Source organism: Homarus americanus, unplaced genomic scaffold (genome assembly GCF_018991925.1).
Source record: "Homarus americanus isolate GMGI-L3 unplaced genomic scaffold, GMGI_Hamer_2.0 scaffold50281, whole genome shotgun sequence".
NCBI classification, from domain to species: Eukaryota; Metazoa; Arthropoda; class Malacostraca; order Decapoda; family Nephropidae; genus Homarus; species Homarus americanus.
The window spans coordinates 606359-1117550 of NW_024742338.1; the positions used below are offsets into that span (position 1 = coordinate 606359).

Below are 511192 nucleotides of genomic sequence, written 5' to 3' on the forward strand. Positions count from 1 at the left end.
AGGGACCACCTGAACTTTAGGCACCCCAGGGGACCACCTGAACTTTAGGCACCCCAGGGGACCACCTGAACTTTAGGCACCCCAGGGGACCACCTGAACTTTAGGCACCCCTGATGGGCCGTGTACACAGATAGGCGGGGCTCTGAGTGTGGTCCCCTGATGAGTATAAGAGGCAATTTATGAACCAACCAACTTGAGGACACAAGTCAAATTTCTTCAGTAAAAATTTTAATGACGTGTTTTGTGAGGTCACGAGTTGTTGATGACCTTGTTTAAGACCTTCATGACCTGGAGGTCCTCTCTCTCTCTCTCTCTCTCTCTCTCTCTCTCTCTCTCTCTCTCTCTCTCTCTCTCTCTCTCTCTCTCTCCTCTCTCTCTCTCTCTCTCTCTCTCTCTCTCTCTCTCCTTTATTTTTAACAACAGTTCGTCTTATGTCTTAAAGTCACCTTGTGCTCTGAACCGAAGCTAAGTTAATTAAGTTTGGTCTAAGTTTAGAATATTTTGCTACGTCGGGCCACAATAAACACAAATACTTTTTTTTTATGTCAATTTTTTTCAACCAAAAGATAATTAAGTTCATCAATACTTAATGTCTTTTTTCTTAACTAAATATCGTAAGAAAGTTAAGGACCTGACCGAAGATTTATGGTAAAGTTTATATTCAGCTGAGACCAAAAACACTATTCCTGAAGTAACTCAATCTAACCTGACTTGACCTGACCTAGCCTAACCGAACCTAACCTGACCTAACTTACCCTAACCTAGCCTAACCGAACCTGACCTAACCTACCCTAACCTAACCTAGCCTAACCTAACCTACCCTACCCTAACCTGACCTGACCTGACCTGACCTGACCTGACCCAATCGAGACACTTAAGTTCAAGATCCGCCCGACCGTCGTACAGTGCTGGAAACGGTCTACGATGCGTCCGTTGTGCGTTGTTGTCCTTTTCTGGTATTTTGGACGTTAAATTTGGTTAGGTTAGGTTAGGTCGCTGCTACCTGTCCCTTTTAACTTACCTTACTGAGTGTGATGTTGTAGGTAAGGGAGGAGGGCTGTGTCCCACCTCACTCACTCATTCGACAGGTGTTATCTTGGCGTTGACATGTTTGATGGATGCTGTGAGCAAGTGGTTTACCTGCATGAGTGACGCGAGCACACCTGAGAGTCAGTCGATGATAAAGAGTTCATTTTCACCTCTCGCCGCCCCAACCCTCCTCACCATACCACACCATACTACACCATAGCCACCATACCACCACAACACCACCACGCCACTACAACACCACCCCACCCTACCTCACCCCCTCCCCCAAAAAAAAAGCAAAATTATTCCGTTGCAATTATTTTTTTTACGTGTAATGTTTCCCCTGAGATTATAACAGGTGTGTGGGAGGGGTAATGGGGGGGGGGCGGTGATCACACACCCCTGTAGTGAAGGTGATACTGTGTGACGATCAGGAGGAGGTAGATACTGAACACACTTACCTCACTACACTGACACACACCTCCTGCATGACACACACTCACCTACACTGACACACTCCTTACACTGACACACTCACCTACACTGACACACTTACCTCACTACACTGACACACTTACCTCACTACACTGAACACTTATCTACACTGACACCCCTACACGACACACCTACATTGACACATACCTCACTACACTGACACACTTATCTACACTGACACACTTACCTACACTGACACACCTACATGACACACTTACCTCACTACACTGACACACTTATCTACACTGACACACTTACCTACACTGACACACCTACACTTGACACACTTACCTCACTCCACTGACACACTTACCTCACTGCACTGACACATTACCTCACTACACTGACACACTTACGTACACCTGACACACTTACCTACACTGACACCTCACTACACCCACTCACCTACACTGACACACTTACCTCACTACACTGACACACTCACCTACACTGACACATACCTCACTACACTGACACACTCACCTACACTGACACACTACCTCACTACACTGACACACTTATCTACACTGATACCTTTACCTCACTACACTGCACACTCACCTACACTGACACTTACCTCACTACACTGACACACTTACCTACACTGACACACTTACCTCACTACACTGACACACTCACCTACACTGACACACTTACCTCACTACACTGACACACTCACCTACACTGACACACTTACCTACACTGACACACTTACCTCACTACACTGACTCATTTAAACTCTGAATATAACTCATAATGCCTCTCCGTCCCCGACACAATATAATCCTCCAGTTTATTGAATTACTTTTTCCCTATGATCTTGTTAGTTAAATTACCGCTTTGTGTCTCATAAATTGTTCTCGCCTCGATTGTTCACCTGTTAAGTAGTTCACCTTTAAGAACGTGGCAGGTGAGTTGACAGGAGACACAACGGGACACCTGAATATTACCCTAACCTAACCTAACCTAAACCTAACGTGACATAACCTAACCTAACCTAACGTGACATAACCTAACCTTAACCTAACGTGACATAACCTAACCTAACCTAACGTGACATAACCTAACCTAAACCTAACGTGACATAACCTAACCTAACCTAACGTGACATAACCTAACCTAACCTAACGTGACATAACCTAACCTAACCTAACGTGACATAACCTAACCTAACGTGACATAACCTAACCTAAGCCCTACTCCCCACATACAGGTAACGTTAGAGTATGTTAATCACCAGGTGAGATAAATTAATTAAAAGGTGTTGCTAATCTTCACGTGATTCCAGACAAGTCACTGGTAAATAAACACACTTAAATCCCCTTCAATATTCACGTGATCTCTTTAATATTCACGTGATCTCTCAACTCGTTCTAAATCCACGTGCGGTTCTGGAGGGGTGGAAGGGAGATCATTTGAAGATTAGGGGGAGGAAGGAGGAAGGAGAAAACGGGGGATAAGTAGAAAGGGGAGAGGAAAGAGGAAGGAGGGTCTCTCTCTCTTCTTGGATGCAATGAATTACGTGCTGGGTGCTAGGTCCTGGGTGCTATAGGTCCTGGGTGCTATAGGTCCTGGGTGCTATAGGTCCTGGTGCAGGTCCTGGGTGCTATAGGTCCTGGGTGTTAGGTGAACTTGCCCTTCCCAGCTCTGACGGTCACTTGTGCTGAGAATGTGACACTAATGGAATCGACGAGTGTGTGTGTGTGTGTGTGTGTGTGTGTGTGTGTGTGTGTGTGTGTGTGTGTGTGTGTGTGTGTGTGTGTGTGTGTGTGTGTGTGTGTGTGTGTGTGTAAATACAGCAAATTCCTAGTGGAAATACTTTTAACTTCCATGGAAAATACTCGTAAAATTCTCTTGAAATTGTAATAAAATCATTAAAAAATATTTACATTTTCCCAGGAAAGTGTTGTGTAAATTCCGGCAAAGTGTTGTGTAAAGGGTACAACTTAAAGTGTTTGTGTGTAAATTCCTGGCAAAGTGTTTGTGTAAATTCCTGGCAAAGTGTTTGTGTAAATTCTGGCAAAGTGTTTGTGTAAATTCCTGGCAAAGTGTTTGTGTAAATTCTGTGAGAAACATATAGCTGCAGTAACTTCAGAAGCTGTCATGTTTACAAATGACTCACAGGAAGTGATGGCAACTGTGATGGAGGTGAGGAGGGGGAAGGAGGGGGAAGGGTGGTGGGGAGGAGGAGAGGGAGAGGATGAGGGAGCAGGAGGAGGGGAGGATGAGGGGAAGGGGGAGGAGGAAGAGGATGAGGGGAAATGAGGTAAGATGAGGGAGGAGGAGAAGCAGGAGGAAGGGGGAGGAGGAGGAGGAAGAGGAAGAATAGGAGGAAGGGAAGAGAGTAGGAGGATAAGGGGAGGAGGGAGGAGGTATGGGGAGGAGAAGGGGGGAAGTAAATGAGGGAAGTGATAGGCGGAAGGAGAGGGACAGACAGTGGAAGGGAGAGCAAGAGGAAGGGGGTCAGAGAGGAAGGGAGGGTTGGAGGGAGGGGGGGGGAAGGAAGGGGCTGGAGGGAGTGGTAGTGGGAGAGGAAGGGAGGGTTGGAGGGAGGGGAGGGAGAGAAGGAGAGTGGGAGGGAGGCGGGAGGGAGGGAAAGAAGGTAGGAAGGAGGAGGCAGGGGAAGGAAGAGGAGGAGGGAGGGAGGGGGAAGGAGAAGGAGGAGGGGGAAGGAAGGAGGGAGGAGGAGGAGGGAAGGGAAGGAGGGAGGAGGGAGGGAGGGGAGGAGGGTAGCTCAGTCCACTTCTCTCCTTAAAGCTGTAGTGGTGGAGGGTGGCCTCAACTTGCTGCCAGGCGCGTGTACACCCCCCCTGACGCATGCAGCCCGCCCACTGTGTTCACGTGTGTACATTCCTGCTACTCACACGCACATGTCAGTATAAAGTCATTAATGCATGTATCCGTACACATGATATCTACAGGTGTATGTAAACTCACAAGAATGTACACAAATGCATGTGTATACTGTATATTAACACCAGCACACGCACACACACACACACACACACACACACACACACACACACACCTCGGTAATCCGTTGGAGGTCGAGCATGACTGTCCTCGCTCCGGCTGTGAAACTAAATGTTGATACACTCACTGAGCTACACCTCGCCTGGCTACTGAGGGAGCCTTAGATCTCTGCCACCCTATCCGAGAACTGCAGCTGCGACCACACTCTGCCGGGGCGGGGCGGGGTGGGTTGGGGTGGGGTGAGGTGGGAAGGGTGTGGGTGCTCAGAAAGACTCCTCCTCCTGCTCCTCCTTTGGTGAGGGTTTTTAATGTCGCTCTGCACTTGGTCTTCCTCCTACCCCTGAGGCCGCCGTCCGTGATCGATGGTTTGAGACTTTTCCTCCTCACGACTTACATGTTAATTTCATATTAGTTTGACATCGTTTTCGGGGAATCGTTCAGTGATTCCTGTAACTCCCCTTTCCGTTGCATCTCTCCCGGAAAGAGGGGGCAGAAGAGGTGGTGGGGGATAGCAGTGTAATAGAACAGAAAGAGAAAGAGAACAAACCTTTCCCTGGCAATTTCAAGCTATTATAATTCTCTAATAATTACAGTTGTTTACAGTAATATAGAGTTTGTTGTAGCTCATCTCTGTCTGTCTGTCTGTGTGGTGATGGACGTGTGTTACTCCCCCCCTCACACCCCCTCACACATCCCCCTCACACATCCCCCTCCACCCCCCCCTCAACCCACCTCCTTGAAAAATCCTGGGTCCGCCTCAGTCGTGCCTCTTCTCCTGCCCACCGAAAATTCTCATTTACCAGCGGGATACACTCTGAGGTTGCTTGACCCCGACAGGCGGAACACGTGGCCAGTCCAGCGTACATGGGCCAGACCTTGATAATCGCTGACTACTGGCCAAGTCGCTGTAGCTTTATGGAGAAGAAACCGACAGTTTCTTGACGCGTTAACCATCGACATTATGTGTTAATGAAAACACTCAGAGAAGTTGATATGTTTGTGTGTGTCTGTAATGATTGTTCGATAGGCAAGGAGCTGGGGCAGTGAGTAAGGTGTTTGGTTTTCTGGTGAGTGAGTGAGTGAGTGAGTGAGTGAGTGAGTGTGTTGTTTGGCAGGCGGGTGTCGAGGCAGGCAAAGTGGAGGACACTATGAGGAGCTCCCGGGCGTGTGTCGGGTGATGGTAATAGACTGAGGCACGACGCTCGAGTTTCCTGCTGGTTGGTGTAAAACTTTTCGTCTTCTTGTCGCTCTCTGCCTCGACAAAACGACTTATACTATCTTGGCAGTACATTCTGAGGTCGCCGCGACGAGTGGACGACGAGGGGGAAGGAGATCGTCGCCAAGTAAATTCAACAACGACCTCCGTATATACTCTTGTGTCTACCTGAAGTGGCCACAGGTAGAAGAGCTTCCATGCACTCACTGCTGGGTGTCTTGAGTTGATTACCCATCTACTCGTCTACCTACCACCTACCCCTTAATACCTCTACCACAATCTACCACCCCCTCCCACCACTTCCACTAATCAACTACCACCATTCATCTACCACAATCGTCCAACCTACCACCATTAGTTGTCAGTGTCGTGAGTAAACAGCCTCATCTCACACTAATTAAGGACAGGTGTGGTAGTAATTAGTGGCACAAGGTGTATTATTATGTTAGTGTAGTGGACAACTGTACCTGTGTTGTTATTATTGTTGTTGTTGTTGTGGTTGTTGTTATTGTGGTGGTTATTTTGTTATTATTAATAGTAGTATTAGTATTGTATATGTCTGTCTGTCTGTCTGTCTGTCTGTCTGTTTATCTATCTTATCTCTCTCTCTCTCTCTCTTTATATATTGAGATACAAATGGTACGGATCGACTGGTAGGAATATCTGAGTCAATATTGGGTTTTGGGAGAGTCGCAGTCGTAAGTAATGATTCTCTCTCTCTCTCTCTCTCTCTCTCTCCTATCATCTAAATATACTTTTGCAGAGAGAGAGAAAGAAAGAAAGAAAGAAAGAAAGAGGAACAGAAAACCTTTAAGGGAGAATAAGTGTAAAAGTAATCAGGACAGAGTGGACACCTTGGTGAGAGGTGAGGAGAGAGAGGTGAGGAGAGGAATGAGACGTATAAATAAAAGAGAAGAAAAACAGCGAAAAAAGCAAAAAAAAACAGAAACTAAACAGAAACAAAACATAAAAAAATTCAGACAAGGAAGAAAAACCATAAAAACAAAACAAAAAAACAAACGAATATCAACCAAAAACAAATAAACAAAAAATGGATGATGACGCGATGAAGATAATAAAAAATATTCAAATAGTTTGTTTGTTTGTTTAATTGTTTATTTTTCAAGAATTCTGTAAACAAGACTGACTTCATTAAATGTTTTGGTCTTTCTTGTTTCTATATTTACTTTTTTTTTCAAACACTTCACTAAAGAAAATCTGGAAAAAATATTGCTCCGCCTGTCAATATTATTGGAACTTGTCGACAAGCGGGCAGATATATCCTAGAGAAAGTCTTTAGAAAGGTTTTTTTCGAAAGTAGGTCAATCATGAGCGAAAATCATGTTGTTTTTATTTAATGGATATATATTTTTTTTATTATTATTATCATTATTATTATCCAGGGAATTTTGATCACATTTATACACACGTATCCATTTGTCAAACTATCCTTTTCTTAACATTTTTCTCCTCCTCTTTGTACTTATATTATCTTCTTATCTCCTCCTCTTTATCTCGTTTCCTATCCTTCTTCACACACCAAGACAAGACATTCAAGAGGTTACAATATAAATGTCACGAATATTTACGTACTGGCAACTAAATATGTCAACTACGGCAAATATATCAACCTTACATAAAAACCCTGCCTAATTCCTCCATTCTAAGGTTGAGAATAACATTAAGCCTTATTTTCTATACAACCAAGAGTTATAACGTAGCTATCATGTAAATCTTTATCGCCTGTGCGCGGACGTAAATCGGGTCATAAATGCCTCGCTGGCAGCTCTTACCGCTCGGCATGTTAGCAAGGATCCCGGGGAGTTTCTCGACTTAGTATGAATTTATATATCTCACTCGTCCTTTTTGTTTATGTCGTCAACTGAGAGAAGAGAGAAGCTGTATATGATTACCTATGATGAGGAGTGGGGGAGGGGGCATGGGGCAATATTGTATAGGAGAACAGATGTAAAAAGTAAGAAGGGATGTGGAAGGTAACAAGATGCGATAGGAAGAAAGATAGGTAACCCCGTGGGGAAGGAGGCAAGGAGATTGGATAGTAACTCGTCTTGATAGGAAGGGAGGGAAGGAGGGAGTTAAGTGTGTGTGGAAAAGAGGAGGAGGGGGAGACAGAAAGGTAAGTAAGTTATCTAGCCGGTCGGGAGCTATAGACAGACACACACACACACACACACACACATCTTCCTCTGTTTTAAAATTATATTATTTGTTCCCAGAAAAACTCGTTTGCCATAAATTCGTTTAGACTTTAGAGCCAACCAAGTTGTCGTTTCTTTATTTATCTTACAGTAACTGGAGGGATGTGCTCTGAATTCTCTCTTACACCAACCGCAATAAGAGACAGAGACGAGAAGGTGATATAGGCATTGTGTTTAAGGAATATAATATAATATCTGTGTTCCTTCCTCCTTCCTTCTCTTCCCTCTCCTCCCTTCCCTTTTTCCCTCCTTCTCTCTCTCTCCCCTCCCTCCTCTTCCTCTCTCTCTCTCAGCTTCACAGTAGGCCTGAGCTGCTGTCACACCTGTTCTGTATTGTCCACTGGCTGCCCTTTCAAAATCAGCCTCACTGCACAATATAACACAGTTAGCTTAATCCCCGACCATGGCTGCTGTTCTGTACACTTGGCTTAGAAATTTGTCATTGGTTTTTATTTAAAGCAACAAAGACTCAAACAAGTAAACACACACACACCTACACTCACACACACACACACACACACACACACACCTACATTTCACTTTTACTCATTATTTTAGATTCAAAGTTTCAAAGATTCAAAGATCGTAAACCTACAGGAAACTTCAAGTAGTTATCTTACGTTAAAAGAAACTTAGTTGTTTACCTAACATCCGTCTGTTGCATTTGGGCTGATAGATATATTTTAAAAAGCTCACTTCTGTCTATTACGCTTTTCTAGACGGGAAGTTGGTGTGACGGGAAGTTGGTGTGACGGGAAGTTGGTGTGACGGGAAGTTGGTGTGACGTGAGTTGGTGACGGGAAGTTGGTGACGGGAAGTTGATGTACGGAAGTTGGTGTGACGGGAAGTTGTGTGACGGGAAGTTGGGGACGGGAAGATGGTGGACGGGAAGTTGGTGTGACGGGAAGTTGATGTGACGGGAAGTTGGTGTGACGGGAAGTTGGTGACGGGAAGTGGTACGGGAAGTTGGTGTGACGGGAAGTTGGTGACGGAAGTTGGTGACGGGAAGTTATGACGGGAAGATGTAACAAGTCCAAAAGAAAACAAAACTTTAAATCTAATACTTTCTAGAGCCTTTCCTTGCCTTCCATCTACCCTCCAGACCTTACCTGAGCCCCTCCAGACCTTCCTTGAACCTCATCCACCCCCAGACAACACCTGAGTCCCACCCCCACCACACCCACCCCCTGGCTGTCCTACTGGTCGCATGCAGATTAAACGCATTTTTCCCGGACACGCTTCCCTGAAGTTCTCCTCATTTTCTGTGATTAATGGAACGCCAGGTGGAGATATTGCTCTTGTGACGCGACCATCTTGTTCTCTTTTTTTTTTTCTCTCTCTCTCTCTCATTCTCTCTGTCTTTTGTTCTTGGTATTGTTTCTCTGTCTTTCGTTTATTCTCTTATTCTCTCCCTTTCCTCCTCCCCACTTCCTCTCCCTCCTTCCCTCCCTCCCTCCTCCTCTCCCCCTTCTCCTCCCCTCTCCCTCCCTCCCTCCCAGGTTGAGAATAGGAGGAAGGGAGAGGAGGTGTAAGGTAGAGATCAATAGGATAGACTCTATTCTTAGGCCACCGTGACAGGAATAGAAGGGTCGGTAGTAACTGGCTAGTGAGTCAATGGGGAAATAGGACTTAAATAGGACTTAAATAGGAATGTGTATAGGACCTACCAACCACTGTGGTATAAACAAACATATTAACAACCTCTCTTAAAACAACGTAATTATGATGAGGTTGTGATCTGTGTGTGTGTGTGTGTGTGTGTGTGTGTGTGTGTGTGTGTGTGTGTGTAAAATATTGGGTTAATCTGAAGTTCAACCCCTACACGTACTGCTTATTTCAAGTTAATATTAACAACCTTAACGTAAACCTAACATAACCCTAACGTCAGGATGTATAATGTATATCCTGACGCTAGGTTAGGTTAGGTTACGTTAGGTTTACGTTAGGGTTACGTTAGGGTGGTAAAATAAGCTGTGGGGGTCTAATCTTCAGGTGATCCAGAGTTAATCACCTTGAGATATAATGAACCTCTTTACCTGTCTTTTTAAATACGGCTATACATCTTATTTACGTCATGTCGAAGGAAGGAGGTCTACCAGCCTCTGTGTTGTTCCATAGGTCTACCAGCCTCTGTGTTGTTCCATAGGTCTACCAGCCTCTGTGTTGTTCCATAGGTCTACCAGCCTCTGTGTTGTTCCATAGGTCTACCAGCCTCTGTGTTGTTCCATAGGTCTACCAGCCTCTGTGTTGTTCCATAGGTCTACCAGCCTCTGTGTTGTTCCATAGGTCTACCAGCCTCTGTGTGGAGAAGTATTTCCTTATTATTCGTTCTGTAGTTCAATAAAGTGCTGTGTTGATATGTACTCTTTAACCTCTTGACTACGATGACTTGACCCCTTGAGTACGATGACTGCCCTTTGAGTACTATGACTTTATCCCTTGAGTACTGTGACTTGAACCCTTGAGTACGATGAATTGACCCCTTGAGTACTATGAATTTCACACCTCATATATTATCGTCCTCAAGGGGATGACTTTTCTTTTTCAGGGGATTAAGTCATCACATATTACCATATTGGACAAATATGAGTAGACAGAGAAATGATGCAGAGGTGTAATGGACGTCATAGATAAGCCAGCAGCACTTATATCACCACCAATCATATCCTCAGATGATTCCCAACGATAAATTCATTGGCTGGGAGCACTATACTCGAGGTCCAACTTGAAACCCTCATGTGTTGTCATTAGTAAAGGGTTCCCAGCCAATGACAACATCTCTAGTACCCAACGAAGGATTATGATAGGTGGTGCTCTAAAACATTTCCGGGTGTGAAGTTTGGTGAATAGTTGTTGATCTCTCTCTCTCTCTCTCTCTCTCTCTCTCTCTCTCTCTCTCTCTCTCTCTCTCTCTCTCTCACCAGGTGTAAATAAGTAATGAATAGAAGAACTGAGAGAAGCAGATACGAAACAGTGCAGGAGAGGGGATAGGAGAGAATAGGAAGAATGAGAAGGAAGGAGAGGGAAAGGAAAGGGGAGGAGGAGGTAGGAAAGGAAGGAGAAGAGGGAGGGAAGAAGGAAGGAAAGAGGAGGAGTTAGGTTGGGAGGGGAGGGAGAAGGGGCTTGAGGAGGAAGGATGGAAGGGAAGAGACTCAGGTGAGGGGTGAAAGGGTTTTAGGGAGAGGGGTGAGAGGTCCTGTGGGAGAAGGTGAGGGGGAGAGGGGTGAGAGGTCCTGTGGGAGAAGGTGAGGGGGGACACGTAGAGGCTCATTGATTTACAACTAGCGGAGGTGTTTGTTTGTTTGTTTGTTTGTTTTCGTGTATTTGTGTGGGACTATTTATTTTTATTATTCTTATGGAATATTTTGAGTCGAAGTCATATTCATTGAGTTCGAACATCAGGTTTTGATTCTTGGTTGTGATTGGTTGAGCCACAGTTGGGTCCTTAGCCACACACACACACACACGCACACACACACACACGCACACACACACACACACACACACACACACACACACACAAACACACACACACACATTAACACGCAAACAATTACACACAGAAAAATCTCAAACACACACTCAACAAAAACACAAAACAAATAAAAAAAACTGGATCACAAAATGAAAAAAATACTCAAACATAATAAAACAAACAAACAAACACAAAACCTACCCTATCTATCTATCTATCTATCTATCTTTATATTGCTATCTACTTATCTGTCTATCTGTCTGCCTGCCTGTTTCTGTGTCTATGCCTATATCTGTCTCTCTGTGTACATTTCTGTCTGTCTGTCTGTCTGTCTGTCTGCAAGGAAACAAATGGTAAAGTACAGCTGTGGTTTAAGCCGCCAATTAGCGAGTATTTGGGAAGGATTTCTGAAATGAATCAACAACACAAAGCTTAAAATTCACTTGAAATGGCAGTGATGAATCGTGGTCTCTCTCTCTCTCTCTCTTCTCTCTCTCTCTCTCTCTCTCTCTCTCTTTTTTTTTTTCAACACACACACACGTCACCAAGGCAACCAAGCCGCCAAGGTTGCTACTCTACACATTGTATGATTGGACACATAGAAATGGTTATGGACACGTAGGAGGGGTTGTGGACACGTAGGAGGGGGTTGTGGGACACGTAGGGAGGGGTTGTGGACACGTAGGAGGGCTAGGACACGTAGGAGGGTTGTGGACACGTAGGAGGGGTTGTGGACACGTAGGAGGGGTTGTGGACACGTAGGAGGGGTTGTGGACACGTAGGAGGGGTTGTGACGTAGGAGGGGTTGTGGACACGTAGAGGGGTTGTGGACACGTAGGAGGGGTTGTGGACACGTAGGAGGAGTTGTGACACGTAGGAGGGTTGTGGACACGTAGGAGGGGTTGTGGACACGTAGGAGGAGTTGTGGACACGTAGGAGGGTTGTGGACGTAGGAGGGTTGTGGACACGTAGGAGGGCTGTGGACACGTAGGAAGAGTTGTGGACACGTAGGAGGGTTGTGGACACGTAGGAGGGGTTGGGGACACGTAGGAGAGGGGTTGTGGACACGTAGGAGGGTTGTGGACACGTAGGAGGGGCTGTGGACACGTAGAGGGTTGTGACACGTAGGAGGGCTGGGGACACGTAGGAGGGGTTGTGGACACGTAGGAGGGGTTGTGGACACGTAGGAGGGCTGTGAAACGTAGGAGGGGTTGTGGACACGTAGGAGGGTTGTGGACACGTAGGAGGGGTTGTGACTTGTAGGAGCGGTTGTGGACCAATACTTGAGGGTTAGTGGCACTATTGCTTGAGAGTTAATGGCACCATTACTGGGAGTAGTGGCACCATTACCTGGGGGTAGTGGCACATTACTCGGGAGTAGTGGCACCATTACCTAGGGGTAGTGGCACCATTAGCTGGGGGGCGGTATGAGGATTAGGTCATTAGCTTGTCTAATCTTTACCACCATCTGGCCTCTGATGACACCGGGGTGATGTAGACCTCTCTCTCTCTTTTTTTTTCTCTCTCTCTCTCTCTCTCTCTCTCTCTCTCTCTCTCTCTCTCTCTCTCTCTCTCACACACACACCAAGGTGATGTAAGACGATATTGCCTGTATATATCTACCTACATAACCACGTACCTAAGCACGTACACCTTCACGTACCTAAGCACGTACACCACTTACACCGATCCACGAACAAGCCCGGTGAGTCCCTTTGTATCGCCGGCAGCGCAACACGGCATCAAACACAGCTTGTTATTGTAAGTTACGTGGTTATAAACTAATAGCCATAATGGATAGCCTCTCTCTCTCTCTCTCTCTCTCTCTCTCTCTCTCTCTCTCTCTCTCTCTCTCTCTCTCTCTCTCTCTCTCCCTTCACACACCCATGCATCACCTCCCCCTCCCCTATACACCCCTCCTCTTATACACCCCCCACATTACCTGACAGCCTGCCTATCGCTTCACACCGTCACTCAGTGCCGAGTAATGGGCTGCAGCTTCGCCAGGCGTAATTGAATCTGCCTGGCGTACATCAGTATAGTAGTGGCTTGACTGATGATGAGAAATGTTCCCAGGAGATAGGAGAGGGGATGGGAGGAGGAGGGAGAGGTGGGGGAGAGGGAGGGAGGAGAGGGAGAGGGAGGGAGAAAGGAAGGCAGGCAGGAGGGTGAGGGGGAGAGGGATTGAGAGGGGAGGATGAGGGAGGGAATGGACAGGAGAGATATTAATTGACAGAGTGAGAGAGAGAGAGAGAGAGAGAGAGAGAGAGAGAGAGAGAGAGTATACAGTCAGAGCTTGGTCTCGTGACGTCACTAAATTGTTAACATGCTCCTGGTTTTATGAAGTTGGTGTCTATGGTGAGGTGGTGGTGGTAGTGGTGGTAATGATCGTCGTAGTAGTGGTTAAAGGTGGTAGTGATGGTAGTAGTAGTAGTAGTAGTAATAGTCATTCGTCACTCATCGTCACTCGCCACTCACCGTCACTCATATCTGCACTGTCTCATGTTAGTCCTTCTTCTGTAATCACTGTAGACGTGTGTGTGTGTGTGTGGTGTTGATGCACTTCTTCCCAACCATTAATTATTTTTTGTGTGTGTAAAGTGGTTAAGTCATTAGTATAACCCTGGCAGTAATTAACAAAGTGCTCATCCAATTGTCTCGTGTTTGCATAACAATATAGCCTCGAGGCCTCAGGCATATAAACACAACATAAAATATAAATATAAGCTCGTTGGCTAGCTGCCCTTCAACACGTGTAATGCTCTATATATCAACGGGCGGCCTTGAACGAGTCTAAAAATATGTGTGGGCGGGACTTCCTCTCCAGACTATATATTGTATATACGAGCCGCCATACTCAGCTCTCACCGCTTTTACCAGCAGTCACCATCCTACAGCAATGACCTGTAACATATGGCTAGCCTGTCTCCTGACCTGTAGGATTTAAGACCTGTAACAGAATAATATAAATTGTGAACATGAAAACTTTGTGTGGAAGAGGTAATTATTTTTTGTTCATGGCGGCTCCTGTCTAGGCGAGCCGTCACCTGCCCACAGCCTTATTTCCTCGCCAAGTGTAACTTACCTGTATCTGATTACCTTGGCATCAGTAATTAATTAATTAATTAACTGTGAAATGTATATTTAGAGGTGGTTGTCGTGGTGGTGGTCGTCGTGTTGGAGGTGGTGATGGTGATTGTGTTGGAGGTGGTTGTGGTGGTTGTGTTGGAGGTGATGATGCTGGTTGTGTTGGAGGTGGTTATGGTGGTTATGTTGGATGTGGTGGTTGTGTTGGAGGTGGTTGTAGTGGTTGTGTTGGAGGTGGTTGTAGTGGTTGTGTTGGAGGTGGTTGTGTTGGAGGTGGTTGTAGTGGTTGTGTGGGAGGTGGTTGTGTTGGAGGTGGTTGTGGTGGTTGTGTTGGAGGTGGTGATGCTGGTTGTGTTGGAGGTGGTTGTAGTGGTTTTGTTGGAGGTGATGGTGTTGGTTGTTTTGGTGTTCGTCCACAGTCATCCAGAGTAGCCTAACCTAACCTAACCTAACCTAACCTAACCTAACCTAACCTAACCTAACCTAACCTAACCTATCCTAACCTAACCTAACCAGCCTCCAGTACATCAGTTCACGTGTGTCCCCAGCAGAGAGTGAGTGAGAGCATCTAGTTACAGTAAAGTCTCACCCACATCCCGACGCCATTTTGGTCTCTCTCTTACGTTAGTGTTTTGAGGGATAAGTTTACATCACCAGCTGAGGAAACACTGATGGAGGAACGTTTGTGACATCATAGTTGTGAAGTCAGCTGACGAGAGCCACTGGAGGCAAACTGACATCTTCACTTAAGAGGGAAATTGGTCACTAGTTACAGGTGTTCTCGTCACTAGTTACAGGTGTTCTCGTCACCAGTTACAGGTGTTCTCGTCACCAGTTACAGGTGTTCTCGTCACCAGATACAGGTGTTCTCGTCACCAGTTACAGGTGTTCTCGTCACCAGTTACAGGTGTTCTCGTCACCAGTTACAGGTGTTCTCGTCACCAGATACAGGTGTTCTCGTCACCAGTTACAGGTGTTCTCAGTTACAGGTGTTCTCACCAGTTACACCAGTTACAGGTGTTCTCGTCACCAGTTACAGGTGTTCTCGTCACCAGCTACAGGTGTTCTCGTCACCAGTTACAGGTGTTCTCGTCACTAGTTACAGGTGTTCTCGTCACCAGTTACAGGTGTTCTCGTCACCAGTCAGGAGCACTTGAGAATTTGGACCTTGGAGGCTGGACCCCCATCTAAAGCCGCCTGCCGAACCTCGAGCTGAGGCTGTGTCAATAGTTTAGTGATGCATGACCACCAGTCCCCGCCCTCACCTCCACCCGTCCCCGGCCACCCCACCTCCACCCCCCCACCATCCCCGGTCACCCCTGCCTCCATCCTCCACTACCTGGCTCCACCCTCCACCATCCCCGGCCACCCAGCCATACCCACCCTCCACACCATACCCACCCTGCCTCCACCTCCACCCTGCCTCCACTATACCCACCCAGCCTCCACCTCCACCCACCTCCACCCTGCCTCCACCCTCCACTTTTTTGGGGGTGGAATGAGAGTTGTCAACTGCCGTAATACCCCGCCAGAGTGTGTTGTTGACGGCTCCAAGTGCGAGCTCATATAAAGCCACACTTGACCAACACTGACGTAGGTTCAAGTACAGTTTAGAGCTAATAGTGTGTAAGTGTGTAAGTGTGTAAGTGTGCAATAGAGATATAGCCGACTGTCCGACCAGTCTTTAAAGGCACCACTATTAAAGGACCAGTATAAAATAATATACAAATATAGTTACGTAGTTTAATTACATATCTTTAACTACGTCTTTGCCGCATCTTTCTTATGTTCTTGTTATTATTTAAACCCCCCCTCTCCCCCTCCCCTCTCCCCTCTCCCCTCTCCCTCCCCTCCTCTCCCCCTCCCCCTCCCCCCCCCTTTTTTTTAGTCTTATCGGCTTTATTATTTATTTGTATTTTTTATCATTGTACTTTTGTTTTTCATTCGTGTTTTTCTTATTTTCTTCAGTTTATTTATTATGATCGTCTTTTGTTTAACCTGTTTTTGTGTGTAATAAATGGATGTAACTTTATCTAACTTTGGTACAACTTTTCTTATATTTTTTGTATTTTATCCTCGTCTCTATTATGTTATCCTCGTCTCTATTATTTTACCTTCGTTTCCTCTTTTCCTGTTTTACTTTTTGTGTGGAATAAACGTATAGCAAGTTGACCCCTAATCGGAACATCTGCATATTTGTTGATCCGTGCCTTATCTGCCTCGCCCCGCCGGCAGTTGATGCTTATTAACGTAGCCACCCAGAGAGAGAGAGAGAGAGAGAGAGAGAGAGAGAGAGAGAGAAGATAATTATAAAGAAAGATAATGGAAGATAAAAACAAATAACGAAGATAAGAAGAGATAAAGAAATAAGTAAGAAGCAAATAATAGAGAGAAAGAGACAGACATGGTTAACGAATAAGGAATAGAGAAGATAATAAAGGAAATGAGATATATATAGGAGACACACACACACACACACACACACACACACACACACACACACACACACACACACACACACACACACACACACACATACACACACACACACACACACACACACACACACACACACACACACACACACACACACACACACACACACACACACACACACACACACACACACACACACACATATAATGGAGTTTAAAGCACATCAAAGGTAACCATTGGAAATTCATTCAGATGGTTAAATCAGCATCAAAGTCAATTAATTAAATCACTATCAAATTCCATATCAAAAGCAAGCTGAGAGTCTAAGTCAAGTGATGCTCCGTAATGCTCCCTCCGGCCTGGCGAGTCAACAAGTGAAGGGTTGACAACTTGTATTAATCATCTCCCTACAGACTGTGAAGCCAGAGAGGATGAGTGAGACACAGGTGGCCAATCACAGAGAGAAGCCGAAAAAATGAGAGAGAAGGGGAGGGATACATGCAGTGAGAGAGAGAGAGAGAGAGAGAGAGAGAGAGAGAAGGGGAGGGATCCATGCAGTGAGAGAGAGAGAGAGAGTAAAAAATTTTTAAGGTCTTTGTGTTTTATATAGTCTACCCAATATAAACATTCGTTTTCTCTCAGGGCACAGTGTTCCATTTTCTTCCATATTACAATTTTTCGTTCTCCTTCAGGCTTGAACTTACTGTTAATTATAATATATAATAATTATACACAGGTATATATAAGATTTATCTGAATATAGTGGAATTTTACGTACAACTGCGTAACCTGGGTAAGGCCCCCAGTCCCATAGAATTTATTATAACTATTAGTATCCAGTATATAGCGTCCACAGGCCTGTTAGGTACAGCACATGGTTGATATTCGAGGGTCAAGTGGCCTACCAGTTAAGTGTATATTAAAAAATCATGACAGGGTGTAATATTAATTCTGAGAGAGAAAGAGAGAAAGAGAGAGGGGGGGGGGTGCCATGATGGACTGAATTTACCTGGGCACACCTTACTGGGGTCCTGTCACCACATACATGATTATTGTCATATAAATAACAAATACAAACTCAACGAGTTGATAGTCCAAACACCTCGTTTAAACACCCCGTCCACTGATGACGTCATTACCAGGACCACATAACATTAATGATTCGAAACACCGTGACCGAAACCCCGAGTCAGGCCTCGAACATTGAATCATTTCCCTCAATAATTTCAGCTGAAGTTGTAATTTATTAAGTTAAATAGTTAATTATTACTGCTTAAAGTTATCACCCTAATCTAACCCAAATCAGGTGTTCATATGTTTTGAATCGGGAGACTTACGTTATACATCATGACTCATTTTATGGTTTTCCTCGAGCTCAGACGACCCGTCAGCTACAAGAGCCAACTGGTGCACTGACCAGTTCAAACACCTTCCTGGCGCCTCCACTCAAGAAGTACAAGATGATGCAACAGTCACCATTCATGGAGAAAGTGGTGCTGTATCTGGCCACCTCAGCTGTCATGCTCACTTCACCTGTATGCCACGTCAGCTACCATGCTTACACCTCACCTGTCATGTCCGTCAGCCATATTGGAGTCTTCCAGAACACATCCTTCCAGTTTCAGCTGACACAAGACGTGGTGGGTCTCGCTGCAAGCTCTACTGCTGGTGGCCTAAGGTAAACACTGAACCTTTAACTCTTGTGTGCTTCATAGGGCTTTCGGCTACGTCACACATCAGGTAGTTTATCGGTAATGTTGTACACAGTATGATGGTCGGGTAATACTCCTGAACCATTAACTTGAAGACATTAAATATAGAAGATCAAATATTTCTTGACTCCTAACGATGACAAAAAGTGGGCGAGGAAAACGATTTTGGGTAATATAATTGTTGTCCTTTTTTTTCAGTGTTCGTACCATTCATAGGCGATAACTTTTTGTTTTCGCTTTGGTCGGTTAGGTTAGGTTAGGTTAGGTTAGGTTAAGTTAGGTTAGGTTAGGTTAGGTTAGGTTAGGTTAGGTGTTCATTTTATGCACGAATATTCCCAGACTTTGGGGACCAATTCCATCAGAAACTCCTTAAACTCCAGAAAATTAACCAAACTAACTTACTTAATCAAAAGTATAATCTAAAAAAAAAATTGTCTACGAGACTTTCCTTTTGCTCTCATCCACATTATTTTACGCCCGTTCAATAAGATAGAGTTTGCCATACGTTAACCCTTTATTTATAACGATTACTTCACTCATAACTTTCAATTGCTGATGGAATAGTGGAATTACTGACCTAGTTACACGCTTAAAGACCTTAGTTGTTGAAGCTCAGTAATATTATAACAACACTGACTATCCATCACGGTGCTGTCATACACTCTTATCCTGCCAGAACTATATTAACAACATAACTACAACTGCCCATTACGTCGTGTTTCAGTAGTATTAAGACTCCCCGACCAGTAACACTATACCTATGTTGAGGCAGGTAAACAAACTCCCCGTCGTAGCTTCGGTGCCACAGTGTTAGCTGATGAAGAGAACAAACAGCTGTGGTTGTTTCTCCAGTAGTATCGGTGTGTTTCTGTTTTACTTAAGATCATTTATTGTGTTCTTATATAAGTTAAGTGTCGTCTTTCATGCTGGTGTAGGTGTGAGTTGGTGTTACAGGTGCCGAACCCACACACACACACACGAGTCTGTTGATGAATGATCCCCCGAGACCTGAGTCATGTGTGGCGGCCAGAGAAAACTCAACCGCGACGAGAGATTTCAATATTGACTTAAATTCAGTACACATGAACGCATTGCCTGAAATGAGTTTACCGAGGTGCGCTGCTGTGTGTGTGTGTGTAGTCAAGATGCAGCTCCTCCCCATCGTGACGGCTGCACTCTGTTTGACAACCAGTTCGTGACAATCATCTATTTGTGTCTAATTTGTTTACGAGTTTAATCTATTCACATCTGCCCACATCTGTACACCTCACACAGCCATGTTAGTGTTGCCATATTCCCTGGTGGCAGAGAATCACATTTCTTCCACAGTGTAGTGAGAAATACACAAAGAACGAGACAAATACTAACCACAGAGACACACGATCAGACACACCAAGGTTTGTTTACTCCGTGTTGGCCAGAGTGACGGTGAAGGAACACAGCCATTTCTTAGACACCTTATTCTTAAGTAAATGGCCGTAACTTGTTGCTCTATAATGTTATAACACCACAGCCGCCATGACCTGGTCTGTCTGGTTAGTGTTTGTTACCTTCCATTACTTACTTATGTTGCCTCTGTCTTCACTGAATGGAGGGAGTCAATCAGGCCTGTGTGTCCAAATATTATTTCTGTGGTAATAATATAGACCAAATCGGCCGGCTTATGATGTCACCGCTGGTTCCGTTATAGTGCACGACATCTTCATATATATTGTAATTGTCCAGTCGTCTCTCTCAAGTCAACACCCCCCCCCCCCCTTTAGAGTCTAACCACCTGCTCTGGTAAGCTGTTCTATATGTCCGTAATACACAGTGAGAACTTATTACGCCTCAGCTAGGTGTGTAGACGTACTGTGACCTCTGACCTCAGCCACACTCCCTGGTCTAGTCACTCATGTTCCCCAACACACCTAGCGTCTCTATGTTACTCCGTTGATGGTATCTCAAGCGGGCCCCTGACCACCACAGTCTAGACATCAATGGTGTTCGCCTCAGCCTCCTCGAGACGTGGGTGGAGCATGACCTTGTGTATCTGAGTGAGTGAGTGAGTGATCGCCGGATTACATAAATAACTATATCGTTTTGGGGTTCTTTAATGTCCCCCATTTTTCCTCTTATCATTTATCACTTAGTATTCTCATTTTCATTCTCCATATGATCTCGTCTCTGTACTTTCTCCCATTCAACCATTACTTCTCACCTCTTGCTCATCTGATAGAACGTTGTGTCTGATCATAGCTCGAGGTTAAGGTGAATTTGGTCAGTGTAAATAAGTTGGATTATGTTAACAGTTGTGGAGTTAGGGAGGGAAACACTAATGAAGATTACTCACACATTTCACTTGAAGGCTAGACACCCTTTACTTAATTCACCTGAAAATTAGACACTCAAATCTATTTCACCTGAAGATCCAACTTGTACACCTGAACAACACAACTTTTCACCATCCTAGAGTGTAAGGAAGACTTTTTTTCTTTGGGTACTATTTAAGGAAATTTTTATTGTGACTTGGATCTAATGACTCACGAACTTGTATATATTATAACGTGGCCATATGACTCACTCGATGTACTGAGAAGTTATATCCAGGTTGTAAGGTTGAGTTAATTTTTGTGGTATTGGTGGTTTTGGTGATGGTGATGGTGGTGGTGAGATATGTTAATACGATATATCATACACGTGAGAGAATTCAGGAAAACATTGAAAAATAAGTGTTTATTTTCCTCTCATTGCATTTTCCGGGGTCTCTGAGACAAACATCAAAGGAAATCTGGATAAAAACATCGGGATATTCCTTTACGAGGTAAATTCAGAAATTCGTCTTGGTTGCCAATAAAAACCCAGACGTGGAATCATCCAATCACACGGTGTCTTGCTCGGTCCTGAGGGACGCGCATTGCTGGTGAAACATGATCCCTGATTGGCCAAGAATTTGAGGTGATTTACGGAGAGAGACGAGTGAGAAAGAGACAGACATATTTGAAGAGACAGGTAAACAGAAAGAGACGGAGAGAACTATGGACAGTGAGAAACAGAGCGACGGATAAATACGAACTCAAATTACTGATTGGTAACATTAAAGTGACGTCATTTTCATACTGATCATCCATAAATAAGTTGTATTAATATGAAGCTTCTTTTACCTGCCGTGATGCCTTCATTACCAGACGATACGTTTTAGTGTAACCTTTTTTTTTTAATTACACTTGTGTCTCATTACATGTCAGCAGATTACACCTTTGCTTGTCACATCAAAGAAAACATTACAGTTGTCTTGTTCCACGTGATTTTTTTTTTTTATTATCCTCTTCACCACTGATCGGCTCGTTACCCTCTTGGGCGATCGGTCACGACTCTGTTACGCACTGTTGGCAGGTACTGGGCATGTACCGGCTCCTGAATGTACCTGAACCTACATTACAGAAAACGTTATATTTATCTTGTTACATTAAAAAGGTTACATCTGTCCGCTTATATTGTATGATAAAGCACTTGTACTTATTAACTTTTTTTTTACGACACAAAAGGAGGCATTGTGGTCAGTACTGCTCTCACCCACCATCCCCCCCCCTCCCTTCTCTTTTCTTCTCTTCTCCATTCTCTCCTCTCCTCTCTCCTCTCTCTCTCTCTCTCTCTCTCTCTCTCTCTCTCTCTCTCTCTCTCGCTGGTGCAAAAATATAAAAGTCACCCATGCTCACTATTTCATTTTCTCTTATAGTGACAACACCATTTTACTGGACAAACTTCGGTAAAAAGTTGTGAGCTCGTAATAAAACCTCATGGAACATAAACATATCGTATATTTTTTTCCGTTTCAAAATGTTCTATAATTAATCTGATAGTATGATTGTATTAAAGGCTGAAAGTTTTTTTTTTTATATAATGTGAAACAACAGCACTGTCTTTACTTTATCATCTTGGTTTGGGCGGTAGGTCACGTCTCTAACAGTAAGGCAACTTGACCAAAGATAGCCGACAAAACCATCAGATAATTATTTCCAGTTGATGACCAGTGGATGACTTAAGTTTATAGTCACCGTTACTCCTGAGCAGGTATGGTCAGGAGTAAATATATTGAGAGTTTGAACAATATCGGTGAGTTAAGACTATTTCTGTAACGGTTAGCCTAACTCTTATAGGATTATAGTCCAAAAACACTCTTTCACAAAAATTAAATTTAATACGTACAGGATAACTACTTCAGTACGTCCAGAATAATCACTTAAACACCAAAAAATGACCTCGAAAAAAACAAAGGCGGCGAGTAATTTGCCTTAGAATAGTAATTACCGTTAGAAAAGTAATTAAAATGTTTGTGATGTCATTTGGACAAGTAATTATACAGATATCAACTTACGAACAACAAAGCTTTAAATACCTCCCTTTTATTATACACTGGCGGCGAACGATGACACCCAACATTGACGACTGTTACTTGGGCCTCCCTCCTTCCTGTGTTACTCTTATTCACGCACCTCATCGCGAAGATCTTGTGTTACGTTAGCGCCCCTAACTGTCATATTCTCGGTTTGATTCACTGAAGGTGGTGATCTAGCCAAGATTTCCTGTAAGTTGTTTAATCTATCCTGCATTGAATCCTGGAGATGTGTTATCTTACAACTCGTGATTACTGTGGAGATGAGGGGTAACCAACCAGAGGAAAGAGATTGGCACTCATTGGTCACTAATCTTGCCCTTGTTTACGTCTAGAGGAGCTAATGATTGCTTTTTGTTTCTAATCATGAATTTAGTTGAACAGTACAGCAGATTGTCATATAACAGATTTATTTATTATACAACGCTACATATATACAAGTAGATTTATATACTGCATTACTTATTTGCTAATTTTTAAGTATAAGGGCACCTGGCGGGGGGGGGGTGGGTGGTAGTGGGTGGCTGAGTAGTGCGTACCCGTATAATGTACTGGAGTGCTGCCAACCTTCCCTGCCACGTCTTTATATTAGCAACACAAAACAAACAAGAGAGTAACACTTTTATCTGTTACTAACTCTTTCCCACAAACTTTACAAAATTATCGTATGGTATAAATCATTTTGTTTTCATCCTATCATCCTATCATACTATCATTCTACCATACCCTCATACTATCATACTATCATTCTACCATACCCTCATACTATCATACTATCATACTATCATTCTATCATACCCTCATACTATCATACTATCATTCTACCATACCCTCATACATATATCATACTATCATTGTCATACTATCATACTATCATTCTACCATACCCTCATACTATCATACTATCATTTACCATACCCTCATACATACCTCATACTATCATACTATCATCATTCTACCATACCCTCATACTATCATACTATCATTCTACCATACCCCATACTATCCTATCATACCATATCATACTATCATACTATCATTCTACCATACCCTCATACTATCATTCTACCATACCCTCATACTATCATACTATCATTCTACCATACCCTCATACTATCATACTATCATTCTACCATACCCTCATACTATCATACTATCATTCTACCATACCCTCATACTATCATACTATCATTCTACCATACCCTCATACTATCATACTATCATTCTACCATACCCTCATACTATCATACCATCATTCTACCATACCCTCATCCTATTATACTCTCACGATCATTCTATCGTATTACCATCCTGTCATACTATCAAGACTTACTAATCTTACTGTTAGGATTTGTAAGTCTCAGATAATATACACACACACACACACACACACACACACACACACACACACACACACACACACACACTATAATGAGACATGTGGCTATGACTCAACATTGTGGATTGACGACACAATACTCACTCACCCATTCACTCACTCACCCATTCACTCACTCACCCATTCACTCACCCATTCACTCACTCACCCATTCACTCACCCATTCACTCACTCACCCATTCACTCACCCATTCACTCACTCACCCATTCACTCACTCACCCATTCACTCACCCATTCACTCACTCACCCATTCACTCACCCATTCACTCACTCACCCATTCACTCACCCATTCACTCACTCACTCACTCACTCACTCGTATCAAAAGTTCCATGTTCGACTGTGTGTTCGTCTTATATAAGTCCTCAGAGTATTTAACATGACAGCCTACGCTTTATAACTTACAGGTGTTGCATAATGATTATATATTCCTGATTATATAACATGATGGTATATAACTTATAACGTACAGATGTTTCGTTATATCATATACATCTTGAATGATATAGTAATGATATAGGTAATAAATCTTGTTTAGGTATACCCCCTGTGTACTGCAGTGTATAGGAGACCTTGCTATAGTGTATAAACAGAAAGGGGACCGTCCTTTATTCTGTCTATCCCTTCGGCTCGAGGTTTGGCACGCAAGCACATGATGTCATCCCAAATATTAACCACCCGAGCTTGCTAAGTCATGGGGCCTTCGAGAGAAAAACACGTGGATGATGATGTTAATAATTGTAAGTCAAATAAAGTATATGAATAGATCCCAGGTTATATTAGTTATAGTTAGGAATATGGCTGACTATATTATCTGGTGTTAGCGAGGGATTATGTGGCGTAGGTGAAGAGCGTAGGGTTGTGGTTGGGTGTGGACGGGTGTGGTCGGTTGTGGTTGGGTGTGGACGGTTGTGGTTGGGTGTGGACGGTTGTGGTTGGGTGTGGACGGTTGTGGTTGGTTGTGGACGGTTGTGGTTGGTTGTGGACGGTTGTGGTTGGTTGTGGGCGGTTGTGGTTAATTGTTGTTGGTTGTGAGGCATAAGATGAGTGTTGAGAAGCTATGTTGACTCCCTGGGGTGAAGGCCTTGGCTCAGTATATATTACAGTTTTCATACTAACATTCATACCTGCTACTCACCTACACTTGATATTCACTGTGATGTTCTACCGGACCTTCAGTAACCAACACACACACACACACACACACTCACACACACACACACACACACACACACACACACACTCACACACATTTCCAGCTGCCAGGAGCCATAGTCTCAGAGGTTTATACAATTAATATATCAGACAATAACATTACAGTAACTAGTAAATGTTTTCACTCAACCTAAATTACGGGACGACGCCAAAGTAATGTATGTTGGCTGGTCAAGTTGTTATAGAAACATTAGAATTATATTTATTAAGAGGAATTATTTATATAGTTAGAATGTTGACAATGTGTTGACAAAAAACTCGTGACGTCTGAGAAAGTGATGAGTCATTGTTGACGCCTCCACATAAATACCATCAAGAGAGACAACGTGGCCTTCACCACATGTTAACGGCCATTAAAACTGTTTATATGTGTGTATGAGAAACTCGTTTATTGGATTTTATCAGAAATATTTACTGGGAACAGTCTTTAACTCTGGAGCGGGTGATGACGAGAAGGGACGATGATTTGTGAATCTTTATACACCCGCTCCTTGAGGTGCCACGCCGCCTTTCAGCCAACTTTATTGCGCTCCTGCATTTTCTTCTTTAATACATTGTTGTGTGTGGAAAAATTAGTATTAAAGATTTGTCTAAGAATGGTTCACAGAAAATGGTTAGATATACATTAGTCTCAAACATAAGCAGTATGTATGTGTGTGTGTGACTGACCCACAACAAAACCACTAATGGATGAATGGATGACGGCCTTCCATTAGCGTTTCCATAACCAGTGAATGACTCTTGATTTTGCATGTTGGTCTCATTTAACCATCAGTGGCTGGACTTCCTCTCCGCCTTTTCTCATCTCGTCACAGCCATCAAGGATCTCTTTCACTCGCTATTACCTCCTCGCCTTGCACTCTGGCTCCTACCCTCAATGGGTTTTTTTTTTCATTATTCTCACTCAAACCTTAATTGTATCTCATATTATGCACATCTGGTGGAGGGAACAATGGGGAAATAATTAATGATTTACTTCAGATGTGACAAAAAACAGGTCGTGAATCTCGGAGCGCCGCGGGAGATGTTATGTTACAGTAATTACGAAGTCCATAACTCGCGGCAGCTTGTGTTTTTACCCGCTCGGTGTTCTGTTCCTGCTGAAATCATACAAAAATCGGTGATGTTTTGGGGTCAATTTACCACAGACTTACTTACTTACTTACTTACTTACTTACTTACTTACTTACTTAAATCAATTATGTTTTATTTTTGTCCCATCCACCGAATTTGTATATGATGGAAGTCACTCACTGGTCAGCGTGGTGTGCGTGGAAGAGTCTCACTATCTACCTTAGTCTCGATTAATCTAAGACTCTAAGTGCATGAAAACCAAATCGATCTTGTAATAAAGCAAAACTTAATATGACTAATGTTAATATCGAGAAATTTTGTATATTATATCAGTTAGTTGTGACTTGGGTTGTATTTCTACTTTTGTGTGGAAGTGACCTTGTTAAATGGGGTGTTAGTGGTTTATCAGGTAATATGACAACGGGTTTCCTGTCAAGTGATAATACAAGAACACGTATAACACACGTCTTGGGTAAACACAATATTCTCTTTTAAGTTGAGGTTTAATTTAGTTGTTGTCAGTCAGAGTTAAGTGATCTGTTAAAATTAAATGTATTTTTTCCGGAAGGTCAAATTCCAAGTCAGGTCATGACGCAATGCAGCTGAGAGGATTAGCACATACATTACTACGACCTGAGGACCAACAGTAATTAATTAAACGATCAGAAAGTATATAGTCATTAATTAGTAACCACTTCATGGTAAGGACGCCTGCGGTATGTGTGTGCCTCATCACGTCTCTCTCAGAAGGCCGCTCCTCACCCTCTTATTACCTACGTCTACAGAACACTACAGAGCCGCCTCAAACACTACTTTAACCATTATAAACTATTAATTCCTTGAGATCCTTCCTAGCTTCTAAACCCCACGTATTTTGCTGTACTAGAGATGTGTGAGCAGATGTGTGAGCAGGTGTGTGAGGCTGGAGTGAGGCCAGGGAACGTTGATATACCCGACGGTGATGTGGACGAGTGAGTGTGGAGGGCTGATGACTGCACACTGTAACTCCTTCTACTGGTTTGTGTATGAGGGTAATACAAGCTTAGTCTCACGTTACCTACTGCTTGAGACTGTCATGCCAATAATGTGGTTGTGGTTGTTGTTGTTGATGATGTTTTTGTTGTTGTGGTTGTTGTTGACGCTGTTGATGTTGTATGAGCAGCAACCATTTACTCACATGTAGTAAAAGTCACATGGTTGTACAGTAGAAGACCCAGGTTCTACAACAACTTAACTATAACATCATCATCATAATAACAACCCCACAAGATGCAAAACTACATCGCTGTCGAGGAGGTTGTGAGGAAGACGACGAGACTTGACGAGACATGACGAGAATTGACGAGAATTGACGAGAATTGACGAGACTTGACGAGAATTGACGAGAATTGACGAGACTTGGCGAGAATTGACGAGACTTGAAATAGGAACTTGAGTGAGGAGGAACGTCTTAGAATCCCATCACAGGTGTACCGCATGATACCTGAGGTCGAGACGGACACCCTCAACACGAGGCCAGGGAAACAGCAGGGCGAGGCTTCATAAACACATCCCTAGCTCCATAAACACATCCCTAGCTTCATCAACACATCCCTGGCTTCATCAACACACTCCTGGCTTCATCAACATCCCTGGTTCATCAACACACCCCTGGCTTCATCAACACACCCCTAGTTTCATCAACACACCCTGGCTTCATCAACACACAACACACCCTGGCTTCATCAACACATCCCTGGCTTCATCAACACACCCTGGCTTCATCAACACACCCCTGGCTTCATCAACACATCCCTAGCTTCATCAACACACCCCTGGCTTCATCAACACACATCAACACACCCCTGGCTTCATCAATACCCCTGGCTTCATAAACACATCCCTGGCTTCATCAACACATCCCCGGCTTCATCAACACATCCCTGGCTTCATAAACACATCCCTAGCTTCATCAACACACCTCTGGCTTCATCAACACACCCTGGCTTCATCAACACATCCCTGGCTTCATAAACACATCCCTAGCTTCATCAACACACCCCTGGCTTCATCAACACACCCTGGCTTCATCAACACACCCCTGGCTTCATCAACACACCCCTGGCTTCATCAACACACCCCTGGCTTCATGAATAGCTGTTATGTGTCACCACGCTACTGACATGCTCAACTGTTGGGTGTCATCTTGGTGTTGTTATTATTAATATTGTTATTTTGTGATTGTTGTTGTTGTTGTTGTTGAGATAAATAACCAACTACATCAAACTAATGAAGGAAACGATGCCTTGTGTTATTGAAGTTATTCAGTTATAACCAATATATTTTTCCAAGTTACAAACAGGTATAATATTTCCCTCACTAACACCAGGTTGAGTAAATGATAATAATAAACTCAATCGTCATATTAACACAATAAAGCCTCACATATAAGGGTTACATTCCACCACAAGTACAAAATCTGGCCACTAACACAAGCACCATTTTGAGACAAGTTATACCCTGAATGTAAACTTTGTCTTTCTCATTGTTGTGACCTTGATATATGAGCTTATGACCCCAAAATATATAGAAGGTCTTGAGGCTGTCATGGCGAGTAAACATGAGGCGAATAAACACGGCTATTCATTCGTTCAGTATAGTAGTTACATACATACAGTACATACATACATACACACAGCACATACACACAGTACATACATACATACATACAGTACATACACTACATACATACATACATACATACATACAGATATACATTCCTGACCAACCCCCACTCACGCGGCAAAAAAAAAGGGGGGGAGGGTTGGGGGCAGAGTAGTCAGATAGTCATAAACAAAGTTGCCCCACTAACACCAAGACGACTCACTGTCTGTCCCACTGACACGGTAAGAGGGAGGGAGAGAAGATGCCCTAATAACGGAGAGAGAGAGAGAGAGGGAGAGAGAGAGAAAGGAATGGAGGGAAGGGGAGAAAGAGAAAGGGTGGGAAAGAGGAGAGAGGGATGGAGGAGGGAGAGAACGAGACAGAAAGAAAGGAAAGGAATAAGAGAAATGAAGGGAGGGACTAAAGAGAAAGGGTGGGAAAGGAGAGAGGGAGGGAAGGAGGGAAGCAGAGAGACAGAAAAATAGACGAAGGGATTTTGCAGCTGGTAGTTGCTAGTTTATTATGCACCCCATACTCATCCTGTGAACGTTAGTGCAACATAATTAGTTACATATTGAGAGGTCACAAAGGATCTATATCACACCCCAATGGTCAGGTCAGGTCAGATCAGGTCATTGTGGCGTTGAATATTACATACAATTATCAGTTCATGGTATTTTAAAACCTTTACATGGTAGTTCGTCTTTCTACACGGTGAAAAAAGTGGATTAATGTAACAATTGTCTTACCATTATCAATAAAGTTTTTTTTTATACAGTCTAAGACACAGTGTTCGAGTGTGTGGCCGAATATAGTTGTACTTCTGCCTTAGTCCAGCAGTAACATCTTGTAGTCTACTGATCTTATTACTTGTGACACACGTTTCACTTGATACACTCAGTTTGGTAGACGATGGACTGATTGGTAGCTGGTTGTACTTGTCTGCTTGTCGTGGGTTCATCAGCTAGTTGTTTTCTGATTACAGACACGGGGAGGGAGGGAGGGAATAAAGAAGGGAAGGAGGGAGTGCTCCAATAACAAGGAGAGAGGGAGGAAGGAAAGGAGAGAGAATGCCTCAGTAACACAGAGGTAGGGAAGGAAGGAAAGGGAGAAATAGAAAGAGGGAGAGAAGACTGGAGGGAAGGAAGAAGGGCGCTCAAGAAATACAGAGGGAGGTAAGAAGGGAAGAAGGAATGCAAGGGTGGGGGGGAAGGAGGGAGTGAACGAGATTCAGATTTTCAGATTTACCCAACGAGGGGGCGACTTTATTGGGCACCCCTTTCCATCTTGTGTAAGGCGAGGCACAAAAGGGTTTACAGCACTCAACAGGGACGCATGCAGAGTTCATGTTGGCCTTCGTGACTCATGCATTAAGGACGCAAGTGCCTGAAGGGTCATGGGTATTGTCAGCAAGTTACATAAAGTGACAGGAGGATGAGTGTGTGGTGGGGGGAGGGAGGGGGTGGGTGGGGGGGGATTCCTAATACAATTCATCTGTTTATGTCAAAATGTGGTAGGTCCCTAATAATGTCAGGTGCTAGGGGGGACATCTGGTCAGGGAGGGACGAGGTGTTGGTGACGACTAGAGGGAACTGTAGGAGGTTATAGGGAAAGTGAGGGTGAAGGGGAGGGGGGTGTTGGAGGGAGGGAAGATGCCCGAGTAACACACACCACGACAATGTCAAGGTCAACATCAATTTTCTCTCCATGGGGAACTGGTTCACTCTCTTATTCTCCTCCTCATTATCCTTCTTTCTCTCTCGTTGACCTTATGTGGTTGACCCTCACACCATGATGTACACTATAAGATCCTCTTTTAGCTTATTATTGAACTTTTGTCACTGTGTCTAATGCTGCACCTCGTCCATCATCATGAAAGTTCAGTTCAGAGGACATCGCTAAGTCAGTCACCATTGCTACACTGAGGAGACATTGTGTGGTGTTTAAGTCAGTACTAGTAATATAACCACTACCCTCGCCAGCATCTTGTAAATAAACTGACCTAAGAAGTCCGAGATCATAATGGGAGATACGCACTGTACACCCCTGACCCTATGTGATATACGTACTGTACACCCCTGACCCTATGTAAGATACGTACTGTACACCCCTGACCCTATGTAAGATACGTACTGTACACCCCTGACCCTATGTAAGATACGTACTGTACACCCCTGACCCTATGTAAGATACGCACTGTACACCCCTGACCCTATGTGACATACGCACTGTACACCCCTGACCCTATGTGAGATACGCACTGTACACCCCTGACCCTGTGTGTGACACATATTGCATTGCAGCACCCCCTGACCCCGTGACATACGCACCGTGCTGACCCCTGACCCTATGTGACATACGTAATGTACAGAATTCCCTGACCTTATGCGTGACATAATACGCATTGTACACTTCTGACCTATGTGACATACGCACTGTACAATTCCCCGATCCCGTATGAGATACGCACTGCAATAACTTTTTGAATTCCTATGTATATACGCACTGTACACCCCTGACCCTATGTGACATACGCACTGTACACCCCTGACCCTAGGTGTGATATGTGACGCCAGGTCCTTGCTTCCGTTTCCCTGGAACACCACAGTAGGGAAGCTTAGAGTAAATAATATATCACTGTTAAAGAAAGGAAATAACGCGCTTTTATTTATTTCCTCTAAAATAAAGATGGCAGCGTTAACATCCATTTTATTCTGGATGGCGCGGCAGGTCCCAGTCTCAAAACCCAAACAGATGTTCAAGCACTTAAGAAATATGACCAATGACCCACCTAGATGCAGACCTATGTGGGCGGCGGCCTCTGGACCACTCTACACACACACACACACACACACACACACACACACACACACACACACACATTGAGGGGTTTCCATGATCATTTGGCTATGAAAAGAATCCCCTCCTTAAAAATTAAAGAATCGTGTCTGTGTTTAACCTTACATAAGCTCTTGAGGTAAAACAACGTCTTAACCAAGTATTCAAGACTAACCAACCATTACGTTGTGTCTTGAGTTGACCCGACAGACGGACGGACACTCGACAAGCACTAGTGGTGGTGATGAAAGCGGTGGTGGTGACCTCGTTTCTATAAAAATCCCCCGTAACTCACTCTAAAAAAAGTCTCTCTCGGGTTGTGTGTGTGGGGCAATATGACACAACGGACGAAGGATTTTGACATCCCTACCGAGACAACAGGAGGTCGCAGTGTTCATTCTGAAATATATCGGGCGCTTTAACCGGGTGTCATCTCTTAACCGGGTGTCATCTCTTAACCGGGTATCACCTCTTAACCGGGTATCATCTCTTAACCGGGTATCACCTCTTAACCGGGTATCATCTCTTAACCGGGTATCACCTCTTAACCGGGTATCACCTCTTAACCGGGTGTCATCTCTTAACCGGGTGTCATCTCTTAACCGGGTGTCATCTCACATCTCTTAACCGGGCATCATCATCTCTTAACCGGTGTCATCTCTTAACCGGGTGTCATCTCTTGCCCGGGTGTCATCTCTTAACCGGGTGTCATCTCTTGCCCGGGTGTGTGGAAACTCTTAGCGACAGTGGCTACTCGTTTACCCTGAGGGAATGACCACACTAGACATTATTACTCCATTTTAATTAACAGGTGAAGGTGAAGGAGGAATATATATATTTACCTGTGTCTTTGTGAGTTTAGTCGTTACTTAGTATATATATTAAGACATTTTTAAGCCAATAGATGGAACAGGTGGTGTTAATGTCGGGAAAGAGAGAGAGAGAGAGAGAGAGAGAGAGAGAGAGAGAGAGAGAGAGAGAGAGAGAGTACTGTACCCATGATTAGGCTCTGTTAGGGAGGAGAAAGTGTGTGTGTGTGTGTGTGTGTGTGTGTGTGTGTGTGTGTGTGTGTGTGTGTGGCCTTCACTCAGAACAGGTAGATAGGTTCATTCAACACCACCACCATCACCACACTCTTCATCCACCATCACTTTGGCACCCACGACCACCACACCACCACCTTGTCACCACCACACCATCTCCTTGTCACTCACTACCACACTTTCACCACCGCCACACCACTCACCACCACACCATCACCTCACTACCACACCACCACCACTCACCACCACCACACCATCACCTCACCATCACACACCACCACTCACCAACACCACTACCAACACCACACCACTCACCACACCACTCACCACCACCACCACTCACCACCAACACACCACTCACCACACCACTCACCAACACCACACCACTCACCACCATCACCTCACTACCACACCACCACCACCACCACACCATCACCTCACCACCACTACCACACCAGAGAGAATTATGAATGCGGGTGCTGTGAAGTTCTGGAGCTAAACTTAACCATTACCACAGAAATGCTTAACAGTGTGTGTAGGAGGAGGGTGCTTGTGTGTGGGGGGGGGGGATACGTGTGTGCGTGTGTAAGTAATCTCAGTTACAGGTGTGGGTGTGTGTGCAGATGAGGTGTCACTGACGTTGCAACAGCAAGAGACGGTCGTGTTTCCCCGCCACAGTGACGCAGTATACATCACTCGCCAACCCACTGGACAATGGTGAATAGATCAACATTTTCTATTGACGGGAAGTTACGAACACAACAGAGACCCACCACACACCTCTGGTCGGTGTTGCCGCTACGTGAGTGCCTTCCCAAGCAAAGAAAAACACAAAATTATCATTATTAATTCACTGGCGTTTTGTGACCTTCGAGTGAAATCCGGGTGTCAGGTAACGGAACCCGTTTTTGTGAATTATCTTTTGGGAAACTGTTTGTCAAGTTAGAGAGAGAGAGTTAACTTGTAGGTAACTAACAGTGACCTATGATCATTATCTCTGAATTAGTGAAAGGAATAAGATACGAGATTGTTGTCATTGACGAAGATACCAAATGATGTAACGTCATCACCAACTGCTGAGACATCATTAGTGGGTTACAGTAGTTCAGGTCAGGTTACATAAGGAAATAAGGAATCTGCAACAGGAAGGTTTCTAAGTCCCGGAATCATTTTCGTCATTCTTCGCTGCACCGACTCCAGTGAATTGATATTCATTCTATAATAAGGGCACCAGAACTGAACAGCAGAATCGAGGTGCGGCCTGACTAGCGCAAGATATAGTTGTAATATGACCTCCGCACTCTTATTACTTACACTTCAAGTACCCCTAAGTCTCTTTCACAAGTCGACTTCTCTAGGTTGATGTTGTTAAGGCTGTATACATTGACAGTATTTGTTCTTGCAATATTAAGTACGCTGCACTTGCTGGTGTTGAATTTCATTTACTCTGGGTAGAGTAGGTCAGGTTAGGTTAGAATAGGTCAGGTCAGGACAGGTTGACATTCATTTGACCTTCAATTGGCACAAACACCACGAGAGATTTTCCCCCACGAAAAATAATCAAAATTTAATCAGGATTTTTCAAACAGCGGAGCCAGCGAGTGTAGGGTGAACCAGAGAGGGAGAGGAGGGAAGAGAGGGATAGGGGGAATGAGGGAAGGAGAGGGATAAGGGGAGTGGGGGAAGAAAGATGAAGGGAGTGAGGGAAGAAGAGAGGGATGAGAGGAGTGGGGAAAGAAGAGGGGAGAGGGATGACAGAAGAGGTCCTATTATAGGCTTGACAGATCTGGTATTACTGGCTAAATATACCAGTGGATTGTATCTGTTTTGCTGGATGTGAAGCAGAAAGTCCAGGCCAGTGGGTTCCGGGGGAAGATGGCGAGCTTGGTACTGAGTGGTGTGTGTGTGTGTATTAATAATAATATAATAATAATAATAATAATAATAATAATAATAATAATAATAATAATAATAATAATAATAATAATAATAATAATAATAATAATAATAATAATAATAATAATAATAATTAACGGTTTATTGAAAAATTCTGCAGCCCGAAGGCTGAAAATATACATTGGACATAAATGACTTATTACATACATTGGTGGTTTAACAAAAGCCTTCATTAGAGAAAGGTAAAGGAACATACAGTGAACATACAGATTAATGTAGGTGTTGAACAGCAAACTCGTAGTGTAGTAACTCCCTCCCAGATGGTGTTAGGAGGAACTCACGTGGTGTAGTAGTTCCCTCAGATGGTGTTATGAGGGACCTGGCGTGGTGTAGTAATTCCCTCGCAGATGGTGTTAACTCTATAAAGCCACTGATGGCGGAAGTTGCCTCACTGTGGTGTGTGTGTGTGTGTGTGTGTGTGTGTGTGTGTGTGTGTGTGTGTGTGTGTGTGTGTGTGTGTGTGTGTGTGTGTGTGTGTGTGTGTGTGTGTGTGTGTGTGTGTGTGTGTGTGTGTGTGTGTGTGTGTGTGTGTGTGTGTGTGTGTGTGTGTGTGTGTGTGTGTGTGTGTGTGCGCGCGCGCTAGGTCCCACTCTCTCCTTAAAGATACTAATAAAACACTTACTTGTGTATCTTCTGAAGTATATAATTATCTGTTTGCTAGCGAGGTCAACAAAAGCTTTAAATAACTCTGATAATACACACACACACACACACACACACACACACACACAGGACAAACAACAGAAATAGGTACAGGTAGACGGGTAAGGTAAACGGGTACAGCTAGACGGGTACAGGTAAACGGGTACAGCTAGACGGGTACAGGTAGACTCATGCCGACCTGGGAAATGTAAGTAATGATACCGTCTGCGAAAAACACTATTTAATCAACGGTATTGTACTCAAGGGGTTAACTGGTCGCACTGTTATCGTTTTCTAAGGGTTAATTTATCTTACTCAGGAATTTAAGTTATCATACTCAAGAGATTCATTGAGGTTTTGAAGATGAATTAAATAATACAAGAAACACCGTGACCAACAAAACAACACAGAGACCACGAGGATAAACTGTTCCGGACACATTCACACGCCACGACGAAGCAAAGCATTAAAAAATACCTTAGCAGAACAGGTTATAAGATACCAATAGAAAAATAAAACTGGACAACTATATAGCAGAACAAGATAATAAGTTTGATATATTGTGGTTTAAGAAGTTGGCACGTACACAGGAATGTAACCGATCAAAACTCATCTTAGGAACTCCAGTGAGTAAATAAAGGAAGAACTCGGGATAAGACTTCCCTTTTTTTTTTAGACAGTAAAGAGTATGCACCGTCACACCTGGAGATATTCCCTTTAAGACCTTCCATATTACTCTTGATGTTCTGTGATCGAGACAAAGAAAAATGGAGGAGGTGGGGGAGTGAAATATGTATTAATTATTTCTCCAGTTACATTTTCCTTATCATTAACCAACTTAACCTAACCTAGCTTAACCTATCCTAACCTACTCTAATCTAACCCAGCCTAACCTAATCCCCGGGTAAACTCTGGGTGATTAATCTTCAGGTGGTCAGGAATCTCTTATCGTCAATAGATTCATTATTCGCTGGGGAAGATTTCAATTTAACTCTCTAAACCCACTGATGGCGGAAGTTGCCTCACTGTGGTGTCTGGTGGTGTGTGTGTGTGTGTGTTTCACCATTCACTGACCGGCACTGAGTCTCTGGGACCAGTTCTTTTGTCTTATATACTTAATCATTGGTGGTGAGGTTACGTAAGACACCTTGGAACGTTAAGCCTTCATTTTGATGCTTCAATCCCGAGTATATCTCCTGGTTGTGTTGTTTACCTAATCCCTGTGAGCTGTAGCAGGGTCACGGTAAGTAAGAAGCGCTCCACTGTATCAACTTACAGACTGACTGACATGGCGTTATCATCACTACTACAGCCTACAATATAACTACCTTAAGACACTCTACTGGCATAAACTACTTTATAATATGGACTAAAAACTATATTGTTCTGATGTGTCAACGTGACTGTGACATTATCAATGTTTTTTTGGTTACAGCAGAAAGGTCACAAAATGTCAAAATCGCTTACAAGATATCAGCTAGGAGTCTACTACCAGTAAATACAAGGGAAGATTAATCCTAAGTGTTTGTGAAGTAACATGACAGGCTGTGTACACTGTGTTATGACTCACAAGTTTACGTTAAAGCTTGTCTGGCTATATGATAATTATATAGTATTATTATATTGTCAAAGGCTTGTAATCATTATTATATCACATACCAAAAATATATATCGTCATGAATTATTAGAAAAACCTTAAAAAAATAAACACTTCTTAATCATAACTTCCGTATAAGAGACGTCAGCGCCTTGAGTGACTGTTGATGCCAAGGAGTATATTGTATACCCCTTGGCTTAGGTTGTGGCGCCACTAATCAGAGAAGATGAAGAATTGTGAACAAACTAATAGACCCGAACCTCCAAAAAAAATGACGTCAACACACACTCATCCGGCCGTCACAGGAAATACTATGGGCACACTGTCACTTTGTTCACTTGAGACAGACAGACAACCACAAGAGTAAAGGAAATGATCTCAATGAGGTTGACGAAGACTTAGTCACTGGTTGTGTTAAGCTGTTCATCTATAAACATTCCTCAGACTCGAGAAAAGTCGACTAGTGAAGTCAAGAGGGACGGATTTGGTTAGGTTAAATTTGGGTTAAGGTTAGGTCGGGTTAAGTTAAGGGTAAGTTAAAGTTAGTTAAGATGAGGTATGTTTAGATAAGATTAGGTTAGATTGAGTCTAATTTGGGTAAGATTACTGAACTACTGTTCTTTATAATAACGCCGCCTTATTTCCACCATAACAAGACACCGTGGCTAACGTGACCAAGGGGAAGTGCTGGGTGAGTGCACCAGCAGGCGCCCCATCTCCATACAATACCCGGCCCACACCCTGCACCATCACCACACAATACCCGGCCCACACCCTGCACCATCACCACACAATACCCGGCCCACACCCTGCACCATCACCACACAATACCCGGCCCACACCCTGCACCATCACCACACAATACCCGGCCCACACCCTGCACCATCACCACACATCACCCGGCCCACACCCTGCACCATCACCACACAATACCCGGCCCACACCCTGCACCATCACCACACAATACCCGGCCCACACCCTGCACCATCACCACACAATACCCGGCCCACACCCTGCACCATCCATACAATACCCGGCCCACACCCTGCACCATCACCACACAATACCCGGCCCACACCCTGCACCATCACCACACAATACCCGGCCCACACCCTGCACCATCACCACACTCACTTATTCTGAATTTATTATTCCTCCTCGACCTCCTTGATGTGACGTTGATGTGATGACTTTGATATATTCACGTCTTGGCTCATTCTTCTTACACACACACACACACACACACACGTCAGGTCCCTCATAACACCACCTGTGAGGGAATTACTACACCACGTGAGCCCCTCATAACACCATCTGTGAGGGAACTACTACACCACGTGATGCCCCCATAACACCATCTGTGAGGGAATTATCACACCACGTGAGGCCCCTCATAACACCATCTGTGAGGGAACATTACACCACGTCAGGTCCCCTCATAACACCATCTGTGAGGGAATTACTACACCACGTGAGGCCTCATAACACCACATTCAGAGGGAACTACTACACCACGTGATGCCCCTCATAACACCATCTGTGAGGGAATTACTACACCACGTGTGAGGCCCCCTCATAACACCATCTGTGACGGAATTACTACACCACGTCAAGTCCCTCATAACACCATCTGTGAAGGAATTACTACACCACGTGAGGCCCTCTCATAACACCATCTGTGACGGAATTACTACACCACGGCCAGTCCCTCATAACACCATCTGTGAGGTAATTACACCACGTGAGGTCCCCCATAACACCATCTGTGAGGGAATTACTACACCACGTGGTCCCTCATAACACCATCTGCGAGGGAATTACTACACCACGTCAGGTCCCTCATAACACCATCTGCGAGGGAATTACTACATCACGTGAGGTCCCTCCTAACACCATCTGGGAGGGAGTTACTACACCACGTGAGGCCCCTCATAACACCATCTGTGAGGGAACCATTACACCACGTGATGCCCCTCATAACACCATCTGTGAGGGAATTACTACACCATGATGCCCCTCATAACACCATCTGTGAGGGAATTACTTACACCACGTGAGGCCCCCCTCATAACACCATCTGTGAGGGAACTATCAGCACCACGTGAGGTCCCTCTCCTAACACCATCTGGGAGGGAGTTACTACACTACGTGATGCCCCTCATAACACCATCTGTGAGGGAATTACTACACCACGTGATGCCCTCATAACACCATCTGTGAACTACTACACCACGTGATGCCCCTCATAACACCATCTGTGAGGAATTACTACACCACGTGATGCCCTCATAACACCATCTGGGAGGGAGTACACACCACGTGATGCCCCTCACACCATCTGGGAGGGAATTACTACACCACGTGATGCCCCCATAACACCATCTGGGGGAGTTACTACACCACGATGCCCTCATAACACCATCTGTGAGGGAATTACTACACCACGTGATGCCCCTCATAACACCATCTGTGAGGAACCACACCACGTGATGCCCCTCATAACACCATCCTGTGAGGGATTACTACACCACGTGATGCCCCTCATAACACCATCTGTGAGGGAACTACTACACCACGTGATGCCCTCATAACACCATCTGTGAGGGAATTACTACACCACGTGAGGCCCTTCATAACACCATCTGAGGGAACTACACCACGTGAGTCCCTCCTAACACCATCTGGGAGGAGTTACTACACTACGTTTTGCTGTTCAACACCTACATTAATCTGTTTGTTCACTGTATGTCTTTTACCTTCTAATGAAGGCTTTTGTTAAACCACCAATGTATGCAATAAGTCATTTATGTCCAATGTATATTTTCAGCCTTCGGGTAGAACTTTTCAATGAACCGTTAATTATTATTATTATTATTATTATTATTATTATTATTATTATTACACACACACACACACACACACACACACACAGATGTCAGGCTAAATTGCATCTTTTAATTCATTCTCATAACAATAACTACAGTGCCCTTTGAACCGCCACAGTGCCACTCAACACCGGTAGGAGACTGACACACCACCAGCAGGAGGCACCGCCATACTGTTAACGGAGACGATCACTCACCATGACAACGTATGCGCTAGGCTTATCTGTGCTCCAGCATACATTAAGTTATAAAACCACCAATGCCTAACAGGTAGCATATGCTGATGACCTCACAGGAGCAGAAAAGTGATGGAACCTGGTAACAACATGTGGTTCACAAATAGGGTACCACCCAAGCGCCAGCAAGTCCTTCCTCATTATAAAGCCACACAACTGCAACCGGACTATAGGAAAGGTAAATGGTGTGGTGAAGGAAATCAAAACTCTCTCGTTAAGAGTTAGAACTGAGCCACATACGAGTCAGATCTCGCTGGAAAGACTTGTTGCCCACTATCCCTGAAATAGAACCTGTCACCCGTCCTCTACAATATGCCAGCAGGGAACCTTTTATTCCAACATTAGTGAAAAGCTACCACCTTACTCCATCAGAAAAGTCTCTCCTTGCACTACCACCGAGACGAGGAGGAATGAGAACTACAAACCTAGAGGAGCTTGCTGCCACTAACCATCGGAACTCTGTCAAACTCACGGCAGCCGTCACTGAGCGGGTAGTAGCTCAAAATGCCGCCAGTGATGTACTGACACCAACGAACAACACAAAATTCGACGTTCCATTACTACAAAGCGGCAGCAGACCCAAAGCGAAAAATATCAACACCTAACGCAACAACTCAGAGATCGTGAAATGAAAAGAGGGGGCAGTACAGGAGGTGGGCGCCTCAAACTGGCAAACAACTTTATCTATAAGAGCAAAGGGATTCAGCCTTAACAAACAAGAATTCACAGACGCTACAACTCTAAGGTAAGGTTGGCCAGTGGGAGGTATGGCCACTCAATGCGTGTGTGAAACATCCTACGACATCAAACACGCCAGGGTTTTAAGAAGGAAGGTTTCGTTTGCTTGAGGCACGACGAAGTAAGGGACATCACAGAAAATTTGTTGGAGGAGATATGCCGCGATGTCACTTTCGAGCCGACACGCCTCCCTTTAGCCGACGAGCGTGTTCTTTCCAGGATTGCCAACACAACCCAGGAAGGCCGTGTGGACGTCATTGCTCGAGGATCATGGACGCAGGGACAACGAGCCTTTTTTGTTATCAAGATATTCGACCCCATGGCCGCACATCACCGTGACCCGTCTCTCGGGGCTGCACACAGAAGGTATGAGAACCAATAACTAACTGGCTGTAGATTTCGCCTTAAGATTATCAAGGTATTGTACTGACTTCCTCACGTTGTCGGCCACTACACACACTCCCCCACTCACTGTGTCAACAATGAGTCCAGCTGTGAGCTATACAAACAATGGCTGTCCACTTGTAAACATTGTAGCCTAAATAGACAGCTTAAGCAGCGATACTAATTTCTATTTCTTAAAATATTTTCAGAATTCAAATAATCTTTGTATGTCCAGCTTATAGTTTTCGTTATTGTCAATACACACATTAATTTTAAAGATTATTCTTATTTTAAACTCCAATATGTGTTGTGAATCATGCGTTTTCTTCAATACTGTAATGTTGTAAACAATAATATGTAAATATTTTAATAATCTGGACTCTAGAACTAATCAATGATAAAACATTGTAAGTATCATAGACAATTCAAATTTCACTGCCTTGTGCTCATACGACGCAGTATATACTGTATACATAGTCTCACAGCTCCTCTCCTTCATTTGTTTTAGTCGGGGTTGCTGCTCTTTTGTTTTTAGTGTTCACTTAGTTTCATCTCTCATTATTATCTTACATGAGGGTAATTTTAGCTGCCTTGGCTAAAGCGCCTCTCTGTTTGCTATTGTTTGTATGTTTATAATATTGATGATACGCTGGACGAGTGTGTTGTGTCGTGAAGTGGGTGGGGGTGCTCGAGTGGGTGGGGGCGCTGGTCTGGGTTGGGGTCGTGCTGGTCTAGGTTGGGGTCGCCGGGGATGGGTAGACTGGTGTCGTGCTAGAGTAGGTTGAGGTCGTTCCGAGGTTGGGTGAAGTAACGTCGGTGGGGGTGAGAGAGAGAGAGGCATTGGACTAACAGGTAGATGGGTGGAGGAAGGAGGGAGTAAATGAGGGAGAGAAAGAGGGAGTGAGGGAGGGAGTAAGTGAAGGACAGAGGGAGGGAATAGAATGACATGGGGAGGAGGAGGTGTTACGCTCTGGAGATTGCCGCCTCTCTCTCACTTATAGAGATAAACAACTTGTGTGTCATAGAACAAAGTCAGGATGTACTGTACCTCTGTGAATGACGAATCTCACAGTAATTCACCCACTCACTCACTCACCCACTCACTCACTCACCCACTCACTCACTCACCCACTCACCCACTCACTCACCCACTACTCACCCACTCACCCACCACCACTCACCACCCACCCACCCACTCACTCACCACTCACCCACTCACTCACCCACCACCCACTCACCCACCACCCACCCACCACCCACTCACTCACCCACTCTCCCACTCACCCACTCACTCACTCCTCACCCACCCACCCACTCACCACTCACTCACCCACTCACCACCCACTCACCCACTCACCCACTCACCCACCCACTCACCCACTCACCCACCCACTCACCCACTCTCAGGGACTACACAGTTTGACCTACATCCTCATGACTCACTAATTCCCTTCACCCCATTAAGTAATTAGCAATACAAATTATGTCCATTAAAGAAGTGAGAATTTACTGTAGAATTATTACACATGTCAGGGGCGGATCCAGGGGAAGGTCCAGGAGTCCGACCCCACTTTTCATCATAAAATTTCAATACTTTTTCATTAATGTCGTATTGTACTCAGGTGTTTTTGTGTATAGTAAATCTTAATTACTATTAACCTCAGAATATCTCCTAATATCAAGTGCACATGGCTTCAAAATGTCATGATATTGGTCGCCATGTTCCCCCACCCACAGCTTGACCCCTCCCTCCTCCTCCTCCCCGCATTTGATATTCCAGGATATGTCCCTGTGTGTGTCATAACGTGTAGTGGGTCTCACGTGTGTGTGTGTGTGTGTGTGTGTGTGTGTGTGTGTGTGTGTGTGTGTGTGTGTGTGTGTGTGTGTGTGTGTGTCGTCGACAGCTGATGATGATCTGTTAAATAGCTTTGTTTTACTCATGTTATCCCCCTCCTCACCCTCCTCCTCCCCTCCACCCTCCTGCCTCCCTCCTGCCTCCCCGGCCCCTCCCTCCTCAGCCTCCTCCCTCGGCCCTCCCGGCCCCTCACCAGTCACCCGTCCTTGTACACACTAATAAGAATAATCTAAGTTACTAAAGCGTGGCCAAACACCTTCATAATCATCACAGGTGTCGGACATAAGTACATACAGTCTATAATAATAAACTTATAAATTATTAAAGTACTTTGGCACTTTATCTGTGTATAGTGAAGTGGTAAATGAGAGATTATTTATCATTCCTTCATTATATTTTAATAGTTGTTGTTTGGAAGAGAAGTTAATGTTAAATTGTTTCTAAATGACCTTTATATAAGTTATTACACGGTAATGCATCAAAACAACAAGAGTGAGAACAAGGTGTGGTGTAGTGTGTGTGTGTGGTGTGTGGTGTAGTGTGTGGTGTAGTGTGGTGTGTGTGTGTGGTGTGTGTGTGTGGTGTGGTGTGTGGTGTGGGTGTGTGTGTGGGGTGTGTGTGTGTGGTGTGTGTGTGTGTGGTGTGTGGTGTGTGTGGTGTGTGGTGGTGTGGTGTGTGTGGTGTGGTGTAGTGTGTGTGGTGTGGTGTGGTGTGTGTGTGTGGTGTAGTGTGTGTGTGTGTGTGTGTGTCGGTGTAACAATAGTATCGAGCATATCTCTCGCCACCGTAACTGGGATTCGATATGCGTTTGAGTCGAGTGTGAGAAGGGTCTAGTGTGACTCTCCCTAACACAACAGGTAGACTCATGTACCCACACTGGACCATGGGGAGAGGCGAAGAGATAAAAAATCTTCGTAATTCATGTCAATAGCATATCTGGCCGCCATGTGTATGTTTCACGCGACGTCGAACACTCTCATCAGTACAAAAGGTTAGATTTTAATTATTTTATTGTCCTACTGATACTGATACCATGGAATAACATTTTTTACCAAGAAATGCTAGATAGAATTGCTGGAACCGATCTCCGAACCGCTTGTCCACCCATAGATAGCACTTCTCATTTGGGTGTGGTATAGTTTCGGACACAAGTGTAATGGAACTTTGGATCGTGGGTGACTGTGTGTAAAGTTTCAAGAACCTTTTAAAGACCCTCGAGATAACATAATGCCGCTTCCCGTTTGTCGATTCATGACCAAAGCCAACTCAACACAACCAACATGAGCTTCTTCCCCCCCCCACACACACTCACACACCACACACCACACCACACACAGGGGCACTCGGGGAGACGTAACACACACAAAAGACATCTAGATAGGAAGAGGGTCAAGTGACGTCATATCCGATATCCTTGATGATAATAATAATAATAATAATAATAATAATAATAATAATAATAATAATAATAATAATAATAAATCTCACCGCTGTTCATTTTAAGTTACAATTAGTTCAGTATTCCGTAACAAGGAATGAAAACAAAACTATACGGTACAATTAACTAACTTGTAATTTTTATAAACACGCATGGTCAGGGTGATGACGCCGTGTCCAGCCAGTCCTTCATCTCAATGGTTTGTGTCATGTCCGGCAATCTTCACTTGTTTCTGTCTCCCTGTGCTCTATACCCTGTTGACCAGTTATTCTACAAATTCTACATAATCATATTTCGTAATTCTAACATGGGACGGAATCCACACCAGTTCATTTCACAAATTCTTAAGCAATTGTCACATTTGTTCAGATATCACGTACTGCTGTAGCTATTGGGATTGGTAAGACGTTCAATTCTTGCAGAAGACTTTAGGACTCAGAGAATAACACCACCTATATTTTATTTAAGGTAGTCTAGGTAGATTATCATAAATTCAGTTTGTGTTGTGTTCGTCCAGTTGTTGTTCTGTCTTTGGGGGACACGATTAGTTCACAAGCACAACCTGATCTACCCGTTCAGAACCAACACCCGTAAGAACATAACATTCGCTTAATTTAATAACTTCAAGATGTTTTTTTAAATAATTTCTAGTATTTTACATCACAATAAAATTAATCCTTGTTTCTTATTTATTTACCAGTAATAGGTGTGTGTTGAGTGAGATCTAGGAGGAGTGGGATTAGTGGCCCCATCTATTGAGTGGTTGACACATTCACCTTCAGGAGATCAGTGACAACTCCTGTTTCATAGAGTCTTTCGTGGAAGGTTGGAGAGAGGAGGTCGGGGTAGTGGGGAGACAATAACAATTTAGTTTGATCTGGGGTAAGAAAGACAATGTTATTCTTCTTGTGGTTAGTTAGTTCATGTGGCTTTATACACACCGGAACACTCAGCCAGTTAGGGATTGTGACACTGTTGGTTCAAGAGTTTACACCTCCTCCTGGTTTATCTTATCACCTATTATTAAACTATTTCATGGAATCACGTGACCTTGAAGATCTCCTGACAATTTAACCTAAGTCGCTTCTATTTATTGATCTTCCAATTTACAATATGAAAAGAATAAGTATCACCAATTTTATTACCTGCTCTTATGTATGAACCTTTGCTCTGTCTGGTGGCACTCAACAATGACACCATCCATAGTGCCAAGAGGTGACTGAACCACTCACAATTGCATTTCCGCTCAACATTCAGTCAACAGTGGCGCTCTTCCCACACTCCTGCTGTCATGACCATTTAATTGCTGTTAGTGGCGCTCTTTCCTCCGCTCAAGGTTAGTGGCGCTATTTCCTCTGCTCAAGGTTAGTGGCGCTATTTCCTCTGCTCAAGGTTAGTGGCGGTACTACATGCACGTCACATCTTCTCGTTGGTGTTCCCATGTATCACTGGACTGAGGTTGTGGTCAGACGGTAGCCTAGTAGAGCAACGTGAAGTGTGCGAGAGAGAGGAGGAGAGGAGGAGGGAGGGAGCGCCGGATCAAACCCATTATCTGCCTCACCTAGTTAACTTTATCGTTTCTATGATCTACAAACGACAATATCCTTTCAACTACCGCGCATCTCCCTTTTTTTTATTCTCCCTTTTTTATTCTCCCTTTTATATAATTTCTTCATCCCATTCGTTGTCTCTTTCTCCTGGCATGAGTCATCGGCCACGAATCTGTTAGGATGTACTGTTATTGACAAAGAGTTCGGCGTCACGTGATTTAAATTGTTACGATGTGCTATATACAATCAACCATCGTATACTGCACCTTATGTAACCCACTACTGTTGCTGCTTGGTGATCGTTGTTGACTCGCTCGCTATATAATCCCGTGTGATGGCGTCCACAGTCATATCAACATATATACGTGAGACTTGTTACTGGCCGGAGTCAAGTGCCTCTTCTTCAGCCCTACACTTATGTTAATAGGGTTTTATTTATCTAATCTAACCCCAATTCTAATCTAACCCCCAATTCTAATCTAACCCCCAATTCTAATCTAACCTAAACCAACCTTACCTAATTTAACACTATCACTTGTTCAGATAAACATTCAATAAACCTATACAGTACTTCTACATACCCAGTACTCGCCAACCATAGTGTAACAGAGAACTAACCGACCTATCCAAATCGGTTAATGATAAGTGACGAAGAGGATTAATGTATTTTGCACCCCCAAATTCGGTTATCTCTGGTGGATTAGTTAGTCTTAATCCATCTTAATCTACATGAGTTTATGTCTGAATTCTTCTTCTATCATCCCTCCCTCAAAGATTATCTGCAGGTGTGTTGATGCTTCTGACTCTAAAGTCATGATGGCATCATCTCTCTCTCTCTCAGCCATATTTGCTTTATTTCCTTCTTCGTATTCTTTAATTTTTACCTTTATCCTCCTCGCCACTGATCGGCTCGAGGGCCCCCTATGCTTGCTGTGGTAGAACTGATGTTTCTCTGTATTTGTCATAGACTTATTGAATACTTAAGTAAATTATATTCCTTGTCCTGTACTCTCATCTTGTCATCTTGTGTTGATATCTACAGAATTAGGATTTAAATGCCTACATAATAGAACTTGGACTTTATCTGTAGGAAATATCGTATTGGAATTCTTATAAAATTACGACTTGAACTTCAGACATCTTGAGAATTAGGTTTTGAGTATTTTAGAACGTGTTGTAACGTTGTCGGTATCCCACCTGTGCCCTCTGTAGGTACCCACCCATGCCCCTCTGTGGTACCCACCTGCCTCTGTGGTACCCACCCATGACCTTCTGTGGTATCCATCTATGCCCCCAGGTACCCACTCCATGCCTCTGTGGCACCCACCTGCCCTCTGTGTAGGTCACCCACCCATGACCCTCTGTAGGTACCCACCCATGACCCTCTGTAGGTACCCACCCATGTCTCCAGGTACCCACCCATGCCCTCTCAGGTACCCACCCATGCCCCTCTGTAGGTACCCACTCCATGACCTCTGTACTCCACTCCATGCCCCTCTGTAGGTACCCATCCATGCCCTCTGTACCCTACCCATGCCCCTCTTGTGGTACCCACTCCATGACCCCTTCTGTAGGTACCCACCCATGCCTCTGTAGGTACCCACCCATGCCCCTCTGTAGGTACCCACCATGACCTGGTACCCACCCATGCCCCTCTGTGTAGGTACCCACCCATGCCCCTCTGTAGGTACCCACCCATGCCCCTCTGTAGGTACCCACTCCATGCCCCTCTGTAGGTGTACCCACTCCATGCCCTCTGTGTAGGTACCCTCCATGCCCCTCTGTGTAGGTACCCATTCCATGCCCCTCTGTGTAGGTACCCTCCATGCCCTCTGTGTAGGTACCCACTCCATGCCCTCTGTGTAGGTACCCATCCCATGCCCCTCTGTGTAGGTACCCACTCATGCCCCTCTGTGTAGGTACCCTCCATGCCCTCTGTGTAGGTACCCACTCCATGACCCTCTGTGTAGGTACCCACTCCATGCCCCTCTGTGTAGGTACCCACTCCATGCCCCTCTGTGTAGGTACACTCCATGCCCTCTGTGTAGGTACCCCCTCCATGCCCCTCTGTGTAGGTACCACTCATGCCCCTCTGTGTAGGTACCCTCCATGACCCTCTGTGTAGGTACCCTCCATTGAGCCCTCTGTGTAGGTACCCACTCCATGACCCTCTCTGTGTAGGTACCCACTCCATGCCCCCTCTGTGGTTACCCACTCCATGCCCTCTGTGTAGGTACCCTCCATGCCCCTCTGTGAGGTACCCACTCCATGCCCCTCTGTGTAGGTACCCACTCCATGCCCCTCTGTGTAGGTACCCAATCCATGCCCCTCTGTGTAGGTACCCACTCCATGCCCCTCTGTGTAGGTACCCACTCCATGCCCCTCTGTGTAGGTACCCACTCCATGCCCCTCTGTGTAGGTACCCACTCCATGCCCCTCTGTGTATTAATGGCGAGTAACGTCCCCCTAAATCTGTTACTGAGACTGACTAATAAACGACCTCGTCCTTGACCTCGAGCCATGAGGACTAGTCTCTAATGACCTCATCCTTGACTGTTACTAAGGGAATAAGTTATCCCTTAATTCTTATGGTGTTTTATGACATTCGTGACAAATAAACATACGCGTATATACAAGGGGTCGCTATTATAAAGGGGTCATTGGTGTAAGGTGGTCACTGGAGTAAGGTTAGGTTAGGTTAGGTTATCTGAGGTTAGGTTAGGTTAAGTTCGCATTTTCCTCTGTGTATGGCAGCTTGAATTTAAGTTCTAAGTGAATAAAATGAATTATAAAATGAAACTCGTGTGAATCCTGAATTGACAAGTAATACTGAACCACCGAATCCCCAAACCCTCGAACCCCTGGAGTTAACGAAGTGTTATAATGCATAGAGGAATTACTCGCTAATATCTCCCAAACAAAAGTGTATTATTTTCAGTCATTTTATATACTGATAGTAAAAGCTATAAAAAAAATAGACATAATAGAGTATATTAAAATTCGGGTGTCATAAGTTCGAAATATGGCTTTATTTGATTCGTGGGTTCGATATCAAGTTTGCATCACCACAAGATTATCAGGGATCGCCTTATCAAATATAAGTTTTTAGGTAAATAAATACAATTAATCCTTTTAGATAGGATATACAGAAAGTAAAAATAATATATTTCTATTGATACAATTTGGAAACGTAAGATTAGTTTATCTCTGAGAACTTAGCGAGTATATCAGAAAAGGCGACACATAATTTTGTTAATTATGTTGTGTGTGGGGGGAAAGGGGAAGGGGGGGGGTAGGGAACGAGTGTCGACCCTCTCTCTCTCTTTCCTTCCTTTTCGCTCTCTTACCTTTCCTACCTCTCTCCTTCCATTCACCCTCCCATCCTCCTTCCTTCCCCCTCCCTCTATCTCATCTCCCCTACTTCCCTACGTTCCAAACACTTTCTAGATTACACAGACCTAAACACATTCTAACTATGGTAAGAAGTAACATAATATATAATGTATATATATAATCAATAAAGGCAGCATATAATAACACCTGCGTCCTTCCCTCTTTCTCTCCCTTTCTACTTCCCTCTCTACCGCCCTCTCATTGGCTTCATCACCCACATCCCCCCACTCTAGTTACGTCACGTTCCTCACACACACACACACATTGTTTATTCTCACCACATGTGCTTTCCCTTTCAAATCTGTTTTAAATCTTCCACTGCTCTAATTCCTTTTTATTAAATTATCTACCTTTTTTTTATATACTCTTTACTTCTTATCATTGGGAATTAAAGTGATGTACCTTCTCTCTTACACACTCCTCATGAGTCACCAGGTAGAGCCACTAATGTCCGCCCTATGATTCTATGCCTTAAAATACAGTGTAAATGTAATATAGGGATATATTTTTAACCTTAGTAACACTGTGTCTCTCCTGCCTCGTGTGTGTGTACCTGAAAATTAACCGCCTCAACTTATTTTACTTTAATATTAACCAATTCACTGCTAACCTAGGTTAACCTAACCTAACCTAATTTAATTTAAGCTAAGCTAACATAACACCCTTTGTTAGAGTTAGGGTGGTTAATCTTTAGTTAAATAAGCTGGGTGGTTAAACTTAGGTAAAATAAGCTGGATGGTTAATTTCCAGGTAAAATAAGCTGGGGTGGTTAGTATCCAGGTAAAATAAGCTGGGAGCTTAATTTTCACCATGACCTAAACCTCAAACCTCAACAGATGGAGCGAGAAGTCTAGAGGGATAGTCCAGCGGTGACGTCACCCACCAGAAATAACTCTTTCATCGTTACGGTCCCTTCACCTCCAGGCCCAGACTAAGGCTCGTACCGTGAATTGTCTTCGTAACTGAAGGTATAAGAACCCACCTGGCAATTTAATTTAAGCTATAATGGTCTATGTACTGTATACTGTATGCCTGTGGTGTTTATATACGTGTTCAACTGTATACCTGCATTGTTTACAAGCATGATAGAACAATTGTAAACTTGTATGTTGATTTTACTGAAAAACCATTATTACTATTATTATATATATTTTTTATTATTGTTGTTGTTGTTATTACTAATTCTACCTTAGCTACATACGTCTACTACCAGCATTTTGGAGATACTGTAGATATATAGTTATACCCGTATAGGTAAGATCTATTAATGTGACACCATGAGCTGTGTGTGTGTGTTTAAATACACTGTGTACGTGTTTTTGAATGTGTGTATTACTGAATGAGTCTATAATTGTTTGGAGGTTTGTTAAAATTTTTGGGCATGTGTATGTGTTTGAATGTGAGTATATGCGTATACGTAATGTTTGTGTTCATTTGTATAAGACTGTATATTTGTGGCAGTTGAGGTGCCTGGGGGAGGCTTAGTACCCCCCCTGCCCCTGATATTAACCACGGAACAATGCAAGCAAATATTTGTACAACAACGTGCACAGTAAAGTAAATATTAGTGGTTGGTGGTGACTATTTAACTTTTACAGTATAATACATTAAAACAAAATACGAGAATTGTGAATGCTCATTATAATATTATTTTAACATTAGTGACCCTACTGTTAGCGTCAATGATAAATCCTGTACAGTATACGTCCTTGTGTGTGTGTGTGTGTGTGTGTGTGTGTGTGTGTGTGCTCCAAAGATCGCGCCCCAAAGGAAAATTAATGTTTTTCCTCTTTTTGTTTGTCTTATCATGTGAGGGAACCATAATACAAAAACGAAAATGGGAGAGAAATAAACATAAAACTAAATATTACTCACCTGTCATAAGAAAATATTTCGCTACTAACTGGTATGCATCTGTGAGGTTATTTCATCTACAGTCTTCGTTAATTTATTATAATTCTCCTCACTTGAAAAAGAAACCCAGTGATGAAGTTATTAGTCCTCACAATAGCTGGATGAAGTAATAGAGGTGACGTGTGCTGTGTGAAAAGTTAGTATTTTGTAAAAGCCACCTCACCATATATTACTTCTGATATTTGTCTCAATTAACTGCATTGACTATTGCAGATGATTAGAACATTCCAAATTTCCAACTGTAAGACGGATAACGTTTTATTAAATGGTTAAACCTCGTGACGGGAGTATTGATGAATGCACTCTGGAATTGTATGGCCACTGTATTAGCTTATAATACTATATGTGACTACAGACAAGAGTTGGTTCAAAACTTTTATATAGAATCTCTACTGGCTCACTGAATGACGTGTCCGAATGGTGATTAATTACTTCCTGCACCAGACATGCCGCTTAGGTACTTCAGTCAATGGCCTTTTCCTGGTGGGATGTGGCTATCGTTGTCCTTCCCCATGTCCTAGTGCACTTAACTTTGTAGGATGAATGTGATCTAATTAAAACTTCCCAAGTTCATAGTATATTGAGATCGTGATAGGATTTCATCATTAATACACATGATGTTAATCGACATAACGCTTTTATATAAGACCTACATGAAATAAAACTATAGTAGCTAATGAGTGAGGAGAATGTGGCTCACTTTATAAAGTTCAGCATTAAGTTAAGTTTAAAAGTTTCTTTGGTGTTCGCATGAAGGCGAAGACCGAGTCAGCAGGAGGCGAGCAGCGTGACGTCAGTCAGTGTCTCCGTTAACATGGCGGTGGTGTGGCGCAGTGTTGTGACCTCCCTCACAGTTTTAGTACTTTTTATTATTAATACTTCAAACGCACATATAAATGGTGAGTATAGTAATACAAGACCTTCAAGTCGTAAAGTTTCAAGACAAAAGACCTGAAAAGAGGTGCGTTATGTGATGGTTTAAGGTCATGTTGAGGAGTGCGTTGTTTTGGTGAAGGGTTGAGAGAGGGAGCGAGGTTACGAAGTACCTGTTAACCACACCTTGTTACCTTCCCTGCCTCCCTGTTAACCACACCTTGTTACCTACCCTGCCTCCTCCTCACACCTCCATATTGTGCACCGGCTGTGACACTCTTATCTCGTGTGTGTCGGGTAACAGTCTTAGAAGGAGGTTTAGGCTGAGTGACATTTAAAAGACGGCTTCCCTGTGGTCAATAAGACGGGGACCTCCTTGAGTACAAAAAAAAAGTGGAATAAACGAAGTGTAAGAGTAAAAGTTACACAAAGCACTTGGTAATGTGAAAGAAAGTAAAGCCATATTGCTGTACTTTAAATACTGGTGTGGTACTTCCCAGCAACCTTGATACAGTGCACTATTAGGGGTTTGGTTAAGACGGTTAAACAAATTTAAGGTATTATAATGATTACATCCCACGTGAACGATCGTCTATTTTATGCTATTTAGTGTAACATGACTTAACCAAACCATTTAATTATGATTGTAAAAATAGCATTAAACAGACGATCGGACAAGTTACCAACCGCATATGTCGAACTTTATCATTTTTTAACAAAATATTTCCTGTGTATTGAGGAAATGGAGGATGAACTGAAATAAAGTCACTGGAATTAAAAGGTCAGAAAAATTCACCATTTTATTTAACGAATTATACGGTGACTCTTTTTTCCTATATCCCAGAGTCTCACACCAAGAACATGAGAAGACTGAGACTGAAATAAATGGTATTAGATGTATATCACCTGTTTAGTTAATTAAGTAAACATTCATTATTATATTTTTTTTAATGCTGGCCCACAAATTTATTCATAAAAGAGTAAACAAAGTAAACTAAACTACCATAAAGCCTATATAGTAAAAGGCAGATGCTTCTTGTGGACGTCAACTGAACAGATTTTTTTATGGTATGAATAAAAACACAAGTGGGAAATGGACTGTATTCGTGGAAAATTATAACAAATTGAATTACTGTGAATGAAAAGTGCAGCATAGAACATTAGAACTCGTAGTTACCAGCATAAGAACATTCACCCTATGAAGACAGATGCAAATACTGTAGGTATTGAAATGTAGAAAAAATGGCATAGGAAATACACAATTATCAAACAAGGGTAAAATGTGATGAGTATAACAGTAAAAGACACAACTCTTATATAACATCCCCGGAGGATGTGTTATTATTATGCAGGAGTACATTAGCACTAGCATTATAAATATTTAACTATTATAGTGTACAGGAGCACATATTCAGGTCAAATTTGTGTTGGCCATGTGACTTTAAGTTGATCTTATATGACCTGAAACCCAAATGATGCCTTTGAAACTGTTTCACCTTATACAATATTTAAAGTGTACCCAATGTATTCAGTACAGTGTGTTTTGCGTTCTTGTGTAATATTTTTATCTTGTGCAGCTATTAAGTATTGTGGATTTTGCATTCTTGTGTAAATGTGTGTGTGTGTAATAGGTAAGAGCTGTTATTAAATGTCCATGGTGACTCTCCTTTTGATAGTTTCCTTCATGATGCTTTACTTTTTTATCCTGCTTTTATATGTACCACCTGTATTCCTTTTTTGTTTTGTTTTGTTTTTTGTTTTTATGAGAATTATGTACAGTATTCGGTGTATCCATAAGTTTTATACTGTATATACAGTACACGGTTCCATGACAAAACCCCAACTGGGTTGTCATTTGTCAACACTAACCTATCCTAAGCTTAAAAGTGTTTTATTTTATATTTTAAATATGAGACTGGGGTTTTGTCCGGTCACCACAGTACATATATAGTATACTGTACAGTATATGTAAATGCATATTGTGATTGAGGCCCTCAATCACCCTCAATTTGAGGGGGAACTTCTGGTTCCTTGCAAAATAGTTTTTTAAGACTATTGGATGTTCAGATTACTGTTTTGTTCTATATGTCTGGATCTGCTGTTGTCTTATAGGTGCCTGTGTAGGTTGTGATAAACTTATCATATTTTCTTTTCCAGTAAAGGAATCTTGAAAGCAACTTTAATTGATGCACTGTAGAAAGACTTAAGAGGGGAATTTACATTGCAGATGCAGATTACAATAGATATGTGCTTTATGATGAAGATGCACGAGAGGTGGAAGATTTTGAGTTCCAGCCCCTCGATCGGCAAAGACGGGACGTTAGACGAAATCCTTCAGAAGTGGATGATATGGACTCCAAAATGACGGTCAGATTATTTACATATTTTACATGAGATGCTTACTTGTGGTGCTATACATGCATGGCTACCTCAGAGAATGATGTTGTGTTGCACATATAAAGTTACTAGTATGTTATGTTGAAATGGGTAGCAACAATAATCCTTCATTATACAGTACTCCCAGAGAGTATTTCAGGTATAATATACATACTATTATTTGCATAATTGAGCTTGGTTGAACGGTTAACATTCTCGACTAATGTGTTCATTGAATACTGTTCAGTCAGGGATGGCTGTACAGTACATTTTTTTTTCTTTTGTGCTGTACGATGCAATACAGAACACTATTTGTGTTAATTTTGGTTCTAACTTAACCTCTTGGTATTCAAAGTAACATACTGTACTTTGTTTATTTATACTAATACCAAAAAGAAATTAATAGATATTGAAGTAGAAAAGAAAATGTCAGTAAACTTTCTCAAAAATCTACTTCTCAAAATGAAACATTCACAATAATGAAAAAATTTCCCGATATTTGGGGAACAACTAGACTCGGCCATTAAGTGTCAGACAGCACACTGACTTGTGTAAGTGTTAAACTCTCTGTTAAACATACCTACTCATATGTCCTCTTAAGCATTATTAATAAACATTTTTATAGATTGTTCAATACAAACCCATAAATCTACGATAATGTTTGTTTGACTGCCATAGTTTATGCACATTTACGCAACAAATGGAAAGATAATTAAACACTGCCATATTGCATTATAAATACAGTATATTAGAAGGACTGGAGTGTGTTTAACTCTTAACTATAGGCTAAAATAGAATAGTAAAATGAACTGGTTACTAGTTGTCAGTTTCGTGGGGTCAGTATGGCTTTTCCAAGGGGCCCTATTGTACTGAACACGTGTAATACATATGCTGTCTAAAGGCTTAATTGCCTTTAAGTATAACATATCTATATATTAATGCAGTGAATGAATTTGAAGGGTACAAAAGTATTATAGAATTAAGAGGACGAAAGGTCTCCTATCCAAAAACATTTGAATTGTCATCACTCACATTGGCCTTACACGAGATACAACTCTTTATGTGTAAAAAATATCCACATTTATGTATAATAGAACGAGTATAATAGAAATCGATAAAAATATATAGTAAAAATTGTGTGTGTCTGTGAGGGAAACATAATCTATGTACACTTCCTGTGACATTTATTCAAAGCAGTGATTTACAGTCAGCAAATGGGTGGGGTGTGTGCTACATATGTTAGCTGATACTTTGTGTACACCTCAGAGTTGCATGACCATTGGGGGCATTACAAAGCTGCATGACCATTGGGGCCATCTCAAAGCTGCATGGCCATTGAAAACTCAGAATTGCATTATCATTGGGAGCTGAAGGTTTATTCCTTTCATGCTGTCTTTTTTAGTGTTGATTCCTTCCTATCAGGATGTATTTGTACTGACACTTTGGTCGTTTGTGTCTGCTTTCTCTTATTTCTTGTTGCATTGAGTTTCTGGAGTCTCCTGACCCAAGCATTAGGCTGTAAATTAGGGATTGATCCTTAAGTCACATTTTATAGCCTAGCCTGGATTGAGTGACTCACATTCCCTCTAGGCTCATGAGTGCTTCTGAGGTGAGTGGGAACTGAGGGATTGATTGACACAGGAAACAAGGGTTTACAGCTGTGTCACAATTGGCTCTAGAGGTGTCCATGTTAGTATGATGGCAAAAATTTCTAGCCTTCTGCCATAAGTTGTAACTTTATACAGTACTTTCTTTTTCAATTGAAGGGTGAGGGTTGCGAAGGAGCATCAAATATTTTTTTATTAGTTTCAATCTACTATATCTTTGGGCCTGGGAACCATGGCTTTTCAATTTTTAGATTTGTATGGCAGTACTTGAATTATCTGACTCATGTTTGGCTGTAGAATGGGACTTGAGAATCATTCCCATAACTGCTGTGCATTTGGAAAAAAAATAACCTCGCTGACTAGCTGTCGTTGGGTATAAATTCTTGGTATTGGGACTGTATAGTTCAGTAGTTTATGTAACAATATACAGCATATGTAAGAAGTGAATGTTACATGGTAGCAAGGCAGGCATGGGCTCAAAATTATTTTATTGTACCCTGTACCATCATTTGGTTAGGACTAATTGATCACTTTTGTATCTAGAGCAGTTTTTTGTATTAAATCTAACCTTACATGTTACCTTGTATAGTTGTATACCTGTACAGTACAGTGTAGCCTTTGTGAAAACATTTTTTTTTTACAATGGTGCTGGTAATGACATGCACAATTTAATAGGACTGTACTGTATATTTATCTTGTAATATATTTATGCTAATATGGCTATAATACATATACAGTACTCTACTGTAATTTAATATTTATGTCTGTAAGGTAGAAGCTCATTAACCTACATTTTAATCATGTACAGGATTCATCATGCTTAACATTTTATCCTGACAGTTATCTGGATTATTTGTCTCTGATCATAAATATTGTTCCCAATTCCTGAGGAAATGATAGTTTATTAGTTTCTACAAATATGAAATAAGATAATTATTTATGGTAGTGCTTGAACTGTAAGAAAACGGGTGTCAGTTATAAAGAAGGTCTGGATCATTTTGCAATTTTTTTGTTATTTTTCAAAATAATGAAATTGTGGAAGATCAGGATGCGCAGAGATTATCAATATTTTCTACACATGTACATTATTGGGTGGACTCAAAACTCGACTTTATAGCCATAATTCAGTACTGTTCTGGATTACAGTTTACTCTACAGTGCTTTAACTACTGTATATTGAGTAGTTAACATTGCTAGTGGATGTATGTGTTTATTATTGAATGAGCCAGAATATCCCTCTGGAAGATTCAAGTACAATATTTGAAATTTTAGCTACAGTACATGATGCAGTATTTCTGTGTAGTCAGTAAGAGAGACATAGTATAGCTTCTCCTGTACATTATGGTCTCACTGTAAGGCACTTGAAGAATTATTTATTTGTTTTTGTTGTCGTGACACTTCTCGGTAACACTCACGTTTGGTCTTCACTTCCTCTGTTGCCTAATAATGTTGTTGAAGGTTCAAAATGGAGCTTTATAGTGAAAATGGAATCTCTAAAGATTTTTATTTTTTAATAACAGAAGTGGTGTGTTTGTAAGAATAAAAAGTAAGAGTATCGTGAGTAATGTGAAACAACTGTGGGAGTGGTTAGGTACATGTACCGCATTTCTCATGTCAAAGTAGTTTTGTGATCCATTAACTCAATAATTATGCCATTTGGGAAATCAATGGTACCCCACAAATGCAAAAACATGAATTTTATGAAATTTAAGATGTAAAATTCAGAATCCATAAAAACGATATAAAAACTTTGTACTCATCATGGGTGCCAAGTTATGAGTCTATGAAGTGAAGCAGAGAGTAACTGGCAACTGCTGAGCACTGGTGGTTATTGTGATGCAAGAGGGGGCTGTGGTGACAAACAATGTGGTTTTCGTGTTGTAGTGGTGGGATTTTGTGATGCAAAGTGGGTGGTATTGTAAGGGTGTGTGAGAGGCCACTGAGGACAGGAGGGTGTGGAGACATAAATAACTCCACATTATTCCAAGATGATGATAGCAAGTTGACTGAAGGTGCCACCAGCCTTGTGTCTTACTCTTAGTGTGTCTGCTAATCATCAACTTTGCATTCTTAGTGTGATTTTAGGTGCATTTTAAATTCATGGTGCTAAATGCCAATTGTCTTAAAATGACAATAGTGGGATTTCGGTAAATCATGTGTGTGTATATATGTATGTATGTATGTATGTATGTGTGTGTGTCTGTGTGCATTGTATATAGCCACTATAGTGTACTGTGCTTGTTTTATGATGAACTCTTACAAATGAAATTTTCTTATAATTTTATTAAAATGTACCAATACAGTCCAGTACCTTGTTCTTTAAAATGAGTTATCTAATCAGTATCAACAATACTGTACTGTTTGTGTACTATTCAATACCATAATAGTACTGTACATTAATCTTTTAATATTTAGTTATTAAATATTTTTGAGTAATTATGTTTTATTATTAAATCTGGTGTTGTTTTCACTTTGGAGCAACTGGAGGATATTTTTTATTTATAATGTCATCACTTGGGAATTTTCATAGACTAAAAGGGTCCCAAATGATTGGGAACTACAGCTACTTAGGTTAGTACAGCACAGTATCTGTTTTACCAGTTCTTGCAATCTGAAGTTACATAGTAGATACACATACCGGGTACTGTACACTTGATTATACTGTACTGGGGGAGAGGTGTTCAGTCAGTCAGGAAAATAAGCACTGTACTGTAGGTTGTGTAGTACTGTACTGTAGGATAAGTTATTTGACATAGTTAAGTAACATGGAAGAAAATTTGGAGTTGCAGAGGTTTACTATGATTATAATTGCTTAAGGAATACCATGTCTAAACACATGTTGTTAGCATTTTAGTTAGGATTGACTGTAGCAGTTAAAAATTCCTTGTTCGGTACTTTCTTGGAAAAAGAGGTAAAACTGTTCTGCACTGTGTTAATTTTTTTTGTTATATTGCCAGGTGCAAAAATTGCAGAATATGAAGTCAGCTGTCACGTTAAAGAATTACAAAGGTGATAAAAATCCCCTAATAACTGATATGAAGAAAAAACCTACCCTGCTGAAGAGTCCCACTACTGTAGCATCAGTAGCCACCCCCAGTGATAGTGTGTCTGTGAACACCTCCACATCAGGTGAAATACCAGTTACCACTTCAACCACTACCACCATTACCACCACAGTCACCAGTACCCCCATGCCCAATAATGAGACTCAAGTTAACATCCAGGATAATAGAACGGGAGGGTTGACGACGGTGGGTGTTGTTGCACTTTGTGGGTTTTCCATGGTTGAGGTATTTGATTAATGAGCATGAAATTTAGCTAATGGAAAGTACAGGTATCTGTCTTATATAGACTGTGAGTACTGTTCATAATTTCCACATGTGTGTTTTTTTATAACTTGTCTCTTAGATACCTTTAAGGTCAACGTGTTTAAATGTATCTGCTTTACTTTGTCTCTGAAAAAGTCAAGTTGGAAATGTTTGATGCATTTGGTTTTGGTACCTGCATGTTATGATAGTTTGCTAATGCATGATTGTCTAACTATATTGAGCAGGTGGAAATGGTATGTTTCTAGGAATGTACCGTATGTACAGCTGCTCCCCGACTTAAACGACGGGGTTAGGGACTGACATCCAGGTCGCAAGTCGAAATGGCTGTAAGTCGGAAATGCTTAAATAACACATAGAAAATCGAAAATGGGTGTCTCTTTTTCTTCTCAGCACCACAAAACACTCACTTTTAAGCTTGCCAGCCATTTTAAAGTGAATTACAGATGAAAATTTTGTTTGTGTACTGAGTTTGGGACTCGAAAATACGTAATTTAACCAAATTTTGGTACGACTGAGGCAAGTCATAAGTCGGGGAGTAGCTGCACAATAGTTGCTGTGAATTTTTTTTTATCCTAAATTTTGTTTTTGTGTGATTTTGCAGATTTTGGTATCCAAAGTCCTTAGGATATTAATGTGCTGTTCAATACAGTATAGTATTATTCCGTATTAGCTAAAAATTTCATGTAAATTCTCCTTAGTTCAGCACAGAGCTCTTTGTCGTCGTCTTCTCTGACGATTCACTGTATGTACCTACTGTATATGTGTGTATAAATGCTTACTTTTTGCATGATTGGTAAAGTGATGCATAAAAATTATGCTGATAGTTTCTTATCTATTCAACGTTCAACCTCTTAAACACTTCCAGTATGTTTCCTCTGTTATGTGTTGTACTTCATTAACATGAACCACGCGTCACTTGTGTCTCACGCTACTGTACAGTACTGCACTCTGCTTCTCAGTTGTGATCTTCCTTGTCCAGTACCAAGGTACAGGAGGAAACCGAGTACCCAGAGAAAACCTTCAATGTTTGGTAAGGTCCTACTGGATAACATCATCTAACCAGGGATTGAACTTGGGTTGCAGTAGTGAGAGGCTAGCTGATGTGAGTTGGTTTGTGGAGGTGGGTGGTCAGTTGACAAACTGCTGTGAGATGGAGAATGTGCACACTATTTTCAATTGTATTGTGCATTATTTTTCCTATATACTTGTACTTTATGTATGTCTTGTTATACCTGGTAATTATCAATTTTCAAGTACTCTGAATGGAAAACTTTCTTTTGGGTGACATGGCTGTCAATAATAACACAGAATTGTTTGAGGACAATTGTATCAACAAAAAATATTGATTTAGTCCAAAATATGGAAGCATGAATACTGAAATAGTGAGAGTTGAGTGTATATGTTCCTCAGATGACAATTTGCTTCATGTACCACATCCAGGTCCTCTTCTTTCTCTAACCTCTGTAACTTTCTGCACCACAGATGATGCATTTTGTATCATCCAATATATATATATGGATGATGCATATTGTGTCCGTCTCTTAAAAATTTGCAACAAAATTATTTTCAGATCCATCGATGCCTTGTATGGTTTAAAATGTGCATCAACCTACCAAACAATATTACAAATAAAAGCAGTAAAAAATTATATATTCTACCATATATTATGAAAAATTTGAATGTTTTAATTACACTATTTTAAGTTCAATTTCTTCATTATGTATTGAATTTTTAATGCCAGATGGTGGACTTAAACAAATAATCATGCCATGGTTAATTTTATAATGAATAATATAAAAATTTAACTTTCTCCAATGTGTATGAGTTAAGTGACAGTAGTTTATGGGAAGTGACTTGTTCTACCCCCAATGTTCTTTTGACAGACAGCCATTCACTTTCATTTTACTGCATATTGTTTTTCATATATATTTGTCAGTATGTCATAGTTTTTTTATTGATTTATAAATGTTTCTGTACTAAAAATTTGCCCAAGTAACCTCAAAAATCCTGGCCAGGAATGTTCCCCCCCACCCCCCCTTAATGCAACATATTTTTTGGGGGAAGATTGGTTTCACATGTTGCAATATAACCCATCACAAGGGTTTTTAGAAATAGAGCCCTTGTAACAATGAGGGCCACTGTACACCTGTTCCAAAAGATATCTTTACAGAGGGGTCCAATGAATTTAAAAAAAGAACCACTTCGTTTGTTGTGTCATGTTGTCTCACACAAAATCGTAAAGATACATTTTGAAGTGAGTGTACTGTACTGTACATGTATATGAAAAAATTTTTTAAGTGGATCACATAAGAGTGGGCATGATTTACAAATGGGTTGAGGTGATGCTAAGCTGTCTGTTTATGTGCTTAGAGCAAGGTGACGAATAGGAGAATTGGATGGATGTATAGGTACAAGCTTACAAAATAGACATAGTAAGGGCTGCCTCAGACAGAACTAAAAGGGTAAATAAGTTGGAATAGGTTAACAGGTATCAAGACATTGAAAGTAAGATGGACTAGATAAACAAATCAGTGTCCTGATTGTGAGATACAGTAAGATGCAATATTCGCACGAGGTATAATTTAATTAAGATTAATGGAGAATACATGCTATTCCCACTGCATGATGCATATTTTCCTTGCAGGCATCTCAGAATGTTACAGAAGAGAAACATGAGGATTCTGTCACCCCTCTGATAACCACTGCCAATGTGACGGTCAGTGACAGTTCTTCCTTGGATGATGTAGACTCTCCAGTGCACGTTGAAGTAAATGACGATAATACTGATTCTGATATTGAAGATTTCATCCCAGACAATACAACTATTGATAATCATAAGTAAGTACATTGTTTTTAAGTATTAGGTCTGACAAAAGATATATTTTTTTTTTTTTTTTTTTTTTTACTCCTGCAAGCCTTTTGTCATATGATACACGGTGACTTAAATCAAGAACTAGACTACCATCGTTCACAATCATTCATCTTTCCTTGACTGTTTAAAAAGATGTTTGTTAGTATTTTCTTGAAGGGAAGGAGAAGCACTGTAGCGGCCAAGAACTTTAATGTAGAGATCTGTGCTACAAGCCTGACAGGCTCCTGCAACATGGCCCCAAGAACTCCATATGCTTTCTCCCTATCATTTTATATAACCCAGCATCATTTTCAGCAGTATATCTGTTCCCATATTTTACCAAACAAGATACTCTCTGACCATACATGTACAGTACACTTAGCTTCTTGCATGTCCAGCTTCCTACCAGCCAAGTATATACCCTCTACTCAACATTCCACCACCTCCTTAGTATTCCCCCCCACTCTCCTACTGTCTGAATGAATTAACATCTAACTCCTGCAAGTGTGGGCAATAGCTTTAAAATGGTAATGATGATAATGGGCACCCAGTGATTTGTATTGTGTGGCTGGCCTTGATTATCACCTACTGTACCATTTCTTCATTGATTTATTTTTATTTTATAAATATGTATTTTTTATTGTCCGATTTATGCAAACACTTTACTCATTCCCCGTGTATTATGTGCCATATGCGTGTGTACACAAGTATTTATGTTATGTAGAAATGTATTGTTCTTCTCTCAATATTTTTAGATACTATCGTTCACACACATACTTGGACTCGGAAGATGCCCAGCATTTTTGGGTTGATCTGGATTCCCTCAATGAAGAGAAAGTGATTACTAATGAAATGCTCTCAACTTCCCATCGTAGAGCAGCAGTGAGTATTACTTCCTCAAAAAATTCATTGTGGATAACACAATATATATCAAAATCTCACTTTTTCATACAATATGGGGATAACTAGGAGAGGGTGAATTGAAATAATTGAAAATTTAAGTGGAGTAAAAATTGGGTTCTAGGATACTCTCACCAGAAGATGTTGTTCATAACTGTGGAGAAACATGGTAGTAAGGACAGAGTTTCTGGGAGGTGTTGCTCAACTTGGCAGCAACTTCTGCCCATTCCACGACACCTTCGTCCTGAACTGGGTCCATAGAGTTAAGTTCCTTCCATTTCAGATATGAGTCATTATAAGTTAGTTGAGATACCAGCTGTTCATGTACCATACACCATAGAAACAGAGCTTGAGTTTGACTTTTGTCTCTCACATTTGTTCAGAAAAGTACCCAGCACAGGGGCCCTTTGAAAAGGCTATAAGCTGTTAACTTCAACATACTACACATGCTTAGTTCTGCACAACATTGCAGAGTCAGTTTAGGAAAATCACTATTTATAAGAGTTGTGTATAACAGTGCAAGAATGAAAAGGGAAATACCACTGACGGTGTTGAGTGAGCAGTGTCAGTAGTATTGCTTTAAGTTTTATGGAATTCTTGATTCATTTTTTGTTTGAACTTCTATAAATGGATTCATTTTAGCTTTTGTGAGTATTGGTGGACTTGTCTCACTTCAAAATGTTAGGAATGAAATAATATCTATAAGTAAATAGAATACTGTACAGTGTTTAAAATAATTTTTTTCATTACCAGACTGTGACGCTGACATTTGAGTTCCCATTCTATGGACATAAGTTGAGGAACATAACAATAGCTACAGGAGGATTCCTCTTCACTGGTCAGTTTGTTCACACCTGGCTGGCAGCAACTCAATACATTGCTCCACTAATGGCCAACTTCGATACCTCTATGTCTAATGATGCATATGTCATGTATGCTGATAATGGTAAGCTTCTACATCTTATAAAATTAGGTCAGTTAATTTCAAGAATTTTTTATTTTTCACATGTTTTCTTTTGCCCTGTCTAAAATATTGGTAAGTGGGATGTAGAAATAAGGCAGTAGTGTTGGACAGAGGATGGGTCAAGGGTCTGCCCAGATGGTAAGGCTGTATTGTAAGAACGGCAATTGAAGTATTGATAAAGAGTGTACAAGTCAGAGATGGGTGGTAGAAGATCATAATTTGGAGCAAAGAATGCATTAGAAGTGATGGGGATGGACCTCCAGGAAGTAGCACTGTGTAGGAATGAGTGAGAGCCTGGCTTTGGGAGAAACATGGGCAATGATGTTTTACCAGTGAGTGATGTTGCCATGGGTGGAGACGGGTCATAATGTTGAAGCAGATTTAGGGCCATTTTGTGGAAGAGGATTAACCAACCACAACACATCTTTTATGGCAGTAGGAATGTTTGAATAACACCCAAAGGGATGATAAGTATGAGTGCATTTGCTTTTGTTTCTGGCCACCCTACATCAGGGTGTGAAAGTGTAAAGTGTTAAGATACAGTAATTACAATATATATATATATATATATATATATATATATATATATATATATATATATATATATATATATATATATATATATATATATATATATATATATATATATATATATATATATATATATATATATTTTTCGCCATTGTGTACAGTAATTTCATAGAGAAATATAACTTAAAATGGCAGGTTGAATTAGAATAGCATCTCTTGCCTTACTTGAGTGCAGCCAGGGAGTGCATGACTAAATAAATGTAGGGGCAAGACAGGATATGCTGTAACATTAAGATGGTTTATGTCTGTATTGATGAGGTAGTCAGATTGAAAATACAGTTAGATATATATTGTACAGTAAAGTGCACGTTTGGAGAAAATTTCGGGAGATTTACGTGAATGGATGTATAATATTGATTATCCTCTTCCTGCTTTTGACGTGTTGAAGAATTGTCACATCTGGTATAAATTAGTTGGCTGTTGATTACTAAGTGGTCACTGTCATTTTAATATAAAGGATTTTTTGTCTAAATGTAATATTCTTGTTATTCAGAAAACGCACAAAAACATAAGTGAAACCTATTTAACGGACTATATGGAGAGGAAAGTCCATTATATCGAGGGTCCGTTAGATATGAACCCCCCATCTAAAGGACTGTATGGAGAGACAATCTGTTATATGGTGGTTCACTGTGTGAGGTATGTGATGTATTAAAGATAGGGGTGGCAGTGCCTGGTGTTGTATACCAGAAGTGGGTAAGTTATCTGCATCACATGGATAGTTTTGAGTGCATGTGTTGACCAGCAGTGTTTATTTGTCACCCAGGTACATCATTCACTGTGCAGTGGAACAATGTGTTGTTGAAGGATCGTGCAGATGCTGGCACGTTCACCTTTCAGGTTAGTTTTGAGTAATTTTGAACCTTACTATTTTTTTTGGTGTTATTTTGTTTGCAGTAACGGGGCTTTTGTTACATATGTATATTTCTTTATCATTACATGTGTTAAGTTCTTTTTTTTTTCCATTGATACAGGCTACCTTACACAAGAGTGGAGATATTGTATTCACGTATAAACAAGTACCTGTAATAATAACTGCAATTGGTGATGACCATCATCCTGTCAAAGTTGGACTCTCAGATGCCTACATTGTGGACCGCACGATATTCTGTAAGTTTAAAACTGCTTCCCTTATGAGGATCAGTAGAAAGCTTAGGTTCATGAAGCAGAGGATGAAATATTATAAGGAAACACATGCATTGCTAAAGAAAAGAGGTGGCAAGGTTAAAATGCCAAAAAGGTGATGCCTAGGCATTTACGATAGGGATATTGTATACCTGTGTAAATATTGTTGTGCAGTTTTCATTTAACCTCTTACAGAAATATGCATGAGGATATCTTTTTAGTCTTTTGGGATCTTTCTGGCATTTTGGCAGTGTAGTCAGAACCAAGAGCAAACAAATACAGGGTTCTCTAATGTCACTAATTATTTTAAAAAGATAGAGTATTAAGATGGTGATTGAACATCTTTGCAATTTAAATGTTAGTGTCTTAAAAATTGATTTTCATAAATTTTTCTACAGAACTCCAATTTGAGAAAGTAAAATATTTTTTACAATCTGTGTGAAGTCTTAAATATGTTTCTGCAGGCAACTTATTAAGAATCCAAAGCAGTTCGCCAAACTCTTCTCAATGCATTTTCTTCTTTCCATGCAAAAACCAATAATTTCTTTAATTGTATGACCTAATATCTAGGCCAGTGGTTCTCAAACCACGGGTTACGAGCTGATTTTCAGTGGATCTTGATGACACAGCTAAGTTAGGTTTTTTGCCTTTTTTATTTAAACTCTCTAAGTCACTGATATTCAATGGGAGCCTTCAACCACTCTATATATTGCTAGTTGTACTTTGCTATTAAATTGCTTACTATTGAAATGCTAGATGATATGACAATTAATTTGATTTGGAGTTAATTTTTTTTTATTTGAATCAATGGGTCACAAAGTTTCCTTGATACAGTGGTCCCTCGGTTAACGAGCACAACCCGTTCCAGCAGGTTGCTCGTTAACCGAAACCATTGTTTCAATGGGTTTTTGGGTAATTGGTTCCAGCTCACCGAAAATTGCCTAAATTCAACAAAAAAGGTAGAAAAGTACACTTACTATGAGGTGTGTATGTAGAAGGCTCCTGGATGATGGTGATGATGAAGGGAATTAGAATGGGGGTGGAGGAGAAGGAAGAAGAGAAGGCATTGGGGTGGAAGAGAAGTCACTCCATGGCGCCATCTCACCCATAAAATTTTAGCTCTCTTGGTGTAATTCAAGATTATTTTCTTTAAATCAACACTGCACTGCATTATATATTGTCAATATGTAAAATATATTTCAAAATGACCAATAATTTGCTTGGAAACACAGAAAAAAAGCGTTTAGTTGAAGAGAGTCTCAAGCAAGATGTTACCTCCACTGAAAACAGAGAGAAACTAAAGCCTGTCTGGTGTGTTAACAGGCTGGATGGCACGCCAGAAACTAGTTTCTTTACCTTCAATTATGTTCAATAATTGTTAAAATGACTAAAAAAGTTAATATTAAACTTTTAAAATTATTGAATAGTATAAACTTCTTGATATTTACTAAAATAGTAAGGAATTTAAGCCTTAAAACCGATTACTGTATTGGCAGACTAATACTACAGCTGGTGGACCGCCAAATGCAAGCGAAAATATCTTGAAGTCGGCTCGTAAAAAACTCGTTAACCGAAGTTAAGAATCTTATGGAAGGTAAATCGTTAACCGAAATCTCGTTAACCGAGGGACCACTGTATTAAAAATTGGAATGCACTCTAAAAAGTTTGAGAACCACTGGTCTAGGCTAGGCAAAGAGTTTCATGTAATATGCCCACTAAGTCTATACAGTCAACCCTCACTTTACGCGGTTAATGTAACCCACAGGGTGCCGCGGAAAGTGAGGAATGCGTAAAGTGAATAACATAACATATGGGATTAATTGAAATAGAGTCCGGGCCGACCCCCAAACTCCACTTTTTGACGACACACAACTATGTTGTAGTAAAACTATTATCTTAACTTTATGATGGTATGCACAAACAATTAATAATTAAGAGAAATATCAATAATATTAGGTTTTCTAACACTTACATTAGTAGAAAAGATGGCTGGGCACATGGGAATGGGCGGTTGGTTCCGAGGCAGAGGGCAGATTATTGGCCCCCACCTGTATCACTTGTATCAATTGTATCACTATCCACCATAGAGGCTTGCAGGGCCTCTTTGTCAAACCCCTCAAAGTCCATATAAGTCCATATCTTCACTATAATTATCACTATCACTGACTTGGGCCGGCTGTGGTGGGTGGCGGTGAAGAACTCGGTAATGTTTTGATGACTGGGCGACCTTGTGCGCACCATGCTCGCGCAGCTTACACAACATGGCGGATGGCGGGAGGTTTGAATCCAAAAATGGCGCGGCTCGCCAGCCGCTCTGCGCGTAAAGGGGTACACGCACCGCGGAATGTGAGCATTCCTGTTTCGGTAGGGTACCGCTTAAACGTGGAAACGCGGAATGTGGGACCGCGTAAAGCGAGGGTTGACTGTACTGTTCTGTATAAAAAAACCAAGATGCAATAACTTGTCACTCCAGACATCAATATCTCAAATAGAAGGAGCTTGAGTAGCTTATTTACTTGCCACGTATTCCTAAAGCATTGGAATCACAGTAAGGGAATTATATTCTTTGTTATTTCATATTGCAAGAATTATTAACATTTGCTTAATACCCAAATTTTCAATATAAATTGCTCGTTTTGTGCAGGGCCAACAAAGTCCACCAAGAGTCCATGTGATAACCCTATATACAATAACTTTATTTTTCATTGGGGCAAGTTTTCTTCAAGGTGGTGGGCCTGAGAGAAAGGGCAAGGAATAATTATAATCTAAAATAAATTTTATTGAGAACTTAATAGTGAAAGAGATGGTATTGGTTCTCAGTGACTGGAACTTAGGTTTGAAGATTGGAATAACAGGTTTTGGATGAACATGCAAGAGGCACAGTTGGCAACAGGCTAATATGATATCACAACTCATGAACCTTGAATGGTAACTTTTTTTCAAGACCCCTCTTTAGGGATATGGTTGCATAAGTAAGTTATGTTCAGTTCCAGCCAGTGATGTCAAATGGTCTCCTGGGTTTTCAACTTGTAGTCTTGATAGGCATAATACTGTGAACAAGTTCCTTAATCCAGGCTTAGTATGGGATTTCAGAACCATTTCTCTACTCATTGGTAATTATGATTTCAGTATGCTGAATCATAATACACTACACAGTAATATGTTAAGAAAAGAGTAAGGAAGAGGGGGGAATGTGAAAGATATATATGGGACATATCTTTATACCTGCAAACTTGAACTTGAAATGCAAACAACTATTTTATTTTATTGGTCTCTTGACCTCCCAATCATCGTGTATCAGGACATGAAATTGATGGATACATACCCAATAGATTTTTTCCACACCTCTGTTTGCCTTTGTTGCAGAATTGTGATTCTTGTGAATTTTGGGGGAAATTGTCAGTTTTATATGCTGAAACATGCATTGTTGACTTAGAAATACATTCTTACATGACAATGAATGAAACTTTAGATAATGCATTGATAGCCGGTTATTTATTGAATGATTGTTTTTTCATTTACCGTAACAAATTTTGTGGTATTAACTGAGCTTTGGTTCTTCATTGTGTAAAGTGAGAGGAATGTTAGTCAAATACTGTCCTGTATATTATTTAGCAATGGTAACTTATCAATTATTGGAACTTTTCTCTACTATTTTCTTTTAATAATGATTAATGTCACGAATGCCTTATGAGCTGATAAAATATTGGACAAAAATATAGATTCTCCAGTTTTGCTTGAAATTTTGGCATTGTCAGTCACAGGTTAGTAATCTGCTAATTACTGAAGATCATGTACAGTGAGCAAATTAAGTATCTTCTTGGGTTTTTGACAAATACGTCACAGAATGGTTGAGCCATGTGACACATACATGTGTGGAACCTTGGAAAGAGGTCACCAGTGACACATTCACTGTGTCTAGTCATCAGTTTTCATTATACTGTACTTCAGCCAAAGTAGGGAAGATAATTCATTCTCTTTCTGTACAGGTAGTAGGAAATTAATTTAATTGTAAGGCTTCTAAAACCAATTGCAGATCATAGTGAAAAGGCAAGATTCTATTTTAGATGGATGTTCTAGTACCATGACAAACTCTTTTAAAAGTTGTTAGAATTTTTGTCACTGACCATGGAAATATCCCTCAACACATTACAGTATGTGTAATAAATTCTTGGACAGTCATGTGATGGTATGTTTCTTGTTTCCTGTTTCACTACCCAGCTTGACAGTTTGGTTCACTGATAATTGGAGTAGCTTACCTCTAGTGTTATATACTGTATTGATGTTTTTCCTCTCACTTTTAGTTGTGCGGCGGAAGACCATCTATGAATATCACAAGATTGACATGAAGAAGAATTCCATGATTGGCAATTGGACAGCAATATTGTTTGAAGCTCTTCCCACCTGTGTGTCAATAAACAGCTGCAGTGATTGCTTGTCACCGAAGATTAGTTTCCAGGTAAAACCAGGTGTCTTTTAATTTCCACAGTTTGCAACATAAACTCCTCATCTGAGTTGTAATTTTATACATTAAATGAAGGTTGGCACATGTAGGGCCTAACATAAATATTTGGTTACTGTTCGAATGACCCTGATCCAACATACATGGTTTAGAGATATCCAAAGCTTTCTGTGGTGTGGATTCTTCCCAAATAATGTACTGTACTTCATTTAGGTTAGGTTAGCTCAGCTGAACTCTGCTCTCCTTCACTATTTGCTATGTAATATAGGTGGTGAATCAGAGAATCAGGATTAATTATGGAGCCAACTGTTAAGTGGTAAAAGTGGGGCAAGTTAAGTATAAAAGATTAAGTGACTGAGGTAAAGGAGAATTGTGTTATACCTCTACTGCATGTGTTTAGTTGTTGAAAATGTAAGCAGTGATAATCAGTTCCTGGTTTCTGTAAATTTTTGACCATATTTTTTATTTTATTTATTTTATTTATTTTTTTTTTACATTTCTGACTGATATGACTCGTTAAATATTTATATATTCCTTTAAGTGTGTCCGGTCATAAAAACACAGGTGTGATGGACCAGGTTTTGGATAGCTGATTTGACACAAGGTAGTAATGCGGTTATGTCTTTGTAGTGTCAGTGGTGCAGCAGAATCGCACGCTGTAGTAATGGATTGGATAGACATCGACAGGAATGGTTGCATCATAGATGTGAAGCTTACCATGTCCAAAACCCTGAGGAATGTGTTGAACCTCCAGCAACTATCACTCCTGTAGACACCTTTGGTCACAATGCTAGCGTTGAGCCCTACAGTAAAGGTTTGTGAGAGATTTTTATTTAAATTTTTTTCCCTCCTGTAGTTGACAAATCGTACTGGATTTGTAAACCATTGCTAGTACAGTAGTTGCTTGAATTTATTTATTTATTTTTTATTTAATTTTTTGTAGGTTCTTTTGCATGGGATTTAATATTTATGGTAAGCTGCATTATTGAGCTATGGTGAATTATAATACATGCCTGCAACTTACTGAATGTTTGAGACAGTTTACTCTTTGCTAATACAATACATAAGGTGTGAATGATATATTTGAATTAAGTGATTGTATTTCGTAAGAAGCACAGTAATATGATGACTATAGCGCATTTTTTCCCAGCTGAGAAATGATGCCCCACCCCCTCCTCAAGAGTTACAGCTGATTGGCTGTTGCAAACCTGTCTGATTTCGTCATGTAATATTTCAATGTGATTCTGATTTTTTAGAAATTTTGTTTTTGTATAATGTAGTATGACTGATACTGTACTTAATTTGTCTTAGTTTGCCTTATTATGGGTAAAAATAAGTATACCCCTGTATATTAAATGCATCCTCCAAAAGCGTGAATTTGCTACCAGAGTTTAACAGTTAATTCATGTCTAATACTTCTGATAAACTTCCTTCATGCTTATGTTTGAAATGATGAATGTATGTATCTTTATATAATTTAGATAAATATCTTTCTTGTCAGAAATGGTCATCCCAATGATTATGAATAGGCTTATTTAGAAATACATCATTACTTCAGGACAAAATTGGACAGGTTTACAACAGCCAATCAGCTGTAACTCTTGAGGAGGGAGCGGTGCATCTTTTCTCAGCTGTATATGCTTGAAGACCTTATTTGTTAAAATTAAAGTGATGCATTGTAACATTGGTGACAGTTTTCTAGACTTATCTGTACTGAACCCGTATTTCATCTCGTGGGGGGGGGGTGTAATGATAAGGGAAGAGAAGAGAAAAAGAAAGGAGAATGAGAAAATTTAGGGGGAGGAAATATGAAGAAGGGAAATGGAATGTGACAAAGGGTGATATGTGAAAGGAGAGAGAAAGAGGAAGGAAAGAAGAAGGAAAAGACAGGAGAGTAAAATGTGCGAGTTAGAGAGAAGATGTTGAAGGAAATGGTGAAAGGGAAACTGATTCCAGAAGGGATAGGAGGAAAAGTGGATGGGTGAAGGAAAGGGAAGAGGAAAAGTTCTCAGTGAGGAAAATGGAGGGGACCACATGCCACAAAGAGGAATAAATTATGTTTTATTCTGTTGTATTCTAGAATATTGGTAACTATGATCAATAGACCTGGGGGGGGGTAAGGAAAACTTTTATTGGATGGGGAAACTACTTGGATGATGGTGCTGGTTACGCCTACCTCATGCTGCTGAAACTTCCTCATTCTGTCCGTCAAACAATGATAGAAATATAACGAGTTATCTTGGTTGCTGTGGTACTAGCTCGAGCTAATGTTAAATGAAGTGCACAATAACCTAACAATTGGTGTATTCATACTTGCACAATATTTATCATTGTTACATTATAAGCTTATCTGTTGAGTCATAATTGTTATATTTTACTGCACTTACACCATGTGAAAACATCATATCTGTACTGTTGTCATGGTTAATTTTACTCTTTGTATATAAGTAATATTAACATCTTCTCATATTAACCCAAATTTACAGCATTTGTGGTGGGAGTGTTGGATACTCAACAGCACCTGGGTTACCAGTTGTTGAATTTTATTGTAATTGCTGTCAATCTGTACTGGTGTTTGATTATTATGATCAGTGTTTTGGGTGATTCCATATGAAGCTCCCTTCTGTTTAACTAAATTAGAAATAGTACCATACAATATTTTTCAAGAAAGGGCTTTACACTGTTTTATTATGAAGGTACGGTGGACACTTAAGAGCAGGCGTTAGACACACACACACACTGAACATATGGAGTGCAGTACAGTACAAATAATTATTACAGTAGGTCACCACATGACTTATTTACCGCAGGTGAAGTCTGATGCATCCGGGATTAACCCTTTGAGTATGGTGACTCATCCACTGACTACGGTGTCACTTTACCCTCGTAGAATATTAATCATACTCAAAGGATGAAGATATCACACTTGAAGAATTAACTCTTTGGCTCCTAGAATGTTGTGGTACTGCTAAAATTTTGCATAAAAGACTTAAAAGAATTTACTGAGAAGGTTAGCTACATGGGCTAGACTGTCAATATGGGAAAGATGATAGAGATTTGTACTTCTTGATGAACACTTAAGTAATTTAGAATTTATAAATTTATGCATTATATGAGTATCCGTTACAGCAATGGTTACCCCAATACTGTAGTTGTTTGTCTGTATTCTACAAGTCATGGCTCTAGAGCGGGGGTTACCAAACCTGGGGTCGCGACCCCAAATGGGGTCGGTAGGGGCGCAAAGAGGTCATGGGGTCGCTGGGGTCCTTTGGGTCTGCCAGTGAAATGATTTGAGGTCGCACTGGATAGTTGACGACACTGGATGGGGTCGTGCTAGAAAAAGCTTGGGAACCCCTGCTCTAGAGATTACACATGTATGGAGGAGAGGTTATTACATTATCTTCTACATTAGTTATTCATCAAATTTAGTTGCTAGTGGTCCCCTGGAATATTTGACCTATATAATGGGGAGCCTCTTTCTGCCAACACCTCAGTGAACCAGTTATAATGCTGATAAAGAGATTTAACATTAACAAAACAATATTGACAAACTTTATACAGTATATATTTTATTTTTTATTCTCAAGTCTTAGTAATGTTTTGTGAGCTAGTTAATTCTTTAGAAGAACTGGTGCTCATGAGAAACAAAAGACCATCTATTATTATTATTATTATGTACACTTGCTCCAAAAAACTATCTTTACGATTTTGTGTGACACAACGAACGAAGGATTTTGACATCCCTATCGAGACAATAGGAGTCGCGGTATTCATTTTGAAATTCATCGAACCTCTCCGTAAACAAAATCGTGAAGTACAGGTATATTTTCCAGTATACTGTAATCTAAGTGTGTAATGTTGTCATTATATTCTGCCTTGATATAAAAAACATTAAATTAAATAAAAAACATTATTGATGACGTAGAAAATTATTTTGCCTGTACTGTATATGATAACTGAATGGTAAATGTACCCTAGCATGTAAACACAGTACAAACTTGCCAATAATCAGTACAGTAGTGTCTTTAATAAATACTGAATGTTGAGTGGTTTAGAAAATTTCACAAGATAGGGGAAGTCCTAGGCACATTGTGAATTTGGGGCCTGTTACATGATAAGAACATTAACAATCTTCACTTCAGAATTTTGCGTAGAACAAAATCACAAACCTTGAAGTAATTGGTTTTCTCAGACCAGGTTTTGAATGCTGTATGCATTTATATGGAACATGTTAGCATAGCCCAGTGTGCCGATGCCCTCAGAAGGTCCAGTGTTTATAAGGTTTCACAGAATAATCCAGTAGTCATAGATTGTATATTACTTTATATTCCACTTAATTTGTTGATGTTGTAGAGTTCAGTAAGCTACCCAGTAAATGAGAATCTTAGGAGAGATTGTGTGTTTCAGAATCTTCAAAGATGTTTGAACTCTTCTTGCTGCCTTTTGGAAGCATGATTCAAATGCTGCATGTAGATTTATTGTTGTGTGGTAATCCAACGGTAAACTCTTATAAACCACACACACACACACACTTGTTCCTTGACTTGCTAATCTGTTAATTTTGAGTTTTTATTTTTGAAATTATTTGTTGAATGGTCTGCTTTGCCTCCTTTTTCCCTCAAAATAAAGAAAGGCCAAGGTCATGGATCGTCGTTGTTGAAAGGAAACCCTTGATGAGTTGGACTGCAAATGATGGTAATATTTAGAGTATCATGGAGTAAAGCAGCAGTAGAGCCTGTAAGAAAAGAAACTGAAATACAGAGGCAGTCAATAATATCTTGGCAGGAGTTCAGAAGACAGGCACTGACTGTCTCTTCTCACAGGCTCACAGGCTTCCTCAGCCACTAACAACAGCAGCAGCAGAGGAAGCAACCTTCCCAACCAGGATACCTCTGCCAGCCTACCATCCCCTGACCTGCCTCTTACATCCACTAATGCCTCAGCTTTTTCCTTAAATAATACATCCAACCAGAACACTTCTTTTAGTCCACCCAGTTATCAGGTACCTTCTGCTTCCCCATTCTTACCCCATCCCTCTCCTTTTCCTCCATCCTCTACTCCTCTCCCCTCCTCTCCCTCTGCTCTGGATGCTTCGGACGAGAACAGAGTGATTTTATCGGACGGAGAGCCAGATACTTTGGCAAGCACATCAGGGAGAGGTAGAGTAGTTCTCGACATGGTGGTTTAGTGCATCTCATGCTATTGGCTTAGTGGTTCCTGCATTTCTTCTGTTCATGTGAAGGGTCTTCTAGATCTTCTCTTGTTTTTTTATTGCTTATGGATCAATGAACATACTTTTCTATATCTTTGTTTAAATTTGTGTTATGGAATCTTATGTATCTATTGCATGTGATTCAACTTTTCACTCCCAACCTTGCAAGGTGACTGTGCATGGTAGATTTTGCTTGGTATTATATTATATCTGCATGATCCAGTGCCTTGTCGTGCATTCATCCTGGCATCAGTAGTAGAGATGCTTCCAACTGTACAGTACTGGGGAACATCCTTTTATATATGTTTGTTCTTCATTGATTGAAATTATGCATTGCTTTGTTGTAGTGTCATAATTAATAACATCATTTTAACTTTCAGATGCGAATATTATTGTGAGTGCAGTACAGTACATGCCTTTCAAATTTGGGGATGTGGAAGGGTTCTCATTTTACAGTACTGTATTAAAAATTTGTGTTGAGTAAATGTGTCTGTGGTACTGTATTGTTAAAATAGCTTGTGTACATAAGAAACTTTGTAAGTTAAGGATAGTCATTTGTAAATTGTGTATTATATATGGTTTGTCTTCAGTGTTCATAGGTGACTAGTAATTAAGGAGTATGATTATAGTATTTCCACGCTAACCTGCCCCGTAAAGCTGTATTTTTGGTGTCATTTGTTTATGTTTGCTAATGCCTTGAAATCATTTGCATTTTGATAGTCCAGTTATTTAACATTAGTTTAGAGAATAACAGGTCTGCTTGCCAATTGTGAACATATTTAGTTTGAATAAATAGACAGCCACACGAACATTTTCTATGAACCAATCGGGTATTTTTATAGAAGAGGGGTGTGACTTATGGGTCAGGTTAGAATGGAAAGGGTATCGTAGGGAACCACCGTGAAGCAGATGTCACTGTCACAAATAGTATGCCAACTGTTTATCTTGGTAGCCCCACAGTGTTACAGGTACAGGTATTGCCAGGCCTGTCCTTCACTGACACCTCCTTTATTTGGACTTATTTACTGCAGCATCAGCCATGATTTGATCCATGCTACTGTGCTCTATTTTTTCCTTTTAATAATGTTCTTTTCCCTCTGTACATCTGTCCTTACCCCTCATTTAGTCCTCTTTTTAACATTTAGTTACTGTATCATTGCTTAGTCAGCCTCATGTTTCCTCTGTGATTTTATTCTCAGTAAGTAAATCTCAGCTACTGATGTTCCTCAAACCAATTTCTAGGTTTTTCAGGATAGATATCAAGTTGTTAAGGGTTGTGGCAATCATTGACACACACCTGATATAGAGATGTTCAGGAGCAAAAGTATGTGATGGAGATGGTGCTTATGTCATTTATTGTAATTTTAGGAGGAATTAAAGAAGAGTAATACCTCAATATAATTAGAGTACAGTATATATATACCTGTATATATATATATATATATATATATATATATATATATATATATATATATATATATATATATATATATATATATATATATATATATATATATATATATACAGTGGTACCCCACTTAACGCGGTCAATTGAACCCAGAGGGTCCCGCGTTAAGTGAAAACCGCGTTAAGTGAATAACAGAACATATGGGATTAATTCCAATAGAACCCAGCCCGACCCCCAAACTCCACTTTTTGACGACAAATAACTATGTTGTAGTAAAAATAACATCTTAATTTTATGATGGTACATGCACACAATTAATACTTAAGAGAAATACAGTCGCCAAGTTAATGTCCATTCAAATAATGGACTCAACTCCCTCCCCCTCTCACACTACAGTACACAGCCAGCTAACAGATGGTCGGTCGGTCCCTCCCTCCCCCCCCCCACCCCCCACCAACCGTCCCAAGGAGATGTGTGGGATAACCTCAAACTAAAGTTAGGAAAATATAATTGACATTGCTGGATTCCTTGTAAGACCAGGAATATTTTGAATATAAATGTCATATATTTTTCACAAAAGATAACATACTTACTCAGATTAAACATTTTATCTAAAAATTGTATGTTTAATGCAAAAAATATGTTGTTTATATTCAAAATGATCACCAAATTATAAGAATTCCAGCAATGTAAATTATATTCTGGCCGGATAATTTGTATGAATTTTATGAGCTAAAACAAATATCTACAGTTAATAAAAAAAAAAATATATTCTTCACACTATCTGTCAATCAAAGTACCCCACCTTGCCTCCCCCCCTCTTCCAACCGCGCGGTCAGTCCCAACCCTCCCCCCACCCCCCACCAATCCTCCATTCAAGAGTTTTTAACATTTAGTATTAAATAATACCTCAGATTAAAGTTAGGATAATATAATTGACATTGCTGGATTCCTTGTAAGACCAGGAATATTTTGAATATAAATGTCATATATTTTGGACAAAAGATAACATACTTACTCAGATTAAACATTTTATCTAAAAATTGTATGTTTAATGCAAAAAATATGTTGTTTATATTCAAAATGATCACCAAATTATAAGAATTCCAGCAATGTAAATTATATTCTGACCGGGTAATTTGTATGAATTTTATGAGCTAAAACAAATATCTTCAGTTAAAAAAAAATAATTCTTCACCGGGTAACAGATGGTCGGTCGGTTGGTCCCTCCCTCCCCCCCACCAACCGTCCCAAGGAGATGTGTGGGATAACCACTAAATTTTAATAAATAATACCTCAAACTAAAGTTAGGATAATATAATTGACATTGCTGGATTCCTTGTAAGACCAGGAATATTTTGAATATAAATGTCATATATTTTGGACAAAAGATAACATACTTACTCAGATTAAACATTTTATCTAAAAATTGTATGTTTAATGCAAAAAATATGTTGTTTATATTCAAAATGATCACCAAATTATAAGAATTCCAGCAATGTAAACTATATTCTGGCTGGGTAATTTGTATGAATTTTATGAGCTAAAACAGGCAGTCAGGCAGGGTGGCGGGTGGGGGGTGGTGCGAATCTAAAAATAGCTCTCGAGCCGGACACTCACCGCGTATACAGAACTTACTGGGACGTACGACCGTCTCAGTCGTACCAAAATTTTTTCAAATTACGTATTTTCGAGTCCCAGCGTTAATGATTGCGCTGTTTACTGACAAAATTTTCATTTGTAATTCACTTTAAAATGGCTGGTAAGCTTAAAAGTGAGAGTTTTGTGGTGCTGAGAAGAAAAAGAGACACCCATTTTAGATTTTCTATGTATTATTTAAGCATTTTCGACTTACGACCAATTCGACTTACAACCTGGATCCCTAACCTCGTTGTAAGTCGAGGAGCAGCTGTATATAAGAACTTAGGCTATGATATAGTGGGATTTTAAACATTATTCTGTAAGTACGGTATATATATAACATGCGTTCCGACTTATGTTCATATCCGACTTAAAATCGTCCTCAGGAACGGTACCCATTCGTAACCCGGGGACCCCCTGTACTGTACACTCAAGTTTAATCTGTGACATTCCTTAGGATGCAACCATTGATTTAATGCTTGATGTTATGGAACACTCACATTTATACAGTAGTGTGTAATACACCAAAATGCACTGTTTGAAACCTTAAATTATATACAGTAATACCCCGCTTTACGCGGTTCTCATTTACACGTTTTACATTTACGCGGTACCCTGCCAGAACCGGAATTCCCACTTTACACGGTGCAGGTGCATCTACTCATATGCGCGGGTGAAGTATAATTTTTTTATTTAGCTCATAAAATTCATACAAATTACCCGGCCAGAATAAAATTTACATTGCTGGAATTCTTACAATATGATGATCATTTTGAATATACCGTAAACATCATAGATTTTGCATTAGACATACAAATTTTAGATCTAATGTAAGAATTTTGTTTACTCATAGCAAATATGTTATCTTTTGTGCAAAATATATGACGTATATATTCAAAATATTCCTGGTCTTGCAAGGAATCCAGCAATGTCAATTATATTATCCTAACTTTAGTCTGAGGTGTTATTTATTACTAAAAATGTAAATATATTGTTTTACCCCAAACATTTCTCTGGTAAGGTGGGGGGTAGGGAGGGACCCAGCGAGCGTGGGAAGAGGGGGGGGAGCCGGAGAGGGGGGTATTTTGATTGACAGATAGTGTCTGGGTGAAGTATATTTTTTTTATTTACTGAAGATATTTGTGTTAGCTCATAAAATTCATACAAATTACCCGGCCAGAATATAATTTTCATTGCTGGAATTCTTACAATATGATGATCATTTTGAATATAAACATCATAGATTTTGCATTAGACATGCAAATTTTAGATCTAATGTAAGAATTTTGTTTACTCAGAGCAAATATGCTATCTTTTGTGCAAAATATATGACGTGTATATTCAAAATATTCCTGGTCTTACTAGGAATCCAGCAATGTCAATTATATTATCCTAACTTTAGTTTGAGGTATTATTTATTACTGTACCTTAAAATCTAGTGTTTTCACCCAAACCTTTCTCAGAGAGGGTGGAGCCAGCGAGCGTGGGGAGGGGGGGGAGTGGAGTCCATTATTTGAATGGACATTAACCTGGCGACTGTATTTCTCTTAAATATTAATTGTGTGTGCAAACCATCATAAAATTAAGATGGTATTTTTACTACAACATAGGTATTGTGTCGGAAAAAGTGGAGTTTGGGAGTCGGCCCAGTCTCTATTTAAATTAATCCCATATGTTCTGTTAATCCATTTACGCGTTTCTCGTTTTATGCGGACCTCTGCGGGTTCAATTGACCGCGTAAATCAGGGTATTACTGTGTGTGTATATATATATATATATATATATATATATATATATATATATATATATATATATATATATATATATATATATATATATATATATATATATATATATATATATATATATATATATATATATATATATATATATATATATATATATATATATATATATATTCTTATTTCCAATGGGGTTATCAGCATATATATATTAACCATGCTTCCAAATTCCCAGGTGTGACATTTTACTCCTCTGTGACCCATATACATGTACTGAGTTTCTTATTTTCTTCCTATTTTATTCTTCATGACCTATGATTGTACATGATGTTGTAGTATTATGCTTCTGAATTATTTTACCGAGTGATTCTTGTCGGCCAGTATTTGAAGTTCAAACAATGTATACTATATCTGTTAACCATTCTGCTGATCCTGAATTTAGAGTTACTACTAGAGTTCAGATGTTCTGACAAAATGCCATAAATGCTTATTTCTGCAGTTTTAATATACAGTAAAGTGACTATTTTCATAGGTTTTTATATAATTCTGCTATTGGAGAACTTAAGTGTTTATTTAATCACTATTTGGCTGTCCTTAAAGAAAAGAAAATATCCTGCTTCTTTCCATAAACCAGATTACTTAATGTTAAAATCAAACATATCCTACTGCACTGTTTTAACGGGTACAGTACTGTACATGTGAATATATCCTGACACGACACCCATTCTCTGCGGCTTGGACCGTACTGTTTGAATCGGTCAGTTCAGAAGCAATGTGTTGTATATAGATGGGGCAGTATTATCTGGCAAAATGTGCAAAAACAAAATTGTTAAGTATGAGAAGTAGTACAGTCGTGGTCAAAAGTAATCATCCACTCCACCACCAACCCCTGCGCTTGGCCAGGCCCTTTCTGCATGGTAAGTCATATGGGGTGGAGAAGGGAAACAGTTCACTTGAGGGAGGGCCATTTGTATGTGGGGGAGGGGTGTGGGAAGGTGGTAAGTGATGCAAATTGCTCATCAGAGAGGGAGGTGGATGAAGAAAGCAGGGAAATTTATGAAAGAAGAAAGGGATGAATGGATAAAAGTTTTTTCTTACTATATTATCTTAGATTTACATGCTTGAATGAGTAACAGATGAGGAACCATATTTTATGATTCTTATAATGTGCCATTCATTTCCTTATTTATAATTTTTTCAGATTGTTGGTGAGATTTTAAACAATAGAAATTAGATACTTATAATAATGCTGGTATGAGGAGAAATATTGAAAACGAAGGTGGAAATCACATTTATTTTTAATATACCCTGTATACCAGTGCAGGACATACAGAATCTCATTAGCCCATCCACTGTCCTCCTCGTCTGTCAATCGTGGTTTCCCGGGTCTAAAATTATATCATTTATATGAATTAAGAGTTCGAATACTCGTATGTTTTGTTTACATTACACACCCTAAATTAGTCATTTTAATATATCAAATGCCAGCAAACCACCAAAAATACTCACCACACCCAGTTTCCCAAGTTCCCAGACTCCTCCCAGTGGGTTGACCAACATCTCACAGGCTGCCTGGTGATCCCAACATCACTTCCAATTTCTGACACATTGTATCAAGTCATACGCAAACCGATAATTTGCCTGCGGCTCACCAATTGACGTTTTTTAGCGTCCATCCTGGTCGGTCTGGGTGTGAAGCAGTGGCCAAACACCATTGCCACTATCACCTCACATTGATTTTCACAACTTTTTGAAACATATTACAGGGTGGACAAGTTACAGTGTATCCAACAATTCATTCAATTTTTTTTTTTTTTCAATTAATAGTGATTTTTTCTTTTTCAAGAACGGTAGTGGTGAGAGGTGAAAGTGAACAAGTAACAGCCTAGTTTAGTGTTATTGGTGGTGAGCAAGCCTTACCCCTAACACACTCTTATGTTGTCATATCAGGGGCTTTCCCTCATGGAAGCCAGACACTTTATCAACCCTAATGACACATTACCTGCTAAATGCTCACTTGCATTCCTCCCCAGAATCTCGAGTAAAGGCACAGATAACTAAGGGAAAGTTAAGTCCTTATGACACCTCCCCGGACACCTGCCTTTCTGGTTGGTTGGGCCTTAGGCTGTCAACTTCAAGCTACATCCACCAACCAAGGTGTTAAGGATAATTCTAAGACTTCATACACTCTCACTACATATGGCCCTTGACATGTGCACTCCTACCTTACCCGGGTCTGCCACCTCTAGTTCTCCCCTCTCCCCCCATCAATACCTCCTCCATCCTTTTGTAACCTGTTGTGTAGAAAAGCCTTGAGCTCACAGGTATGGTAGTTGGAGGGGTGGATGTTTACTTTTGACTGTGACTGTACTTTGTTTATCAACATTTAGACACTTTCAACCACAAATTGGTAAATAGAGTACAATATTGTACATGCCTATTCAGTTCATATACTACAGCTTCCAGTCAGCAGTCTCAATTTTTGTTGGACTTGTGCAAGGCATTTGTTGATGCCAAAATTCCCCTATGGAAACTGGAAATTAAGTCTGAAGTATTTTATGGAGAAATACTCCAAGGAGAATGTACCACGTGAGGCTACCTTACGGACACCTGTAAAGATATCTTGCCCACATTTTCTCTCTGAGGAGCAGCAAAGTTTCAATTGAGAAAATTAATAAATTTTGCTCTTTTTGCAACTTATTGATTATTTAACTCTATTTTACTAACAGTCTTGTAATACTTTACATAAAATTTGTATAATTATATTTTAAGTGACTAAACATCTGGGCTCTAGTTATTACACAAAAATTATAACAAATAAGAGGAAAAGATCAGGTAAAAGTGTGGTATATTTAGTTAAAGTTAACCTGATTAGAAAGTTTTAAAAATTTCTTCATGTGGCATTGAATTCTGTTGCAGGTAAAGAACAAAGTAGTTCAAGTGTAGGTACGGTGATTGGAGTGGTGTTTCTGGTAGCACTTGTGCTGGGTATAGCTGGATGGGTCACCTATGCATATTTCTTCCCACATTCCGCCTCTGGTCAAATTCTTATTCAGGTAAGCTGAACAGTATTACACTGTGCAGGTGTGAAAGTGTATACCTGATAAATCATTGTAATATCAGTCAAATCCCTTGTGTTTTATTATATATTTCAGGGACTCAATTCACATATGCCTTTACTCACATAGCTACTGAATTTAGGGTTTTATTAATTTAATCCTTATTATTCCAGTGAGTTTAATTATGTTCATTGAGACACATATGGTGAATAGAAGAGTGTAAGGAAAATGTGTATCCCAGTTGTTTGTGTTAAGAATATGAATGAGAAATATTTGAAGGAAGGAAAGATTATTTGGTTTATGTTAATTTATAGATCTGCAGAAATGGTGAGTTGATTGTAAAGTGATGTGAGAAGTATTAAAGTGTGATGGATAAATGGAAAAATTATTGTATGTCATTTAAAGTATTTGGAAAAAGGGAACTGATTTCTAGTGACAGTAGGACGAAATCAAGGTTGTGTTGTGTCACCATGGTGTTCAGTATTTTCATAGATGGGGATAGTAAGAGAAATGTAAACATAAGTGAAGGAGGAGGAAGGGTTTCTTGAGTGGTTGAAATCCAAAAAATATACTGGGATAGTGACAAGAGCCAGACCACAGTGGAGAAGAATTTTATAAGATTGTAGAAGTGAGTGGAGATGAAAAATCCAGTGAGGGATCAACTTGGCTAAACAGTTACATTTGTAACTTGGAGGAAACTTGAAAGTTTTTTCTTATCCTTTTCTTAAAACAGTATAACATTTTATTCTGATAATTCTAGGTGCATCTAGTTCTTCCATTTATTTGGGGATGCAATACTGTACTATATGGTCATTAGATATATGTGTTGATAGTTTCCAGTTCTACCACTGAGTATACATTGCAGTATCACATTCATTTATGTTGTTGCAGTACCGCCCCAGCACGTGGTCATGGAAGATGGGAGAGGCCCGCTACACTGCTGCTTCTATTCACAGTATTCACATGTGAATTTCTAGATGCAGTTACGCTCATCATCATATTGTTCCGTGGCAGTGAATTGGAAGATTCCCAGTAAGATTCGTGACAAGTTAAATGTTGAGATTATTCAAAACATTCTCATAATACAAACAATAGTTGAATGAAACAAAATGGAGAGTTTTAAAGTTGGATTTAGGGTAATGACACACTTGTTGATTCTGTGCATATTATAATTTTCTTCCTTCCTCATTAACTTGCACTCTGCTTTGTGCTCATTTCTCAGGTAATTTTATGTGCTAAGCCTGCCTGGAAATAGGTAATATTAATCAGTTTTCTATATTTTGTCTTGAATAACTTTATTTGCATTTTGATTGGAGATTTTATAGAAATCATATTCTTTTATTTAGTTGCATTTTGTTTGCGGAAGAATCATCATTTGTCAATAAAATTTCTTCCATTTATTTTGCTAACAAATTCTGTGATTGTTTATATTCTGATTAAGATCTGACTTGTCCTGCAATTTTTCTACAATTGTTTTTAATGTGATAAAAAAAATCCTTCGTTAGTTGCAAATGATATTATTCCACAGTGTAAACTTGAGTGGAATAGGAAGTAACTTCTTAAAAAGCAGGTTCAGGTGAACTAGCAGGTAGTGTTAAGATCTGTAACACAAAATTAAGGATTTTTCTCCTTATGTTATAAACCCCGAGCTTCCCGACTCCAAATGTAAACCAATGAGTGTAATTTTGGATTCCGTTATGTAACATTTGTATGTATTCATCCTAAGTAATTATCCTTTGGGACACTAACCAAAGAGTTATGGAAAGATGTAGTATAATGACTGTACAGTACTATAAAACCCAGGGACAGGAAAAGTAGTGAGCGGGGTGAATCTCAAACCACAGTATGAGGTATTATTGTTCAAGTGAAGTAACTCAAGTGCAAGAAGAGCAAATCAGACAGGCCATCTGCTGGATCCCATGAGAAAAGATAAGAATGAGAAAATGTCCTACATTCAAATAGAGCGGTGAGATTGGGAGTTTTGGAGATGGGCACTGGGCAGGATAAGTTGAAGATCGTGTAAACATGTAAGGGAAGACCTTCATCCAGCTGGAGACAGATACAGGCGGATGAATTATATACTGTATACAGTATATTTATATGTGAAAGGGTGGTACATATCATACAGAAATTGTTAGTTGTTTATGCAGTGGAAACTTAATATCACCCATTTCCCATTGGTGTAAAAAAAATAAAATAAATTAGTGACACTGATTCATGGACTGGGAGTAATAGATATAAACTGATTGAATGTCAATCATTGTAGAAAATAAAGACAAACAAAAAAAATCAATACATGTATCGGTATTATTTAAGAGCAAATTTTGGTTGCCATCACAAATCTAGAAGTATTCAAATACATATGATAAATCTTAATGCTTGTAAGTAATGAGAAGATACTTTATTACTGTGTTATAATCGGTAAACCTGCTGCAGGTACAAGAACAAGTAATCAGCAAGATGATAAAATGCCTGTACTTGTATCATGGGAAAATTAAGTAATTCTAGGCCTAAGTTTGCAACATGGCTGCAATACCTTATGTTTTCTTTTTTACTATAAGAGGCTGAATACATCTGAAGGCCAGGTTATTTTACAAAGTCGTGTCCCCAGGCTACTCCCTAATATCTTTGTTGTTCCAGCATAATCACTGGTGCTGGGCAAGTAGTGACTGAAGCAGGCAACAGCGGTGTTCAGGTTTACCCAAGATTGGGTTGGCAACACACTGATGCTCCTCCATCATATTTTTTGTTGACGATATGCTTGCCCATTCAGCAAATAGCTTGTGTCCGATTGTCCCCTGGGCAATTTGTGTTCACTGATCATAAAAAAAAATATTAGTACAGGGTAGTCTAATTTTTCAAATCAGAGTTTAATATACAAAAATGAGGTACTGAAGTATTAAGAAATCACTGACATTGTCTAACCACTACATTCACAGTCACTAATATTGTTGTTCTTGGCCCATAATGAGAAAATTAGATCATCTGAAAATGTTGCTTCTAGATGCAGTATACCACTTTCAGTAAACATTTTTAGAGAGCAATAAATCCCATGCAAATTTTACTAAATCATACTACAATAGGTAAATCATTTGACAACCCGTATTTAAACATACAGTAAAACCTCCATACACTGGACTAATTGGGGCAGACCCCAGTCTGGAAAATGCAAGTCCCCAAAAAGTGAATCTAGGAAGGGGCATAACACTGCTTATCTGGACTGTTTCAAGAAAATCATTTGTTGTTATAATGTCATTACTGCGCTTCAACAGCTATGGTCTTTTAAGTACATAAAAGATTAGTAAAATACTATTACATCAATAAACAATATGAGAGCTAGAACTCTCTGGGTTGAAAATCAGACTAAGTCTGGTTGTTGACAATTGTTTTCACTGATTTTTTTTGTACTGTAAAGTGTTGTGTTAGGTAACCACAGAATTTGCCTTATGAATAAATGGAAAACTGTACAGTACTATAAATATAAAAATTTGAAAAAATAAAATAAAAGGGTAGGGGTATATTTATTGTGTGTGGGAGGTGAGAGTGATCTGGGAGCAGCAGGCCGGAGGTAGTGCGGGTGAGTGGCTCCCTTCCTCGGGATCCCCATGCAATTTTACCATAATTTCCATATTATTTAGATGCATTTGGTACTCGATTGATATAACATTATCGTAAAATAATCAACTTTCCTGACAAAGAATCCCAAACTCAAACTCAGATAGGTCATTGCGTCGTATTAAGTTCCAGTTGTTTGTATACAAAGCCGAAACAGCTGATCATCCTAGCTCATTCACCAGTGCTCTCCATCTCTCATGCATACCACAACATCTGTCTTCAGCACTTAGTAAATAGTACTGTATTGTATTTATCAGCACTTAACTAATATTGTAGTGTATTTATGAGCACTTAGTAAATAATAGTGTAGTGCATTATGCATCTGCATATTTCCTGGTTTGTTCATTAATCAGTTGTCTAAGTGTAAAAGTAGCCAAATCGAGGCATCAGATAATAAATAACATTAAGAAGGTATAGTGTCCATATCAAATACGATACAGGATGCTATAATGACCCTGATGTAAGCTGATTTGCTAAAAGCACTCCAGGAATGCATCCTGAATGAATACTATAACTTCAGATACAGCTTATCCTTTTACTGTCAAGTCAAATAACGGATATATTTTTCTATTATTGAATATGTTATAATTATTATGAGGAATCACAGCTCATAAGTCTAATCGTATTCTCATAATATTGAATCAATAAATAAACCTGACAAATGCGGCAATGCTCCCCACCCCCCACCCCTTATACATATGCAATCACTTAGGCCTACAGTAAGTCTAATTTGATCACTGTGCATTAATCAGTAAGCAAGTGGGGTTTTTTATTATTATTTTATTTTACCCATTTCTTAATTCCCTCAAGTATCTCCGTTAAAGACAATGCGTAAATAAATCTAAGTGGCGAGGAGCATTACACTGATACAAAACATGAAGGTAGGACTGAGAAACGTGCCGCTGCAGTCGCACAGACGTTCATCCGCACGTAAGCACACACAAACCGTCCGGACTGATAATGGATTTTCTGGACTTTTTTCATTATTTCTGGTGAAAAGAGAGGCAGTTCAGAATACCTCAGTGAAAAAAAAATTGCGATGTATTGAATTCTGGTGTATAGAGGTTTTACTGTACAATACCTGTACAGTAGTTCCTTTTGTGATCCCATACTGGTGAAAGAGATAAGTCACATTCAAACTGTATACTAATGTCAAGCGCTAGTAGTGGAAATGGCCTTTAATCTGAATACAAGTTGCAGAAATTCTTCACTAAATTAAATTGGTCACTCATGTACATAAATCTGTGCAAGTATTTCCCCATCTGCTCTTTCAAGTCATTTGCTGCTGTAATTCAAGGTCAATAGATTCAAGCTCAAACATACATGCAGACACTTCCATAATTTGCAATAATTAATTCATACTTTAATAATATGTTCTGCTATGGTCTTCCTCTTCCACTGTCACATCACACATCCTTCATATTAACTGATTCTTTGTCAGCAGTCTGTTGAAACTGGTGCACACTTATCTATGTGCTATTGTAATGGGTGGTAATGTTAATGAAGAGTTATGATTGTGTGGCCTTAAGTACGAATGTTTAAAGTCGACTGTGTAAGAGGAAACTATGATCGGGGATTCACCTCTCAAATGCCTGGATAATGTCTGTTGATACTGTTAGTTTTGTGATAGAGTTTTGTGTACAGTGAAGGAATTTTTATGTAGAGGAAGAAGAGTAAACAGATATACGTACAAAATTTTAGTCAACAACTGCTTTTTGTACTTGGAAGATACACGTGAAACTATAATTATTGTGAGTCATCAATATTTGCATTTGATATCACTTCTGGTGTTGATACACATGGATGGTTTGTAAAACTTAATGCACTTAGCCCCTAGTGGTAAAAATGAAGTTTGTGATATTGATGTGTCAAGAATTAGTGAAATTTCCAAAGTTTACCCCCTGATAATAAAGTCAGATATGTGTAATTTAGAAAATATAGTGGTCAGTCACACATGGAACCATAAATTAAGGTCTTTCATGAGTTTTGCTGCTGTGGATATGACACCAAGTCTATCCTTTCCAACTTTCAAATCTTGTTGGAATATTTGTCTTTCAAAATATAAATATTGAAAAAAGAAAAAGCAATCTAGTTAAGCTCAGGTTTGTTGCTAGTTTCATACAGGTCTACAGAAATTAAGTAACTTAAAGGACACTCTTAATCACTTACATTTTAGTTACTGGGTTCATATTTTTGCCAGTATGAGAATATCCATGTTGAGTTACTGTTATAAGATCCATAAAGGTCATTGAGCCAAGAGGCACACAAGCACTTTATAGTTTTCCAACGTACTGTATGACAGTAAACAATATAGAATGGTTGAGTTTTAGATATTTTATGAAGTGGCTCAAGTGAGAGGACTGGAAGACAGTAGAGATTAGACAAAATTCTCTAAGTGCAATTTCTATCATCAGATTTCACTGGTTTAGGGGTGCAAAGTGCATTGTCATATAAACCCTAATGTAATATATATATATATATATATATATATATATATATATATATATATATATATATATATATATATATATATATATATATATATATATATATATATATATATATATATATATATATATACACTGTACATAGATACTGAATATTTGGTATTAATCATGAAGAATGTGTTCAATATAAAGGGCAGTGTTTGTGTTTCATATGCAGTACTGTACAGTACAAGATTCTTGGTTTGGTAATGAGTTTCATAGCATGACACTTGAAGTACAATGTTCAAGTACACCGAGTCTCCACCGAAAGACGTCCTTTAGAGTGCCTTAAGTCAGTTTTCAAACTAATAATAGAGACTTATTCAGTATTTTTAACTGCACCTCCATAATTCAGCTACAGTTACGTCAATATGAGGTTTTATATTTCATTATTGTATATAAAAATTGTTCTTCTCATAGGTTATGTTATTCTGTATAGATGATAAGTTACTTTACTTACTGTAGAGTTTGAAAGTAGCCAACATCTCTGTAATGAAAGACTTAGATTGTATATGTAGATTGAAAACAATTAAATGCCTTTCACTGTATAATTGGATCTTGTATGTATAATAATGTGACTTTATTGGTAGATAGCTGTATTTAATAGACTTTATGGTAATTAGTTTGATTTATATTTTTTAATACAGAAATTTCTTATGATTTGCCTTATATTATTTGTAAGGAGCCCATCTAAGGTATTTCTAAACTTTGTAAAGTTGGCTTGTACCTAAACAACATTTTTGAAGCCTTCAAATTTTGTACTATAGCTTTTGTAACAGAGTTAAGACAGTGGATTGACTACTAGCTTGGTTCTAATTTTATTCTGTATATTATTTCTTGGATATATATTTAATATTTCCTCAGTATGTTTAGGCTGAATTTACTCTACCATTTTGGAAAGAATTCCCTCAACCATTTTAACAATACTGTACCATGGCTTCTACCTGAGGGCTGTGTAGGCTAGAGGGATTAGGATTTTAACATATTACTTACATGTGTCTTTGTATTGTAGAATGTGTTTTCCTGTTATTAATTTTGACTATATGTGTATTGAAATGCAGCATTTACCACCTATAAATCAATTACAAGTAAGACCCGAAAGTATACGTCAGATATTGCCAAGTGTCAAGGACTTTTGGCTGAACTTATAGTCATTTGTTAATTGCACATGTTGTTTTTAGGCACCTCTTGACAGTGTAGTGGTTAATGTGGTGTGTTTGCAAGTCAGGGTTGTCTTTATCCCTATTGCCAGAGTGCTAGGAAATGTGGTGTATTACGACTAAAATATGAGTACAGTAGTAACATTGGGACTTTGGATAGAAAACTGGGAATATTCTGCTTCAACAGATTGCTGCCAACTCCATGCTTATAAGTACAATTAATTGTGATGGAGACACTCTTGTGTGGTATTCAATATGGGGTCTACACAAGGGATTATTTATTATGCTCTTGAAGCTAACATCCCAGTGGAAGTGGGAGATAGCATACGACAATAATACCTTTCAATTTACTGTACAGCCTCTTGTTTGCAGGCCTCATCCCTTTCATCAGTGGGTGGGTTTGTCTGCTAGTAAGAACTATCAAAGAGTAAAATTCACTAAGCTAGAGGTCTTCTCTAGTTTTGAATTTTGCATGTGATCTGACATACATCTGAAAGGTTTTAGTCATTATTGTCTACTAAGGAACTGTCCATTAAGTGAACCTTCTTTCCCATTATCATAAATCAGTGTACTATGTGTCCAGTATACTTAAGCATGCTAGTCAGCAAACAGCACTAATTAACTATGTTTTAATGCACAGTATTTCAAAAAAGTATCTGTCCACACTATGTAAAACATTATGAGACTGGATGATAGATATTGGGACATGCATTTATTTTGATATACTGTATATTTTGGCATAATTAATATGATGTTTGGTTTTCAAATGTAAAAGGAACAGTATGCCACAGAGCCACGCATATCAACCCTCCCGAGACATGACAAGTTGCATGTAGCATTTCAGAAGTCATTGGACCCATCCTGGCAGATAATTTTTTGAGATACTGTACAGTGCTTGTGTCTCATGATTGCTGTTCCCTCCAAAAGTCCTCCTGGCTCTTCTGTACTCTGGTAATTTTGTGAGGACACTTTCCACATTTAAAACATTTTCAAGTAGAAGTATTGTACACATCTACTTCATGTTTACAAAATTACTTGTGTGATCCAATAAAGAACATACTGTATATTGTGAAGTGTTGTGGTAGCACTAACAACATTCCTGAAACACTGCCACAAAAGTAAATGTTGGATGGGGTTACAAGAGGTGAACTGCTGACCCAGAAAAGTTGACACTGGCCATGCCATATGATGAGCATCGTTAACAATAAGGTAAATAAAAACTGTAGGCTCCTCTTATACTCTATTGCACAATCAACTGCTGTGACACTATTAAACTGTATTTTGTATTTTTTCAGCTTGTTAATGTAAATTGTGGGTGTGCACATTACATATTTTGAAAGAGTTATTGTATTAACTTTTTAGATTACATATTACCCACTTTGCATCACTTCCAAAAAAAAATCCTGTACTGAATGGAAAACTTCCCTTTAGCAACAACTCACTGCCCTAATAAGCCCACTATCAAGAGATTCTTGTGTGTGTATGTGAGAGAGAATTAATATTATATGGTCACCCTGTGTTATAGAGGGAAAGGACTTAAGAGTGTTAAAACATACTAAATCATGGCAAACCTTTGATAGAATATTCCAGACTTGGCTTGTGGTAGATGTTGAAGTAAGTGGTGCAATATATTTAGAAATGGAAAATGTGTGAATATTGTCTATTAGATGATGTGTGTTACTTCCCACACTAATGTGATCTGTAGATATGTACACAATTCTACCTTCTTAAAGACAAAATTTTTCTTACCAACTAGCATTTTATATTCATCTTATTGATTTGCCTTGGTTAGAGATTGACAATAACTTAGTACACTTGTAATTTATTTTACACCATCAGAAAGTGTATTTATGTTGCAGTGCAGTGTTTGCTCATGGATGGTTACTTGTTGACGAAAAGTAGCAGCGAGACTCCACAGTAATATTGTACAGTACAAGGGTATCTGTATTCATATTTACAAAACACTTCCCATGAAGAAATAACTCAGAAGGTTTTTTACCATCAAAATTAATTGATTTTTCAGTCATTTAAATAGCCCTTAAACATCACTGTATTTGTATTATTTTGTGACACTGTTGGTCAATGTTTGCATAAGAAACATTGTAATATTTACCATAATGTTTGTGTTTTGGAAGTGTCCCTTTTCATGCTCCAGATCCTGTTTAGTGTTAACTAGTTTTCTTCTGTTGTCAAGGGTTAACTGATTGGTGACAAATGGGAAGTACCTTTCAGGATTATAAAGAGTGAAGGTAATATTGTGCCTTTAATAGATGATGGTTTGTAGAGTGCCTTATCTACCTCATGGAATTTCTTTCATAGCACATCTTTCTTCTACTCTTGACTGGGATGTTAATAAGAGATGCAAATCATTAAGGTTTAGCTAAACAAAGTGGAAGGAAAATATTACATAGAAAACTAAATATCAGCTTCATAGATCTATGGAACCACTGTAAAATTATGCAGTACATGGCAACCTTGAAGAGCTGTTGGTACTGTCACTGACTGAATTTTTTTTAACACCAATTTGGTTATTTGGGGAACTATGAAGGATATTTGTGTATTAATATTGTAGCTATATATTTTGGGGAAAAAATACTTTGTCGAGGCCAAGATACTGGTATGAGACCCTCTTAATAATTATAAGAGGGTAATGCATTGGAAAGAAACCATTTAAAATTGAAATTGGTTTTCCCTCAGATTGTTGCAATTGAATAAGGTTACAGAGAATCACCAAATTGTTCAACTTATATTACTGTTCAGTAATAGTTTACCAGTACATAAATTACCCGTACAAGATTAACACTAGTACATGTACTCGACCCATGAAAAATATATCTAGTTATTATTTAATGATATTAATACAGATCTAATGATTTAAGACCTTTCACACACAATAACTTTGTGTATAAAAATCTTTGAAGTTAAAATTTATAACTGGAGTACCACATCTTCAGATACAAGCCATGTCATCAACCTCTTGTCTATTGGGGGTTTTGACTCCAACTTAAGGTAAATAGACACTTTATATCTAGTTTTTATTGTGCCTAAACTATTCAGTACCATCCACTCTTGAGGCCTTAAAGGAAATAATGATCTTGATGTCATATCCTGTAGGTAACTTATAGTGTAGTGAAATGAATGGACCAATGTTTAATGAATTAATCCCTTGACTTGTTCAAGTTGTGAGTAGCTCCCAGTTTACTAATTGATGAGAATGGTAATCATTATACCTTTTAAGCCACCGAGAATGCAAGTTAGAATATCATTGGGATTGTAAAAGAAGAGCATATGTAAACAGTAAAAATTTTGGTTTTATTGCAGACCAATGTTTGTTTGATCATTTATACTTATTATTGTTTACTAAATTAAAAAGCATAGACACTTATAAGTTCAGTAAAATTATTCAATGTTATTCTGTACATAGAAAACCACTTTGTATGCAATGTACAGAGCTAATATTGTAATATTATAAGATTTTGATGAATAAATGTGCTGTTAAGTTTCTTCGGTAATGTGTGCCAGTCTTACATTTGCCAATGTTTAAAATTCACTTCATGTACTGTTGGTGTTACTCTTGGGGTAACTTTTGCTGGAACATCTTGCAAAGCTTGATTATGGGCTTAGTTGAGACTTTGAAGGTAAATGTAATGTTTTCCAATGTACATGATTTAAAATTAGTGAGATAGACTTGCAATAAGTTATGTAGAAGATATTTACATTAGCTGGAAAGATGTACCCTATGTTTTAAAAGTGAATAAGTCTCCTGTGGATGCATAACACATATCTAGAAATGCTTCAAAGATCCGAGACCTCTTGTAAGTACCGTACTGTAAAGGTATATTGACAATAACATTGTAGTACACAAGGGAATTTTGACCCTTTGAGCTGTAAGTTTTAGGCACTTCCAGTGTAATTCACATTTTAGAGAGGTGTGATTTTATAACATAACATGAATCTGTGAGCCAAGCTGGTTGTTATCCACTCTATGGTAAATGGAAGAGAGCTTTAAAAGTTTGATAATGATTAGTATTAGTTATTAAGAGAATCATTCACAATAGTGAGCTGTATCTAAATGATTGATCTATGTGTACAAGCACAGTAGCATCTTTTACACATACAATATAAGATTAGGATGTTCATCAATTATGGGAAACCCTTATTTGAGAGCCTGAAGTTCGTAGTTATTGATTCAAAAGTATGTCACAAAACAAGAATGTTATATGTATTGTGTACCTAGTGTCATGTTTTTTAGTAGCCCAGCTTAAGGATAAATTGCATTATAGAAGGAGTAATACAAGGAAAGGCTTAATATTAGAAATGCATTTTGTGAGGAAGTATGGTAAAGGTTTTGAATTAAGTTGTGAAGGAGCTACCATGCACAAAGTAAATTATAATTGAAGATAAAGTATTTAAATAACAATACATAACGTTTGAAATACTATCAGGACACTTTTCACTGGCACGGAATTCGTGATGGTTTATCAATTTTTTTATTACCACTGTTCAACTATCCTGGGTACATTTGTAACATATATTGTAAGGAAGGTAATTTAAATTATTGATTAGCTTATTGGCAGGAAAAAATTTGTTGTAACTTGTGAACAAATACCATGCCAAACAACCTTATGCAATATACATTTTCTGTGATACAGTACTTTCATATCATATGTGGCCGTGTATGTTTGTAAGAGTACAATAGGATGAACTTTTTCATTTTGAGGACAGAATACCACTCCAGCAAAACATTATTTTTGCAAGCACTTTACTGGGGCTAATCTTTATGCAATGTAAAAAAAAATCATATGGTAACCAAAATTTTAAACACATAGGCACTAGTGCAAATTCACACAAATACAGGTGCTCACTTGTGCATACTACATACATTAATATATATATATATATATATATATATATATATATATATATATATATATATATATATATATATATATATATATATATATATATATATATATATATATATATATATATATCACACAAAACCTTAGTTTTATAGCATATAATACATTAAAGACTAAGCAGTAACCGAAGAGATTTTCATTGTAAAAAATATCAAAATGTTCCTGTACTCTACCTACTCTACAGTACTGTACTGTACTGTACTCTGCTACTGACCTGTACTGCACTTTACTTTCCTGTACTCTACTGTACTATCCTGTACACTACTCTACTGTACTATCCTGTACACTACTGTACTATCCTGTACACTACTCTACTGTACTATCCTGTACACTACTCTACTGTACTATCCTGTACACTACTCTGACTGTACTACTCTACTGTACTATCCTGTACTCTACTGTACTATCCTGTACACTACTCTACTGTACTATCCTGTACACTACTGTACTATCCTGTACACTACTCTACTGTACTATCCTGTACACTACTCTACTGTACTATCCTGTACACTACTGGACTGAACTGTATTCTACTCTACTGGACTGAACTCTACTGCCCTATATTGTACTATACTATACTATACAGAGTATATCATAAGTGTTCAGGTTATGCCTCAGTTACTGTGTTCATATCCTATGTTCCTTGTGCCCTCCATTAACATTCTGTATATACTATAACATATATTAATGTACCAGTATTTATTTTTAAATACACTATAGTAAAAAAAAAATCATGATCATTATTACCAGATTTTTTTTTTTTTTTAGATGGCTGTGAAGCAATTTGATTGTTAATGGTATTGTACATATTTTAGTGTTTTGCATCCAACTGTTAACAAACAAAAATCTTACTTAATTTTCCTGGGGAGGATACTAAGCTTTTTTTTTTTTTTTTTTATTACCTTGAATATAAAAATGAAGACTTACCCTGAAACTGAACTTAGGACATTTTGCACTTGGGAGTTCTGGTAGAGGGTAGCAGTATCATGTGTGAAGGGGTAACAAGTCATAATTGGGGTTCAGAGCTTGTACAATCCTATTTTTGGAGACCGTTAGTGTGTAAAGAAGACAGATATAGTGTGTTAGTGTGTAAAGGAAACATAATGTGTCTTAGGGTGTTGTATGTAAAGAAGATCGATATAGTGTGTTTGTGTGTAAAGGATACAAACATAGTATGTCTTAGGCCCCAGTGTGTTGTTAGTGTGTAAGGAAGATAGATATACAGTACTGTAGTGTAGTGTGTCATATCAACTTTAAACCCCTGACCTTAAGTTCGTTGAAAATTTCTTGTGACTTTGGGAGATATATACAGTACAGCGAACCCTCAAAGATCCAGACCCTGAAGGGGGGGGGGAACCACCTGTCTGAAAAAGCCGATTGTCCACATCTTCCGCCGAATGTACTATATGTATAAAAACGATAATGATATAAAAAATAAATATACAGTACAGTATGTTATGACATATCTGACACACACCGTTTTAGCAGGGACTATTTCGGAAAAGATATTTGTGTACCGGTATACTATTTTCCTCCTGTAGCCATAGTTTTCTTAAAATAATATATACAGTACCAGTAAATATGAGGAATAAATAAAAATTAAACTAATAAATAAGTTACAACAAAAAATACTGTATTGCCAAATCAGTAAATAAAAGCCAATGAAAGTTTAACACACATTTGCATACACTCCCTGCTTCATCATAGCAATGAAGACCAGCTGGGACGCCGATTCCCTAGCAATGCTCTCCACCCCCTACACTATGAGACTCGTCCCCTCCTCCCTCACTGAGCCGACTAACTCGTATGCAAAGAAATTTATATTCCCTTTACGTGTTTGCTCTTGATAATTATTTCCTTTACTTTATTTTTTTTTTTTTACAAAATGTATGTAGGATGGTGTGTGCGTGTAATTGAGTAAAAATAAATTAAGGAAGTTGTGTAGATCTACCCAAAAATACGAGTTGAAAAGCAACCATAATACCTCACAGCTTGGCCCCGTAGCTTGGTGGTTACAGTGATGAGTCTAACCTGGCTGCAATGCCATGACTAATCACTATTAAACACTATTATATCAGTAAACTAATAATAACAGTAAATCCAGTGAAATATGGCAGATAGTGAGGAGAGTTACAACAACAGGTACGCTCTAACTCGTAGTCTATTTTGAAAACAGTGATGGTAACGGCGCTAATCATTATATAAACCATGCATTTACCTACAATGACATAATAAGAGACATTTTATCCTCACTAGAGTGAATGAAATAATCCCACAAACAACAATTGACAACTCTGTTTCCCGCTTCGGGCACCTGTGTCCAGCACGCTGACATCTTGGTTACACGGGCCTAAGATGATCTATGCTCTGTTTTGGGAATGCTTCTGAGACCCCAGAACCTCCAAATTTTTTCCAAATCTTACGAAATCCGGATTTACTGGGTCCAATTTTTTTAGGGTTCACAGTACTTTATCTCCAACCTACATGACTCTTTACATACGCTTAACTTAGGGGTTCAAAAGATATTATGACACTGATTTTTTATACACACACACACCTACCTTTCAAAAACAGTGTCATGCCAACTTTGGAAATCTGATATATGACCCATTATGTACTGTACTGAATTTATTGACCTTGTATTCTGTTCTTATGTGCATTGTGTATGTGTGTGCCTGCATGTTGTAACCTATAGGATTTTTTTTAAGGTATTTTGTATGGCTTCCCACGTCCAATGTGTGCATGTGTGTGAAACTGTTAGATGTATACAGTGAATACAGCTCAAGGCACAAGGATATAGGTTGATGATTTAACGTATCAATAATTGTATGAAAAACTAAAGCTTTCAAAATTCCCTCTGACCTCTTGATTTGTTATAATTGACGTATGAAAGGTAGAATTCTTACAGTAAAGTTGACAAAATTTTAAAGGGTTTTCTGTCCTCTTGTATTTGATAAAATGTTGCAGGTGCTCTTTGTGACAGTAGGTCTATGCTTGTGCTTCAGTTACTTTACCTAACACAGACACCTCCCCTCACATCTATTGTCATGTATTGTTTGTTTATGCATACCATTTGCATGAATAAATGTAACCCATATTCACAAGTGTGTGTGTATCCTTGCAAAGGGAAAATTCACCCCTGGGTGGCCAGATTTTTTTTTATCCAATGCCTTTATTTTTATTTTTCCAAAAAAAATTTAAACAGTTTCTTTTTGCTGTTGCAAACTTGTCCGATTTTGTCCTGAAGTAATGGTTTACGTGTTTCTAAATGAGTTTATTCATAATCGTTGGGATGACCGTTTCTGATGAGAAAGATATTTAGCTAAATTATATAAAGATACATACATTCATCATTTCAAACACAAACACGTAGGAAGTTTATCAGAAGTATTATACATGCATTAATTGTTAAACTGGTAGCAAATTCACACATTAGAAGGATGCATATAATATATAGTACTTATTTTTACCCACAATAAGGCATACTAATACAAATTACGTATCGGTAATAATCATTATGCAAAAACAACATTTTAAAAGATCAGAATCACATTGAAATATTACACGACTGTTAGCAGAGGCGGGAAAAATAAGAATTTGTTCGCAGTCATATTTCCGCCTCACTAACCAAATAAATAAAATTAATTATAGAACAAGGATGGACGTCAGAATACAGAAGACAACAAAACACCAAACACAATTAAAAAACATGTCCAAAGAAGCATATAGTAATAACTGAAAGAAACTAATAACAGACAAAGAAGCAAATTACCACAATCTGAAACAATTCTGGCGAAAAATTAAACAACTAAAGGAAACTTTCAGTAATGAATCAAACTACATTTTAAATAGCAATCAAATCAAATTAATCGAACCGAAAGAACAAAAACCCAAATTCTGGAAATATTGGAGAAATTTTTTTCAAATAAGTCACGAAGAAAACCTGAACTTCAGTATGAACACCGAGCGACAAGTTGTAGTGGATACTCTCTCCTACAACTTCTGATTGATCACTTGCCGTCCAGTGCCGGATTTAGACCTGTGGAGGCCCGTGGGCAGCCTCTTTGTGGAGGCCCCCCTCATTATAACTACCCAAGAGGGTGGGGTGGCGAGTGAAGCGAGCCTAAACATCTGGGAGTTCAGGGGAGCGCTGTAAGCCTCCCGGGAAAATTTTGAAATTTGAACACTTCTTTGGAGAATTTTGAAGCCATATGCAGTTATATTGAGGAAATTAGAACATTGAGAATTTTTTAATTAACTGTATATTTATTGATAGTGTACAAATTCCCATGAATTTTAAAGAATGAAAATAAAAATAATCCAAATGAATAAACAAATAAATAAAATATTGTAGTATGTGGAGGCCCCTGGGCAGCTGCCCACTCCTGAATCCGGTCCTGTTGCCGTCCGCATCAGCCAACCAGCGGCGAGTTCCACAGACCGGGCCTTGCTTTCGGACTGCGTGGTGATTGGCCAGTTACCGCCTTCACCACAGCCAATTAGCAGCGCCGCTTACTCCCGATCTGTCTATCTGATCCGGCAGAATCGTATAATTACCCCCAGCCTCACCGTGAAGGTGAAGTAATTGAACCACCTCCTGCCTCAATATACACATTTCTACATAAAACATTACTAGAGGAATAAAGATGAGAGTGACCAACCAGCTCCACTAAGAACCTGGCAGGCCTCTCCATACAGTGTACCTTTAGACTAACACAACTAACACTTAACTAACACCTCAAAAAAAAAAAAAAAAAAAAAAAAATTGACTACCCTCCCAGTTACACAAGGACCTGGGCGGGCTCACTAACTCCAACAATAACAAATAATAATAATAAGCAGCATTATATAAATAAACCAATATTAATACAAAGGTCTGACGACCCAAGGGAGCAGAACAAAGACAAAACACCAATAAGAAAGATGAAGCGATCTGGTTGAGCCCAGATTCTTTCTACTCCTACTGTATTTCAGTTTCACCACTTTTCCTTCAACTCCTAATAATCTTCTTTCACCTCTTAACTAAAGACTTCGTATCGTATCGAAGGTTATTCTACTCAACGCTCTCAAACAGACAAGACCAACTCTCAACAAGCAAATCACCATACAGCAGCTCCCTAGCACTGCATTGTGTGTAAATGAGGCAGAAAGTCAGATCAGCAACCTGGGACTTTGTCACAATTTTTGTGGTGCCACATGGCAGCAGGGCCTACCATTATTTTTTTTTACTCTTATCCTCTTCACCACTGATTGAGCCGATCGGTCACGTCTTTAATGCAGTATTGTAGTCAAACATTTTTGTATAGTAAAAAGTATTTATTATTGACTTCAGAATATCTCCCAATATCAAGTGCGCATGGCTTCAAAATTGCCTCAAATTGTCCATGATATTGGTCAGATTTAAAAAAATCTTCTGGGGGGACTTACGGCGAACCCCCAACCCCACCAGCTGGACGGGCTCCCTACACTCGCCATGTTCCCCACCCACAACTTCTTGGACCCCCCCTTTGATATTCCTGGATCCGCCCCTGCTCCAGTGCTGGTCAAGTCTGGTCTTAGAGCTCTCACTCGGTGCCGCCACAACACTGGCAGGCTGCTCCATGAGTTCACAACTCTCCGAAAAAGATAACCATTCCATTCGTTTTAGGACCACCTAAGATTTCATAACTGGGATATTATATGTGTATGTATATATATATATATATATATATATATATATATATATATATATATATATATATATATATATATATATATATATATATATATATATATATTTTATTATCATTATTATTATTCTCGGGTTCTTTTGTGGGCTTCTCTTGTGAGTTTAACATGCTTCTTGAGAGCAGCACAAGGCTACACATTGCCTCCTTAGCCTTGAAAGGCTTCTGTTTGCCTCTAGCCACATGGAATTTTTCTTAAAACTTCAGTGATTTATTAATGTAAGAAAAATTGAGTGAAATCAGCTTTCAAGGTTATGTTAAGTTGGGTTGGTAAGGTTTTCACGAATTTACCCAAGAAATTAATGTAATACCCATCGAAATATACAGGAAAAATACATTTTCAACCACAAAGTCTTAAGTGGTCCTAAAACGAATATTGACCCAACCTTTGATTTTCGACAATGCAACATTATCTAAAGATCGGATCGTTATCAATATTAAATGCATTAAATAAAGCTCATAAAAACTATTGAAGTCAATATTGATAGAAGCTTTACGACTCACCTGTGAAGCTTTAGCAAATCGGAGGACAAATATGTTTCTGTTATTTTTAGTGTTGTAGAAGCAATTAATAGCTGCCGATTAATTGTGCCAACTATTTTGTATATCTAGTAGCTGCAGGAGGTGAATGCGTTGACCCATTAAAGTGAACCTTCATCCCACAGAAAAATCCTCCCTTGTTAAACCTCTTAACCGGGAGACCAGTTAAGGATCTTGCATACAAAATTTTTAAATGTAATACGGTAAAAATAAAGGATATAATTGATGAAAACAAAGTTCAGGTAAATTAATAAATCAAAACATAAGATTGAAATAAAAATTAATATTATTGTCATTGTATGTTTTTGTTTTATTATTCGTTACACATGAGGTCCCTGGTGGCAGTAGTTGAGGTGATGGCCGCGGCGTTGGTGTAGCGCCACCTGACATCGATTGTTTACCTCGTCCCGCCGCCTTCCTCTGTTCCCTACCTTTAATTTTATGTAAGTTCTTGAGGTATTTAGATAACTGACCAAGCCATGGGTCTATGTATGGCGGCCCGCAGGTGTTTGTGGTGCCTTGAGGCTGAGGTAATGGTGTGTATAGGGTTGATGGTGGCGGCGTATATAGTGTCATCCAAACCACCAGCACCACACATGATGTTCCTTTAATTACTAGGAGGAATTAAGATTACTGTTTTAATGAATGGCAGGAGTGGAGGGGGGAATTTATGAGCCAACTGTTACCTACCACCGTCAGGAGTTCTTAAAAAACCTCACCAACCTAACCAAAGGAGCCCCCACGGCCCCCCCCCCCACATATTAAACAGGGTTAATATCCGTTTTTATCCCATTAGGGTAGTAGGTTAAGTTACATTAGTTTCCCCCCTCCCCCCCCCATAGGTACAATCCCCATCACTAGTGCGTTTACAGGGACTCGTCAGGTGTGGTAGTCCTGTGTTTATTTACATTCGACAAGAAAACTAGCAATAGAAAACATACTATGGAATGAAAATAAAACAATATTAAAATAAATATCTCGATGTAATGATTTGTGGAATGTATATATGATGAACCTTTGTAAACTCACAAGTGAAGGGGACTGTGCATGTGCAGTTCCTGTATACAGTGCAGTACAGTGAAAAAAGTAAACCAAGGGGCTAAATAAAATAACCAGAATGATGCACAGGTTTTGGCAGGTATTAGGTTCTTTAGGATTTTTTTTAATCATTTGTGAAATCTGTTTAAGTGTTACATAATGCTCCCACAGTGATGTGTATCAGTCCAGCAACTGGTGTTGGTTCACCCCCATCAACACCTGCCAATCAAGTCCCTTACCGTATACAGGTACTGTACGTATAAACTGTACCCTGGATGTAGTGGTTAAGTTAGGTGGTTTTATTTATTATCAGGGTTGTCCAGGTAACATTTATATTTTTAAATACTGTACCAATACTCATTATTATTCTTTTCTATATCTTTGTATTTGTTTTGCAGTCACCATCAACAGACACCATCAAAAATGGATGAGGGTATTCTTTCACTTAGATGGAATAATCATCGCTCAACTTTTTTTCATGCTTTATCTACGCTTCATCGAAAAGTAAGTTTTCTTTAATAAAGTTACTGGTACTACATATTGTGGTTTGTTTCCTAAGTGACAAATATGAATACATAATTCTTCCTTCTGTAAATTTCTTCAGTTTCTTTTTGAAACTTTAAAAATATCCAGATAATTTGTTCAATATACCATTTAATAAGATGAAACATGAAAACGCCTATACCTGGACAACTAAATTTAACGTAGGAGAGAGAAAGATAGAGATATCCTCAGTTCTATTATGGTGTGTAACAGAATGAAAGAATATATAAAGGAGTAAATGTTCCTACCATAGGTGAGAAAAGTAGTACAGCAAGTAACAAGAAGTGAAGGAGTAACACAGAAGTAACAATACTGTAATTTGGATAGTGATAAGGTACCTGAGGTGTTGGGTGGGGTGAGATAATAGGAGAGCCAGGTAGATATGCCGGGGGGTCAGTTGTTGAAGGGGAACACCATAGCAGAACACACCTGATGTTTCACCCTACCAGCTTATTTCACCTGATGATTAATTAATTATCAATGCCTTGGGGGATTGGGTTAGGTTGGTTAATTTTCAGGTGAATCTTTAGGTGATCTCACACACGTACTGTACTGTAATGGCAGTTTAAATGAATGATTGTGAATGAAAGGAAAGTCATGTTTGCTCTTGGGTACATCGGCAGTAAAAAGCCTGCAAGAGTGAAACTGAGTTATTGATCTTATATGGAGTATATCTTGTTGGATACATTTTTAGGGCAGGAGAAGTTCACAGTTTAAAACTATTTGTGTCATTAATTTTGCATGTGTTTATCATTTTAAATTGTATGTATTATTTTTTTAAGTTCTACAGGATTTATTTTTTCTTTTCTACAGGAATTGTATAGTGATGTGACGTTAGCTTGTAATGGCAAATTTTTTCCCGTGCACAAGATGGTGCTTTCAGTTTGTAGTGAATATTTTGAGGACATGTTTAAACAGACAACGTGCAAACACCCTATTATTGTACTTAAAGACATTCTGCATGATGATCTTGAGGCTCTCCTCAACTACATGTATGCGGGAGAAGCAAACGTTGCACAAAGTGACTTAGCGAGATTAATAAAGGCTGCTGAGTGCTTAAGAATTAAGGGTTTGGCTGTGCCTGATGAAGCTCCCCAGTTAAGTGATACTAAGAGACCTCACACAGACAGTCATAGAGATGAAACTCATCATCCAAAGCGAAGAAAACACGAAGATCGATCGTTATCTCCATCAAAATCCAACCAGAGTCACGTGAGAGAAAGACGGAACTCGGAGGATGTTGAGTCGTGCAAAGACACTAACGATACAGACTCGGTTAGTGAACAACAAATGTGTCATTCTGGGAGGAGTGGCCAGAATGCAGGCATTCACCATCACCCTCCCTCAAGCCCAAATTCAAACATAGAGATAGACCTTGGAAGATCCAACAGAGAAGACAACAGTAGCACTCAAGATCTTGCAGAGGTGAGGAATTTTTATCATTTATCCTTAGATGCACAATTTATATAGTGTGTATAGCTAGAGAAGGTGTTTTTTACTGATATTATTATCACAAATAGTATATGACAGTTAACCATTCACCATCTACTACACCCGCTACATACAGTATATGACCATTCACCATCTACTGCACCCACTATCCAATGTCTGTTTCATTGTTTTGTAACCAGATATACATGCAGTCCTTCATCAGTTTGTTCTTACCAGCCTTTAACCTTATTGCAATAATTTTACAAGTTATTACATCCATTGGACAAAACTGAAGGGTATTACTCTGTACAGTATGTCATAAGATATCACTCCATATATCTGTACTGTGTTGTCAATACTGTACTGCTTATTACAGAGAAACTAAATACAATATTTTAATTAAACTTGTCATATGTTTAAAGGGTGATAAGATAATTCGGTACATTAACTAATTTTTTATATTGCGTGAAATATGAGTGATTGGCAGCAATTTTGCATTTTGTTTTAACCATTGGAAGTATATTAATAAAACTTGGTAAATTTTTGAGGGTAGTAAATTTTATTGCATGTTAGCTGGTTCTTGGATAAAATAATAAAGTGACTGATTAGGAGATACATCAAGGGTCATGTGACTACTGTTAGGCTGTTGACTTTATTCACCTGTCTTGAGTGTCGCTTCTATTGATACATAATGTACAATATGATGTCACCTTAATACAGTACTGATATCTAGTAGTTAAATGATCAGCTTCAGTGAAATTTTGCTCACTCATCAATTTAAAATTCAGAAGATAATGTTTGTACAGCAGTAACTCACACAAGGTCAGGATCACAGCTGGTAAATATTGTAGCTAAGTAATCTTTCTTTTGAGTGCAATTTGCTGCTGACACACTTATGAATCCTTGTCATGTCAAAGGGAAGTGAATTAAATTACAAATGACAGCAATTAAAGGTGATTGTAAAATAGACATGATATTATTTTTGTGGTCATTTAAACAAAGTTCTGGGCTTGGATTTATTTGCTACAGTGAATTAAACTGGTGTACTGTACTGTATATGCAAATTTAGGATGTGGAGAGTATTTCAACTTGTTTCATCCTCTCTTGTTTTCTTCTCCATTTGTTTTGCACCACACTCCAATAATATTCCTCCCTTTCCTAGAGGCTTTTGTTTCCCATTATCCTCCCCTCACAAAATTGGGAGAGGTATAAAGAGTGAATGATCATACTAGCTCATGGAAGCACAGGAGAAGTAAAGTGATATATTTTTTATACTTATTTTTATGCCCCTGCAACAAAGGCAGGGAAGTATGTAGAGTTGCACCTGGCTGTCACAGTGTTTGCCATCTTTCCAAATTTTTTAGCTGGAGATCACAAAAGATATCCATCAGTAAGCAGGGAAAGCTTCTATTGTAGACTTCTGAACGAACCCCCTGGATTTCCATATAAAGTTATCAACATGTTTGACCTTTTTGCTTAATCACACATTTTGGTCTTCAAACTTCTTGCATCTGGTACTGTACTGCTACACCCTTCATGATGTGCCAGGTTTCTCTACTTGAACATTTGTCTTTCAGGTCTTGTTAAACAGGATTAATTTTTATAACTCTTATCGTGTGCTGAGCATTTCCTTTTCCCATACAGTACTGTAGTCTCCAGTCCTTATAACCTTGCTAAATCTAACCTCCTTTAGCCTGGTCCCAGTGGGCCTGAAGTGTATTGGTTATATTTAATTGTTAAATCTTTACCTTTAAGATATATATATAGTTAGTGTTTCTAGTGTACCTTCAGGAGCAGAATACACTGCATATATTGTTATGTTTCAGCAGCTGAGGGTTATCTGAGCAATGCATTTGGGCCTGAGTTTGTGGTGATAGATGATGGCAATGGTTTCTGTTGTTGATTTTTCTTGATTTCATGGTAGGATTTTGGTGATGATAAGAGAGAGTGAGTAAGGGAAACATAATGTAACTGGTTTTCATTTGGCCAGGTGGTGTTGGAAGAAAAACCAATGATAAAAGAAGAAGTACCTGAACCAAAACACGAACACGAGGACGACATAACTCATCTCACAGACTCTGAAGCGAGTATTAACTACGACCCTCTTAACTCTGTGGACGAGAGAGGAGGTAGTGGGGGAACGAGCATGTACAACCCGCAGATGATGTCGACCCATCCACAAAATGTTTTACAAGACCTAATGGTGCAAGGTGTACCTGGAACTTCTGCAATGGCGGGAGTAAGTATTGTTACAAACCTCTGTTCAAACTACTGCTAGCCAATGAACTAAATGTAAATCAAACTCTCCACTGGTAAATCTGTTGTGCTTTTCATACTGGCATAGGAACCTGGAATTTTTGGGGGGTTTTAAAGTACGGTGCCAAGTACTGGCTAATTTTAGTGATTATGAGTTTGACCCAGCCTTATGTTTCTTCAGAAGGTAATAGAAGGTAATGGCAGTTTATAAGATCAGATTTTAATGGGTAATTGCACTAAGATTAGATTTGTAGGAGTTTTATAACCAAGGCATCAGAAATTTTATGGTGAATCTAAATGACTGTGATAACTTTAAAGCAACCATTCTGGGCTATAGTAACTTAACAGTAGACATGCTTAGAATTTCACAAATGTTGTACCGTATACTTTATCAATTATGGCATCTCAAAATTTTTTTCATCATAACTCCTTGTCTCTCATTGCTAAATAAAATCATCTGGAGTTAGCCAAATAAAAATAAATGGCATCCCTCATAGTGAAGGCATTAAACACACATACTGTAGTACTGTGCTGTGCTTCTTGGGTATTTTAAGCAGTCTTTATGGTTTCATTATTATTTGTCTTAATTTTATTCCATGAAGATTAGCTGCCATGTTTCTTTGATATAACTCAAGGCATATATACTGTACTGTATCTTGGCTATCATGAACTACTACTCTGGTGGTCATATTTTGGTAAGATCATTTATTCTACCAAAATGACAATTTGTATTAACATTCTTGCTGGTCAGTGGTGCAGGTTGGGTTGCAATAGCCTGACAGTTTTCAGGATTATCTACATGTTGACCCATTCTTACCCAATATAACATCTGCAGGCAGCTCCCAAATAATGACTCTGTTATAGGAAAAAACATTATACAGCGAGCCTCCCAATTAATGACATGTTCAACCACAGACCCATTTCTGCCCATACTGTATTTCCTGACATCAAACATGTACAGTGAGAGAAGGAAGTATATATCTTCCCAGCTTTGGCTGAAGTACAGTACTATACAATGGAACCTGATTACCCAACACAGTGAATGGTGTCACTGATGGCCTCTTTCCAAGGTTCCACAGACCTGCCAACTGTTTATGAGCTCCATACATACGTGTGTCAAATGGCTCAACCATTCTGCGATATATTTGTCAAAACCCCAAGAAGGTACTTCATTTTCTCACTATAATATTGTGATCATGAAGCTGAAAAAGAGTTGTGTCAACTCATATATACAAATTACTTGTTTTTATATTGCTCTAAACAAAATAATCAAATAATCATACTGAGTACAGTATTGTAATTTCAATAAAGATGAAAACACACTTCAGACTGAAAGTAAAGATGCCCTTATATAGGTGACATTGCATACTTACGTAGCAAGAGTTGCTTGTTTATGTATGTAATCATTTCCTTAGAAATTATCTCAACTTGTGTATAATGAGTACAAAAATGAGTTCCTAGTGCTTCACCAAGCAGACCTTTAATCAAGAAATAGTGAAGGAGAGCCATTTTAGAGGTGAAGTTAGACATTATTAAACACTGTGAGTGGTTAAGGAACATCAAGAGTATGTCATTTGAGCTTCTCAATAAATAATTCATTACCACTATATGTTTGTCTGTAATCTGTCAAAATTATTGTATGTCTGAGTAATTAGATTGTCTCGTAATTAAAAAGCTATGTTGTTAACTTATTCTTGGCAGGATGCACTGGCTGGCTGGGACCCTATGGCGGGGTTTCCCCTAGAAGGTGTGATTTCTGAAGATTCTAGATCTTCTCAGGCAATGGTGAGTGTACACTTCAAGTTTTAATTTGAGGAATCAGGAAAAGTGAACTTCAGTGTCCCCAGATACATTTAAGCTGTGCTGTGATCACATAACGTTGTGGGGGCTGGGATGGCTTCACTCCTATGTTTTATATTATTGAGGGGAGTAAGTTGCTATTTGCATGATGACTGGCTATACTTTGTATCACTGAATTGGGGCAATGTAATTGGTTCCCACAACTTCATTTTCTTTAGTACAGTATTTTAAGAATGGTCAGCTTTGTTTTAAACAAAAATTCTGGTTGTGAAGCCTCACATAGTCACACTTATCCTGGATTCTCAGAGATTTTTTTCAGCTTATTTTATGTCTTAAATTGACGTCAATAGTATCCAAGCTGGTGTCAGTCACTCATGGAAGTTTTACAGCTACAGTAGACTTGGGTTTTCTTTACTATTAATGTTTCTCCTATTTGAGCACATGTCTGCTGCAGCTCCACTTATGGTCAGTCTCACACTCACTCACTTCTACAAAAGTTGTAATATCAGGACTGGAAGTTCATGAAAATGGTACAATAGATAGAAAAAAAGAGGGAAATACTGCAGTGACGGAAGAGGGCGATTTTTTTAAGGTACAGCACAGTCAACAGCCAATTAAAGGGCACCCTTTAGTGAAATTTGAACCCTGTAATTTTCTCATACATCTATTGTTTATTTTCACCTTGATTTTCCTTTGTGTCTTCATGCGTCTCCTTGTGTGTTTCTTGTTATTTGTAGATGATGAAGTAACTTGCATTGTTTACCCTTGCGACCATAGCATACTGCATGGAAATGGATGCTTGACATAATGGGCTAGCAGTCCATGAACCCTCTTTTTGAATCTCCATTGAGGAGACAATGTGTTTTTGATATTCAACATCTTGTTATATAAACCTAACTGGTCCCACATGGATGGAGATGCAGTCCTCTTACCATATATCAGCCTCTGTGTGATATGTGACATGTGGTCTAGGTGGCTGATGTTGAGATATATATCTCATAAGTGTCCAGTGTTGGGTGAAACATTTTGGTATTGAGCCTTCACTTATGTGATAGTCAAAGCAGCATGTTTAATTTTATGGTAGAAATTTGGAGTTTTGATAATTGTATTAAGGAGGTGTGGAGATGGTTGGTTGTTAACAGCTTGAGTGCCTATGTAACATTGTGTGTGTGCATTCAGTGACTGTACCTCTACTGTATATAGAATTTACCTTTTATCTAGTTTTAAAGAGAAAATTTACAAACCCTGGTAAGGTAAAACTGCTGTAGCTATGTGGTGTAAAGGTGGTAACCCTTTGTTGTTTTATTTATGTATTGACTTGGAACAATACGACTTTCCATGGAGAGAAAAAAGTTTGTATTAGTGTTTTTGTCATTTTGTTTGTGTGTGAAACTTATTTGCCTTGTTGAATAAAGGCTATAAGTGTTTTTTGCATGTAACTGTAAATAGTAAAATTCTGAGATTCATCACTGTGTTGTATTCCATTTAGATTATTGGATATAATTATTATTGTTCGAGGTGGATTTGCTACGGGTAGGTGATGTTGAGTTGTGTGAAACAACTAAAATTTTAAAAAGTGGGAGTATTAGAGCTACAGTACCTGCAAATTTAAGAACATGAATTTGTATTTTGCAAATTATCGCAACTCCAATGTATTACTATGAGGAAATTCCAGAAAAAGTGTTTTTTCTTTTGTGACAACCATAACCCATAAAATGGGGTACCTGGAGATGTCACTTACCATGTGTTAAAACAAGTGTTAACACTGTGAATTGCAGAGCACAGCACTAGTTGTCATTCTCAAATTGTGTGGGTTGGAAAGGGTGCCACATATTCATCCACAATCAACAACACCAATTGTATTAAATACTGTACATTTGTGTATAGTACAGTACTATACAATACAGTATTGTGAATCTGTTGGAATTATGATAAATACCCTTTTAGTACATTATTCAGGTATTGGTGTTTTTGTGTTTTATATTTGATGATGATTATCTTTGTCTATCATATGATAGCGAAATTGTAATTAAACTTACTCATGTTGGGGATTAAGAATTGTGGAATTAACATTCAGAAAGGTTATGAAATGAGCAGAAGTAGCTGCTTTCTTTTGAATCTCTCTTTCAGTTTGGAATATGATGAATTATTAGATATTTCAAAACTAATTTTCAGAACTACTGGATTGTTCTGAATTATGAGAAATTCCAAATTTGGGAATTCTAGATTGTAGAGGAATTACTCTACTTCGAAGTGTCTCACCAACATAGAGTTTGTCGAGCTTCCAACTGTGAGTTTGATCAGTCTTGCACACCAAAGTGAAATATTGTTATGGAGAGAAGACATTCTTTCTAACCTCCTGGGATTGTGGCTTGTGTATCTTTCTTCCTTTTATGAAATGGGGACAAAATCTAAGACCCAAAATACTGTACATCATTTAATATTAGAACATTGTATTAAGTGCACAGAAGGGTAAAGCTCCTTGCTGATTGATTCCTTAAACTAGACAGGTGATGGTGAGAAGAATGAACCTTTAGGTGAAGTGATTAGCCTCCTTAATTTGCTTGGAGGAAAAATAGTCCTCTGATTTCTCCTATGGCTTTTGTGAAACTTGGAGAGAGAATTTTTCCTGTGGGTGAGTGGCAGGTGCATATATCTCAATCTCCTGAGTTCTCCACCTTGATGGTTGTCATATTTTCTGGTTTCAGCTTGGAATCTGTTGTCAGCATTTGTTGTTCTGCAGAATTTTGGGGTTTAGCTTTAAGGTGTATCTTTATTACTAATTGTAATGTGACTAAAGTACTGTATGTTTTAAAGAGATGGATTGCCTTAGCGAGTCCACCTCTTGAAGCATTTACAAGAGTATATTTGGATTATTCAAGTAAAGTCTGTTTTGGCATCATCAATGCTGAATTTCTCTATTTGGAATATCAGAATTTCAGTGCAACTACTTTAGTGTCTTCCTAGTGTATACAGTACAGGACAGACCCTTAGAGAAGCCTAATGCACTTTATATTCCCTCAGCGGCATTAATGGATCAGTCCTGATCCTTGTTTATTAAGTGTTTTTGTATTGTGGAGGTCATTTGGTACTTTGAACTGGTTTTCATGTTGTTGAACTCTGTAGAGTCATTATTGTAGGAGGTAAGAGGTTACCCCCGAAAGAAACATTCCTCTAGCAGAAGTGTTTCTACTGGATGTTTATATCTTTTGGTCTCCCCTTTTCTTGAGTCATCCTCATGCTCAGTTTAAAGCTTTTATTAGAAACTCGGTCTTAGCTTCATCCCCGGGGTATTATTTTCCAGGCTTAGAAACTGCAGGATGAATCTCTTCATGCTCTTGGCCTGGTAAAAGCACTTCATTTTGTCATATTGTTGACTTGTTGACATTACATGAATTATTTGATCAGTGTCTTTAATAAACAGATTTCAGAATCAATTCTTCATATCAAAGCATTGTGTCACACAAGTGTGCATTGTAGAAGTTGGCCTGTTGACCATACTCATCCTAATTTTGACACTTGGCATTAGTTGCAATTGATAGGAGGTAATTGGTTGCTGGTTGGTAAGTGGGTCACAACATCTTATTGTTTTTAGTGTAATGTATTAAACACTAAAAGAAAAATGGCCTTGAATGTACCATAATGATATGTTGCAGCACATTTAAATAATGTATAATACTGTATATAATTTTGGGCAAGGAAATTTTCCATGCTTCTATCTTCATTTTGCTGCTTCATGCTTTTAGCACTTTGAGAATCACCTTCAAGGTTTCACATGTCTTCTGGTTGTGTATCGGAGACAAGTGGGGAATTTCTGCTGTATCTTTTATGTATGTTTCTGCACTTGTGTGTTGGGGTGTTGGTATGGTAAGTGAAGCAGCTGGCATACCCTCTTACCTGAATTAAAAATGAAGGGAGTTGGTGTTGCTCAGCAAGTATGTACCGTACAGTATGAGGGAAAAGTAAAAGGGAACGAGTAAAGTACAGAGACAAGGTGAAGGGAGCTTTTAAAGTGAGAAATAACAGTATTTGAAGGATATTATAAAGATGCAGAATGTGAGATTGACCATTAAGTGGAACTGGGTTGAAAATGTTTTATAAACAGAATCATTGCTCAGAAAAACAAAAGTACTGTCCCATTATGTATCTTATACACATGCAATATCTTTACTATGCTGTGAAAAATCAAGGAAAGCGGATTAAACATAAATTAATATTCTGGCAAGTTTACTGACAGTTATTGTGGGTGGTGTAGTTCTTGGTTGTGTCTACCTGTGTTATGCACGTATTTCTCATCATGCATGAACATCCAAACGGGGATAGTGTCATGTGCCACACAAGTCTCTTCAGAAAGACTTTAGAGATCTGGCTGGTAATGAAATCATAATTAGACCTTCAAGATTTATGACCACAGGCAGTTTTAAATGACAAGACATCTGCCATCTCTGTCATATTGTACTTGGTGTTGGTTCCCATTCTCTCTACCTAGAGTAGATTATTTTCCTCTTAAAGGATTTAATGTAAGTGTTATGTATGAAACACAGTATGATGTAAATTAAAAAGTTATGTCTTTAACCTTTAAATGACGGCCATCATCGGTGGAAGTTAGGTGTAAGGACGGTGGCCATCAGCAGTGGATGTTTCATGTTCTATGCATTCCATTTTTGTGCTTGTGGGGAAGGAGTAGGGAGTCCTTAGCTGCTGCTTAAGAGTTAAGTGGGGTGAAAATTAACCTTGGCGGTGAAGCCTGTGGAAAAAGGATTGTGTGTTAGATAAAGTCTTAGTGGCCATCACTAAGATATGTTAGTTTAGCAAGATGATAGTACAGGTATCCCTTGTGATATGAACATTCTAGTTACGAAAATTCACTGCTTTTTTGAGATACAAAAGCTGCCTCCCGAAAGTTGGGAATGCTGTACAGATGCCGCAGCTACTTCACTCCTGAGCAGTTGCTCCAAGTATATAAGGGATTCATTCGTCCTAACTTGGAGTACTGCTCTCATATCTGGGGTGGCTCTTCTTCTGTCCAACTATCAGATAGGGTGGAATCAAAGGCATTTCGTCTTATTAATTCTCCTCCTTTAGTCGACAATCTCTCTTCCCTTTCTCTTCGCCGCAATGTTGCTTCACTCTCTCTCTTTTACAGGTACTTTAACAGGCAATGTTCGGTGGATTTGGCATCCTGTGCACCGCCGGCAAGGCCGTGGGTTCATAACACACGTCTTGCCCGCGGTGCCCACCGTTTCTCTGTGGATGTCGGTCACACAAGAATAACCTGTTATAGTACCTCCTTCTTTCCTCACACAGCCAAACTGTGGAATGCTCTGCTTTCTTCTGTGTTTCCATGCTCTTACAATCTGTCTCACTTTATAAAGCTGGTTTTCCGGCATCTTCGTGGTGTAGATTAATACAGTATAACCTGTTTTCTATGTTTACAATTTCTTTCCGTTCTTTTTTTTTTCGCCCCCCAGGCTCCGTTGTGGGTTGTTTGACCTGTGCCCGGTGGGCTAATTCCTGTAAAAAAAAAAAAAAATGTGCACATAATTTCTCGATAATGAAAATTGATAATCAACATACGGTGAGTGCAACCTTCTCACAACCTAACCCGCCATTGACTGTTTATTAGGCAGCAGATGTGATTAATGGAAAAGAACTAGGAAGAACTGGCAAAATGAAGTTAAAATATATCTTGGGGGATAAGAGAAGTGTAAGAGTATGCAAAGTTAGTGGTGTGTGTGTGTACAATGATTTCTGAGGTGAGAGCATGTAACAGGGTTTAGTCAGGGCTGGCAGAGCATTGGCCCCAGGATAGAATCCTCACTGAATGAACCAATGAAGGAGATACATTAAACCTGCCACAATGTGTGTATAATATGTAACACCAGGTTCACTTGGTAAATGTCTTGAGTTTACTTTTATATGTTATATGGTGCACCAGGTAAGCCAGCTGTCACATTATCAGCGTTCACTCCTCTACCTCATTTAGTCCGTCACAGTGAAGAGAAAACTATCATGGAAAATGTTACACCGCTCAGTTCAGGTACTGTATATGTTTGTTTTTTGTATTACCTCTGTTACTTTTCATCCGTTAACCCTTTGACTCCTGGAAGTTACCCAAAGCTGAATAAATTGCTTGGCTATAGCTGTATAAAATTCTGAAGTGTGATAAATTGGCACCAAAATATTAATAACTAGAATGATAAAGTACAGGTTGGAATTGAATGGCGTAATCAGTGACTATTGCAGCTATATAAATGTCTGTAAAATAGCTGATTGTCACTACAGGTAATTTTGAGAGAAATGTTTAAGCATCATATACAGTCCATACTTCACTATAACGGCTAATTGGTACCATGAAAACGGTCGTTTAAGTGAAAATCGTTAATGTGGGGAGTATAGTTACATGCTGAATGGGTCAGACACTTCCACCCCCTATAAACCCCACAAAAAATTACAACCACTTATTCACACACATTAATACTGCATGTGGAGTTAATAACCAATAATAACTAACCTTTAATGAGACTGTTTGCTCTCATCCGAGGCAGGGGAGTGGTGTTAGTGCCTCCCTGCCCCTACACTCACACAGATAAGTGAGTAGGTTACACCACACCTGTTCACGCACTGATAAAAATAAACCACCCCGCTCTCGGACGTCATCAAGATTGCCGCCCAGAATGACTATCAACTTGTGCTACTGATCGTTATTGTGTTGAAATGTATCATTAATGTGTTGAGGTGTCGCATTTCTTTACTGTCGTTATTGTGATGAATCATTAATATGAAACTCGTTAAAGTGAAGTATGTACTGTAGTATAATACAGGTACTGTATAGTCCTTCTAGGAGTTTGTGTTGTGATTAGAAGGATGCGGTCAATTTTATTGGGTTGTTTGGTGTTGAGGAAAATGTTGAACACTCCCCAGATCAGTGAGTGGTGGTGGCATTGTGTGAGTAAAACACTTAACATGTAAAAAATTCTGCAATGTTTCAAGCATTACTGGTGGTTCTGATGTTCTTAGTAAGTTGTATCCTGCACCACTAAACTCACAATGAGGAAAAAAGCTCTGCTTGTTATTATTAATGCTTTATGATATGGAACATAAACTTCTGTAATTTAAAGGTTCCTAGTCTTACTGGGACAGGTTGAAGGATATACAATAGGGTACTGTTCTAATCAGATTTTCTGCCTGTAGGCACTCAGAAGGTTACTGTTATTAGTTATTAAAATGAAATTAAACTCCAGTTTTCAACTGAGAGTAATGGAACTTCATAAAACTTATGTATCCAGTATTTGTATGGCTGCTGTGCTTATACCTTAATGATTGAACTCAGACAGTTTTGGTAAAGTTATGGTCTTTTTTTGTGGGGGGGGGGGTGTCTCAGCTGTGGGGGAGACCATCCATCACATTTGATGACTTAATGTGAAGAGAGTAGAGTACATTTGAGAAGTATAAGTGGAGTGACCAACAAAAGTTGGGATGAGGTGAAGATGTGTGTTGTTGATGTATTGTACAGGTAGTTGTTTTACCATGTTTGTGTTACACTGACTCTTTCATCATCATCATTATTTTACTGCCATTTTCCATGCTTGCATGGGTTATTCACAATTACCTGATGGTAGGGTAGGGTGAGGAAGTTTGGTGGCATGTAAGATGTAGACCAGTGTCTTTCTATTGTCTCTCATACTAGACCATCAGGTGGCTCCCTCATGACTCTACCAAGTTTGTGGTTTGGTTACTTTATCGATTTTTGACAATAACTTTTGGGGATGGATGAGATGGTGATGGGTGATGCTGGGTTGGGAACAGTAACAGGGATAAATCAGATTGATGCTTTGGGTGTTCAGCATTGACTCTGTGTTGTAGCAGGAAGAAGTTTGAATGACTGAAAAAAATACTGTATATAAATAGTACAGTATTAATGAATTTTGTTATTACTGTATTACTATTCTTTTTAGTACAGTACAGTACCTGTACTGATTTATACTTTAATCTTATCATTATTTTTATATTTCCTGCTTGTCCCGCCACAGGACTCTGGTCTTGTTTGTGTTGACCAGCCAAAGATTATCTCATTAATTATCAGCCCCCCATATTTTCTTCTATCTTTATGAAATCTGCAATCCTCAGTTTTCCACTAAAAAGTAATACTGTACATCATATTTATTTACAAACTGTATTATAAATCTTGCCTTTATGTATCTAGGTATTGTATATGTCTTTTTGTCTGTCTGTCTGTCACTTTATCCATCTGTCTATCTCACTTTAACTCCATTTCCACTTAGACTGATGCACCAAGTCTTATTGAAACTGTAAAAATAAATTTATTCTTACAATTATCCATTTTAAAATACGTAAATCCATCTTCATGATTCCATTGTCATTTGTCCTCTTTTTGTTATACAACAGTGTACTAATTCCTTGTGTAGTGTAGTGTTCTAATTCCTTGTGTAGTGTAGTGTTCTAATTCCTTGTAGTACAGTCTAATATTATGGCAGTTGCATCACTCCCAACAATCTTGAAAAAATTCTAGATGGTATATATATATATATATATATATATATATATATATATATATATATATATATATATATATATATATATATATATATATATATACTGTACATATAATTATTTTTTTTTTTATACTAAATTGGTATGTGATATAGTATCTCTGTTTCTAATCTTGTCTCCATGCTGTAAATACTAGTAAAGTATATCACCTCCATCTTGTGACCCTGTAACACCCCTCCACACTACAGGTCCTCCTCAATCATCATTACATCTATAAAGCTTTTGTTTCTATATTTTCCAATAACATTTAACCCCTGGGCTTCAGGCTCCCCACACACACGAGTATATTCAGGAACGTTTAAAAAAATGAATAAAAACAATTCTAGTCTTACAAACTAACCATGCATGATATAAACAGGAAATAAATGCATGTCCTTACCACAGGTTGGCAACACTGGCTAGGAAGAGTCGAGAATGTTTGTGAAGTAGCGTGTGTGTGATGCAGTAGTAACGAGGTGAACAACAGCAATTTATAGGCATTATTACGACACTGGTAATTGATCACCGATACTAGACTTGTGCTTTGGGTTTGGGGACGTAGAAACACATGGTGAAGCTTAGTGTGTCAAGTTCATGAACGAAATTCCTATATCACAAAAGTTGAAAAGCTATTGAGAAGAGACTGGGAGGCTCTCATGTGTGAGTGAATGAAAGATAAATACCTACTTGGCAACATAATTTAACCAGGCCCGCCCTTTTTATTCAAACAGCCCCACGAAAGATCAAAACGTCGTATAACACGACGCAAAGCTCTACAGACGCACATCATATGATGTGACCCGAAGCCTAGGGGTTAATGGTGATAAATTTAGCCATATATAATAGTTTTTTGTCGATGTATTCAGACCTTTTGTGCCCATTATTGTTGTTTGTGTTGTGTTCTTCCTGAGTCTGCAGATCACAATGATATAACCAGGGATGGAACCCTCTGTGTGTATATACGTTATAGTTTTTATTTGGGCTCTTAGATGTGACAGCCACATATTAACACTGAAGTAATCTTGAAAAAAAATGTTTTAAGGAAATTTGTACCCATCTAGTGACCTAGGAGCCATGTTGCGCTTTGGCAAGCAAAGATTATTTAAACTTTGCATATGGTATTTACTTTTTTGTGGACTTTTATTTATTTATATAGTGCTTTATATTAGTGGTTGGGAGAGACCTGTATACTTTTGTTGAGTTAATTGAATGTTGTTTTATTTGGAATCTATTTGATTGAGGATATTGGTCATCTTTATTGGAAAGATGAGGCCCTCAAGTATTCCATCTTGTTCAGGTGCTGTAGTGCTTGGTGGGCACTATATCATGGTATTATTGCATAGTGTATTACAAGGTTTGGAGTTTGTACAGATACTTGGATGTACAGTACAGTTATGTGAGGTTGCAGTAGTGTTGGTCATATTCTGGTAGAGGTTGAACATAAGGCACTGTATTGGTCATTCTAGAAGCCCTAAATTTGGCTGTTTCTTTCCGGTAGGGGCCGGCCTTGAGAAGTCCCTCTGCTCCCTCTGCCGGAAACTTTGACTCGTGCCAGGACGGGGGGAGTTCCTCTTCCTCGGCAAAGAGGATGGACGGCAAGTGGGTGTGCAGATACCCATATTGTGGCTACACTACTAACAAAGCTTCAGTACTCCGGGGACATATGAGAATTCATACTGGAGAAAAACCATTTTCTTGTCCATATTGTCCACACAGAACTGCACAAAGAGGCAATCTGAATGCCCATATTAGATACAAACATAGGCCGTGTATGAGCAAGAACTTGTACTCGTAAAAACTGTTTGGATATTAACTTAAGAACACAATATTGGTTCTGAAGTTGTGCTGATATGAGATTCCTGTGTAATGTTAAGACTTGTGTTTAGCCTGGTTACTGAAAGTGGTTAAAAACCATAAAATTCTTGTGGCAGCAACTTGTTCAAAACAAACTGTCTTGACAATGATGGTGTAATGTGGTCATCTAAGCCTTAAAGCTTATTTAAAGTTGACTAAGGGGCTTATCAATGGTATTTACATATGTATTGATCAGTAAGGCCCAACGCTGAAGATGTGGTTTCTCTGTTGTAGGGTCCCGCTGCCTTGTACAGTGAGGGACGCAGGACCCATCAGTGCTTGGTGTGCTTCAAGATATTTCCCAAGAAGGATAACCTTGTCAAGCATCAGCGGACTCATACTGGGGAAAGGCCGTACAGCTGCCCGTACTGTGATTTTCGAGGTTCCCAGAAATCCACGGTGAATAGACACATTCACTCGAAGCACGCAGCTCATGGTCATTGGCCTGTGACGGCTCCACACTAGCAGGTGTAAGGGAAAATCAAAACCCAAATATTGTGAATTAATCACAAGTTTTATTTGGTCATGCACCAACATGATATCTTGTAGGGGAGTAGAGATCATTCGTAAATGACTAAATAACTTTCAAGATGTCTTAATTGGGTTGAAGATTTACACTTCCATCTTGGGAAATACAGAGATACATTTAAGATTATTATCAGCATTGGTCTGTTAAACTTGGTACATCACAATATGTATGATGCTAAGTGCTGCTGCAGCCTATATATACCTTGGTGATGTGCTCAAAGTGCTCTGTTGCATGTTCTAGGATGTGCGAGGCAGTTATAGGCGTGACACGTATGGGAGTAGGTGTGGCAGTGCAGCGGCGGGTGGCATGACCTGTACCAGAGGGGCGCCTGTTGATGGGGGTTCACACCCATGCATCCTGTGCCAGAAGCGGTTCACCAGCAGACAAGACCTGAGGCGCCACGTCCGCACACACACTGGGGAGAGACCTTACCAGTGTCCCCTGTGCCCTCACCGTGCAGCTCTTAAGGGCAACATCAAGAAGCACATCATAGCAGTACACAGAGATGCAACTCCAACAGCTGCAGAGGCTGCTGCTGTCCTAGATATTGAAGCTTTCGAGGCCTCCAATAGTGCCATCTCTATCTCTTCTGGGGTGGAAATATTGCAAAATTGCTCCCTATCTCCTGGAGCTTTTACAAATTGTTAGAAATACCCAGGATTTTAACACCAGTAGGGTCAAACTTTCCACTTGTTTTGTGCATGAGTAAAAGGAGAGGAAGAGTGTGTGTGTGTGTGTGTGTGTGTGTGAGAGAGGGGGGGTGTGTGGGTGAGGAGTGTGGGTGTATGTGTGTGTGGGTGGGGGTGTGTGTGGGTGAGGGGGGTGTGTGTGGGTTGTATGTGTGTGTGTGTGGGTGGGGGGTGTGGGTTGTATGGGTGGGGTGTGTATGGGTTGTATGTGTGTGGGTGGGGGTGTGGGTGTATGGGTGAGGGTGTGGGGTGAGGGGGTGTGGTGGGGTATGTGTGGGGTGGGGGGTGTGTGTGTGTGTGTGTGGGTGAGGGGTGTGTGTATGGGTTGTATGTGTGTGTGTGTGGGTGGGGGTGTGGGTTGTATGGGTGAGGGGGGTGTGTGTATGGGTTGTGTGTGTGTGGGTGTGGGTGTGGGTGTATGTGTGGGTGGGGTGTGTGTATGGGTGGGGGGTGTGTATGGGTTGTGTGTGTGGGTGATGGGTGAGGGGTGTGTGTGAGGTGTGTGTATGGGTGAGGGGTGTGTGTATGGGTTGTATGTGTGTGGGTGGGGGGTGTGGGTGTATGTGTGGGTGAGGGTGTGTGTGGGTGTGTGTGTGTGTGTATGGGTGGGGTGTGGGTGGGGTGTGGGGGTGTGTGTGGGTTGTGTGTATGGGTTGTGTGTGGGTGTGTGTGTGGGTGGGGGTGTGGGTTGTATGGGTGGGGGGGTGTGTGTATGGGTTGTATGTGTGTGGGTGGGGAGTGTGGGTGTGTGTGTGTGTGTATGGGTGAGGGGGGGAGTGTGGGTGTGTGTGTGGGTGGGGGGGTGTGTATGGGTGGGGTGTGTGTGTGTGTATGGGTTGTATGTGTGTGTGTGTGGTGGGGGGTGTGGGTTGTATGGGTGTGGGGAGGTGTGTGTGGGTGTATGTGTGGGTGGGGGGTGTGTGGGTGTATGTGTGTGTGTGGGTGAGGGGTGTGTGGGTGGGGGGTGTGGGTGTGGGTGTGTGTGTGGGTGGGGGGTGTGTATGGGTGAGGGTGTGTGGGGTTGTGTGTGTGTGTGTGTGTGGGGGTGTGTGTATGGGTTGTGTGTGTGTGGGTGGGGGTGTGGGTGTATGTGTGGGTGAGGGGTGGGTGAGGGGTGTGTGTATGGGTTGTGTGTGTGTGGGTGAGGTGTGGGTGTATGTGTGGGTGAGGGGGTGTGTATGGGTGAGGTGTGTGTATGGGTGAGGGGGTGTGTGTATGGGTTGTATGTGTGTGGGTGGGGAGTGTGGGTGTATGTGTGGGTGGGGGGTGTGTATGGGTGGGGTGTGTGTGTATGGGTGGGGGGTGTGTGTATGGGTTGTGGGTGGGTGTGTGGGTGTATGTGTGGGTGTGTATGGGTGTGTGTGGGTTGTATGTGTGTGTGTGTGGGTGAGGGGGTGTGTGTATGGGTTGTATGTGTGTGTGTGTGGGTGGGTGTGTGTGTTTCATAGGTAAGTGTGTGTTTACATAGGTGAATGTTGTTTGTATGGCTTAATGTGTATTGCTCTCTCTCTCTCTCTCTCTCTCTCTCTCTCTCTTTCTCTCTCTCTCTCTCTCTCTCTCTCTCTCTCTCTCTCTCTCTCTCTCTCTCTTTCTCTCTCTCTCTCTCTCTCTCTCTCTCTTTCTCTCTCTCTCTCTCTCTCTTTCTCTCTCTCTCTCTCTCTTTCTCTCTCTCTCTTTTCTCTCTCTTTCTCTCTCTTTTCTCTCTCTCTCTCTCTCTCTCTCTCTCTCTCTCTCTCTCTCTCTCTCTCTCTCTCTCTTTCTCTCTTTCTCTCTTTCTCTCTTTCTCTTTCTCTCTTTCTCTTTCTCTCTTTCTCTTTCTCTCTTTCTCTCTCTCTCTCTCTCTTTCTCTCTCTCTCTCTCTCTCTCTCTCTCTCTCTCTCTCTCTCTCTCTCTCTCTCTCTCTCTTTCTCTCTCTCTCTCTCTCTCTCTCTCTCTCTCTCTCTCTCAGATTTGTGAGATGTGCTGCTTGAGGTATCGTCAGTTTTTCAATCCAGAAGTCTCAGAAATATGCTCTATCAAATACTTTAATGTCATAAAGGTCTCACTTGTTTATTTTCAGCAACAACAGAACATCAACTTTTTCGAGGAATATTTATTTAAACGATTGTGTGTATAGGTTGTGATGGATGAGAGATATTTATAAAGAAAAAACAGTGTTCATCTGTGGTACAGTATTATACAATGAGGAGCAACCTGTTAAGCTGTTCCCTTATGTGGTTTACATAGATGGCACAAGTAAATCTTTTTAAAATGAATGTTGAGATTTTATTAAGTTCCTTGTGTAGATGTATCAAATACCCTGTAGCTTTACCTTCAAACAACTTTATGGCACTTGGTGGGTTGTTATATTTTAGTGACCTCTTCCCATCACTCATTTACTAATAGACAAAGTCCTTAAATCTTCTACTGATCTTTTCTGTAAAACTTTAATAATTCTCCAGCAGCAATCTGTAATATTCAAGAAACTGGCACTTAACAAGGGAACAAGCATTGTAGTCATAAATGTAGACCTTATATATTGGGGGATGTGGATTTTTCATACTTAATATACTCACAGTACAGTACACACCCACATTTATAGCGATTTTTATTTAAATTTTTTGCAGCTTTGGCTATTCATGGATTTTCATTAGAAATATATTTTCATAGCAACAGGTATTACTAATTTCGTATGCAGTTGAATTGTGCACGCTAGGCGTCACTACCACAGAGCAGCTTCCCGCCTCAACTCTCTTTCTCGCCCCACATGCCATACTGTGTGTACATCTTGCTGTGACCCGTGTTTTGTGTTTAAAAATCCCATCATGGCTCCAAATCGTTTTTTTTGAGGGTGGTGACAAGGGCAGTAACGAACCAAAGAAGTCTTGGAGAGAAAGAAAAGTGTTGACTTTAGTCGAGAAAGTTGAAATAATAAAAAAAATAATTGAGAGTGGTATGAGTTATGCAGCATATGCTCGGGGATATGAGAGAAAGGTGTTGATGAGGTCACTGCTAGTGTGCCAGCAACAACAAAGGTGACACAACATGCGAGAGATCCGGCACTTATTAAAATGGAGAAAGCGCTGAAGGTTTGGATAGAGGATTTGAACCACCGCTGCATACCACTTGACTCTAGATTCATCTGGGAAAAAGATGCACTTTTATATGCATGGTGAGACTGGTGATGAAGGTGGTGATAGAGACAGTGAAAGTGGTTATAGTCGTGGTGAAGCTGGTGGTGAATGTGTTCTTACTGTTGGTGAACATGGTGCGACCTGTGGTGTAATGGTCAGCATGCTAGCCTCGCAAGCGAGCAGACCGGGGTTCAATCCCCGGGCAGGGTAAAACTATGGGCAAGTTTCTTTATGCCATTTGCCTCTGTCTACCCAGCAGTAATTGGGAACCTGGATGTTAATCAATTTGCGGATCGTGTTCCAGGATAATGGTTAGCCAGTGCTGTTGGCGAGTTGTTCGGTCTTCTCAGACTATTCCTTGACACCATTATGGTGGTGAACTTGATGATGCTGGTGGTGAACGCGGTGATAAAGTCCAGGGTGGTGAGGGAAGCGAAGGGTGGTTATGTACAGAAGAAAATTGTATTAATGTTATCTTAAATAACAAAAACAGTGTACTGTACTATACAGTATTGTATTGATTAGTGAGTTGCTACCATTATGGTGACTCAGCTGCTAGTAGTGAGTTGCTATCATTATAGTGTGACTTAGCTGCTAGTAGTGAGTTGCTATCATTATAGTGTGACTTAGCTGCTAGTAGTGAGTTGCTATCATTATAGTGTGACTTAGCTGCTAGTAGTGAGTTGCTATCATTATAGTGTGACTTAGCTGCTAGTAGTGAGTTGCTATCATTATAGTGTGACTTAGCTGCTAGTAGTGAGTTGCTACCATTATAGTGTGACTCAGCTGCTAGTAGTGAGTTGCTATCATTATAGTGTGACAGCTGCTAGTAGTGAGTTGCTACCATTATGGTGTGACTCAACTGTTAGTACAGTAGTGAGTTGCTACCATTATGGTGTGACTCAGCTGCTAGTAGTGAGTTGCTACCATTATGGTGTGACTCAGCTGCTAGTAGTGAGTTGCTACCATTATGGTTGTGACTCAGCTGCTAGGAGTGAGTTGCTACAATTTCTTTCCGTTTTTTTTTTTTGCCCCCCAGGCTCCGTTGTGGGTCATTTGACCTGTGCCCGGGTGGGCTAATTCCCGTAAAAAAAACAAAAAAAAAACATGGTGTGACTCAGCTGCTAGTACAGTAGTGAGTTGCTACCATTATGGTGTGTCCTACACAAGAATAAGTCTAGTTGGCTAATTTCTTATTGCGTTTCAAGCTTGTCTTGATAGACATGTAATGCCAAGTTGATATCAACGAGTGAATAACTTAAAGGTGGGGATATATTGTAAATTTAAAAGGAAAATGGTTTTCACATGCAATTATGATTTTTTTCTCACCATCAACCAGGGTAGGAAATATTTCTCTATCAGACATACAGTATTCAACTTTTTTGTCTCCTAACTTCGGCACACTTGTATACTTCATTATTAAAAAGGAACAAAACGTTGCCAAATCGTATTATTCCAAGTGGGGTGTGTTGTGTGTGTGTGTGGATCCCACAGAGATGGCTGTGACGCTATTGGTAACAATGGCTCTTTCCTCCCGTAGGAGTCATTGAGAGGTTCGGCGGCTGCTGCTGTGGCAGTGACGGCACTCTTGTGTCCGTTCTGCCGGCGGGCCTTCATGTACCGCAGCGACTTGAGCCGTCATGTGAGATCCCACACTGGTGAGAAGCCGTACACCTGCCCTCAATGTATGTACCGCGCCTCACAGAAGTCTCACCTTAATGAGCACATCAAGAGGCGACACTGTCAGGCACTGATAACTGCTTTGGACCATCAATAAAGTGCCACATTTGCTACTTAAAACATACAGTATTATCATTAGCTATTGCCATCAAGTGGTATTATTTTTTTTTGGTGCATGAACACCTAAGATTTATTATAATAAGTTGTTGAAAGATATATTTGGAGCCTTGCCACAACAGTACAGTATTGATGAAATAATTGTGGTGTGTGACAGAAGCCAAAGATTGTCTAAATGAGGGGTTATTGTTACTATTAGTGCGTTGGAGGCTGACAGTTCAATTCAGAGATCGAAAACTTTTGTGTTTTGTAATGGACCAAGAAAAGTTGTCCACCATATTTAGTTTTTAGGAGTTAAATTTTGAAAGAACATTAATTTGTTCGATTATTTTTGTCAATTATTAATACAATTATACATTGATAATTGTACCAGCTACATAAAACTAAAGAGAATCCTTTAGTTTATGAAAATTTCAAATATTACTTTCTTTTTTGTTTTCAGCAAAATGTAAGAAAGTAGAAATTCATGAGAATATTCCATGTAAAATACTGAAGTTAAAGGAATCAAGGAAACTTTTGTTTTGTAAAATGAATCATTCCTATGTTAACAGTACTAAAGTTGGAGGAATCAAGGAAATTTTATATTTTCTAAACTGATTCATTCCTATGCTAATTTTGTTTTTATTTATGGATTTCTTTTGATAAATATTGCATATAAAAAGTTATTTTGTTTTCTCCTACATTGCATAACACCTGGTTCAGGTGACTCACTACCAGCCAAAGTCTACAGGTTAAAAACCCAGTTCCTTCGACCACTTTGACTGGAACTAACAATATTGTATACAGTGATCCCTCACCAACTGCAGGTTTACCATCCAAATTTTTTAATATCCACACTTTATAATTGTGCACTGTTTTACCAACCACAGAATCACAGTACAGTACAGTATCCAGATTTAAGTATTCATGGGTTTCCATAGTTACTGCGGGGTATTTCTGGACCCGCATGGTGGGACTGCAAGAACAGTGACTGTGAATATCCCCGTGATGCTGTTCTCAACAAACTCATAATAACACAACGTTTGTTTTATTCTTTGCCCTGAAATGTGGCTGCAACGGATAGGTTTAATGATATGAGAAGTGGTACAGTACTGCAAAAGGATGAGGAGAGTAATGTAATTGGAACAGAAGGTGGAATCGGGGATTGACTTGCAGGTGGTGAAAACGTTTAGTTTGATTTACAGTACTTTCTTAGAACTGTAGATAAAACAGTGAGTAGTTTTTGCTAATTACATTCTCTCACTCACTGACACCACCACGCACAGTTGTTGTTGGTTTGAATGTCTATTCTCTTAACTCCATAGCTGCTACATGCCAGCAGGCTGCCAAGATTTTGGCATCAATTTTAAAAGTTTTGTGCCAAGTGACACGTTTATAGACTGTTTCCCATAGGCCTCTTGGTTCCCTACAGTACACCATCCCTGCACTCCTCTCCATGCCTCTTTACACACAGTTTTACATGGAGGGAGTATGTTTGTCTCCATCTTTTAGTGACCCAGAATTATCCACTTCACATAGTGCCAAGAAAGGTTGTGTAAATCTTCAGTGATAGTGAATATGTGCCTCCTTTCCCTGTGTTTACGAACTACTGCTATTCCACACCAGCCCTCTCTCCTCTCATTCCTATACACTGCACTGATTGCCCGAGGCAACACAAAGGAGACCTTCAGCTCTTCACCACAGCTAAACCAAATCAAATACTGAACATTAAATATATAATTTTTATTTCCCAATAGCCTGTATGCATATCTTTATTTTTGTAAGGTGATATGTTTTCAACAACTTTCATCTTCTGTGAAAAATTTTCATACAGTATGCAATAAATTTAACACAAGCAGTAGCAGAAAAGTTAAACAATTAATTTTCACATTTGCTTAATTGCATGTGCGAACAAGTCTTTGCAAGAAACCGCCAGGCGCACTACCGCAGAGCACGGCTTCTCATCTCAACTCTGTCTCATATGCGTCACCCGCCATACTATGCATACATCTCGCTGTGACCCATGTGTTTTGTGTTTAAAAATCCCAGCATGGCTTCAAAACGTCTTTTTAAAGGTGGTGACCAGGGCAATAGTGCACCAAAGAAGCCTAAGAGAAAGAAAAGTGTTGACTAGGGCATATGGGATGAACGAATCATCAGTTCACTTCAGATTAATCATCATCCATCATCATTATTCATTCATCGTCTGCTGTGATGTACCAGGGGGAAAGTTGAGAGGGAGGATCAAGAGACAGAACAACATAATTGGGATGGTCAGTACAGTACAGTATTCCATATGCGTTGTATTTTTTAGGTACAGTCTCTTTCAAGATTCTTCGAACACTGTTGGAAACAGCTGGCAACTCAAGGCTGTTTGTTTACTATAGTACGTAGTATAATATAATATGAAACAAAGCCCAACCATTAAATTAAGCAACGGGGAACTAAGTAACCAATCACCGATCACTTTTACATTTATTCATAATTTTTACTATTTACTATAATAAACAAACGGCCTTGAGTTGCCAGCTGTCTCCAACGGTGTTCGAAGAATCTTGAACGAGACTGTACATAATTTATAAAACAATTAAAAATTTTATTTTTGTCTTTATTGTGTTGTCCTTACATGTTATTTGATGATATATGAGAGGGAGAGAGGTTTACAGATCATAAGAAACACGTTTAGGGTCATACAAGTCATTGGGGATAGGTTACAGGTTATCATATTGGATATTACATGATAAGTGAAAATCCAGAAAAGAGTATTCACGGTGTTGCTCTTTTGCAGTAATATCAGGAACATAACCCCTGCGAAAAATGAGGGACCACTGTACTCTACATTACTGTAGTAGGGTACAGTAAATTACAAAACAAAAGGTTTTTGGATCTTTTTGGTTTTCAGAATTTTGGATAGAGGATCTTCAATTTTGAACTTGTACTGTATACGTATTGTGGCTGGCAGTATGTGAGTCTCCCCAGCCAGACTCAGTTGTAAAATGGGATTTCAGGGTCAGTCCCCCACTTATAATAGTACTGTGCAGTACAGTATCTATTTTGAGTACCTAAAAAAATAGTCATAATTTATTTAGGAAATAGTTATTGTACAAATTTTAACATGTGAACCTTCCACTTACTGTGTTTATATAACAGTGATGTAATTTTCCAGTTGTAAAGATCAGCATATTGATGATGTTATACTGTGATATAATTGTAATGTAACAGTGTAAGCTGTAGCCTATCTCATTTACCACACAAAGTTGGTTACATGTCAGTCTAGTCCTAATCCCAGTATGCTTCAATCTAGCCTCACCAAACCTAACTGGGCCTAGCCAACCTAATCTCACCCAACCTAGACTACTCAAGCCTAAACTTATCTACAGTACGTACTCTAATTCTAACATAAACTTATTCCTATCATAACCTAATTCAACCTCACTTCACCTACTGTACTTAAATTAAGGTGTACTAGGCTAGGACCCCACGTCTTTAATGTTAGGTTAGGTAAGGTTGCATCCATTTGACCAGTCACCATACATTTTATGAAGGAGCAAACATAAAGCCTCATACAGTATATGGATACTGTACAACAAATTCTCGTGGTACAGTAATTACGGGAACTTGGAGTACCAAGACAATATATAAATAAATGTTACAAATTTCCATGTGTTTTTATTTTCTCAATGTCATGTATTGAGAATTTACTTCTTATATTGAGAGTCTTGCTAGTTGCTGGACTACTGAAACTACTGTACTATCTAAAGATGTTTTACAACTACAGGGTATATTTCTTATGATATATTTATTGGCTAGTTTAAAAAAGTATATATATATATATATATATATGAGTCCTCGAGTTACAACCATCCAACTTACGATCACCCTCACTTACAAACAGGGTCCCAATACAGTAGATTCATCCCCCAAATTTGTTATTAAAATTCCATTTTTTTTTTATTATTTTCATTATTCTATATTGTTTAACATCACTTTATTTACAGTAGTTACATTATTTGTTATGAATAGGATATTATTGTTGTTTTGTATTGGCAGGGTTGTGCTTTAACTTAATCCAAACTGTGGAATTAACACTGTTCCGACTTACAAACAAATCGACTTACGATCAATGATGAGGAATGTATCATGTCGTAAGGTGGGGACTGCCTGTACAGGTACTTTATATATAATCTAAAATACCATATTAATGTAACTTTTCATGAATGTATATTACAGACCGTTTATGTCATTATAAAACAATACAATATGTATAAAAAGTTATTCTGTACAAATATATAATTCTGAAGAGAAACCTTATGATTTTTAAACTAAGGTAACATGCCTTTTGAAATTAAGTTCTCTAGTACTGTACAACTATTATACCCTGTAATAATAATAATAATAATAATAATTAACGGTTTATTGAAAAAATTCTGCAGCCCGAAGGCTGAAAATATACATTGGACATAAATGACTTATTACATACATTGGTGGTTTAACAAAAGCCTTCATTAGAGAAAGGTAAAGGAACATACAGTGAACATACAGATTAATGTAGGTGTTGAACAGCAAACTCGTAGTGTAGTAACTCCCTCCCAGATGGTGTTAGGAGGAACTCACGTGGTGTAGTAGTTCCCTCAGATGGTGTTATGAAGGGCCTCACGTGGTGTAGTAACTCCCTCACAGATGGTGTTATGAGGGGCATCACGTGGTGTAGTAATTCCCTCACAGATGGTGTTATGAGGGGCCTGACGTGGTGTAGTAATTCCCTCACAGATGGTGTTATATGAGTGAGGTTTGGTCCCAGGTCTTCCTATCGTAGACGGATTAACACATCGGTGGTTGTTGTTGGGTCTCGCGGGGGCCTTTATCACTGGGTACCTGGGACCTCACTGTGTGAAGGTTAACTTGGGTACGACTGTTACTGTTGAGTTGTTCTCACTGACTTAAGCACTGTTCACCACTGTTCACCTCTGTTTAACACTGGTTCCGTTCCTTTCATAAATGAAATTGTAACTTCTGGCGAGAACTTGTTGATATTCCGGTGAGGAGGAGGGTTCAGGGGAGGGGGTTGGTATGGGCCAACTTAACAGTTGACCTGGCTGCTCCGAGAGGAGCGCCAGGTACGTCTTGACCCTTCGGTGGTCAAGGATGTGTGTGTGTGTGTGTGTGTGCGTGCGTGCGTGCGTGCGTGCGTGCGTAGACATGTTTTTCCGGCCTTAAACTCGTCCTCACATTTGTTTTCAAACTTTGGGATGGATTTATTTGGAATTTGGGGCATCACTATTACCACGTTCTCTTTTTGGAGGGCACAGTGTCAAAGGTCAAGGTCACTTACTGAAATTTGTCTGAGGGGTCGTCTATAAATTTCATATACAATCCCCCTTTTTATATTTCTTATTAAGGCTTTTCTGTACTGAGAATTGTTATGGAACTTGACTATGGTTGAAAATACAGTACAGTGGAGGTGTGATAATCTGCAAAATAACAATTCACGCTCTTAGATTTGTAAGTACTGCACCTCAATTAATACCTCTTTTTTTTTTTTTTGCTGGCAGATATTCATAAATCGCTGCCGAGCTCCGGGTGTTGCGGTGTTTATTTACATAAACCATAAAAGTTGTGGAAATATAATTTCACTGCTGCAATGTGATTTACTGTACAAGTAAAATAAAATTTAATATAAGTCTATAAAATAAAAAAAATTAAGGGTGGGAAGTGAATTCTGTGAGAGAGATGAGAGGTAGGGCGGTTGGTGGGTGGGTGGGTGGTTGGACTGAGCTTAAAATTCCCTCCCTCCACTCTTGGAGGCTTCATCACACCTATGACCCTGTTAAAATGATAGTATGCAATTTCACCATAATTCCCATATTATTTGGGTTCATTTGGTATTTGGGTGATAAAACCTCATTTTAAAATAATAAATTTTCTGAAGAAAAACTTATCCCAACTCAACTCCAGATGAATTATTATGTCATTAAATTCTTGGTGTCTTGTACTGTTCATGGACCCCAGGCTGGTAATGTATCCCAGGTGGGGTGTGCAACCACCTGCACTACACATGGAGGTGTAATAGTGAGTGGGGCACCAATGGTACTGGTGTTTCTCGAGAAACCTGTTCACCCCACCTAATCTCGGTGTGGCTGACACACACATTAAACACACGCAGCCGCAGGGGTTTGGCAGTTGCACGCCCCACTCGGGGTAAACGTACATTTGTCGATCTTGGGGCCTTGTTTACATAGCACAAACATAACAAGTCAGCTATCCTGCGCCCTTGTTTATCTTGATGTATTGGTGTCACCCTGAGGATGATTACAAGAAATGAAAGAGATACTGATTTAATACTGTCTCGAACTACACTTTGTACAATATCTGTGTGTTACTGCATTTTTTATGTATTAAGTACGATATTTAGTGTTTATTAACATAATTTTTGTGTATTTTTGGGCTTCCGGATCCTTACTAATTATTTCCATTTAAATAAATTACTGGCAAGCTATAATTCATGATTTGATAATTCAAGATGTCTTCTGATACCTAACCTGCTAATTATCATGACTCTACTGTACTTCTGTATTGATAAAGAAGTTTTAATCTGAGAAAATTTGGGCCATTTGAAAAAAATTGTGGACAAAAATTTTTAAAAGTACAGTACTGTACTCTACTGTACTGTACTGTACTTTATTGTACTGTACTGTAACAGAAACTGGGAAAACAATAAAATATAATTTGTTAAGGCACAGTACTGATACTGAATGAGTATGACAACCAAGTTGATACAACTCTTGTTCTATCTTAAGAGTTTGTGACGGGCACCTCCAGCTCACCCAGCTGTGCATGGATACCTGACACTGTGGTTACTGAAGGCATAGTATTCAGTGCGGTGTATCCTCCCCACCCTTAACAGGCTGTCAGGCCTATGGGACTCACTTTTACTTTACTAATTTGTGTGAAGTGATAGGTAAACCAGATATATACCTGGGGCCTTATGTAACAGAAAACATCTATTAAAGCCATATGAATGAATGAAATACAGTGAATGATGTGTTTGTTCTTCATGTTGGCCATCCTGTACAGTGCAGTACAGTATGTACTGTATTATATGTGTAGGAGGTAAAGAATTGAAAGGGAGTGAGGGAGAAGCTTTCATTATTATTCTCAAATATGAATGTTTTGTAGACTTAAGCATTTAGGGTTAGTTGTAATGAAACACTTGTAAAAGTTTATGATGGAAGTCAGTTACAGTAATATCTCCGTTAGCCAGAATCCCTCAAACCTGGAACTCTCTGATAGCTGGAATTGAAATTTTCTCGGAAAATCGTTCCTAAAGCCGTAATTTTCCAGAAAATTACGTCTTTGGGAACGATTTTCCAAGGGGCACATTTTCCATAAAATTATGAGACGAGTTCCCATTACCCGGAAAATTACGGAAAATTCCGGGGATGAGGGATATTTTTATGGGTTCGAGAGATGATGTAATGGGCAATTTCTGGAACTTGCGAGAACATTTCTCCGTTACCCGGAAAATTCCGGGGATGAGGGATTTTTTTCCGGCTTTGAGAGAGTTGTCTCATAACCCGGAAAATCTCTCATTTCCGGAAGTGCTCTGCACCAATTGTTCCGGCTAACGGGGATATCACTATATATTTGGTAATGGACATATCGTTATTAAAGTTAGAGGTATTGTATTCCCAACTAACTTAATTCTGTTGTATTAAAAACAGTCCAAATAAGTACAGTACAACCATTTAAGGTTTTATTTGCTTAGTGAAAAATATTTTGACCTGGAGTAATGGCCATAGTATAAATTTGTTTCAAGTTATTCACAATGATTGAACTTCTTCATACCTGCTGAGTGTTCTCTCTTTTATCTCTTGAATGAGTTGACTTTTAAACACCTTTTGTCATTATTTGGGGCCGTTTGGTACACTTGAGTTACAGAGTATTTAAGGAAAACGCAATAATATGAGGACAAGTCATGGATTAGCCATGGTATTATTTACATGACAGGAAAGTGTTTTTATTACGCCCTACCCTTGTCCCAGCTCTCATCACTCTCCCCTACTACCTACCTACCCCCATTTCTTTGAGGTTTCTGAATCCCTTTATCTACCCCAAACAATAGTTGGTGAGGATTAAAGGTAAAAATTGATTACTGGATATATTTAAGTGAAGTATGATGATTAGTTTTGAAATATATTGAGGTGTTAGAGAAAACTAGTGAGATTCGTTGGTGTATTATAGGGTCGCGATGAGGGTGGCAGTGGAGCGTCTGGAGGTGCACGGAGATACTGTGGCCCAGTCGGTGTCAGTGCTGTACGCAACGTAGAAGGTTCTACCGGAGGTTTGAGCTGCCCATATTGTGGTAAGGTGCTGCCCTACCACAGTGAATATCAGCGGCACCTTCGCAAGCACACCGGAGAGAGACCTTTTGCTTGCCCTCACTGTGCCTATGCCACTACCAGGAAGTCTCATTTAAAGACTCATATGCAAAAATTACACAGTAATTTAATTACACCTCTAGAAACATGGACAATGCCTCTACAGCAGTCTTGAGGTGTGGATACATATAACTTAAAGAAATATATATGTATACTGTATTAGTTCTTGTATTTTTATTGAAGAACTGCCAACATTAGTGTCTGATGATTTATTAGTGTTAAGGAAAGTTGTGTAAATAAAGTAGTATTTATAATTCTATTTGGGCCAACATACTAGTTGTAATATAAAAAAATAACAAGATAAAATAAAGATATGAATTTTATGGTTGATATACTGTATTATATTCCTCTTGACAGTACAGTACTGTAGTTCATTAATAGTTTTGATTCTGAAATTAACACATTTGATTTTCACCTACATGTACTTAACTGGGGATGTGACTTATTTATATAATACTGTACTTTTTTATAATGAAGTGCCAGCAGTGGATGCCTTGAATTCTCCAGTTACCATAGGAAAAAATGCATACAGTATAGTATACTGTACTGTAATTAAGTATTTAAAGCCTGTGAATGTTTTGTCAAAACAGAACAGTGAAAGGTCAGAGATGAGAGCACCTTGGGATCAAGGAATGTGTGGATTTCTGAAAATTACATACTGTACTGTACTGTACTGTACTGTACTCTACTTTTGAGTGGTGTGATGCCCAGATTGTGGTACATCCCAAAGTTATTCACCAGCTAAACAACTGCTTATACAGTACAGTACTGTGCAGGTTCACAAACTGGAGATAATGAGATAAAGTATAGTACAGCCAAACATAAATAGTTTTGTTTAGATACAATAGAGAAGATTCTATTGCACAGGAGAATGAACTCACTGGTTATATCACTCCCATTTTCATTATGCTTAGCCCTACCTGAGGAACCAACCGGCCTAAACTGTTTGGTTACGATTTAGCTGTGATTTGAAGGTGATTTCAGGAGTCAATGAGCAAATGTAGAAGTGATGGACACATAGAGAATGCTTAGGTCTTTTCAGAGAGAGAGATTGACACCAGAAATCAGATGCTCATGACTTTATTGACAAAACATATGGTTACTTTATGAATATCATACTTAGGTATGATTAGGAAAATTTTATATATACTGTACTGTACTCTAATATACATCAATGTCCCAAATTAATTATAAAGGAAAAAAAATGAAATTAAGGTGTTCAATAGCAAATTAAATTCCTTTATATATGTCCGATCACATTCGGAATTCTTGACACATGGTGTTTGGAAGGTAAAAAGTTTAATTTATGATAGAAAAAGCTGCATTTTATTTTTATCTCAGATTGAACAGTTTCAGCTTGTGCCATAGTTGCTTTGTTTGTAACTTGTCTCACTGGTGAGTGAATTTGACAGTTACAAAACAATAATGGATACCTGTTGTTTGTTTATTTAACAACAGCCTTTATGTATCACTTCAACAGAATTATATAATTATTCCTTTTTTAAAACATGTCAAGTAGAAAGGTACAGTAGTGAAATACGTTGTTGTTTATTATCTTCAATTACTCTTTATTAAAACTAAAATTCATTCAGTTGCAAATTAGTGAGATCCATTGGTGTATTATAGGGTCGTGATGAGCGCGGCAATGCAGCGTGTCGAGGTGCTCGAAGATATGAAGGGTCAGCTGATGGCAGAGGTCATGGCAATGTTGATGGTCCACACGGTACTCATGGCTCAGCTGGTAGTGCAGTAGCAACTTCAGGAGGTTTGACTTGCCCTTGTTGTGGGAAAGTGCTGCGCTATCACAGTGATTACGAGCGACACATACGTAAACACACTGGTGAGCGACCGTTTGCCTGCCTCCAGTGTACTTATGCGACCACCAGGAGGTCTCACTTAAAGACTCACGTTAAAAAGTGGCATAGTGATCTTGACACGACCTCTGACATTGACAGTGTCTCTACATCAGCCATGTGAACATAAGAGTTCAGTACAGTAAATATTACTGTACTGTATATGTAAAATGGTGGTAAGCTTTTGGGTAATAAAATTATACTGTGAAGCAAACCACTCAGTGATGTGAATGTGTGAGGCTGTGGATTGTGTTAAGCTGGCATTTATTAGGAAGGAACATTTTATCATCATCTAAGAGTTACACGAGTGTTGATGATGAGCAAGGAGCCATTTGAGCCGCTGTGGAGTGTCTGCCATTATGTACACAAAGTAATTAAAGTCAAATATATTATACCTGTACTATACTGTATTATTATATCACTTCTTATACTTTGCAAACTGAGAATAATGGACAAGGAGCCGCATGTACTTATAGTGTTTCTGCTTGTACTGCATGATGATGATTAAAGAGGAGCAGAGGTCAAGATATTCATATGAGAGGAAAGGTTTCAGTCAGTCCAGAATATAATTTATTGAACTGGCCATTGGAGCCACAGTTATGGAAATTAGATCTCTTGAAGATTAGCCTCTCCAGCTTATTATGCCTTATAATTAAACATCCAAATATTAACTTAACCAAAGCTAACTATCTATAGACAGACCTCATGTAAGCTCAATAAGTTCTATGTCTTATACCTGTACAGCATTTGATTCTGATAAAAATTTATTGGAGTGTTCTCTCAGGAAGGTTGTAGTGAGGATTGCATTTAACTATTTTAGTGACCAGAACAATAAAAATGTCAGGTATGTTGAGACATAAATTATTCTTATTTTATTACTGTACTTATGGGGATTGTTCTGTCTGACATATTTGATTTTGTTTCTAATATTTATATAAAATGCCTTGAGTTCAAGGTATGAAACTAAATGAGTCTGTTTAAGGCTGATCAAAAGTGGGGAGGAGGTGGTAGTAATGGATGAAGCACATGTTCTATACAGTACTGTACAGGATATTTGAAATGGTGGAGTGGTGTAAAATGTGAAAAGAGTGAGAAGAAAGGACTTGGACAACCATTATATACTCTATAACCACCATTCAGAAAACAAATCAAGAATATCGATAAATGAACTTGGCGGATTAAAATTTATTGCACTTAAGTAATGTACAGTCGCCTGCACTTATACCTGGTAGAGTGGCTGGTGCATTTTATTAGATGTACCAACTCTATGTTTGTTTACAGTGTATTTAAACTCCCAGAATGGCCCTAAAGAAGCTCACAATACCGGTAGTAGCCAGACTAAGGATGCTAAATACGATAAGCATTCCACAGAAGTGCCACATCTCATAAAACGTGCTAGCCATAGTACCAGGTTTAAGTGCAGGTGACTGTACCATAGCTGACAAGTGTTTTGAATTAGAGTAAAAGGAAGATCAAGACATTATGTACCATTGGATGAAATAAGGATGAACAGTTTATTACAGTTCAATATTTGGGTAATAATACTGTACTGTACTGTATTTAGTATGGACAGTAAGATGAAAGCTGAGGTATGACAGAAAGAGCTATGAAGGAGGTGACTTGTCTAATGGGTCCCATTCCTAATAGGTCCCAGTTTAACCATTAGAGTATGTTTTGATTAGATTAGTTTAGGTTAGGTTAGATCGAGTTAGGTTAAGTCAAATTAGGTTAGGTTGAGGTTAATAAGGCCCAATGGCTCCCCAGAACCGTCCATACATGTATCAGAATCATGCTCTTCAGAGTTTCCTGTACATTATCTCATTACAGTATAATAGAGAGTTTGTGCTGTGGTAACGTTTGTATGATCACGATGTTCAGCAAGGAATAAACTGTTAACTGTATTACTCAGCCACACAATCTGTACCTAGCTTATACCTGTCATTTCATATAATCTGAGATCATCTGATGGCAGTTTGTCATCACCCCCCAGAGCTTCATTCTGTCATTTGCCATCATCTCAATTGTGCCCATATACATTCATAGAACTCAGTCTTGTCATCTCTTCTCTGTGGTAACTGAATACTGTACAAGAGGGTAGGATTACCAGTCTCATGCCCCTGGACTATGGATAAGGGTTCATTAAGCTCTGAGGTTACCGGCACCCTTATTACTAGTGCTGTTGTACCCACCAAGCCTATCCAGCTTCTCTCCTACAGTCGGTAGTCTCATTACCATGGGAGTGGAGGTCCTCTCATTCTGAATGTTGTTAAAGAAAAAAGTTTTGATGCTACCTCGCTGCATCTTCCGTGTTCTTATAAGGTGTGAAATACTTACTTAATTTAGTTCTTTCCATCTAGTTGAAAAATATCTTGTGATTAATATTGTAGTACAGTACAGTACTTCTTCAGTACTCAATGGTCTCATTAATCTTATTACATATGAGTTTTTTTATATAAGCTTCTTGTTTTTATCAGTTAAAAAACCTAATTGAAAGTGTTTCGCTCTTTTTAGGAGTCAGCAGGGTTGGTGGGTCTGGGACATCCTTGTCCCTTCTGCGGGAAGTCCTCCTTCAGAGACCAATCCGACCTGAGACGTCATATACGCATCCACACAGGGGAAAGACCATACCGTTGTCCACGTTGTCCCTACACTGCCACCAGGAATGAGCACCTTGTGGCTCATCTCCGGAGAAAACACCCAGTAGAGGGAACCTCGAACCAGCAGTGTACATGAATCTCTCAGTAAACTGCACCGGAGAATAAAATTCTTCTTAGCCAGCATGAAGAGGCCTTCTTCAGGCATGGCAGAGTAGTAGTGGTAACCAGATGTGCACACAGATAAAGCTTTACAAGTTTTGTTAACTACTGTATACAAAATTCCTACATTTAGTTTATACTGGAGTCAATATTGAAAGATTCTTTCTATTGTATACAGTTTGCAGATTTACATCAATAAATTATAAAACATTATAAAATAAGCTAAGCTATTGAAATCCAGACTTAGAAATAACAAGTTGTGAAACAGTTAGTAGAAGAAACTAACCAAGAATATATAAGCAAAAAAATTGAAAAAAAAATGGTTTTAAAATGTGTCCGCAAAAGAGAAGATTAGTTAATATGTACAGGTGGTAGAAAATAACAAGTAGAACACTGCCTTAGTTTATACTCCAATAACTAAGGACAGTACAGTACTGTAATGCATAAGGGAGAGAAACATGTTTGAAACAGGAGACTACTGTACATGTACAATAAACATAACAAGAGACAACATGTACAGTGAGAGAATGAGGTATCATCCTGGGGTTTTGAAGAATACATCACAGAACGGTTGAGCCATTCAACACACTCGTGTGAAACCCATAAACAGTTGGCAGGCCTGTGGAATGTTGAAAAGGGGTCACTAGTGACAGTATTCACTGTGTTGGCCAAAGCTGGGAAGATACTTCATTCTCTCTCACTGTACAGTAAACATAACAGGAGACTACGTGTACTGTGCAATAACAAGTCATAAGTACTGTATGTGTGAGTCTCATAAGAGCTAGAAATTGTTACTTGTTCAACTCATCATCACATGCCAACTGTGACTACTCTTATGGACAACTAAGAAGGTAAAGGTAATGAAACAGTACTGTACTAGTGAAAGATTTGACCCACTGATGGAGAGTAATATTTTATTGTATACTGTAATTAATGAAAATTATGTTTACAACTGACAGTCATTAAGTTGATGCAAAATAGAACCCTGACTTTGCAAGTCCCTTTACCTATCTGCTGTTGCAATGTGACATATTCCCTTGACTTCATATTTGTATCATTGTAATTGTTACTTGTTATAACATCTTTACAGGATCTGTGTTATCTTAAGCAGTGATGTTTGATTCATCTTTAAGAAGCTGATTAAGAACATGGTTTACACGTTTATCTTGAAGTAACATTGTTCATTATAATTTTGGTTTTAAAATTTAACTTTGTCATTAGTATGTTGTATAAGATGCAGCAAATGGTATTTTTTTCTGGAAGGGTACTGTGTTAATCATATAAACAGCTTAGGTGTGATAAATGATTTATGATACGTCATCATCCTTGTGGGTCAAAGAGACGGTAGTGAACACCACAGGTCATAAGTGTGGCAAGTCCATGACCTAACTTGTCCCCCTTGAATTGTGCATGTTTGGTACCACCAACTTATTTTGATGTGTTTCGTGTAAAATATTTCGGTGACTTGATGAATGTGGTGTTTTGACAACACTTAATGAGTTCATGTTATCATCAAACTGGGGTCATCTGTCACTACCAGTGTAAACTGATGTTTTTTATAGCATCTTTTATCATCTGTGCCACCATATGCAGCTTAATTGAGTGCACTGGTCAACTGTGAGATACCTGTACACATCACTTTCTGTTTGTTGCACAGTAATATACGTGAAATAAAATACAGTAGTGTTTAAAATTCTGAGGCATGAAAAGTATGTTGTACAAGAGGGAGACACAACTCACTTCCTGGGAGTATTTGTTTTACATGCGTCTCCTGACGGGATATTTTATGAGTTGCAATTTTTTGGTATGACAGTTGTGATATGTATTACTGTACTTTATGCACAGACATGCCAAAAAGATTTTCCTATACAAATTGTTAAAACGTATTTCATATAAGGAAAGTACATACTTTCTCTTTAAATAATGTGATTACTGTGGTTAATCTTGGTGCCTTGACAACTTCATGATTGGTGAAGTAAAATAAAAATGGCTGTACAGTGTACTTGCATTTTCTGCAAATTGATTACTTTTGCACTTGGTGTCCACAATGTAGGTTGTCTCATTAGGTTAGTTGAAACATTAAACTGTTACTAATATTGTAGCAGCAACAAATTTACTAGCTAACATTCATAACTGAAAAAGTGCCTTTAAAAATGGCCATGTTTAACTAACTAAATATTTTATGTTGATGTAATGGAAAAATATGACATCCTGCTAAATCTTATATGTTAATAAAACAATAAAAATGAACTGCATATGAATTTTACTGTATTTCATTGTTTTTGCATGTATTAAGTGGTTCCATCTAACAGTGTTACCATAGTGTTTAAATGATATGAAAAGACCCTATAAGTTATTTACTGTACTGTACTGTATGTCTCTGAGTGATCACTACAGCTTCTACTTACCAGCTGAATCACTAGCTGTAGTTAATATATCTTGACTAACTAAATATGTTTTTATCTACAAGTCACTACAGTGTCTACCTGTTTGACTGGTTTACTAGTGTCTACCTGTCTGACTGGTTTACTAATGTCTACCTGTCTGAATGGTTTACTAGTGTCTACCTGTCTGACTGGTTTACTAGTGTCTACCTGTCTGACTGGTTTAATAGTGTCTACCTGTCTGACTGGTTTAATAGTGTCTACCTGTCTGACTGGTTTAATAGTGTCTACCTGTCTGACTGGTTTACCAGTGTCAACCTGTCTGACTGGTTTACTGGTATTTACATGTTTGACCGAGTTAATAGCATTTGCATCTGATTTAAGTTATAAGTAGTTTACATCATTAGTGAATCAATACAGACATAGTTACCTACATCTTTAAGTGACTCATTATACATCAGTTTATTCGTTGTTTATTTCCAGATTGTAGAAGGACTGGGTGTGGAAGGTCAGGCGAGGTTACACTTCTGCCCAGTGTGCGCCCGCAAGTTTGAGTCTCCCTACAAGCTGACACGGCACCTCCGGATACACACAGGCGAGAAGCCCTTTGCTTGTCCTCACTGTCCTCATCGTAGTAGTAGAAAAGATTCCCTCCAACATCATGTTCTAGCCAAGCACATTAGTCCTAACTAAGAAGAGAGAGAGAGAGAGAGAGAGAGAGATGGTCAACCATCAATAATAAGAAAGAATGCACTTAATTATAACTACAGTGAAACCTCGCCCAACGCTGGGGTTAGGTTCCTCGAAAACTGCGTGTTGGGCAAAATTGTGTTAGGCAAACATAACTTCTTATGGGAATAATGGGGTGGTGGGATCGTGGCTGCATATGGACTTACATGAAATGCATACCTTTTAAACATTTACAGAATGCACAGATGATAATAATAGAACTAACATACCATAAAAAGTAAAAAGTATTAATGATAAGCATAATAAAATCATATTACTGTACTCACCGATCCATGGTTAGAGGATTGTAGCGTAACTATGATGACAATGATATCGTAGATGTTGTGAAGCATTCTGATGATTGTGATTGATGAAGAAGACTTTGATGATGATGAAATTGGAATGATTTATATTTCTTAAGCTGATGGATCATCAGGATCATAGCCTTCAGTCTCACGATCAGCAGATGATGTTGATGGTTCGGGTGACCGTTGCTACACTCACTCCATCACATAGCCGATCTAACATCATTATTTTCTCGGCTAATGTTATAATTTTTCTACTTTTCTTGTGATTGGGGCTATACTGCAAGGGCAAACACACAAAGCAACGCAAAAACACAAAAAGTTCCAAAACCGCTTTAGTACAATGTTAACAGTATTGGCATGTAAGCTAGACTGGTGGGCATCTCCAATTGGAGTGTGGCTGAGGCAGAGAGGAGGAGGAGGGAGGAAGGCAGAGGTGGCTTGTTAACCCACTTATATTCAAATTTTCTGTGTTGGGCAAATTATTTGGTCACATATATTTAAACGTGTATAGTCAAAATCGCGTTGGCCGAGGGTTCACTGTATACAGTAATTAAAAAATCAACTCTCACTAACATACACTTGCACTTTTCTTCATAAGTTTCTTCCAAGTGTTTGTCATGCAGAAGACTGTTGGTTAACAGTTTAAGTTGTTGCTTGAATAATGCTAATAATTACGATACAAAATTGCCACCAGTTCCAACAGATAGTTTAGTTAATCTTAACTGCAATTAAATTGATATATTTTGGTTCATTTTTCAAATTAGTAAGATCATGTTACTCTGGTACAGTATATGGATTCCAAGCATAAAATGTTTCCTGCAGTGTTTGAGTGGCAGGGATGGATGTGTTGCTGGTAGATGATACATGTTTGTATGAAGTGTCAGGAGTAAACCATAACCCAATGTGTGGGCCTTGTAGTGGAGGGGGAACTTAGAGCAGGATACACTTGATACAGCATGGAGATTGACCAGTTAAGGGTGAGTGTGTGTTGTGCTTGGTTCTGGCCTCACTCCACTGATATAGAAAAAGGCTTAAGAGTACAAATTTAGAACATTTTTATTTTTATCCTCTTCACCACTGATTGGCTTGTTAGCTGCTTGGGCGGTCGGTCTTGTTTCTGTTATACACTGTTGGGGAGTATTGGGCAAATACTGGTTCCAGAATGTAACTGTACCAGCACCAGTGTTAGCCAAGTCTGGTCTTGAATGAGTTCACACTGAGTGCCATCACAACACACTCTGGCAGATTGTTCCAACAATTTCCAATTCTCACTCCAAAAAAGTTTGCCCTGATAATTTTCCCAACTTGTGGCTTCTTCAACCTTGAACTGTAACCCCTAGTGGGGCAGGCATCCGCCAGCTACAGGTATGAACACTCGAGTAATGCCCTCTAAGATGTTCATAAACTTCATTTAAATCACCCCTCTTCTGCCTATAGTATAAGCTAGGCAGTTGCAGGCATTCTCTCTCTCTCTCTCTCTCTCAACTCCATTGCCAAGTACTTAATTTTGCAACAATCCTAGAAGAGAAAAATGTGCTTTCTTTTAACATGTATGTATATTTTTTGCTGAGGAACTTTTGCACTATGAATACAATTTCCGGTACACTGTATAATTTGTTTTGTAAGTTCCAAAAAATGCAACTGCAAATTAAACCTACTGTATATTTGCTTATTTTACTGTTATGCAAATAAAATATGCTTGCTAGAAAAGTGAAGGTTTACATAGCCTTATCTTGAGACTCCCCCTCCCCATCCATGAACATATAATACGCCACTGTTTGTGGATGACTGTACCGGTGATTGTTGTAGGGAAGAGGAGCTCAGTTTTACTAATGTGTCGGAGGATTTGATGCTAAAATAATATAAATATAAATCAAATTTATATGTTTTGACTGGTAATTACTCATTCAGAAGTTCACTAGGGACTTTAAAACAAAATGATCAGGTTGGTATCTTGATTCAGTTTAGTTAAGGGTTGGTTAGGTTAGGATTGCCCTACCCAGGATGATGTTGAGGAGTCAACCATCCCATGACTAAGTTTACAACAAAAATACAGTACAGTACCCAGAAGGTTCATTGTGATAACAGACATTATACTCCTAGTACTTCACAAAGTACAGTATGTTGATCTTTTGTCCTTATTTATTTGTCTATATGTATGAATGGGGTTTCTGTGCCTTCAACATTGTGCCAGCATTTCAGTAACTAAGGATGTCTTGGTAACAGTTCCTCATATTCAGAATCACCTAACAAGAGTTACACCTGTACTAGATCTACAGACATAATGGTATAGTGTAGTGACCTGCTCTCCCTACAACTCCTCTCCCGTCTTCGCCCAGCCAATCAGCGGCGCCTCTCACCTCACACCTCTGAACTTGATCCGGCAGAATCGTATAAATACCCCCAGCCTCGCCGTGAAGGTGGATCCTACACCCCTTCTTAGAAATTAAACCTCCCTTACTATAAACAAAAAGCTTTAATTCTCTAAAACAGAAAAAATGTTTCATTAAAAGGATGAGAGTGACCAAAGGACACTATCCTTGGCCTCTCCAACACTTGTCTTCTTGCCCCTTCCTTCCACTCTTATTAAAACAAAAGATACGTTGCTCAGCCAGCTCCACAAGAACCTAATCACGCAAGATGTAAGTTCAAATATAATTAGTATAACCTCAGCATATCTGGTTGAGCCCGGATACTGTTAATCTCTTACTTCCTTCAATTTTCCTCCCTCTTTTACCTTGATCCTAATCCAAAGTACTTCCAATCTTAATCCCGGCCCTCCCACTCAGCATTACAAGCAATAGCCTTATCTACAGACGTCAAGTCAAGTCAAGAAGGTTGTGGGGTTCAAGATGTTTGGTTCACACTCAGGATGGAATGGAGAAAGGAAACTCACAATGTGCTCTCTATATACATGTTGTATTGAATGTACAATGCAGCTTGGTGCTGGGAAGGCAGCATGGTTGCAAGCGTGATGTAGAGAGAGCTGGTTGGTGAGGATGCTCAGAGGACAGCTTGTGGGTCGCCATGCTTGCCAGCGGGAGAGAGGACCGCCAGGCAGGCGGAGGAGGAGGAGGTGTTGCTGGCTGGTTGGTGTAGGTAGAAAGAGGGCAGGTCACCACAAGGTCAGGTCTTAAATAGCGGGGGATAGGCGTGGCTTAGTAGTTGACCCCCGCTCCGTGATGTATGGCGGCGCTGGTTGACCCAGACCACGAGGCATACACTGGGGAATTGGTGGGGTCGGCTACTCAGCGACAAACAGCGTTTGTAGGGGAGAAATCCACTACAAGGTCAGTCTACTCAACGCTCTCAAACGGACAGGACCTCTCAACAAGCTCCTCACCACAGCATCTCCCTAGCACTGCCTTGTACATACAATACATGTAGAGTTAAGCTATTCCGAGTTTTCTTTCTTACCTCCATCCTGAGTGCGAGATTTCCCTTATTGTACGTGTGTATGTGGCCACAACAAAAAGAACTTAGACAACATACGCCACAATAGTCTCATCATTATTACGTACGGTGCTCACTCATTTTCTATTTTACATCTCTTACATTAGCGTAGCTAGGGGGGGGGGTCCGCCCCGGGCGGCACTTTTGGGGGGGCGGCACTTTTGGGTCTGCTCATCACCCATATCTGCAGCTACTGGAGACGTTAATCCATCCCTTTGTATCGGCGGCAAGTTAATCCTTGTCGTGTCTGACCTAACACCTGACCCACATCATCACGGCCACGTCATGAGCTACACCCTTGCTATGAGGCCCCCCGCCACACACACAACCTGTAACCTGTTGAGGATTAAGGAAACAACTTCAAACAAGTACGCCAGTGAGCTCATGTGGTGTGGGTCAGGTGTTAGGTCAGACACGACGAGGATTAACTTATAAAGTTTAAGTATGTTTGGTGTGTATTTAAAGCATACTATATTTGAGTATGTGAAAGTACAGTAATATTATAATGGTACACAAACTATTTAATATATATATATATATATATATATATATATATATATATATATATATATATATATATATATATATATATATATATATATATATATATAGAGTGAGTCACTGTGCAATATGTATTTTTTGTGGGGGCACGGGGGGGGGGCAAACTCAAGGGCCGCCCCGGGCGGCACACACTCTAGCTACGCCACTGTCTTAAATTAATGTACTGTACTGTCAAAAATCTTTTATCCATCGTTATACCGTGTTGGTCCTGAAGCCCAAGTGTGCCTAAGGATTCTGTAAAATTGAATTGGTCGCCAACATAATTCTGTGCTACCACATCTAGTGTGTGGTATTTAACATGTGCTACCACATCTAGTGTGTGGTATTTAACATGTGCTACCACATCTAGTGTGTGGTATTTAACATGTGCTACCACATCTAGTGTGTGGTATTTAACATGTGCTACCACATCTAGTGTGTGGTATTTAACATGTGCTACCACATGTAGTGTGTGGTATTTAACATGTGCTACCACATGTAGTGTGTGGTATTTAGCATGTGCTACCACATGTAGTGTATGGCATTTAACATCTTTAATTGTTGATGTACTAGTGTTATTATTGACATTATTACGCGATTAAAGACCTTAGTTGTTGAAGCGCAGTAATAACATTGTAACATCAATAGCGGGAAAGTACTCGTCACTCATGATAACTAGGCTCGTTTCGGCTACTTCTGGTCCGGGGAACTTCTGGTCCGCTGCAGCTGCACAGCCTGTGTCAAGGGAAAGCTGTGTTTGGTTGGGTCGGGATTAATGCGGTTATTTTTCTGAGGTCAGACACTCAAGTGCGGTATGTGAGGTCTGGGTAAGTATAAAATAAGTGTGCAGTGTTCCCAAAATGTGTAGGAATCCATCTAATCATTATGTGCAGTGGTCCTACTAATACACGTGCTGTTGAGAATTTCTATGAAAGCAATGATAGATCTGGATGACAACAAAAAGTTAATAACGCAGGGGTTGACAACACAACTCAGGTTGATAACACAATTACAAAGGTTGATTACACACAATACAGAGCTTGGCAACATAGTATTGTTGTATAAATTATATTGAGTCATGTGCGCCTGGTGATTGTTACCGTAGCCTTGACAGCGGAGGTCAAACTATCGTACCTTAAGTAACATGTTTACGGCCATCGTGTGTTGTTTTGTCAGGTCAGGACCGTGGGAGCCACAACTGTCAGAGTGTATAAGTGTTTGTGAGCACTTATATAATTAGGTATGGATGTGGGAGCTGTAGGTGCAATAATGTGTGTTTGGAGTATGTTAAGTGTGTGTGTGAATGTGTATGTATGCCACTTATGAACCTTTGAGACTCCAATTTTTGTGTTGTAGCTGAAGTTAACAAGTTAGATTCGTTTCTGTATCATTAATTTCGAATCCAGGTGTAGATTCTTCAGTAGAAATGTGTTACCATACTTGCACCCTGAGCTACAGTTTGTTTTTATTGCTAATGTTAAAAACTACAAATACCACAACACAAGAATAAAGGCATACTGTTAATGTAATGTACTGCACACATTTTAAAGATGTCAACTTGGAAATGGGAATGTACACCTGGTTCTGCTAAGTATTCCTGTAATACTTATATAAATACCTAACAGGGATAATGATAAACAAGAGTAACAGTAATAAAATAAAACCTATACTTAAACCAATACTAATAAACTACAACAATAATACTGAACCAATACAGTAATATTGATTTAAAAGTACAAATTCATTCATATGTTGTGGTAGGTCAGGTAGTAATAAAACAAATACAATTACTCAGGTAACACTTACGAAACTCCTGATATGAAGTGTATGCTGAGAAAGTCTTATTCAAACAGGTATCAGTACGCACACACACACACACACACACATATCACCGTTGTCAATAACATATAATAATTTTACTGTGTCACCAGTCTCACATCTACTCGACTAGATAATTTCCTTATCAATGAATTGTCAATAACAGTGAGTTCTCTAAAGTGTTTACTTACGTCACTGCCTTCTGTCATACAGTATAATCAGTCATAATGTGACCCAATCAGGTAAAACTTTAGGAGAAGAGCCGTCAAACTTGGCAGATTTGACCTTAGTGCATTTTGGGGGCATTATTACACTCTTGTTATGACTGTGTTAACCTTAGTCTTCTTCTTAGGACGGCGGGGGTCATTGAGTTAGGTTAGGTTAATCTAGATTTCGTTAGTTTAGGATACCGTAGTTATATTTGGCTAACTTGAGTCAGCTTTGGTTAATGTTTGATCACGCTAAGACAGGTTAATAAAAACAATAATAATGTATGAAATAGATATAAAGGTTTACCTGTCCCATTCATTGATGTAATTCTGGAAAAATGTCACTGCGGTATTATTATTAAGGTCAGTACTATTATATATCTTTTCACTGATACCTCTCTTGTTTTGATTATCAATACTGTACTTAAAAATCAACTAGATTATGATAGTAAGGAGATCGATTATTCCACCTATGCAAGAAACCTAAATAAAGCAGTAGTGAAGCAAAGGTCAACACTAGATCAATGTATTCTCCAGATATCACGATCTCGACTTGGATGGTTGGATGAATGAACAGAGGGATGGACGGATAGTTGGACGAGCAAAGGAGTTGGGCGGGGAGAGAATAAGGTCTATTTCGACTCGGCTGCGAACATTTAACAGACGGTATTTATGAAGCACTGAAGCATATTTATTTCCTGTGTCCGACGTGTCCATCAACCTGGAATATATACACTACTATTACTACTAATAATACTACTAAAACTAATACTAATACTTTTACTGTGCTGTCACTCGGAATCGAGCATGACGATCATCCAGCTTTAATACAATGGTATGAGTTTTAATGATGCCACCTTCTTTGGTGAACTCTGAGGTGACTCGAGAGGCCGATACGGGACCGGCAGGGCCGTCCACAGAAGTTACACGTGTGGATGGAGGGCTACATCTCGTGCGGGAGGGGCGGCGGGCCGGCGGCAGGCGCTGGCTAGTAAAACAGAGGTCCTGGATTATAAACCTCGGCTGGGACTCCATCAGGCCCCGTGGCTTTGTTATTTTTCATCTGCTTGACAGCAGTAACTATTTCATCACGGGATGGAGGATAGTCGAGGTGGGTGCTGAGGGACCTGCTCGGTAATCAAGACAAGGTCTATAGACCTTGGGTCAGGACATCCACATCGGTGTTTCGGATGAGCAGTGAATGAAGGTGCTCTTTCCAGCGCTGACCGGTGCCTTCTTCGTCGTTAGGCAGTTACCGTCGGACGAGAGGAAGGGGGGCACGTCGTGAGTAGTTGGGCCATACACTGCTTTAGTGGAATTGAAAGATTCGCTCATCTTCAGTTGATCAGCATTTTTTTTTTTTTTGCGTTTCACGCACTTTATTTTTCCGTCATTGCTCCCGAAGTTTGCACTGAGCCATTGCTTTCTTCTGGCGGAAGGTATCATCTTTGAGCTGAGTCTGAGGGTTGTTCTTCGAGTCAGTGGAGGCAGCGCACACACACACACACACACACACTCTCGTGTCTTACATGATCCCAGTTATCAGAAACGTAGTGTGATTCATAGCTGCTGGGTATCAGGCGTTGTTGTGGTCCTGCCAGATATGTCATCGTTCCGTATTTTAGTCTGATCTCAAACATGTCGCTATCGATCCAGGGGCAGATCTTGTTAATGTTAAGACTAGGGTGTGTCAGCCCGTGTATTAAATAAACGGATCACATAAAGATCAGTCCCCAGCGTATTTCACCTTATGATTAAACGCCCTTCTAACGCTGAATGGGGAGTTAGGTTAAGGGTGGTTAATCTTTAGGTGAAATAAGCTGGGACTGCTAATCTTCATAAATATGATTCACAAAATATAATATTCACCATTTCACACAGATGTTTACAAAACTGCTCAACAGTTATTAATCTGTTCAGTGATGATAACAACTGAATGTTGAGTCAACACTGTTGAACTTTAGTTCACCATTCCCGCCCAGCGAACGCTTTAATAATTTTCAGTGATGGTTACTTAATAAACTTATTTAGTTAAGATGAAAGCTGTATTATTCTAAGCCCCAGCTTGACTTAGAACTGAGATATAACTTAAGTGAGCCATTAGATACGTTCTTACGACGAGATTTATTTTAACATAGACCACAAACCTTAAAGATCATGTGGGGCCTGACGTTTAGGAGCGAGCAAAAGTTTCAGTTTCTTGCATTAATTTATTCTCTTAGCCTGGTGATGTAAAAATTCGTCTGACTGACTGACATATAGAATGGTTGTAATTCATGACTGTCTCATAATCTCCACTATTTAACATTAAATAGTATTTCCTATACAAAACATCAGTGAAGTCGTCGCTAGTTTGACGGCCAATATTAAGTTTGCCTCATAGATTTGGTGTTTGGACAGTTGTGGGGATGGACGGTGCAGGATAAGCATGTTTAAAAACTATGCAGTCGTGCAGTGAAGCGTTGATATAGATAATGTAGGTATACGGTGAAAGTATAGGCCGTGGGAGTGTACAGTTTCCTGTGTGCCGAGACAGTGCAGGTAAACATATATGGTAAGTATACATACATACATACATACATACATTTACGAAGCATACAAATATGTTTAACTAAAAAACTAGTAAAATAAAGTTATCGTAATTCTCATATGGCGAGAGTATTATATACTGTAATTGGCGTCTTCGGCAGACATTACGAGTCTCAGGATGAGAATGTCTTAACACCTGGGTTACCTCTCCTGATAGCAGTGTAAACATAAGTTTATAATCATAGGAGTCACAGCAGGAGCTTCGTGTTTGTTTCACGTAACACGTTATTGAGGTCCTGTACGCCAATGTTGATAGATAAAGAGATACATGTATTTTCAATAAAATCGTCAAATAATTTCACATTTCTTCAAAAAGTGCAAGTAAGTTTGCTTAGACGGCGTGAGGTATATCATACAAGCATATGGACACCAGGGTGCTGCCCCGCAGGTCAACTACCGCGTTGGTCCAGTTTAAATTGTAGTACAGATCATATGCAGGTGACACAGCAAACTAAAACTCAGAGGTATGAGTCTTTAGAACAGTGGATGTGCACCAGTTTATTATTAAGAGTACGGCAGCACACATTTCTTGCTCAAGTTGTCAATGTACGCGGCGCACACAGGTGTTAGACCACGGACCTCTTGCGTTGGATTTCAAGTATTCAGTAATAGGTTAGATCTGGCGGTGAAGCTTCTTGTTCACAAAATGTGGTCGACTATCTGGACAGGTTAGGGAACATGGGTTCAAAAGGCGGATGGGACAGAACCCTACACTCATCAACAAATTTTATCGAAGACGTCAAGGCCCTCTTTCAATAGATGCAGTCTCTTCTGGCGATAACGCACTTCACGTATAAACAGCGTCCACGCCACCGTCACGTGTCGCCCTCCATATATACAGCTGGCCCGGGGTTGAGCGACAAAGTGGTGCCCGGGCGATCTCTCACAACACACATACAGTACCTGTACCTCCGCTACTCCGGTGCTCACACCCTCACTATATCTTCAGTTACTTCATGATGCAGGTATGTTAACACGATTTGTTTGTAAGTAACCCCATTTTCACTTACAATAGATTCAACAGTAGATAAAATGTTTAGCTTTGTTTTGATAATTAAAAATTATTTATCTTAATTCACTCATTTATTAGGTAATATATTTATCTAATGTCTTTTAATACATTCAAGTGTCTAATTATATGTTGCACTTTCAAATAAACATACTTAATCATGAATAGTGTGTGTGTGTGTGTGTGTGTGTGTGTGTGTGTGTGTGTGTGTGTGTGTGTGTGTGTGTGTGCGTGTAATTTTTCTTGTGTGTAACGTAGTGTTGGTAAAAAGGTAGGAATCGTGTTCATGTTTGTGTTAATAGCCTCATTATACTTGTTTACATAGTCTCTTAATGGTTGTATCTACAGAGCCTTTTATTTTTATATTTTGCATTGGCAGCCCCTCCTTCCCTCTCTCTTTGGAACTTGTATGTGTGCGTGTGTGTTCTATGTAAAAGAAGACTTTCAAAATATTCCTATGGATCTAAAACTACAATTCATGTGTTGGAGATACAACTCTTCTTCAACACATCTGATTTATTGTACAGTACATGACACACACACACACACACACACACACACACACACACACAGTTCAAGAGCTTTGTGCCAACTTTGAACCTCTGATATGACTACGGGTGGACCACGGAATATAGAATTGGTGTATGTGTTTATTTAGGGTGTATATGGTTTTGTGTGGCGAGGGAGGAGTGTGAATAGGGAGGTTGTGCATTTTTATTTAGTAAAAATGTAGACAAAGCAAGAGTCAGGCGGAGAAACAGATAACGCGAGACACATACACGCACTAACACTTCCACCTTCCTGATACATGACAAAGCCAGTAGGCCTAATGCACATGAAACTCCTCCTAGGCTCAATAGATGGCGTTGTGTTGTTGAAGGTTGATACTATGCAACAGTTGGTCTGGCAGCCTGCCAAGTTAGACGGCGTTGCAGAATCAGCTGACTGCAGTTAGTTCCAAGCTCCGCTACTCCCTGTCATTCTCCTGAGTTATCTGTGATATTTAAGTTGAGAAATGAGCGAATTAGGCAGAGAAAAAAGCGGTCCTTGTGACTGTGTTGCACCGAGTGAATATTATGACTGGGAAGAGTCATTTTTAAGTGATCCAGATAATGAAGGCCAGTTAGATAACACGGAAGTAAAAGCTGGTATGGAATCTGTAAGTTATCCATTTAGTACAGTAGTTGGCTCTCAACTAACAGTTACTAACAGATCATTGTTGAAACTTTTATTAATTGTTTTGTTCAATATCTCGTGTACTGGCCAGAGAAAACACAAAAATACTAGTTTGCCAATTCCGTCAAAAATTTCTAAGGACAAAATTAAACTCAAATCCACAGCATCTAACATACCAACCCAACTTTCCTTCTTAAACTATAAGAGAACATACTTCCGGTGCTCTGCCATACAGTGTTTGCTGAATCAGAGGAGGCGATCGTCAGGTCCTGGCTTAGCATATTACTGTTTTAGGGGCCGTGTGTGTGTACAGGAGGCGTTAATAATATGCCTGTGGACCCCAGTGTTAATGCCATGATGACCCTTAACCTTTAATGAGTCACCTTAACTAAATTAATTCACATTACAGCTGTCAAGTCTCATGCCAACTTTAAACATAATTTTACAAGTATTGTCATGTCACAGTCCTAACATTCTCTCTCTCTCTCTCTCTCTGCCATCAAGTCAATAGGTTCTTATTGTACTGTACTCAATACCTGGATTTTATTACTGAACATCGACTGTCTTAATAGTGAAATCCAAATCGTGATTTTTTTAAGCACGAAACGAAACATCAAATTCGACTTGAAAATCATGTTCGTATTATTCACCACCAGAGAAGCAAAATGGAGATGAACGGGAAGCCGCATATGAACGGCAAGGTGGAAATGAACGACAAATCACATATGAATGGGAGTGTGGTGGCCGGCAAGCAGGAGACCCTACAGTCGTACCAGCGGGCGGTGTTCGGGGCGCTCTTCCTGGGGTACGCTTGCTACATCTTCAACCGTAAGAGTGTCTCCTACGCCATCCCTACACTCCTCGCCTCCGGCCTCATCACTACTAACACCATAGGCAAGTACCATCACCCTAGTACCCCGAGGAACCCCTAGTACCCTGTATCCAGGTAGCCCCGAGGAACCTAACTTTGTCAGACCTTACTTGTATATGCTTAATATTTCCTTAACCTGACCTGACCTGACCTGACCTGAGCTACTTTTATTGTGTTGCAGGTATCATCAGCAGCTGCCAGAACACAGCCTACGCTATCAGCAAGTTCCTGGGCGGGGTGTTGTCTGACAGGATGAGCGCCCGTGTCTTGTTCTCAATGGGTGAGTGGTGCAGTGTTTTGGTGTTTACTGAATGACTGGTCACTATTACACTGCCTCCTGATGTCAAATAAGTACTGTATTAAGGCTAACGCCTGATCGAGGTGTTAGCTTTTCCCTCTGAACGGGTCATGCGTCTGCGTCTGCGCATACAGAATAGCTAACGCGTTAGCTAATCCGTGCATCGAAAACGCCTTATAATAAACGCCTTAATAAATATGATGGTTACTTGGCAATATTACGCTGCTTCTTGATATCAAAAACGTTTCCTTATCATTCTATCAGTTTACAAGTTAAAATTCTTATCAAGTGTTACTCCCACGTTTTATCACCTCAATCCACGTAAATGAGCTGACGATTGACTTTATAAATCTAGTACAGTATTTAGAAAATAATCTACATGTGAGTTTTTTCTCTGAATTTTGCAAAAGCGGATATAATAATAATGTTAAAAAGAAAAGTTTACTGCGTGGTTGTTAAGGTGTAGTGGCGGTTGGTAACGTCAACTGAACGAGTGTTGAAAGTAAGGTAAGTTGGTCAGGGTCGGGAGGATCGCCACATGGCTGTATTGTGAACTTTACTACTCGGTGTTTTGTCTGCCATGTTCTTCGCCCCCTTGACTTATTTCCTTATCTACTGTTGTTGTTGCTCTTATCACACGTAACGCTGTAATAAAAATCGAAAAAGCTACTCATTGTTTATCTCTCTCTCTCTTTCTCTCCATGGGCAGTGATACTCTAAAGTAAATACACTGAGGAATACGGATAAAATCTCTCAATAAGGCAGCCATTTATCGATGTATAGTTCAAGTCATGCATTCATAATCCTCAAATTTTCACTTCCAAATCGTTATTTTAGTTTTACATGTTTCGATAATTAATCATTGTTATTTACTGTCGGTATCAAGTCTTGAGTCATACAGCAGACAACGCATCACTGCATTTTTTACAACCTTGTAGAGAAGCAGCAACAGCGACGTGAACTCTAGTTTACCATCACCTGTAGATCACAACAGCTGTCACCGGCTGTCAACACGATGCCGCTCAAGATTACTTTGTTTACTCCCTGGGAACTTATCTTGTTTGTTGTAAGACCTTATCTTTAACAAAGAGCTCCTCACTGTTGACATCTTCCTGGTTGAGATAACTACCTGCCTCCTGCACCCTGCCCCCTCCCCTCTGCACCCCCTTTGTATAACCCAACCTATTCTGACCCCAATAATTACTTCATTTCATAATTATTTTCTATCACCATCATCACCATATAAAATCATTTATATTCAGTTTTTCTTTTTCTTTCCGATAACTTTTGAAATGGGTCAACACCTCAATGAGATTCGAACCATTATTGTTTGTTTAGATACTCGAAACTATATACTAATTCTATTTCATAAAGATCGCTACATTTTACTCTAAAGTATATCATATTATTCTTCATCACACAGCTGTATTTAGTTTCGAAACATCTTGAGTCAAATTCATTCGTCAAACCGTTAGTAGAGTGTTAGCCTCAGTTTACAAATTGCTGTGAGTTGGGGTGATGGATGACGTCACAGACAGGAGGGAAGGTGTTAGTCATGATCGTCACTGTCATCAGGTGTAATTTTGCTCATGTCTGCCTCCATTCACGCATGAGGAGGTGTACACTCAACTCAAGCTGATATACATCCACGCACTCAAGGACACACGCACCGAGAGGGCAGCTCTGATTCCTCTCACGCTCACACCTCGCAACTCAAGTTCTGGTTTTTTTTTCTTGGACGTTCATCATATTTGTCGTAACGTGTGATCTTATCTCAAATTGGTCAATTAGTCAATCAGAGGCAACCAGTTTTGCCCCTGGATCCCCACCTTCCCTCTCCCTACCCCTGCCATAGAGGGACCTAAGGGTGAACAGAGCATCCCTTGTCGTGGTGGTATAAAGCTGGATCGCGTGGAACTACATTTTGGGTAGATTAGGGCGTTGGCAGGGAAGAAACGTGTGAGAATAGTGGAGATGACCGGTAGTGTAGCGTAGTAACATGACGTCACTGATACCATCCACAACACTACCCAATGTTTACTTCTTTCTCCTTGCGGCATATTCTTCAGTATTGATGTTGTTGTTGTTGTTTTTTTCTTTAACCTCAGGTCTTCATCTACCATATTCGTGCCAAAACACATGATCATATATTATTCAAAACTGACAGTTTCTTAGATTATCGCATCACGTGACTGTTAAGCCCCATTACCCCCAACCATCTTATTTCACCCTGATGATTAAACACCGTTAAATTAGGTTACATTAGAGAAACGTGTTTAATCGTAATGTAAAATAAACCGGGGCTAATCTTAAGGTAATCCGTACAATGGTTTATGTTGTATTGTCTTATGTAATGTTATGTTTTATGTCTTTCCACACTCTTATTTACCCAGTCATGATGTTCTCTCATAATCTTCATTCACGTTACAATAACAAGAGATAAAACACTCAGGCCGCAGATAAACAGCCCCTGGTGACCCTGTACGTACAGTGGACTGTGAACTAGGGTGGGAAGACAGTCACCATGCACATGAACACTGCTATTAGTAAGGTTAAGGTTAAAGTTAGATTAGGTTAAACTACATTTGGGTTTGGTCGGGTAAAGTTTTTCTGGTCAGCTTAGAGACAACTGTTTGGATCAAATTTAGTAAAACTGCACAGTTTAGATTATTAAAGCTTGAATTGGCTTAAATCATAATTATGTCATGCCTAGATAGTGTGGGGGAGCACCCTAGATACAGTTAATAGTCTGTCCCAAAAAGTTATCAAATCTCAAAAGGTCCATTACCATCCCCGATCTACACGGCCAGGCAATAGACAACCTCCCTAGACCAACATCCGCCAGTAGGGTCAGCGGAATATGAAACAAGGCCCTTAAAACACCCATGTATGGGATAGGGTAGGATGTCTAGTGCCTGTACCGACAGACAATAACTAACCCATGACACAACCCTAACACACTATTAGCTAGGCAGTCAACCCGCCCTCTCTTACCTCCTAAACTTCTTCAATTTCCGAACTATAACTTCCTTCCCCCACCTCTAATCTTCTTTCTCTGCAAAAAAAGAAGTCTCCTAGACCAGTGACGCCCCAGGACAGGTGCCTCGTGTTATCTGCAGATATTGTGTACTGTAGCTACCGACTGTGGGACGCCGGGGGTGTGTACGAGGGCTCAGGTATCAGCAGTCCGCGGGGGTCCGTTATCTAATTCTTATCACTTACATAATAAACACTACCACCACTGGTCACGTGACGCCCACTGACCTACCCACCCATCCTCACACACCTCAGAACACTCAAACCGCCCCGAGAATCTCAGAAATTGATGTTGTACAGTATCTTCTTTGGGGCAGAAATAACGTATCAATCTTAGAGAATCTGTGCCATAGCTAACCTAACTAACCTTACCATAGTATTGAGGCCAATAATGTTGAGGCTTAAAACTGGACTCTAAATTACCTGGAAAGATTTAGTGAGTTCATTTCGTCACCATCATCACTAACCCTCTATTTACCCTCATATACTTGTCCGAGTTACTTGTGTTAAATATCAGTTTCCTGGTCCTGTACCGTATTTTAATTGAGTTGCTTCAAGTGCCACCCTTGCCGCGGTTATGTTTAATATGCATAGTATCTATTATAGCCTTAAAAGAAGAAGAGTATCCACGTTAAAGTAAATCAAATTCTCATCCTCACAGCTCAGGTTTCTTTTTAACCCCTCCACTCCGGGGACGCCCACTTTAAATTATTGTATTTGATTAACGCCAAACAATTTTATTCAGCCCTGAGAGGACCCCGTACACAATGGGTTAAGCTTTAAGATTGTATTATGCTGGGTTAGGCGGTAGTTTGACAATCATTACTGTTCAGTTTCCATGTCAGTGAATCACAAATGACTTATTCATGAAATTTTTATGATAATATTTTGCTGGCAGGAGCTATAGTTAGGATTATGGTGTACTGTTACATGTACTGTATGGTGCTCGATACGTTCACCAAAAACTCACGTGGTTGCTCCTTGTGTCGCAGTAATTCTGGATGCATAGAAATGAACCAGTGTAGTAGTGATGTTGTCACTAGTGATAATATTAAGAGTGATACGTTGTGATAAATCTTAAGTGTTTATAGTGTAAACACTGGAGTGACTAACTACTTGACACGTCGTGATAAACCTCCTGTAGAGGTGAAAGTGTTCTTGACGTCTTGTGGTGTCAAATGATGTTGGTGTTAATAAGGTGTCTGTTGCAGGGCTGGCAATGAGTGGTGCCAGCACGCTATTGTTCTCACGCACGGAAAACTCGGTGCTGTGGGCGCTGTTGTGGTTCTTGAACGGCTTTGCCCAGGGCGCCGGCTGGCCTGCTTGTGCCAAACTCCTGAAGAAGGTAAACAAACCACTACTCACCACTTCTTCCTTACTAGTCATTTCTTGCAAGGAGCGTCAATAAGTAACAGGCATGATATTGATACCAGAAGTTATGATAACCATTGTATGTAAATATATTATAAATCTTAAGAGTGGTATTCATAGTTAATTTCAGGTTATCGTACACTGGCAGAGATTAGTTGACTTGATCACAAGTTCATTGTAAGGTTTAGTGAACCTTGGCATTGCTCTGACAGGTGCTTCTTGCTTAATATTTGTTCATAATTATTTATTCCACCTTTATTGAGTGGATTTAGGCCACTGGTGTAATAAATTTTGACCAAAACAGAGCGAAAATATAGAAATATTCAATGGTTAGGAGTAGTAAAGTAAATTACAGTCACTTCACATTAGGCTAAAGTATACTGTGTGTGTCCAACAGTGGTTCAACCCGGCCAACTTTGGGACGTGGTGGAGTGTGTTGACGGCCAGTGGTAACGTCTCCGGCACCATTTCCCCCCTCCTGGCCGCCTACGTCATCATCAATCACGGCTGGAGCGCCTCTCTTATCATCGCTGGTCAGTGTTCAACCCTTCTGCCGCAATATATTACTCAGGCTAAACATGATTTGATTATGTTCAAAGTTAATTAGGAACTAATGTGGATTGTAACGGTATATTACGAAATGTGAAGAATGTTGTGAGTTGCTTCCAGGGTTTACTTGCAGTTTTTAATTTTAATATTGATAAGATGCGTAATATGTTGTGTACAGGTCTGTTGTCGCTGGTGATGGCCGGACTGACACTCGTCACCCTTGTTGACGACCCTGCCCACGTCCACCTCCCTGACCCTACCGCCCTCCCCGCACACCACGCTGCCTCCACCAACAGTAAGTCAAACTAAATAGATACATTTGTGTTTTAAGAGAGAGAAAGACGCAAATGAATGTAAGAAAAGACTTCTTCGGGGACTTTTCTGATATAAATAAAATTAAATGTGTTACAAGATAATGAAACAAACACCAGACTGGCCCACTTTTGTGCTTATTTGACTAAACATTAAAAATATTGCCAGAGAGTGTAGTGGGTGAGAGCATGACGGTGGGTCAGCTGGCGTCATCGCCCTTCCTGTGGCTGGTGTCTGCGTGTTACCTGGTAGTGTTCTGCACCAAGACTGCCCTCTCAGACTGGGGTCAGATTTATCTCATCGAGGAGCTCGGCCGCACACAGATGCAAGGTGAGGAACTGCTCGTAGGTGCTGGGTGAGGAAGGCCCAGTATCAACTACTGTACAGTATATGGCTAAGGAGAGTCATCTGTCCACTCAGATTAAAATCACATGCGGAAACATTTATATCATAAACTCCCTCTCGTTACTGTGAAACACAATTTTACTTAATGCTCATACAGTTGTACACTGACGTCCCTGTGTTACACGCACCTACACTAGGCTCTGTAGGGGCCATAAGTAATACCTAACGTGTCTTGATGTGCCCGCAGCGAGTTCCTTCACCAGCGCCATGGAAACCGGTGGGTTCTTCGGCGGCATCCTCGCTGGTATTCTCACAGACAAAATATCGAACAAGGTGAACCTCCGGGGTAATGGCAGACTGATGGTGGCCGCGAGCTTCATGGTGGCGTGTACTGTCGGTGTACACTCCTTGAGAACTTTCCTCACTCCTAGTACTTCACAGGTATAGTACTTGTTGCCCTCACCTCACCTCACTCATCTCTTAAACAGTCATTGCATCTCAGAATCACACACACACACACACACTATCCTGCTGGACAATACCCTACGTAATCAAGTAGTTTTAAACTCTAAGAGCCATGTTAGGATGAGAGGTTAGGTTAAGTTAGCATGGAAGGTGAGATTAGGTTAAGTCATATTAGACCATGGGTTAAGTTATGATAATCTAGTAAGGGTTAGATTAAATTAGATAAGATAGGTTAGACAAGGTGCGTGGTATGTTATATAAGGCTACAGTAAGGTTGTTGTATAAGGAATACCTCATTTGTTAGGTAACATTAAGGTTTATGGTTATTGACTGGTGTTATCTGATTGGTCGAGGCAGTACAAAGGGAAATGATGTCACGTAACTTCAGTGAGGAAACGCTTGTAGTTATCATAAGTATTTATAATAATAACAGTAGATGTGAGAAAATAATAGTAACAATAAATATAATAATAATTCAGAAATAAGACCCTATAATATGGCACAGAAACAAAAGAATATCAGATGTGGTAATGATTCATAACTAGTTAACTCTGGTAGTTAAGGTATACCATATAAATATAGGCACTTTTTTATTAAGTCGACTAGTTAGCTTCTTCATTTTTACATCTTAAGTTACGAGGGGTGTTAGTGGTTCAATCCCCCGTTTGTCTGCAGCTTAATTCAGTGTCTCGATGCCACCCTACCCCACATGAGGACACGCTCTGTACTATAGTGGTGGTCGTCCTACACAGGTGGTGGTGTCTGGTGTAGGCATGTTGCTGGGCGCCAGTATGTTTGGTCCCATCTCCATCTACGGCATCGTGGCATCCGAGTCCTTCCCCGCCCACCTCTCTGGCACCGCCCACGCTGTTGTCGCCCTTGCTGCTAATGGTGAGTGTGTGTGTGTAAAGGTAATGTCTGTAAATATGTATTTGAGTGTATGAAATAATAATAATTGTATATAATAAATATCAATAAATATAAGCCGTTTATATATTATAGTGCGTTTTTTCTCAGCTGGGAAAATATGCCCCGCCCCCTCCTCAAGAGTTACAGCTGATTGGCTGTTGCACACCTGTCCCATTTTGTCCTGAAGTAATGATGTATTTCTAAATAAGTTTATTCATAATCATTGAGTGTTCGTGTAGTTAAACTGAAGTGTTCATATAAGTAATGACGATGTTGTGTGACTGTTCACAAACCGAGATTAATAAGACTCGTCACTCGCTTGTTGCAGTTGGAGCGGTGGTAGCAGGGTGGCCACTGAGTTGGGTGGCCAGGACGTGGTCGTGGGGCGGCGTTTTATTACTGCTGGAGATCCTCGTTGCCTCCTCCGTGGCACTGATCCTCTCTACCACCAGATTACACATAAAACCCAAGCCTAAGATAGCTTAAGCCGCCGACTGATTGGTCATATTTCCCTGAAAGTGATCTGAATGCTGTGCTGTGATTGGTCTAACTAACCACTGAAACACACTCAATTAGTTTTCTCTGAAGTTAACCTGGTGTCGCTGTCATGGTTCTACAATGAATATTTGGGAATCACATCTCAAGGTTTTCAGAGCTAACCATAAAACTGACAGGTTTTCTGATAAACATTATCTTACGGAATGTGTTTTAAGAATTGGGGCGTTTTAGCTCACATTACTGTGTACAAATTTTGTGTGACGTCTTTTATTATCATGTTACTTGTATGTTTGTAACGCAATAGTGTGCCATTCAATACTTGAAAAAATGGATGAAACTATATAAATGTGAATAACATGTTAAGTGTACTTATGTTATTAACTTTGTCCAGTTTATGCTGCAGAATAGCAAGGGATAATTTGATGGGAGATTAGAAGCACCTGTAAGGGCATTGCTGAATCCAGTGTAAATTATGTATAGTATCTTCCAATGACCTACCAGAGAATGTTATGAAATGAGTAGACAGACAGTTGTGTAATATGTATAGACCTCTGTAGATATGTGTACAGTCTTTATCATTTGTGTGTGTATGATTTCAATACTGCTGTATGTATCATATTTAATGCAGATGACACGAAATTTTTAATCTGATGCCATAAAACCAGAAAAGTGTATCTCTTACCTTTTGATAGCTGATGCATGACCTAACTTACTTGTGCGCGACTATATACAGTACCTTAGTTAATGAACCTCATCACTGCATTAACGTCTAGCAGTGATGTGCCGGATATACCTCATTGACCTGGCAGGTTTGTTTACAAGGTTCTGAATATACTGCCAGTTTACAAGGTTTATGAGTGACGTGAATGTGAGGTTAGCAGTTACATAATGCTATATTTGATTCATAAAAAGTATGAAGATAAAATTATAGGAATTAGTAAATTAATGTGTTAATAGAAAATTAAATAAATTTGCGAATAAGATTTGTGGTTTTCTTTTGTTTGGTTCTTTAAGGGAATCAGATGGTCAATGGTGCTGAAGAGAAAACTAAATGGCGTAGTACTGAAAAAATACCCAGCCCACAAGAGCACCATCACACTTAACCGACTACTACTACTCCTCAAAAGCACCACACTTACCCTGCTACAAGTACACCGAGTGGCCGAAAGAATACAGAGGTCAGTTCCTGTCCAAGGTAATAGGCAGCTATCAATCAGGGAGGTACTACCGCCTGGGAAGATATTGGAAGCATAATGTGTTGTCTAATGGTAGACCCTGCTGCCATAGAGCATCACGAAAAATTTGACTCAGTCCCAGGTTGCTGATCTGACTTTCTGCCTCATTTACACACAATTGCAGGTCTCAGTTGTTTGCCTTACTAATGACATTTGACAACAGCATATATATATATATATATATATATATATATATATATATATATATATATATATATATATATATATATATATATATATATCTCGTTTCTCATTCTTGATCTTTTTCAATTTTGGTATACATGGTTCTCTATTACTGTATAACAGATTATTATTACTATTTGTTATTATTATTATTTATTGGTGCTACAACTACAAAGATATCCTTAGTATAATCTAATCTAACCTGACCACCTGTACTTTACCCCACATTTTCCCTCCACTTAGAGCAACCAATGTTGTTGGTGATTGGGGAGGTTTTATCATTTAAAATATTCGAAAAATATAAATTTGCGCAAGAATTGCTATAGAAGAAAATCGATTCGTAACCATTATCTTTTTTCTTTTTTTTTACGGGGAATAGCCCACCCGAGCACAGGTCACTGACCCACATAATAATAATAATAATAATAATTAACGGTTTATTGAAAGAGCTTGGCAGCCAGAAGGCTGAAAATATACAGTTACATATTTGGGGAATGGGTTACGAATTACAAATAATATACAAGTAACATAAGTGACACAAATAAGACATATAATAACTAGATGGGGAAAAGCTCAAACTACAGTTCATTTCAACATAGTGACAGTGTAAGGGGCTGGGGGGCGAAAATGTAATAATAATAATAATAATAATAATAATAATAATAATAATAATAATTCATATAAATAAACTTATAATACAAAATACAAATTTGAAAATAAAATGATAATAATAATAATAACCACTGTAATAATATTGTTACTGATAATGGTAAAATTTGGGATTAAAAACGAATATTAACCAAAATAACTAATATTAAAATACTACCCAGCTATTTAATTTCGAGTTAGTAATAATTCACTAAACTAAATATAATTCAATAATAATACCATAATAACTTCATCTTAGATTATTTGGGGTAATCTGCCTTAAGAGCAACAACATTTAATGGCCTCGTCGTCTCGTCCGTGTAAGTTATTTAACATTCATCTCGCACGTTGGTGTGGTGTGTGGTCTGCAGGGTTGATGGGCTGTAAGGAATCTTTTAAAATATCACGTTTAATGACTCTTTTCTCTTACATATTGTAGTGTTGGATGGGGAAATATATGTAGAATTAATACTTGAGATAAATGATATGATGCCGATGGACTGTCTCGACTCTGGAGGGATATATCAGTGATGGTTTATTTGAAGGTTTAACGGAAATGTTTGTTTTAATTATATAGGTATTTTTAGATAACACCAGAAGGAGTTAAAATGATTGGACTTAACTTTGTGGAAACTTTAATTACAATGTATTAAATAGATAAATGGAAACAAGAATGCACAGAACCAATTACGGTAGGACGACCTAACCTAAAGGAACCTGCCTAACTTACCAGAAAAACCTTTTAAAACAAACCGAACAACACTAAATTCTCATGTCCATTTATCTAATTGTAATTAACGTTTCCACAAGTTTTGTCACATTCTACCAACTCCTGGTGTTATTCTAAAAAATGCTTACCTAACCGACAACCGGACAAATATCCAGTGGACAATATATCATAACATAAGGTAAAGGTAGACTTCCCAATCTTACTGTAAGTTTGGTTTTGTAGGCAGTAGCCAATACCTCCAAGCTGCCTGATTGGTTCCTTTCATAAATTATTTTTTATGTAGATTATAAAAGCTAATGTTCCAGGTTATGTTAGTTGGTTTGGATGGTTCAGTTTTGTAATGTTGAATCATAATGTAGCAATATCTGGTAAGTTGTTCCTCTAATGTATGACTTGGCACCAAAATTTGTATTCAGTTAAAAGTTCGCCGCATTTCAGGAATCATGTGTACTGGGTGTTCGTTCAATCTGTTCCAACTGTATTGCCTGTCAAGAAGAAAGTTCAGTTGTTTTATTTGATCTCGGTCTGCTATATGCCATCACTGTAAGATTAAAATAATACGGTCCGACTAATACCCAAATGTAGCCAAATATAGCCGCAATGAAGTCAAATAATGGTCCTACATGAATAAATCGGACTGCTAATCACTTCTCGACTAGTATTTGGTGTCAGAAAGTCACAAAATATTGGAAAACTTACTTTAATCTGAGTTAATAGATCGCGTGCGTGTACCGACGGAGCGAGGAATTACCCATTCATATAGGCGGGCGTTCATAAGTCGAGGACCCCCTGTATCTCATTCCATTTGGAATGAACCACTGAATGGTATACAGGTATACTGTATTACTGTACTGTATTTAAATTTGACAGTTCCTTACCCGGTAGTTGTTTGTTTCTTTTTATGGTTAGGGTAGGTTTATTGGATAACTTAGGTGAGTGGTTGATGAATATTTTATTAATGCCTCTGTTTGTAATTATCTTGTTATTTTTTTAGTACAGTACTGTACCTGCTTGAAGGTGTACAAATAAAAGTGCTAGAGGAATACCCACTGCTGTGCCTCCCCCCCCCCCTCTTTTTTTTCTCTTGAGATACTAGACAACACAAACCAATAAACAAACCTAATCCAACACGTTTTTAATCACAATGAAGAAAGGCATGAAAGAATATTAGTTTGTACCCTATATTTTATTTTTACTTAGTCAAAATACTTTTAAGTACTGTAGCCTATTGAGGTACAGTGTGTACCAGTAATTGCTCCCATTATCATGGTTTTGGCATGTGAACTTATTATGTATTGGTTCTTGCATCACATAGCAACCACTACAGAACATGTGCTGTCATGACCTATCCCTGTTTAACCACATCCTAACCATAATAGCTACAGTATTTCTCAACTGCCAAAGCTGATTTTCTATTTTGTGTAATAAATTATGATCATACTATTTTTTCTTTTATTTTAGGTTTTGAAGTTAAGAGTAGATGTTGCTGCTCAAGGCTGTGTCTAGAACATGCATCATATCAAGACACTGTCTCTCATACCAGAAGGTATCCACTCTGACACAACAGCTGAGGCACTTCCACCGTCAGTGTGCCTCCATCCATCCTCGTAGAAGAGTGATGGCTCGCACAATATACACCCAGCACTCTGATCAAGCAACTAAGGCATCTTCCAAAATAATCCCGGACTCCTATGGTGTATCACTTCACAGATTCATTTCTTCCTCTGCTCCTCAGAGATTACAGTCTCCTTTTTTACTTGCCAATGTCTTACAAAACAGAAGTGAACAACGAGCATCTAAAGATAAAAATAATACTGGAGTGAGCAGTTATTTTTGCAATTTATCTCAAGTCAGAAATGTGATTTTATCTCAAGTCAGAAATGTCTACACAAGTCTGCCAAGGAAGGACATTCCCGAATACCTTCATGGCAACATAAGTGAAGTAGCCAGTATAGAGAAGGACTTGTTTGAAGATGAGTTGGAAAATGATCTCTATAATGATACTATAGAAGATGATATTGTTGATTTCTTCACCTCTCATCTTATATCATATGAAGAGACAGACACAAGCTTTACTCTTCAATGTCCAACTTGTTTTTCCAAGGAATGTGATACCAATGTGCCGGCACAGGAGATTTTTGTCGATAAAAATTCTGGTTAGTAATGCTAACACTAACGGAAAGACTTCCTTTTCTAACAGCTACCCAAACAGGAGCCCAGAGAATAGAACATAATGTGGTAGAAGCAAAAACTGTAAGCTAATGGTCCGAAATGAAATTTTTCTTAACCAAAATAATGTACAGATGTTTGTCAGCAGTACAAAAAAACAAAATGCAAAAATGTCACAAAATGTATTTCATGAGCAGCCATCTTGTGTAAAGTTGGCAGTTAGATGAGGAAGTCTTACTCAAATTAGAAAAAGCCAACATTTGTGTATAAAATTTTTTGCAGGTTTGGGTAGTGACCATAGGTGAAGAGGGTTAGCTAAGGTATTCCATGTTTCGGATATAAAACTGAACACTGTATACTTGCCTGATCATGGGTTTCAACGTGTGTCTCAGATGGTGTTTAAAATTGATTCCATATAATCTGTGGTGCCTTCTCATTTTCATACACTGTACTGTACTCTACTGTCATTCTTGTATCAGTTATCATAAAATCCTTGTGTCAATTCTATTACTTTGAATGACAGTAATGGAATGTTGTCATGATTAAATAGTGCTAGAAGGGGGACTATTTATTATATGGGATGGGTACTGTACAGTTTTAACAGGGACATGTGCTGTAATAAAAAGTAATTTGGGTATTTTTGGGAGTTTGAAATTATGTAGTCTGGAAAAATAAAAGTGGAACCATCAGAGCTAGATTGGTGCATTAGTTAATGAAAGAAAATGTAACTTTGAATAAATGAAAATACCTGTACTGTACTGTAATTGTGTTGTGCTGGGTCGTGTGCAGTAATGGGTGAACCTGAGGGAAATATTGGGACGATGGTGTGGAATGGAACCACCTTACTGGAACACATTTGTTACACCAGCCAGAATGAATGAAGGACAGCAGGTGAAACAGCAACAGTTGTTCTTGATGTTTAATGCCCTACACATAATAGAAAGTAAATTTAAGATAAACCAGGTTAAAAGAAATTAAATTTTTAAAGACTGTTATGTGGTGGTGGTGTTTTAATGCTGAATTATTAAGGAATGCTGAGAATAATGATGATGGTAGTGTTCATCCATATTCAAGGTTGCTATAAGAAATTTGAAACAATTTGTCTTTGGTTTTGGTAAAAAAAAAATATTGATCTCTGAGGGCACTGACATGAAGTTGAGAAGAACTTGTGACTTACCCTTTCACCATTGTTGTCATTGTCATCAGTACAGTGTGAATAATGAACAATGTTATATCCGAGTGCACCTACAAGCAGTTTCTTAGTTGATGTGCAGGTTTTAGTGAGCGGATAAAGTGAGATACGGTATAAGGAAGTATGAAAGTATGTACAGGTAATACATTTATTGAAAATTAGGTACAGTACATTGTATTGATGAAATAAAGAATTTGGTACCAAGATGTGGTATGTGATATATAGGGATAGGTTAAGTTAGGATGATGTCTGTAAAGATGGTATTTGAATGATATATAAAGTGTGATAACTATAAAGATCTTTGATTTTCATTATAAACAAAAAGGCTTTCTTACAGGTTACTTTGTGTGTCCTTGGTGCAATCAAGATGGCTCATGGGAGGAGTTGATGCATTTGTTAAATTCTCAAGAAGATTGCCTCACCACGGAACAGCTGAACAGTTACCTGGCAACAACTCTGCCTATTACCGATGTTGGGGAACACTTCTTACAAGACTCTCCACTCAAGGTAAGACTCACCTGTCAGTGATATAGGACATAGTTTGTTTCTCTCTGTTTAGTTATATTAATTCGGTTTTTAGAAACAAGATAAAGAAATAGTTTATAATCTTAACATTGTTTTTAGGATAGGATGACTGGGTATGTGCTATCCTTGTTTGAGTACTGAATACGAAAGATATACTGTGTACTAAACCGTACTGTATAGATATAGAATACCTGTGTTATACAGTACTGTATATTTAATATTTCCTAAAAAATACAAAACTAACAAATTGTTCATATTAATTGTTTCAACCTGTTTTTTACAGAATGTTAGCACAAGAACTCTGGAGAAATTTGGTGCAAGATTAACCAATGATGAGACTCGTTTGGTGGTGCCCATCTACACTGTTGACGGAGAAGTGGTGGGCTTCCACAGTGTCTCTCTCCTCCATCACATTCCTCATGTAAGGATGTATGTGTGGACAGCAGTGAATGGTTTTCAGGGATAGATGTGATATGATTAAACAAGGTGGATATCTTGAGTCCTTGTTGAGGATGGGTAACAATGTAGCAGAATGTGTCTGGTAAGGCAGATTGGAAGAATGAATGGTAGTGAATGAGGAAGAGCTTATATTTTTCTTTTTCTGACTGTTCTGTGTTATACAGTATATGGAAAGGGCTTTCCAAATTGAAAAACAGTCACAAATAAAGTTTGCCTTTTCTTCCAGAACCCTTATACCTTACTGTTCTCTGTGAATTGGTAACTTTAATGGGGGTGGACTAGCTTAGTGTAGGACCTTAGTATAAGAGGGGCATCCAAATTTTTAACATAGTGGGCCACCTGATCAGAAATTCATGTGTGTGTGAGCCTTATGGGTTTTATACTGATAACAGTGGTGAAGTATAGTCTGTTAGCTGTTAAAAAATATGGATTGCTTAGCAGTACGTAACACAAAAGCAATCCCCAAAATAGCTTAATCAACTTTATTTGGACAAAAGTTCTCAGTTATAGGCCTAGTGCTAGTCACTGATAAGTTTTGATCAAGTCAATGAGAATACTGATGTTTAACAGACTCAACTATCCTCGAGGACTGTGGGGTGTATTCCGGGGATACTGTGTCTTCTTGGTGGGCATAGTTTGCTTTCAGCTCACTCAGTTCCTCTTCAAACTGAGCCACACTGATAGGGCAGATTTTGATAATTCAGACACATCTTGAGGTTTACACTCCAAAGGTAACCACAGAAACTTAAAGCATGATTCATACTCATTAATACATGAATCTCTTCTGAAATTGTAACTTCATTTCCACCAAATAGGTTTGCAATTCTTCAAAAATCTATGTTTACATAGAGTTCAGGGCAGCTCGGCAGTGGAAAATGAGTGCAGTCTCCAGTTTCCATCTGCTCAATCCATATGTCCAGTTGGAGTATGAATACCTGCACTTCCTTGCACCACAAACACTACAAATATAGTCTATATTTTTAAGAAAATGTATATAAAGGGGGTTTAAAGCTCATGAGCATAATGTAATTGACTTTTCAAATATTCTAAATATCTTTAATTACTGTATTTCAATGGTCATTAATTAACACTTATTACTCTTTTTTTTTTTTCTTCTTTTTTAAATTGTGAACCCAGATCCTTTATCACCATGTAAAGTAATATCTTTGTATGAAATTTGATCAAAATCCATGGTATGACCCCAAGTGTTGAAACACAAGGTACTGTACTGTATTAGAATGGGATCCATGTCCATATGAAGCATAGCATCCAGTACTTGTACAGTAAGTACTCTCAAAATAAGTAAGTTGGTAGTAATTTAGTCTCCTTACTAATAAGAATATACCTGTACCCTGCCTGTACCCTGCCTCTACAACAGTCAGGGTAAATCAGTTCGTAGACTCATTCCCGTGACTCGGTTTCACAGCTGGGAGCAAACTTTTGTCCCTGATTGTATTTCCACCATTCTGTGTAAGACCTTGTAGGAGTGTTGTATTATACTCGTACTCATTTCATATCCAACATGTCAGTCTTATACTGTATGATACAGTACACTACCCCAGATCCTACATATACAAAATTGAAATCCAGGATGAGTGATTTCTCTCTCATCAGATAATTCGGAGGTGTGTTGCTGGTGAGTTGAAAGCCTTCAGTCTGGTAAGCATGAGCAAGAAACAGAAGAAGGTGATAGTGGTACCCACCTGCTGTGATGTTCTTGTTCTTGCAGAATACAACATCGCTGCTGTGTCTCTTCCTTCTGCCAGTGAGTAGTCTTTCTTGTTTCCTTCTCTTTATACACATTTAATTTAATGATTTATTAAAATCAGATTTAACGTATAGTTTCCAGACAATATTCATGAAATTTTAAAACTATGAGTACTTATACTATTTTTTATATATGTGAGTACAGTAATAACCCCCAGGTGAGAAGTTAGGTTGTTTGCTCTGTATATATTCCTAACATAGCTGGTGGCCAGCTAGAGCCCCACCACAACACAGCTAAATAACACCCTAGGACTCATCCTGACTACAGGATTAAACCCATGTCTTAAAGGTTGGTGGCTCAGTTTGCTGCCACTTGACCTACACAACCACAGAGAAAACTTTTACCTGAATTATATATTAAACAAGTTTAAATCTAAACTAAACTGCTGTACAGTAATTGACTTCCTACCCATTTGCATTTAAGGGAAGATTTTTCATCTTGTGTCACTTCCATTAATATATATATATATATATATATATATATATATATATATATATATATATATATATATATATATATATATATATATATATATATATATATATATATATATATATATATATATATATATATATACACACACTGTGTGTATGACAAATTGTGCTTATCAAAGGTCAGTTTTATTATAATCATCTGCACCAAACATTCACTTGTGTTCTAACTCTCTTGCCAGTATCAGCCTTCATGTTTAGTGTGTGTCCACGCTTGTGCTTGCGTGCTAGTTTCCTATGTTCTGGTATGCACTGTACTTACCTACACACTAATAATCCTATGTACTGTTTCTTGTAGATTTTGAAGCCCTTGAAGAATATTTGCTCAGTTATGGAAAAAATGAAGTATTGTTGTGGTACCGTGGGGAGGCTCCACCTCGGCCACTCCTGATGTCTCTTATTAAGGCAGGAGTGTCCTGTTCTCTTGTTCAGTAAGTACTGTACAGTGTAAAGATTATTCCTACATTGATAGATCTTTTCCTTTCCTTAGTGTAACCAAGGCAAAAATAACAGTAACATCCATTGTTAAATCTGCCATTGTGTTAGAGAGATGGCATCCCCAAGATAGGGGTTGGATTAGTTTGTTACCTTAAACATGATGGTGGCTGGTTGTGGTCTCATCTGAGTTGTTATGCTCTCACCATACACAGTAATAACTCTCATTCTTATATAGCTGTAGAATTAAATTTGCATCATTGCCTGAACTGTGGTGCACTTGATCCAACATCACTTGATACAACTTGTCCCACAATTTTTTCTTTTTCTAGAAAAATATAAATCTAAAGTGTGAAATTTGGAACAGTATTAACAAGTGTTTAAATTGAAACTGTAGTTTTATTCTTGTGCACTGACCAACCTCTTACAACACTAGTACTCAACACACCTTGGTCTAAACAATTTTTGCCTTAAATATATCCACTGCAAATTACTTACATCTGTTAATACCAGTAAAACCAAGATGAGACATTTTTGTAATATACAGTTGTTGATCTGTGCTATATTATTAAGGACTATGGAAGGTGTATATACCAGTGTGCCCTCTGAAGGACACAACAAATAATAGTATCCTATATCGAAGTTAAACTTGCCTGGTAAACCATGGATAAGAAAGTTGAATATATATGTTTAGTTATGTGATACAGAGGTAGGAATAAGCCCAACATTTAAAGTGCTTTAAGTGAGGAAAGGAGTTCCATAGTAGAAAAGTGTAAGGAATGAAAAAGGTGAATGATTATAAGATATGAATAAATGGAACTTGCAGGAAATAGGAGTGACACATGTTGTGATAGGTTGAAAAGAGGGATGGACAATGGGTTGGATTACATTGGCATGACAACCATGAAAATAGCATTAGGAGAGTGAAGGTGAAGAATTGTTTATAAGTAAAGTACGAGTGAGCCAGTAAGAGGAAGACTAGTTTTATGGATACATTCTTAACGATGTAGGAAATGTGGTGTTTCCAGGAAAGATTGTTATTTAAAGCATGACCAAGGATATTAACAATAGTGGCTTGTATAATAGAGATGAATGAGAATGAAAATGGGAGCAGGTAATAATCTTGTTTGTGAGTAACATTGGAATTTTGCATTTTGGTGACATTAAATGTACAGTACCAAGGTTCTTTCTATCCCACTTGAGCTGTAGACCCATATTGAAGGTACATGTAGTTGTAGTATTTAGATAATCATCTGGGAAATTTTACTGGGTATGGGCACTAGAATGGTAGAGTGAATATTTTAATATCATCTGCAGAGTGTGTGTGCTGTTGGAAGGAATGGTGACTTGTTAACTAAGATGAGTACAAAAAGGGTAGAAGCAAGACTTGGGCCTTGACAAGAAAGTAGTCAATATGTGAACTGTTCACTATTGCAAATACTTGCAGGCCAGAAGGAAAGAGGAAATCCAAGAAAGTGGAGAATAAGGAGGACCAAAACAAGGAGATTTGACAATGTGAACCTGATTCCAAAAATAGAAACATTTCGAAATACAGCATTGGGAGCTCTTGCATCAACACTTGTTTAGGTTTCAATCTTAAGTATTGAGTTTAACCTTATAGACCTGTGTCTGAGAGATAGAGATGCAGTGGGATGGTTGTTCTTAAATGTTTGATGGTGGCAGTTGTTGGTGTTAAGGGTTAATTTGAGTTGTAACACATCAGACTTAATGAGTATTATTATGCTTGAAACTCCTTGTCCTGAAGCACCTTTATAATGAGATTTCCAGGATTAGTCCTTTATACCTACCGTAGCTACTGTCCCAGGTATGTACTGTTGTGGTGTCCCCCATTCACAACAAGGTCCCAAGTTGTCTCATGTTGCCACGCCTTAATGTGCATTCCACTAGTTATTTATTGTAAGAATTTTTTTATTATTTACAGGTCATCGGGGAATGACTATCCAATACACAAAAAGTCATTGGAAGAAGTGAAGACTTGTCTTAAGGACACCATACCTATAGTGTGTGAAACAATTGTTACCTTCCAGCAGCTTAAGGATAAGATATATCACAGACTCACACACCAGGAAGAGGTAATTCATTTTCATCTTTGGCAATATAAATTTTAAATTGTACAGTATACCTTGTATTGTAGTAAGACTATATTAAGATTATTATTATTATTGTATGCAATTAATTTTAACTTTCATTTTGTATCTTTAAGTCATACTTTTTTCAGTTTAGTGATATATTTTTATAGCCCTTCATGAGGGGGCAAAATAGTGCTACCCTTCTACTGTATATACTGTACAGTATCCTGAAGTTTCTTGACATAAATGGTCCAACAGTTCATATCAGATTGAATTCAGACTTGGAAAACTCAAACCAATACAGTTTACAGTACAGTATGTCCCTCAAGTTCGTCGATTTTTTCTTCCCGGTTCTCGGTTATTCGCGGATGACACCCTGGATGTACCCAAGAATGTCTGTGGGTAGTTTTAAAGTTGCCGGCATTTTCGCAGCTGGGACAGGGACCCATTCGATCTAGAGACAGAACTAATTTCCTTTGCTTGTATTGTAAATATGTAGACACACACACACAAAACACATACAATTAAATAATAATTGGAAAATCCTCTCACAAATAAATCAGAAACAAATTTATTAAAAATGTAACAGTCTACCCTGAAGTCCGTGCTTTATTACTTTATTAAGAGCTTGGACTTGAGGGTGCACTCACATTTTTAATAAATTTGTTTCTGATTATTTGTGAGAGGATTTTCCATTTACAGTATTATTTATTTATACACCCTGTATGTGTTTTGTGTGTGTGCATGTTTACACACACACACACACACACATACAATACTACAGGTAAAATAAATAATTGTCCTCAGGGCAAAACACATAAAGGGAATATACATTTCTTTGTTCACAAGTAAAAATGTAACCCCCCCCCCCCTTCCCCGTCCGCAAATGTTATTCGCGGATTTCTCGATTTGCGGCCATTTTGAGAACCTGACCCCCGCGAATTTGGGAGGCCCCCTGTATACAAGTGTATGTACATATTGCCTGCCTGGATGTTACAGCTCGGTAAACATCTGGGTCAGTGTTGAAAGTTAAAGTATGAAGCATAACTTTTGTATCAGTATAAATATTCCAACAAAACTTGCCATGTACTGTACAGTACTGTATAATGTTATCAGTGGACAGTGTCAAAGATCAAGATCGTAGGGAGGTCAAAACATTGTCTGGACTACTGTATAATTCTTTTATCAATACAGATGTTGTGATGATTCATTATTGCAGAACACAAAATTCACATGTTGATGTCATTGTTCATGGTTAATCTATAGCATGCCACTTTTAATATTTTATCTGTTTAACGCCTGGTGATTTTATTCAGTTCAGAGGAAACACCTTATATGAGTGGCTAAAGGTAAATTTGGGTCATGCAATAATTTCTAACAATGCAGTTATTTTGATGCACCTCATTATGACCATGTGTCACCTCTAGATATGTGTACTGTGCAACATTAAAGGTAAATCTTTGTGACACAAGTCAAAGCTACAGGTACAACAAATTATTTGTAGTACAAAACTTCTGTGTAATTGTTACTAAAGCAAAAATTATTTATACCATCAACGCCCACAATTTTGTAGGGTGGTAATTCATAGTTGATAAGCTTTGCTTAAGCTAATGTTTTGGCAAGTCAAAATAAATGTGTAGGTGCTCACCATACACAGTAATGCCATCCACTTTGGACTGATTGTGGTATTGAACCCACATCTTTTGAGTTGGGAACTTCACTACTTACCAAAATATATTCCCATTTTTATTATTCATTGTATCAGTGTGTGGAGATGTACTAAGAAGGAAGCATCAGGGAAATAGTCTGCATGCAGTACCCTGTTTAAGATTTACGATTGGTAGAAATACGATATACTGTAGTTTAATTTTGTGTTAAGTTATATATAATTTTTTTATCATGCCTAAAAAAATTCTGTGTAATGCTCAAAAGTTAATATTTCCTGTGCACTGTAATATTTTTCTTTCTTGACAGACTTGTGGAGTACAGTGGAAGAGGTTTTCAGAGCTTAATGCCCTCTTGTTGGGTCACCGGCAAGGGGAAATGACGGTCCTGACAGGTCCCACTGGTTCAGGGAAGACCACATTTATGGCAGAGTATTCCCTCGACCTCTGTAGTCAAGGGGTTAGTACCTCTCATGGTCTAGAAGGAAAACTATGGCTATAATGGATGGCTGTAGTCAAGGGCAAAATTACTCTCCTTCATTTAAAGTGATTCATCTCTTTTATTGGCTTACAGATGTGTTGTGGTTTAATGTTTGCAGATACAATACACTTATACAGCAATAATTGGTATAACTACATTGTTTTTGAAGAATATAACATTAAAGCAAATTCATATCCATTTTCTAAAGTTGCATGTCTTAAATTGCACCCAGTTTCAGTTCAGTATTAGATAAGGATGGTGATTAGGCATATTGTAATTCAGAGTGGTAGACTGCAGATAATATCAATATGGATGTAGAAAGGTTGCTTTAATATTAAACAGAAAGGTCAAGGAACTATTAGTGTACAGGTATGTTAGCATTTCTGAAAACCCGGCATCCGTACAAACAATGTTTGCATAGATTTAAAGTTGTTTTAGTGTTTTGGGCAGATGAATTTTTCAGTTCAAACTAGAAAATTAAGTGTATGAAAATAAATCTTGAAAGTGTGCGTGTCATCATGACTCACGCCAGTCAACACTTGTGGGAGATAGGATGCACATTGCTTCCGCCACTTCACAACTTTTATGATGCTTTATAACACCATCAGTTTTCCAAAAGAATTTCCAGTATACTCTCAGGCATGACTGATGCATTCACTAACATATGTAATGACATATTTCTTTTTGTTGCATCATCGCTAGTGACTACCTTTTTACTCATTGGCACTCTTGCCACATCTACTCCTTTTGTTACATGGTAACATACTTTTCACCATAACTATGTTACTCCAACTATTCTAATATATATATATATATATATATATATATATATATATATATATATATATATATATATATATATATATATATATATATATATATATATATATATATATATATATATATATATATATATATATATATATATATATATATATATATATATATATATATATATATATATATATATATACACACAGGAGTACTCATTATCATTTACAATACATATGTATCTATTGTGTTAGGAACAATTTTGAATGTGAATATTATTTTGATTTCCTCCACCCTCGCTGTGCAGCTTGGAATCAAAACCTATGTTTTTTTTTGCATGAATTCTGTCCAAAACTCTCTCTGAGGCTTAGAATTGGGGTCGGCTTATATTCATCAAAATAAAGTATTGTCCATGGTGTGCACAGAGCTTCCAAGAATAATATAAAGAATAAAAGAATGCACAGAGGTGGCGTGTATGAAGTTATCATATTAAACCATCCTCCGAGTGTGAGCTCATTCAAGGCCAGACTTGACCAACACTGGAGCAGGTTCCGATATATTTAGGAGCCAGTGCATGCCCAGTATCTGCCAACAGTGCGTATCAGAGATGTGACCGACCGCACAAGCGGCTAATGAGTCGAACGGTGGCAAAGAGGATAAAAGTAAATAAGTATTGATTTTGGATTTCCACTCAATTTAATTGTGGAAGATAAACTATGTTTATGTATGTTGAGGATATGAACATGTATAAGGGGATATCTATACCATTTTTTGCTCTTTTCTGTCATTTTTTGCACCATACTCCCTAGAAATTACAGTACTACCTTCCTTGAGGTTTTGTGTCATAATTCACCCCTGACAGAGTAAAGTAGTACTCATCAATAAATTGGTAGACACATTTATAATTTACGATAATTATCTCATACATTATGTGGGATGAGAAAAGTTGAAGTTTACATGCATTTGTTCACCAGGTTAAAACGTTGTGGGGAAGCTTTGAAGTGAGCATTGTACGGCTGTGTGAGGTGATGCTACAGCAGTTTAGTGGTGCTCCTTTGCCTCACGACCTCACCACTTTCAACACCTTGGCTTCTCAGTTCTCCATACTGCCTCTCCACTTCCTCACCTATCATGGACAACAAACTCCTGCCTCCGTCATAAAGGTAGGGCTGTTGTCATTTACCTTAACTTCTATATAGGTCCTGATAATGTATTGATGTATTTTGTAATGTTATAGCAAGAAAGAACTAACACCTGCAAATTAGTTTTGCCTAAGTTGAAGTATACCTGGTACAGCCACAGTCAAAAGCAATCACCCACTCCATCATCTCCTGTGCCTGGCCGGCACAGGGAGGATTGAAGAAAGCAGGAAAATTCGTGAAAGAAGGAAGGGAAGGAGTGGTGTAATTTTTTTTCACTATATTATCATAGGTTTACATGCTTGAAAGAGGAATAGATAAGAACCCTCATATTTCGTAAGATCTCATAATTCCTAAAGGCTAGAGCCCCTATTATTTCAAATAATGGGGTTTTATTGTATACTCTTAGTACTACTGTGTGGTGTTGATCATTATTTAATAGTTCATAATTATACACATACGGTATATCTTTTAGTGGCAGAGCTGCATGTGTTTAAACTGAAATTGGCCTAACCAGCTGAATCGCGCACACACACCCTTGCTCTTCATTTTTCTTATTTTATATTTTTATATTATATAATCTTTATTTCTAAGTCACATCAGAGTATTAATATGATTTTTTACAACTTTATAATTTCACTACATGTAACAATGACAACCTGTGTAACTATCTCTAAGGCCACTGCTGACTAGTGAGTTGTGTTATATTTTGAATTATGCACTTTATTCTGATTTGTAGAAATCAAGACACAACTGTGGCGATTCATTTTTGTTGGATTCCATTAGATTTTTTTTTATTATATTTCTTAATTTTAAGTAAAAAAGAGAGGGGGCTAACACAAACAGACATTGATAATGGCTGTAAGACAGTGAAGTTGATGACAAGATGTTGCCCAAACAAAAATAAAAACCCTAGAAAAAAATATGTTTTAGGAATTCTTAAATCCATAGACATGCCTTTCCTTGTTCAACTGTTGGGACCCCCTGTCTTGTGTCAAGCTTGCCTAGTGTGGACCAACTTCCTATATTATGGTAAATAAGAAGACATAAGGCCATCCAGTGAGGGAAGTGTATTACTGCTGTACAATACTGTAGTGTGTTTATTTGCTTGGACGTATAATTTAGTCTTTCCTTGGCATCCTGTACATTATGTATTGTAATTAAACTTGAAGCAGAATCAGTACTAAAATCTTAATAAAGGCAAAGGATACTAATACTAGGTAGTGGACAGGTATCAGTAGATTTTAGACTAATAAATCCTGCACGTTATGTAAAACAGTAGTTACCATTAAAATTCTATCTAAAACAGTAGTTTATTGGCTCTTTTATGTAAATATCCATGTTACTTTCCTACTCTTTAGGCATTGACTGAGGCTGTTCAAGTATGGGGTATCCAACACGTGATCATTGACAACCTGCAGTTTATGTTGGGAACAAGTGAGCAAGGACTTGATAGGTGGTGGGAGCAGGATAAAGCAGTAACAGCCTTCCGACGTTTTGCTACATTGAATAATTGTCACATTACATTAGTTGTGCATCCCAAAAAAGTAAGTACCTATACTATAATTTAATTCTGTGTATCTAGTAAGTTTTGAAAATACTGTACTTTCTTTTCTTCAGTAACTAGAAACAATTTACAGCTGTATATCTAAACGAAGAACTTTCTGCATGTAAAACTTGTGTTGTTAAACATGTAGCAAGTTGATGCTGGGTAGCCTGTTGACAGACAGCCATCATATGGAGATTATGCACTGGCTTTCAAATGTAATTGATATTTAATTTTTACCTATCTATTTTGTTATTTTCATAGATGTTTAGGTCTTTGTTTACCAAAAAAATAGTTTGAAAGGCATGGCCAGGAGAATAACACTAAAGTGTTCAAGGACAACTGTATGGACACAAAATACAATTACCCTGTACTGTACTGTATTATAATGATGCTACCTTTAAAGTTACTGTATTATTAATGTCACTGTTGTATCTTATCCCTGGTCAGGTTCCACAAGGTCAGCCACTGAGTATTGAAAGTGTGTTTGGTGGTGCGAAGGTGACACAAGAAGCTGACAACGTACTTATCTTACAGGTCAAGGAAGGCTTTACCATTAGTCAGTCCAAGAAAACTTTGCAGGTATGCACTGAAAAAAAGTGTGTTATAGTTTCTTTTGTGATTAGATGTACCTGATCCACCCTATTGTATTGTCAATACAGTGAAATCTCCTTTAACTGGAACAATTGGTGCAGAACACTTCCGGGAATGAGAGATTTCCAGGTAATGAGACGACTCTCAAAGCCGGAAAAAAATCCCTCATCTCTGAAATTTTCTCGGAGGTTCCAGAAATTGCCCATTACATCATCTCTTGAACCCAGAAAAATATCTCCCATCCCCATCCCCAGAATTTTCTGGGGTACCAGGAAATTTTTCTCTGAATTTTCCAGAAAATGTGCCCCTCGGAAAATTTCAGTTACGGCTATCGGAGAGTTCCGGGTTTGAGGGATTCCGGCTAACGGAGATATTACTATATAGTAAAGGTTAACAGATAAATAGATTCAGAAATTGACAAAGTGATAGAAGATACTGAGGTAAGTCATAAGTAAGGAAGGAATAACATTTTGATGATGTGAGTGAAACAGGTACTGGGGGGGGGGGGGTATTGATGAAGTAATCAGCTCAGGTGATATGGAATCCATTTTACAGGTCTTTTGTAATGTAAACATTGTATTTTGTTTATTTTTAATTTTTAATGGTGTTATATTTAACCATGTTAAACTTTTAATGTGGAAATATTATAATTGTACATATGTATGTATCAGTAAGCCGCCATGTATGTTTTTATCAATAACCAACCTTGTCTGTCTTTGTTCCTTAAGAGGATATTTTATCTACTATGCAGTTTCAGTCAAAGTCTATAAATCCTTTATGCTATTGCTTTAGTACTTTATTTACTTCTTGATTTATTAAAAACTTTGCCTGTTTGATAAATTACAGGTTGTGAAAAACAGATATGGTGGGCAACTCGGAGAGATGCCATTAAAATTCCATAAGGATTCTCTTACACTGTCATCATGTTTCCGTCAGAAGAGCAAACATAAAACCCCTACCGAGGCAGCTGAGCAAAGAACAAGTAAAGTGTCATCTATGCGTAGGCTTAGAATCAAGGGAATTTCTGGATTTCAAAATTGATCTGCTATGCCCGTGTGATGTTTGGTACGTAGTATCAGTTTATGTATATATTTTATTGTTGGGCAGCAATCACTGCAGCACCAGTTGGTAACTACTGTGAAATCTCAGACCCCCATACTATATTTCATGCTGTTTATACATATCCCATATCAGACTTCACTCTTCCCTACATTTCCGTACTGTGACGAAACTCTTTACAATTTTGTTTTAATTGTTCGTGCAAACAGTGACTTCTTTTATATCATAATTAAGCCAATGTGTAAAGTTATTTATCAGATGTTTGAGGCATTGCTTGCTGCTGGGTCAAAAGTGTGTGGAGACATTGAAGTTAGTAAAATAGTTTGAAAAGGATTTTGTCCTCATAGATGAAGGCCACACTGGCTAGTACAGTATAGTTTATACAATAGTATACTGTATTAGTGGTGTTTATCTAAATAAATAGTTTTGCGTCTGTCCGTGCGAGATGCATAGTTTAGAGTCCCGGGAAAACTTTCCCCTGTACTCTACCTGGAAAAATTCCGGTGATGTGTGTGTTTTTCCAGGGAAGAGAGACTTCATATAAATACAGTACCTGGAAATCTCTCATTCCTGGAAATGCTCTGCACCAAATTATTCCTGCTAATGGGGATTCACTAATATGAAAGAAAAAGAAATAAGATACAAGATAATAAATGAAACCCACAGAAAACTATACAAAGATAAGAGAAAATTTGTTCTCACCCACATTCACTGAACATCTCCTTATGTGGTGACAGGCACAGTAGGTGTGAAAAACATGAAGATCAATTAAATTTTTAATTAAACTTTGGGGGAATCTTCTTGACGCATTTTGCCTAAGAAGTAGTCCAGAGTGTTTACGTGTAGTTTCTTATAGGAAAATTAGCTTCTCTTTTCACAATTTCACAGATCACAAGGGTTTTTAGGAACACCATATGTGATAAACAAGGACCACCTGTAACACTAATTGTTTCTGAGATATACTGTACACAGTATTCCAAACTTTCTACCTTTTTGAAAAGATTTTGTATCCAGATTTCATGTAAATTAGTTTATTATTCCTTTAAGACATTTCATACTCTGCTGAGATTATTATTATTTATTTATTTATCTTTTTTCAGAATTCTCAGTCTTCTCCATGTAATTAAATTTTTTTTTGGAGAAGTATTGCCATAAGGAGAATGAAAAATACTTGTATAATTCATAATAATCAGACAAATGTAATATTTCCCTTCCTCCAACAACTTGTGTCATGATTTTCAATAGTGTACAGTGAAAGGCCATATCATTCAATACAATTAATATTCAGATGGCACAAACTTGCCTTTGTGCAGTGAACCATGAATTAAAGCAGTACTTTTCATGATCATTTATGAATTTCAGGCCACAATTCTTCTTATTATCCAGTGAACAGTAGTTGTAGATCTGTAACTTCAGCTTCACATGGAAACAAAGTTTATATACTCCAGATGTTTGCCAACAACTGCCAGCCACTCCCAGGAATCATTTGTAGAAGTATATTGTACATCGAGGATATTTTTTTTTTCTCCCCACTCACCACCATGAGCACTGTCCTGCGATAAAATTCACCAATAATGAAAAACTTTATGAGCACAAACCCCTGGGAGATGTTCACGGAATCAGAGCAAGACAGAATAACACGTTGGCAATAATTCAACCTATTGTACCAAATAAACACCTTAAATGTACAAATGATCACAAATATTAAACCTATAGTACCATAGGAACACTTGGAATGTACAAACGCTCAAACCATCCTCTGGGCAACACGTGAATTTTCACATGCGTGCTCTATATGAACTACCCCATTAAACGTCATTAATTTCTAAGCCGTGCGGATCTGTATGTACGGGGGGAAAAATGCTCGGGTCTGTACGCGCAGAAAAAAAGGCATGTGTGAAGGTGGCTTTACATCAGAATATGAGAGCTGTGGCTTTGTATCGTAACTTCATTTGCGAATATTAAATAGGGTTGTTAAAATAACAATTGTGGAGTTGTGAATAGCTAGGTATTCCTGTACATAGCTAGTCTTCAAGTTTACATGAGCAAAATCAGACACCCACATCAGTCTCAACTCTCAGTTTGGGCAAATTAAGTGTTCTATACTGTACTTCATAAGTGTATTATTGTACATAGGGTAATGTACTTTGTTCAGGGAAGATTGGTACTGTACTGTAGTAGTTTGTCATTTATGTTATAGTACATCTACTTTTAAACAGTGTTTTCCTGTATTTACACAGAGAAGACTGAGGATTCAAGAAAATTGTAAATTAGAAATTAAGAGTTCTGCTCGGCTTTGAAACTACTGTAGTTCAACACATTCTTTCAGAATCAAGGTAAGAGTTTGACCACATACAGGTTTAGTGCAAAGGTATTACCCAGTATTTGGAAACAGATTTCAGATTTCTAATTAAAAAAATGTTTTACATCACATTTCATTGTGCCAATTTTGTTTCTGTTGAAGTTTTGAATGAGAATTTACCAGTTGGTCTATAAGTAAACAATTTCATTCTCATAAGGTGATGCTACTTCAGGGTGTCAGAAAGATAAAAATTGTGTCCCCATAAAATTCATGGATTTCTGCATAGATTGTACATACTGTAATTGCAGAAGGCTCCATGGTATGTTTCAAATGTTTTATATTTTCATACAGTAAAAAATAAAGTTGAAACAATATTTGAATTACTCTTAACCTGATAATATACACACAGATTTGTTTTAATCAGTGACCAATAGCTACAGTATTGTACTGTTGTGATTATGATACCTGGGATTATCTAGTAACAATAGGAATTAAACTATACAAGAAATAGATATAAAATGAACATATTTTATTTTTATAAAATTATCTACATTGCTTTTTCAATTAACTACAGCTCTTATTAAATACTCCTAAAGCATTTAAATTATAATAATATACAGGATGTACCACAAAGTCATGTCATAACTTCAAGGGCTGATTCCTTTGGCTCATTACTAGTCAGAAATTTAATATGAACTTTGGTCTGATTCCCAATGGTTATGGAGGTATGGGGTGAACATGTAAAATCGCATGTGAGAGGTGTGTGCAAGCTAAAGGTGGCCACTATGAATAATTAATACAGTGAACATGACCTTGGTAAATTGTAACCACAGTGTAAACCCAACAAGCCTTAAATGTCAAAACACCTTTTTTTCAATTCCCTTGATGTAGTACATACATCTCCCCATAGTATAGCTCCATAGCCATTGGGAATTGGACCAATGTTCATATTACATTTCTGACTGGTAATGACCCCAGGAATTGGCCCATGAAGTTATAACATAATGTTGTGACACCCTGTATACTTACCATAGACACATTATGATGGTGCAAAAATTAATTTCTTATTACTTGCTACAAACAAGATGGTTGCATCATACTGATACTTTATTATTTTGTGTCAGAAGTTTGACTAGCTGTCACCCTGGTGTCTTCTGGAACAGTGACAGGAACCCCAAGACTGGCCTCAGTCTCAGCAATCCACTGCAATGTTTCTGCCTTTTCTCTTAGGAAGGGTTCCTTCTGAAGCTCTAGGGTTTTCTGGTATTCTGCAAGCCGCTTCTTTTTCAATGCCATCCCGTGCATTCGAACGAGATTTTTCAAGGATGCTTTTCGCGTTATCCATCGGTAGTATCTGAAATGAAATTAAACGTTCATAAACCAAAATATTCATAATTACTAAGCAACACATAATGCATGAATTAAAATTCAAAGGCATTACATGTACTAAATTGAAATTAAAAAAAAAATTTTAATCTGCCTCAACTTAAAGATAGAGAAATTAAAAACTTAAATATTTAAGTTTGTCTCAACAGTGTTTCAAAGTAGTGCAGCAGAGTTCCTCAGAGCTAGGGGAATAAATATAACCTTGATAAACACAACTGACGAAGCTCAATATAATTTTTGTGTCTTGAGCAACTACAGTATTACAATTCCTAGGTTGAGCGATTGTTGGTTATTTAGTGATTCATGCTGTTACATCTGCTAATTCACGACTACAGTAACTTCTTTATTTTTTAGGTTTAATGCAATATACTGTATTTTTTCATGGGATAACTGGAATATCCCAATATATAAAGCATCGAGAACTATTAAGCAACCAATCAACTTTTATAAATGGTAATACCTGTAGTTGTTAAAGAAGCCAAAAGGTGATCAAGCTATGTGCATCAGTGTAAAGGAAGAGAAGCTAGTGATGTCTATGGATGAGCTTTAAACCCTGCAAACCAGGTATGTGTTCAAAATAGCACTTGTGTTATTCCTCTCTCCCAACTTGAGAAAATTTTAGGAAGAATATATTACAGGATTTTTAAAATAAGTAGTCAAAATGAGACGGTTTAATAGTACTGTACAGTAAATAATATAATTTTATATTTATAAAAGATGGATTGATGCTGACATCCTATATACTTACAGAGTCCATTACCAAGCAGCGGACCTTACTGCACCCATTACTGGGCAGCTAACCTTACTACACCCATTACCAGACAGCTGACCTTACTGCACCCATCATGCCACTAGAAAGGTGGGGGCTGATTTTATCATTCTCCAACTTCAAGAAAAATTGCCCAACTCCACCATCTGAGGTGCATAACCTAATTGATTCCATTTGAATGACTGGCTAAATCAACACTTAGCCACATATTGTATGAATTAGTAAAGTTCCACTGTACAGGATTTACCATTAAAATAAGAACAATAATTAAATGTAGGAGGAATACCTTGGTGGTGGTCTGTATAAGATGTTCAGTTCTTCAATGAGCCACTCAAAACGCTTGTAATCATTATGTCTCAAGAACTTCAAAAGTTTCTTCCTTCGATCTATTAGTTCTAGAAGTCTAACCCGCTCAAAGGTATTTTTTTTGCATCGGAATGTGGCTTGCTGCAAATTACGGATTTTCACAGTTAACATGGAAACTGCGAAAGAAAATGAAAAATAGTTTCATTATTTCAGTTCCTTCACCCTATGAAAAAATTTGGAAGAATGGGAGATGACTAAAAAACACACAGGAGACACAGTATATGGAGAGTTATACAGTAAGTATCCTGGTGATTGATTCTGATTATACCGTAAGTAAGTTAAATAGACAAGTAGGTGTGAAGTTTGTCTTAAAAGCTCTTTACAAACAGGATGAACAGTGGCTAGAATCAACAGCAACACACACACACACTCTATCATTTGCTGTCACTCAGTCTTCTTAGCTGACTGACTAGATGTTTTCTGTTATGATGTTCACTTTCTACAAGAGGGCCTTAAAACACTCACCTGGTGTACCCCCCATCAATTCATATAATACCCTAGTAAGACTGAACCATTAGTAGAGTTTATAGTGTGTGTGTGTGTGTGTTTTTGTAGGTGCTTAACATAATAAATGTGGGTCATGTACATGGACAAATTCAGTAATAATTAAAAAACAAACTGGAACAGGAAATAAAAATAAACCAGCTGAGGACTGTATGAATATATCCTCAATTTTCTAACAACACAAATTACAACTGACCTCCCTCTTATTTTCACTCCTCTTCCGGGTATATGAGGCGCTCCAGGTGAGAACAAGACATGTGATAAAGTGGATTGAAGATGTGTTTATTATACCATTATATCTTCAAAATTCCCTCTAAAATTTAACTGCACTTTCTGGTGTTTCTTACTTCTGTTTCCTGCTCAGAGTGCCTCATATAGTACAGGACAGAGTGTGTGTCAAGGTGCATACACTGGGTGACACTAAGCCAGAAACAACCATACATACTTATCTTACGATCCACAACTTGCATATTCAGTAAAACTGAATCATTATCCTAAATGAAAATGAAGAACTTGTAAATACCTGTACAGAGCATTTGAGATCACAAAAAAATACTAACTTTTCACCTCCATTGAGCTTGTGTCATACTGGTGTCGCTGAATCCTTCTCATTGTTTCGTATTTCTTGATCTTTACAAACTCCTTATGAGAACTGAACTTCAAGGACAAGAGTTGCTTTGTCACATCATCAACCCTGTCAAAAAGTCATTCCAATTAGCTACACATGAAAGATCATGTTCACACAAAATACACAAAGTAGGCTGATCAGAACACCACCTGCCTACTACTGTGCCTCTACTCACTGCTCAGTTTTACATCTGGCGAATCCAGGAATCAAACATTTCAATGAAGAGGAGTGGTGCAAGACAAGAGTAAACAGTGGCAGGATATGACTGGAACATAATACAGGCTGTCTCCGATTTATGTAAGGGTAAGGGTTCCATTACTGTAAGCCTTTCGTAAATCAGATCACATTTTCCCATAGATTCTCATTATAAAAGCAGCAATATGGTACATTCTCACAAAAAAAATAATAAACAAGTTTTAAAATGCTAAAAACTTCTTTTTTTTTACCTTTTTTTGTACATACTGTAATGATTATAAGCCAATGGCCAAATATTATTTTATTTCACTATTCTGTTACAGTATAGACTATTACAGGTAGCTTTAATATTCTGTAAATACAGTACTGTATATGTATACTGGACTACATTAAAAATTTAATACTGTGCAAAACACAAAAGCTCTGGTATAATTAGTTCTCAGATTTCAGGAGAAATATTCTTATAATAGTCATTACTGTATCTCCTCTTTTGTGTGAACCTTAGTGATCCATAACACGAGTACAGTACAGTTCTACACTTACTCATCAAGCACACTCTTGGTTGGCAGAGTGCAGAGGCGAGGCAATGTCTCATCTGGATCCTTGTGAGGTTCCAAGTCGCCAGACTTCTCGGGCTTCCACGATGGCACATACTCAGGTCGACGCCAAACAATACCATGTTCAGTCAGCTCCAACCTCATGGCATAACCACGCTTTTGTTCACAGCCTAAAATATGAACAAAATATTTTTAATGTGTAAATTAATTACTGCACTGGGAAGATACAGACTTTTCATTGTACAATTATGTGAGCTTGTAATATATTTGTTACTTTTATTGCCCATTAACTGTCTCTTAACTTGGAAAATTCAAAGCAATACTGTATTACAATTCTTCACAACAATGACAACAATTGGTTTAATGTCAAACAATTCTGGTAAAAAGAACATGATAAATATGGAAAATATGTATTGCCAAGTCACGTATAATAATTAAAATGGTCTTGAAAAAAAAAGACCTCAGCTTTTTAAAATAAAGACATTCTATTCAAAATGCACACAGCTTCATGTAGACAGTGTGCCCACAACCATTAATGCTCACATTAACACATACATTATTACCATAACATAAACCTTAGCAATGTCAAAATAACAGCAAAATGTTTTAAAAAAATTCTGAACATAGCTAAGAAGCTTTCCTGATTTCTCTGGGAAATAAGGGTAAAAATTACAGAGAAGGTTGCCACAACACAGTAGTATTATTGTTATACAGTGCCAAATATCTTTGATTGAGAGGTAATTACCCTACTTGTTCAGTGGCAATTACCTTGCTTGTTCAGTAGGTAGGGCTAGATTCTATATTATTGTGTTCCAGTATGTAATCATTGTTTAATATGTATTATATATTAATGTGTAATATGGATGCATTAAATAAATCAATTTAATGATGTGTAGAAGTTAGGTAAAATAGCATTGTAATTAATGACTTGGCATCAGCACTGTGTGGGTTACTGCACCACCAACTCAGCTGGGCAGAGACAGAAGAGCCTGGCTGGTGTGAGGGTGTGATTCAAATGTGGCACAGTTAGTCTGGTAAGGCTGAGGTAAGGGTTTAGGTTAATTTAGACTAGTTTCATGTAGTATTTCATTTGTTTCTTTACTTGTCATTGTAAATATGTTTTCTAATTTTATTATAATAAGTAATGCAGTGTATGATTCCTCCTCAATATCATACCCATATTTTGAGTTATCCTGAGACTTATTGTTAAGAACCTGGTGGAGATAAATAATGTGTCATTACTGTATACAGTAGTGTTTACCCAGCTGATTTTTGTAACCACTAGCGGCAGGGGTTTGTTTCTCTTATGCTGTCACGATCAAGCCTCATCTCTTACTTGACAAGTGGCAAAATTTTGATAAAGAGGAAGGATGACAAAACAATTATGTTTTAGTTTCACATTACAGTACACATGTGGGGTTCCCAGTAGCGTTGTCATCCTGGTCTTTCTCACACACATGAACATTTAGTAAATATTATTATAGTTATTAATACTGTATTATCATTATTAGGTAATACTCAATGAGAGTGGTCAGACCTTAGCAGTTACCTGACAAAATTTCTCCATTGGTGGTAAAAGTTTTCTTACCTAAGAAATAAAAAAAAATACACAAGAAATACATTTTATTATGTTGGGCAGAGGAAGATGGTCAAATACTGTATGACCTTGCCACCAGCACCATATTTAGACCAAAGCATTGGTTCTTTTTACAGAAAGGAATTCTCTTCTATTCACTGGCTGGGGAGCATTCCATTGTTTGGTGTTTGTGGTCTATACTGTAGAAAATTTCCTTGAAGTGGCTCCTTCCCAAGCATCTCATATCTAAAGTAGGGAATACTAGAGCAGATGGCTAACACCAGGAGGAGTTGTTTGATTTTGTTCATTTTATCCACAGATGTATTCCTTTTTCATATTTTTAGTTCTCTATCTACGATCATAAATCACCTGTAACGGGAAGGGAATGAAGGATAAAGGATATTACGGGGTAAAACATGGTGAAAAATTATCATGTAACACTAAAGTGAGGCCTCTATGTGCTTTGTATGCAAAGAAATTAATTATTTACCATAAACATTCAACCAAAAAATCTGTTCTGTCGGCGAGCGTTGTCATCTCTCTGTTTGTTTACGCTCGGACTGAGCGGGTTGCTCAGTCTGAGCATATTCTCACGTCCACAAAAATAAATTAAATTACACCAAGCCACTTCAGGAAAGGGTTAATTTATAGTAATGCACCATTCTTTATGGGGGGTATTAGAAATGTGTAAAAAAAACAGAAAATCGCCCAAAATCAGGGGTGGTCCAGGGGGGCTGTTAGGTTAGATAGAACGGTGCCCTAATATAGAGACACAAGAAAGTTACTTTTATTGGTATCAGATATCAAGATACCCAGTAAGTACTTTTTGTTTATAATGGCAGGGGGTCTGCCCCCCAGCTAAGAAGTTATTTAAGGTTAGGAAAGTTTTTTTGGTTGGTTAGGTCAGGTTTTATTAGATTCTGTGCAGTCATATAATTTTTATTATCCATCCAAAGAACGTGTGGAAAAAATTAACAAAATCGAACAATGCGTTCTGATGTTTGCCATCTGCTTTAGGATTACCCTCAAGTGTTAGCGAATATCTATCTATTTATTCACTTCTGACCTGTGAGAGGCTGGAGTGCTCTGGTGAGGAAAGCTGGTGATGCTGCAGTCCTGAGGACGTCACCACCCACAATGGCCCTCACACCACCACACACTACCCTCAACAGTCGTCCAGCCATCACCAACACAGCTGTCTCACCAAGGCAGCTGTCTCCCAACACAGTGGCCTCACGCCCATCAGCTGTAAAATAATCACACAACACGATAGATATATGAAGCTGCTCAAGCAGACGTCTTCTGGTATCCTCACGTCTACCTTTAAAATGTTTATCATTTCCAATATTACAAAATAAATAAACTGTAAGTGCTTTTATTCTTCTTCATACCGACTCGTGTTCTTTGTTAGATCTTATTTGTTAACTTTTAAGGTATGTAATGACTGCCACACCGGTAACAACACTGGTGTGGCTACTGGATTTCATCTTCAAATCCGGATTCACATAAGATAATAGTTTCTTCTTTACAATCTGGGTATACTATTTATCTTGCTTCAGTAAACACAAGCTCCCCTAAATTTTTTCGTATTTATTCAGTAAAGTTGTCAGTTCACAATTGGAGAAGCATATTTATAAACTACGCAGTAATATAATTTCTTCAAGAGTATTAGTGAAAGTTAATTTGATAGAATTCGACAAGCTGCGACTGGACTACCCGAGGCGGCCTGTGGGGACCAATAAAAACATCCGGGTTGTAGAATATCCTTCAACTTTTTGCTCCAAATATCGGATTACAAGTAGCGGTAGGTGCTTTTCGTTATTGTTGATGGATTATAAGTATATTAAGCTTATAATAAAATGTAAATTGCTAGCTGTCACTTACATTCAGGGACAGGTCCTACTATAGCGTGCGATCTACAAGATATTTAGGTAAAAGTTTAGATTAGGTTAGGTTAGACCAGGTTAGGTTAGACCAGGTTAGGTTAGACTAAAGATATCTTTGTAAATCGCACGCTATAGTAGCTCCCAGGAACGTATCCAGGAATATCGAAGGAAGGAGGGAGGGTAGACCAAAAAGTTATGGGATGGGGGAACAGCGAGTACAGGGGGGGGCGCTGTAAGCCTCTAGATTTCTATTTTTAATTGACCAATATTATGAGCATTTTCAAGCCATGTGCACTTGATCTTAAGGGGTATTCTGAAGTTAATAGTCATTACTTTTTACTTTGCAAAAACGCCGAGTACAATACTGCATTAAAGAAAAAAATATTGGAATTTCCGACGAATGTGGGGTCTAGGTCCCGCTCGGACCCGCTGTATCAGCTTCTGGCATTTTACGTTAGCCTATGGACTATTCCCTCCCGTCTCACACCAGTAGAAACCACTATACTTATGTAGAAATCACACATAGGGACATATCCCTATACTGATAGATCAGTACTCCCATGAGAAACTCACAGGATGTGCTCCAGTCACTATATTAAAGAATAATAGCTTTATTAAATTAAAACTATCTCTGAAACCACGTAGATGTTTGGTGGTATAACCTATTTTGCATATAAATTGTGAAATATATCACGTCTGTCTTATTTTGTAGCGGTAGATATCCTTAATCCTTGCAAAGTTTTTTTTTGTTAGATATTCTGGGAACAGTCCATTGAAAATCCTGTAAACATGATTCACTCTCAGTTGCTTCACTCTATCCACCACACTTAGCATATTCAGTGATTGAAGAACTTGCGTTCATGTCAAGAATGAACCTCACCGCCTTGTTTTCTATATTTTGGAGCTTGGATGTAAGCTTCTGTGTTAGGGCAGAGTACCATGAAGAGCAGGAGTACTCCAAATGACACTGTATGAGCGCCATGCAAAGGGCTCTACTGGTATTAGCTGAGAGGAGCATTTATATAGATACATTTATTTTGGCATTACATTTTTTACTATATTATCCACGATAAATTCATCAGATAGACAACAGTCAAGAGTTAAAGTCCAGGGTATTTCACTGAGGTTATTGTTGAGATGGGTTCAATTCCACATAGCACAATGAATCCATATACCCTTTTGAATCTCCTTTTTGATCCAAAAAAATTGATTCAGTCTTTCCAAGATGTAGGGATAATTTGTTTTTTATGAGCCACTGTTTGCCTGACTCCAGGTCAGATGATAAATCGTTAGCTCTATCATTTGGATGTTTCCCTAAACACTAAAAGAGCACTGTCATTAGCATACAGCCAAAGTTTAAAATTAACAATAACGCGCATGTCGTTTACATAGCACAGGAAGATCAAAGACCCTAGGAAATTCCCCTGTGGAACTCCACAGGCTATTGTCATGAATGTTGACTCGGTGTTATTTGCAACAACAATCTGTTTGATATTACTTTGATACGATTTAAGCCAGTCAGCAGACCCAATGCCAAGAACCTGCAATTTTTCAAATAGTATATCAAGATGGCTGTATCGAAGGTTTTTTGCAAGTCTAGCGTTACCATGCCTGAGTAATTTCCTTGAGCTGTTTGGGATCTGATATAGTGGGTGAGATGGATCTGACATTATACTCTCAGAGATCTCTTTCCACCCGAATATACACTACTCTTTCTAGAATTTTAGATATAATGCTCAGTATATATACTGACTGACCTGGAATTAACTACACCAGACCTGTAGCCTTTCATGTAGATTGGTGTTACTCTAGCAAACGTTTACTCATCTGGTACAGTATTGGTGCTAATGGAGAGATTAATATAGTGGCACCGTCTGGCTGGAATGCTATCAATATCTGTGCTCTTGGGGTCCAGCCGTTCTTGGATCGTGTACACTCAAAACGTTGTTGATATAATTATCTCACTCATACTGTACACGTACCGTCGCGCGCATCCTACCTTCACTGTTTAAAATGTCCTCGGGTATTTTAACCCGTGGGAGATAAAATATAGATATCTTTGGATAGTTAGAAAGGGAGATAGAGGGTCCTGTTCCCTGCACCGTGTGAAAATGTCTCGGAAAAACTGTGCATAGAGACGTGAACGTGTTTGACCTATAGATGCTTATCACAGTCCGGATATCCTGACTACTTCCGGGGGATTTGGCCGTTTGTTGATACGGAGTTCATTTCTCTATGTAGACAAATGCAATATTCAATCCTCATAAATCATGTTTTTTTTTAGATAATTATTATTATTATTATTATTATTATTATTATTATTATTATTATTATTATTATTATTATTATTATCATTATCATTATTATTGTACAAATAACTCTTCGTTCAAAATGTGAATGTTGGATGCTATTTTGATCAACTTGTTCATTTCCTGGCGTAAGTGGGAGCTTAACACGTTCTTATTTTTTCCAGCTGGTTTGTGTGCTATTGTCTGAGGATCCGGGTCAATGTCACAGAGCTAGAGGAAGCGTAAGTACCATCACTGTTGACTGTTCCCTGGGTCTATCTGTACACCTGAGGTCCACCTGAACATCCCCCCCCCCACTCTCTCATATACTCAGACACATTAGATTGACACGAGATAAGCCTCTGCACCTGTACGATACATCCTAATCTTCGTCTGCCTCTCTGACGCCACTGGACGCCACAGCAGGTTGGCTAATACCCTTATAACACGTACAGTAGTTTGTAACCGACGTTGACATCTTGACCTACGGTAGGTCACCTACCCAGTGCTTGTCTAGTCTTCTCTCTTTGGTCAACACACTGTTTCATATGTCCACAATATACAGTGGGAAGTTGTGTTGTCTCGGTGGACGGAACTAAAGTCCACAGGAAAAAAGTCACATGACTTGTACACTTTGACAACACAACACTATATATATATATATATATATATATATATATATATATATACATATGAGATGGCATTGCACGTAGGTTAGGTTAAGTTAGGTTAGGTTTTCCGTGCCTTTTTGTGACTTTTTTTCTTGTGACTTTTTTCCTGGGTTCGTTGTCTCAGCTTAGTGTGTGAATGTGTGGTGAACAGCTTAAACATGTGACCTCTGGTCTTGTCATGCTGTGTGTTCCGGTTAGTGTTTTGCTGGCGTATTCCATATATCCTGGTAAAGGTCTTACTGATGTATCCTGCAGAAGATCTCCTACATATGTTTTTGTATACTGTAGCTACAGGATCTTCACCTTCCTCAGACGGTCTTCATAATTCATGTTGTTCAGTCCAGGTGTCAATATGGTCGACTTGTGAACATTGTTGATGGTGTGGATGTTTATCACCTTCTGGGAGGCCATATTACACTGGCCTTATAAATATGATCACAAGTGTTAAAAGAGAATCTCAGAATGAACCGAAATGTTTTGTTTTGTTTATACAATAATTCAGGAGATACAACAGTGGCGGTGTGTGGGCAAAACACCCAGAGATGGGCCGCTGTTAGGGGTTAATTACGCTCACCTGGGTAATTTGACATTTTTCTGGTGTAATTCAGTTGATTATATGATTATAAAAAAAAATTAATCCAATCTAATTTTCCGCCAAGTTGGTTCCTAGTTTTCTCGCTTCATGTTTGCATGCGCCAGGTGCTGTAATGACCTGAGTTGTCGACGGCCAGGAAACTAAATAAAACACCAAGCGCCGCCATCTGCCATTCATGAGTCAGTCAGGGTTATGGAAAAATACAGTTAACAAGCGTAAGAAAAAAACTGAGGGGTAATTAGTATTGTCGTCACGTCTGTTTATGAGTAACTACCAAGTGGCTAACACGACGATCAGTGGCGAAGAGGTTAACGTAAAACTAACTGAGAACTCCTGGTCTTAGTTAACTTAGGGCTGTTTCTAGTCCTGATAATACTAAATACTGTAATGTCGGAAGATTTTCGTATCTACAACAAAGACCTAAACTTCAGGAGACTCACAGACACATTTATTATTTATGTATAAAATGACAGAGTGTCGTCTCTTAACGTACTTCCTCAAAGGTGAGGTGCTTCTCCGTTTGGAGTATTATCACCTCGTCTCGTCCCCATGATATGCTAGACACTGTCAGCTGACTGAAAATGTCCAGACGAAAGCCACCAGACAGATACCTGCACAACGGCACCTCAGTTACCAAAAGAGACTGGAACGCCTGCAGTTGCCTAGCTAATACTATAGGCGGGCATGGGGGTGACTTAATAGAAGTATATAAACACCTCAGTCGAGCGTTCATACCTGTAACTGGCGGACGTCTGCCCCACTGGGGATCACAGCTTAGGGTAAAGAAGCTACAAGTTCAGAAAACTGTCAGTGTAAATATTTTTGCAGTGGAAATTGTGAATCTTTGGAACAACCTGCCAGAGTGTTAGGCGGCACAGGTACAGTACATGCCCAGTACCTGCCACTGGTGTATAACAGACACGTGATCGATCACCCAAGCGGCTGAAAAAGGCAAATCAGTGGCCAGGAGGATAAAGTACAGCAAAGAGTGTATTTGCTAAAAAGTTCATCACAGTCATGACTCATACACAGTAACGAGTGATACGTAAGGGACGAGGACCACGTGACAATGGAGGCGGGACGTCTACTACATATAGCCTGTACATGTGTGTACTGCAGGCCACAATGTCTAGGGCACTCGCGAAGGAAAGAGACGTACAGTAGGACACAGCCAACACCAGGGATCACAAATACTATTACTACCACCACCGTCACCACCCTGGTACTGCCACCACAACTAGTCATTGACACGACCACCACCACAACTAGTCACTGACACTCTACCACCGTCACCACCCTGGTACTGCCACCACAACTAGTCATTGACACGACTACCACCACAACTAGTCACTGACGACTACACCGTCACCACCCTGGTACTGCCACCACAACTAGTCACTGACGACTACCACCACAACTAGTCACTGACACTACCACCACCGTCACCACCTGGTACTGCCACCACAACTAGTCACTGACACGACTACCACCGTCACCACCCTGTACTGCCACCACAACTAGTCATTGACACGACTACCACCACAACTAGTCACTGACACTACCACGTCCGACCAACTAGTCATGACTACCAAATAGTACGCTACCACCACCGTCACCACCTGGTACTGCACTTCGGCAGAACAATACTGTTTCAAGAAGACCAGAAGGAGTAAAGGTCACCCAGGTCACAAGAGGCGAGGAAGAGGGCTAAGAAATATGAGGGAAGATCACGACAAGCCATCGTAAATAATACCACAGCACAAGTTGAGAAGCTCCAGAGCTAGAAAGGCCAAGTTTTTCACACAAGATCAGGTTAGAAGACTTGCTTTATTGTCGGAGAATCTCACCCCTGGTGGCGGACACCCAGCTGCCATGGACCTTCAACTCCCTAGGAGCAGAGTCCACGGGTCCTCGTCTTCCTCTATGTTTGAAATGTTGTCCAGATTTGTCTCCAAGACTGAAGGATTTGTCTACGCTTCCTGGTCGTCCCAGACGGTCACAGTGGCGAGTAATCACGGTCTTCCTGATACTACTGCTGAAGGAAGCTGGGTGGGGGGGTTGCCCAGTGACTCATCTTCATCCTCCAGTTTTCAAATTTCTCCTGGGAAACGACAGAGTTTGAAACCTCCGCCCCTCACCAAGCTTCTCCAGACACCAGTTATTCCTGGAATTCGGTTCAGGATCCTTCATCCAGGACCTCAATCCTACTCTCTTCCTGACCAGTCGGTAGTGACACTGGGGGCGAACAGTCCCTTTCCTCGGAGCCCCACACGCCTTCTACTCGCAGCCTTCCACTTTCCTGCCGCAGTCGTCAGAAGGGGGCGACGCATACACTGCAGAGGCCAGGAAGACCTCCCCTCATCCAGACGACAGAAGAACCGAGTGTATTCTTACCAGTTACCGCCACAACAAGACCCACAGTTGGAGGCCAGAAGACTGAAAGCTGTGCGGGCACACTACAGCAGGCAGCAAGATAAGTGTTGTAACGCTTGGCTGCAGGAAGAGATCCAGAAGGTTACGGATGGGGTAGCAAGAAACTCAACCAAGAGAAGAACGCATTCAGGGAACACATAGACACATTACACAAAAACTAATACAAACAGTTACCAACAACTAGTGATACTTACTCAGAGTTTTTATTGACTGATGTAACACCTAGCAGTGTGTTTCTCCATAACAATAAGTTTATTGTTTTATATGTTAAAATGTTGACAATAAAGATCTCAGTGTAAGTAAGAAGTGTTCAGTATTAACTTTGAAGTGTTTTGTTAAGATAATGTTCATGTTAGGTGACACAGGTATTACTTATGCATCTTTAGCTACCGTATTAGAAATATTTATTTTATGAAGAGATAAGTTCAGTAGAGTTTACCTTAATAGTGTCAGGTTTGACACATGATGCACCTGTGACAGGTGTGGTAATAGTCATCAAGGGATTGACATGATACACCTGTGACAGGTGTAGGTAATGATGTAGGATTTGACACATGATGCACCTATGACAGGTGTAGAACCAATATCATCAGGATGACACATGATACCTGTGACAGGTGTATAGGTAATGTAGTCAGGTTGACACATGATACACCTGTGACAGGTGTAGGTAATAATGTCGGAACGATAAATGATACACCTGTGACAGGTGTCGTAATAGTGTCAGGTTGATAAATGATACACCTATGTGACAGGTGTCGTAAATAGTGTCAAGGTTGACACGGGTGTTATCGTAGTAAATGATAAAATTATTTTTGCAAATAAAGTTCGAGACAAAACCTAAATATAAATAACCATGAAACTTTTGGTGACCATATTTTACTGCATTAATGATAAATAATAATAAATAATAATAATAATTATAATAATTATAATAATAATAATAATAATAATAATGAGGTGCATTTGGCATGGATAATATAATGTGTGGGTTGAGAGCACCACGAAGCAATAGCACTGTGTACAGCTGGTCACATGACCAACACCGGTGAAGGAAGACGACTTTATGGTCCATTAAAGTAAAGTATAAAAAAGAAAAAGAACAAACAAACTCATACATATTAAAGAGTTAAGTGAACTACATCAGTGTAACACCTAACCAAAATGACTTAGTAATACAGTACCTAACATAACGTACTAATTAATGCACACCTTAACTTGCCACTTACAAAGGACAAATAATGACTGGTTAGATGCAGTAGCTGTTACACACAGCAGCTGTTAGCTAAACACAACAGCTGTTAGCTACTACAGTAGCTGTTAGCTAAACACAGTAGCTGTTAACTAAACACAACAGCTGTTAACTAAACACAGTAGCTGTTAACTAAACAGCAGCTGTTAGCTAAACACAACAGCTGTTAACTAAACAGCAGCTGTTCTAAACACAACAGCTGTTAACTAAACACAACAGCTGTTAACTAAACAGCAGCTGTTAACTAAACAGCAGCTGTTAGCTAAACACAACAGCTGTTAACTAAACAGCAGCTGTTAACTAAACACAACAGCTGTTAACTAAACACAACAGCTGTTAACTAAACACAGTAGCTGTTAACTAAACAGCAGCTGTTAGCTAAACACAACAGCTGTTAACTAAACAGCAGCTGTTAACTAAACACAGTAGCTGTTAACTAAACACAACAGCTGTTAACTAAACAGCAGCTGTTAACTAAACAGCAGCTGTTAGCTAAACACAACAGCTGTTAACTAAACAGCAGCTGTTAACTAAACACAACAGCTGTTAACTAAACACAACAGCTGTTAACTAAACACAGTAGCTGTTAACTAAACAGCAGCTGTTAGCTAAACACAACAGCTGTTAACTAAACAGCAGCTGTTAACTAAACACAGTAGCTGTTAACTAAACACAGCAGCTGTTAACTAAACACAGTAGCTGTTAACTAAACAGCAGCTGTTAGCTAAACAACATCTGTTAGCTAAACACAGCAGCTGTTAACTAAACACAGTAGCTGTTAACTAAACACAACAGCTGTTAACTAAACACAACAGCTGTTAACTAAACAGCAGCTGTTAACTAAACACAGTAGCTGTTAACTAAACACAGCAGCTGTTAACTAAACACAGTAGCTGTTAACTAAACAGCAGCTGTTAACTAAACACAGCAGCTGTTAACTAAACACAGCAGCTGTTAACTAAACACAGCAGCTGTTAACTAAACACAGCAGCTGTTAACTAAACAGCAGCTGTTAACTAAACACAGTAGCTGTTAGCTAAACACAGCAGCTGTTAACTGAACACAACAGCTGTTAACTAAACACAGCAGCTGTTAACTAAACACAGCAGCTGTTAACCTACTAATTTTGTTTGAATTTTAGTCAAAATATATGGAATCGGATGGTGACAATAGGAAGAAGAAAATACAATAATTCCGGCCAAGTTTTTCCTCCTTCAAACTCATAAACTGCAAATGCAAATATGATTACAGTGCATTATATTCAGGTACTATACAGGTTCGCCCCGAGTGTGAGCTCTTTCAAGACCAGACTTGACCAGCACTGGAGCAGGTTCAGATACATTCAGGAGCCGGTACATGCCCAGTACTTGCCAACAGTGCGTAACAGAGACGTGACCGATCGTCCAAGCGGGTAACGAGCCGATCAGTGGTGAAGAGGATAAAAGTAAAGTCCTACTCAGCCAGTCAGTATACTATAGGGATGAAAACTGCTGGATAAGTTATTTTATCCATCTTACATTCTCTATGATTCTGAAGTGGTTTATTAATGGCTTCTCAATAATTATTATACATAAATGGGTTATCAAAGTGAGGTTTAATGGGGTTTGGTTCCTTTTACGTAAAAAGAATAAAAATATGTTATAAATTATAGGAAGATCCCTCTATCAGGCACTGTACAACCCATGAAGCTTGGATATGCGTTACGTTGTGGGGGAGTGTGGGGGGCTCAACTGCCCTACCTCAGTACAGTAGCTGTAAAGTGGATAGTCGCTAAACACGCAAGTAATAGACTGGCTGCGTTCTTGACCAGAGTGAGGTATGAGCGACCTCACTCCACAATACTTCATTTCCTGTTTCTACTCCCTATTAGTTATTTTTCTGGTGAGGAAAGATTTGAAGCATCCATTCTCATTAAATTCATCTCTTGCCAACAACTCTGCATTGTCTCCGTTACCTGCGGGGAAATGTGCCACCGAGAGAGAGAGAGAGAGAGAGAGAGAGAGAGAGATGGCAAGTAACCGAGCAAAACAAATCATTGGACTGTCACGAGGACATTGAACGTACCTACAGAAAAGCTAAGAATGAAAAATAAATAAATAAATAAAAACAGAAATATGGAATGTGAGGAAAATGAAAATGTTGCAATTGAAGATGGACAGATTCAAATAGCATTAACGATGACGGTTCATATACTGTATTCGGGTGGTTTAAAATATGAGAGAGGTGTTGGCATTCTTGTATACACCAGAAGTCACGTAGGGGTGTAGTGTAAAGGGATATTGGGCAGTGTCAGATAGGGTTTTATTAGTCAGGTTTACTGTTACCCACGGTCAGGTTTAATGCTACACCCATGGTCAGGTTTAATGCCACACCCATGGTCAGGTTTAATGCTACACCCATGGTCAGGTTTAATGCTACACCCATGGTCAGGTTTAATGCTGCACCCATGGTCAGGTTTAATGCTACACCCATGGTCAGGTTTAATGCTACACCCATGGTCAGGTTTAATGCTACACCCATGGTCAGGTTTAATGCTACACTCATGGTCAGGTTTAATGCTGCACCCATGGTCAGGTTTTAATGCTGCACTCATGGTCAGGTTTAATGCTGCACTCATGGTCAGGTTTAATGCTACACTCATGGTCAGGTTTAATGCTGCACTCATGGTCAGGTTTAATGCTGCACTCATGGTCAGGTTTAATGCTACACTCATGGTCTACTTAATAAAACAGGTTTATACAGTATACACCAACAATTAATAGTGAGGATGTTTTAGATCCCAGTGTATGAGTGACCTTACCAGTGTATGAGTGTATGAGTGACCTTACCAGTGTATGAGTGACCTTACCAGTGTATGAGTGACCTTAGCAGTGTATGAGTGACCTTAGCAGTGTATGAGTGACCTTAGCAGTGTATGAGTGACCTTAGCAGTGTATGAGTGACCTTAGCAGTGTATGAGTGACCTTACCAGTGTATGAGTGACCTTACCAGTGTATGAGTGACCTTACCAGTGTATGAGTGACCTTACCAGTGTATGAGTGACCTTAGCAGTGTATGAGTGACCTTACCAGTGTATGAGTGACCTTAGCAGTGTATGAGTGACCTTACCAGTGTATGAGTGACCTTAGCAGTGTATGAGTGACCTTAGCAGTGTATGAGTGACCTTAGCAGTGTATGAGTGACCTTAGCAGTGTATGAGTGACCTTAGCAGTGTATGAGTGACCTTACCAGTGTATGAGTGACCTTAGCAGTGTATGAGTGACCTTAGCAGTGTATGAGTGACCTTAGCAGTGTATGAGTGACCTTAGCAGTGTATATGAGTGACCCGCCTCAGTGTATGAGTGACCTACTAGTATGAGTGACCTTAGCAGTGTATGAGTGACCTTACCAGTGTATGAGTGACCTTACCAGTGTATGAGTGACCTTAGCAGTGTATGAGTGACCTTACCAGTGTATGAGTGACCTTACCAGTGTATGATAGGGAAATAAACATATCAGCCCACAAAGGTCACTTATTGGTTTCAAGGTGTATCAGTCTGGTAAAATTGTGATGAAATATTATTTTTATTATTAATAAAAGCACTATTATTATCATTATTGTTAATAATTATTGCCATTATTTTTATAATTATTATTATTATTATCATTAATATTGTTTTATTATTTTGTTGACTTATATTTTATCATTTCACCACTTACCTTACTGATTTGTTCATTGTCACTTTGTTATAACCTTTACTGTACAGTGTTAGTGCTGGAGCAAACCCGAGTACCCGGAGGAAACCTGTCACGACACAGAGGCGAGAGATACACGTGTCACCGCGGTATTGTCTTCACTTTTATTTAGTAAAATAATTTTATCATTTATAACGATAGTAACACCTGTGTCAACCTGACACTATTACCTACACCTGTCACAGGTGTATCATGTGTCAACCTAACACTATTACCTACACCTGTCACAGGTGTATCATGTGTCAACCTGACACTATTACCTACACCTGTCACAGGTGTATCATGTGTCAACCTGACACTATTACCTACACCTGTCACAGGTGTATCATGTGTCAACCTGACACTATTACCTACACCTGTCACAGGTGTATCATGTGTCAACCTGACACTATTACCTACACCTGTCACAGGTGTATCATGTGTCAACCTGACACTATTACCTACACCTGTCACAGGTGTATCATGTGTCAACCTGACACTATTACCTACACCTGTCACAGGTGTATCATGTGTCAACCTGACACTATTACCTACACCTGTCGCAGGTGTATCATGTGTCAACCTGACACTATTACCTACACCTGTCACAGGTGTATCATGTGTCAACCTGACACTATTACCTACACCTGTCACAGGTGTATCATGTGTCAACCTGACACTATTACCTACACCTGTCACAGGTGTATCATGTGTCAACCTGACACTATTACCTACACCTGTCACAGGTGTATCATGTGTCAACCTGACACTATTACCTACACCTGTCACAGGTGTATCATGTGTCAACCTGACACTATTACCTACACCTGTCACAGGTGTATCATGTGTCAACCTGACACTATTACAAACACTAATAACTTATTCCTTCATAAAATAAATATTTCTAATACGGTACAAGACATAAGTAATACCTGTGTCACCTAACATGAACATTATCTTAACAAACACTTGTTAATACTGAACACTTTACTCTTACACTGAGATCTTTTATTGTCAACATTTTAACATTTAAACAATAAACTTAATGTTATGAAGAAACACACTCGCTAGGTGTTACATCAGTCAATAAAACTCTGAGTAAGTATCACTAGTTGTTGGTAACTGTTTGTATTGCCTTTGTAATGTGTCTATGTGTTCCTGAATGCGTTCTTTCTCTTGGTTGAGTTTCGTTACCTCATCCGTAACTCTCTGGATCTCTTCCTGCAGCTGCTGCTTACAACACTTATCTTGCTGCCTGCTGTGGTGTGCCCGCACAGCTTTCAGTCTTCTGGCCTCCAACTGTGGGTCTTGTTGTGGCGGTAACTGGTAAGAATACACTCGGTTCTTCTGTCGTCTGGATGAGGAGGTCTTCCTGGCCTCTGCAGTGTGGGCTGCGTCGCCCCCTTCTGACGACTGCGGCAGGTAAGTGGAAGGGCCAGGAGTAGGGAAGGCGTGTGGGCCTCCCGAGGGAGGGACTGTCTGCCCCAGTGTCATCACTGACTGGTTAGGGAAGAGAGTAGATTCAGAGTCCTGGAGTGAAGGATCCTGAACCGAATTCCAGGAATAACTGGTGTCTGAGAAGCTTGGGTGAGGGGCGGAGGTTTCAAAACTTGTCGTTTCCCAAGAGAAATTTGGAAAACTGGAGGATGAAGATGAGTCGCTGGGCAACCCCCACCAGTTTCCTTCTGCAGTAGTATCAGGAAGACCGTGACACTGGCCACTGTGACCGTCTGGGACGACCAGGGAAGCTGTAGACAAACTTTCATCTTGGAGAGACAAATCTGACAACATTTCAAACATAGAGGAAGACGAGGACCCGTATGGACTCTGCTCCTGTGAGTTAGTCCAGCTGGCAGCTGGGGCGTCCGTCACCAGGTGAGATTCTCCTTGACAATAAAGTAAGTCTTCTAACCTGTTGATCTTGTGTGAAAACTTGGCCTTCTCAGCTCTGAGCTTCTCAACTTGTGCCGTATTATTGATGATGGCTTGTCGCAGATCTTCCTCATATTTCTTAGCCCTCTTCCTCGCCTCTTGTGACCTGCGGACCTTTACCCTTCTCTGGTCTTCTGAAACACAGTATTGTTCTGCCGAAGTGTTTTTCCGAGATCCACCAGACATTATGTAGAGACCTCTGTACAAGTACCAGGGTGGTGACGGTGGTAGTCGTGTAAGTGACTAGTTGTGGTGGTAGTCGTGTCAGTGACTAGTTGTGGTGTTAGTCGTGTCAGTGATTGAACCAGTAGTGGCAGTACCAGGGTGGTGACGGTGGTAGTCGTGTAAGTGACTAGTTGTGGTGGTAGCACCAGGGTGGTAATTGTGGTTCCTGGTGGTGGTAGCGTCTAACTGAAGTTCCTCCGTCTCACTTGCCGTGGACACTCCGGTGAGACTGTTGCTGCGCTTTTATATCCACCGCGTTTAACTCCCCAAAACGTATGTGTCGACGCTCATTATTCACCAGACCGCTACTAACTCTTCCCTCACTTTGTTTACCTAACTGGTTGATGGTACTTCCGAGGTGTACTGGGTGCCGTAAGTAATAATTAATATGTGTATTATATTCATGATTCCATTCGTTTCATCAAAATTCCCACTCCAAGTGTGTGTGTGTGTGTGTGTGTGTGTGTGAAGTGTACGTAATTAAGGGACAGTTCAGGATTCAAAGTCAATATGACACTGTTTTTATTCCACCACACACACACACGCACACACACACACACACACACACACACACGCACACGACAGAAAATTTTTATCGCCTTTAAAATCATACATACACACATATTTGAGAGTTTAAGTGTTTGCGTGTCAGAGATGTGTAGATGTCATTAATAATAACAATAATAATCATTCGTATTTTTATTATTATTATTATTATTATTATTATTATTATTATTATTATTATTATTGTTATTATTATTATTATTATTGTTATTATTATTATTATTATTGTTGTTATTATTATCACACCCAAAATCTACAGACGTAAACATCAACGCCTATAGTAACTGATTTGTGAGAATGATAAGGAAAAAAATGATTATAATGCTATATTTATATTATATATCACACTTCGCTTAATAACCAGCCAAAATTTGCCTGCCAACCAGATTCAAAACGAGCCCAACTTGTAACAAAAACTGCCAACTTGGCAACTCTGCCAGTACAGCCACATTAGAGTCTAGACTCGAGACTATACGTTTTCTCTCAAGTGGACTGTGTTATGACGTCAAGATACTGCTAAACGTACAAGGGAAACCCGCCTGTTATGTAAGGAACAGATAATTCAATGGAATACGTTTGGAGAAGACTGTGTCCTCCAGTTTTTAGAATCATGCTGAGTGAACGTATCCACTTGTACAGTATTTACTTTATTTAATTTTGACGATATTTATTAGGTTATTTTTATAAAAGTAATTCCTGTGTATTTTAGTTTAAGTCACCCATTTAGGTACATTCTTACACTTTCAATTCCGAAGAAAAATATCATCGTACGAACCTTTCTCAATGTGTACGTGTAAATGCCCCACACATCAGCTGCTTGTGTTGGTTCACCTTGGGAGGTAAGACCAAGGGTTTAGTTCACTGACTTCACCACCTGTCTCGGGCCCGTATTCAAAGCCGACATGCCCGACGGTTCGTCGGCTACCAACACATGGAAATCTGATGGATGGTCCACTGTTGCCACAACCCAGGCGTCGAGTACCCCAATAATACCCCACACACACACAATTGTATCCAACACAAAAAAATATCACGTCATATGACTACCAGCAATAAAAATTAAATACAGCTCCCTTGTGTTTTATACTGCACAGTATTGTACACTTTTACAATCAATACCAGCTGGGTTTTGACGCACACTGTATTATATACCAGGGTTATTTATTTATATATTTGAAAGATAATTTACACAACTTTGAAGATATTTATGTAAAAACGATTAATATTGTTGATCAGAATAACAAGTGATGGATCACATAAGGAAAGCTTACTGTGTAACACAGAACAGTAAAAATACATTGTTAATATATTTAAAGTTCACGAAATAATAGTGACGAAATTATCAGCTGATAATATTATATACTGTCTATCAGTGTACTATTTTTTCTCACGGCAGCTTTGGCCTCCTTGTATAGTATTGGTGGCCGCACAAGCGTCAATCTGAGGCCCATAAGCCCCATAATCTGCCACTGGTTCCCACCTTATTTTTTTTATTATTACAGTTTTACCTATCATTGCCTGGCTTGATAGCTTAGTCTTATACCATGGTAATCTGCAGTCCAGGCAGGGAGGAGGATAGCAATTGAAAGTTATTAAATACAGGTACTGTACTAGATGATATAAACAGACACGTCAGTGCTGTGCAAACTTTATGCCATTTGTTTTGGTGGTCACAGGTCGTGCTTCTTGCCCCAGTTCACTAAGTGATGACGTCAATGTTAAGATCTGTGAAACTCTCCTTTACCCATTTAAGTGAGCATTTGTCGGGCGGGGAAGACGCTTGATCACCACGTGTTTTCCCTGTGCACATTAGACAGGACGGGGTCAGTGTTGCAATAATTTTCGCTGAAAATTTAACATTGTTTCTAGATGACTCAGCGTACGGGACAAGTTCAGCTCAGAGATAGTTCTTGTTCAGTTTTATCTCGCAGCCTGTGTGTGTCACAGCTAACACATTTGATGAGTCTTGTCACCATTTGCTACACTCAATGGCATTTCAGATAGTATATATATAGTTTACAGGTGAATTAGGCTGAGGTATTATATGACCAAAAATGTTTAGTACAACAACCACGCCTGTGGTAGTGGTGACGCGTCTGCTTTTCACTAATATTGCGCGCGCGCGTGTGTGTGTGTAATAATAATAATAATAATAATAATAATAATAATAATAATAATAATAATAATAATAATAATAAACGGTTTTATTAAAAGAGCATGGCAGCAAGAGGGCTGAAAATATACAGTTACATAATTGGGGAATGGGTCTCTTGATTTACAAATAATATACAAGTAACATAAGTGATACAAATATGATATATAATAACTAGGTGGGGAGAAGCTCAAACTACAGGGCATTTCAACATAGTGATAGTGCAAAAAGTAAGATTGACTGGGAGTGAATACACTGGTTGATTACAAGTTATTGATAATTTTTACAATGGTTGGGACTGGGCTGTTCTTATAGCGATCAGTTCGTGCTCGTATGGGCTGGATGCGGTTGTGGTATCTTGCAGCAATTCTCAGACGAGGGATCTCGGGTGGTAGTAGGAGCCGGTGTCGAGGATGGTGTAGAAGCTTCTCGCCAAATTTGCAAATGAGGTCGTGGTGATGGTCAGTGAGAGCCGAGAGGGTCGGTATATTGAGCGCTTCTTGATATGTGGAGTAGGAAGGGGAGAGAATAATCTTGCATGCCGTCTTTTGCACCTTTTCTAGGCGTTTACGTTGTGTGGCATTTAGGGAGGAGGGCCAGGTAGGGTAGGCATAGGTGTGTGTGTGTGTGTCAGTAACTCTTGGTGGTGGAGTCACAAAACTTCTGTTTGTTAACATTGTTAAGACAGCGCACATAGTTAAGGCAGACTGAGTCTTAAAGTAATTTTGCTGCCATATTGAACATTAGTTTTGTAGTGAGATGTACTTACTCGTCACTGACCACGTAAATGTGTTTTTAAATTTTTTCAAATGTGAAGTCAATAGATAACTGAGCATTAAGGGTCTATTAACATCATACTTTCACATATTTCATCTTTTTGGTAAGTACACTGAGCACTTAGCGGTTATAGGCTGCTATGGAACACTCCCCGTGAACTAAGGGATCACCTTAACCCTTTCACCGCATGTAACGCACTTGCTATTTATTCAGCTGTGAAAGGGTTAAGGTTAGTCACCCACCTTATATCACCTGAAGATTAACCACCCTAACGATACCTGATGGGATTAGGTTAGCGTTAGGGTTGCTAATATTCAGATGAAATAAGCCGAGAGGGTTAAACCTTCAAGGGAGCCAGCACACTATCGCGCCGCCTCCCGCTACCACACTAGGGCTAATGATACAAGTCTGGTGATTTTTTACTTTTTATTATTCTACAGTAAAATATCATATAGAAATATCACATTACGATCATTTTTTTTTTTTGGTAATTTAGACAACAATAAGAAAGTAGAGTAGTGTTGGAGTCTAATGTGACGCCAGCCATCACTGTCAGGTCGCCTTGGTCCCCTCTCTTGCTATGTGCCACGCAGTTTGTTGTTATTTGTGATTTATTCCAAGTATTTATCAACTGGTATTCATCTCACTCACGTTCTTTCTTATACCGCTTTCACCTGTCGTATCCGTGCGTGTGGTGAGGGAGGGTGTTGCGTGTGGTGAGGGAGGGTGTTGCGTGAGGTGGAGGGTGGGTGTTGCGTGAGTCGGGGGTTGAGACAGAGGTACAAGTGTTGCGTTATTGTATCACAGCAACATTCCGGTTAACTAGTTATGGGAGGGAGCACCTGCGACTCACCTGTGATGTTATCCATGACGGTGATAAACAAGTGTAGGGAGAGATAGATCTTTATTCACCTAAATTATTACACAGTAGACAGAGAATGAGACAATGCAATTTTAGCTCACAAAGCATTGAGTGAAAGGGAGAGCGAGAGAGATATTTAAAAGAGACAATATTCTGAGAGATAAAGTTGTATGAGAGATAATTGTATTATATGTGGGTCCGGCTGTGTTGACCTCAGATAGTCAACACAGCGTTTATCCACACACCTAACACACTGCGATAGTGTGTTCAATTTTGCCAACATATGTGTTTAGATAAATAGATATATAGTTTACAGTTATATAAAGACCCTATTGAGCTAATATCATGTAGTGTGGACGGATGTTTTCACAGTTTTTATGGCTCAATTATATAGAAGGCTTTATTATTATTATTATTACTCCTCACTATATATATATATATATATATATAGTGAGGAGTAAATTTCTTAGAAATTCAAGTGGAGGGTTGGGGTGTTGGGGGGGGCTGTGGGAGGGTTGGGGTGTTGGGGGGGCTGGAGGGTTGGGGGGTGAGGCTGTGTGGAGGTTGTGGGGTGTTGGGGGGGCTGTGTGTGGAGGGTTGTGGGTGTTGGGGGGCTGTGTGGAGGGTTGTGGGGTGTTGGGGGCTGCTGTGGAGGCTGTGGGTGTTGGGGGGCTGTGCGGGGAGGTTGTGGGTGTTGGGGGGCTGTGTGGAGGGTTGTGGGTGTTGGGGGGCTGTGGAGGGTTGGGGTGTTGGGGGGCTGTGTGGAGGGTTGTGGATAGAGGAGGGTAGAGGCTGGGGAGTTGGTGGTTGGTAACTTTAGTGGATAACAGTCAGCAGTGTACTGTTTTTCAAACTGCCACCAAGCTGGTGTGGTGTGTGTGTGTGTGTGTGTGTGTGTGTGTGTGTGTGTGTGTGTGTGTGTGTGTGTGTGTGTGTGTGTGTCCTGCATCTCTTCTGGATGACGTCCGGATGTGCAGGATCACACCGCTGCCACCAAACATATTAGTTGACCAGAAGGTGGTGTCTACGGGGCACTTCTTGCTGGTTTGGAGGTTGAGAAACCTCTTGGTTGTGTGGAGGAGGAGGTTTCACAAAGGTCTCTGCTTCAGGGTTGATCTCGGGTACGATCCCGGTGCGGCCCTCAGGAGCGAACTTGGGAGGAGGTGGAAGAGTGCCAGCGATAGGGGGGTTGTGTTGGAGGATAGCAATGGGTTTGGGTGGAGTCATGACGTCCTTGGGGATGGGGCTAATGTGAATGTCCTTGGAAACGTGGAAGGGGAAGCGGCGCTCAATTTGGGGCTGTGGGGCGTGCTGTTTCTGTGGAGGAAAGTTGGAGTGTGCAGGACCGATGACAGTGTGTACCCTGGGGGGGCCAAACTCCAGGGTGCGGCGCCGTGACTCCTGGTTCCTGGGGGTGGGCGGGGCGTGCATCTCCATGTGGGTGATGGGGCGGTTACCTCCAATCATTGACACTGTAAACATAACCACCATTAACAAAAGAGATGTAACACCGCTACTCCATTTTATCTTTACATTAACAACAAAAATATCAACAACAGATTTAATAAAATTACAAAAATAATAACCTTAGTAACTGTGGTTATGGCGATAAATGGCAATAATAATAATAATAATAATAATAAGAAGAAGAATATAACAGTAAGATTGAAATGGTGGTAGTTGTAGTACTGACAGTAATTGTAGTAGCAGCAATGGTAATGTCTGTAAACCGTACATGCTTAATCAATGTAAACTTCTTACATCCGACCCAACCGTACTTCTACAACCCTTCCCCTCGTACGCGGAATTGAAATACTACTAATAAAATCATTGAGAGAAGGGGAGGGGGCTTGGAGACCTCGCTACTGGCAGTGTGAACCTGACCGCCTACGAAGGAGTCTGTCTACTTATGGTGGACCACTTATCTAGTGTACAACTGTACTTGACCCTAATATCATAAGGCTATATGAGGGTGAGGGAGGGGAGTATACAGTGAGAGGTGAGGGAGGGGAGTATACAGTGAGAGGTGAGGGTGTGAGAGTTACCTGGCGGTGCAGGTGCCAGCATTCGTTCGGGCAGCAAGCGGAAGGGCGGGAGGTTCACGGGGTTGGGCAGAGCACGAGCCTGGGCCTCAGGCATCACACGGACGATATTCTTCTGTTGGTTATTTCCCTGGGGCAGAGGGAGGGCACCACGGTGAAGGGAACCCGGCGAGATGGGGCCGTCCATACGCTCTGGGGAGCCCAGGAGGCGGGGCCCACCAGGGGACATGGACATGCGTGGGGACATGCGCACGAATGGGCGGAAGGGGAAGGGCAGCATGCGGTGACGAGGGCCATCATCCATCTTGGGCTCGGAGAGCATTGGGGCGTTGAAGGGGGTCAGTATGATGCGGGGTTTGGGGCCAGGGAAGGGCATGGGGCCGTTGGAGAGGTGTATATGGTGCTGGGGCTCAGCTTTCAGTACACGATGTGCGGGGGGTGGCAGGTTGTGGGGAATGGGGATACGGCCAGACAGCGGGGCACCCTTGGGGGGCATCTGGTTATTGGGGCTCACCATTACACACGGGAAGGGGCTGTTGACGGGGCAGGGGAGTGGGGCGGGAGAGAAGGGCATGGGTTGGGGGCCGTTGATGGGAAGGAGGGATCTGGCGGCAGCCCGGGAGGCGGCCTTAGCGGACAACATCTTCATGATGGGGGCGAGGATGGAGAGGGGAGGTCCCAGGCGGCGGGGTCCTGGTGGGAGCATGAAGGGTCCTGACACTGGCCCCTGCTGCTGCTGCTGCTCTTCGTTGTCGTCATTGTTGTCCTCGCAGGTGACGATGATGGCCTGGGTCATGATGCCGTCGCCTAGAGGCTGCTGACGACGTTCAACCTCACAGTTAACATCGCGACCAGCCTGTGTGTGTGAGGTAATGTTAGCACTAGTGACACACACACACACACACACCTCATTAACTTCCATCTCGTCACTAGAAAATTTTTTATGTTGTCCCCAAATGCCCGTAACTCTCTTAACTAGCCCTGACCCCATCCTTAACTAGCCCTGACCCCATCCATAACTAGCTCTGACCCCATCCTTAACTAGCCCTGACCCCATCCTTAACTAGCCCTGACCCCATCCTTAACTAGCCCTGACCCCATCCATAACTAACTCTGACCCCGTCCGTAACTAACCCTATCTCACACGGCAACCTCTCTGCACCTTTAACCACCACAATTCTTTAACTAGACCGCTAACACACCCCCCTCCAACCCTTTAGTGGTAAATGAGCAACCTCCTCTCCCCCTTAGTGGTAAATACACCTCTCCCCTTAAGTGGTAAATGAGTGACCTCCTCTCCCCTCCCCCTTAAGTGGTAAATGAGTGACCTCCTCTCCCCTCCCCTTTAGTGGTAAATGAGTGACCTCCTCTCCCCTCCCCCTTTAGTGGTAAATGAGTGACCTCCCCCACCTGCAGACACTCACCAGGGAGGGGTTGCCAAGAATAAGATCAATAGGGAGTTTGATCTTCTTCATGTGGTCCATCTGTGCCCGCATGATGTCCTGTAGCGCCTCCTGTTCGTCCTCCTCCCTTATAGCTTCCTCCAGTACCTTCTCTGTCTCCTCCACCTCCATCACCTTCTCCAGTATTTCCTCCACCTCCTGTAGGGAAAGAAAGACAATGTAATGATCTCAAGGGAACTTTTATTATTGAACTAGATTAAGCTTCCTCAGATTTACTCCTTACTCCTTGTATCTACCACCAAGACCCCTCTATCTCTCCCACCTAGGGCCCCTCCCTCCCCTCCATCGTGGCCTCCACCACCTTGACTTCCCTCAAGAATTACCTGTATTGACCTCCTATATGAGCTGGTGACCTGTACTGACCTCTTCACGGGTGGGGATGGGCAGATCGACAACAGGGGGCTGGGCCTTGTCGTCTTCAGCGTCTAAGTTGTTGTTTCCCATATCAGGCATCAACTTCTGCTGCTCCCCCTTCTGCTCCTCCAGTTGGTTATCTTCCACCTTGTTGCCCACGAGCGCCTCCGACCGTGGGATCTCCAAGAAGCTGGCAGCATGAAGGTTCTTGTGGCCGTGTTCCTCCTGTAGGGGAGATGAGAATGTGATCTCCTGGCTACTGAGTTATATATATCAGTGCGTGTGAATAGTTTACCCTTTTGCGAACGATACTTTATTATCATGGGTACGTCTATTGATCCTTATACGTACGAAAATAATAATAGTATCGTTTATTCTTATTTAAATGTTATTATGCATTATATATCACCACCATAGGTATACAATAATTCATCATATTTACAAGAGTATTAGCTGAGGATATGATGATTTATAGTTATGAATACACTAATTTATGCTTACAGATAAACTATTTTCCTACTCAAGTAATATGAACCTAATGAAGCGATATTTTACCGAATGAAGTTAATAAACACCAAAATTGACTCAGATCCGCCATGTTTGTGCGTCCTTAGCAACCGTGATTGTTTACATCAGCTGATTGGTTGCTAAGGTATATTTCTCAATCTTCAGAATTATAATATATTCTGAGGGTGGAAATTTTGTAGTGGGTGTATGGGTGTTATGTGGTGGGTGTATGGGTGTATATACTGTACTTCTCGTGGGTGTAACTTACATGGTGACATACACAGGCCCGGGAGGCGAGGTAATTGGAGGTGAGAATGAAGAAGCCGATGATGACAGCTGAGGCCACCAAGGTAACGCACACCATCTTCACTATCTGGACCCGAGTGCTCTTGTCCCGCCGGTATGCCTGAGAAGAGGGGAGAAGGAATGGTTATTATTATTATTATTATTATTATTATTATTATTATTATTATTATTATTATTATTATTATTGTTGCTGTTGTTATTGTTATTATTATTATTATTATTATTATTATTATTATTATTATTGTTACTGGTTGTGTTATTGTTGTTATTATTATTATTAGTTACTATATTATTAATAGATAGATAGGTCGCCTTACAAATTCACAATGATTTAGCATATACACGTTGAAAGGACATATACATATACAAACAAAGGTAAACACTGCATCCTCCATGACACTGCAGGAACAAGCTCTGAGGTCCTACTGTCATGTGAAGGTCGTGACAGACAGACATATATACTTGTCTATGGAAATTACTAAGTATTTTGTGATTCATCATTGTGTGGGGAAAGTTTTGACTAGTGTGTGTGTGTGTGTGTGTGTGTGTGTGTGTGTGTGTGTGTGTGTGTGTGTGTGTGTGGTGAACAGTGATTTATTATGGTCACGGTAAACCCGCTCTTGTGCTTAGGTAACTGTTGATCACCTGAAGATTAAACACCCCAGATTCGTTTATCCCAGATTACGTTTGGTTAGGTTAGCATCAGGGTGGTTAATCACCATTTATCATCACCACTACCATCATCACAACCACTATCACCACCATTATTAACACCACCACTAACACCACCACCACTATCACCACCATCATTAACACCACCACTAACACCACCACCACCATCACCACACCACCACCACCACTCATCACCACCATCATTAACACCACCACTAACACCACTACCACTATCACCACCACCACTCTCTCCACCACCACTAACACCACCACCACTATCATCACCACCACCATCACCACCACCATCACCACCACTCTCTCCACCATGAATGAGACAACAAGACAGCCAGACAAGATTGCTTTCCCAAGGCCACCATCAACCCACTTCACTAACTGTTAACTTTTATTCACCAACCTACAATATGGACCACACCCCTCCCCCCTCCAACACCCCCCACACCTTCCCTCTACACACCCCAACACCCCCACACACCTTCCCTCTACACACTAACTTTACCTTCCCTCTACACACTAACACCCCCACACACCTTCCCCTCTACACACCCCCAACACTCCCCACACCTTCCCTCTACACCCCCCACACACCTTCCCTCTACCCCACACCCCAACACCCCCACACCTTCCCCTCTACACACCCAACACCCCACACACCTTCCCCTCTACACACCCCAACACCCCACACCTTCCCCTCTACCCCCACACCTTCCCTCTACACCCCCAACACCCCCACCTTCCCTCTACACACACCCCAACACCCCCCTCACCTTCCCTCTACCCCACACCCCCAACACCCCCACACCTTCCCCTCTACACCCCCACACCTTCCCTCTACACCCCCCACACCTTCCCCTCTACACCCCCACACCTTCCCCTCTACACCCCCCCCACACCTTCCCCTTTACACATACATATAATTATCTTGATTTTCTCCTCAATATTTCTCAGAGTTTCACAAGGGGAAATATAACCTTGAATATACGCTTAAAGACCTTTTTTGTTTATTGTAGTGTAATAATTCGTTGTTGTAGTTCAATAATACGTTGTTGTAGTGTAGTAATACGTTATAACCTTAGTATTTCCCTCGGCTCTACAGCAGTGTGTGTGTGGTACTGTAGTTTGGAGTAACAGTTATGTGTCAGTGCTGTTTTGACTTCACCTTGGCCCTGCGTGTGTGTGTGTGTGTGTGTGTGTGTGTGTGTGTGTGTGTGTGTGTGCGTGCGTGTGTGCGTGCGTGCGTGCGTGCGTGTGTGTGTGTGTGTGTGTGTGTGTGTGTGTGTGTGTGTGTGTGTGTGTGTGTGTGTGTGTGTCCCGGTACAACACAATTTACTGCCATCAATATTCCTCTTACGTCGGTACGGTTTATAATTATACTATACACGTAACTGGCTGGAATTAAACTAAAATTGCAACTAAAATGGCGTCAAATGATAATGGTATTTTTACCTTAACTATGTACGATCATTTTACAACCAGATAAGATTCAGAGATGACTATTGTCTTTGTGTTTCTCTCTCTCTCTCTCTCTCTCTCTCTCTCTCTCCTCTCTCCTCCCCCCATTTATCTCTCTCTCACCCCTTCCCTTATCTCTCTCTCCTCCAGTTCCTTTCCTTCCGTCTCCTACACACCTTCCACATCTCTTACCCCTTCCTGTCCTTCCTATCTCCCTCCCCCTCTCCCCTCCCCCCCTCCCTTCCCTCCCCCCCTCCCCCACCTGGCACGCCCGCTTACAGGTGGATAGTTAAAGTGGTGACAGATTATACCCAATCATTAACTATACTGGGAGGAGGAGTGAGGAGTGAGGCCTCTGAGGGTGAGAGGGACTCCTGAAGGGTTTGGGGCTGTAAGGTGGTGGGGTATTACAAGGCCTGGGGGAGGTGGGGCGCTGCGGACGTGTGGGATCAAGGCCGGGGGCAGGGAAAACTCGCCACTAACGGTCGTAGAGGCTCAAGGCCCAGCTCTCTCTCTCTCTCTCTCTCTCTCTCTCTCTCTCTCTCTCTCTCTCTCTCTCTCTCTCTCTCTCTCTCTCTCTCTCTCTCTCTCTCTCTCAAAAAGTTCCAAAGTTGTTGTTGTTGTTTTTTTCGGATCACCTGAAGACTCTCTCCACTCGAGTTTATTTCACCTGATAATTAACCCTGGGTGGTGACTCTTGAGGTGAGCCAATTTTTTTTTTATCTGATGATGGATAGAAGTCGTAGTTTGCGTTTGTTTGTCGTAGTTTGCCTCACTATACCTGACACACCCACGCAAAAAAAAATACGTCAATTGCAGCACAAGAAAGGCATCAGCCGTAACGAGGTGTGATGACATGAGTGAAGGGAGAGAGAAACGTGTGAATTTTGTGACGTGACGACAGGTGTGATGAAGGAAGGAGCTACAGTTCATTGTGTATCATCCTGTTGTATCTCCGGGTCTCTGTGATGTGTATACTAAGGTCTCTGTGATGTGTATACTAAGGTCTCTGTGATGTGTATACTAAGGTCTCTGTGATGTGTATACTAAGGTCTCTGTGATGTTTATACTAAGGTCGCTGTGATGTGTATATACTGTATTAAGTGATGTGTATACTGTACTAAGGGATGTGTAATACTGTATTAAGTAATGTGTATACTAAGGTCTCTGTGATGTGTATACTAAGGTCTCTGTGATGTGTATACTAAGGTCTCTGTGATGTGTATACTAAGGTCTCTGTGATGTGTATACTAAGGTCTCTGTGATGTGTATACTAAGGTCTCTAATGTATTCAGAAATAACCTTTAAATGACACTGACACTACGAAAACTAGATACGTGCACTTAAATTGGATCACCTTAAGATTAACCACCCTATCGCTATCCTAACAATCAAATGTAATCTAACTTAACCTAATCCATTCTACTCTAACCTAACCTAACCAAATCTATTATAATCCACCCTAAATTAACCCCCAGATAGAATTAAGGTAAAATAAGCTGGGGGGGGGGGTTATTCTACAGGTAATCCTACAGACCTAAAATACCCAAGGCAAGAATCTTAGTAGGAAAATGATACTATTCTTAGACATGATGTGTATAAGTGTTTGTAATCTTTTTTTAATTTATCATGTGAGAAAGTTCAGGGTGACGGAAAGTACAGGATGTTGGGAATAGGTCACAAGACACTAGGATAACAGAACGTTCACTGTGAAGGGTTACGAGGAGGTGCCTGGTGACGTGATGCCTTGGTTGTGTTCATTCATTCCTGCAGTCATTCATTGTTATGTGGATCCGGGATGAGTGTGTGTGTGTGTGTGTGTGTGTGTGTGTGTGTGTGTGTGTGTGTGTGTGTGTGTGATCTACCTGCCACTGTAATCTACCCATATTGTAATCTACTCCTTGCTGTAATCTACCCCTATTGTAATCTACTCCTTGCTGTAATCTACCCCTATTGTAATCTACTCCTTGCTGTAATCTACCCCTTGCTGTAATCTACCCCTATTAAGAACATAAGAACATAAGAATGGAGGAAACTGCAGCGGGCCTATTGGCCCATGCTGGGCAGTCCCGTTTACACCCAACCCCTATTGCTCATATGAGCATCCAACCTATGTTTGAAACAATTCAGCGTATTCGAGTTAATGATGATATTTGGTAACTTGTTCCATTCATCCACTACTCTGTTTCCAAACCAGTGTTTACCTATTTCACGCCTAAATCTAAATTTGTCTAATTTAAAACCATTGTTACGAGTTCGCTCCTGGTTGGATAGTTTGAGTACCTTTGTAATGTCCCCTTTGTTTAGCCCTGCCTTCCACTTATACACCTCTATCAGGTCGCCCCTCGCTCTACGTCTCTCAAGGGAGTGCAAATTAAGATGCTTTAACCTGTCTCTATACTCAAGGTACTCCTTGCTGTAATCTACCCTTTGCTGTAATCTACCCATATTGTAATCTACCCCTACTGTAATCTACCCCAACTGTAATCTACCCCTACTGTAATCTACCCCCATCTTTTATCTACCCCTGCTGTAATTTGCTATATATGATCGTAGGGGTTAAAAACGTAGACACTTTCAGCAGACACCAGAAAGAGGTTGAAGGCCTTGTGATGTTAAAGGCTAATGTTAGGAATAAATAAACACTGACAAAAAACAAACGAAGTACTAAGATTGGCAAAAACTTGAAATATAGAGTAAGGAAAATGAGATAATTTGAACATATAATTAGGGATGGTGAGATAATAGCAGAAATGTGAATGGACAAAGTTGAAGGTAGGAAGATCAGGGGGAGGCAGAGACTGGGATGAATGGATGTATGTAATATAAAACTCGATGTACTGTATGTAATGTTTAAATCAATGTTGTTAGGAGATAATGAAGATGATTGTGCAAGAATTTTGAGGGAAAACTAACTAAAGAAAACGTGTATGAAGAGGTAAACATCTTTACTTCACTTTGTGTTGTTTTCTCACCATTCCCAAGATGTACACATTGTTGACATATGAGTGTGGGTGTTAATAGACTATAGGTACAGCCAGGGTCGTTCCTAGGGGGGTGCGGGGCCCGGGGCAACTCAGCCACTGCGGGGCCCCACCAACCCCCATGGGACAGACGCTATGGATGGTAAGGTCACGGTTGCGATGGTGGCGTAAGCCGTCAGGTCAGATTATCCAGTCAACGGGTAATGTGTCCGAGGTCACTGGGTCTAGTGCTGTGCCCCGCGGGGCCCCCCACACGCGCGGGGCCACGGGCGGTCGCCCCTGTTCGCCCCCTAAAGGATGGGCCTGGGTACAGCTGTGACCATAACATCAACAGTATTTAAGTTTACTAAGATGTTATTCTCCCGAAACTGCTGAGACTTCTCCAGGGCGGATATCCACTCTATGATTCAGAGTGACGTAGATCTCGTTGCCACAAGAATACGTTCATTTCCAACATTTCTGAGTGGTTGATTTCACGCACTTACGAGACCGTGACACAGTTGTAGTTTATTAATGGTGCGGAGACATGGTGGCAACAGAAGCGTGATTACCGGAACTTTTAAATCTTACAGTTTGTTTCAAGATTTCTTAATACAAGATAAGAGAAGACGTTTGTGCAACTTTCTACTGTGTTATAGTTCCAAGGTTTTTATAATACTGATAAATTCCAAAATTAGATATCAGGGTTAAAAAGATTTAATGCGTATGTTTTATTTAATTATTTTTTGTCTCTAAGTGAATGTAACTAGTTTTTGTAAAGTCAATGTGTAAGTTTGTTGACATTTACAATTTTTTTGCCATTTAGATATACGTTCGGACACACAATTACGAACCTTTTGTGAATCCGGCTTCTAGAATAATGAAGTGAATCCGTAAATAAACCTAACAGCTGACCGGACGTTAAACACAAATTAATTTCCACAGTAAATAAGGAAACTAGTGGTTAGTGTTTTTATAACGGTGTGTTCTTCATGCTCCAGTGAAAGTGTCCAGTCACCCCGCCTGTCACCGTCGCTCACCGCTAACTGCTGCTGGACTGGGCTGGATTGTGTGGGCTACCTAATCACTGGGTCACCTGCTACCTATACCTCATAACACTGCTTCAGAACTACTACTAATAATACGACTTAACTAGACTTTCTCCTGAGATTACAAATCAACCATACCTAACTTAACCAAATCTAACAACTGAATCTAATTGAACGTAACCTAAACGGAATTAAGCTAACACCCTAACTTAACCTAACGATCCTACGTGATAAATAGATATACAAAGATCGATAGATAGATACATAGATATAGATAGATGAATAGAGATATAGATAGGTATATATTCAGTAAAATCATCATACAAGTTTACATAGAGCGTTGCGTTTATAAGGGAAAGGATCGAGTCTGTGGCTGGGAATGAGTAACTAGGCTTTTTCACCTACAAACTACAGTAACTAGGCATCCTCACAGTCAGACTAAAAACAGTTATTAGGTTTATCACAAGCTTAATGACATTTATATGAACGAGTATCCAATTTCATTTAAGACTCATTAACATTTATAAGAACCACTAACCGGTTAAATTTAATATTTTAAGATTGTGACATTTTTTATTATTTTTTTTTTACTTATACCCATTATCAGTTATCTTGTTTTACTTTCACTTGGTCATCGTGTTTGTGTTAAATAACGAGTTAGCCTTTTGAAGTTGATATCAGCTTACAGTAGATTTGAGTAATTTACCCAATTCAGTACATGTTAACATAATTTCTCACTTGTTCAGTAAATATTAATGTAGTTTATTCCCAGTTCAGTAAATGGTAAAAATTTTCTCAGGTATTTAGTAAATGTTAATATAATTTTCCCAGTTAATACAGCCGAAATAACCGAAAGGCGAAGCGATCAGAAATCCCCAAACAACTTAACCTAGTTTCTCAGTTCAGTAAATGTTAATATAATTTTCCGAGTGTGTTATATTGAACTTCATTGTTCATCTTTCATAGGTATGTTAATGCATTTTAATCAAGACAATTTGTTTATGAAGTCTAATATAAACATTATATCAGTTCAACAGACCGTGAGTTACTTGTTGTTGTTGTTATTTGTATTACTGTGCCACAACAACTAAGGTTATAATGTATTTGTCTATTTACTCTATATTAAATACACTAAGTTGTCATTCACAATTAATAATGAAGAAAAGGGGTAATTATTAGGAGTATTAGCTGTAACGAGCCCCCATTTTGTAAATAGGAATGTAATATTTGTCTAGAATTATTACGGTTGTGATAATTGGTTACAACACAAGTTTATAACATGTCATTTGTAGTCCAGGTAGGGGGTTGGTAGAAAAAGCTTCTATACTTTATTACGTGGATAAAATTCTCATTGGTCAAGAAAATACGGTCTTGTAAAGTAAAAAATAAGAAATACGGTCCCGGCAAAACAAATGAGAAGGAGAGAGTGAGTGAGTGTGTGTGTGTGTGTGAGTGTGTGTGTGTGTGTGTGAGAGAGAGAGAGAGAATGTTTACACTGGCGGAGTCGTGCTGTTTACGTAACGTATGACGCCATAACCAGGAAGTTGGCATTTGCATGTTGAGTGACGGTGACATACACACACGGTGACCAGTGATTATTATTATTATTATTACTGAAATATATCACTGGAGGTACTCAAATATATTACAGGTAAGTGCTGAAATATAGAAGTTACTGGATTACATTAAAGGAATGAGTGTCGAAATATATTACAGGTGCTCTCTCAAGTCGTTTAACCATCTACATTTTAAGCTTAAACTTTCTAAAATGCGATTTCTCCCGTACATGACTCAGCGTTTGAGAGTTAGACCGTCGCCTCGGTGGGTTTTATGAACGGCTGCCTGTGATTGGCTGCTCTTAAATACCGATTCTTGGCGAGAATAACACAAAAGAGGAACGAATTGGTCTTATTGTTAAGCTTTTGGTCCGCCCTCAGCCGAGAAAATAAACCGCCAGCTTAGCTTTTAGAGGGTGCATACAAAACGTCGACATGCCTTTAAGGTTCAGTACAAAGCGTCGACTTGAAATGTAAACCGGAAGTAAGTGCTGTTGTCAGGAAAAGAAAGCTTTAAAGGGATTATTTTTTGTTAGAAGGTTTATTCTCCCATCAACAACAGAAGCAGGTGTTTACAATCATCAACAAAGGAAGAGATTGAGCCAGCGAGCACCAGGGCGTTGTCTCGCTCGTGCGGGAAGGGAAAGTGAACCCGGCAAGAACTTGTCCCAACAGCTTTTGGACCACGGCAAGACGGAGCTGTGGACCACGGCAAGACGGAGCTGTGAACCACGGCAAGACGGAGCTGTGGACCACGGCAAGACGGAGCTGTGGACCACGGCAAGACGGAGCTGTGGACCACGGCAAGACGGAGCTGTGGACCACGGCAAGACGGAGCTGTGGACCACGGCAAGACGGAGCTGTGGACCACGGCAAGACGGAGCTGTGGACCACGGGACAAGACGGGAGCTGTGGACCACGGCAAGAAGACCACGGCAAGAGCTGTGGACCACGGCAAGACGGAGCTGTGGACCACGGCAAGACGGAGCTGTGGACCACGGCAAGACGGAGCTGTGGACCACGGCAAGACGGAGCTGTGGACCACGGCAAGACGGAGCTGTGGACCACGGCAAGACGGAGCTGTGGACCACGGCAAGACGGAGCTGTGGACCACGGCAAGACGGAGCTGTGGACCACGGCAAGACGGAGCTGTGGACCACGGCAAGACGGAGCTGTGGACCACGGCAAGACGGAGCTGTGGACCACGGCAAGACGGAGCTGTGGACCACGGCAAGACGGAGCTGTGGACCACGGCAAGACGGAGCTGTGGACCACGGCAAGACGGAGCTGTGGACCACGGCAAGACGGAGCTGTGGACCACGGCAAGACGGAGCTGTGGACCACGGCAAGACGGAGCTGTGGACCACGGCAAGACGGAGCTGTGGACCACGGCAAGACGGAGCTGTGGACCACGGCAAGACGGAGCTGTGGACCACGGCAAGACGGAGCTGTGGACCACGGCAAGACGGAGCTGTGGACCACGGCAAGACGGAGCTGTGGACCACAGTAAAAGGATTAAATTTTGCTCATCAAACTATTTCACATACAGGCACATCAAGTGGCAACACTCCTGTAAACAAAAACGTTGCCGACACGAGTTCTTTTAATTGTATTTGCATCAAAGTTGAATTTTCATTTGAAAATTGACGCTATTGTTTACTAACTGGTCCAAGACTTTTATTTGACATTCTTTAAACTCTCTCGCGATCTTAACTTACCGTTTTGTTAACGAAAGACAAAATTATCTACTTGGGGGTGAAATAGGTAAGGGGATCGCGATTTAAATATCAATATACTCAAAACAAAATATTATGATTTTTATTTGTATTATACAGTGTTTCTTTTCATGTTATTCTGATATAATTTGTATGAAAAAAACCACCGTTCACTGATTCACAGGTACACGCCAGATAGTGTTAAGTGTCTAGCAGTTGTTTACAGTCTGATTGAAACTGGATAAACGCATCATTTAGCGACACCTGATGACGGAGTGTGTGTGTGTGTGAGGAGGAAGCTTATTGTTCTGAAACTTGCCCCTCTGTGTGTGTATATGTGTGTATGTGTGTCTGTATATATAAAACCTAAACACACCCAACTTGTCTCACTGTTTGGGTTACAACAGCGGAGTGAACGTGACACAAGAACAGCCCCGCCGAGGATTTATCAACAATACCGTGTTATCGCGCACTGTTGTGGCCTTGATCACTCTGTTTTGTCACTGCGATAACTCTTGCGGTAGTTGGTGGATGTAACTGAAACTTGATACAGATGTTGATTTTTGCCAAGATCTCGGGTGAGTTTGATGATAAGCGAGATAATAATAATAATAATAATAATAATAATGTACCGGATGTTCGCATTTATTGGGACTCTCAATTACACACCAAAATGAGGCAACATTTATAGCACTGTAATAATGTATCAATTAACCCAGATTTTTTTTATACTGTTATTAGTATAATATTGTTAGTCCCCCTCACCTCTTATTATGTAGGTATGTCAGCATATGTATACCTGTTTAATTACTGGGTGATACGTGTGTGAGTGTCTGTAATGTATGTGTTGGCTGTGTGTGTGTGTGTGTGGAATTATGTGTATATTTGTAATTATTTATGTTATATCTTTGTTACTATGTATTTGTAAGGGTACATCGGCTCGGGACGCCCCCAGTTCACCCCTCTGTGGCTAGGTACCTAAGTCTACAGCTGGGGAAGTGAAGGCCACGCTGTCTCTCTGTCTCTGTGTACATGAAATAAACTGAGTCCACACAACACCCACTTTCACTCTCTTTTATGATAAACATGAGACACTGACCTACCATCTACCACACTATCATCACCATCACTCCCATAATCACCATCACCACCACTCCCATTATCATCACCACCACCACTCCCACTATCATCACCACCATTACCAGGTCAGTGATAACTTTCTCTTGCCAGGAGGTAATGTGTGACTGTCAGGTGAGTGGACATTGGTGGACAGTCAGTGTCATGAATGTCTTAACAAACACATGACAGTCAGAGTGCCATGACTGTCAGGCGAGTATGGCATGACACAATACTCCAGCTCACAATATGTGCTAACTGCTGACCAAGTTAACTAAATCAGCTGATGTCTACCTGGTGGTGAGGTGAGGAGAGGTGCCTGCAGTAACACCTTTTGCTTAACACGTGTCTCCCTCACTGAGAGTTTGTGTTTGTGTGTGTTTGTGTAAGTGTGTATGTGCGTGGTACAGTCCCTACCTAGTTAGTACTGTATTCTGTACTGTACACCAAAATCTATTCTTTTCCCTAAAGATAGATATGTATGTACTATAAATATTTATTCAGTAAAATCTACAAACAAAACAAATTTACATTGATTCAACATGTATATGGATATTGCAACTATACAGTGTACAAAGAGAACACAGGTAAATAAACAATGACAAACAGTGAGTCAATTCAACCAAGGATAAATAACAAAGCCATCAAATATTTCCCGGAACAACAACAACAACAACAACGTCATCTCCCCTCCCCTCCCCCCACCCCCCATATGACCCTCACCTGTGGCTCTCAACTACCTAATACGTGTAAATGAAACGACTGAGGTGAATGAACTGGCAAACAACCATGACCCCGAATAGTCCAGTATTACCTCACATCATTACTGGAGCTTGTACACCTGAGTTGACTTTACAACACCTGTGGCAGTAGCGGTTATAGCTTAATCCTGTTGTGTCACCAGCTCATCACAAGAGTGGTTTAGGGAATTTTGTATTGTACGTTATTTTGTGTGTGTGTGTGTGTGTGTGTGTGTGTGTGTGTGTGTGTGTCAGGCGGGGGTTGACTCCTCATCACTTTCTCTCACCTTCGTACAAGTCATCGACCGGCGGCCCCACAAGTGAGTTCATCACAGTAAAAACATCAACAACTCCACTCAACCCCCCTAAAAAAAAATTTCTTCTTCGGGGTTTACAAGGAAAAACACACACACACACACACACACACACACACACGGCCACAGATGACCCAGAAATATTCAAGTGTTTCCCCATTGTGTGTATGTCTGTACTGTATGTGTGTACTGGACCAGTGTGTGTATTGGTGTATAGGGAATCTTTGTGGATTTATATGGTGATCTATATTGAAGAAATATCTAACTTGTTTAATAAATTGTAAACCAGCGTGAATTTGTTTGACGATTTTAATAGAATAAAAACTTTCCGAGTCCCGATTATACTTGTTCATATATTTAGTGACGTTTGTTTATTTACGGCGTTGTGTTCGATTTCATCTCGTTAATATTGTCAAGGTAAAGCTTATTGCGGCAAGTGTGGAGAACAAAACACGAGGGCAGTGTCCCCCGAAGTCCAAGTCACGATCGCGTGGAGGAAATCGGAGAGTGTGTTGTTGCTGACACACTTTCTCCTCCCCGGCGCTTCCCGACATTCACTTTTTTCTCCTCCCACAATGCCTCGATCCTCTCCCAAGATTAATTTCCTCGTTAAAAAACTGTATATTATGTGTATTTAATGGAGTTCAAACTTGATGGAGGAAAAGATTGTCTGCTATCTGTCAAACTGTGGACGTGTGTCGTGACCTCTTGCGGTGTTCGAATTCGAGGATTAACAAATTATTACGAAATCGTGCGTTTGTGGAATGAAAGTGAAGCCGAATCGTCAAGGGCAGCCGGTGGGAGGTCAGCCCAGGTCACCGGCTGTCACATGTTTCCGGGGCACTGAACTGGTGGTGACCTTTTGTGACCTTATCGACATATACACACAAGTGGTAGTGTGGAGCGTGAGTGAATGTACACACCTGTGGTCTAGTGTGTACAGTGAAACGACTGAAACTACCACAATACAGAGACACACTACATAAGTACACTGGAGCTGTACAATGGAACACTCAGCACACTACCAATGTACAATGGACCAAACTCACTATACTTGTACACTAGCAGAACAGTATCAGTACACTGTAAAATACATACAGTGGAACAACAACAGCGCAGGTATACATTGGAGGTGTCAGTGGTGCATTACAATAGAAGGAACACTGTAGTTGTACAATGGTAAAGAATTACAATGGTGCTTTACGTGGGAGGTAACACTACAAATATACAATAGAAAGAACACAGTGTAGTTGTACAATGGAACAATGTATAAAGCCAGCATTGTAGTGAGTGAGGCGTGGTGAATGACCCCCGCGCTATCTGTTGTCATAAATTATTCATATCTTCATCATTATTCACCTCATGAAAAGTTTGTGCTCAATATTTACGTTAGATAGACCTGATATGTATAGTAATTTGTATGTATGGATTATGTATGCATATCATGTATATTGTGTAGGTCTTCATTCACTGTTTGTATTAAGAACATAAGAAAATAAGGAGTCTGCAATAGTCCGGTTGGCCTGTGCATGGCAGCTCCTGTCGAGAGTTACTACCACTCTCTATCATCCATGAATCTATCCAGCCTCCTTTTGAAACTTCCAGAGTTCCCGCACTTACTACAAAGTTGCTAAGCTTGTTCCACTCGTCTACCACCCTATTTGTGAACCAGTTTCTTCCTATCTCCCTCCTAAACCTAAACTTATCCAACTTGAATCCGTTGCTCCGAGTCCTATCCTGCTCGGATATTATAAGAACTTTATCTATATCCCCTTTATTGATTCCTTTCACCCACTTAAATACTTCTATCATATCTCCCCGCACTCTTCGTCTTTCTAGGGAATGCAAGTTAAGTTTCTTTAACCTATCCTGATATGGAAGGTTTCTAAGTCCCGGAATCATTTTGTCATTCTTCGCTGCACCGACTCTAGTGAATTGATATCCATTCTATAATAAGGGCACCAGAACTGAACCGCATAATCGAGGTGCGGCCTGACCAGCGCAAGATATAGTTGCAATAAGACCTCTGCACTCTTGTTACTTACACTTCTAGATATAAAACCCAATACTCTGTTCGCCTTATTTCGAACATTAACGCACTGTTTTCTAGGCTTTACACTTATTGTTGGTTTTGTGGCCATGTGTCAGGTTAGGTTGGGTTATGTTGGGTAGGGTTATGTTGGGTTGGGTTGAGTTGGGTAGGGTTATGTTGAGTTGGGTTGGGTTGAGTTGGGTTGGGTTGAGTTGGGTTGAGTTGAGTTGGGTTGGGTTATGTTGAGTTGGGTTGGGTTGAGTTGGGTTGAGTTAGGTTGGGGCTTGGGTTAGGGCTGAGTTGCTGGGCTGGGTTGGTTGGGGCTGGGTGCTGGAGTTGGGTTGGGTTGGGTTGGGTTGGGTTGAGTTGGGTTGGGTTGAGTTGGGTTGGGTTGGGTTGGGTTGGGTTGGGTTGAGTTGGGTTGAGTTGAGTTGGGTTGAGTTAAATCGCAGAAGACAGACGATCGTCCTAGTGGGGTGTTTATCACGTGTTATTGGATTGTTGTGGTGTGTGGTGGTGGTGTGGTGTTATGGTGGTGGTGGTGTGTTGTGGAGGTGTGGTGGTGGTGTGGTGTTATGGTGGTGGTGGTGTGTTGTGGAGGTGTGGTGGTGGTGTGAATCCAGGAAAAAGGTCACAAGGAAAAAAAAGTCAGAAAAAACGTCACAGACAAAAACACTAACCTCACCTAACATACGTGTAATGCCATCATATATAAATTGTGTTGTCAACGTGTGCAAGTCTTGCGCTAGTCAGGCCGCACCTCGATTATGCGGTTCAGTTCTGGTGCCCTTATTATAGAATGGAAATCAATTCACTAGAGTCGGTGCAGCGAAGAATGACAAAAATGATTCCGGGACTTAGAAACCTTCCATATCAGGATAGGTTAAAGAAACTTAACTTGCATTCCCTAGAAAGACGAAGAGTGCGGGGAGATATGATAGAAGTATTTAAGTGGGTGAAAGGAATCAATAAAGGGATATAGATAAAGTTCTTATAATATCCGAGCAGGATAGGACTCGGAGCAACGGATTTAAGTTGGATAAGTTTAGGTTTAGGAGGGAGATAGGAAGAAACTGGTTCACAAATAGGGTGGTGGACGAGTGGAACAAGCTTAGCAACTATGTAGTAAGTGCTGGAACGCTGGAAAGTTTCAAAAGGAGGCTAGATAGATTCATGGATGATAGAGAGTGGTAGTAACTCTCGACAGGAGCTGCCATGCACAGGCCAACCGGCCTATTGCAGACTCCTTATTTTCTTATGTAAGTCATGTATTGTCAGTTAATAAGTGATATTACAATAAAATGTGACTTTTTTCCTTTGACTTTTTTCCAGGCTAAAATTGTGACCTTTTTTTTCCCTGTGAATTTATTTCTGTTCGCCGGTGGTGTTATGGTGTGTGGTGGTGTTACTGTTATAGTGTGTTTGTGTGTTGTTGTTGTGTTATGGTGTGTTAGAGATGTGTTATGGTGTGTGGTGGAGGTGTGTAATGGTGATGTGTTATGGTGTGTGGTATGGCGTTTGGTGATGGTGTTATGGTGGTGTGTAGTGGTGGTTGTGTGTTATGGTGTGTTGGTGGTGGTGTCCGCTAGCTGACCTTCTCATGTGGCATTTTTAGGGCGCGGTAAACGGCCATCGTCTCAAGGCTTCATGGTTCACACCGCCCACCACAATCCCTCACACACACACACACACACACACATTGTAAGTCAAACATCAATTGTAAGTGTGTTAAGTGATGGTGTATGTGTGTGTGTGTGTGTTAAGTGATGGTGTGTGTGTGTGTGTGTGTGTTAAGTGATGTGTGTGTGTGTGTGTGTGTGTGTGGTAAGTGATGGTGTGTGTGTGTGTGGGGGGGGGGTGTTGTTATTGCTCCTAGTTCCGGCTCACCAGGTAGAGATACACAAAGGGTCGTTAGATAAATATACAGTATACCTCGTAAGTGAACATGTTAAGAATCTACCTAACCTAACCTAACCTAACCTAACCTAACCTATATGTCTATTTTTGTTTACTTTATACAGCTGTTGTTTGTTTACTACTATTATATGAAGTGTTTTTGTTTACGGTTCGTGTTATTGTTGTTTATATGTGTGAAGAGGAACCATGATGTGTAATCTGGACCTATATTGACCTTAGCCTGTCGTTGACCCCTCACCACCCTATACCCATTCTCCCTCCTGAGTTTACCTTCATCACCCCCATCAATTTGCCTCCTACCCCCTCCCCTGGTTCACTCCACCCCCACCACCCACCCATCTCTCCTGTTTATTTGACCTCACTGACTTATACCTATCTCCCTCCCTGGTTTAATACCTCATCACCCCCCATCAACTTACCCTACCTCCTGCTAGTCACCTTGACCTCTTAACTACTGATCGTAAACATAACAATTGAGGGCTGTAGTAGTGACTGGATATGTTCTTGAGTTATGGTGTTGTGTTAATGTGTGTGTGTGTGTGTGTGTGTGTGTGTGTGTGTGTGTGTGTGTGGTGAAGAGGGTGTTTTAATAATCAGTAAAGAAGAGAAAGGAACAGACCCTTGACCACCACGCTCTAACGGAGAGATTTCAACTGTCCTCAGGTAAGGAGCCGTGATGGCTGGGTGGAGGACGAGAGAGAGAGAGAGAGAGAGAGAGAGAGAGAGAGAGAGGCAGAGAGAGGGTGTGTGTGAGAGAGAGAGAGAGGGTGAGGGTGGAGAGAGAGAGAGAGAGAAGTTTCCAATGTGCAGTAATTAAGTTGTAGGACAGCAGCAAGGCCAATTAAGGAGACACTCTTTCCTGCCAAGTTTAGTGAACCCACAGGCAACGCTGGGGGGAGGCACAGGGTGGGGGGAGGGGGGAGGGGTGAAGGGGAGGTGGGGGAGAGGGAAGAAGGGTGGGGGAGGTGAGGGGAGGTGGAGGTGTTTTTAATGGTGGTCGACATTGTGGCGTTGTTTGTATTGTGTTTACTGTTTACCTTGTGGGTGTGTGGTCAGGATGTTTACGTGTGCGTGTGTGTGTGCGTGTGTGTGTGTGTGTGTGTGTGTGTGTTGCTAAGTTATTGTTTGCGTACGTAGCTGCGTGTGTGTATTTGTTTATGTATGTGTGTATATATATTTGTGTGTGAGTATATCTGCGTGTGTGGGGAGGGGTTTTGTGTGTGTGTGTATGTATGTCTGTGTGTGTGTGTCTGTATGTGTGTGTCTCTGTGTGTGTGTGTAAGGGCAGAGGTACACAGAGGCGAGGAAACAGCCGCCGCCCTACATGACGATAAGCTCACCTGCACCAACATACCCCGCCCACTAAACCACTACCCCCCTCCCCCCCCATACGCCCACCACGCCCAGCCTCAGTACACGGGCGGGGTGTCCAGTGCTTGAAAGTTAACATATGCGTCTGTAACCCACCGATCAACGAGCCCCGCCCACTTGCCACAAATGGACCAATGATAAGACATGACTTTGTTTACATATATATACGGACTGCATCAGACAAACTAACACCTGACCATTTTGTTTACGTACGGACAGCAACTGATTTAACAGGTATTCTCATTACTTCATGGTGTTGAATTAATACATGATTAGTGAAGCTTATTTGACCCAGATAATCTTTCTACTTGCTTGGCCTTGCCTGTTGTTGGGGGAGAGGAGAGGAGAGGAGAGGGAAGAGAAGAGAAGAGAAGAAGGGAGGAGAGGGGAAGAGGGATACCAGATTGACAAAGTCTAGTATATACGGTTAAATGTCTCTCGTAACTGAAGACTCATGATTGACTTAAGTTAAAACACAAAAGTTATCATTCTAAAAATATCATCAACATTTTACCCATACGATTCTACCTTAACTAGATACGTTCACTTAGACAGAAAATTAAATAAGAGTAAAATATCGTTTCCTAAATTGATCGTAAGTTTAATTCTGTTTTAGCTTAGTCCCTTGATTACGATGGGTGGTGGGCGAGTGGAACAAGCTAAGCAACTTTGTAGTAAGTGCTGGAACTCTGGAAAGTTTTAAAAGGAGGCTAGATAGATTCATGGATGATAGAGAGTGGTAGTAACTCTCGACAGGAGCTGCCATGCACAGGCCAACCGACCTATTGCAGACTCCTTATTTTCTTATGTTCTTATGACTTAAACCCTTGTTTACGATGACTTAAACCCTTGACTACGATGACTTAAACCCTTGACTACGATGACTTAAACCCATCAGGACTCAAAGGGTTAAGTCAGTTTAGTTAGGTCTCTCTCTCTCTCTCTCTCTCTCTCTCTCTCTCTCTCTCTCTCTCTCTCTTACGTAAGGCTCAGGACGTCTGAAGGGCTGACTGGCCTTGAGAATCCCATGATGATTTTACTCAAGTGTGTGTGTGTGTGTGTGTTGCTGCTCCCGTTATTGTGTTCACCTCTGTTATGGACCTCTGTTGCTATGGTTACTGTTGTTGTTGATTCTGTTGGGCGTGGCTCTTCTGTTGTCCTACTGTTGTTATGTGGTACTGGTGGTTACAGTGGCTGAGAAATGTTGAGACAGACTGAGAGTTGTCTGGAAAGGTTGAGAAATATCTAGAAGGGGAGGAGTGAGAGGAAAAGGATGGGAGGAAAGAATGAGAGGGAAGGTGCTGGAGGTGAGGTGAGGTGAGTCATGAAAGAGTGAGAGGGAAGGTGAGAGGGATGTTGGATACAAAGATTAAACCCTGATGGAGCGTCCACAGGTCTACCCGGCTTAACTGCCCCGTGCCGCCCCGTACCTGCCCGCCTCGCTCTACACACACACACACACACACACACACATGTTTGTCCTATCCGCATGGCACAAACAAAATGACTCATGTGTGTGTTTTTTTATGTATACACACACACACACACATGTGACGAAAATGATTCCGGGACTTAGAAACCTTCCATATCAGGATAGGTTAAAGAAACTAAATTTGCATTCCCTAGAAAGACGAAGAGTGCGGGGAGATATGATAGAAGTATTTAAGTGGGTGAAAGGAATCAATAAAGGGGATATAGATAAAGTTCTTATAATATCCGAGCAGGATAGGACTCGGAGCAACGGATTCAAGTTGGATAAGTTTAGGTTTAGGAGGGAGATAGGAAGTAACTGGTTCACAAATAGGGTGGTAGACGAGTGGAACAAGCTTAGCAACTTTGTAGTAAGTGCGGGAACGCTGGAAAGTTTTAAAAGGAGGCTAGATAGATTCATGGATGATAGAGAGTGGTAGTAACTCTCGACAGGAGCTGCCATGCACAGGCCAACCGGCCTATTGCAGACTCCTTATTTTCTTATGTTCTTATCCGCATGGCACAAACAAGATGACTCATGTGTTGTTTTATATATACACACACACACCACACACACCTCAAGGCCAACCACTTCTACACTGGGGCACGTATATTCATTACTCACTTACAAGAAACTTAACCTTACCAATCACTTACAAAGTATAAGTAATTTCCTACACCTTATTATACATATAAGTAAGTTGTAGCTTGTGGGTGAAATTGCCAAAATAATGATGTAGTCTTTGTTGAGGAGGTCGTGTGTGTGTGTGTGTGTGTGTGTGTGTGTGTGTGTGTGTGTGTGTGTGTGTGTGTGTGTGTGTGTGTTAAAAAGTGGTAGTGTGGTATTTTTATTACGTGTGTCTCTACTACTACTACTACTACTACTGATAGTAATAATAAAATGAGTCGCTCAGGTGCTGACAGATCTACCCCAGGTCTGGACAGATCTCCCCAGGTCCTGACAGATCTACAGGTGCTGACATATCTACCCCAGGTCTGACATATCTACCCGGTGCTGACATATCTCCCCAGGTGCTGACAGATCTACAGGTGTCACACCCCAGGTCCTGACATATCTACCCCCAGGTGCTGACAGATCTCCCCAGGTCCTGACATATCTACCCCAGGTGCTGACAGATCTACCCCAGGTGCTGACAGATCACCCCAGGTCTGACATATCTACCCCAGGTGCTGACAGATCTCCCCAGGTCCTGACATATCTACCCCAGGTCTGACAGATCTACCCCAGGTCTGACATATCTACCCCAGGTCTGACATATCTACCCCAGGTGCTGACAGATCTACCCCAGGGCTGACAGATCTACCCCAGGTCCTGACATATCTACCCCAGGTCTGTGAATTCTCCCAGGTGCTGACATATCTCCCCAGGTCTGACAGATCTACCCCAGGTCTGACAGATCTACCCCAGGTCCCGACAGATCTATCCCAGGTGCTGACAGATCTCCCCAGGTCCCTGACAGATCCCCAGGTCTGACATATCTACCCCAGGTCCTGTATCTCCCCAGGTGTGATCTACCCCCAGGTGTGACATATCTACCCCCAGGTCTGACATATCTACCCCAGGTCTGGATCTATCCAGGTGCTGGCAGATCTACCCCAGGTCCTGACAGATCTACCCCAGGTCCTGACAGATCTACCCCAGGTCCTGACATATCTACCCCAGGTCTGACAGATCTACCCCAGGTCCTGACAGATCTACCCCAGGTCCTGACATATCTACCCAGTCCTGACATATCTACCCCCAGGTCTGACATGCCTCCCCCATGTGCTGACATATCTACCCCAGGTCCTGACAGATCTACAGGTCCTGACATATCTACCCCAGGTCCTGACAGATCTACCCCAGGTCCTGCATATCTACCCCAGGTCTGACAGATCTACCCCAGGTCCTGACATCTCCCCAGGTCCTGCATATCTACCCCAGGTCTGACAGATCTACCCCAGGTGCTGACAGATCTACCCCAGGTCCCGACATATCTACCCCAGGTCTGACATAGATCTACCCCAGGTCCTGACATATCTACCCAGGTCTGACAGATCTACCCCAGGTGCTGACATATCTCCCCCAGGTGCTGACAGGTTCACCCCAGGTCTGACATATCTACCCCAGGTGTGACATATCTCCCCCAGGTCCTGACAGGTTCTACCCCAGGTCCTGACAGATCTACCCCAGGTGCTGACAGATCTACCCCAGGTCTGACATATCTACCCCAGGTGCTGACAGATCTCCCCAGGTGCTGAGAGGTTCCCCATCCCCCAAGTCGCTGCCATTTCCTGTCGGAGATTTGAACTTTCTAATGTACCTGGAAGTGAGAGGAGTGGTAGCCCGCTCTTGTCTCTGTGGTGATGAGAGAGAGAGAGAGAGAGAGAGAGAGAGAGAGATTGAACTAGACAAGACAAAGAGAGAGAGAGAGAGAGAATTAGACAAGATAAACAGAGAGAAAGAGTGATGTGAAAAGAGCGTGAGAGAGAGAGAGACACCATCATCAACTTTCACCACGTGGGGAAAACAGCTACACTTTTTCCTCTTGCGCTTTCAACTCTCTCTCTCTTCTTTTTTTTGTATGCCTCACTGGATAAAGAAAGAGTTAAAGACATAGAAACAGAGAGAGAAGAAGAGAGAGATAGAAGAAAAAAGATATATATAAAGAGAAGAATAAGATTGTAGAGAAAATATAGGGAGATAAGAGACGAAATAATACTTGTGACGTCAAAAAAAAGATAAAATAGAGATAGAAAGGAGAACTCATCCTAAGAGCTTTCTCACCCCCTCTCACCCCTCACCCCTTTCTCACCCTTATCCCTCACCCCTATCACCCTCCCCCACCCCACCTGTTCACGGGTTACAAAGCGTCATTGTTCAGGTTTGATTGCAGATTTTATTGTTCCTGAAGGTGAGTTTGTACTATTGTTCACACACACACACACACACACACACAACACACACACACACACACACACACAGTGCCTCGTCACATTGAAGGTCTAGTACGGTGGTATGAGTCACCTTTTTATTGCTGTATTCATGATGTGATTCACTGTATTCCTGTATCCACTGTCTCTCCTCTCTCTCTTTCAACACACCCTACCACACACACACCTGCACATCACACCCTACCACCCCTACCACTCACTACCCACCTACCACACTCCTACCACATACATAGACTTTTGAGAGATTTGAGTTCTTTCTCACACCAGTTATGTCGTTAATAAAGTCACGATTATTTTGGATAGTGTTAAGTGAGTGAGTAATGATGTTTAGTCTCGTAAGTCTTGTGTGTGTGTGTGTGTGTGTGTGTGTGTGTGTGTGTGTGTGTGTGTGTGTGTGTGTGTGTGTGTGTGTGTGTGTGTGTGTGTGTGTGTGTGTGGTTGGTGTGTCTGTGTGTGTGTGTGGTAGTGTGTGTGGTAGTGATGATAATGGTAGTAGAGATGACGTTAGGTGATGGTGGTGATAGTGGTAGTGATGGTGGTGATGTGGTGGTGGTGGTGGTGGTGATGATGTGGTGGTGGTGATAGCGGTAGTGGTGATGGAGGAACAAGACCGAGGTTAACCAGTTCAAGGAAAGTCTCACCCACTCTGTCACATCCGGTTGAGGGAAGGAATAGGTTGGGTTTGGTTTGGTTGGGTTGGGTTGGGTTGGGTTGGTTGGGTTTGGTTTGGTTGGGTTGGGTTGGGTTGGGTTTGGTTGGGTTGGTTGGGTTGGGTTGGGTTTGGTTTGGTTGCAGTAGGTCAGCCTAGGTCGAGTAAGGTTTGGGTAAATATCTGTCTCCTGCTCCCTCACCTCCACCCACACACTCATACATACAAGAAAGTGGTATATACATTGTAAGATGTGTGTGTGTCTGTATGAGTGCATGCCTGTATGTGTGTCTATGTGTGTATGCATGTATATGTGTGTGTGTGTGTGAGGGGTGTGTATGTGTGTATGTATGTATGTATGTATGTATGTATGTATGTATGTATGTATATATGTGTTTATGTATGTATGTATGTATGTATGTATGTATGTACAGTTTGTATGTATGTATGTATGTATGTATGTATGTACAGTTTGTATGTATGTATGTATGTATGTATGTGTGTATGTATGTATGTATGTATGTATGTACAGTTTGTATGTATGTGTGCTTCAGAATTTCTCTCGGGTTGGTAGATTGAGGATGTGAAGAATTATGTTACTTATATAAACGAGAGGCGGAGCAGTGATCCCGCTTTCACTGCTGGGAGAGAAAGCTTACACCAGTGACGTCACGCAAAATAGAAAAGACACGTTGTTTAAGTTACCAAGAGAGAGCTAGAGAGAGAAAGGTGAGACAGAGAGAGAGTGGGACAGAGAGAGAGAGGTGAGACAGAGAGAGTGGGACAGAGAGAGAGAGATGTGAGACAGAGAGAGAGTGGGACAGAGAGAGAGAGAAAGGTGAGACAGAGAGAGAGTGGGACAGAGAGAGAGAGAGAGATGTGAGACAGAGAAAAAAGAAAAGTTAGTAAGATCACCTGAAGATTAGACAGCCCAGGTTATTTCACATGAAGATTTACCACCCTAACTCTATCTGGTGGTGTTAGGTTATGTTAGCGTTGGATTAGGTCAGGGTGTGTTAGGTGGGACTAGGTTAGTTTAGGTTAGGTCATGTTAGCGTTACGTTAGGTCATGTTAGCTGGATGTTAGTGTTACGTTAGGTCATGTTAGTGTTACGTTAGGTCATGTTAGTGTTACGTTAGGTCATGTTAGCGTTATGTTAGTGTTACGTTAGGTTATGTTAGTGTTACGTTAGGTCGGGGTGTGTTGTGTTAGGTAGCGTTACGTTAGGGTGTGTTAGGTTAGGTTAGGTTGGTTAATCTAGAGGTGAAATATAAGGTGAGGTGTTTAATATTGAGGTGATGTGATAAATGTAACACGAAAGGTTTATCAGGTCTGTACTTACCGGGGGAGGGGACTCTGTGTAGGCCTCTGAAGGGGCGTAGGTGGGTGGGAGAGAGACAGTGTCCCCCGGCATATCCGCCTTCTCGGCCATGATGAACACAATAATAATAATACACAAACAACAAAACGAAGAACAGGTTACTGTGTGTCGCCGCCTCGGAGTTTGTAGTGAAACTCCCCGTCTCGCCCTCCTCGCTGGGTTTTAAAACCTTGCCGGGTTCTCCTCCAGTTACCAGTTCCTTAATTTACAAACTTTATCTTCCTCTGTCTTTATGTTTTGGTAACCTTGATGACACAGTTCCAATAGTCATGAGTTACAGTTACCCGTTGTTGGAATAAGTAATAATGTTTGTTTAAGAGGCGAATTATTGTGAGGTTGATGGTATATGTGGCAGCTAGGGCCTCCTCACCCCCACCCACGACAGCCCAACATACTTTCCAATGATGTCGCTTTTATACAGATTTCAGCAGCGGTGGACGGCTCGCTGAACTGACTCTGTTTCTCGTCTCTCTCTCTCTCTCTCTCTCTCTCTCTCTCTCAACACGTCATTTGCCACTTGCTGGAAAACCTTGGCTTGCTGTCATCATTCCCTCCACCAATACTACACACCACCCCCCACCACACACCACCATAATCACCATACTCCACCACACACCACCGACCATCTTATAACATTCTTTCGACAACCATGGCCACAGATGTTTCCTATTTCAGGTGTAGAGGCCGCCTCAGGTGTAGAGGCACAGGTACAGGTAAACTTTTTCATTCATTAAGGAAGGTTACTCAGCGGAACTCCCACACCACACCTCACTCTCAGGTTAAGTTAGGTTAGGTTAAGTTAGGTTAGGTTAAGTTAGGTTAGGTTAAGTTAGGCTAGTTTAGATCAGGCCAAGTCAAGTCAGGTTAAGGTAAAGTTAGGTTAGGTTACGTTAGGTTAGGTTAAGTTAGGTTAAGTTAGGTTAAGTTAGGTTAGGTTAGGTTAAGTTAGGCTAGTTTAGATCAGGCCAAATCAAGTCAGGTTAAGGTAAAGTTAGGTTAGGTTAGGTTAGGTTAGGTTAGGTTAGGTTACAAACTAAACACCCAAATAAGAACAGCATTATTACTACACTGAGACTCTAACTGGATACGTTCGCTTTACACCTGTTCGCAGACTTGATGAAGGTAGTGAAGATTTTCCACACACACACACACATACACACACACACACCATAAGAATAAATACCCAAAATGGCGTCCAAACTACACAGAGACTAAACCTTACTTAAGTGAACGTATTTTATTGAAGTATAGTCACAGTGTAATTTCTACGCCATAAGTAACGCCTGTTTGATTACATTCCAACAACTTCACTAATTATCAGGTATATATATTTTTTACTGTAATGACCTTTATGTATCTGGGCCGTGTGTGTGTGTGTGTGTGTGTGTGTGTGTGTGTGTGTGTCTTTAATTTATTTTTTCCCTTGTGTTTCGCCATAATTGTACCTGGTGACCCTAAGCACTGGTACCGTTGTCTCACGTCAATAGGTAACACAGGTACATTTATTCGAGCATTTTTGAAAAACAATTATGGCTCCCAAATGCTATACTGCTATATAGTTTAGGCCATTTTGGAACATTGGCGAGTGAATACCTTTGATATGTTTGTGTTATGTGCGCCATGTTTTGACTGGGGGGCTCATCTCTCATTGGATAGTAAAACAGCCAATCAGATAGACGCTTTCATTGACCCTCTGACCAGTGCATACCTTATTAACGACAGGGTAACCACTCTAGCCGCTCCTCACCTCACCTCACCCCAACAGGTAAAACAACACAGGCTAAATATTAACTTCTCTCTGATGATTCTCGTGTTATTTACCTGTGCATGCGGCTAGAGAGCGTCCGTCAGCCAGGCTATGAGTGATGGGAGACCGTGACGATGTGTTTTTTATAGAATAGGTCAGTGATTATTATGAAGCAGTGTCTTATAACCTAACCTAACCTGACCTAACTCAAGCTAAACCTGTGTGTGTTAGGGATGGGGCGTGAGTTAGTGACCCCATGTACTGTTGACATTTCCCACACACACACACACACACACACACACACATATACACACACACACACACAAAACACAACAACACACACACACACACACACACACACACACACTATCAACTTTCAATGTGTACAATAAAATCTTGATGACATTATTATTCATATTTTATACTTGCAGATATTTCTAAATAGTGAGAATTTTACTTGAATAATTCTAAGTATAAATGTGTGTGTGTGTGTGTGTGTGTGTGTGTGTGTGTGTGTGTGTGTGTGTGTGTGTGTGTGTGTGTGTGTCTGTGTGTGTGTGTGTGTGTGTGTGTGTGTGTGTGTGTCTATCACTCTTATTTGGCCTCTCTCTCTCTCTCTCTCTCTCTCTCTCTCTCTCTCTCTCAATTTCATCTACAACTTCAAAATAATATATCTTTTAGTCTCAACAAACCGACTTTATATAGAGATATATTTAAATAACAGTGGAGAGATCTATAGCGTGAAGACCTGCCATTAGTCTATCTGTCTGCAATGTATGTGCGTGTCTGTGTGCGTGTCTGTTTCTGTGTCTGTATATTTCTGACTGTTTGTTTGTGATCTGTGTGGTTGTATTTGTGTCTGTCTGTCTGTCTGTCTGTCTGTCTGTCTGTAGCGTGTAGCCCAGGTGTAGCGTGTAGCCCAGGTGTAGCGTGTAGCCCAGGTGTGTGTGTGGCCCAGGTGTAGCGTGTAGCCCAGGTGTAGCGTGTAGCCCAGGTGTAGCGTGTAGCCCAGGTGTAACGTAGCCCAGGTGTAACGTGTAGCCCAGGTGTAGCGTGTAGCCCAGGTGTAACGTGTAGCCCAGGTGTAACGTAGCCCAGGTGAGGAGAACCCGTCTTCCATTATCAACCAGTGCCATCTCTTCCGCCTTTCATCTTGGCCTCTCACTTCCTCCCTCCGTCTTTTCATGTTATATCCCACTCTAATTATACACTCCTTCTCTGCTCTGTCATCTCCTGGGTGTGTGTGTGTATAGGAGGGAGGAGGGGGAGGCTGTGTGTGTGGGGAGGGGGGAAGGAGGCTGTGGGTGTGGAGGGGGGAAGGTAGGCTGTGGGTGTGTGTGTGTTTGTGGCTTTTGAGGTTTTGAGTTAAAAATTTTGATATTTATCTTGTGAGTTAAAAAATCTTGGTAATTATCTTGAGTTAAAAAATTCTCGGTATTTATGTTGTGAGTTAAAAAAGAAACTCCTCGGTATACCTCAATAACCGACGCACACAGGGACTTGACTGTGAAGGGTCGTTGGTTAGTGAATCAATGGTTATCGAAGCATTTAAATCCCATAAGAACATAACACATTCAGGGGGGCTAGGGACCGGCCACCCCCCTAAAACCCCCATAAGAACATAACACATTCAGGGGGGCTAGGGACCGGCCACCCCCCCTAAAACCCCCATAAGAACATAACACATTCAGGGGGGCTAGGGACCGGCCACCCCCCTAAAACCCCTGATATATCTCTGTTGTGTACAAAGCCAAGCAAGAAAATGAAGCAGATATAAAAAGCAAACATAATACGCATTAAATAAGGAATGGAAGGTATGAATTAAGACTTATTTACCTAGGTTGACCTGACCTGACCTAACCTACTCTAAGCTAACATGACCTGACCTACTCTAAGCTAACCTGACCTGACCTAACCTTATCTGACCTGACCTACTCTAAGCTGACCTACTCTGACCTGACCTACTCTGACCTAGCCTGACCTGACCTACTCTAACCTGGTGATGACGTCACAGCAGTTGGTAATTATGTAACAGCTGTTGGTGGTGATGTAACAGCTGTTGGTGATGATGTAACAGCAATACCTAACCAAACTTAACCTTACCTAACCTAATGCTAGCTTATCCTTAATAGTAGTGGTAGCGTTGCTATTATTGTTATTATTATATATATTTTCATTACTATTTTTTATGACGTCAATATTGTATTGTTCATATCTCTGACAATGACTGTGTTTGTGATTGTTAATTGTTCTCTTGCCTCGTACACAACACAAAATGTTTCCTTGTTCAGTATACGTGGCGAGGAGGCAGGTACTGTATGTCAACACGACCAACAGTTGCTTTAGTCGTATTAAATAAAATCCTTTACTTACTGCTGCATCACCTGAAGATTAACCACCCCAGTTGATTTCACCTGATGATTAAACACCCTAACGCTGTCTTGATGGTTAGGTTAGGTTAGGTTAGGTTAAGTTAGTGTTATATCAGACTAAGTTAAGTTAGATTGGATTAGGTTAGTTTAAGTTATATCTGGTTAGGTTAGCGTTATATTAGATTACGTTAGACTAGATTGGTGTTATATTAGATTAGGTTAAGTTAAATTAGATTAGGTTAACATTAGGTTAGATTAGCATTTGAATAGTTAATCTTAACCCCTTGGCTGCGGGAGGTTTCCTCTAAGCTGAATAAAATCGTCCGGTGGAGGTAGAATAAAATGACTCGTCTACAGGTAGTCCCATAGTTGTGTCAACAGGTAATTACGTGGATAAGTGATCTACGTGTCAGGTAACATCACCCACCTGGCTCCTTACCACGAATTATTATTACTCTAACACGAAGACACGAAATACGAACCAGTTTAGAACATTAATGAGGCACTTAAGAATGCCAAGCCTGTGTGGTGGTGATGGTGGTGGTGTGTGGTAGGTGATGGTGGTGGTGTGTGGTAGGTGATGGTGGTGGTGTGTGGTGGTGGTGTGTGGTGGTGGGTGATGGTGGTGGTGTGTGGTAGGTGAGGTGTGTGGTGGTGGTGGTGGTGTGTGTGGTAGGGTGATGGTGTGTGTGGTAGGTGATGGTGGTGGCGTGTGGTGGTGATGGTGGTGGTGTGTGGTGGGTGATGGTGGTGGTGTGGTGGGTGATGGTGGTGTGTGTAGGTGATGGTGGTGGTGTGTGGTAGGTGATGGTGGTGGTGTGTGGTAGGTGATGGTGGTGGTGTGGTGGTGATGGTGGTGGTGTGTGGTAGGTGATGGTGGTGGTGTGTGGTAGGTGATGGTGGTGGTGTGTGGTGGTGATGGTGGTGGTGTGTGGTAGGTGATGGTGGTGGTGTGTGGTAGGTGATGGTGGTGGTTTATTTAACGTGTCCTTGTTAGCCTTGTTAAAATACATACAGTAACCTCGTCAGTTTCGCTTCACTGTACACGTAATACAAACACCGTGGTTGTGATACCTTGAAGATTAACCTGCCCTGACCTGACCTGACTTGACCTAACCTGACCTAACGACAATTTAACCTAACTTAACGCTAAACCTAACTTGACCTAACGATAATTTAACCTAACTTAACGCTAACTTAATGCTAATCTAACGTTAACATTACCTAATCTTACGCTAATTTAAAATAACGCTTACCTTATCTAATCTAACGCTAATCTAACTTAACTTAGCCTAACTTATTCTAGCGTTAACCTAACCTAACCTAACCTAAACTAACCTAACGTAACGCTGACTTAACTTCACCTAACCTAAGCTAACATAACTCCCCAGGTAGCGTCAGAGTGGTTAATCTCCAGGTAAAAATAATCTGGGGTGCTAATCATCAGATGAGATGATTCAAGTTAAAAGATAATCAATTATCTAGACTAGACATCGTGTTCGTCTGTTTGTAACGTGACCTGTGTGACGCCCACTTGACCCTTGTGACCTGTGTGACGCCCACTTGACCCTTGTGACCTGTGTGACGCCCACTTGACCCTTGTGACCTGTGTGACGCCCACTTGACCCTTGTGACCTGTGTGACGCCCACTTGACCCTTGTGACCTGTGTGGCCCTTGTGACCTGTGACGCCGCAGCCCTTAGCGGCCTGTGCCGCCGCCAGCCCATGACCTGTGCTGACGCCCGCCAGCCCTTGCTGACCTGTGTGACGCCCACTTGACCCGCCCGCGCCGACCTGTGTGACGCCCACTTGACCCTTGTGACCTGTGTGACGCCCACTTGACCCTTGTGAACCTGTGTGCCGCCCACTTGACCCCTGTGACCTGTGCTGACCACTTCCCAGAGGCTCACACGTGCCTCACCTGAAGGTCGCCCTACGTATATTGTACAAATTTTCCCGGTCTTTAAATATATTTGCGTGTGTGTGTTAATGATGGGTGTGGTTTGTGATTGTGTGTGTGTGGGTGGTAGTGGTGGTGTGGTAGTAGTGAGTGGTAGTAGTGGGGTGGTGTGGTGGTGTGGGTAGTAGTGTGGTGGTGTGGTAGTAGTGTGTGGTGGTGTAGTGTGTGTGTGTAGTGTGTGTGGTGGTGTGGTGAGTGTGTAGTGGTGGTGGTGGGTGTAGTGTGGTGGTGTGGAGTAGTGTGTGGTGGTGTGGGTAGTGTGTGGTGGTGTGTGTAGTAGTGGTTTGGTGGTGTGGTGGTGGTGTGTGGTGGTGTGGTAGTGAGTGTGTGGTGTGTGGTGGTGTGGTGTGGTGTGTGTAGTGTGTGGTGGTGGTGTGTGGTGGTGTGTGTGGTGTGGTGTGGTGGTGTGGTGTGGTGTGGTGTGTGGTGGTGTGGTAGTGTGTGTGGTGTGTGGTGGTGGTGGTGGTGTGGTGGTGTGGTGTGGTGTGTGGTGGTGTGGTGGTGGTGTGGTAGTAGTGTCTGGTGGTGTGGTGGTGTGTGTGTGGTGTGGTGGTGGGGTAGTGTGTGGGTGGTGGTGGTGTGTGTGGGTGGTGTGGTGGTGGTGTGGTGGTGTGGTGTGGTGTGTGGTGTGTGGTGTGTGTGTGTGTGTGTAGTGTGTGGTGGTGTGGTAGTGTGTGTGTGGTGGTGGTAGTGGTGTGTGTGGTGTGGTGTGTGTGTGGTGGTGTGTGTGTAGTGTGTGGTGGTGTGTGTGGTAGTGTGTGGTGGTGTGGTGGTGGCGTGTGGTGGTGTGTGGTGGTGGTGTGTGGTGGTGGGAGCCTAGCAGCACAGCTCCACACAGCTTTGTACTGCTCACCATTTAATATAGAGGCAATATGAAGGCAGTGAAGTGCAAACGACTCACACACACCTACACACACACACACACACACACACACACACACACACACTACACACACACACACACATATACTTTAATTATATCTTACTTTTTGCTTCCTTATTTACTACTTTCTTGCTTAATACTTTTTATATACTCTTACATATTGACTGGACTTCACTAATCAATGTTTTACTCTCTCTCTCTCTCTCTCTCTCTCTCTCTCTCGTCAAGCCCGCTGAGTCTCGTAGTTATCATTGGTCACAGCCCATACACTTCAACCTCCCTGACCAATGAGAACTTACCGTGACCGAAACTGCTCTTGTGTCCAGCTCTGCGTGTGTGTGTGTGTGTGTTTAACCTAACGAGCCCCATGCAGGCACAAACAGACTCTATCACTAGGACCTGGACGACTAGGGGCCCTGAAGAAATTCCTGGTCTAATGGGGCCCAAACACTGATACGCCCCCTTATTAGTATATTTTAAAATGTGCCCTTATCTTGATATGTTTCAGAACTATTAGATTAGAAAGGGGCCTAATGGGACTGAGGACCGTATGACTAGGTATTAGTATTGGGGCCTGTTAAGACTGGGACCCATTTAATCTGCAAGTGGTGAGGAGTGGCAGAGTCAGGAAGGTGAAGAGGTTGGTTTGTGACAGTCACGATGACAGTGTCCCCTGACTGTCACCATTCACCCCCTCACATCACCACCTCCTCACCACTGTCACCACCTCGTCACCACTGTCACCACACTCCCTCACCACTGTCACCACCCTCCTCTCTACACATACAGTACCTCGTATGTGAGAACCTATCTGACTTACTTCAAACTATAATTAAGGATAAATTTTTAAAGACTCGTATCATGTTATTCCTCGTAAGTGAAAATTAACTTAATCTACAAAAAAGAAAATTGAATCATAATTCGTGCGTTAAAATTTGACCTTTTAAGATATGAAAACGTATCTAACCGATTCATTTAATTAACCTACGACTCAAAGCTGGATTCTCAAGGGCTACGTGAGTAACAAATGGCGTCTTTGGTGATCTGAGCCTTTAGTTGAGTGTACACGTGGACCATAAGATTAGTCCTCCAGTTTATTTCACCTTTTAACGCTATACGTGGGAGGGGATTAACTCAGGTTAGCATTAGATTCGATTGGATTAGGTTAGTGTTAGATTAGATAAGGTTAAGTTTGCATTAGTTTAAATTAGGTTAGAATCAATTTTGAGTTAGGTTAGGTTAGCGTCAGAGTTGTTTAATCTCAAGTTGCAATAAGATGAGTGGGCTAAAATCTTCAGGTGAACCAAATACGTTTCTCTGGCCGTCAGGTAATGAGGAAATATATCACAGGACGCATATAGAACTGTGTGTACTTACTGTCTTAGCACTTTCTTGTCACTTTCTACACTTGTCTTCGCCACTCTCACCTTATCATTCATCCGACATGCTTGGGTTACCCCTTCCTCCACACCACATAGAAAACGGGGGAAGAACTCACAGAAAATGGGAGGCGAGTATAGATATAAAAATGATAAAATACATATGTTTTAGATAATAGATATACATACATACATACATACATACATACATACATACATACATACATACATACTTTAGTGAAGGTGGTTAAGGATTTTGCATGAGTTAATATAGTAAGTAGATGGTTTGGTGTGTGTGTGTGTGTGTGTAAGGTCCTTGATTGCATGTGTGTGTGTGTCAGTAGCTCCACACACACACACATACACACACACACACACACACACACACACACACACACACACATTTTAAGATAGTGTCAATATTTTAACTTTTTATTTTCACTTAATCAAAAATCACCTTTCCATTCTCTAATACATTTTATTTATCTATGTAATTATTAAATAGTTTACAAATATTCATATCAATTACCGTAATAGTCACGCAATGTTTTTTTTTAATTTCAGTTGGACACATTTATATAACGGACTACTTCTCTCTCCATGTAATCCGTTATATGGAGGTTTTACATCTAAAGGACCTTGGATATAACGGACTTGCATCATCATATAGTCCGTTAATAGAGGTTTCGCTGTATAGTTATATAGTTGTACAGAGTTATACAATATATTTTTTATGGAAATATTCATTTGTATAAGAGTTTTTGTTTTATTATAGGAAATTTTCAGTTGCTTCTCCTTCCTTCTCTTCTTTTTCATATTCTTTCTTCGTTTCTTTTTCTTTTTTGCTCTTTATCTTTTCTCCATTATCTTTCTTTTTCTTCTTCTCACTTTTATCAATATAATTTTATATGTAATTTACGTAAATGTCAGTGCATTATATACTGGTTCACATCCTGTACTGTACTCGATGAAGTGGTTCACATCCTCTAGGTGCATGATGTAGTGGTTCACATCCTCTAGGTGCATGATGTAGTGGTTCACATCCTCTAGGTGCGTGTTGTAGTGGTTCACATCCTCTAGGTGCATGTTGTAGTGGTTCACATCCTCTAGGTGCATGTTGTAGTGGTTCACATCCTCTAGGTGCATGTTGTGGTGGTTCACATCCTCTAGGTGCATGTTGTAGTGGTTCACATCCTCTAGGTGCATGTTGTAGTGGTTCACATCCTCTAGGTGCATGTTGTAGTGGTTCACATCCTCTAGGTGCTTGTTGTAGTGGTTCACATCCTCTAGGTGCAAGTTGTAGTGGTTCACATATTCTAGGTGCAAGTTGTAGTGGTTCACATCTTCTAGGTGCATGATGTAGTGGTTCACATCCTCTAGGTGCATGATGTAGTGGTTCACATCCTCTAGGTGCATGTAGTGGTTCACATCCTCTAGGTGCATGTTGTAGTGGTTCACATCCTCTAGGTGCATGATGTAGTGGTTCACATCCTCTAGGTGCATGATGTAGTGGTTCACATCCTCTAGGTGCATGATGTAGTGGTTCACATCCCCTAGGTAAGTTGTAGTGGTTCACATCCCGGTGCATGATGTAGTGGTTCACATCCTCTAGGTGCATGATATAGTGGTTCACATCCTAGGTGCATGATGTAGTGGTTCACATCCTCTAGGTGCAAGTTGTAGTGGTTCACATCCTCATGATGTAGTGGTTCACATCCTCTAGGTGCATGATATAGTGGTTCACATCCTCTAGGTGCATGATGTAGTGGTTCACATCCTCTAGGTGCATGTTATAGTGGTTCACATCCTCTAGGTGCATGTTGTAGTGGTTCACATCCTCTAGGTGCATGATGTAGTGGTTCACATCCTCTAGGTGCATGCTGTAGTAGTTCACATCCTCTGGGTGCAAGTTGTAGTGGTTCACATCCTCTAGGTGCATGATGTAGTGGTTCACATCCTCTAGGTGCATGATGTAGTGGTTCACATCCTCTAGGTGCATGTTGTAGTGGTTCACATCCTCCAGGTGCATGATGTAGTGGTTCACATCCTCCAGGTGCATGTAGTGGTTCACATCCTCTAGGTGCTTGATGTAGTGGTTCACATCCTATAGGTGCTTGTTGTAGTGGTTCACATCCTCTAGGTACATGATGTAGTGGTTCACATCCTCTCGGTACTTTTTGTAGTGGTTCACATCCTCTAGGTACTTTTTGTAATGGTTCACATCCTCTAGGTGTTTGATGTAGTGGTTCACATCCTCTAGGTGCTTGTTGTAGTGGTTCACATCCTCTAGGTGCATGATGTAGTGGTTCACATCCTCTCGGTACTTTTTGTAGTGGTTCACATCGTCTACCATCCACCAGTCGAGCTGTGGGATAAACATAGAAATCATCATTGTTTACCTGATTAGTTGTAAAATATTATGCTGGTGTGTGTGTGTGTTTAGCGTACAGTAAACTCAACTAATTTTTTATACCGTTTAGAGAGAGTCATCCATGAAGGCAGGCAGGTAGAATCGTCGACCATTACTCCTCACTGGGATCCATACGACAGAAGTAACTGTAGTGCAGAATTAGGAGGTTAAGTCACTGGGGCAGCTGGGTAGGGAGGCAAATATACAATCATCTAACTCACCAAACATAGCAATTTGCAGGCAGTGGACAGATGGACACACTCAAACACTGCAGTCTTCGCAGGGTTGATAAATTGGGTCTATTATATACAGCAGGTTTTTTACTCGTGCATTAATTTCCAGGCAAAATCCTTACTGAGGTTTTATATATGAAAAAATTAACTTAATGTAACGTAATCCTTCCACGTCAGGTCTAATTACTGGAAGCTAATCTTACTTAACCTAACTTCCCTTATAGGTCCGGTGTTCACAGATGAAGACAAATAATAAGTTTTATCAAGGGTTCAAAGTTGACATGATATATATTTTATTCTCGTGTGTGTGGGTTTATGTGTGTATGTAAAGATAATTGTGAAATATCAATGTCCTTAAAAAAAATCAATGCCACGTCAGCCATCTTTGAACTTCAGATAATCAAAATATAATGAACCCTTAAAAAGTCTCACTAAAAGTCTTCGAAGCAGTATTCATCGCTCCACTTGAAATTGTTAGAGTGCTTCAGTGCCACACAGTCTTGGTCAGCGTATTCATCGGTGTCGTTCCCTGTGTGACCATTCGCACTAGGCTCTCCGTCTGCGAAACTTGAGAACCCAGGAAATTGTCGATTAATATTTAATCTTTCATTGTCACTTAGAACTTTTCTCATTAAGAATCATGGGTATATATTATAGAATGTTGGAGACAGAACACAGCCTTGTCTTACTCCCTGTATAACTTTGAACCAATTATTAAGTTCATGTTTTACTAACACTGCAGCCTCCTGTTTTGAGCTTCCTTAAATCCCATTTGATTTGATTTTTACCTGTTGAAATTTTAGCCTCACTAAACTCATTACTGGGACGTGATGTGACCCACAATCTGCCCCTGGTTAGGTCTTGGTTCGGGTTACTGGATTTTTTTTAATTCAAATGTAATTTATTTGAGTCCTAGTTGGTAAACATTCCTGTGTTTTAGGACGATACTGACCCTCCATCATCCAGGGATTTCAACCTCTCAAAATATTTAACTTGTATAACTAATACCCCAATTTTTTGCTAAAAATTTATCTTACAAACTTGGCTTCTGTACTGTACAGCATGTAAGCAATATCGACTACTCCATAGCCTGTGGATATACTGTAAATAAGGTATTTATCTATGAGCCACTAACTTGGTATAGGTGACAGCCTCTTCGTCCCACCACACGAAGGAACCCTCCACCTTGAGGTCACTGAGGCCGCTCCACACCTCCGACTTGTTGAGCGCCACCAACACTCCTGCCACCAGGATTATAAGAAAGGCTTCAACCATCACGGAGGAGAGTCTCATGGATAAATAACTGCTTTATTTACCTTGTGAATCAACAAACATGGAAGCTCGTTTAATGTATGGAAATAAATCTTTTTATTTATCAAGATTCATCAAGTGATTCTGGAAACTTATTTGATTTATAGAGAAAAATGCGTTTTATTTATAATGTGACTCAACCAGCATGGAAACTCGTGTGGTATAAATGGTTATAACTTCAGTGGTATAAACAAACGCACCTCACCTATCACAAGCCCACACAACTCACCTTCCACAAAGTCATTTTCCTGTTGAGACTCGATGAAACCCAAGTGGCTGTCCATATTCCTGCATACTTCCCAGGCAATGTACCATTTCGTCTTGTTGCTACTCACCCACATACACACATCCTCCCCCTGCAACCAGTCGCTTGGACAAGTGGAGGAAGCCTGTAGTGTGAGAACCTGAGATTAGAAACTATCGTGTGTAATGGTCAGCATGTTCGCCTCGCAAGCATGTAGTCTCGGGCTCGATCCCTGCCATATGACCGTTTAACCAGCAGTAATTGGGTTTGTGTCCTCTGTACCGATACTCAAAATATCCGCCAATATAGCTCATACTAGTGTGTTCCTGCTGTGGTGCTTTATGGCCAGACAGGTGATGATACGAGTGTCCCTTGTACCATTCATCGGATAGTGGGTTACTCTCCCCTCTTGACAGGATGCTGGTCCACCCAAGAGTTGTTCCATATTGTGTTCCCCACCTCACCCGCCCCCCCTTATAAGCTGGTTGATAGTTCCCAATTAATCGAAGACTCTGGTCCATCGGTGTCTGTTTACATGGTCGTGGGTGAGGGACGCGGCTCCTCACTTGTTAAGAGGAAGACAGTGTGCAGTGACTCGCTACAGAAGACGGGGGTGTACTAAGCCTCCTTCATCTCGTTAGTTTTATGGAAGTTGACACGACCCAACTTCTTACTGTCATCACATCTGTCACCTACACCACCACCAATCACTGTCACCTATACTACCAATCACTGTCACCTATACTACCAACCACTGCCACCTACACTACCAACCACTGCCACCTACACCACCAACCACTGTCACCTACATCACCACCACTATCACCATCACTACACCACTTACCACAGTGGCCAGCACAACCACCAGCAGTAGCGGGAGACGCGTCTGTGTGACCATCTTGGCAGGTGTCTGGTAGCTGTATGACGCGGCGAACACCTGTCTCCTCCATTTATAATCTTGGGTCCCCATTGACGTCACCAGCCTAGCTTCATGACGTCACTACTTCCCCCATTACGTCATCAACCCAGCTTAGTGATTTCTCTCATATAGTTTAAACATAACACCCTTAGCTTAAACAATACCCTTAGCTAAAATAGTACCCTTAACTTAAAAATGTCACTTTTAGCTTAAAAATAGCGTCCTTGGCTTAAACATAGCATCATAGACTTAAACATAGCACCCTTAGCTTAAACATAGCACTCTTAACTTAAACATAGCACCCTTAGCTTAAACATAGCACCCTTAGCTTAAACATAGCACCCTTAACTTAAACATAGCACCCTTAACTTAAACATAGCACCCTTAGCTTAAACATAGCACCCTTAGCTTAAACATAGCACCCTTAGCTTAAACATAGCACCCTTAGCTTAAACATAGCACCCTTAGAATGAAAGCATCAAAAGAGGGACCCGAATACATTCAAGTACCTCGCTTACACTGTAGAAGGGCAATGGTTATTTAATTGACGTTTATAAGCACCTCACAGGACATTGCCCAGTCAAGAGTTCATGTCTGGAGGTAGTGGATGGCTGGCCCCCTAGAAGCCACGAGTATAGTAAATTGTCTGAGTAAATTTTCTTTGAGTGAGAGTTGTGAAGCGTTGTAATAACCTGCCAGAGAGTGTTGTGACGGCATCGAGTGTGAGTTCCTTTAAGACCAGACTTGACCAACACTGGTACATGTTCAGATAAATTCTCGAGTCCGTACATGTCCAATACTTACCAGCAGTGTCCTTACTTGGAGCTGGCGGACGCTCGCCCCACAAGGGGTCACAGCTCAAGATTGAAGAAGCCGCAAGTCCAGAAAACCGTGAGGGCAAACTTTTTCGGAGTGAGGGTTGTAAACTCTTGGAACAATCTGCCAGAAAGTGTTGTGACGGCACCGAGTGTGAGCTCTTTCAAGAGAAGACTTGACCAACACTGGAGCGGGTTCAGGTACATTCAGGAGCCGGTGCATGCCCAGTATTTGCCAACAGTGCGTGACAGAGACGTGACCGATCGCCCGGGCGGCTGGAGCCGACCTTTTGGTGAAGATTATAAAGGAAAAGAGACGTGACCGATCGCCCAAGCGGCTAACAAGCTGATCAGTGGCGAAGAGGATAAAAAAAAAAAAAAAAGTACTTGCCAACAGCGTGTAGCAGAGTCCGTACATGTCCAATACTTACCAACAGAGTGTAACAGAACTTATATATGAACAGTACTTGTCAACAGTGTATAACAGACATGGACGACTGGCTAGGCAACCGACCAGTGGCGAAGAGAATAAAGTAGAAGTAATACTGAAGCAAAGTAAAGTAAAAGTAGTAATAAAGTAACAAAGAACACACCCACTGCCTGCCAAGTAAGTAGATAGAAGTGGTAGAAATGATAGATAAAAAAAATCGAATCAATCTTAACGTGAAGGTAACACCCTCGGCCGTGTAGCGTAGTTTCAACGTTATCCGGGTAACATTCTGATATGTTTACTCATTAAAACCGTGTTATGAAGGTGAGGTCATTATTACCTTGATCATGACTATTAATGACACCTTTATATATGTACAGTATATACAGTATGGACCCGCAGCCTCGATATACGAAACCTATGTCATAATTATTACAAGACTTAGAGTACACACCCTAACGTGGCTTTATATATGACTAATGGTTTATATGTGTATATGACAAGTGTTTATGTGGTTGATATAGAGTCAGGTGTGTTTAGATAGTGCTGGAAGGCCCACCCCACTAGACGAGCTGCAGCAGCGCTTCAGTGTACATGACCAACTAAAGACACCTGCGTAAATATCTTCTTTTTAAGTCGACGTGCGTGATGACCTCCCGGCACCTGTAACACATGCACTCACTCGCTGATCGTCATGGCTAGCATCTGCGCAGTTGGTTTCCTTAACGATGTGAAAAGGTATGATTTAATTATACAGGTCAGACGATTATTTGCCGAGTTGAAAGGTGTTTTTTGTAATGTTTGTTCACAGATGTTTACAATGGTACGATAGTGTTTGTGGCGGCTGTGTGTTTACAGATGTTAATGGAAATGAGTCTTTTTAACATTTGCCATAAACCGTCTTTTGTTCAATAAACCAACTGTTTGTTTACTTTTATTTGTATATCTGTACGGTCTCTACAAGATGAATCAGTGTGAAATAGTAATAGTAATAATAATAATAATAATAATGATAATAATAATAATTCAGTAAAATCATCAAACAAGTGTACAATTAATCTGGCATTGTATATAGACTATGCAGTAATACAGTTCAGCATGTGTTTAGACCACAAGGTTTTCAATTAGTAGTACTGTAAATTACCCTCGTGGGGATAATTTGACATTTTTCAGGAGTTAGCCTTTCTGGAGCTGCGTCCCTCGATATAATCAACCTTGCGTCTATTATTTCAAGTTCCAGTTTTACCGTCTTTAGTGAATTTCTAGATCTTAATGAACAAACTCAATGTATTTCTTCAATTAGTTTGGTTGTATTTCATCTTGAATTAATAGTAAGGTTGGTATTGCTTCTTTTGATAAGTTATGTGTTCTCGGTGAGGCTGAAAAAAGACTCAATAGCTGTTATTTTCAACATTTACAGCAACAAGTCCGTCTCACAAATGTACAGTAGGTGGGAGAAAAGGGAACATCATGCTATCCTCGTGTGTGACCCTGAATTAGAATGACATCTCTGACAATACTACATAAATTAAGAACGATATTAATGGACGGTAAATTTTTCCTGTCCCGACGCCGCCACGCCAGTTTTTTTTTCAATTAGATGCTTATATTGGTTAATTATACAGGGTGTCCACAAATGATTACTCTAAAAACAGTATGCTCTCATGCTTTAATTAGGGTAATCATTTATGGACACACTGTATATTTCCCAATTCATCCAAAGTCACTCGTGTGAGCCTTAAGTGTTTGTCATTTACTACAGACAACTTATAAATGTAAACTTGTATGTCGATTTTACTGATATATATATATATATATATATATATATATATATATATATATATATATATATATATATATATATATATATATATATATATATATCTCTCTCTCTCTCTCTCTCTCGGCATGGACACCTCCAGTGGGTGGTCATTACGTAAATAAGGTAAATATGTGTGTGTATGTACAGTACAGTATGTGTGTGTACAGTGTGTGTGTGTGTGTGTGTGTGAACTTTACCTGACTAGAACATAATCTCAAAATATACAGTTACTCTGAGCAAATTTCACATGTAGTCTTGGCTACAGCTGAGGGGTCAAAGGTCAAATATGGCTACGGGTGTGTCAGGTCCAAGGGCATTTTTTAGGTCTGGTCCAATTGTGTATCTCATTACTATTCATATAGACTCGTGGGAAAGTCACCTAATCAAGCTTTTGTGGATCACCTGGTATAATCACCCAGTTTATATCACCTGAAGATAAGCCGTCCTAATGTTACCGGTGTTTAATCTTAAGGTGAAAATAAACTGGGATGTCTAATCTTCATGTGATCTTATTATTTTGGTAAAGATGACAAAGTTACAGATTTAAATATTATTAGTGGAGCAAAATGTTACTTTCTACATCCTTGTGGTGAGAGACACAAGAGATGTGAAGACCTGTTGTGAGATGAGTAGTTGTGTGAAGGTATAGTGGGCAGTGTCAGACAGAGTTCGGGGTTCAAGGGTGATTTTAATGAAGAGGAAGGCGGAGGACCACATGAATCGTGTTATAGTACGAGGGATCGCCGGAATATTAGGCACCCAGTTTATTTCACTTGAAGATTAATGCTACCTGTGGGGTTAAATTAGTATTAGGAAGGTTAATCATCAGGCTATCCGAATTGGGAGTAGAGGATCAAATATATTCTATTTTTAGACAAATTTAGGGACATGTTAAACCAAACGGTGACCAAACTAAGGATATTGTGAGGAAATAGTTTGTCCTTCTTGGACTAATATAGTGAAGATCAATAATTCCCGTTACTCTTTTCAATATATGTGAAACCTTTATAATGATGTAGGTCAGCCACATTGGCTATTCAACTCTGGTTGTTACCGCTTCACATAAATGTAAATTATTTATGACTATACAATTTTAATCATTACGTTTATATCCACGTAAATTAGCTATAGATCTGTGATATTACTAAAAAAATAGTTTGTGCATATATTCATTGGTATAATCTCTCAAATGAACGCCAACTCATTACTTTAGGAGCTCGTTAACTAAACTTCTTCACGTGGGTATATTTTAATACAATTAAATCAGTGTCATGAAATATCATTCTTAACACAACACTGGAAATTACATCCGTGTAATATGTCCTCAATATTGTGTGTTGCTGCAGGACGGTGACGTTGACAGCTGGCAGAATCCTGGAGTAGAATTTATCCAATCTCTTTTAAAATATAATTGGTAGGTAGAAAATCAATATGAATTTAATTTTTTAACCTATTGTATTATTAAGGATTAAATTAAAAGCATTATATGGGAAAGTGAAATTTTTAGTTTGATCACACTCATTGATAAAGATTGTGTGATAGATGAGTTATGTGTTTATTAAGAGGGACAACAGCGGAGTATAACCGTTCACCAACAAGTGATGAAAACAAACCCGTCCTGAGTCTTGATACACCATTATTATTTCTTCACCAGGAAACTCACTCACGTTTGTGCTATGAGGTCAGTATCTCACCCACTGTTTACCGCTCATTACGCTTCACCATGAATTTTGATACTTTGATGAAGGTTGTGGCAGAGGCACGTTAATAAGATGAACTCCCCTGAAGGAGAGTCACGAGCCTTGTGTTCACCAGTTGTTGTGTCTGGTTATGACTCGCTATATTGAATCATTCACTCTGATATTGGTTGGCAGTTTTCATTTTAATAAAAGAGCTCAGGTTTATGCCTTAAACCAAGCATTATCACAAGTCAAACTGCCAAGTTTGCAACACAGGGTTTTATGAGACATTATTTGTAGATTATTGTCTGCAACAGAGGCCAGACTAAAACAACATTTTACATTCTAGAACATTTCTCACTTGAATGTGTAACATTTAATTTAATTTTTGTGACAGCTACTTGTTTCTCTGAGAATCTATAGAATAACAGGTGTTTTTTTATCAATTTACTTTAGGACTTGTTAGTGAGTAAAAAAGAAAGTTAATACTGGACTGTACTTCATATGTCTTGTGCACCTCAATCACCTGTTGTAGACTACAGTAGTTCTTTATAAAAGTCAACTTCTTTCTTACCTTCAGAATTTCATTTTTTGTAGATTTAGTTCCTGTAAATAATAGAGATGTATTCCACATGTCCATCTGCTTTTATTTTTCCACTTGATCTGTTGTTGACTTTGCCAGCAACTGAACGCTTCCAACAAGTGCTAAATTATATCATGAATTTTAGATAACATGAACCAACCTAATCTGATGATGACATATTTTCCTTTTATTTAGGCTAGTATAAGTAGGTTAGGTTAGGTTTATCTTATTTTGGATTAATGTTATAGTGTAGCAGTTGTTGGACTTTGGAGGTGAGGGTATTTGGAGCATTGTATAGTTAGAAACATATAGTACATTAATAACTATTTCCAAATTGGTAAAATTAAGTTAGATTAGGTCTTTTTCTAACTGTGCAGTAAGACCTACTTTGTTTGTGCCTCATTCAATGTATAATGTAAAATTTAGAATACCTTTGGCTTTTATCAAGTAACCTTTCTGTCTTTTCAATTTTTAGAGGAACAAAATATATTGGTTGTCAGTGATATATAGTCCTTAAATACATATATAGTTTTTGTTATTCCAGCAGCACGAGTCATAAATACCAGACCTCTCCGCCACCCACCCGCGCACAGTCACCCTCCTCCAGCTTAGGGTCTACCACAGTTCCCTTAAGTTATCGTACAGGCTCCCCACTTCCAACACCAGTGGCTCACAGGTCAGTTGTTGCATATGATGGGGTGCTTTAGCTCCAGCAGAAGAATTCTTTCACAGTATTTTGGGGAACATCAGATAATGTTATGGTGCGTTATCCTTGATGTTCATGACTTTCCAAGATAATCCAAAAGAAGTCGCGTGAAGATAAACCCTCTCGGCTTATTGCACCTAAAGATTAACCACTTTATCACTAACATAACCAAAACTAAGCTTACTTAACCAAACCTAACCTAACATAACCTTTTCAGGTAGTTTTAGGGTGTTTAATTATCATATGAAATAAGCTGGGGGTTAAGCTTCAGGTGATCCATCAAAAGTGAAATGCTCCATAGTTCCAGCAAGAAAGAAAAGAGAGATTGGGTGAATTGGGTTACACTATTTTGGAGAGAATTTTGTTCGTGAGAAATGCCGTTGAGGTTTGCTCCATGTTGAGAATTTCCCCAAACCTTTTTATATCATAAATGTTTATGTTCTGTTATTATATCTGTGTTCTTAGTGTATATTGTATTTATTATTTATCATTGTTGAGTTCAGTTTAGAGGAATTTGTTACTACTCCATCAGTAGAATGTTTGAAAAAGACCACATTACATAAAGATGATTGGTTAGCCATTGCATCTAAGTTTAGTGTTGAATGTAGAAAGTCATGGAAGAAAAGAGAGGTTCAGTGTAAGGTACTGAGTGAGTTAGTGCATGATAACACTCTAGGATTCGAAGCTTTGCTTTTGATTGAACAGGAGACTAGAGGTTTTGATGGCAAAGAGACTTGAGCTAGAAAAAGAACAGAGGCAGTTTGAGTTACTGGACTTATGTTTGAGAGACAGAAAGAAGAAAAAGAAATTAGAGAGAAGAAAATGAAAAGGAAAGAGAAGAAAAAGAAAAGGAATGGCAGTTTTAGCTTGCTCTTTTAGACAAACAAGCTCTTGCTCAAAGTCAAGGAAGAGTTAACGTAACAACAGTAATTGAATCATTTAAATACTGGTGATATAACATTTTCTCATTATGGTGAGCTAAAAGTAATACGTTTAATGATGATCCAGGTAAGAGTACAGCACTATACTGTATTTCCTAGAATTTTGCCCTATTCATGATGTCTGTTGTAAGATGAACTACTTTGACCCAAGTTAGTGTGGATAATGTGATATCCGGTATTGTTTGATTATGTTTTACGTAGAGGTTCTAATTCTCCAGCACTGTTTTGTTTAGGAAGAAATTGTTAATTAGAGCTGAGCTATTGACTGACAAAACAATGAAAACAAGAGTAACCATTTAATTTTTAAATAATCATCATAAATATTTTATCTCTATGGAAAGTATTATTAATGCAGGGTCATGGAAAAGTAACTTGGTATGTGTTGGCAGAATAATTGGATTTAGTGACTGCAGTTTATTATGCTCCACCCACCTGTATGGTGTTTTAACTTAACCCTTCAGTAGGAAAACCTCCTGTAATTGAGCATTTCTGGGAAACACTTGTCCCTGATTGGGTGCTGTGGTTTAGCTTGGAAAAATCCTACATCTAAATTTTTTTGGATTTTTAGGATAAAGTTTTTGTCACACAATGCAAGGTCCTGGGAACTCAAAGTGTCAACCTGTAGACTTGTTTATATAGAACATGAGTTGCCTGGAGGGTTAAATCATCATCCCCAAAGGGTTAATTCATAGTCCTCAAAGGGTTAAATCATCGTCCTCAAAGCGTTAAATCATCGTCCTCGAAGGGTTAAATCATCAATCCTCAAGGGGTTAAATTATCGTCTCCAAAGGGTTAAATTATAGTCCTCAAAGGGTTAACTCATCATCCTTCAGCATAAGTGTCCTACAATCATTTCTTACCTGGAAAACTGAAGCCAGTTCCCACCATTCATTCCACCCAGTTTTGGCAGTACAAAACACTTTCTTTTGTAATTATTGATATTGGCTTATAGCTTAGAGGGTACAGATTCCAAAGCTTTAATAAATAAATAAATTGATTGACAGCTATTAAATTGACACAAACAGACTGCAGAGTTAGGGTTCATGATCTCAAGCACTGCATATTGGGAGGCCTGTCTTTATGGGATGTCCTAAATGCCCACCCTACAAAGAGGTGCATGGTCATCAACAAAATGTTTGGTGGCAGATATTTGGATGAGGAAGCTACGATGATGGACTGTGGGGATTTTGTAAAGTTAGTTTTCCTGTTTTCTACAATGGCTAAAGTAGGGCTAACTCACCGAGTGGGATGTACAGTACGTCATATTAGCATTTGGAGCACCTCCAGGTATCTCAACCCCCTGCCATTGCCTAGCCTGCTTCAGGTATATGAGTCTTTTTGGGAGGGCATTAAGGGCATAATTGAAGGATTTATTCTAAAATTCCATGTTATAACCCAGATACCTTCCCTCCTCTCATTGATTGGGTACCATAGAAGTCAGTTGGACCTGAATGGATTAAAGCCTGATTTTCTTTCTGACCGACCCAATTGCCAGGCAAGGTGTGCAGATGTTGATGTGCTGTTGCGATTCAGTATTTTTCTGCCTAAAATGGTGACCGATACTTCTATAGACTCCTTTAAGGGACTTAGTGGTGACAATTACTGAAGTTGTCCCAGCCTTTAATCTACTGTATAAGGTTTAGCAATTTAAAACTTCTATACAGTGTCCTATTTCTGTAATTATAACATGACATCTATTGCTTTATTATTGTTATTATTAGTAGTACTGTATCGCATTATTATTGTTATTACCTGTATTACTATATTCCAACAGACACGACTGTATGACGGCCGCAGCAAAAAGATACAAGTACCTCCGGAGACTCCTGAGGTTCCGTCAAATGGATTTCCAGTTTGCAACATGGCAGATGGTGTATCTATTTATATCTCCTCAGAAAGTTTATAGAAATTTTCAGTACAGGAAGCGTAAGTATGTTTGATCAACAGTTGCTCAAGATTTTAATACTATGCCCAAAAATTTCCTTTACTGTTCTTTAAAAAGTTGCTTAATATGATTTTAGTTTCCCCCTTTAGAAGTAGGATTTTGTTCAGTTCATTTTCGTTAAAATAAAGTTATACAATATTTATGTGCCAAATGAAATCGAACACTGAATTCTAGTCTTTACATCAACAATCTTCCATTTTTTTTATTCATGTCTTTAATGGAATCTAGTCACATTTTTCTAGAGAATGGTGGTTAATATCATATTTTAATACGCCACCCCGCCCCCTTCCTCCCCCTTGCACATTTTGTGAGAAATATGTAATTTATTGAATGAACTCGCCATGTAAGAGTTAAAAAGCTTTAACTCAGGTATCTTCCTTATCATTAATCTTTCCCTTGCCAAAACATTCTCCTCCCAGATCTTCCTCCATTGAGATGCACATTGAGGAGATCCTCCCTTCTGTTGAGTGTTAATATTATGTTATGTACTGCACACTAGTTTCCTTTACTCATTCATCAATTATTGTAGTGATTAGTTTTATATTGTTGTCTCTCACATTTCAGAGACCAAGGCTCAGTTTGCCCGTGATGATCCAGCATTTGTAGTTCTGCTGTGCTTCTGGCTGTGTGGTGAGTACAGTACAAGGCTTTAGTGTTGAGTGGTCCTGGTGACCCTTGGTTTCAGGTTAACTCTTGTGTACAGTGAACATACTGTATAGAGTGGTTGCATGTGATGTCAAAGGTCGGTTTAAGGTTTATAGAGGAAAGACTGAACCATTATTCTTCAGTACTTGTTATTAATGAAATGTTTCATTGATGTTCTGTTAAAGATATAAACATCCAAGTGAAAGACCAAGGTATATTATTTTAATGTTTCCAACAGCTAAACAGCACCAGATATGATGAATAGCAGAAATAAAATGTAAAATTTAGACCCTGCCTTCCTAGCTGTTCCAACACCATGTTGGATGGTTATAGGAAGGGCATTCAGCCATAAAATTACTACAAACATACCTGAAGGCAATTGGTACACCAGAGCTGCATATCTGCTGCATTTACTGGGCTGGTGTACCTGTACAGAGGGTAAAGGTTAAGCATTTTACAGCCCAAACTGTACTCTGGTCACCTTAGGTGTCATGTTGTGCATGGGAGGGTACCTCTGAAGTTGGTCGTGGTGGGTCAGTCTGAGGTCAATGAACTGCTTTTGCTACAGATAAATGGTCCCATACCTGTACTGTACTTGCTTGTCAGGAAATCAGATAGGGAGCTTGTTAAAGTTGTTAGTAATGTGATTATTGCCAAGAAGAATGTATCTTGCAGCACGGATTGCTTGTGTATGGCTTACTGCTTTAAAGGTGCAGGAAAGGATTAAAATGAATATTCCAAGAAGAAGAGTGTAGAAATTGAAGGAAAAGAATGTAAGGGAAGCCTTTTATTGTATGCTGAGTTTAGAAGAATGGAATCATTCAATAACAGTGTGAAGGGTAGTTTAGAGATGTGCTGGGCTAGAGTAAGGATGTTTTGCTGAGCATGATTGACAAGATGTGTGGTTGGATGAAGGGCCCAGCAAGGCATACTGTAATAGAGGAGTTTTAAGACAGATCTGCATAGTTCTCAATATTTTTTTTGTTACTTGTCAGAGTTTGGCTTTTGTTGATATCTTATAGGCAAGTGTTGTACGATTTCGTTAATGGCACACTGATAGAGGGCGAGTGCAAGTTGCACCCCAAAGGATGATATAGATAGGTACCATCTGTATGTCTGTGAACACCTGGGTACAGTAGTTAAGGTCAAGCCACACACACACACACACACTGTACAGTACATCGGATGAAGAACAGCATAGGCATTATCATTCATTTGTTCTGGCTTCCTCACCCTGTATGTTCTAATCTTCACTTACCAGTATTAATTGGTAATGATGGGCATTTATAACAGTAGAGCTTTATTAATAACATATTTGTATCATAATATCTTTAATTGTAATAAATATTTTAACAGTATGTTACACCTTACTTAAGCACTCTTTAAATTCATATCCTCAATAATAAAGCATTAGCTTGAGATATCATACGGTAATGTGACTATTCCGAGGCATACTGTACCAAGTTTTACGCTAGCAGATCTGGCCCTGTTCAAGATAATTTTTTACAACTAGAACGCCATCCTCACATTTCTGACTCATATTAGAATTTAGCATATTTTCTAGAATTAGATGGATTCAAAAAAAAAATTCAGTTCCTCTCTCTCTGTCTATTAGCTTTACTCTTGTGCCTTTTTATAGAGTGGATCAAAGAATTCAAAAAGCTGCAAGAGTTGGGGAGATCATCATATGACAGGTGCAGAAACATATACATCTTGTATGAAAAAGAGACAGTTGAAACATGGGTAGAAATATCCTCATTATGTATGCAAAGTGAACATTTTGCCTCTATAGTGATTTACAGCACATAGGGAATGTTAAATTAAGGTGAGTCATAAGTTAGATTAGTGCCATTATTATCATCACTTCCAAGAGATGATTTATGAGCACACTACTTATGCCATGGTTTAATGATGCCTAATAGAAGAGGTAAATATCACACAAGGGAGTTAGCTTCTAAGGGCTAAAAAGAAATTTGAGGAGGATTTATTTCTATTACCAAGTAGCATTTCATCGTAAATAATAATATAAATCAGGAATATGTCTGGTGTAACAGTTTTCAAAATTGTTCAACAATAATATGCACTTCCATGTTGGATGGGTAGACTGTCTTTCAAGTATTAAGAAGTCTGATTGAAACTGTAGGTTTACTTAGTACAGTAGCTACATTAACAAGTTTTTCCGGAAGCATAGACAGGGGTAACTCAACTTTCCCCCTTATGTATTGGGATAAATTACATAATTCCCAGCCAGGTAAAGTATCATTATAGAGATTCAAGGAAATATATAATACTGTATCATGGTTTAGTACCAGTAACATATGGTTCATATTTAAAAAAAAAAGTATGTAAGTCTTCTGTTATATTATCTAGAATGCCCACACAACACATAAACATAATATCTTGTATAATATCAGCAGAGATATTCAGAAAAGTTATGATACTTTCCTGCATCACTTTACCAGACTTGCAGTACTGTACACTAGATGGTCCAAAATGAAAATTCTAATGTAACAAAAGTTTTGTCATTCCCTTCAAGTACTGGTAACTTCCCATTACACACATTTACATAATGCACAGTCTTGTGTGTAAAAAGTTCAACTTAATGCTAATTTTAAATTTTTATCTAAAACACACCTTTAGTGTAGCTGCTAACAAGTTCATAAACATTAAGGTTTATATTTTATACAGACTGCACTGCACACTAAGTAATTGTACAGTATAGTGAAACTGGATGACTCGATTCCTTTAACACTCCAATGTTTGCACGTGCAGCACCCTTCCTTGGTTAGTTAGGTAGTTACCAGGTAAGACTGGCTTAGTAATATCACAAGAATTAGAAGTGCCTATGATCAGCCACCATGCATAGTGCATCAATGACAGTGAACCAATAGAGATACACTTAGGTGTCCCAATGTGAGTGCCAACAGTTGTATGTCACTTGAGCAGTCTTGTTAATGTTTATACACAATAAGGCTTTAATATATACAGTAAACTCTAGAAAGTACTTTGTATTAATCAAACAAAAGGTATGATTTTTTACAGTGAATATGAGAGTTTAGGAGTGGTGAAGGGGGGGAAGAGAGGCAGTGGTGGCCTTGCACACACAACCTACAAGGAAAATCATATCCTTCATTTAACTGATGTAAGTTTCCCTAATACTGTAGAGTAAAGTACTTAAGGAGATTTATTGACCATACTAAAGCTCTATTCTGTTTATAACATAAGAACACAACTCCGTAACATGACTGCCTTTGATCATTCTGAACATGTATCTATACAACTAAACACAATGTAAATACGTTACAGCACAGTACAGCATTTGAAGATTACAGATTTCATGTGCAATAATCCCTTAAAAGTAAAATATTTTATTTTATTCAGTGAAACAATATTAATCCACAAACTGGCTTGATTTACACCACAGTCAATGGCACTACCTACCCCACTTAAGCCACTCCAAGAGATAAAAATCATACCATTTCTTCAGTTACGAAAGATTCACTCAATACAGTTATATTTACGTGGTGAGGCTTACTGTGTCTATTGAAACCTTAATTAGTGCTAAACATTAATAATACATAACACAGCTTGGTGATCACATACATACGGTGCTGCAAAGCATGTTTATACTCCAGTACATTTTTTATGCATTGAACAAAACTAGTGTACAGTATTCATATAGTACAGTACTGTATTTATTCAGCATAAATAAAAAATACACCTGTAATTGAATAGGTAATACCTCCTTCAACACATTTTTACTGTATAAACAAAAATATTTTACAGTAAGTCTATATTGTACAAATGGGTACAGTAATTTGTTTTCATTACTGTATACAATCTGACCAAAAATTATTTTAATCCTTAAAGGGCAGCAGACATCATATGGTGTTCAGGTTTATCGCGCCATTGTTTGGTTGTGCTCGTGGCTGAGATGGCCTGGTTACTATGACGATATTGACGGCTCACCCCAGAGCAGAATTTTTTTTTACTCCCAGTTCAACTCGTAATTTCTCCAAGAATTTATTACTTCTTATAAATATTGACTAAATATGAATTGTAGAAAAAAAGGTTCAGCTTTTTAATGGTGATAAAAAATTAAATACTATAAGTACTGTACAGGGGTGTATAGGTAACTAAATTAGAGCGCATTCTACACGGTTTAAAATGTATTAATATATCACTGCAGTATCTGGTATCTTGTATCCACACTTCCTAATGGGCAGCCATGCCTATTGAACACACTTTCACCTGTACGGTATACAGTACACAACTTCACCACTCAACCAGTGTAACGTTCTCATGCCAATATCCCCCCAGCACATTGGTATTGAACAGAAATAATAAATTTATTGTATCAGTTACTATTTTCACTATTTTGATTTCAGTAAAATCCACCAAAAGATTTTAAAATATTTTGATATAAATCTACACAGCACTTTGTAACCGGATCATTTTGTTTACCCTAAGCACAAATGTTACAGTCTCAACACAGAGTTATTATACAGTACATTGCTTCTGCTGTTATACACGTGTTATTTTTGTTAAAAAAAAAAAGTCAGTTGACCAGTACAATACTGTATTTGAGATTCTATTTCCAACATTTGCAGAGGCATTTATCTCTGTTTTAGTATTTTAACCTTGGAACTCTTGCTTTGTTTAATTGAGGGAACTCCAGTGTTGTTTTACTCATGCAGATTCTATTCAAAATTTAAAACAAAGCGGAACCTTTTCTCTGATATACTCACTCCATCTTGTCTAAGCAATTTAAGTGTATGTTTCTTCCTGAAAATTAATCAAATACTGTATTGCATTGCAAAGCTTCTCTACAACCACTCTTTCTACTTGTTAAAAACACCTTATCTTTGACAACTTATATATCATTATAATAAGATCTAGTTTTGTTTTTACTAATTATTGTGGTAATGTAATTCTATACACTCGGCATTTGCACACGGTCCATTTTAACATCATTCACTTTCTTCTCTCTTTTATCGAGTTAGAATAATTCACTTATTATGCTGTGGTTTACTTTGGTAACCTGGGAAATATGGAAGAGACAAAAGAGTTGAACGAGTTTGCAAGATAAACCAAAAAGCCATTGCAATCGTCACTGCTTAAATTGTTTATTGCTCGAGTCATAGCAGAGAGTTCTGAAGGAGAGAGACCATGAGCAGTGATGAGCTCACGGTACATACACGGACTGTCCCAACGTGGACGGAACCTACTCCATCCTTCCAGATGGCTCAGTTTTAGTTTGAGTCCACTATAACCGACAAGACCAGAAATATAAACATCTTCCAACTCTATTATTGGCTTAGATTTTGCTTCCTCCAAAAGATGAGGGATAATATTAGAGGTCATGATGTAAGATGTACCAGATAAGAAGGGTGGGAGAATGTCACTAGAGTAAATCTTGGGGTCCAAATACCACTTAGAGTGTGGGTTTCTGTCTGCTCTGATTCCATCGTACAAGTAACCTGCAAACATGTATGACTCATATTCATGACTCTGGGAATTAATTAAATAATTAATGGATTGATGTGGCTTGAACCCATTACATAAATTTTCCAAGGAAGAGTCCACAGATGACAGGCTGAAAGGTGTTAACTCCTGTAAGCCCGAGTTTAGTGGGTTGTCTTCCCTCTTTGTTCTATATATGTTCTGCCTTGCCTCAGTAACACACACCGTTAACTTGTACAGTCTTTTTACATTGAGGAAGACATCATCATCAATTTTGAGAACATAACTGGTATCCCTGCAGAAGTTTTGTGCCCAGCTCAGAAGACTGAGAGTCTTAAGAGTAAGGTTGGAATAGGAATCATGGAAGCTAAGGTCCTGTGCTATGTCTCCATGTTGTTTAGCTTCAGCTGTCACCCGATCCTAAGAAATTAAGAAAAAAAAAAAACTTGACTTTCAGTTCATATATATACCTCATACCAGTCTATATTAAGAAAGTACTCCTGTAAAAAAAAATATAAGAATTTTGTTTAAATTTTATCCTTTATTTCCTTGACAAGCATTTCACATTTAAAGCTTTGTAAATATAGGGTGCATTACAGTGCTTTTATTTTGGTTCAAACCAGAAGATGTGAGAACCCTAAAGTAATTACCCTGCCAATTGTGCATCAACAATTCTGAATTCACTTTGAATTTAACCCAAACAAAGTGTTGCTTTGGAACTTCATATGTTTTTATAACATCATCCAAGAGTAGCTTACATACAAAACTCAAAACCAGTGGTCATTAGTCTCTGATACTTGCACATCCTCTTGGGTTACTCCTGCATTAATGCTTTCCATCTCATTCAAGTATAGCCATTACAATAATTATGGTTGGCCTTGCAAGCTTTTCCAAAAGCTCCTTTACATTCTTCCTCAGAGTACTATACTTACTGGTACTTCTCATAAACATTCTGTTCTCTCACTATACATTCAGTGTTCTTCTGTACCTACACCAACAAACTTTGTTAACCCTTTCACTATGGATATGTCACTTTTAATATTCTAATTGGCAAACCAGTTGATTTTATTCAGCACAGAGGGACCCCCCCATACACAAGGGGTTAAAATACACATTTAATTATTCTGCAGGACTATCTTTTACATAATCAAATACAGCACTATAGCTATTAGTCTAATATCCACTCGCATTCTCATTACCACTGAGTGTTATATCCAACACACCCTAATACTGAACTTCCTCCAAATTCTATTTACCGGTATGAATTTTGGTACTCAACTTTTCATACTCGGGTCATTTTCATAATTTTCTGATGTCATTGCTCCTCCCTCCCTCCCATTTTTTTTTTTTTTACAAATAACACTAAAACCATTCAGAAGTTTGCATCCATCATGGGTTAATATTAGGAACCATAACTATTTCATTACTTCTCCCCCTCCCTAATGATTGAATTCCATCCACTTTCATTGAAAACCATCCAAAATTTACCAATTTAAAGCAGTTTCAAATTTCCACCTCCCAACACTAAGACACTATCATCATATGATTTCCCTGTGATGATAGTACAGTATTTACCGAGTTATTTGAAGGAAAGGGGGTAATGATGCTGTTTATGACAAGCCCAAAGAAAGCTGTCATTTTTTTTGTCTCAACATATACAGGCATCTCAGTAGCCTTGTATTCTCAATTTTCTCTTCTATCATACACAGTTCAAAGCCTGCCATCAAATGCTTTAATCAATAACAATTTATGGCCATTTTCGACACTGCCTGGGTTAGGCGTAATTACCTGATGGTAGCTGTTGCTTAAAACTATAAGTTGACCCCCATAACCACTGCAAACCCAGGGTGCCAACCTAGAAAATGCAGCAGAGATCAGGGGATGGGTACAGCTCTGGTGACCTGTTTGCCATCAGCCATATTGGGGCAAAATTTTAAATTGGATGCCCTTCCTAACATCTGCCCACACTGTGGGAACAGTTGGCAAGGCAGGGTCACAACTCCCCGAGGTAATCAAAGACTACCCGCAGATAATGGTAGTAGTGATGATGAAGTGGAGATACTTAGTACTGTAATGGAGAGTGAGGTGTCTGTGTAGCATCTGTGAGAGGAAGGCACATCAGAACTGGTGACTTTTTTTTTCTGATTTCTGACTATCCATCCTGCCATCATTATCCTCATCTCACCTCTTAATAATATCCTGTACTCCAGTGCTGCAATCATGAGCCATCTGCATTTGTTGAGGACATACAGTAATTTACGATCACTCTGAACAAGTCAACTGTAGGCTTTGGTTCTGAATTTTATAAGTAAATGTAATAACTTCATTTTTTCTAGTTCTTGTAGAAATTTGAGGTGTCTCATGCAACAAGGACAGGTCGCCAAAATTGGGTTAAGAGATATTGTAATTGTATTTAAAATTTACAAATTTTATTTATTTCGTACTACCGTACAACAAAAACAATCCAATGTTCATGTCTTATGTACCATTTTCTTTGGTTTGATAAGCCAAATAAGGAAATGAAAAGTAGAAAATGGAAAAAAAGTTGTTTCCCTAATTAACCAAATTAACCTTCACTAATTACCTGTCATAAATTATTAACACAGGTTCTTTAAAAAAAATTATGGAGGTGAGGCACATGAAGGTAAATAAAAAAATAGTAATCCTATACTACTGTATTTGAATTACAAAATTTACAAGTAATAAAAAAATTCATTATCTGCTTTTTGGATAACTCAATCAATGGAAAGGATTTATTTTGAGGTACAGTAATTAGGAGATAATAATAGACACTATACTAGGTGAAGATGTCTGGTGTGGGGGTTAGTAGTCGAGAAAGTTGTCGTCTGGGAATTTCTCCCTTTCAGCTTTGGCGCCATTCCCCCCTGCAGCCTCCATGCCGCTTTTGCCTTGATAGCTTTCACCACCAGTTAGAGCATGAACTCAAGTTTCTGAGTCCACCAAAAATGGGAAAATTCCAGATTAGGGATTTTGCCCTTGTTGCTTGAGATGCCTCATATTAGGAAGCTATAAGAAATAGGCAGGTAGTCTCTGACATCCTCAGGGAACTGTGACCCTACATTGCCTGCCGTTCTCACTTTGTGGGTTGGTGTTCGGAAGGGCTTCAACATGTCTGATGGCAATTGGGTCACCAAAACTGTGCCCATCCCTGGTCTCTGTTGCATTATATGGGCTAGCACCCTGGGTTTCCGGTGGTAAGTGGAGGGCATCCCATTCTAGTTTTACCCAACAGCTGCCACACACACACACACACACACACACACGCACATGGCCATAAAACGATTATGGTGATAATTGTCAAGAATCAACTTGTATTCAGTTAAGATTAACTAACCTGCAGTGATCTATCATTAGTTGCTCCGATAAAAAAAACAAGAGGCCACGAAGATGGCAAGTGGGCACCCCAACTTTTCCGAACTGCTTGTCTTGCTTCATGGTTGGCCACAGAAGATGGTACAATCAATAGTACATCAGCTTTATTGTTTCTGCATGTCCCTATTGATGTAGTTGGCTCCAGTGACATGTGATGCAAGCTAAAGAATTAGTTTGGGATATAAGTGTTAAGGGTAACAAGTACAGTAGTTTATCATTATTCACATTCAATTACTGTATTAACACACATTTTGGCACTTCTACACCATCTACTACATAAAGTTTCCTATTCTCCTTGCATACAGGATATTTAAACATTACAGTTACCAGCATATTCCTCAGCTTTCAGTGTCAAAGAGCTACCTCCAACTCTCAAACATTTGCTGTAGTAATATGCATTGTCTTGGTTTATATATGAAATAAGAAAAGCAGAGTTGGTAATGTTGTGCTGTAGATAAACGCTAGTTTTATTAATTTTCATAGCATAGCTGTTTACCTGTTTAAATAAGTTGACGTATTCATCAAATGCAGTACAGTGGAAGGCCTGGGGACACTTGAGGGCCATAGTACTTTTAGTAGCACTACTACCACAACCACTGGCAAGATCCCCAAGCCCAGCCCCTGTGTCCCTCGTCTCCATCGCCACATGACTTCACTCCAACCATCACTTCACTTATATTTCATTATTGCTGTGGTACTGTTGAGACAAGGGAAAGAAATGGTCAGGTGATCATATCGATAGCTACTGAGAGCTGGAAAACTATCTTTTCCCTTCCAATAATGATAAATACATATTCAGTAAAACCTCTGAATACTGGACACTCCAAATTTTAGCAATTTAAGTAGACTAATCTGACTCGGAGAGTAACTTATTTAATCTTTAACAAGGCTGGAGAATCTTAACATTGGGACTGTGTTGATGAGCTCTGTGGCATGGGTAACACAACACTGGAGGTGGTGCTGAAATGGAGAGAGTCAAAAGTGGCTGTAGGAAGTTTGGGGAGTTATTGCTTTATTGATGGAACGAGGACCTTCCCTTTGCATTAAAGGAAAAATGTGTACATCTAGTGTGAGAAGTGTGATGTATGCAAGTGAAACATGGGTGGTTCAAGATGACGACATATGCAGTCTTGAGCAAACTGAAATGAGAATGGTGAAATAGATGTGCAATATGAAACAGAGAGCTAGGAGACCCTGTTCAGAGCTAAGAGGGCAGCTGGATATTGAAAGTACAGTACTGTACAGTAATCCCCGGGTTATGGAAGAGATACGTCCTTGAAAAGTCCTTGGAGATGTGTTCCTAAGGAAATTTTTTGGGCAAATAGAAGTAATACAAGCACTTTTATGAATGAAAATAAACATTTTTAAACACATATTTTGATTAATTCATGATATTAATATGATAATAAATACAGCAGAGTCTCAGAGTACATGTATCCATAGTACGCGACCCCACTTATACGTGTCTGACATTTGGGTCTCACTCTTGCTTGAGCCAACCCGCTCAGCGTGTTTATCACTCGTCCATGATCGTTTGAGAAAAAGATAAATAAAATCATTATAATATGCTAATGAAACTTAGAAATAAATAAAATATAAAACTATAAAAAAAGAAAATGAAGAGCATGGGTGTGTATGTGTGTAAAGTGAATTTTGTGTGTGGAGGCAGTGGGCTATAACTGTGTCGCTGACTCACCAGCCCAGCTGCTGCATTTATTGTTACATGTAATGAAATTATAAAAGTTGTCAAAAAATCATTACAATACTGAAATATCACTTATAAATAAAGAAAATATAATATCAAATGATAAAATAAGAGAAATGAAGAGCAAGGGTTTGCATGTATGAGAAGTGAACGTCCGCCAATACAGTAATCGGTTTTAGGGCTTAAATTCCTTACTATTTTAGTAAATATCAAGAAGTTTATACTATTCAATAATTTTAAAAGTTTAATATTAACTTTTTTAGTCATTTTAACAATTATTGAACATAATTGAAGGTAAAGAAACTAGTTTCTGGCGTGCCATCCAGCCTGTTAACACACCAGACAGGCATTAGTTTCTCTCTGTTTTCAGTGGAGGTAACATCTTGCTTGAGACTCTCTTCAACTAAATGCTTTTTTTTTTTGTGTTTCCAAGCAAATTATTGGTCATTTTGAAATATATTTTACATATTGACAATATATAATGCAGTGCAGTTGATTTAAAGAAAATAATCTTGAAATACACCGAGAACTAAAATTTTATGGGTGAAATGGTGCCATGGGGTGACTTCTCTTCCGCCCCAATGCCTTCTCTTCTTCCTTCTCCTCCACCCCCATTCTAATTCCCATCATCATCATCATCATCATCCAGGAGCCTTCTATATACACACCTCAAAGTAAGTGTACTTTTCTACCTTTTTTGTTGAATTTAGGCAATTTTCGGTGAGCTGGAACCAATTACCCAAAAACCCATTGAAACAATGGTTTCGGTTAACGAGTTTTTCGGTTAACGAGCAACCTGCTGGAACGGATTATGCTCGTTAACCGAGGGACCACTGTATACAGTAGTACACCGATTTACGCGGCCAATTGAACCCATGGGGGTACCGTGTAAAGTGAACAACAGAACATATGGGATTAATTCCAATAGAGATTGGCCCGACCCCCAAACTCCACTTTTTCAGACACAATACCTACGTTGTAGTAAAAATAACATCTTAATTTTAAGATGGTATGCACACACAATTAATAATTAAGAGAAATATCAATAATATTAGGGTTTTTTAACACTTACATTAGTAGAAAAGATGGCTGGGCACACAGGGATGGGGGGGTTGGTTCTGAGGCAGAGGGCAGATTATTATTGGCCCTCACCTGTATCAATTGTATCACTATCCACCACATAGGCTTGCAGGGACTCTTTGTCAAACCCCTCAAAGTCCATATAAGTCCATATCCTCACAATCACTGACTTGGACTGGCTGTGGTGGGTGGCGGGTGAAGAACTCGGTAATGTTTTGATGACTGGGCGACCTTGTGCGCATCCTGCCAGCGCCGCTTAAAGTAGATGCACCGCGTAAAGTGAAATTCTGGTTCTGGCAAGGTACCGCGTAAATGTAGAATCGCGTAAAACGAAACCGCGTAAAGCGGAGTATTACTGTATATATATATTTGTATATATCATAAATCATTATCTGTAATGGGCAGGGCATGAAGAATGAGGGAAATTGCAGGTTAAAACATGGTGAAAACTGTTCACATGACACTAAAATGATGCCTCTACGTGCTTTGTCCATGAAGAATTTAATTCTTTACCGTAAATACTCCTCAAAAAAATCTGCCTTGTCACCGTGCAACGTCTGTTTGTTTACAACCAACCCGCTCAGTCCGAGCATACTCTCACATCCACAAAAAAGCATATAATTACACCATGACACTTCAACAAAGTTTCTTCATTGGTACCAGATATCAAAATAAGTACTTTGTGGTTAATATGGTGGGGGTCAGGGATGCCTAGGAAATTAGGTAAGTTTAGGTAGGTTTCTTCGGTTGGTTAGGTCAGGTTTTGGTAATTATTCGGATAATGACCTTCTGCTGTTTTTCATTGAAAATGGGTTTATAAATACTCAGTTTTCACTGATTTTATTAGAGGATACTGTATTATGTTGGGAAAAATATAAAAATGTCTGAAATCATGTACTAACCTAATGATACCGAAGAAAACCTAACCTAACCTATCTTAGCTTGCCTATACTGTATCTAGAAAACTAAGCATTTACTCGAGAAAATGAATAGAACTGAAAGTAATCAGCATATACAACTGTCTAAAAACATCCTCATAATTACCGAACTACTGATCGCCATGGTACATTGTTTACATCTGCCGCATCACACCTGATGACGCAACTAAGATGCTATCTTAACTCACCTATATCTCAAAAATTAAGCATTTGCCCAAGAAAATGAATAAAGGTTAAAGTAATCAGCGTACAAAACTGTGTCTGAAAACACCCCCCAATGTTTTATTAGGTTCTTTTAAAATACTTAATATAACGATAAAAACGTGAAGAAAATGAACAAAATCGAACATTTTCTGGTATCAGCCATCTCCAGGATTACTTTATTTCAGTTCATGTACTATATACCTTGTTGCCACTAAACGAATCTCAGGAATTTTATAGTTGCAATCAGTAGTTTTATCAACTCCAAGATACTTTTCTTCCATGGAATTTCTGACACAAATTACATTAAAGCGAGATATTTAACATTTTATTATGTATGTTCATACATGGCGGTACACACCCAGTGTCGAACGACTGTGGAGCTCCCCCGATTAGATTAGGTTAGGTTTGTTAAGTTAGGATTGATTCAGAACTTTTTTTTCCAATGGTTTTTGATGTTTTTGAACACTTTACCTTGAATTTTGTAGCAAATCTCTAGATTCTGAGATGGGAGGGGGGCTTATCTCAGAAACTATTGATTTGCACCAGAAATGAAGGTCAAATTCGTTCATAACACTTAAAAACCACCGGAAAAACATAATTTCAACTTCGATTTTTGTATACTGTAGTGGCAAGTGAAAATTTAACGTTATTTCTGGTGCCGACTGACTCGTCCACCCGTACCAAAAGAGCCTACAATGGCTTAGTCTTCACATTGTCAGCTTTCAATAAAGCCCAATATCTTATTTAGTTTTTTTATAATATTGCAGTAAACAGCAACCACAGAATTCCGAAAATTTGCTTCACTCAATTGATAGAACTATTTTTTCTATGATCATTTTCTTATATTAGGTTAGGTAACATTTTCTTTCAGAATCTTTGGTTGATGTAATCTGCAATTTTACCTTTTTTTATATTCATGGGATTTTGAAAAATCCACTCATCCCTAAACTGAAAATTTTCTAGCATGTCACTTACTAAATAACAGTCAGGACATTAATTATCAATATAATTCCAATGTGTACTGGGATGTCAGATATTTAACCTAAACAATTACAATGTCTAGACAAGAAACGTGTGCGGTGTTATTTCCCTTGATGTGGGTCAATTCATTTGCCTTGTGGTCATTAATCTCTGCCTATTGACTCCATAACATGTTGAGAATTTACCCTTAAATATTTCTGAACAAAACATCTAACTACGAAATAGAAATCTTATAAAATAGGAAATAATATACCAATGTTCACGTGATGGTCCAGTGTTGTTTTAAATATTACTGTTTGAAGAGCCATTATATTATTGCTTGTGCGTTAGTGATAAGTTCATGTCAAGGTTTAGAATTATTTTTTTATCCTGAAAATATATAGATTAATATTCAAAACTTTATATTTGAGACGGTTAAACTTTGTTGTGAAACTAGGTTGCTGTTTTAAGTGTTAGAAAAGTGAAGACGGAAATAGTGGGAGGTTCAGTCAGGTTTAACCTATCATATTTTTCTAGTGTCCACAACTGTTTGTGAAGGTCTTTTCTCATTCCTTTACCGTGTTATAATTTGTCGTAGTCAGCCGTGTTACCTGTGCTTAATTTTAAAAGTAGATTGGTGTATAATCCTGTGTGCACGAAGATAGTGCGGGTGTCCGTTAGTCCGTGGCCAGTGTACGAGGTGAGGCCGTACACTGTGTTTAATGCTCATACGCCTTGGCATAGTAAGCTGCGGTGCCACATATACAATCTTCTTTATAATTATTAGTTAACGTCTCAAGTTTTATTCCTATTTATCTTTATTTAAAAATTAAATTGAACGAAATTTTGTCTTGTATTTTTTCGAAAATATAAGGTTCTTCAGTATTCTGCAATTAATATTTCTTGAACATTGGCACATACGCTTGTGTGTCTCATAGGCATCTCTGGATTTGCTTTCATTCCAAAATCTTATCTCTTAAGATAATCTCTAAGTTTATGAAATTATCTTTATCAAGATGTTTTTATATTTTGCTATAAATTTCTTGGCAAGTACATTTATTTCCATGAGAAAGCATTTTAAGTCTTTGAACGTTGACTTTAGTATATTATCGTACCTCCCCACCAGCACCACTGTATTGATCTGCAGGTAGTGACTGGGTGGGTGGGTGGGTGGGTGGTACAGCTGTCACTCGGTTTATGACCAAGTAATATTAGATAATTATTGGTACTACTGACAGTTAATGTTCCTCATAAATTAAGGTGTATGAATGTTTATAACTGGTTGATATATATATATATATATATATATATATATATATATATATATATATATATATATATATATATATATATATATATATATATATATATATATATATATATATATATATATATATATATATATATATATATATATATATATATATATATATATATATATATATATATATATATATATATATATATATATTATATATATATATATATATATATATATATATATATATATATATATATATATTATATATGTATATATATATATATATATATATATATATATATATATATATATATATATATATATATATATATATATATATATATATATATATTATATTATATATATATATATATTATATATATATATATATATATATATATATATATATATATATATATATATATATATATATATATATATATATATATTATATTTATTTATTTATTTATTATTTTTTTTTTCATGTAGAACCCTATTAAAATATGGCGACGTTGCTCCCAGCACTGTTTACCAGCGTTTATTTGTACCTGTCCTCGTACCTCAAAATAACATACAATGTCTCAATGGCAACACCTGATGACTTGCAATGATAACAAACAATCACTCAAATTACCCTATAACAAATAATGACTCACATAACATACTGTATTGTCTCACAATGATTCCTTACTGAATAATCTCACAATGACAACATATAATGCCTCTCAATGAGTAGTGTCAGGTTTGCATGTTAATTTTTCAACAACCTGCCAAGGTGTAGTGTTACCCACTACTGTACTGTACAGTCTTTAAAGGCACCGATAGATCAACACCTGTCTGACCAGCATGTATCAGAGTAGAAAAATATATTATTACCGTATGTAGGATGATTTTTTCTTTTTTTTTTTGCCTTATTCTGTACTGCATTAAACAAGTTATTTTTTTGTGTTTCAGTTACATCTGCAGGATTTGCTGTGGTATTGAAACTAAGCTTTAGTGGTTTCTTAAGTTTCTTGGTGTACACAATATGTGTGGACACCTTGGCTGCTGGCATCATCGTTGCTACTGTTCTTTGGTTAGTTTTTGTCGTACCCTATGTCATAAAGTGGTAATTTTTTGTGGTTATAAGTTGGCACAATACTGTACTGTACTAATTAGTAACTGTTGTAGGTATGTTGGAGAGATGAATAACTTCTAACACACCTGAGTTGTTTTGTATGTTTAAATTTAGAGCAGAACACTGATTTTTAGGTCCATAGACACAATATAAAGGTCATCTTTTTACACAATACACATACTGTATACACCTGTACACACAAGTTAAAAAATTTTTTTTACAGACTTTGAACTTCTGAAATTATCCCTTAATTTATATGACAGGTGTTTGATCATATTAACTTCCATTTTCTTCTAAAAAGGAAACAAATTGTAGGAACAAATTATATAATGTTGGATAGTTCCCATCTCTATCATTAACAGTGACTGCCTTTGGTTAGGTTGTTAGAGTTTGAGATGATTGATAATGTTTCACCCAATTTGAAAGTCATCCCCACATGAGATAATTTATGCCAGAAACCGTATCCTGTATTACCATTAGTTAACCCAGGAGGATTTATTTGGACTCAAAATCCCAATGAATGTTTTAATTTCTGATTATGTAGTCATCCTAAGAGCACCTGCTTATGACTTGGTATATCCAGCAGTTAGTAGATGCCTATTTCAACATCTACTCAACCTAACTACAGTAATGTTTAATGAGTTGTTTTACTTCAGGTGTATAACCAACCACTACATGATAAAACCAACTTGTCGCGACCAAGACGTGGAGTGGGGTTATGCGTTTGATGTCCACCTCAACGCCTACTTCCCTCCACTTATTATTCTTCACTTTTTTCAGCTTTTCTTTTATCATGGTAAGTTATGCTTATAGTCTTTGTACTGTAGCGTAGAACTGAAAATGATCCAATATATAATACAGTACTCGTTTGTGTAATTGATAAATCTCTTATGTTATCTCTACTGTATTCCATTTTTGTGTGGGAGCTGTCAAGGGGTACAGAAACCTCAAAGAAAAGGAGTGAAGTATGGGGGGGGGGGATTTGGTACAAGAGAAGTGCAGAAAGCAACAGGAAACAACCAAGACCATTATTAGAAACATTCACATAGTGTATACTGTAGTTACTTATATCCTAGCCCTATATACACATTTTACTGAGTGTATGCCAGTACAGTGAGACCTGTATTTAAATTTAACTGACTATATGGGGGAGTGTAGTCAGCTATATCGAGGAATGTTATAGGTGAACCCTCTATAAAATGGGCTATACAGTAGACCCTTGCCATTTGCAAAAGATAGGTTCAAAGAAATGGTGCGAATAGGCAAAACCATGAATACCAACTAATATGCCTTAGTGCACTACTGTATACCTATACCAAGCAACTGACCAGCCGGGGCAGCACTCATCCCCTCTTTGAACTTATCAAATAATTAAACTTTCTTTGTTAGGGTCATCACTGACTTCTGCCTTTTACATTTCACTCCACTAGCATCACTAGCACTGACACTAGGCAGTCTTTTAGGGGCCATTTTCACACAGAAACACTAAAGTTTAGAGAGTACAACACCGCTGCTCGGGGTGACTCGTTGTGCTGCGGGAAAAGGCTTGCTAGCTAGCCATCTGCTTACTTGAATCGTCGAAATCGCGAATTGCAAACTAACAAATGGCAAGGGTCTACTGTACTGTATATCAGATCTATGGCCATTAAATAGAGGTTTTACCGTAGTTAGCCTCCACAGTCATCCCCAGTGTAGTGCTTCATATTAGTTCACTGTCATTGTTGGGATGTATACGTTTTAGAAAGAACATAGCATGAATTATTATTCTTTTAATTCTGGTGGAAACAAAGGTATTTCGTCCTATTAACTCTGCTCCTTCAGTTGATAATCTCTCTTCTTTCTCTTGGCCACAATGATGCTTCACTCTTTTTTACAGGTGCTTTAATGGGCATTGTTCGGTGGATTTGGCATCCTGTGTACCGCCGGCAAGGCAGTGGGCTCATAACACTCGTCTTGCCCGCGGTGCCCACTGTTTCTGTGTGGATGTCGGTCACACTAGAATAACCCGTTTTAGTATACATCCTTCTTTCCTCACACAGCCAAACTGTTTAATGCTCTGCCTTCTTCTGTGTTTCCATACTCTTACAATCTGTCTCACTTCAAAAAGCTGGTTTCCCGGCATCTACGTGGTTTAGATTAATACAGTACAGTATAATCTTTTTCTCTTCTATTCTTAATTTCTTTTACTCTTATTTTTTTGTTCCCTAGGCCCTGTTGTAGGTTGATGACCTGTGCCCGGGTGGGCTATTTTCCATTATTTTTTATTTTATTATTATTTTTTTTTTTTTTTCAAAACAAGGATCACCTGAATATTAGACACCCCAGCCTGCTTCACCTGATGATAAAACCCTAACACTTCCTTTGGGGAGGGGGGGTAGGATTGGTTAGCATTGAGGTGTTTAATCATCAGGTGAAATAAACTGGGGTGTTTAAACATTAGATAAAATAAGCTTGAATGTCTAATTTTCAGGTGATTCCAATATGGTTGGTAATGATAACACTGTTTGTGTAAAAATGTGTACAGTGTGCTGCAACATGGAAATAGGTGATGAAGATGTTCTTTATGTACAATATTCATGAGTGATGCAAATATCTTCCAAAATGCCTTTGTTATGCCTCTCCTGCATATTGTTATTGTATATTTTCACACTTCCTCTCTTCCAGTCTTCATCAGCCAGGACTGGTTCGTGTCATTGCTCTTCGGCAATTTGTTATGGGTCTTCGCCATTGGTTACTACATTTACATTACTTTCTTGGGTTACAGTGGTGAGTAGTATTGTATTGTACACTGTAATATAGTGCATGCTGTACTTTACTTTTCAGTGGTGGGTAAATAACAAAGAATTTGTAATCGATTACAGTAACTACAGTAAGTAGTTTTTCCAGTAATCTACAATACTTGTAACTTTTTACTTTGTTTTTTTTTTGTAAACAAACAATGCAATATGTAGATACAGTACAGGAGGTCCCAGGGTTATGTACGTCCAACTTACGAACATCCGCTGATACAATTGACGTCCCATAAAGTTAAGCTTTAAATTTACGGTATTTTATTTACCTGTTGACTTATTTTTACTTTCAGTTACTGTATTTTGACATTATATTTCGTCTTTTCTCTTAAATTAAGTGATTTTAGATGTACTGTATACATGTATACAGTATTAGGAGTTAGGTCAGATTTTGAGTGAATGGAAATAAAGTCACGATAAAAGAGGGGACAGAAAAAATTTACTAGGAAGAAGTTCACATTTAACTTAAATACCATTAACAAGTAGATTAATAAATGTAGATGAAGTTAATGGTGCTTGTTAATTGACACTACAGTTCAGGACTTCTACAGATTGACCACAAAATATACATTATCAAGGCATATTCTAGGTACAGTACATTATATAAAAAAAAATCTTATTTAATGCCTCAAACAACAAAAAGTAATGAAATAAAGTTTGTCATACTGCCCTGACACAGGTGCTTGTGCTCTGTTATCGTCCAGCAGAGCACAGAGTCAGGATTTTAGATGCTCGTTATGCGTGCCAAGCTTGCTGTTTCTGAAGTCCTGAAGCTGGTTGCTTATGTCAGGAACACATGGATCAACAGCATTCTATGGGGGCCAAACACATGGAGTGTATCTAACATGAGTGTTCATATGATTGATGGTATAGAGGAATCACATAGAAGAATTAACATTTGTGGTCGTGCGAGTGAACAGTGCCTGTTTTTGTGCTTTTATTGTGGGTATTAGTGGATTAGGGAATCTTCCTCTTTAGTTGTCTCACTGTCTGGTGCCAAGAAATGCCAAAAGGATTGCCAACACAGTTTTATGCTGGGGCACTCCTGCTTAGCACAATTACTCAAGGTATTGGATGTTTGGACCCAAATTCTGGAGCAGGGTGGAAATATCGACATTATATAAATAGATTTTGCCAAGGCTTTCGACAGTGTATCCCATGAAAGGCTGAAAATTAAACTGGAAGGGTACGGGATTCGGGGAAATGTCCTAGCGTGGATCGGAGACTTTCTCCATGACCACAAGCAGTGTGTGGTGATTAATGGCTTGAAAGCATCATGTGTACCCGTCATAAGTGGGGTACCACAGGGCAGTGTATTGGGCCCGCTGTTGTTTGTTTGCTTCATAAATGACATGCCTGACGCTGTACATTCCTCCATATAAATGTTTGCGTATGACGCCAAGTTATTTGGGGAAATTAAGAACCAAGCGGACTGTGAAGAGCTGCAGAAGGATTTCTGTGAGCTCAAGAATGGTTGAAGAAATGGCTGCTGAGATTCAATGTCATGAAGTGTATGAGGCTGCACCTGGGACATACCAACAGTAAGGAGACGTATCATATGTCCCAACGGGACGAAGAGACTGCATTAATTGAGACTGAGTGTGAAAAGGACCTCGGTGTGTATGTTGACAATGAACTGAAGTTCTTGGGCCATTGCGAGAAGAAGGTGAATCAGACAACTAAATTATTAGGTCTTATGAGAAGGTCGTTCAGATATCTAAACGGTCCGTCCCTCATAACGATCTTCAAGAGTGAAGTGCTTCCCTGTCTGGAGTACTGTCACCCCATCTGGTCACTGAGATATGCTAGGGACTGTCAGTTGATTGAAAATGTCCAAAGGAGGGCCACCAGACTGGTGCCTGCATTACGGCACCTCAGCTACCCTGAGAGATTAGAGCGCCTGAAATTGCCTAGCTTATACTACAGATAGGCAAGGGGGGACCTAATTGAGGTGTATAAACATCTCAAAGGGCACTACTCAGTCGAGTGCCCTTACCTGGAGCTGGCAGACGCTTGCCTCACAAGGGGTCACAGCTCAAGGTTGAAGAAGCCGCAAACCCGGAAAACTGTGAGGGGTAAATTTTTTGGAGTGAGAGTTGTGAACTCTTGGAACAATCTGCCAGAGTGTTGTGACTTCACCGAGTGTGAGCTCTTTCAAGACCAGACTTGACAAGCACTGGAGCAGGTTTAGATACATTCAGGAGCCAGTGTATGCCCAATACTTGCCAACAGTGCTTAACAGAAACGTGACCGATCGCCCAAGTGGCTAACGAGCCGATGAGTGGTGAAGAGGATAAAATTAAAAAATGTAAAAAGTATTGCAACCCTGAAACTTGGCTTGTAAATAAGGCCAAAAGCGGCGGAATCTCAGCCATAGGTATGTGTCAACAAAGACACACAAGATGGTGACGGTCAGGAGTGTAAGGTAATTTGGCTTAACAAGGCTCTTGCACCCTTTTTAAGGCAGATGCCACATGAGCCTAATCTTTTAACATTAATATCTCGAAATGGCAATTGAGTGCTTATGCCTCTTCTGTAGGTAAAGCTTCATATATGTACAGTATATATTGTATCTGTATCTTGCAAGAACATTCCAAGTAATGAAAATGATAACACAGGGAGAACTTACCAGCATACCTTTGATATAATTGTTGTATGTTTCTGTGGATACTTTTGTTTATTTATTTATCTTATGTTAGCCATATCTCTCTGGGTGAGAAGTAGAGGTCAACACTGGACCCACAAACTGTGAGACGCAGATTTTTATCATATGCTAGACAAGACTGATGTGGTGTGAGCTGAGCTGGTCATCAGTCACCTTCATGCCTTGGATCAACTAACATTAATTGTAGAAAAATGGTGAACTGTAATCCTATAGTAAATCCTGCATAGTACTTGATAAATCATTTGTCATTTTTTTCCAGATTCATTCTCTATATATCTAAACAACCTCAGTAGTTTTGCATTTAACATATCAGTTAATGTGTTAATGATGTTAAACATACAGTACTGTACAGTATACTGATATAATATTAGCAATACTGTACAGTACTGTACAGTATACTGATATAATATTAGTAATACTGTACAGTACTGTACAGTGATAATATTTATTCTGTGAAATTGTCATACAAGTTTACAACTGGTTTTGCATAAACACTGCAAATAAACAGTGCAGCATATGTATAGACAATACACATAAGTTGGTTCCACTTAACGCGGTCAATTGAACCCAGAGGGTCCCGCTAAGTGAACAACAGAACATATGGGATTAATTCCAATAGAAACCGGCCCGACCCCCAAACTCCACTTTTTGAAGGCACATACCTATGTTGTAGTAAAAATAACATCTTAATTTTATGATGGTACATGCACACAATTAATACTTAAGAGAAATAGAGAAATACAGTCGCCAAGTTAATGTCCATTCAAATAATGGACTCAACTCCCTCCCCCTCTCACACTACACAGCCGGCTAACAGATGGTCGGTCGGTCCCTCCCTCCCCCCCCCCACCCCCCACCAACCGTCCCAAGGAGATGTGTGGGATAACCTCAAACTAAAGTTAGGAAAATATAATTGACATTGCTGGATTCCTTGTAAGACCAGGAATATTTTGAATATAAATGTCATATATTTTGCACAAAAGATAACATAGTTACCTAGAGAAAAATTTTTATCTAAAAATTGTAAGTTTAAAGCAAAATATATGATGTTTATATTCAAAATGATCACCAAATTATAAGAATTCCAGCAATGTAAATTATATTCTGACCGGGTAATTTGTATGAATTTTATGAGCTAAAACAAATATCTTCAGTTAATAAAAAAAATAATAATTCTTCACAGGGTAACAGATGGTCGGTCGGTCCCTCCCTCCCCCCCACCCCCCACCAACCGTCCCAAGGAGATGTGTGGGATAACCACTAAATTTTAATAAATAATACCTCAAACTAAAGTTAGGATAATATAATTGACATTGCTGGATTCCTTGTAAGACCAGGAATATTTTGAATATAAATGTCATATATTTTGCACAAAAGATACCATAGTTACCTAGAGAAAAATTTTTATCTAAAAATTGTAAGTTTAAAGCAAAATATATGATGTTTATATTCAAAATGATCACCAAATTATAAGAATTCCAGCAATGTAAATTATATTCTGACCGGGTAATTTGTATGAATTTTATGAGCTAAAACAAATATCTTCAGTTAATAAAAAAAAATAATAATTCTTCACAGGGTAACAGATGGTCGGTTGGTCCCTCCCTCCCCCCCACCCCCCACCAACCGTCCCAAGGAGATGTGTGGGATAACCACTAAATTTTAATAAATAATACCTCAAACTAAAGTTAGGATAATATAATTGACATTGCTGGATTCCTTGTAAGACCAGGAATATTTTGAATATAAATGTCATATATTTTGCACAAAAGATACCATAGTTACCTAGAGAAAAATTTTTATCTAAAAATTGTAAGTTTAAAGCAAAATATATGATGTTTATATTCAAAATGATCACCAAATTATAAGAATTCCAGCAATGTAAATTATATTCTGGCCTGGTAATTTGTATGAATTTTATGAGCTAAAACAGGCAGTCAGGCAGGGTGGCGGGTGGGGCAAATCTAAAAATAGCGTCTCGGACACTCACTGCGTATATGTGGAAAAAATCCGCGTTAATGAAACCGCGTTAGGCGGGGTAAAACTGTATACAGTATACATAGACCATGCAGAGTTGGTGTATAATTTCTTGTGTACAGTACCTAGACAGCGTAGGTATACAACACTAGTAAATAGTAAGGCAGTTCAACCAAGGATAACCGACAAAGCCATCAGACACCTCATTTGTAATTCAGTACAGTATACAATATTAACAGATATTGATAGTATTAATTGCCAGTACAAGTAATATATCTTAATAGTTGTGTGGTTTTCTGCTCTAGCATTGCCCATCTTGCATCGACCAAGAGTATTCCTGTACGCTCTGCCTCTACTGATGGTGCTGCTGGTGGTGAGTCTGGTGGTACGAGTCAACTTATGTGATGCACTCATGGGTTTCTACCACTACCGCGTACTCTGAGGTCTCCGGCTGTACCAACCAGTGCTTAGGGATGAGTGTTCTCTTTGTTGATACTAGATTATGGTACATCCAGCATATTGTTAGTAACAGTGGATGAATGTTATTGACCTTGCTTATTTGATTTACTTGGTATTAAACATTATGATTAGCCCCACGAGAAAGTTACTTTTCCATTGAAACACTGAATAATTTGTGCCAGTTTGATCATCTCTTGTGTGAAAGCTTGATATATTTTGTACAGTATAGAGAATGATTTTGAATGTTATTTATTATTAAATTGTACAGTGAAAGAAATAACAATATATTTAGCAGGTGAGGTATATTTTGCTGACCTACAAAAAGTAATGCGTGCAGTAGATTCTTGAAAAGTCAGAATTAATCATGGGTAATATTTTGTTAATAATTATATGACTCAAAAATTATTCTTTATCAATTAAAGTCACAGAAACTAATTCCCCAATACAATATAACAGGTTAAAGCTATTGAGTGCCACTTTGTTGATGTTTTCTGTCACTTAACATTTCTCTCTCTCTGAGATGCTTATGGCCCTTTTCCTCTCCCATCTACCCCCTTGTTTATGTACCCTTGCTGAGGAACCCCCCTTCACTTCCATCCCCTCCCATTCTTGTCTCTCACAGCAAGCATAGGGAAAGTTGCATGTTGGAGACATCTTGGGGAAAGTTGTATTTAGGGGGACAGCTTGGGAGGAGGTTGTGTGGGGAGATCCTTGAGGGAACAAAGCAACACACTCACTTCATTAAATTGGTGTGCATTTTCATGTTTCTTGCTCAATCATATTTATGTCTTGTCTTATTGCCTGTAAGTGTTGCATTTTTTTCCTTTTTGTCATTCGATCAAATACCTGTAATAGCACCCTTAGCTTTTAATCTCTTGCAGAATACTTTATTTACATATTAGTACTATCTATATATTATCCTTATACTTTAGTACATCATAGTTATTGTAAACAAGTTCCTCCTCTCATAGCTGTATTGACACACAGTAGCTTATTCCAAATTTATCTCTAAATCATAAAGTTCGCGGGTATCGTTCCTTAACCAATAAAAACTCAGTTGTACAGTACAAAAACAAAATAGATCATGTGAATATTAGGCACCCAACTTAATTCAGCTGATGAATAAATACACCATTGCTAACCTAACTTAACCTAACTTAAACCTAGCCTAACATAACCTAACCAGTAGAAACTCAGATGTACAAAAAATTGATTACATGAAGATTAGACAGCCCAGCTTATTTCACCTGATGTTTAAACACCCTAACACTAACCTGTTAGTGATATTTAATCATCAGGTGAAATAAACTGAGGTGCTTATTTTAGACTATTATTCTCCCAATATACAGTAATTGTAATCCTCATTCTTTCCTTTGGAGATGACTTCATTATTTACCTTTCACTGCACCTTTTATGACCTTTATTATACTTCTTATTGTGTCCACCTCTGTGCACACTACCTTTCATTCTTGCCAGACTTCCAGACATCATATACAGTATTTGTTTTTAATACTGTTTTCTTCTTTTTTATGCTGTATAACTTTTCTCTACTTCCCATGTAAGTGATGGATTACTGGAGACAAGCACTTCAAGAAAGGAATGAAATGGTCAGAACGGAAATCCTGTTTGCAAAATAAGAATACTGTAGTGCAAGAAAAGTGTAGAAAGGGATAAAAAAGTGAAAATTTGTAGTCATAGTTGAATTATTTCTATATCTAAATTACGAAGCTCACATTGCTTTTAACATGAACTATTTCTTGACTTATCTGAATCAGTTCAATAGTTAACCAGGTTATAATACTGTACAGTCATGAGGCACCAAAAATTTACTCATGCGGATTATAGTTACAGTATGTAATTGAGTAATAAACCAGTGACAGTCTGTGAATATATAAATGTAGGAAGTTATTCTTGGATTATCTTTTGTAATTTTTACAAAGTTAGGATTACAGTACAGTAATGTACAGTACAGTATATGAAGTGAAAAACAGTAATTTTTGTGAACTACTTAAAGTTTGTACAGTACAAGCTTGTGTAGTCTTGAAGTGTTTAATCATTTACATTTATCTTTTTAAAGAACTGTAAATCATGCTTATTGAGTTAATAGGTGTGTGGTTATGAAAATAGTTATATTGTGACTAGTAGATATGTATACGCATGGGAAATTAATTTAACCCCAGCATCCATGTCTAGCTGTATCATGTTATTGTCATGTTGAACAAAGTACTGAGAAACAATATTGACAAGTCAACTTAAATAATGATAGTGACAAGCAGAATTTTGTAGTACTGTACTGTACCATTCTGCTTGGTATCCTGTGCCAGACATTAGAGGTTGTTGGGAGATATGTGGTGTAGTGAAAGTTGTAACTGGTGGCTGACCAAAGAAACTAAGGTATGATATCTAGTACAGTAGCATATTAGAAAACTGGTAATGTCAACTTTATGTATTCAGAGTTGGGTACTCTCTTTTTCTTCTAAGACCTCTTTATATATGTACACCTCTGTACACATATGTCTGTAAATTATGCACAGTGTTGGTACAATATGTCCTCTTCCACTGTTGAGGAGAACAGGCCATGCATTCTCTTCTCTGCTGCCCTAACCTTGCACACCAAACATTCCTCAGTGCCAACTTTCTTCTCATCCAAACAGAATCCACCTCTGTTGGCCATGAAAATCTCATATAAACGAACAAGATACAGAATTTGAATTTTTTTTTAAGGAGGGATATTTTTTCTATGTTAGGGATACATTTTTTTTCTCTCTCTTAAAGAAGAAATATTTATTGATACATAATAAGATTCTTGGTATTCCTGATATGAAAGAGGAGGAGGACATATGATTTTTAATTTGTTCTAACTAAACTTAAGGACATCATGCTTCAATCACCGGCACTGATCTTGTTTGTATGATTTTAAATATTCACAGTTATGTAACTATTGGGCATCACTCTATCCATCAGGGTTTACCATATATTTGTTCTATACCCAATGAATCTTTAGTTTTATATTTTCTGTTAAATAAAAGTTTTCTCTTCTCTGTGTTATTTCAAACAAATATATTTTCCACATATAATGTCTGGTAGGTGAAACACTAGGAAGAAAAGTTATTAGGAGGCAACTTTATAGATAGACGGATAGACCATTTAGGTAATGAATACAGTACACACAACATTTACCATTTAATGTACTTGAAATAATTCCCTTGATATATGTAGAGAATAGATGTCCAGGGAAATAAAGAAGGAATATAGAGAAATGGGAAAGGTTGATTAAACAGGTTTACCGGTAATTGAAGAGAATACAATGGTTCATTATTTTGTTAAGAGAGTAACTATCACTAGAGTCGAGCAGTGTAACCAGAAGGGAAGCCATAAGAAAGAAATTCAACATTTTGATAGATATATTTCTCTCATGGTGATATAGGGATGCCATTAGACCATTTAACATAAAAACTAATATTAGGGAAGAAAGTTGTTTTTAAAAGAGTGATATATTATGTGGATACAGTATTAGATTTCAACTTGTTTCTCAGTTTTTCATATTTCATTCTCAAAGAACAAACTGCTTTAAACTTCAACAGCTTACCGGTAACATACTCACTCATAGTGATCCTTTAGGCATTATTTCTCTCTTCCAATATGTTGGTACATTTTGAGAGAAAACTTCACTTTAACCGTCTATTTTATCCTGATAATCTTAACAGTGACATCATCTCAGAATACTGTACTGCATAACAATTTTTTTCATGTGTAGCAGAGACTTTTTTACTCTGCTTACCTATTACTCTTTTCATTCATTCATTCATTCATTAACACTAGTGGTTTCCATTCATTATCTCTGTAACCAATGGTCTGAATACTACCTTACAGTTCTGTAGATTGATTCCGTAGTTCCTCATTCCTGATTGACAAGGGGTCACCATTAGAATTTTTTGAGCACTTTTCTTGACTAACTGTAGTCATACTTCATACTTGATCAGGACTTTCACCCGAAGAACACCTTGGACCTACCACTACTATTGATGACCTTCAGTTCATTCCTAGTGTTTACAAACTAGACAGTAGCAGAGACATTACCCAACAGTACACCATCGTCAGCAGCTACAGTACTGTACTTAAATTTTTAAATCACTTGCTGCACTTTTTTTAATGCCCCAGCCTATATGCATAACTTTGCCTAAATTTTGTACTTTTGCATGTATTTTTAACTCATTACAAGAACTGTACTTTACAGTATATGTAACTCTGTTCCTGACTTTACACTGACAGGGTCTTCTTTACGTGTAGAAACATACTAAACTTCCTCCCTCTATAGGGTGACCCCATCAGAAGTGGGCTACTCTTTCTACCGTTATTTAACAGTACTGTACTGTATATGGCAGTCCTTTGAGAATCTGGAATTGCATATACAGAAATTTAAGTGATCAGCTCTGAGTGTTTAATTGTAAATAACATTATATCTTTGAACAAAGGATTGAAACTGAAAATATATTTTAGTTACCCATTTTGCTCTGGGGAAAGGTGACGACTAATTCAGGATTACCACATTACAAGAAAATGTAAGGTGTACTGTACTCAGTATAATTCTTGTTCATTTCCATACGACAAATACTGTATTGTACACCATTATTGTATTGTTTCATGTATAGACTCGGCCATTGCTTATTTTTTGTTGTTGAACATGTTGTATAAAAGATAAAAATGTATATATAAAGCATTTTTCTTTATTGCCCTTGTTTTTCAACCACAGCCATTACTAGTGAGGTATACCAGTATGTGTTAATGATTTACATGTATTTGTGACATTATCAATAGCTTAAGAAACATGAGAGCTCAGTACTGTAATGATCTAGGCTTAGTCCTGGTGTTTAGGGATGTTACTGTAGATGATGTGCAATCACTTTTTTATGTCAAAGGCCATGACAAGGTAACCTTCCTTACCTGGAGTTGTAATTGTGGATTACAATGTAAAGAATATAATTTTTGTTAATTTTATAGGTCAAATGCAGCAGGAAGTTGAAATCAAGAACAAAACTTTATTCATTCACTCAACCTACTGTGACATCCCCATATTGTATACAAATATTATCACTCATTTGAAGAACACCAAGGTAGAGGGTTATGCTTCGTGTTACCACAATGAGAATTCAACAATTGATAAGGTATTACTCAAACTTTTTTTTTTATTCTCTGGCTGTTTTTATAGTAAGTTCTGCTCTAGTTACCACCTTTGCCCACAATAATTCTACAGTACCCAGTGTGAGGAGGAAAACAGTGAAAGAGAATTTTCTCCTTAGTATAATATTATACTGCTGAGACTGTTTTTCAAGCCACCATGTGGCTACAGTAGTTTATGCCAGGTTCACCTGATTTTATGTTTGCTGTCAACTACTTTAGCAAATACAATACAGTACTGCATATCAAAATCTCTAGATTAGCCAGTAAAAATGGTGAGCTATTATCAACACCTTATTATGGTTGTATTTGAAAATTCAGGAGTTTTTGCTGTATTCTAAGCTTGTTTCCTTGATAAATAGAATTATTAAAAATCAAAGGTAAGCACTCCACATATCTTGGTACCGCATTTGATAAAGATGTTTTGATGTCCAAGACACATTTATGTTCTGTAGTTATGATTTTTTTTATAGTATTATATTTTTTAGCTATTGTGTTTTTTTCATATCTTATATTAAAGTAGAAAACACTTATGCAAAGAAATGAAATTACCTTTACCCTTAAATAGGCCCTATTTTTTTTTTATCTTAATCATTTATGATTGGTATATTGAAAAAGGCAACTACCTAGTGGCAAATTTAACCGAGTTCATAATTTTTTATCGCTTATATTATTCCTTGGGAAGTATTTTGCACTTTTTTATCTTTTGTTTCCTGTCATTCTATTTTGTTGAAATAAGGAAGGATTTTTGTGAAATAAAGTGTAATTATAAATGTTCTCCTCATTGAGTTACTTGTTATCCTAAGCTTTGATTAGTTAAATTCTTTTCAGATCTTCTGGTTGGCCAGAAAGTCAGCTATACTGTATGTTATTCTGTCCCTGCAGATGGGACAGAGTTACTCAATCTCTTTATTTCATTTCGAAGGGGTGGTAAGTTTTTCAGACACTGTTTGATTTTTTTATACTGTATTTATAGGGAGTAGAGTGTTGTGCAGACAAACTAGATAAAAAAACAAAGTACTGTATAGGGTGTCTTCTGATGTGTGATACCTGTTTTTGTTTTTTTAAACATTTGCCTTAGAATAAAATACAGTATACCTTACCGGTCCAAAGCAGTCAACAGCAAGGTCTAGACTTACTACTTAAACATTTATTAGCTACTTCATTATATTATCAACCATACTGGTAACCAACATCTAGTGATAAGCTCAAGAATTCACATTCTGTACTATATTATTAACAACAGTTGTTCATCAATGTCTTCCAGCCATTTTCCACACTTATGTGGGTAAACCACAATTACAGTACCTGATGGCACCTGTTGGGTAAAACCAGAGTGAGATAACCTCTCAAGACCGGTGTGATGTAAAATATCTACCTCGGTGCTATACTGCACATGAGTGGCCCAGAAAACATCTGTTCTTAGCATCTAAACATTCCCGGAGTCCCATGAAAACTAGGAAGATTATGGAATATCCTCCAACTCTTTGCTCAAAATATAGACTTACAAGTGGTGGTAGGTGATATTAGTTATTGCTGGTTGATAATAAGTATATGTTCCTTTAAATAAGAAGAATAGTGCTACCTGTCACTTGCATTTTGCTCCATTTTATTGATACTGTTGGGAAAAATGTGCTTCACAGGGGCGGATCCTGGGGGTCCAGACCCTCCTTTTTTTCAGAAAATCCAATGGGTACTTTTTATTTAATGCAGTATTGTACTCAGGTATTTTTGGACAGTAAAAAGTAATTACTAATGACCTCAGAATATCACCTAATATCAAGGGCAATTGGCTTCAAAATGCCCGTGATATTGGTCATGTCAAACTAAATTGGGGGGGGGGGGGCATGCTTACAGTCCCACCCCCTAAACCCCCCAGCTGGGTGGGCTCGTTGTGCTCCTCATGTTCTACCCACAACTTCTTGAACTCCCCCTCCTCCCCTGCCCCACCCTACCCCTATTTGATATTCCTGGATCCGCCCTTGGGATCCTTGTCACCCCGTCACAGACCTACATCTGCTCCCCCTCCTACATACACTCAAAGGATATGTTCAAGTGAAGATATTAACCCTTTAAAGGGGAAAATGTCCCTTGGCTGTTTTTATTCTGGCTAACTCCAGACGATTTTTTATTTGTCTAAAGGGTTAAAGAACACCAGTTTTATTGAAACCATATCTGAGACCACATTTGACATGACACTTGTTATTTGTGTTTTATTTTTTTGGTGTTACAGTAAACCTTCATGTCTCAGCGGCCTTCAGTGGTGCCATTATAAACATCGAGTTTTTAAACTGCTCCTTGGCTGCTGCTATAGACAGCACTCTAAAATTTCATTTCAATTTCTAGATTAGGGCCGAGGGTCTCAAAAATTAAATAATTTATCGTGTTTTATGTCTATTTTTTTAATTGGGACAAACTGTAGTGTAGTGTTAATGGCCAATTGAAGGGAGACAGACCGGCGTGGTTTATACACACACTGTCTCAGCAGACAACATGTGTTGTTGTTGTGGCCTCAGCCAGCACCTGCACCTGCCTCAGCCTCACTATTTTATTGTACAGTCACTATACCTCTGCCTTCGTGACACACAAACTCTCCCACCTTTATCTAACACACAGGAGTCCAGGTGTTATTACCAGTTGTTGAGGAGTGAGAGAGTGTGAGTAAGGGACGCAGGAGCCGCAGGTCACTATGGCGGAGGAACAAAATGCTGACAACGTTAACGTGCTCGTAAAGTTCATCACTAAGCAGGAGCAGTAAGTAGACAACTGTTTGCTGTGAGTCATATCATATTCTCACAGTTTACTCAAGGTCAAAGGCTGTAATGTGTTATTTTGTGTCCAATTTTCATATAATGCCAACAGTGTTCCCTGGGTTTGTCAAGTCCATGTTATACTGTATAGTACTTTAGCCACTAAGTATATTCAGAAAGTGTCACCAGGGACCTGAGTATTATAAATAGGGTTTTCTAGTGTAACTCATCGTGTTAAGTACACATATAACATTCATTGCCGTTGGAAATGAGGCATAGTGAAGATATTGGAAAAAAAAGTGGTAGGTCAAACAAATGTAAAAACCTAAAAAAAAATTGAAAACCCTCACCGAACCTACCTAACCCCTAGTGCATGAGAAACTTGCCTTAAGTCAGAGATATAGGAGGATAAAGTGGTAGCCGTCAGTGTCCGTCTCTTATCACGGTACCATGTATGGCGATCTATACGGTATTGACACTGAATTACATCTCGTACACCTTACAGATGAAACACAAAGACCATGGGGCCTAAAAATGACAAAAGCTGTTGCTTCATTGTCCAAAATGCACTGAATAATGCAGCAGCCAGCTAGTGTACAGCCATCGCACTCAGACGCCACCTTTCAACTGGCCAGGAACGCTGTTTAGCGCACGAGTATTACTTCACATCAGCACTCACGCTGATTGGCCAAATATTATATTTTACTTTTACTCGAAAACTATACATTTCCGACAGAAACTTTATAGATTAAATTATTATTATTTATTTTTTCTCTATCTCCCTATATATGACACAGTACTCAGGTCCCTGGTGAAACTTTCTGTATATTGACCGTTACAGTTGTTTAGGACTATAAAAAAGTCATGAGAGGTAAAAAAATATAAAATTGGTTTCACCTGAAATTTAATGGCCACAACAACTGGCACACTATGTTGCCTTCACCAATTTCCTGAATGGTTACATTCCACACCAATAGCTTGCCTTAACTACTAACTATACAGCATTTCATTATAGAACATGTATCATCTCGGTCATCCACCTGTGTGGAAGTAGGTCAGAATCGTTCAAAACACGTTAAAAAAACATCGTAAAAACGTAATTTCAACCCAACCTAAACCTCTCTTTGATGGTGGTAATTTGAAATCCTAAAATTTGCTGGCTGACTGAAGCAATAATGCCTACAGTTAGAACATAAATGATTTCTTACCTCAAGAAATCATAAAAAAATGCACAAGCAATATGTTTGGCATGAAATGAGTTTCATGATTTTCTTCTTTCAATTACAGTGGGGTATGCTATAACGAATCTAATTGGTTCTAGAACCTCGTTCGTTATAGCATTCGTTCGTTACAGGATTAATCCGTCCCAGGCCCCCAAATACAACCACTTAACACTGAAAATTTTCTGTGGAAAATGTAAAAAATACGGTACTTTATCTTACCTTAGTGTTGTTCAGCATGCAGGTACCCCTAAACACTGGCACAGCACTATCACTTCCACTGGGAGTCTTGGCTTTAAGGTCCTCAAACAATTGTTTGGCCTTCTCACAAATTATAGCTTCACTAATGCTATCACCTGCCATTTCTTTCTCCTTTATCCACACTAAGAGTAAATTTTCCATCTCTTCAATCACATTACACCTTGCTTTGCTAAGTCTAAAGATTCCCTTAGCCACTTGCACAGTTTTTAACTCCTCTTTATTCTTCAAAATCGTACATATAGTCGATTTAGTCATCCCATATTCATCACTAAGTTTCGCAATGCTTGTTCCATTCTCACGTTTCTTTATGATTTCTTTCTTAGTTTCAAGGGTTATTAGCTTTCTCACTCGCTTTGGACGATTCATTGTTACAATTGTATACTTGTACAACAAAATAGTTATACAAATAACAAGAATTTCCACATCAAAAGACGAAATTTCAACAATAACAGTGGTGCATTAGCTACACAATGAGACAAAGATGGCGCCTGACGCTCTTGTTGTGAGCCGCGGTACAACAATATTCATGCGCCAGATGAAATAGTCCCGTATTCATCCGTGTTCGTTGTAGGAGTTGCATTCGTTATAGCATTCTCAATTTTATAGGTAAAACCGTTCGTTATAGGAATATTCGTAGTAGGATCCTTTCATTATAGCATACCCCACTGTACTAATAGATGTAATTCTGTACTATATTTGGTATTATTATCATTTCGGTCATCCAGCGAGGTTAGGTTTAGGTTAAGTCAGGTTGAAATTATGTTTTTCAGATGTTTTTTTATGTGCTTTGAACAATTCTGACCTTTATTTCAAATATGGTGGATGACCGAAATGATAATTTTGCCCAGTATTTTAGATTTGGTTAAGGTCAATTTGGAGTTTCGACCAACCATGGCTCTTGAGTTGAGAAATGTGTATTTTCCAGTGGTTTAGAGTTTAGACTATTGCCAAAGAAGAAAAGTCCTAAAAATGTCTAAACTTTAGACATTTTTAAGACACTTTTCTTCTTTGGCATTTCCCTCGCAAATGGCTTAGATATACTATACCTGTACTGGGTTAGGAGGTTAGGTTAAGTAATTTTAGGAAATTTGTGAGGGAAATATCATTGAAGAAAATTTTCTTAAAATTGTCTAATCCATTGGAAAAACACATTGCTCAACCCAGGACTTTTAACACATGAAATAATTATATCTCATCATTCTAAGTAACTTTCATTCTATCACTACTATTGCAAGTTAATTATAATGCTAATTAATTTTTGAAATCTTAGATTATATTTATCATAAAACTTCCAAGAAAATTTACCGAGTTTTGAAGTACGTACCCGTACAGTACTCTAGAGGGAAAATTTTATTTCTTGAAATGGCCAAAATAATATTACAAAATTATAATAAATCTGAAGTTTGTATTGTTCATATGTATGGAGTGGTTGCTGGGAAGTGTATCTATGGACGAAACAAAACGCTCGGATGTACTACGAACAGCGACTGTGGCATAGCTGGGAGGTAGCATATTGACATCGATTAGTGTCTGTATTAAATCCTGTTATCTGCTGCTGGTACAGTGTGTGCATCTCCCTTGCTCTCTTGTTTCCACTTATTTTAGCTATCGGTCTCTACAACGAGTTTCAAGAAGACAGCAAGCATTAAGTATAACCTCTCCAAAGCTGAAAAGGAAGACCATCACCTTGGAGACGTAGTTTTCCACTGTCACACTAGTACAGTACAGTATGTTAAGTTACTGTCAGCCGTAGATAGACTTAATTAATTCCCTTGTGAAAGTGGGCTTCTTTAAGATCTGTTCTGTATTTAATTAATGAATGATATTTAAGTATATTTTTTCTCTCAGGTATGCTGTTCCAGGGGCATCAGTCTCGGTCCAGGCCGACCTCAACACTTCTGGGCTTAATAAAGTTATCAAAGCTTTTATAAGGCAAGGTGAGAAACATTTATTTTAGATATTTTCACAAAAGATCTCATACCAAAAATCTTATTGTATTGTTGGTTATGGTTTTTTTATGTGTGGTATATTGACATGTTTAAAGCTCTTCAGGTCTGGGCCTTTTTCAATATTTTTTTATTTGGCAATGTTATTATATCACTGCAAAAATATAAGTGTGTAATACAGTATTGTAGTGAATGTTTTATTTTGTGTAGAATACCCTGTAATAATATACAATAATACTCCTCAACCCCATACCTTAGTACTGTATAGAACAGTACTCTATATGTGCTGGGTACAGTACAGTACACTATTGTTACTGTAATGAGGATCTAACATATGCTCTGTGTCCATTGAAAATTATGTGGGTGTGTAACATTCGTGTAAAAGTGTAGACACAAAATGGGTTCCACCACATGACTCACAATCTGTTTTTCATTACAGGTTCACAAGATAGGATAGACTTGCCCTCGTTTGATTTTGTTATTAAAGGACAGTTTCTTGTTGGGACACTCAAGCAGAGGCTGGAGGATTGTGAAGTGAGCTTTGAGTCTCTTGTTGAAATTGAATACCTTGAGAGGCAGCCTCCACCTACCCCAAAGGATTCACTACATCATGATGATTGGGTGGCAGCACTGCAATGTAGTGATAAATGGTGAGGCCATGTTGATGATAGTAATACAATTCCATTGGGTGCTAAGAAAGTCATGTATTCAAAACATTGGTATGTACTCCATTATTTTGATGCAGAACTATGGTATTCTTCGTCAAGCAGAATTGTAAAGAATACACAATAGCTATCTTTGGTGTGCTCTATACAGTTCTGCCAGCAAATCTAAGGCAAATGTTACTGCAGACACAGTGTTAAAAACAATAATACAGTATGCAGAAAACAATGGAGTACCTAATGATATTTATAACAGCAATGCAGAAATTATTTGTTACCATTCCTCTTCATCATCTTGGATGGGGAAGAGCAATTTACTGTGAGGTCGTGATTGTTGACACCTTTCAAGAAATGTCATGGATCAACTCGCAGGACCCACATGAGGGGAGAAACTTTTTTTTTTTTTTTTATATATACACACGGGATTAGCCCACCCGGGCACAGGTCACTGACCCACATCAGGGCCTGGAGGGCGAAAACATAATAATAATAACAATAATAATAATAACTATTATTATTATAATAATTCAAAAATTAATAACATAATACTAAAAATAAAAATAAACTACTAAAAATAATAATACGGTAACCATAAATAAATACAAAAACGAAAAAACATATCAAGAATGAGAAATGATATACAGGTACATTATTTATGTTGTGTTGTCAAAGTAAGAGAAACAATTGAAACCCTGCCCATGTGTGTTAATGAGGCAGAAAGTCAGATCAGCAACCTGGGACTTGGTCACAATTTTCGTGGTGCCAAATGGCACCAGGGTCTACCATTAGACAACACATTATGCTTCCAATATCTTCCCAGGCGGTTGTACCTCCCTGTTTGATAGCTGCCTACTACCTATAAAACTGCTAATGGTATGGCTGTTGACCCATTATACGAGAAGCTGTAGAAAATTGTCTTGTACAATCAATATCTGTATTGTGTTCTGTACAAAAATATAATTGCATGGATTCTTCATTGTCCAGTTTGGTCCACTTGGCAAAATTAATGAATGTTTTGAGTTTTATGTACAGTACTTGATTCACTCCTGCTAGAAACGATGAAGCTTTAATTCACTATAAAAGAATAGAAAAAATCAAATCATATGGGGGAGGATTTGTATTTATAGACTTGTGATCTAGAGTTTTGTCAGTAGTTGATCATTATACTGTACAAAAATGTTGATGCACTAACTGTTGCAGGCTATTGACTGGCTGCTATGACAACACACTACATCTCTGGGATGTAGTTGGCCTTGCTGCTGGTCAGGGGGAGCGTGCCCACACACTCACTATCCCAGCACACAGAGCTCCTGTCAAATCAGTCACCTGGGTCCACACAGACTCTCCTACTAAAACATTTATTAGGTGAGTAATTCAACATCAGTTCTAATCTTCACAATTAAATTTATGAATGTATAATGGTATTATTACTTTTATATCTGAAAATTTTAATGTGCATAACAAATAAATTTCTTTATAATTTTTTCTCAAAGCACATCAATAGACCAAACAGCAGTGGTGTGGGTGTGGCAGAGTGAGACTAACACAGTGGAGTGCATAAGTGAGTGTCGTGGCCATACTCAGAGTGTGGAGTGTGTGGCTGTAGACCTCAAGCAAGAGTTGTTTGCAACTGGCTCATGGGACAACATGTTGAAGATTTGGTCTGTAGGTAAGGGAGCATCATTGTCAAAACCTCAATTATCTCATAATTTATTACAATATCATTATTTACCCATGTAAATTTTTGGTATCTGTTTAATCTGTTTTTGTGTTGTTTATATAGTACTTGGGCTGCAGGTAGTAAAAATGACAGTACTGTTTGTCTCTTCATTGTGTAAAAGAGTTACCTGTCGTTTCTTTTTTCAGTGAATATTATTAAAGTAACTAATGTCAATACTTAAGGTACTTTTATAGCAGCTTCTGGGTCCAGAGTTACATGGCACAAGTTATGGATATATTAGGTCTTTATATATGATATACCCTTGTACATATAAACTATTACTGTATATTTATCATCTATTCTAATTCTTCCCTGCCCTCTGTCTATCAGTTAGAAACCCCCTATGTCTGGGGATTCAGTACAACTGACAGCTCTTAGAGAAATGTTTCTCACATATTCATACAGACTGTTAAAGGTGACTAAAAAAGGTTGATTATGGATGTGTCCCATTCCCAAGGTATAACCCAACAATTTGGAATAGGAAACAGTCTTGGGCATACGTGGAGTTCTCTTGGTTGGTAGAGTACATGATACAGCGAGTGCCGAGAGGTGTAGATGGAGGCTGCTATGGAAGATAGAACTAGAGTTTATATGTTTTGGAAGAGGAATTGCAGATGAAAACCTTTATATCATAAGAATTTGATGGATGAAAGTGTGAAACTTATATTGCAGAAGCAGCTGGGTGAAATTTTTTTAGAATTAAGATAGAAACAGAGGCGTTGTGAATTAGTAATGAATTTTTTACTGGAGTAAATCAAATATTATTATTACAATCCTACATAAACTTTTTAGTCACAATGTATTAGATGCAGCTGTACATTTTATGCATTAGTATTATCACAAATCACTTACATGACATCAGGGTTTTGGGGGATGGATGATGCATGTGGTGTTGAGCAACAATGATAAACCATGATGGTGTCTTTGGGCTGTGCCATGGAAGGGGAACACCACAACAAAGCACATCTTCTGTGACAGTTAAAGAGAGTAGTTGAAGGGAGATTGTTTTTTATCATAGCAGAAAATTAATAATGGAGGGAAAATATTTTACATGATGGAAATACAGTAAAGTAGTCATATTTTTTTTTCCATGTGGTATGTATACTAATAGCACATTATTGTCAGGTGAGAAAGGTGGTCAAGATGAGGAAGATGAAGAAGAACAAAAGAAAAAGAGACGAGCAGCTAAGAAACCTCAGAAGAAGGTGAGTCTCACTTTCATGTATAACATGTAAGAAAACAATGCACAGCAGAGGAGAGATAGTGTTACTTTTCTCAGCTTTATTCATGTACAGTATTATTTAAAGTTACATTATATATCACCCTAGGAAGGTGAGTAAGTGGAATATAGTACACATTATATATGTAACACTTTATTTGCAGACCCCAATTATTACACTAGCTGGCCACTCAGAGAGTGTGGGTGGAGTAGTGTGGACAGGAGACAATGAAGTTGCCACAGCTTCCTGGGATCATTCACTTCGGGTGTGGGACACCGAGATTGGAGGAGTCAAATCTCAAATCAATGGAAATAATGCCTTCTTTACTGTATCATGGTCGCCTCTCAGCCGCCTTCTCTTGACGGGCTGTGCAGATAGATTTATAAGGATGTATGACCCACGTATCACAGGTTAGTTTTTGTTCGATTATGATTTCCTCCTTTACTTCCTCCCCCTTTATCAGATCTGAGATTGAACCTGTAATATAGCACGGTTTTTGTGCAAATTTTACCACACTGGTATATGAACTGATTTCCATAAAGTTATAGTGTTAAAAACAAAAAACTATCAGGCAGACAAAGGCATTGACTGTGTTTTATGGCTTACTCAGACAAAATGCACAAAGAACACGTCATATTTTAGTGAGGTAACTACTAGGAAAGAGAAACATGAAAAGATTCAAAGAGTTTCATGATGTTTTTTGTCTTTAGGGAGTAAATTGCACACATACACTCCTACTGTACTCTCTGAACGTGTGAGTAATTATGAAAGCATTTGTGTTTTTCTGTGTTTCTTATGGTTACCTTTATAATATATACATGCTGGGGTGTTGTGTGGAGCACTGTAACAATGCATGTGATGATGGAGTTAGAGAGAGAGCAAGTGGCTGCAAACGAGAGAATCTATGTTGTTTCTGGTTTGGGTTACCTGAAGTGAGACAGGGCCTGCAAGAGTGAAAATATGTAATCATAACACTTAATTATTTTAAATGAAGATATACATTCCTCCTAGTTTTCCTCTATTGCCCATCTTCAGGCACCATAAACACCCATACTTCACAATATTTGTCTCATTAGATGAAAATAATAATATTTTGGAAGGGTTGACATAATTAACCCTTTCCCCAATAATAACAAAGGAAAGGATCATATTGATTGTCTTAAAACTACTGTATACTCGGGGACAAAAATTCACTCCTCATGGTGAAACTGAGTCACGTGAATGATTCTCTGAACTGACTTACCCTGACTGTTGTATCTCATATGGGTTCGATGCTGCTTCAGTTTGGGGGGGAGCGAACTTTTGACCCTAACTGTACAATATCTGCACATACTTTCTCATCTCCTTAACTTATTTTCACCGTCTGCAAACTCGTTCATATCCTTCACACCAATTCAAATTGTACTACCGTATACAATTCATAATGCATACAAAGTTTTTATTGCCCTTTCCCATGACATATCTCAATTTTGTTTTGACACTGATTTTTTTTATTTTCCCTCAGATGGTTCTATTGTGCAGCAGAAGTTCACGTCACACACAAAGTGGGTTCCAAGTGTGAGGTGGAGCACTACAAAGGAACATTTGTTTGTGTCTGGAGGCTACGACAAATTGGTGAAGTTTTGGGACTGTCGAAGGTATGTAATTTTGCCATGCAGGTGTTGTTCTTAACTTTCAGGAACTAATGGCTTAACTTTGCTAATCGGGCAAGACAGTGTTTCCGGTGTGGTCCTACCTATTGCCATTGTGGATAATGTTTTCTGTTTAAATGGTTTATTGAAAAGCATGATTTAGCAAGTGAGCTGTTATTACACATTCTGATTGATATAGAAAATATTTATCCAACCTTGTTATTTATAATCTAACTCAGAATCAAGCAATTTGGTATCGTCACTAAGTCACCTGCTAACTAATCTAAGCTTCCTCTTATGATTTTATGATTTTTCAGTACAAACATTGCCATCATATATCTGTATATGTTAATAAACTTTGAAAAGATAGGATTAAGTTAGTTTTCTTTTATTATGTTACAGTCCCAAGGCTCCCCTGTATGATCTCTGTGGACATCAAGATAAAATTCTGGTGGTTGATTGGTCAAATCCAAGCTATATTGTGAGTGGCTCCTCAGACTGCACTGCTAAAGTCTTCTCTTCAGAGGGAAAACAGTAAAGCACACCTGTAACTTCATCGTATGCATAGGTATCATTCCTGTTTTTATGTAATTAATAAAGTAGTGCTGTTGCTCTGTTTTTGGTTTGAAATTATTCCTTCTCTGTGTGTCATTAGATGTAATGTGTGAGCTGACACTGATAACCTATTTGTTGGAGAGGAACACGTCAGGTAAGGCAACCAGGATGTGAGTGAATGATGGTAAATTTAATGATAGATGTCTTTGTTGAGGTCACCTTTTAGAGGAAACCAAAAATAAAGGAATAATTTGAGATTTTTAGTTCATGGAAGATTTGCTTTTTAACCCCATGTGCTGCAGTTCCTCACATATGAGCCACCTGGTGATAGTTGAGCTGACCCAACTGGTCATATGTGAGGGCTGGCATTTAAACTGCTGCTCACACCTAAACCAGAAAGAGTACCAAAGCTTAGCAGTAGAGAGAATGATGTAGCTTCACACTGACCCATCATTGAGCTGCTAACAGCCACACAGTAGCAATATGACTCATTGGTTTGTTGGGTACTGCATGGCCTACACAGTGATAGTGGGATGGAAGCAGCCTCTCTTGAGAGTGGTCAAGCTTTGAAGTTAGCAAGATGATTAATAAGGTGAACTGGCTTAGACTCAATTCTTGTCAACTACAGTAGGTATGTGGAGAATGAGCCTCCAGATGTGAGAACATTACTTCAGATATGGACAAATTAGTCCTATCTGTAGTTGGAGTAATTAATTATGACTTATCAAGATGACTCAGCAACTCAAATATAAAACATTTGGAGGTATTAATTGTTACACCTTACTTGATCTACATGATTCAGGAAGTCCTTAAATCATAGTAACTGTACACATGAAACAAATACACTACTGTACTGTATTGGATATTTGTGTTCAGTAGTACATATCAGCTGAAGTCACAGATCTGACCGATTCACATGCAGTACTTGACACTTTTAGGCAAGATAGTGCAATAGAGCTTTTTGGACCTATATTCTGAAAATATATACCAGTGAGGTTATAAAGTAACATCTTTACATGATAATTATCTTAAATCTTAACCAATTCATAAAAAAAAATTCACCACCACTTCTTATTCCTTCCCAATTATGTTGTAATAATGACATCATTAGCCACTGTTATCACACCTCAATTTACACAGCCTTATCATAAGTGTCTTGTCTACAACTCAGTTCAGTGCTGTCAACTTCAACATGGCAACACAAATATGCAAAGGAGGGAACTATCCTTCACTCTGTAGGATACTTCCAACAAGACTTCCACTTGGTTGGTGCACATGTACTTTGCTCTCTTGAGGGTTGTAATCCAGATTTTGGGAGAAGGCCAAATGATCGATTGTTCTCAATGAATGATCCAATCCCATATCAGCTGGCAAGCACATCTTCTAAGTTCCAATATAGATTTGGAAAAACCATCTAATATATTCTCAAAAGACAAAATTACATGCAAACCTGTTATTACTAGAGTGGAAATCTCTGTGATTCTCCTACTGTCTCTTAATAGAAGTTCCTTGAAATGTTCTATTGCACAGTAAAGAACTTTTTCTAACTGTAGACTTGATCCTTGTTGGCTAGAAACAAACCTCAAAAAGACAGGATGGAGTAATTACAATAATCATCTGATGCACTGACTCAGAGCAAATGTGGCTGGTACCCTGCTGTTTCTTATTGTATCCAGACTCGAACATTAGAAAACTAATTAACACTTACATTGGAAAATGAAATAAATATTTAACTAAATAGTAACAATGAGGATTATTTACCTACAAAAGCTGTGTATACATAATAATTGGAGGTGAAGCACTTACCTCCAAAGTTGCCAGATGGAGAGAACACAAACCCCATCCGTTAGAGAAGTGACCCTTAAAAACCATTATGTCTGACTCCAACAGAATGGATATGTGATGTGATGTCCTCCTTCAGGCCTCTAGAGTGTCATGAGGGACAATCTTTTCCTTCTGTTCTCCCTCTCAAGGTGGCGGTGGCATTAAGGAAGGTACACTGAACATAAGATCAGTCTCCCCTACTAATGTCAGGTCTCCTGGATCTAGACCAACTGATTAGTGATGAGCAACTGGCTATAAAACTACTCATCCAGATATACACCATCACATAGGAAGCTTTGGTGTAGGATGTTATATTAATAATAATAATACTGTAATAATAAACGGTTTATTAATAGAGTTGCAGCCGGTGGCTGAAAATATACAAACTTACATTTGATTTAGACATAATGATATGTGTTGAATACATTTACAGGGCTGTACAGTACATAAATCAGGAGTTGTTTATTATTTTAACAATAGATGGGATGGTGCTATTCTTATATCTATCAGTGCGGGCTCTTATGGGCTGAATTTTGTTGTGGCGGACTGCGTGAGGTGGGCGGGGGACTGCCGGTGGCAGGAGGTGGCGATGACGAGGATGGTGCAGTAGTTCACTGCCAAACCTTGCTAGTGCTTGGTGGTGGAGGTCACTGAGGGATGGCATTTCCAGGGTGGAGAGAGCATTGTTGTAGCCGGAGTAGTCTGCGCCAAGCATGATTCTGCAGGCTCTTTTCTGTGCCTTCTCTAGCTGGCGTTGTTGGGTAGAGTTGAGAGAAGAGTGCTTGAGAGACCCCACACACTGGAGGTAGATTGTACATAAAGATAAACAAGATAATGAAGCAACTTGAAAGTAATATGTAGTTATGTAACACTTTGCTTAGTATAAGTTGGGGTATATTGTTATTGTGTGTGAGAGGCAATGTTGCTGTATCAGTCCTGGTAGTGAGGAACAGGATTAGGTTAGTAGACACATTATGATGCCCCTCTCCAGCACAACAAGTAGGTGAGTACAACATTGCGTATCTGTAGATATTTCTCATACTTAGTTTTCCTGTATGTTTTTAAAGTATACATGAGATATATTAATTGTGTTCACTATGAAAGTTGTTGCCTCTAATCTTAGGACTGACCTCAACCCCTTGTAATAATCCTGTGCTTGATGGAACTTTTATTCCAAATGAATTTAATTAATTATCATTTCCCTCCCATCACCTCAATACATGTCATGGATTTTTCACACAAGTTTGTACATCTGTAGCACTTGTTGCTGTCAAGGACTGTTACTATATAGTCATTGTACCCCTTAGGTGCTGTAGGGCAGAGAAGTAATGCTGTAATCTTTGTTGTGTGTCTTGTGTCTGTTAACCCTTTTACAATGATAATTTTAACCAAAGTCTTACACCCGGAGTTTTAATCACCCCCTTCCCTCTTCCACAAAGAACCCACAGGTAGGAGTCGTTCCTTCAAGCAGTAGTTTTAATCACTCGAACCTCTTCCCCTTCGTGCGGGACCATTGAGGGTAGGGTTGGTAAGCCAGTCCACCTTTCCTGATGCATTATGGGTCATCTTACTCGTGTGGTTGGTATACCTGAGGTGCCGTTGTTTACAAATGCTAAGTGCCAAATTCAAGACTATACTGGACGACCATCAACATGAACTACACCTACTCCTCTCAACCAGTGAGAGCCCTATAACGCCCAGAGAACGGGAGTTTTTGTACCGTTAATTGGCGAAGAAAAAATTTTACAGGTTAAAGACAGATGTGTAAAGGGAGTGTCATTAAAGAAGGAAGCTTGGATGCGTAACATCCAATTTCAATGCCAAAGGATATGGACCTCAGCGATCTGAACTACAAAGATGGAAGATCTGGGAACATCTTAAACTAAAGTAAGTTCAACAATTTGTTGTTAAGTAGGTTACATTTAATAGGGTGAAAATGACTACACTCTGAGAAAAACAAACTCCTCATTCTCATCCCAGCCTCCTGTATCCCACAGACTTGAAGTTTGCAGTTTTTTATTGGTTGCTAAGTTCAGAGTATGATATGATTATTGTATTGCTTACCTAACAGAGTTTGTGAGATGAAATGACTCCGGCAGCTGTATGAGCTTGCACTTGGTAGTAAAAAAATCACAAGTCTCTTAAAAATTTCATAATACTGTATTGGCTGTAAAAACAATGTAAAATTTTTTTTTATAAAATTACCATTATCGTTTTCTTTGTTCATTACCGTAATCAAGTTTACTGTGAATATCCACTAAAACTATTATGAAGCGAGTAATGAAGATCAGCTACTAGCCACATATTCAAATTCCAATATTATTGATTTGTTTTTCTGCCACCGCTCTCCGTCGTTCACTAGTGCGGGATCCTTCGCATTTAAAACTATGGTTGTTTACACGACAACCCCCGTCCATGGAAGAGGGTGATTAAAACTCAGAGCGTTAATCTTTACCATTATCCCCTAACTGTAATTGTTTTTATTTGCATGATTCCCCAAACAAGAATAAACTACCTTATTGATTTCCTGTATTTGTCTTCACAATCCCCATAGCTTCCATATGTGCTATACTGTAGTGTCGATAGTCCATGAAATTATAAATTAATGGCTGTAATATGCACCATATCCTATACCGTAGTGATGGAGTAATTAATAATTGTTCAAACACACTTCTGTTGAGTATCTTGCAAGTGATGACCCAGATATCAAAAGTATGGGCACTGTGGTGGTGGTAAAGAGGCAAGGGTAACTCGGTGGTGGTAGAGAGGCAGGGGTAACATTGGTGGTAGGGAGACAGGGGTAACAGTGGTGGTGGTGGTAGAGAGGCAGGGGTAACTCGGTGGTAGGGAGACAGGGGTAACAGTGGTGGTGGTGGTGGTAGAGAGGCAGGGGTAACTCGGTGGTGGTAGAGAGGCAAGGGTAACAAGGGGGGTAGACAAGAAAACAGGACACCATTTATAGAAGGGACTGGGTTATTGTTATTGTCATACTTAAGAGGAGACTACCAAGGGTCCTCAGAGATGCTTCAATTAATCTGCAGGTATCACATTTGCATATGATCCTGATTTCTTGTCCAGGTGCTTCACGTATGTCGACAAGATTAATTATTTAAGTGTATTTGAAGTGCGTGTGTTTTCATGTTTTTGTGTACGTTTTGTATTGAGTGTGTGTGTGGTGGTAGGGTGAGGGCACTGGTGTGTGTGGTGGGCACTGGTAGTGTGTGTGGTAGGGTGAGGTAGTACTGGTAGGGTGAGGTAGTACTAGGTAAGGCAGGGGTGAGGGGTGTAGGTGGAGGGGTGGGTAGGTGAGGTGTAGTAGGTAGGTGAGGTAGTAAAGCTAGGTGAGGTGGTGGGTAGAGGGAGGTGTAGTAGGTAGGGTGAGGGGGTAGTGGTGGTAGGTGAGGTGTAGTGGTGGTGGAAGGAGGTAGTAGGTGAGGTAGTAGCAGGTGAGGTGTGGTAGAGTGAGGGTGTAGTAGGGGTAGGGTGAGGGTGGTGGTGGTAGGGTGAGGGTAGTGGTGGTAGGGTGAGGGTGTAGTGGTAGGTTGAGTGGTGGTGAGGGTGTGAAAGGGGGTGAGGGGTGTGTGAAAGGAGGTGTGGGTGGAGGGTGGGCAGGTGAGGTGGTGGTAGGGTGTAGTGGTGGTAGGGGTGAGGGTGGTGTGGTGGTAGGGTGTGGGTGTAGTGGTGGTGAGGGGTGTGGTGGGTGGGTGGGAGGTAGTGGTGGGTGTGGTAGGGTGAGGGGTGTGGTGGTGGGTAGTAGGGGTAGGGGTGAGGGTGGTGTGGTGGTGGGTGAGGGTGTAGTGGTGGTAGGGTGGGAGGGTGTAGGGGTGGGTGAGGTGGTGTGGTGGGTGAGGTGGTGGTAGGGGTGAGGTGTAGTAGGGGTAGGGGTGGAGGCGTAGTGGTGGGTGCAGTGGTGGGAGGGGTGTGGTGGGCAGTAGGGTGAGGGTGTGGTGGTGGTAGGGTGAGGGTGTGTAGGGTAGGGGTGAGGGTGGTGGTGGTAGGGTGAGGGGTGCAGTGGTGGTAGGGTGAGGGTGCAGTGAGGGGTAGGGTGGAGGGCAGTGGTGGTAGGGGTGAGGGGTGTAGTAGTGGTGCAGGGTGAGGGTGTGTGGTGGTAGGGTGGAGGGTGTAGTAGGGGTAGGGTGAGGGTGTAGTGAAAGCTAGGGAGGGTGGTAGGGTGAAGGTGTAGTGGCAGGGTGGAGGTAGTGGTGGTAGGTGAGGTGTGGTAGGGGTGAGGTGGTGGTAGGGTAAGGGTGTGTGTGGGTGGGAGGATGTGGTGGTAGGTGTAGTGGTGGTAGGGGCGGTGAGGTGTGGTGGTAGGGTGAGGTGTAGTGGCAGGGTAAGGGCAGTGGTAGGGGTGAGGGTGTAGTGGTGGTAGGGTGAGGGTGTGGTGTAGGGTGAGGTGTAGTGGTGGTAGGTGGGCGGTGTAGTAGTGAGGGTGAGGGTGCAGTGGTGGTAGGGTGAGGGGTGCAGCACTGGTAGGTAAGTGCAGGTGGTGGTAGGCGGAGGGTGGTGGTAGGGTGAGGGTGTGGTGATAGGGTGGAGGGGTGTAGTAGGGTGAGGGGTGTAGTAGTTAGGGCAGGAGGGTGTGGTGGTAGAGTGAGGGTGTAGTAGTAGGATGAAGGTGTAGTAGGGGTATGTGAGGGGTGTGGTGGTGGTAGGGTGAGGGGTGTGGGTAGGGGTGAGGTGTGGTGGTGGTGAAAGGAGGTGTAGTGGTGGTAGGTGTAGTGGTGGTAGGGGTGAGGGGTGTGGTAGGGGTGAGGGGTGTGGGTGATAGGTGAGGTGTGGTGACAGGGCAGGTGCAGTAGGGCAGGGGTGAGGTAGCTAGGTGAGGGTGTGGTGGTAGGTGAGGGTGTGGTGGTAGAGGAGGGTGTAGTAGTAGGATGAAGGTAGGGGTAAGGTGAGGGTGGTGGTGGTAGGTGAGGTGTGTGGTGGTGGTAGGGTGGAGGGGTGTGGTGGTGGTAGGGTGAGGGTGGTGGTAGGGTGAGGGTGTAGTGGTGGTAGGGGTAAGGGTGTAGTGGTGGTGGGGTGAGGGTGTGGTGGTAGGGTGAGGTGTGTGTGGTGATAGGGGTGAGGGTGTAGATAGGTGAGGGTGTAGTAGGGTAGGGTGTGTAGTGAGGGGTGTGTAGGGAGGTGTGGTGGTAGAGTGAGGGTGTAGTAGTGGGTAGGGATGAAGGTGTAGTAGGGGTAAGGTGAGGTGGTGGTAGGGGTGAGGTGTGGTGGTGGTAGGGTGAGGGTGTGGTGGTGGTAGGGTGAGGGGTGTAGTGGTGGTAGGGGTGAGGGGGTAGTGGTGGTAGGGGTGGGGGAGGGGTGTGGGTGGTGGTAGGGTGAGGTGTGGTGATAGGGTGAGGGTGTGGTGGTGGTAGGGTGAGGGGTGTAGTGGTGGGTAGGGTGAGGTGTGGTGGTGGTGGTGAGCAGGTTATGTGGGCGTTTATCACACTAACTCTGTGATGGGCTGGTCGGTTGAAGGAGCCTTATCTGGTGGTTGGCGTGAGTGGAGGTAATGGAAAGTTTACCCACTTTAATGATCATCTTTCACACAACATTGTAGTCACGTACACATCTCATAGTTGTTACACACACACACACACACACACACAAGGTAAGTATAAAGGTATGGTAACAGTGGGTGGCAGGGAAGGTATGGTAACAGGGTGGCAGGAGGTATGGTAACAGGGTGGCAGGGGAGGTATGGTAACAATGGTGGCAGGGGAGGTAGCAACAGGGGTGGCAGGGAGGTATAGTAACAGTGGGGTGGCAGGGAAGGCATGGTAACAGGTGGTGGCAGGAGGTATGGTAACAGTGGGGTGGTAGGAGGTATGGTAACAGTGGGTGGTGGGAGGTATGGTAACAGTGGTGGCAGGGGGAGGTATGGTAACAGGGTGGCAGGGAAGGCATGGTAACAGGGTGGCAGGGAAGGTATGGTAACAGTGGGTGGCAGGAGGTATGATAACAGGGTGGCAGGAAGGCATGGTAACAGGCAGCAGGAGGCATGGCAATGAAAGGGTGGCAGGGAAGGCATGGCAACAGTGGGTGGCAGGAAGGTATGGTAACAGTGGGTGGCAGGGAAGGTATGGTAACAGTGGGTGGCAGGGAGGTATGGTAACAGTGGGCGGCAGGGGAGGTGGGCGAGTAACAGTGGGTGGCAGGGGAGGTGGCGAAAATAGTGGGTGGCAGTGGGGAGGTATGGTAACAGTGGGGTGCAGGGGAGGGTATGGTAACAGTGGGTGGCAGGGGAGGTATGGTAACAGTGGGTGGCAGGAAGGATGGTGTAACAGTGGGTGGGCAGGGGAGGCATGTGGTAACAGTGGGTGGCAGGGGAGGTATGGTAACAGTGGGTGGCAGGGGAGGCCTTTTATCGTAAGTCAGAAGATTTCGTTAAGCTGGCGTCGTGTCCCGCCACCTGCTCGACCTTTGGTAGTGTTGTATATGTAAAATGACGATATGCACTTAAGAAATTCTTTGATTATGAGTTCAAATTATTTTGGATAACCGTGTACTTAATGTTGGGACTACAGAAATGTGAGTATATACATTCAAATGACTCAATAACTTGCCATTCTTTTTGTAGACATTAACGAGACGTTTTATTCGGACAACTTAAAGAGATGGGTCGGCAATAATCAGGAGCAACACAGAAAGTAATGTGGACATGAGTTTAGAAACCAATCGAGGTCAGGACAGCAGAAGGGCAGGAGAGAGCAGAGCCCCAGGCGGGTCACAACCGAGAGCTAGTCGAAACTGGCACAACCTTTCTAATTTCTTCACCAATCGTACCAAGAACTGACGTGAATGTATCAGATCTGAGACTTAAAGATGCCGGTCATGTGAAGTTATACCAGGACAACACGGAGGTGCTGAATGTCTTTTTTTTTCCCTCGGTGTTTACAAGAGAGTGATGTACTAAAATGTGCAAATCTGCCTAGTTATGGTGTAATGCATGTTCGATACCGGATTCTCAGGAGAGTATTAAAGTCAAGTTATCTAAATTCAGGACCAGTAAAAGTCGTGCCCATGATAGTATGCATCCCAGAGAATTAAAGAGATTTGTGCCATAAGCTCAGGAACCATTAGTATCTTCGAGACGGAACTATGAATAAACAAGAGATTTCATTACTGAAAATGAGCATACGTGTTCCACTGCATAATAAAAAATGGCGACACTGATCATCATTGGACATACTGTATACTGTAGTGACATGGCGTAAGAGCTGAGCATGTTAAGTGCCAGTGATGATGGATCATCTACCGAAATGAATTCACTCTTGACCCGTCCTGTTTAACACAGCTGAGTGAACAGTTACAAGAACGTGGTGGTAATATTATTGTGTACTGTATTCGGACTTTGTTGAGAAAATTGCATTATACCCTATTAAAAAGCTGGAAATTAGATTGCACAGACAAGTTGGTAATACAGGAAAAATGTCTTATTATGGATGGGCAACACCTTTTATGATCATAAAAAATGAGTGATTACTCAACAACACGGAACTGGAACATGTGCACCTGTGACGAGTGGTGTACCACAAGGCAGTGTACTTGGACTGATGTTTGTCTCTCTGGCAAATGACATCCCAGATGCTATTTATTCTTCCACATAAATGGTTGCCGATAACACTAAGTTATACAAATAAATAAGAATTGGATTATAAAACCTAAATGGGCGGTCTCTATTAGCTTCAAGCATTGCCACAAAAATGGATGTTGTGTGATTCACCGTCCAGGAATGCAAGAGGCTGCACCTTGGTCATACTAGTAGTGAGGAAGAGTACCGCATATCTCAACGTTATGAAGACATCACCCTAGCTGAAAGGTGATGTGAGAATGATCTGGGTATTTATATTTACAATTTATTGAAGTTCTTGGTGAACCTTATAATTTCTGCATTTTTGTCCATATTTACCACCGTAAAAGACGGTCCCACAGACCTGACAGTCCGCCAAGGGCAGTGTTTATACTGTACATCACAATGAAGACTTGAACCCGTACACAAAGAGACAGTGTGGCCGGCTCTGCACACTACAGCTACCCTTACCCATCTGCTAGTTAGGTCGCCATTCTTCAGCTGGGTTGACTAGGACCGTCCCACTCAGTGGTCGGCAGTGGGACTCGGACAGGTTACTGTTCAATTATGAGGCGAGTACTTTATCCACTCCGCATCTGCACCCCTTTATTTACCTGTCATTTTAAAATAAGAGAGTTGACACTGGTAAGAGGGTGTACTGACACGGTACCTGCTCGTTTGGTTACCTCAAATTCCATGAGCCGCATTTTACGGTGGGCCAGCCTTTTAAGTGTTGTGATGTGGTGCTACAACCAGCCCACGCCATCAGTGTTGTGATGTGGTGCTACAACCAGCCCACACCATCAGTGTTGTGATGTGGTGCTACAACCAGCCCACACCATCAGTGTTGTGATGTGGTGCTACAACCAGCCCACACCATCAGTGTTGTGATGTGGTGCTACAACCAGCCCACACCATCAGTGTTGTGATGTGGTGCTACAACCCAGCCCACCATGGTGTTGTGATGTGAATTGCTACAACAGCCCACACCATCAGTGTTGTGATGTGGTGCTACAACCAGCCCACACCATCAGTGTTGTGATGTGGTGCTACAACCAGCCCACACCATCAGTGTTGTGATGTGGTGCTACAACCCAGCGTCAGGGATGGCGTCATGGCCTTTATTCTCTGCAACAAACTGATCAACAGTCATATCACGCCACAATGATTCCAATTGGTGTGAAGGTCGGAATATATACACTTTTGTTAACACACACACACACACACACACGCGCGCACAGTTAAGATAAAAAGTATACCTTACTTCCTGGCGAGGCTGGTGCACGTGTTCTTGCCTATATATAAATAGAGAGGGATTTTACTCATATATATATGACACGCAACTTCATTACTATGGAATGCAGCAGAAGGGCTTATACTGTAGATACACGGGGAGACTACCAGAGTTGATCACTGGGGAGGGAGGAAGCTTTCCACCAGTACGGTCAACACTGTCTTGTACTGTTGGGCTTATAAATATAGCTTGATGCATGTTAGATCTCCCCAGGTCTTATATTTCGCTTAACATAGGTATTAGATCACCCTAGGGTCATAGATGTTTGACAAAGGTGTGTTAGATCACCCTGAGGTCACATGATTAGCTTGACAACAGTGCCCAGAACATTGTAAATAAACTATAGGTTGTCATGTATTTATGACCTGAGTTTCACCTGTCACCATCATGTATAGTACGTGTGAAAAAGTAATTGGTGAGAGAGAGTGAGGGTTATGTTAAGTAGACTCATCATCAACACTCCACTCAGGTAGGCAGGTAGACTCATAGCTCCCCCCACCTATGTTAGATGCACATGAAGTACTAGGTGTCACTCACTCCCCATCACCACCAGACCACCATAACATCACCACCACACTCACCATAACATCACCACCACACTCACCATAACACTACCCCTCATCACCACCATAACACTACCCCTTATCACCACCATAACACTACCACCACACCCACCATAACATCACCACCACACCCACCATAATGCTACCCCTCACCACCACCGTAGCACCACCACCACACCCACCGTAACATCACCACCACACCCACCATAATGCTACCCCTCACCACCACCGTAGCACCACCACCACACCCACCATACCATACCTTAAAGTTGCCGGCACCACTCAAGATAGTGGCTCCCTTCATGGGCTCTCTCTCTCTCTCGACACACACACACACACACACACACACACACATATTCAATAGTGGACATTACTATTACCTGTAGGTATAAGAATTCACTTGATTGGTTAAAATAAACACTAAAACAGAATACAATTTACACTAGTACTCTCATAAGATATAGTTAACATATTACCTGTGCTAAATTAACATACACAAAATTATTAATAAACATTGTAACGTGTGCAGCAATATATAGCTACCGGGTAATTAACCCAAATAAAACACAACCTTTCGAGAATTATTTTTTTTAACGAAAGTCTTGAAGGAGAGATACGTGTCACATGTATATACTGATGTGACAGTCACGTATATACACTAAGGTAACAATTACATGTATACACCAAGGTAACAGTCACATATATACTGTACACCAAGGTGACAGTCACATGTATACACTAAGGTGACAGTCGGCTTAACATTGGGGATATCAGAAGCAGGATGTTATGAACAGTTTGAGATTATTTTGTTGTGGGTAAAACACTGACAGATAGCTCTATTTACTGACAGGGAGCTCTATATACTAACAGGAAGCTCTATATACTGACAGGGAGCTCTACATACTGACAGGAAGCTCTATATACAGACAGGGAGCTCTATATACTGACAGGGAGCTCTACATACTGACAGGGAGCTCTATATACTGACAGGGAGCTCTACATACTGACAGGTAGCTCTATATACTGACAGGTAGCTCTATATACTGACAGGGAGCTCTACATACTGACAGGTAGCTCTACATACTGACAGGTAGCTCTATATACTGACAGGTAGCTCTATATACTGACAGGGAGCTCTATATACTGACAGGGAGCTCTATATACTGACAGGGAGCTCTATATACAAGCCATTAGACTTACAAAAGGTGTTACTACAGTGTGTGTGGGGGGTAGGGGGTCCAAACTTCACTCTTGTCTCGTCATTCTGAAACCTTTAACTTGACCTCTTCATTAATGTTGAAAAGGACCAACTGAAGATTAGACACTAATGTTAACCTAAGCTAACCTAACCCAACCTAATCTAATGTAACCTAACCTAACGCTAACCAGACCTAACCAAACCAAACACCAACCTAACGTAACCCAATATACCGTAACTTAACCCTCCCCCCCCCCTCCTCTCCTGGTAGTGTTTGAGTAATGAATCTTCTGATAAAATAAACTGGGGGGGGCTAAACCTCATGTGATCTGTAAGAGAAACTAATCTGGGTGGCGGGTGGGGGGTGTACCTCTGCAGCCCAGGTGAGTATTTGTACGAGGGTCACTTGAAAGGTTCATAGTTGAGACTTGACACAATACTAGTGATTTTTGTTCACACACACACTACTACTACTACTACTTTGCTGTCACTCGGAATCAAGTATGACGATCATCCAGCTATGATACTATGATATGAGTTATTAGGGATGTCACCTAGGTTGGTGAGTTTTGAGGTGATTAAAGAGGCCGATACGGGACCCGCAGCGTCGTCCACACACACACACACACACACACACCAACTGTAATAATATATGTGTAAAAAAAATCTTAAAATAAGGTCAATGTTAATAACTTTTTCCTACAGTCTGAAATCCGCTTTCTTGTTGTAAAGTATTACTGCGCTTCAATAACTAAAGGTCTTTTATACGCGTTATCTGGGTTAGTTGATACACGAGACCTCAACGATTAAAAATTAAGATTGATTGTTTTTTTCAGTTTATTGTGATTTTATGTAATTATTATTATTATTTAAATAATTTGTGTTTAGGTTTTTAGGTTTGTGTTAATGTTTGTGTTTAGGTTTTTGTGTTTATGTTTACGTGTTTATATTTACTTGTTATGTTTGTGTTTCTTTATGTTTACGTGTTTAGGAACATAAGAATGGAGGAAACTGCAGCGGGCCTATTGGCCCATACTGGGCAGTCCCGTTTACACTTAACCCCTATCGCTATCCAGCGTATTCGAGTTAAAACCTACCTCGATTGACCTTTCCACCGTGTCAAGCACTTGCTATTTTATTCTGGCTACCGCCAGATGATTTTATTCAGCTTAGGGTAACCTCCCGCTGTGAAAGGATTAATGATGATGTTTGGTAACTTGTTCCACTAATTCACAACTCTACTTCCAAACCAGTGTTTCCCTCTCTCGCGCCTAAATCTATATTTGTCTAATTTAAAACCATCACTACGAGTTCGCTCCTGGTTGGGTAGTTTGAGTACCTCTGTTATGTGTGTGTTTGTGTGATTATGTTTACGAGTTTATGCTTGCGTGTTTATGTTTACCTATTTAGATTTGTTTGTTTATGTTTGTGTTTAAATTTACGTGTTTATATTTGTTTGTTTACATGTTTACATTTGTTTGTTTATGCCTACGTGTTTAAATTTGGGTTTGTTTGGGTAAACCCCTTTGTACAGAGCCGCCAGGCGATTTTATTCAGCTGAGAGAGGAACCCGTACACAGGGGACTAATGTCTTATATATTAGGTAAATGCTGAATGGTAATATAACTGCTTTAATACATAACTGATTGTATAGTATTTCTAACGGGAATTACTATATATGCTGTGGTGATGTATGGTATGGTGTTGTGTGGTGTGATGGTGATGTGGTAGTGTAGTGTGGTGTTGTGTGGTATGATGTGGTGTGGTGATGTATGGTGTGGTGTGATGGGAGTGTGGTGTGATGTTGTATGGTGTGGTGATGTATGGTGTGATGGTGGTGTGGTCTGGTGTGGTATGATGTGGTGTGGGTGACATGTGTGACTGTAAGGAAGAGTTATGTATGTATGTATGTATGTATGCATGCATGTATGTACTGTATTTATGTATGTATGTGTACGTTTGTGTTTCTGTATATGCGTGTGTATGTATGTGTGTGTGTGTTTGTAATGTATGTGTGTTAATGTTTGAGTGTTAATGTATGTGTGTGTGTGTTTACTTATTCGTTGCTGTACATTCTCTGCATCCGTGTGTATAATATTTGTTAATGTGCTTGGGTACGTATGTGTGTGTGTGTTTGCTTGTGGGTCCTTCTATATACAGTATCAAATGTGTGTGTGTGTGTGTGTGTGCGTGTGTGTGTGTGTGAGTGAGACAAGAAGCAAGGAGAGACAGAAGGAGTAAGAAAGAATACTGACAAGCTGTATAGCACTTTCGCAAGGGTTTCATGTGACTTTCATTATTGCATTGTACTGAATCAGTTGCAAGTTACCTCTAACACGTAGGACATAAATATACTACTTTAAATTAAAAAAATATGTATTATCGCGTTATATTCCTCGTGGTTGAATAATTTCAAATATCCTGCGCGTTTGTGAACAATAAAGCGAATATTGGATAACAGGGAGAGGAGGAAATAGTTTGGTTTAAATGAAGGACCTGGTGATGAGTGAAGACAAGTAGTGGTGACGTATTTGATGACGGCATGAGGGCGGGTCTTGTGTTCACCTTCTGTGCTTATCTCACCCTCACACATTCTTCACAGCTCACTATTCCCTCTATGTCTACTCAATATTTCATTCCCCTGCAGATATTATCAATGAGGACGTGGATAATTGGTGAAGTAGGGAAGAAAAGCAGGAGGGGGACTAGTGTAAATTGATGGGTCACACTATTTCTTACATATTTACCATATCTTTTGTGTTTTACTTCATATTATTACAGAAAAAATATGTATTTTTTTAAGGTAAGGAACTGAGATTATTAAATAGCGTTCTGCGTTGGTTTATAAGGTATGGAGGGGGATGCCGGAGAATTCTGGAGGGCGAGGGAGGGTGCGGGAGAGAGGGTGGGGGGAGTGGCGGCCATAGTGACGTCAGAGCACTTCCTCCCTCGCGCAGCCTCGCACACTCTCACGGAACACGAGACGAGGATCAGGTTATTTTCAGATATGGATTTGTACAACATTACCCATAACACTGGTGTTTGTGGATGAGTTCTGGGGACTGTGACTGTGAAGGAGTTCGTATTATGGTGCGCTGAGGTGGTACGAGGCGGGACTCCTGGTGATGGGAGCGCGTGGAGGTCGTGTGAGGAGGTAAAGAGGCCGCTGTGTGAGGTTAGCGGTGTGTGTGTGCCCACCTCCACCACACCTCGTATATACCCGTCACTCCTGCCACTCCACCAACTAGGGGCAGGTGGTCACTTCTCGCACCGTCGTAGGACCTGGGGGCGTCACACTAGAGAGGAAAGGAGGTGCAGGTGGCGGTGTAGGCAGTGGGTGTGGGGACACCTACCTACAACACCCCGCTGCTGGTCGTGTTTACACTTACACCCCGGCACACCCCACACTCACACACCTGAGTGCCTTGGTGTACACCTGTGCACTAACCCCCTTAACCCGCCACCCCACCCCCACACCACCACTCTAAACCCCCAAGCGGACCACTGGTGTCGGGGGTGCGGGCTGTATGGCACGCTGAGGCCCGCCCCGCTGCTGTGTTGCTGCCAGTATAGATATACGTGAAAGTGTAAGTGGTATGTGCGGCAGCGGCTGCCAGTGTTTGTTGCTGTGATGGCCGCAGTGTGGGTGTAGGAGGCAGACACTAGTGCGAGCTCGGGTGGATTGGACACACGCGGGAAAATGTCGGGGAGTGGGGGCACGTTTGTGGACAGGATAGACCCCTTTGCCAAGCGGTCGCTGAAGAAGAAGCCGAAGAGGTCGCAGGGATCGTCGCGGTATCGGACCACCAACGATGTGGAGCTACAGCCATTGCCGTTACTTAAAGGTAAAACGTCGTTCGTCCAAATATATATTTGGAATAATTCGCTTCTGTTACGATAACTTTTTTTTGTATAATTTAAAAAGTCATTGGGTAATTATTCATGGCTTGAGGTCGGTCGTCAATATTAACCACTCAATTGTTCCAGTGTGTGGGATGTTAGTGCCTCCAACGAGTGGGAGGTAAAGATGGCACTTATGTTTGTGTTGCAGTTTACAGTTTTCATTAAGGACCTCGTGTTAGGAGCACCACTGACTGGCGATGCCTCGGGTGTTTGTACTGTACACCATTTGTTTCATGAACGTGTAATGTCTTATTTCAGGGCGCCGCTTTAAAACTTGGCTTTTCTCCAAAATTTTTCCTCAAATTAATTTTTATTAGTACTGTACTTTATGGAGCTGGAGCCTCTCGGTGTTAACTTATCGAGTTTGGCTCCCAGTCTCACTACTTATGATGCCGTCGTGTGTGTGTTTGGAGCTGCGGTGAATTGACAGAATCATCACTGAAGTGAACCAGTGACCATCTGTCATCAGTGGTTCATTCCTGCTATAATTAATTGTACTTCAGTGAGTGGGTTTGTTAATTCACTCACAGGTGTTTAGGCTGTGGCACTGAGGCAGAGCAGTAAGGAAGGTATATATGTTATTCAAATGAATAATCTTGGCTCTAAACTAATTATTAAAGTGATTACCCTTTAATATATCATACTTAAATGTTCTGTAATTAGTTTATAGATCCTTGATAAAACTGTGAAATAATAGTTTTTTACATTTTCAACCCTAAAAATTGTTTCTTCCTTGAAAACGGTATTAATATGCAATAGAGGGAAAGTGTGGGGTTAGAAGCATCACTCAAAGAACCTAACCTAACCCTACCTTTCCTTACCTTACATTACCTTATGCCTACCCTACCCTACCCTATCCTACCCTACCCTATCCTACCCTACCTTACCTTTCCCTTCCCTCCCTACCTTACCCTACCCTACCCCCTACCCTACCTTACCCCACCCCCCCACCCCACCACCCTCCACCCCCACCTTATACCCCCTACCCCTCCCCTACCACCCCTACTTGCTCCTACCCTACCCTACCTTATACCTTAACCCAACCTCTACCTTATACCTACCCCCTACACCCCCCTACCCTATCCTACCCTATCCCACCTTACCCACCCTCCTCCCCTCCCCACCTTCCCTACTTATACCTTTCCTACCCTATCCTACCCTACCTTACCATACCCTACCTTACCTTACCCTACCCTACCTTATACCTTAACCTACCCTACCTTAACCTACCCTACCCTACCTTATCTTACCTTACCTTACCCTACCTTATACCTTACCCTACCCTACCCTACCTTATCTTACCTTACCTTACCCTACCCTACCTTATACCTTAACCTACCCTACCTTACCTTACTTAATCTGGTCATTGTACTTGCCTATACCATAATCAGCATAAAAATCTATTAAAATATCACCATCCTAGTTATGGGCTCATGAACCAGTGTTAATAGAATAATAATGTATTCAAAACTTTAACTTCATGCAGTCTTTTAAAACTTGTAAATTGGTAAAGCTAAACAATCCAGTGTAATGATTAAATGAAAGATTTTTAAAGTACAGAATCCATATTTCACAGTTCTAACATGAAGCATAATTGAGCAGTATATACCTGTATACAATTAATATTATATGAGGAAGAGGGAAAACAATTATTTTCCTCAGTTTAGAAATGATAAGTAGTTTACAGTACTGCTTATGTATACATACCGGTAATTCACATGTTCCAGTAAATGAAAGGTGATCATCAACAGCTGTCATACTTCAGCTGGAGGTGGCTTAAGTTTGGCAGTGCTCAGTGGTCCACTCTTGTTAATATCAGGTATAGTTTGTAAATGATCTGTTTTTATTCACCAGATCACACAGATTTAGTGGCCTACGTGCCTTTTTTTTTTCATGCTCCATTGCAGCAAGGTATTGGTGAAGATTCTGATAAAATAATATTTTTAACAGTACAGGTTCAGTTATTGTAGACATTAACCTGATTATGTTGATTGATAATGTCTTTTTTGTTTTATATGATAAAGGAAAATAAGTTTGTTGGATGACTGATAGAATGATGGTGTATTAACTGTCATCATGTCCCCTGAAATGTCTCATTAGTCATGTATATAGTATTAACCCTCTTGAGAATGATGGCTTAACCCCTCATTAACCCTTTCATCTTATTCTAGACTAGGAAAATGTTCATTATATTCAAGGGCTGTAGACATCATCATACTCAAGGGGTTAAGACATTGTAATCAAGGGGGTCAAGCCATTATTTGCAAATGATCAAGATATCTTAGTCATTGGCAGATGTGTTTAAGACTTCAAAATACTCATTGCAATTTCTTAGGGACCTGTCCATACTGTAGTTCATGCTATAGTTATGTGCAAAATCAATAAATATTAAGTCATTACATTATTCCATTATATCTGTACTTATAACTATTTTGATTTTCACCTACATTTAACACTTCTACTCATTGAGCTAATTCATTGTACTGTACTCAGAGGTTTAGGAACAAATTTCAGCTTGTACACATTGACTGTTACCTACAATTGGTTGACCTTATGTTGTCCTCGCTGTGTTTTATGTTCTTTAATTCTGCTACCAAGGGCCCCTAATTGGACAATGTCTGTGGAACTTACCTTGAGCCTCAATAAAGGTTTCCTCCCTTCATATGTACAGTAGATACATAAAGGAATGTTGACTTCTCCAGTTCCAGCAAGTAAGGTTGAAGATTTTATTTTCACTTCAAAAAAAATGGTTCTGGTTTTTGTGATGGTGTGGTGATGTGACATTTTTGACACCAGACACTTCAAACCTGATTAAACCAGTGTAACAAAAAAATGACACATGCCTAGTATCTTTTACTAACCAAACCAAACATATAACACCACAATCTTGGTTAGTTTTCATTAAGGTCTGTTGGGCAGGTTTTGATTTTTCATGACAGTTACTGTAAGAAATAGTTCACTGGCATTGCATCAAGAAAAATTGGACCTCAGTGGGAATGTGATACTATACTGTATTAAATTGGAACTCTATATAGTATAGGTAATCAGTATTTGCTAATAGGAATTTGGTGAGCTGACTTTAGAATGATAATCCTCTCAATCAGAATTTTACCTGGATATTGATCTGTATTTTTTAAATATGGTTTAACTTGCAGTTAAGTGCAAATTCAAAATACCTGTGAGATCTGGGAGTTTGCCAATAGCAGGAAATGTTATTGAAGTTTCACATGACCGCAGCACTATTTGAAGGTCCTCAAGCTGTCAGAAAATAGCAAAAAAGTACTGAGCATGTGTCACAACATTGTACTGTACCTGTAGTCAGCTGAACATTATTCCTACATTTTTCTGTAATGAAGTACTGCATTATTAAAGTACAGTACTTTACATACAGTATATACTTTCCACATCTTTGTAAAAGATGTACATATTTAGAGAGAGGAGGGAAAATAATGGGAAGATCCAAGTGTGTATATGTATATATTGTACAGAACTGTACAATATATATATATATATATATATATATATATATATATATATATATATATATATATATATATATATATATATATATATATATATATATATATATATATATATATATATATACTGTATATATAATATATATGCAAGTAAATCACTGTAGGTGCGCGTGATCTAGGTATATGCTGATAACCACAAGGAAAGAAGAAAACACGAAGTTCCCACATACTTGGATGTACCCTAAGTAGTTGTTATTGTACTGAAGATCTAGTGTATTTTTCTGAAAATGGAGACATGGCTACTGTCGAGGTAGATGTCTATACAGTACAGTACTGTACAATGTATGCCATTGTAGACAGTATGTATATCTGTTATTGATGGGTTACCTCCTCGTTCCCCTCCAGTAGTGAGCTTATCAATTTTTGGTGACTGTATACAAGGGGTTTAAAGATGTTTGTCTTTGCTATTATTGATGTTAATGTCAAACCATACTGTTAAAGTTTTAGGAACAGTTCCCTGAGATTTAGCTACAGTCAACCCTCGCTTTACGCGGTCCCACATTATGCTTTTCCACGTTTACGCGGTACCCTGCCGAAACCGGAATGCTCACTTTCTGCGGTGCGTGTACCCCTTTACGCGGAGAGCGGCGCGAGCAGGGTGCGCACAAGGTCGCCCAGTCATCAAAACATTACCGAGTTCTTCACCCGCCACCCACCACAGCCGGCCCAAGTCAGTGATAGTGATAATGATAGTGAGGATATGGACTTATATGGACTTTGAGGGGTTTGACAAAGAGGCCCTGCAAGCCTCTGTGGTGGATAGTGATACGATTGATACAAGTGATACAGGTGAGGGCCAATAATCTGCCCTCTGCCTCGGAACCAATCCCTCATCCCCGTGTGCCCAGCCATCTTTTCTACTAATGTAAGTGTTAAAAAACCTAATATTATTGATACTCTGTATTTCTCTTAATTATTAATTGTGTGTGCATACCATCATAAAATTAAGAAGTTATTTTTACTACAACGTAGGTATTGTGTCTGAAAAAGTGGAGTTTGGGGGTCGGCCCGGTCTCTATTTTAATTAATCCCATATGTTATGTTGTTCACTTTACGCGGGCCGCCGTGGGTTGAATTAACCGTGTAAAGTGAGGATTCACTGTACTTGTAGGCAATTCTTTATGAACCTCTGTTTATCTATGACCAAATTTCCTGAGTGACAACTATCGATTATTTAGACATGCAGCTTACTGACATAAATGTTCTTTGTAGTGATCAGATTTTATTCATACTGGTACTGATATTAAGTGACTGTTTATTGCTTGTCCAAAAATATAATATCATTTAGGGTTCTTGAATAGAAATAATGACCTTGTATATATACTGTGCTGTAGTTTCTAGTCAGAATACAGTACTGTACACAAAACCTGCATTTTTTCACCTGTCCATTATTAAAGTATGACTCAAGCTTATGATTTGCCAGCATCAGAAATAAAGTCAGGTGCTTCATTTCTGTTCAACTTGAGTGGATATCAGTACTATAGCTACCAAGTATGTCTTCAGTATATATCATCTGGTCACTCAACTTAATTGAGATGAACACTCAAAATACAAGTACTGTACTGTACTGTACTGTACTGTGCTGTACAGTACTGTACTGTACAGTAGTTTTATGGTGACATACTGTATATATGTGATTTAGATGACTACTGTTAATGAAGCTACTTTGATAAAACTTTGTGTTCACAATGTTGACCAGGAATATTTTGTCAAGGCAGAATAATTACAGTAGTAAATTTCCAATGTAACCTTGGATATGTTGTCAAACAAAAATAGGCAAGACTTTGATGAATATGGAATTTAGGTTTAAACAACAATGTAGTACAGTAATAATAAGCAAAAACAACTGGATTGAATTTTGTTTGAGTGAGTTACGTGTAGCTTAGTTGGTCCAGGTTGGTTTCGAGTTATTTTGAATATCCTCTCTTAGCTACTTCTAGCTAACATCCTTCATAAGGCAACATGTAAATTATAGGCCCGAGTCATGAGTTGTAAAAATCGGTTAACCCCGGGGTATTAGACTGGATTTTTTTTTTTTCCTTAGTCACAGCAGAGTCCATGGAAGGGATCTTTAGAAGTAAGTCATCAAATGTAGGAAGTAATTAATCATGTTTGCCATACCAGCTGACATGCAACTCGACCTTCATCCAAGTCTGCCATATTCGGATGGTCAGGCGTCAGACCATTTAGTCAGAGTTTGAATTTATGGTTTTCAGATAATTCCCTGGTAGCTAGATCATCTTCACATCAATTGGGATCCAGTTTAACTCCTGGCCTCTGTTTTGAGATCTATTGAAGTATTTGGCTGTGACATACAGTTCACCCTTTTAATGATTTTGTTTGAAGCTTTCGCCTTGATTTACATCACATGGTAAGGGTTGCTTAATGTTGCCAACAACCTTACAAGGGTCCAGCCAGCTTATCGGTTTAGGGGGACTGACATCTCCCACACTGGGTCAAGGAGAATCCAATTTCACTGGTGAGTAATTCAGTCTGTTTTATTAAATAGTGTTATTTCCAGGCTGACCAAGTGTTTGCCCTGAGGTATATGAAACCAATTCATTAGCCAATGCTGGTATGGTATTTAAGGAAGTACAGTAGTTATTATAGTATTTCAGAAGAGGTTGAGGGTGACTTGTATGTAATATCTCTTTGGGGGTTATTGTGCACCTACCTGTACAGTATTCTGATGTTGAACATAATGGAGCCTTTAGATAGCTTTTTAAATGGATGGGATGTTTTTCACAGAGTGCCATTGGGTTTACTAAAGACATTTTCCCTAGAATTTGGATTATAACCTCTACTGTGTGTGCCCCAAGTGAACAGGGCATTTACATCTACAAGCGGATCCAAGGCTCTTGACCCGAGATTGCCCCCCCACAAAGTAACTTTAGATGGGTATATTAGTATGGTACTTTTAAGAGATACAGTACAGTACCGTATTGTTCTCGTTGAGTTATTACAACAACTTGTTTGACCATTACTTAAGCTGCATGATTCCCTGTATCCGATATTAAACTCATACTATTCCTACACCTACATACCTATTGTAGAATACTTTAGAGTGGGTTGACTGTCTGGCTTTTGTGTTGTAAGTGGTCTTTTGTACAGTACAGTACAGTACTCAGTAATAAGATTAAGCATGTTTTGATGTAATCAGCATACTGTAGAATGGATGAGCCTGGCTCCCCAAGGCTTAGGTTGTTGGTCCCCTCCCCTCCCCTCCCTGTGTTGTTTCATATGGTAGAGTTCACTGTGGAAGGGAACAGGGTTTTATTTCCCTATAATTAATATAGAGTTCTTGTGTGTTTAACTTTGAACATTTGTTTTCATTCAAGTTGTTATATGGTGAACATATATTTTTGTTATTTGTTTATTTATTACCTTCATAGGTACATTGGTAGACTGCTTCTCACCACTGCAACACATGTTTGATACTTGCTTGGATTGGCTGTGAGATGGTTGTGACCCTACTGCACATCATAGGTTTTCTCCAGGCACTCCAGTGTCCTCCTGAACCCACTGGGATGGTCCTCACTGGGTCTGGAGGGAGACAGATAGTTATGATATATAGAGTTGACTTGGGCAGAGTTCACTCTTCAGATGGATAAACATAATAAACATTGCACAGCCCAGAGATATGATGTGTTGCTCTATATTCAGGATTATCAGCTTGTCCTAATGGAATGATTGTTTTTCATTGGAATGCTATGACCTTTGTGTTTGTCAGGCTATTACCTGAGACGTATTATTAATGAAGTAATTATTATTCAGTAGCTTTCTCTGCAGTGGCTGTGGTATTTCTTAAGATGATTTTCATTTTCTATTCCAAGTGCACAAAGACCCTAGATCCCAAACTCAAACAGGTAGTTTATCTGCTTTTTGAGAGTTTGGAAAAAAGAGAATTTCCCTTTTCTTCTAGTTTCCTAAAGTTTAGGGTTGAAAATTGTGAGCCAGTTTGTGGCTAGGGCAGGATTTACAGGTTGGTGCTCTCCTTGGAGGGATGAGGGCAGAAATTCTAGCTTAGAGCTTCAGCTACCTTTCATCAGACTTTCTTAGTGAGACTTAAAGCTGCCTTTTTCTTTTACCTTTGTTTTGGCAATACAATTAGGGTTCCTTATATTTTGTGTTTATATAGGGGCTTCATTGTTCACCTTATTTAAGAATGCACTCATTAACCCACCCAACTTACCTGTTGCAGCTGATAGACTCGAAGGGTTTACGAATACAGCAATAAACTCATGAAATCAATGTGAGCATGTTAAAATCTCACGGCAATTTAAACAATAAATACCGGTATAATATGCAGGTTTATCAAAACCGAGAAGGTTCTTCCAAACATCCAATGTTATGGTTATTCTGTGTTTATAAGCCAACTCATCTGACAAAGTGTACTTGGGCAAAGTTCTGGGCATTCAAGACCTCATAAAATGTGAACTGAGGTGCAAATTGGTGATTACACTGGTCACAGACACCATTGGTAAAGCCTGGTACCTTTTAGCATGCCAGTACAGCCTCACCTCAGTCAGGCCATCAAGTGTAAACAACTTTACAAAATTTTATATGTAAGGTCTCAATTGCCTTACCTTGATGATAAGGCTCTCATATGTGATGAAACTGCCTGACTTAATCCCTAGAGTGTTCTGTAAGGAAAACACCCAGTATTTTTTGTTTGTTGAGGAAAATCTGATTAGGTGAGAGCCAATGAGCTATGACTAACCTTTTGGACTGTCTACCTGGAACTAAATCATCTACTAAATTTGCATTCAGCTGGAGTCATTTAGGTTGTGGTGGCCTCAGTCTGGTTTATAATACAGTAATAATAATAATAATAATAATTAAACAGTTTATTAAGAAAACGTAGCAGCCAAAGTGCTGAAAACATACAATAAACAGAGATGATAACAGTTACATATGGTGAGATTGGGGAGTGGGTTATTTGACTGACAAAAGCTTTCAGTACAAAAAGATAAGAAACATGGAGTGAACATATAGATTAACTAAAGGTCTGTACTGTGGGACCTGGTCTTGTAAACAGTCTCTTGACTTGATATTGGCGCCAGCTGAGTTCTTCCCACGGTTTGAATGGCCTTCGTATCTAAGTGCTAAGGGTCATTCCCTCCTTCCAGCAGTGTCACAATCTGCAGATGTTTAACACATTCACCACATGGTCCTGGTAGGTCTTTCAGCTCATACAGGGTGTTGGAGAGGGTTCTTAGAAATTCATAATTCCTCACCTGGGTGGATTTGGGAGTCCTAATTTCTCTCATGATGTAGTTGGAGTCTTAGTTGGTTTCTTATCCAGTGTTGGTGAGTGTACGGCAGGCCCTTGGTGTGTCAGATGATCATTGACCACAGAGTACTGATTGTCACTCTAACAGTTGTTTCATTCTTTCTAGTTGAAATTATCAATTTTGTATATCAGTTGTGAGTTGATCAGTCTTTGTACTGTATTGTTGGTTGGAGGATGTTGATAAATCCTGCTGGGGAGGAGGAGAAGGGGGAAGGGACCAACTGTCTGGTCCTGGTGGCCAGGAGGCGCCAAGTATGTGTCTTTACACCCTGGGAGCCGAGGACGGGAACATGTCACCATGAGTGAATGAGCGCACGGTTGGATAGTCATGGCTCTAAATAGACCTCCAGTTCTTTGGAACAACTGCTGTGTCATGTTTCTGTCACTAGAGGTGGCTGCCAAGAGGGGAAGGGAGTTGTATTATGGTCTATTCAAGGGGATTAACAGATTTATCCTGGTTGGTGTTGGGACGTCCTGTTTCAGGAATGAAGGACCTCAGCAAGTTGTCCAGCATTGTGAGAGCCACTTAGATTTGAGTTCTGTTTAGAAAAATAATATCATAGTTAAGTCTCCTTCCTTGTGGATGATATTAGCAGTGGGAGGTATTCTAAGGTATGCTTATTGGTCAGAAATAATTATCAAGCCATCAGTGTCAAGGTTTTCCTGGGTCTGAACTTGAGTATATGGTGTGTGTGCAGTGCTTGATCTGTCTGGCTGCAGGTTTAGTTAAAAAATAGGATTTTAAGATCAATCTACCATATGTGTATTATACATTAACAGTACTGTACTAAACTATACTGTACTATAGTACAGTAATGTATCAGTACTTTTAGTCTACATGTGACCTACCTTGGTTATATATCATTTTCGATGCTGATGAATAATTGATGCCTAACAGCCATGTTTCCACTTACCGGGTAATATTTTTTTTATTATACTATAACATTGAAAAAAAAAACAGCAACAATGAAGTTGGCAATGTAGTGGTGTGACTCACATAGCAACAGTTACTAAGGCTGCCAAAAGTGGAGGGAGCTTGGTTGATATATTAATTGATGGTATTTTTGTTTGAAATAGCTCTACTGGACAGTACTTGAGTATTGCAGTATAGTAAAAAGGTATGATACTAATTCACGTAGTTGATAATATGTAAACAAATGATGTAACAGACTGACAGTTGGTGTTTACTGTTTTACATCCTTCATTCAAGTGTTTTTCTTAGTAACAATCACTGTGTCTTGATGCAAACAACAGACAATAGGATGAATTCTTTTAAGGTGTTTTTAATAAGAGAGACAAGAAATTAAAGAGCTATCATTCTTAAGTGTGTCCTTGTGTTGCCTTCGAGTTATTATTTTTTTTTCAGTATGTATTTGGAAATATATTAATATGATAACTATTGCATACACCATACCTACAGGAGCCATTTTATTTAGTTTATTATTATTATTATTTTTTTTTTAGGCTAACAGGTCATGGCATTGAAACACAGTACTGAAAAAGTATGGTTGATGGCACCTAAACACACATAGAGGAATGGCATTGAAATAAAAAATTTAAAAGGGTAAATAAAAATGCAACGCTGATAAGATTAAACTACTCTACTGTGTTACATTCCAAAGTTACGGAAACTCTCTATAAAAATAAACATACACGTAACAAGCTGGTGTCTCGTGACTCACCAGAATATAAATCTTTTTTTTTACTAATTAAGTCTACGTGGGAAATCAAAACATGTAGTCTATTGGGGTATTAGTATTAGTGGATGGGAGTAAAAATTAATGTGTGTTGGTGAGAGGTGTGTTACTATGGTGGAGTGTGTTGGTGAGAGGTGTGTTAGTATGGTGGAGTGTGTGTTGGTGAGAGGTGTGTTAGTATGGTGGAGTGTGTTGGTGAGAGGTGTGTTAGTATGGTGGAGTGTGTGTTGGTGAGAGGTGTGTTAGTATGGTGGAGTGTGTGTTGGTGAGAGGTGTGTTAGTATGGTGGAGTGTGTGTTGGTGAGAGGTGTGTTAGTATGGTGGAGTGTGTTGGTGAGAGGTGTGTTAGTATGGTGGAGTGTGTGTTGGTGAGAGGTGTGTTAGTATGGTGGAGTGTGTGTTGGTGAGAGGTGTGTTAGTATGGTGGAGTGTGTGTTGGTGAGAGGTGTGTTAGTATGGTGGAGTGTGTGTTGGTGAGGTGTGGAGTATGGTGGAGTGTGTTGGTGAGAGAGAGGTGTGTTAGTATGGTGGAGTGTGTGTTGGTGAGAGGTGTGTTAGTATGGTGGAGTGTGTGTTGGTGAGAGGTGTGTTGGTATGGTGGAGTGTGTGTGTTGGTGAGAGGTGTGTTAGTATGGTGGAGTGTGTTGGTGAGAGGTGTGTTAGTATGGTGGAGTGTGTGTTGGTGAGAGGTGTGTTAGTATGGTGGAGTGTGTGTTGGTGAGAGGTGTGTTAGTATGGTGGAGTGTGTGTTGGTGAGAGGTGTGTTAGTATGGTGGAGTGTGTTGGTGAGAGGTGTGTTAGTATGGTGGAGTGTGTTGGTGAGAGGTGTGTTAGTATGGAAGAGTGTACTGTATGGTGATGGACAAGAATCTGAATATGTATAGTAGAGACTGATCTTGCCAACAGTGTACAGCAGGATTTGGTAATAGGATATGGCCCAGATAGTGATAGGTGCGGTATTGTTTGTTTATTTGTTTTGTTTAAGACAATATACATCAGAGAAGATTATTTACCAAGGAACAGTAGTAATCTAGATCATTTTTAACCACAGGTATTATTCTCTCCAGGATGCTTGTTGTGCTCTATCGTGTTGTGAATATTTATACTCAATAAAAGATATAGCAATAAATTTGTGCAGGTATGGTACAAATACGCATAACTTTCCGTGCTACACATCAACCAGTACGTACTACCTTTCTCTGGCCCGTGTGAGTAGCCAATCTCCCACTGCAGTGGGGCACCACCTAGATCATGTTCACACTCATGACCACTGACTGGTTAGCCAAGTGTGCCTAATGGCTACAACTTGGGGCAGTGCAAGTGACAAAATTGTCCATCGATTCCATCACCATTCTTTTTATTTTATTATGTTACCATACTGTACTCATATACTCTTACGTACTGTACCCTGTATTCTCATAAGTTCTGACTCTCATATGCAGTAGTTATTGTTTATTACAGTAACTGTATTCAATTTGGATTTTGAATTAAGCTTTCGGGTCAACCCAAACAGTTTAACTCATAACCGTCCAACTAGGCAGACTCACACCCCAAACCATGAATACTGTATATAAAGGATGGTACCTACTGTATAAACAAGGACTGGTGTCCATAGTAAAAGTGGGGTTACATTCCCACTCACAGCCAGACTCCCTTTTAACTTTTATTATTTCTGTTATATTATCATAACAGTGTTATTATTCTTGTTGTTATTGTTTACTTTATCTATAGTTTAGAATGTAAGTCCGGTAATCAAACTTCTGTGTGCTAATTTCTAACTGCAACACTAGATATTGTGAAATTGCAGAACTACAGTACTATGGTATGAGCGAGTTTCAAGGACATATAATGCCTGCAATGTCCTCTCTTACAACATACACCGGTAATTACAATATGATGATTTGCTGGTCCCTATTAAATTTATCAGAAATTTCATAAAAATGTTGGGACCAAAAGTGATAACAGGAAAAATATAAATTAGAATAACAAGTTTTGTTTGCTTTTGTGTTTACTGTGTACTGATATTGTCAGTAAATGGAGCAGTTTATGAGAATATAAATTTTCAAGGTCTTTTGTTAATAAATTTTGTTCAAAACAAGTCAGCCAATATTATACAGTACTGTATACAGTATATTTACAATTCTCTCCCCAAAATACCTAAACACCCTGTAAAGCTTGTGGACAGAGTACAGTACTGTAGCTTCCTGCTGCCTTCATGGAATAATTTTGTTATTACTCTACTGTACAGTATTTATAGTAATTTCGTGTGCTATGAAATAACAATTGGCACACGGGTAAGTGTCCGTCATTGTTTTATTTACTTGGGTTAGGTACAACACTCGACTAACATTAGTTTTTATATTTGATTAATCTATTGTAGATGGTCTCACAATCTGCTTTGTTTTTAAGTTATTCTATATTATTGTTTTACAATTTCATAGTTGCAAAATTAATTTTCAATAATATTTGTAAAACAAATATGACCACAGCAGGGAGGGCATATGCTGTATTTCCAATATGATAATCAGGTAATTCCCATTTAAATGATCAAATATGTGGCACAGTATATAGAGGGGTAGCTTTTGGAAATGAAAAAATGAAGCACAATGGAATATACAGTATTGTTCTGGAAGCTTCTGTGGTGTTGTTTAGGGTTTATCATTAGTGTAGATAAGATGTATCTTGCTCACGTACTGTACTGTACTGTACAGTATTTATATGTATGACATTTACAATAAACGTAAGTCCCTGAAGTACAAAATAGAATACCACTACTGTCCATAGATGATGAGGGAAAAGATCTTTTTTCCAGGAACTTAATAGCCTCACACTGGATCATAGTCTTATGCTCACTTTGCCACTCCCGGGGGCCAGGTCATAGCAAATTAACCAAGATAAAAATGCTGGAGATGGCAGTGGGGCTAGTTCCTAGTGTTACTGCTGTGACCCATATTAGACCATAATATAATGACAGTAATTCCAATATGATTGACAGGCACACTTGGTATGCCAAGTACTGCAGGTATTTCATGATTTTCAATATTTCTCAATACTTGTATTTCTAACTTTTGTTTTTTTAGACTTAACTTGTGAACCATGTTTTAAACTTCTTCATAAAGGATTAAAGGGAGCCTTTATCCTTGACGTTCTAAAGACAATAGAGTATAAGTAATGAGTAAATTTGTACCAGTCATTAATGTGTCATCAAAAAAGACCTGGTGTTTATCCTGTAGACTTTGTGACCATATTGTACAATTCACTAATTTGAGGATTTTGGAGTCAATCCAACATTTACCTTAAAAGTAAATTATCTAGATGGCAAGAGGCAACTAATAATGAAATCGATGCAAATTGTAATCAGTTTACAGATATTTTTTAAATGCAGAACAAGAAAAAAATATGTTCATCAGATACAGTAGTGTGCTTGCTTGAAGTATGTTGTACTGTTAAACAGTGTCTGTGGTTGCTAGAATGAAGAATTAATCCAAATTATTTACCTCAGATGTTCCGGGGTCAGAACAAGAGGACCTGTTCTTGCGCAAGCTTCGGCAGTGTTGTGTGGGCTTCGATTTCCTCGACCCGGTGGCCGACCTGAAAGGGAAGGAGATGAAACGTAGTACACTCAATGAACTGGTGGACTACATCACTGCAGGTCGAGGAGTCTTGACAGAGCCAGTGTATCCAGAGATAATCCGAATGGTATGTCATCACCTCTGATTAAGAGTTTTCTTGTGTGTAATTACCAACTGAAGTGAGTGAAGTCAATGTTGTATTTTCTTCAGAGGACCCTGAAGGGTATTAGGAAAGTTGGTTATATGAGGGAAGCTGATTTGATGGGTTTAGATTTGTACATTGTTAGAGCATTGTAAGCCATGGTAACAAAAATTTGAATAGCAGGATAAAGAGGCATCAGTATAAAAATATTAGTTGCACCAGGCATGAGTGTTCTTGATACTTCTAACTCCATAATGTATTCAAATCCTGCGGTATTTGGTAATAGATACAGGAAAAGGAGAAGAAGCTAGAAGCATACACGACTGGTAGTGTAAGAGACAGTAGATAAGTGAGAGGCTTGTGCTGCCACATTGATAACATTTTGGTGTACGTAAGATTGTCAAGAATCAGAAATACTCGTAAGAATTTAAAATCTTAGGGCTGAAGGTATGCCAGTGTGCTACATGTGCAATAAGATTTAAGTGAAATGTATTGGAGTTAACTTCAATGGGGAACTTATAAGGCAATTGCAAATAATAAGTCAGCTTTTTGAAGGGAGAAGAAGATGGTGGAGTGAAGATAAACCTTTTTTTTTTATAAGATGTGACAAAAACAGAAGATAGTTTAGAATATCAAGCAGCATTAGAAAAACTGAACAGGCATAGAGGGAAATTCTTCTGAGTAAATTGAAGTACACTTCAGTGAATTAGATAATGGATGATAAGTAAATCATAAGAGACACTGCCATTTTTAGGAGATGGAAGCTACATTATCAGATAAGATTGGTAGGTGATGGAGGAAACATTAAAAATATGAAGGAGATTATACTACACAGGGGTAAGGACAGACTATCATGTTGGTTTTAAAATGTGAAAAGTTAGGTTTGGATGAAGTGGTGAGGTGAGATAGAATGAATGTCATGATTGAAGGCATTATTTTTGCATTCCACAAGTAAATTCTCTATTCCATCTATACTCAGATTCTTTCCTAATTTCCTGTTTGACTCATGTAATTATTTTTTCCCCCAATAAAAGTGGAGTGTAATTACTGTTAATTTATGGTTCAGTTAAGTGATGCAGATCCAATATGATACACACTTGTTCAAATGTGTTATTCTGTTTCACCTCATGCCCTCTCACTTGCCACTCCACCAACATCCAGTATTACCCTTCTTACATGAATAAGTGAGAAGACTGGGGAAGGTAGCGGAGATGCTGAATGTGGATTATTGCTCTCGTCTCGGTAACCACTTCACTACAGGGATGCCACTTTTAATATTTTATTTGGCCAACACCACACAATTTCATTCAGCAGAGAGAGGACCCTGCACACAAATGGTAAAGAAGAAAGTAAAAAAAAAAAGAAGTCAGTTATTGGTAAATTTATAGAAAACTTGTGATATAGTGAACAGAAACAAGCTGGAGATATCTTTCTCTTTATAATTTGTCTGGTTGATTATTGAATGCTGTTAAAATTTTATGCTGATGAAATAGTACATATACAAGGGTGGTTAAGTATAATGAATTGAGCAGTTCAAAACAAATACAGAAGTGTTACAATGAAGTGTAATGCCACCATAGTTTGTTTTATTTCTGGTTAAGGCTTTTTGGTGAAATATTAATGAAAATGTGTGAATCATTTAGTCACTGAATATCCTTTACAAGTCTTCATCTAATTTCCTCTTATTGCACGTTGCCACCTTTTTGTCTCACTTGTCTCCTGCATGGAACGGGACATATTGATTTTCACTCATCTCTCCATCTGTCTGTCTATCTCACCCATGTAAAGTATTTTGAAAAAGTGCATCATAAAATTTTATTTAACTTTTTACTCCCTTTTTTACATTTATGATAAGGGTTAGATTATCTTTATTCCTTGAGCATCATAGTCACTGTAAGGGTGAGAGAACATTGAAAGCCTTTGTGTAGCTCCACCACACCATTAAGTCAGGAATGAATTAAAGTTGATAGATAGGTAGGGTTTGGTGATGGAGTATTCAGCTCTTGCTAAAACTCTTGTTTGTTGGTGATTGCAAAAATGATCTTACTCAAAGGGAATTTATCTACAGAATGACATGAGTACATTAATTATATTTGAGACAGGAGGGAATAGTGTCTACTGACACACTCATATGTTATAAGTGTGTCATCCCATGAGAATACAAGAATCCTTAATAAATTTTCAGATTGCTTGCAACTTGTTCCGAACACTTCCTCCTTCGGATAACCCAGATTTTGATCCTGAAGAGGATGATCCAACCCTAGAGGCCTCTTGGCCGCACCTGCAGCTGGTTTACGAGTTCTTCCTACGCTTCTTAGAGAGCCCAGACTTCCAGCCAGCTATTGGCAAGAGAGTTATAGATCAGAAATTTGTTTTACAGGTAAGCACAGTTTAGTACAGTACAGTACATACAGTACAGTACATATAGTACAGTACAGTAGTCAGTTTCTTTTATCATTGTGACTGAGGTATATACTGTACTGTACAGTATTGTATTCTTTACATAAAAAAATAATGTAGTGTATACTTTACATAGCCATTTTTAACCATTCAAAGAATATTCATATGATCATTGTACAGTAAATAAGACTTTTCAGAGATTCCCAATATAGTATTATATAATGAAAGAAGAAAAATACCCTTTTCTGTTTGTTGTTTAGATTCATCCATATACAGTATCATACATTTTCCCCATACACCTTTCCTTACCTCGTGGACATAAGTATAATCATAAATTTTCCTAACTTTGTCAAGGACATTATATACAGTAATATCTCCGTTAGCCGGAATCCCTCAAACCTGGAACTCTCCAATAGCTGGAATTAAAATTTTCTTGGAAAATTACTCCCAAAGCTGGAATTTTCTGGAAAATTCCAGCTTTTGGAACTATTTTCCGAGGGTCACATTTTCTGGAAAATACCGAGAAAATTTTCCCAGTACACCTGTACCCAGAAAATTCAGGGGATGGGGGATATTTTTCCGGGTTCGAGAGATAATGTAATGCACAATTTCTGGAACTTCCAAGAACATTTTTCCATTATCTGGAAATTTACAGAAAATTCTGGGGATGGGGGTAATTTTTCCCAGTTTTGAGAGATGAAATGATGCATAATTCTGGAACTTCCAAGAAAATTTTTCCATTACCCGGAAAATTCCGGGGATGGAGGATTTTTTTCCAGCTTTGAAAGAGTCGTCTCGTTATCCGGAAATCTCTCATCCCCGGAAGTGCTCTGCGCCAATTGTTTTGGCTAACAGAGATATCACTACACAGTTTCTTATATAATACTGTATTGCATTTTCAACTTAGATTCTTAACTGATGATCTAGTTATCAAGGACTTTTCAATCTTATGTGTTTCTCTTTTGTTATATGTAATACAGTACATGGCTTTAATATGAAGTGGATATATTACATTTCACTTTGTAACCTCTTCTCAACATTATTCCAGTACAGTATTAGAGTAAAACTTATCAGTGTGAGTTGTTAATTCCACTGAGGATGTGTACCATAGAGAGCAGGACTATGTCGTTCTTGTAGTTAAGAACATTTCCTGAAAACCTCTGTTATTCATTGTGCAATGTCAATATGATTTTTTTAAGGCACTTTAATAGAAGTCATAGTTGGCAGTTTATTAGTTCATGAATAGTTTTGTTTTAGTATTACAGTTATCTAGTACGTAAAGGCACCTTGTGATCACATCTTGAGGGATTGGATATCATTAAAAGTTTATTGTATTATATATTATAGAGTGATCAGTTTTCCAAGGAAGATAATTATTATTAAGAAATCTTTGGGAAATGTTGTGGGTTAAGAAAAAGTGGACATCACCAAGAGATGATGGTGCGCTCAGAGATGGATATAACTGAACATCCATCTGTGGTTGATGATGATATTTCTAGATGTAAATTACCCAGATATAATTTTATTGTTGGATGATTAAGCCTCAATCAGATGGATGAACTTGACTTTTTATTTATTTTTTTTTATCTGTGAATGTGAAATTTTATTCAGGCTCTTAGAATACATAACTGATTATTTTCAACAATATTCTTAGAAATAATGTTATACATTGACACATTTATGGATGTAAGAGACAGGAGCCAGTTTGAAGTAAGAGAAATTATATACTCCAGAGAAATTCTTAAGGAAAATAAAATGCAAAAATTAAGATATGTCAATAAGGAGAAGTGGAGATGGTGTCAGGTAGATTAGGATATTGTCACATGACATGGACACTGTGGGTGGGAAGAGAGAGATTGGTAAAAGTTGTGTATAGTTTCCATGTAGGTGGTAGGAGGGAGTGGGAAAAACTAAGCAAGGAATGGGTTGAAGGACACACATGAAGAAGGGGGGGGGCGGTATGAAACTCTAGGAAGCAGAAATTTGTGTGAATGAGTGAAGAATTGGGCAGTAAGTGATAATTTACTGATGGTTGATGCTGGCTTAAGTGAAGTGATGGGAATATATGAGATTTGAGGGCTTTGTTGTGGAAGGGGACTTACGTGCTAAGGAAAAGGGAGACTGTGTGCATGTATTTGCTGTTGATTCTAGCCACCCTACATTAAGGCTTTATAAGATTAGATATCTAACAAATAACATCCTAAGTAAAGAATAGGTAAACCAAATGGAAATATTGAGGCCTGGTTATAGTAGGGCTCCACAGCTGAACAAATAAACCCCAGCAACTACAATGAATAACTGTAAATAAGAGAGGCTGTTGCTCTTGATTTTGGCAGAGTTGTGTTATAGTGGGCAAGTTCCATGCAAGAATTACAAAAATAAAAGATAGTTTATTTTTAACAAGTAACTTTGTATTTCATGCACAATTAAGAGTACAAGTTTTGGGTTGCAACTGGCAGTCGTGCCATAGTCTTTCAAACAGTACTATTTTTCTACTTTTTTTCAGCTTTTGGAACTATTTGATAGTGAGGATCCCCGAGAGAGAGACTTCCTCAAGACTGTCCTACATAGGATATATGGAAAGTTTCTGGGACTAAGAGCATTCATCAGAAAACAAATAAACAATATTTTCCTTAGGTAAGTTGTGCTTTATTGTGAACCAGACATGGACAGAAAGTAATGGGAACTATTATCTTTGTGTTTACCTGTCTGTGTCATTGATTGTCTCTCCTTATGTATTATCACTTTCTATGTCTTTCTGTGTGCATATCTGTTTCTATTTGTGTCATTCAATCTGCTTAATGCCACTTTAACTCTATATGTGTTGTTCTTAGTCACCAATCTCTGCTTTTTTTGCCATTTACAGTATCTCTCTGCATCAAGTTTGTGGCTCATTTCTCAGCCATTTCATTTTAAATGATCACTTGGGTGTCTGTCACACTTACTCTAATTTAATATTGTGACTCCAGCAAATACTCGTATCTCCCATTTTATTTTATGTTTATTTATTTATTTTTCTTTCTATATTATTTTGTTTATTTATATATCTGTTTCTTTTTATTTCTTTATTTTGCTATTACCAAGTCAGTTTTTAGCTCACCATTTGAGAATAGACTAGGGTTAGTAGATAAGAAATATATGTACAAGAAATTTATTTGTTCTCAGATAAGTAATACAAATATTTTGTGTTTCAGGTTTGTATATGAAACGGAACACTTCAATGGTGTAGGAGAACTTCTAGAAATTTTGGGAAGGTAAGTTGGTTTTAGTTCTGTTTAAGTTTTTAAAAATGTTTGTTTAACCCTTTCTTGAAGGCAGGGGGATGGTAGAGAGCAGTACAGTACATAAGAGGCAGTGGTTATGATTAAAACTTTTGAAGGTGATAATGATGGAACCATCATGAAGCTGCCACACTCCTCCCATCACTAACAGTACCACTAAAGTATTCTGGTCCTGCCAGATGAGCCTCCCTGTAAATGAAGGGAATGTTTACACAATGACCTAAATATTTTTTCTTGACCTAGAACACTAAAAGAAAGTGTTCAATAAACATTTCTCCAAGCAGTCAGTGGTTATGCTTATTACTCACAGTAAAAAAAGTATCGCACAGGGGAAGGGGGGATCTGCTGACTTCCGTAATGATCAATACATCACCTGATGTGCTGGGAGGGTTGGTGTGCATGCCTGTATGATGAAGGTTTCCACCTACTTGTGGTAGGGCCATATTAGTTATGTCCCACAGGTCCGGCATAATATCAACACCATTACATTAATTATCTTACACTCATATTCCACTATCCCTCGTCCGTGGTGTCAAACTGTTTCACACATATCTGTGCGGTACTTTTTTTACTGCGTGTGCATGTACCCTTAGAAATATATTTCTCTAATGAAGTTTGTATCTGCCATTTGGTTTCACACTCGGTAGTCATTTCTTCATTTGATACTCTTGTGTAATTTTTATTGCCAAAAGTGAAGGAATCTTTTTAAGAGTCAACAATTCCATGTTGCTCAGCTAGGATTTGTTTAGTCTGGGGCTGTACTTATCTAAAACTATATATCAAAAATTTTCATACTGATCTTGATTACCTGCTGCTGAATGTAAGTTGTGTGGAGCAATACAATAGTGGGAGGTGTCAGAGATGTACTAAGGAGAGGGAACTTCACAAGAGAACACAAATGATACAGCAGCTACACTGACTGAATGACTGCAGGGAGAGTCTGTGCCCTTTATTCTGACCACCTTGTGCTACAGTACGAATGTGATTGCAAGAGAAAAATTACATGTGGCTCAAAGAATATATAGAAATGTGTTGCTATAATTTTTGTCTTAGTTCTTAGTAAACTGCCTGATACTTTGGTAAAGGTTGGAGTTGAAATATTAGAAGTTCATAGTTTGGCAGAGTTTAGAGTTCAGATAATAGTAGCTCAATGGTAGCTAGTAAAGATCAAATTAGACAAAGCTCTTGAAACCTTATTATGGCGTGTTAGTTGAAGAGGTCTTGATGTATAGATGTTAATTTTTCTCTTTTATTACATTCCAGTATAATCAATGGGTTTGCTCTACCACTCAAGGCAGAACATAAGCAATTTTTGATCAAGGTGCTGATTCCGCTGCACAAAGTGAAGTGCTTGAGTCTATATCATGCGCAGCTGGCCTACTGTGTGGTGCAGTTTCTTGAGAAGGATCCAACACTCACTGAGCCAGTCATTAAGGGACTACTCAAATTCTGGCCCAAAACTTGTAGTCAGAAGGAGGTGAGTCGACACTAACTGGATTATACATTATGTAAAACTTACTTTTCTTCTTAGACATCAAGTTACCTGGAATACAGTTTTTCATTAACCTGAATGTCACTATTTATGTTTATGTCTATTATTTCTTTATTAGTGCTTTCTTACCTTCCACCATTTTGCTGTCACGTTCCCGCTTTCCTTCACATTTCTTTACCATTTTCTCCACCCCTACACAAAAGTGGTATAGGATATTAAGTATTGTTTTATATTTGATACCCATAACAAACGCGCACACACACGCACACACACGCACACACACACTCTCTCTCTCTCTCTTTCAGTCATTCATTCCTACTATAGTACATGAAAAAAAGTGAAAGAGGTTTCCTTTAGGCATGACAGCTTGTTGTGGTAGTGCACATACAGCAACCTGAATACTAAGTTTCAGTACACATAGAGGCAACTGGTGGTGCCCCGAGCATGAACCACCAACCCTTAGGACAGGAGATAACGGTAACAGCTGTAAATTAAGTTATAATAATAATTAATTGGTAGATTGAAGATTAAATATATTATGGGATAGTAATATGGTATTTAGAAACCCCTTCCAGTGCAAAGACATTTATAATAACCTGTATTTCCACTTGTACCATAATAACTGAATTATAGTTGGACATTCTCTATAATGTATAATGTCTGTTTAAATATTTTCAGGTAATGTTTTTAGGGGAGATAGAAGAAATACTCGATGTGATAGAACCATCACAGTTTGTCAAAATACAAGAGCCACTGTTTAAGCAGATATCAAAGTGTGTTTCCAGTCCTCACTTCCAGGTAAGTTTTATATAATGTGCTTTTTTATCACCCAGGAATTCAGATACTGTTAGTTCTATGAACCACTTGGTGTATAAGCAAATTTCTCTAATGAACATAAGAGGGCACTGGGCATCCTACATGTAATGCCCAGTTCCTACCATAGAAATAGTTTGGCACTAGGAAAGGGCATCGTACAGTAAAACTTACTTCAAATTTGCCTTATGGCAACAGGGTCACCATGCCACACCATGCCATCTGGTAAACATGGCTAACCTACACAAGCCTGGAGTATAGCCATAAAACAATGATGATGATGGTGGTTGTTTTCTATCTCTCTTTTTTCTGATTAACAATGCGAAGGTGTTTCCCCTTTACCCCCCACCCCACCCCCGTCCCATGTTTCAGTTATTCAGTCTATCCAGCTCACCACATAAGAAACTTTTAAAATGAGATGCTGTCCAACTGTGTTAAAGATGGTTTCTACTGGATAATTTTCCATAGCCTCAATGAAGGTGTAATTTGGCAGATTCTTGTTGAAGATTGTTTGGTGTGTTTCTTGACTAAGGGGATTTGTTACAGGTAGTCTCTGATTTATGAAGCTTGTTTATGAGTAGTTGGTGTATTACATATTTGAATATTGATAAGTTCAAGTTGGAGAACGGACTGGTATGCAGTGCATTGAAGTGCTGAAAGATCATAATGCGACTTGTAATGTAAAAAAATTTTATGAGAATTTTCAAAGTTTTTCCTGTCCATACAGTGACCAAGTGTATATTTAATTACAGGTTGCAGAGCGGGCACTCTATTTCTGGAACAATGAGTACATCATGAGTCTAATAGAGGAAAATTCAAATGTGATCCTGCCTATAATGTTTCCAGCACTCTACAGAATTAGCAAGGTATGATCAGGATGTTCTTGTAAGGCTTTATGTAACTCACTCACTCCGGGAAATTGGGTTGATAGATATAATTGATAGGTTCGGGTCATTCATTTTACTGGAAAAGATGGCATGGGTTGATTTTCGTTACCACTTGTTATTGTAACTTAGTCAGTTTCTTACATTTCAGGCACAACTTATCTGTGAGAGTACTTTTTTCCATTGAGTAGTTATTGCAGTCCTTACTTTTTATACTGTACTTTGTTTTGATTAACTTCCCACAAAATATGGCTAGTTAGTTAATGTGTTTCTTACTTCTTATTGTATGTACAGTATTCCCTGTTATCAGATACCTTTCACTTGATAGTTTTGTCCTCTTGCAACATTTTGTAGATTTATGTTATTTGTATTCTTTTGCAGGAACACTGGAATCAGACAATTGTTGCGTTAGTCTACAATGTGCTCAAGACTTTCATGGAAATGAACAGCAAGCTGTTTGATGAACTTACAGCTTCTTATAAGGCAGAGAGGCAAAGGTTTGATATTCAGCATCTATTGACTAGTATTTTTCCTACATTCATATATTTGACTTATAAAAAAAGTCTACATAGAGAAACATGGTGTTATGCAGAGCGTAAGGAGTAATGGTCACTGTACAGTACAATATCAAATGCTTAACAAACTTATGCGAATATGCATGTGTATGCATATCGTGAAGCATGTTATGGTTTATCTGCCCATCAGGCATCTTTATTCCTCAATTTATGTAGAATGGATCAAATATTACAAATATCTCAGAAAGTGGTGGAAGGCCAGGGAAAGGTTAACACAACAAATAGAAACACTCGCTTATTCATATCCATGACTATGTTTATTATTGATAAGGAAAAATATTTCTGGAAAATTTTAGAATTTTTGTGCATTATTGTTGTGAATGAATTTGGACTTTGGTCTAATCTGTGGGACCATAATACAATGAAGGCAGCTCCAGGCCTTTCCTTCTTGGTTACTAATAAGGGGCTGACCATTATTATGCATCCTGTTGGGTATGCTCCCCAGTTATACACGAACATGCTTCATTAAGTGAATGTTTATACAGTATTACTGGATTATAATTGTCATAAAGGTGCACATTAAGAGCTTCGTTACTAATGAACCTAATTTTACTTGGTGCCCCTCAGGTCTTCTTAGTGTAGTGGATACTTTTTCTGTGGGTTGGGACTCCTGGCAGTATCTTTACTTCCATTTTGTACTTGCATAAGATCATAAGGAAGCTAAAACTGTTTCATGGAATAACAGTTTTGGCAGAAATACTGATGTCTTTTGTTACACTGAAACTGAGTTGAGGATAAGTGGAAAAGTACATTGATATTAAATACCCTTGTCAATTTTGCATCAGTTTCACCACATTTATTTGGGAATGATTTAAAAATAAACCAGATGATTTAAATATAATGCAAAGTGATTTAGCATGGAGGGAAGATTTAATAGTTTTGTATGTGATGCATTAAAAAGTTTAGGAAAGGCAAGTAAAGTATGTGCAATTGTTACCAACTTGCCATCATAGCCTTTTTCTGTCACTTTTTACATAAGTTTTGCATTACATGCCATATTATTTTCCCTCTGTAGTTTTGGTATCCTTTGATTTCCTCCCACACAAAAGTGATAAAAGGAGTAGAAATAAAGAGATGATAAAGATATGAGATACAGTGAAATTGTAAATGGTCAAAGATTGCATTATAGATTTATGCTAAATTTAAGCAACATACCCATGAAAGATCTCACTGGACTTTTGCAGGGAGAAGAAACGTGAACGTGAGCGAGATGAGCTATGGAAGAAACTGCAAGCATTAGAGTTGAATCATCAACAGCAGCAGCAGCAGCAACAACAACAGTGAGGACACATGAAATGTGTAGTGCCGACTCATGGAGGTTCGCCCGTGATGTGCCGTCTTGATGGTCCGGGGCGCCAGTCCTACACCCTCCCTGGTGTCATGTGGGCCTGAGGCTGGACCCTTAGGACAACCATCAGCAAGCCCACATGCATGAAGGACAGAATATTTTAGTTTTGAATGTATTCTGGTCATTAAAAAGAAGCCATACGCATAGCCGTGCAAATTTTCTGAGTCATATTGTTTTAGAGAGGTATTTGTAAGTACTGAAAGTGTTTGTGCCCTGGGTAACCTTTAGGGCACTGCTACCTGTTCCCAGGTACCATCCGTGGGGGAAGTGTCGCAAGGATAGAATCGTAGGCTATATGTCTATTCTGTATGTAATATTTACTATATGGTAGCCCACATGAATTGATAACCTTGTAATAACTCTATAGGAGAGACTGTGAGAGGAGAATGTGGTGTGATACGGTGCTGTCTGGCCTGGAGGAAATCCCAACAAAAGTGGCATGTAAACGTCCCAGGAGACATGGACCAGCTCGCTGCTCCCTATGGGGGCTGTGATATGCTCACCAGTTCCTCACTAGGATTTTATTCAAATTGAATTATTTGCATTTGATTTTCTGCATAGGTATTGGGCCTAATTCTGGGTTATGATTTACTTTACTGGACTTTTTTTTAATCTGCTGTTATTGGTAGGCCAATTGTTGTGTTTTGGAGAGGGCTTTTAATATTGAACTGATCAGCAGGTTGTTCAGGTCACAAAAATAAATTTGTGATTGTAGTTTACTTTGCATTAGTTAGGAGATAGTATATGTCATTGCCCAAGTTTGATTCATGCAAACCACATTATGTCTCCTCTGTCTGTGAAGGTAGTCATCCCTTCCTCTCATGATTGTACATAGGTTGAGAGTCTGTGTGCACCAGTTCTTGATACTATTAATAGCCATTGTGTTGTGGCCCACATAGTCATTGGGAAAATGAACAAAAAGAAACAGGACTTGGTCTTGATTTGGCAATGTCTAGTCATCCCCATATGTGTGGACTTGGGGCGACGAGGCCTCACCGTTTTGTAGTCTAGTTTATGTGGATGATTTCACTTGCTTCCTGTTGTGCCCTGTGTTGCTAGCTGATTAGCTGGTCGGGCAGCACTGGCCCCACTGGTCAGTGGACCGGGCAGCCATCTGCAAGCTGCCTACCATCACTCTCAGTGTTCCCTCTACTGGGTATAACCTCTCCCCCTTTTTTTTTTTTAGGAAGTGCATTTTTTCCTGTGAGTGGGAGTTTACGTGTGCTCTCATTATTAATTTATGCAACCAGTACCAGTGTTTAGTGGAAGGGGTGTGTAGAGGCTCAAACAACAAGATGTCTGGCTGGCCTAATTGAAAGACTATACCAAGCGTTAAATGCAGTGCAATAGTGTGATGCATGGACAAACCGTTGGTGGCCCCCAAACAAAGGGACAATGTGCTTGCGTGCAGGTGGTGTCTTGTGCAGATGCCTGCCTAGGTGAACAAGAAAATCATTATCATCCCAAGGAACCATAGTGTGCACTGCTCCCCGTGCTGTCTAAAGTGTGCGTACCAATCTGGCAACATTAATACATTGAACTGTAGTGCACAACCAGCTGGACTAAACTGTACTTCCAACTCTTGTAATGAAGATCCTCAGAAAATGTGACCCTAGAAGTGTTCACCTTTACCAACCAAAGAATCCTTCATTGATATCAACTTCAGTTTCTTGTTATTAACCCATTGCAGACACACACATCATTTGATGCCATCATCCAGGGAGCCCCGTCACATTCTACAACCACTCTACTACTGCCATCTCCATGAGGGACACACACTGCTGATGATATTGGCCACCACTGCACCATTATGGTGGCAGCAATCTCTGGGACTCATACAATACCCATTTTTATTCTCAGTATCAAGAAACTTCACACTTGCCACCTTCACCCATGGTAACCATAATATTGACCAGCTTGATTTTGACATTTCAGTTTGTGGACATTAAATTGCCAGCTTGAATGATCCATATGGTGCACTATCAAGTTATCAATACCCCAAGGCTTGTGATATGGGCCTTACTGGCCGTGTATATTCTCAAAATGCGTTCATCATTTGGTAATTGATGTGAGTGATAATTTACTTGCACCTATTGTATAGGGAACCATTAATGTGCACTTAAATTACCATAAGCTGATAGATTTGAGGCAACACAACCCAGGAGACCTTGTACAGTGAACAGGCCAATTCCAACTGGTACACAAGTGACTCAGAGGTTGCCATAGGACTGCAGACCAACTGGGACCCCCAGGAACCAGGTGGTGTTCACCTGCCCCTTCCATGTTCTTGATGGGCATCAAGGCACCTGCACAAATCAACCAATCTATTTTCAGTTAAGCTTGTATACATTGTACAGTCAACTTTGAAATGTAATCCTGATGATAAGTCTATGCTAGGAATGTGATGAGATTGTTGGGAAAAAAATTGGACACATCCAACTTGAGGTGTGTGAACACTTTGTATGTATGTCACACATGATGTAGACTTAGCCTTTGCCACATGCTTTACTTCTGCCTTGTATGTTTGTAAATTTAACTGTACATGTACATACACCTGAAGCAGAGTAGGGTGTGGGTGTGGCAGCCTGCTCAGGGTCCAGATCAGACCTGATCTAAACCTTTAAACAATTTTTTTCTGTTATTGATTGTATTTTATTTTTGTTTTCTTTTATTTCTTTCAGCTAAGCTGCAATGTGATTTGTTTAAAGCCCTTGCTAATTTAATTTATGATGAAGCAAAAGTAATAATAATATTAACCTGTGCTTTTAGGAAGACCCGTAGCTTCCTCTGGAGTCTCATCACTTGTGGCTGCTGGAGCAGTGATAATTCCTTCTAATTTTTGGTGGGCAGGCCAGTGCTGATGGATCTTATCCTGGGGGTAGCATTAGCAAGGGATTCATGAAGGTGGTGGTGGTGGAGTAAAAATTATTAATGGGCTGTCTTGTGTGTGTATATATGTGGATTAAATTTTAAGGGGTGTGACAAGTTTGGCTGAAGCTTTTCAAGTGACCAGTACATGGTTGGAGCACATATCATGAAACTGAAAATAAATCCATATATGAAGTGGATGACATTGATGTAGTTGTCTGTTAAAAAGAGGAGGGTGTCAGTGTTAATTGTGCTCTGTGGAGTGGCTGATAGAATGTGGATATAAAGACATTTCATCATTTTGGTGAAGGGGCTGATAGAGAGGTGTAGGAAGTTTGTAATGGAGGGACAGAGATGGACTCTAGTAGGCTGCTGCCTCAGCTTCACAATGGCATTCTCTGGGTTGCATCTTTCACTTGTGGAGATGTGATATTTTAATACTGCTTTTTCTGTATGGAACTTGTTCTGTTATTTCTATTTCCTGTAGACTAGATAGTGCCAACATGATGCAGTAGCATTATGCAGCTAGGGACTCACAGCCACTGTTAAGTGCCAGCTTGGAGACTTGGCGGTGTTGGTGTTCCTCTGGGCTGTGTCCTCCCAGGGCCCAGTACTGCCTGTTGTGAGCCACATGTCCGTCGCCTCGTCAGTCAGTGAAGCAGCAGCAACATCGCCTCAACATTTTTAACTCCAATCAGACTGGGATGTTAAAATTAAGTAATACCGTTATTGTAATCTTCATAACTTTCTGTTCACATACTGTAAAGCAAGACAATAAAGAACTTAAAAGTTGTCTTGTGTGTGTTTTCATCTGTTTAGAAATACAGGTATTATAAATGTGAAACAGTGGAGTTTGGATGCCTAGATTGAAATAAATTGATGCAAAATTATTGTAATGAAATTGTTTTATTTTTATTTATTTTATATTTATTTTGTCAAAATGAGGATTGTGTTAAAAGTGTACAAATTTGTGAAAGTATACATGCTTTGTGTACACTTAAGTGGATGACTTCAGCCCTAGCAGTGTCAAGTTAAGGAAGTTCTGTTCTGAAGCCTGTCTAGTAGAGGCATGGATACCCCCGTGTCAACATCCCTTGATCTTGTAGAATTCAGTATCTTGGTACATTATTGTACATTGTGCAACCTAGTAATAATCAAAACTATTGTAGGTATTATTGCAAGCAACTCCTATACCTATTAGGGGTCACATGATGCTGAGGTCTTGTCAAGGAGATTTGGAGGTGCTTCAACAGACATGTTTAGTGAGTTTGGTACCAAGTGATTGAAGTGTATTAAAAATTCCAATACAACAAGACTGAAGTGTTTGTGATCTTCATAACACCGTCAAAACTAAGTCTGACACTGAAGAGGTTTTGGTGAAGAAATAATGCAAGTGGAAGACGTACTGGCTACAAAATGAATAGAAAGTGCAAGATTTTCTCTGAATTTGATCTTGTGTATTCAAATGATTACAATGTAAAGGAGTTAGTGTGTGAAGGTGTGTTCTTTCTTTTCTCTGAGACTTAAGATAGTGCACAACTTGTATTTAAAAATGTTGTTGCAAATTCCATTACATGAAACTTAAATTTTAGCCTGATTATGAAGCATGAAATAATATTCATACTAAAGCTAAGGCTCTGTGTAACATTCTTGAAGGATAGAGTTCATTCTGTAGTGGATAAATGGAGCCATCATTAGCAATTATAACCTGCCTGTATCTCAGTAATACAGAAATGCCCTAGGTTTAGTCATAGGCATGTTGTCAAAGTCCTGGAATAGATGATATTTGATTCTTTCTATCTATCTATAAATTTTTATCACCTTGTTCCTTTGGGGAGCAGAGTGACCAATGTAAAATCTTCCTCAAACATTTCTTCCACTGACCATCTCGACACCTAAGAAATATTATATTGGTGTTATATATGTATATTTATATATATTAATATGTATTTATATGTGCACATAAAAGTTTTAATATATGCTACCTTCCTTCACATGGTACACCTTATCTGGGTAATGTTAATGGTATTAAACACCTACATTTGAAGTCTGGGTGAATACAGTGCTGTTGTATGGAAAATGACAAACCAGCATCTTATGGCAAGTTCACAAATACAGTATGATAATTTTGTTGTGAAGTAATTAAGTACTCTTGTGATTTTGGAGTTGTGTAATGAGTCATTTAGGAGTCTGGTCATGGGACTGAGTACTGTATTACGCTGAACTAAATTTTAAGATGTGAATTAAAATGGTTTTATAATTAATGAAGAATATTTAAAGTTAAAGATTAAAACAATAGTGAACATTCTGAAATTAGGAAAAAGTAGTTTGTAATGATTTCATGATTCTGTTGTATGAAACTAAGAGGGATTAAGAATGGAAATTGAGTAATCAGGTGTGAAATGAATGTTTAAACAAAGGGTGTACAAAAAAAATGTGTTATTTCTTTGAAAAAATAAAGTTGATACAGGTACAGTACAAGAATTTTTTGAAATAATTAGTTGTTAAAGACAAAGGTGAAACCTCTTGTTCCAGGTTTGTTCTCCCATGTATGTATCGCATCACAATACAGTACAATATATACAAATACCAGTGACACTGTAGTACATGAATATAACAACAGCCTAGGACAAGGTGATTACCTTTATAGTTATAATTTGATCAAAGTTAAGGGTATAACAGGTAGTAAGAGCTCTTAATACAGTTGTAGACTCAAGAATGTTTTGGGTAAGTAACATTTTAAACAGTTGGATATGTGAAAGTAAATTACCAAAAAGAGCAACTGAAGAAATTATTGTATCTAATTTAAAAGATGAAATAATTTAAAAGATACTGCAGATATTGTTCTTTCAAGATGGAGTGTTGAAGAGTAAAAATGGAATTATGAGGTCTTGATAGGTAAGTTTACAGTATCACATGCCCCAAATTTTTAAGGTTGTGTAATATACAGTAGTCGGCACATTGTCATTATTTTGACATGACTTCTTCACTACTTCATAAATACTAGGTGTAATATGAAATTTTTTGTGTACTGTATGTACTGTATGCTTCTTAGGGTAAAATTAATATTTTCCTTATGGAAATTTTCAGAGTTTGGGTTTATGGTGTGTGTGTGACGCTGAGGAACACCGGGTCATACCCCAACCAGGTGGTGTTCTTTGACTCTGTATAATGGTGGATAATTCTACTGGAGGTTGTGGCAAGTGGGGGAAGAAACATCTCTGATGACTTTTTCAGAGATGTTATTGTGTACAGTATATGAGCTTCTTGGTGAGTATGAAGATAACAAGCCATTGTAGATTATGCTCCTATAAATGGTATATTGAAGAATTGTGTAATACAATACTGTAGTCTCTAGTCTGGAGAATCAATAGTCCAACATTTTTCAGTTGTCAATGATCTATTAGTGTGGCACCTCAAAACAAATCATTGAAGTAGACTCATTCATACTTTGATTATTGTATTCCAGTAGTACAATTGCACTACACTTCGTGGAGTAAAATTTTGAGTATCTCATTGGCTGATGCTCCCCAAACTGAAGGCACTTGGTATTGCTGGCTTGCTATTGATTAAGAATTCATGTACACTTGTTGGTTCCAGTACTCCTTCATATGAAGATCTGGCTTACTTATGGGCAAAGACTATATAAGAAAGACGGGAAAGCAAGGCAAAAACCGCACAAGCCACATAGCATATAGTTGGCCGCAGGATCAACAGGTGGCGTTAGTGTGCATCACCATCACCTGTGTGCCGTATGCACATGTACAAAAACAGATCACCCTGAGCTCCTGGAGCTGGCAGACGCTTGTCCCACAAGGGGTCACAGCTCAAGGTTGAAGAAGCTGCAGGTCCAGAAAACTGAGGGCACCTTTTTCGGAGTGAGAGTAGTGTGTGTTGTGACGGCACCGAGTGTGAGCTCTTTCAAGACCAGACTTAATAAGCACTGGAGGAAGTTCAGATACATTCAGGAGCCAGTGCGTGCTCAGTACTTGCCAACAGTGCGTAACAAAGACGTGACTGGTCGCCCAAGCGGCTAATGAGCCGATCAGTGGTGAAGAGGATAAAAGTAATAAAAGTTGTGTTTCACTTTTTCACGTTGCAATAGATCATTGATCATATAGAATTTACTGTGTGATATTGTATGTGTGTGTGTGTGTGTGCATGTGTACACATTAAGAACATCAAGGTAATATCAACTTATTCCACTGGTTACCATGGAAACATGGACACGCTACTCTCATGCGCCCCGGGCTTTTAGTTAGTCACGTTGCCAACAGATGGCGTTGATTGGGGCTCAGCGGATCACTTTTTTTTTATCGATAAAGGTAGGCGCTTTCCCGTCTTTCTTATATACGTAGTCTTTGACTTATGGGTACGTGTTCACTTAGTGGTTTTTAATTTTTTAATATCTACAACTTGATAATGCATCAGTATGGAGAAAAAAAAAGACCAACTTCATCCTCCAACAGTTTTGTCCAATCAGTAGGGTAAAGTTGGATGGTCAAAAACTGAAGCTCTTTTGAAGTGCTGTGAAAATGATTCACAGCACAGTGTTGCCTACTGTGACTCATAAACCAGTGATGCATGCCAGGTTGTAGAGGGACCACTTGAATGAGGGAAAGGGTCAATGGGGTATGGACCCCCCTTTTTATCCGAAAATTCCAGAACTTTTTCTTTAATGCAGTATTGTACTCAGAGTTTTTTGTATAGCAAAAAGTAATTACTATTGACCTCAGAATATCTCCTAATATCAAGTGCACATGGTTTCAAAACGGCTTAAAAATGTCCATGATATTGGTCAAAATTAAAAAAAAAAAAATTCTGGGGGCTTACAGTGCTCCCCCCTCCCAAACCCCCCAGCTGGGTAGGCTCGCTACATTTGCCATGTTCCCCCACCCACAACTTCTTGACCCCCTCACCTCCCCTTGATATCCCTGGATCCACCCCTGTGAATATCCACCATTTCTCAGGAACCAGTCATGCCAGGCTCATGTATGTGATGTAAATGGAGTAATATCTGGTCATCATTTGGTGTTCATTGATGTAAATATCCCTGGCATATTAGGCAAGCCTAGGTATGTGAGGGAAGGTTGTAAGAAATGAGGAATGAAAGTTAACGCATTTAACAGTACAATTTTTAACCCTTAAACTGTGGTCATGGAAAAATTGGGAAATCTGTGTTTGCACTTATTTTAATTCTTCAAAAAATACAATAGTAAATTTGCTTATGAAATATAGACAAGCATACAGAAAAATGGAATGTGGAAAATTATTACTAACCACACAACTTGTCCAGTGGATGTTTTTCCATTATAATAACATGCAATAATGGTCCGGAAACCACTTCCCTCATTCATATCATTCCCCCTGAACTGAAAGATATAAAAGTTCCACTCTGTGTGTCTGACAAAGGTCTACTGAGGATACTTCTCACATGTCCACTCATAGACCTAAAACAAAACATGAGAGCACCACATGCATTACAATTTCTTGGCAGGAAATGAGTGTGTGTATTAACATTGACCACTGTTGCCCATTTCGGTGTTAACAGACTTTGGCCGCAGCTAATGGGTAAAAGAAAATGGATAATTAAAGGTTAAGGAACTTTTGAGACAAATTAAATAGAGTACAGAACAGTAAGAAAAACATAATTTGTACTCCCCTACTTTCGAAATATGCTATATATATTAAACAAATTTAATAATAATAATATTTTATAAAATTTTGAATTATGAGAGACATTTATGAATATGTGTGACGCACCTGTCACCATGGGATGCGGCTGCCTGCCTCAGCGTAAACAAGTTTGTGTGTACAGTATTGGACCTGTCGGTCAGGGTCTATGGTCTACTGCGCAAGCTTTTTCCACTTGTTTTTCCATCGTTGCCCAGTATTTGAGCCATTATGTCTGATAACTGTAAATCTGGTATTGTACTTAGAAATGTTAAAATTTTTTGGGGCAGATAACGGAAAAGTACTATTGTTTCTTTTGTTTTTCCCTCGGGAGAAGGTGTCCCTCATAATTCATAAAATCCCATTATTCGTAAGGGCTAAAGCCTTTATTTTTTCGAATTATAGGGGTTTTACTGTACAGGGAATCTGGCAGTAAATATTGACCTATTCACATTGATGTGCTACATACAGAACAAGAGCTTGTGTCAAAATTGCCACACGGAGGGTACATGTGAACTTCAAAGCAGATGAATGGATTAAATGAAGAGAATTTACTCAAAATTAATAGTAGAATCTTCAGATAGAACAAACCTAGAAAATGTGTCCTATAGGCCTGTTAGTCACTTGGGACAGTGTGTTTACTGCACTGAATACAACAAAGGAGGCAATGTGAATAGCACTGCACTGGACTCCTAACTTACTCAACTGTAAAGTAAGTATCCATTCACAGATAGGTGAATTGGGGTTCCTTGGGCATGAAAAAGCAACCCTTAGGAAAAGACAGAGCTATACATGTATTTACTCTGCTGCAGCACTCCTACACCAGCGCTGGAGATTATTTTTCAAGTACTGTACTACTGTATATGATTGGTAAAACAAGGACATTGATGGAGGATATACTGTACACTGTACACAAGAAATAAAAGTTGATGGTAAAAAAAATGCAAAATAGTAAAATGTGAAGAGAAAAATCATCTAATACTCGAATGGCATAACACCAGTGCACTATACTGTAACACTAGCTTAGTGCACACCAACACTAACCTAGTGTACTGTAATATTAATCCCTTGTGTATGGGTTCCTTTCTGAGCTGAATAAAATCATCTGGCGTTAGCCAAATGAAATATTGAAAGTGGTGTCCCCGTAGTGAAGGGGTTTACATCAAATACCTGTACTGTATCTCTACTGCCCTGGGTTTGAGTCTTGGCCAGGGACAGACACAGGAAGGGTGTTATCTAGTGTTACCCTATCAAACATCATAGGTTTTCTCTGGGTACTCTGGTTTCCTCATGTAAAAACACTGGAAAATAAAGGTCATAAAGAGCAGATCAACCATCCGAATGGCTAATAAGTTGATCATTGGTGAAATAAAAATTATAGTGTAAATGAATACTAGCAAAGTGCACTGTAGTTCTACAATACCATATAGAGTACAGTAGATGTTTAGTACAGTACTGTACTACCATATTTTACTATGATACTATAAGTGTACTGTAATGCTAGTACAGTGCAGTATAGTGCATTGTAAAATCAGCATATTGTACTGTAGTACTAAAGTCTACCACAACACTGTACTACTAGAATAGTTTGTTGTGATTGTAGTGTACTATACTATACAGTAATACAAGCATAGCCTACTGTAATGCTTGCATAATGTACAGTACTTTAGTATTAAAATAATGTACTGTACTGTAGCAGTGTACTGTATTGTAACAATACCTTAGGCTTAGTGTACTGCAACTGTATAATGAACTGTAACACTTGGTATAGGTTAATGTTACACTAGACTAATGTACTACAACATTATCATCATGTACCATAATACTAGCAGTGTATTGCAAAGTGGACTGTCATAATGTACTACCAGTGTATACTGTAGCTAGCAAAGTGTAATCATGCTCTACTAGCATAGTTTACCTTACCAGCAGTACACACTAATGTTACACAAACACAGTACAGTACAGTATACTCTAACACTAGAACATTTCACTAATATTAACATTGATTGTGTATTATTAGTGTAGTGTATTTTAATACTAGCTGAATGCTCTATGATAGAGTACTGTAATATAAAGTACTGTTCTGTAATAGTAACAAAATGAAATGTGACACTTATAATGTTTTGTAATATTACCATAACATCTTGTAACAGCAGCAGAGTATACTGTGGCACTAGCGTACTCTGATTTATGAAAGGACCAATTGTAAATTAACAAAAAAAACAAACAAATAGTAGGTGCCTAGCTGGGTGTCCAGGCAGGCATGTGAGCAATCTTTCTCTCTAAATTTTAAGTTGAATTGAATAGAAGCTCGTTAACTGAATTCTCAAATCCTAAACCACTAAGGTTGTTCCACCAAATTCTTGTTAATTGGTTCCTCACTAAGTGGGACCTTCCTATACTATAGTGCAAATTAACAGTAGCATAATATTAGGTTAATACTTGCATAATGTACTTAAATGTAATGTATGATGATAGTGTGCTGTAATACTAGCATTGTGTACAATATTGTCATACTGAACAGGCTCAATGTATCTGTACTATAATACTTGTGTGTGTTATGTAACAGCAGCATTGCATGTTTGAATAAGCATACTGCAATATAACACCAGGAAAGTGTATTGTAACAGTACCCTAGTGCAACAACTATCACAGTGTATTATAAGACTCAAAGCTCTTGATATACAAACGTTCGAGATAAGAAAATTCGCTTCTACGAAGTTTGAGCTATGAAAGCTTCCCCTGCTTATATAAATTTGGGACTGGGCAAAAACTCATATTTCGCGGCCATCTTGGGGAGAGATGCACAGAGATGTATTCTTGCTCACTCATACCCCCCCCCTCGCATATCCCACAAACCCCGTCTTCATCTGCCATTGGTTGTGTGTGTGAAGTGATCTCTGTATCAGTGTGTATTTGAGCCATCCTCTCATAATGGCATCCAAGCATTCTGCTGAATCTTCGGCTCCCAATATTACACCGAAGAAACCATGAATGGCTGTGGCTCTTGAGACAAAGCTGGAAATAAGTAAACGTCATGAATGCAGTAATGGCCCTGCCAGGATTGGGAAAGATCTTGGTCTGGCTGCTTCTACTGTGTCCTCAATTTACAAGCGTGCTGAAGACTATGGTGTCTTTGGCGGACAGCAGTGACGAGGTGGACAACCCTCCTCATCTTGCTGAGTAAGGCCCTTAGCCCACCCCTTTTCACCACCATGTGTTGGTGAGCCCAGACTGCCCTCCCATAAGGTAATGTGCCGAAGCTAAACAGTATTTTAATATTTAATTTTTTTTTATGCATGTGTTGAGTGGTAAATTATAGTATTTGTGTACTATTTATCATTAGTTGGGTAAGTTTTGTTCTTGTTTGTGAACTAATTTCATGTTTTGGCGGAATAATATTGGGGTTTACTTGTCGTTGGTAACTGAGTCCCTTTTTTCCCCTATGTCCTTTTATTTGAGAAAAGAAAATTCACTTAACAAATAGTTTTTCAAGGACCTAACCCATTCATATATCGAGGGATACCTGTACTGTGTTACCCTTGCTCACTGTAATACTGTACAAAGAAATAATTAAAATCTGTTTATCCAAAAACCACTAATTCCCATAATCCATGGTCCAAAACACTCACGATCCCCATCACATTGGAGCGCTAGTTTTGTCGTGTACTGTACGGTAATTTATGTAAATGGTTGATAAATGTTCAGTATACAGTAGTATATATTTACATATATGTATACAGTATTACAAAGAATGATAAATTAAAACTGCATTAGGTGGACAAACACTCTTAAAATTACATTATGTTCAGACCACCATATCTATTACCTATTACAGTACAGTACAGCACCTTGTATTTAAAAAAAATAAAATAAAAAGTCCAATCTCCAGTTACGTATACTGTACAGGGGTCCCTTACTTACGAACACCTGCCAATACGAATGGGGTTAAACTTGAAATTTACAGTACAGTGTTCCCTCGGTTAACGAACGGTTCGATTAACGAAATTTCGGTTAACGAATTACCTCCCATAAGGATCTTCAATTCGGTTAATGAACAAAACTTTGATTAACGAAATCCTTAAGAAAAACAGGTTTTGTTGTGAGCATCAGCTGCTGGGCTAGTCTGCCAATACAGTAATCTGTTCTACAGTATGTTTACATTCATTTCCAGTGGAGTAAATATCAAGAAAGTTGTGCTCTTTAATATTTTTGCATTTTTTATATTACAAATATTGGTCATTTTAAAATTTAGTTAACATATTGATAATATATGCAGTACAGGGAACTAGTATTTTGTGCAACCCATCAGCTGCTTGACTCAGCCACCAGGCGTCAGTTTGGCTTTGTTGACAGTGGAGTGAACATCGATTTTGTTGATGTCTTGATTATTTTTGTATATTTACAATAAAATTATTGGTCATTCTTAAATTTAGTTAACATATTAATAATATATAGTTATATATAGCTCAGTGCATTGTTGATTTAAATAAAATAATCTTGAATTACACCTAGTGAACTTAAAATTTTATTGGTGAAATTACTGCATCAAGCATGGGTCCTCTGAAAGGTGATTTCTCCTCCATCCCCACTTCCTTCTCTTCTCCCTTCTCCTCCACCCCGACTTCTATTTCCCATCATCATCATCAACCAGGAACCTTCTACATATACACCTCAAAGTAAGTGTACTTAACTGCATTTTTTTTTTCCTTTGTATGTACTCTTCTGTGAGCTGGAACCAATTACCCAATATCCCATTGAAACAATGGATTCGGTTAACGAAATTTTTTGTTAACAAACGACTCTGTGGAACGAATTGTGTTCGTTAACCGAGGGACCACTGTATTTTATTTACCTGATGACTTATTTTTTACTTTCAATTACTGTATTTTGTCATTCTATATCTTCTTTGTCTTAAATTAAGTGATTTTAGATGTATATGAGGACTTAGGCTATGATAGTGGGATTTTAAACATTGTTCTGTAAGTGGGATGAGTACTTTAGACTCTCAAAAACTTTTCCCATTACAGTACCTGGAAAAATTCCAGGATTTTTTTTTCGGGTTTGAGAGTCGTCTCGTTATCCAGAAATCTCTCAAACCCGGAAGACCTCTGCATCAATTATTCCGGCTAACAAGGAGTTTACTGTACTGTATTATAATAATGTGCAGTACTATACTAGCATATAACACTCACTAGCATAGTACTGTACCCAGTAATGCTGTACTGTATTAGCATAGTACCCTGTAATACTGGATTGTACTAGCATAGTACCCAGTAATACTGTACTGTACTAGCATAGTAACCAGAAATACTGTACTGCACTAGCATAGTACCTGTAATACTGTTCTGTACTTGCATAGTACCCAGTAATGCTGTACTGTACTAGCATAGTACCCAGTAATGCTGTACTGTACTAGCATAGTACCCTATAATACTGTACTGTACTAGTTCAGCATACTGTATAGTTGTACTAGGAATAAAATGTAATTTTATACTAACCTAGCAGTGTGAAATGTAACACTGGCGGTGCACTCCAACACTTGCATAGAGTTTTGTATCTCTAGCATAGTGAACTGCAATACTGTACCTCTACTGGCATAGTATAGTACAGTATTCTCAAATATGATGTGTATGGGTATTGTAATATTAATATAATATACTACACAATGTCATTCAACTCATCTCTTCTTCCACTGGCTGAGGTGTAAATCCAAAGACAAGTGGAAGAAAGAGACTCTTTTGAAAAGGAAATTACTCATGGAATATCATGAAAGTACAGTAGTAGTGAAAGTGAGGAATCTGTGGATGACTCACGGCCCAGGCAGCATCATGAGGTTGGCTACAAGCCAAGCTCATGGCGCAGCCTCCCGCTGCCCCAAAAGCCATCGACTTAAAAAATTCACGAGGATCAAACTAAGGTAGTTACTGGACTCATATTTGGTTTCTCTATTCTTCTACATACTATTTTTTAATGCACAAGGGTATAGATGTTTTTTGTGCACTGGTGGGTTGACAGGCGAATCACTCTACCACAGTATACGGGTTAAACAGTAGCCATCATCAGTGGGAGTTAGCTGACATCATCAGTGTATATATTTCAAGTTTTTTGCATTCCATATTTCTCAAATGGGGTATAAGATGAGAATCCTCTGCTCATTGTCACTTCATTTGTACAACTTACTTAAATTTGGAATTGGAAAAAAATTCCCAATGGGGTTGATGTAGCCAGATAAACTTCAGCACTTCTAATACCCCAGTTTTTTTTTCTTTTTAAAAAACTCTTCATACCCATCTCCAATGCTTAACTACAATAAATAAACTTGGCATCAATGACCTGTAACCTTTCTTGGAAATCTCCATATAATTCAAAATCTTTAGTTACATTTGCCTTAAAAAAATTGAGAATCATGTTCATATATCGGTCTTTCTGTTCATTGCAATGTTGACTCCTTCACCCTATTTTATAAATATTACTTCAGCTTCTCTCTGAACTGGCTACCTCCATCCTGCCATTGCTGGATAGGTCATACAGTACCCAACAAGTAACTCAAGTGTGGGTAACTGTGATGCAATTCTTTACTTTCACACATCTTTCTGATTAACTGTGACCTGTCCATCGTCCTCTACCAAAACTGCCATCACCTAAATAATTCTTATACAAATCTGTTCTATTTATTTGGCCTTATAAGGTCTCTGGCCTCAGTGTAGTTATCTATTTGTAACTGAAGCTTTATTTGTAATTATAATATGTTATACTTTAACACTAGCATAGTAAACTAGAACAGTGGACATAATACTTACAGTATAACACTAGCTGTACTCATAGACTTAGTTTATATAAATACCTGCTAGTGTACAGTAATACTATCTTTGTGCACTACTGTAGTATAGTGTTGTAGTGTACTGTAACATTAGTATAGAGTATTGGTACAGGTATATTGTACTATAATACTCACATAGTGTATTGTAACACAAGTATAATGACTGTAATACACTGTATTAGGATGGTATACTGTAACACAAGTATAATGACTGTAATACACTGTATTAAGATGGTGTACTGTAACACAAGTATAATGACTGTAATACACTGTATTAAGATGGTGTACTGTAACACAAGTATAATGACTGTAATACACTGTATTAAGATGGTGTACTGTAACACAAGTATAATGACTGTAATACACTGTATTAGGATAGTGTACTGTAACAAGTACAGTACTGTATAATGTATTTTAATACTCTCATAATGTACTTTACCACAAGTATAATAATGTATTGTATTGTAATACAGGGGGCCCAAAAAATTCGTGGGGGGTTAGGTCTCAAAAATGGCTGTGAATCGCCAAATTCGTGAATAACATTTGCGGACTGGGGGGAGGGGGTTATATTTTTACTTTTGTGCAAAGAAATGTATATTCCCTTTATGTGTTTGCCCTAAGGACAATTATTTATTTTACCTGTATTGTATATATGTGTGTGTGTAGACACACACACACACAAAACACATACAAATAAATAATAATGGGAAAATACTCAAATAATCAAAAACAAATTTATTAAAAATGTGACAGTCTACCCTCAAGTCCATGCTTTATTAATAAAGTAATAAAGCATAGACTTGAGGGTAGACTCATATTTTTAATAAATTTGTTTCTGACTATTTGAGAGGATTTTCCAATTATTTATTTGTATTTGTTTTGTGTGTCTACACACACACACACACACATACACATACACATATTTACAATACAGGTAAAGGAAATTTCTTGTCTCCAGAACGAATGGCTCCCTGTCCCAGCCGCGAAAATGCAAGCAACTTTAAAACTACCCACAGACATTCTTGGGTACATCTATGGTGTCATCCGCGAATTATAGAGGACCGCGAAACAAAAATCCGCGAACTTGGGAGGTCCCCTGTACTGTAATAGCATATTGTAATGTACCAAGCATATAGTGTACTGTGATACATTCAACTTATCTGGGAAGACTAACAGTGTATTGTACAGTACTGTAAAGTTGTGGCCGGCACTGCACTCACTCGCCTTCACTTCCCCATCTGTTAAGTTAGGTAACCAATCACAGCTGTACGACTATATAAATACAGTACAATATTCATCCCCCCCCACCACCCAAAAAAAAAAAACTTTAATAATTGCAATAAATCCTCACAACTACTTAATTCTATTTCATGAATCAGTTAAGATATGATTGGAATAATTTTCAGAAATTGAGTGGCTTAAGAGTACAGTATGATGCAGTGAGTGCAGGCTACCACTGCCTCACACCCTCCACTACCATTACCTGTCATACACACTAATAGCCACTCAATGTGGTGAAAAGCATACCTTTTCTTTCATTAATATAGTTTCAGTGAATAGTGTGAAATATGTGTATGGGTTTACTGTACATATTAAAGTTTTCTATTGTGTACAACATTAAAAATACAGAATGTAGCTCTGTAACCTGACTGCCTTTGATCATACCAACCATGTACAGTACTGTACCTATAGGTTACAGCTAACCATGACATAAATACTTGTACATAATATATAACATGTACTGTATGTTAATGCCTCCTCCAGTACATCAACATTAAACAAAAATATAATAAGTTATTTTTGTTCAACCCAAACATGTACAGTAATAACATACACCAATTATCCCCTCCAACACAGTTTTAATATTCAGATATAAATTAATACCTGTACAGTATGTACATTATTTTGTAATCCAACTGTTTTTGTTAGTCCCAGACAAATAAGTGTACAGCCAATCCTCAGAGCTTACCTGTACTTACTCTATTATTATAGGATAATTCTGGTGTTACCTTTCTTGTTATATAGTTTGCAGAGCATCCCCTGGGCTAAGCTTACTATTATACACTCATATGATAATATACAGTAATAGTTAACTTTATACTGTATTGAAATTCCATAATCACATACCAATTTGAAGGAGCTGGGATGTGCTGAAGATCAAGTGAGACCTGAATGACTGCAATTAACTGTGACTGGCTTATTTCCATTACTTTTAAGATAGTTTTGTGAATTATTTAGATAACCATACAGTACTGTGATTTCCTCAAATAATGATTAAGGATATTATAGGCCAGCTAAACAGTTGTTGCCTGCATAATATTATACAGTACAGGCATCCCCCGGGTTACGGAATTTTGAAATTTAATCATAATTTGGGGTTACGGAAAAAAATTCGCCCTGACCGAATTTTTATTTTATTTATTTTAATTTTTTTAAATACAGTAATTAAAAATTTTTACAAAAAATTGTCAAAAATATTATGTGTGAATGCACATGTGGTAGCCACAAGGTGGTTGGAAGGCAGCTCACCTCCCCCAGTTGCCAGCATTCACCATAACGATGGAGCTGCTCAGTTTGAATTCTTTCCCCAGTGATGCATCTGTGTTACTGTGGACCCTTATTCAAAATGAGTGGAAAAAGACTATCAAGTTCAAGTAAAAAGAGTGGTGATAAAAGATTCCATAAAAGAATTGCATTGGACATTAAACTTGATGTTTTAAGGAGGTAACTCCCAGGAACTCCGATCCCACAACCTCACCTCCACCTCCAGCAGCACTCAACATCATTTCTGGTAAGTAAAATTTGAGTGTTTTATTCATTTATTTGAGTGTTTTATTCATTTATTATCGTGTTACATCATGAATGACTCATTATATGTGGTTAAAACCATCTAATTTCCTACATATATGCGCTTGCATCACATTTTGGGGTCTCAAAAAATTTCATTAGGAATGCATCTCAACTTTTATAATGGAAGTATTGTACTGTACTGTACAGTATATGGGAAAAATGGTTTCACGTTACGGAAAGATTTTCCAGAATGGAACCCTTCCGTAACCCGGGGGATGTCTGTACTGTAAAAGTGAGGCCACAATGTGATATGACAAGAAAGGGCATCAAGATTGTAGTTGAACTAACCTAATACTGTACTGTACTGGCTATACAGTATACTATATGGTAACTGGACTTGCTGACTGACTGAATAAATTAATGTAAATATAGTACAGTTTTGTATTGATTTGGATATATTGTACTGGCATGCATGGGCATCCGCAGGGAGGGAGAGGATTATTTTCATTTAAAGATTACTCTGGTTAATAGTATATTAAGTATATTAAATCTTACCCTCTGTAATACAAATATATTAATGTGACTTTGTCACCCTTTAATTTACTTTATTTCTAAAAAACAAACAACAATTTCCTGAACGTATCAAAACTAGTGTCATCTCTTGAAGAATACATCAAGTTTTTGATTCTTTTTACCTTTACCCTCTAAATATTTTTCTGCCTTACTTGTCCTTCCTCTTTTCTTCCCTTTACTTTTCTTGTTTTCCATCACAATCGCCTTAGCAGTTCCTTGTTTAGGAACGATATTCATATCCCGTTGTATGTCAGTTTGTAGCTTTAGCGCCACATGATAGTCCAAGTGTTCTGGCAGTTCAAATGCAGAAATCTGACATCCACACTCATCACACTCAACTGTGTCTATGTTATCACTTGAGTCTGTGATGTTTGATTTATTCTCACCAAAATTACCACATTCTGCTATTTTGTTACCTGTAGTGTCTTCATCAAGTGTACTGTAGCACATTTGTTTGCTCTCAATTTTTTTACTACTAATGTTTGAATGATTAAGCAAGGCATTGTTGGAAGGACCTGCAACAGCATGAGCTTCTGAACACTGAGGATTAATTGGCTTACAATTTGAATCGTTTTTCACTTCTGTTGGTATATGGCGTTTTGAAGGACTACCATTAACGTATTTCAAAATTTCCAACTTCTTGGCAAATTGTTTTTCTTGCTTGTTTTTGTGTTTTATAAGTTCTCTTTCTACCTCAAGTCTCAGGTCTTGTGGAAGCAGAGGTAATAATGATTCATCATAATTGTCCAAATTTGGGAAGAGTTCTTTTGCAGATATTTTTGAGTTTTGTACATTTTTGTCTTTGTGTAATTCCTGTCCACAAGACGTAGTGTTATTTTCAACCGGCTTTTCTAACAGATTATTTTCTAAAGGAGAGCCTGTAGGACCATCACTAATTGGCTTTGGTTTTTCATTCTGATTCTCGCCTTTATGTGTTGACCTTATCTTTTCACTATCATTCTTGTTGATGCGATCTTTGTCCTCCAATATCATTTTGCCTGACCCTTCTGAATCTTGTGAGCCAAAGAGGTCTGGACTTTCACACACCACGCTTTTATCTTGTGTGGCAGTACTGTCTTTTACACCAGATTTTTTGTCACTGGCAGTAACACTTTCACTAGATCTACTACATTCACTTTCTTCTTCATCTATGAAACTAACAAGAAGGTCAAGATCATTCTCGTCACTATTTTCAGCTTCTTTCTGGGTTTTCTCAGAATTATCATCATTATACAATATTTCAGATTCATCACCATCTCTCTCTCTGGTAAAATCAGTACTGTTAATCTCAATATATTTTTTTTTTCTTAAGAGAAAATTTTTAAAGAATGATTTGCTTGATATTTCATGAGAGTCTTTGGTTACTTCAGGTATATGTTCAGTACTGTCTGGACTAAGTACAGACTGTTCATTGATCTTATTGTTCCATGAACTTCTGGAGGGAACATCATTCTCCATTTTGTCGGTATTTTCACAAGATTTATAACTTGTACAGACAGAAGTCTCGGAGATTTTGCTGGAACATTCTACGGTCACAGGTTTAAAACTTCCTGAATCAGAGTGTTCAGGCATCCCATCGTTACAAGTACTAGAATTTAATTTCTCATCACGTAATGATTTATTCATCGCAGCTTTCTTAAACATATCCTGAATGTTACCTGAGCTAGCCCCTTCCCAGTCCTCAAATTTCCCAGCTGACAGTCCAATGTGTTTGATGACCGGTGTCCTGAAATTGGACAATGGAAGTGATTTAGACAGTTGGTCATGAAATGAAGAGTAATGATACATTCCTGAAAGTGTCTTATTTTTCATTTAATAACATTCATTTAGTGATTTAAGCAGTGACTGTCATATTTATCAATGGTGAATGACTGAAAATTACAATCAAAATACATAAAATTCACCCTTTAATATCCTAAAACAAAATTAATGACAATAATACTATTGCTTTGCTCTGTACCTTACCTTTAACATCAATTAGTCATTTAAAATAATTTGTGTCTACAGTAAGTTTTAAATTCATTTATTACCAAGTCTAATTACACTTAGTTGAACATTTTGGGGGTTAAAATCAGGCAAAAAGAGTAACTATTGTCTCAAGCTCCTGGCTAAAATTTTTTGATTCAGTACTTCCTTCAGCAAGGTGGTGAAGGGCTGCACAGATATAGACTCACCATCCAGGATCTCTGGGTGAAGCCTGGTTAGTGTGTTGTATCAGGGATATTCCAAGCCGTGTTATCCGCTCTGCACTATAAGACGGGAGGCCACATGACCTAGACAGTGAGCACCACCGTTCATCACTGTCCAGTCTGACACTAACAGTTAGGGTCTTGGCACGACGCTTGTTCTGTAATTTAATGACAGTCTTCAAGATGTACCGGAAAGTTTTTCTTATTTAAAACTATTATATACAATACAATACTAATTTCACATGATTTATTACATGGATTATGAGCTTGTCTGAACATGGACATAATTATTTAGTTATTTTATTAAATTTTACCAATACAATACAGTATTGCCATAACTTAAAATCACACTGAACCTGCTAGTGCTAAAAGTCCAGAACTCTTTATTCCAAAAGTAATTTTGTGAGTACCACTGCTCATATTTTATGAAAAGAATAGGTAAAACATACTGCACTTTGATCTATATCCAAGCGTTCTGACAGCTCATCTGCAAGACTTCGCATCCATTTCTGTACCTGCAACAAGAAAAGGAAAATTAGTAAATAATGAAACAAATGTTTGTAAAACATTACAGCACTACAAACTGACCTTGACCTTTCACCCTTATATTTAAGTGTCATCCTTTTCTATACAGGAAGCTTCTGTCCAAGTATAGTAAATGAGTGTTTACAGAACTACAGAAATTGTCCAGAAACCAACCTGACAAATGGTTACACACATGGATACTATTATACAGTACAGGTAAACCTCACTGTAAGTTCGACATGACTGTGTTCGTGAAGAGTGCAATACAGTATTAGTGAAACAAATAGTGAACACAAGTTTATTATAGATCTTATAATATAAATAGGGGTTTTGTTCCTGGGGGACATTTCATGTCAATTTCTCACTAAAATATTAATTAAAGTCCTAAATTATATTATTTTAAGTTAAAATAAATACAGTACAGTATGTAATATAAAATATATACCAATGAGATAAAGACTTATGAGGAGACTGAGTACTATAGAGACTGGCTGCGGTAGGGAGTGAAGTTATTGAGATGAAGCGGCAGGATTGCCTACTTCTTCATCAATGGATGGACGTTTCAAATTCTTAAAAGCCTTTCCATAACTCCACTTTTGCTCTGAGTTATGTTACTAACAGTTAAATGTGTCACACTTTGAGCAAATTCTTCAATTTTTCTGGCTCCTTTCTCACAATTTTTTCTCACCGACATGGTGGTGAACCCAAACATTCTGGTGACGTCAAAAGCTCATTTGCCAGCATCAGAATGCCTTGAACCAATCAAATTTAACCTCTAGATTAATATGTTTGCTTGAGTTGCTCTCACTAAAGGCACAAATATCCCTTGCTGTGTATGTTCAATGAATTTTATAGGGCTTGATAAGGTTTTAACTCCCTCTAAGCAAATGAGTTCAACTGAGTATGATGGGTAGAATGATGTTGGGGAAGGGGGGGGGGGGACATAGCAAGGGATTCAGTGTTCTAAAGCTGCCCAAGGGGTTAAGGGCAAAGATTTGTTAATAAAGGCATATGTACAATGTAATGTTTGCAGGACTGCATTATCCCTCCACACGAAGACTTGGCACTTAGCCTTGTGTGTGGCATGGGATGTGAGCACATAACAACCTGTCTGACCTTCACCTCATGAATGCCTCACAGAACTCAGCCATTCACTAACACATTTTAGTTATTTTTTTTAAATATATTTGCCTTTTAACTATGCCCCCCCCCCCCCTCTCAACATAAAGTGAGTGGTGCAAGTGAATCCACTGCAAAAGAAAATGATGACCGAGTCAATGAGCATGCTGATGCTGTGGCGAAAGCAGCTGCTTTTCGTCCTGTGGCACATCATTTCCCTTTAGCTGCCTCTGATATGAAGCCAGTAAGAAGAGCTGCCATCTGCTCAAGTTGGCAACGCAGGTTGGATGCTGTCGGAGCAAACAAGCTCCGCGACATCCATCCTGCATTGGGTGACTGGGGATATCAGGGACTGTCCCACCGCCGGGAGACTGCTTTGGCCTGCTTCCGTATTGGCCACACACGGCCGACTCATGGGTTATTAATGGAAGTGGCGCCCCCTCCCCATTGTGATAACTGCCTGGTCCCAATGACTGTTTGACACCTCATGGTGGAGTGCCCCAGTCTCAGAGATCTCCATAGTATGCACCTCTCCCAGTGCTGGAGGGGGTTGGGGGTGTCTTACTGCCTCTCTTTGGTGATGGTGGGAGGGGGAGTGGGTAGTGTAGGAGGGAACATCCTCCTCTTCTGCAAAAGCTTTGAGTTTTATCTATTAATGTTTAAATGTTTTTTACAAAGGTTCTGTTATTTGTTACTTATGTTTTTTACCTTGCATTATTTGATTTTAGTCTTTTAAGGTTTCATTTTAATTCGACGACATACGACCTAAGCTGTTGCACCGCCAGGGATGTAATTATCACAATCAATCAATCCATTTGAGCCTGAAAGTAGTGTTATTAGATGGTCTGGCTTGGGGCCAGACCCTCCTACATCCTCATCTCCAGATCACTGTTATCATCATCACTGGTAAGTAACTGCTAACTGCCCTTCTTATATCTTTATTGGCTGTCTGTAAGAATGGTCTACCTAACCTTCTTTCTCCCCATAGGCTTGAAGTTTTATCTTTTACAGATCTGACATTGCATTTTCCAAAATGTAACCCCCTTGATTACGGAGAGAGTACTGTACTGCATTCTGCACTCACAAAAACAGAGTTGGTTATATTTTTCTGGCGTTTGAGGGAAATATTATTTGGGTACTCGACGCCTGGGTTGTGGCAACAGTGGGCCATCCAGCTGATTTGCACCGTCAGGCATGTCGACTGTGAATACAGGCCTTAGGCTTGTGTGGTTAGTTCATATTCTGCTGCCATTATACAAGGTTATTCCCTCGCTCGTTGCTGTTTTTGCATACAATTTGTGTTGTGCAGTACTGTACATTGCTATACCAAGACAATATCAACCAAGAATACAGTGTTAAAATGAAAAAAGTGATTACAGTTATGTATACTGTACTATACATGGCAGAGTGGACAGTGTATGTCTAGTAAGCTAGTGTGTAGAGGGTGTATGTATGGTATACAGTGCATGCACACTCCTTCCTTTATGGAGGGAGGGGAGAGTGACAGTTATTAATACCTGCTACAGTAGATGGTACAGGACAAAAGCAGGCCATCCTGTATCATCATATCTACCATTTGGCCTGCCTGCACCACAAATGCAAGATGACAGCATCACCTGGTGAGTACAGTATAGTGTATACAGTACAGTACTATAATTTGTTTATTTATAATATATTGTAGATGTACAGTGGTGATTGCATAACAAAAATACAGCTGTGTCTGTCTGTGCGACATACGTAGTTTAGACCCAAGGAAATCTTTCCCAAGCACCCGGAAAACTTTCCCCAGATTTAGATTACTAACTGAATGAAATTTACATGTGTATACTGAGACATCACATTTGCAAATGTAAACATGCACTAATTTACACACACAACGTAAGCATATGTATAAACTGTACAGTACTGTATACTATATCTCACCTTCTCCCTTGTATTAAGTGCTTCTTTACCCTGGAAATTTTTACCACATCCAATACTTTTGGGAAGCTGACGTGAAGTTACAGGTTCACTGTCACTCCCTTTACCAAGATTGTGTAGCCAGAATCTGTGGACCAAATCAGTATATACTATATTTTAGTCAGCAAAAAAATGAGCATATATGAATAGGAAAATGTCTCCATCATTTTACACTTGAGGCATTTGATCCTATTCCATACACTATTTGGTGTACTACTGTAAAGACAGTTAAATACCCTACATAATTGTTAAGATTTCCAGGTTGTAGGCAAGGCTAATTTTTTTTGTGTATCTAAATTAATCCATGCTGGTGGTTTGTAATGCTGTGTTGAATGAAGCTATGGGTAAACTAGATGTATATCATGAGGAGTTGTAGAAGGGGAACACCACATCAGAAAACATTGGTTACAATAAGAGTTACCTGAACCGTGTATCAGGCTATGAAAAAAAGCAATACTTACGCTGTCTTATCATCATATCTCCCCTGAAGCATCTGGAGGGAGAGTCTGCTCAGATCAGCCATGGTGACACAGCCCAGTTCCTCAGTTAAAGAGTCTCCCAACTTTCCCCCCAGATTACGTACTTTCCCAACTTCTGTAATCTCCCACAGCTCCCCAACTTGACATTGAGGTAGTACTGTCTGCTGGTTTGGTTTGTGAAATCCACATGATAACTTGGCAAGTATCTGTAACAATGTAATACAGTACTTTTCATTACAATCAAATATTGATTGTTAACATGAATAACTAATATGGCAGAGAATGTGAACCCAAGTAAATTATGAAACTAAGTAGAAGTGGGTGACAAGGAAGGTGATTAGTACTTTGAATGGCGACAGAATGAATTGAGGCCCTTCAGGTATGTAGGAGTGGATGTGTCAGTAATTGGAAAAATGAGAATGGACTTGAATCACAGAGTAGCTGAAGGAAAGAATTTAATAAGTGCATTAAGAAATGTGTGTGGAGAGTGAGGGAGAGATAAAATAAGTTAAATATGGGAATGAGAAGGGAATGGTTGACTGAATATTGTATGACTGTGCAGCAAAGAATCTGAAATGCATGAAGAACGGACTCAGAAGCAACAGAAACGATACTGGGTAAATATAATGCAAAGAATTAGACACCAATAAAAGATGACATTGTGGAAATGACTAGAATGTTGGATAAAATAACAACCAGGTGTTAGTGATGGTGTTATTGATTTACCAAGGATTCAAAAGAGAATAGCTGCTAAAAGTATAATTCACAAGTAATGTTAAGAGAAACGGGAGGACCGAGGACACAGAATGATAGGGTAAAGGATGTACTTGACAGGTAGGATTTGGACATCCATGAAGTAGTGATGGGTGTGCTAGACTATAATGCCAATCCAACAAGTACACCAGATAGTGAACTCATTTTATTGCTATTTTTTCTTCTTTTTTTCCTTTTCATCAGAATATAAGCATCATACCAATATTAATTGTAATTTCCTAAGTTCATTAACAGAGTAAAATGAATGCCACAGCTCAGTATCTTCAAATATTGAACCCCACCAAGTACCAATTACATCACAAGGGAAGTTTGCATAAAAATTACCTGCAACTAAGTAGGTCCTTGTTCACTAGAAGATGAGAGGGAGGAGGGGTATGTTCTTATTAGCATCTTGTGTCATGCATATGTGTAAATTGTGTTAACTCAAGTGTGAAAATTAGCATCATGTACAATAGCTAAAACAACTGTCTGTGCAGGTGGGAGTTGATATGCTCCGAAATTTTACGTGTGACTAGTGACAGCCTTCATATACAGTACCAAAATTTATCGTCCACGGTCTCATTTTGTTTCCCACAAAGTATGCACAGATAGTTGTTTTAGCTACTGTACAGTATAGACTAAATGAAATATGCACAAACCTTGTTATGAGCTATTCCTGCTGAACATTTAAAACTGGTACGTTCAAGAACTGCTCTTCTCATTTCTTCACAAAGAACTGCAGCACAAGTCAGCCTAAAATTGTCCCAGTGTGGGTGAGCTGGAGTTAAGGGAAATGAACCGTCTTCACCTTCATTTAGTGATGCCAACCAATTTTGTAGCTCTTGCTGACGCACCACTACAAGTACAATTATTCATAAATAATTTTTTTTTTTAAATACTTGTATAGTAAATATATTTTATGAAAAATATTTTGAGCATAGTTAGTTCTGCAGAACACATGGTCAACAACAAAAATCATTAGGTCATTTATTCTACAATAATGCCAGCCCATAGACAATGACCTATTCAAACAGATACATTATACAGTCAATAATTTTGTCGATTCACAATTCTGCACTAATTTTTTCTACAGTACCTCACTACCCTAGGATGCTCCCCCTCTCTCAGTCTTCCCTTTATCCTCATCTCCATTCCCATCTTCATGTCTTGCTCCACCTTTCCGCCCAACAACATAGGCCGTCTCCCTCTACACAACCTACTTCTTTACTGTATTCTGGCATCCTTTTGACTTGTCCTTACCATCTTAGTGTGTGTGTGATGCTTCACCCACTCCACAATAACTGTAACACCATCAGCCCTCTCAATCATTCTAAACATACTGTACAGTACCACATTACAAATAATTAAACATTAAAAATCAATCAGCTAACTACTTTTGAATGTCTTTGAGAAATAAAGAGGGTCTGATTCTACATAGATTTTGGAGTGCAAAAAGAGAAATTAAGGACATTAGTGAGGCATATGCACACACTAAATACTGTATAATACTGTATGTGAAATTCTGAATTGATTACTTTAGCAATCTTTGACATATCTCTCTGGCACAGTACAGTATCATACTCTTTTTTGCGAATCCAGACCTTCCAATAAGTGTAAAATGCAGATGAATTTAAGAAGCCATTCAGTGGGCAAAGAAATAGATTTAAGATATACTGTATTTATATATTTATTTTTGTATATATGGAAGCTTACTTTGTTTATCTTCCTCTTCAGTTTTGTCATAACCAACTACCCAGGTGGACATTAAATTTTCTGGGCTAATTTTGTTGCCATCAAACTCCTTCAATTTTTGTTCAATGACATTAGTGAAATCTATGTATGCCTCATCTATGCTCGCTCTCTCTATGCAGTCACTGAAATCACACAGCACATTGATCACTTCCTTCCCTGCATTGCGGTACCTGAAGAAATACAGAAGATGGGTTTATTTATTAAATAGTTTAAATAATTCAAACACCCAAACTAAAATGACCCTTCCTTCTCACCCATACATAAACTTAGGTACCAAGCACAGTGGCTGGCACATTTTGTGAGATCTGGCGACTCTGTGGAATGTTTATCTAGCGTCCTTAGTGTGGCTACTATTGCGAGGGCTCTTCCAAGAGTTTTAATGTGATGTAAACAAACACAGAGTTGGCAAGTCTTACAAAATGCACCAACCACTGTACAGTACTAGGTATAAGTGCAGACATCTGAACATCAATAGGAAATGATAGAAAATCTCTCCAAAATGACTTTCCTCATATTGGCTCAATAGAAAACAATGGTCTATAACAATGGACAAAATCATCAGACACTGGAACAATTTTGAGACAGGCACATCACCCATTCATACACAATGGCATACTAATGCATCTCTCTCTCTGTACCTGCCACATCCCTCTACCTGCCACATCCTTCTGTACCTCCCATATCCCTCTATACCTCCCACATCCTTCAGTACCTCACACATTTCTCTGTACCTCCCATATCCCTTTACCTGCCACATCCTTCTGTACCTTCCATATCCTTCTCTACCTTCTGTATCCTCATGAGCAACTGAAACCTGTGATAAAAGTTCAGTAAATATATGATCCACAAGAGTAAAAGTAACACTTACTTAGTAAGATCAGCTTTGCCACGGCTTACAGGAACTTGTACCAACTGGATGTTAGGACATTTGGCTCGAGCCTCGTCACCGCGCATCCCTCGCTTCACACCAAAACCACGGGCCTCATAATTCACTGCTATAATGCTGAAACAGAAATTATCAATGTAAATAGCAGGTAGAAGCAAGAAAGAAATATAAAAGGAGTAATGATATTTTTTCATGGGCCACATTTGGATTAAGACCCAGCAGCTAAAGTCAAAATGTAAGACCCCTCTAAGTCGGACTTTTTTAAGTTGGAAATCCCCATAAGCTGGACGAACTCTGGCTTAGGGGAAGTCATGTCAGTTCCTGTGTGTTTGTTGTCGCGATCACTGCTCTGTCGTTTATTCTTTGATGTGTTCGTATTTAGAGCTTCCCTTGTGTATTAATATGGCCTCTAAAGCAAGAAAGGCAAAAGAACACCACTGGGAGAAAAGTAATAGTGCTCAGAACTCTACCAGTTAAAGAGAAACTGAAAATATGAGATAGAATTGATGCTGGGGTCTCCATGAACATTATCTATGAGGAGTTTGGGCTGAAGTGGAGTACTTTTTATATCAACTAGATTTAAGTGCAGACTAAATATAAAGTATAATTAAATATAAGCAACAATATACAGGTGCTCCTCTACTTACGAATGAGTTACGTTCCTGAGGCTTGTTTGTAAGCCCAACTTTACTCTTGTAGATACCAAATGTATTGTAAAAAATGAAGATTATGGATATTTAGTACAGCTATGCCCTTTAATACAGCCTTAAAACATGGCTCACTCTTCTCCCCTTAGGTAATATTTGTTCTATCTGGAATTTTCTTCAAAATAATCCAGTCTCATCCACATTAAACACCTGTTCTGGCAGGTAACCCCCCTCAGTGATGATGTTTGTATCTCTGAAAGTTTGAAAGTTGAACGTTCTTAAGTAGAGAAGCACCTGTACCTGTATGTACAGTACTGTAAGTAGACCCCCTTTCCACCACAAAATTAATTTGCTACAATAAAATCAAGTACAGTGTAAATGTATACTGTTAACTTTAATATTGTTTTGGGGAAAGATTTTTTGGTAAAGTAATGTCTGAAAGCACCCAGGTGGGGAGGGAACAAATAAGCCAGAGAGCCTCGAGGCCCATATAGTAGTCCAACTCGAAAAGATCTTGCTGTCTGATAAGTAGTTTAAGCTACTGCCTGTCTGTGGCTATAAACCTTCATTTATCAGCACCAAATTGTCTTCATTTTTCTCAGAATCGTCTCAAATATCACATTCTCTCTATTGCCTAATCAAGACATGAATAATAAAATAACAGACCAAAAATTAAATCATTCCACAAATATTGTTTCACTAAACACCCTGTACTGTATACTGTACTGTACTCCCCATCTAGTTGTCACAGCTTCTCTCCAACATTTGCGTTGAATGGATCAAGGGCTACAGAAACCTCAAAGAAAAAGTAGGAGCGGTGAAAGTGAAATTTAGAGAAGTCACAATAACAGTGCTGATCTATAATTACTGTCCTATATGATACAGAATGAGAAACTGAAAACAATCTAGCAGCTGCTGTGGTAGAATGAGGCCAACATTACCCTCCGCCTTTCCAAGTGTTGTACTGGACCACAGCAGCAGGAACTCCCTTGATGTGTGGATGGTCCCGCTCTTCTACCTGCACATAGAAGCAGTCCATGTCCAGCAGCACAACCACTCTCTCCGTCATACTGAAGCTTTACTGGCTCAACTCTGTAATTTAAGTAAAAAGTACCTCAGAATTCAAATTGACAAGTGTTCAATCATATACCGGTGCTATAAATAGTAAGTCCTCATTTAACGTTGTTTTGTTATAACTTCGCTACTCTTTAGATACCAATAATTCGGTTAACGTCCCGACGACTCAATATAACGTCAATTATAGCATTGTCACGGACTGCTCTTTACGGCACATCACCCTCTCTTGTCTTGCCACGCTACCTCTCACGGAACGTCACAGCGTCCCCAAGCGACACCAAGCCAGTCTTTGTTAGGCTTTCACAGCGTTTGTGCGTGTTTAAGTGTTTTTGCTCTTACTGTACTCTAATAATTTGAAATGGCTTCCAAGCACCCATCAAGTGCTACTGATGGTAGTGTTGTGAAGAAGCAACATAAGACCATTAGTCTTGCTACGAAAATGGAAGTTTTAAACCAGGAGGAGCCACCCGCCGGGTCTCAGTGACTCGCCACCCTCCTCCTCCGCTCCACTACCCACCACACACTCGCTCCATCAGTGAGTACTGTACATATTTATATATATATATATATATATATATATATATATATATATATATATATATATATATATATATATATATATATATATATATATATATATATATATATATATATATATATATATATATATATATATATATATATATATATATATGCAGGTAAATTACTGTAGGTGCGCATGATCAAAGTATATGTAATGTATTTCATGGGGCAAAGGAAGGCTCAGGAACGTAACTCCCGTATTTTATCTATTTCTTAATAGGGAAAATTGATTCCGTTAAAGTTGCGGTTTTCAGGAACGGAACCACGATGTTAAGCGAGGACTTACTGTATAGCATTTTACCACTTCAGTCCAAAGGACATTTTCGTTTTTTAAATTTAAACAACCTTGTGTCAAGTTTACATGGTGTTTAAAGACCATTTCAAAAAATATGATTGGCTGTCAAATTGCGAATATTCATTGATGCCTGCCTTTCCATGCACTCATTCAATGTTACCAGTACTCAGGGGCGAATCCAGGGGGGTTCTGAGGGTCCAGAACCCCCCTTTTCATCAGAAAATTACAATACTTTTTCTTTAATGCAGTATTATACTCAGGCATTTTTGTATACGTAGTAGACAGTAATTACTATTGGCCTCACAATATCTCCTAATATCAAGTGTACATGGCACTTCAAAATGCCCATGTTATTGATCAGATTTCCCCAAAAAATTCTGGGGGGGGCTTATAGCGCCTCCCTCCAAATCCCCCTAACTGGGTGGGATTGCTGTCCTCACCATGTTCTCCCACTCACAATTTCTTGGAACCCCAATTTTGATATTCATGGATCTACACATTATTGTGCTCCTACAAAGGACATACTATGAACTTGGCAGTGCAAACAGCTCACAGCATCCCATGATTGTTTTGGTTTGGTAATTTCACTCGGCAAAAAAAAAAAAAAGGATCACATCAGCATTAGAAACCTCTACTTATTACACCTTATGATAAAACACTCATATGTTTAGTCAACATGTGAAATGAACAGGGACTCCAAATTTTCATGAGATCCCTGAAAACTAGAAGCAACAATAAGTTGACCAGACATTCTGTACAGGTATCCCAGTATCCGGAATGCTCCAAAAACCAGCTACTTTGGGTAACTAAATACTATTTAAAATGAACACCAAAAGTAATTCCCGGAGCTGGGCAGGGATATTTTCAACCTTTCCCCACCTGTGACTAAGGTTATGGTATTGTTTTTTTTTTTCAACCAAAATTTTGGGATGTACGGTTACCTATGCTGTCTAACAATGCCATCTCTCTTTTTTTTAGTTTTCGGTCAAATATTCATAATACGCGGCCAAGCAGCAGCTGCCGCAAAATGTTTACAGTACTGTACAGTATTTACATAATTTAACCATTAAAGTTGTGTAAATATCATTCCAATTCTCTAATGTGATTTAGACATACAGTATAGAAAATACTGTACTGTATACAGTACTGTAATATAAAACTACAAAATAAGAAAAATGGAGAGTGGGAAGTATAGGAGTGTATGGTAGTTGGATTGAGGAAAATTCCCCTCTCCACTCCTGGAGACTCCATCACCTCTTTAAAGCGACAGTATGTAATTTCACCATTAAACATTTCGTAAAATAATAAATTTTTCTGAAAAAATCACAAACTCAACCTCAGATGAATTGTGTCATATTACATTCCTAGTGCTATGTTTATATAGTGCAAACAGCTGACCAGCCAGCCAGCCCTATTAGTTTAGATTTTTGTTAATGTATCTACATTACTGGTATAAACATATTGCATGCCTACCAAGATGGATAGTTGCAAGGCATTTCGACACATAGTGGAGCCGATTGAAACATTTTGTTAAGTCTATTAACATACACTTATGTCAAGTGGCAGGTCTTATTGTCATAGTGACACAGTCAACATCAAGCCACATTCTTGGGTCTACAAACACACACACACACACACCCTCACGGTTAATCATATTGTAGATAGCTCACTCTTTCAGGTCCATCCACCTCAGCAACACACCTCTCCTAGCCTCCTGCTCAAGTTACCAATAAGAGATAGTTTTATATCAACGAGTTGATTTTCCCTTTCAAATTTACCTGAAGGGAACAGATTAAAGCACAAGAGCGTAAAAGATACATTGATTTAGTAGCATAGACTACCTACTAGATCGCTGTTGGGTCATTGAATTAACTTCATAAGTTACATTTCTACCAGAGTGCCTTTGGACTTCTAGACAGTACTGTATTACAAGTACAAAGTTATAGGTATACAAACAACACCCAACAGCCTAAGCTCACACCTGTTTCAGTATTGATGTATTGGTGTCACCCAGACGATTATGAGAAGGGAAGGAGCTATTTATGTAATATTTTTTATGTATTATGCATGACATTCAGTGTTTAATAATAATAATAATAATTATAATAATGTTTATTCAGAAATATTGTAATACAGGTTTACAAATTTGATAATCATGTATAAAGTATGCGGTTATACAGTTCAGCATGAATATAGACTATGTAGGTATACGGTGCACGTAGGCCGTGGGAGTACAGTTTGTATACAGTTTCCCGTGTGCTGATACAGTGCACATAAACGACAACGATAAACAGTAAGGCAACTAGACCAAGAATAGCCGACAAAGCTGCCAGGTGCTTATTTCCGGGAGGGTCCTTTGCTTAGGTTTACGCTTGGTCTCCAATCAGTAATAGTATGTTTACAGCAGTAGTAGTGAAAGTTTTTTGGTAACATTCAACAGTTTATTCATATTTTTTGGCCTCGGGAATCGAACTTATTATTTCCATTTACCATATACACTTCTGTATAATCTGACCCCTAATACAAAGGATTTTCTTATACTTTACTTTACCTCGGGATGTATAATTTGACCTGAGCTTTAGAAAAATACTAGGGGTTCAGTAGGTAAGTCCAGGATAAAGGAGCTTACTGGTAAGGTTAGCCTACTGTGAGCATGTAGCGGTACTGTACCAGGTAGCTATCATTCACCATAAGTGACCCATGGAAATGCATGAATTTTAACTTATCAAATATATGTGTAATGTATATAGTCCAACCCCCTACTTTTTCTATAAAATTTGATCTTAAAAATCGAACTATACTCGAGAAAATACGGCAAATCAATTAAACTATAATTCACAATTTCAAATTCATGGTTTCCCGGTACCTAACCTGCGAATTATCATGACTTCATTGTAAAATATAATTACAGTACAGTATATTAATAATAATACAATGAAACCTCGCTAATTTGGATGCAGATAAACTGGATGTGGCCCTTCCACTTTTTTCCATTCTGGTTCAAGTCTTAGTGATGCATCTGATCTCAGTGCAATTACTACACCTCCTGATCTTCAACAGATTTTACAATCTGATGAAGAACAATAAATGTTTAAGTGAAGATCTTTGAGATAGTGACATAAAATTAATACATTTCTGTATATAAGTGATTTAGTAGGACAGTGCATATTGTAATACTGTACTGTACTGTATACGAGTGTAAATACAACAGTCTCATCACCCCTACACAACCTTCAGGAGCAAAGAGCCCTTTGGAATTAACATTAAGCACTTACAGTATTTATATAAATAATCACCTTTATTTGTGTTTTACAGGTTCTTATTGTGTTTTTCATTACATTTGTTTCTCGGCCATCTATTTCTATGTGGTAGGCCTTTGTGCTTTGGATTTAGCAATAATTCATATATTTTGCCAATCCAGATCACCTTTCCCTCAATTATTTCTGAATTAGCAAGGTTTCACTGTACTGTACTACTGTAATACAGTTATAATAGAAATAATGGTCTTCATATGTAATAATACTACTACAGTATTATTAATAAATACAGTAATAACAACAGTGATAACTTGAAGCAAATGGTACAAAAAAATGAAGATTGTGATGGTTCAGTATTGGTAGCCCTGTGGTTTGGCTGGTCAACTATTAACAGCAGCCTTGTTATCAGTTCCTCAGATCAGTAGATTCATGATAAAGAAGTTTTTATATTAATGGCAATCAAAATGAAATTACTGTATTGCCCTATTTGAGATTTCAAAATATTATTATTAATCTTATTTGTCTTGTCAACTTCCTCTCACATAATTATACTGCAATATGTCTTGATTCAATTAATTATGACTTCTTTCTTTATATAATTAATATCTATCCTAATTACACTGATCCAGATTATCTTGTATCAAGGCTCAAATTTTAATAATCTCATTACCTGTATTTCTTTTCAAATACAACTTATCATCTTCCAAACTGGTCTACCTCTAACATGCTTTCATGATTCATTTCAGTAAAGTTAATACTGTATACTGTACTGCATTTATTTTTGTACACACTGAAATATTTTACAAATGTTAAAATACCAAACTAATAATCACGGTTTTCTATCAAAACACTTAAAATTGTTGGTATATTACATAAAACAGTACAGTACACAGCTGGAATCTTTATGTTAATTCATCCGTTTAATTTGGGATAATAAAAGTAAAGATTTATACTGTACAGTACAGCAGTACTCAGTATTAAAAGTGATCACCACCTGCACCAATGGTCTCATTTAATCGCCAGGGCATAGAAGCAGCTAGTCGTTGAAAAATGTCAGGATAGCTTCTAAGACTCTCCCAATTGCTCTTTGCAAGAACACCCAGGTTCTCACGGGATGTGACTTGATCACCCTCCCATTGCTTTACCATAATTGCCCATAAATTTTCAATAGGATTCAAGTCAGGAGACTTTGACGGCCAGTTAATCAAGGTTATCTCAGGGTGTTTGTCAAACCACTGCTTAACAACACTGGATGAAGTAAGATCTGGGCTGCTATCCTGGACTAAATAAAAGGGCAATGGTTCTGGGATCAGCATGGCTCGGACAGATGGTAGCATTTCCTCTTCAAGAATCTCTACATACTGATCACCACTGAGATGGTTCTCCACCTCCACAAGCTCACCCAAGCAACTGGCAGAGAACCAGCCCCACATACTCACGTTGATACATCCACTACGTCTCCACTCAGAGTTATTCTCCACGGAATGTCTGAAAAATTATGAATATTAACAAATTATCTCCGTATTTTATTTTTACTTTTTTATTTATTTATTTATTTTTTTTAAGGTTTCAAGACTGAATGATAATGTTCAAACTGCTTAGTTGAAATTATCAGAAAAAGCAGAACCCATTTTAAGCAATCCTTATAATTTTTCATAAAAAATATCAGCAAAATGTACTGTATCAGTAAAGTGTTGTGTATATTCAGGGTCATTAATACACAAATGAGGGAGATTTACCTTATATTATTTTTACGCCAGATGTGCAACATTCCCCTATTGTAGAATGAAAATATCTTCTCATCACAAAACACAACTTTCTGCCAAAAGTCTTCATCTTTCTCTGCATACTCTAATGCAAACTCCTTACGTTGTTCCTTAAGGCTATCAGTTAAAGCTGGTTTTTTGGCAGAAATGCGAGTAAATAAACTTGCCTGGCTTAGCATGTTTCTAATTTTGATTACTGTACAAGCAATGAACCCAAGTTGTTCTCTCTGTACAGTAGAGTTGGTGAAGGGTGTGCCTCTTATTGATTCCTGATGGATAGTTGTGTAGTGGGGGCAGCACTAGTTGAAAGAAACCTTTCAATCCAGCTCCTCACTGATGTTCTGTGAAGTCCTAGTTTATGGGCAATCGTTTCTATGCTCAATCCATTTTGATGCAATATGATTATGGAGCGGTGGACGAAGTACTGGAAAAAGTTACTTGAATAAAAGTGCTGTTATTCTGAGAAAAACACTGTGAAGTAAAAGTATGAGTACAGTACTGTACTCTTTCTTCATGTTACTAGTAAAAGTAACAAATTTGAAAAATATTCAGAGTAAAAGTACCATTGCAAAAAATAAATAAAAATAGGACATAGTGAGTGTGAAAGTGGGTTGGTCCCATAGGCATGACTGCCCATTAGAGGCAGTGTGGATGTAGCACACTGTATAGTACCAAGCCTTTGGTACACAAGGAGGCAGCATGGCCAGTACTGCAATCGACCGCATTACTTCCCCAAGTTGAAACTTAGGTACCCATTTACAGCTCGGTGAACTGGGAATCAAACTACAGTACCAACCCCTGAAACAGGAGGTGAATGCCGTATTCACTTGAATGCCACGCACCAATAGACATATTAAGGTACTCTTAATACTGCCCACTGTCCATAGCCTGCAGGAAAATATCCTAATACTGCAGTAATAATAAAAAGCTATGCTCACTGCATTATTTGCCTATAGAATATTATAAATTAATAATGTGTTTCCTCAAGTATGAAGGAGAGACGAGGTAAGGTGCCATTTCTATTAATTTGGGAATGCACAAAATCCACTTTACAGTACTTTAATAGATGTTCGCTTAACCCTTTCACTACGGTGATTCCACTTTAATATTTAATTTGCCAGATGATTTTATTCAATTCAGAGGGGAGCCGATACACAAGGGATTAAGTGCTTTGTATGTGAACATCTTATTCAAATGCTGTACAGTATGACCATGGGGAATTGTTTTTGTTTTGGCCATGATGCTGCAAATCACAATATAAATACTGTACTGAACTGTACTGTACATCTTTTTACACTGAGGCTGCACACACACACACACAAATGAAACAGATATGTAGTATAATATGAGGCAAGAACAGATGTATTGCTTTGACTGGCTGGAAACACAATGTGCACTCAATGTTTAGTTTTAATTGGGTGGAAGCATGTTGTACCCTCACCAAGTAGTGGCTGACTGGGAAAGAATCACATACACTGTCGAGGCACCCAGAATAAATTGACAACGTAATGATAGGTCCAAAAAATAAGTAATGACGTAAGAGCAATGATAATTTTCTGGAATTCAACTAATGTAAAATTATCAAGAAGAAAAGATTCTTGCATGTAACTTATTTACACATAAAAGTCATCTGAACTCGGTAAAAAAGTACGTTTACATCATTACTGGTCACCTCTGATAATAGTTTGGCATTTTACTGATGCTCTTTCCATAGTCTTTCTCCAGTCAGCTACAGGTCACTTAATGTTTTGTCTCCTTCCTTCAGTATACAGTAGGTCCCATAGGTATAACTACCCATTAGGGACAGTGTAGATACAGCACACTGTATACTATGCCTGTGGTACACAAGGGGGCAACATGACTGGTACTGCACTCGACCGCCTTTACTTCCCCAAGTTGTAAACTCGAGTACACATTTACTGGGTGAAGTGGAAGCACCCGGGAACAGGAGGCGAGTGCTGTATCCACTCAACTGCTGGGGTAACATATTCAAACCTCTTTCACCTGAGCTTCACACAATTAGCTTTGACCAATCAGAGGACAATTCTTGTCTCTTGAGAGATTTGCATACATGGAAAATTTTCACCTAAAAGTTTTCATTTGCACTGAGGCTTCCTCGTGGCGAAAACACCAAAATTATGCAAAAACAGGAAGAAAGAATCACTTAATGCTCCTCCACTGGTAAAATAAGGCAAGTCTTTGTAGTACTGTATTAAGATTCCGTAGATTAGGAAAGGTTATATCAAGTTCTCAAAGGTTTGCTTGCTATTGTTTTTTTATTAATCCCATTTTCCCTCATCTTTCAAAGACCTGCCCACTTTTTGCAAATCATTGTTGTATCTCCATAAATATAAATCAGTAACAAAAATAAAGGTCAATATTTTAAATCACCATAAAAAGCATATGACACCCCTATCTTGGAAATTAAATTCCTATTATGGTCACTAACTTATCTTTGGTTAATATTGACGTCTGACTCTCCGACAAGCTATTTGCTTTGGTGTTTATTTTCTTATTCTATTTTCATCGGTGAGGACTGATATGATAACCATTTCTTGTGCATATGCTTTGTTTGGTAGATAATTAGGCGCACATCATTTTGTCTTCTCGGCGGTAATGCGGCCATGACGTCTCATCCCAGGATGTAAACAGCCAATCATATTGATGTACTGTACTTCAAAACTCTGCGACCCGGACCAGATCAAGGCCTATACTCAGTGTAGGCTTATGAACCGTTTGATACAGGTGGCTGCTCTCACATTTGCACAAACTACAACAGTGGCCTCTATAAAATGGTTTTATGTTAAGGTTAGGTTAGGTTTAGTTAAGGTTAAGTTGGATTAAAAAAAAGCATTTGCACAAACTGGGACTGTGTTCTCTATTAAACAGTGAAATTTAGGCGTTTTTTTATAATCGTTTACTATGTTAAATCGCCGGCGAATCAGTCATCAATAACTGCAATTGGAGAATATTTGCCAGTAAATGAAAGTGTTTGTCAGTTTGTTAAAAATGAACAAACTTAACAAAAATCCACTTATTGACATTTAACTGGTCACGGCATTCGTATTGAAACACAAAAATAAACAACATTAAATGAGTACAGTAACATAAAAACCTGTACCTGCACACTCAGCACTACACAGGGATGAGGAACACCTGGGGTACCTCTATGGTGAGTACCCTCCTGACGAAGACCTGATACCTCCTGACGGGACTGATAATTCCTTATATTGCGTTACATAATTATCGTGATATTAAAATTTTACCAATCATACATTATAACCAAATAAAAACTATTATATATATTAAGATGTAGTCTATTACTGAAAACCTGGTGTACCATAAATAATCCCCGAGCTTTAGAGTTGTGTCACCGAGTCCTCCATCACTGCCATGTAAACAAAGATCTAATGTTTATGTAACTCTCATCTTCTAAACAAAAGACCATCGTAAATTGTTCGTTGTTTTAATAGCAATAAGAAAATTAGCTTATTATCGCTTCCGTGCTAGTGACAACTAAATGATACATCGTTAATTATATAACAAAATATTTCAAATGTGTAGGAAATTATTCTTTTTGGGTAAGTAACTATAACAGACCAACAGCATCCAAATGTACTGGTTGTGGTCTACAATATCATTAAGAAATATTAATATACACCTCGATTAGTTTCTTAATTCGTTTATAGTTCTAGGGAAATTTTAAGATTTACCACCCTAACCTAACCTAACCTAACCTAACCTACCCGACCGAAACGTTTGGTGTCTAATCTTCAGGTGGTCCTTCCTTATCATCATATATACATAAGTTTCAATTTGGGCATTATCAAGAATGCTAATTTTCAAAAAATTCTCTAAAATAAGCGTAACATTTTAAGTTGCCCAAATTAACATACTGGAATTAGGGAGAATCTAGAGAATTTTTTGGAGCTCAGCTGATGTTAAAAGTTACCAGAAACAATAGTTGGAAACTATTTTGGATGTGGGAAAAATCAATTAACCCTCTCTTGACGTAACTGAAACTATATTAATTTTATTTATAAAATTACAATTAAGTTTAGTTTGATTTATTTATTTTAAAATTATATAGTAAAATTTGATATTGCCTTTGGTATATTTTTAACATGAGCCCTGATGGAGGTGAACGAGGAGCTGGTGGCTGTGACAAATTTCGCCAAGACTGGTTGTGTGGGGTAGAAGCGATCTATCAAAAACCTTTGGCAAAGCCTGCATAAAATGCTTGCATTCATGTGTACTTTATATATATATATTTTTTTTTTTATAAATAAATGCTACACATGGCCATTCTTGGTATTAATTACATTTTTCTTCGAATATTTTATATACATCAATGTTGTTTTGTAACAGTTTCTCACTTAAGATACAAACATTAATCATTTCTATCTTAAACTGCATAGAAACAAATACTAAAGTAAATTGTATTTTTTCATTAGTTTACCTATTATAGCATCACGTTTTCTGTATCATCAACGAGAAAATGGTTTTGTGACGTCACCGGTAACCAATCACAGCGCGGGAAGTTAACCAATCAGCACACACGGGAGGCGAGGTACGGGTTAACGGTAGCCGTGGCCACCGCCGCCAGTCCGGATAGTAACGAGTGCGAGTGAGGGTGTGTGTTATGTAGTGCGTATTGATATGTGAACTCTAAGTGAAAAAATATAGTTATGGAGAACAATTCACTCTGTGATAGCCTGTTAAAATGGGTAAGTGTCTCACGCTGTATATATCTGCATTAAATAAATTTTTGTTGTGTGGAATTGCAGTGACTGGTTATGAAGAATGCCAAGCTGCAATTTGTAAACAATGGTGCTCTCTGGCCAGTCAAGTTACGTGTTCTTTTTTGTTTTTGTTAAACACGGTTTTATTTTAACAGATACGAGGCCCACAGGTCACTTAAGCTTAGTATTACTCACTTTAGGTGATGGATGTCTTAACTAATGGTTTTAAGCTGTTAAAGATGGGTGTGTGGGAACCTTATTTTAAGCACTAATATATGTTTTCTGTAGCTTTAGTAAATTTTTACATACACGTGAAAAATATGCATAAATTCTTAAATGTGAAAAAAATCATAAAAGCAATTGCATCTGGAGTGAGTAAAGGTGTAGGTGGCATTGAGTTTCAAACTGGTTCTTTCATAACCCAATGCACGAGAATGTCACAAGGAACAGCAATTATTCTTGTTGGTCAGGATGCATTCGACCCTCTTTGCATGTTTATCGATGTAATTTCAGTCACCCACCTTTTAAGACTGGAGAGGTCAACTGGTTCGAACTTGGCTCTTGCAAAGACAAGTCCATCTCAAAGACGATTCCAGTATATTTTTTCTGATTTAGAATGTGTAGTGAGTTTTTGATACAGGCATATTTGGTTGAAGATTTTTTTTTCAAATTTAGGATAATTTTCATTCAGTGACTTGTAGATACACGCTCTAAATCACCAGTGTTGTGGATTACCACCTGGGAGAGACTGTTTGGCAGGGTAGCTCACCAGCCCTGTACATGTATTGGTTAATTTAAGTCTGTTGTAGCCAAAATTGTGGAAACTTTATAGTCAATTATCTCAGTTACAGAACAGTTCCTCACTTCTACTCCCAATGTTCAGTTGAATAGTCAAAATTGTAAAGTATAAGTTAAAATGCATGTCCTAATTAATGAACAACAATGAAATCTATGCTAAGATTATCTTCCATGTAGAATCCACAGCAAGATTTGGTTTATTAGTGTCATTACTGAATCTAGTTGTATGATGCAGCAAGTAGGTCCTGGAATCTCCTGTAGGCCAGGTAGATTGACAAAAATCACTGAACTAAGGCTGATTATAGCTGACAAACTACTGAGTGAGACTGGTTTTACTCATTGCTTTGTTCCTGATAAAATCCAGTACTGTACTGTATGACCATAATAATTTTTGTCAATTCTCCAAAGACTCAGAAGCTCTGAGCTCTTTATTTCTTTACTGGAGTATATATTAAATAATGGAAGTAGCTAACAAATATCATCTAATCTAGAGAAATGTTGGGGTAAATGTAAATTGGTTTGTTGCAAGAGAGATGATTAGGACGAGCAACTAAACTTAACCTTTACCATCAAATACATTATGGTAGTACTGTATTAACCAGTTTTCAATTTTGATTTGTTAATAAGGACCAAAAGAAGATTAGGTATCCCCAGCCTATTTCATCTGATAATTAAATACTTTAACCACTTGTGTACTGGGTCCTCTCTGAGCTGAATAAAATCGTTTGGCGTTAGCCAAATAAAATATTAAAAGTTGCGTCTCTGTAGTGACAGGGTTAATGGTAACTGAACCCTCCAGGTAGCATTAGGTTGTTTAATCATCAGGTGAATTAAGTTGGGATGCCTAATCTTCACATAATCAGTTCCAAGATTTTCAATATAGAACATTTACTGGTATTACTTGAATATAAAGCAGAATTTAAGAACAATGGTCCAGGTTAACCAGCTACTGTATATAAACAAAATAGCTATAGGAGAATCTTATCTTTATCCTCACAAATAAAGTACATGTAAATCATTAAAATCAGGCAGTGGAAAAGCACTTTTATGTTTAGGTTTTGTACCTAGTTTTGGTCATAAATAAAAATGTTGCCCTTGCACGAGAATGCCATCAACATTGTTTACATGAGCGGTAGGTATCATCCGAAGGTTTCATAGACATACAGTAAATAATAACACTAATCCGTTTCTTACTCACCAAGAAACAACAACAGCAGCAACTTCAAAAATATTTTGTGTACATGTTGATGATGAAAACCTTTTATTTCTTACATTGAAAATGATAATATTCCCTAAAAGGATAATTACAGTCATAGTAATAGGATTTACTGTTGTTTGTAATGTTATTAGTGCAGTACAGTATTAGTTTAGTGATACTACACACACAAATATGGCAGCGGAGGCTTCCCAACAGCAGTCGCAGCAAGACTGTCATCCTTGTCATTTCCATACTACACAGCATATACAGTATTACGACTGTTATTATTAATATTATTATACTGTACAAGTTTTATAATTTATAGTAAATAAAATAACCAACAAAACATACCTAACCTATCATTCCTTTGATGGAAGTATTGTACAATATATTATTATTGTTTGTGAACTTAGGTTGTTTCGGTTTCATTAAATATGTTTTTATGAAAAGGAAGGAAGGAAGGAAGGTTGGTCTGTCAGTATTCTGAATACTGTATTGTACTGTAAATACACAAATGTTAAAAGTAAGATTTTATCATAGTTCTGACTTCGGAATTGATAATGACTGTAGGAGCTCCTGCATATCCCAAATGCTCTGTAAAAAGTATCCTAGTGATTATTTTGGTAACTTGTCTATTGGTTATGTTCTTGGACAATTATTAATTGTTGGATTAAATCTATTCACTGTATTGTGGAAGCAAAATTGTATTCCAAACAATAATGACGTAGTTTTGGACAGCAGTTTATGACTGTTTAGCCAGTATACCGCTAACATGAGCTTGGGGCTAATCTGCAGGTGATTCATGCAATCATCCAGGGACTGTTATAGTAGCTACTTGTTAAAATAGAAGACCACTTTTAATTCACAATGCATCGTCATGGACAATGGTGTTATGGTAGTTTTCGGGCAGCAAGCAATAAGTGTGGTTGCTGAGGCTGTCACACTGAGCCATTACACGGGGGTAGAATGAATCCTCTGAATACACACACACACTTTTTGGTGACCATCCAGTAATTTGACTAATATCAAATCAGGTAATATGCTGACAAGCTACGATTCATTTCACTATCGAGAGCTATGTGTTTGTGTCTTGTCTTGCGGGGAGGTCCCTGCTCTTAAAGCCTGGTCATCCATCGACCAAGCTGTTCACGTTGTCGTCAGGTCAACAGTTCCCTTAAAATATTCAGTGCTTAGTTCAACACATGATCCACGGTAGCTTAATGGTAGACTGGGATAGGGATAGAGAGGAACCTCCAGGTTCAGCTTGGGGCGAATTCCCAGGAATACGTAATAAAGATCGTACTACCGACGAAGTAAAATAAGATATTCCAGTGATATTTGCGCAGGTGTCACGGTGGCGCCTCTCCGACCAATTGTTCGACCTTGATATTCTCCGGTACTCATGGCAACGACTCGCCCTCCCGCTACCCAGCCAAACACACGTCCCACGTTCTTCTCCCACACATAAAAGTTGCCTCCTGGCTCGACGTCTTTGAGATTACGGGAAAAAAAATAAGTGAAAGGCAATTCGGATGAGAACTTCATTTATAAGACAAAAACAGATGTTATGATAAACCCGAGAAAAGCGCTGTGGATAAAAATAGAACCAGGAAATGTACCGTCTTTATACTGTAGTAATGGTGATATTGGAGTCTTGGAGTGGATAGACAGGCCTGCATGCATTAAACAGCCAAGTTGGTCAGGTTATATAAAGCGGAAGAACCCCAAACCCCGGAATCTCGACCGAGGTAGAAATTTGATACACTCTCGGCAAAACCAACTCCAGATGAACATGTATTTTACGTAAAATACCCTAAATGTTTGTATTGATAGTCATATACAGTATTTCATAAGTGTAATGGCGTTCGGGGAAGTGCAGTCCACTTTTAAAATAGAATTGTACAGGAGTCTTTAGTTAAGTTCATATACATAATGAGATGTATCTGTCACCATAGCACCGTGTGTCTACAGTGCAGCTAATAATCATATCTCAGAATATTTGTACTCATGCTATCACTATACATATGTTTACAAATATAAACTCAATTTACGCATTTTCGCACAATTAAACTCGCGTTGTACAAGTCAGTATGCATGATTTTCCAACTACAGTTCACCTGAATAATCTCTACGAATGTTTGTGAAAGTAAATCTCGTGAACGTATTTTTATACACCCGTACTCTTCTTATTGTTGTCCAGAGGTACTGTTAGTTTTGGGTGGTAGGTGATCACCTGGGCTGCCATGGTGTGGTCACACTTCAGGCAAGTTTTAGTGACCCATGAAACGAGTTCAGACCTAAAGTTGCATTTAAATCAACTTGGGCAATGAGTGCACGTTTTCGGAGCCTTTCGCGATTTCCGAAATGGATAGCTCACTTATGGAGTTTCGGGTTATATATATATATATATATATATATATATATATATATATATATATATATATATATACATACATACATACATACATACATACATACATACATACACTTGTACGAGTTCAAGATTTGTTTGACATTTTCTAGGCACTGAGTGATAAACTGTTCAGGTGGACAATGATGCTTTGGCGATACGTAAGTTTCACGTTCTACTCGTATACATGTATAGTTGTTCAGTTGAATAGAGAAGCAGTTGTTTCGTGAGGGAATGTAGACCAGTAGAAACGCGTGAAAGCTCTGGCTGTAATGACTGGGACGCAGACACCAGACAAGTATCGTAATATACACGTGAGAAACACTGGAGAGTGTGTGTGAGGGAGAGGGGCTCACGGAGGTGCTACCACACACGATACAAGTTGTTACATAACTAGTAATGTAATGTTTGATGTGAACGAAGACACTAGGCCTTTTTATACAATATCCTGAATCCCACTGCAGAAGATAAAACAAAGATGAGGGCTAAGATTCATGTGGTGCAGTATTACACAATTTCTTCAGTTATATTAACAATTGTGTGCTGGGTGTCTTCTTGACTGTGTAAAATCGTCCGACTTAGCCAAATAAATTACAGGTATAATTATTTTTGATGGAGGGCCACTTCGTGAATGGTGGCACACTTCGCGGGCCACACACTTAATGTGTATTGTTGCTATGTCCACCCAACTTCCAAAATTTTCCTTTCTGTAATTAATAAGATTTTTTTTCTGATTGCCAAATGCAGTGGCGGGCCACAGAAATTATTTGGCGGGCCAAATGTGGCCCGCGGGCCGTACTTTGTCCACCCCTGGGTTAAAGTCTTTTAGGTGTGAGAGTAATAAGTTGGGCTAACTAGTGCGGCGTAACATACAGTATATACTCGAGGCTCACTTACTCAATATGCCTAATGCCTGTTTAGCCTGGAAGGTGTGTTGGTAGACGTGACCTGGGAAAAGTAGGAGTTTTATAAACACTGACTGAGAGCAGTAAACCTTAACAGTAAATCATTCCACAAACATCATTAGTTTTGTGATGAATATTTGGATTTTGTCGTTGTCAAAATTTCAGTGTAATTTTTTGTCTACTTACAGTGATAAACTTTACAATTCGAACAGACATTAACAAAAACAATTGTTTTTGTTTGGGAGAAATTTTTCTTTAACTTACAAAGCGTCAATTACAGCAGAGCTTAGCAGTCTCCCTGTGACAACTTCTGTTGTGTAAGTAGAATAATATATCAGAAGTGAGGGATGCTGATTTAATAAAATTAACCTAAAATGGCGAAGTATTGGCTCACAAAATTGTAGATTTCCTTGGAATAAATAAGTTAAAATTTACCCAGAGAACTAAAGCATTTCTGGGTATATTATTTACTCGAGACACGGCCGATGGAGGTTTGTGAGGTAAACAGTTTCTTCAGTCAGGCAGATCACCGTGGCAGGCTTGCGGGCTGCAGGCATCAAGTGTTCACTCTGCAGGCAGCTTGAGGTGTATGAACGCTGCTAAGTTGTTTTCGGTGTAGTGTTAGGAAAATTTACATCTGAATATTACTAACAGTATTACATACTTGGCGGCGTCTATTTATTTCTGACAATGTGGTGCAAAGGTATGTGAAGCATTAATTTTGATTCATGTTTTCATTTTAGTTTCAACTGTTTGTGTGTTTGATGTAAACAACTTCATGTGGCCGCTGGACCCATTCTGAACCCTGTACTAACCTGATCAATATTTTCTCCCTTCGTGACAGCTGGAGACGTTCCCCGGGCGCGAGGGGATCGCCATCCACCACCTCACCGATGGCGTCGCCATGGCCAACGTCCTCCATCAGATGTGAGTAAACAAAACTCAGTTGGGGGCCATCACTGCCCTTATTGGTGTCTCATCCTTGTCCATCCTGACCATCTGTAGGATAAATTCAATGTTATTGGTCACTGTTCCTGGTAGTTCTGGTCGTGCTGCTGTATCCTCTTCCTCCTCCTCATCCTTTGTCCTTCGTTTTTCTAGTCCATCTTCTTAGTTGTAAACCCCTCCTACATATTCCGCAGACCCTCTATTAGTACATAGGTGCTGGAAGCAGGTACATTTTAACATAAATTTATTAAGCTCCCTTGTTAGTACATGGATGGGTTCTTGAATCCCTGTGTTGTGTCCTGACTGTGCATGCACACGTAAATTGATGAAGACAGGTAAATGGATAGCAGCAGAATAATTAGAATGATTTTTTGCCAAATAAACACGCATAAAGATTGTAAGTGGAGAGAAGTTAGAAAGTTGCTTCCACAGTGATGAGTTCTACTAGGCTGCCATGGATAATGATCAACTAGGGACTAAGATACCATGAAAATGTCGTCGTGGGTGTACATTTTGAGATACGGCTTGAGTTTTGGGGGTGTTGGATGATGAGTCAGTCAGTAGTGCTTGTTTTGTGTGGTGGTAGGTAGGGCCGGCGGCGGTGTTTGGAGGGAGGGAGCCCCCAGGTTGTTGACACAGTAGAAGCCAGCTCGATGCACCACCCCCAGGCCTCCCTTCCCCACCGGCCGCTGCCTCCACCCTCACGGCCTCCCATGGGTAATTCACACACACACACACACACACACCACCACCATCTGGAAACCTCACCGAGACCTGCCACTGTCGTCCATGTGTAGGTGCTGCTTCTATTTGTGCTTTTGCCTCTGGTGTTATTACTGCCGCTGCTGAAACTGTCTTGCTTCCGCCTCAGTTGTTGTCCGATATTGATGTTAATATTTATGAAGCTGTTATTTTTGCGTACACTTTTCCTTAACCTGTATCTGGTGTGTGGTTATGTGTAGATATTCCGTGTCGTTTGTAGAGCGTGACTCCCGTGTCCAAACTACACTGAGATGTACTCCGTTATTTTATTTTATTTTATTTCTTTTATGGGGTTTAGCCCACCTGGGCACAGGTCACTGACTCACAGCGGGGCCTGGGGGGCGAAAACGTAATAATAATTAATAATAATAATAATTTAGTCTCAAAATTAAAATGTTCGTGTTTTGGATGTCGATTTGCAGCGTCCTGTATTTTGACGTGAATGTTCCGTGAAATGTGTTGCCCACGTGTTATCCCGAGGACACTAAAGGATCCATCTAAAAGTTACTCGGGGTCAGATTCAAACATTACGGTTCATTTAAGCAGTTTACCTTTCGTCGTCTTATCTCTATCAGTCGAGCACCTTTATAAATGTCACGTCAGCTCTGAGTATCGCTGGAACTCTGTTAAAACTAATATACAAACAGCTCTCTACTCACAGCGACATATTGGGTGCAATTTATATACAGTCAACCGAAGTAGTATCACAAATATTTAAGCTTTAAAAAACAGCAAATTGGAACATGAAGGCAAGTTGACCATTGTGTTGATAGCTTTTTTGGTCCGACCGTGTTAATCTCTGGTTCGCATTCACGCAACTCGTATTTTATGAAGATATGGACCAGGATTTGCAAATCTAGTGTAGGTTCGGTACGTTAATTTATGCCCCCTAACTGGTCTTAAGTGAACCTGTCTGGTTAATGTACTGTAGTCTCGATGAAAGATTGATAGGTGGTTTTAGTTTTGTTTTACCTCACGTCAACCATTTAAGTGTATTCTCGTATATTATCTGGTTATGGGGGAAGCACAGCGTACTAACCTTGGAAAATGATGCTTTTGCATTGTTTTATTCCACTCGTTGTTGGTAAGGTAACTTTCATTGGTTTTGAAAGTGTGTGTGTGTGTGAAACTTATTTTGTATTAGGAATGGTTTCACAAACGAGCTGTATACACCTCACTTTGCTGAACTGAGGATGGTCGTTCTTTATTTACTCATCTTGAAATTGTCTGCTGGTGGGAAATGAGAATTTTACACCACTGGAAATAAATCTTTAGAGGGGTACTGACTGTATTGACCTATAGGATGCTTTTGTTGTATGCTACTTTCAGGATATTTTTGACGCTACACTTTTATCTTATTCAAAATGGTCACTGAAGTATTATAGGTGCATTTAAAGCCACGCTGGAAACATCTGCTTACATCGTCTGCATTGTATTCACGTTTAGGCTTTCGCTGTATGATGGTTGTAGGACATGAATTTTTAAGAAAGTTTACGCTTAGTATTATTTTCTAAGTTTTCACTGGCCACAAGTTGATTTTCACCAGGCCACACGTTAGTTCTGTTGGGCCTCGGGCTGTCGGCCGTGGGATCTATCCGGCCCCGATTGGTCGAGTTATGTTGTTCAAAACTAACGAGTTCTTCGTCCCAGATGCTTATGTCCACTTGTTGGGCGCCAAACTGTTATTTTCACTAACTAGAGATTCTGTTGTAGAGGGGGATAAAGTATCAGACACCTAAGATAATATAAAAACCTTACTCAGGCTAGGCTATGTATAAATCTAACTTAGTTTTGGCAATACATAACCTAGCCTAGAAGGTAAGGATTGATAAGGTTTATTATTATTATTTTTTAAATGGCACGGTTAGACTAGCAGGAGCGGGTTGTTTGTCTGATTATTTTTTCGAGTTATTTTCATCTTAAATAGTTTCACTTTTCGTTTTTTTAAGGGGGTTTAGATTCGATTATCATACGGTGCGTTCCGGTTAAAGGTAGCATTGGTTCAGTTGCTTTAATCATTTAATGTTATTTTTGTTTTGTTTTGTTATTATTCATCGTCAAGGTTCTCGCTTATTAAAAATCACATTTGTAACTACCTGGTACCTTCCAATTGACCCCTTATCCTAGAAACTTCTGTGCGGCACTAACCCCCCCCCCCCACCCCCAATACAGGATTAAGATAACCTCACTGCTTGACGTTACCCTTCGATTACAATGACGTAACCCCTTAAATATGATGTTTTAACCCTTGGCTTACGATTGCCTGTTACTGTGAGTACGAGGATATTGTGCAGTACCGTATTATACTGTACTGTACTCTAGAGATTAACATCATTATTGGCCGTTTTAGGGATGGGGGGTAAGCGTCACCACGTGCAGGCGTCACGCGGTGGGGTGAGCGTCACCCTGGGTGCATGGTAGTGGTGTTATGGTACGGTGGTCGCTGTCACCGTTACTCGTCCTCCACACTTACCTGTCGACCTCACGCCTCTCACACTCCATCACACACACGCACATCACCCTACATAGTTCACCCTCCCGTACAGAATACCCTACACTACAGTACATATACTACACCTTCTACACTACATATACTACACCCTCTACACTACATATACTACACCCCACACAGTACCTATACAACCACCACACACAGACATGTAATGGTCCGGTACAATACACCCTCCTTCTGTTACTTATTTAATGTGTACGATCGGTTCTCTTAATAGAAATGACTTAATCTGGGGACTTGGATGAAATACATTTAAATTCTTCATATGTAGCCAAGCCTTTTAAAAAATCTTATACTTTTGTAATTAACTGTAACCTGTAGTTTCAATATGTTTTCATATTGCACTAACAATATCCTCGTAGTTGAGATTCCAATAGGAGACTTATCTGTATGAATAATTGTGTAATATACTTATAGGCGTCCGTGGAAATAATGCAGTTTCATATCGATTCACCATTTTTTATCATGCTATCGAATGTAAACGACATAGAACGAGCAGGTGTAACGGTATGTCGGTTGGGCATAGATTAGAATACTACTACTACTACTACTACGAACGTGGCCTCCAGCCTCCCCTAATAGCCACACCTTCGCCGCCATTTTATTACCTTAAAATTAAAATAAACTACTACTACTACAGACCGGGTTTAGCTTTCAGTTCAGTTCTGCTGGAGAGCCTGGTATTCATGATCCGTTAATAACATCAGACACAACCTGTCAGATTAAGCGATCTCTAGTTTTTTGAGCTCGTTATCTGTGTCACCAGTTGCGGCTCACTGCGCATGCGTACTGTGGCTAAACCAGCGTCGTGCGTGGGACTGGGAAGGTCGTTTATTTTATGCACAGGCTGACATGCCCGGCTCCCTGGCAAACAAAATTAACAACTGGACCCGGGTAAAGCCACTCTTAAAGTAATATTTGCATTATTTATTATCTCTAACTGTAAAACATTAAAAAATTATTGTACTTTTATTTATTTTTTTGTAATCAAGAGTTTGTTCGTGCACTTTGTTGAGTTTGTATTTTTGTTCATTTGTAAGTACTGTAGCTTAGTCATTTATGCCTTGTGATGGTCTAGTGAGTGTCTGGTTGGTGCCTCGTAAGAAAATGTTATGACTGCACTAAACTTTATATAATTTTACCTATAAAGGAAGCAACTAACGTCCAGAAATATCAAGTTGTATTGAAATTCAACTTTTGACTCGATGCCTCCCTCCACTTGGCAACTGGTAGAGAATCTGTTGGGAACTATTCTGTAGCGTTATCTCCCAGGCTAATCGTTCAGTGTACTCAACATTTCTACTGTAGTTAAGCTACTGTAATCTGTCAGTATTATAGGGTTTTTTTAGGGTCTTATTTTCGTGTTTAAACTGAAGTTGGCGGATTAGGTGCATCTTCATAGACCATCATTTACAATTATTATTATCATATACTTTCATTTACAATTATTATTATCATATACTTTCATTTATCTTAGGAAACCTTTGTGAATCTGCTCCACCTGGCGATAACATTTTGGTGTTTCCGATTGGCATTAAACCTTTAAAAATGTCAGTTGAAAGAAATAGGAAATACTGTAGATACATTTTTGGTTCTCGGAATAATTTCTCCAGTGTTCGTGGCATGAGACCTTGAAAATCTTAGGAAATACTGCAATATGATGGTGTCTGAAAGATTCGAAAAAGAAAAAAAAAGTCGTATCCTCGTATACAAGCGAGCGAGCGAGCAACATCCTACTTGCGCTTCATCAGTAAACCAATGAGAAATAATAACACTAAATTCATTAATGGAATATCTATCCATTTTTTTGTTACTCCTCTCCTGATATAATCGTTTAATGGCGTGGATTACGTAGTACAGAAAACTAAAAAATAAACCCGAGGCGAGAGATACAACAGGAAAGGTTTGAGATAACGAGTTGAATTACACAAGCTTTACTCATACAGTGAAACCTCCATATAACGCACTTCTCTCCACATAATTATAATCCATTAGATGAGGGATTTCACATCTAACGGATCCTCGATATAATGAACTCGTATTTATATAGTTCATTAGATGGAGGTTCCTATACAACGGACCCTATATATATATAACGAACTTTCCTCACCATTTAGTCCGTTAAATATAGGTTTCACTGTCCAATACTTTATTCTCAACTGACATTCACACTACACAGACTGAGTCATAACATCCACATTGATTCAAATTAATTTATATAAAAAAAATACGACTGGTGACTTTTGAGTGAGGATGAAGGTCGTTGTGGTTATTGAACTTTGGCTACGTATAAAGTATTCAGTTTTTTACCCCTCCACTTCCCCCACTTCCCCTCTCCCCAGTATAAAACGGTTTCGTCATCTTCATTCTGGGAAAACATGACATGGATTGTGGTGGGGGGGCGGGTCGCTTTACCTCAGGAAACATGTGGGTCATGGGTTATGTGTGTGTCTCTCTGAATAAGTGTGTATGTATGTATGTGCCTGTACGAGTGTGTATGAGTGTATCTGTATGAGTGTGTGTGTGTACGAGTGAGTGTTTATGAGTGTATCTGTATGAGTGTGTGTGTGAGTGAGTGTTTATGAGTGTATCTGTATGAGTGTGTGTGTGTACGAGTGAGTGTGTTTATGAGTGTATCTGTATGAGTGTGTGTGTACGAGTGAGTGTTTATGAGTGTATCTGGGAGTGTGTGTGTACAGGAGTGTGTTTATGGATGTATCATGAGTGTGTGTGTGTACAGAGTGAGTGTGTATGAGTGTATCTGTATGAGTGTGTGTGTGTACGAGTGAGTGTTTATGAGTGTATCTGTATGAGTGTGTGTGTGTGTGTGTACGAGTGAGTGTGTATGAGTGTATCTGTATGAGTGTGTGTGTGTACGAGTGAGTGTGTTTATGAGTGTATCTGTATGAGTGTGTGTGTACGAGTGAGTGTGTTTATGAGTGTATCTGTATGAGTGTGTGTGTGTACGAGTGAGTGTGTTTATGAGTGATTCAGTGTGTATGCGGATGTGTGAAATCTTTTAGTTAAGTGATTTTTTTAAAGAGGTGAACGAACTGAGTGAATGAATCAAATGATAGTGTTATTGGACTCTTTACTATCGATCCCTATTACCTTAATTGGCACTCATTAAAGGATCCGAAACTCAACTCATTTTGGACGGCAGGAAATTATACAAATCAATACCAAACCAGATTTGAAATATTTAAAAGGGAAACAAATAAATAACTCGTTTAGGCGTGCGTGATCGATTAGGCTGCGTCGATTCACAAAGATGCCAGGTAATGCACGATTTTCTTTTGTTTCTTAAATAGTGTAAAAAAAAATTCTATTTATAGTTTGTTATTGGTGCAGTTTAAGTATTGTTTTTTGTAATTTATTTTTTTACACGTTGTTTTAGTGCTTCCTCTTACGTCAGGTTAGGTAAATTCGTCCAGAAACATTAACAGTTACGGGGGAAATTTTAACGCACGAACTTTTTGTTGAAGAGTCGTGATCCTGGTGTGTGTGTGTGTGTGTGTGTGTGTAAGGCAGGCCAGAGTGGTGCCAAGAGCAACCACCTTCTCGACCAGACCAATGCCAGGAAAGAGGGGGGGGGGGAGGCTAGGTCAGTGAACCCCTCAGGTAAATATTACGGTGCTTTTCATTGGGGGAAATTTCAGTTAGACAAGTTACTAGTAATTGAGAGGTCATCATTCATTTGAGCGAGAACAGTATAGATGGTTACAAAAGGTTACAGGTAATTAGGATTACAGTAGTATAATTGTTGTTTGGTTATTTAATTCGTATATCATAGTTAATAAATAATAAAAGTGTTAAAGATACCGAGAATTAAGTAAACATAAAGGCATTAACAGCAAACATATTATACCGCTGTACTTCTGGCTGTGTTTGAGGGCAATCGACGGGACAAGCACTGGGCAGACTCGTAAATTAATCCTCGTGGGAACAGCCGAAGCAGTTGATGACTCGCCTCACACTGTCACCTGCTGGCACGGTTAAAAAGTAGCTATATACTAGTTGTAGAGAAAGTGTAGACGTGTGTTTTCTCTACAGGGTAAGTTTTGTTGGTGGTCTGGAGTTAGTTGTGTATAATGAAGCTATTTTCTGTTGTTGCTGCTGCTTGGTATAAGACTTTCAACTACAAGTGTTCATCTGCACTATTTTTTTTTTGGGGGAGAGCAATACAACTGATTTTTTTTTTGCAACACTAATTTTTGTAGGTTCTTTTTTGCAACAGCTGATTTTTTTGTAGTTTTTGCAACACTAATTTGTTTTTTGTATAACAGCTGATTAGGGTTATTTCGACCTTGTTTCGGCTATTTCTACTTTTGTTTTGGCTATTTCTACTCTGTTTTGGTGCTCTCCAGTCACTCCTCTATCCTTTTCGCCACTCTTCCGTGTCACCTCTCTCTTTATTTGAGGCTGTTGCATATACCACTCCAGCCTGGGGAAAGAATTAGACATAGTGAGAATCTGTTTTGATTTATTCATTCATTAGATGGGGTTGTATGTGTGCCTGAGTCTTGTCTTTTAAAGAGTTATAGGGGAAGAGGGGAGCACTTGAAGATTACCTCGCCTCCCCCCTCTCCTCCTCCGGCCCCAGTATATTTCACCTGAATATTAACCACCCTAATTCTAACCTAACCACTCTAATACTTACCTAACCAAACCTAACCACTCTTACTACTAACCTTACCACCATAATACTAACCTAACCACTCTTAATACTAACCAAACCTAACCACTCTTACTACTAACCTTACCACCATAATACTAACCTAACCACTCTTAATACTAACCAAACTTAACTACACTAATACTAACCTAACCAAACCTAACCACTCTTAATACTAACCTTACCACCATAATACTAACCTAACCTAACCACACTTAATACTAACCAAACTTAACTACACTAATACTAACCGAACCAAACCTAACCACTCTTAATACTAACCTTACCATAATACTAACCTAACTAACACACTTAATACTAATAAACTTAACTACACTAATACTAACCAGGCCATTCTTCCTCTTAATACTAACCAAACTTAACTACACTAATACTTACCTAACCTAACATAACGTAATTAACCCCCCCCTAAGATAGCGTTAGGGTATTTTTAATCATCAGGTGAAATAAACTTGGGGGGGGGGGTAATCTGCAGGTGATCCGAAAGACGAAGGTAAGTTATGTTAATTAAGTGAGGTACAGGTGGTGTTAATTAAGTCCGGTACAGATGATGTTAATTACGGTACAAGTGAAGTTAAGTACGGTACAGGTGATGTTAATTAGGTATGGTACAGGTGATGTTAATTAGATACGGTATAAGTGACGTTAATTAAAAACAGTACAGGTGGTAGAAAGCGATCATCTCGACTACATCCCTGAATATACGCACACACACCTGTCCACCAAGTTATCACGGTGACCAGGTGACCAGACTAATTAACTGGGGTCCGCTCACTTCCGGGGGGGGCTCATTTTATTCCCCGTAACAGACTCGTTCTTAATCTTATCACTGACGAAATTTTTTTTTATATATAGACTGGACTTCATCTCTCTTAAACACATCTTTATTCTTGTCGTGGTTTTTCTTGTTTGTTTAATGATTTACAACACTTGAACGACGTAGTTACTGTTTTGTTCCATATTCTCCTCCTCCTTCTTTACCTTCTTCTCCTGCACCTTCACCACCTCCTTCACCTCCTCCTACTGCTTCACCTTCTCCACCTTGTTCACCTCCTTCACCTTCTCCTAATTACCAACGTCATTTGAGACTCCTCAGGTGTTGTAGGTAAACAAGAGTCGTTGATACCGCTGTGGTTGTGGTGATGGAGTAGTACAGTGTTCCTGATAGTGTCCTGTTATCATTGTTATCACAGGAAGCATTGGTGAGTCATTGGCCTTGATAATATTACTGGCAGTGTCGGCCAGCGTGTGCGTGTGTGTGTGTGTGTGAAGGTAAAATCATTTATTTGTTTGTTTGTTTGTGTTTCGCTTGGGTGGGGTATATCACTGTTTATCTGTCTGTCTGTCTGTCTCTTCTGATAAGTTTGTTCACCTGATGAGTCTCCGATTGTTAAGTGCTATATTTTAATCGAACCTAATCCAGTTTTGGTCCAATTTTGTCCAAGGTGTTCGAATTCTACATTGTTTGAGTAACAGACACTTGAGGAAATAAAATAAATAGAATAGACTATTTGAAATATAAGAAAAAATTGTGTCATTGGGTCTCATGAAGATTAAGACCCCTTATTTCACCTGTTAATGAAACACCTAAATGCTAACCTAACCTAACCTACCCTACCTTAACGCCCCCCTCCCTTTACCATTAGAGTGAAATAAGCGGTGGTTCCTAATCTTCATGGGATACATATAAATAAGTATAGGAATAATTATATGTGGTCAACTTCCTTTCAAATAAGACGGGAGGTAAGTATGGTGAGGGCGACATATGGCCGTCATGGTCGACCAGCTCTCACTCACCTCACACTCTGGGAACTTGAACACGTTCTCGGTGAACAAACTCTAGCCACCGGGTCTTTCTTTCTCGTCGGCCATTTTTTACGTTGGTTGGAGTTTGTTTTTGTGTACAACATTTGTTTAGATAACAAAGGTCGCCGTGCTTGACCGGCGGCGCCTGACGAGGGTAGGAGTCACACTGCTAGTTGTCTGTGTGCTGTTCCTGTGGGGGGGCTCTTGGGGAGGACTCTTGAACAAGGCTCTTGTGGCGGACTCTTGTAAGACTTGTAAGACTCTTGTTTATTATCCCCAGCTCAGCACACAAGTGGGGTATCAACTGTATCAATAAGGATTCTTCCTCCTGTCAGTCTCTCCCTGTCTGTCTGTCCGGGTGTTTGACTCGAGGTACGGATTCACTAAGAGCTTCTCACGGGGGAATGTTATGTCGTAAGTGAAGCTGGAAAAATACATCTGTTGACGATTGCGATTTGGGGTAATGCATAAAGACTTGACCTTTTGAGGACGATGGCAACCTTTTGAGGACGATGATTTAACATTTTGAGGACGAAGTTTTAACCTTTTATGGACGATGAACTTAACCCCTTGAGGACGATGACTTACTCCTTTGAGGACGATGATTTTACCTTTTGAGGACGATGACTTAACCCTTTGAGGACGATGACTTAACCCTTTGAGGACGAGGACTTAACCCTTTGAGGACGAGGATTTAACCCTTTGAGGACGAGGACGTTGATTTAACCTTCAGAGTACAATATTGTTTTCCGCGAGGGGTTAAATCATTGTACTCAGGGGATTTAATATATCGTACTCAAGGGGTTAGGTTAGTTTGGGCTATTTTAGGTTAGGTTAGGGTACGATAGATTACGTTAGGTTAGGTTAGGGTACGTTAGATTACGTTTGATTAAGATAAGTAATTTAAGGTTCTGGTGGGTTAGGTTAGGTTAAGGTACGGTAGATTACGTTAGGTTACGTTAGGGTAGTTTTGGACTTTTCTTTGCCGAGATGCGTCATTTTTCCCCCGGACTCAAGCTTTTTGAGACACCCTGTACCTGTTTATTATTCACAACGTGCAGGTAATATACTGCGTAAATAAAGCCGGAGCCTCTGCATTAATGACGTGTTTACCTGTAGTATTTACCTGGTGAATATAACCTTTGGGGTGAACGTTTCTCTTGCACTGACGGCGTGCTCCCTCCCTCCCTCCCTCCCTCCCTTTCCATGCCATCTCTCCTCTTTTTTTCTCTGTGTGTCTCTCTTTCTCTTCCCCACCTTTTCGTGCCGTCTCTTCCTCCTATCCTTCCCCCCTCCCCTCCTCCCTCCGTTCATCTACTTCTATCCCTCTTCTTCCTTCCTTTCCTTCCCCATCTTCCTCCCCTTCCTCTTCCTTTCCTTTCTCACTCATCTTCCTACCCCCCCTTCACCCTTCCTCCCTCTTCTCCTTCTCCTCCCTCTCCTCCCTCCTCCTCTTCTCCTCCCTTCCTGGTGCCTTCCCGTACAGGTCCAGTAAGAAGTTGTCAGAAACTCACCGCTTGTAGTGTATTAAAGTTCTTGTGTCGTGTCGGGGGTAAACTGACCCCCATGTGTCTTATACTGTACCGCCTGACCCTCTCAACCACCACCACGGCAATAACAACTACCACCACCATAACAATCATAACAACCACCACGGCAATAACAACTACCACCACCATAACAATCATAACAACCACCACAGCAATAACAACTACCACCACCATAATAATCACAACCACCACAGCAATAACAACTACCACCACCATAACAATCATAACAACCACCACAACAATAACACCTACCACCACCATAACAATAATCACAACTCGGGGGAATAATTCAGAAGCGACAAGAGCCGGCGTGGGTATTACTGGGATTAAAAAGCGGATCACCTGAAGAATTAATTAACCACCCTAACGTTAATCTAACTTAATTTCACCCTGACATCTCCAAACCCTGAGCCAAACTTAACCTAACCTAAACTGATTTTAACTTTAACCTATTCTAATATTAACCTCACCTAACCTAACCAGATCTTAACATTAACCTAACCAGATCTTAACATTAACCTAACCTCACCTCACCTCACCTAAATTAACCTTAACCTGACGTATATAATATCTAACCTTACTTCTCCCAGGTAGCGTTTGGGAGGTTAATCTTCAGGTGAATTAAACTGTGGTGTCTAATATATTGAAGGTAAATCCAATAGAGTAATACTTCATGCAAATAAGTCATTAATTCACAGGCTGAGGCTTTACTTATCATTATTATTATTATTATTACAGGTATTATTATTGTTATTTACTTATTTTTACGTATTAATTTTATTATTGTTTACTTATTATTTTGTATTATTATTTTATTTATTTTGTATTTTGTATTTTTTGTTATGGTCAGGTGGGGGTGGCGGCCTGTAAATACCACCGTTGCTGCTGCCCCCCCTGGTAAACTGAACACATTGATACAGTTCGTCGATGGAGCCTCTCAGTATTACACCTAAGAGGTTGCCGGGTGTGTCTTGGTCCCTCGGGGCTGCTGTGAATGAGTTACTGACAGTGGAAGGTCGTAAGGGTGAAATTCAGATAAGGATTATATAAGCTTAATGTTGTGAACTCTTGGCCAATCGTAGGCTGACTCGATGAAACCTGATCTATACCTAAAACTAAACTATACTAAACCTTAGCCTAGCCTAAACCCTAACCTAAACCCTAACCTAACATAACCTAACCCATCGGATCTAACATAACCTTTGCATGCCTTGTGTGTGTGTGGGTGGGGGGACGTGTTACATTGCCCCTGGGACACCACCACACACCCACTCTTCTAATCAAGCTCACCTGCCCTACCTGCTTTGCTTGCTTCCTCCCTCGCCTAGGGTCTCACACACACACACACACACCCACACCATACCCACACCATACACCATACCTGCACTGTACTGACTTAACAAGAAGGTGAATATACAGTTAGGTGACTAAACATCCCACACAGTATAGGTGTTGCTAAGTGTTGCAGGTACGGTACAGTATATTGGCCAAGATGTGTCAGTCAATCAGTCAGCCAGCCAACCAATCAGTTAGTCAGTAAGTCAGTCAGAAGCTTGGACAACTCGAGGTCAGAGCAGCAGTATGGCGTGGCTCCCTGGTCTGGTCGCCGCCACACCACCAATAAGAGTAACAAAAAAAAACTATGTGTGTTGTTCCTACCTGGTGGTGAACACTGCGTCGTGGCCTCCAACACACGATCACTGGTGGTGGGGGAGGTGGTGAAGGAGAGGAAGAGGTGGTGAAGGGAGAGGGAAAGAGAGATAAGTAGAGGTAAATGGGGGAGATGGTGAAGAAGGAAGAGAGAGAGAGGGGTGGAGGTGTTGGAAGGAGGGAGAAAGAAGGCGGTGAAAGGAGGAGGGAGAGAGGGAGAAAGACGTCTACAGGCTACGTCGTGTGAGGTATGGCTGGCAGATGAGACATTCTGTAGGGGGAGGAGGGTCTCTCTCTCTCTCTCTCTCACAACTAGATACACGGTTCACTTAGCACCAGTACTGGGTGTTGTGATATAGCGTTATGGTGTGTTGTAGGCAGCTGTGGCGATGTTGTGGGGAGGGGGGGGGTGCAGAATAGCGGGCGAGGGTATAAGTTGTTGTGGTGCACCAGCCGTGGGCAAGGGCGCTCTCCCTGTCTCTACCACACCTGCCTCTCTCTCTCTCTCTCTCCTCTCTCTCTCTCTCTCTCTCTCTCTCTCTCTACACCACTGATATTTGTTAGGGCCATCACTCTGCCTACCACCATCACCACACCATCCATAATCACCACCCATCACCACCACCATTTTCACCATCGTCTAGTCATACCTGTCTGCCGTTACCAGGTGTGGAGTTATGGTGGTGGTGGTGGAATGTGTCATGTTGGGGGTGGTGGGGGTGTCTTGTTGGGGAGTTGGGGTGATACTTCTTTACACACCCCAGGCCCGAGGAGGGGAGACAATGCTGTAGTCCTGTTGTGTGGCTCTTCTTGTTTTGTTCTGCTGTCCCCCCTTTCTTCCGTCTCCCCTCCGTCTCCCTCTCTCCCTCCTCTTCCCTCTCTCCTCCTCTTCCGTCTCCTCTCCCTCCTCTTCCCTCCTCTCCTCTCCCTCTCCTCCCTTCGTCTCCTCCCTCCGTCTCCCTCCCTCTTCCGTCTCCCTCTCCTCCTCTTCCGTCTCCCTCTCTCCTCCTCTTCCGTCTCCCTCCTCTCCCTCCCCTCTTCCGTCTCCTCTCTCCCTCCTCTTCCGTCTCCCCTCTCTCCTCTCCTCCCCTCCTCCTTCTCCGTCTCCCCCCTCTCCCCTTCTTCCGTCTCCCTTCTTCCGTCTCCCCCCTCTTCACCTTCCTCCTGTACTGTATTATATAGTTGGTGGTCCGGTATTAGTCCCTCCCGTCCGGATATTGTGGTGGTGTGGTGGTAGCGGTATTGTGGTGGTGTGGTATTAGTCGTGGTGTGGTGGTAGCGGTATTGTGGTGGTGTGGTATTAGTCGTGGTAGCGATATTGTGGTGGTGTGGTGGTAATTGTGGTGGTGTGGTATTAGTCGTGTGTGGTGGTAGCGGTATTGTGGTGGTGTGGTATTAGTGATGGTAGCGATATTGTGGTGGTAGCGGTATTGTGGTGGTGTGGTATTAGTCGGTGTGGTGGTAGCGGTATTGTGGTGGCGTGGTATTAGTGGTGGTAGCGATATTGTGGTGGTGTGGTGGTAGCGGTATTGTGGTGTGGTATTAGTCGTGGTGTGGTGGTAGCGGTAGGCGTGGTATTAGTGGTAGCGATATTGTGGTGGTGTGGTGGTAGCGGTATTGTGGTGGCGTGGTATTAGTGGTGGTAGCGATATTGTGGTGGTGTGGTGGTAGCGGTATTGTGGTGGCGTGGTGGTAGCGGTATTTTGGTGGTGGTGTGGTAGTGGTATTGTGTTGGTAGTCGTGGTTGGTGATGTGGCATGCCGAGGGCGGTAGCTACTTGTTGTGTTAATAACCCTTAAGAATGGTGATTAATTAAAGGGAGGGGGAAACCCGTGTAATAACCCATGTAAACGATATCTTGTGGTGGTTGTTGATGGTGGTGATGAGGGAGATAACAGGTGGTGGTGAGAGGTTGTTGATGGTGGTGATGAGGGAGATAACAGGTGGTGGTGAGAGGTTGGTGATGGTGGTGATGAGGGAGATAACAGGTGGTGGTGAGAGGTTGGTGATGGTGGTGATGAGGGAGATAACAGGTGGTGGTGGTGAGAGGTTGTTGATGGTGGTGATGGTGGTAGTAGTACTGTTGGTGGTGGTGGTTCAAGAGACAGGTATTGGTGGTGGACAAGGGGAGGTAAGGTGTGTGTGGAGGAGGAGGGGGGGGGGGTTGCTGCGTGCGGGGGCTGGGGTCAGCGTCCACAGACGGAAGTTGTGGCTGGTGGTGGTGGTTACTGCTTCTTCTTCAGTCACCACCATACTCCACCACTCTACCACCACTGCGATCTACCACTACTACCACCACCATCATCAACCACCACCATCATAATCCATCACTACCACCACTATCCACCATCATGATCTACCACTATGATCCACCTTGGCCTGATCCACCCACGCCTCCACAAAACAGTGTCTGAAACATATCCCTTGTGGGTTAACTAAGACACGGTGACCGGTGATCATGTCCAAGTATATCCACTGATCTCTTCTGTCCACTCATTCAACAGGTCTTTAAATGTTATGTCTTTATTATTGTTATTTATTATATTATTATTATTATTATGTATTATTATATTATTTAATATTATTATTGTTTTTTTTAATTATTATTTCTATTGTTGTTATTATTGTTTTTATTTTTGCTGTTTTTATTATTATTATTATTATTATTATTATTATTATTATTATTATTTACGCTTCACCTTCAGCGTTGCACTGCCTGCCGTGGCGGTCTGAGGTGAGGTGGCCTTGTGTGGGTTGCCGGCCCCAGCTGCAGGACGTGTGGATCTGGGGTCTTTTGTGTGGATTTGGATCAGCGGAGGGAATGTTTGTGTGTATCAGGGAGTCTCGTGTGTGTGTGTGTTGGAGGATGTACTATGTGTTGTTGGAGGAATAATGGTGAGTTGGAGGAGTAATAGCGTGTTGGAGGAAGCGGTACGATAGTAAGTGTTGGAGGAGGAGGTACGGTAGTGAGTGTTGGAGAAAGAGGTACGGTAGTGAGTGTTGGAGGAGGAGGTACGGTAGTGAGTGTTGGAGGAGGAGGTACGGTAGTGAGTGTTGGAGGAGGAGGTACGGTAGTGAGTGTTGGAGGAGGAGGTACGGTAGTGAGTGTTGGAGGAGGAGGTACGGTAGTGAGTGTTGGAGGAGGAGGTACAGCACTAAGTATTGGTGGAGGAGGAGTAATGTGCACCGCTCGGGGCTGTCACCACTTGCCTTCCTGTCTGTCTGCGTGCCTTCCTATCCTTGCCTGCCTCTGTACATCCACCTGTCTGTCTGTGGTTGGCTCTCTCTCTCTCTCTCTCTCTCTCTAACACTCATTCCCCCTTCCAACAACACACCTAGACCCCTCCTCCTCTCTCTCTCTCCCCCAACACACACACTCTGGATCTCTCCTCTTACTCACCCCTCCCCCCCGCCTCTCCTCCCAGCACACCTGTAGCCCCTCATATTCTCCCTCTCTCTCTCCCCTCACACACTCTTTCCTCCTCTCTCCCTCACACACTCTTTTCCCTCCCTCACACTTTGCCTCCCTCTTTCCTCCCTCACACACCTTTTCCTCCCCACACACTCTCCCCCACCACACACCTCCTTCCTCACCACACACTCCTTCCCCCACCACACACTCCTCCCCACCACACACTCCTTCCCCCACACACACTCTCCCCACCACACACTTCCTCCCACACACGCGCCTTGAGAGAATGTTTCCTATAATTCGCCACAAACAAAAAACAACAACAACAACAACTACTCTCTGGTACTAAGAAGAGAACATGGACACTCTAGTTTGTGTGTTTGTTTCAAGTTATAACTCCAAGGTGTGTTTGTTTCAAGTTATAACTCCAAGGTGTGTTTGTTTCAAGTTATAACTCCAAGGTGTGTTTGTTTCAAGTTATAACTCCAAGGTGTGGGTCGTTTCGTGTGTGTTAATTTCACTTGAGGATTAAACACCCATTACGTTATCTAGGGGAGGTTAGGTTAGGTTACGATAAGTTGGTTAGGTTAGGTTTTGCTAAGTTTTCCTATTAGATTAAGTTTTGCTAGGTTAGGATTAGGGTGACTAATCATAACCTCTGACCTCTCTTTAAAGTCATCTGAGTAGTATTAGGTTAAGGTTTGTTAGGTTAGGTTAAGTCATTTGATTACTGCTAGATGTGGTGTTTTGGTTTCCGTTTCACAGTCGTCATGTTTTCGTTATTATTTACTATTATGTTAAGTCATATTTTTTTGTTATTATTTACTATTATCTTTCGTCATGTTTTTGTTATTATTTACTATTATCTTTCGTCATGTTTTTGTTATTATTTACTATTATCTTTCGTCAGTTAGTTTGTTATTTACTATTTACTATTATCCATCGTGTTTTTGTTTTATTTATTTGTAATTTTTTCCCTCCTTCTATGTCATCTGTAAACAGTGGAGTGACGTTGTTGTTGTTGTTGTTTCAGAGCGCCCGAGTACTTCACACAGTTCTGGCTGACCAAGATCAAACCAGACGTGGGCGACAACTGGCGGCTTAAGGTGGGTACTGTGCTCTCTCTCTCTCTCTCTCTCTCTCTCTCACCTGTTGATGATGATGGTAATACAAAAGGTAATGAATGGTATGTCGGGTTAGCGTGTACCTGTCCTCTCACCGTCTCTCTGCCTTCTCTACTGCCCCCCTCCACCTCTACTGCCCTCTCCCTACCTCCCCCTCTCTCTCTACCCCCCTTCTCTACTTCCTGGTGGACTGGTATTCTTCCTCTCTGTGGCTGCTGCTGGTAGTACAGGAGAGGGGTGGGGGGCCAGGGGGGAGGGTGGTGTGTGTGTGTGGATGGTGGTGTGGTTGTGGTGGGGTGTGGTGGGGTGATGGTGGCATGGTGTGGTGTTGAGGTAGTGGTGGTGGGGGTAGTGGTGGGTGGGGTCGTGGTAGTGGTGGTCGGTAGTGGTGGTGGTAGTGGTGGGTGGGGTCGTGGTGGTGGTAGTGGTGGGTGGGGGTCGTGGTAGTGGTGGTGGTAGTGGTGGGTGGGGGTCGGTAGTGGTGGTTGTGGTGGGGTGATGTGGTTGGTGATGGTGGCATGGTGGTGGTGGCGTGGTGTTGTGGAGGTAGTGGTGGGTGGGGGTCGTGGTAGTGGTGGTGGTGGTTGTTATGATGGAACTTTATGCACCTACCAGTATTTATCCAGGAAGACTTTATTTCTTCTTCTTCCCCTCTTCCTCTTCTTCCTCCTCCTCCTACTGTTCCTCCACCTCCTCCTTTCCCGGGTTATATCCCTGGGAAGATTATGGTACTGTACTCTCTTGGCTACTAATGGAAGGTGTGTGTGTGTGTGTGTGTGTGTGGTGTGGAACGTAGTGGAAGAATGTGGTGGGGACTGGTAGTGTGTGGTAGAGTGCGGTAGGACAGTGGTAGTGTGTGTGGTAGAGTGTGGTAAGACTATGTTAGAGTGCGGTAGCGTGTGGTAGGACCGTGGTAGAGTGCGGTAGGGCTATGGTAGGACTGGTAGAGTGTGGTAGTGTGTGGTAGGACTGTGGTTAGAGTGCGGTAGGGCTATGGTAGGACTGGTACAGTGTGGTAGGACTGTGGTAGAGTGGAATGGGGGTTGTGGTTGCGTGTGGCTGCAATGTGGTGATGGTCTAGTGTCCTTGTGAGGGTCGTGCGGTTTTCTCTCCCTCCCTCCCACACTACCTCCCTCCCCGACCCCTCTTCTTCCCTCCTATCTCCCTCCCTCCCTCCCTCCTCTCTCCCATCCTCCCTCCCTCTCTTATCCTCCCCCATCACCTCCCCTTCATTACCCTCCCTCCGTCTCTCCTCCCTTCCTTCTTCCTTCCCTCTCTCCCCATATACTCTCTTTCTAATGCTCACACACACACACACACACACACACACACACACACACACACACACACACAGCATTTGGCTTGATAATACAATTGTACTTCGTGTTGATGAGTTGTGGACCGACTGACCTTGTGCCAGTCTTGTTCCTCATCTGAACAGCAGGAACGAGTCTCTGAACTGCTGGAATGAGTCTGAACTGCTGGAATGAATCTACACTGCTGGAATGAGTCTGAAAATCCGAAACGAGTCCCCGAACTGCTCGTCACTCTGTATACATGACGCTGCACAATCTCGTTCGGGTTTAGCACAGCTTCGAACGAGAGAGTTAAGGAGGTTCTGCTAGTGGCTGGCTGTCCTGTGGCGTGCGGGGCCTCACGACAGGTATCTTGCATCATCTTCAGGTATAAATTGTCAATAACTCGCTGGTACACGGTGATGGATTACCTTAGGGGATTAGGTTAGGTTAGGGTTGGGGTTGGGGTTAGGTTAGGTTGGGTTAGCATTAGGGTGGGTTAGCTTTAAGTTATAGGTTACATTGGATTAGGTTAGGTTAATATTAGGCTGTTTCGTCGTCAGGTAAAATAAGCTGGGGTGCCTAATCTACAGGTGATCCATAGTATTGACCCCTCCTCCCACCCCCTCCCCCATCTGGTAGAACACCTACGTAGGCTTCCTCCTTCCTCTTTTACCTCTTCTTCCTCCTCCTCCTCTAAGCTGGCCATCAGAGCTCCCCCCCCCTCCGCCAACACGCACGGCCTAGTCCACCTCGGTGAGCCATGGCCCCCTCTCCACCCAGCACCCGTGATTGGCTATACGTCCACCTGGTAATTGGTAATGGACAGGTGTTTAATTGGCGCTCCTCTTTTGTTGTGGTTATAAAATGGACGGCGCGGAAATATCACATTCATGTTGCTACACTTGAGAGAGAGAAGTGCCTGGTGGCCATCTTGATTAAGTATTTCCTGGGGCAGAAATTGAGTCACTATACTTGTCTGTTTATTCCTCTGCTCTCTCTCTCTCTTGCTCTCACTCTCTCACTGTCGCTCTCACACATTCTCCCTTATTGTATGGTGGATGTATGGTGGATGTAGGGTGTATGGTAGATGTAGGGTGTGTGGTGCAGGTGTGGATGTAGGGTGTGTGGTGCAGGTGTGGCTGTAGGGTGTGTAACTGTGTCGTGTAGGTGTCCGAGGGTGTTGTATACGGTACAGTAGGTGAGGCAGGGAGAAGGCTCTGGCAGGGGTCGTTGACTGGCTGGGGGTTGAACTGTCAAGTCAAGAACCCGTAAGTTAAACTATAATGTCCAGGGCGGCGGCGGCGGAGGCGATGACGGAGGCGGTGGTGGTGGTGAAGCGACCCGACCCGCCCCGCCCCTTTACCTTACCTTGTTAAGCAGTGGCGGGGTGGCGATGGCTGGTCATGATACTGATGCTGTGTGTGTGTGTTTCGTCAGTCCTCCTTCACTCCCTGACCCGCATTTATGATTCTCTCTTACTGGTTTGGTCCGGGTTGTTACAGGGTTGGAAAGGGGGGAGGGGGGGGACTGAGGAGGACATTGATGACTTAACCCCTTCAGTACAGTGACTTAACCCCTTCAGTACAGTGACTTAACCCCTTCAGTACCTATGACTTAACCCCTTCAGTACAGTGACTTAACCCCTTCATTACCTATGACTTAACCCCTTCAGTACCTATGACTTAACCCCTTCAGTACCTAGACTTAACCCCTTCAGTACCTATGACTTAACCTTCAGTACCTATGACTAACCCCTTCAGTACAGTGACTTAACCCTCTATTACCTATGACTTAACCCCTTCAGTACCCTATGTGATGACTTAACCCCTTCAGTACAGTGACTTAACCCCTTCAGTACAGTGACTTAACCCCTTCAGTACCTATGACTTAACCCCTTCAGTACAGTGACTTAACCCCTTCAGTACAGTGACTTAACCCCTTCAGTACAGTGACTTAACCCCTTCAGTACCTATGACTTAACCCCTTCAGTGTATATAACCTCAATAGGCTCGAGGGTAGTTACTGGAAATCGAATGCAAAGTTAAAACATCGTACTCAAGGGGTTGTTATCGGAGTCTGTTTGGCATTGTTAGGTTAGTGTGTCAAATGTCATCTGGTTCTATCCAAGCATTTACGGCTATATTCTGAAGCGGTGAACAATGGTGGTCAATTGGTAACGATTATGATAATATTTACTTGGACATTAGTCAATTGTTGTTAGGTTCCCACACTGGAGAGGTAAGAATCACACAGCATTGGCAGGTGGTGGGGAGGGGGTTGGGTGGGGGAAGGGGGAGGGGGGTCCATGATAGGTTTAGGTAGGGGCATGGTTTTATTGGCAGGAAGCAGAGGGTCAGTCAGTATTAACGGGAGGGAGGGAGGGGGAACATTACGAGCGGTGTACCTCAAGGCTTTCCTGGATCCTCTCTTCTTTATATACAAATATTAACGACGTTCATAGAGACAATTACATGGGTAAATTGTTGACGATACAGAAATAGGGTGTTTGATTTGAGTTATAGGTGTAGACAAAAACATAGGTAAAATAGGGTGTGATTAGACTAATAGATGTAGATAAATAACATGGGTTGAAGTGGGTGTCTTATGGGGCGTTGACGTTTATAGGGGCGCTGGACTCTTCAACGTTGGCGTGGGTAGAGGTAGAGGTTAAGGAAGTGTTGATGGGGGGATTATGGCGTTGATAGGGCTGCCTTGAGGTGCGACTCCTTGGTGTGGGGCGTTGACCTGGGCTCTGTGGAGGCGTTGGCGTGGAGTGATGGTGTGTTTTGAGATGGGTTAAAACGAGTGGAATGTGATGGGTGTGCACAGTAACCCGCCCGCCCACTCACCCGCCCGCCCGCCTCTTAAGTGGACAGTTGGCTAGGCGGCGGTCATTGACTCTTTGTGTGTGAGTGTGTGTCGTGATTGAGATGTGTGTGTGTTTGTTGTGGTGATTGTGTGTCTTTGTGATTGTAGTATGTGTGTATGTCGTGTTGTCATGTTTCGTGGAGAGAGAGAGAGAGAGAGAGAGAGAGAGAGAGACCCCCCATTCAACACATCCTAGGCTAGACCAATTCACCATCACACACACACACACCCACGAGGGACCGCCTGTTCAGAGTCACCACTACCGGCCTGGTGACCTCCCCAGGCGTCGTCTCTCTTCTATACACAGTTAGTTTCGCGCTTTGGCTGATGGTGAGGAGGCGCTGACGAAGTTGGTGCCGCGCCGCTGACCGAATACCGCTGATGTGACAACGCTGAATGCACACTCGCCCTGCAGGAAGCGTTGACTTGTTAGAACGTGGAATGCACAGCCGAGGAAACCCCACATAAATGACTGAAAACACACACACACACACACACACACACACACACACACACACACACACACACACACACACACTGTCTCTCTATACTTACCCCTCGTATGGTAATGTATTCCAGGTGTGTGTGTGTGTGTGCGTCACCTACCTGATAGCTGTGCCCTTTATAAGCTGGTTTGCCCTGTTTATTTTTTATCATCCCACTTATAGGTGTTATGGTTGGGTTTGAACGTGTTAGTATTTTGGTTGGGTGGTGTGGTAGAGTGGTGGTTGGTTGGTGGTAGTGGTCAGCGGGTGGAGCACCAACCATAAAAAACTGGGTCCCTCCTCCTCCTCCTCCTCCCTTCACCTGACCGGCTACAGCCACGCCCCTCATACCTTCCTTCCTCCTAGTTAAGTCTTTCATTTCTCTCTCTCTCTCTCTCTCTCTCTCTCTCTCTCTCTCTCTCTCGTACAAGTTTCTATGTACAGTGTGGGTTATGAAACACACAGGTAGCTACGTAACTACGCACCAGGGTTATGCGTAGCGTCATGCATTGATAAAAACGTCAAATTTTAAGGTGATATTAATTACGGTTTTAGCTGCGTCACCCAACACTGGCTTTCAACTACACGTCCCCCATACTAACCTAACCTAACCTAACCTATCCAGCCAAAGTTAACTTAGCCTACACTAACCTAACCTAACCTTTATCAAACTTAACCTAACCGAATCTAAGTTAACCTAAACCTTAACCCAACCCCAGGTAGCATTAAGGTGGTTAATCTTCAGGTGAGATGGATCAGTTGTCTAATCATCACAGGTGATCGGGATGAAAGAGGACAGGTGTGTGTGTGTGTGTGATATTACCTGAATCTATCCCTTTGTTTAACCCTTTGAATCCTGGAGGGTTAAAACATTGCCATCAAAGGGTTAAATTATGTAGTCATCAAGAGGGTTAAACCATCGTCCTCAAAGGGTTAAAACACAGTAGTAGTATATATCACCACCAGACCCCCTCACCCTTGGTCCCCTTTTCCTCCCCCCTCCCTTCCCCCCAAAAAGCATGACTAATTGGATTATCATCACATTGCACAAGGTGACTAACGGCACACACACACACACACACACACACATGTTTGTCATGGGAACTCTGAGGACCACTTTATACGGCTCGTTAACTATAATGGACGTTGTTGGGCTCGAGATAATATTACAGCTAATCTTGTATAATGTTTTTCCTCTTTTTTGTGTGTATAACTTAGCAGGTAATTAGAATAATGAGAATGAGGGAACTGGTTGGAAGATTTGCCGTCGTGTGTGTGTGTGTGTGTGTGTGTGTGTGTTATTAAACGTGTTGGGTTGTTCTGCAATGTCAGCGCTTCTGCCCACCTGAGAATTGTGACGTCAGAGTGTCACTAGAAATTGTGACATCATGTTGTAAGCAGATTGTGACGTCAGAATGTAATTACAAATCTTATGCCATCTCTCTCTCTCTCTCTCTCTCTCTCTCTCTCTCTCTCTCTCTCTCTCTCTCTCTCTCCTTCCTCTTCTTTTCTCTCTTTTCTCTCTCTCTCTCTCTCCTCCTGTCGTGTCTTCCTCTTCCTCCTTTCTACTGTAGAAGTTGCTGTTCTTTGTTTTGCTTCCTTCCTTTTATTTTGTCTTCCGGCGTCCCTCCTCCTCTTCCTTCCTCAATTTGTTTTCATTTACCTCTTCCTCTCTCTTTCATTCTTTCTGTCTCCTTCCTGAGCAGCTTGTTGTGTGTGTGTGTGTGTGTGTGTGTGTGTGTGTGTGTGTGTGTTATAGACAGATTCAGCTTTTACGATTTACCCCCCGAAGAGGCTAGTTTATTGGGCACCCCTTTGCATCCTGTGGAAGGTTGATGGCCCCCAGTCTGTGTATCGCCCCTCTCTGACCTGTGATCACGTGACCTTTGACCCCCCCATCCCGTCACTCCTAACCCCTCCCGCCCCTCATCACGTGTCACGCTCTTGCACCTCTCACCTCTAGTCTGTCACACACACAGTCCCTAACCTAACCTAACCTCACTTCGCCTACCACCCCATCTCACCTGGGCAGAGCAGGTGAGTCTTTATTTCACCTCTATGATGAAGATATAACGACCACACGCACACACACACACACACGTACGTTCATTTTCACTCATTTACTTTTTGCTACACTCTCACGCTTAGCATTCATTTCCACCTCTCGCACACCTGATAGCGTTATGTGTGTGAGACAGAGAGAGAGAGACAACGGTTCATTATTATTTAAAGATACAGATAAGTCGTATATAACTCAATTAATTTTTTTTGTAAGTAGTTATCTGTAGAAAGTCGTATTTAAGTACAGTTATAAGTGGTGATAAAGGTTCGTGTATTATTTAAGTGCAGTTGTAAGTGGTGTTGATGCTGCCCTGATATTTAAGTACTCATGTAAGTATAATGGCGTGTGTGTTAAGTGTACTTATGGTTGGTGTACATAAGGGTTCTTTATTGTGTTTTTAAGTACAGGTGTGCGTATGTGAGACACGTGTACACCTTTAATTTGTGGTACACGTGGTTAAGGTGTTCTCACGGCCCACCTGTCAACAACATTGGCCGGGGTTAAAGGTCAACATTGTCCCCCCCGGAGGTGTGAACTTAGTGACCTTCTCACAGCTGATCCATCAATAGTGTTTTTATAGCTGGAATTTTGACGCGTTTTTTATTTTGTCGGTTTTGAAATATTATTATTATTATTATTATTATTATTATTATTATCGTCTTTATTATTTTTATTATTATTATTATTTTTATTATTATTTTTATTATTATTATTATTATTATTACCGTTATTATTACTACTACTACTGTATTATTATTGTTGCAGTTGTTGTGGTTACTATAATTAAAACGTTTACACTGGTTAAACGCAGTAAATGTTTTCATGGCCGAGTTCTCGACAACGTTTACATAACCAAGCTGGAGTGTTGATCCAGCGTCGCCCTCATCCACGTGTGTTTAGTCAACCCAGTAGCGTACACGTGTAAAAAAAGGAACCCTTGGTGTGTGCGCGCTCTACCACCAGCGCCCCTGTGTGTGTGTGTGTGTGTGTTTCTCCCTGGAGCTGACCTTGGTGGCTGACACCCTGAAGCTAACCTTGGTGGCTGACACCCTAGGCTGACTGTCTCAATCAGTGCGTGAAATGTGACGCCAAGCCTACGTGACTGTCACCCTGGGCTGACTATGTGTGTATGTGTAACATTTCTATATTTTCAAGATCACTTTTCCTCATCTCAAGGTCACGTTCTCTTCCCAGGGCCACTTTCTTTGTTTCAAAGGTCACTTTCTGTTCTCAAGGTCACTTTCTCTGTTCCCAACGCCACTTCTCTTTTCCCAGGGACACTTTATCTTCACAATGCCACTTTCTTTGTTCCAAAGGTCACTTTCTTTGATCTTAAGGTAACTTTCTCTGTTTTCAAGGTCACTTTCTTTGGTCCCAAGGTCACTTTCTATCTTCACAAGGCCACTTTCTACATTTTTAAGACAACTTTCTCTTCTTATGGTCACTCTCCATATGTTTACAAGACCACACCTAACAATAACACACACACTGTTGCTGGTTAGTGTGTGTGTGTGTGTGTGTGTGTGCTGTTATCAGTGTTATATCAGCCGCCTCTTGTGTTAAGCTACATTTATTGTTCTGCTCTATAACTGTTATTAGTGTAGTGTATGTCTTTGTTCTGTTGTTCATGTTCTGCTCTCGTCACAGCTTGTTATTTATAGAAGAGTAATATTAATTTGCAATGATGTCTTTACCTGTATTTCTCATTTTGCAGTATTTAACTATATTTATCTGTACTGATCATTATGCAATATTGAACGGTACCTGTATCCTTACCTGTACTCTTTATCATGTTGCAATATTTAACTATGATTACCTGTACTTATTATCAAGTTGCAATATTGAATGGTTCTTATAAATGCACCTGCACTGTTATCATGTTGCTGCCATGTTGAGTTGTATTTGTATGTTTGCCTGTACGTATTGTTTTAATTCTCTCAATGTTGACGTGAAATGTAGAAGACTCGACTGAGGTGCCTCTGTTTATGTGGCACAGTACAGTACCTCAACAATAGTGGCGTGGGGAGAGAGCTGCCTTCAGGTGAAATGGTTCGATAGAAGAAGGGGTGGTAGGAGAAGGTGTGGTTGAGGGTGAGACGGAGGTGTTGTTTCAGGGGGTAGGGAGGTTGGGGGTTTGCCTGGGGGAGAGGGTAGGGGTGGTGTAGGGGTGGGAGGAAAGGGGGAGGCGTATCGGATCATTGTGGCGTGAAAGTTTAAAGAGACTACGAGACGAGTGAGAGAGTTTGATAAACGTTTGGGGGAGAGAGAAAGAGAGGGAGCTGGATTATGATGTTGTGAAAGTGAGATATGGACGATGATAGTGGGGGTCGTATCGAAGGTTCTTAGTTATCACGATGCTGTTTTGTCGATCAGAGAGAGAGAGAGAGAGAGAGAGAGAGAGAGAGAGAGAGAGAGAGAGAGAGAGAGAGAGACTGACTTAAGAAGAATGAATGGCGAGAGAGTTGTAGTGTGTGAATCGTGGGGGTTAAGTAAGGAAGAATTCTCCTCTGTCGTGCATTGAAGGTGCGAGGTCAACGGGGAGGTCAGCAGGACGACGACGAGGAGGTCAGAGGGTCAGGGCTTATGAGAGACGCATTGTTCTCTTCACACACACATACAGCCTGAAGGAGAGGGGGGGCAACCTTCAGTACCACTCAGGTGTGTTCCTCTCAAGGTCTTCCTGTAGTAGATGGAAATGTTCCCTCAAGAATTGCCACATGTCTGCGTCTCTCGGAGGTTGCCGTTTGTTGATGAGGTTCTCGATTGGTCCGTCAGGTGTTGCCGTGTGTCATCCAGGTTCTTGATTGGTCCGTCAGGTGTTGCCGTGTGTCATCCAGGTTCTTGATTGGTCCGTCAGGTGTTGCCGTGTGTCATCCAGGTTCTTGATTGGTCCGTCAGGTGTTGCCATACGAGTTCCATCTCCCTGGCCGCTTCACCCGAGGTTGTTTGAGTCCAATCCCTCTACCAATCCCTTCAATAGTTGGCCTCGAGTTTTTCCTGGACTTTCACGAATCTCTTGAGAGATTTTTGTCAAATTTCCCAGAGGCTTGTTGTTGTGGCCTGTCGGTGAACACGTCTTGGGGTATTCGAGTCATCCCTGAGAACCTCTAGTGGAACAGCTTGGACCACCAGAGATGAAACACCGCGAGACCATGCAGACGCTTTTAGAGATAAGTGTGTGAGTGTTTGGAACTGCCAGGCACAAAAGGTGTTGTATTTTGCACTGTTGAGATTGGTTATACGTGTGTGTGTGCGTGCGTGCGTGCGTGCGTGCCAAAATGTCACTATCAAAGGTGTCATTATGGTTGTTGAAGAATGCACTCCTCGTGACAGTTCTCTCTCTCTCGGGAGAAAGTTGTCAGTAGGACTTTAAAATGTTCAATATTGGGAAAGTTGTAATTATTATCGTGTCCACAAGAACGATGAAGAGTTCGTCTCCACCCGTCTGTTAATTCTCTCTCTCTCTCTCTCTCTCTCTCTTCCCTGGGGGGGGTTGTGTTTACTCCTGTGTTGTGTAGTTATGGAGGAGGAGGCTGATGAGTGGTAATATAATCTTGATGCTGATTGGTTCGCGGGAGAGTGTTACTATATAATCTTGATGCTGATTGGTTCGCGGGAGAAGGATGTTAATTCCGTCTGTGGCCTCTCGGGGTTCACCCAATCACGGCTCGGTATTTTTTTTAATTTAGGGAAACAAAAACATATGGTCTAAAGAGAACTGTTATTATGGAGGAGGTGTCTATAGAGGCTTACAGGTGCGAGAGGGGCCACCACCAGCACGGTATAGGACACACGGTGATTACAATTAATGTTTCTTGAGGCAGGCAAGTTATTTGTTTTTATTCTACTTCATGGGAAAAAAAATATGTTTTTGTCAAGACTAAACTTAAATTGATGGTGGTGGTGGTGATGATGTTAGTGGTGATGGTGTTGTTGGTGGTGGTGATGATGATAGTGGTGATGGTGGTGTTGGTGGTGATGATGATAGTGGTGATGGTGCTGGACCTGTCTCCCAGCTGGTGTGTGTGGTCCTGAACCTCTGAAGTATTATATTACTCTTTTATCTGGTATTATTGACACCTCATACTACTGGGGGGAAGGTTGTGTGGAGGAGGCCCTGTGTCGAGGGGGGGGGGGAAAGAGAAAGGGAGGGGAGAAGGTTTGTGGGTAGGCATGAAGGTGTGTGTGGTAGGAAGGATGAAGGTGGGAGGGAGGAGTGTGGTAAGAGGAATAGTGTGTGGGGGGGAGACAGGTAGGCAGGTATTATATGCCCACTATCCACCTGGCTCCTCTTCTTCCTGGTTCTCTTGCCTCCTCTTCCCCCCTCCTCCTCCTCCCACACTCCACTCCCACGTACACTCGGTAACCTCTCATACCTGTTCACACACAGCATTTTATAACACATTTCCCAGGTTCTTTTCTCCGCGCTTCGTGAGGTGCAGCGTGGCGTTGGTGAAACATTTAGATCCCCCATTCACCCTCCACACCCCCCCCACACACCCCCACACTCCCCATACTCCCCACACTCCCCACACATTCCAACACCCCCTCACTATATTCTCCACTTTCACACACACTTTCACCCCCCACATTTCCCCACACTCCCCACATTACCCTCTACATCTCCTCCACATTCCCCCACACCCCCCCACATTCCCCACATTCCCCACACATTCCCCTGCACATCCCACACCCCGCACTTACCCCCACATTCCCCCCACATAATTGACACCTGTATATGTTATGGTTCTGGTGCAGTGTGAGGGAGGGCTGAGGGCTGGTAGTGGGCGTGATGGTGATGGTAGTGGGCGTGGTAGTGGTGATGATAGTGGGCGTGGTGGTGGGAGGAGTGCCACCTGGTCTTGCCTTACCTGGGGCCTCTCGCGTCACTATACACACACACACACACTATAAATCCTTCATGATCCTCCCCGCCCACAGAGGTCCTTGGTGTGTGCGTGCGTGTGTGTGTGTGTGCGTGTGTGTGCGTGTGTGCGCGTGTGTGTGTGCGTGTGTGTGTGTGCGTGCGTGTGTGTGTGTATGTGTGTGTGTGTGTGTCTCGGGGGGATAATGGACACGATAAGTTGAGGTCGAGGAATGGATCGTAACCTAACTCGCTGTGTAGTTAATGTTGCAACAAGATGCTCAGACGGGTTTTTATAATCTTGAATCTTTTATTTTATTTTTTATTTTATTTGTTTTTTATATTTTTTTTATTTATTTATTATTTTTTTTTTACTTTTTTTATACTCTCTCCGTCGCTTGTTGTTTAATGTTGTGGCGTGGCGGGGAATTATTTGACTTTTTTCTTCTTTTCAAACTTTTTTCTAGTCTCTTTTCCAATTAAAAAAATGTTTACCCCCCCTGTGTAAATTCTACTTTACAAACTTTTTTCTACTTTCTTTTCAAAATTTTCTACTTTTCTTAACAGATTTTTTTTACTTTCTTAAAAAAATTTACTTGCGTTATATTTTTTTTTACTTTACAAACTTTTTTTCTAATTTCTGCAAAAAAAATTCTACTTAAATTATTTTCGTTAAATTTTTTTCTAATTTCGTTACAAACTTTTTCTACTTTACAATCTTTTCCTACTTTCTTTACAAAAAATTCTACTTTCTTTACAAACTTTTAATCATGCTTCGGTGTTTGAATGGATCGCTTGCTGCCTCGAAGTCTGGACAGGTGTGTCAAGAGGGAGGGAGGGCGGGAAGCTTGGCAGGTGTGTCAGGAGTGAGGGCGGGAGGCTTTACAGGTGTGTTAGGAGGGAGGCTTGGCAAGTGTGTCAGGAAGGAGAGAGGCTTGGCAGGTGTGTCAGGAGGGAGAGAGAGAGAGGCTTGGCAGGTGTGTCAGGAGGTGAGGGGAGAGGCTTGGCAGGTGTGTCAGGAAGGAGGGAGGAGGTTTGGCAGGTGTGTGCTGGGAGGAGAGAGAGAGGGCTTGGCAGGTGTAAGCCAGGAGGAGGGAGGGAGGCTTGGCAGGTGGGTTGACAGCCCCATTAACCTGTGGCACGTGCCTACCCTGACAGTGAAGCTTTAGTACACTGGTCTGTGTCTTCCCACTAAACTGTACAGGGTTATGTGGAGGCAGGAATTCACAGGTGATTAGGATTGAAGGGGAAGCTTGAGGCCGTAGTGAAGCGTGAGGCCGTAGTGAAGCGTGGGGGCCGTAGTGAAGCGTGAGGCCGTAGTGAAGCGTGAGGCCGTAGTGAAGCGTGAGGCCGTAGTGAAGCGTGAGGCTGTAGTGAAGCGTGAGGCTGTAGTGAAGTGTGAGGCTGTAGTGTGAAGCGTGTGGGGCCGTAGGTGAAGTGTGAGTTTAGGTGAAGCGTGGGGCCAGAAAGGGCGTGAGGCCGTAGTGAAGTGTGGGGGCTGTAGAAGCGTGGGGCCGTAGTGAAGCGTGGGGCCGTAGGTGAAGGGGGCCGTAGTGAAGTGGATGGTGGTGGAGAGAACGTTGAGTGGGGAGACAGGAGTTGGGCGAAGAGGGGAGGGGGCGGCGTGGTGACAGTGTGGTCATTGTTACAGGATTGAGGGGAAGGTGTGTATGCCTTCCTCCATTCCTGCACACACCTCACCTGGCCACACCTCACCTGAAGCCCGGACATGACTCATCTGCGGCTGTAATATTTTATCTCATTACGCCCTTCATACCCTCCTCCTCTTCTTGGTTAGGTCAGGCTAGTTGAGGATTGGTTAGAAAGGTTAGGTTGAGGATTGATTAGGTAAAGTTTGGTTAGATCCCAGAACTAGGGAATGGCTAATCCCTAATCATCCAGTGGCCATGGTCCCACAAGAGTGTTGAGTGGCCATGGTCCCACAAGAGTGTTGAGTGGCCATGGTCCCACAAGAGTGTTGAGTGGCCATGGTCCCACAAGAGTGTTGAGTGGCCATGGTCCCACAAGAGTGTTGAGTGGCCATGGTCCCACAAGAGTGTTGAGTGGCCATGGTCCCACAAGAGTGTTGAGTGACCATGGTCCCACAAGAGTGTTGAGTGACCATGGTCCCACAAGAGTGTTGAGTGACCATGGTTCCACAAGAGTGTTGAGTGGCCATGGTCTTGCCTCACCTCTCTCGCCCTCCATTATTCATGGTTGGTATTTCCTGACTGTCTTTTGTTATATTATTGTAATTACCTTCGTGTGTGTGTGTGCGTGTGTGTGTGCGTGTGTGTGTGTGTGTGTGTGTGTGTGTGTGTGTGTAGGAACAAGGGGAGGATGTGTGTGTGTGTGGAACAAGGAGGATGTGTGTGCGTGTAGGAACAAGGAGGATGTCCACTGCTTCAGCACGCGCCGCCACCACCACCCCCAGGCTACAGTTCACCGCTTTCTTTCACTCTGTAAATTAATCCTCCTCCCTTCGTCCCTCTGCTCCTTTTATTCATTTTCCCTTTCTTTCTTCATTCTTCTTCTTCTTCTTCTTCTTCTTTCTTCTTCTTCTTTCATTCTTCATCTCTTTCATCCGTCACTTCCATATCAAACATTTGGATTATTATTACTGAAACTGTATTACTATATTTCACTTTCCTCTCAGCCTATAACCATTCCTTGCCAAACTGTATCCCTGTATAGCTGTATTATTTTGTATTGTAACTCAGGAGGTACAGGGAGTGGAAGTACCAATTGTAACTCAGGAGGTACAGAGAGTGGAAGTACCAATTGTAACTCAGGAGGTACAGGGAGTGGAAGTACCAATTGTAACTCAGGAGGTACAGGGAATGGAAGTACCAACTGTAACTCAGGAGGTACAGGGAGTGGAAGTACCAATTGTAACTCAGGAGGTACAGGGAGTGGAAGTACCAACTGTAACTCAGGAGGTACAGGGAGTGGAAGTACCAATTGTAACTCAGGAGGTACAGGGAGTGGAAGTACCAATTGTAACTCAGGAGGTACAGGGAGTGGAAGTACCAATTGTAATTCAGGAGGTACAGGGAGTGGAAGTACCAATTGTAACTCAGGAGGTACAGGGAGTGGAAGTACCAATTGTAACTCAGGAGGTACAGGGAGTGGAAGTACCAATTGTAACTCAGGAGGTACAGGGAGTGGAAGTACCAATTGTAACTCAGGAGGTACAGGGAGTGGAAGTACCAATTGTAACTCAGGAGGTACAGGGAGTGGAAGTACCAATTGTAACTCAGGAGGTACAGGGAGTGGAAGTACCAATTGTAACTCAGGAGGTACAGGGAATGGAAGTACCAACACGAGTAACTAGACAACTGATGGTGACGAAAAAGAAAAGTTGTGGATGCAGTGGGTCGAGAAGTGTATGTATGTATGTATGTATGTATGTATGTATGTATGTATGTATGTATGTATGTATGTATATGTGTGTGTGTGTGTGTGTGTGTGTGTGTGTGTGTGTGTATCCCCTATCTTTATTTACACCTGTACACCTGCTAATATATTTAAGTTGTAGTGAACAGTATTGTGGTGTGTGGTAGAGTTGTTCGATAGCCGGCTGGGCCAAGGTCACTCTGGCCGGCTAGCTGGCTGGTTCCCTGACTCACCAGCCGGCCGCCGCTAGAGAGAGGAGAGGGGTGGACTCAGATAAGAGGCGGGTGTGTGGGGGGGGGGGCTCAGAGTCCGAATTTTCAAAGGTTCAGACGTTGAGTTTCGTTACGTTACAGTTTCAGGGGAATTTAGACGCCATTTTGTCCGTAAAGGGGATTTTTTTTTATTCCTTGACCCTGGAGTTGACGTCACATAAATCAGGTGGGAAGGGGAAAGCCGAATGGTGTGTAGGTTAGCAGATATGTGGCTAAGGGAGACAGGCAGGTGTGTAGGTAAGACAGGAGACTGGTGTGTGGGTAAGGCAGGTAGACAGGTGTGTGGATAAGACAGGCAGATAGGTGTATGGTTGAGGCGGGCAGGCAGGCAGGTGTGTGGGGAAGGCAGGCAGGCAGGTGTGTGGGTAAGGCAGGCAGGCAGGCAGGTGTGTGGGTAAGGGGCAGGCAGGCAGGTAGGTGTGTGGGTAAGGGCAGGCAGGTGTGTGGGTGGGCAGGCTGGCGCGTGGGTAAGGCAGGCAGGCAGGCAGGCAGGTGTGTGGGTAAGGCAGGCAGGTAGGTGTGTGGGTAAGGCAGGCAGGCAGGCAGGTGTGTGGGGTAAGGCAGGCAGGCAGGTGTGTGGGTAAGGCAGGCAGGCAGGCAGGTGTGTGGGTAAGGCAGGCAGGCAGGCAGGTGTGTGGGTAAGGCAGGCAGGCAGGTGTGTGCAGGAGGTTGGTCAAGCTCACCACCACTCACCGTCGCCCTCCCTTACCCAACCCGTCTTGTCTCAGCGCCAGGTGGAAGCGGTCACACCTCGCCGCCAACCATACACATTCCTTCCCACTGCTCTACACCCAGACACACACCGCTCTACACCCACCTACACCCAGAGGTACTTTCCTGCACCTCCTTACACCCAGACACACCCTCCTGTACCGCCCTACACCCAGAGGTACTTTACTGCACCTCCTTACACCCAGACACACCCTCCTACACCTCACTACACCCAGACACACCCTCCTACACCTCACTACACCCAGACATACTCCTGTACCGCCCCACACCCACCTACACCCAGAGGTGGCCTCTTTCCTGCACCTCGTGCCACACCCAGACACACCCTCCCACACCTCACTACACCCAGACACACCCCTCCTACACCCTGCCACTACACCCAGACACACCCTCCTACACCTCACTACACCCAGACACACCCTCCTACACCTCACTACACCCAGACACACCCTTCTGCACCGCCTTACACCCAGACACACCCACCTACACCCCTTACACCCACCTACACACCAAAACAGTCGGCTTGTGCCTGTATTAGACTATCCACACCTGTATACTGGGCAGTTCCTCGAGAGAATATAAATACTGATTGTTTTAGCGGGTCTTTTTTATTAGGATATCTCAAGAAGGGGACATTCCCGGGTTATTTCTGAGAGAGAGAGAGAGAGAGAGAGAGAGAGAGAGAGAGAGAGAGAGAGAGAGAGAGAGAGAGAGAGAGAGAGAGAGAGAGAGTTTGAGTCTCTTTTGTCGCGCGGAAAACCATCCTTCCCTCAGTGTGAACCCTTCCCTCAGTGTGTGAACCCTTCCCTCAGTGTGAACCCTTTCCTCAGTGTGAACCCTTCCCTCAGTGTGAACCCTTTCCTCAGTGTGTGAACCCTTCCCTCAGTGTGAACCCTTTCCTCAGTGTGAACCCTTCCCTCAGTGTGAACCCTTTCCTCAGTGTGAACCCTTCCCTCAGTGTGAACCCTTCCCTCAATATGAACCCTTCCCTCAGTATGAACCCTTCCCTCAGTGTGTGAACCCTGATGCCCTCCTCCTTGAAGCCTGCAGGGTGAAGTCAACAGGTCACCACCACAGAGGAAACGCTTTAACTTGTTGTTGTTGACGATGTTGTTGTTGGTGATGTTGTTGTTGGTGATGTTGTTGGTGATGTTGTTGTTGTTGTTATTGTTGCGATTATGTGGGGGATGATGCGGGTGTTTTTGTGAGGACGGCATAGGATCCTTTGGTAATGGTGGGTCGTTGTAGGTGTGGGTCGTGGTGGGTGTTAAGTCGTTGTGGTGAAGGTGGTAGTGGTTAGGTTGGTCGTGGTGGTCGCGGTAAATCGGGGTAATTGGTGGTGGTAGCTGTAGTTCGTGGTAATTGATGGTGGTAGCTGTGGTTCGTGGTAATTGATGGTGGTAAGGGTATGTAGATAGGCCGTGGTGATGATGGTCGTAGCTGTAGGTGGTCGTAGTGGTCGTAGGAATGGTCGTCGTAAATCACCGAACACCCACACCTGAACTATCTCGTCACAGGTAATCTAGGTAAAGAACGTAAGAATGGAGGGAACTGCAGTGGACCTTTTGACCCATATAAGGCAGCCCCGTTTACACCTAATCCCTGACCCTATCTCCTGCTGACCCTATCTCCTGCTGAACCTATCTCCTGCTGACCCAATCTACTGTTCATCCACCTATTGCTGACCCTATCTACTGCTGAACCTATCTACTGCTGAACCTATCTCCTGCTGAACCTATCTCCTGCCGAACCTATCTCCTGCTGAACCCATTCACGCTGAACCTATCTACTGCTGACCCTATCTCCGACTGACCCTATCTCCTGCTGACCCTATCTCCTGCTGAACCTATCTCCTGCTGACCCAATCTACTGTTCATCCACCTATTGCTGACCCTATCTACTGCTGCCACCCCTTAATAGTTGTCAATACCGTAGTTAGACAGTTGATAAATTAGCAGGGGGTGAGATAGGTCGATAAATGGGTGGGGGAGGGTAGGGTAGGGTAGGACACGTATAGAGCTGGATTAATATAGAAAGATACATGGGTTGGATACATAGATAAACACAGATCGGTGGGTGCTTAGATATGATACATAGGTTACGTTAGGCACATGTGTATATTAATAGATACATAGATCTATAAATTGGTATACATAGATCTATATATTGGTATACATAGATCTATATATTGGTGTACATAGATCTATATATTGGTGTACATAGATCTATATATTGGTGTACATAGATCTATATATTGGTGTACATAGATCTATATATTGGTATACATAGATCTATATATTGGTGTACATAGATCTATATATTGGTGTACATAGATCTATATATTGGTATACATAGATCTATATATTGGTATACATAAATCTATATATTGGTGTACATAGATCTATATATTGGTATACATAGATCTAAGCTTCATGTTGTAGAGGTAAATGGGAGACCCTTCAGTACCTCTCGGCGTCAGAGGAGGGAGTGAGGTGAGGTGGGGGGTGTGTTGTAACCTGAAGGTGGCTGCAGATGGCAACAGAACGGCTGATCACTGGAACACCTGGACATATTGGCGCCACCGCAACGGAGGAAGGGGAGGGAGAAGGTGAGGTTGGGGGGGAGGGGGAAGGTGAGGTTGGGGGGAGGAGGTAATAAAACTTGGGCCCTCCAGCGGCATGCCCTCCTCTCTCCAGCCCTCCTCCCCTTCCTCTCCCAGGTGAGTCGTGGCTTAGAATAGGAAATTATACACAAGGAAAACAAAAAGAAATTATACAGCCCAGACAGTGATTTGGTCGAGTAAAGACAACGCGGAAAATAACAAGGAAATTAACAGGACAGGTAACCACAAGGAAATGTATGCTAATTAATCACTTCACAGGGATTAACTTAGAGAAATGATCAACACACACACACACACACACACACACACACAGACGGAAGGAAAAAAACGAACACATACGAAGACTGAACGTTTTTTTTTTTTGAGTCGATATTCACGTCACCAGGACACACACTTGGGGTATCAGCTGTGGGTTCCTGTGTGTTTGTACGTTTGTCTTGGTTGGTTTACACGTGGCGGTCCCTTGCTGTCTGTCTGTCTGTCTGTCTGTCTTTATTCCTCTCCTGGAGTACACGGGAAATCTCAAGAGCACTGTGGTGGAAGGGAGGAAATAGTGAAGGAGGAGGGTGAAGGTGATGCAAGATAGGAAAGTGTTAAGACAACCGGTAAAAATACCTGCCTGTAACTTGCCCGTTTTCTCAACTTACCTGTACTGTTAACGGATCTTACATATGTAGTTAACGGGTCTTACATATGCAGCTAACACTATCCTACATATGCAGTTGACACCTTTCAATAGGCCGTTAACAGCTATTACACATGCAGTTAACAGTTATTCTTCAGCGGCCACTTCGTTGTTCATCAGCACTTGTTGTCACTTAACTTTGTACACTTAAGTTAGCCCATCTGGTTCCTCCATGCTGGCACTTGACACTTATTAGACAACTTGTGTGTGTACTTCTGTAAGTGGTAGTATATTCTGTCCTTGCGTGTGTTTGTGTGTGTGTGTGTGTGTGTGTGTGTGTGTGTGTGTGTGTGGAATAATGATGTATGTGTATGTTTATGAATGTGATGTGTACTTTATGTGTAATGATGATGTGTGTTTTTATGTGTATATTCTCTCTCTCTCTCTCTCCTTTCTGCGTACGTACGAGAGAGAGAGAGAGAGAGAGAGAGAGAGAGAGAGAGACTAGGTTGGTGGGGATTTCAACGTTGGTGTAGGAAGGCATCTCTCTCTCTCTCTCTCTCCCCCACAGGAAATAGTTGTCCACTCCCTGTGTTCTGTGTTGTTTACCTGTGTATTTGTTGTGTACTTGTTTGTTTTGGTATTGTTTAGCTGTTCTCGTTTCTTTGTTGTTTACCTATTTGTTTGTTTGTCTACCTGTCCTTTTGCTTTTTGTTTACCTGTGTGTTATTGGTGATTTACTGAAGTGTTGTTAGTTTGTTTACTCGATGTGTTTGCTGTTTACCTGCATTGTTAGCTTTTTTACCTGTGTTTGTTTGTTGTTTACCTGTGTTGCTTTATGTTTACCTGTTGTTTACGTGTGTGGTGTTATTTTTTGTTTGGGTGTACCTGTATTTTATATGTATCGGGTAATATGATGTTGGATAATCATTGTTTTCTTTTGTTTGTTTTTGAGAGAGAGAGAGAGAGAGAGAGAGAGAGAGAGAGACGTTTAGGCGGTTTACTAGTGGGGAGTAGATGGGGCAGGGGGTGAGGGGCAGGGTTAGTACAATCCCTTTCACTGACTGACCCACTGAATGCCCAGTTTTGATGTCTGCTGATTATGAGTGTCTGGTGTCTGGTGTCTGCTGTCCATGAGTGTGCTTCCTGCTGTCTGCTGTCTCCCATGACAGCTATTGTATTGTAGTTGCGATTTCCATGCTTGTTCTATCGTTAAATAACTGTCTACTGCCATACTATACCTGCCCTGGGTCATTAATTATCTCGTTAAGTATTCTACCACCTCGTACCTGGGTCATGACTTCTTTGTTAAGTAGTTGTTGTAAGTCATCCTTCCTCGTTCAGTATTAACTGGTTGACCGCTTCCTCATTGGCCAGTCTACTTATGTGCTTAATATGACGAAAGTGCCTTGTAAGAACCTTAATTACAATGCCTTATACCAGATACTAGTTCACTGAGACCTTTACACCAGTTCAGTAAAGAGCCTTATACCAGTTAAAGAGTTAAAGAGTGTCCCATAGGTGTGATACGTTCAGTTTAGGGCAGCGTGGATACAACACACTGTACACTAAGCCTTAAGGTGCACAAGGAGACAATATGGCCGCCACTGTACTTGACCATCATCACTTCTCACCTGGACGAGTGAACCAGCGACCCTTAGGACAGGAGGTGAGCGCTGTAGCCACTCAGCCACCGCACACTTTTATATTTGTAAGAGTGCCACATAGCAAGAGTGCCACGCCACCATCCTTAACCATTCACTCATTTTTTTTTACAATTACCGTCACACCTGGCCGCTCCGCCCTCCCATTCCCCCAGGTGTCACGCTCTTACACCCCCCCACCCCCCCCCCCACCCCATCCCCCAGTGAAAGGGGTTGTTGGGTAGGGTATTTACAGTGGTACCTTGGTAGACCCATACATATTTCTACACCATCGGGTCCATTGGTGCAGTGGTACGGTGTATTTAGATAGCTACTGAAAGGATGAAAAGGGTTATTAGAAAAGGAAGGGGAGAGATAGTTTTCTCTCTCTCTCTGGTCAAGGTGTGTAGCTGTAGTTCTATTCTAGGGCGTCTTTGGGGGTGTTCTGAACCCTTCCTAGTCTGAGCATTTGTCTGGTGCTAGTGTGGGGGCGCGGTGGTGAGTGTGGGGGTGCGGTAAGGAGTGTGGGGCGTAGGTGGGTGAGTGTGGGGCGCGGGCGGTGAGTGGGGGATGAGTGTGGGGGCGCGGGGTGGGCGAGTGTGTGTTTGAGGTCGTCACAGGTGAATGGGAGAGTGGAGAAGAGGAAGAGGAGGAGGTATTACCCTGCACCCACTTTCGTTTTTCATCTTTCGTGTGTTTGTTTTTGTTTGTGTGTGGACAGGTGTGATGTTCATGTATGTATGACTTAATATACAAAGGAACACCTCTCTAGTTTCCTCAACACATTTCTCTCTCCGTTTACTCTCTCCGTTTACTCTCTCTCTCTCTCTCTCTCTCTCTCTCTCCTCTCCTTTTCTTTATCCCTTTTCTTTTTCGTCTCCTTTTGCTTCTTTTCTCTTTTTTTGTATTCTTCCTGTTTCTCTTTGTTTCTGTATTTATCTGTTTTCTTCGTTGTTTTCAGTCTCTCGCCCACTCACTCCCCCACCCTCACTCCCCCACCCACTCACTCGCCCACTCACTCACTGTCACTCATCTCCCATACACACCACCTTCCTCACCACCCACTGTCACTCATCTCTTCCATTTACTCACCCACCCACTCCTCAGCCACTCCATGTCACTCATCTGACCACTCACCCCCACTCACTGTCCCATCTGGAGTGGCATCAGTCGAGGAGGAGGGGAGGGGAGGAAGAGGAAGGAGAGGACTAGGGGGGGGAGAAGAAGAGGGAAGTAGAGAAGGAGGAAGAGGTGAAGAGGAGGGAGGAGGGGGGGTGGGTGGTGGTGGTGGTTGTAGTGGTAGTGGTGGTGGCTGTGGTGGTGTATTGTGTGGTGGTCAGGTGGTGGTAGTGGTCAGGTGTGGTAGTGGTGGTGGTCAGGTGGTAGTGGTGGTGGTGGTGCTGGTGGTCAGGTGGTGGTGGTCAGGTGGTGGTGGTCAGGTGGTGGTGGTGGTCAGGTGGTGGTGGTGGTCAGGTGGTAGTGGTGGTCAGGTGCACATTGACGCAACTCGCCTTAACCACCACAACACACCACCCGCTTGGTCGACCATATACGGTGGGTGGAAAGATGCAGTGTAATATGTTCCTCTTCCTCCTACTCTTCCTCCTCCTCCTCCATCTCCTCTTCCCCCTTCTTCCTCCTCCTCCTCCTCGTCCATCTCCTCTCCCCCCTTCTTCCTCCTCCTCGTCCATCTCCTTTCCCCTCTTCCTCCTCCTCGTTTCGTGCCAGGATCTTGTTCTCCTTGAGTCTGCCGGAGAAAGTGAACTGTTACTACTTATCTCTGTCTATCTGTGTCTCCTGTGGTGGTAGCTGTTTCTGTGTTGTTTCTGTCCGTCCGTCCACATCTCTCTCGTAGTACAGTGTTTTGTTTGGAATGGTCCCCAGTTTAGGTACGTTCTTTGATATTCTAAAATGAGAATATGAATGTTAGAGAGTATAGGTTGCTGATGAGGCCAACATGACTTTAATTTATTTTAGCCTCAAACTTAATATGTGTGTGTGTGTGTGTGTGTGTGTGTGTGTGTGTGTGTGTGTGTGTGTGTGTGAGCGAGCATAATAATGAAAAGCTTCCTGTATATATTATGATCACCCGTCTTAACTCCTGATACCCGTGGGCAGTGTTTTTGGGCATTTGTTGAGGTGGAATACCCGAGTAAGGGCATGAAGAGGGTATAGAGGTCAACAAGGGTCGTGGTTCACTAGACTGTCGGCAGCGGTGGGGGTGAGTTACAGCGACTCTTGAGGTGATGACGTGAATACAAAATAGGTGTTGATGTAAACGTCAGATCGAGTTGGTGATTGATAAGTTGTCAGGTGAATGAGAGTGTTGTTTTAAGGGCTTTCTGAACCACCTGATCAAACGTAGCCTTACCTAACCTAGTCTAACCTAACCTAGTCTAACCTAACCTAGTCTAACCTAACCTAACCCAACCCAGAGGTAAATTGAATCAAGTGAGTTTGGCTCCTAGCGACCACCTCAATATGCAAATTTTTACCTCACGTATAAAATAACATATTGTACTTATTTTAATACTTCCTGCGTGTCTTGAGCGGTGAAATATGACCTGCCTCCCGTTACCTGTCGCCATATTTAGGGTGTTGATGTACCTGTGGATCACCTGACTTAATAAGATACCTCAGGGGGTTGTGTATCGATGTTGGGCAGCTCGGTATGGTGTGGGGGAGGAGGTGATGTGGCTACTGATAGAAGGGTGTTGGGGCCACAGAGAGGGTGTTGGGGGCCACAGAGAGGGTGTTGGGGGCCACAGAGAGGGTGTTGGGGGCCACAGAGAGGGTGTTGGGGCCACAGAGAGAGGTGTGTTAGGTGGCCACAGAGAGGGTGGGGCAAATACAGAGAGGGTGTGTTAAATATGGAGAGGGTGTTGGGGGCCACAGAGAGGGTGTTAGTGGCCACAGAGAGGGTGTTGGGGGCCACAGAGAGGGTGTTAGTGGCCACAGAGGGTGTTGGTGGCCACAGTCACAGTCGAGAGAGAAAATGAACGTGTATGAATGTACAGATGTTTGGTATAATGACGAGGGAACTATATACTGTACACGGTATGATATATACATGTCGGTATATACGTGTGTATGATCGTGTATATATGCATGAGAGAGCGACCGTCAGGCATGTATGAGTGTATGTCAACACTAACTGGGCTCATCTCTGTAAACTACCGTGTGTGTGTGTGTGTGTGTGAATAGGGGTAACATTGTCGACGTGAGTGAGGAGGAATGTTTGAGGTGGGGGGGTGAGGGATGCGTTATGGTGTGAGAGAATGTGTATACAGTGGTGTAGTGTATAAGACTCTTGCCTCGAGTATACGCTCTCTCTCTCTCTCTCTCTCTCTCTCTCTCTCTCTCTCTCTCTCTCCACTAAGTTCCGCAGATTATCAAGGCCTTAGCCAAGAGGGTTTTTGTCGCTCGTGTATAAAAGGTTTAGTGGTTTAATGGTTTAACTTCATACAACAAACTCAAGTGTGTCTTTACCCCACCGAATGTAACCAATTTGAAAGGTTTAAGTCAAGTTTTAAATACCATGACTCACCTGTGTTGGGGGGTTGTTGGTTTAATTTACGGCCTGGTTTAACTCGTTTACCCCCTCCCCCTTTTTAACCAAGTTTTATCTAGTGTAATAAACTGCAAAATTGGGACTGGGCGAATCCTTAAAGTAAAATTAAAATGGTGTACACATGTTATATAAATCTCTTTGATGTTAAGTGAGCTAATTAACGCGTTGGTAGGTGAGGCAAGTTTTATATACGTGGGTTTTTTTTATAATTTGATGATGATGATGATGATGATGGGAAGAAATGTCATTGAGCGTTTTGTGAGGTTTTTTTTTTAAGTGAAAATAATAATGGTGGTTTTAGTTGAAAGTCAGTGACATGGAGTGTGTGTGGGGTGTGTGTGTGTGTGTGTGTGTACAGGTAGTGAGGACTGGTATGGTGGGTCAACTAGAAGCGAGGGAGGAAGGATGGCTAGGGAGGGAGGATGGCTAAGGATAGATTAGGATGTGGTGGGGGGGTGGGGTTGTTCCTCCTATCCTTTATGGCTGGGGTTTTTTTTTCAGCAGGTGCGCCGCTCGCCCACCTTGTAGTTTACCTGTGATAACATGGTGGGCGCCGCCGTAACCACCACGCCCGCCTGACGGATGACCACTGTCTGTAGCAGGGGCATGATTAGCGCCCTCACATTACTACCTTCTACACTAGTACCTGTAGTAGTGTGTAGCAGTAGTAATAGTAGGAATATTAACTATCTGTAGGAACCACCCTCCACCTCACTACTTCTCCACACTACTCCCACCACTATTGCTAATCCTACCACCACCACTACACTACCACGGCCACCACTGCTCATAGCACTGCCACTACTACTACTATGAATACTACAACCACTACTACCATCACTATTGATACTCTCACCATCACTACCAATACCACCACCACTACCAATACCACCACCACTACCAATACCACTACCACCACCACCAATACCACTACCACCACCACCATTACCAACACCTGGCCTCATCACCACCACCACCACCACTACCAACACCCTGGTATACAAGGAGGCAGGGTGGGGGGTGTGTTGCAGGTGCTGGCTCGCTGCCAGCCTCCTCTCGTCAGGCAGACCCTCAGGTAATTCCCGAGGAGTACACCCGACCTCCCTGCCCGCCATTCATCCTCCCGCCTGCCACCTCATCCTCCTGCCCACACCTCATCCTCCTGCTCCACCACCTCATCCTCCCTGCTCCACCACCTCATCCTCCCACTCCACCTCCTCCTCCTGCCCACCACCACCTCCTCCTGCTCCACCACCTCCTCCTGGCCTCACCACCTCCCTCCTGCCCCACCTCCTCCTCACACCCCACCACCTCCTCCCTCCTGCCCTACCACCTCCTCCTCCTGCCCTACCACCTCCCTCCTCCTCCTGCCCAACCACCTCCTCCTTCCCGCCCAACCACCTCCTCCCGCCCCACCACCTCCTCCCGCCTCACCACCTCCTCCTCCAGACCCACCACCTCCAGCCCCACCTCCTGTACCACCACCATCATCTCCTCCCGCTCCTCCACCTCCCGCCCAGGGTTAAAACTACTTCCTCAACATCGTGTTTTCCCAGAGATAGTGAAGACCACAGGGGCCCGGGGTCTCAGAATTCTCAGCAGTTCGTCATGTGAGATGTGAGATTGTACCTACCTGACTCACTTCATACTGTACACCACACTAATAACTGCCTGATAACGAAGACTTTTTTAGTAGACTTACATACATACATACATACATACATACATACATACATACATACATACATACATACATACATACTGAACATACATACATACATACATACATACATACATACATACATACATACATACATACATAATGTACTTACACATACATATATATCTTGATTAAGTCACACAGGAAAAAGGGAAACAATGGAGCACCTTAGCTTTCGCCTTTATTCAAGACATCTTTGTGTGTGCGTATGGGTGGCTTACCTGGTAGTGCGGGAGGAGGAGGCGGCACGGCTAGAAGGGAAGTTATCCTCGGTGTACGGTTGTTTTACGGTGTCGCTCCCGGCCACCCCCCCCCCCCTCTCCTCCCTGTGTCTGCTCTGACGTGGCTGAGAGAGAGACCTCGTCCGTCAGGTAGGTGCGTTCATAAGTCACCTGTTATGAGGACAAGTCAACTTCCGAAGCTTTGAGGTTCAACAACAAACTCGTTAATATTGTCATAAAAAATGGGAGACTCGGTGTCCGTGTTTTTCTTTAATTAATGTCCTCTCTGAGTGGCTGATAAGCCAAGGTAGGAGTGCTCTCTGAGTGGCCATTAAACCAATCTCTGAAGTTCGCGCTGATTGGCTGTCAAACCAACCTTTAAGTGGCTCATATTGGGTGTCAAACCAACCTTTAAGTGGTTCATATTGGCTGTTAAACCAAGCTCTGAGTGGTCATTAAGCCAAGGTCACTCACCGGCTATTAAACCAGCCTCTATGAGTGATTTTGGTACAACCTCCGGGCCAATAGGAAGGTGGCACACTGAATGGCTGTAGAAACGAGGAGCACCACTGGCTGCACACTGTGCCAGGGGTGACGGAACAAGCAGCAGCAACAACAGAAGGGAAACAGGCAAGGAGAGGGGAGGTGGGGAAGGGGGAGAAGGAGAGAAGACAAAGGGGAACAAGGAAAGGAGACAGGGGAGGGGGGGATAAGAAAGAGGGGGTAGAAGTGAGAGGAGATGAGAGAGAAAGTGGAGAGGAGGTGAGAGAGAGGGGAAGAGTGGAGGTGAAAGAGAGGGGAGAAGAGAGAGAGAGAGAGTGTTCAAGGGAGTGGCCGGGGTGGGTGTCCTTCACTGACCTGCCCTGAGTGCTCTCCCGCACCTCCCCGTTACCCTGCCTCACTAGCACCTCCCCCTCTTCTTCATCTTCCTTACCATCTCTTCTCTCCCGCTCCTCCCCGTTACCCTGCCTCACAACACCTCCCCCTCCTCCCCACCACACTTCATTTCAAGGGGTCAAGTCATCGTTCTCAGGTTGTTAAGTCATTGTACTCCGGTGGTTAAGTCTTCGTACTCAGGGGGTTAAGTCATTGTACTCAAGATGTTAAGTCATGCCGTGCGTGTCTCCAATAAGTTGTAATACTTTGCGTGCATGCGTGCGTGCGTGTGCTTGCTTGCTTCAGTCATGCCCTCCCCGCACCCCGGCTTGACCATGGCCTGGCCTAGCGAGGTGTGTCCTCTGGTTTTGGGGGTGACGACCCTGCTTGGGAAAGGTCATAGGTCGAGCGAGAACACCGAGGTCACCAGTCAGGTTATAGACGTGACCTTCCTGTAGAGAGATAGTGATGATGATGAAGATGATGATGATGATGATGGTGATGTAATAAGGTACTACTATTAATAATGATAATTACTACTACTACTATTACTACTACTAATAATAATAATAATAATTTTTTGTCTATAATTTAATAAACATCACCATTTCACCTTTACATTACAAATTGGGTAAAAAAAATCGTGGAAAAAATGTGTTTGTTTATATTAATTATGGTAGGGTAATGAAGGAACGAGTTACCCCCTTTATTTACTATGTTGTTATTGTCCCTACAGGTGTCCAACTTGAGGAAGGTGCAGCAGGGGATCGTGGACTACTACCAGGAGCAGCTCAACCAGAACATCAAGCACTTCCCTCTGCCGGACCTCAGCAAGATAGGTCAGTGAATCAGTCAGTCAGTTAGTTATGTACTTTCTCAACTCTCTTGCATAGAAAACGGGTTATATCATCATAGAAAACGGGTTATATCATCATAGAAAACGGGTTATATCATCATAGAAAACGGGTTATATCATCATAGAAAACGGGTTATATCATCATAGAAAACGGGTTATATCATCATAGAAAACGGGTTATATCATCATAGAAAACGGGTTATCCTCATAATATAGTAATCCCTAGGAAGACTGCAGTATAACCCGGCCTGGATTCGAACCCAGTGACGAGTAGATCCGAACTGGGAGTCGAACCCGTACTAGTTGATTCAGTTGTCGAGGTATACATGTATTTTTGTTGTTGTTTTTGGTCCTGATCTGTACAAGGCCACACGATTATATGTATTGATATTTATGGTATTTTTTTTTACGATTTTAAGATGACTTGCGAGTTTTTTTTTTACTGATAACTTACGAGATTTTGTAGTTTACATCTTTCGATTTTTTAACTACATAATACATTTTGTAATAGGATTTTGTAGATGTATTTTTATTATGTAGGATTTTATGTACTATGTATTTTATAACAGGAATTTTGTATTTTATAACGTGAGAATTTTTAAGTATTTTGTAACAGGAATTTGTATGTATTTTATAACGCAGAATTTCACGGTGTTTACGCGCTGTGAGTGTCGTGGAAGTGACTCAAAACCTTCAAGAATATCGAAACCTTGGTGATTGGGACACTGTTGGGATGTGTGTGAACTGTACATTATTCTCTCTCTCTCTCTCTCTCTCTCTCTCTTTCTTATCTCTTTCTCTCTGCCAACTGTGACCCTTCCCTCATTCGCTCTATAGTCAACTCTGGATATGGTTTAGAGAGAGAGAGAGAGAGAGAGAGAGAGAGAGAGAGAGAGAGAGAGAGAGAGAGAGAGAACCAAGTTTATTGTGGTGGAGTATTACCACAACTCACTCACTCGTCCCTAGGGTGTATTTTAACTCACCCGTCCATAGGGTGTATTATATCTCACTCACTCACTCACTCGTCCATAGGGTGTATTTTAACTCACTCACTCTGCCACACCAGCTGGTGGGTTCAAGTAGAGTGTCAACATGAGACCTGGCAGGGGTGGTGGGTCCGGGTGGCGGGGTGTTAGTGTGTTGGGTTTGTTCAGCAACTTGGCTAGTGTATTGCTTATCGTTGTTTGTGTTATTGATACATACACACATACATATGGTTGATATATAGATACATACATACATAAAGTGGATAGATATGGTTGATACATACATACATACAAAGGGTGCTGGTGGTAGAGTGGTACAGCTCTCGCCTTCGCAAGCGAGATGTCACGGGTTCGATTCCCGGGCCGGTGGAAGTTGTCTGGACACACTTCCTAGCCCCCATTAGTCCCTGTTCACCTAGCAGTACAGTAGGTACCTGGTGTAAGTCGAAAGTTGCGAATTCGTATTCAGGGACAAGTTGTTGGAGCTTCCAATAACTTGATGACGTAAACCATTGACTCTTCAGGCTTCTACGCCCATAACTCATGAGGCGTAAAGGCAAGCATGAACTTAGCATGCTTCCCTGTTGGGCGCTGTAAACGCTTCTGCGCTTCACCTTACAAAGGTAGATAAGGTAGAGAGATAGATAAGATATACAGTATATTGAATGGAGGATATTTTGCGTAGTCATGCAAACAAAACAAAATGCAAGATACACTGCACAGTACATTAAGAGGACGTTATATTGAGCTGCCATCTGGTGTGTGTGTGTGTGATCTCCGGCCATCACTGATCACTGGCTGGGAGTTGTACTAGTGTTCTCACCTGAAGCCTTATTAACGCAAGTCACTGTCACACCTGGGCTGGGTACTGTCATTTAGGTGGTGGTGATAGTTGTGATGGTGGTAGTGATAGTGGTGAGGGTGGTAATGATAGTGATGGCGGTAGAGTTGACGTTGGTGAGATACTCTTCGCCAGCACGAGCAAAACAATAGCGCCCGGCTCTCCCTCCAACGCCAGACAAACGTTAGCCCGCCTCCCCTCCCAGACAGACCCAGTGGGTGGCGTTGACTGAGCGGCCGGCGGCTACCTCACTCACGCTACCTTGGGGACGGCCCTCGACAGTACTGGGGAGAAGACGTCCCCGGGTGAATGACGCGTCGCGAGGGAGGGATAATTGCGTGTGTGGAAGGGTTGAGTGTGGGTATGTGGGAGGGATGAATGAGGGTGTGTGGGAGACAGGGATAAGTGTATGTGAGTGGGTGGGAGGAACAAAGTGTGTGTGTGTGTGAGGTGAATCCATACTCCAGGAAGTGTTGAAGGCTATGCTCACATTTCCTCCCTCCCCTCCCCTACCCACCCACCCACCCACCCATGCCCGCCCGTCGGTCTGTTCATCCGCACGAAGTCTATTCCATAAACAGTAAACACGAGAAAGTCTTGGAAGATAGAGAGGAAGTGAGAAGTCAAGGCTCTTATCGTGTGTGTGTGTGTGTGTGTGTGTGTGTGTGTGTGTGTGTGTGTGTGTGTGTGTGTACCTATGACCACCTACTGCGGCCACTCACTCTGTATTATAACCGAGGGCGTTGTTATGGTTGGGCCACTCACTGTGCATTATTACAAAGGGGTATTGTTATTATGTCATGGGGCCACTCATTGTGCATTACTGCTTTAGGTGGAGGTGTTGTCTGGGGACCACTCATGATGCATTACAACTGATGATAGTTTGATCCCTGAAACTGTCTCGAGAGTAGGTAAGGGGGAGGTGGGGAGGAAGGTAGAGGTGGTGAGGGTGGTGGAGGTGAGGGAGGAAGGTAGAGGTGGTGAGGGTGGTGGAGGTGAGGAGGAAGGTGAGGTAAGGAATCATGAGGGTGGTGGTGGGCAGTGTGTGGTTAGCCATAGGTAGTGATGGTCGTTTGCCACTGCTGAAGTTCACCTACGCTGGTCACTACCTGGCCACTACCTGCCTTCATCCTACCTCACCCCACCTTCCCTCACCCCCCTCCCTCCTCCACCCCGACCTTCTCTCTACCTCACCCCCTACCTTCCCTCACTCTACCTCACCCCCTCACCCACACCTCACCCCCTACCTTCCCTCACTCTACCTCTCACCCCCACCTCCCCCCCCACCCCATCCCCTCTCACCCACATCCCTCACCACACCCCCCCTACCATCCCTCACCCCCCACTACCCCATCTACCCACCCCCTCCCTCCCACCCCTCCCATCCCTCATCCCATCCCCTTACCACCTCATCCCTCATCCACACCTCACCCGACCTTCCCTCACCCCTCCCATCCCCCCCCCTCACCCCCCTCCCCACCTCCCCCACCCACCACCCTCCCATCCCCTCATCCACACCTCACCCCCGACCTTCCCCACTCACCACCCCGTGCCATCCCTCACCCACACCTCACCCCTGCCATCCTCCCCCCTCCCATCCCTCACCTGGCCGCCACACCGAGGAAGGCACCTTATAGCACCTGGCTTCACCTTGACTTCACAGTTTCACCTACAGAGCTCACCTTGGAACACCACTGGGCTTAGTTTCACTTGGGTTTGTTTTGTATCACCTTGTCTTCCTGGCTGCCACCTTGACCACACAGACGTTGAGTGTGTGTGTGTTTAGTGACCCCGAAGTATGCTTTTTTTCTGACCTAACTGATGGTGTTTTTAGTATATGAGGGTTGTTGTTTTTTTTACGTGCTCAAGTGAGGCATAACGCAGTAGGTCATCATCATCCTTCTCCCCTACCTGAATGACTTGACCTATGGATGGCTGGACTGCAGTAAGGGGTTAGAGGTTAGGTTGGTTCCTTCCTGATGGCGTAGAATCGTAGTTATTGAGGAGAATGTGTTGGTGTTTATACTTGTTGCAGTCGGTAAGGTCAGTCAGGGGGAGAGGGGTACAATCTTCTGTGTGTCCTCGTGTTGGTGTGAATATGGGGTTGGTTTCTTTCCTTTCCATGAATGTTCAACGAGATTAATGTTGAAGAATTAACACACACACACACATACAAATTCGTGCCACATTCACTTCTGTAACCATTCAGGCAAATATGAAATTATGTAAATCCATCTATCACACCTCTCTCTCTCTCCCCTGCACATTTCACCAACATTACTTACCCATTTTACAAATTGTCTTCATGACTCAGCTGAGAAAACATCACACCCCCCACAGTCACCCATTCTCACCCACATCCCCAGTCACCCATTCCCACCCACACTCATCCACTCTGACCCCACAATCACCACCCATTTTCATCTCCCCAACACACCACCTCTTGAAACAACCATTAAACAAACACCTGAACAAAACAGCAAAGGAGCCATGACTAGCCCTTTAGAACCCTCCCCGTGAGCCAGAGATTTCCAAACACGCTCGCATGTTGAATGATCTTTTGTACACAACCCGGTCACTACCATTATAAAAGCTTGAGATATTATGGAGTATTGTGTTCCTATCTTTATTAATCTAACTTATTTATTTTATATTTTGTCTGGTGGATCAAGAATGGGGCGCGTGTGGTGGGTGGGGGTGGGGGAGGTAAAAATCAGAATTGTGATGCAAGACTTAGTGTTGAAAGTGAGAAGGATTTGTCGAGTGAGAAAGTCGATATACTGTGCTTAGATACGTTTGATATTCAGAATTTGGAGATAAATAACTTGTTTTTTCTATATCAAGATACGGTGATGTAAGCTTATCACACACACACACACACACACATATATACACACAGACATGCACACACACACATGCACACACACTCACACACACACACACACTCACTCACACACGCACACACACACTCACCACACACACACACGCACGCACGCACACACACCTACCTTTTCCTCTCCCTCATTCCTCTCCACCCACACCTTGATCTCAGCTTACAATGTCCACACACTGCGTTGTGGTGTGTGTGTGTGTGTGTGTGTGTGTGTGTGTGTGTGTGTGTGTGTGTGTGGTGTGTGTGTGTGTGTGGTTGATGGGGGATTATAGTGTTAGTGGTGGTGGTGATCGGATTGTGGTAGGTGTTTGTGATGTGGTGGTGGGATTGTGGTAGGTGTTTGTGATGGGGTGGTGGATTGTGGTAGGTGTTTGTGATGGGGGTGGTGGGATTGTGGTAGGTGTATTTGGTAGTGGTGATGATGGGATTGTGGTAGGTGGTGGTGGTGGTTGACGGGGGTGGAGTACCAGCCGAGTAGGTATTGGGCATCCGTGACGGGCGACCACCTCCACATGATGCCCTCCACCTCACCTGATGCTCCTCCACCTCACATGATGCCCCTCCACCTCACTAATGCCCTTCCACCCTCACCTGATGCCTCTCCACCCTCACCTGATGCTCTTCCACCCTCACCCGATGCCCTCCACCCTCACATGATGCTCCTCCACCCTCACCTGATGCTCCTCCACCTCACATGATGCCCTCCACCTCTCACTAATGCCCTTTCCACCCTCACATGATGCTCTTCCACCTCACTAATGCCCCTCCACCCTCACTAATGCCCCTCCACCCTCACCTGATCCCCTTCCACCCTCACCTGTCATCAACCAGTTATATCCGGGATGCTGACCTCACCTGACCTCACCTGACCTCTACCCATCCATGCTAAACTAATGTACCTGCGTCGTTTATGTCAATTTATTTATATATTTATCAATACTGAAGATGGTGGGGCTGTGTAAGTGAGGTAGGGAATTGTTATTGTATTGGTAGTCTTTTTGTGTATTGGTGGGGACTGTGAGGCGAGGGGTGAGGGGTTGGCATGTCTGTGTGTTGGAGGGATGGGGAGGGGGGAGGGAAGGGGTGAGGTTGTGAGGGAGTGTAGCAGTATGATGGAGGGGAGGGGGTGAGGGACGGTCAGAGGTGAAATGGTACCGTACTCTTTTCTTCCCTTCTCACCTCTGTTTTCCTCTCCTCTCCCTCCCTCCCTCCTTCACTCTCTCACTCCTCTCACCCCCACCCTCCCCACGTCCCTACATGTTTTCCCGGACACCACCACTACCATCATATTCAACATCTCAACTTTTCACTTTCCTTCCTTTCTCTAACCCCTCTCCATCTCTCCCTAACCCTCCTCCATCTCTCCCTCCCTCTCTTAACTCTCTCCATCTCTCCCTCCTCTCTAACTCCCTCTCCATCTCTCCCTCCCTCTCTAACCCCTCTCCATCTCCCTCCCTCTCTAACCCCTCCCTCCCCTTCTAACCCTCTCCATCTCTCCCTCCCCCTCTCTCTAACCCCTCTCCATCTCTCCCTCCCTCTTAACCCCTCTCCTCTCTAACCCTTCCTCCTCCCTCTCTAACCCCTCTCCATCTCTCCTCCCTCTCTAACCCTCTCCATCTCTCCCTAACCCTCCTCCATCTCTCCCTCCCTCTCTAACCCCTCTCCATCTCTCCCTCCCTCTCAACCCTCCGTCTTTCCATCCCCACCTCTCCACTCTAGACAACCCCATGCTACCTCGGGGGTTAGATTAGGTTAGTTTTAGGTTAGGTTAGGTTAGGTAGGTTGGGTAGGTCTAGGTAGGTTGGGTTGAGGTTAGGTAAGTGTTATGTTAAGTTAGGTTAGGTAAGGTAGGTTTGGTTTGTGTTTGGTTAGTGTTGTGTTGGGGGTGTTGTGTTGGAAGTTGTGTTAGGTTGGGTTGTGTTGTTAGGTAGGTTTGGTTGGGTTGTGTTGTGATAGGTTAGGTTAGGTTAAAGTAGGATGTTAAGGAATGTGAAGACGGTGGAATACAGTGTGTGGGTCACGTTACAGGGAAGGTGTAGTGGACGTGTGGTGGCAGCTACTGTATCACTTTCACTACTGTAGTGTATAATGGTTTAGTAACCGTTGAGAAATACTTAACTAGTCCCTCTGTTGATGACGCCCGTGGGAACTATGGCGGAACGTTAGTCTGTCTGTCTGTCTGTCTCTGTATATTTGTTTCTGTCTTTCTGTTTGTCTATTTTTATCAATTTGTCTCTCTCTTTGCCTGTGTGTGTGTGTGTGTGTGTGTGTGTGTGTTCCTTTACATTCCATTATCATAACACACAAATAAATTGATTTTTTTTCACCAAACAATAAGGAGACAACAAGATAATAATTTCAATTAAACGATCGATAATATAGAAAATGGCTGCCCGGCGGATACTGGTGTTGTTGTGTGACGTAAACTGTTGTATATCTTGTGGTTAAGAGTTTGACGTCACCATACTTAAAACACATCCTCGAGAACCCGTGTGGAGGGGGAACATTCTCAGGAGTGGAGGAGGAAGTTGCTGTAACACCCACTCCATCATTAGTTCAGCATCCCACCTGACGTCATCCTCACCATGGCAACGACGACGCCCTCCCTGTTGACACACACACACACACACACACACGCTGGCCGTCACCGTGTGGGAGGTTACCCTGGGACAACTGTATATTTGTGGCTAATCATTGAGTGCCTACAGTTATTATTGAATTTATCCAAACATCGTAATTGTGAACGTGTGTGTGTGTGTGTGTGTGTGTGTGTCTGGGGGGGACAGTGGCCACGTGCTCTGGTAGTCAACATTCAACATAGCACAACGGGAAAGTGGCGCCTCACACGATGTTTACATGTTAATTAATTAGTGTGCCGTAACACGCGAGGTTTGGGGCGGTATAACATCTGTTGTTCACTTCCTCGGTACCTTCATCAGGCGGGCGGGCGGGGGCGGGGCATAATCACTTACTGTAGATACACTTGACATAAATCCTTCTTACTACAAAAGTCTGTCTGTTCACAAAGCTACAGAGGGCCCAGGCTAAACATATTGTACCCAGACGTGTTTTTCTTAATTATATAATGTTTTCTTTTTGATATATTGTGATGCTGTAGTGATTTAATTATGTGATGGTTTTATAGTGCGGTGTGAGATTGGATGATTGATAGTGAGGGGAGAGCCTGTTGATGTGGAGTGTGGCCATCGTGTAGGAGTATAACCTTGTGTATGATACTTGAATTGAACCTGAAATCATACTTCACTCCATCTCATCCTCGTGAACGCCTACAGACACCAGATAAAAGAACGGGAGCGTAAAGAGACGTTTTTTGTCGGTGTGTTTGGTTTCTGCGAGTAAAGGTTGGCGGGTAAACAGAGGGGGCGCGCAGGATACCTCTCATTGGTCCATCAGATAAAGTGGGCGGGGCAGTCGACGGATCAGTCAATGTTTTCCTTGCTTAAAATGACAAAGGGTAGAAAGAGAGATACTTCCCTTTCCCCCTTCCCACCCTTCCCGCTTCATGCTTACACCTCCCTCTTCCACATCTCCTCTTCTTCCCCTTCCTCCTCCCTCACTCCCCCTCTTCCTCCTTCTCCCTTACCCCCACTCAAACGTTAAAAAATATAAAAATCAATAAAATCAATAAAATATTCTCAGTATCTAACAAAAGTATTATACTGAACCCCGTGACGTTACAGAGTGTTACATAAATATTCAAGACACGACAACAACGAACCTTTAACCTCTGCACCAGTCATTAAATTTACGTATTAGAGAATTATTTTTAATTCATCTCTCAATAATTTCTCACTCTGGAAATGTTTCAATTGTATCGCCGCTGAGACACTGACGGAGATGGGAATATATTATGATTACTGTCAGTGTTTTGGTGGTTTATGGTCTTCCTCCCCCCCTTCTTCCTCTCTTCCTCTTCTCCTTCCCTTTTTTCTCCTTCCTTTCCCTCTCCTTCTCTCCTTCCTTTTCCCTCCTCCCTCTTCCTCCTCCCTTCCTTCTCTCCCTCCTCCTTCCTCCTTCTCCTCCTCCTCCTCCTTTCCTCCTTCTCCCTCCTCCTTCCTTCTCCTCCTCCTTCCTTCTCCCCTCCTCCTTCCTCCCTCCTTCCTTCTCCTCCTCCTTCTCCTCCTCCCTCCTTCCTTCCTTCCTTCCTTTCTCCTCTTCTTCCTCTTCTCTTCCTCCTCTTCCTCCTTTCTCTCCTCCCGGAACTTTGTGTGTTGATATTTTACTTCATGGTGGTCCTCTTCCTCCTTCCTCCTTCCTGTCGTCGTCTTCTTTCTTCTTCCCTTCTTCCTTCTCCTAATCCTCCATCCATTGCCTTGCCGTTGCGCACTCCCGTTTTTTCTCCCGTTGTCCTACCGTTGTCTTAGGGATCTTGTCAAGGCTCGGGGTAGCTGTGATGGTGGTAGTGGTAAAGGCCGTGTTCAGGTGTATCACGGCTGATCTGGTCTGGCATCGGTGTCTTGCCTCACTCCTAGGTGTGTGTGTGTCTGTCTGTCTGTCTGTCTGTCTGTTGAGAGATAAACTTCCTTGTATGAATAAGTGAATGAGGGGGGAATGAGAGAGAGAGTCCAATCTTATTTAATTACCAAGTATGACGAGACACCCTAGCAACCGACCCGCTTGTCTGAGCTTTACGGTTGCTAGGGAGAGAGACGGGAGTGTATAGGTCAGCTGGTCCCCACCTTAGTCATTATATCTTCAACGGGAATCCATCAGGTATAATCGCGTGTTGGTGGTAATAATGACAACACGCTTGCCTCCCACCTATCCGTCCCGGGTTCGATGCCAGGTTGGGGTGTGAGAGAGGTGTTAGAGGGATTTATTGTGTGGTGGTGTTGGGAAGAACTATTGGTATCATTCACAGGTGTTTTCTCTCTTCCCCCCCTTTCTCCTCCCCTCCTTTCTCTCCCTCCCTTCTCCTCCCCTCCCTTCCTCCTCTCTCCTTCCCCCTCCCTCTAGCACGTGTCCTTTCACTCCTTCACCTGCTAATACCCTTTCACTACCCACGTCCACGTATCCTGCACTATCAACGCCCACCTCCCTCATCACACCCTCCCTCCTCCCACTACACAATCCTGTATGGTACCCAAACCCAGCCCCCATCCCCTCCCCCATAAATCACGGGGATCATCATGTAGCAGCGACCATAGCCCCCTCCCCCTGAGGTGCACCGTGGCCGGGGCCGATGGATGTCAGAATGAACACTGTGACTCCTGTTGTCTCGGTAGGGTTGTCCAAATCCTTCGTCCGGTGTGTCATAATGTCTTAACACAATTTTGTATATGCTACTTGTGTGTGTGTGTGTGTGCATAAACAAGATCTTACTTAACATACACCTGTTTTGAAGGATACAACCCTCCCTCCCCCGGCTCCCTCCATCTCTTACACAATTTCTACACAATTCTCAACGTCAATAACACCAGACACATTTTACTGTATTGCTAATTTACAAGTGATACCAAGTGATTATTACCTCCTCACCCCTCACTCCCCTCACCCCTCCAGGTACATGACGATATCACCTGTCCTGCGGGTCTAGCGAGGTGATTAACCTGAGTGACTTTGTAATAGATTAAGACAGGTACGGACACGACGCCTCTTAAACACTAATGATAAAAGAACCAGTTTGTTGAGTATACAAGGTAATTACGGTTTGTTATCACTGGTAAATACTGCAGGAGTGAAATGTTTAATAAAGTCCGCCAGTCTTGTGTTTTAAAGCCTGTCGGGCGAGAGTTGTCTACCGTAAAGCTCAAAAGAAAAACACAAACTTACTTAGTGTTGAATACCAATAATAATAATAATAATAATAATAATAATAATAATAATAATAATAATAATAATAATAAAACATACTGGCACTGTCAATATACTTCCCCAGTTTAACCTACTTAGTGCCAATACATAATGTCAGAACGACACTAACGTCTCTTACTTAACCTGACCTACTTAACACCTGTATTGTTACCTTAATGGTGTAAACTTGATGGTGTAAACCTGATGGTGTAAACTTGATGGTGTAAACCTGATGGTGTGTTTGATGGTGTAAACTTGATGGTGTAAGCTTGATGGTGTAAACTTGATGGGGTAAACCTGATGGTGTAAGCTTGATGGTGTAAACTTGATGGTGTAAACCTGATGGTGTAAACCTGATGGTGTAAGCTTGATGGTGTAAGCTTGATGGTGTAAGCTTGATGGTGTAAACTTGATGGCGATATGCTATCCGTCCTTCCCACAGATGTATCACCAAACATTACCCGGCGTAGAGCACTTAACACCCTGTATAGGCTCCTTTATATACACTGTACCTCGGATAAAACGCCTAAGATAATTGTACACTTTATTTCACCGTTTATAATTGTGCCTCTGTGGTGAGGGCAGTGTGAGGCAGCCCAGTGTGGTGACGTAAACCTTTTGTCCGTGTCACAGTCCGCTGAACCTCTCCTCTCCCTCCCTCCCTTCCCTCCTGCTCTTCTTCCCCCTCCTTCCTTCCCTCCTCCCCTTCCTTCCCTCCTTCCTTCTTCCCTCCCGCCTTCCTTCCTCCCAACTTCTTGCCTGTTCTTTACACACCTCGAGACTCACCCACCTGAGAGCGTCTGCACGTACACCTACCTACCTGTCCGTCCGTCCGTGTTTCCTTTGCGTATACACTGGTGCGGTTCAGACGCGGTGAGGGCGTAGTTTGTTCTCTCTCTGAATAAAGGGAGAACAGACAGGGATGAGGACTCCTGCCCCCCATGTGATGTCATGTGGGGGGAGGGTAAGGTGAGTGAGGCTCAGCAGGTGACTCCCTCTCACCTCGTCTGTGCTGCCTGAAGGCGCTGCAGGAGGCTGCACCTTGAGGAGGGGTGGTGACGCGGGGAAGGTAAGAGAGAGAGAGGGGGTGAACCAGTGAGTATTAAAGAGGGGGAGAAGGGGTGATCCAGGACAGTAAAGGGGGTGACTCCGTGGAGGTAGAGAGGGGTGAGGTGACAGAGGAGGTAGAGGAGGTGATTCAGTGGAGGTAGAGGGGGGGTGTGAGAGACAGGGTACAGAGTCACCACCACCACCTTAGGCTAACCATGTGACCTCAGGCTAACCAGGTGACCTCAGGATGGTTGGGGTCAAGAACTTGATTTAAAAATGTAATTACAGGGGACGGATCCTCACAAGTCTCTACATTAACTTTCTCTTTTAACTTGTGGGAAGAGATCTAGATTACTCACTGTTACCACACCATGACTCACTTAACCCTGCCACATCATGACTCACTTAACCCTACCACTCCATGACTCACTTAACCCTGCCACACCGACTCACTTAACCCTGCCACACCATGACTCACTTAACCCTGCCACACCATGACTCACTTAACGCCACCTAGCATGACTCACTTAACCCCCTGAGTAGGATGACGACTCACTCAGGACAGACAGACAGACACACACACATTTATTTTTAACGCCATCAGTCAGCTCTATGGACACCAGACCTGATTCACTCCCTCACTGAGAGAAAAGTTTTAGGTGATGGATCTAACGAGGTGTATGAGGGAGTTGTTGCCAGGTGTACGAGTTATACCTGCAGTGATAACAACAACAATGATGATAATAATGGTAATAAAAGTTTTGGTCACGATATTAAACCATCAATTAAAAGTCTATTAAAAAAAAAGTTTACCTGTTATTATTGTCTATTATCATTCATCGTTATTATTATTTCCCCTAAAATAACTTCACTCACCAGTACGATATCTTCAAGACCTGACCCTGGGGTTTGTTGGTCGTCTGGCAGCGGTGACGTAGCTTGTAAACAATTCTTGATCACTCTTTGTTAATGTCTTGGGTGAGGACGTCATGACTTGTGTGTGTGTGTGTGTGTGTGTGTGTGTGTGTGTGTGTGTGTGTGTGTGTGTGTGTGTGTGTGTGTGTGTGTGTGTAAAATCATGGTTGCTCAACAGTTTTTGGAGGTAGATGCCCCTCATCACCTTCCTTCCCACACCACCCCACACCTCCCACTGTGTCCTTCATCCTTCCCTCCCTCAGTATCTCATTTATGTTATTAAACCGTAATATTCAGTTCTCTCAGAGGCCTTGACTGTCTCTTACCTGTGTGTGTGTGTGTGTGTTCTGTTTGTCCCTGTGCTTGATTGTATATCCGGTTTTTTATACTTGTTCGTGTTTGTCGTTTTAGGTGCGTTTGTGTATCCTTGTTTTGTGGTTGTTTGTTTGTTTCTTTAGTTGTCTTTACTTGTGGTTCTTTCGCCTGTTTTTTTTTCTCTTCGCTTATATTACCTGTTTTTATGTGCTCGTAGTTGCTCATGTGTGTGTGGGCTCTTCTGTGTACCTGCTTGCGTGTATATCTGTGTGTGTATACCTGTTTGTGTGTGTGTGTGTGTGTGTGTGTGTGTGTGACCTGCTTTGTGGTTGTGGTTGTTGTTGGGGAGGCAGATCAAGGCAGACACACACACACACACACACACACACACACACACACAGAGCCTCTGGAGGCGGGAGGAAAGAGTCAGCAGCAGGCATGAGATCAGGCTATTCCAGGATGATCTGCTGTTACCTGCCTCCACTACCACCACCAGGCCCTCCACTACCAGGCCCTCCACTACCAGGCCCTCCACCACCACCAGGCCTCCACTACCACCCAGGTCCCTCCACCACCAGGCCTCCACCACCAGGTCCACCACCACCAGGCCTCCTCCACCACCACCTCAGCCTCCACTACCAGGCCCACCACCACCACCAGGCCCTCCATACCACCAGCCAGGCCCTCCACCCCCAGGCCCTCCACCACCACCACCAGGCCCTCCACTACCACCACCAGGCCCCCACTGCCACCTACTAGGCCCTCCACCACTACTCTCATCAGGCCCTCCACCACCACCTCACCAGGCCCTCCACTACCACCACCAGGCCCTCCACTACCACCACCAGGCCTCCACTACCACCACCAGGCCCTCCACTACTCCACCACCAGGTGTCTCCACTACCAGGCCCTCCATACCACCACCAGGCCTCCACCACCATCGTTATTGTCCCAAACTCACCATAATTTTCATCTACTGTCACCCCCTTCATCTCGGCCCCATAACACCATCTGTCGCCCACTTATCACCACCTCCGCCCCATAACACCATCTGCCGCCCTCTATCACCACCTGCCGCCCCATAACACCACCTGTCGCCCACTTATCACCACCTGCCGCCCCATAACACCATCTGCCGCCCACTTATCACCACCTGCCGCCCCATAACACCATCTGCCGCCCACTTATCACCACCTGCCGCCCCATAACACCACCTGCCGCCCACTTATCACCACCTTCCGCCCCATACCACCTGTCGCCCACTTATCACCACCTGCCGCCCCATAACACCACCTGCCGCCCACCTAACACCACCTGCAGCCCACTTCAACACCACCTGCCGCCCCATAACACCATCTGCCGCCCACTTATCACCACCTGCCGCCCCATAACACTGCCGGCCCACTTATCACCACCTGCCGCCTATAACACCACCTGCCGCCCACCCACCACCTGCCGCCCCATTACCTGCTGCCCACTACCACCAGCCGCCCCATAACACCATCTGTCCTTCCACTTAACACCTACCTGAATGACGTAACAACTCAATGTAAAACTCCACAGTCGTCTGACCTTTTGAAATTTAACAAACCACATACCTCCTGCCTTATGTTGTGCCTTACTGAGAGAGGGGAGAGAGGGGGGCAGAGGAGAGGGGAGAGAGAGAGGGGCAGAGGAGAGAGGGAGAGAAGGTGTGTGTGTGTGTGTGTTTATACTTACATGTGTCTGATGAATGTATGAGAAAATAGTGTTTTTTGTAGTTGTTGTAGACAGACAGAGAGAGGGGGCGGGGGAGTGAAAGATTGAAGTTTCTCCTGCCAAGAATTGTATGAGAAAACACACACACACACACACACACACACACACACACACGACTGCTTTTAGTTGTCAGTAGAGAAGGTTCATCCGGTGTCCAGAAATACAGACGGGAGGAATTGTCTTGTTTTTTCTTCCAACAAAAAGATGAGTGCTACAGCTGCGGAGGTTAAGTTAGGAAGAAGAGGTTAGGTTAGGTTAGTTAGAGGAGGGGTCAAGGGGTCCCTAATTATGCGGAATACCAAAATTAACTAATAGTTCATTCTTTGGGAGGAATAATGAACAGTGAGGAAGGAGGAGGGAGTAGAGGTCAGGAGGAGAGGTCAGAAGTGTAGAGGTCAGGGAGTGTAGAGGCTCAGGGAGTGTAGAGGTGGAAGTGTAGAGGTCAGGAGTGTAGAGGTCAGGAAGTGTAGAGGTCAGGGAGTGTAGAGGTCGGGGTCAGGGAGAGGATGGGGGACACTTGATGACTGATTTGTATTTGTATCTGGTGAATATTTTGAGTTAAGAGAGAACACCACCATCTTTATATAAGAGTACTTTTACTGATGAGTGAGGGTGATGATGAGGGGGGTAAGGTGATGAGCAAAAGTTTAGAAAGTATAGTAGTGAAGGGTGATGCTAAGATATAGTTGGATCATATCTCCACACACACACACACACACACACACACACACACACACACACACACACACACACAACTCTTTAGTCAATCCACTTTACGTACTATACCACGGTCGTGTCGTGAGGGAGGGGGGTCGTTCATAGACCACTTTCACACACGAGACAAACGATCTACTGTTCTCGACTCACACTAACTGGCTTTACCTAACCTGACGACTCACCTGTGGGAAAAAAAAAATTTACCAACCTGATTTTTTTTTCCTCCCCACAAACAATTTATTTTGACTAATTTTAATATTTTCACCTAAATTTAATGTCTCACTTAGCCTAGTAATAGTAGTAGTAGTCGTCGTTGTCGTAGTAGTAGTCGTCGTTGTCGTAGTAGTAGTAGTAGTCGTCGTTGTCGTAGTAGTAGTAGTAGTAGTAGTAGTAGTAGTAGTAGTAGTAGTATAACCTCCTACCACTAAGACTCACCTTACGGAAGCCTTTATATCCTCACCTTCATTTAGGGAGTGTAGAGGGGGAGTGTAAGGGAGTATACTGTATATTGATGGTGGTTGGGGTATATGGTGGATAGGAGAAGAGGTAAGTATAGTTGTAGTGGTGATGGTGAATGCAGGGTTTAGTGCACCAGGGGACTGTAATGGGGTGTGTGTGTGTGTGTAGTTTCCAGGATGGTGGTTGACTCGGGGCGTGACTGAGAGACTGACCTTGTGGTTTTAAATATAACAGACGGAAGATTACAGTCAGGAGTACACGGAACTGTATGACTGTGAAGTGTGACTCACCCTACAGTGGCGGTGGACTGGGTGGTGTGGTGGTTGATTGTGGTATGGCAAGTGTCTCTGGTCTCTCTCTACACTCCCTGGCTTTTGAATCATCATGTCGTCTCCTCCCTCTCCTTGTTCCTGCTCTTGATAGTATGGCAGTACCGTGACAGTAGCATGATAATATGACAGTACCATAACATTAACCTAAGAGTAGTGTGACAGACAGTGACTACCACGACAGTACAGTAGTATAGCAACCGTGACAGTAGCGTATGATTGAGGCATGACAGTAGGTAAGTAACAGAACCGTGACGCAAGAGTACCTTTTAATAATGGTGGAGGGGTGTTGAGAGAAAGTAGCACCACCACACAAAACTCATCACCACCTTTGCTGTGTCTGTACTACCCTCCCCATATCCTCCCTCCCCTTATCCCCCTCCCTCCCCTTATCCCCATTCCCCCACCTCCACCCCCCTCGTCCCAGGAAGCTGAGAGATGTTAGGCACAGGAGGATATATAATAACATAACATTGTGTGTGTGTGTGTGTGTGTGTGTGTGTGTGTGTGTGTTTTGTTTTGTTGCACCATCCTATATTTCCGGCAACAAGAAATACTAATGTTGGATTCTCACACACACCACACACACACACACACACCACATCTATAGTTACGGTAGAGTCACAGTGTAAGTCTGGCGCCATTTTTGAGGAACGTGAGACAGTCGGAGGCGTAGGGAGGTGAGAGGAGAGGGCGTGGGGCGGAGGCTGAGTGGTGGTGGTGTTGTGACTGTAGATGGTACTCACACAACTGGGTCGTCTGTCTTCTTACGTGGCCCTTGTGTGCCTGCCTGCGTGTGTGTGTGTGTGTGTGTGTGTGTGTGTGTGTGTGTGTGTGTGTGTGTGTGTGTGTGTGTGTGTGTGTGGAATTGAATTGAATTTTACCACTTACAACGGCGGCTAGTTTATTGTGTACTTCTATACTCATCCTGTGAGCGGTAGTGCAAAAGGAATACAAAGTACTGCTAATCTACCGTCACTTGGACTATAGTATGACACTCATCCAGCAGTGACAGACTTATGAGTTGTTACATACATACATACATACATACATACATACATACATACATACATACATATACATACATACGCATTTGTGTGTGTGTGTGGAGAGTGAGGGCACACATTCCCACACCAGACACACTACTCTTCATTCAGCCCATCATCACTAACACTCTCCACCACCCCCTCCAACACTTCTAACACCTCCAACACTCCTCCCCTCCTCACCTGATAAAAACATCCTGTCACTCTTTCGTAGTTAGGGCGATGTGTACGTGATTGGTGTGTGTACGTGTGTGTGTGTGTGTGTGTGTGTGTGTGTGTGTGTGTGTGTGTGTGTGTTGTGGTGGGTCGCTACTACACAGAGGCAAGCAGCAGCGTTTTAGTGTCAGTGTATAGGACCTCACTCATCAGTCCCGTGAAACTCTCTATCTATCTCAATTATATGTATCTATCTACCAATCTATCTAAATTATATCTATCTCTATCTGTCTATCTATCTTTACCTGCAGTTGGTTAGTCGTTACTCTGGCGTCACTTGGTTCAGAGTTATTAAGGGTAAAAAATGACACCATAACAGGAACGTTCAGGTTATTGGGTCGTCGTCAGCGCTTCGTCAGGTAGTGTTGTCTCGTCAGAGTTGGTCTGGTGGCCTCTTATCCTCTTCCTCCATGCCCCCTCCCCTCTACGGTCTCTCACGCCCCTTCCCTCACCACCACACCCCCTCATGCCCCCCTCACACCCACCTAGCCCCCCTCACACCCCCCCACGCCCCCCACACCCACCTGCCCCCTCACACCCCCCTACGCCCTCCTCCTCACACCCCCTACGCCCTCCTCACACCCATCCACGTTCTCACACTCCTATCTCTCACACCTCTCACACCCCAACTCCTCACACTCCATCTCGCCCCCCATCACCCCACCGTCCAATCACATTTATCTGTCTTTGATCATCTTTTTGTCGAACTTCCGAGAAAGTTAAGATGGCGTTGATGAGTCGAGAATGCCGGACGAGAGAACATGACCGTGTGTGTGTGTGGTGTGTGTGTGTGTGTGTGTGTGTGTGTGTGTGTGTGTGTGTGTGTATAAGCGAGAGAGAGAGGGGGAATAAGAGTGAGTATGTATGTGATCATGTGTGTGTATTTGTGAGCGATTGTGTGTATGTTGTAGAGTGAGGGAGTGAGTGTAGAGTGAGGGAGTGAGTTGTAGAGTGTGAGTCATACCTAATCCCCATCACCTACTCTGGTCTCCAGGTTTATGAGAATCATCCATCTAACGTCAACATTAGCCAGCAGCACCTGGGTTGGGGAGGGAGGGACGCTGTAGGGAGGGGGGAGGGGGTAGACGCTGAGGGGAGGGGGACGATGGTGTGATAATATGATGGTGTTATCAGGCGTTATCTGATTAGTGATTCCCGAGATCAAACTCTTGCCCCCACCCTCCCTCCTCCCTCCCTCCCTCCCTCCCTCCACTTATCTTGGGTGGGTGCTTATCGTTCACCTGGTCTTACTTATACCCAAGGTTAGGTTAGGTTAAGCCCCAACCCAAACTAACCTAACTATCAGAATTAGGGCCTATTAGGACTGAGTGTCAAGGTTACGTTAGGGTTTATGAGGACTGGGGCCCGTTTGAGGTCTTCATGGCCGGCGTCCTGTGGGGTGGCTGCTTGTTACCTCTGCTGTTTTTTTTTTCTTCTTCTTCAGTCTTACGGATTAGTGTGGTAGGATTACTTAGTGGGGGGGGATTAGGGGTATGGTAGTGGGTGGATTTATCTGTAATTCTGTGCTTTGTGAGAGAGAGAGAGAGAGAAGGGAGAAAGATAAGAGACAGAGATAATTATAACAGCACATCTACAACACACCTGTCCAAGATAAGACCTCCTAATGAGCACTCGACCCGCGGCCTGGTGCCCACGCGTGATGAGAAAGACATATCCACCCCCCTCCTTCCACCACTCTAAGCTTATTCCACGATCAAATGCCCTTACGCTACCTTGGAGGATTGGGTTAGTTTAGGTCAATGTGATTAAGATGGGGTAGTTTAAGGGGTGAGGTTGGTGGTGGTGGTAATGCCGGTATTGTGGTGGTTTCTGATAGTGTTATTGTGGTTGTGGCGATATATAGTGGTGGTAAGTGTTATGGTGGTCCTGGGTTCAGTCCCCTGCAGGGTGAAGTTATGGGCAAGTTTCTTCACGCTAGAGACAATGGATGTTGCGGGTCGTGTTCCGGGGTGATGGTTAGCCAGTGCAGTTGGCGAGTTGTCCGGTCTTCTCGGATTATATCTTGACATTGGATCTTACAACTCGTCACCTTAGGATGTGGTTGTTATGTTGGGGACAGCTTCTGCACCTTAAATAAATTCGCTCGTAAGTGGCTGGTCACCCTCGGACACCAGGGGCAACCATTATTATTATTATTATTATTATTATTATAATAGTGGTGTTGTGTTGTGATGGTGTGGTGAAGGACTTTGTGAGACAGACACGCCCTCCCTCCCTCCCTCCCTCCCTCACCTCCCTCACACATCAGTAAGTGCAACATTATGAATAAAGAACTGATGACGCCACTATGCTGTACAGGTTCATAATGAAGTCACATTGTTTACCGGCGAAGGAGTGTTGTCTACTTACCTGTTTACCTGCCGCAGTCCCACACCTGTCTTCCCCCATTCCTATTTTCTCCACCCATTCCTGCCTTCTTCCCCCATTTCTGTCTACTTCTGCCGTCTAGTGATGATCTCTGGGACAGGTGTTAGAGAAATAAGCTGAGATAAATGGGAGAAAGAATAGTATTTAATGGGTCGCTAATTACGTTACCTTTCCTTGCAGGTGAGTTGGGACTGCTGCCTGTTGGTGTGTATGTGTTGCCTGTTGGTGTGTATGTGTTGCCTGTTGGTGTGTATGTGTTGCCTGTTGGTGTGTATGTGTTGCCTGTTGGAGTGTATGTGTTGCCTGTTGGTGTGTATGTGTTGCCTGTTGGTGTGTATGTGTTGCCTGTTGGTGTGTATGTGTTGCCTGTTGGTGTGTATGTGTTGCCTGTTGGTGTGTATGTGTTGCCTGTTGGGTATTTGCCTGTTGGAGTGTATGTGTTTATGTTTAAATTGTGTATGTGTTGCCTGTTGGTGTGTATGTGTTGCCTGTTGGTGTGTATGTGTTGCCTGTTGGTGTGTGTATGTGTTTGCCTGTTGGAGTGTATGTGTGTTGCCTGTTGGAGTGTATGTGTTGCCTGTTGGTGTGTATATGTTTGCCTGTTGGTGTGTATGTGTTGCCTGTTGGTGTGTATGTGTTGCCTGTTGTTGGTGTGTATGTGTTGCCTGTTGGTGTGTATGTGTGTTGCCTGTTCGTGTATGTATTTGCCTGTTCGTGTGTATGTGTTGCCTGTTGGAGTGTATGTGTATTTGCCTGTTGGTGTGTATGTGTTGCCTGTTGGTGTGTATGTGTTGCCTGTTGGTGTGTATGTGTTGCCTGTTGGTGTGTATGTGTTGCCTGTTGGAGTGTATGTGTTGCCTGTTGGAGTGTATGTGTTGCCTGTTGGTGTGTATGTGTTGCCTGTTGGTGTGTATGTGTTGCCTGTTGGTGTGTATGTGTTGCTGTTGGTGTGTATGTGTTTGCCTGTTGGTGTGTATGTGTGTTGCCTGTTCGTGTGTATGTTTGCCTGTTGGAGTGTATGTGTGTTGCTATTTGGGTGTATGTGTTGCCTGTTGGTGTGTATGTGTTGCCTGTTGGTGTGTATGTGTTGCCTGTTGGTGTGTATGTGTTGCCTGTTGGTGTGTATGTGTTGCCTGTTGGTGTGTATGTGTTGCCTGTTGGAGTGTATGTGTGTTGCCTGTTGGTGTGTATGTGTTGCCTGTTGGTGTGTATGTGTTGCCTGTTGGTGTGTATGTGTTGCCTGTTGGTGTGTATGTGTTGCCTGTTGGTGTGTATGTTGCCTGTCTCTGCCGTTTACAGTACGTTTCTGTCTCATAATCGGTTTCAACTTAACACAGGCACTCGACGCCATATTTAAAGGCCCACCAGCTACCCGTAACAAACCTAGTGACAATAGTGAAGGTGTAGGGTCCAGGATGTAACGTTGTGTGTGTGTGTGTGTTGTGTGTGTGTGTGTGTGTGTGTGTGTGTTGTGAGCCGGATTTAACATTCTCATAATGTCAGGTCGGTATAAAAACACACTTGTTATACACTGCCTCATATCCCATCATTCTTATACAACACCTAATTTGGCGGGAAGGCCCCTCTCTCAAGGACTCACACACACACACACACCACACCACACACACACACACACACACACACACAACACACACACACACACTGTACACACACACAACACACCCCACACACACAACACACACAACACACACACACAACACAACACACACACCACACACACCACACACACACTACACACACACACACACCACACACACACACACACACACACACACACACACACACACACACACACACACACACACACACCACACACACACACACACACACACACACACACACACCACACACAACACACACACACACACCACACACACACACACACCACACACACACACACACACACACACACACACACACACACACACACACACACACACACACCTAATGTATAACTGCAACACATGTCAGTTGTTTTGGGTTATAAAATCTGTATACAAATAATATCAGATAAAAATGAGATACTTTGACCGTAAAATTAGGAAGGAAGGGATGATGGTAGGAATATTAATGGATGAAGTTGATGGTAGGAGGGCCAGGTGAAGGTAGAGACTGGGCTGGATGGATAGATAGATACATACAAGAGTTATAATAGACATTCCGAAAGCATTTAGAGAGGAGGGCTGTGGTGGCCGACCCTCAGGTGAAAAGAACCCTATTGTATATTCAGAGAGAGAGAGAGAGAGAGAGAGAGAGAGAGAGAGAGAGAGAGAGAGAGAGAGAGAGAGAGAGAGAGAGAGAGAGAGAGAACACAATTGCCTCGGTTATTATGTGTGTGAAGAACTGAGATGGGGAGTGTGAGAAGAGATGAAGGCCAGTGGTGAGGTGCGGCAGGGTGAGGGAGGGAGAGAGTGAGACAGGGAGGAAAGAAGTGAGTGAGGAATTAAGGGAGGGGAGGAGGACAGGTCAGGAAGGGGAGGGGGAGGGAGTCAGGGCTGAAGTAGAGGAGTTAGGTAGGGAGGGACGGAGTGGGGAAGGAATGTTGGAGGGAAGGAGTGAGAGAATGAGGGTATGCGGGAGGGAAGGAGAGGAGAAAGAAAGAATGGTATGAAGGAGGATAAGGATAAGGAAGGAGGGTATAAGGGAAGATAGGGAGAGAAGGAAATAACTCGTGGTGTTGATGGAGGTGTATGAAGAGGAGTGAGAAGGGGCACCATCGCGTCATCCCACAGGTAATGATCATCATGGTCGTGAGAAGCTTCCAAACAAAGGTGCTAATGTGGCCAACACCCTAACCTAACCTAACCTAACGTGATCTAATCTAATCTAACCTTAACCTAACCTAACCTAACCTAACGTGATCTAATCTAACCTTAACGTAACCTAACGTGATCTAATCTAACCTTAACGTAACCTAACCTAACGTGACCTAACCTAACGTGATCTAATCTAACCTTAACGTAACCTAACCTAACGTGACCTAACCTAACGTAACCAAACTTAACTTGACCTAACCTAACCAAACGTGGGAACACTTGCTTTTTGATAAATTAATACCCACTACCTTGAAGATGTACACAAGAAACACGGCAAAACACACACACACACACACACACACACACACACACACACACACACACACACACTCACACGGCGGGTCTCCTTGTCTAACTGTGTGAGAGGTTCCCATCGTGGTCGTTTCCTTGAGTCACTTTAGGGACTCTTCCCCGTCTACGTCGTTTCCGTCTATATTTGTACGTTTTACTGCTGGTCGTCGTGCATTCAGCTATTAATCTTTGTGTATTCAGCTATTAGTCACCATACATTTAAGGTCTTTGTGCATTCAGCCGTTAGTCGTGCATTCAAGGTCTTTGCATTCAGCTATTAGTCGTCACGCATTCAAGGTCTTTGCATTCAGCTATTAGTCGTCACGCATTCAAGGTCTTTGCATTCAGCTATTAGTCGCGCATTTGAGGTCTTTGTGCATTCAGCTATTAGTCGTCGTGCATTCAGCAGCTGCTTTTCTGACAGCTTGATTCAAACTGTAACCTCATCTAACTCACCTTGACCTCACCTGACTGTACTCGAGCTAACCCTCAAGTTGTGTCTACACCTATCTGTTTTTAAGTCCTTTGTAAACTCCCTCGTACAATATTCTCTGGTCAGTTTATTCCGATGTGTGTTTAGGGAATAGTGGTCGCATTTTTGGGGCATTGTCTCTCGCACGAAGATGAATGAATGAATGAAGGAATGAAAATGGATGTGAATGAAGGAAAGTACCAGCGTTCATGAAGACTTTAAGTTCGCGCCAAAATGTGTCACAGCTGATGTTTGTTTACGTTTCACAGCTGATGTTTGTTTACGTTTCACAGCTGATGTTTGTTTACGTTTCACAGCTGATGTTTGTTTACGTTTTACAGTTGATGTTCATGTACTGTATCACACAAGTTTGTTTACGACTTTACTGTACTGCTAATACCTGCTTACTAACACACACATGATAAGTTATATATTTCTGTAAGTGTTAGTACTACCGCCAGCCACCAGAGCCCCCCAGCCCATCAGCTGTTTTCTCCACGTATATCTTATTAATACCGTTGAATAAGTCTCGTATTATGATGACCGTATTATAATTCGCCATATTACCGCCACTTAGTTTTGTGTGATATCATTCCTCTACTCATAATACTACAAAATATCCTTACTTATTATTTTTTGTAATATAGTTTCTGTAATTTGCTGTGATTTGTTTTGTAATGTATCACCTTTCTTTTACAAATATTAAACATGTCTTATAATCACTGTACTTGGCTGCATTAAACCTCGTAATATAACTTTACTATATAGAAGTTGGTATATCATTCGTAATCGTTTCTACTGTAAGTATTATTATCTCTGGTGGGAAAAAAATAATAATATTGATCTTAAACGGAAATTCCAGATGTTTTCAGTATTTTTATTTGTTATTTTTTTGTGTGTCTTGGTTGATGTAGGCCATTGATAGGACTAATACTGTGGGGAGGGGGAGGTTTGGTAGGGGGGTAGGGGGTGAAGGAGGGGAGATTAGCAATTTACCGCGTCATTTCCACCTCCATATAGGGAAAACTTGGTTAAACGTCAGTGAAAGTGTTGATAGTATACTTGGAGGAGGAGAAGTAGAATTGAGAAGAAGTGAGATAGATAGATACACGTAGATAGATAGTGTTTTGGGGGGAGTAGGTGCGGGGGTGTTGAGATAGGCAGATAGATAGATAGATAGGTAGATAGATAGATAGATAGATAGATTGATTGTGGTTTTGAGACGGGCATAGAGAGACAGATTGAGAGATAGATGGATAAGAAGATAGCTGATAGATAGACGAGAAGTGAATGGTCGTGAGAGAGAGAGAGAGAGGGGGGGGGCTAAGGTGGAGGTAGGAAAAGACAGGTGGTTACAGATGGTGCAAGGGTACAAGTCCCAGCTGGTGTGGTGGTGTTACAGGTGTGTGTGTGTGTGTGTGTGTGTGTGTGTGTGTGTGTGTGTGTGTGTGTGTGTGTGTGTGTGTGTGTGTGTGTGTGTGTGTGTGTGTGTGTGTGTGTGTGTATGTGTGTGTGTGTGTAGGTCAAGGCTTCCCCTGTATGATTCTGTCGCCACATGGTAATTACTGTACCTGTATTTACTTGCTGAACAAAAATGGCCCTCAGTGATAAGCCCAGACGCCTTTAACTTGTCTTTTAAATTACTGTACCTGTACCTGATGATTAAACCTGTACCTGTATTAAGACTTAAGACTTGTACCTGTAATTTGCTGCCCAAACCTGTACTTACGTTAATATTTCCGATAGAACTTGTGTGAATATGAAGTGAGGTGGAGGAGGCCGGTGTAAGGGTGGGTGGGTTGTGCAACATCATCTACACAAAGGGGCGGGGCGGACGGGGCGTCAAGGGCACTCCCCACACTATCACCACTACCCACGCCGCCCAAATACCACTATCACCCAGGCCGCCCACTACCACCACCATTATAACTCAGGCCGCCCACTACCACCATTATAATAACCCAGGCCGCCCACTAACACCCACGCCGCCCACTACCACCATATTACAACCCAGGCCGCCCATCACCACCATACAACCCAGGCCGCCCACTACCACCACTAAAACCCAGGCTGCCCATCACCACACCTGCCCCAGGCCGCCCACTACCACCACTATAACCCAGGCCGCCCACTACCACCCTTGCCTAGATGGGTGGTCTCTCCACACACTGCAATATCTGGTGACTGCCCCTCGCTGCCAAGCCTGCTCACTGCTCACTAAAAACCTGACCCCAACCCTTACTGTACTGACTTAAAACTGAGCATTAAAGTAGGATCAGGCATGAGGGTAGGAGAGTGTGGTGTAGGGTGGCGGTGTAGGGTGATGGTGGAGGATGACGGTGGAGGCGGTTGTGGAGGTCAGCTGTCGTCGTGGTACAGTTCTGCTGAAGCATCATAGTTGACACAGGGTCAATATAGTGTTATCCCCCACCCAACCCCTCCTCCACCTACCCCACACACCCACATCTCCCCCTCCCTTCCCCCACTTCCCCCCACACTCACACACTTCACCTGTCAGCCCCACCTACCTCTAACTAACTCCACCTGTGTCTTGACGAAGTGCTCCTCCTCCTCCCCCTCCGTTCCCCCCACACACCCTCCATCCCCCAGTTTGAGACACCTGCCTCTGCCTCTACATAGAATTTATAACCAAAGTTAAGACCAGAGTAGTACATGGCCGTTGTTCCAGCATGGAGCAATGTTGTTCACTTGGGAAGGATTGTGTTACACATACACATACACACACACACCACACGACGCCCCACACGGCTTAAGTCCATATTGCGTTTTAGTGGCCGAGGGGAGGTGAAGGGTGGGGGGCAATGATGTTGGTCACGGCCCAGACCAGTAGGGGAGGGGGAGAGGGGGTCAGGGGCACGTCCTGTTAAGGAACTTTGCTGTCAGAGGGGGGAGCGTTATAGGTGTACCATAGAAAAACGTCTTTATCACTAGTAAAGATAAGGCAACCCAACCTAATCTAACCTAACCTAATCTAACCTAACCCAACTCTAACCTAACCTAAAACTTCCGAACAACATAATTCAACCTAATCTAACCTAACCTAACCTAACCTAACCAAACGATAGATCTCTTGACTTGAACTCTCCGTGACAGATACAGGTATACAGGGCTGTAACATTCCCCCGTACGGTAACAAAAAGATTAATACAGTAGTGATGTGTTTGTTTTGACATTAACACACACACACACACACACACACACACACACACTTTCTATGGTCGTGTTAATTATGGCCCTGTTCATCTCTCTCCTCCGTCCGTCCGTCCGTCCGTCTTACAATGGAGTTCTCATTAACGTGTGTAGCCAACTCCTGTATATGAGAGACAATGTGTGTGTGTGTTAGTGAGGGAGGGGGGGAGGGAGGGAGAGAAGGATCTTGTGTGTGTGTTAGGGAGGGAGGGAGGGAGGGAGGGAGAGAAGGATCTTGTGTGTGTGAACAAGAGCATCGCCTCAGACCACGTGACACAGCGGTGAGACAGTGAGCCTAACTAACCTAATCTAAACCCTGGGGCTCTGAGTCTTACTATCCCAACCCAACCTAACCTAACCCAACCCAACCCAACCTAACCCGATACTCACCTCACACCGGGTATAGCTGGGTTGGGTACCGATACTTACCTGCACTACAGACAGACGCTACAGCCGAGGAATGACAACAACCAAGCAGACCACAACCCCTGCTGAGTGGCGCCTGGGTACTGAGGAGGAGGAGGAGGAGGAGCAAGAAGAAGAGGAGGAGAGTGATTACAGTTTATATACACATCATGTTGGGATGGACCTTAAGGGTGAAAATCCCGTGATATATTAATGTTTTGATCGTTCATATAGCACCACTTTAGAGCACCTACGACGAGAAAGACCGTTCCCTCATACATATAGTCATGAGGGGGTCGGTGGGGGCTGGTGGGGGTCAGAAGAGAGGGGGCTCATCCTCCATTTGCACCTCCTCTTTCCCTCCCCTCCACCTCCTCATTCCCTCCTCTCCACCTCCTCATTCCTTCCCTTCCACCTCCTCATCCCCTCACCCTTCCCCCCATCTCCCCCTTCCCCCTCCCTCCATCTCCCCTTCATTTCCCCTCCTCCCCATTCCCATATAACATGAAATAAGTAGCGATGATAGTAGTGCCCAGGTGGTCAGGTCTCCCTCTGCTGGTGCCTGCCTGCCTGACTCTTGTGGTCTGGCTCACCACCAAGTCATGCACGTCAAGTAGGAGTGATCCATGTTGATCTTGATGAGCGGACGGACTGGGGTGTTCACGGGGCCTCAGTATATACGTACTTTCACTTGTATTTGTACCACACAGAGAGAGGTGGTTAGGTTAGGTTAGTTTTGGGGTTAGGTTAGGGTTTTTTGTTAGGTTATTTTGGGGAGGGTTGTTAGGTTAGTTTTTTGGGGGTTAGGTTACGTTAGATTAATTTTGGGTAGGGTTAGGTTAGGTTTTTTCTGGTTTAGGTTAGTTTTTTTATGGTTAGGCTTGTGACTTTTTTGTTGTTATTGTTTTTTCTACATTCGGGGGAGTGGGTCTTGGTGCCCCCAGTAGTAGTAGTAGTAGTAGTAGTAGTAGTAGTAGTAGTAGTAGTAGTAGTAACCAGATGATACTCCTGACACCTTTATACCCCAACTCATCTTGGGGAAAATCACAGGTGGCATTTACTTTGAATAACCTGTGGTGTGAGAAGCTAAATACACTACTAAGTCTTAAAAGAACAAACAATAGTATATATATTCATTATCAATTTCCCCTGCCAGAGATGTTTGATTTGATTCAATGATCTACCCCGCCCCGCCCACTATTGACTAATGAGATTTGTCCTGCGCGCGCACTTTGTTTACCTGTTTGAACCTGAACTCTCGTGACGACAACACCTACCACCTTGTCGACATCTCTATAGGCTTTGGCTCTGGTGGATGTGTGTGGTTGTGGTGGATGTGTGTACTGTAGTTATGTGGTGAATGTATAGTTCCGGTGATGGATGTATGTGGATATATCCCTCTGATTGATATATGCTTCTGATAGATGTATAGCTTAAGTGGATAATGTGGGTCAAGTGGATATATCCGTTGAGTGGAAGCATGGTCCAGGCGGCAAGATAAAGCTCTTGTGCTAATCTACAGGACAAAGGCACTCAATGTCCTCCCTCTAGAGTACAGGGCTGAGTCTGAAGGTCTGCACCTGGAGGTTCTCTCTCTCTCTCTCTCTCTCTATCAAGTGTGTGCTGTGGAGAGGCACAGAGGCAGGAGGAGGGAGGGATTGCAGTGGTGGAGGAGGGGAGGGATTGTGGGTGGTGGAGGGAGGGATTGTGATGGTGGAGGGAGGGAGGGGAGGGAGGATTAGATGCAGAGTGAGGAGGATTGTGGGTGGTGGAGGAGATAAAGGGATTGTGGTGGAGGTAGGGAGGGATTATGGGATAGGGAGGGAGGGATTGTGATGGTGGAGGAGGATTACAGGGGGGTGGAGGCAGATTGTGGGAGGGAGGGATTGTGGTGGTGGGAGGAAGGGATTGTGGTGGTGGAGGGAGGGAGTGTGCTGGTGTTGGTGGACAAGGACAGTGAAGGGCACGGGTCTACCCAGCCCTCCCTCACCACAGAGACTGACCATCTCTACGCCCGCGGGCCATCTCCTCCCTCCCTCCCTCCCTCCCACACACTCATTTTATTTACCACACTGTTAACTGAACCCAAGAATGTCGTGTTGGTAAAGGTAAGACATCATACAAAATAAAATTAAAATTGATTGTAAATTTAGCTTGAAATTCACTTCATACGATTTTAAACTCAGGAGAAAAATCACCCTTTTTTTATGGTCATAGAAAACGTGTTAATGAATTCTTCTTCTTGGGGTTAATTCAGGCTTAAAGATTTAATTTTTTTATTAGGTTGTGAGGGTGAGGCTTCGTAACTGAGTGTTGTTTGTTTGTTTGTTTGTTTGTACCCCACTGTTTGGGTAGTACTGTACTGTGTAGGGGCGAGAATGACATCACTCTCCGCTGGCCTCGATGATGTCATACCCACCACAATCCTTGACCCGTTATCTGCTTTGCACATGTATCGTAAGCGTCCACGGACCGCCCCTTGTTGCTGGCTCACCTTACCTCACCAAGACCTGAAATTGTATAGTTTTATGTAGTCATCCTCTGTACTTTCTTACCCAGAGTAGAAAGATTATTACATCTCCTGAATTGAGGTTGAAGTCTTGGGTTTGTTGATGCTAGCTGTGTGTTATGGCGGACGGTGTTTCTTTTAGTGTAATGCTCAAACAGGTAACGTAACGTGTGACCAAGTTAAAACGTCGTGGGTGGAAGAAATTCTTTGGTCTTGCTGGCGTATATGAAGAAGCAACAGCAACAAGGAGATGACGACGTTGGCGTATAAGAAAATGAGGAAAAGAAGAGTGTTAACTGGGTAGAAAAAGCTGATGATGATGCACTATGTGTGGGAGAGAGAGTGAGAGGTGTTGGGAGGAAGCCTTCACCTGACACACACACACACACCAACACCAAAACAAGGTTAACACTATTTATCACAGGTATTTCCCCCCACACAGAGGAAAAAGAAACGTTCCTCCGCCACCCTCACTCCTGCTGATCACTCTCTATCCCTCAGTTGAAATTCCATCCACTCGTCATGTCCCGTGAGCCTTGGTTGCTACGAGTTACAATACCAGGTTTTGTTTATGAAGTGAAAAACGTGGAACAGTTCGTATTTTATTGCACTTTATACTACAAATTACCTGACATTATTGATGGGTCGTGTTCTTGCATTTATTCATTATCCTCTTTTTATACTGACCTGACTGGTTACACTTCTTCGTATGGGTGATGGATTTTCAGTGACTAATTCCTTATCACCTTTTTAATAATTTTGGCTATATGTACAGTTTATATATTAAACTTGTAGACGATATGTTGACTATATAACACCTAAACCAAATCCAATTGATCCTCGAGTTTAGTTCTTCTCCAGATAAATATGTACCGGATATGTGTTAGTCAAAGAGCCGATGTAATCTGTTCACAATAGGCAAGGCTCGTCACAACCTCAATATTACCGATGTCTCTTTGTACATGCAGCTACCAGCCGACCAATCGCCTTGAGCCACCACCCTCAATTTAGCACACGAGGTTCTTTCAGACTGAGCAGCAGGGGCTCCAGTTTGTGGTTGACACTGGTGGGAGGTCAGGGTCATGGGGTGAGGCAGTGTGGGGGTTGTGGGAACACGACAGTTACGGCCAGCTGACGAGGAATGTATTCTGTATCTACACGTACACCCACAAAAAAAAAAATATTCGGCACCCGTGTCATTTCGTATCATGCCGAAAGGGTGCCGATTAATTTTTAGTGAGTGGTTTGTTTGGCTTAGGCTGTGTACCGTAAAAACACACACACACGCAGAAGTTGTAACATAAATGCCTCCTTAATAGGATCATGAGAGAAGAATTTTGTTGAGCGCCTTTGCTGGAAATCGTGTCAGTATTCTTGATCCTGTTTTAGGTGCTCCCAGCTGCCAGGGTAACTTGCATGGTTTGCCTAAAGTCTTGTCAGTATTCTTGTTGTGCTCACCCTCCCTCCCCCCAGTTAATTCAGAACATTAACCACTGTAACATTAACCTAACCTTCCCCACCCCAAAGTAGCGTTAGGCTGGTTAATATTCAGGTGAAATAAGCTGTGGGAGCCTAGAGTATATTCAGGTGTGCTCTTCCCCCTCAGCCTGGTGGTGAGTGTTGGGTATGGTGTAGGAAGTGGTGTCGGTATGGTGGAGGAAGTGTGTGATGTGGGTATGGTGGAGGAGGGTGTGGGGGTGGGTATGGTGGAGGTAGGAAGGAAGAGTGTGGTGTGGATATGGTGGAAGGAGGGAAGGTGTTGTGTGGATATAGTAAAGACGAGGAGAAGGGGGTTTGTGTGGATGCAAAATGATACATTCAAGTTCCATTTTAAACATTTATGTGAGATGGTTTAGTGGACATATATTTTAAGATGCTGTCATATTATCCCATCACAAACTGGGGGAAAAACAAAACAGGAAAGTATGTAGTCTTGTTCTCCACTTTATGTCCATTGTTATTTATTTAATTATTTATTATTTTTATTTATTTATTTTTACCCCTGACATCTTGGTCTACAAACACTAAAACTTATAGCTTAGTACAGTAATAAGTAAATGGTCTTGAAGGGGAAAATAATAACACGAAGAGGTGATAAAATGATTAGTACTGTGATACGCACAGTAACCTACTCAGTGCAAACTATTACAATACAGAAATTCGCCCAAGAAGAGTATTAGGTGGGGGCAAATCACTTTCTGTGGCTTGTTTTGAAACTGAGGAGAATATGAAGCTGTGCACATACCAAGCATTCACACAGTATGATAATGTGATTGTATGAGTATAAATTTATATGCATTTTCATAATCCGTATACGGTGCTGTGTTGTGTTGTATTTTAATGGAGACTTGATGAGAATACAAGATGTCCCCAGTTTTTAGAAATACGTTATTGTTGTTGTTGTTGTTGTTATTACTTCTGATTTACAATAATTCCAGGACACCAGTTAATAGTGGTTGTTGTTTCAGGTGAACATGGGGACAAGATGGAGATGGGTCAGATGCTGCAGCTCCTCCTCGGCTGTGCTGTTAACTGCGAGAACAAACAGCGTGAGTAACAAGCCCCCTGTGTTCTCTTCCCAACCTTGTGTGTGTGTGTGTGTGTGCTCATCATCATCATCATCATCATCATCATCATCATCATCATCATCATCATCATCATCATCATCATCATCATCATCATCATCATCATCAATCACATCATCATCATCATCATCATCACTCACCACCACCACCACACCACCACCACCACCACCACCACCACCACCACCACCACCACCACCACCACCACCACCACCACCAACACCACCACCACCACCACCACCACCACCACCCCTATTCAATGCTTCCAGCCACTGTACCAGGTATAAGTGCAGGCGACTATACATATATGCCTTCACCAAACCCTTATACTGTATTGAATTAATGTCATATATTCCATATTTGTCTTTCAACACACATTTTTTCTAATCACACTTAGAGGCAGGTTATGGCTTATGAGCACAGGTTAGCCCTCAGATGGAAGATGTTTAAACGAGGAGAATACTTGGGGAGTTTTATGTGCTTACATTTGATTTTCATGAATTAAATATATGTAAACTTCTCTGGGGGACTGTCAGCTGGGCTCAGATAGGTTGTGGTCAGTCAGTGAGTTCATTTTCACTTGGAGTGAACTTCAAATCTCTTCTGTATCCAATATATCTGAGCCCCCACCTCTCCATACAAACTTATTTGATGACTTTGTGTGTATGTTTATATGGTTAGTCTATGTATATATATATATATATATATATATATATATATATATATATATATATATATATATATATTATATATATATATATTATATATTATATATATATTTAATGATAGTAATGGAAATGAAAAAATAGATTTTGTTAAAAAGGGATATATGTTGTCTTATCATACACTGACATTTAAACTCACCTGTTCAAAGGAAAAGGCTGTTTATGTTATCACCTCAGTTCTGTTATTGTACTTAGGAAAGTTTTGAATCGATTAATTTCTCTATGGTAACCAAGTCACTAGAGCTGTGCCCATCCCCTGATTTCTGCTGCATTTTCTGGGCTGGCACCCTAGGTTTGTGGTGGTGAGCAGGGGGTGGGGGATTACCGCTAACCCAAGCAAGCGTGGATAATGGCCGTAAAGCGTTGATGATAATAGGTAACTGTTGGAGTATGCCCTCAGGGGATAGAACATTACCAAACTGTCAGTTGCTTACATAGTCTTCATAGTTTTTCACAATGGAATGTCATGGTGTATATATATGATCTCTCTCCCTGTGATTTTTATTTAAGAAAATAGTTTGTGTATATTTATCACAGAAAGAACTACTGTAGTTCTTACAACTATTGTACAGTAGCTAAAACAACTATCTGTGCATATTTTGTTGGAAACAATATGAGACCGTGGACGATAAATTTTGGTATATGAGGGCTGTCACTTGTCACACGTAAAATTTCGGAGCGTATCGACCCCCACCTGCACAGACAGTTGTTTTTGCTATTGTACATTTCATTGAATACACTAAGTCTTTTACTGTAGATTGTTAGTGAATATGCCATTTCCTGCTAGGCATCGAAGTGACATGTGTAGAATTTCATCCAAAGCTCACAATATAGTATACTGTACCTTAATACTGTACTGTATAATACAGTAGCAGGTTTCTCTCTCAGTAAAGACTTAATTTGAGTGTGCCAAGTTGGGGAGAGCATATATTGTTTAGGTGATTAACACACTGAATGAGGAAAAATAAGGACTTAAATGACTAAGATGTTTGGTAGAGATTCTGCATGGGACACGGCACTGTTTTTTGGGCAGTGTGCACTGTCTGACATTACACTTTTTTATGTTGTAGGAAATGTCTTTCTCTGATAATGACTGATTAAGATTCGTGGCCTGTACTGACTCCAGTATTTAATAATTTCCAGAGTACATTGAAGCCATCATGAACATGGAAGAGAGGGTGCAGAAGGTGATAATGGAGGCCATCCAGGAGCTAATGCTACGAGAAAGTTCACCGGGGATCTTGTTAATGGATGGGGAGGGTAGACCAGACCTGGGACCTGCCTCCTTCCATCCACACATCAAGACCATACTGGAGCAGCTGGAGACGGCCACCCAGAGCAGAGACGAGACCATACAACGATGCCATGAACTGGAGCAGCAGGTACAGTACAGTACAGTACAGTATAGCACAATGCTTCTGGTGTTGGAATGAGATTTTTTGGGAATTAATACCTCTGTACTGCTTCTGCTGTCTGCAGACTGTATTTTCATCTTGTAGACTGATGCGTGTGTATTTTTTTTAACATATTTCATGTACAGTCTCGTTCAAGATTCTTCGAACACTGCTGGAGAGACTGTGCTTTATAATCTTGTAAGATCATCACTGTCCATATCATACATACAAGGTATATCCATTCTCTTCAAGACCATTAGCCATGTTTGTGTACAGTATTTCTTGAAGCATTACCTTGAGTTGGATCTAATGGTTGTACAGTAAAAGAATAATTTACAGTACAGTATACAGTACTGTATATGAAATATTAAGTGGTGGTATATGGGTAATAGAGGTTTATGTATTTAAATGGCTGTAAATTTATAAAACTGCTCAAAATTAAATAAAAATCTCTGTAGATCCTTGAAGAAAAACTACAAAATTAGTGGTAAGTTTGTTCGTGTTGCATTAAGTGTCTCAGTTTCTTAGGCAATGATTCTAAATGTTCGTAATACCTTAACAGATATCAGTAATAAACGAGGAGAAGACGGCACTGTCGTCGGAGAATGAAAAACTCTTGAACCGTCTAGATGCTTGGGAGACGGGAGGAGAACTGGGTACTTCAACTTTACGCTATAAGGATCTCAAAAAACAGATAGACGGCCTTCAGGATGAACTGTATAAACTAGAGACATGTGAGTGTTGTCAAACTAGAATTGTATAATATGAGACGCTCTGGCAGGAGGTAGATAAGTGACTAGAGAAAAAACTGCCAGAAAAAAGAGATGAAGTTCAAAGTGAAGTTGTAAGATTATAATGGCAAAATAAACACATCTCTTGTCTTGTTCTCCCCCAGAGTGCCTCATATATTACCTGGTATTAGATCAGTGCTTGTGGTTTTGTCTAATAATTGTGATTCATCTGTATATGAGTCTGTGGCATTTACCCCCCAAATTTCCTCCCTCCCTGACCCACCTACCCACCCACTGCAACAATAACAGGATTTATTTATTAAAGCAGTACAAAATAATTAAATAAAAAATTTAGTCATTCAGTGTGTATGGAGTGTATCATGTGTCTTGATAGATTGAGCAATAGTATAAAAAAAAATAGCATTTGATGTTTGTGAAATATTGTTTAGGAAGAGATTGTCTGCTTAAAGATTAAATACAAAATATATACAGTACTACGAGTCAAGTTTCATATAGCGTAAAGTAAACATTAATTTGAGAGGACCCCCTAATTATATCAGAAGCTCACTAAGTATACATATATGATCGATGAAAACTGCATGAAGTGAGAGATCTCCAGGAAGCAGCAGTGCATGTTGAGTAATAGGAAAGTTAGGTATTCACTGGTTTATAGGGGTTTTATAACAGCTGAGTAAATGGATGGCAACAGATGGAGAGAGAGAATGAGAGACGTACAGTATTAAAAAAACCACACACCCCATCTATTAATCAGTGATGTTAGTAAAGTAGTACCGTAGATATAAATGTTTAGTCTTGTTTCTCGTGTCTTTGTGAATTTTTTTCTGTGGGAAAGATCAAGGTACAGTACAGAGACACTTCAAACAACATGTAAGCCAGGATAATACAAGACCTGTAAAAAAATACGAGAAAGGGCAAAGACACCAAGTATTTTTCCATTGTTAACTACTACCAGCTAATCTAACAATTTATTTATTTATTTCTCAGTACCATCCATGTAAAACAGTTTAACACACACAATCCCAAGTTTGACCCACTGCTTTCTCTTCTACTCTGCAGCTCGTGATGAATACCGCACAAAGGCCGACTTACTGGAACGGGAGAACCAGGAAATTCAGACACGTAACGAGGAACTGCAGCGACTGGCAGATGAGGCTCGCTCCCTCAAGGACGAGGTGAAGTGAAATTTGTGCATAATTTTTTTCTCTGTAATTATTTGGTGAATAGATTTGGAAATAAAATCTCTCTCCTGACCCTCCAGTTAAGATGGCTGATTCTACCCTTTAGACAGACTTGTGTTTTCAATATATTAATGGAATGATTCAGATTAAGGTCTCGCTACAATGGAAAGCCAAGTTCTCTTATCATTAACATCTAGAGTGCTGGCTCCTCCCTTGTATCTCATTCTCTGTCCTCTTCCTTCTTCAGCCTCCCCATCAGGTTTTATCTTGTTGTTCTTGGTGTTCATGGTCTTAATTTATTTCCATTTCTGATCAGTCTTATTACTGTCCATCTTCAGCAATGTCTTGTCTCACTCACTCCTCAGAAACTCACTCTTTCACTCTTTTTTTGCTCTGTTTGTGAATTGTTTGCATGCCTCTACACTCTACAGCTTTATTTCTGATTCATCAAATATTGTTTTTACAGGTAGACTCCAGGTGTTCTTTTTTGTTACTGTAGGTTTGTTATTCAAATACTGTACATCCTTTCTCCTTTCTCAGTCTGTTATTGGTGGATGACATAAGAGGTTCAGGTTTTTTATAATTTTACAAGTAATCTTTTTGTTTAAATATCGTCAGTGAAACCCTTTGATGTCGGTGATTTTATTTTTACAGTTGCGCATAACAACACTAAATACAAACATGGTGTCAGTTTGTATCAATTTGCCGTTAGATTTTATTGAATAGATAATTATTGTTCCCGTGTGGAAGAGCCATCACGTCACATTGTATTTTCGTTAGGTCGATGCACTGCGGGAGATGAGTGAACGTGCTGTAGTGTACGAGGGAACGATGGAAACATACAAGAAGAAGTTGGAGGAGCTAAGTGACCTTAAACGCCAAGTCAGGATTCTTGAGGAGAAAAATTCAGATTATGTCCAGCACAACATGGAATTAGAGGAGGTATGTATCATGTTAAGTATTAGTTGTTGTAATGCTAGAGGCAGAGTGAAGTCAAAGAAATTATTAACAAAATCAGTTGTTTAAAATCTGTAAACACTTGTAAGGAAGCCTTTTGTAAATTGTGATGAGGCATTGTTAATATCATTATATCATTATGTACAATATATAGATATGCCTGAATTATAGCATTAGGTGTTATATTAGTCAGCTTTATTCATGAATCCAGTAACGTAGTTATGTACAGTGTATATGACTGGACAGTGTGTATAATTATTGTATTTTATAACCTTTTCAGCTCTTCTCTCTTAGTTTATCTCTAATAGCTACTTGTATATTCACAGGAGGTGAAAAAGAGTGGTACTTGGCGTCCTCAGCTGGACTTGTACAAGAAACAAGTTGGTGAGTTGCATCAGAAGCTGGCAGATGAAGCCAAGAAGACTGATCGTCAAATCTTTGAGAATAAGAAGTTGATAGAGAAAATGGAAGCCATAATGCAAGAGAAAGATGTAAGTTATAAATTTTTTTGGAGTTTTCATTATAATTTTAACTTAATTCACTTTTTTTTCACTCTTGTTACCCTTCATTTTCAATAATTTTAAAGAAACTAAGAAACTTTTGGAGACGATTTAATTCAGAAATTGTAAAACTAGTCAAAAACTATATTTTCAAGTTTCTCTCTTAAGCTCATAACTACAGTACAGATGCTACATACATTCCATAACTATATTTTATCAACGATGTCTGACTGTTATTGTACATGTTAGGTTCTTCCCTCAACACTTTGCGCCCTTCATTCACCTATTCAGTCTCTCGTTATTTTGTCTTTCCATACCCATAGCTTTTTCTTTGTTTTTAGCCTCTTGTCTTTTCTTTACATCCTTCCCATAGTTAGTTATGTTTTCTCCTGTTAGAGTTGTTGTCTTCAATTATGTCATCATATAGCCAATGTTTACTTAACCTACATCCACTTACTTTATACCCGCTTAACCAACATCCACTTAACGTACTTTTACTTATCCTATATCCGCGTAACGTACAGGTGTTCAGTAATGCTTCATGTATGTTAAATGAACACTGACTGTACAGGTGAATGTATTGATAAGACATTTCTATATATATATATCTGCAGCGCCTCACCAAGGAGAGAGATGCACTGAAGGAGAACATCGAGGAGCTCAAGTGCCACGTATCAACACTCATCTCCCCGGACACTACTTCCCGTCCCCCCTCCGACCTCTCAGATGTTGAATTGTTAGAAATTGTCCCTCATGAAATCAGGTAGAAACATAAAATACTTATTTCACATAATATATAGCCTTATTTAATACTGTACATGTTCTTATTTCATGAAAGATAATAGTTCACATAATGTATTGGATTGCATGAAGATAAGGCACCCCAGCTTATTTCACCTGATGATCAAACACCCTGTTGATACCTGGGGGGGTTAGGTTAGGATTTGGGTGGTTAGTCTTAAGGTGATAAAAACTGAGGGACTTAATCTTCACATAATTCAAGTTGCATGAGTGAGGGAGAGCATTATTTGCAGTGATTTTTGGATAAGCTATTGCTGATGTATGTATTAGATTTCTCTAGCTAAGAAAGATTACTTGTAGTTTTTATTACCTCTTAACTCTCAGGAAAGAATATTGTCTTAAATATGTACTTATATGTTGTTTTGTAAACTTTTTTATATATATACAAAACTAATCTGCCCTAATATCTTTGTAATGCATTGGTGTAACATCTGTGTCCCATGAATTGTTGTATCATCTGTGTCCCATTTTGTTAGTACACATTCTTGAAGACTGAAAGGAGGAGCTGGTAATGAATTTGACTCTAATTGATGTAAGCTATACAGTACAGTAGTACTCTATGTAAGGATGGTTCAAGTCATCTCCACCCCCCTGCCCCCCCCAAGTCTTAGAATTCATAGTTGTAAAGATAAAAACATGAAAACTATTCCATATAACTATCCCATATCTCCATATAACCTCTTTGTATAACACAACAGTTCTCCTGTATATAAATGTATTAATTCAATAATATAATTCCAGAGAAAAACTGATGAGACTGCAGCACGAAAACAGCTTGTTGAAACAGAGGGCAGCTGAAGGTGGCAGCACTGAACAACTACCTGTTCTTCAAACTCTGGTGTCTGACTTACAGGAACGCCAAAATTCTTTGACTCTGGAGAACAGGTGGGATTCCAAGGGCAATTTATGCTTCCCCAACCACAAGCTGGGGGGAGAATGCCTTACCCCACCAGCTGTCCCCAATTTCTCCTTCCTAGATGCATATTTAAGTTTTGATCCCAATAGGAAGATGAAATTATTTAAGAGAAATTTGAAATGGGCAAGCGAATCTGATTTACTAATTTTGCGCCAACCTAAGGGATTGCTGTCTACTAACTTTCTGTCTTCAACCTTACCTTTACAACAACCTATATCTCTTCCTCCTGTACCTGTCTCTTCTTCATCTTTTGCAACACAGACCAGTAAGGAGAGTCCAATTGTTATTCACCACATTCATGAATTCAAAATGTCACCGTCACCAACAAATGAAGACAGCGGATGTTGTCGCACTTCACCCAGCAGCTGTGAAGGCTGTGAAGATGCCGGCTGCAATGAGGCTCATTCGCCAGACTATTCTGGGACACTCGACTCTGGCATCTCTGGTATATACTCTGGCACCTTAGAATCGGGTATATCCGGAGTATTCCGATGCTTGAGTCCAGTTATCCCATCCATAGTGGAGGAGTGCACGACCCACCACATGACAGATATCCTGCCTGCATTAGCTGGTCATCGAGTGTCTTCGCCTTCAGTGATGCACCACTCCCACCCGGCTCACACGTCTTGCCTTAACTGCTGCTCACCTCATGTGTCCCAGGGAGAAGATAATGGTGAAGTCAGCGGCAAAGAAACTGGAAAAACTCGTTCTATGTCTCCTTTACCCCCTCCACGCCCCCACACTGTATGTTCACTAAACCCTCCATACAAATATAATCATGGAGTGTCGCCAACATCAACAGCATCCCTGCGAAACTTGCCTGTTTCTCGATCTCTCTCACCGCATTCAAATTGTTCATCTGCACCTAATGTACCTCTGTCAACTTTATATCTTCCATCTAATGTGATAGACTTGTCTTTTGTACATACTCAGTCAAGTAAATCTTTATTATCTAAACCGGCGCTAGATGGAACTTTACCTCTTTCCTCGCAGGTGTCCTTAACGACAACACCCACTTATACATCTATGAACCCACTGCCAGTGTCTTCCCCACAAGGTCGTAGGACTGGCTCTGGGTTTCCTCGGTCTTCAATCCCACCAGAATCCCCCACTCCTCATAACTCCCCACGCCTCCCTAATAGCATAAATGCTACTCGTAACAGATCTTGTAAAAATTCATCTTCAACATCTTTACATAATGAGACATCCAGCACTAACATCAAAGAGATTCCAGTTGCACAGAGTATTCTTGTAAGTCAAGCTAATAGTCAAGAGAAGGGGCATAAATCTCTTCAGGAAAAGAACAAGTTGAATGTAGAGAAAGGAAGTAACAAAAATATTTTAGAGAACAGCCCACTGTCATCTGAGTCACGTGCCCCATCACCTCAGAAAACTCGAGTAATACCCCGTGAAAGTTCTCAGATGGTGTCATGTGATAAGATAACCCAGCCACAAGACAAAGATGTAAAAACGTGTCGAGATAATGAGAAGACTTCTTCTACTGTCATACCACCACCTTTCTCTGCTGAAATCAGAAAAACGGAATTAAAACATCTTAGAAGCAGTTTGCCTCAGACTTCCAATCTTTATCCCTCTTCTGTGCAAGACAAAGGGAACATAAAAGAAGAGACATCCTCTTTGACAGTTACGGCCCCTCTCAATAAGATAAACAAAGACTGGAATCCAATGCCAAACCCTCCTGAGAATGTTAGAGTACCTAGTTCTTCATTATTTAAATATCATTCTAGTATGAAGAGCTTAGGTAAAACTTACACTCCCACCTACTCTAGAAAGATTAATAGCAGAGACAATAGACTCTCTCCCAAGAACAGTCTGACCTCAAAGAACAACTCGGCAATAGCCTCCAGTAACCCCAGAGTCTCGGTGCCTCATACGAAGTCTAGTAATCATGTTAAGTTTTCTGAACCTGTTGTAAGCCAAGTAACTCACAGTCGTCATGAAACTATTCCAAATCGCTTCTCTCCAGCTTCCCCCAGAGAGCGGGTGCTTGCACTTCCAAGAGCTACTACAAAAATTGCTGGCGTTAAACCACTTGAGCCTTCTAAAAGCAAGAAGAATGCTCCCGAGGTTACACTACTTACTGACACTCTCTTCACTCGCTTTGAAGTATCATCAAAACCTCAGTACCTGAGACTGAGAAGAGATATAGTGCCATCTACTACTGACACGGACACTGACTTAGAGACTCTAGAGCGAAAGTTAACTTTAGGGATGTATGCAGCTCCTCTGGTAAGTTCAGAATCCTGTACATCAGTTGGTCCTGATGATGGAGACGAGGATCCATCTGCAACAGATTATTGTACAGATAATGCCTCAGACATTGATGAATATAACCCAAATCAGTTCAAAGCTTACAGTGATGATGAAGATCATAATGAACATAGTGTCAGTAATGAAGAAGCTCATAATTTTGTTGAAGGAGAGAATATTGCCCTCACAGGTGATGGAACAGGTGAAGCAGCGTCACTTGTTCGTACGTATAGTTTCTTTCGTAAACAGATTAAGGCTAAAAAACAAAAAAAAATAGCAGCTAAGGAATCCTTACCACCACCTGTCAATGGGGGAGTTGTGAAACCAAAAAACAAAACTGCTAAACACATGGTGGCTGAGACATTTAGTGCTATGTTCACTCTCTGTACACCATAGCAGATGATGGAAACTGGCATTTTATCAATATTTTTGAGGCCAATAAATGGAAGCTTAACACTTACTATCATTCTCATTTATATATTACCATGATAGTATCCATTCATGTTACTGTCCACACATCAATGCATTTGTCTGTCCCCACATAGCATACACAGTTTGGATTTAGTCTGAATTTAATTTAATGATCAAATTATTATGAGCAAACTTGGTGTACCAGCTGTGGATAAATATATAAATACAGTATATAAATGCATCACTGCATCTTCATTTAAAAAACTGCAGTACATTATTGGATAAATGCAGATGTGAATTGATAACATGTGCATTTTACATAAGTTTTCCATTGCTACTGAGGCCTCATAATTTAGGTCTGTAATGTGCAACTAACTTATAACTGAATCTTGCTTTTTATTTGGCACTTAAGTCTCCATGGTTATATTTATATAATGAGATACCTTACCTCCTTTATTTCCATCTCTCCCTATTTTAATCCTCCACTCTTCTAGTCATGGTACTGTCTTAACAGCGGCTCTTAGGTTGTAGCATCAACATTGTTTTCTAAGTGTGGTCACTTAGATTTATGCATTTTATTAAATATAAAGTATAAAATTAGTAAGCCAGGCTTACTACCGCCCATAAAACTAGTCAATATGGTGTGTTTAGGACTTTTACCCTTGTGGTGCTCTGTGCATATTACTAGGTAAGATTTTGAAACTGCAGTATTGTGCCAAACTTAGAATTAATGTTGCATATATGCTCACTATAGGTATATGGCAGCTCCTGTTCATTTTACCTGAGAGAACAATTTTTCTAAAATGCATTTGTGATGTATAAGATACATTAAGTGATCAGCGCTGCTGCCAAGTTAAAAATTATACAGTATAGTATGATAGTGGCAGTCACGATATTTGTGCTGAAACCACACAGAAACATACCTGAAGAATATCATTTAATGTGAGCATGATGCTGCTGAACCACAGGTATTAAAGTTTAAATTTTAGCTTGTGCAATTTATTAATAGTTAGCAGCTTGTATCAGCTTGATCTGTTGTGCTTTCTACATTGCAACTGCCAGCATCAAGTGATGAGGAGATGCACCAGATATTGCTTCCCATTTTATATTAACAAATCATTGTATGGCTGATTCACTAATTGTTTTTTGTACTCTTTAGGTGTGAATATTTTTAAGTTTTAACTGCTATTTCACATGACATGTGAAATTATTTATGAGTTTCATGATTCATCCCATGAAGTTGATTTGTATTTGTGGAGCCATATTGGAGTATCACACAAGTTAAGAATGATGACCGATGTCCCTGTAGTACTGCCTTGGTTTGATGTCTGTTGGCTGCATCCCATCAGTGATGAGTGATGCACAAACCAAGCGCTCCTAATGACCAATTCCATAAGATCCTGATTTTGAGATCTCATATAATTGGTATTTATCAGGGATTATAAAATCCTGGTAGTTTTACTGTGACTAACAGCAAAAAACTTGAAATGAAATGGTCTGCTGAACATTGTCATTACCTAACATAGAGAAATATGTTTTGACAGCCTCTACCTCGGAATCTCACACGAGTCAAAAATCTCTTAGTCGGCTATAATGGAAGAGCAGTGTTCTAGGTACATAAGGATGTCATACCCAATATGTTTTGGGGAGTGGCTCTAACTGATCAAGGAATGCATGGTTAGAAAGAAATTGTATTGATCAGTGGCACTAGCTTATGAAATTTTTAAAAAGTCTTTTTAACTAAAAAATCATCGTGATAATCGAAACAAAGATTTCATGGAGAATTGCATTGAAATTTGGGTCAATCTGCCCATCAGCGTGATCGGCCTTCCCTTAAATTGGATAAAAAACAAAGTAAAACTAAATTTTGTATAATTTACAAAGTTTATCTGTGATAACCAGTTAATTTAGCAGATGACTTGTTAAGACATATCAATTATTACTACCTAAGATTTATTTATATATTAATTTATTTGCTTATGGAGTGACGACCTAAACTTACTGTTGTGCTCACAGTATTGGATCACTACTATTTTATATCTATTTATTTATAGTAATAAGACATATGTACATTTTGTTTGATGATTTATTGTTATTAATCGGTGACAAAAAGACATCTTAATTTAATATTTATAATTAAGAACAAAATTTTAAAGTACTGTGCAATACATACAGTTAAACAATTGTAGAAGTAGACCCACCCAAAGTTACTGAACACTTGTACTAGAATACTGCTGTGTCATTGATAGCATTTGAAAGAGGAGAGGATTTATATATATATATATATATATATATATATATATATATATATATATATATATATATATATATATATATATATATAATATATATATATATATATATATATATATATATATATATATATATATATATTATGTATATATAATATATATATATATATACATTATATATATATAATATACAGTGACCCCTCGTTTAACGAACACCTCGGTTAACGTAATTTTGATTAACGAACTGCCTTCCATAAGGATCTTCAATTCAGTTAACGAAAAAAAATTCGGTTACGAAGTTCTTACGAACCGACCTCATGTTTTCGCTTGCACTGACCGGGCAACCAGCTTTAGTATCAGTCCGCCAATACATTAATCGGTTCTAGGGCTTAAATTCCTTACTATTTTAGTAAATATCAAGAAGTTTATACTATTCAATAATTTTAAAAGTTTAATATTCAATTTTTTAGTCATTTTAACAATTATTGAACATAATTGAAGGTAAAGTGACTAGTTTAATGCGCGGCATCCAGCCTCTTAACACAGCAAACAGGAGTTAGTCTCTCTCTGTTTTCACTGGAGGTAACATCTTGCTTGAGACTCTCTTCAACTAAACGCTTTTTTTCTGTGTTTCCAAGCAAATTATTGGTCATTTTGAAATATATTTTATATATTGACAATATATAATGCAGTGCAGTGTTGATTTAAAGAAAATAATTTTGAATTACACCAGAGAGCTAAAATTTTATGGGTGAAATGGCGCCATGGGGTGACTTCTCTTCCACCCCAATGCCTTCTCTTCTTCCTTCTCCTCCACCCCATTCTAAATCCCATCATCATCATCATCATCCAGGAGCCTTCTACATACACACCTCAAAGTAAGTGAACTTTTCTACCATTTTTGTTGAATTTAGGAAATTTTCGGTGAGCTGGAACCAATTACCCAAAAACCCATTGAAACAATGGTTTGTTAACGAACTTTTCGGTTAGGACGACCTTCTGGAGCAGTTGAGTTCGTTAACGGAGGATCACTATATATATATATATATATATATATATATATATATATATATACATTATATATATATATATATATATATATATATATATATATATATATATATATATATATATATATATATATATATATATATATATATATATATATATATATATATATATATATATATATATATATTGTATATATGATTATTTTCTGGAATGTGCTTTCAGTTTTGAGTGTGTAATTGCCTGCCATTTAATGCATGATTGTCAGTTGTTGCATGTGAACTACAAACTACCCCTACCTCACCTACCAGCACATTTTAAAGCTCTCATTCCAGTCACATGATATCTAGCTTTTCTTGCTCTTGCAAAGCTGCAGTGAAGAAAACAAACAAACATAAAATAAGATATTTGTGGAGTACACTTCCTTAGTGGTGCATAGGCCAGGGTCTCCAGGAGGGGGTAGAGCCACAGTAGTTAAAGGGATGGTCTTATCAGTTAGTCATCCATCTTGGATTAATTATTCACAAAAATATAATGATTTGATTTAATATCAGAAGCACCTTTAATTGATGGTTAATGCAAGACAAATATAAAAAAGTGTGTATTTTAATTGATTGAAAGTTACATTGTAAAATACTGCATGATATGAAAAATATGAATGCACACATCTCTGGGTTAATCCATCATGAGACATTAAGGATATACAGTACTTGAACCCCAAAATTTAAATGTGACAATTTAAGGTTTATTGTTTGTTGCACGAGTGAAGTGATAGAAGTCATGGTCCCTTTGTAACAACACCTTCTTGGCTGAGACAGATCCTCACATAAGAGCCATCCAGTGTCCTCATAATCTGTCTCTCTACTCCATCATGAAGGGCTTCTGCTAACACCAAAGTGAAGTGACACAGGGTTAGTCCTACCATATGCCTCAGAGTATGATGCAGTTTTACTGATAGTTGCTTGTAAAAACTGTATTCCTGTGTCTTGAGTAGAAAAGAAAGTTGTTTATTATACAGACCATAAAATATTATTGTACTTTATTATAAGGTCATGAAATTAATACACAGAAAACAAAATATTGTCCAATTTAGCTTATCATAATAAAAATCAACTGAATACACTTGATAAATTAGACAAACACTTTACTGGGTCATATTCAGGGGTTTGTTGTGGATGTCCAAATAGATAATCCAGAACCCCAGGTGTGCGAGGTTACAGGTGGGAACTTGTAGATATACTGAACAGCCTGTCAGTCACCAGAGCAGAGTGTATATTACTTGATATAATAATTTCAGCCCAGTGTATTAAAAGTACTGTACACTTAATGCAGTGCTGAAAATTTTTTATTACTTGAAGATTGAGTAAATATCTTGTTGCTTGGATCAAATGTTGTGTGGACCAATTAGGATGTGATGATATATATATATATATATATATATATATATATATATATATATATATATATATATATATATATATATATATATATATAAAATATTGTGTTTGGTTATGCTGGCATTACATTTTACAGTTGATGTAAATGGGTCAATAACACATCTGATTATTTTACCAAACGCAGAATCCATAAATCCATTAAGCGCAGTTCAGTTAATTAGTTATTATGGAATAAACCATTAATAGTGAATTTAAAGGATGGAAGTTGTAAGTAATTTTTATGTACGTTAAATAAACCACAGGGATTTATATACATCTAGTAGTGTAGCTACAGATAAATTCTACATACAGTACAAACACATTTGAGATATTTGTGTAGTTAGCTGGAGAGAAGGTAGATTATGGTAGAGGGATCATGAGTCAGTGTGTAGAGTGTGATGTAGCACTGCAAGCCCTAGCAATCCTGTTCCTCTGTTGCTGAGAAGCATCCTCAGTTTTCCTTTGCAGAAAACTGAGCAATTGCTCCTGTAAGTGTAAGTGGTAGAGGTGAGGGATAGTTTGTGGTATTCTCAACTTCTGAGTATGCATTATTTTACAGCATTTTTATATAAATCTTTTTTAAGTTAATTTTGATCATGTATAGAATATCAAAATACAATTTGCTAATTGTGAGTTTATCTGAGTTGTTTTATTTCGTTATACCCTTCTTTGGGTTGCTTGGGCTTGATTGCTTGCACACTACTATTACCTTTGAGATAGTTCCTTGTGCTCTCTCTCTCTCTCACTATAACCTCTGCCTCACTAACACATGCCACTCGTCTGCTTTTAATTCTGTACTAATATTACGGTAGTTATTTTAAGTAAAGTGATGTAAGTTGTAAGATATGTTTAGTTAGGCTGCACAAAATTGTTTTTGTTATATGGTATTGAGTTACTTGATAATATTGAGACAGTCTCTGACCTTATGTTAAGAAACTTTGATTTTTGAAATCAGTTGCACTTGGTCTGAAATATCTGCTGTATAATTTTATTATACTGTACAGCATTGAGTTTTACATTTCTATGTTCACTATTGCTATGATACCTAGCAGGACTTATTAATTGTCAAGGATGTAAGTTTGATTTTAACATGGCTAACTAACCTCTGTGATGCTCATTCATTTTAAGAGGTGTACAGTTAGTGATGGTCCTTCACCTGACTGGCTGGCCATCTGTAAACTTACTATAAGAAGGACCATTGCCAGGTTGTTTTAGCAGCATATTTAAAGCCTTATCTTTGATCCGGGAAAGCAGATAAATTATTTGTTTGTGGTCTGTGGTATCCTCTGATAACAAAACTATCTACTTGTCTGTAACTTACTTCTTGTTTCACCTAGAGCTTGAGGGATTGCAAATACAGTATAGAATTCTTCTTATTAACTTCAGCCACCAGTCATCTTCACATTTCTAGTGGTAAATTTTCTGAAGTAACAATTAACAAAGTGCTACACTCTGGTTGGGCTGTCATATACCATAGCTCTATTTGCTTGTATTGAAAAACAAGAATGTATGGCAAGTATAATTGAACAGGAACTCTTTATAAATTGGGTCTTCCATAACTTCCTGTACATGATTCAGTTACAGTATTTGACACATATAAAGAAAGTTGATTTATTTGTAGTGCTGCTTCCTGTCTTTCTTGCAAGTCTATTAAGATCTTTTTGGGGGGTAAGTAGCTGGGTGATTCTTCCTCCCAGTGGAAAACAGACAATTTTATGATCTTGTAGAATTAAAATTTGTTAACCACTTAGGTATGAGATCCCCTCTGTGCTGAATAAAATTGTTTGGCATTGGCCAAGTATAATATTAAAAATGGTGTCCCTGTAGTGATGAGGTTAAGGGTATTTTGTATTACTCGGTAAAAAATATATACAGTGTATGTATGTATGTATATATATATATATTTATATACATATATATATATATATATATATATATATATATATATATATATATATATATATATATATATATATATATATATATATATATATATATATATATATATATATATATATATATATATATATATTGAAAGGCCATACAGTATAGTATATTTAGTGCAAAGTTTCATCCCTTGAATCACTGGAAGAAAGGAAAATATTCATGCACAATCATTACATTGGAGCTGGGAATCATATCTCTTTCATTAGAATGTAGAATTTTCTCCAAGACCCGTTAACCTGAGGTACTGGTACTACCGGTTTACCAAATTAGATAAGGAAGGTGCTACCGTATACGTACTGTTGTACAAAAGATACTGTATCCCTTATTATACTGAAAGTGGGAAAAACAATTTATAATGCGAGATTGAGAGAGTATGTATGTGAGGAGCATGTTGATGTGTTCTGACTATGGTGTTATGTATTAGCAAAAGTTTATGTGGATCTGGAAATTTTACCTTGGAATTTCCTTGTATCACTTCTTACTTTTGTAAGAAGAACCTCACTGTTGTATGGTTTTATCTCTTTGATGGCCTTATTTTGTGTGACTCAAACATTTGGGAAGAACCTCTGTACCTCGGGTTAATGCAAATTTTTAACTGGGTAATTAAGCAGTCAATAAACTCACCATTTTGAAAATTATTCCGATTAATGGTGGTGGTCATAACTTGTAATAATAAATACTGTAGAGACAGTCCTTGATTTACAAAAGAGTTCTGTCCCTGAAAACTTTCATCAATTATTATTTTTTGTCAATCAGAGCCCATTTTCTCATAGCTTCCCGTTACGTATACTGTACTGTATACCGTATGTAGGCTAAGATATGTTCCTACAAAAAAGTCTTAAAATACTACAGTACTGTATGCAGTACTGTGCAATAATAATCTTATGATTATGGGAAATCATAGTGCTTGAAACTTACCGAGAAACTGCAACACTACTTGTGATGCAGTGTAAGACTATGAGGCCCAGCCATAACATATAGCTTAAGATGTTTTGCTTTCACTGGATCATTTTTGATGACATCACTCTTAAGATAGTAAACACATCACCATTCCCTCAGTGAAAATATCTTGAGTAAGCATCTTGCCACTGCTTCATCTAGTCACCTTGTGAGCCATGGTAACTAAAACATAACATGCATATTTTTTAGTTTAGTTAACCAATCTCAATACAGTGCAGTCCCGTACAGTACTGTACGTATGTTGTATTTAGTTTAAATGTCTTTAAAAATTGACCAGGTCTGGTACAGGAAGCCCTGAGATGCCTGTGTCAGCACCTTAGCAGCTTCCAAGGCTGGAAACAAAATAGCAACAGCAAATATTTTAACTTCAGATTTTTCTTACGTAAATCCACAACTGGGACAAGAAAAAAATCCGAAATCTGGATTTTTGTCAACTGGATCTTAATAAATTGGGGACTGCCTGTATACAGTACTGTATAATATAATAACAAAGAAATTGCCTATCTATAAATATAAAAGGATGTGTCTGTCTGTCTGTGAGTGTGTATGTCTGTCTTTTCCAGCCAATGCTCCAAAATGGATCTGAAACTTTTCACACGTTACATTGGTCCCAAGGTTGTGCACCTTGGTATCACTATTGACCACGGACCCCCGGGTGGTCCAGACAAGAACAAAAAATCATCCCCAACTGAGATATTACTAAGGCAATTGTGGGAGATGGTTACTCGTGTCATAGAGGGTAAACTGTGACGGTCAATTTTATACAGTACAGTACAGGTACATATATTCCTAATCCAAATGAAGCCGGGCCATTTTGCTAGTAATATAATAAAATAGGGAGGTGGTTTTCTATACCACAAGAACCAACCTAATCAGATGGAGACATCTGGTTATGTCATGTTTTTTATTAACATCTGGGAAATAGCTTATTAAGTGTATGAGATAAGGGGGGTTGTGTGGTAGTGTTAGGAGGGTTTAAGAATAAGATAAAAATGTCTTGGAGAACAATAGATATCAAATAAGAATCTCAGAGAGACATAGGTATCAAAGTTCAGGTGTGAGCCCCAGTCTGGGTGTTGTCACCATGGACGGACAAGGATGTTACCTCACACGTCCTACTGTTCCCTTTATACACAACAAAGGTAAACCACAGACTTTGGACATTGCAAAACAGTAGAATTGCATGCTGTCACAAAATACTTTTCAGAATTCATAGGAACATTCTCAGATGTCTCAATATTTGACAGGTTCCAGTTCACCCATGCAAATAATAATCTTGAGCTCTTGTTTACATAGATACATGATATTACTCACTTGTTTTATGTTTAGGGACATGATTATAAATGTTTCCAGAAGCTTGATCATAAGAGACAGAAGAGACTAACTTAGTTGTGCAGCAACATGTTAGAGATATAGCATAAGACTTTCCTAAACCACATTTTACCATGAGATTTTTATATATTTTTTTCAATGTGATTACTAATAGAGTGACAATGAAGTAAACCTCAATTATTTTCAAAGTTTTTAATGCATTACAAATTGATGAAAAAGGTGGTGAATTCTCCTGGTAGATTATGAGAATAGAAATCAGGTTGAAATGCTCTGTGTCCCTGGATGAAACATGATCCTACACCCTTAGAGTAGCTACTGTAGTTATGACATTCTTGACAGGGATGCTTTAATTTGATTTATCAACCATGGCATTATTCTTATATCAGTACAGTACAGTGCTGGCTTCAGAATCCTTTACAAATATGGATGGCTGTTTTACAGTTTAATAATAATTATGTACTGTACCTGTACTATACCTTATGAACTGATGTTCTGATAGTTTGATAGTACAGTAATGATACAGAAGCATAAATTTATCCAAACATAATTTATCTGTATTACTTCAGGGCATGTCTTGCCTCATGCGTTTAAAAGCGTTTGACGCATGCAGAATGTTCATCACTGTTTTATGGCCATTTTCCACGTTCAGTAGAAAACATGGTTATTAATGATCTACACATAGTTTACAGCAATGTTGAAGACATAACAATTCTCAGAACAGTTGCTGAAGAATTCTACATCTATGTTTGGTTATTCTTGAGACAATTGTCAGTTTTTTGCATAAGAAACAGAACTGTAAAAAACGAAGGTTGCACAAGGGAAATTATTGAAGTAGGGCTTCAGGAGAAGGAATATAAAAGTAGCAAATAAGACAATCAGTACAAAAAGAAGCAGTCTGGTATTCTTTGTAAGACATTGTGAAGTTTGAGGTTGTCTAAATATTGGTAAAGCTTATGATAAGACAACCCAGCTTCATATGAATGTGAAGGTAATGGACTTAAGATATTTGGTAACAACATTAGTTCCTTCCAGAAATCTATAGTTGAAGTTATGTTGAATGATTGTCTGTGTTGTGGGAATGTTGGGCAGGTGGTGAGTAGGTGGGCTGTAGTGTGTGGGGCAGTCTTGTATGGAAGGAATGGATTTGGGGTTAGTTGGATGTTGGGCAGTATTGACCTTGAGAAAAGGGTGGTCTCCTTAACATAGTCTGGTGAAATATACAGTACTCTTATTTCCTTAAGGAAACTTATCTGTAAATGTGGACTTCTGGTGGAGGTATATCTAGTATGCTGTTTAGTTGCAGTCTTAGGAGGGAGGTTGCTAAGTGGTTATGTTGGGAGGTGTAGATAAGATACTGTTGAGAATATGGGAGTAGTGTTAAGCTGTTGTGTATGTTTTGCCTGTGAGACAAAGGGTGATTTAATGTGAAATCACATAAGCACATGGGAAGTTGTGCCAAGACTATTCAGTGTGTGGTCTTTATGTGAAGATGGTCTTGTGTGGAGTTTATTCTTGTTTTGGGAAGTATGTGGCTAATGTTTGAACTGGCTCACATTAGAGAAGTTTATTGTGGTGTAGATAAATTTTCAGTTAGTGGTTTTGTTTATTACATTAAGCTGGTGTTTGCGAGTGTTTACTGTGGAGAATATATTGGGCTTTTGTGGTGATAAAATGTTGTGTAAATGTCCACTGAGATGCCCAGGATTTTTGGATGCATTTCTCACGACTTGACAGATGAATAATGTGGCATGTAGATGAACTAGACTCATATCTGTTGGGTTTGAGGAGTATTAGAGGAGATGTTAAGGGTAATACAGTACTGTCATGCAATTTGGAGTGAGACTTTGTTGTAGTATATGTGCATGTCCTGTTGAAGTTTGTTTATGGTTCTCAGAGTTTCAGTATGTTGAGAGGCTGTAATTGGGTCACCTGTGTACATTGGTTCTCAAAAAAAAATATTATTATTTATTTTGTGGTCTTAGGCTTTCTAAAAAATCCAGTTTTGTTGTTTTCATTTGTTGATTTAATTTGGGAATTGTTGAGGTTAGTGATGCCTGCTGTGTCTGCTGGTGTCAGGTGTGTGTGTTTTGTTATGAGGTTAGTGATGCCTGCTGTGTCTGCTGGTGTCAGGTGTGTGTGTTTTGTTATGAGGTTAGTGATGCCTGCTGTGTCTGCTGGTGTCAGGTGTGTGTGTTTTATGAGAAGTTTCTTTGCTTGTTCATTTTGTGGAGTTAGGATGTGAGTTACTTGCTTCTATTATTGTGTTGTTGAATTTGCTGTTGCTGCATCTTAAAATGGCAAATCCACTGTATTAGATTTTTAATGAGCACCCTATTATCATCTGTCATTGTCTAAATCTGGTTACGGAGTTAATGGTCGCTCGTAAGTAGTACAGTAGGGTGTCTCCTATTTTTTAATCTGCACGACCTCTGATCAATGTGGCACAAGATAAGCATATTTTCCAATAAAACTGGATTGTCAGAACATTAAGGTCAGTTTTCAAGAATTTTATATGTTTATGTTGGAACTGCATCACCAAGGCCGACCCTATGGCCTCAAAGTTGCAAAGGTGAGGATATGCAGACTGAAATGAGCAGCTAGTGACTGCAACAGGTAAGTAAATATAAAGTTTTGCTTTTTGTATTGAGATAATAATGTCAAAGACTAGAAAACATTATAGATGATAAATTAATGGACAATGGTGCATGGGAAGATAACTAATCAGAAGGTTGATGGCTGTCTGAACACACGTAGGTTGATGACGGTAAAGGAGCTGCTTCTTCACCCAACTGTTTCTTTTGGTTAAAAAAAAAGAATAATAATTATTGCAATAGGTGCACTTATGGTAGGGACACATTTTTTGCAAGAATTGTTACTGATGTAAATTATTGGCTTCAATTTCGTGCATAATTCGTGCAACTGCAGTAAGCATTTTGAAGGAAGAGAGACATTGTAAGAAATATGATATAACTTGTTAACTTGAACCTGGCAGACAACTGAATCACCGCATCATGGAGCTAGAGAGTGAGGTAGAGGAGGCCAAAGCTGCTGCAGCTGTAGCAACACCAATGGCAATGGCTGTAGCTTCCAGGACCTTTGATGGCTCCTCTGTTAGGCCAACTAGTGGTGAGTCCAGGAGGATAGCTGAGCTGGAGAGGAAGTTAGCTGAACAAAGTAAGTTATTTTGTTGTACCTGTCCTTTTATATGTGCTTCTGGTTACTTACTGTCCAAGTTACACAAACATTCATTAAATAATTCATCTCCCTACATGGACAACATATTCTGTGTTAGTTGGATTTACTCCACCATACAAAAGGTACAATTCTACATCAGAGCTCTGTAAAGCATTAACTTTCATGATCAAAAAATATTCTCCTATTTTAACTAATGATTTTTGCCTTGTATTTCTTCACTGATTTTACTCACTTCATTTGCATTAAAGAATACCATCAGCACTCTTGGCTCATGACTATTACATTCTATTTGTTAAGTTACACCTTTGTTTAGATCCTTAAGTATTTCTTAACCTAAATATAACTTATGATCATTCCCACTCATTAATTTATTACATAAACTACGGCATTATTTCAGCTGAAAAGGTGTGTTCGCTTGAGGAGAGTCTGTCGAAGAAGGAGAATGAAATGGGGGCCATGGAGGAGCGTTACAAGAAATACCTTGGTAAAGCGAAGTCAGTCATCAAGACACTTGACCCAAAGCACAACCCAGCACTTGTTCCTGACGTCTCCAATCTCAGGTCAACTATCTATGAGAAAGAACGAATCATTGAAAACTTAGAGGTAATATAATGGATGAAATACAGTAATTTAAAAATAATAGCTAGTTAGTGAAGCAATAAAAGATGTTGATAAATGATTTTTAAATTTATGATTTTCGCCATTTTGGGTGGTTAAGGTAAACACACAGCATGTACCAACTGAAAGGATATTTTGTAGACTGAATGAAACAGAATACTCCAAAATATAAGTTATTACAGACATGAATTATCTGAGGGCTGCATTTGGTATTAACAAATGAAGGGGGTGAGAGTGTGGAAAGTTATGGAAAATTGGAAATGGCAGGGAAGACAGTGAGTGTAAGTTATGGAGTGGTGGAAAAGGTGTTTGACTTAGATGGTGCGGGACATGGAGGAAGAATACAGAAGGAGAAGATGCTAAAGAGGGTGTAGAGTGACAGTGTAAGCAAAGCTGTTAGTTGGGTGGAGAGGGACACCACCTGTATCATGGGAGGTAAAGATTGAACAACACATAAGGGTGAACAAAGGAGACTTACTGTGATGGGGCAGCCTGTTGTTATCTCTGCCACCCCCCTTCCCCATTATGTAGTTCCCTGTGAGATTAAAGTATCTTAGACCAGACAGCTAACTTTAAATTCTTTGTTTAGTGGCGTATGTTACGTATTAAGCTATGTATTTGTTCTATTACAGCGTGAGTCAGAGAAATCCAAGATGGTCCGTGACATGGAAGAAAAGCTAATCACCACAGCCTTCTATAATTTTGTAAGTTATTTTTAAAAGTGTATGGGAAACTTTTACTAATTTAAAATAATGCCTTGCCTATTTTATATTCTGAAATCACCTAAGCTCTAATTTATCCATATTATTGCATCTTCCTTAGGTTAACATATGGGGTGTTTTCTTTTTCCTATCCAGGGAATATAAAGTAGCCCAAATGTAGTTAGAGATACTGTACCTTAACCCAATTGGAGACTTGAGTTTAGCCTTGTAGTCAGGTACAGTAGGTCTAGTGTGTAGTACAAAGTTTGTATCTATTGTACTAGAGTCCCACACTAAAGCTAACAAGTCTCACCTCATAGTTCATGTTCAAATATTGCCAAAATTGTGACCTCATTTTTTACATTATTTCTAGTTGACTTATACAAGAATCAGTGACAAATGTAATAATTTTCACACCAAAGTTGACTCCTTAACTTATTTTGGTTCAACTTTTTCTCAAGTACAAGTATATACAGTATGGTGACTTGCTTTTAATTTTATACTTTATGCTACGTTCAACATAAAAAAAAAGATTGATGTACAGTACAGAGTTTGCTTGAGAATATCTGACAAGGAAGCTGCTACTGTACTCATTCCTAATTAAATAAAATAGAATAAATACACAACTATGGGCCAAAAAAAAATCCAGTGTGGATTAGAGTAAATACTGCATGTAACCCAAGAAAATTCATTCCACTTTCAGGGAATGCAGATGCACCGGCAGATGATCAGCCAGCGTTTGTCTACCATGGATCAGGGTCACTCTTTCATGTCTCGCCAGCGACAGGCATCCACCAGACGTGTACCAATGAGCAACAGGTGGGACACACTTTTGCCAGTTAAATAAAAGTGTTGATAGTGCATGGACATGTTTAAGAAATAGATATAAAGATAATGACAAAATGTGTGAGTGGCTGAGAGAGGTGCATGGTGGTAATGCAAATGTAAAGGAAGATTGTGGTTGAACAGAGTGTAGACTTAAGGGTGTGTTAAGGATGTCATGATGAAAGAATCTGTGGAAATAGGCAGAGATCATAGTACAGTACTGTACATTCATTATATTTGTGTAGCAGAAGAGTCTGTTGGATATTACATTCTGTACTTAGTTTAAGTCAGTCAGCAGATGAATTATAGTACAGTCAACCCTCGCTTTACGCGGTCCCACATTCCGCGTTTCCACATTTACACGGTACCCTGCCGAAACCGGAATGCTCACATTCCGCGGTGCGTGTACCCCTTTACGCGGAGAGCGGCTGGCGAGCCGCGCCATTTTTGGATCCATCTCTCCCGCCCTCTCCCGCCATCCGCCATGTTGTGTAAGTGGCGCGAGCAGGGTACGCACAAGGTCGCCCAGTCATCAAAACATTACCGAGTTCTTCACCCGCCACGCACCACAGCCGGCCCAAGTCAGTGATAGTGATAATTATAGTGAGGATATCGACTTATATGGACTTTGAGGGGTTTGACAAAGAGGCCCTGCAAGCCTCTGTGGTGGATAGTGATACAAGTGATACAGGTGAGGGCCAATAATTTGCCCTCTGCCTCGGAACCAACCCCCCATCCCCGTGTGCCCAGCCATCTTTTCTACTAATGTAAGTGTTAAGAAACCTAATATTATTGATATTTCTCTTAATTATTAATTGTGTGTGCATACCATCATAAAATTAAGAAGTTATTTTTACTACAACGTAGGTATTGTGTCTGAAAAAGTGGAGTTTGGGGGTCGGCCCGGTCTCTATTTCAATTAATCCCATATGTTATGTTGTTCACTTTACGCGGTACCCTGTGGGTTGAATTAACCGCGTAAAGTGAGGGTTCACTGTACTGTATATAGCAAAAGAAAAAAAAATAATACACAGTATACTGTAAAGGTAAATAAGATCACGATTTTTTTTCTAGAAACTAGAGTTAATAAGTGGAAAACTGATTGACAGTAAGATATTGTAATAATGTAGAAATAAATTAATGAATGTTAAATTAGCGATAAATTAAAAAGGAAGTCATTAGAAACAGAATGGTTGATGAAAGACTGATTTAGAATGAATATCAATGTGTGTGTGAGAGTGAGGCATCCTATGAGGAGCCAAAAGTTCAGTGAAAGTAGTACTACTGTGTGTAAGTGTTAGTATCTGTATTGCTGAGAGAAACATAAGAGCTGTGAGAGATGGAGAAGGTATTGTATGAATCACACACGATAGGCTGATATACACAACAGTAAAAGATATATTCAAAACTACACAAAATTTGGTTTATGGTACCATAAGTGGAGGGAAGCATGTTGTTAAGAATTAATGGATGATGCTGAATAATTGAATGTGCAGGTATTTTAATAAACCAAGTTATTTAATGTTTATGCAATCACTTTGCTGTCCCTAATTATGTGGTTATAAAAGAGTGCAGCATAGTTAACAATTACAAGCAGTTAATATGCCTCAAGGGCATAGTTACATTTTTTTTTTAAATGGGTAAGTTATCAGTAAAATATATTCTTCCTTACAGTAGGATCATTTATGAAATACAGTACAGTATATACTGTAACCTAAAGCCAGTAGCAAGGTCATGAATAAACAGGTGTTCCTCCGTAAAGTAAAATGAAAATAAAAACAAGGCATCTGTACATGTACTCTACCCTGAGGTACTGTATATTACAGTACCTCACCTTACCTTACCTGAGACCCATCATTTCAAGAACCTCATTACCACTGGTCCATGAGGTTGTTATATAGGTGTATTTGAATTTGTCTGTGAGGAATGTTTTGGAAACTGTACAAGCACCGAGCAGATCACGATGTTATTAATTCAGAGCTCTGAATACATGTTGTGAAGTGACTGTCTCACTTGAATTAGTAATGAATATTGTTTTATTAACAAACACAAAAAGATTAGGATATACAGAAGTGAAGCCTTCATCTAAATTGGATATAAAGAATACCATATAATAATATAAGTAAAATACCTTGTAACACAGGAAAACAAACTTAGAAGAATACAAGACTTTTTTTGTACACACAGTAATTGTATTAAACAAGGATTGGAGTTTCCTGTCTGCCTCTCATCTTTCTTCACTCACAGTATCTCCTCTTGATAACTGAGGTTCTTGAGTTGTGTCAGACATTCAGTGAGGTGGGTTAGAGTAAAGCACATACTGTACCTAATGACCAAAGTTCCAGCACACCTGTCTGCTCTTGACTTTTCCATTACACGGAGTCCTCATTGTTTTTCGGGGATGCGTTTCTGATGACCTCAACTAACAACGAAGGGACAAATAACGGGGCCGACTGACCCATTGACTTGCATACAGTGTCATGTTGTGCATCATAGAACTATCACTTGCTGGGCATTTAGAGTCATAATAAAGATATGGGGACACTGTAACACAAATAAAACAGCTAGTACTGACACAACACACACACCGAGTGGGGAAAAAGCACGGCACCACTGCATTTGAATTTGTAATCGAGAAAATGTCCAATTCAGAAAAGTTGTGTGAAACAATTTGTTTAAATGTTTTGTGATGATTCTCTTCACTTTTTGAAGTGAAGATATTTAAAAATATTTTATAAATAATTGTTATACAAAATACAGTTATTAGATACTGTATAGTAAAATTTTATTTGTCAGTAAAATTTAATGACCAGTCAATGAATCGGATACAGCATTTCCACAAAGAACTATTGTATCATATGTTGGACAGATAGAAATATACAGTTGGACAAGCAGTGCCCATATGTTGTTAATATTAATATTTTTTAATTATTAAATAAATTACCTGTGTTTCAAACAACAAATTAACGAAACGACGAACAAAGGAGCGATTAACAAAGAGAATTGCCTGTACTGTAGTGTGTTTCCTTGAAGGTCGCCTGCCCAGTCATATCACAACCTTGGGACTGGCATGAGGCTATAGAGTACTGTACAATATTTCATTGATGGGTCTACAGTGTTAATACAATGAGAAAAACATCTTGTGTTTAGAGAGATGATTTTTCAATTGTACAGTTTTGCTTCATAATATAATTTCAGGCCTCTATATTATCGAATACTGTACAACAATATGCACGGCTTTCTACCCTGCCTTATTTCTGTGTACCACGTAATTTTTGCTATTTATATATTTTGACAATTAATATTAATTTAATTTTTAGCCTTGTCCCCTTATCATCTGAATGCAGGTTTTTTTTATATTCCTAAACAGTATTGTGAAAAAGACCAAGTATTATACTAATCCATGCATGAAGTAAATGGTGTTATCCCCTAAGAAGTTTTCTCCCTGTGTTTGAGTTACGTACAAGTTATATAATTTTTTTACAGTACAGTACCTCATTATCCTGGTTAGAATTTACTGTTACATTAGTACATTACTTTGTGACCATTCAAGCTTCAACAGCTTACTTTATGTCCTTAAGAGCATTTAATATTAAATTAATCATTACACAAGTCATCAATAATTACAATTTATGAGAACTACAACTGTGTGTGTGACTATAGTTCAGGCCTTCTTCATTTGATTCAGTCAAAAGCACTTTATCTAACATTTGTAACATGCTGAATACAACAGAGGCAGATTGCTGTACTGTGATTTTATTTTTATTTATTTTTTAATGTGTGTGTGATTCAGGGAAAATCTTTCCATAATGTGAAAGCCTCATACTAGCAAATCCATCACATATTACAGGAACATCTCTTAAATATGAGGAATCTCTTAACTGGATATTTCATATTTTTATAAGAAACTGATATGTGTGGGATTAATGACAGGTACTGATACATGTACAGTACTGATTATTGTACAAAGATGTAATAATGACAGATACTGATATTGATTACTGTACAAAGATGTAATAATGACAGATACTGATATTAATTACTGTACAAAGATGTAATCTCAAATAAAAAACTATGGGAATGTTTGCTTTATGTTTTTTCAGTGATTAAATTATACATACCATACATATATTGTTCCACGAAGTTAACCAAGTTTTTATAAACGTTTCAGTGAAATTTTTGAATATTAGCGGCATCGATTGTGTGGTTTCTGCCTCATCCCCTGCATGGTTAGTAACCTGCGCTTAGCAACCTTGCTTGTACCATCTGTTGATGAGGATGTGCATGAGTCTGCATGTATTGTATGTATGTATACTTGTGTAATATATATATATACCTATATATATATATATATATATATATATATATATATATATATATATATATATATATATATATATATATATATATATATATATATATATATATATATATATATATATATATATATATATTTAAATTTTGCATATGTGTGCAATGATTTTTGTTTGTCCTCATTAAATGTAAAAAATAACAAACATGATACAGACAGGAGACTTATTTTTTATGTTCATACACATGAAAAAAAATTTTACTTGATTTTTACAGTATTTGTTTAATCTTATTTTCACTACAGGTACAGTATCTCTTTTAGCAATAAAATAATTAAAATGCATTGGCCTTAGTAAAGATTGTTGTTCTGTTTTTATCCCCACCTCAAAGAGCAGGGGATATGACAATCTTGTTGAGAGAAGATGTGTGTGTATGTGGACATTTTTCTTCACATTTCCTCTAACTACAGTGCTTGGTTCTGTCTGAACACATAATTTCCCTCCATTCAGTATAATTCATTCTTGACATTGTTAAATATGTGTTCTACTCTGGTCTCCCTTCCACAATAAGGCCTTAAATCTAGTGTACCATTAGCTATATACAATACAGTACTTCCCACAAAATTTCAAAATGTCAAAGAAAACATAATTTCTCCAATGTGGCAAAAATTTTTAATACAGTACAATATTATACTCTACATTTTTGTTCATTACTTAATAAAAGTCATATGCATTACTTTTCATTAATAAAGTTAGGACTGCACACTGTACTTTATTATATTTTTATTTTCACTGTTATATGTAGATATGTATTCACTCCAGTGTACATGTACAATACAGTACTGTACTTAATACTGTATGTTGCATGCTCATTTAGCGTATTGACGTTTTTACGACAGTTTATCAAAATCCCAGTACCATTAGTTATAATTTTGTACGTCATGCATGATGAATACAGGTGTAGTTTAACCCATTATATTTTTATCATCAAATATAGTTTTTATGGAGGTATTATTGTTTGTGTTAAATGAACTGACAGTAAAATGAGTTAACTAGTGTGAAGTGAAGTGCATCTAGACTGTGTTAAGCTGGGGGGAAATTCTTGAGGTAGTGGAGTAGGGAGATACTGGTTTGACTACTGTACTACACTGTGCCCCCCCCCCCCTCCGCCATAGTAATGTTTGTTTGTAGGAAACTGTAGTTAACACCGAAAGATATATTAAGGTTTTGAAAGGTGTCGGTATGACTGATGTAAACACTGACCTTAAGCCGGGTTCAGTAACAGTTACCCTTTCTGGAAAAATGCTACAATTAGGTCAAACTTGTTTAAGATTGCTGGGAATTAAGTGACCGAGACCTACCAGTAAGGTAAAGTGGAAATCTGATGCTAGTGGTGGAGCAGAGTTAGAGGTTGACATTTTATACCTGATGTATAAGACGACCCCTAGTTTTGAACACAAAAGTTGGAGCTTCAAAAGTCGACTTATAGGCCATAATATATTGTAATAAGTAATTTTCATTCATTACCAAAAGAATTTTCATTAACAAATTGCCATTGTAAGAAGCATCTAGAAGCATCCCGCCTTCTGTGACGCTATGCCAAGGCAGCTGCACAACCTCTTATTCCTACTTGCGTGACATACAGTAGTTATGTTTACTCGATCACATTATACAGTGTACCCAATTCACATATGCGTTGTAAAAAAATGTGTTCCTTAATACATTCATCGCGTTATAACCAATTTGCATTATGAAAAACGGGTTATAGGAGAAATGACTGTATTTATATTCTGATATTTTAAGGGATAATAACTTTTCTGTGCTGATATTTCATAATTTCTGCGCTTGGAGAAACAAAATGCAAAAATTGGCATGTGAAATGCATTGGTAATAAAAGTATCATAACAGGAACACAAATGTGATGAACACATTCAGCTAGATAAACTCCTTGCCAAGTGACATTGGTGAAGGATATGTCTTAAACTTTTTTTTTTTTTTTTATGTTACCAGTTTGTTTCACAAGTTAATTTTTGCTTCCCCTAAGTGCAGAAACTATTAGAGACCAACACATAATACAGTTGTTATTATCCCTTAAAATATCAGAATATGAATACAATAGATTAAATAGTAATGAACTGTAGTTACTCTTTGCATGCTCGTCTGTCAGCCAATCAGCTGCCTTGCTACAAACTGACCCTAGACCTCGGCTGTAAGGTTCGAGTGAAGGGGATGGACATCCAGTAAGCAGCAATATGCATAAATTGGTAAAGTAATTGAAGTAAACCAGATTTGAGGCCTTGTTGTAAAAGGGGAGTACCATTGAGGAACACATGTTTTGTAGTAATAATAGTGAATGACAACAAATGAAGGAAGAGTACATAATATACATGTGTGTGTGTAGGGAGTTACTCTTGATTTCAGTCACCATTAGATTAAACAGAAAAGGCTTGAAAGATTTTAAAAATTAATTACATTTATGTATATGTATACATAAGCTTACATGTACAGGTAGACCACCTCATATCCGGCAATCAGTAATCCGGTTACACCGCTGGTTTGGACATAATTTGGCCACCGTAATTTCAAATTTCACACTGGTCTCATCGCCAACCCGCCGCTACTGTTTTGGTGGTGCCACTAGCAGACTCCGCTGTTGGCGTGGTGTTTGAGGAGCGGCAAGTTATTCCTCTGTGTTTTTCTTCATTTGTTATTATAAACTGCTCTTATTTAACAGCAACATGGGATAAAGTTTCGTGCAGTGTGTGGTGAAAAAAGATCGGCGGGCAAGGAAGCAGCTGCTGCGTTTGTGGAGGAGTTCGCTAAGTTAGTTTCGGATGAAAATGTAAGTCCCGAACAGGTCTACAATGCAGACAAAACTTGTACTATTTACAGAGTATTTTAAAGGTAGGGTGAGGTGGTTATGAAGTGCGTTAGAGGTGTTTATTTATTTAATCCTAACCTAACCACCTGTGGTTCGGCAAAATCACTAATCCGTCACTGCTCAGGTCCCAATCAGTCCGGATTTGAGATGGTCAACCTGTATGTGTATGTCCTTATGTCACATGGGGCACAAGTACAGTTACTGAATTTGATGTAAGGCTATTAAACTGATAATAGTATCATTTAATATTTTTTAATATTTACTATTAAGCAAATCTGAACTCTGTGAGCATGAGAGCCTTTATTTTCAGTATGTATGTACAGTAGCTAAAACAACTATCTGTGCATACTTTGTGGAAAACAATATGAGACCATGGACCATAAATTTTGGTATATGAGGGCTGTCGCTAGTCACACTTAAATTTCGGAGTGTATCGACCCCCACCTGCACAGATAGTTGTTTTAGCTACTGTACATAATGCTAACTGATCTTATATGCATAGCCACTTGCTACTCTACATAGGATTACTGTACCTTGCTAAACCTGCTTAAGATACCTCAAGTGTAAACTTTACCTTACAGTGACCTAATCCTGTTTTTGTTGCCATCTTGCTGAGAAAAGATGGAAACTTTGTCTTAGTTGTCCTCCAATAAACATTTTCTTAATTTCCAGGCACACTCCGTCCAGCAGTCAGTTCGAAGATATGAGGATCAGCTGACTTTCACTTGTAGAGGATAGCCTATACACACCAGTAAACTTATATCTAGTTTGAGAGTACATGACCTAAATCTGAACTTAAAGATCTAATCTATTTTTTTTTTATCTACGATATAAATGTATTCGTTGCAATGTTATTTTTTTCTACAAATTGCAGTAACTACAACTCAAGTTCTCAGATGTACCTGATACAAGAACAGGCATCATTAAAATTGAGATGGAAGCATATACAGTACTGCTTAAAATTTGAGATTTAGGTCCTGAATTCACAATCAGCAGCACCATAGGAAAATATTATTGAGTGAATTGTTATTTTTATTTCTACTCACAATACATATGAAGGTTACTGAGATTAAAGCTTTAAACTTTTATGGAATTTAAAAATACAAGGTATTAATTTTAGTGAAAGACAAAATCTTAAGTTGTCTTGTATGTTTTTTTAATTAACTGGATTACTTCCTGTTGAATAAAACTTATAACTTTGTTGAAGTAACCTTCATAGCTTCTCAGAGTATACCACCTGTTAGGTTTGCACAGTACACTGTTGTCGTATGTAGAACATGGACAATAAAGAATTTCAGTTTAGATAATGAGCACAAATTCAGTAATGATTCCCAACATTTTTAATACTAACCACTGCTATGACTGCCAATTAATGTTGTCTTATAATACAATACAAATACTGTACTGTAGTCATAAAATGTGCACCATGAATTTTCACCTACATCTTAGAAAAAATAGTGAAGAATGAGCTGAAAATGCTTCCTAGAATAGTTGGCCACTTTTTCAAATGAGATCTGTAGATGACTGAATCACTGAAAAGCAGATTTTGTTGTTCAGTAAACCAAGTTCTACTTTTTTGTTAGTCTATGCAAACTTTAGCCCTTGCACTCCTTAGCACAAAATAATTAAACCTTCATCTTTAGATGGCCTGCACTTCAGTTATTCTAATAACTGTCAGACCTTAAGGTTTGCCCCATGTGTACTCATATCTTCCTTGACACACTCCTATTTTTAATTTTTGGTCTAACCAGAGGTCTGCATCCTTACACTTCACTTGGCAAAACTCTTCGTAGTCCATTCTTGAACATGGTCTGTTCACCTTGTGTTTGATTTGATGACATCAGTAAATCGTGGTTGACCTGTGACTGGTGTCAGATTTTGATTCTCTTCATACAGATATTCTTCTCAAAATAAAGTTTGGGTACATTAATCTTTGCTCAACTACCAGTAGGTTTCAGTCCATCTAAAGTTGATAACCATGTTTCACAGCTGTATGTAACTACAGTACTGGTCTTATACTGTTATACACTCATAGCTTTTGACATTTGATATATCTTCCTATTTGGCAACACTACCAGAAGATGATGTTTGTTGCCAGCAGGGATTCATGCCAGCATTCCCCTTTGTATCTTATTCTTTGGTGTTAACAGAGAGAAACAAGTACTTGAAGATTGTGTCCTGCTCAGTATTAAAGTAATTTATTTACAGGTGTCAGTAAGCTTCTCCCCCCTCAAATCACTTTGCAATATTTTGCTTGTTGTTTGTGTTTACTTCCACTCCAGGTTTTCAAGGCCATTTGTTGAAATGGTTGGAAGTGGTGTGTTATTCCAGAGACATCTCTGTTTATTGTATCTATATTGTTTGTAATTAGCTAAGTTCTTAATATTGGTGTCTGTGAGCCACAACTCATTTTAATATTAAACAACACAAATGACAGCTGCCATATTCTACTCATTGGAAGTACAGTGAAACTTTATGCATTCAGACTACTTGGTTGAGTAAGCAGATACATTCATTTGAATTAAGGAGTAAAATTTGTTGTGCAGGACAGGATAAGATGAGAGGTTGGCAGTGACGAATGGTAGGCAGGGCCTATTGGAGCACAACTTCCCCCTGGATTTGCCTATGCAACATCCAGTATTACACATTTAACACAATTAAAATATTTAAAGTGAGCCCAAGATTTTGTGCTCATCATTGCTCCAAGTAGAGATTAGGCTCAAACTGCATCCTCTAACTACTAGACTACACTTGCATGAGTGGAAGAGGCTTGTGTGGTTACCATGCGAGAGATTTTACTGTTCATGCTAATCTAACAAAGGTTTAATTATCAGGAGGGGTTGCTCAGAATTTTTAAAATTTTATAAATTTGTATTACTGGGTAAGGTTTCTCAGTATTTCCTAGCTGTACAACACAGAATTCACTGGTCTCATAATATACTTTTCCTATATACTGTACTGTATTCATGAATTTCCTCAGCATAGTAAATGGCACTCTCCAAATAAGTTTTTATTAATGATGTGTGTACTGTATACTGTATTATCAATAGCCTCTTGAAGTCACTGAACAGGCACTATGATGTTTGATCATAATTCCAGTACCTATACTTGGAGATTTCCAACTGCTGTCATTTGGTGAAAACTTTAGCACTGATGAATCTGTTCTCTCAGAAGCCACAGTGGTGCTTGCCTATTACCTCATCAGTGAAAGGTTCCAGTCTTTATGGTAGAATTTTTGCAAGTACTGTACCTTACAGTACTTTAGAGATGCAAACAGAGAAAATTCTGTTGTAGCTGTTGAAATTTGTTTTATCTTCTGCCCCAGGCTTCAGGTGTTTTATTTTCTTTACTTGTTTTATCTCATAGATTTTCTACTCTAACTGTTCTTCCCTGCTTGATTAGCTCTGTGGGGGAAGTTATCAGGGTTCAATGTGATATTTGTTTAGGCTTTTATTGGTGTCTCCTGCACAGTTGGTTCTGCAGTCAGCCTTATAGTCCTGTCAGCTGAATTTATGGGTCAGATGTATTCAAGAAGCTTACAGAAATAGTCTTCCCAGCAGTGTGTTTTTAAAAGACATACATATTAAAATTGTGATATAAAAAGTAATAAGAATGATAGAAACAACTTGGGAATCATATGATCTTCTGTTGATGAAGGAAAGAAATATAATATTGGTGATAGAAAGATAACCCTTACTCATAATAGATGCCTGTGTAAATTTGGGATTGTAATGTTACTTCAGAAATATATTAACATAGTATATTATAAATAAGGTTATGAGCAGTGTGAGCTGCTTCATAGTTAGTGCCTACCTTCAAACTTTGTTTTAATAACTGACAACAATATGTATATTGTAATAAGGAATATAGGCTATTAATCACTTTACTCCTATATTAGGTTTTCTAGGTTCCTCATGTGTTTTAGAGCTTTAAGTGCTGTACAAGGTATACTTCACAAGTTTTAAAGATTTTCTTGAACTTATGACAAATTTTGTTGGGGAAATAAAGTGACTGTTTTCAACTTTGTTTACTTATATACTGAATGTACCTTGTGATGCTGTGAGGTAATAACAGACTTGTTACGTGGGAAGCGTAGTTTCATATACAGTATATATTGGAGTTATGACAATTTGCGGGTTAAATATCAGAAGACTGTGAATTGTAGTTTAATTGATTTAATCCCTAAAGGGCTTAGACAATTATTATTGTCCAATAAAAACATCCTGTGTGACCTGAGGCGAGAATAATCGTCCCTCCCTAAATCACTTAAATTTTTTCTGGAATGTGCAAGAACCATCTAGCTATTATTATTGAAGTGTTTGGCATTTCTCCAGGCAATAGGGAGAAGAATGTATACAGTATGTTGCATCTGGTAAAGAAAAAAAAAAAAATTGTGGAAAAACTATTTCAATGTCTCAAACTACACGTATCCGAGTATGCGACTCCCACTTATACACAGTTGAACACCCCCCGATCCATCCTTACATGTGGGATTCGCTCTTGCGTGAGCCAACCCACCCAGCATCTCTCGTTAACTTCAGCATCTTTCACGTGAGAATCGAGTCTACCCATGCAGCGTCCCTCTTATCTATCATATAAATCATTTAAACACTTACCGTATCTATTTAATTATCCACTTAGATGGTGCAGCTGGTTGGACTTATTGCCAGAAGGGGCTGCCTAAATAAATTATAACCCTAATAATCAATCTCTCTTGAGATGACGCCAGCCAATAAGAATCTAGTGTGAGCCTCTGCCATATTGTTTCATGTTTACATCATCTTAATTGCTGGCTATTCTGCTGCCCTCTGGTGTATTTTGTTATTAATATTTTTAAATATTAGTTTCCTCAGATTGTGATAATCACCCAATGGTGTCAGGATATTCATGGAAACAGGAGGAATGTGGAAGCTGGTTTGGTGTGACAAAGAGAAAAAACAGATGTGAGGCATACATTAGTTGCAAAACTAAATAACCTATTGCTTGTGGCTGCTTCAGTAATGGAGGCATGGACAAAGATTATGGTTATTTTCAACAAGTTTTGGGTTATAGGCAACTTCAACCAGCAAAAAGCCTCTCTTTCTAAGCTTGTGAGTTCAACACAGGTAAACTCAATTTATGCTTTACTCTCCTTATTTAATGCTTTTTTTTCTTGCTTGACAGGTGTGCACAACAGAGATATATCAATAGTAGATGGGAGTTTGGGGGAGATGGCTGGTCCCTTATCCTCCAAGCTTGTTATAGTCTTTTGGGATTAATTACTTCAGTAACCGTTGATTCACTAACCAGTAACTTTTCACCGTCCTTATATGCGTCGGTTATTGGGGTATGCCTGTAGTATGGTAACCAACATTTTAATATAGGATAATGAAAATTATGTAACTGTAAGAAATTTATTGGGGAAACAAAATATTGTCTGGTAATAATGTACAACATCATGCAGTATTTTGTCAACACTATTTCTGCCAAAATCCTGCATTAACATATCACATGTTTCATAAAGCTTGTGATAAGCTTTAGTTAACACAGTACAGCACTATCAAAATATTAATGAATAAAAATACTGTATGAAACTACACCATCATTCATGGCAGAATTATTTTAATGTATATTGGGGGCGGTGATCTTCCACGAATGTTCTCTTATGGTACATTGACATCTCGTTACCACTTGCTACTATTTTAAATAAAATAAAGCCATTGATGAAATACTGACAAGAATTATATGATGTGCCCTTAAATCCCTCATCAATAAGTATTACAGTATGTTCAGAATCCCTTACCCTCCCTCCTGCCCCTCCTAAATAAAGATATACTGTACTGTAATTTGTAAAATAAGAATGGGTGTAGTGTTAACTGTCATGTTCACACTTCCAGTATTGTGGGTGCCACCAAGGGTAAACCCGGACATCACGCACAGGTTCCAATATTATCTGAAATATTAAAAAATAATTTCACTTGTAGAAAATAATTTGCTAACGCTAAAAACTATGAAGTGCTGTTTATCTGTGTGATGCATGTAATTTAGTGAAACAATTTTTTTAAAAGAATACAGAGATTCTATGGTACTGTCACATATAGCCACCTGTAGTAATCCCATCCAACTCTGATTATCATATATTTAAGCCCATAACTCTTACAGCTTGATTCAGTACAGTACTGTTCTTTGTTAAGCTATGGGATGTTATTGCCTCCCATGTACTTAATACAGTAACTCACTCCAATTCTTATAACATCAAAGATTTAGAAAAGGGGAATTATAATACTGTATTACCTGGGAAACTGTAAAAGGTCCAGTGTTTGTGTGTAAGTGCACACATCTGACAATTCTTAGCAACAAATTGGTTTCTGCTAGCTGACATTTTTCGCCCTAATACAGTGGTACAATATGCAGTTTCCTACATTTGATGTCAATTTTATTTATTCCTGCTATACATATCTGATAACATTCTGTTCTTTATTACCTATACTGTATAGTAGATCTGGAAGGTCAATGAGGGTTCACTTGCTTCCTAGCTTCACATTTGTTCCCTGTATCTGCATACTGTAGTTATTAACAACAAATACAAACTGTAATACATTGACATGCACAAGCAAAACTAAATTTACCTCAGTAGTTGGGACTTGATATTTACGGGAGGTCCCTGAAGAAGTACTAGAGAGTAGGTGCTCAGGGACAAAGGAGAGACGTAAACGATGATTGCACATGTTTGAAGTCACCCCAAGTCCAGCATGGTGCAGGTACTCCCCAATTACCATGGCTTCTCCACACATTGCACTGCTTGTTGCCTGTGAATATCGAGGAAAATACACTCAATTTTCACTACTGTACTGTAAATGTTTAAGCAGATTGCTGGAAGAGAATTTTGGGGATCAAGGGTTTTATACAATGTAATCATTAAGTAAATGGGATAATCATTTATGACTGATGAAATGAATACAGATATGCTTAGAGATTAACTGTGGCTGTATAATGCAAGCAATTTCACCTATGAGAGCCAGGATTCAAACCCAGACTAACAAGGTTGGCAGTCAAGCAGCTATCCACTGGACCACGATGGGCTAAAAGCTGTATCCATAGCTACTCACTTGTAGCTCAAGGTCCCATGCCCATGCTCTCAGGGAAGCATGTGTTGGCAGGCTGCCCTAACCCATCAGGTACATGTTTAGACAAACAAAAAACCTCCAAAATGTGTTAACAAAACAGAAATGAGCTCTCAAAAGTACAGTATATAGTATAGAAAGAGGCCACTAACCTCTAGAATGTAGCACCCATTCTCAGGGTTGAAGTTGACCAATGAATCTTGTTTATTATTATTCCGTCTACTTCTTAAATAATTCCTATTTTGTCTTGGCTGAACAAATTTGTAAAAATATTTGTGATGAGTACCAAGTCTCTGTAAGGAAAAAACCATCATTAATTTGTGGTACTGTATTTCAAAATACAGTAAACCCCAATTTACAAAAGGGTTCTATTCCGGAAAAAAAACTCGTAAATCAGAGCACATTTTCCCATATACTCCCATTACAAAACCTATGATACATTCCTACAAAAATAAAAATTAAATTTCCCAAAATTTTTTTAAAATTTTACAAAACAGTTTTAATGAAAAAAAATGATATACACAATGATTATAAGCCAATAATAAACATAAGTGAAATAAATACAGTACCTGTACAGTACTGTACAATAATAAGATTAAGCATCCTAAAGCTACCTAGGGGTAGGGGGGGGGGGTTAGGTTAGGGTGGTTATCTTAAAAGTAAAATAAGCTGGAGGCTATTCTTCAGGTGATTCATCCTAAGCCTTAAGGGTTTAGAGAACACACATAAGACCTCTTACATGCCATTGAAGTACACACTGGGAACGCAGCAATTGCGTAGGGTCAGCAGTCAGAGGTTTTTCTGCTGCTATGTGAGTAGAGAACGGAGTGTACATGTAAAACAAGGATCGAATCACTGCTGCTCGAAGGCCCTTGGTGTAATTCATGTTCCAATGTACTAGTTCTTCTGGAAGACCAGCAACCCACTTGCAGTGCCTATAGAGATAAACATTACAGTAATTAGATACAGTATGATGCTTTTATTTATACAGTATATATATATATATATATATATATATATATATATATATATATATATATATATATATATATATATATATATATATATATATATATATATATATAGTAAAGAAGGGTGTTTATTGCAGAAAATGTAGTATGTAAAAGTGAAATGGGGATAATATTTTGAATAACCTACTGTAATTGGAGAATGAGGCAGAATTATCTTGTTTCCAATAAAAATAGCATGGGAGGAGCCAAGATTGATTGTAAGTACTGTATGGCCCAGAATGTTAAGGGAAGGAATCTAGGTGCAAGTAGTAGCAAAGGAAAACTGTGCTGGAGAGCAGAATGTGGCATGAATATGACGCAATGAATAAGAAAAACAAATCAGAGGGAGATGCAGAAGTGAATGGAGTGCTGAGTAGCGAGGCAGTTAAGTGTTTGCTTAGGTGGGATGGACATACTAAAAGAAAAAGAAGTAAAATATTGGTAAGAGAATGCATTATACACAAGCATGATAGAAGGACGGGGAAAGACTGAAAAGGGTAAAGCAGGTACAAATGAAAAAGAGTGGGAAGTGATGGTGAATGAACATGTCATAAAGCAAGGCATCAATGGTTTTGGGGGGACAGGGATGATCCATCAAGTGACAAAGGTAAACCAGAACAAAAGGATCATAGTAAGATGAGCACCTCAACTTATTTCACATGATAATTAAACACCTTAATGTTTTCTGATGGGTCAGGTTAGGTTTGCATTAGGGTGCTTAGTCTTACAATTAAATTAAAATAAGATAGGCTAATCTTGATGTGATCCAAAGAGGTATTGTTGTGAAAGGTGGTCAGTACAGCTGTATAGGTAAATACATCTGTTACGGTGGCCAGAAGGATAGAATGACAGTGAATGAGGGAAAAGTTATTAAATTACCTTCTATAAACAGTGAACCAAAATCGGGCAGTTGTAGTCACGTAGAATGTGGCCTGACATATAGCAGTAAACCTTCCCACATCCTCTGGTCGTATGTATTCACTGAAATAAAACCAATAACAAATGAGAAACTGACATACTGTAATGCTAGGTACTCTTTTAATTTTGATGAAATATATTGTCATCGACTAATCAAAAGTATATTTATACTTTTATATATTTAATACATCTATGTACTGTAATAAGATTTAACATGGTTATACCAAACATTACTATATAACATCCTCCAACTATAAGTGAAAATTAATATTAGCCAAAGAAACTTGCAGTATGTTGACCCCTTTAAGGTAATCCAAAGGTATATTTCAGAAGATTTACTCATCTCCAAACCTTCATTGCTTACCTTATCATAAACCAAAAGTCTAAAGGATAATTTATGCCCTCACCATCATCTGAAATTTCATTTGAGGTCTTTTTCTTCCGACCTGAAATAATAAATGAAAATTAACATGGCCCACTAAATGCCCACGACAGATAATTGTGTTTTATTACAATACTGTACTAACACAAGAGTTGTCACAAGATATTATACACTGCCTTTCCAACATTTATTTGTAACTCCTATACTCGTGCAACATCTCATCATCTTAGTCTGTTCATGTAATGTATAATCAGCCTCTACTTTTGTCTCACTGAAAGGTGCATTACACACACACACACCGGCTCTCTGCACAAAATTGTTGTTGTTTGTCTCCACACCACCAGAGACAAGTTCGTCGTCGTCTTTTTCGTCCCATGCTTTCTCATCTTCCTTCGTTTCTAATGATTTTACTGTCAGGAAGAAAGAACATTTTACTGATAGAAGAATGAAGGCTTTATTGTTAGAAGAATGAAGATTTTTACTATTAGGAAGAATGAAGAGTTTCCTATGAGAAGAATAAAGATTTTACTGTTAGAAGAATGAAGAGTTTACTGTTAGGAAGAACAAAAGTTTTTATGAGAAGAATAAAGATTTTACTGTTAGAAGAATGAAGAGTTTACTGTTAGGAAGAACAAAAGTTTTTACAGAAGGAAGAATGATTATTTCTATGGTACACTATACCCAGTAATATAAAATCATGTCTCCAAAGCAAAAATATACAAAATTCACTATAAATGCAGCAACAAGCATGATCAACTAACATCAGTCACTTCACCGGCTACAAAAAAAAAAAAAAAAGGAAAAAATATTTGCATCGTACTGCTAAGAAGACTTCAGACCAAAATTTACCCAAAGCACAGTACTGTATACTTGAATGTTGGCCATCAGGCACTCTTATCTATTACTATTTATCTGTACAGTCAACCTAAAAAAAAAACAAACCTTCATCTACAACTTTCTTCATACTAGTCTTCTTAGGACGAAATGTCTGCTGAGTGTCACTATTGGCAAAATCGTTCACAGTAATATCTGCAACATGCAAATAAGTCAAAGCTCAATATTAGCACACATTCACTTCACAAAGTCATACACAGATGACAGAATTTTACATAAGTAAAAAAAATAATAAGTTACAGTGGGTATGTGTTGTTTCTGAAAAGAAGAGAAACCAACAATGCAAGCAAACGCTACTAAGCCAGGATTTACAAATGGAACATAACAGCCAAGACAGAAGGGTGCAGTACACTGGTGGCAGGAAGGATGTGTTCTGTGAGAGCATATATATATAATATATATATTATATATACAGTATATATATATATATTATATATATATAATATAAATATATATATATATATATATATATATATATATATATATATATCATGTAAATCCGGCATTGGATAAGATAAAATCTTGATAAAATCACCGCAGGAGAATGGAAACAACGGGTATATATATATATATATATATATTATGGTTGCAGTCTTAAGCACAGTACAGTTTATTACAATACCAAACCTGATTTAGTTCAAACTGTTCAAGTTAAAGAAGACTGAAGACAAAAATGACTGATGCCTTCATCCAGAATAGTTGTAGCACATCCTGATGTCTCACTAAATGTTTGAGGCTGATACAGTTTAACACAAAGTAAACTCACCTGCACAAGGTGTCAATGAAGTTCTGGTCTTCTCTTTCTTTTTACAGTTTCTTTTTTTCTTTGGCATGTCTCTTCCAGCACTAGACTGTGATGACATTACTGTACTGTACTATACTACGTACTACAGTTATTTAGCTCAAAGTGGAAAAAATTGAAAAAAAGATTAAACAATGTTTAACTCATTAATCTAGAACATTAAAAGTAAAAACTGAGTATTTTAAAATACAGTATACAGTTCAGTGGTCCTTCAGTTAACGGACGGTTCGGTTAACGAAATTTTGGTTAACGAATTAGCTCCCATAAGGATTTTCAGTTCAATTAACGAACAAAACTTCGATTAACGAAATCTTTACGACAAACACGTTTTGTTGTGCGCATCAGCTGATTGGCTAGTCCGCCAATACAGTAATCGGTTCTATGTTTACACCCGTTTCCAGTGGGGTAAATATCAAGAAGGTTGTGCTCTTTAATATTTTTGCATTTTTATATTGAAATTATAAGTCATTTTAAAATTTACTTATATTGATATTATATGCAGTACAGTGAGTTCTGCTATAACGCGTGTTTTGATAACGCGAATTTGCTCTAACGCGATTTATGAATTCGGAACAATATTTGTATAACGCGATCGCTTGTTTGCTATAACGCGATTTTTGCTTACTATTTCTCCAATTTTGTGGTATTAACTGTGAATATGGTAAAGAAGAATATCTCCAAAAAGCATTCTGATGATAGAATTCCCGGTGATTATCGTAAAAGAAAGGATATAACACTTGAAGAGAAGCTTGATGTTATCAACCTCAAAATCACCCTTCTCCCCATCAAGTTACATTCATATTTTTTCAAGGTAAAGTGTTAAATTTACTGTATGATTTCATTATTAGATATGAATGTAACATTTATTTAGACTGTGCTATCCTTTGTGTTAGGCTAACTACTAAATTTTTTTCGATTTCGAGTAATCTGCACCTAACCCTATTTTCTCCATAAGCCCTGTTATTTCTATTACGCGATTTTCTATAACACGATATTTTACAAGAACACAATTATCGCGTTATAGCAGAACTACCTGTACAGGGAACTAATTTTTTGTGTACCCATCAGCGGCTTGACTCACCCACCAAAGCGTCTCTGTTTAACTTTGTGTACAGTGGAGGAAACATCGTGTTTGTTGGTCTCTTGAATACAGAGTATTTTTATGTTTTTACATTAAAATTATTGGCCATTCTGAAATTTAGTTAACATATTGATAATATATAGCGCAGTGCAGTATTGATTTAAATAAAATAATCTTTAATTACAGCTAGTGAACTTAAAATTTAATTGGTGAAATTACTGCATCAAGCATGGGTCCAACATTCTACATACACACCTCAAAGTAATTGTACTGTACTGCATTTTGTTTATACTTTGAATGTACTCTTCTGTGAGTTGGAACCATTCAATTGTTTAAAGATCGCGGCATTGTTCCTTTACATAGAGACTGTTCATTTATTTTCTTACATTACTGTATTTTCATCAGAGTTCTAATTTGATAATCATTTATTGTGGAACCCTCCAACATAGTAGTTCACTCCGTCGCCCAGGCTCCTTAGAGCTGATGCGCCCGGATCATCTCACATCCAGAAAGTGCCTCAAATTTCACCATATCATAGCAAGTTGTTTCTGTTTAATATACCGGGGGGTCCGTGGGGCTCTGCCCCCAGGTAAGGTTGGGTAGGTTTGTTTGGTTAGGTTGGTTAGGTCTGTTTTTCATACCCACAA

General features: G+C 40.0%; 15 protein-coding genes across 47 annotated transcripts in view; 8 read left to right on the forward strand and 7 right to left on the reverse strand.

Moving 5' to 3' along the window:
- Nucleotides 1-52609: 52609 nt before the first annotated feature.
- On the forward strand, nucleotides 52610-96211 carry LOC121876849 (plexin domain-containing protein 2-like). 3 transcript variants are annotated; one of them, XM_042382309.1, is made up of 13 exons: nucleotides 52610-52716; nucleotides 54918-55057; nucleotides 59631-59924; nucleotides 62647-62840; nucleotides 63609-63735; nucleotides 64507-64699; nucleotides 66075-66148; nucleotides 66283-66418; nucleotides 70738-70892; nucleotides 71526-71709; nucleotides 75719-76054; nucleotides 83818-83954; nucleotides 84849-96211. In XM_042382309.1, exons 1-13 carry the CDS (start codon nucleotides 52632-52634, stop codon nucleotides 84924-84926), a joined length of 2133 nt encoding a protein of 710 aa, XP_042238243.1. In that variant the 5' UTR covers nucleotides 52610-52631; the 3' UTR covers nucleotides 84927-96211. The 3 variants fall into 3 exon arrangements, with proteins under 3 accessions (XP_042238243.1, XP_042238245.1, XP_042238244.1); XM_042382311.1 differs by lacking the exon at nucleotides 75719-76054; XM_042382310.1 differs by lacking the exon at nucleotides 59631-59924.
- Nucleotides 96212-102765: 6554 nt separating this feature from the next.
- LOC121876884 (zinc finger protein 536-like) lies at nucleotides 102766-144166 on the forward strand. 13 transcript variants are annotated; one of them, XM_042382432.1, is made up of 8 exons: nucleotides 102766-102849; nucleotides 103616-103697; nucleotides 103843-103948; nucleotides 104801-105412; nucleotides 107409-107657; nucleotides 109376-109459; nucleotides 120116-120280; nucleotides 120651-121159. In XM_042382432.1, the coding sequence occupies exons 2-8, from the start codon at nucleotides 103618-103620 to the stop codon at nucleotides 121056-121058; spliced, it is 1704 nt and encodes a 567-aa protein (XP_042238366.1). In that variant the 5' UTR covers nucleotides 102766-102849; nucleotides 103616-103617; the 3' UTR covers nucleotides 121059-121159. The 13 variants fall into 13 exon arrangements, with proteins under 13 accessions (XP_042238366.1, XP_042238367.1, XP_042238370.1 ...); XM_042382438.1 differs by lacking the exons at nucleotides 120116-120280; nucleotides 120651-121159 and adding exons at nucleotides 134230-134542; nucleotides 136053-136189 and having other exon boundaries at nucleotides 102768-102849; XM_042382444.1 differs by lacking the exons at nucleotides 120116-120280; nucleotides 120651-121159 and adding exons at nucleotides 134230-134350; nucleotides 136053-136145 and having other exon boundaries at nucleotides 102768-102849.
- Nucleotides 144167-151903: 7737 nt separating this feature from the next.
- Nucleotides 151904-162887, forward strand: LOC121876886 (glucose-6-phosphate exchanger SLC37A4-like). Of its 2 annotated transcripts, none has more exons than XM_042382447.1 (10): nucleotides 151904-152030; nucleotides 153907-154144; nucleotides 154303-154401; nucleotides 158667-158800; nucleotides 159224-159359; nucleotides 159554-159670; nucleotides 159856-160017; nucleotides 160280-160473; nucleotides 161250-161388; nucleotides 161735-162887. In XM_042382447.1, exons 1-10 carry the CDS (start codon nucleotides 152022-152024, stop codon nucleotides 161890-161892), a joined length of 1386 nt encoding a protein of 461 aa, XP_042238381.1. In that variant the 5' UTR covers nucleotides 151904-152021; the 3' UTR covers nucleotides 161893-162887. The 2 variants fall into 2 exon arrangements, with proteins under 2 accessions (XP_042238381.1, XP_042238380.1); XM_042382446.1 differs by lacking the exon at nucleotides 151904-152030 and adding an exon at nucleotides 152975-153233.
- A 56-nt stretch (nucleotides 162888-162943) lies between these two features.
- On the forward strand, nucleotides 162944-183759 carry LOC121876882 (twinkle protein, mitochondrial-like). Of its 3 annotated transcripts, XM_042382429.1 has the most exons (13): nucleotides 162944-163082; nucleotides 166162-166856; nucleotides 168399-168568; nucleotides 168870-169007; nucleotides 170660-170810; nucleotides 171603-171735; nucleotides 173682-173832; nucleotides 175804-175953; nucleotides 177720-177908; nucleotides 179246-179431; nucleotides 179881-180012; nucleotides 180871-181089; nucleotides 183324-183759. In XM_042382429.1, the coding sequence occupies exons 2-12, from the start codon at nucleotides 166181-166183 to the stop codon at nucleotides 181063-181065; spliced, it is 2271 nt and encodes a 756-aa protein (XP_042238363.1). In that variant the 5' UTR covers nucleotides 162944-163082; nucleotides 166162-166180; the 3' UTR covers nucleotides 181066-181089; nucleotides 183324-183759. The 3 variants fall into 3 exon arrangements, with proteins under 3 accessions (XP_042238363.1, XP_042238361.1, XP_042238362.1); XM_042382427.1 differs by having other exon boundaries at nucleotides 180871-183759; XM_042382428.1 differs by lacking the exon at nucleotides 162944-163082 and adding an exon at nucleotides 164294-164353 and having other exon boundaries at nucleotides 180871-183759.
- Nucleotides 183760-183899: 140 nt separating this feature from the next.
- On the reverse strand, nucleotides 183900-190905 carry LOC121876890 (28S ribosomal protein S15, mitochondrial-like). Its single transcript, XM_042382458.1, has 6 exons — nucleotides 190758-190905; nucleotides 190433-190612; nucleotides 187777-187960; nucleotides 186971-187104; nucleotides 185827-186022; nucleotides 183900-184739 (listed from the first exon to the last, which is right to left on the reverse strand). Exons 2-6 carry the CDS (start codon nucleotides 190548-190550, stop codon nucleotides 184496-184498), a joined length of 876 nt encoding a protein of 291 aa, XP_042238392.1. The 5' UTR covers nucleotides 190551-190612; nucleotides 190758-190905; the 3' UTR covers nucleotides 183900-184495.
- Nucleotides 190906-190999: 94 nt separating this feature from the next.
- Nucleotides 191000-288525, forward strand: LOC121876891 (protein unc-50 homolog). Of its 4 annotated transcripts, XM_042382462.1 has the most exons (9): nucleotides 191000-191170; nucleotides 193726-193782; nucleotides 256092-256223; nucleotides 258969-259120; nucleotides 259704-259769; nucleotides 275743-275863; nucleotides 276562-276701; nucleotides 278570-278671; nucleotides 283642-288525. In XM_042382462.1, exons 4-9 carry the CDS (start codon nucleotides 258979-258981, stop codon nucleotides 283776-283778), a joined length of 708 nt encoding a protein of 235 aa, XP_042238396.1. In that variant the 5' UTR covers nucleotides 191000-191170; nucleotides 193726-193782; nucleotides 256092-256223; nucleotides 258969-258978; the 3' UTR covers nucleotides 283779-288525. The 4 variants fall into 4 exon arrangements, with proteins under 4 accessions (XP_042238396.1, XP_042238393.1, XP_042238395.1 ...); XM_042382459.1 differs by lacking the exons at nucleotides 191000-191170; nucleotides 193726-193782 and adding an exon at nucleotides 254839-254966; XM_042382460.1 differs by lacking the exons at nucleotides 191000-191170; nucleotides 193726-193782 and adding an exon at nucleotides 254842-254966 and having other exon boundaries at nucleotides 256095-256223.
- On the reverse strand, nucleotides 202317-204590 carry LOC121876888. 2 transcript variants are annotated; one of them, XR_006090841.1, is made up of 2 exons: nucleotides 202429-204419; nucleotides 202317-202383 (listed from the first exon to the last, which is right to left on the reverse strand). XR_006090841.1 is itself a non-coding variant. In XM_042382450.1 (2 exons), the coding sequence occupies exon 2, from the start codon at nucleotides 204321-204323 to the stop codon at nucleotides 203289-203291; it is 1035 nt and encodes a 344-aa protein (XP_042238384.1). In that variant the 5' UTR covers nucleotides 204324-204348; nucleotides 204458-204590; the 3' UTR covers nucleotides 202317-203288. The 2 variants fall into 2 exon arrangements, 1 of the variants encoding a protein (XP_042238384.1); XM_042382450.1 differs by adding an exon at nucleotides 204458-204590 and having other exon boundaries at nucleotides 202317-204348.
- Nucleotides 209593-236909, reverse strand: LOC121876883 (pollen-specific leucine-rich repeat extensin-like protein 1). The gene is made up of 6 exons (XM_042382431.1): nucleotides 236722-236909; nucleotides 213352-213489; nucleotides 212586-212801; nucleotides 212184-212360; nucleotides 210763-211615; nucleotides 209593-210189 (listed from the first exon to the last, which is right to left on the reverse strand). Exons 1-6 carry the CDS (start codon nucleotides 236809-236811, stop codon nucleotides 209720-209722), a joined length of 1944 nt encoding a protein of 647 aa, XP_042238365.1. The 5' UTR covers nucleotides 236812-236909; the 3' UTR covers nucleotides 209593-209719.
- Nucleotides 245560-250244, reverse strand: LOC121876889 (low affinity immunoglobulin epsilon Fc receptor-like). Of its 6 annotated transcripts, none has more exons than XM_042382455.1 (7): nucleotides 250144-250225; nucleotides 249285-249444; nucleotides 248880-248985; nucleotides 248177-248311; nucleotides 247575-247657; nucleotides 246864-247466; nucleotides 245560-246637 (listed from the first exon to the last, which is right to left on the reverse strand). In XM_042382455.1, exons 6-7 carry the CDS (start codon nucleotides 247158-247160, stop codon nucleotides 246017-246019), a joined length of 918 nt encoding a protein of 305 aa, XP_042238389.1. In that variant the 5' UTR covers nucleotides 247161-247466; nucleotides 247575-247657; nucleotides 248177-248311; nucleotides 248880-248985; nucleotides 249285-249444; nucleotides 250144-250225; the 3' UTR covers nucleotides 245560-246016. The 6 variants fall into 6 exon arrangements, with proteins under 6 accessions (XP_042238389.1, XP_042238387.1, XP_042238386.1 ...); XM_042382453.1 differs by having other exon boundaries at nucleotides 245560-246649; nucleotides 246846-247466; XM_042382452.1 differs by having other exon boundaries at nucleotides 245560-246649; nucleotides 246816-247466.
- LOC121876887 (beta-1,3-galactosyltransferase 5-like) lies at nucleotides 261068-274271 on the reverse strand. 2 transcript variants are annotated; one of them, XM_042382448.1, is made up of 4 exons: nucleotides 274139-274271; nucleotides 269137-269337; nucleotides 268603-268801; nucleotides 261068-265667 (listed from the first exon to the last, which is right to left on the reverse strand). In XM_042382448.1, the coding sequence occupies exons 2-4, from the start codon at nucleotides 269286-269288 to the stop codon at nucleotides 264813-264815; spliced, it is 1206 nt and encodes a 401-aa protein (XP_042238382.1). In that variant the 5' UTR covers nucleotides 269289-269337; nucleotides 274139-274271; the 3' UTR covers nucleotides 261068-264812. The 2 variants fall into 2 exon arrangements, with proteins under 2 accessions (XP_042238382.1, XP_042238383.1); XM_042382449.1 differs by lacking the exon at nucleotides 274139-274271 and adding an exon at nucleotides 273802-274046.
- Nucleotides 288526-291437: 2912 nt separating the features above from the next.
- LOC121876892 (ribosome biogenesis protein WDR12 homolog) lies at nucleotides 291438-300998 on the forward strand. Its single transcript, XM_042382464.1, has 9 exons — nucleotides 291438-291727; nucleotides 295053-295141; nucleotides 295590-295800; nucleotides 297013-297177; nucleotides 297306-297481; nucleotides 298658-298737; nucleotides 298916-299162; nucleotides 300257-300389; nucleotides 300786-300998. Exons 1-9 carry the CDS (start codon nucleotides 291663-291665, stop codon nucleotides 300919-300921), a joined length of 1302 nt encoding a protein of 433 aa, XP_042238398.1. The 5' UTR covers nucleotides 291438-291662; the 3' UTR covers nucleotides 300922-300998.
- A 15315-nt stretch (nucleotides 300999-316313) lies between these two features.
- On the forward strand, nucleotides 316314-346072 carry LOC121876826 (serine/threonine-protein phosphatase 2A 56 kDa regulatory subunit epsilon isoform-like). Its single transcript, XM_042382268.1, has 10 exons — nucleotides 316314-317220; nucleotides 331310-331506; nucleotides 333707-333901; nucleotides 336428-336558; nucleotides 337116-337175; nucleotides 338466-338679; nucleotides 339373-339492; nucleotides 340260-340373; nucleotides 340773-340888; nucleotides 342151-346072. Exons 1-10 carry the CDS (start codon nucleotides 317076-317078, stop codon nucleotides 342248-342250), a joined length of 1392 nt encoding a protein of 463 aa, XP_042238202.1. The 5' UTR covers nucleotides 316314-317075; the 3' UTR covers nucleotides 342251-346072.
- Nucleotides 346073-360987: 14915 nt separating this feature from the next.
- Nucleotides 360988-381807, reverse strand: LOC121876894 (DNA polymerase eta-like). Its single transcript, XM_042382465.1, has 10 exons — nucleotides 381668-381807; nucleotides 372292-372442; nucleotides 370686-370820; nucleotides 369779-369987; nucleotides 368725-368921; nucleotides 367295-367518; nucleotides 366798-366921; nucleotides 363680-363745; nucleotides 363216-363388; nucleotides 360988-362767 (listed from the first exon to the last, which is right to left on the reverse strand). The coding sequence occupies exons 2-10, from the start codon at nucleotides 372417-372419 to the stop codon at nucleotides 361123-361125; spliced, it is 2901 nt and encodes a 966-aa protein (XP_042238399.1). The 5' UTR covers nucleotides 372420-372442; nucleotides 381668-381807; the 3' UTR covers nucleotides 360988-361122.
- A 1115-nt stretch (nucleotides 381808-382922) lies between these two features.
- Nucleotides 382923-502376, forward strand: LOC121876791 (protein Hook homolog 3-like). Of its 2 annotated transcripts, XM_042382186.1 has the most exons (18): nucleotides 382923-383054; nucleotides 389225-389307; nucleotides 406750-406822; nucleotides 434833-434935; nucleotides 466872-466952; nucleotides 468854-469092; nucleotides 469667-469838; nucleotides 470913-471028; nucleotides 471815-471976; nucleotides 472318-472482; nucleotides 473106-473254; nucleotides 474034-474177; nucleotides 488818-488999; nucleotides 489418-489623; nucleotides 490271-490342; nucleotides 491043-491158; nucleotides 495336-495393; nucleotides 499028-502376. In XM_042382186.1, the coding sequence occupies exons 1-17, from the start codon at nucleotides 383016-383018 to the stop codon at nucleotides 495352-495354; spliced, it is 2121 nt and encodes a 706-aa protein (XP_042238120.1). In that variant the 5' UTR covers nucleotides 382923-383015; the 3' UTR covers nucleotides 495355-495393; nucleotides 499028-502376. The 2 variants fall into 2 exon arrangements, with proteins under 2 accessions (XP_042238120.1, XP_042238119.1); XM_042382185.1 differs by lacking the exon at nucleotides 495336-495393.
- A 1358-nt stretch (nucleotides 502377-503734) lies between these two features.
- The window catches only part of LOC121876792 (transmembrane protein 183-like), a 9071-nt gene continuing 1613 nt past the window's right edge, over nucleotides 503735-511192 (reverse strand). For 4 of the 5 annotated variants that reach the window (XM_042382189.1, XM_042382190.1, XM_042382188.1 and 1 more), the window contains exons 2-10: nucleotides 509429-509563; nucleotides 508711-508797; nucleotides 508068-508178; nucleotides 507751-507832; nucleotides 507348-507449; nucleotides 506198-506393; nucleotides 505611-505751; nucleotides 504964-505143; nucleotides 503735-504287 (exon numbers count right to left, since the gene is read on the reverse strand). In XM_042382189.1, coding sequence (XP_042238123.1) covers nucleotides 504207-504287; nucleotides 504964-505143; nucleotides 505611-505751; nucleotides 506198-506393; nucleotides 507348-507449; nucleotides 507751-507832; nucleotides 508068-508178; nucleotides 508711-508797; nucleotides 509429-509525 — 1077 coding nt within the window. In that variant the 5' untranslated portion in view covers nucleotides 509526-509563 and the 3' untranslated portion in view covers nucleotides 503735-504206. The remainder of the gene's footprint in view (nucleotides 504288-504963; nucleotides 505144-505610; nucleotides 505752-506197; nucleotides 506394-507347; nucleotides 507450-507750; nucleotides 507833-508067; nucleotides 508179-508710; nucleotides 508798-509428; nucleotides 509564-511192) is intronic. The other variant, XM_042382192.1, reaches the window with a different exon arrangement.

Coding starts and splice junctions, on each gene's coding strand:
- LOC121876826 (XM_042382268.1), top strand. CDS start 317,076: ATGTCGGGGAGTGGGGGCACGTTTGTGGACAGGATAGACCCCTTTGCC. Junction 337,176..338,465: donor CTTCTAGAAATTTTGGGAAG/GTAAGTTGGTTT, acceptor ATTACATTCCAG/TATAATCAATGGGTTTGCTC. Junction 339,493..340,259: donor TTTCCAGTCCTCACTTCCAG/GTAAGTTTTATA, acceptor ATTTAATTACAG/GTTGCAGAGCGGGCACTCTA.
- LOC121876888 (XM_042382450.1), bottom strand. CDS start 204,323: ATGTCTGGTGGATCTCGGAAAAACACTTCGGCAGAACAATACTGTGTT.
- LOC121876849 (XM_042382309.1), top strand. CDS start 52,632: ATGGCGGTGGTGTGGCGCAGTGTTGTGACCTCCCTCACAGTTTTAGTA. Junction 52,717..54,917: donor TTCAAACGCACATATAAATG/GTGAGTATAGTA, acceptor TTTACATTGCAG/ATGCAGATTACAATAGATAT. Junction 59,925..62,646: donor GAACGGGAGGGTTGACGACG/GTGGGTGTTGTT, acceptor TTTTCCTTGCAG/GCATCTCAGAATGTTACAGA.
- LOC121876894 (XM_042382465.1), bottom strand. CDS start 372,419: ATGACGGAGAGAGTGGTTGTGCTGCTGGACATGGACTGCTTCTATGTG. Junction 367,519..368,724: donor CAGGAATAGCTCATAACAAG/GTTTGTGCATAT, acceptor ACATTGTTACAG/ATACTTGCCAAGTTATCATG. Junction 363,389..363,679: donor TGGATATAGATCAAAGTGCA/GTATGTTTTACC, acceptor ATTAAATTACAG/AACAAGCGTCGTGCCAAGAC.
- LOC121876892 (XM_042382464.1), top strand. CDS start 291,663: ATGGCGGAGGAACAAAATGCTGACAACGTTAACGTGCTCGTAAAGTTC. Junction 297,178..297,305: donor CCTACTAAAACATTTATTAG/GTGAGTAATTCA, acceptor TTTTTCTCAAAG/CACATCAATAGACCAAACAG. Junction 299,163..300,256: donor GTATGACCCACGTATCACAG/GTTAGTTTTTGT, acceptor ATTTTCCCTCAG/ATGGTTCTATTGTGCAGCAG.
- LOC121876890 (XM_042382458.1), bottom strand. CDS start 190,550: ATGGCTGGACGACTGTTGAGGGTAGTGTGTGGTGGTGTGAGGGCCATT. Junction 187,961..190,432: donor AGCACTCCAGCCTCTCACAG/GTCAGAAGTGAA, acceptor TTCATATTTTAG/GCTGTGAACAAAAGCGTGGT. Junction 184,740..185,826: donor TTATACAGACCACCACCAAG/GTATTCCTCCTA, acceptor ATTTCATTTCAG/ATACTACCGATGGATAACGC.
- LOC121876891 (XM_042382459.1), top strand. Junction 259,770..275,742: donor GCTGTGCTTCTGGCTGTGTG/GTGAGTACAGTA, acceptor TTTGTGTTTCAG/TTACATCTGCAGGATTTGCT. Junction 278,672..283,641: donor TACTTTCTTGGGTTACAGTG/GTGAGTAGTATT, acceptor TTTCTGCTCTAG/CATTGCCCATCTTGCATCGA.
- LOC121876791 (XM_042382185.1), top strand. CDS start 383,016: ATGGAGAACAATTCACTCTGTGATAGCCTGTTAAAATGG. Junction 489,000..489,417: donor GAGGAAGTTAGCTGAACAAA/GTAAGTTATTTT, acceptor GCATTATTTCAG/CTGAAAAGGTGTGTTCGCTT. Junction 490,343..491,042: donor CCACAGCCTTCTATAATTTT/GTAAGTTATTTT, acceptor TTCCACTTTCAG/GGAATGCAGATGCACCGGCA.
- LOC121876889 (XM_042382452.1), bottom strand. CDS start 247,160: ATGCACCTGGAGGATGTGAACCACTACATCATGCACCTGGAGGATGTG. Junction 246,650..246,815: donor ATATCATGCACCTAGAGGAT/GTGAACCACTAC, acceptor TACCTAGGGGAT/GTGAACCACTACATCATGCA.
- LOC121876886 (XM_042382446.1), top strand. CDS start 153,090: ATGAGCGAATTAGGCAGAGAAAAAAGCGGTCCTTGTGACTGTGTTGCA. Junction 160,018..160,279: donor CGGCCGCACACAGATGCAAG/GTGAGGAACTGC, acceptor ATGTGCCCGCAG/CGAGTTCCTTCACCAGCGCC. Junction 161,389..161,734: donor TGTCGCCCTTGCTGCTAATG/GTGAGTGTGTGT, acceptor CGCTTGTTGCAG/TTGGAGCGGTGGTAGCAGGG.
- LOC121876883 (XM_042382431.1), bottom strand. CDS start 236,811: ATGGCCGAGAAGGCGGATATGCCGGGGGACACTGTCTCTCTCCCACCC. Junction 213,490..236,721: donor ACACAGAGTCCCCTCCCCCG/GTAAGTACAGAC, acceptor CCCTCTTCTCAG/GCATACCGGCGGGACAAGAG. Junction 212,802..213,351: donor GGGCCTGTGTATGTCACCAT/GTAAGTTACACC, acceptor TCTCCCCTACAG/GAGGAACACGGCCACAAGAA.
- LOC121876884 (XM_042382432.1), top strand. CDS start 103,618: ATGTGTATCAGTCCAGCAACTGGTGTTGGTTCACCCCCATCAACACCT. Junction 105,413..107,408: donor GCACTCAAGATCTTGCAGAG/GTGAGGAATTTT, acceptor TCATTTGGCCAG/GTGGTGTTGGAAGAAAAACC. Junction 120,281..120,650: donor GAGGTTCCCAGAAATCCACG/GTGAATAGACAC, acceptor TGCATGTTCTAG/GATGTGCGAGGCAGTTATAG.
- LOC121876882 (XM_042382427.1), top strand. CDS start 166,181: ATGTTGCTGCTCAAGGCTGTGTCTAGAACATGCATCATATCAAGACAC. Junction 166,857..168,398: donor TTTTGTCGATAAAAATTCTG/GTTAGTAATGCT, acceptor GCTTTCTTACAG/GTTACTTTGTGTGTCCTTGG. Junction 180,013..180,870: donor AGTCCAAGAAAACTTTGCAG/GTATGCACTGAA, acceptor GATAAATTACAG/GTTGTGAAAAACAGATATGG.
- LOC121876887 (XM_042382448.1), bottom strand. CDS start 269,288: ATGTGGCGATGGAGACGAGGGACACAGGGGCTGGGCTTGGGGATCTTG. Junction 268,802..269,136: donor ACGTCAACTTATTTAAACAG/GTAAACAGCTAT, acceptor CTAATTCTTTAG/CTTGCATCACATGTCACTGG. Junction 265,668..268,602: donor CTAATGATAGATCACTGCAG/GTTAGTTAATCT, acceptor TTAATTTCTTAG/GATCGGGTGACAGCTGAAGC.